This window comes from Eublepharis macularius, chromosome 1 (genome assembly GCF_028583425.1).
Source record: "Eublepharis macularius isolate TG4126 chromosome 1, MPM_Emac_v1.0, whole genome shotgun sequence".
Taxonomy (NCBI): domain Eukaryota; kingdom Metazoa; phylum Chordata; class Lepidosauria; order Squamata; family Eublepharidae; genus Eublepharis; species Eublepharis macularius.
Genome location: NC_072790.1, coordinates 147001736 through 147578451, shown reverse-complemented (window position 1 = coordinate 147578451; position 576716 = coordinate 147001736). Strand labels below are relative to the sequence as shown.

The following is a 576716-nucleotide window of genomic DNA, read 5'->3' as shown; positions in this document are numbered from 1 at the left end:
AGCTGGTAAATATGGGAGTGGGACTTACCCAGCATAAAGCAGTAATGTTCACTGCTTATCCAACCTCTCTAGTATTCTACCAGCTGACAATACAGCCACTACCACCCACCCTGCTACACTAATCCTATGCAATACCAGATCTGTTCGGAACAAGGTTGCATGCATTGCTGGGATGTTGCAGGAAGAGAGCCTAACAGAGACATGGCTGCAGGAAAATGACAAGGTATATCTAACTAACTCCCCCTGGCTCCTAACTCCTATACAAACCTCACTATGGTAGCCGTAGTGGAGGGGTTGCTATTATTCTTTGCGAGTCCTTCAACTTCCGCAGATCTCCAGTACAAGCTATAGCTGGTATTGACTGCATGTTCCTGTCTCTGCGAATTAAAGATAGACTGGGTATCCCGCTTGTTAACAGACCACCCAGCTCCCCTATAAGCACCCTTTCTGAGTTGGCAGAGCTGCTAGCAGACATGGTGCTGAAGACACCTAGACTTATTGTTCTGGGAGACTTCAACGTCCATGCTGAGTGTCCCAAGTCAGGCCTGGCTCAGGAATGTATACCTTCCCTGGCAACCCTGGGCCTCTCTCAAATAGTGACAGGCCCTACACGTGAAAGAGGCCAGACCTTAGACTTAATATTTTACACTGAGCCTTTGAGGGAAAACCGTGTTACAACATTGGAAATTTGTCCAGAACCATGGCCAGATGATCATCTGCTGAAGGCAAAAGTGAATAATGCCCCAATACCCCTCAAAATAAGAGGTCCAGTTAAAATGATTCGCCAACACAGCTCTTTGAAGCTATTGACATCATTGTTCCTTGTCAGCTCCTCTGGCCCTTGGGATGGAAGCCAGCACCATGGTTAACTATGGAGCTGGCTGACCTGAAGAGGGCTGGAAGACATCTAGAAAGATGCTGGCAAAAAACTTGCACAGAAGCGGATAGAGCTTGCTACAGAACACACTGGAAGATCTATGAAGTGGAAATGAAAGCGGTAAAGAAACGTTATTTCTCGTTAACCATTGTGTCGGCTAATTCACGACCATCCCAATTGTTCAGGATATCCAGACACCTTCTAACCCCTAAATCTGAACCTTTACAGTCCCAAGAACAGACAATTAGTTGCGAGGCCTTTGCTAGTTTCTCGCTGATACAATAGCACGAATACGCTCTGATCTAGATGCTAGCTGCAATGCAAATGAGATAGGAGAAATGCTTAATAAACCATCTGGCCTACATTTGGACTGCTTTGAACCAATTACAATGACAGACCTTAACAGGATCCTGGCATCTATGAAATCCACTACTTGTGCGCTCAATCCTTGACCATCTTGACTGTTAAAATCAAGTAAAGATCACATAAGTGAACCACTAAGATCTATTGTAAATCAATCTCTAAGTCAGGGCTCCTTCCCCTGGACACTCAAACAGGCAGTTATCTGTCCACTAGTTAAAAAAACCATCCCTAGACAAAACTGATACGGCTAATTATCGCCCGGTCCCTAATCTTCCCATTCTAAGTAAAGTGATTGAGAGAGCAGTAACTGACCAACCCCAGATCTTCTTATTTATTTATTTATTTATTTATTTATTTATTTATTTATTTAATCGTATTTATATTCCACCCTCCCCGCAAGCAGGCTCAGGGCGGAAAACTTTAGTAGTCTAGACCCTTTCCAATCTGCATTCAGACCAGGGCATGGGACAGAAACAGCACTCGTAGTGTTAGTAGATAATCTCTGTTTGAATATAGACAAAGGCCAGGCCTCCTTATTGCTTGTCCTGGATCTGTCTGCAACCTTTGACACAGTAGACCATGCCATGCTGTTGAGGTGTTTAGAAACAGAAGTGGGCATCAAAGGATGCGCCCTGGACTGGTTTAAATAGTTTATCATGGAATGGACTTAAAGGGTTGCCGTTGGAGATCAGCTATCTCCAGAATGGGAACTATCTTGTGGGGTTCCGCAGGGTGCAATCTTATCTCCCATATTATTCAACCTCTATGTAAAACCTTTAGGAGAATTCATTCGCAGCTATGGAGTGGGATGTCATCAATATGCAAATGACGCTCAACTCTATATCTCACTATCCAGGTCCCTACAGGATGCAGCAGAAATCTTAGATCGCTGCCTGACAGCCGTGGTGAAATTGAATCCAGACAAGATTGAAGTGATACTTGTTGGGAAGGCAGAGATCTTGAAAAACATACTTCCCACTTTTGATGGAGTTCGTCTGACTCTTGCAGACTTCATTAAGAGCCTAGGGGTTATACTGGATCCAGCACTACTACTAGAAAAACAAGTTAAGGTAGCCACAAAAAATGCTTACTACAATCTCACTCTAGCCTGGAAGAAGGCTTCTTACCTCGACACAGCCGACCTGGTCACCTGGATCCATGCTATGGTAACATCAAAACTTAACTATTGTAATTCACTATACATTGGTCTCCCATCTAACTTAACTAGGAGGCTCTAATTGGTGCAAAATACTACAGCTCAACTGTTAGCAGGAGCATGAACACCACTCCCATCCTACAGTCACTCCATTGGTTACCTATCAGTTACCATGCTCAATTCGAGGTATTGGTTATTACATACAAAGGTCTTCACAGCCTGACATACCTATGGGATCACCTCCCTCCCTATGTTCCTCCATGGCAGCTTCGCTCATCTGAACAGGATGTCTTGCAGGTGTTAGCCTGCATACGGGCAAAATCAACAGCAGCCCGTAGATGGACTTTCTCTGTGGTGGCCTCTATCCTGCGGAATGGCCTGCCTGAGGAGGTCAGGAGAGCCCCCCACTCTCCTGGCTTTCCGCAAAGGATGCAAAACTGAATTATTCAAAAAGGCTTTTTACACAGATAGGAGGGAAATATTGAAGGGGGGGGTCTCATTTGCTTCGCTAATGAGTTAGGGTCCATAGACTTCACCACTATGTTGCCTTGCATATTATCTGTTGATTTGAATATGTACGCCTATATACTACCTGTGCTTCATGTCCTAGAATTGATTATGTTCTGTTTCAGCAATTCTTCGACTCTGTATTGGATCCTTGCTAATGCTATGTCTTCGTAAAATCCTATGACATTGTTTATGGAAATGTCCTTGATACTGATTGTACTAATCTCACACTATGTAATCCGCCTTGAGTCTCAGTGAGAAAGGCAGACAATAAATAAATAAATAAATAAATAAATAAATAAATAAATAAATAAATAAATAAAATCCCTCTCCTGGGTAATGTGGTTAGAGCATACTTGAGCAGAAGAGCTGCTCCCTGATTTGACTTGGGAATGAACTAGTAGTAGCCCTGCAGTGCATTTCTTAGTAATGTGCCTCTGCAATTGAATCTTTTTTTTTTAATCTGGAGCCTCAGCATTACCTTTAGTTTGTGTTTGCATGCTGTTTTGTTTGACAAAGAAAGAAAATTGTGATACTTTCATTCAACATATCATGTGTGGAACAATTGTTATGTCATATTCACATATGACTTTCATGTTGTTTGTGCTTTACACTTAGCTAACTAAAATGTACTCATGGAGTGATTCAACCAAACCACTAATGTTATTGCTTGCATTTTTGCTGTTAATCTATGTTCTTTGGGATACTCTTCTGTGGGACAGCCTTGTTACCCACACCTAAATATACTGGTCCCACAATGTCTTGGAGTGATTTGAAGGCTGTTAAGGAAGCTTGGTAACAAAACAGTAGCCAAAATGCAGTATGCAGAGCAAGGTTCTTGGTCATGTGTTCTGTTTTTCTACTCATCTTGCCAACAGGAAGTCACTAAAGTACAAATGAGACCCCCATGCCCATAAGAAATTCTAAAACAAAAGGACAGTAATAGGAAAAATGGGCAGATGGTACTATAAATCTGGCAGGCGTGAAGTTTAGATGCTAATTTTTCTGTGATAATCATATATCAGAAACTGAGAAGATAGCATGGAAGTTGGCAAAGCAATGGCTGTTTGTTTTATAACTCATCTCTGGAAGAAAATGGCTTCTTTGGAAGGTGGAACCTGAAGCATTAAACCCAGCAATGTTCCTCCCCTCCTCAAACTTTACCCTTCCCAGGCTCCACCACCTAGGGATGCCAGACCCCATTTTTGCCCCCCCTAGCCCCACCCACCTGGTTGGAGGGGGGAACAGAGAGGGAAGTAGGCTGGGAGCTACCAGAGCATAGGGTGAAATGGCACACATGCATGTTCCATAGGCCCTAATGACACACTTCTGGTTGAAAACCAGAAATGGTGGGGTTTCAGCAGGGCCATATGCTATGTTTGGGGCTGATTTTACCCCCACTGACCCCCCCCCCCATTATTTCCATTTTTTAACTGGAAGTGACATTATTGGGGGCTTCCAGAGCATACTTGCTTTGCTCGTGGATGAGGAAGCTAGAAGGGGCCCCCGTGCCTGCAATGTGACCACCAGTCGCCTGCTTTGGAACTAAGGGGGACTGGCAACCTTACCATTCCCAAATCTCCAGGAATTCCCCAAACCAGAGCTGGCAACCCTACTCTGCCATGGAAGCTCACTGGGGTGACCTTTGCCAGCTGCATGTTCTCATCTTAACCTACATCACAGAGTTGTTATGAGGATAAAATGGAGGAGGGAGGGATCATGTAAGGTGCTGTAGCTCCTCATTGGGAAGAAAGACATGATATAAATGAAGTAAATAATATATATAGCTGAAGATGGGGTGGGGAAGAAGGAAGCAGAGAAGGGTGAGGTTATGGGAGTTGCCAGGAGGGAAAGAAGAAATCATGTGGAAAGGTGATAAAGGGGAAAATAAGGTGCCCCTTGCTAGTTTTTGTGAGCTCTCCCATCATGCAACTGTGCCTGGACAGGCAGCTGGCACCACACAGCTGTGTCATATTTTCCAAGTACAGGCTGTCAGGGGAAAGGAAGAATGGAGAGCTGAAGACAAGGAGGCAAATAAAGGTAAACTGGCTGGTGGATGGGAAGGGGAGCAGGAAGCAGGAAAAGGGGAAAGGCTATGGCTGCTTTCAGGGAAGGTAAAGAGGAAATAGTGGGGAGGGGATGAGATGCCTCCTCCTTGTAGGTCTCCCACTTGTTACTGTTTAATCCATGAAACATTTGGCAAGATTAAATAAAGGTCATCCAGCATCTTTCAAGAATAAGGTACTGTGACAGGAACGGCTCCAGCTCTGCCTCTCCTGAGAAACCAACCAATGAAAGGGGATGGGATCCTGAGCCAGGGATAGTTGGAGTCAGTTGGAGAGAGTGAGAAGATGGGAGACGGGTTTTGGACACAGCAGAGATATTTGCTGACTGATTACAAACCTGTTCAGTTACATTTATCCCCATATATTTATGAGTTTAAAACCATTCAGTCCTGTGTTCCATCTGGTAAATAAAGTTCCTTTTTGTATTGTCGAAGGCTTTCACTGCCGGAGAACGATGGTTGTTGTGGGTTTTCCGGGCTGTATTGCCGTGGTCTTGGCATTGTAGTTCCTGACGTTTCGCCAGCAGCTGTGGCTGGCATCTTCAGAGGTGTAGCACCAAAAGACAGAGATCTCTCAGGACACTGAGAGATCTCTGTCTTTTGGTGCTACACCTCTGAAGATGCCAGCCACAGCTGCTGGCGAAATGTCAGGAACTACAATGCCAAGACCACGGCAATACAGCCCAGAAAACCCACAACAACCAAAGTTCCTTTTTGTTTTGTGTAACTCTGGCTGGCTTGAAGTCATTGGCTGAGAGAAAATATTACACACAGTGACCTCAAAACACTCGTCACATTAAATGGGCCAAGTTTAAGTAAATGGTAGTAGAGTATGTGGGGAAAATAAATTCTAAGTTCCCTTTCCCCAAAAGCCCTGGACATTAGCTGGGTGAGGCAAGGTAAACACAGGGAACAGGCTGCCTGTCTAGAGGAGCTTCTGGACGAGGAGAGAAGGGACCTTGTGAGGATTTGGGTCAGGGCTCTCTGCCTGCTAAATTGGAGGATAGGTAAAGCAAGAGAGAATCACAGTAAAAAAAACAAACAACCAAGGAGTGAATCACCATGATGGATGACTAGAACAGCAATAGTAAATACAATGTAATAAAATTTATTGCTATATATTATAAAGTGTTACAAAAATCTCCTCAATATGCATTACCTATCTATTACAAAGTATGCTCATAGTATATAGCTCCATGAATACAAAATGAGAATACAAATGCCCAAGTCATAGATGGAAAAATTCCAAAAACATTCTTTGAAAGAATACGAAGAATGCACAGTCCACAAACCCTTGAGTAAATCCTTGAGTTGATTTTTTAGGCACAAAACCAAAAGTCACTGCCGAGATATCATAAGCTGTAATGAAGCAAACTGCAAAATACAGGTGACTGTACTGCATCCTTATTGACTATACACCACGGGGAGCCAGCTTGGAACACCCCATTTCTGCAAGGTCTTTGTAGCCATGTAGCAAATACTAATTCTTCATTGCTGCAAACATTTATGAACCAAAAAATCTTCAGGCAGTCTCATTAATAAAGTATAACCCAGAATGGAGCCATATCATGCCTTAAAAATACTTACACAATCTTTTTCAACAGTTCTCAAAACAGACAGCATGACCCCTTCATAAGCTGCCTTGGGTACTAATAGAACCTCCCTCAGAGACTATATAGAAACTAAATTGCGGTGTATGCTTTTGTTTAAAGGGCAACATTCTATATCTACTCTTCAGACATATTCATGCTGCTAAAACTTAAGGATTAGTGCTCCAACCATGCAAGTTCAAAGAAAACAGGCAAAGTCAAGGCTCAGATTTAATCCCTGAGCAGTAAACATCCTTAATTTAAATATCCAGTATTGAATTGAATTTATTTTGGTCCACAACCTGCTTTAGACTAATAAAATAAGACATTCCCTTATTGGTAAATATTATACAAGTTAAAACTTCAGTTAAAATAATACAAATATAAATATTATAAAATCTAATTAGCATACATCATATAATATCTTATAACAGTTGTCATAAATATAGTCCTGCATAAACACTTTAAATTGGAAAGCAGAGATCTTAAACAGCCACCATATAGTAACCTCCTAGAGTGGTCTGAATTAAAGCCCGGATACGCCTGGCTGCTGTTTGTTGTGTAATTTGATCACCGTTGCACAAAATTTAGCTGTTGCCTTAGTAATGACTAAAGATTTGTCTTTTAATAGATTATCTAAACATGCACTGTCCGTCACTGTATCAGCTCTATTTATAACCGGAAGAATCGTCTGGACTCGAATTTCTTTATAGAGGGGACAGTGCAAAAAAACATGTCCCATGGTTTCTACCTCAGCTAGGGGACAGGGACAGATCCTCTCAAGATATGGAATCTTTTTATATCTCCCCTCCCAGATCATTGTTGGCATGACACTACATCTGGCCAACGTAAAAGCCCTCCTATGGGAGGGGAAATCTAGGAGCTTGAGGTATTGGGCCATATTCATACAAAATTTAGTCACCTCAGGAGCCCTAAATCCAGGGGATCTCATTAGGTCATGTTGGTGTTCTATATCACAAATTCTTTGTTTAATTGTGAGCTTTGCCTGGTCAGTAGTTTGTGTTAGAAGGGTACTGATAGAGAGGCCCACTCTTTCCAGACTTTCCTCAACCATATACAGCCATCTCAGTTGGTAGGTGTCTTGCGTTGCAAGAGGAAGAAGGCCCTTTGGGTTCCTGCAAATTTTAAGCCATTGAAAAGCAGAAGCCAACAAACTCCTTGCCTCAGTTCTCATTAATCCCGTTTCTAAGTGAAGGAGGGAATTAGGGACACCTGGAGGGACTTGTAGAATGGCACACAGTAATTTAGATTGTATCGTTTCTAGAAATTTCTGACTTGTTGCTGAGATATCAATTGGAGTACCATACAGGAATTAAGCTATTACTTTAGCCTGAAAAAGTTTCAGTGCAGCAGGAACATAAAGACCCCCTTTGGCATGAAAAAATCTCAGTATTGCATGCATAGTTTTCTCAGCGTTCTCGGCTCTCAAATTACTATGTGCCGCATTAGATCCGTTTTCCTGAAACACTACCCCAAAGTAGGTGAATCTATTGACTTGCTCAATTCTGTTCCCTTTCATCGACCATGTTCTCTTTTTTGGGCGCCTACCAATAGCCATAACTAGTTTTATTGTAATTGATAGTAAGATGTTCTTTTTCACAATAGGTGGCAAATATCCAGTATGTTTTGTCTCAAGAGCTTTCTCTGAATGTCATAACCACTACCAGGCTTGACAACATTAAGAACAGAGAAACTAAACTCATTTGTATCCTGATGACATTCAAGAAAATGAGAAACCAGGGCCGATTCCACACGGCTTACCTGAAGCTGGGATGTTGTGGAACATTGCGGATCATGCAGGGGAAAATGCGGAAGATCGCGTTTTCTCGTGCGAGTTTTGCGCGACGTCGCGTGAGTTTTGCACGAGAAAATGCGATCTTCTGCATTTTTCCTGGCATGACCTGCAATGTTCCACGTCTCGGCTTCAGGTAAGCCATGGGGAATCGGCCCAGGTGCTCCAGAATTCATACTCGGATGGGGCAGATGGTACTGCCTATGTATAAGAGATGGCATGAACATTCTATCATATATACAACATTGGAAGTGCTGCATGTAGAAAAAGAACATAATTGAACCTTACCTCTATCCTTGTGTAGAGAGTGCCCTCAAGTCATAGCTGACTCATGGTGATCCCCGGTGGGGTTTTCATGCAAGTGACTAACAGTGGTGGTTTGCCATTGCCTGCCTCTGCAACATTGGTCTTCGTTAGAGGTTTCCCTTCCAATTACTAACCAAGGCTGACCCTGCTTAGCTTCTGAGATCTCATGAGATCAGGCTCACCTGGGCTATCCAGGTCAGGGTATAAGTGGCCATAACCGCTCCCATGATATTAGAAGGTGTATGGTCATGGATGTGCCATGAGCCCCTTCTCTAAATATGCTTCCAACATTAATATTACTGCTCAAGTGGGCAGAAAAACATACAAGCAGCTGACAAAGCAGGCAGACAAAATGAAAGCTGCTGCCCAAGCAGGAAGCCAGATCCAGTCAGGATCTGAGATGTGTAAACATGGAAACAGGTGAGGCCAGCTCAACCTCCTCCCTCGCTCCAGAGGTGTGCTAAGGACCTGATCCAATAGGGCCTTCCCGGAGTCCCTGACTTAACAACGCATTCCACCCTCAGCCACTTTCCTATTATTAGGCGATTCAGGGAACTGATAGTCTCACCCTTCCACCTCGCGGGTCATCAATCATAGCTTGATTACTTTAGTGCCATCCGGGAAGACTTAATCAAACCTTCCTAATTTTTTGTTATACCTCCAAGACAGTTTTACCAGCTTATTGTCCCACCTTACGAACAGTTTGCCAACTCTTTGTCTCTTCCCAGAGACAATTTTGCATTCTTTTGTCCCACCCTGGACCAACCACTAAAGCCTTTGTTTTTGGGGTAGAAACTGCAATTTAGCCCCAAGGTAGGTTCCATGGTATAAAGTAGGCTGCCCCTCAGCCTCAAAATGTGTGCATGCTTGAATCCAGCATTCCACCCTGGAACTCTGTTCCAGCCCTTCAGCCCTGAAGTTCTGGCTGCTTAATGCTGCTCCTCTCTCCCAAGGACATCTGGATAGGTAAATAATAAAAATGTCTAGATAGGTAACAAAAATTCACAGCCCTAGAGGCTAGACAGATGGCATGTGGTGACCAGCCCTTACCTGCCTGGAAACCCCAAACCTGTGAAGGGAGGTTTAGGGAGGGTGCCAGGGTATGATAGGCTGGTTCTGCCATAGCTACATTAGCACAGCAAAATAAAGGGGCTCCCTGGAATAGAATTACCAAAGGAAAGATATAAATCCTCTGTGGGGAACCAGTATCAAAAATCAAGTATACAGATATTTAAATATTTTTTTAAAAAAATAATTATTTCTTTTTAAAGTGAAGGGTGCTCTCAGTGAATAAATAATACTATTTCCTAAATACAATAAATATCTATACAAAATACAACACTACAAAATACAACACTAGCATCATAATAAAGCCTGCCAATAAGGGAAGGGCTTTGTAATTTTAGACAAGAAAGACTATCTTTATGAGATCAATAGACAGCTACAGGATAAAACCAATTATAAAGCAATAACCAATGACCCTACTGCCCATTTAGAGAGATAATTAAAATAACAGTGGATGAAGCCTTGGGACATGGAGACATTTCTCCACCAATTCATAAATTTTTGATTAATAAACATCCCAGAGTACCAACGCTATATATCATCTCCAAAATACATAAAGGGTGTTTCCCCCCTAGGGGACAACCTATTGTTTCAGGGACCAATTCAATATTGGAACCCCTAGCCCAATATTTGGATTACTATCTTCAACCCCTGGTCAAAGCAACACTTGCTTATTTGCAGGATACGAGACATTTTATACAGCTAATTGAGGGTACACCTTTAACCGAAGAGGCTGCCATGGTGACGATGGACGTCAGTTCTCTGTATACCTCAATTTCACATGAAGATGTCAGGCACGTGGTCCATGAGGCACTGGTGACTAGTGGTTGCCCTGCAGTTCTTTTTTTGTTGAATTTAATAGACATTATCTTAGAGAAAAATTATTTCCGCTTCAGGAAAGATTTTTACTGGCAATTAAAGGGGTAGTGATGGGCAGCTGTGCTGCTCCAAGCATCGCGAACCTTTTCATGGCTGATCAAGAATGAGGCAGTATATTAAATGAGAATGAAAATCATTTCTATAAAAATATTCTTTTTTATAGGAGGTCCATTGATGATCTATATATAATTTGTGATTGTATAGATATAGTGGAACCTCTAGGAAATTGGATGACTTGCAGGAATCCATCCATACAATATACCTGGCACTGTAGTAGGATCTGTGTCAATTTCCTCGATGTGGTTACCTATAGGATTGAGTCTGATCGGATTGGGATCAGACCTTACAAAAAAAATACCGATAAAAACTCATATCTCCGTTTCACCTCCCATCATCCTGAGCACTTGCACAAAAACTTACCATTTGATCAGTATCTGCAGTTATACCGCAACTCTACTTTGCAGGAGGATTACTTGAGGGAGAGTCGTCGTCAACTTGTTAGAGATCTCGTGGATAGGGGTTATCCTCCACAGGTTTTACAATCAGCAGTTGAGAGAGCAGTTAGCATCCCGCTGGAGGGATTATTTAATATTAGGGACAGACAGCAGGAATGGTGGGCTATAGATTACACATCTATCAAAGGACATCAGCAAGATAATTAAGAAACATTGGCACCTTGTGAAGCATCTTCCAGAATGTGATGAAGTCCTTATTATAGGCTTTAGACATACAAAATTATTGAAGGATATGCTGGTCCATTCTGATTTTAAACATAAGGAGGCTATCAGTGCAGGGCCCAAGGAACACTTTTGTTGTGGCAGATGTAATGTGTGCAACCTGGCTGCCATGGGAAAGGAGTTTGTAGTGAGCTCTACCAGACGAATGATTAACCTGAGGGACTTCTCTACATGTAACACCACCAGCATGGTCTATGTTATACAGTGCATGTGCCCATTGCTCTATATAGGCAGCACTCAAAGGGCAGTTAAGATTAGAGTTCTAGATTTCTAGAATTAGAAATAGTATTACTGAGGCGTGTTTGGTCCAGCATTTTCCAGACTGCCATAAAGGAGCTTGTGAATTTCAGTACTCAGTGCTACTGGTGGTGAAATCAGACAGGTCAAGTAATTTACAGAGAGGCCTTTTAAGGAGAGAGTCATTCTGGACTTTTGAATTAGATACAGTGTCTCCTAAGAGATTAAATCTTGCTATTGACTACTCTTTATTTGTAAAATAAAGCCTGAATCTTGACAGCCACAATTCACCTTTAAGAGTCTATGCTGTAAGTCTTTGAATGGTGATGTATAGGGATTTAAACTGTGAAATGCCGAGTGTTCCATACCCCATTATTTTTAGTGTATATGGGAGACTGGAGCAAGAAATTTATAATGCTGCAGTTTTGTACGTATGTCTGTGAAAAAGTCCATAATTAAGACAAGAAAGGTATTGTATGTAAATTTTGTATTTATTATTCATTCTGTGCTTATGTAATTTAGGAATGTTCCATGGTGGTCTTGAAAAAGAGAATTGTTTGAAACAGGCTAAAAGCTAGCATCCTGTTGAACATGATGGAATATTGATTCAATATTATCGTTCCATCATGGGCATTATTCTATGAGGCACAATTGTTGATTTTTGACGGGTAGTTCTTGCTGGTTGTCTTGGAGGATTTCCCGGTACAGACATCCTGGAACACAGACAAAAGAACTTTGTGAAGGAATGTGCTTCACTATTTGATATACATGATTGACTTTCATTATGTGGATGCCCTGATGACTCATACAGAGAATCTGGGTTTGAGAATCTGTTTGAGAATCTGGGACCTTAAAGTGTTGTATTTTGTATAGATATTTACTGTATTTATTGTGTTTAGGAAATAGTATTATTTATTCACCTTGCACTTTTAAAAGAAATAATTAAAAATTTAAAAAATATATTTAAATATTTGTATACTTGATTGTTGATACTGGTTCCCCACGGAGGATTTATATCTTTCTTTTGGTAATAGCTACATTAGAGCAAGTTTGTCCAGAGTACAGTTTAGCCAGTATGTTTCTTCCTGTTACTGATCTCTGTTCTGTATGCATAGTCAAGTCTCTATACACCATAGTATCTGAGAAACTGCATCAAATACTGTGAAAATATAAATAACATACTCTCACTTCTTTTTCCAACCTGTAAAAATATCACTAAGAAATATTTGTTTCCAGTGAACTGTTAAAATCTGTTTAGCAGTGAATGTATGTGAAATAGTAGGAATGAGGTGATGTATTTTAGGTCCTCCTGTTTGTTTTTTCAGTCTGAGTGCCGTTTTGCAGGCTATGTCCAGACTCATTTCTTTGAAAGATCTGTCACTTTCTATTGATGGACAGCCTGAGGGTGAGTTCACACCCGCAGCAATTACAAGAAGATGGCCCTACATGGGGTTGTTTGCAGATGTCCTGCAGTAAACCATGCTCCAGAGAATTTTTACAGTTACAGCAATTTCTCAGTCATTTAAAATAAATGCTTTTGGGAATAGCTTGCTGGAGAACATGTCCAAAGAGACCTTGCAGTGAATGGAATTGTAACCAGAAGAAATGTCAAGGTCAAGGGCATCCAAGCTCCTTTTTCATATCACTAAGTGTTCTCCAGGAAAGCAAGCATGCAAGATATGTCTAGGAAGGCCAGTGCCCCATAACAAGCTGCCTTAGATCTTATGAAAGGTTCCTGGACACAATGAGAGCAGTGGGGTTGAGTGGCAAACCAGGACTGGGAAGACATGGGTTCAGATAGCCACTGTGCCATACAGCTCACTGGGCAACCTTAGGCCACTCTCTCTCAGCCCCCTCTTCACCTCAAGACAGTTGTGATGTTGAAACGGGGCAAGCCGTTAATGCCTTAGAGGAAGGCTGGGGTAAAAATGCAAGCTAGTAAATACCTCATCATCAAAACAAAACAGGTCCTGACTGTCTTACTCCAAATTCTATAATTAAATGCCACAAGCACACTTAATTTTTTTTCTACACATAGAAATGAGAAATGAGATGACAAGAAGAACAGTTCTTACTTAGCCTTCTCTGTGACATAGTTTTCAATATATAAATTTTTGGTGTGTGAAAGCATAAACTTCCACCTGCAGTCTAAAGTGATAACATCCAGAAATAGTTTTGCCTCATGATGATTTGTGCTTAAAGCCTTTAAGGCAGCTAGATACCATTGGGCTGATGGGTGAGTGTCTTTCATCTGACCAGGTTATTGTTTCCTTCCCTGCTAAGAAAGTTTATAAATTTATAAATATAATTTTATACTGATTTTACCTCAGTGTCCAAGAATTATGGTGAGAAGATAACCATTGTGAATTTTGTTTCTCACTTGAGATAAACGTAAAACAATTTTCTCCTGCCCGAAATAAGACCGATTAATTCTTCCATTGTTCACTAAAGCCTTCTGAAGAGATGAAAAGGAAGGCTTATTCAGAGGAAAATTTTCCTTGATACGAAAATGCAACAAAGTTGTAATGTGTATTTTGTGCTTGGAACGCAAATCCCCATGTGATTTAAAGGAAGTATCTGTGGTGAATGGTATGAATATAAGACAATCTGAAATCAAAGAGCTCATCAAGGACAGCTTTGTGGTCTGTTCCTTTCACAGAGAGATCCCTCTATTGTTCTGGGAGATTTCACATCAAGCTCTCTGAAATTGCTTTCAAAGTCATAATTCAATCTTGAGTCTTTCTAGCAGAGCAGCTGAATGTGTGAGTTCATGTATGAAAAGTAGTTAGTATGTTTAGTAAACCAGATTAGATTTTTGTATTTTACTATTTGAGGCTACTTTGGATATACATAAGATGACAGCCAGGTGAGAGCCCATCAGGGCTTAACTTCTCAGAAAGAAATAGGCTAGAAGAATGCAATGAAATTCCCAGTGCTTGTATTCTCCCGACAAATGAGATCAAGATGCCTGTTCTGTCATTGCTTTGCTGCTTGACCTTGACCTTGAGCTTGAGACGTGAACTTTGTCCAGCAGTTTTTCCTAAGTGCTCTTGAGCTTTTGGAAGGAAAACATTCTGCAGGAGGCTCCTCCTAAAATGCAAAGAAACTGAATCTGCTAAATATGTGGAAGAGTGTGAAAATCACTGAAAACACTGACTTTGGTCCCTAAGAATCTAGATTCTTTTCATACTTCTTCATAGGATCAATCTTAAAAGATCTGATTTTTACTCCAAGAATTTGAAATGTTATTCAGGTTCTTTATAATTTACTTAAAATATTTTATCCTGCACATTTGTTGAACACTTATGAGTCTGCACCCATCAATTAAAACAAAGAAATCAATAACACATTATTAAACACAATCAGCAACATAAAATTATTATTATAAACAACCATGTAATAAAATTGCAAACACACGAACACATCAAAGGATAAAAATACACCATTAAGAAATCAAAAACATCCACAATGTACTGTAAAAGTGGAGCAATAAAACCAAAAGAGCAGGAGGAAAAACTCTGCTACAACAACTAAAAGCAACTAAAGAATTAACCAACAGTCTTCCTTACCTACCACAGTAAATGTTTTTCCCTGATGCTTAAGCCTCTACAAGTTTCAAAACACAACAGAAAAGGTCCTGTCCTTGATGGAGAAATGGATAGGTGGAGTGCTAGGCAATGTGTGATACCAGGGGCAGAACTCTCAGAAAATGCTCTGTCTTAGTCTAAATAAATGAAGTAAGTGAAGTGAGCTAGGCCTCAGCTAGGTCACATGTATGCCCATGCATACAAACTACAAGAAACAGACTTTGATGCATCCGCACAAGAAGGATGCTCAACACCACAACCCTCCACATGACAGCACATAGGTAGAGAACAGTTTTGGGGAGGGGGATCAGGAACCAACTTCCAGCTGATCAGTTTGGAGTCAGATTCTTCTGATCTCCCATCATGGAAACTTTGCAGTCTCTAGGCCATGCAGAGATGCAGCAAGGTGATCTTAAGCCCTGCTGATTTCCTTTCTCTTCTCTCCATCTCAAACTGTCAGCTTGGACTGCAAAGAAAAAGAGAGAAGCCAGATCTTTCTCTTCTCCCTTTTGCGATGCAGACATTAAAAGCATTTCATCTGTCCCTGCCCAGTTTGGAGGGGAGGAAAGAACTCCTTTTTGCAATTTCACTGTGTAGCTGAGGTGGTGGAGTGGATCATCTTTGAATTCACTTCTGACCAACAGGCAGCTGCAAACTTAGCATTCAGCAACTGTTTGAGGAGCTCAGTGCAATCTACACATATCCCTGATCAGCTCAGTCTGATTGTGAGTGTCAAACAAGGCAAATTCATCTGTCAAACAGCTTCACTGAGAAATTCAAAGCATCTCTAATAAGGACACTTAGGATCCAAGCCAAGATCTTTTGCTTATACATGCACTGAGAGCTAAGCTACAAGTGACGCCTGACACAGGTTGGACACTAGTCAGCTTCCCTCAAGTTTTGATGGGAAATGTAGGCATCCTGGTCTTGCAGCTGTAATGGAGAGCCAAGCTGTAAAACCAGGATGCCTACATTTCCCATCAAAACTTGAGGGAAGCTGACAAGTGTTCAACCTGGATAAGGCGTCACTTGTAGCTTGGCTCTGAGTCCCCTTGGCTTCAGTAAGGGCTAAACATTGCTCGGGGCAAAGCCTTACAGGGAAGTGGAGCCATAACAAAAGGATGCCTCCACTGACTTGTAAGCAATAACTGTCCAGAGTCCCAGTGGGAAGAAGGGAATGTGCATAAATCTAAGCATGTTAAACGGACACTTTGCCATTCTTAGTATCTCTGAACTCCAGGAATATGCTCCATGCCAAAGAACATTTTGAAAGCAGAACCAGTCCAGACACAGTTTTAACAAGAAGACACAAATAAACTTGCCAGCACCTGACCTCATTTTTGTAACTCCAAGTTACGTACTTTAGTTGTAAAAAATCTAAGGTTTCTGAACTTTCTTCTGTTTCCCAGAGCACAAATAGTATTAGTTCTAAATTTCCTCATTTCTTGAGCCTATTTGGCTGATGTTTTGACATTTATCTTAGCCATATCTGGGGGGAAGCTCTCACATAGTTTTGCTTTGTTTTTATTGCTTTCATTTGCCCGTGAGATCCTTAAGACTTTATCTTCATTGGTGACTCCCTTATCTCTTCTGGTAAGCAAGCTTCAGTAGCTTTCCCCCCACCCATAGCCCCCAAATATGCTTGAACACTCCACAAACCATATGTTCAGGCATCTGCAGTGTCAATGTGCACTCTGAAAGTACAGTGTGATTAATAAGGTTTAAGAATTTACTGTCAGGATACATTTTCCTCTGACACAAGCTGTATCTTGTTTTCATTACAAGAAGAAATAATCACATCAGGAGCATGAGGTACTAATCTTGTGCAAAAAAAAAATCCAATCATAATATCTGTGAAAGGACTTGCTAAAGAGCAAAAAAATGTTGAGACATTTCACATGCAATAGAAAGGGTCCATCACTGTATTTCATGTTCTGAATCCAGTCCCTTTCGTTAGGGACTCCTGTTTCCTTTCTTTTTCTCATAGGCACTTGGTTTGTATTAAAACTCCCTGGTCTTGTCTACTTGCTTGAGTTGATGTTTTCTCCTCTAGGACCTTTGGTGCTCTTCTGCTGCAGTTATGGTTATGAATATTTGCTTATATCTGGATGATACTTTGCATGTTTTCTCATCTTATTAGTTGGTCTCAGATGTTTCAAAATTAGTATTAAGGGTCATGTACTGGATCCAATAATGTCTGATCCCATTTTGCTTTAAGTGTACAGCTAAAATACCAAGTGTGAATGCAGCACAAAAATACGTTGGCAAATCCATATACTGGGGAAGCAGAATGAGCTGTGATTCTTTTATGAATAAACACAGAATAAGTCTGGATTTGCCTTTCATGAGTGTAACAGTTCCTTGGCACGGGCTCCGGGAAAGGACTTGCCAAACTCTGAGCCACAGACTGAAGGATAGCAGGAAAGGGGGTTGCTGCCTAAGGGGAAAATTATTCTCTCTGTCTACCAGAAATGAGTGAGCCAGCAATGCTGACAAATCAAGAAGATAGAACGGAAATGGTATATCTTAGCATGTCATTCAATAAGGGTGAGGGGACATTATTATATCTGCTTGCTCAGTGCAATCTATGGATTGTAATCTATATTTTACTGTTTCACATAATAGGAAATAACCAAGGCTAAGTTATAAAACTATCAACAGTGGTGCTAGAACACAGAACAGTGTTGTGAGATAGCACCCTGATTATTGTTTTATGCAGTGTACTTCTGACTTATACTTTTAGTTGAATACAAGTGGGGAACCCACAAGAACTTGTAGCGGGCTTTTAATTTCCCCTCCCTCTCTATTTCTTCTTTCCCTTCTCTGACCCACTGTGACCCACTGAATCAATTGCAATCCTCTAACAATGCATGACAGCCCCAGACAGGCTCTTCAAATTTCTCATTTTTGTTGGTTTTGTCAAAGAAATGACAAGTTATAATGCACACCTAGTAGATTATGCCTGACTTGGCAGGTCACAATTTGTGCCAGTCCTGGTTTTTATCATCCACTGTGGACATTAGGATGTAATGTCTTAAGACCATAAGAAGAGCCCTGCAAGATCAGATCTACGTATGTATGTGCCATCAAGTCACAACTTATAATCCCCAGCAAGGGGATTTCAAGACAAGTGAGGAACAGAGATAGTTTGCCATTGCTTTCCTCTGCAGAGTCTTCCTCAGTGATCCCCCATACAAGTACTAACCCTGTTTAGCTTCTGAGATCTGACAAGATTGGGCTATACCATACCACCTTCCCCAGATAAGACTTATCTCGTTCAAAATCCTGATTCCCACAGTGGTTAACTGGGTGCTCCCAGAAGGCCTATGAGCAGGACTGTGAGCATAGCTTAGTGGTTAGAGTATCAGATCTTGGAAATCCACATCTGAATTCCCACTGTGCTACAGAAGCTTGGTAGGTGACTTTGGGCCAGTCATTCTCTCTCAAACTAATCTACCTCACAGAGTAGTTGTTCTGATTGATAAAATGGAAGAAGGGAAAACAAGATAGTAAGCTGTTTGGAGTCCCTGTTGGGGAGACAAATGGGATGTGAATATTTAAATAAACAAACAAGACATGGATACCACGCCTTTCCCAGCTGTTGACTTCCAGCAGATAGACTTTGAACACAGAGACTGAATTTAGCCATCATGACTAATAACCATTGTTGACCTATTCTAACCTTCATAAATTTGTTTGTCATTTCAAATTATCTACTTCTAGTATTTTGAGACAGGAAGAAAAATTATCTCTATCCACTTTCCCCATATTATAGATCTATACAAGATCATTACAATAGTGGCCATTTTAATAATCCTCTCCTAATAATCTGTAGCATAAAAATTGTCGTTTTCACCACTGCAACCACTGAGCTGACACAGTCATCAGGTTATACACCATGACGTTAAGATATTTTATTGTTCAGTTCCTGTCAGTTCAGAACCTATTAGTATATATGTTAACTAATGATTTTTTGCCCCAGCAGGCATCACGTTTGGTCCTCATTTGCCACTTTTTTGCCTATTCCCTTAGTTTAAAGAGATTTTCCTAGAGTCTTTTCTTTCCCCCTTTTAAAAAATTATTTTGCCCAATTCAGCTCTCAGAGCTATTCCCAAAACACAACTGGGAGTAGCCAATAAGCGTTGGGGGGGGAATCATACTTTATTATTATTATTTTATTATTTATGTTATTTATAATCCATCTTTCTCACTGAGACTCAAGGCAGATTACATAGCATGAGATTAGTACAATCAGTATTGAGGAGGACATTTCCATACAGTGTCGAGGACATTTCCACAACAATGTCATAGTATTTTACAAAGACCCAGCATTAGCAAGGATCCAATACAGAGTTCAAGAATTGCTGAAATAGAACATAATCAATACTGGATGTAATCCATTCTCTCAGAAGCAGCCTGAATCCAGATTTCTGCACCATACAAAAATTGATTTAAAACCTTGGCATTATCTACCTTTAAGGCCGAGGGGACAAATTCACCTACCAGTGTATAAAAATATTTTACAATTGTCCTCCCGCTCCCAGCTCTCAAGGCAGTATTCCTTGCCAAGTCCAAATGTGTTTTCCATGCAAGGGATGCTTCAAAACGAATTCCCAGGTATTTAAACTGGTTACCTGTTCCATAGATTGGCCTGCTATATACCATCTGAAGGTTCTTTTCCCTTTACTAAATATCAAGACCTTGGATTTCATTACATTAATAGACAAGCCTTCATGGTGATAGTAACAGTCAAAGTTTTTAATCAATTTGCAGAGTCCCACAATTGATCTGAACATTATCACTGCATCGTCAGCATACAAATGGATTGGAATTTCACACTTGGCTATATACAGAAGATGGCAAGCATTCCTCAGGAGACAGGATCTAAGATCATTTATATATAAGTTAAACAGCAGGGGCGCAAGAATACATCCCTGTTTGACGCCTTTATCTAAGGTAAATGACTCAGATAGCTCTGAGCCTTTTCTTTCCCTTCAAAAGATTCATATTTAGTTATACTAGTCCAGTGTTTTGTAATTTGGAATTGTATCATAATTGTGTATTGTAAATTAATAATTTTGCATTGTAACTCTGTATTGTTTGTGTTTTGCAACCAAGTTCCACGTATTCATACATATATGTAATACTTATATATCATTTAATGATTTTGTTGTGTAAATTCAGAAGGTTTGTATTTTTTCACTGTTCTGATAGTGCCAAAACTGTATGGTTGATATGAAAAAGAATACTGATTATTTTTCTGACATTGTGTTACACACATTGGTTTTTTTGGAAGTATTGCCTTGATGACAACCTGTAGAGCTGAGATGTGCAATTTTATTGCTTATTGAAAAGTCCCAAGCCATAAATTATGAGAAAAGTAGAAGGTACTGGCACCAGGGTGCTGGCTAATCTCCAACTAGGTCATCATAGTTTGCAATATTTAACATTTCCTCATAGATTAATTTAACATTTCATCATCAATAATATCAATTAAACAGCTATGTAGGGTTGCTGATCTCACTCCAGAGGTGACTAGATTAGAATGTTGGCTGAGCTGATCCATATGAATTACACTTAATGGCCTGATTTAAGCGTTTTACCTAGAAGTGCACCATAGCACAGCTGGGTGTTGAAATGTGTTCTCTTTAGCCATGTGTCTTCTGCAACAAGAAGTTAGAGCATGCCTTTATTTTTACACAGTCATCAGGCTAGGCTATATTTAGTTCTCTATGGACAACACCTGAAGCTGCTTTATACTGAATCAGACTAGTGGTCTATCAATGAGCTTCCTATCTTCTCTGACTGGCAGAAGCTCTTCAGGGACTCTCGGTCTTATTACCTTTTAAACTAAAGATTCTGGGAACTGAACCTGAGACCTTGGGTATACACAGCAGATGCTCTACCACTGACCCAAACAACCCCACCTTGGTTCTCATTATGGATATTTCTAGCATGTATCATTTGGTCAGAATTCAGACTAGATGAATTCAGATTGTGCCTCATGAACTTTTTAGTATCATGTTGCAGACAAAATACTATTGGAAGCACAGAGCAAGAAGAAGCGGGGTGTAGGCACAATGCCATTTCTTTATAATCTCAGTTGAGATTACACAGGCACTCTCAAGGAAGTACAGCATGAACATGAAGGTGCTTAAGCAGAAAGATCATATTTAAAATAGTCACTGGTTAAGTAAGTGAAATAAACTCTGTTCATATATAAAAGCAATAGTACTAGAATGCTAGTAGTGTTGCTTAAAAATTAGGAACACAGTTCTTACATATGAAACCCTTTTTCCAGCTTGATGCATCTAGAATTAAACAAAAGAAAAACCTAAGTTGCAGCTGTTGACACTGTTGTGGAATTTTTTCAGAATACTGATGGAAATTGTACTGCTAATAGAATCACTGCTATTTCCATCACAATAAACCCATGCATTTAGTAAAGTTGCTTGAGTTTTGGCAAGCAGGTGAATAATTACCATTGCTACATTTCAGTGCAAGCCTCCTAGAAAATATGATTGTATGCACTGAGGGGCAGTACTTCTGAGTTATCAGTTCACTGTAGATTGCAGCATGCACCTATTGGCTAGACTTGGTATGTACAAAAATGAGATGAAAGCTCATTTTCATACAGCACAGAAGTGTGTGGGAATGGTTCTGTAGCTCTTTCCACCAGGGCCGGCGCCACCATTGAGGCAGTGAGGCAGGTGCCGTGGGTGCCGCAGGCACTGTGGGGCTGGAGGGGGTGCCAGAGGGGGTGCTGGGGCTGGAGGCGCGCGCCACGGAGCTGGCATGCCTGGCCTGCAGCTGCTGCAGCCAGCCAGCCCTGCATGCACCACTGCCGCCGCTGCCACACGCCCCCAGCCAGACATGGCAGGCGGCCGGGGCAGCGTGCGGAGCGCAGGCAGCCTCTGTGCACCACCCCAGCCACCTGCCAGCCAATGGGCCCAGGTTTGTTGCATGATGACATCATCACGTGGTGATGTGATCACACAGTCTGGGTGCGCACACGTGCATGAAAGGGTGGCCGCGGGCGCCAGAAACCCTGGCACCGGCAGTGCTTTCCACTGCTGGCCAGACTTGGGATCCAGGAATTTCTACCCAGTCACACAAATCCTTCAAAATTAATACAGGTTGAGGCAGACACTGTAACTAACACAGAAATTGCTAGTACTTTGTGAGTGCTTGCAATAACTGGAAGTCACTCAAAACAGGTTACAGAACAGCTTTTGTAGATGTTGTTTTTTTACTGTGTAAACTATTGATAGCTTTCTCAGGTACTCAACAACCTTCTGCCTAGAAATTAACCCACTGTTATGCCAAGTCAATACCTGTTAGATTTCATGTGTCCTCTCCAAATACTTTCCCTCTTTTTCCTCAGGACTTCTAACTTGCACCTGAGTGTTCATTTGAAGACAGAAAAGTCAGGGTGTGGATATTTTAATAAATACATATCTTAGACCTGTACAACATTCTGTTGAATACAATGCACCAGTCATGTGTGATGAGCTCAATGCTTTAGGCCCTTGGGGGAAAGGATGGGATAAAATGTGATAAATTGCAGCAGATCAATGAGAACTTTTGAAAATACAGCCAGAACTGAGTGTCAAAAGAGAAACAGTCATAAAATCCATCACCATACCAGCTTTTTTTAAAAAAAATCTAACTATTGCAGGTATTCTCTGTGGATACTGATCATCAGATCATATCAAAATGCACTTAGAAGTTGATGGTTCATGGAAAAATATGTCCTTGCCCTGACTTTTGACAATAAAACCTCCATCATTTCTGGGTCGTAAATTTTCTATCCCAGTATGTTGTTAATGAAAGAAACAGTTTGCCCTGCGCTCGGATTCAGATATACCTTACAGTTGGATTGCAAAGCAAATTATACTACATTAAGAGAATAAAATTGTATTTAGCCACTCAGAACATAATCAGTGGAAATCTTTTATTTACTAATATTTGTATTTATTTATTTGTTTAGGTAATTTATATTTTGCCTTTCTGCCTTTGTAGGCCTTCCAAGGTTTTAAAAATACAATATGAATCACAATGCTAACAAAATTAAAAACATTATCAAATAAAATGTGCAAAACCATCACAAAATATACATGGAGTAGTTATGTGAGCTAGCAGCTTGAAACAAATATTCCACAGTCAACGTGTTGCCTCTTCCATTCATTCAGTTCAAAGCCTTCTGAAATAGAGTACTTTTCCAATTGTTCCAGAAGTTCTACAGGAATGGTACCAAACTCAATCAATCAGGGAGGGAATTCTAGTTTGGGGGCAGCATCTGAGAAAGCCCTCTCATCGATCCTGGCTTACCTTAAGCAGGGCTTTTTTTCTGGGAAAAGAGGTAGTGGAACTCAGTGAGTTGCCCTCGGAGAAAATGGTCACATGGCTGGTGGCCCCACCCCCTGATCTCCAGACAGAGGTGAGCTTAGATTGCCCTCCACGCCACTCAGCGGCACAGAGGGCAATCTAAACTCCCCTCTGTCTGGAGATCAGGGCCACCAGCCATGTGACCATTTTCAAGAGGTTCCGGAACTCTGTTCCACCACGTTCCTGCTGAAAAAAATCCCTGACCTTAAGTCAGATAAGATTGGTTCCTGCAGGAAAGCACCATCCCGTGACCTCTGAGACCAGGTAGGCTGGTAAGGGTCAAGGTGGTCCCTCAGAATTCAGTTACTAAGCATATGTGGGCTCAATTTGGATTGGCATCATGGCATGCAGGGAAAGGGAGCTTAAGCCTCCCCCTCATGCTTTTTTTCCTGATCTGAAACAGCCCTTATATGAATTGATGTGCTACACAAATTCTCACATGTTAAATGCAAGTTTCCCAAATAGCAGGTTGGGAAAACAGCACTTGGGAGAAAGGCTTAAGCTCCTCCTTTCCACACCACATGGTCCCCATTCAACTCAGGGCTGAACTACAAGTGATTCCTGGCACCTGTTCTTCAAGTGTCAGGTGATGCAATTTTACCTGGGAATTGTAGTTTTTAAAAAGCCCCTTGAGATCACTATTGAAAGTGTGGTTGAAAATACAAGCAAAATTAGGTTTGAAGCATTTTCTAGTATAGTTTATGGACACAAGCCTCTAGTCTCGCCGCCGAGGTAGAATCTACCAGATCTCTCCCTCCCCTCCCCCACTCTCAGTGGAATTGCAACGTTCATCTCCCCTAGAAATCTTTTTCTTCTTCCCACGGGGAGGAGCCCATAAACTACACTAAAAAAAATGCTTCAAACCAAATTTTGCTTATATTTTCCACCACAGTAGTTTAGCAGCTAATGAGTTAAGGGCACTAGCCAAAACTTCTATTATTTTTATTTTTTTCACCCTCCCTCACACTCCTTAGTCTCAGACTTCCCCCACCACACTGACTGGAATTGCGATCTCCCCCAGCAATCTCACAACTTTTCTTTTAAGACCTGGCAAATTCCAATAGGGGCAGGGGGAGTACTCTAGAAAAATGCTTCAAACCTGATTTTGCTTGTATTTTCAACCATCCTCTCCACAGCAATCCCAAGGGGCTCTTTTAAAACTACAGTTCCCAGATAAAATACTTGAAGAACATGTGCTAGGTGTCATGTAGTTTAGCTCTCTGGCCTCTGCACACAATTTCAATTTCAATCATTCAACTCCCACTGCACATCTGGGCAAGAAGACCAAGGGTGGATCCATTGGAGCTCAAGTATCATATATTATGAAGTTAGGGCCCAGGCTGGAGCCTTCTATGTCAACTGAACTTTCCACATTGTCTTCAAGGACAGACCCACTTTACAGGATTCTCATATGGATGCTACCAAGGCATGTGTTTTGCTTGTGACAATGATGCCTCAGATAACAATCCACTGAACTGGAGTGACGACATGGAACACTCACAAGGATTCGAACTTCTCAGAGAATAATGCTATCAGAGTAATTGCAGTCCATCTTCAGCGAAGGAAGGGACAGCTTTCAGTTTGGAGGGATATAAACCTCACACAGGTCACAGGGACAGACGCCTCTTTCGGGGACTGATTGAGGATTGGGAAAAGTTCACAGGAGATAAGAAAGTTAAAGCGCAAGAAATTCATCTGTAAAGTTGCTGAAGGAGGGATAATGAATGAGTTGAGAAAGAATTTACTTTTCCATCAACTCATTCATTATTCCTGGAGGAGGGATAATGAATGAGTTGAGAGAAAGGTCTCTGATGAGACAGAGAAGAATTCTTAGCTGCAGGTTTCTAGTCACCTTGACTGCAGCACTGGCAAAGAGCAGATAATGATGTGTATTGGGGTTCCCTGAATAGCATTTCAGGAGGTGGAATGGTGATGCAGTAGGAGGAGATAAGTTAGAAAATTGCATGCTGCAAGAAAAGTTCCACTCATTATATACCATGTATAATAGTTGCACTGCTTAAAGTCTGTACAGATCATGGACCCAGAGCTGTAACCAGGCTTAAGATAGGCATTGTCGGGGGGGGGGGGGAGGGGTTAACCATTGATCCCAGGCTGAAAGTGAGGTGCAGCTGTATCTTTGCCTAACTGTAATGTCTTTGCCTAACTGTAATGTATGCATTCACACAGATGGTTGTATGTTTTTAGCAAAATTCTGATAGTTAATAAATAGATATTGTTGCTTTAAGTTTGTGGTCAACTTGATGAGTCACTCTCAACTTTTATTTCGTCTTCTGTCTCCTTCTCCTGAGTGATCTAATAATATTCAAGTCTTCCACTCCAAAAAGCCTCTTCATTTATCATTTTTTCTGTCAGAATCTTTGTACAATTATTGTCAACCAGAGACATGGAAATTGCTTTAAATATAAATCTAATATCATGCCAAACTCTAAAAGAAAACTGGTAACTAGCCCACCCTGGATGTTTCAGCATGTTCTACACTCTGGGATACCAATAAACAAGGTAGGTTTTCCAAGAAACTATTAATATCATCAATTTCATTTTACATTTTTCCTTGTCAACAAAACCGAGTCATTAATCCTTAGGACTGCTATGTTGTCATCCGCATAAGTCTATTAATTCATAGTAATATATAAAATGTTTTTAACATCAATCAATCAAAAATTCAGAATAAAAATAAACCTGGCTTCTCCCACAAAGGACAGGAAAAACAAATATTTGCTTCATGATCTGCTTTCATGTCATTAGACATGAGCCCAAGGCCTGATTGTATTTTATTCTCTGAAGAGAAAATGCTTGGCATTCTTCCTTGTGTACACTTTACCCCTATTTGTAGAGACCCCAACAGACCCCCAGGGCCAGAACCTGCCAGCACCCAAGGGAGAGAAAGAAGCACCCAAGCCCCAGAGGGTCAGAAAGAGCAGGTGGAAGCCAGCCAGCCCCACCCTCCAGTGGGAGGCTAAGAGCTATGCCAGGGGAAGTAAGGACAGCCAGGAGGGGGCCAGAGCAGAGGGAGAAGGCACAAGAAATAGGGACAGCCAGCCAGACAGCTACCTTACCGGCAGGACAGCAGAAGCAGCACAGGGCCACGTCCCAAGCTGCAAAGAGGGAGGAAGGGAGTAATAGAGACCAGCTGAGGCTGCTGGAAGCTCCGAGCAGAGGAAGCTTGGCAGCCAGCCAAGAGAGCACAGCTGTAGCTGTCCAGTGCAGCCAAACTAGCTACCCCAGGTTCAACTGCTTGAGGCAGCCCAGGCCAATGCTAGAAGGCAAAAGAGGGGTGTGGCCTGGCAGGTGGAGCCTGAAATGAGGGACAGGATATAACAGAAGTCCACCCACAGGGCATGGTGGTGGTATCCCACATATTCCCTGAAGGTCCTTTAAAGCAGAAGGCAGGTAGGCCGGCGTCTCACAGGTCGGTGCCCTGGGCAGAACTTGACATCCCTGAAGGTCCTTTAAGGTGGAACAGCTAATTGTCTGTTCTTGAACCAGCAAAGGTTCAGATTTAGGGGTCAAAAGATGTTGAGTTATCTTGAATAATTAGGATGGACATAAACCAGTTGATGCAATGATTGCAGAAAAGTATCATTTCTTTGCTGCTATCACCACTGCTTCATTTTAGAAAGCTCCCCTTCATGTAGCCCATGCAGTAGGTTCAGTATCAAGCGAAGTGGCAGCAGAACTTCCCAGTTCTCTGTCCTTAGTGTCAGGCCCGTTTGCTTTCAAAATCTTAACATCATAAATTGAGGTGAAGTTAGTTAGTCCTCCAGAGGGGGAAGGTAGCCAAAATTACCAAACTTTCAACAACAATCTTCAAAAATCCAAGAGCCATAAGATATGGACAATCTTTACATATGATTTCTGTAATAACCACATTATTGAATTTGAACAATCACCTGGAATACAATTAGTTAAACACTTTCATTTTATGTTAACTTTTGCACTAACATGTCAGAATTAAAAAAACCCTCCCCCTTTTTGTTTTCCATTCAGTTCAAATTTTGCTCATTTAGTACGTTCCCCATGTGAATTACAAAAGCAAAAATGAACATTTGTATGTACTTCCATGACTAGTTTGAATCCCTACATAAGCAAAAATCTATGAGATCTGAAAAGTAGGCTTAAAAATGAGAGGGGGTATGTCCCTGGTGAAACAGCAATACACTTTTGGAGCACTTTGCAAAGTACCTACCCCTTCTTCAGACAAATGTTATGAAGGTGCTGGAAAAAACAGTAAAAACATTTTGAGACTTTAAATTGATTTCAGCTTCTTGGTTTCCCACATGGTTGTGGTAATTTCATCTCAATTTATGATTATTTTCAGTATTAATGGTGGTAGCTTTTTGGAAATTGGATGCTGTGATTTTATTGCTACTATTTTAAATTTTAAGGATAAAACAACCAATGCTCATAAATTAACTGTTAGGTCTTAATTTCATTTTAGGATGCAAAAAAAATCATACAGTGCCTAAGAGCTAGTAAGAGTTGACCCAAACATCCAGTGGAGAATCTTGCTTACCTGATGAGGTTCACCTTCATATACCTCTCTCAACAAAGAGAACGTTAAAGTGTGATGCAGGTGCTTATAAGAGTATAATGTTCTGGCTGCTAGGTGACCATTCTCATTGTTTGATTTTAGAACAGGAAGAGAAAGCAGCAGACAGAGACAGCTTTGAGTTGGCTGAAGTATTGAGGATCTTGCTTTCTCTCTGTGTGGATCTTAAGTGGGTAACATGGACATTCAGAATGATCAGTAAGCTTTAGTACTTAAAGATATTCTGTCATCACACTACCAGTTCCCAGAAAAAAATGGTCAGGCAAGCGAATGAGCCTCAGCTACTCTTACTTGTTATTGCCCTTTTTAAGTCTCCCAAGCAAGTATGCTTCAGTGGCAACAAAGAGCAGCAGCAGGTGTCACCCTCCCTCCCACTAACATTGATGCTGCTCCGGGAGCAGCATCAATGTTAGGCTTGCTCTTTGCTCTTCCAGCAAATATGCCACCATGTTTTCCAGGAGAAAGGAGCCAAAGAGAAGCCAAATCCCTATTGAGAAACCAAACCTTACTGTTGTTACCACTATCCAGCAAGGACAGATGGTGATGTCTGTTCCTTAATTTCAATGATTCCGTGGTCAGTAGTGGGACTTCCTAGGGTCCTGGTAGTTGCCTGATGCCGCTGCTTCCGAATGCTGTATCTGTACATGTTAGACATATGCACGTAGTGTCTGCATCATGCACTAGGCAGTGGTGTGAAAAATAGGAAGCATAGATGGGCAAGACATAGGAAAAGACAGATAGAGAAAAAGATGATGAAAGGATTAGCTAACGAAGGAGGCTAACTGTAGAAAAAGAAACACAAGCCTGCATTAGAAGAGGATATAAACTGTTGAAATGAAGTTTAAATTTCCCCAGTTCAGAACTTATATATATGATCAATACAATTTGTAGCTAAAGTAATAAAACTTACATTTTTTTCTTAATTTAGCACTTTCAGAGATAAATCAAGAGAATAAAGGCCTAACTAATATATGGTTTTAAAAGTACTACAGATGTTATTATGTACCAGTTGTATATGCTACCTGAATTAACAACACCTATATCTTACTTCAGTGGTTATTAAACTGTGAGTCTACAGTGCCATTCATTGTTGCATTTATTAAAATCATTCATATGCCTGCCTTTCTCCCCAGTATGGAGATCTAAGGCAGGTAACAATAAATAAAATAAAAAATACAATAGACTGAAAAGAAAGCCAGTTGGTATAGTGGTTGAAGTGTCAGACTAGGGTCTGGGAGATTCTAGTTAAAAATATCCACTCTGCAATAGAATCTTTCTGGGTGAGCTTGGGCCAGTCACATATTCTCCAACTAACCTACTGCACGGGGTTGTTATAAAGATAAATTAGAGGAGAAGAGAACCATGTAAGCTGCTTGTATTTCACCATTTGGGAGAAAGACAGGGTATAAATGAAGTAAATAAATAAAAATACTGCCTGCTTTAAGTTCTATGTTCCAATATGAAATAATCCCAACACCCTTCTAAACAGCTCAGCTCAGCTTTGCAAGCCAAGCAAAGAGGGCCCTCTTTCCATTCTCTGAAAGGCCATTCAATAGAGCAGGGATGACCACTGAAAAAGAATGCTCATGGACAATAGCTAGTCACATCTCTCTGCATAAGAAGAGAGCGAGCAAGCAAGAATAGGCCCAAAGAACACAGTTGCCCCCATGGGTTCATGTAGGTGGTCTTCAGGTGTAGTTCCCAGGTTATGATAGGATTTAAATGTAAGAACTAACACTTTGAACTATATCTGTAAACAAATGGTAAGCCAGTGTAACAATCTTAATGTTGGTATAATATGGCTGAATACTCGACTCCTGAGTCCTGACAACAATGGGTGCATCACATTCTGCACTGGTTTTTGACAAAGCAATGTGAGGTTGCATGCTTTTTTGATAATTTTCCAATAATAGGAGCCACAGTGAATGACAAATGAGAATTTGGTAGAGAATGGGCCAAATTTGTTGAACAGATATGGCTGGATCCTGCAGAACATACAGAATTTCTGTCAGCATAATAGACCTTCCTCACCCAACTGAAGCCCAAAATATGCTATGAAATGCTGTTCCTGGGGACAGGGGACCCTCAGGAACAGCAGCAGTGACATTCAGAGGTCTGCTGTGGGAGGGAGGAATTGACAAAAATCACACACTCTTCCATTCACAGAAATCCTCCATGGGATCCAACCCACAATTAGCAAATGGGGTTTCCATCTGGGCCCTGACAGAGTGAATGTCTTCTATGGAGACACTATGTGGACATGAGTCACATTGACTGCAGTGAAAGAATTGCTGGTGCCTTCATCACTTCTGGCACAATATGATGAAACCTATCCAACAGTGGTAGTAGTTAATACTTCATGTGAACAGCGAACAGTATTTTCCAGGCACAATCAGGAAATGAGATGTGCCTGGTTTCTTACAGCAGCCAAACAGTGACATGCTCCAGTAGAGACAAAAGTGTTAACTGACACTTGGGTGTGTGTAAGACTCAGTTCTTACATGGTCAGGTTGAACTTCCAAAATACAAATGGACTATAAACCTTAGGTGATCTCTTTGGGCTCAAAACTTTCCACACTGGATCCAAAGCTTTTGACCATACTTGTTTAGATTTTCAGACATAATGAACACGTACCAAGAAAATTACTTTCAGCAACAAACAAACATACTCAAAATTGATTGGCCTGATTCCAAAGAAAGGAGGAAACAACAGTATAACTTAAAAGCTAGGTACAGAAGAAAGTTTTATCAATTTTTTCCCCAGGAGGTCAGATTTGGCAGCAAAAATCCCACAAGTGTAGAGATATCAAAAAGAGGCAGGAAACCACCTGTAAGTCCATTGTAGAAACTGAATCAGAACAGGTCCAAAGGAAATGTATCCATCTTTAGTTCTTTTCATAGCATCAGATGCTGGAAGAATTTCAGCCTAAGAGTACCTCCCACCAGAGGAGAAAGCCCAAGAGGAAGACACAGTTGCCATCCTTATAAATTCTGTGTACAGAAGTGCAATTTCCTCCCTCCCCCCTTCTGAAGAAGCCTCATATGCCCTCTGAAACAGCATTTCAGGAGGACTGGGGGACTCCCCTCAGGAGCATTATAAAGGGGGAGTTAGAGGACTGCCATAGTAGGGAGGAATTGCCCCCTCATGTATGTGCGCCTTTTTTCTTTTTGAGATTCAACCTACAGCCTGAAAAAAATCAGAGTGCTCCAAATATTTGATCCCTGAAAAGGTGCCAGGAGCATCTGTGGCAGAATGGCCCTGCTGACCACCAAGAGATGCCCTGTTTGGCCCTTTGAGGCCTCAGAGAGCCAAAACACACGTTAAGAAATACCTAGGTTCAGCACGTGTTCTCTTACCTCAAGGTTTGCCGGGATCTGTAGGCGTCCTGGAAGCTTAAAGTTTAGCATTTACAGAGCGCCTGTATTTTAAGCTTTAAGCTTCCAGGACGCCTTTAAGCTTCCAGGACGCCTACAGATCCTTTAAGCTTCCAGGACTTTAAGCTTCCAGGACGCCTACAGATCCTGGCAAACCTTGAGGTAAGAGAACACGTGCTGAACCTAGGTATTTCTTAACGTGTGTTTTGGCTCTAGGAACGTGACCACCCAAGTCTCTGCCCTGGCTCACCAGAATTCAGAGGGTTCTCTCTCCCTCTTTTGCTACCACTGCTATCAATGGGCCATTTTACGGATTACCCACTGAGAGGGCCAATGCTCCCAGCTTCCTTCCCACATTGCTTTTCTAAGACCCTGCCTCATGCCTTAGAGCCAAAACACACGTTAAGAAATACCTAGGTTCAGCACGTGTTCTCTTACCTCAAGGTTTGCCGGGATCTCTAGGCGTCCTGGAAGCTTAAAGTCCTGGAAGCTTAAAGGATCTGTAAGCGTCCTGGAAGCTTAAAGGCATCCTGGAAGCTTAAAGCTTAAAATACAGGCGCTCTGTAAATGCTAAACTTTAAGCTTCCAGGACGCCTACAGATCCCGGCAAACCTTGAGGTAAGAGAACACGTGCTGAACCTAGGTATTTCTTAACGTGTGTTTTGGCTCTACGTCTCCTGCTATCCAGCGACTGGGTGCCACAGGTAGGGTTGCCAGGTCCCTATACTCTCCTGGTGGGAGGGGGGACCTGGCACTTACCTCGTGCTGGCAGTATGCTCTCTGTCTGTGCACCTTCCAGCAATGATGCAACTCCCGGAAGTGATGTTGTCATGCCAGCTACAGGAGCACTCCTACACTCCATGTAGGCTCAATTCAGCCCTTTTGGGGCCAAAATTGCTGGGGATCAGTGGGCAAGGGGGCAAGCCCCCAGAAGTTTGCGCAACACCAGCAGGCCCCTGGGAACCCTAACCACAGGGACTGCACTTGCAGACTCCTGGGAAGATAGCAATTTAGTAACTGACTGCCTTACTTTCCCCAGAGCCCATTTTGAACAGTTTGTTTGAATGGTGGAGGTCTATGTACCTGAACTAGATAGATTAATCTCTTCACTCAGATATACACAAATTCTCAGGTGCACACACTGTTTGCCTGACTTAACTAGAATAACTTCTCTCTAAGATATACAAAGGATGACTGAAAAAATTTGCCTCAGCACTGACTGAAAAGTGCAGTTTACTCCACCCCCAAGGTACAGCTACTGTCCAATTGTTTCACATTCCTCTCACCCATCCAGCCCCTCCTTTCCTCAGAGACCTGCATTTAAACTAACAGTAAAATTTTTAACAAGCCCACATTTGCGAGCAGAAATAAAATACTCAAACTTCTTTACATGCAAAAATATTACAGAGGGCCTTCATATTTTACTTTAAAATGGCTGCTGCTCGCTCTTTCCCTGTCACTACAGACTCTTTCTTGTGTGTTTCAGGACTTTGTATTTGAGTATGATCATTTACCAAAACTACATCTTCAGAGAAAGAGGAACGCTAAAACAGATTGAATGTGTTTCCTTGACAACTATTTCATAAACAAGGTCAACAAAAGTTGAAAGTCCACTGCAATGAAAGGAACTTATGAAATTTGCTCTTGGTGCTCTGATTACATCTTGGAAATATTTTTAAGAATGACAAACTGAAATAAAGTAGGCAGTCATCTTTGCCATGCTAGAAAAGAGAAAAGAAGAGTCTTGCCCCCTCAGTTGGAAGAATGAGACATACACAATTTGTTGGAATAAATGGCCGCTTTATTAAACATAACATCAACACTAAACTGCGGCAAGGGCCAACTATGCGGTACAGGTCAAGCCACGGGGTCACCTCTGACCTCCGCCTTGCCTGTATGGGCGAGCCCCGCTGCCCCGGGCGTAATCCATCCATGGGATGGCCTCAACCCGGCCGGCCAGGCAAAGGGTTCCCCCTCAAGCTCCTAAAGCCTCAGCCGTACAGCATGAGGGAAGGACTTGCACCTGGGGTTCCCTGGAGGCAGTCTACACAGGTGGTGGTAGCCATGAAGCATACCATCCTTCCTGAGAGACCCCATTTCCCCACCGATGGGGAATTGCCAAAAGGGGTGCTCACCAGCCCGCTCCCTATTTCCCAACGTTCTCCTGCCAAAGGGAGCCTACAGGGCACCACCCTTGAAATACCATCAACCTCTGCTTCAGTACAAGGTAGGCGAAAAACCTGTCCCCACCAAGGCCAATCAGGGGGTGCAGGAAAAAATTCCTACCTGGCTCAAATAAGCAACCGGCTAATCCCGCACTGAAACAGGGTGAGGAGGGTGGGCCGATCGCTCGGAGCAACTGCGCAGGGAGGGGGCGGAGACACACAACGGCTCCGTCTCCGCCCGCCTCCTGCAGTCCCCGGATGGGCGGGAAGCCAGTCCCCTCCTCCATCCGAGGAGGCAAACTCGGCCCCACGGCCAAAGCCACGTTGCGGCTGCCGTGATTGGCCGCATTGCCCCCTCAGTTGGAAGAATGAGACATACACAATTTGTTGGAATAAATGGCCGCTTTATTAAACATAACATCAACACTAAACTGCGGCAAGGGCCAACTATGCGGTACAGGTCAAGCCACGGGGTCACCTCTGACCTCCGCCTTGCCTGTATGGGCGAGCCCCGCTGCCCCGGGCGTAATCCATCCATGGGATGGCCTCAACCCGGCCGGCCAGGCAAAGGGTTCCCCCTCAAGCTCCTAAAGCCTCAGCCGTACAGCATGAGGGAAGGACTTGCACCTGGGGTTCCCTGGAGGCAGTCTACACAGGTGGTGGTAGCCATGAAGCATACCATCCTTCCTGAGAGACCCCATTTCCCCACCGATGGGGAATTGCCAAAAGGGGTGCTCACCAGCCCGCTCCCTATTTCCCAACGTTCTCCTGCCAACGCGAAAGGCCAAGCCTCAGTTTAGGCCCTCGCGCCCCACAGGTGGCCTAATGCCAACCTGAGCCCAAGCCGCAGGTCATCTAGGAAGATGTCATTGCCAGACGGGGACAAATGAACCCCGTCCTCCCTGTAAAGGGTGGCATTAGCGGCCTTAATACGAGGGTGAGGGAGATATATGCCTAATCCTGAGGCTAAGGCTTTCTGAATGGCCCTATTGGCCCTACGCCGAGCACGAGCCATACCCCGTGGGTCCAGGGATTCCCTCCATCTGCGTCGGGGAAGCATCTCCGACCAAAATACATAAGTGCCAGGCCATCGGCTCTTGATTACCCTCAGGTCGGCAATCACTTGCAGTGACAGGGCTCTGCCTTTCAAAAGACCCAGGTCATTACCACCAACGTGTAAAACCAGAATATGGGGAGGAGGACCCATCCTTCCTCCAAACAGGAGAGGCAGCAACCCAGCCCACCGAAGGCCACGCCGACCCAACCATTCAATGGAGGCATCTTCGCTCAACCCGAGCTGAGCTCCAATCGGTGTCCGTCTGGCTTGCACTGCAGCCCAGAACACCATACTGTGGCCGGCTATGAGAATCCGCTTCCTCTCAAAGCTGCTCCCTGCACCTAGAAAAAATCAAACTGTGTGAGACTAAAACAACGGGAGAGGACGAATGTAAGACCGGAAAGCAGACGACTTCCATCTGCCCACCTTCTGAATGGTCTTATCAGCATAACCCATGGCTGCCGCAGTAGATGCAGCACCAATTCGAAATGAATGAGTGCCAAATTTGACACCCCTCAATCCCAGCTGGCGTAACGCTCTATCCGTTACCGCCCAAAATTGGTATCGGGTTAAGGGAGAGTGATCAACATGTCGAAACAACACTCCCTCCCCCTCGCCCCTGACCTCCAAATAAGAACGGAGAGCCCGAACTGGGCACAATGCCTCGTCCTCACAGGGTCCCAAAGTTAACAAGGACCCGGCCTGCTTCTGATCGGTCTTAGACCTCTTAATTCGAATCAAAACTTTATCGCCTATAAACTGAATATCAGAAGCCGATAAAGCCCGCCCTGAAACGTCCCTTTGCGACTGAACCACAAGTTCACTCACACGCAGGGCACCAAAGAACGCTGTGAGGGAGGCGGCGTGGAACAGCCGGCACTCAAAACTGGAACTACATGTCTGCCCCCATAGAGCACCAAGGCCCCTAAGAATAGCGGGAGAAATCGGCTGCCTTACGTCCTTAACGACCCCAGACTCCCGGGACCAACCCTCAAACATCTTCCGGAGTCTGAAATCACCTGTAAATTCTGGCAAGCCACGTGCCTTGCTGGCGAAAGCCAACGCAGCCATCTGCCCCTTAATAGTTTTAACCGCCAATCCGCGAGCCTTCTGAGCCACGCAAAACTGCAAAAGATGCTCAGCAGGGATAGGCCACACCTGACTCAGCCCAACCCCCTCCCTAAAGTCCTGGAGCAGTCCTACCGCATGCTCATACGCTCGACGAGTGCTGGGAGCAATGGCCATCTGAATAGCTCTGTTCACTTCCACTTGCCAAGCCGCCACAGCTCCAGTGGCATTCTGTAGGGAAGGCTGTCGGCTCCGGGAGCAAGACGCCGGAAGCGATCCATCTGTCGGCGAGACAAAGCGTCCGCCACCCCATTGTCGACTCCCGGCACATGCCGAGCCCTAAACAATATGTTAAGCTGGAGGCACTTCAAAGTGAACGCCCGAACCAACGACATGACCCTGGCCGACTTAGATGTAAGGGAATTAACCACTTGCACCACTGCCATGTTGTCGCACCAAAAATGCACCACATGGTTGGCAAGTTCATGGCCCCAAAGAAAAACTGCCACCAGAATGGGAAAGAGCTCTAAGAAGGTAAGATCCCTAACCACCTCACTCTCCACCCAATCCACAGGCCATGTCTCAGCACACCAGTGCCCACGAAAAAATACCCCAAAACCCGTGGACCCAGAAGCATCGGAAGCGACCTGAAACTGGGCACCAACTAGCAACTCCTCGCGCCAGAAGGTGACCCCATTGAAGGAACCTAAAAACTCCTCCCACACCTCAATATCAGCACGCATCCCCTTATCAATGCGAATTTTATGATGAGGGGCCTGTAGGGCTGCCATAGCGTCACACAGCCAGCGCAAAAACGGCCTGCCAGGGGCGACTGCCTTACACGCAAAATTCAGAGAACCAACCAGTTGCTGCAACTCGAGAAGGGATACCTTCTGCTTACCTCTGAACGCTGCCAACAACTCCCTGAGCTTGCCAACTTTATCAGCCGGGAGACGTAAAGACTGGCACACCGAGTCAAGCTCAATGCCCAAAAAAGTCATCACCGAAGAAGGGCCCTCCGTCTTTTCGCGCGCCAGGGGAACCCCAAGTTCCTCCGCTAAAGACACGAAGCCAGCAAGCAGGCTAGCGCATTGCGCCGTGCCCGCAGGCCCAACAAACATAAAGAGCCAAAACACACGTTAAGAAAAACCTAGGTTCAGCACGTGTTCTCTTACCTCAAGGTTTGCCGGGATCTGTAGGCGTCCTGGAAGCTTAAGGTCCTGGAAGCTTAAAGGTGTCCTGGAAGCTTAAAGCTTAAAATACAGGCGCTGTGTAAATGCTAAACTTTAAGCTTCCAGGACGCCTACAGATCCCGGCAAACCTTGAGGTAAGAGAACACGTGCTGAACCTAGGTTTTTCTTAACGTGTGTTTTGGCTCAAAGTCATCGAGGTAATGACAGGTATCCCGGCACTTGGACCTGCGCCTCAGCTCCCACTCTAAAAAGGAGCTAAAACGCTCAAAGGCAGCACATGAAATAGAGCACCCCATTGGGAGAGCCCTGTCCATGTAATAATGCCCCTCAAAAAAGAAGCCCAGGAGATCGATATCACCGGGGTGAACCGGGAGCAGGCGAAAGGCAGACTTAATGTCGCACTTAGCCATCAAGGCCCCGGCCCCACATCTGCGCACGACCCTGACCGCCTGGTCAAAGGAGGTATAACGCACCGAACAGAGCTCCTCAGGGATGGCATCGTTAACCGATGCCCCCTTCAGAAAGGAAAGATGGTGAATCAAACGATATTCACCAGGGGCCTTCTTAGGAACCACCCCTAAGGGAGAAACTCGCAGGTATGGGACAGGAGGCGTAGAAAATGGACCCAATACCCTGCCCTCAGCACACTCCTTCGAAATCTTCTCCCGCACAACGGCTTCCATGCCAACAACAGAACGTAAATTTTTGGACATGAAAGAAATCCGCGGGCCCTGAAATGGTATCCGAAAACCGTATCTGAAACCGTCCAACAGAAACAATGCGTCCCTCTGCTTGGGATAAGAAGGCAGTAAGCGCTCAAGCGCTCTCAGACTTATTGGGCTGGGGCCCTTTTCCAGCAGATTGTTGACCCCCACCCCCGCCAGAACGCCTGCTACCCACGCCAGGCTTGGCTCTGGGGCAGGACGTATAAGCGTGCGGTCCGGAACATGCTGGACACTCGTGTCTATATTTACAAGACCTCCTGTTACAAACACCTTTCGAAGTGAAATCCCAACAGAGCAGCCGGGGTTGAACCTGCTGCCCCGCCTGGGAGCGGGTGGAAACAGCTGCCTGCGGGCGGTGAATCAGATGACCACTATCCGCCCTATCACCAGAGTTCGGTTTGGAAGGGGACATAACCTGCAGCCAAAGCTGCTGGTGAATCTGGTCCCACGGAATTTGAGGGTTCAACGCCGCCCTCATCCTAAATTCTTCGTCATACTGCAACCACGCAGTACCAACAAAGTCAGTGTACCCCCTATAAATTATATTAAGGTACTGGAAAAGGGACACTGCCCATAAAGGCTGAGCCCTCCCCAGCACACCAGCATATATTAGGAACCCAGGGAGCCAATTATGCCACGAACGATCCACCTTACGTCGCTTGATCTTTTCTTTATCGCGCTCTTCTAAATCTTCCTTGTCCTTCTTTTCCAGTTCACGGAAAAGAAGGGTGAACACATCCACATATTCCCCCCTCACAATCTTATCCCTAGTGGCCTGGGTAAGATGATCCCCCAGGGGAAGTGCTGTATCCCCAGACGGGAGAGCCCTATAAGGGACCTGACCATAAGCACCATAAGGCGTGAAACCCCAAGGTGGAAAGCAACCATATTGCCATCCAAAGGGAGGCATACCTGGAGCTGGGGTATCAGAACCTGTCCAAGGACTAGCAGCGGACCCAACGGCCGTAGAAGCACCAGCACTGGCCGGAGCTAAAGTAGCTACGCCCGGGTGCCCCGGAAACTGCCATGGTGTATTGAATGATGTAGACGGAGTGTTGGGACCTGAGGACCCGGAGGCAGCGGCCTGACCCCAGGGTCCCCATGGCCAGGTGCAAGCCTGCTGAGAGGCAGACTTACCATCAGTCCCACTAGGTTCCACAGCCACCGCCACTGGAACAGATTCCGTCTGACCTTCTGGCGCAGCATCGCCAACGATGACTTCCTCCTCCTCAGGGTGGTTCACTCCAGCTGAAGTTCCTGCTTCCGGCGCACCTGTGGCAGACTCAAGAGCAGAGAGCCGCGTTAAGATCTCCTTCCGAAAGGACGCCCTGGAAGCAACTCTAAGAGGCCTACTACGCTGTACCAGCTGCCCCCTTGCCCTTTTCCAAGGCCTCCAGGCGCTTTAGAATTGCAAGGTTAAAACTACTATCACCCTCATCCTCAGAAGAGGAAATTGCCGGAGGAGGCCTCTTAGGGGGTGGCTTCTTAGCAGGCTGTTTGCCCTTGGCCTTACCTCCACCCTTTCTAGGAGCCATTTCGCCCACAAATGAAGTACCAAAATACAGGGTTAAAAGAACAACCCGAGGGCAGACAATAACGGGTGCCCAACCAGAACAAAATGGCGGCCGCCCACACACAAAATGGCGGCCGCAATTAGGGGGGGGGTGAGTGGGGAGAGAAGCCTAATCCCCGGCAGGGCGCGTGTCCCCCCCAGCTAGATACCCCAGAGGGGGAAGGGGGAGATCTATTCCCCCCAGTACCCAGATGCAGGATAGCCCTGGCAGAAAAGCGGAAAAGCTACAACAGCGGCGCGCCGCCGCAACACAAGCCGCCAGCAGAACGCTGCCGCGGCAACCCGAAGCCCAGGAGCACGGACACGGCGCTTCTAGCGCCAAGGATACCGGCGGAGGGGGTGAAGGGGGGGGTTAATTCAATCACCCTCCCGCCCCACCACCCCGGGGAAAAATGGCCCGGCGGGCCTGACCCGACAAAAGCGGCTTGCCGCCGCCAGAAAAGAAGCCGCCGCCGACACGCTGACTCCAGGCGAGAAAAACGACGACCGCGGCCTCAGGAGGCTCCCGACGCGCTGAATACGCGCCGACTCCGCTTCCGCCGCTCCGCCAAACAGGGGCCCGCTCGGACAGCACGCACGCAGCGCCGATCCTGAGCGAGGCTCCCTGCAACCCTCGCCACAACTCCGAGCGACGGCAGAGCAGGGCAACAGCGTCCTACTCCGACCGATCGCTTGGAGCAACTGCGCAGGGAGGGGGCGGAGACACACAACGGCTCCGTCTCCGCCCGCCTCCTGCAGTCCCCGGATGGGCGGGAAGCCAGTCCCCTCCTCCATCCGAGGAGGCAAACTCGGCCCCACGGCCAAAGCCACGTTGCGGCTGCCGTGATTGGCCGCATTGTATCAGTTGGATTGTAGAAATTACAACATTCTTGTTGTAAAACAGCTTCCTGAGAGCAAGCAGTCTCACATCCAAGAACCCCTGCATTTTGTACATGAATAGTTTCTAATTAGAACACAAAGCTACTGTTGCTGGACTTTCATCATTGTGTTTAGCTCCTGTTCCAAGCCTGAGGGTTTCACAAAACAGCCAGGAAGATTGTTCCAGTATCATTTTGTTTTTATGTTTGAATCTCTTATAATTCTAGTTTGCCAGATAATGGGAGAACAAGGAAACTACTGTGCCAAACAAAGCAGTTGGAAAAATGTTTCGATCCCTCCAGCCTGGAGGAAAAACAAACTGCATGGTATTCTGTGAAGAAACAACACAGTCATAATAATTAGATGCTTCTTTTGGGGCCATGATTGAAAATAACAGGTTCTAAAACAAAAGAGGTGGGGGTTGAATAAGTTGGGGATGAAAACCTCGTTATTGTAATTAAGGCTCTGTTTCTTGCAGGAAAAGTGTGACTAATAAAAGCTATGGTGTGTGTGTGTGCGCGCGCGCGGGGGGGGGGGGGGTTGTTCCTAGACAATAGCAAATTGTGTACAGAGCTTTTAAATAGAGTTGGAGAGCACACCAGTGATCACATCTCTTGTTTACAGCCTGGCAAAGTGGATTAGGTTTTAGATTACAGTTACAAAATGTACCACCATTCAATTACATGTATAGCAAACAGCACTTTAGCAACAGTGAACTGCTCTGCCTCCCGGGGTAGTCCTTGGTGTTTGCAGTTTTCTATAGGTCTTGGGAAAGCCCCCTTTAATTTGCATCAGTCTCCTATAGGTTACAGTGGTTCAAATCTTCCCTTAGCCAAAATCTCAGATCCAAAAGAAATGTGCACTTGGAGTTCTGTGTCCCAGCAATTTTTAAAATCTAAATTATCAGGTATGTGAGGGGGGGCAGCAATTGTGGTTGCATGTAAGGGGCAGGATGGTTTAATTCGTCCCCCTCTGGACACTGTTTTCCTCAGCTGAAATGATCCCCAGGGTTACATCAAGCATGTTGCATTGTAGATAGCAGTGAAATGTTTGCAACTTTGCCAGATGGATGAATAGCTTCAACTGCTCCCCACAAAGGCAAACATTCCATGGGATGATTGTGCAAGGTGCTATTTCCCCGTAGAGACCCATAGCATGCATTTTGTATAAAACCAAAAGCAGGTTTTTTTAGGGGATAGGGAGTGTGCAGCATGTTCCAAGACATGTTGCATGGAAAATGGTTGTTGCTCCTGTGTATTTTTTCTCCTTAGTCTTTCTTTGCCCTCATGTTCTTTTTGGTGAGTATGCAACTGACCAGTACAAAGATCAGGCATTGTAATATTGCAGGAAAGTTAATATCACTTCAATGAAACACAACTGGCATTCCTAGTACAAGCCTAGAAGTAAGCCTGAAATGGGACAAGACCAGCTGTTACTGGTACCCACAACCAGCTGTTCCCTACAGCTACAAGACACATCCCAGGAAAAACAGGTGGCACAAACATTCCCCAAGAATCTATACTGGGGAGTGTTTTCATTTTCTACCACCCACTATGCTAAAATACTCTTGGCATAGTGGCATTTTATTCTTAATGTTAAAACATATGTCCCAGAGAGAGAGAGAAAGAGAGAGAGAGAGAACAATATTAGCAAATAATTGATCCATCTGTACTTTGTGTGAAGGAAAGCTGGGAAACAACAGCTCAAAAAAAGAGGATTCCTTGCCATTTGAGAATATTTTTATTTATAATTTTTTATTTATTTAAATTCAAGCCTTATAAATAGTGAAGACTTGAAACAACTATTGATGAACGTTAAAGGAGAAAGCACCAAAGCAGGATTACAGCTGAACATCAAGAAGACAAAAGTAATGACTACTGAGGAATTACACAATTTTAAAGCTGATAATGAGGAAATTGAAATGGTTCAAGATTTTCTATTCCTTGGCTCAATCATCAACCAAAAGCAAAAGACCTCTGCCTGAGACCCTGGAGAGCCGCAGCCAGTCTTCGATAGACGGAGAGTCTGATTCACTATAAGGCATCTTATCATTCCCATGATACATTGTGATATAGTACAAATTGTCCTAAAAGTAGTTACCTGGGAGTAATCCCCATGAAATAAAATGTGACCAACTTCTGAGTAGACCTGCTAAGGATTCCTCCTTATATCTGATAGCCTGTAGTAACAACAACTAAGACCTCATCCTGAAACAAAATTCAAAAACAAGTATAGAGATTTCACTAGAGTATGGTCTGGTTCTTATCAGGAGATAAAATGCATTGGAATAATAAATACAATTTATCGCTTCCCACTAGGGTTGACAACTGACCAGGAGAAAAAAAAATCTTGTTCCTTTAATGTGTAGAAATGGACAGCTGAAGCTTTTCATGGCATGGAGGTAAATAACATCTCCTGGAATTTGCTGCAGATCAAACTGATATTAAATGAACAACTAGAGGAAACTCTGCTCAGCTGGATGGACCAATAGTCTGACTTGCTAGAAAGTATTTTCAGTGTTCAAATGGCATGATCTTCAGGCAAAGATATTCAGTCCAACAGCCACAGTTTCTCAGTTCAGTCACAAAATATTGTGATATATATTGCTTAGGGCAAGAGAACTATATAGATATTGAATCTGTGACAGCTACATGTGCAACAGATAAAATATTACTCTAAGAGAAAAAATTGAGAGTGAAAACAGCTGCATCTTCTGGCTATAATAGTCAAATGCAACTCGAAGACTAAGTTCAAAGCTGGCAACTATGAAATCTTGCCTGGAGATCCTAGCTATTGCATTTAAATTCTTAAAGGCTACAGGAGAGTACGTAGTCACTGAGTCTTTTACCTCATCTATCCATCAGTCCCTTTAAGGCTGCCAACTGACCACACATAAAACTGGCTTGCTCATTTTCTTTGGGAAAAAAAAGGTTGACCCAATGCTCAGAGAACATGGTAAATCTTAACAGGTGACAGAGACAAGGAGGAGTTTCTTAACTCCTACTTTGTTTTTCCACAATTATTTCCAAACCTGGGCCGTCGTCACACGGACATCTCTTCCGTTAAATTTACAGCATATAGCGTCCTACCTGTTATCGGCACAGTAACGTTTCTTTGGGTCACCTAACGGCTCTTCGCGCCGCCAGCTGTCCACACCGAAGCGCTCTGTTCTGTTCTCTCTAACCACGCAGAAGCAGCTCCTCCCCCCTTTTATTTTTTTTTTATTCTGGCGTTTAATTCCGCTATAACGGAATAACTGCATAGAAACATTCTGATAGAGCAAAACATTACGACCCTTTTGTTTTCCCAACTTTGAAATTATATAAATAGCCCGTTGCCCGCAGAAAACTCCCTGTCTGACGTGATCCCCATCGCTGAAGACTCTGCCATGGCAATTGAGTCATTTTTACTTCAGCAGAAAGTTCACATTGTGTTATGTCGTTATGGCGTTATAAGGACATAATAAAATAAAAAAAGGGGAGTCGCAGGAAGAAATGGATTCTGGGATTGAAGGGAGGGCATAGGACGTTGAGAGGCGAAATACATCGATGCGAGGCATTCACACTGAGGCACAAAATAGCGCGACTATCAAGCACAAAGCAGAAGAGAGAAAATCGCTACAGTGTTGGAATAAGGTGGGTGTTTGCCGGGAAATAGCGCCATTTTAGCGCTAAATAAAGGCCCGTGTGACGACGGCCCTGGAAAAAGCAGGACAAACAATATGGGGAATGACTTGAAGAAGATAGAAAACAGCTAGGTACTTTAGGACCTATGTTGTTCAACATTTTAATAATGTTTTTAGAATAATAGAATCATAGAGTTGGAAGGGGTCTTACAAACCATCTAGTCCAACCCCCTGTCCAGTGCAGGATCAGCCCAAAGCATCCCTGACGAGTATTTGTCCATCCGCTCCTTGAAGACTGCCAATGAGGGGGAACCAACTATATCTCTAGGCAGCCAATTCCACTGCTGAATTATTCTTAACATGAAGAAGTTTTTCCTAACATCCAGCTGGTACCTTCCCTCCTGTAGTTTAAACCCATTGTTTCAAGTCCTATCCTTTGTTATCTTATCTTCTGTTCCCTTCCCTCCTATAAGTCACAGCCTTTTAAATACTTAAACCGAGCAAGCATGTCTCCCTCAACCTCCTCTTCTCCAAACTGGACATTCCCAAGTCCCTCAGTCTTTCTTCGTGGGGCTTGGTCTCCAGGCACCTGATCATCCTGGTTGCTCTCCTCTACACCTATTCCAATTTGTCCACATCTTTTTTGAAATGAGGCCTCCAGAACTGCACACAATACTCCAGGTGAGGCCTAACCAACATGGTCTAAAGTGGAACAATGTCATCCTGTGATTTGTTGATACACACCAGATAGCATTCACCTTTTTTGCTGCTGCATCACACCGACTGCTCATATTTAGCTTTCTAACCACTCGTATCCCAAGATCTTGTTCACACACACTGCTGCCCAGAAGTATATTGCTCATCCAGTATGCATGCTTTGGATTTTTGTTACTCAGATGCAGAACCCAGCACTTATCCATGTTAAATTACCTCTTATTCAAATCTGCCCACTTTTCCAGTGTATTCAGATCTTGTTGAATTCTATCTCTGTCTTCAAGGGTGTTTGCTACTCCTCCCAGTTTGATGTCATCTGCAAATTTAATTAGTAATACCTTCACACCCTTGTCCAGATCGTTTATAAAAATATTGAAAGCACTGGCCCCAGAACTGAGACCTGTGGCACTCCACTGGATATCTCCCTCCAATCAGACATAATGCCATAGACAACTACTTTTTGGGTACCATTATCCAGCCAGTTCCCTGTCCACACCCCTCTAGTTTACCCATCAGAACAGCATAAGGAACCTTGTCAAAAGCTTTATTGAAGTGCAGATGAAATTCATTGATGGCAATCTTGTGATCTAATAAGCCTATCACTCGGTCATAGAAGGAGATCAGGTTTAGGTGAGGGCATAGAGGAGTTGCTTACCAGATCTACAGGTGACACAAAGCTAGGAGGGTTTGATAGCACTGAAGAAGTCAGAATCAAGATTCAAAGCTATCTTGACAGGTTGAGACACTGGGCTAAGAACAACAAAGTGAATATCAACAGGGATAAAAGTAAAGTCTTATATTCAGGTACCAAAAAAAAAAAGGAACAAGGATAGAATGAGGGGTGGGGACTCTGGGGAGACCTGGCTGGGCATGTGAAAATACACGTGAAAAGGATCTTGGTGTCTAACAGTGCAGTTCTATGCAGAGTTACTCCAGTCTATTGAAATCAAAGGGATTACACTGGTATAACTCTGCATAGGATTGGACTGTTAGTGGATCACAAGCTGAACTTAAACCAACAGTACAATGCCGTTGCCAATAAAGTGAATACAATCGTGGGCTGTATTAATAGGAACGTAGTGTCCAGATCACAGGAAGTAGTAGTTCCACTCCATTCTCCTGTGGTCATCAGGTCCATCTAGGGCACTGTGTACAGTTTTTGACATCATACTTCAAAAAGAAAGTGAACGAACAAGAGTGCATCCGGAGGGGGATAACCAGAACTGTGATCTGGAAACCAAGACTTATGAGGAAAAGTGAATATGTTTAGCATGGAAAAGCAAAGATTAAGGGGAGACATGATCACTGTCACACAGAAACTGGAGCAGATATTCTGTCTTGCTCCAAAAGACAGGATTAGAGCAAATAGGCGCAAATTTCAAGAAAGCAGTTTCTGGCTGAAGAAAATGCCTAACTACAAGAACTCTTCAATGGTGGGATGGGGTGTCTCAGGAGGTAGCGGCTTTCTAGGACTGGATATCTTTAAGCAGGGCCTGAATGGGGAAGCAATAATTGTATATTCCTGCACTGAGCAATAGGTTGGGTTAAATGGCATCTAAGACCCTTACAGTTCTACTGTATGACACTAGCTTGTTCTGCAAAAATCTCAACAAGTGAAACTTTTCAGCCAGCCATGCCATCCCTGCTGGTGGTGGGAGATGCCCAGCTCCTGCCCCCCCCACTGCCACTCACTTGGCCAGGGAGTAGGGATCTAGGGGGAGGTATACATGCAAAGGTCTCTCACACTTCCTTGTTATTGTGGGAAATGATGTTATTTTCTGGTGTGATGCACATGCTATGAGCCACTCAGGGGCAGGGGGGGCGATTTGCCCCAAAATTTACAAGATACTGGTAGAATGTGAAAAGGAAACAAGCACTGATGCCTACCTTAACTGGGAGGATTTTCTCCTACTACTTATGTTAATTGAGGACCTGCCAACCTTATACGGATAGTAGAATAGTAGGATAGTGAAAGGGTGCATGGCAGAAACCTCAACCATTTTCAGATTTATTAGTTGTACAATGTTATGTAATGTGCCTGCACGTCACTGCCTTTTATTTGTATTTAAATATTCATACGGGGTGGGGGGTTGAGTACAAACTGAAGGTACTCAACACAGCTTATAAAAATTAAAAATATAATATAAATAAATTAACAAGCAAACCATGTCTTGGGCATTCCTGGACTCAGTGGCTGGTTCATATAAAGTTTGAAGTAATGAGCCACAGACTAAGAGCCAAAAGGCCAAGAGTTAAAGTAGCTAAAGACTCCCACTTCTGTCCATGCCCAAGTAGCAATCCCATTTTCCTGCTACTGGTAAAAGGACCCCTGATGGCACTCCACTTCCCCCACCAGCACTTAATGGGACAGCGGGGTGAAAATGGGAGGGACCAAATGGTACTTGCTGGCTGCATAACTGGATGCTCTAGGATTCACCCGAAACTCTATGGCTTTACTGTAGAGTTTTGGGTGAATCCTAGAGCACCCCATGACTCAGTAACATCATTTCTGGTTACACTGCCAGAAATGAAGTTGCTGCATCAACAAACACCATCTCTATAAGCCTTACTCTCCACAATCACCTGGAAGTTTTTAGACACCAGCTGGCAACTGTATACTCACATTTTATATCTGCCACAGGAAGGGAAAAGCAAAAGCTCAGCAAGGCTATGACAACATTATTTTGTCCTGTAGCATTTTACAAAGTTTGCAGCTGCATATATTAGAGTGATAGCTTCACCATGCATACAGCAAGGAAGCTAATTACATTTAATATGCCATTACAAACTTTCACAAAGAGACTCTCTACATGAGACATCTTACACAAGGATGCTCAAGTGAAGGGAGAAGCAATGTTAGCCAGGAAGCATAGTTTTAAAAGACAGAGTTGACAAAGATTGCTCCTCAGAGGGTTTGTTAATTTCATCTTTGCCTCCCAGAAGGCTCTGTCAATTTCACCTCCCCTTTTGGGAGGTAAAGATGAAATTTAAAAACCCTCTGAGGAGCAAATTTCTGGGTTCTGTCTAATAAAACTACCTTCCTGTAGAGAGGAGAAATTAACAGAGCCTTTGGCTCTGTCTTTTTAAACTACTCTTCTCAGCTAACATTGTGTCTCCCTTCACTTGAGCATCCTCATGTAATTTGTCTCGTGTAGAGAGACTCAAAAGTGTTGCCATGTGGATTGCATTTTTTCTCACTGTGGTGAAAGTCTTACGCAGCCACTTTACCATGAGCAGTTAGTTCATTTGATCCTGCAACAAAATCCTTCACCTCAGTTTGTCCTCAGTCTGCCAGAGAGAAGAAGCAACCAGGTGACCGATTTGCCACCCAGCCAGCAAGAGGCCCTCCTCCTTGGGTTATCTGACTGTAATGTAGCCCTACTTTTTCAGCTGTCAGAACTCTGGGACTTAGTGCAGCCTCCCTTCTCATCCAGCTGCTATGAAATTAGTGCTGGGCCCCAATTTCTTTTTCATTTTAAATGAGAGATTGCCAACAAAGATACTTGTTCCTGAACCCTGAAGCTGTTTTTAATAATTTCAATCTGGGCCAGTCTAATCCATTTTTCTTTGTAGTTCACTTAGACTGAAATGTGCTTTCAGTCAAGATCAAACTCTTTCCCAGCATTAAGACTTTTTAAAAAAGCTTCCATTGTATCTCATTTGAACTCCAGAGGGGCTTGTTTCTCACTGCTACATGCCATTCTTTAAGCATTGCCTTTGTTACTGTTGCTTTTAATGTGTCATTTTTGAAGCTGGCCAATGTTCGTTGGGTGCTGTAGGCCTGACCATGCTCCCAGAGGGAAATGAGGACCTTCCTCTTGGTATGCTGAATCTGATGTTGTGGAAGAAGTATATGAAAATATGTTATGGTATAAACCAAAACATTGCAGCCATCTGTTTAAAATTGCATCCAATGTAATTATATAATACTGTGCCTAATGGGTGACTGGCTTATCCAAATATTTAGAGAAAGACCCTGACAGTCTACAGGAGGAAAGCAACATCTACCCAGTGTTTTCTCCCTCATTAACTATTGGGTCTGTTTTGTAAGATTTATTATCCAAGTATAATATAAAGAGACTGATCTTTTGCAGTAAATCAATTCAACCAGTTGCCCTTTCATGCCCTTTCATCTTCAGAGGGCTTAGCCATCAAAGTTTTATTCTCCTAGGGCAGTGGGCACACCATCCCGTTCATCATTCAAGGATGATTAATATAAAGTGATGACTTGCTTGTGTGAAACAGCTTTCACGGATTTTAAAAATGGTGCTCAAGTCTACAACATACTCTTGAATGGTGCCATTCACACCTTTACACACGAGTCATGGAGTGATAAGATATGTAGCAACAAACATACATGGGTGAATAATTTCTTACAGAATATTTTTGGAAAACACCAAATAATTACCTGGGGGAGGGAGTTGCTTAAATGACACAGGCATGCTAAGGTCCTTTTTTCTTGTTCCAAGGGTTATCAGTGAGGGGGGATCACTTGCCTCCACCTCTCATTTCCAATCACCACTCAGAGTGCTGGCAGGAGAATTTTTTTTTAAATGGCCATCAGGCCAGTGGCATGATGTCACTTCCTGGGAAAACACAGAAGTGACATCAGTCCTTCCTCGAAATCACTGGCAATTTCTAGAGAGGCATGACATTACTTAAAGATTTTTCCTGGAAGTGACATCATGTCTTCAGCTTCCCACCTCTCAGTCTCCAGGCAAAGCTTGGCAACCCTACTTGTTACTAATCTGATTTTATGCAAGTTTTGTATAAACTGTTCTACTTCCGCATGTTTTTCAAAACTCATTCCACAACCATCAACCACACCTACAGGCAATTCTGACAAAAGAGTTAGAAAATGACATAATTCTCTTGTGTGATTCTCTCACATCATGGAGAGGGCACAACACTGCTGCTAATACCCTGACTTAGAGGCTAGACCCTAGAGGCCGGTGCATGGATGGAATGAACATAATTTGCTGGGTTTTTTTGTTTTGTTTCTTTGTTCAAACATTTTAACCCACCTTTCCTCATGGTCCAAGGCAGCTTACAATAGATTTAAAACATCTACAATTACAATAATTAAAAAAAAAGCTTTCTTTTGGATCCAGCACCAATGGGTGGGACTGCAGGCTAGCCTAGAGGAAGCTTATATTGGTCTTCTTGGACCACCGGCTGCACAGCCCAGCCTTCCCTAAGATCATCTCCTTGTTCTACAGAATTTGGGGGGGGGGGCCTTTTCCATAGAGGGGAATAAATCTAACCCTTGTTGAGTCAGGCCGGAACTTGAATTTCTTTATTTGTCAAGGCTTGCTGAGTGATCTCCCAGAAGTCTGAAGGGAAAGGAAGTTTTCATCACACAAATGTGGGTGAAGATCTAACTCAATTAAAGCCTATTAAAGAAGGTGGGAACTAACAGCTGATTAAAGTTTATTTTGTTTAAATTAACTGGCTGTTATGAAAGGCTGTACATGGGAAGCGGAAATGCCCGGAGGACTGCCACTTTCTTCTGTGCAGAGCTCTTCTGCCATTCAGCACTGCGTGGCCAGCAGGAAAACAAAGTTGTCTTCAGTGTTGGGAGAAGCTTTGCCTGCTGAATTTCTGGCAGTCAAGCAGCTGTCACAGGCACAGGAGCCCTTCCAGGAAAAAAGCTGACCTGACAAAATTCGATTAGCATTTTGCATTGCTGACAATTTGCACTGGGATACTGTTAACATATTTCCCAGACATGATTTTTTTTCCCATATCAAGAGAGGTACTGAAATGTGAGGACATAAAACTATATAATCGCCTCCCTCACTTGCATACCTGCATTCTGAAGCCTAGGAAAGACTTTTTAGCATGCCTGTAAGCAATGTAAAAAAACAGTATAAACTGTTTTTTTGGGTACCCATTTTGCGGTATATAAATGAAATAAATCTATGAAATATAAATGAAGATGGGAAGCAGATAAAAGGTAAGTTGGTTAGTGGGTTTGAAGGAGAGAAGGGTGTAGGGAAGGTGAGCCTATGGAGGCTGCCAGGAAGAGGGCAAAAGAAAATAGCATGGAGAAGGAGGGACAAGGAAATGTGAAGTACCCCCGCAACTCCTTGCAGGTTCTACACCATGTAACCGGGCCTGGCTCAGCCAGCCCCACACAACTGTCCCATAGGGGAGAGGCTGCTGGGGGGTGAGGTGATGACAAAAGGGCCAACAAAGTTGGGTGGAAAGGAGAAAAGAAAGCAGATAGAGGCTATGGGGAGGTAGGGAAGGGAAAGAGGACATGGTGGGGGAGGGCAAAATGAGGTGCCCCCACAAGTCCTTGCTGGTCCCCCACTTGTTTCTGAATATATTATTTGGCACTGAATTACTAAAACTAGTGCGTTCACTTTTCTTTCGTGGTAATCTGACTCTAGGATGGGGAAGAGGTGGTGGTGGTGGTGGTTCTGCTCAAGATAATTGGAAGGAACTACTGGACTTTACTTTGGGTAAACATGGTTAGGAACAAACTTTAAAGGTGAGATTATAAACATATTTACTTGGAAATAAGTTCTGCTGGACTCAGTTGGAAACCTTTGAGTAAACACGTTTGGGACTGAATGGCAAAATTTCCTCCTTTAGATTTTCACAAGATACCAGATGTGCCTGATAGCAAGATTCAAGTGCAGTTGTACCTTAAAGACCAACAAGATTGTCAGGGTATAAGCTTTTGAGAGTCAATGCTCCCTTCATCAAAGGTGCTCGATGTGTCTCCTAAGCCTTTGGGGGGGGGCTCTTCTAAGAATGGGCATGATTTCTGCTTCAGAAGTGGAGCCATGATAACATGTGACAGAAAACACAATACAAATCTTGTGGCACCTTAAAGATTAACAGATTTATTATGATCTGATCTTCTTATGATGTAAAGCTCACTTCATCAGATGCATGAAGTGTATCATCAGTTGGTATACATCATGAGTAGAGAGGAAAAAGTGGAATTAAAAGTCCATGGAATGCAACAGGTATAGCCTGTGACATTTCTATGTAAACCTCAAATATATACAAGATGAGTATCAGAATAGCTTTACAGTCACGAACTGTGACTCTTGTATGTCTTGACCTTTTAATGCTGCAGTTTACCATTTTTATTTTCTAACTAGGATATGCTTCATGCCACTGGTAAAGTGGACTTTAGTCTACAAAAGCTTGTCATAAAACAAATCAATGTGATTTTTGTTGTTTGTTCGCCTGCTTTTCCGTCAAGGCAAATTAGACTGTGAGGAGTCATTTTACAAACAAGCTCTTTGTCCATATAAAAAGTGTTGCCTAAATGAATTTCTGAGAGAACAAATTAATTCATCAAAAGGGAGAAACAAAAGGTGTGGCCTGAAGCCAACAAAGAAATGAAATCCTTTCTTTTGACAGGCTTGGAGATGCTAAGAGGAGCTTAAATTTAATCCAGTTCTACAGGTGATTTATTGCTTTTTATCTCCATGAATCTGGGCCCCATGGTGCAGAGTGGTAAGATGCAGTACTGCAGCCCAAGCTCTGCTCACAACGACCTGCATTCGATCCTGGCGGAAGTTGGGTTCAGGTAGCTGGCTCAAGGTTTACTCAGCCTTCTATCCTTCCAAGGTCGGTAAAATCAGTACCCAGTTTCCTGGGAGTAAAGCGTAGATGACTAGGGAAGGCAATGCCAAACCACCCCATAACAAGAGTCTGCCAAGAAAACATCGTGATGCGACATACCCCCATGGGTCAGTAATGACTCGGTGCTTGCACAGGGGACTTCCTTTACCTTTACCCAGGGCTTATTTTCAGTGGGAACGTGGTGGAACAGAGTTCCTGCACCTCTTGAAAATACTCGGCAATAGGGCTTGAAAATAATATGATTTCAAAGAATCCTGTGTGTTTCTTCCTCATTTCCCTCTTGAGAGTTCCACCACCTCTTTTCCCAGAAAAAAAACCCTGCCTTTACCTATCTCCATGAATGCTGCCTCCCACTCAGAGACAACACCAGGCGTTCTGAGTTCATAGTGGTTTCACACATGCCCTTCTGCCTATGCTGTCAGACCCTAAATATGCCATCAACTTTTGTCATTGACTGTAATGAGACCATGCTTCAGACATGGCTATGCTACTGAAAGCAAGTTGGTATATAAAGGGAAAACCCAAGGGAGAGCAAGGAGGAGGAGGATAAGGGAGATGACATTTATATACTTCAAAACTACAAACACAAATTGTCAGAGCTACAGTGTAAATGGGTGGAGGTGTCAGAAAAGCTGGGAAGATCAAGTGAGACTGAGTAATACTCTTTAAACAAACATGGAGATTCTAACTGGTAATGTGATCAAGAAAGTAAGATGTCAACAAATTAATCAAATTTTCTCTTTATTTGCTATGACCTAGTTGGCTTTTTAAAAAGATTTTAAAATACACTGTGTAAATTTATACCCAAATTGGCTGGAAACAAGTGCCCAGTTCTCCATGTGTAAACATTTTCCATCTGTCAGAGCCCATATACATCTTGTACTCAGATATGTGCCCCCAAGAACAAAGAGTGAAATAAGACTCAGCACCTCCAGGTCAAGCCACAGACATGCATTTGTCACCTGAAGGTTTGCATGTGTGAGGCTGCAGCCATACATCAAATACCATGGACAGAATTTTCAGACTACCTTATATTGCTTCAGATGAAAAGCATTTCAACAGGCACAGTTTATGTCTTTAGTTGTAAGTCATCAAGTGAAGTACACACACTTGTTTGAGTAGACCATCAACCATTTATTCTTATGGAGAGGTTGGCATCCCTATAATGACAGCTTTCCTTAACATTATCCCATCATCATTCCTAAAAAGGGACATAGGACATCCATACTCTGGATTTAACTAGTTTATTAATTGGTTTACATCAAACTATTCTACTTTTTAAGGGTGAGTTGTGTTAGGTAGTCCTTTTAGGTAGTCCTTTTAGGTAGTCCTACAGTGTCTGGGCAATCCCACCCTGACTCCCAAAGGAGCTAACAATTTCTTTATTGCTGACTTTATCTCATCCACATACACCTATCTGGAAAGGTGCTACACTTCACCACCCTTATCCAGCATGCCAAAGACAACTCAGGATTTGGATGATGTTGCTTAGCACTAAGGGTATCCCCCACTCAAACCTTCTCACCACAGGAAAGAATAATGGGCTGTTCAGGAATAACCTTCCATCATGCCTCATGGCTCAGTTCACCCTATCTATCACTAACAACCTATCCTCTTACTGCCAAACTAGTTACAGCCCAATCCAGGGTTCCTCACAGGCACTATGGCACCCACCAGTACCTCCCCTGGCACCAGCTGAACTTTTCAGAAAGTGAGCAGGGCCTCTGTAAAGCACGGCAATAGCAGGTACAACCAGGCTTTGCTTAGTTAATGTGTAGTTCCATTTCCCCTTCAGGATATTCTTTTTATCGTCCCATTTCTTTCTCTCGTCCCTCTCAAATTTTCCTTCATTTCTTTTTATTCGCCAATCTCTTTCTTGCTTCCCTCTCCCTTTTGGGCTTTTCTTCCTTTCTATTCTCTCTTTTCCTTCCCTTCATTCCTCCCTTCAGTTGAGCTTTTATGGTTACAAACCTCCAGGTAGGGCCTGGAGATTTTCTGGAATTATAGCTCATCTCCAGACTACAGAGATCAGTTCCCCTGGAGAGCATGGCAGTTTTAGAAGGGGTACTGTATGGCATTATACCCCGATGAGGTCTCTCTATTCCCCAGGCTGCACCCACAAGTGTCCTGGAATTTCCAAACCCAGAGCTGGTGGTAACCCTCTGATCTCTCATTCATTTCTTTTTATTCCCCTTTTTATTCATTTGCAAAGTAAGGACCATGGTACTGTGTTTGGCCCTGCCTCCTGTGGCAGCCATTTTAGGTTTGTCTGTGCTCCTGTGGCATCTTGGGATGGTTCTCACCACTCCCCTCAAAATTCCAAAGGTGTGCACAGAGTCAAAAAGTTTGGGGACTCCTGGTCTCAGTCCATAGATCAGGCCTAGTTTCTTTTTCTATCCCCTGACAACATGAAGCAATAGGATCGCCAGGTCCCCTTACCCTCCTGGCAGCATTTCCCTTTTCTTTGGTCCCATAATGCTCCTCACATGCACGAAAAGCACACGCTCTCCAGGTGGCCAGGATCTTCACCAGCACAGAGGTCCTCACCCACAGTACACCGGTTATAATGGTCAGTGGGCCTCACAGTGCACCAAAAGGGCGAATAGTCCGATACTGGCTGAAGGAAGAAACAGGGAAAAAGCCAACCCACAAAATAGAAATGCTCGCTAGAGCCACACACACTCACACGATATTTTGTTCCCTAAACTAAGACACACACTTTTTGCAGAGGTCTGGAAGATTTTCTCTTACGTCAGTTCGTCCGAAAACACGCGTGTCGACTCACGTGTTTTCACACGAACTGGGTTGCCTGCATTCTCCACCAGTAAATTGTTACCAGAACTGCTCATTTAATGGGGGAATTAGCTTGCAGTCTGGATTTTAATTAGTGCGGATCTTAACCAGCTATACCAGGGTCCCTCTTTCAGATCACTCGTGCAATAAAGAGGCGAGACTAATAAAGATAAAACGTGTTTTACTAATAGTGTTGCGTATGCCTAAAATAACACACACAAACAAGGTACATACAAGAACTAGAAAATAAAGAGTTGGAAAAATAGAGCCGGTTGCATTAGCAGGAGAGCCCACTTGAGATCGACGGAACTGAGTATACTCACCTGGTCATGGCGTGGAAGAAAGATGTAGCAGCGAAGCGTGGTGGTATCTAATGCCTGCACTAGACCCGTAGAGAGAGGCAGTGGAGGTTCAGGATAGGAATGGCATGCACACCTCATGGCCGGGGAGGCCGGCTTAAATACCCCAAAACGTACCCTGGGGCAGGTGCCTTTCCCTGTGGTTCTCAAAAGGGGAACAAAGGCTTGATGGCTCTATAACTACCCTTAATGGGCCACTTTAGTGTCTAATTGTAAGATTGTGACACCTCAGGAAGAGGGGACAAAGGACGGGAGGGGAGTGCCGGACGCGTTGATTGGATCAGCCAGGAAGCTGGCGTTGTCTTGACGGCATCAGCTCTGGAATGTGGTGGCTGCATTGAGATGTGTCCATTAGCTCTTGCTCTTTTCTACTGGAAAATCCAGGCAGCCATGTTATAAGACATTTTGCCACACTCATCTATATCAGCTGACTAGTAAAATTCTCTTGGAAGGATTACTCAGGGGTAAGAGAGCACAGCTTTCTCTCTCTACTGGTCTATGTCTTCATTTTTTGACATAACAGTATGTTGCAACCAGTAAGGATACTCTCAGAATGTTTTCTCTTATATGTTTTGGTTCATTTTTGTATAGATGTTGTTACTCGCTTTCTTTATTATTGTTATTACATGCATTTGTTGTATGATACTCTTGTTTCCACTGATTTCAATAGGAAACATACTTCTGCTTGTAATTTTCCCCATTCATTTGGAATACAATTCTTAGGAACTGTATCACTTCCTCAAGATGTTTTTCCTGACAAATTACACGAAGATAGGGGACAGCGTCCCCATTTTAGAGGGAATTAATGTTCACATTCTCATTCTCAGAACAGGCAAGGGAGACATGAGATGGTGGCATGTAGTAAATTGTTTTTCTTTACCTACATGTGGAATGGGGCTATTTTAAAATGAAAACAAAGTATGCAGGCATGGAGAGCTCCCCCTTCCCCCATCTAACCTTCCTGAGCTTGCCTGATTTCAGCATTTGTTTCCTGAGCCAAGTGACTTCTGGTATTTAGACAAGACTTACCTACCTTGATGATGAAATGTTACTCACTATTGAAGGGGGACAAAACATTTTGTAATGTTGAAATAAAAGAAGCTAATACTCAGGGATCAATCTGCATTTGTACTAGAAGAACTCTTGGCTAACAATCAAGAATATAGTACCAAATATTTACATTAGAGTTGCACCCACATCATCTGTTTTCAATGCTGTAAACTTCTTGGGCTTAAAGATTTGGTAAGAGCCTAAAATGTGTGCTAGGAAGAAGATAATTTAAGAAGATAATTAGCTTAGGTGAGTTAATAATATTTGCATAGTAACAATAGCTATTCTTTCTTTTTCTTGGACAGACGTAAACTTTGTTACACTTAATGAACCTGTCTTTTGAAATAGGACACATGGTTTCTACTGAACTGGTAGAATTTTTCTAGTTCCTGTGAAACATCTTTCCAATATCATGTATGAATGACACTAAGGACAGCTGCATACAAAATGGCATCTGTGCAGAAGATACAGCGTCTCTGTTGCTTGTGACTGCTGTCACCATGTGGAAAGCTACCAGCTTCTTTTTATCCATACCACTGCAATGCCACTTGAGAGCACTGCTGCCGGAGAAAGAGGTTGCTATAGCCATAATGCCCCAAACACAAAAAAGGTTTGCTACATACATCCTGTTACCATCTGGAACAAATTTAAGTCTCTCTTCATGGTGGTGGCTTTGTAGGCCCCAACCCTTATATTTCTAACAGATAGGCGTGTGCTTTCACAGAAGCTGTTCCTCATATTATTGAAGCATCATAAATGCAAACAGTTTCTAAAGAAATCTTTGTCTATGTGCATGAAAGAAAGAAGGCTTTTTTCCTAAAGAAACCCATTTAGATTCAACTTCAGAAACCTGAGCTATAGCCATTCTCAAATGAAGCTGCTTGTTTCGTCTGTTTATGCACAGTAGGACCAAAGAACTTTAGGTATGCGAGAGTCTCTCCTACAGAGCTAGGAAGTCAAAACACTATTAAATAACAGATAGCAAATGCAAAATGATACATGTTATGTACCTTGCCATGAATTTACTTTCCACAAGAAGCAAATGGAGGAAAACTGAAAAGAAACAACCTTTGTCCCTGGCTACAGTTAGATGACATTGTATAGTATTTTCTTAAAGGTATATAAATCTCTATTTATTTATTTATTTATTTATTTATTTATTTATTTATTTATTTATTTATTTATTTATTTATTTATTTATTTGCAAGGTTTTTATTCTTGCCTTTCTGCCCTCACAGGGCCATCAAGGCAGCTAACAAGTTTAAAACATACACATTAAAATCTCATCTTAAAAGCCACTAAAACCAACACATAACTATATCATTAAAAGAATTTAAAATCACAATTTAAAATAAATACAAAAGATAAAAAAGTTAAAAATACTGGGGAGGGAAGAGGGTTCACTAAGGGAATGCCAAGCGAAACAAAGAAGTCTTCTTCCACTGGTGAAAGGCAGCAACAGAAGGGGACAGGCAAATCTCCCTGTCCCCCTATACAATAAACATCACTGTAATACTGAGAATAAGTATTGTGCTGACATTGTTGGTTCTTTCCCATGGAATGATAATTTATGAATGTCAACATTTAACTTGGGGAGGTTCTGGTTGTCTCTTCTCAGGCAACAATGATTCAAAAATATCTAGGGTCAACTGCCAAGTTGCTTATTCCAGCAAAAAGATTTCCCTAAAGTTCATGGGAGTCTCTCCTGACTAAGGAGAATGTCAGGACTGCATAATTATTAAGGGTTGACCCTTCAGGTTACAGCATGCCCAATTTTTCTTTGAGAAACATGACACACAGCTTCTGGGACTGTTCAGTGGCCTTTAAAATAATGCAATAGTTTCCAAATGGAAAAATGTTGACTATTTTTATATCTGAATGCAGGGAGAGTTTTCAATGTACCCTGTTCGAGCTCTTGAGTAACACAAGCGATTTATTTTCATTCCTCCTATACCAAGATAATGGGTTGGATCTGTACTAAATTTTGTGTCAGTGGAAAGGAACTTTCCTGCCTTCCTCCTCCATTGCAGCCTCATGACCTCTGGGAAATGCTTCTGCTATGGCATAGGGTACCATGAGGAAGGGCTGTAGCAGAAAAGGGGAATTGCTGGAAATTGCCAGTTTAGTCTGGATTCAACCCATCTTTTGATTGTTTCCCATATTCCTTTGTGCATTTCACAAGCATGATTAATAACTTTAAGATGCAACTAAGCATGTGTCAAAGAGTTCCACCCATCAGAGGTGTACTATGAGAAACCATCTCTTTGTAACAGAAAATGGGAGGTCTGCTTTGTACAAACTATGTTTCAGACACTAAGCAAAGTAGGTTTATCATTAGCTCTTCCATTTCCATGTTCTCTTACAAGCCTGTTCTTGCTATTAGCAAATATGATTAATCTTTTAATTCTGAAGCATCTTAAAGTTTCGAAGTCTTCTGCAGATAAGAGACTATTGTCTAGTGAAAATTTCATACCTTGACTTGCAATCTCAAAGGTTTGGAAAGTCAGCTGAGAGGTGGAACAATAACATATAACTGCAGAATGAGGAGGAAAAGGATTGAAGTGGCTGGTGAAGCAATTACCCTTCACCCATCCAGTATCTTGGAGTTGTGATTAATATGTTACTATTCATATGTTACTGAATGGCCTGGTTATTATCTTTCCTATCATCAGTGGATGGATAGTACATACAAAACCCTACTGATATTAAGTTATTCAAACATTGTGAAAAGGGAATGGGATGCAGTCATAGTAATGATCACATTGCTCAAGTAGCATGCTTCAGGCGGAAGCTTACAGATTTCCATTCAGAAAGGCTGGACATTATTTCTATGATGGTTTGACAAACATTATTTGTAGATGATTTCCACCCCCACCCCCACACATTCTTTATTACATTTATCTCCCACTCTTCTTTAAGGTAGCATGTATAGTGTTATCTACAACAGCCCTGTGGGATGAACTAAGCATTAGATTGTCTAATGAGCTTCTAGGGCCTCTTTACAGGTTTTATTTGGTATTATTAGATTAGATGGGGGGATTGGGGGTTTATTGTTATATATGCTGTTTTAATTATGTATTGTACACTGCCTTAAGCCATGGGTAAAGGTGGGAAAGAAATGATTTCAAAAATATAAATGAATACATGTTTGTTAGCACAGGGACTTTTTGTCAAATGTTCAGTGGGAGTTTTGTGCTCCCAGACTCACATAAGCTTCTTTCTCCATGCATCCAGGGAGAAGCAGTGGCTGTCTTCCCCTCTTCCCCTCCTCAAGCTGTCCCCTAGAGTTGCTATTGACTCCATTGTGAAATGTATGTGCAGTCCAGTAAATCATGTGATTTTCACAGGGCTCATGTAAGTCTGGGAGGCACAAGACTCACCTTCTGAACATGGGGGAGAGAGACAAAAATTCAAAGCCTATACCTGGAGATGAGAGCACTGAAGATTTGTGGGGAGTGGAACATATGCTAGGAAACACTAATTTGCAGAAAAGCACAGAAACAAAAACCTCAGGGCATATAACTCATGGTTTCCAATGTCTCTACACTAATGCGCAGAGTATGGGAAACAAGCAGGAGGAGTTTGAAGTCCTGATACAGGAAGGAGACTATGACATAATAGGCCTTACTGAAACTTAATGGAATGACACTCACAATTGGAATACTAGGATTGAGGGATACAACTTGTTCAAAAGGGATAGACAAACAAGTAAGGAGGAAGGAGTAGTATTATTTGTAAAGGAGGTATATACTTGTGAGGAAATAGATGTATCTGAGCATAGAAGTTCAGTTGAGAGTCTCTGGGTGAAAACAAAAGGAGAAAGAAATAATAGTGATACTATGGTGGGGGTCTGCTATAGACCACCAAGCCAGGCAAAGGACGTGGATGAGAAACTTCTAGAACAAATTATAAAGTTCATAAAGAGATGGGACACAGTGGCCATCATGGGAGATTTCAATTACCTGGATATCTGTTGGAAGTCTAACTCTGCTAAAAATGAAACGTCAAATAAATTCCATCCTGTCTTGTCTTGCTGACAACTTCATTTTTCAGAACGTAGAGAGGGAAACAAGGGGATCTGCTATCTTGGACTTGATATTCAACAACAGGGAAGAACTGGTTGACGAGGTGAAAGTAGTGGGCACCCTGTAATGACCATGTAATTCTGGAATTCACAGTCCTGGGGAAGGGAAAAGCTGTACGTAGTCAGACATACAGGTTGGACTCCAGGAAAGCAAATTTTAACAAACTGAAAGCTATGCTGGGTAGAATCACATGGTCAGAAATACTTAAGGAGAAGGGAGTTCAAGAGGGGTGGGAATTTCTTACAGACAAAATATTGAAAGCACAATCACAAACAATTCCTATGGGAAGGAAAAACAGGAGGAGCCTAAAGAAGCCAAGGTGGCTCTATAAACATCTTTCTAATGAGTTGAGAAATAAAAAAGACTCATTTAGGAAATTGAAGGAGGGCCTTATAACCAAGGATGAATATAAACAAATAACCAATGCTTGTAAGGAGAGTATTAGAAAAACTAAAGCTCAGTATGAGCTTACGCTAGCAAAAGATGGTAAAAACAACAAAAAAGGTTCTTTGCTTTTGTTCAAAGCAAGAAAAAGAGCAAGGACATGGTAGGCCCATTGCAGAGGTAGAAAGTGAAATTGTAACAGGTGATGAAGAGAGGACAGAACATCTTCTGGGCATGGAGCAAGGGTCACTGGGTGTGTGGGGGGGGAGTTGTGAATTTCTTGCATTGTGCAGGGGGGTGGACTAGTTGACCCTAGAAGTCCCTTCCAACCCTATGATTCTATTAGTCTATGATCTGATTCAAACTATAACATAAAGAGGCCAGTAGTGCTATTTTGGTGCCGTTGGATGCAAAAACAGCTGCCCCAGAGCCTCCAATTTGTCCCCCTCCCCTTCCCCATTGAAAAGAACAGCCATGAAAACTATGAGAATGAAAGAAAGCTAACAAATTTTAAGTCCAACTCAGGAGCGCTGCACCAGAAAACTACCCAGTCACGATACCGAGTCACTTCTTTCTATTTCAGCGTAAAATTGTATATAAATGTATGAAGAATAATTATGACCCAGCCTTGAACTGGAAGGTGTGAGGCCAAAGGGTCAGTGAACTTAACCGTAATTTGCAGTGCATCCTAGCCAATGCACTGTTCTGCCAAAGGCCTTGTGTATTAAACCTATCCTCACATACAAACAGCCTCCTAATTTAAAGCAGCTATTCCAGAACAATAACAGGTCACCTGATAGGAACACAAACCAAGGAATTAGCCATGGAACACACCCAGCTGCTAACTGTGGTCTCAGGCAACACTATTACAAGACTTAGCAATATCAGCTCTGCAATCTACCTGCTCACCTGCATCATAATGTGTGCCAACACCTGTCAATAATGAACTTCTGCTGTGTCCATATAACAAATAGGTTAGTCAATGCATTAAAAATTATGGACAGAATTCTGACATCAAAAAAGGCAAAGCTCAAAATCAGCAGACAAACATTTCAGTTTTGCAGCTCAAGTCACCATTACTCAACAAAAAACTTAAAAAGGAAACTGCAGCACAGAACAGCTGAATTAGGACCAGGAGGTTTGATGTGATCCAATAACAGCTCAGTTGCGATAATGTTGGGTGTTTAATTTAGTATGCCTCATGAGACTGTGCCATCATTCAGAATGGTCACTGTATCATCTTATATTTCATTTCTTTTTGAGCTCATTACTTTAAAATTTTCTCTTTGCTGTGTACACACTCAAACACATACATACATCTGCCACTTGGACACATACATCATGCCTCCAATGAAATGGATTCCAGTCCACAAAAGCTTATGCCACAATAATTCTGTTAGTATTTATGATTCTACAAGATTCTTCTGATTTAAGTAATATCACTTATTTGAAGAATGTGTACTCACTGGATTTTGCAAAACATCCATCCTGTTTATGTAGAAAAATGGCTTTAACTGTGCTTGATAGAGAACCATGAATTCTTTTTTAAAAGGTTATGTGAAAATGTTGATATATCTGTTTTCCATTCAGAGATCATTTTAAACCAAGTTATTTTTAAAGAACGCTTAATACAATTGATTTTTCAAAATTATGGATTTTCATTCCCCCAGAAGCATGATGACTTATTCAAACAATGGGTGTTGTGAATCTTTATTTAGACTTAGCAAAGATCCTTATGCTTCAAATGCATACATCTTTATGTGCAAATTATTGATATATATTTCTGTGTTGCCCTGTGGCATTCCACTGCTGGGCCAGTGACAATTAAATGAGAAGTGGAAACAAAGAAGAGGAGACATATTTGTGATGCAGTGCTTTCAGTAGTGGAGATTTGCAGGATTCAAAGCCTAGCTTGACTGCCCCCTGCCTTGTGTCAGTTTGGGGCTGATCTGTGTTTGTAGTTTATTTTTTGTTGTTTATGTAAGATTGATTTGAGCCATTCACTCTGTACTTGAAAGGATCTTCAAAGGCTGACATCTGCTCTGAAGTTTGGATTTAAAGCTCTTTTTTTTTTTAGTAACAACATAATGGTGAGCTCCGTTGGATTAACTGCATCCAACTGTGGGCTAACATTTCTAGTAACCATGTAGTGTCAAAAGGTTTACAGGGAGTCTAGCTTAATCCAACTTTTTGTGGTTTTCTCATAGGCAAAAAGTACTGTAAAATCTCAAGGTCTTTGTGACTTGATTATAGATGCCGCTATGTAAAACAAAGAATGCTAGACATTGGATGTGCTTTGCTTGTTAAACAAAAGGCAAATACAAGCAATTCAATTAATTATTCTAAAAATGACTTTCTGTAAACTTTGTGAAATACATTTTCCATTAAGGGCTGACCCTTTTGTACTGTAAGATCTGGTATCAAATCTGGCCTCTGTCAAATTGCTGTCATTCTAAAGCTTGTTTATTCCACTTGTTTCTTTTGTTATATTCTGAGGACAAATTCTGATGTAATGTTTTTCTCCATGGGTTTGCATATAGAATTATTTCTGCATGAATACACATGCAAAATGTTGTTACACTAAGATTACCATTTGTTTTGTTTGTGAAGAAAATTGTTGTCCCCAAAGGATCCCCAAGAACCTTTTACATTACAAAAGAAAATCAGTATGATAGGGGAGGGGGAGACCTAGAAGCAAATGGAAGGTTTTGAGACTTCCTGAAGTCCATAGATCTGTGATCGGCTATCCAGATATGTTTGATTTTCTTTAAAAGCAGCAGGGAGAGCTCCCCAACTGATTAGCTACTAGTACTGGTCTGGGGAAAACATTTTACCTACTTGGACTACTTGCTTGATGGTGGAGGATTTCATCTTGGAAATGTCACTGGAATATTTAAACCTGCATACCCAAGCTCTACAGCCTGAATTCCCCAACCCCCAAGCTGCTTTTAAAATTGAAGGTGTCTGAAGATCCAGCCAGTGATCCTCAGTCAGCTGCTGTATACAAGCACTAAGATCTAATGCACACATTGAGAAGAGATGGAAATCTTATCCTTGAAATGCCAGCATTCTACAAGGAAGGAATTTTGCCCTGAGGGGCTCATTCTATCATGTGGTTCCCTTCTTCATCTTCATTCTGAAATAGTAAAGTGATGTTTCTGGAGTGCTACACCAGGTGCATTTTTTTTCTGAGCAAGCAGACCACTGCTAATTTATGAGGCTTTCTCTGTGTACTATTTGTAAATGAGGATTCATGCTGGATACTAAGAAACTGAAAAATGCCAGCTGGCTGCCTTTTTGATTGAGCATTTTGTGACTAGCTAGCTAACTAAAGTCTCTGCATAAGAGACAAGAGACTATGATAGAGTTTATTTGCTTGGTGTGAGGTTTCTGATTATTCTAAGATTTCCATATAAAACTCAAAAAAGTCTGAGATTCAGCTGTCTTCATGATCATTCTATGTTTATCCCAGATATTGAACTGGCCCAACATATGAGGTGGGAAGCTTTTTATTGGCTTTACACTGCAGCACTGATGTACTTGTGCACATGAGAATAACCACTTGCCACTAGGGTTGCCAGTTCCAGGTTGAGAAATTCCTGGAGTTTTGGGGGGTGGAGTCTGGAGAGGGTGGGGTTTGGGAAGAGGCCTCAGCTGGGTATAATGCCATAGAGTCTACCTTCTAAGGCAGCCATTTCTCCAGGGGAACTGAGTTCTGTCATCTGGATATGAGTTGTAATTCCGGGAGATCTCCAGCCACCACCTGGAGGCTGGCGACCCTACTTGCCACCCAGACTGACCCCTTGCCCATGCTGCTTGTAAAAGATTATCTGGGTCCATTTCTTAGCAGAATTCTCTCTCTCTCTCTCCTTTTGAGGTATTGTGTGACTCTCTCAATTGGTGGTCATCTAGATCTACTCTTAAGAATCTAACCATAGTGATCCCTTGTCACTTGTATTCGATTTCCAATTTTACTTTTTGCATTCCCTCTGAAATCAGTAGTAACCCAATATCTTCAAAACCCAGTCTCATTGAAGCATCTATTTTACCAATAGGAAGTACGGAGGTTTGAAATTGCTCTGTAGTATTTCTAATAAGGTTAGTCTTGGAATTATACCGATGAACCCCAGCAAAAATTATTATTAGTTGGAACAAAGGAAAACTTCCCCCTTGTCTTGCATAGAAGATGATGTTGGTGGGCCTTTGTTTAGTTTTTAACCATTTGGTCCTTTAGGACCATTTGGTCAGCAGTAGTTTATTTAAGGTGTGGTGAAAGCAGTCATCTTTCCCCTTTCCTCGTGGGAGATGCTCAGTACAGACAAAGGGAGGAAGAGTGGTTGTAAAACATCACACTAAAAAGACCTTGGAGAACTGCTACGAGTCCGAGTAGACAATACAGATCTTGATTTGCCAATGGCTTCACACAGTATAAGGCAGCTATATGTGGATCTGTAAACTGGAAAGACTGAAAAAATACAAGAATTGAAAAGCATTTTGCACAAACTCATCTAGATCTAGATGTGAATAGTAGCATCCTGCCCAATGCAGGAATAAAAATCCTACTGCTTAACCAAAAAGACATCTCACTCCATCTATGCTTTCTAATAAATATAATTTCTGTCAGATTCTAGGAAGTTAAAGTCACAAAAAATATCACTGTTGCCCTCTCCAGACAAGGGAAACTGTACCATGCCCCAGCATAGGTATAATAGTACAAGCTGCACTTTGCACTAACATTGGGAGCCAGTCCTAAATTTTAGTTGCAGAGAGCAGGTAAAGCATGGATATGTGGCCCTAAAATGGTTATAGAAATAATGTCTCACAATTAGCCATTTGCCCTAGACAAGGAACAGTTTCTTCCAGGTGAACAAATTGTAAAACCTGCCACTACTCAATATGACCTGTGACATTTGTGCAGAGGAGGGCTAGTAAAATATATATTTAGTGCAAAGCTAACCTAATTAAGATTTGTTAAAATTTTAACCATTCTTTACTAGTCCACGTTTTGGTTTGTTCAGGCGTAAAGTGTGTATTCATCAAACATGTTGTGCATCAAGAGGAAGCAAAGTTGTGACAGTATGTAATAAAAGAGATATTATTGGCTGAAATGTGGTGATAAGATTTGATAATATTGTTACTAAGGATCATTTTCCTGCTTTATTTTAACTCCCTCACTTTTCAAATGAAATTCCTGACTGATTTATTCAGTCATTCATTCTCAATGAAATTCATCAGTAAAAAGATTTTACTTACATGAACATTCTGGAAATTATAATTTGTAACATGCTTCCAAGAGTCTATCTTAAATGACAATTGGGATGAGGTGGAAGAATTTAAAAAGAGTTTAAAAGTGTGACATTTTGAGACAGTTCTTGAGACTGAAAGAGGGTTTCTGTCTCCAGGAAAGGAAAGGGGAAGATTTCTGTCTCTGGATTATAAAATTCCTGGAGATTTGGAGGTGGTGCCTGAGGAGGGCAGAGCTGGATAGAGAACTGGTTGGAGGACCGTACCCAAAGAGTGGTGGTCAATGGTGTTTCATCAGATTGGAGGGAGGTGTCCAGTGGGGTGCCGCAGGGGTCGGTTTTGGGCCCGGTACTTTTCAATATTTTTATCAATGATCTGGATGAAGGAGTAAATGGGCTACTCATTACATTTGCTGATGATGATACCAAATTGGGAGGAGTGGCAAACACCCAAGAAGATAGAGTTAAAATTCAACAAGACCTGAATACTCTGGAGAAGTGGGCGGTTGTGAACAGGATGCAATTCAACATAGATAAGTGCACAGTATTACATCTGGGCCACAAACATGTGAAGCACAAATACAAGATGGGGATACACTTCTGGGTAGTAGTGTATGCAAAAGAGATCTTGGAGTAAGAGTGGACTGTAAACTAAATATGAGCAGTCAGTGTGATGCAGTGGCAAAAAAGGCAAACTCAGTCTTGGGTTGTATCAAAAGGGCCATTGCATCGAAATTGGAGGAGGTCATAGTCCCTCTCTATACTGCCTTGGTCAGGCTGCACCTGGAGTACTGTGTGCAGTTCTAGAGGCCTCACTTCAAAAAGGATGTGGACAAAATTGAGAGGGTGCAGAAGAGAGCAACGAGGATGATCAGGGGTCTGGAGACTGAGCCCTATGAGGGAAAGCTGAGGGCCTTGGGAATGTTTAGTTTGGAGAAAAGGAGATTGAGGGGGGACATGATTGCTCTCTTCAAATATTTGAAAGGCTGTCATTTGGAGGAGGGCAAGGAGCTGTTCCAGCTGGCACCAGAGGATAGGACTTGAAGCAACGGGCTTAAATTACATGCAGAAAGGTACCAGCTGGATATTAGAAAAAACTTTTTCATGGTCAGAGTAGTTCAAAGGTGGAATCAGCTGCCTAGGGAGGTGGTGAACTCCCCTTCACTAGCAGTTTTCAAGAAGAGACTGGATGAATATTTGTCAGCGATGCTTTAGGCTCATCTTGCATTGGGCAGGGGGTTGGACTAGAAGGTCTGTATGGCCCCTTCCAACTCTGATTCTGTGAGTTTGGGGTGGAGAAGGAACTCAGCAGGGATGTGATGCCCTCCAAAGCTGCCATTTTCTCCAAGGGAGCTGATATCTGTAGTCCGGAGATCACTTGAAATCCCCAGAGAACTCCAGGACTCAGCTGGAGGTTGGCAACCCCAGGCTGAGCCATGTAACATCCTTGCCACAAAGCATGGCTTCTCCAAACTCCTCTGTTTCCTGTGTGAACAGTGCATAGGTTAGAGAGGGTGGTCCAGTTTGAACAACTTTGCATATATTTGTTATCAGCTCTGTATGTTTTCCGTTTACTTTTCCTGCACTGACCTTCACGTTTGGGCCATCAGTAAACCCAAGTCAACTGAGCCTAAATTCTCTGTAATAAAAAGTAACATGTTTTGTTCTTAGCAAAGCCTCCAGTGGTATTCTTTGCAAAGATCAGAATAATAGGATTAGAGGCATGATCATACTACTGTATGGAACTAATGCACAGAGATTTCAAGAAGCCATAAAGATGTATAATTACATTTATATGGATTAGTATAATCCACAAACTTGTAACCCTCTGGGGCCTGGTTTAAGAGGACAGAGGAAACCTCCATCTCACCCCTTCTCTGTTTTCTGCCTTCTTTGATGCATCCGTGTGTTATTTGGAGATCACTTGTGAACAGTGAAGTCTGGCTCTTATGCTATTTAACTCAACTGCTGTGCTTCCCATTATATGCCAATTAATCCTTCCCTTTGGGGGAATATAACTGGAAATGCTATTAAACCATTGTCTGATCACTGTACACATGAGTGAAACTTAGATATGTGATTTTTTAAAAAATGCTAGCAGAGGTTCCATTTAGGGAAGGCAGAGGAAAGTTGCTCCTCTGCTTTTCAAAACATAAGTTGTTGTTCCTCAGGACCACCCATATTTCTGGCCAGTTTAGTGGTTTTACATATGAGTGATTGTGTAACTTGCTATAAACAATCGAATGGGTCTGTATCCATGGTATGCATATCAAATGTTTTTGTTTTAAGAAAAAGGTGCTAGTTTGTACTGTGTTGATACTGTTGCTATAGTGAAATATTAAGAAGTAACCACAATAACTCTTAACGGGTAACTTTTAAGGTATACAGGATTATCCCCTTGACTTTATTATCTATGGGCAGGTGTTGAAACTTTGTTGCAAATTTTGTCCCCACAAACTTGCCTGTCTAGTGCAATAAGATCCATAATTAGGATTGCCAACTTCCATGTGGTGCCTGTAGATCTCCTGGAATTACAATTGATCTCCAAGTAACGGAGATCAGTTCCCCCAGAGAATCTGGCTGCTTTGGAGGGTGGACTCCATGCCATTAGACTCCACTGAAGCCCCCCCCAACCCTGCCCTCCCCAGTCTTCACCCCCAAATCTCCAGGAATTTCCCAGCTGAGAGTTGGCAACCCTATCTATAATGGAACTTTTGAAGGCTGATTCAAAAACAAAACCAAGCCTTCACCTTGATTTTATGCACAAGTTATGGCAGGTGGCATTAGCCTTGTCAGAAATCAAATCCTACTGCTTTTTCACGATTTCCCTCCTCTACAAGCAACATGTGTAGTCTTAATTTAATTTAACTTGATTTGTACCTCGCTTTTTTCACCCAAGGGGACCCAAAGCAGCTTATATCATTCTCCTCTCCTCCATGTTTTCCTCACAACAGCTCTGTGATGTAGGTTATGCTGAGAGTATGTGACTGGCCCAAGGTCTCCAGCAAGCTTTCACGGCAGAGCTTTCACGGCAGAGCAAGTAATCAAACCTGGGTCACCCAGATCATAGTCTGTAACTCTAGCCATTACATCACAGTGGCTCCCAAGTCTTTCAAGTCCCTACTTTTCACAAGCAGCTCACAATGAAATTTGCCCAAAGAAATGGCACAGACTTCTTTTATGTACCTTGTCTTCATCTTCATTGTGGAGGATGGAAATAGGGATGCAGAAGCCATGCATGGGTGGCATTTATTTAACACCTGTATCATGTCTGTGCCATCATTTCTCAATAATGTTACAATGTTGTTATATGTACTTGTAACATCTCTATCCCAAGTCAAGGGACACTGCTTCAACCACCACCAACCTGCCACATCCACACTGATAAAATTTCTTCTTTGCTTCTTTCATTAATTTACACTGCAGTAGCCTATCCTACTTATGCAGTATAGTGCTCTATGGATGTGAAGCATGAATGGTAGAGTGGAAAAAGAAAATTGATGAAATATGGTGAGGTGGAGAAAATGCATAAAGTATGTTGAATAAAGAAAGAAGGGCTGCTGCACTCAAACATGATAGGATACAGTCTAGGAAATGGTTGGATAGTTCAAGATATGATTAAAGAAAGTTGAGAGGAAGGAGATTAAGAAGAAAGATGGATTAAAAGTTGGCTAAATGTCAGGAAGCAGAGAATAGGAATATATGGCCAGTTCTTGCAATAGAGAGAAGTGAACGGTGCAATCTCACAAGGATTGGTATTTGGATTAGGGTTCCCAGCCACTGGCTTCTCTTTCCCGCCACTGTGCTGAGCAACGGTGGGAGGAAAAAATGGCTATTGGGCCAGAAGCATGACATCACTTCCAAGAAAAACTCAGAAGTGAAGTCCCACCTCTCTAGGAATCACCAGAAACTCTATGGTAGAATTGGAAGTGATGTCAGTCCTCCCTACATATCACCAAAAGCTCTATAGTTATTGTTGTAATGTATGCAAGCAGTCTCTAGAGCACAGCTTTGTGCTTTGCTTGTCCTTCTATTTTGGCCCTGCACAGTTCCTGTAGACTATTGGTTTACTGCTGAGGGAGAGCAACTGAGAACCCTGCTAAACTAGTGTGCTCTGATGGTCAGAAAACTACAGTTTTACCATTGAATTTTCAGCAGTTCTTAGTGAGGCATGGATTTCCACTGGATGTGATGTCAGCAACAGTCACAACCCCCATTTCCCACCCACTCCAGTCTCCTGCTAGGCTTGCCATTCCCCCACCTAGGGTGGGGGATCCCCTGCTCACACCTCCTCCCGCGCCCCCACTTACCTGGTCAGTGGGGACAGCACACCCCCTCGCCCCCGCTAGTGGTACAACCCACCCCAGGTGGCACAGTGCACTCCTGCGCCCCACAACAGGCCTGTTTCAGGCTGAATTGGGCCTGCAGGGGGTGATTCAGCCCTTTGGCCACCCTTTGACCCACATGATGATGTCACTTCCTGGAAATGACATCATCATGCACTCCAGGAGCATGGGAGCGTGCTGCGCGCACACAAGGAAATACACTGCAGCCTTGACAGGGTAATCTCCAGGCTCCCAGGCTCCCGCTGGGGAACTCAAGGGACCTGACAACCCTGTCTCCTGCTGGTTGACAAGTTGAGCCTGGCAACCCTAATTGGGACTGGTGCTATTTAACTGGTTTGAAAAAGATTTGGAATTAGGGCTGAGCAAAGTTTGCAGATGATACCAGATTATTCAAGGTGGTAAAAGCCAAGGATGATTGTGAAGAGTTGCAGGAGGATCTCTCCAAACTGGATGAGTGGGCAAATGAAGGTCAACATGGTAAGTGTAAGGTGATGTATACGGGAACAAAAAATCCTAATTTTAAATATATGTAGTTAGGGTCTGAACTGGCTAACAGTGTGACTACAAGTGACTTTCTTCACGTGGAGAACACTAGATTTTTCTCGCAAGGTTACCTGGGAAGTGAAGTTCGAGTGGTCCTTCCCCTCTCTGTTAGAATCGCTGCCTGAAGAGCCACAAGAGAGCTTTGTTTGGGGGCGGGCAGCTGCTACTTTCTCCCAGGGCATCCTGCAGGCTGCCTGCTCCTGGGGAGCTGCTCTGGAAGTGGCAGCATCAGTGAAGCTTCAGTCGCAGTGACAGCAGAAGAATCTGCAGCAGATCCTTCCACTTTACTTCCCAGGTAACCTTGCGAGAAAAATCTAGTGTTCTTCATGTGAAGAAAGTCACGTGTAGCTTTGCCCTGTGACTTATTAAAAGAGGTCTTTGGGTTGTAGTGGAAAGATAAATGAAAATGTTGACCTGTGCAGCAGCAGTGAAAAAGGCAAACTCCATGCTAGGAATTATTAGGAAAAGGATTAAAATCAAATAGCTGATATTGTAATACCCTTATATAAAGTTATGGTGTGACCTCACTTGTAATACTATGTTCAGTTATCTCAAAAATGATATTGAAGAACTGGAAAAAGGACAAAGGAAGGAAACCAAGATGATTAGGGGGTAGAAGCACCTTTCTTATGAGAAAAAGCTGAAGAGCCTTGTACTTTCCAAAAAAAGTTTTTAAAGCAGCAAAGGGGAAGTATGATAGAGGCTTATAGAATTATGCATGAGGTGGAGAAAGCGAATAGAGACAGTTTTTTCTCTTTCCCTCAATACTAGAACTTGGTTGGGAAATAGGTTCAGGACAAACAAAAGGAATTAAACTGTGGAATTCACTGCCAGTATAGCAGTGATCTCCAATGCAGCATCCACCCGTGGATTTCCTGGTACCAACTTACATCTTTGAAAAAACATCTCATTCTCAAAGCAAAGAGCCAGTCCTGGCTTTCTTGCACATCACTAGAGCAGGAAGTCTTTCAAAAGAACCCAGGAGGCAACACCTTTGTGTTTTCATAAATCATCCATTCAAAAACCTCTACCTGCATTATAGGGAATGCTTGGCTTGCAGCACCTAACATTTTGTGATTGGCCCTTGCACAGTGTGGAAGCCATTTTGTGTTTGCCTCCAAAGTTGTTGTTTTGTGGTGGCAGTTTCCACTTAATGTTCTTAAAATTTTTTAATTAGGCTGGGGGACCCTGTTCTACGAATTAGCTATCCAATATGGAATGGAGGATACCCATCACCAGAAAATAATGTGGATTTTTCTGAACTAGAATGAATGTCTAAAACCTGCTCCTCATTTCTTTCAAATATTTATTTGTGTGATTGATCATTGACACATTCACTTGAACTAGGTAGAGCTTTTAAAAAATACTGTCATATTTGCACAGACTGCCATTCACTATCTTCTGAAGATTCTCACTGTTGCTAAGCAACAGTTTGAGGCAGTAACTGTCAGCTAACACTAGATATAGAGCAGGGACTCTGAGGGAAAAGTTAGCTTGGGTGGGAAGGAAGAAAAGATCGGGGATACTTAAGTCCAACTATAGGTCACACAAAGCAGAGAAAGACTGAGACAAGTCCTGACAGAGACTGGATTTAAACTTGATGTTAGACTCTAGAGGGACAATAGATCTTACCTGAGTGAACATTGCACGTGCCTGACATCTTCTTTTATCTGGGTTGCTATGTGGGCCAAGGATATGTGCTTAGTTAGCATGCCTGAGTTCCATAGTGCAGTTGAGTGGATAGCTAAGCAAATATACCTACTTTGCAATATGCAAAATCACACAGATAAGTTCTTTTGTTCTGCCTAATCACTTGTCAATCGTGTGTGATTCTAGGACCCACACCAGAAAAATACCCTTGGAAGTGGATCCAGCTAGGATGGGATATGAAGACAATAATATAAAACTAACACTATTGTTTTGTTTTGTTTTGTTATGTTTTATTTTATTTATAGCATACCTTTTCTCTCTGAGAGTAATGGTGTAAAACAATGTGTTCATTAAGCAATGCAATAAGACTTGGATTACAAAAATTAAAAACAGTGCAAAGAGTATCATGCATCATATGTCAAACAATGAAGAAAATGGAACAACAAAAGTAGTGTGCAGATAGTACACAATGGCATACACTGCAGTCTTGTTTTCTTTATAAAAGCACCTTCATAAACAATGCTGCTATACTAGAGGCCTATTACCTTTATTTAAAAACCCTCCTGAACCCATTTTACACAGTTAATAAAATAATATTATGTTAGGGGGCTACTTTGTCATGGACTTTTTTTTACTCCTGCACACTAAAACCTATGTTTGACATATAGTAAAAAGTCCAGTAGCACCTTTAAGACTAACCAACTTTATTATAGCATAAGCTTTCGAGAACCACAGTTCTCTTTGTCAGATCTATAGTTCTATATTTGACATGTTTCCAGTTAGTTAACTTAAAGTTTCTATGTTTCCTGTGGAATAACTGAAGCCCCATTGGCACTGCACTGGTATTGGCAGCCACAGCAGCAATGGAGGAATGACACAAGCCCATCCTCGTGTGGAAAAATAGGTTTGAGTTCATTTTATTTCATATGTGTTGAAAGAAAGGGATTTGGATCAGACCTAGAAAGAGCATGGTAATGAAAGACATTGGGAATGGCTGGGGGAGAAAGAAAGGTCTAAAGATCATCTGAAACAGTTGTCTGATAATGTAAAATTATTCTGAATACCTCTTAATTAATAATCAAAAGGCTTAAGTTTTAGAGCTAGAGTAAGAGAATTGCTACTATCGATGATTTTATTTCCCTTTGTTTAGTAATTGTTAGATTTTCTTGCTCAATTGTATGCTTTTTTTAATCTTTTGTAATCAGTGACTACAAATAAAGCTGAATTTTCCAAAAATGGTGCTATTATCTTGTATTTACATAAAAGCCTAACTTACATTTACCAAGATAAAAAGAGAAAGCAGGGGGAAGCCTGCCTGAACCTTAATTAAAAAGTTAGACATTCAAGACTGGTGTCCAGTTCTTATTTTGAAGAAGAGTCTTTTGTAAGAAAAAAAAATAGCAAGTCTGGGTCCCAATGACTATACAAACATTGCCCTAATACTTGTGACAGGAGAAGCTCGTGGAATCCATTTTGCCACAGAACCATAGCTTAAAATTAATATCTGAGTAATTAGAAACTAGCTGAAATTGGGGGGCGTGGCACTGCTTCGGATGAAGACAGTTGCAGAAACCTGAGCTCTGCTCCCCCTCGAGCCAATTAGTATAAGAAAGCAACTCATTTAAGCAAGAACGCTCAAATAATGGGCAAGCACAATGCAGAAAAGAAAAATGCAAATGGCAAGTCAGCTAAAAAGCTCCAGGATTACTTTCCCGTGCTGTTGCAGCCTGAGACTCAAAACAAGGCTGGAGAAGAAGCACTCAAAATGGCATCTGAGGCAAATGCAACAGGTAAACCTTTATCTGAAACTAATCTGCCCTTGTTGCTGCAAAAAATGGAAGAAAGAATCTTGTATAAAATTACAAATTTAACTGACCAGATCTCAGATATAAAATTGGATGTTACTAGAGCCATTCATAAAGCCGATTGTGCAATGGATCTGAGTACTTCATTGCAAAACGAAATCCAAGCCTTGCAAAAGGACAATGACTTAATGAAAAGCAAAATTCAGTCCCTAGAACTTTCAAATCGCAAGCTTCATCTTAAATTTAGAGGGATTGAAGAAAATGAAGCAATAAATGAAGATCCTGCAGCTTTCTTGAATAAATGGCTAACAAAAATTCTAAGCCTCAGAGATCATACTGCCCTTCTAATTACCACAGCACATCGGCTTGGTTTGCCAAATAATCCACGAAGGAAAAGCCCCAGGGACATTTTAGCAACTTTTTCAGACGGAAGTTCAAGAAGAAAGATCTTAGAAATGGCCAGACAACAGAACTCACTTACTTATAATGGGTCTTATATTGCTGTCTTTGTTGATCTGCCGAAAGAAATCCTCAACAAAAGAAGAGAACTTAAACTGATCACAGGAACTCTTAGAGAAGCAGGAACTGAATACAGATGGTCAAACTTTACAAAGCTCCGAGTCACACACAAAGGGAACACTTATCTGGCAGAAGACCAAGAATCAGGTTTGACCCTGCTGAAGAATATGGATCTGGAGATACCCATAGACCCAGATACTATATCTCTTAAAAGAAAAAGATCTCAGCCTCCTACCCCCCAAAAGGGTAGTAAAATTCCAATCAGACATACTTAATAGTCATTTTCCTCATTGTAGCCTGCTTATAATTCTAACTTTTCTGCATATAAGCCTCTGTATATATTCTAACAAATAGTGTTCTAGTTTACTAATTAAGGTTCGGGGATGGGAAAAGTTAAGCATTATGTTATTTCAGGTTCAGCTCCAGGAAGTATTACGGCTCTTCTACCTTGGTAAGTGATACCAAGTACATGAGTGGGGTATATACCCACAAGGTATAGAGAGCTGTTTAATAACATGATCAAGTGATGTAAGTTTAACAGTAATTCTTTTTTTGTTAAGTGCATAACACTTGATTAGTGAATCTAGCAATTTGTATTTCTCTTTGTAGGGGTAGGAGGAGGTTAGGGAGGGAAGGTTTGTTAAGGATGGAGGGAGGAGTGGGCAATTTCAGCAGGAGGGAGGGTAGACGACTGTTTACGTAAATGTTAAGGCATGTTGGTAACATTTTCCAAATTATTATTTTTCATAGCTCTAACTATAATTGCTTTTAGATGTAGAACCCTTGTGATAATGTAATGCTAAAAATCTTTGTACAATATTTTATTTTGCTATTGAATATCTTCCCTTTTGTTGTTATTGAAAAAGTTAAAAAAAAAAATTAAAAAAAAAGAAAAAAATAAATGTTAATTTTCCACTCAGACAAAAAAAAGAAAGAAAAGAAACTAGCTGAAATTCAGAGCTTAAATACTAAATATTTTCTAGTCCAAGAATTATCTAAATAAACAAACCTTGCTTGATTTCTCATCTCCCCAGTTCATTATAAAAAAATTCAATCTTCTTTATACCAACATAAATTCTACTTCATTCCCTTGTTGATTACCTGAAAGATACCTGGGCAATGGTCTCCATCCAGGGAGGGAATCTCTTAGAATATAATCACTGGGAGTGTGCTCTGTTCTTCCATTCAGAATAAAGGACTGTGTAAGGAAAAGCAACAGAAGGTAGGTGGCAGATGGTTAGGATAGCAGGAAGTCAACTGCAGGCAGTCTCCAAGTAGTCACACAACAGGGGGCGAGCCTGCCAAGTTAATTGATGTGAATAGCACCTGCAGGAACTACACAATTATTTATATTTAGAATGGAAATGGAGTCAAAAAGGGTTCCTCCTTCTTAATGGTGCAATATTTCTGCAGTGGATAAAACGGGGGGAAAAGCAAGCTGCACCTTTGCCAATGAACAAGTTAGGGCTTTGATTTCTAGCAATTCACCTTTTCATTATTTATATTTCTTAAATATTTGTTTGTATCCTTTCTTTTCAAGGCAGCTTACAATAGTGAAAAGCACACAGTAAAACCAGCAGTTGAAACATCATTAAAGTGAAACAAGCCCAGTCAATGACTGCTCCAATCTACAGTGCAGTATCACAGAGTTGGAAGGGGCCGTACAGATCTTCTAGTCCAACCCCCTGCCCAATGTAGGATGAGCCTAAAGCGTCCCTGACAAATATTCATCCAGCCTCTTCTTGAAAACTGCCAGTGAAGGGGAGCTCACCACCTCCCTAGGCAGCTGATTTCACCTTTGAACTACTCTGTAATTAGAAAACTCAGCTGAATTGTAGGTGGACTAAATCTGTTTGCTTCTGTACACTGACGGTGAGAAGGTGTTCTCATGAGTCCCTTGATAAAGGAATAGCCCTCAATAGAAACATTAGTTCTCTACTGGCAGCAGATTTTAAATGCCAGACACTGCTACTAATCCTTAGTCTTACCACATGCTTTACTTGGGCCTTTCCAAAGTTACATTTCATGTGTAGTATTTTTTTAAGTGAACCAGTGTTCATTTGCCTTCACAGAGTAGCACAGCCCTATGCTTCAGGCAGAGCTTGTAAAGACCAGTAACAACTCTGATGTGGTTATTCCACCTGGTGATGCATACAAAAACTCTAGATATATAATGAATGATATCTTAAATATAGCATTTATGTATATATTACAACGGTTTTGCTGAAAATGCCTCTATAGAAAACTGCTTAAGATTTGTTAAAGTCATGTTTTAGTTGGACAAAAAATACCTTATGTACAAGAAGTGAAAGTTTTACTTTTGCACTTTCAGCCTACACATGTTTACTTGGAAGTATGACCCATCGATTTTAATCGGACTTACTTTAAAATAAGTGCATCAAATCATAGCCTGATTGGTTAGTTGCTGCTCTCTCATCCTGTGCTAGAGTATTTAATATCTACAAACAGAGATTTCTTTGGAGGAAGCCATAAATCTAAGGCATTAGACTCACTGAGCCTGTTTCCCAAGCAGTGCTGCTATTGTAGCTCAAAAACACAGTGTGATCCCTCCCATTTCATGTGAGCCACCCACTGTCAGTAAACAGTGACCACAGGAAACCAGCAGTGAAGCATATGGTCATGGTGTTACCCTTAAAGATGGGATTACTGTGTGGGATGCCTGGAGGCATGCAACTTTGCACCTTACTGGCTAGCCAGCTGCTGAAGATACAGCAGAAAATGGGCCTTGAACTATTTTTAGTAAGATGATGGGATATACGAATCAAAGGTAAAAACAAATAGTGTCTCCATATTGGAGGCTCCAAGTTTGAATGAGCTATAGTTGTTGTGGGTTTTCCGGGCTGTATTGCCGTGGTCTTGGCATTGTAGTTCCTGACGTTTCGCCAGCAGCTGTGGCTGGCATCTTCAGAGGTGTAGCACCAAAAGACAGAGATCTCTCAGTGTCACCTTAGTGACACTGGTGACACTGAGAGATCTCTGTCTTTTGGTGCTACACCAAAAGACGAAACGTCAGGAACTACAATGCCAAGACCACGGCAATACAGCCCGGAAAACCCACAACAACCATCGTTCTCCGGCCGTGAAAGCCTTCGACAATACTTTGAATGAGCCGTTGACCTTATCTACCAAGTTAGAATGTTAATTGTTTTGAAAAGTTCACTTTATTGATCTGAATTGAACTCAAGGCTAGGGCAAAAATAAAATATTTCTAGCCTTGGTAACCAGCCAAAATTTGTGCTTGTCAAGTACCTTATCTCTCCTCATAGAATGACATCATGTTAAGCTTTGGAGGTGTTCAAAGAACTGTCAAGACAGAGTGTGACTGCAGGATCTAGTCTTCAGACCTTCTAATCAGTGATGGAAGTTCCTAGAGTATCACTAAGGAGACCATTTTCTGGCCATTTTCCCTTCCAAGGACAGAGGTTTGCCTACTGCAGATGCACAAATGACAAGGTTATGAAAACAGCTTAAAAACTGCTCCTGGGATTCCGTGTGGCTGTATGGACATTATCCCACAGACCCCATAACCTACTGGTTTTTGCAACAACTTTACAGTACTTTCCCCCTCAGATCTCAAACTGTATACTGAATACAGTGAAAGCACAAATGGTCTTAATGACTTTGGACCCTGAGGAAAAACTCCAGCATGGGGCCCCAGAATCACTCAGGCAGGGGGGAGGGTGATCAGCTGTAGAGTGGTGGAGCCCCTCATGTGCAATTGATCTCCCCTCTCCTAAGGGGGGAGACTGCCTGAGTCTCAAGCCCAACCACACTATAGCTGTTTGCCCTCCCTCCCACCCACCCACCCTCCACATTGCCTGAGTCCCGGGCAGCATGGGAGATCAGTGGCAGATGCTTGGAGCTTCTGGGAAGCAGCTGGGACAGCTGAACGAAGGGCAGTGGTGGGTCCCAGCACAGGGTCTCTGTAGCACAGATCCTGGGGCAGCTGCCCTAAGACCACCCCTGAGTGACAGCACTTCTGTACTGCAATGTTGTAAAATGTTACATCTGCCTTTCTTCTTTCAGATTTTAGTTGCCAAGGTAATGGATAGATGGATTTTTGTCTGATAACACAAGGTTCCTTTCTATACTATAGATAACCTGCCAAGAACTATGAGGAAAATAACTAGGGATGCCACTAGATGTTGACATCTCAGCTCACAATGTCTTCTACAAATTGTTCAAACCTTCCTTGGGTATTAACACCGCCCAGGAGGAGAGGTTAATTAGAAATAGTGATTAATCCATCATCCAGGAAAAATTACCAGTCCTTCATTTCCACTAAATTCAATTTTATATTTAATAGGGTTATTAAATGCTGACATCCTAGCAGAACCAATCAATACCACATTTCCAACTCTATGATCTTGTGAAATAGTCACAAGAGGAAGACTGGGGAACCCATTCTATTCCCTAGATGCCACATTTCCATGACTGGCATTACATTAATACAGTGTCCTTGTATCTATAAATTGGAACAGTGCCCTAGGAAAATTCACAGAGAAATTCCAAATAGTACATTCAGCATGGCTGCAGTCTATGTGGTAATAAGCAAGGAAAATTTGAGCCCTGATATTTGAAGGACTGCCTCCTCTCATGCAAACCTGCTTGACACTTAAAATCACCTTCACAGGTTATGTCTCAGTTGACTCTGTTTCAGAAGCAAGGAAAGGGCTTTTTCAGCTGGGATGCCAAGACTTCAGGACTCCTTCCCCACAGAAATTCACCTGGTGCCGAACTTGTTGCCTTTAAGGTAGACAACACACTTCTCTTTTCCCAAAGCTTTTGTTAAGTTATCCACTCTGCTTGTCTCTGCTGATCTCTTGATTTTTTTGTATTGCTGTTATTAAACCACATAGGTGAGATGTTTTATGTTTGCTGTTTTTTCTATTATTCATGCATTCATTTTGAACTTAGAATACCGAGTGCTTTTATCTGCTTGTATTTGTTTCTGCTTCTCTTCCATAGTTGCCTCACTATCTTTTAAATTGATTTTTATACCCTTGATTTTTATTTTTTTAATCTATTGGTTCCGGGGGGGGGGGGGCGGGTGGTACCTGTGTCATAAAGCTATTAGCATATTTAAGACTGAGATGCACTAAGTAGCCTGTGGATACTGTCATATGGTTAATTCCACCCTGCCTCCAAATTTAGGCAGCAGTTTGTTGCTGGCTTTGTTTATCTTTACCTGCACATGAACTTTGCCAGGAGGTAACAAGCCTCATCCCTTCCCCTCCTGTGCCAGACAGGCAACTAAGGGTTTTGTTGACCTAAAGTATCCCATGCCTAGTCTACCCCACCATACAATGAATTATAGGCTGCTGCAAGCACAGCCCTCAGGATGTTTGGCAATTTGCAACCCACCCTATCCCTACCATCCCTAGCTATGGTCTAATTAGTCAAAATCCAAGCCTATTCATTCCCGCCCCCCCCCCCCAACAGATGAATCAGGTGAAAAATGATCCCCCCAAATTGCCAATTATATTTATTGTGATATTGGTTTAAAGGATGTGTAAACTGATTTAGAAGTTTGACAACATAGATTCTGAATATTTTAAATAAAGGTCATGCAAACTTAAGACCCAGTACCCTTTCTACAACTGTTTTTCCTCTTTGAACAATATCCTAGGCTATAGGGAATCTCAGGATATCTACCACAACTTCAGTTATGTGGTTTATTTTGGAACTTTTATGCTACAATAGAATATGTAGCAATAATTTATGATGAAAAACCTTTAGATTGAATATTTTTATTGAAGAAATGACCATAGGAAACTACTTTATGCCAAGTTCAGTGAGTTCACATAGCTCAGTATTGTCTACTCTGACTGGCAACAGGGAATTAGACAAAGGTCCTTCATAACCCCTGTTAGCTGGATCCTTGAACTGGAGATGCCAGGGACTGAACCTGTTAACTTCACTATATAAATATTGTCAGCATGACCATTATGTTAGTGAAGTTAACTCAGGCCAGGAAAATTGTGTCCAGTTCAGCCATTGGCTTGCTGTTTGACCTATGGTAAGACACTGTCTTTTAGTTTCTTATATGTATGGTGTAGGGTGGCCAACATCCATGTGGGGCCTGGAGTTATCCCAGAATTATGGCTGATTTCCAGACCACAGAGATCAATTGCACGGGAGAAAATGGCAGGTTTGAATGGTGAACTCTGTGGCATTGTATCCTTGCACAACTTCCTCCCCTCCCCAACTCTGTCTTCTCCAGGTTCTACCCCCAAATATTCAAGAGTTTACTGACCCAGAGTTGGCAACCGTAGTATGGTGAAAGTAAATGTGACCTTCCTTAATTGAAGGGGACATGTTTGAGAAATAACAGTTTTCTAAAGCACCATGCGCATGACTGTGTTCTAGAAATGATGAGCTGAATGCATATTTATTTTCTGATTGGAGAATGGAGATGTTGCCCACTTGTTAATGTTTAATACTCTACTCCCACTCTGAAGAAATCAGCAGCAATGGGACAATCAGATACACGTGGTAGATGAATTAATTTGCAGTGATGGCTCATTTGGCTTTTTGTACATTTAGATATAATTCACATTGTACACGTTGCTAAAATACATATCAGCACAGTGATTATTTATCTTGGTTCCTGTTGCAGAATGCTACATGACCCAAATTAGATTATCATCTCTCTTGTGGTGTAAATTATATATCCCAGTGAGAGAAAAGGGCTCTCTTTTCTCCTCCTCCTTGTTGATGGGTTTACTAACCCTCCCTGGGAGAGACAGAGGAAAGGATAGCTAGTAGTAATAATAAATGAATTAGACCAGTCTGTTAAGAAGTAACATCCAAGGAGGATTTGTCTGGCTGGGATCTAGTATAATCCAAACATGTCGTCTCTCTCAGGATGTAAAGAGCTGTGAGTACAGCACACAGGCAGCACACACATGGCACCAAATGGCCAATGTAACATATGATTGTTGTTTAAACTTCCCTCTCCTCCAAGAAACACTGTGTGATTGGGAAGACAACTCACCTGATTGGTCCCAGGGCTAAGATGGGCTGGGAGAAATGCTGTTTTCCTGGGAATGGGGAGGAACACTTTTTTTAAAAAGGGGGCAGGCAGATATGATATTCTTTACAATTAATTCACAATGTTAAGAGATCTGAGAGTTATTCTGGGACTGCTTGAACTGCCTTAGATATTGCCTACCTGATCCAGTGCCATTCAAGAGTTTACTGACCCAGAGTTGGCAACCGTAGTATGGTGAAAGTAAATGTGACCTTCCTTAATTGAAGAGGGAATGTTTGAGAAATAACAGTTTTCTAAAGCACCATGCGCATGACCATGTTCTAGAAATGATGAGCTGAATGCATTTTTATTTTCTAATTGATTGGAGAATGGAGCTGTAGTTCTCAAAGCTTATGCTACAATTACATAATTTTTTTAAAGCCACTCTAGAACACTTGACAGCCATTTTTGCATGTTTTTCCACTATATAGAGAGGATGGCTGGGGGCACCTTATTCAAGGGTTTGTAAAATCAGACCCCTTCGTCCAATTCATTTGAAACCTGAGGAATCTTTAGAAGAGAAAGTAGACTAGGTTTCCTGGTATTTTGATACCATCTAGTGAAAAAAAGTCGACTCAGGAAGAGGAGCCATTTTCTTTTTTAAAACAAATTTTTATTTCATTTAATAAACTCACAAGCATAAAACATAAACTACAATTGTACAGTCATCTAAATCATACATCTACAATTGTCTACTGCTACAATTGTCTATAATCAGGGCTTTTTTTGAGGGGGAATGCCCCAGAACAGTGTTTTGGCAGCTCTGGAATCTGCCCACGTGATTCCTTCGGTCCCGCAGGCTCTGCAGAGGAGGTTAAGCTGCTTCGAGTTCATTCTGCTTTCTTTTCATTCCTCTGTGAGTGAGTGAGTGAGTGAGTGAGAGAGAGAGAGAGAGAGAGAGAGAGAGCAAGCTGGGGCCCAGCGCAGGCTCTGCAGAGGAGGCTAGGCTTCTTCGAGTCCATTCTGCTTTCTTTTCATTCTGCTGTAAGCGTGAGGCAAGGCGAGCTTGGAAGTCACCTCTCCAGGGGCATCTGTCCATCTACATAGGTTCCCTGGGCAGGTAACATTTCTGTATGCCTGATGGCCTGCTTGCCAGCTCCAACCAATGTGTGCCTGGGCAGGGGGATTTCCTGCCTATCTACTAGGTTGTTTGGGTATATGTTTTGTCCTTCTGTGCCTTGCACCTGGGGAGAGGTCTGGGGCTTGTCTGCGGCTGCTCCCAGGTCTCCTGGCATCCGCGGCCTGCCTTCTTTCCCGACTGTGGCTCCCCCAGGCCCCGGTGTCCCCCCGCTCTCTGCCTGCTGTGGCGGTGGTATGCCTTTTGCAGGCACCGGGTGCCGTGGCTGTGGCAAGTCCAGGGGGTGCGGACAGCTCATCCCTGGACACTATGATTCTGTGTAAAAATCACCCCACAGCAGTTGGCTCTACTTTTCTTTGCAGCTGGTTATCCATTAAGCACAAAACATATTTAAAGAGCTCTTCAGCTTGGTCAGCTAGGAATATGCCTGGAAAGATTGTGTATTCTTTTAAATTACTCAGTGTAAACAGGTAGCAATCATGTGGTAACGTGGCACTATGTTCTGTCTTAATGGTAAAAGATAGTTTTACAACATTTCCCCTATGGATCAGACTTGTGTTTTGTGCATCTTATTCAATCCATATGAGACTTCAAGAATGATTAAAATTGCACAAAGTCAGAAATTGTTTTCTTGGCATTCCATACTTGTCCTTGTGCAAATGTTTTTTCCCTCCCTCTTCTCTGTAGCTCTGACTTGCCTGCATAATTTCTTTTCTGCCTTTTGAGATCTTGCTCCTTCCCGCTCCCCAAGCTATTATTTGTTCAGTGTAGATCTGTAATCAACTGCTAGCTTTTTAGAATTGATCTAATCCCGTTCCATAGCAGTTGTTCCTATACCTTGCACCACAAAGATGAAAGGAATGCATGCTAATCACACAAATTTGCTTAGTTGTGTGCTGAATGCTTCTGAACCCATATTTATGCTGTTTAGAACTTTTTAGCCAGTTTCTAAAAGGGTGATTTGGGACTGACTAGCTTGTAGATTGAGAAGGCATTCTTCTAATCCTTCATCTTTTATTATTTTTGTTGACAGTGCAGGGGGAAAAAAATCTCCTTCTCTCTGCATGTTTTTTCCAGAGCTTCTTTGTAGCATATGCTAATCTCCAAAACTAAAAATCTTCAAGCCCCCCTCTCACTTTTAATAGGATAGTAAACTAAGAGGATACACCAGGCTTATTCTAATCCTGCCCTGTAGCTCCTTCAAGTACTGTGGTTTATTTAGACAACTATTATATAGTGGCCCTCTCTATCAGCTCCAGAAAAGAAGTGCTTATCTTGATTTAACAAGCAATTATAGGAAAGAAAAAAATACTGAATTGCCAAGCCTTGGCAAAAAGGGATTAGCTAATTGACTAAGAACAAAAATATTACAGTAGATCACAAGTATCCTATGGCAGGTTTATCCTCCACCCTGACTACTGCTCAAAGCAAATCATTTATACAAAATGTTTATAATCTGTTGATAGTCCTTCACTTCCAAATCTCTTTTTCTGCTCTTTAGTAAATGGTTGTCTCAAATGATTAGGAATTTATAAACCAAATGTTCTATCTGTGGCTGCTCGCAGAGTTAATATTCTGATCAGCAGAAGGTCTAAGGCCCTAACTGCATTTACCACCAATCCATTTCTCATACCATCCTCCACGTGATTCAGTGCTGCCATACCTTTGTGCTGATAATAAGGAACAATAATGGGAAGTTTATGATTATGACAATCACTGTGAGAATTTGAGAAATGACCTTAAGGAGAGTGGGAATATAGGGTAGCTGCTGATGGACTCTCATATGGATAGTCATGGATATAATCATAAAGAAGCAAAAAGAAAACAACTCATCCGCTGATGTCTTTCCATTGCACAATGCCAGGCCTAAGCATCTGCTAGAAAATAAATCCTGCAAGAACATATAAAATTTGTGAGATATTATTATTTATATAAAGTATCCTTTATCCTCCATTTTTGACATTCAGGTAAAAAAAATCATATGGCATCTTACGTAAAAAATAGATTGGATCCTCCCTGTTTTCCCAAAGGTGCTTGTGTCCCCTCCCTACTGCTGCCCATCCCCATGGCTTTTTCCCTTGTGGATTCCACAATCCCCAATGTAAGGATGAAAAGGGGTCCCTCTTCTCTCTTGGCTGAGTGAAAATGCTGGTAAAATCTGACACAATGTTTTTAAAGAAAAAGAATTTCCTGCATTCAACCAGGGATTGAACTAGATGGCATATAAGGCCCTTACAAAGTCTAAAACTAGAAGATGATTTATAATTTCCCTAAGCCATCCATAATAATGACAATAATAAAAGAAGGATTTGTCACTTACTGAGAATCATCATTCTTTATGTTGCCAAGGGTAGTCCTTACTGGTGAGCAATACCTCCTTTGGTAACAGGTAGGGTTACATTATGATCTTGATTCCCCCAGGGGAGGGATTCTCATGTTTCCCAGACTGGGCCTGGAAAATGTGCAGCTTTATTACTGTGAAGAGGAAACAGAAAGAACACAGGGACACCCCACAAGACTAAAACTAAGCCACCTATTCCCACTGCTGGTTTTTCCAGAGTACCTGGAGGGTTGGTTCCCTCTTTTCCAGACACAGAGAACGTCAATAAAGGACTGGCTTGTGTGGTTTCCCCGCTGCTGCTACCAGAACAGTGCCAACAGAACTTCTACATAGCAGGTTTCCCTACATGATGCTATGGGGATAAGTGGGGGGGGGGAGGAATCAGCTTCCAACCAACATTGAGCCCAGTGTAAATAACCTATGTGGAAAAGAACAGCAGATGAGAACACATCAATGTGATAGTGCCTACTAAAGGTATGGACTGATTTCCACATGGCTACTCTGCAAACCGATTTAATAGATGATGAGAATGTGGCTGCCCCTACCCAAGAGCAGGCTGCAATTCCATCTAGAGTACTCCTCCTACTAGCTAAGTATGCCATACAAATGCACACTTTTAACCATTGAGCTACAGTGGATCTAGAGACTCTTCCCTTTACCAGCTGGCCTGAATGGGTCAAACAAAGCCTCCGTTTGTCTAAATTCCCTAGTTCTGGAGATGAAAAAGCTAAGAGGCTTCTCAATATCCAAATTATACCATAACTTTTCAATAGAACATTTCAGCTTGAAGCAGAAGGCACGTGTTTCAACTTACAGAAAATAGTGTTTCACTCACCTGTAACTGTTGTTCGTCGAGTTCGTTCTGTGCAGACACACATTGGGACTGCGCTTGCACAGGCCTGCTTCGGAGAGAGATTTATAGCTCTAAAAACCTCAAAAAGTGGGTGGCCCCGCCCAGAGCGCATGTGTGGCTTTTCGCGCCCAAACACAGCTTACTAGGGCGCGGCACCCATCTTGTCCCTCAGTGCTCCTATGCCACCGGAGGTTGACCAAAGCATACTTTCTCACAGCAGGGCAGGAGGAAGGGAATATGTGTCTGCACAGAACGAACTCGACAAACAACAGTTACAGGTGAGTGAAACACTGTTTTCATCGTCGTTCTTCTGTGCAGCCCCACATTGGGAGTATAAGAAGCTACTCTCCAATGAGGGCGGGTGTGAGGAGTTTTGTCTCACATATGACTTATCCAGTGTTATTGATTCACATCCCATTATGATTGTTCTTACCTCTTTCTTTCTCTTTTTAAAAAAAATACAAATAAGGACTGAAGCACCGCACTTCCCACAGCAGCGTCCGACCTGGAACCCACGTCTACTGCATAGTGCTTGATGAAGGTATCTGACAATGACCAAGTTGTGGCTTGACAGATCTCCTGCAAAGGCGTTCCCCCAAAGAAAAGCTGCCGAGGAGGACTGTGAACGAGTGGAGTGAGCCCTGACTGTACCTGGGCATGGTGTCTTTGCTTCAGCATAGCATTTTCTGATCGTCACAACGATCCATCTAGAGAGGGATTGGTTAGATGCGGGTAACTCTATACGAGGGGCCACAGAACAAATGAACAGGGATCTGGTCTTCCTGAATGACTGTGTCCTATCTAAATAATACAATAAAGTTCTTTTTACATCCAAACTGTGTAAGGCCCTTTCTGCATCTGAAGTAGGGTTAGGGAAGAATATTGGAAGCGAGAATTTCTGATTCAGATGGAAAGAGGACACTACCTTGGGTGTAAACTCAAGGCTGGGTTGTAATATTACTTTTTGTGGAAAAAAAACTGTAAGAATGGGGAATCTACCCTTAACGATGCCAGTTCATTCACCCTTTTTAGTGACGTAATTGCTACCAGGAAGGCAACCTTCCAAGACAACAGGGCGAGCGGGCAATGTGTCAGAGGCTCGAAGGGAGGAAGCATTGACTGAGCCAACATCAAAGACAGGCTCCATTGAGGGGTCGGAGCTCTTCTGGGGGAAATGTATGGAGGAATTGCTTAGACGCATGATGTGAGAAAAGGGTCCTGTCATCCACCCGCTCATAGAAAGCTGATATAGCAGCCAAGTGGACTTTAATAGATGTAGCCATTAGTCCTCTATGCAACAGGGAAAGCAAGTAATCAAATATCCTGGGTATAGGACAGGAAAAGGGAGAGAAGCCCTTCTGTGTTGCCCATTTTGCAAAAGCGTTCAACTTATCGGCATATGATTTTCTAGTAGAGGGTTTCCTAGCATTTAACAGAATCTTCGCAACTTCATTAGAAAAACCTACAGCTTTGGGAATAGCAGCCACGCTGTTAGACTGAGTGAACTGACATTGTGGTGTCGAATTTGCTCCCTGTAGAGTAAATCTGGGGTCTTTGGGAAGGGGTAGTACCTGCCCCTCGCCATCTGCCATAGAAAGGGGAACCACTCCCTGCGAGGCCAAAACGGTGCCATGAGAATGCAATGGGTCTGGTAATGTCTGATTCTGCAAACAACCTGAGGCAGCAGGGGTATCAGTGGAAAAGCATAGAACAGGCCATTGACCCAAGGGATCTGAAAGGCATCCCCGACTGACTGGCTGTCTAACCCCACCCTGGAGCAGAAAAACCTTGCCTTGGTATTCTGGGAGGTTGCAAAGAGGTCCACATCTGGGAAACCCCAGGTCCTGAAGATTGGCCAAAGGAAGATATCATTGATTGTCCATTTGTGGTGCTGTTTGAAGAACCTGCTCAATGTGTCTGCCCTGGAGTTTGAAAGGCCAGCTATGTGAAGTGCCTGTGGGCAGGTGTCATTGCGAATAGCCCATAGCCATAGGCATGTTGCCTCTCTGCAGAGAGTCAGGGAAGCTGTTCCACCCTGTTTGTTGAGATAATAGAGAGTGGTGGTGTTGTCTGTCTGCACCTGCACTATCTTGTCCCGTACCAATTCTGTAAAGGAAGTAAGGAAATAGCATATGGCTCTCAACTCTAAAACATTAATGTGCATTTGTGATTCTGATGGGGACCAAGTGTCTTGTACAGAAAGATCCCCCAGATGCCCCCCCAACCCCGAAGGAAGGCATCTGTAGTTAAGATATCATCTGGGGGATAAGTCCCAAAGGGGCAACCCTTGAGTAAATTGGAAGGGTCCCTCCACCACCCTAGGGACCTGGTAACTGATCGTGGAATGGAGAGGCTCCATAACTGGGAATCCCTAATAGGATCAAAGGCCCTGACGAACCAATTCTGCAATGGCCTCATAAAAAGGTGTGCAAAAGGCCCAACAATTTCTGAATGAACCTTGCTGATTGAAATTGCTTAGATTCCACCTGTCTCACTAGGGATTGAATCACACACAGTCTTTCTACGGGAAGGAAGGCCTTCCTTACAGTTGCGTCTAAAATGGTGCCTATGAATTGGATGGATTGCGATGGTTCAAGGTTGGACTTTTTCCAGTTAATTAAAAGACCTAATTTGGAACTGGTGGTGGTTGTGAACTGCACAGTAGGGACTCCCTAGATTGGTCCACCAGAAGCCAATCATCTAGGTATGGGTAAATTGTACAACCCTTTGACCATAGGAAGGCCACCACCACCGCCATACACTTAGTGAAGACTCTGGGAGCTGACAATAACCCAAATGGTAACACCATGTATTGGAATGTTTCTTCCCCATAACAGAAACGTAAGTATTTCCTATGGGTGTGATGTATAGAGATGAGAAAGTAAGCGTCCTTAAGATCCAGGACAGCAAACCAAGAGCCTTTCTCTAGATAATGAATGACACTAAAGAGAGTTAACATGCGAAACTTTTCAACTTTAATAAACATATTCAGGTGTCTCAGGTCAAGGATCAGTCTAACTCCACCGTCCTTCTTTTCCACCAAAAAATACCTCAAATGAAACTCACTTAGAGTCATTGGGAGAGACCCTTTGCACAGCACCCTTCTGTAACAGCTCTGATATAGCAAGCTGTAGTTTGTGCGAGGGTACTGATGAGCTCCCAGAGCAACTCAATGGAGGCATATCTTGAAAGTGTAACCGGTAGCCATTTTGAACGATGGCCAAAACCCAGGAGTCAGAGGTGATCCTTACCCATTCTGTTCAAAAATAGGTGCAGCTGTTCTGAAACTAAGGCGGTCAGTCAAAAAACAGGCTGTTGCAGTTTGGAGAATTTTGGGGATTGCGGCTGGCTCTGCTTAGGTCTGGACCTGTTGGAACGCCTAGAAGAGCCCCATTGGTAAGATGGGTATGTCTTGTACTGATGGTAGTGATGATAAGGCTGATAATTATACCTTGTATTGTGCTGGTATTGTTGTCGGCCTTGGTTGCGGTACCTATACTGCTGCTTATGTTGGGAGTGTTGTTGCGGAGCAATGACCCCCAGCGAGTGAGCTGTTTGCCTGTTAGTCTTCATCTGATTCAAGGAATCGTTTTTTTCAGAAAAAAGCGAAGTGACCTCAAAGAGAAAGTCCTCAACCTTGCTTCTCTTGTCAGGGGTCAAAGCCATTGACCTCAGCCAGGAGTGACGTCAGAGCACCACTGCCGAAGCTATGGCACGTGCTGAGCAATCGGCTTCATGTTTGGCAACAGTCATTTGCTGCTTGGCCAGCCTAGAGGCCTCCCCTTGGAGAATTCTAAATACTGACTACTTATCTTCTGGAAGGTCTGCAATATAGGAGGAGAGTCGCCCCCAGAGAAACAGGTTGTAAGACCCCATAATGGCCTGATAGTTGGAAATGCAGAAATTCAGGGTGGCCGGAGAGTATATTTTTCATCCCAGTTGATCAAGTTTGCACCTTTCTTTATCATTAGGAGAAGAATGTGAGCCATATTTGCTCTTAGGCTGTGTTTTCTCCGTTACTAGAGAGGAGGGTTTGGGGTGGGTGAAAAAAAAGGCACAAGTTTGCTGTTTTAGCTTGTAATAGCCTTCTACCTTGCACAAAGTCACTGGGACTGAGGCCGGTTTCTCCCACACTCCATGGGCAATGTCCAAAAGGTCTTCAACTGCTGGAAAGGCTATGGAGGATGTGGAATCCAAGTATAGTGCCTGCAGCACCTTACTCTTAGGCTTGGAAGAGGTGCTGGAAACATCCAAGTCAAGAGCCCTGGCCATTCTCAACATCTGCTCCGCAAACAGCCTGTAGTCCTCAGAAGGCGAAGATGAAGGGGGTTCCCCCACAGCTTCCTCTGGGGACAGTTCTGAGGCGATGTCTGACACTTTCCCATAATGAGACACGGATTCAATGTCTTCCTCCGAACCAGAGGTGGGTTCCGCGATCATGGCCAGTCGACCTCTGGATGTGCCTGGATCTGCAGATCGTTGGCTCTGCTGCGAAGTAGACGAGGAGGAGGAGGAGGTTGCAAGGCAGGTGTGGACTGCAGACAGGACATAAAGTCCTGCCAGTTAGGAAGTTGCCCTTCATAAGCAGTTTGGCATGTCCAGAAGTTTTCCGGGGCAAGCGGTGCCAATGGGGCTGATGCTGGAACTAGCCACGGATATGGTGGATATTGATGCACAGGTTGAAACTGTTGTGCTTGCAGGGGAACCGGCATGCTTGGAACCGAATGTGGCTGGACCGAAGATATGCGATCTGAACGATTTGAACTCGGGTCCGTAGTAGCAGAAAAAGTCAGTTCCTGTTCATCCAAAGCTCCTTCCCCTTCAACATCCTGATGGTAGATTGGGGTATGAGGAGGGGAAGGCGTCAACAGAGGCTGTAAGAGTTCCTCCTCAATTATGAGGAAAGGAGTACAGGATGTCGACCGATGTCTCCCTTTATGAGAGGAAGAAGAGGCAGATTTCTTAAGGAGTTTAGTCTTTGCCTTAGCCTTCTTTGGTAACAGTTCCAAGGAGGCATGTTCCAGTCCGATTTGTTCTGGGAAACAGTGTTTAGAAGAACCCGGTCTATCCTTCGGGTTCATCTTGGAACCAACAGCCTCTGGATCGACAGGGACCGGTTCTGATAGAGTCGGGGCTGGTTTGATTGTGGGGTCCTCGTGCCCGGCCTTCAAAGGCACAGTCTCTGTGCTGGCCATTAGTTCCAAATCAGCGGACGTTTGCGCTGTCAGTTTAGTGGACCCTGAAAGGTCCATCTCCCAAAGGGCTGCCTTGAGTCCAGCTGCCTGGTCACTGCACGCCTTCGGCGTAAATCGTTGACAGTGGCGGCAAGCGGTGATGTTATGAGACTCACCCAAGCAAAGGAGGCAAAGGAGGCTTCCTACCCAGCCACCTGTGTAGGGTTAGTGGAGGACTGCATAACAAGGCGGAGTTAGTTGGGACAGACACACTACATCATTTTCTTCTAACAGTGTCTCTCTGTTATGCAAGCCAGATCAATTTACTCTTTCTGTAACATCCTGGAGAGTCATGTAGTTTTGTGCCTCACTGATCTGTTATAGAAAAAAGGTGAGGGAAAGAGGGGCCTTGCATTGTCACCTCCCTGGATGCTACAGAAATTAGATAGGCAGAGAGAATTATTGCCAGATACTGGGCACCTTTGAAAAATCTCACCCCCGTCTCTCCCATGTCCACTGAAATAGCCCATTCATCAAACATCCTGCTGTGAGCCACAGGCCAGGAGCCCACAGCCCTTGTGTTCTCACCCTTCATAGGCACCAGGTTGTTCATTAGTTCACTTCTAGTTGCTCACTCACTTGCTTCATATGGTTTTTTTGTGCATTTTTAATCAAATTTTTCTTATTGTGATTCTCTGGTGTGAAGTTAGTCCTCCTACAGAATAATGCAGCTGGGGGGGTACCTTCTTTGCCCCCCCCGAAGTCCAATCTCCCTGAAACTTGGGTTGTTGTCAGAGGAGGGTTGGGAGAGGGTCCCCGTCAAACTTGGTGCTATTATGAAAGAAAATGACCCCCCCAGGCCCCTGGATAGCTGGGAGCAGCATTTCCCTTTGGAAACAATGGCTGAATCTTCCCTAATAATCCTGAATCAGCTTAAATACCTGAACCCGAAGTGGCTTGCCGCTTCGGGTTTCGGGTTTACCTGAATTTTTTTCCTGCTCTGGGTAAACCAGAAGCAGGAAACCCGAATCTTTTGGAGTTGCACACCCCTAGTGGTAAATCTTGTGCTATGTTACAGGTGAAGAGCTTCCCCTCTCACCTACCTCTGTGAAGCAATCCCTGAGCAGCTGTGTTGAGAAGAGCTTGTGAAAAGTTAACAGAGCTGAGATCAGGATTCAAGACTTGCCTTTGGAGATCTTCTTCAGAGACCACTTCTATTGCCTGTGCTCCATGTTTTGCCACCATCTCAAGCTATTTGTACTGTGGAGCCAGGCAGCTAGATCCAGCACCTGGAGCCTGCTATTCTGGAGAGAATAGCAGGCTCCAGGTGCTGGATCTAGCTGCCTGGCTCCTGCTCCCAATGCCAAGAACTAGCCGCATTGCTTGGAATTCAGAAGGGGGTGGGTGGATAGTGGGGGAAAGGTGTGCCAAAAGCATGCCATCTGCACCAGACAGGAGATGGAAATTAGTTCTCCTGACTCCTAATATGGGGGAGGCACGAACAACACAGTGACTGGCTTGCTCTGAAGCAGCATCAGAAAAACCCTGCAACCTGCAGCCTAGGCAGGGCTGGTCTGTTCAACATGGGAAGGCCCTTTCCCTTTCCTTTTGTGACTCAACATAACTCTGTCACCTACCAAGGGGCAGTGATGTTCTTAGGACTGCCCCACCCTTGAAACACATGGGGAGAAATGGTTACATTGTTTTAGAAATAAGCATTCTTCATTTGGCAAAGTGTATACTGTACAGAATAAAAGGAAAACTGAAAAGATGACAATATGCCTTTTTATTACTCTGATTATCTGAATAGTTAGAAAATGGAGTGTTTCTGCTTTAGCTTCTCATGATCAGTAGAAAAGTAAATGAAAACAAAGCAAAAATGGCAGCTATAAATTATTAACACAGAAAAAGGTAATATGAAAAAGAAATAACATATTGACTTACATTATTTTAAACTTCTGCAAATCAGTGTTTCAATGCAATGTTTTTATACATTTTTAACATTAAAAAGCTATTTAATGAAACAATAAATAGAAAAGCAAACAATGATCCCCCATGAAAACCCCTAACCTGAGTCTGAGCCTGGTGCAAGAAGCCAAATTGCTAGCAGTAAGGCCTTTGCAATGATATTAGGGCCACATTCTCTATCTTTGTTCTCTCAGTTGGCTTTCCAGTGCGCGAAAGTACATTGGAAAGGGCAATTGCAGGGCCAGATTGACAGGGGAGCAGGGGGGTAGTCTACCCCCAGCACCGCCAAAGAGGGGGCGCCGGGAGCAGTTGCCAGCCACAGGAGCGCGCTCCCAGCCCCGGGAACGCACCTGGGAAAAGGCAAAAGGCAGCGCGGGTGGCTGGGAGGCCTCCCGCGCTGTTTGCCTTTCCCCAGGAAAAGGGGTGCACAGCAAGCCGGCTGCCCCTTGTCCTGCAGGGCAGGTGAACGGCGCGGGCAGCCTCCAAGCCACTCGCGCTGCCACCAGCTCCGCGGTGCACCAGGACAGCCAGCTTGCTGTGGGGACGGGGGGGCGCCCCAACGTGATGACATCACGGGAGTGACGTTATCACGCAGCGCCAGGAGCGCAGCTGGCTTGCTGCGGGGGCGGGGGGGGCCGCAGCGCCAGGAGTGATGTCATCACGCAGCGGCAGGAGCACAGCCGGCTTGCTGCGGGGGCAGGGGGCACCCCAACGTGATGACGTCACGGGAGTGACATCATCACACAGCGCCAGGAGCACAGCCGGCTTGCTGCGGGGGCGGGCGGCGCCCCAACGTGATGACATCACGGGAGTGACGTCATCACACAGGGCCAGGAGCGCTGCCGGCTTGCTGCGGGGGTGGGCGGCGCCCCAACGTGATGACGTCACGGGAGTGACGTCATCACGCAGCGCCAGGAGCACAGCCGGCTTGCTGCGGGGGCGGGCGGCGCCCCAACGTGATGACGTCACGGGAGTGACGTCATCACGCAGTGCCAGGAGCGCACACGCGCTATGTACGCGTGTGTAGAACCTGACTACGGTTGCCCTGGGCACTGGCGCTGGCAACCATAGATCCAGCCCTGGGCAATTGTACATCTCTGAACTCAAAATGAAAAGCCAGCTCTGCAGATAATATAGCTCGTCCTGTAGTAGATTGCGATCATGTGGGCCTATTGTGCACAAAACAGTACAGCCAATTTCCTAAATTACTTCTATGTAGAGACAGTTTTGGCCTGATTTGGATAACCCAGGCAAGCCCGATCTCATCAGATCTCAGAAGCTAAGCAGGGCCAGCCTTCGTTAGTAATTGAATGGGAGACCTCCAACACAGACCAGGGTTGTAGACAGTGGCAATGGCAAGCCACCTCTGTTAGTCTCTTGCCATGAAAACCCTACTAGGGGGTGCCATAAGTCAGCTATGACTTGACGTCACTCTCCGCCACTAGAAACAGTTTTAGAGGCTACTCTGCTCTCAAGCACCTTACCAAAGAGGTGGGCTTACATCAAGTCACTCCTGAGCCTGCATCACATTAGTCCATAGAAGTGGCTTACCCAATGCATAAGCAAAAAAGGAAGACTGAGAACTATCGAACTTAGGATATGGCTGATAGACCATAGATAAACAACCTTGTAGATCTTACCATGCTTAGGTTTAAATTTCAAGATGGTTCTTTGGTTACAACTCAACCAGTGCAGCAACAGGCTGTCCTAGCCTTAACGGATGCATGGCCTACTGTCTGCCTTCACAAGCATGATGGAATTTCAGCAACATAATGGAACAAGGCTTTGTCCACACTAATGAGGAAGATGGATAACCCAGACAAAGAGTATGCTGCTATCCTGGAAGATTATATGAGTATCGAAAACTTAAATGATGACTAATTTAAACAGCAATCAGTTGCAAACCTTTTAAGAAGTCATCGCATTGCTTATGCTTGATGTGGAGGTGGCAATCACCACCCTGCCAGGTTTTCCTAACTAATCTGGACTGAATGCTTCCCAGCAAAAACGTTTGAGGTGATAATGCATTCTTAGCTAGGTCAGAACAGAAACTACAACCCATACAGCTTTCAAGATAGTTGGGACACCACTGTTCTGTGATGGATAAGTACATGCTATGGAAATTTGGGGTGGGATTCAAAGTGCTCTGCAGTTGAGTTTCAAGAGACAGAGGAGCAGCAAAGTTAAGAATATAATAACCCTTCTGAATAAAAGAACCATATTTTACCGATGTGGCCAACTAGATATCCTTGGACAGCTCATAAAAAGGGAATGGAGACAATAGTCTTCCCCCTTCCACTCCCCCCCTTAACATGGTGAGAGGGTTTGTGTGTGCCATCAGGACTGCAGACTTGGTCAAGAGTCTAAACTCCTAGAAGAGTCGCTCAAGGCACAATGGTCAGAGCTAAGACACCAGACTAGGACGCATCCACCCCCTTCAGGAATCAATGGTCACATGAGCAGAAGAGAACTGACTGTTCTAACAGTGATGGGAGTAGAGGAATTCTTGAAGACTATCTACTGGGCAGCAGCAGTAGCAAAAGGTGACACTGGCGGAGGATCTTTCACAGACAACGGCAGTATCTTATCAGCTAACCCTGGTTAGTACTGCGCAGAAGGCGGCAGTGGTAAACCACTTCTGATAATCTCTTACCTTGACAACCCTATGATCAGACAATCCAAGATGAAAGAAGATGAAAGAAGATATAGTGCTGAAGTCAGGACCCCCATGCCGGATGGCACTCAATTGGCTACAGGGGAAGAGTCAAGTACAAACAAGGTTATTCTTAATGATGGGGCTGGATTAAAGCTGAAAGGACATCCAGTTGTGGATGTGAGTACATGCAAAAGGAAAGGCCAAAGCTGTGCGGCAGCAATGAGAGAACTAGAAAAGATCCTTAAAGATGTCTCTCTGAAGACCAAGATCAAGATAATCCAAAAAATGGTATTCCCCATTACAATGTATGAATGTGAAAGTTGGGCAATGAAGAAAGCTGACAGGAAGAAAATTGTTTCATTTGAAATGTGGTGCTGGAGGAGAGTTTTGCAGATATAATAAATAGCCAAAAAGACAAATAAGTGGGTTCTGGATCACATAAAACCTGAAATTTCCCTAGAAGCTAAAATAACAAAACTGAGACTATTGTACTTTGGCCCCATCATGAGAAGACAAGATGCTCTGGAAAAGTCAATAATGCTAGGAAAAGTTGAAGGCAGCAGAAAAATAGGAAGACTCAAAACGAGATGGTTTGACTCAATAAAAGGAGCCACACCTTCCAGTTTGCAAGATCTGAGCAAATTTGTTAATGATAGGACATTTTGGAGGTCTTTTATTCATAGGGTTGCCATGAGTTGGAGGCAACTTGATGGCAGATAAAACACACTCACACATGCACACAGAGTTCTGATAGCAGGAGACAAAAGGGACCACTTACATTTAGCTCATTATATCTGTCACCAAAAAACAGATGGCAGTCAGGATACAGGAAATGAAAAGCCAAGATGGAGGGCTGTAGGAGTAAGGAAGTTACAGCACTGACAGGCATCTATAGGAACACATGCAAGAGAATGAGATTGAAGGACAATAGTGATGGAGACCCTGCCAGGCTCCAAGCCCAAGTACTCAGATGTAACATATATTTTGCAGAAATAAAAACCAGTCACTTTTGATTTAAGAGGGCTTTAATTTTACCCAGAGGAATGGATTACTGCATAAAGTACTTGAACTTTGCCCTTACCATTTGAAATCCTTGGGTGGAATTGTACATCACAGCTTCCTGGCATAAATTTAATGCCAGGAATTTAAGGCTAAGGATAAAAAGAGTGAAAACAATGAACCTTATCATCTCTGTGATGTGAACACAGCCGTTAATAGTGCAAGAACATTTTTCGTCTTTTTGTGAAACAAGCAACGACAGTGTCATATAAACATGACGGATTTTCCCCAAAACATGATAATGTGAAATCTGAAGTAGTAGTATAGTTAAAATAAATGATGCGCAATTGCTATAAATAATTTGATTCAGCTAATGATTTAAAGACTGACTGAGCAAGTTTAAAAACTCAATTTTGGGAAGTTTTCCATATTTACTAAAGCCCAGAGATTACTCCCAGTCTCATTAAACATGATGTATAAAGGAATGCTGGATATACGTAGGAGTGTTTCCAACTCTGAGTACATTGTTCATTAAATACCTCATTTTTCAAACTGCCCTGCTGTTGCAAGCCCATTGAATAGGGCTGACTCTGGGGAAAGTTTGGAGGCTCATGACAGTGAGCTACTCGGCATTCTGCATTCTCCATTCCTATGAAGGAGAGCTTGCATGGGATTCTTATGCCTGCTTTTGGTGGGTTGCTGCAACCCAGGTGTTAATTACCATAGCAAACCTTGTATTCCTATATGTAACATGCAGTTTAGCTTTTTTTGCTGAATTACTCTTTTTTTTTTTTGCAGGCTCTTAACTATAATGTATCTATGCTTTCTTTGTTGTAGCACCAGACCTAAATCAAATAGGCCAATTTAAAAGAGGATGGTGAATAGACTGTCTTGCCTTGCAGCAGAGAGAGAATATTTTTAAAATGTTATTTACTTTTAAATATATGTTCCACTTGTCTTCCCAATAATGGCCTTACATAATAAGCCAATAAAAGCATTAGCCAAATACATTTAAGACTCCCATTAAGAAAGAATTGAGAAAAGAGTCAAAACTATTGTCATGTTCAATTTCTATAATGTTCAATATAGGATGCAAAAAAAAATGGCAAAAGTTATCCATGGAAGAATCTGCAGTAAAATAAAATACTACCTTCCAATCTTCTGAACATTTTTATATATGTTCACAGCAATTTTACACAGGTTATAGGGCTAGGCTGTAGGAAAATGATTGTGAGGGATTTTTGGTAAAGGGGTAGGGACTGTAGACTAGAGATCGGCATGAACAGTAATGCCCCATTCTAAAAGAACAGGCGGTCATTGGAAGCCTCGTTTGTTGCTGTTCGTCAAGCCAGACAATCTGGCACCTGCAATCAATTCCCTTGGCAACTTAGGCAGGGACTGCCTGAACTATGTCTGAACTCCTGCTGTTGCTCTGGAAACCCCAATCTAAGCCTAATTTAGCTTGATAGGCAGGTCTTCATTTCAAGTGTCTAGAGCTCAAAATTTGTTACAAGGAAGCAAAGAGCAGGGGGGGGGGCTCCCAGCTCTGGTTTTGCAGACAGTGAGGGAGAGACAGTTGATGTTGGTATTTTGAGAGAGACAGGGAGAGTGCATTGGAGCTTGAATTTTCTTTGTGTGTGGTGGGATAGGGATCTACCTCTTCAAGTTCCAGGGCTGCTGCCAGGCTTTGGGGCCAAGCTATTATTATTGGTACATTTCCTGCTCATGTAGGGTTTCTGGGAGTGGTGTGGTAGGGATCTTGATGGCTGGAGGAGTGCCTGCTGGCCCCCACGAACAACGAACATGTTCATGAACAGGTCATGTTTGTCAATGTTCGCTGTTCGTGGATGGCAACGAACAACAAACACTATTTTTATTTTTTTTTTCTGTCCGTGCCCAGGTCTACTGTAGACTATACTATTGTGTACTGTTTGTTGTGACAAGTATGTTACTATTGGGTAGTTTCTGCACCATTTAATATGTTGGGTTAAATTGCTTATGTTTCATTTCAACTCTGTATACGATTGTCAGGTTTTCTCCCGGGCGCTGCAGTGTCAGACGCCGTGGTACCTGACTTTGGCACCTGGATGCTGCTAGGGATTATGTGGGGTCCTGCTTCGTGGAAGGAGGGGAGGTATACCTCACCCTTGCACCCTCTCAAGCCACCAGCAAGCCCACTCAACCTAGTCCTGCTCCAGTGTCCATCTTCCTCCTCCAACTCCCTCATCACCTTCCTCCTTCGCTCACTCATTCTCTCCCTCTCTTCAAGCTCCAACCACTCCTCCTCTGCTCTCCCACTCCTCCTACACAACCCCAGTGCCCTTCTGAGCCATCCCTTATAGGGCTTTCTCTCCCTGCCCCACCCTCCTTGCAGGCTCCACCTGCCAGGCCACACCCCTCCCTGGCCTTCCAGCATTGTCCTGGGCTGCCTCAAACCATTGCAGCTGGGGTATCTGGTTTGGCTGCATAGGCCAGCAACAGCTGTGTCTTGTTGGCTGGCTGCCAGGCCTCTCTGGCTGAGCTGATTGCTGAAGGCAGGCCCAGCTGTGGCCCCTTGGCTGGCTGCCCAGCTTCTCCAGCCAAATGCCTCCAGCAGCTCCACCTGGAGGGGCTTTGCTCTTGGCATCTCCTGAGCCAGGTTACTGTCTTCTAGCTGAGGTATGGGCTGGGGTGTGGCTCTGAGCTGTTGTGGCTGCTTCTCCTCCTTGGCTGGTAAGGGCCCTGCTTGGGCAGCTGCTGGGTCCCTATTCCCCCTGCCTTTGCCCTCTCCCTCTGCTCTGCTTAGCCCCCTATCCTCCCCATGGAGGGTGGGACTAGCTGGCCTCTCCCTGCTCCTTCTAGCCCTCTGAGGCTTTGGGCCTTCGTCCCTTCCCCCTGGTGTAGGCAGGTTCTGGCCCTGGTTGCCGACTGGGGCGGCAGGACAGCTGTCTCCTGGCTGCCTCCCACTGCTTCCTCCCAGTGAGGCCGGGGGCTGTGCCTCAGACCCTGGACAACGATTTCTGATATTTTCACATTTATGCAATCCATACTGTTGTATTGTTTATTTAATGTCCTAGCCGTTGATTGTATTGACTTATGCTGTATGATCTGCCTCAAGTTTCAGTGAGAAAGGTGAACAGAACATTTTTGTGGGGCATAAAGGTTTTTCTAAAATCCTGTACCTTGGTTTTGTTTAAGTACTATCTAAAAATCAACACCACAATGAATCATATCAACTCCTAAAGACCTAAGGGGTTTTCTTTTTCATTTTTTGCTGATTTCTGAAAATTCTAGTGGAACTAGCTTCATGGGTTTCCCTAGATAGGGCATTCTGAAAATAGAGAACCACCTTTAAGTAAGTTCTTATTCCTCGTGCAAGCAAATCTTGCTGCAGGCTCCCCCATTTGTCTATTTCAATCCACTAGGATTCAGGAACCATGTACAGGAGCAAGTGTGTCTGAAGTATTTAAGACTTTGGCCATTTAAGGACTTGAAAGACAAAAACCATCCAATAAACAAAAAATCCAAACCACTGAATTGTCAGCTGACAACTGATGGTGCACCTGTATCACTCTGGTGTAATATGAGATTAGTTCCATACAAGAGCTTCATTACCATACCCCGAGAGAAATGAAATTCAAAAGGCCTCCATTTAGACTGCACAATGGCAGTCCAGTGATCACCAAGGCATGTAGGATGCTAGCTCCAGTATCTGTACACCTGGAGGAAAGGGCCTGTGTTTACTAGTGATGAGGCAACCTCCTTTTTATCTTGAAATAACCCAGATTACAGATAAATACATCTTGATTTTATAGATATGATTCAGAAGACACCCAGCTCAAAATATTAAAAAATGACATTTGTAGAAAATTTCATAAGGAAAACACTCTTAAAAACCAGGCTAAAGATACTGAAGCATCTATACAGTTTTTCATTACACTAAGTATTTAAAAATTGGTTATTGCTTTTAATAATTTTTGCCCTTAGTTTTAAAGTACATCTCTCTCACTTTGCATTATTAAAAGAAAATGATTAGGAAGCTATTATGTTATCCTTTGATGTTAATTATCACTGTTTTATTGAATACCAATGGGCCTCTGCAGTTCTAATTTCATTTAGCAAAATTTGGTTATTTGCTTCAATGGAAGAGGTTTCTTAAAGTCAGAACAAAATGTGGAAATTAACATTTCACAAATGGTTGCAACAGATTACATTTTTCCCATGTTTGTAAGGGTCTTCCTAGAGAATGCTATTTTTTAAGGAGAAAATAGCTAGATAGTGCATCTATTTCTGGCAAACCGTATTTTTTTTTTTAGTTCAAAGTGGTAGAAAGTTGCTGAGAAAATGTGATTCCTCTCTTTTCAAATTACATTGGAAACGAGTAAGGCCTATATAGTGGTTTTACTAGCATCACAAGCACCCCAAATGATTAGCATGAGTATAGTTGTTCCTTCTCACGCAAACCATTTAAAATGCCCTCCCATTTATTGACCTTACTTTCCTCTTCTTCTCCCCTCCCATTTTTCTAAGTTGTGCATTCTTCTTCTCTAGCACCGGAGAATACAGCCTGTTCCCAAATGTAAAGGTCATAATGACAGTGTCACTGGCACCAGATTGGGGCTAAAACTTTGCAAAGGCAACTGATCCCTAGGTTGTCAGAAAATGAACTTATTACTTCTGAAAGTACAAACTTCAATGTTACTCTGTCAGGAGTATAGAAAAACAGACAGTGAAAATCACAAATAGATTGTCATGCCTTTCTTACAAAAATTTCACTTGGATGCATAATTTCAAATGCATCCGCTTGAGATCTGCACATAGAGGGGCAGGCAGGCAGGAGGGATGATCTGCTCTAAAAGCTGTCTCCAGGTCTGGGCCACTGAATGTGCAACCCACGATACATATCAGGCAAAACCCCGAGGCTCCATTTTTTTCTATAATTGATTTAGTTGTCATTAGTTATGCAGAGGCGGGAGGAATCCTTGAGGCCTGCTAAGGCAGCATTCTGTTCTTGAAAGCAACCCTCGAGACTTAGGCTTTCCCCCTCCGCCTTCCTCCTCATTACGCCTTTAAGCCTTGCTTTCCCGGACACCAGCTGTCACCAAGGAAGTCTGCAGCAGCATCTTCTTCTGCTTCCTTAGCTGGTTGGAGCTGCACCAGCATGGCCTGGAGAGTTTCCTTCACCATCTGGATCTCTCTCTGTAGAGACTGTATATATTTTATTAAGGAATAAATCGAAAGGTAATTGGCAGCTCCTTCCCCCTCTCCAGATTATTTAATAAGTTGTTGTTGTACTGTGCACAACAGATGGGCATAGCTAGCTAATTGCAGCATCAAGTTCATCCAAATTGCTTGGATTAAATATTAATACATATTTCACACTTGCTTCCTCCTCCCACATCTTCCTTAGGCCTGTAGGCAACAAACAGCTTTATGTAGCAATTCTGCTTGAGGGGTACAAAATGAGCAGGGGGGGGGGGTTGGTATGCATATGTAAGTGCAGATCCCAATGTGTTATACAAAGAAAATATTGCAGAGGAAATAATCTTAGATTTCAGCTTGAGTGTAATGTAAATTAACATAAAGAGCTCTTTCTGTCTCTTTGCCAAATTTGCAGGTCATAGATGGTAATTCTGACTTTCAGGAAAACATCTCTAAATTCAAATTCATTGTGCCCTCACACTCAGTTTAGGAATTAATTCCCTCTCCCTCTTTTTCTCACACTTCCACTGCAACTGCCCCCATAGAATAAAAGGCCACCCACCCATGCCTTTTATTTAAGCAGGAGCGGGGGGGGGGGGGAATAGAATCTACATTTTGAGCGTGTGTGCTTAAAAGTAAACTGTCTTCAATGGAATTTATCCTTAGTTAACAGTGCTGGGGATTGCAGTTTTCCTTGAGAACCTTAATTCTGCTGTTGATCAAATCAAACCCCTTTAAATGCTAACAGGTTTCATTCTAGAACTTAAAGCAAGTTGGGCACAAATGCTAATCTTCAGCAAGGGAACAGTCTGATAATAATAATGAAAATTAAAAATTCTGAGACAGAAACAAATGTTTGAAAAACCCCTATGCAAAAAAAGGTCAAAGTATAAGTTGTCAGTGATGTGCCTATCTGCTTTTACTTTTCTTTGAGTGCCTGATACATTAGGAAATGTTGCCTTACCCAAGAACAATGTCAACATGAAAAGATATCCTTAGGTTATGAAGTGGATAAATCAAAAAAACCCTTTTCTTTAGGAAAAGAATCACTGGAGGGAATTGTGTGAAAATTATGCAAATAACTTCAATGCCAGATTGTTGCAGACACCAATATGAAAAGCCTTTTGGCAGCTTCTGAGTATTAAAGTTTCCTCAAGATTTCATCTTTTATGTAATTTACATATATTTGCTTTAATGTATGACTCTTTCTCACTTTAAGAGAAACTAATATTTGTAAGGGGGGGGAAACAATTTTGCCCTAATTTTTAGACAGCTTTTTCAGTCTGAGGAAAGATACAGAGAAGCTGCTGACGGAAGTATCTGTATGTTAAGAAGCTCTCAAAAACATTATACAAAATACAAAGGATACCTCAGATGTAGCAAGACCATATGGATATGTCCTTGAGGTTGTAGCTTAATTGTAAAGGTCTGCAGAAATCATATGTGGCAACAGCAGGCCTTTAAGAAGTTTGCAAACACATCATAGAATCATAGAGAACATCTAGTCTAACCCCCTACCCAATGCAAGAACATCCTAAACCATCCTTGACAAGTATTCGTCCAGCTGCTCCTTGAAGAAGTTGCCAATGAGGGGGAACCCACCACAACCTTAGACAACTGATTCCACTGCTGAATTACTCTTAACATGAAGAAGTTTTCCTAATGTCCAGCCGGTCCCTTCCCTTCTGTAGTTTACACCCATTGTTTTGAATCCTATTCTTTGTTGCCAATAGGAACAGCTCCCTTCCCTCCTCTAAGTGACAGCCTTTTAAATACGTAAAGAGAGCAATCATGTCTCCCCTCAGCATCCTCTTCTCCAAACTAAACATTCCCCGGTCCCTCAGTCTTTCTTCATAGGGCTTGATCTCCAGCCCCCTGATTATCCTGGTTACTCTCCTGTGCACCCATTCCAAGTCGTTTACAACCTTTTTGAAGTGAGGCCTCCAGAACTGCACACAGTAGTCCATGTATGGTCTGACCATTTCAGTATAAAGTGGGACAATGGAATCCTATGATTTGGATATTATGCCTTTGTTGATACACCCTAAGACTGCATTTGCCTTTTTTGCTGCTGCATCACAGTGACTACTCATATTTAGCTTCGCATCCACCCATATCCAAAGATCTTGTTCACACACACTGCTATCCGGAAGTGTATCCCTCATCCAGCACATATGCTTTGGCATTTCTGTTAATATTTATTCTAAGATTATGTTAGGGGCTTTTCATTTATGTATTCTGCTAAATGATTACAAAAGAAGTATTAGGTAAAAAGAAATAAAGCAAACAATAGAGCAGGAAAGATAAGAACAAGAAAGAGCAAATGGATATGAAAGAAATGTATCTTGATAGAGGGACTGGCTTTTATCCTAAGATCCGTTTCTGATGAGGGGAAGCACTTCCATCATTGGACACGAGGGGGTGATTGCTGTCCATTCCCCCCACCCACTGCAGACCCTTGCCATGCCTGATTTGCTGTTCATGCGGGTTCACTACAACAGAACTTCTAGAGGAAAAAATCCTGCTGTGTAGGAGATTCAGCTCAGTAGATGATTCTTCCATCAGGACTGGATACATTACAGCTGCCTTGGACTGTGGTTTTGTTGCAAAAATAGTTACTGCCGAGGGCATTGTGTTTCCCCAGCTTATTTTGATTTTATGGTTTTGTTTTTGCATGTACCTTTAACAGTGGACAAATTGGTCCAAGAATAAAAGTGGTTACTGGATAAGGTCATTTGCTTTAAAAACTCTGGGGCAACTTTATGAGAATTCTGTGTCCAAGTTCCTGTATCCCAGTAGAAAGGACACATGTATTGCATCAGTTATGTGGAAGGGAAGGAAATGAATTTAGAAATTGTGAGAAGGTACTTGTATGTTGATATGTGTGAGTGACTGAAGGAGAACCACCTTGTCATAATGCAGAGAAAACTCAAACAATGATACTGAAAGAACTACCAGAGAGGGAAAGAGAAACATTTTTTGAGGGAGTAAAATGTGTGACTCGCTTCCTTCTGTCTCATTTGAATGAAATGAGAATCATTTCAGAATCATTAATGGAAACTTGCTTTTCAGCAAGGTGCAGAAAGAAGTGTTTTATACATGCAAAATTAAAATGGCCAACTCATTTCTTGTAACAAAAAATGCATTTTATCTCAGAGAAACCATTTCATGCTCTTAAATTGTCTGTCAAACCATAACGGCTAATTAAGATCCAAAATGACTGTGAAATTGCAATATAAAATCCATTTAATTTTACTTGGGAATGCTAGGCCTTTCCTGTCAGGAAAGTAACACCTCTCATCAACTCCGCAGACACCAGCAATGACTCACCCCTCTGACTTTAGTTCTTCCAATTAACAATTCAGATTATTTTCATGAGTTTGCCACTGATCAACAGTCATTCGCTCTTCTGTGGGTTTGTTTCACTATGCCAGGAAGCTATAATTCAACAAACTTATCAGTTGTAGAGATAGGAGCAAGTTTTACTCTTAATATGGGAGTTTGCTCCTTCATTGATTCCCAAATGCAAAGCCTACTTCTTAATATTTACTCTGAGATGCTACAATATTAAATAAAAAATCCCCAGTGGGTCTATGTAAATATTCAGTAGTGAGCATTAGTGTTGGCTTCTGCCTCCATTTGTGTTCTGTGTTATTCATGCCTTACTAACAAGCTGGTTGATTCCAGTATTCCGTGCCATAAAACATATAATGAACAACAATGGCATCTGGGATTTATTTCTTCTAATAGAAGAAGTTTAATTATTAATCAAAGCCACAATGTGTGCTTAAATATTGGCAGAATGGCTTGATGGCACCAGGAAGTCAGTTCTGAATTAACCTTTTAAATTCTCTCTCTCTCTTTCATTAAAGAGTCAATGGCTACAATTTTCTGCTCATTTAAGACCAAAGTACCATATCTACCTTCAAGTTGTTGGACTATCACACTCCTGGGATCCACTCTGCACTCAGGAATTGCCAACTTTAGTGTGTAATTTACCCATATACATCTTGGATTTGCTTTTCCTGTCAGAAATCTTGTGGGCACAAATAACATGCATCACTTTACTTAGTGGATCATCATTCATAGTAAGAGCTGGTTCAGATAGCATTTTCACCAACTGTTCTTTAATTTGTGATCCTCATGCAAGTGATGCACATGGGTCAGCGGTGTAACACAGAGGACACTTTCAGTCCTCTATAGATTAGTTTCTAGAGGTAGAATGTGATCTGAAACTTGAAATTCCTGGACTGTTTCCACAAAGATATTTCCCCAGCTGGCACAAAGCATGCCCACACTTTTTCTGGGAGTTTCTACATCATGCCATGCTGAGAAAAAACACCTAAATTGGCTAAAGTTTAATGCAAAACAAGACCAGTATCATCTATTATAGTGACTGCTATGTGCAAAGCTGGGTCTTCTATTGGTTCATTTCATCAGGCACAAAGAATGATTGCCATCTAGGCAACCTATTTGCCACCTAGTTGGTTTAGTCACCCCTTGAACACTTATACAAATTGAATCAAGGCCTCCTGACCACCCTTTACTCAGTTGAACCACATATGGTGTTGCTTGGGTAACTGGGAATGGGTGGTTCTACAGGAGTCACAGAACTACAACTCCATGTTGCTTTCCTTTTCTCCCAGGCATTCTACACACCTGATGGCCAATAGTCTGAGGCAGCACAGTGTACAGAACAGTGCTGTCACATTCAGTACAACAATGTAATGTCACATGTTGTGTAAAATAAGACATTACAGCAAATAAACAGAGAGAGCCACAACCTCATAGGCCCTACACCACTTCTTCTTCTATTGTCCAGCCTGCCAATCTTTGTCTGAAGCACTACTGTCTGTGTACCAGCCTGCAGAGCTAAGGTGGGTGGTGATCAGATACAGGGCTTTTTTGATGGTAGTGCCTTGCCTTTGCAATTCCCTGCCCCTTGAGCCTTACCTGGCATCAACTTTAGTTTCCTTCAGGTGCCAAGCCAAAACATTTCTCTTTACCCATGCTTTTAACTAAACAGTTCCATCTTTTTAGTTGTTTTGTGGTCTGCTCCTAGTCTGAAGCCTGTGTTATCAGTATTGTTGTAGACTGCTCTGTTTGTTCTTTGCTGCTTTTGTGCCAAGGCATGTATTTATGATTGATTTTTATTGGCTTGTTGGTACTGTTTTATAGTTTAAATAAATAAATACATATCGATAGAGTTTGGTTTTGTGTTTCTTGTAATTCACTCTTTCAGAAAGGTTTGCTAACAAGCCCAGATGAATATAATCACTTTTGCTTGCTCACTTATATATCACTGCTCTTTCCACCATTCTTTTGGTCTCTTTTAATCTTGCATTCCTGGTACTTCATTTCTCTATGCATTCAATTTCAGCAGGCTTTGTCATTTTTGAGATAATTTATTTGTAGAAGAATTTTGGAGGACAAGGAGACATAGTTTTCACCCCCACTCCACCCCACCCCAAAATGTTTACACCTTCCATTTAGGCAGGCATGGCAGGCAGCTGAAGGTTCAGGCAAAATTTACCCAGATGCCAGTTGGCATCTGTTTCCCTGTTCAAGGGATTTCATCTGGAATGGAACCAAATGCCCATCCTGCCATGATAATTTGTATTAAACACTGCAGTATGCAAATGAAACTGCTGGATAATATGTCATGTAGAGTACTTATTGAATATTTTAAAGGGAAAGTATTTTGCCAAGATTATATACTCTGTTTTGGCTGCAGATTATAATTAAGTAGATCATTTTTCTGTATGCAGAGCTCTATATGACAACACATATTTCTATAGTGAGAATATTATAAAGATTTCAGGATAAATTAGAATAATTTAGTCTCCACTTTATAGGTAATTCTATATGTCATCCATTGCTCACCAAAAGTGAATTTAAACCTACATTGTCAGGAATGTATATTCAGTTTCTGTTCTGCATCTTCTACTACTAGCTTATGCCTTAAGGGGCGGCCCCCAAATACAGTGTGTGGGTTCTCTCGGTGGTCACCCCTCCATGTGGGCCCAGGAGGCAGTCAGTGGAGCCAACTACCTCCCTTCTGCTCCCCATGGGCAACGGGCTCAGGGATGGCCGCACCCCCTTGTGCCCTCAGAAGCAGCCCCCAATTAGGGTATGGGGGTTCTCTTGGTGGCCGCCCCTCCTCACAGGCCTGGGAGGTGGTCAGTGGAGCTGACCACCTCCCTTCTGCCCCCCCGTGGGCAATGGGCTCAGAGGTGGAGTGGCCCGCACCTCCCTTGTGCCCAAGGGGCGCCCATCATATATGGTGTGTGGGTTCTGTCAGTGGCCACCCCTCCTCGTGGGCATATCACACCTGCCAGATATGGTGACAGTGACGGATGCCTCCTCCTCTCTGGAGAGAGATCCAGAGGAGTTAGCTGTGTTAGTCTGTATTTGCCATATGTGGTGGCAGGGGACAAATGGATGGATGATGTCTCCCTCTCTTGGGGGAGGTTACTCTAAGATCCACTCTTACGAAGGGCCTTCTCCCCAACCCGTGGGTTCGGGGGTGGCCTGTATCCATAGGTGCCACCATGTCCATAAGGTGGGGTCTGAGGACAGACAATGGGCCTCCTTGGGCCCTAAGGGGCGCACACTACATTTCCCATGTGGGTTAAGTCCCACTCTTGAGGACGGCTACTGACGAAACCCACCAGCTGGATAGGGTAGCACTGAATGGACAGAGGTTGGGGGGATGGTACTCTGATGGAATGGATGGACGGACTCTTGCCCACTGTCTGTCCTCAGAACCCACCTTATGGACATGGCGGCACCTATGGATACCATCCCACATTGGTTGGGGGAGAAGCATCGAGGACAGAAAGATGCCTGGCCCTCGTTCTGAGGAAGACTGGTGGTGGCTGATGAGAACCCACCTCCCGGACTTGGCAGCACTCCCCTTCGGGTGAGGAAATTCTAAATGCCTGGGGGGCATCTCCTCTCACCCTGGGATGTGCATGGGTGGATGGGATGGATGGATGGACACCTCCCCCTTTGGGGGAGAATGACACCACTGATCTCCTCTGTTCCCTGGGACAGGTCATCCTCTTGATCCACTGGCTGGACAGATGCCTATCTACCCCTCTTTGGGCTATGGCAGTACCTGCCAGAGCACACAATCGAGACATCATGACCCCCCACCCCAGAGAGGATGTGGCCTTCATCACAGACCTGTGCACTGCGAGCCCTCGGGTGAGGAACCCTCTTAGCTTTGCTCTAGATCCAGGCGGTGGACCTGAGAATGGGAGAGGCCAAAGCCACCACACAGACAGCTTGCCACAGATGGAACAGACATGCATGGGAGGGTGGGATGGACGGATGACTCCCCCTTGCGGGGAGGAAATTCTAAAAATGCCCAGGGGCAGTCTCCCCTCGCCCCGGGATGTGCATGGGTGGGAGGGAGAGATGGATGGATGCCTCACCCTTGGGGGGGGGAGGAAATTCTATGGGGGTGGGCCATCTCCCTCACCCCAGGACAGCAGAGCAATGCAATGGAATCGTGGCTGACAGTCACCTCCACATCTTTCCAAAGGCACAGGTTCTCAAAATAAGGACTCGGCATGGAGACCGCAGGGCAGCAGAGGCGGACTATGCTCTTCCCCCTTGCCAGGGACCAACAGGGACCTACAAAATCCACCTGCCGGACATGGCAGCCCCAGCAGAACCCCTGCCCCCAGGGCTAGGAGGGAAAGAAACAGTCCCCTGGACAGAGCGGTGCATGCAGTACCTGCCCCAGCAGCACACATGCCCCTGCAAAAGAGCAGCAGCTTCTGAGAGAACCCATCTGCCGTACATGGCTGCACTCCTCTTGAGGGGAGGAAATTCTAAAAATGCCCAGGGGGGCCATTTCCCCTCACCTCGGGATGTGCATGGGTGGATGGGGCGGATGCCTCCCCCTTGGAGGGAGGAAATTCTAAATGCCCGGGGGGGGGGCTGTCTCCACTCACCCTGGGATGTGCATGGGTGGGTGGGACCAACAGACGGACACCTCCTCCTTGGGGAGAGGAAATTCTACATGCCCGGGGGGCCTCTCCCTTACCCCAGGACAGGAGAGTCACGCAACAGAATCATGCCCACTGGTCACTCCTTTCCAGGCAGCTCTGGTTTTCAAAATAAGACCTCTGGTCTGCATGGAGACCACAGGGCAGCACTGCTGAACTATGCCCTCCCCCCTGCTAGGGGCCAACAGGGACCCACAGAACCCACCTGCCAGATGTGGCAGCACTGGCAGAACCCCTGCCCCATGTCAGGGAGCAGAGGAGACAGTCCCCTGCACAGAGACAGCAGGGCAGCACAGCTGAGCTATGCCCATTCCCCATGCTGAGAAGTTGCATGGCTAACAGCACCAACAGAACCCACCCTCCGGACATGGCGGTACCGATGGATGCCCTCCACATCCTTTCAAGAGGGACCAGTGTTCAAAATAAGACTCCACCTCCCGCCAGTAAAACCCACCAGTTGGAGTTGGTGGCATTGACGGATGCCTCCCATTATTTGGTTTGTGGCAGTACCTACCACAGCACACAATTGAAACAGGCCTCCCCCTGTGAGGAGATATTTGACAGTGCTACCGACCAACTGACACAGACTTCCCCCTGAACGATGTGTGAGTGGCCCAGACAAAGCCTGACGGTGGACCACTTTACTTTTGGCGCAGGAGGGACATAACCCACAGACCCCTTACAATTAAGGACAGGTGCTTCAAGAAAGAATATCAGTCCTGTGAGCCCTCGGGCAAGGATCCCTATAAGCTTGACCCCAGAGCTAGGTGGTGGCCCTGAGACTGGCACCCAAGAGCGCACAGACACCTTGCCGTTCGATACAGGTGCTCAAAGAAAGAAAAGGAGGAACAAAAACAAAAGGTTGTCCTGTGTGAGCCTCCAGGGGAGGTGCCCACATTCATCTTTGCCCCAGAGCCAGGCGGTGGCCCTGAGACCGGTGCCCAAACACCACACAGACACCTTGCCATTCAATACAGGTGCTCAAAGAAATAGTAAGGAGGAACACAAACAAAAGGTTGTCCTGTGTGAGCTTCCAGGGGAGGTGCCCACATTCAGCTTTGCCCCAGAGCCAGGCAGTGGCCCCGAGACCGGTGCTCAAAGCCAGAAGAAGGAGGAACACAAACAAAATGGTTGTCCTGTGATTCCCCCCGGCGGAGGTGCCCACTCAGCTTTGACTCAGAGTCCCCCAACAAATCAGGAGTAGCACTCAGCCAGGAAAATGGCAGGAAACAAGAGTGAAGGAATAAATAAAACAAAAAGAAGAGTGAATGACTGAGACCTCACAACAGAAGCACAGGAGGAAGCTTTTTCCCTGGAGCCTGGCAGTAGGCAGGCGGACACACATTGATCCGGGGTGGCTCAGGGCCTAGACAAGTCCAGGTCCAAGGAGGGGTACCCAACCAGGGGGAGGTTGACCTTAATAAAGGACAACCTATCCACCAGGTCTGGGTGTAGACGTGCACAGTGGGGATTGAAGGTCTCCCAGATGGAAGAATACCCACTTGCTCTGGACACTTGTGGGAGGGCAGGAGAGGATGTTAGTGGCCACGATGGAGAGGTCTGGACAGATGGCAGATTTTCGTGCCCAATACTCCAGGGGGTTGGTGTGGGGAGGCTCAGTGGGCTCAGCAAGGTACTCTCACACCATGGCCCACACCGAGTCCTCCAACCTGACAGACACACCGACCCTGCTGGTGTCAACTGCACAGCCCACTGCATATGACCAGAGGTCCCTGGGGACGGCCAGCTCATTTACAGCCTCCTGCTCCTGCTCCTCCTCCACCCCCGCCACACCCTCAACCCTCTGTCCCGCTTTCTGTACCTGATACCTGTGCACCGCTCTGTGCAGGACCTTCTTCCAGTCCTGCAGCTGGCCGTCCCACATGGTGATGCTGCCCTTTATCCGGGGGTCACATATGCAGGCCAGTCTGTATGGCTGCTCCAGGCAGAGAGGATGCAAGCGGGTGGTTATGCCCGCGTGCAACCTCCTGACCAAGTCCTTGACCTGGGGGCAAGATTGTCCTCATTCTCCAGCTCGTTGACCAGCACCCAGTCCAGCCCATAGATCAGGGGGATGTCCTGTCCCAGGCTGGACTGGTATGGGCATAGGAGCTCAGTGATGTCCTTAAAGGGCTTAAGGACACGGACCATCTAGGAGAGAGCCAACTAGTCCACATAGCTGATGCTGACCTCCTCTCCCTCCCGCATAATAGCCATGGACGACATGATGTCTTGGACCGGGATTTTTTTCTCCACCAGACGACTAACCATGTCATAGGTGGAGTTCCAGTGGGTGGGCATGTCCTGGTACAGGTAGTGTTCAGGACTGCCCCCCTCCCCCGCCTCTGGAGCAGCTCATGTGAAGATTTCACATTGTGGAAGAAGTGCAAAGCCAGATGCTGGCAGTTGTCCAACAGTCACGCATGGACAACGTTTCCTGGTCCCAGGTGGCCTTGACCTTGCTACCAAGCTCAAGAGCATCCACCATGATCAGGTGCAACTTATGCGCAAAGGTATACAAGGCCATTGAGGGATGCCTCTTTCAGGGCTGCCAGCATGTTGCTTCCTGCATCAGTGACCATGATGCCACGGACAAAATCACCCCCGGGCGGCCATTCCCTCAGCCCAGCCTTGATCGTGGTGGTGATATTTTTCCCCATGTGATCATCATCCATCCCCCGTGCCTGGATCATGACCATTCTGTACCCCAGCTGCAAGGGCATCACCTCACCCTGGGGCCCGAGTATTTCCCTGGGGTAGCGGAGGTCCTTCGGCTGCCACCAATGGGCAGTGAGAGCAAGGTAGCTGTGATGGTAGCCACTCCACATATATGCCATGAAGTGCATGGTCCGACCTTTGGCACATGACAGCTCCCGAACAGCCATGTCTCACACACTGCAGTAGAGGGTGGGAATGACTCACTGGCCAATGGTCCGCCACTATGGCATCATGAACCAGGGGGTGAAATGACTCAGCAGCCTCCGAAAGCCCACACCATCCATGATAGACAAAGGGAGTCCTTCCAGGACAATCATCTCCGCCAGCACACAAGTGCTCACCTCCTGAGCCCTCCCCCTGACTCTTTTGATAGGCACCATCCCCAACCCCGAGGGGACAAGCTCCTGCAAGGTAGCCTGCCTGGACTCCCACCCACATCAACCTTGGGCAAGGCTTCTTGCTCGCGGTGGACTCCCATGACCCTCTCCCATTTTTCTGATCAGGAGCCCTCCTCTTCCACACGCCAGATGATTTGCATTGCTCTGGAGGCAGCAGGCTTGGGTGGTACCTCTGCAGATGCAAGCGGAGAGCGGTTGATGACAGGTGCATAGGGTCACAGCCCTGATGCACCAGGGCATCACAGGAATGACACCACACTGTACAGGGGTCATTGGAAGGGACTGGAAGTGCTGCTACAGTGCCTGACCAAAATGGCGACCTGGAGTTGGCGAGTCAGGAGGAGGACGAAGGATTACCAGCCGTGGTGTGGTGCAGGGCTTGGAAGACGGAGTGAGGGGAGGACTGCAGGCAGGGACAGTCCCAAGAGTTTGGGATTGGGAGGAGCTGGATGTCTCTCCAAAACCCCGACTTTCTTCCTGAGATTCCCCCTTGTCATCTTCCTGTTCTGCCTCCTCCACAGCCCCCACAGGGGGATCTACCGCAGTTGGAGTCTCTGGTGCCTCTGAGACCTCCCCTCCCCCAGTATTGCTGTGCTCTGATGGGCAACCAGGACAAGCTGTGCACTTCCTCCCCCCATGACCACCCTTGCTCTTCATTCCACACCTCATAGTGCTGCACGCAAAAATAAGTTGGAAGCAATAGAAACAAGATAACTTGGAGGAGTTTCTGCCCTCAGGTGACTAAGTCACACAAAGCTGGGCCCCAGAGAAAGGCAGTGGCCCTGGGACTGGGCTTGGGGGAGAGCCCCTAAACAACACAGAGAGAGACACCTGCCCAGGCGGCAGAGGGGCTCAAAATAAAAAGGAGATACACACAGTGGGTGCGCGAAAACAAGACTGAGCTGCAACAAAGAGGCATGCACAGCAAGCAAGAGAGAGAAAGCAAGAAAGCTGGGACCTCAGTAGGAACCCACACAAAGCTGGGCCCCCGAGCAAGGCAGTGGCCCTGGGACTGGGCTTGGTGGAGAGGCCCTAAACCAAAACCAAAGGCAACAAGGAAACAGCAAGAGTAAGCCATCAAAAGAGCAGAGAAAGAATTGAGAAGAGACAAAGACAAGCAAATAAAAAAGGGGAGGCCTAGCACAGGCCCCACAGACAGGCTAAGGCCTGAGAATAGGGTGGGGTGGGGTGGAGGAAAAAAGGCACCCTCACCCAAAGACCTTCCCCCAGCAAGGCCAAGAGCTGCAAATAAGAGGCTTCTTTCAATCTCTTTTGAAGCAGCAGCAGCCAAGAGCACAATCCCAAATCTACACTCTCTCACTACTCCAATCCCAGCAACAGATCCTCCTCCCTCTCCCTCTGTCTACTGGGACTGAAACATGAGACAGAGAGGTACCTTTTATAAAAAACGCTGACATAGGAGGTCTGTGGTTGGCTGACAGACCTGCCTAACAGGGTTTAGAGGGGTGAGATTGGTGTGCCCATGGCTACAGAAGGCCCACCTCCTTTGTTGCATAGGGGACTGACCCCCAGCTCCTGGCTGTATAGGGCAGAATGGAAGCTATTTAAAAATACCATGAGGAGATTAGGCTGAGGCATTCATATTCGCCCACCCTTTCCAAGTGCCAAAATGACTGCACACTTCCTGCAGCTATGTCAGCACTTGAAAAAGCCATGGGGGAACAAGAGTGACTCCAGCCCACTGTACTTCAAGCCTGATCAGGATCAGACCTGTGCAGCAATTTTATATTGCTTAAAATGGCAGTGGCATCCATGAATCGGACCCGTGGATGCCATCACATCTAGTTTTGCCCAGAGGCCATGGCATGAAGATATAACACAGCTCTGCTGTGAAAAGAAAAAAAAAGAGTCTGTTAAAGGGCTGAAAGGGGAGGAAGGAAGCAGAGGTTAGGTCTCCCAGTTTGAAGCCCTACAAGCCCTACAAATTATGCTTGGAATGAGCACAATGCTATGGGGAAGCTCCCAACAGAAGTGGACATGTCCAGAGGTCCACATGAGGAAAATCCCCATGTGGAAGTAGCCCATGTGATTTACTGGGATTGGATGCTCATCTTGTGCTAATCTGATTCCTGTTTTAAAAAAACTCCTGCAGGAGCATCCTCATAGTACAAGATAGCAGCATTTATTTTGGATGTGCCCCTCCTTCTGGTCCTTTACCCTAACATGGAACTCATCATTCCTTAGTCCATTAACTATGGTGTAATCAATCTGGTGGAACTCCCACAAGGCTCTCACAAATCACTTTTCAGTCCCAACACATAATTCAATAATGTAGGGCTTTGAAGATGAATGCTCAAAATTTAACACAATTCTTTTCAGCAGGATTGACACAATGTCAATTTCAGAAATGTATCAATGAAACATATAACTTTACCGGGAATATTAACAATGTAACTCACAAAGGATATGACTGAGGCTTTCGTCACAGCTGCAGATTGCTGTTTGAAGCTGATCTTCAAGATGCAGCAATTTCTCACTAATTTGTTCACATTTTTCTTCAAGTTCTGTAGAAAGTACTGGGAATTCCTATAAGCAGATAAAAATTAAGAAAGTGTGTATGCTCTTGGTTTCCATTAGCATGATTTGGGAACATGTTAAACAGGTGGTGGTGGAAAGTGCTGTCAAGTCATAACTGACTTATGGTGACCCCTGCTGCAGTTTTCAAGGCAAGAGACTAACAGAGATGGTTTTCATTGCCTGCCTCTGCATAACAATCTACATCTTTGTTGGGGGTCTCCCAATCAATTACTAACCAAGGCTTAGCTTTCGAGATCTGACAAGATTGGACTTGCCTGGGCTATACATGGTGCCATCGGTACATTAATATTTTATTATTCAGGGTCAAACTTGACATGATAGCTGCAGACCCATCTCTCTAACTGCAGGGCTATCAGATATAAGCTAGAGCTTGGTGCCCAATTATCAGAGCAGATATAGTGCACAGGTAACACAGAGCTTACCTCCTCACCTCCAGTCTATTGCCTAGGGACTTTTATCTCAGGCACTTTTAGTTCTCAGCTCATCTAGGTAAAAGTACATGGGCAACATGATGAGCAAGGGAAAACAAAGTTTCCATACCCTACACACTCTTAAAATTGGGCTCACACCTCTGCTTCATTGGATCAGTCATTACATTTAGTTTCAGCCTCTTGCTATGGGATGTTCAAACCTCACTGAGGGGACAATTTGTATCAGAATTGAAACAGAATTCAAAGTCAAAATCCCTGTTAAAAAGCACCTGTATGCAGGGAGGGTGGATTTGAGCCATAGGGCTGGTGCAGAGGGGATTTAATCCTTTCTTTTCTGCTGTTTTCCTGACAGAAATTCTCCCCCTGCCCCAACATATTAGGAAAAAGACATGCTTACAAGTATGTGATCCACCAAGAAAAACACAGCTTGACAAACCACACTGTTTTTATTATCCTGGGAAGTAGCAAAAAGCAGGTGGTGATTTGTACCCTTATTAGACTTTGGTTTGGTAGGTCACAAGTTGAGCATGCCTGCTTTACCACATCCCTCTCATCTACATCACACATCTTATAGAGGAATTGGATTAGCTTCAGTCAAATGGCCTAATTTTCTTTCAGCAGTCAAGAAAGATATGGGTGATGCAACTCAGTCATGTTGACTGATGAGGCACTATCTCTAAAAAGCAGTCACTAGAGACACTGTTGTCAATTTCCATCAGCTTTCTGAGTCACTGCTCTTTAGTTGATATCACGCCTATATGCCTGCAAATTTTTTGGGAGGTGTCTCACCTTACAATGGGTATCTGATCCTTCTGTGGAGTCAGTTGCAATTCTTTTGAAATCTCATGGGAATTGCACATTTTGGACTTTGGGTCAGAATTCCACCCACCGTTTTAGAAACATGGACAATATTAACAGTGAGCATTTTCAGAAACCAAGCTAACAATCAAGGTAGGAACATTTTCTTGTCTGAAGCAACTAAGTGAAACTTTACATTATAACACATTTAGTGCAATTATTAGTCTGCCCCCTAAACCATGATACCTTGGGTTTTTAAAAGTCATACAAATTTCCAATCAACAATGCTGCTTTGTTTTCTATATTCTTAAGTGTCTCTTTTAGAAAGGGCATTTAAAAATCCTATCATCATTGGCTGCATTACAGTAAGCAACAAACTAAGACTGAGAAGAGGGGAAGGCTAGGCAAGAAAATTAAATTTCAAAATGAGAGGGAAAAATTGAAACAGATAAACAGAGATTAGAGAGCCAGACTGCAAGAAGAGAACATTCAGAAGATGAAAATGAGAATAATGTTAATATTACCTCTTAAAGACAATATAGAAACCAAAGCATTCTACATATAAATTGAGAAAGTTGTGGAACAGACAGGAAAACAAGGGAGTGGCCAATGGAGGCAAACACAGAATCCAATTGTTGTTATGCAAGATACACGTTTATGGAAGGGAGTTATTACATTTTTGGTGCAGGTGAAATGAATAGTTCTAGTGAGAAATGCAGAATTTTACTGATGGGAAAGATGCAGGGCAATAAGTCACAAATAAAAGAAACAACAATCCTGAATGGAAACCACAACTGGGGATAAATAACGAACTATCTGACTCTAATATCTATAACCTATAAATTTATCTCTGAAAGTGCTAAGTGCTAAGTGCAATAAATACAATTCATGTCATAAATACAATAAATACAATTCATCTGTCAATGTAATAATCCACTCTTCCGTCTGAGAAGGAAATATATACAGAGCTCATAAATTTTCAAAACATTTTTCAAAATATTCAAAATTGACTGTCTTCCAAGAAAACTTCAGTATTGGTTCATTAGTCTTTTAAGTAAATGGTCATGTGTTCTTCAGTTTCTGAATAGCTATGCCGGCACTGAGTACTCCCACGTAGCTGCCAGTTCAATAAGTACGTGGGTCGTAATTAGGTTGTTTAAATCAAAGTTGGTAAATTCTTGCTTTGTTTTTTCTTTCTTTTCTAGGTGAAGACAAAAGAAAACAAGAGGAACCCCAAAGGATTCCCTACTCGTTACGATCAAATGTTGCTTTAAGATAGATATAGTAATTTTGCTTCAACCAAGAGCAGTATTTCTTCCTCTTTCTCTTCCTTGTAGGTGGAGCCGAGAAAACTAGAAGGGGGACCTCGAAGGATCCTCAGCCCGACAAGTGGCCGGCTATATTATCAAACTTGTTTCATCCAATATCAACTTCCTCAGGGGCTAGTAGACTGATCCACCTATACAATTGTCTTTCTATAAATAAGTTTTTCTTATTACAAACTTGTCTGTTCCTTGTGGCTACCCACCATGTACAAAAATATCCAGACTTCAACATAGACTGAAACACTTACCAAAGCTATAGTATATAAAGTTTCATGTGCATAACTTTAGCGCACCTCAAAGACGGCCGTATATAAATGTTCCCACCCCGCCAGAGACATTATATACAGATGCGCAGCAGCCCAAATAACATTTAAAGAAACTAACAAAATGTGTTAACAACGTACAATGATACATTTCACAAAAAGCAAGATAGATTAAATTCAGAGTTCAATCCCTTAAATTGGAGACTATAGATATTAGAGTCAGATAGTTCTTTATTTATCCTCAGGTGTGGTTTCCATTCAGGATTGTTGGTTCTTGCCAGGGGCGCCTCTTTTTGGTTTACAAATAAAAGAAGAGCAGGAATGTGAAGACCTTTGCAGGAAGCAATGGCATGTGGCCTCCAGAAATGACAAGGAAAGCAAACAATTCAGGAGGACTTGCTTCTTTCAGGAGCCACAACTGGATGCAGGAATTTCCCTACTCACCATATCTCCTGAAAAATTAGATGACTATTTTGCATAGCTCCCCACTGAGTTCACTGGGCTTCATTTCAGTTTACTGAGCAAGTAAGAATAGAGAAAAAATTTCCCTCCTTGAGAGCTTGTGTTAGGGAAACAAAAAAGGGAAAGATCTCTCCATCAACAAACACAAGTAAAACTTTAAGTGCTCTAATTCCCAATAATGCTGAACTCATCACTCCAAAACTCCAGTAAGAAAAATGCACTTGTACCAGGAATCACTATGGTGTAAGTTTTTAAATGTGTTGGTGATGGGAGTAAAAAGGCAGGGGAAGATCTCTCTATATTGACCACCAAACGTCCTTCTGTCAGTAACAGGTGACAGAAAACAATGAAGAACAACTCATCCATCAAACTGTTAAATTGTTATCAAACACCCAGCAGGATCCTGCATATTTTAGGACAAAAATACACCTGAGCAATTTACAAGACTGGAAAGCTATTAGAAAACACCTTTGTGACTAGCATACAAGAAGAGATGACAGCCTTGTAAGCAAACCTTGCTATCTAATAAGCTTTCAAGGAGCTTTCAGTCATGAAATCATTTATTTTCATTGCTCTGAAAATTCTTAAAAGTACTGATTACTAATGGGAGCATCCATCTCAGAATACCAATTTTGTTCAAAATGTTCACCATTTATTAAAAATAATTAGATTGGGATAAAGCTATCTTTACGCGAGGGTTAGGCAAAATAACTAAATGCTGAGCAAAGCCTTCATATACTTATAGTAAGGACTATATACAGAGCTAGTTTTAAAGCTGAGCATCTGATTTCAGTGAGGAAAGCTTTCAACGCTGCATGAAAACTCCTAAGTCCATGTTTAATGAATGAAAGCTATGAAACAAGGTCCTCAAAATCTTATCACTACACAAGGTTAAAAATTTCAGCAATCGCAGTTAAGAAAATGGGGGGAAGGATTTTTTTAAAGTTGAGCTGTAACTCCAGAATGTTAATTTAGTGAGCAATTTCGCTCAATCTGATTTAAGGGCATTTTTTAAAATTGGGTGGTATTATTATATGAAGTCATAGATCGGACTCCTACTGGCACCAAGCAAAATTTCCAGAGTTGATTTGAAAACAACCTATGATATAAATAAATTCCTGATTGTATTGCAAACTATGGGATCTTGAAATTCTGTGCTATTCAGCAATAAGATTGATGCAAGTTTCTCAAATCTTTAAAAAATTTATTACACTTTAATTTTATGATAACTCAGACTTACGATCTAACTAAATTAGTGATCACGGCTAAATCTTAAAGCAGTGAATTCCATGTTAATTACGTTTTAGGGAAGAGCATCATCCTTTTGTCTGTTCTGAATATACTGCCTTTCAGCTTCACTAGGTGCTTGCAAGTTCTAGTATTACAGGAGAAGAATAATTCTTTCTATGCATAATTTTATAAACTTGATCATGTCTTTAGTTGTCTTTCCTCCAAACTAAAACCCCCCAAATTCATTAGCCTTTCCTTTCAAACAGTTGATCCTTTTGGTTGTTCTATTCTGTATTTTTTCCAGCTCTACAACATCCTTTTTAAAGATATAGTGACCAGAACTGAACAGAGCATTCCAAACGGTGGGGTAATTTTGTTTTCAACTCCTTTCCTAATAATAATCCTTAGGATAGTATTTGCCTTGTTCACCACTGCTGCACACAATGTCAATGTTTTCATAGAATGATCCACTACTGGTTAGTTACACTACCAGTTCAGATCCCAACAAGCATATATGTAAAGTTAGGGTGTTTGGGGGGGTGCGGTTTGCCCCAATATGCATCATTTTACATTTACATTGAAAACTTCATTTGTCAGGCCCACTCACCCTATTTGGAGAGACCGTTTAGGAGTTCTCCACAATCTGTTTTAATTCTCACCGACCTGAACAATTTGGTATCGTCTGCATACTTGGCCACTTTTTTACTAATCAAGGAGCTTCCTGATTTTTCTGTGATTTTCCATCCTGCTCAGAGAAAGTGGTCTTGTAGCAGTTTGTTGTTTAAATATTAAGCACAGTTCCCTCTCTCACCTGACACTTTGTTCTGAGATTTGTCAGATAAGAGTCTGGTGGGTAAATGTGAGGGTCATTCTGTCAGATATTTCCATTTGTGCTAAGTTACAACTGAGGTTTATGTAGTTTTGTAAACTACATAACTCTAAAGGTAGTTGTTTTCTTTCAGAGTGATGTTTAGTTTTGCAGAATGCTGCAGTTTGATTTTTCAGAAAATGTTCACTTTACAGTGCTGAGAACTGTGTATACTTGCCTATTCATTTCTCCAAGTAAACTATGAAGAAAAACCACATACATCATTTTTCCATTGGCAAGTATGATAAAACTAGGTCTCTGCCCACACATATATTTGTATCATAACATTAAGGACAGAGAAAACTACAACGCAATGAAGGCAAATATCCCCCACAGTTCTCATGTCACAAGTAAGCCAATTTGCAAATAAGACACATTTTCCCGATGCCACTTTTTGCTAAGCAATTTCCCATTTTGCTACAACAGACTAACATGGTTACCCCATGGGAATACTACTTGGGTGTCCATTAAACTCAATGGGCTTAGAAGGGTATAACTCTGATTGGGATTGTATAATTAACTAACTTTGGTAGGCATGCCAGCTGCCTGCCCTCTTGGAGAAACAGAAGTTGGCCACTGTTACCCATGTTTTGATCATATTAAGGCTCCATTAGCCACTAGATTGTTAGCTGGTAAATATTATCAACAACACTGCCGGCCAATTTTGAAGGGAAAAAACCCAATGTAATTTTTGCATCATTTAACATCTCATGGTAATACTTATGCTTTGCTTCAGTCCTGTTTCAGAATGGTTCCAGATTTCTACAAATCCATTGCATTGTTTATTGGATATCCTGTGCATTGACTTACTCTGTGTAAGCTGCCTTGAGCCCTAGTGAGAAAGGTGAAGTATAAATAACATGACAAATACATTTCTAAGTACATTCCTTTTTTAAATCTGTGGCTAATAACCAGCGTACATTAACCTGAACTGGTAACATTAAATTTGTTTGGCCTAATTTTTCTTACGTGACTGTAAGAAATTCTGCATAGGGAGAGGTATACAATGAGATGTCTATCTGTAACATGCCCCTTGCGGTGAAAGAAAATGAGGACATTTCTAGAAGATCTAGTGGAAATCTTTTTTTATGTTCTGTTAAAACTTGTTATGGTGATCTCCCGCCTTGTGTACTATGGCTTAACCTAGCTTGTTTATTTTGTGATGAGGAGGTTTGATAGGTCCCTCAAGAGTCCAAAGCTGTCCTACTGTTTTCTACAAACATCACAGATGGGTACTAGTTTGCTGGAGGGGTTTGATGTACTTCATACCAGAGACCATATGCTGCCTCCCCTGTTTACCTTGCATACCTCATGCTCTCTTGTCAGCTGCCAGTGGCTGATGTCTGGACTTCATCCATGAACTATTGTTATCATTCTTTCCTGATAACAGGTGTTTCCGCTATCTTTGTGCCTCTGGGATTATGGAACATTTTGTGCTCCAGAACAGTTAATAAATGCATTTATCTCTTCACATGAGTAATATACAGGTTTTTTCTCCTTTCATTGATTTTTGTATGACTGAAAAACCCTTTCCTCTAATATCTTTCCATTTTATATACTGATGAACTTCACTATTGGTTATGGGAGTTTAAAAAATGTGAACTAACATTTTGACTGTGAAATCTCTTTTAGTCCCAGAGGAAGTTATTTTACATTTATGCTCATAGCGAGGCTCCTAGAATCAAGGAAACGGATATTATCTTGCTAGGCAAACCACAGGCTCAGTGCACAGCTTTTTAACATTTGAAAATTTAGGTAACACGGGCTGCAGTAATGCACCCTGAACACAACAGCCTATGTTCAATGAATAATTAACTTTTAAAAAATCTCTTTCTGGCTCAGGGCAGCTTGCACTGTATAAAAATTATGATGATACAATCATTTAATATAATCAGTAAACCAATGTACCATATAAATACAATTACTAACAGCAGTGACTGCAGTCAGGTTATGTATCTAGCAGGACAAATATTGTAGGTGTAAAATATCACACACACATACACACACATGTATGCATCTTGTATCTATGATACAAGTGTTGGCATGTTGGATCTTATTTTACTTATGTATGTATTTAAAACATTTATATGTAGCCTTTCCACCCGAAATAGGGTCCCCAAAGATAATTAAATCATTAAAATAACATTTAAAATACATATATAAATGCAATAAAAATATAGAGACATATAGACATATAGACAAACACACACAACCAGGAAAGAGAGCCAATAAAAGCTTACTGGGGTATACCAAATGAAACAAAAAAATCTTCACCCACTGTGTTAGCAGTCAACCCTGACCCTCATGCTAAGGGAAGCTTATTTTTATTTTTTATTTGCTTCAACTTATATTCCACCCTCCCACACCAGCAGGCTCTGGGCGGATTACACTGCATAAACATTTCAATAAAATATTATATTTCAAAGATTTAAAACCACAATAAATAGAGTATAAATATTTTTAAAATTACAAAATTACAAGATTACAAAGTTTCAACAGAAATGCCTGGTGGACTAGCTCTGTTTTACAGGCCCAGCAGAAAGATAAATCCTGCCGAACCTTGGTCTCATTAGACAGAGCATTCCACCAGGTTGGAGCCAGGACCGAAAAGGCCTTGGCTCTGGTCAAGGCCGGGCGGGCCTCCCTGGGGCCAGGGACCGTTAATAGATGTTTAACACTAGATCGGAGCATCCTCTGTGGCACATATAGGGAGAGGGAGTCCCGCAGATACGCGGGCCCCAGTCCTCATTGGGCTTTATAGGTCATTACCAAAACCTTGAATCTGATTTGGTACTCTACTGGCAGCCAATGCAATTGGCGCAACACCAGTGTTATATGTGCTGTACTCAGCACCCTGGTGATGACACACGCCATTGCATTTTGAATGAGCGGCAACTGCCGGATCAGAACCAAGGGGAGCCCCACGTAGAGCGCGTTATAGTAGTCCAGCCTAGAGATAACCATTGTCTGGATTTCTCTGGTTAAAGTCACGGGTAGAAAGATAGGGAGCAAGTTGCCTGGCTTGACGAAGATGGAAAAAAGAAGACCTGGCAAATGCAGCGACCTGGGCCTCCATTTTCAAGGAGGCATCCAGGATCACCCCCAGGTTCCTGACTCTTGGAACTGGAGTAAGTTCCGCCCCATCAAGGTTAGGGAGCCGAGGTCCCAAATCCACACTCCTGTAACTCAAGTAAAGGATCTCTGTCTTCATGAGGTTTAATTTCAGCTGACTCTGCTTCAACCATCCAGTCATGGCATGCCCCAGAGCATCCGGAGCAGAGCCAGGCCGGCCGTCCATCAACAGATATAGCTGGGAGGACTTCCGGTTTGGGATCATGGTGGTCTGACGCAGCTCAGGAGCGGAGCTGTCCAAGCTGCTGTTTGTGAGGGCTAGTGGGGTGATAGATCGCCCGTGGCTCCGTTCTCAGGCGGCGAACAGACATGAACGCTCAGGATCCAGAGGGTGCGTTGATCTCGGCTGTGGGGGGAGATCTGCACAACAATCGCCCACCCAGCCTTGAGGTCCCGCTCTATGAAGGATGGCAAAGATCTCTGCAGCAGCTTTGGGTTCATTGAATTGACATAAGATCATCGTACCCAAGCTTCAGCAATTAATTTGGACTAATTTGGAACATTTTGAGTACTGAAACAGCGATTACAACCTGCAAATAGAACTGTTAAGGTAAAGATTGCTATCTCTCTTTTCGAGAAGAATTTTGATAAGAGGAACTGAATTAATTTGGAAGAGAAAGATTGCTAAGTTTTAAAGACTTACTGGCTATGTTCTGGCAAAGTGATTGAGTTAAAAAGAATTTATTTAGAAGAATTAGAGCAGGAAAGTGATTATTGTTTACATACCTGCGGTCTAAGAGAGAAAGTGACTGTGGGAAACTTGAAGAAACACGAGAACTGCTGTGTGGCGGTGACGGAGCAGGAAGTGCATCATAGCAATAGAGTAATGGGCTGGAAGCAGCGGCTAAAGGGAACCCAGAAAAGGAAGTGCGCCATTTTGGAAAAGGGAAAGGGCAAGGCCTCAACATAAGCGGAAGTGGGCCATCTTGGAGAAGGATAAGGGCAGAAGCTTCGAGTCAAAACCATAGAGAAAAGACGCCCGCCATTTTGGACACCGGAATTTTTTAATTGGAGAAGAATTTGTTTAAAACAGAGGACTTAACTTTGAAAATAATAAATTATTTTCACCACGGAGTTGCGGAAGAGAGCGGACTCATGGGAGCGAGGTAAAGCTAGCCCCACGATGTCAAAGAAGGAGTGGCAGTTGGCGTTGGAGAGCCTTGATAAGAAAGTGGCGGATGGAAACAAAGAGATTAAGGATATGATAAGGGATATGGCGAAAGATTTTAAAGAGACACTTAAATCGGAGGTGGCAGAAGTAACCAAGAGTATTGATGAGGTCAAGAAGGAATTACAAATGACGCAGTTGAAAGTTAAAGTAATGGAAGATGAAGTTGATAAATTGTCTGCTTCTTTTAAGATAGAAACCAAGGGTTTGCAAGGAAGAATGGCCGTGATGGAATGTAAACACATGGAAAGACAACTCAGATTTTGCGGAGTCCCCGAAGTAGAGGGGAAATCAGCCCAAGAGCAGATATCAGAAATACTTGCAGAATTTTTGGACAAGGAAGTGGAAGAAGTTGCGGCTCTTCTGGATGTGGTGTACAGAATTAATTCAAAATATGCAGCTCAAAAAAATCTACCAAGAGATATGATAGTGCAATTTACAACAAAAAGAACAAGAGAAGATATTGTGAGTAAGCAGTTTCAAAACCCTTTGGAAATTGCTGGAAAAAGAGTGCGAATAATGAAAGAGCTATCTAGGGGAGTCTTGTTGGAAAGGAAGAAATATAGAGAATTGGTTCAAATGTTGAAGGATTTGAATATTAGATATAGATGGGAGATACCAGAGGGTTTGAGTTTTGAATTCCAAACAGTCAAGAAAACCATCATGAGATGGAGAGGTTTTTTATGGACAATGAAAAGGACTTACCTAAAAGATCCAGAATTTGATTATGGAATGCAAAATTATATCTTGGAATGTAAAAGGACTGAACTCACCTTCTAAACGTAAAACTACCTTCCATTGTATTGTCGAAGGCTTTCACGGCTGGAGAACGATGGTTGTTGTGGGTTTTCCGGGCTGTATTGCCGTGGTCTTGGCATTGTAGTTTGGGTATTTTTGTATTTTTATATTTTTCGGGTGGGTCTGAATACTGCTTGAAGGTTATGCTTTTTCATAAGCTTTCCCATCTGATCAGTAATTCCTTTGATATATGGCAAAAACACTTTTCCTGTAGGAGACTGTTTTTCCTTGGTTGTTTGATTCATCCTGGGTTTGATTGCTCTTCGGATTTCATTTCTGGAGTAGCCATTTGCCTGAAGTGCGTGGTTTAGATGATTAATTTCCTCATTGAGAAAGTAACCTTCAAGCAGTATTCAGACCCACCCGAAAAATACAACAGATGCTACGATCAGCAAAAGACAGTAGAGACCTCCCCACCTCTGCAGGAGTATACCGTATACCCTGCAGCTGTGGACAAGTTTACATCGGGACCACAAAGTGTAGCATCCAGACAAGAATAAAAGAACATGAAAGACACTGCAGACTTGGACAACCTGAAAAATCAGCAGTGGCTGAACATAGCCTAACTCAAACAGGGCACAGTATCTTATTCCAGGACACCAAAATACTGGACAACACTTCCAACTACTTTGTCAGACTGCACAGGGAAGCCATTGAAATTCACAAGCATAAGCAAAACTTCAACAGGAAAGAAGAAACCTTAGGAATGAACAGAGCGACTTCCGGTTTGGGATTCATGGAGGTCTAACGCAGCTCAGAGAGCTGGGCTGTCTGTGCCGCTGTTTGTGGAGGCTGGAGGGGCGCAAGCTGCCCGCAGCTCCCTGTTCTCAGGCGGAGAACAGGCAAGCACGTTCAAGAACCTGAGGGCACATTGATCTCGGGTGTGAGGGGGGTTCTATGCAATGAGCCCCCATCCACCCTTGAGGTCCCACCCGAAGGAAGGTTGCTAAAATCTCTGCAGCGGCTCTGGAGTCATTTTCTGGCATAAGACCTACATGCCCAAGCTTCAGCAAATCAAGAAGGGAATCTGAATTGATTGGACAATTGAAGCAGCGATTACAACCCAAAAGAAATGTCTAAGAAGGTAAAGATTGCTATCTCTCAATACGGGACAGATTATAAAAAGGAATAAAGTGATAAAGAGAATTTAAAAACTGCAAGGGACTTGTTATACAAAGGAGAAAATTCCGGCAAATTAAACTTTAAAAAAGTGACATTGTAAAGAGAAGTTAGCGCAGAAAATTGATTATTGTTTACATACCTGCGGCTAGGAAGAGATAGCAGGCTGTGAGAAAGTTTTAACATCGTGAGAACTGCTGTGAAAAGAAGAGGAACAGGAAGTGCATCAGAACCATAAAGAGACTGGCGAGAAGTGGCCTGTTAACAATGGAAGTAGAAGGTCACCATTTTGAAACAGGGCAAAGCTGTGACTTCAAGGAAAACGTAAGTAGGCCATCTTTGGTGAAGGTAAGGGCGATTGCTTCAACATAAAACCATAGAGAAAAGACGCCCGACATTTTGGACCGCGTAAATACTAATTTTTAAAAAATAAACTGAATCTGGACTTTCAAAGATAACAGAAAGTAACAAATTAATGCCACGGAGTTGAGGAAAAGAGCGGACTCGTGGGAGCGAAGTAGAGCTAGCCCCACAATGTCGAAGAAAGAGTGGCAAATGGCGCTGGAAAATTTGGATAAAAAAGTTTCAGAAGGAAACAAAGAGCTTAAAGAAATGATGCAAGAGAATTTTAAAGACTTTTAAAAGGCACTTAAATCGGAGATGGCAGAACTCACAAAGAAAATGGATCAAGTACAGAATGACTTGCAAGCTACACAGCAGAGAGTCAATGTAGTAGAGAATACGGTTGATACCTTAGCAGATGTGCAGAGAACGGAGATGCGAGGAGTGAAGGAGAGAATGGCCGTAGCTGAATGTAAACAAATGGAAAAGTAACTTGGATTTCGTGGGATCCCGGAGGTTGTGGAAAAATCAGCCCAAGAGCAGATTACAGAAATCCTGGCGGGCTCCCTGGGGAAAGAAGAAGAGGAGATTGCAGCTCTCCTGGACATGGCATACAGAATTAACTCAAAAATTGCAGCTCAGAAGAAGTTACCAAGGGATATGATTGTGCAATTTACGACTAGAAATAGAGTCAATTGTGAGTAAACAGTTCCAGGAACCATTAGAAGTCGATGGGAAGGTGGTGAGAATTATGAAAGAATTGCCCAGGGTGGTGTTTTTGGAGCGGAAAAAATAGAGAGAGCTGGTCCAGATGTTAAAGGATTGGAAAATCAGATATAGATGGGAAATACCAGAAGGACTGGCATTTGAATTTGGTGGAGTAAGGAGGAATATCAGGTCTGGCCATGAGATGGAAATTTTTATTAGGGACAATGAAAAGGACTTACCAAAAAGTACAAGAATGTGATCATGGAGTGCAAAATTATATCTTGGAATGTAAATGGACTAAATTCACCTTGTAAACGTAAGGCTATCTTCCACTGGCTTTTAAAACAAAAATGTAATATAGTGTGTCTGCAAGAGACACATATTAGAAAGCAGGATTTAAAGTATCTGAAATTTACAAAGCTTGGAAATGAATTTGCAGCTGCTTCCAAAAAGAAGAAGAGAGGAGTTGTATTGTATATAAAAGAGGAGCTGCAGCCAAAATTAGTTTTAAGTGATGTAGAAGCCAGATATTTAGCAGTGGAAATAATTTGGAACTCAAAGAAGACCTTGGTGATTGGAATTTATGCACCTAACGGTGCAAAAGAAAACTTTTTCAAGGATTTACAAAAACAATTAGATGAGCTGACCTATGATCAAATAATTTTGGCAGGCGACTTCAATGGAGTTACAAACTTGGAAGAAGATAAGAAATCTAAAATTGCACAAAAAAGAGAGGACTTTTGCCAAAGTCGTTTTTTGCGATTAAGGAACAGGAAAGTCTAAAAGATGTATGGAGGAGACAAAATCCTAAAAACAGACAATATACTTTTTACTCTGCAAGGCATTCTACATTATCAAGAATTGATATGATCTGGGCTTCCAAAGAATTGATGTTGTGGACTAGAGATGTGGAGATAATGCCTAAGGTAGGCTCAGATCATAATCCAATCATGTGGAGATTTGGAAAAAACACTAAAAGAAGAGGATGGAGAATAAATGAGGACTTGCTGCAGACAGAAGATAACATGGCGTTTGCTGCGAAAGGAGACCAAGTTCTTTATACAATATAATATAAACAAGGATGTGTCAACTTATAAGGTATGGGATACTTACAAAGCTGTAATAAGAGGAATATTGATGGATCTGAATGCAAGAGATAGAAGGAGAAAAGAAGAAAAGAGAAAGGAAATAATGGAAAAAATTAAAGCCAAAGAGATGCAACTTAAGAAAAGACCAGGGAAGAAGCGAATATATCAGGACATAAAAATACTGCAGGAGCAACTGACGACAATGAATAATAAAGAATTGGAGTGGAATTTGAAAAAAATGAATCAAAAAATATTTGAAGGTGCAAATAAACCTGGCAAATATTTAGCTTGGCAATTAAAAAAGAAAAAAGAGAAGAAAACTATAATTAAGATTCGAGAAGAAGACAGAACATTATTGGATCAACCAGCTATTAGTAAAGCTTTTTATAAATTTTATGCAAAATTGTATCAGAAAAAAGATGTGAATAGAGATTCAATAGCGGAATATTTGGAGAGAATGAAACTCCCAACGATGTCAGAGGAATGGAAAGAAAAATTAAACAGGGAAGTGCCAGAGGAAGAAATAAAAGAGGCCATCCAATCAACGAAATTAGGGAAAGCACCGGGACCGGATGGATTAACGGCAAAGTTCTATAAAATGATGGCTAACGAATTGGCACCTTTTTTGAGAGAGGTAATGAATGAAGTCATGCAAGGCCAAAAGATTCCTGATTCATGGAATGAAGCTAATATATCATTGATGACGAAAGACGGACAGGACTTGACCAATGTTAAAAATTATAGGCCAATTTCGTTGCTGAATAATGACTATAAAATATTTGCAAAAGTTTTGGCGGAAAGGATAAAGGGATGGTTGTTGGAATTTATTGAAGAACAGGCTGGATTTTTACCTAATAGACAAATTAAAGATAATTTAAGGACAGTAATAAACGCTATTGAATACTATGACAAGCACTGTGATAGGGAAGTTGGTTTCTTTTTCATGGACGCGGAAAAAGCATTTGACAATCTGAACTGGGACTTTATGTTTGCCACTATGGAAAAGCTGCAAATGGGAGAAAAGTTCATACAAGCGGTTAAAGAAATTTATAGAGACCAAAGTGCAGCGATTGTAGTGAATGATGACTTGACTAAAAAATTGAAAATAAGTAAAGGCACAAGACAGGGCTGCCCTCTGTCTCCATTGCTGTTTATTTTGATTTTGGAAATATTGATGATTCAAATACGAGAGGACGACACAATCCGAGGCATAAAACTAAAGGATAAAGGGATGGTTGTTGGAATTTATTGAAGAACAGGCTGGATTTTTACCTAATAGACAAATTAAAGATAATTTAAGGACAGTAATAAACGCTATTGAATACTATGACAAGCACTGTGATAGGGAAGTTGGTTTCTTTTTCATGGACGCGGAAAAAGCATTTGACAATCTGAACTGGGACTTTATGTTTGCCACTATGGAAAAGCTGCAAATGGGAGAAAAGTTCATACAAGCGGTTAAAGAAATTTATAGAGACCAAAGTGCAGCGATTGTAGTGAATGATGACTTGACTAAAAAATTGAAAATAAGTAAAGGCACAAGACAGGGCTGCCCTCTGTCTCCATTGCTGTTTATTTTGATTTTGGAAATATTGATGATTCAAATACGAGAGGACGACACAATCCGAGGCATAAAACTAAAGGAATTTTCCTACAAGGTCAGAGCATTTGCGGATGATATAATGTTAATAGTAGATGATCCAATTGAGAACATGCCAAAGGTAATAGAGAAAACAAAGGAGTTCGGAGATTTGGCTGGATTTTATGTGAACAAAAAGAAATCGAAGATATTATGTAAGAATATGACTAAGCAGAAGCAGCAAGAACTAATGGAGATAACAGACTGTGAGGTAACTAATAAAGTAAAATATCTTGGCATTGAACTGACTGCGAAAAATATAGATCTCTTTAAAAACAACTATGAGAAATTGTGGATACAAATAGAGAGAGATATAATAAAATGGAATAAACTGAATTTATCATGGTTGGGAAGAATAGCAGCAGTAAAGATGAATGTTTTACCGCGTGTGATGTTCTTGTTGCAAACAATTCCAATTATTTGAGACTCTAAACAATTTGATAAATGGCAAAGGAAAATTTCAGACTTTGTGTGGGCAGGCAAGAAACCACGTGTGAAAATGAAAGTATTACAGGATGCGAAGGAAAGAGGTGGTTTGCAACTTCCCAATATAAGACTATACTATGAAGCAATATGTCTGGCATGGTTAAAAGATTGGATAACATTAAAAAAACGTAAATTGCTGGCTTTGGAGGGACATAAAAAAATATTTGGATGGCATGCATATTTGTGGTATGATAAAGTAAAAGTGGACTCTATGTTTTTGCATCATTACATTCGAAGAAGCCTCTTCACAATCTGGAAGAAATATAAGGTTTATATGGAAGATGGAATTCCTTCATGGGTGGTTCCGTATGAAGTAATAGATCCAAGAACTGTCAACAATGAACAGCAACGTCTAACTTACAAGGAGATAACACAAATACAACATTCAATATTAAGAATAAAAACAGAAGAAGAGTTGTCTCCTTGTTATGGATGGTTTCAATACAGGCAGATCAGAGATCTTTACAACTCGGACTGTCTAAAAGGAGGAATAAGAATGGAAAATTCAGAATTAGAAGAAGTGATATTACAAGAAGGCAAGAAAGAAATTTCAAAAATTTACAAAGTACTTCTAAAATGGCACACGGAGGATGAAATAGTAAAAGTCCAGATGGTGAAGTGGGCAATAAATTTTCATAAAGAAATAACAATGGAGGTGTGGGAGCACTTGTGGAAAAATACATTGAAAATTTCAACTTGTATGAATATTAAAGAGAATGTATATAAAATGATTTATAGATGGTATTTAACACCAAAGAAAATTGCGTTAGGAAATACCAACATGTCAGACAAATGCTAGAAATGTAAAAAGCATGAAGGATCACTGTATCATATGTGGTGGACTTGTGAGGTAGCTAAGCAATACTGGGGAGATATAATTGAAGCAATTAATGAGATTTTACAAATCCAAATAAATAAGAACCCAGAATTGTTGCTACTGAACTTGGGAATGGAAGATGTTCCAATGCAGTACAGAACATTGTTATTTTACATGACTACAGCGGCAAGACTTTTGTATGCGCAGAAATGGAAAGTACAAGAAATACCAACTATAGAAGATTGGATTTACAAATTGCTGTACATGGCGGAGATGGATAAAATGACAAGAAAACTTAAAGATCTTGATCTAGGACAATATATTGCTGATTGGGGGAAATTGAAACAATACTTAGAAAAAAATGGGATGTGAAAGGAGAACTGTGGCAGTTTGAGAACTATTAAAATGTGATGTTGTAAATAGAAGAGAGAAGCGACTTTACCATTAAGGGGGAAATTTAATTATTATAATCTAAGCTAGCATTATGTTTAAGAAAATTTTATCTAGAATATATAGTTTAATTAAGGAAGAGTTAATTGGATATATTTAGAGGATTTAATATAGTATATATATAAAAGAATTTGAATATGCTTAGAGTAAGAGATTATGACATATGTGTTGAAGAAGAATATAAGTGAAATTAAGTTAAGTAATAAGAAGGGTTAAGGGTTGGAAAGCTGTTGGAAGTCAACAAGGAGGGGGGAGGAAAAGGGTGGGGGTTAGAGTAAATTAGATATGATGGGAATGTATGTATTAAATATGAAACATAAACTCACCAATAAAATTTTATAAAAAAAAAAAGAATGAACAGAGCATGGTTTCCAGTTCTGAAAAACACCAGGCTAACAAAACACTCCATACTCGACAATAGCCCTGCAGAGAAGATTAGCACATCAAGTACCAATCCATATGCAAAAGAATCTCCTCAGGATACAGTGAAGCCTCCCGCCATTAGCATTCCACACCCTGGGAAACTCTTACAGGATGACTCAGCTCAACCCCACCCCTCCTGAGTAGATATAAATGACCTGCCAACATCTTTTCCACACTGTGACACTGAGAGATCTCTGTCTTTTGGTGCTACACCTCTGAAGATGCCAGCCACAGCTGCTGGCGAAACGTCAGGAACTACAATGCCAAGACCACAGCAATACAGCCCGGAAAACCCACAACAACCATCTATCTTCCATTAGCTATCTAAACAGAATTGCAATATAATTTGCTTACAGGAGACCCATATTAAGAAACAAGAAATATTTAAATATGTGAAATATTTAAAAAATGTTAAATTGGGAAGGGAATTTGCAGCTACATCGAAGCAAAAAAAAAGAGGAGTCGTTTTATATATTAAAGATGAATTGCAACCTAAAATGATATTTAACGATGTGGAAGGCAGATATACAGCCGTGGAAATTATTTGGAATATGGAAAAGATTTTGCTGATTGGGATTTATGCACCTAATGGTGCTAAGGACAATTTTTTCAAGGATCTACAGAAACAATTAGACGGATTAACTTACTCACAAATAATTTTGGCAGGTGACTTCAATGGAGTTACAGCTTTAGACGATAAAAAAACAAAGGGTGCAAAAAGAAAAGAGGACTTTTGCCAAAATACTTCTTGGAAATTAAGGATCAGGAGAATTTGGAGGATGTTTGGAGAAGGAATAATCCTAAAGTAAAGCAGTATACGTATTTTTCGCCAAGACATTTGACATTATCAAGAATTGATATGATCTGGGCCTCTAAGGACTTGGTTGTATGGACAAAGGATGTGGAGATAATGCCAAAAGTAGGCTCAGACCATAATCCAATTATGTGGAAGGGTGCAAAAAGAAAAGAGGACTTTTGCCAAAATACTTCTTGGAAATTAAGGATCAGGAGAATTTGGAGGATGTTTGGAGAAGGAATAATCCTAAGGTAAAGCAGTATACGTATTTTTCGCCAAGACATTTGACATTATCAAGAATTGATATGATCTGGGCCTCTAAGGACTTGGTTGTATGGACAAAGGATGTGGAGATAATGCCAAAAGTAGGCTCAGACCATAATCCAATTATGTGGAAGGGTGCAAAAAGAAAAGAGGACTTTTGCCAAAATACTTCTTGGAAATTAAGGATCAGGAGAATTTGGAGGATGTTTGGAGAAGGAATAATCCTAAGGTAAAGCAGTATACGTATTTTTCGCCAAGACATTTGACATTATCAAGAATTGATATGATCTGGGCCTCTAAGGACTTGGTTGTATGGACAAAGGATGTGGAGATAATGCCAAAAGTAGGCTCAGACCATAATCCAATTATGTGGAAGTTTGGAAAATGCACCAAAAGACAAGGATGGAGAATAAATGTGGATTTGCTGCAGCAAAAGGGCAATTTAGAATTGTTACAGAGACCAAATTCTTTATACAGTATAATTTGAATAACACCGTTCCAACCTACAAAGTTTGGGATACTTATAAAGCAGTTATTAGAGGAGTATTAATGGACTTAAATGCAATGGATAAAAAGAGAAAAGAGGGAAAAAAGAAAGAAATTGTGGAGAATATAAGAACTAAGGAGGTACAACTGGAGAAAAGACCAGGGAAAAAGAAACTATATCAAGAAATTAACATCTTGCAAGAACAATTGAAAGCAATGGAGAATAAAGAGTTGGAATGGGAACTGAAGAAATTAAATCAAAAGTTATTTGAAGGGGCAAATAAACCCGGGAAATATTTAGCATGGCAGCTGAAAAAGAAAAAATAAAAAAAGTGATAACTAAGATTCAAGAAAATGGGATGACATTGATGGATCAACCAGCGATTAGTAGAGCATTTTTAAGTTTTATGCAAAACTGTATCAAAGGAAAGAAGTAAATTTGGAAGCTATTGAACAATACTTAGACAAAATTAAATTGCCATTGATATCAGAAAAATGGAAGGAAAAGCTGAATGCAGAAATTACAGAGACAGAGATAAAAGAAGCTATTCAGTCGACTAAATTAGGCAAGGCACCAGGTCCAGATGGAATTACGGCCAAATTTTATAAATTATTGGCAAATGAATTGGTACCCTTTTTGAAGGTGGTAATGAATGAAATTTTAAGAGGACAAAAGGTTCCAGAATCTTGGAATGAGGCCATTATATCATTGATACCAAAGGAAGACCAGGACTTATGTAATGTTAAAAACTATCGACCTATTTCGTTGCTGAATAATGATTATAAAATTTTTGCAAAAATTTTGGCGGAGAGATTAAAGAAGGGGCTCGTGGAATTTATTGCAGAAGAACAAGCAGGTTTTCTTCCAAATAGACAAATTAAAGATAATTTGAGAACTGTTTTAAATGCAACAGAATATTATGACAAACACTGTGAGAAAGAAGTTGGTTTCTTTTTTGTGGACGCAGAGAAAGCTTTTGATAATCTAAATTGGAGTTTTATGTTCGCCACAATGGAAAAACTGCAAATGGGAAAAGATTTTATTCAAGCGGTAAGAGCAATTTATAAAGACCAATGTGCAGCAATTGTAGTTAACAATGATTTAACAAAAAAGTTGGAAATCAGAAAGGGTACAAGGCAAGGTTGCCCGTTATCTCCATTGTTGTTTATCTTGATTTTGGAAATGCTATTGATTCAGATTCGAGAGGATGATGCTATAAGAGGGATAAAAATTAAAGACTTTACCTACAAAGTTAGAGCTTTTGCAGATGACGTGATGGTTATTGTTGAGGATCCAATACAAAATATGCCAAAGTTACTAGATAAAATAAAGGAATTCGGAGATTTGGCTGGATTTTATGTTAACAAGAGAAAGTCGAAGATATTACGTAAGAATATGATCAAACAAAAGCAACAAGAATTGATGGAAATTACAAATTGTGAAGTAACGCATAAAGTAAAATATTTAGGAATTGAGCTTACAGCGAAGAATATTGACTTGTTCAAGAACAATTATGAAAAGCTATGGCAGCAGATTGATAGAGACTTGATTAAATGGAATAAATTAAATCTGTCATGGCTGGGAAGAATAGCGGCAGTCAAGATGAATGTGTTACCACGGATCATGTTTTTATTACAGACAATTCCAATTATTAGAGATAGTAAGCAATTTGAAAAGTGGCAGAGGAAGATTTCCAATTTTGTATGGGCAGGCAAGAAACCCCGAGTAAAAATGAAAGTTTTGTGCGATGCCAAAGAGAGAGGTGGACTGCAATTGCCGAATATCAGACTATATTATGAAGCAGTTTGTTTGGTCTGGCTTAAAGATTGGATGTCACTGGAGAATTGTAAGCTACTAACTTTGGAAGGCTATAAAAATTGTTTGGTTGGCATGCCTACTTGTGGCATGATAAATTAAAAGTTGATTCTATGTTTCTGCATCATTATGTTAGAAGAAGTCTCTTCACAATCTGGAAAAAATATAAAAGACATTTGGGTGAAGGTATCCCCTCGTGGGTGGTACCATTTGAAACTATCGACCCAAGAGCTATTTATAATAGAGACCAATGCCTGTCCTATAAAAAGATTCTTATCCAGGAACAAAATATGGTAAGAATTAAAACAGAAGAAGAGCTAGCTTTTTGTTATGGATGGTTTCAATATAGGCAGATAAAGGACTTATATAACTCGGATCGTTCAAAAGATGGAATTAAAAGGAAAGACTCAGAATTGGAAGAAGCTATACTACAAGAAAGTAAGAAGAAAATTTCAAAAATTTATAAAATACTTTTGAAGTGGTATACAGAGGATGAAATTGTTAAAGTCCAGATGGTGAAGTGGGCTATACATTGTCAAAAAGACATAACAATGGAGGCATGGGAGTATTTGTGGAAAAATACATTGAAGATTTCAACCTGTACCAGTATTAAGGAAAATGTTTTCAAGATGATATATAGGTGGTATTTGACGCCAAAAAAAATAGCTTATGGAAATGCTAAGATGTCTGACAAATGTTGGAAATGTAAAAATCATGAAGGATCATTGTATCACATGTGGTGGACTTGTGAGGTCGCTAGGCAGTACTGGGGAGATATTTTAGAAATGATAAATGAGATTTTGCAGATTTCAGTAACTAAGAACCCAGAACTCCTGCTACTGAACTTAAACATGGAAGATGTTCCTATGCAATACAGAACGTTGTTATTTTATATGACAACAGCGGCAAGAATATCATATGCGCAGAAATGGAAAGTGCAAGAAACACCATCTATTGGAGAGTGGATACAAAAGTTGCTGTACATGGCAGAAATGGACAAAATGACAAGAAGGCTGAGAGACCAGAATTCTGAAGATTTTTTCAAGGACTGGGGGAGATTGAAGGAATATTTGGAGAAAAAGTGGGACGTGAAGGGGAAATTATGGCAATTTGAAAGTTATTAACTGGGAGAATTATTAGAGATAGGGATCTTTACCATTTAAAGTGAAGTTTTAATTATTGTTAAGTTTAAGTCTTGAATAGATCTGATTTTAATGGATATTATTAGTTTATTAAGGAAATATGGGATAATATCATATAGAGGGAATAGATAAGTAAGTAAGAAAATAAGATATGGGTTGGAAAGCTGTTGGAAGTCTGAGGAAAAGGGGGGAGGTAAAGGGGGGGGAATTGATATTTAGGTTTTTAAATAAAAATTTTATTTGTAATTTGTACTCACCTAATAATTTAAAAAAACCAGATATAGCTGGGTGTCATCAGCATATTGGTGACACCCAAGACCGAAACTTCACACCTACTGGGCAAGGGAACACATATAGATGTTAAACAATGATGGGGAGAGTATTGCCCCCTGTGGTACCCTGCATACCAGCGGGCAGCGGGATGAAAACTTCTCCCTCAGCACTACCCTCTGTCCCTGACCGTAGAGAAAGGAGACAAGCCACTGCAGTGCCATCCCCTGTATCCCCACATCGGCAAGGCAGTGGGTCAACAGATCGTAATATTATGAACATGGCTATATCATAAGACCCTCTCCTCATATGTTTTAAACATAGAAACATTGCCTGGTGAGGCATGAAATGGTTGCCAACTCCTGGGTGGGAGATGGAAAATTAATGGCATGTGAGTCATAGGCAGGACTGACTATCAGCCCCACACCCCAGATATGTGCATAGATGTAAAGACAAAGGATCTTCCAGGAGTTCCTAAATTAATCACATTCACATCCAGCTGATCTTCCCTTATCCATTCTCCCAATCTGGGCTATTCAGGGATCTGATAAGTCCCACCTGTCCATTCATCTTTCTCACCTTTAGTTCCTCCCAGGAAAGTGCTAGCCAGCCTTTCCCAGTTCTATCGTTTCACCTACACACCAAGCATTCTGTCCTGCCCAGTCCTGCCTCAGGGTATGTTACACACTATAATTACACTGCTCTCAGCCAGAGCTGTGTGTGCTTGTTCTTGCATCCTACACCCACCCTCAGATGCATGTCTGAGCCTCTTTCTTTGTGCCATGAAGCACTGGTCACTCAACGCTTCTATCCTATGGATATCCACTATCTTCTAGACTCGTAAATATTACCCAACTCTGCACTCCTCTCCATTTTCCTCCCTGTTTTCTAGTTAGCTCTCTGTGTGTGGTGTATGTGATTTCCCATGTGTTTGCTTTTGCTACTCCTTCAATAAAAATCATTCTTGTTGAACATCCACTTGTTTTTATTAAGAGCTCTATAGAGGAATGATCCTCTTATACACTGGTGGAGAAATCTTACTTAGTTAGCACCTCTCACTTCTTATATGCTAATTCCCCCAACTCACAAGGAGATCACCTATTTGAGTAACAACTGGTAGCAGACAATGACAGAGACAAGCAAATCTCCCTGGGAATGGAGTTCCAAAGTTTTGGTACCATGGCCAAGGAGGCCTTTTTTGGGTACAGACTCTAGACTCTAGCACAACAGAACTTGGGAGTGAGACTAGGATGACAAAAGAGAGCCATGAGTGGAGACAACAGGATTGAGGGGGGGCAAGGGATGTTACAGAGGAAAACTTGTTTTAGGTGTCCATGTGCCAATGCTAGAAACTGCCAGGCCAAAATGGGGAAACTGTGGTGATTAGTGCTAAATGACAATTTAGATATAGTGTGTGATTCAGAAACATTGTGGAATGGGGAAAATCAATGGGATACAGTCATCCCTGGATATAAGCTCTACAGACAGGACAAAGAGAGATGTGTTAGGGGTAGCTGTATATCAAGCCAGTATATCAAACCAGTTTGGTATAGTGGTTAAGACTGGTGGGACTCTAATCTGGAGAACTGGATTTGATTCCCCACTCCTCCATTTGAAGCCAGCTGGGTGACCTTGGGTCAGTCATAGCTACTCCGAACTCTCTGAACCCCACCCACCTCACAGGGTGATAGTCGTGGGGATAATGATAACATACTTTGTAAACCACTCTGAGTGGGTATTAAGTTGTCCTGAAGGGCAACTTAAGTTGTCCTGAAGGGCGGTATATACATTGAATGTTATTATTATTAAAGAGGGCATAGAGTCAAATAAGTTAGAAAATTTATGGGAATGAAACTTATAGGTGACCATTCCTTCTCAGACCAGGACTGCCAGTCCCCTCCCCCAGCATATTAAGCTGCTAGGAGGGGCAATGGTCATGCAAGCAGGTGGTAGGTCTCAAACCTCCAAGAATCTTGTCCAGACTGGACAAACTGAAAGGTATCACACAACTGGACAAATTGGCACCCTAGGACAATCCGATCCTGTCACTGCTAATATAGTCAGACTAGATGAGAGAGATTTTATTCACAAAGTGTTTAGCAAAATATGGATTCTTCTAGCTGGACCCCAATAAGTCTCTGTCCAGCCAGAAGAGTTCCCCAGGCATACACTTTGCAGATGCAATGGTAGTAGAGAAATATTGTTTCTTTGCCACCATTACCACCACAGAGTAGGCTTTAAATGAGCTCTAGCCCATGCTTTGTAGGATGCACCCAGAGTCTTTCTCCACTGTTGCTCATCTGAGCAGTGGGGACACCATCTTCCCTTCCACCAGGCCTATGCTGATGCATCACTGAGAACCCAGAGAGTATAATTGAGAAAGGTTAGCTCCTCCTTCCCCCAGCCAGGTCTCAGTGATACATGCCAATTCAGCCCTTTCATCCCAGATTAAAACCTGGATGGGTGCTGTTTTGCCCGTAACTGACATGGCATTTAAAACAAAATACTATAGCCCAGCAAAATGTTGATACGGTCACCAGCATCACCCTAGCTGAAAGAACCAGAAACGAAGCATTCCACAAATGTCTGCTTTCTCCCCCTACCTCACTCTATTGATCGTGGTACCATCTCCACTCCATTCTGCTCCTTTTAGCGCTTTTTGCTACCTTTTTAGTACTTTTACATTGCAGGTGCATTTGCACAAGGGTAAAACGTTCATTCCAAAGCCAATCAGCTGTTCAGTCTGTAAATAAGTAGTATTTCTTGACAACTGCCCTTATGCTGTCTTTAATTCTTTCTGGAAGATACAGGCACCACTGAATAGGGAATCCCCAAATAGACCTCTTTTCAGAAAAGCATGTAACCAAGCAATTCAGGTAGGCACTTTCATAAAACAGGATGTCAAACAACTTTTTAAAACACAAGTATTATGAAGTGAAAGTTGTTTATTACTGAGAAGGAACAGAAAAATGGCATTAAAGAGCAAAAATATAAAATGACTGAGGCAGAAGCCTTTTTCTGTTGGTTGATAATAGCACCAAGCAGGACTCAAGTCTTACAGTCATGTTTTAAGCCATTTCAAAGTATCCCTTGATGGCTCTGTCAAATGACTTCTAGGCTTTCCCATCCAGCTGTGTGGCCTTGAGCAAACATCAGTTAAAATGATGAAGAGAATCTAAACTCTTCAGGATTGGCCAAAGGGTGTCAGTATTTATAGGACTGTAAGAGGCAGTGATTGTTATAAGCCCATCACCAAGTCTGTATTTATAACAGCATTATATTGCCACACCTCCAGGTTCTTGGGCAGCACCACTATCAACATACTTAGGAATACTCTTCCACTCATGCTTTTGGCCACATGTGCTAGCTACCAAGAGCTGCTGGGAAAGAGTATGTGGGTGATGTACAGGGAGATGTGAGTGGGGGAGCTGTTGGTGGGCAGAGGGGGACCCTAGACAATTTCTGCTGAGGATGGCCACGTTGTTGTGCTGCTGGACCACTCCCATTGAGGCTGTGAATTTGTGTGTCTGTTTGGTTTAAGACTTCAATCTTTTTTTCCTGTGTGTGGCATCTGGTTACCGCCCTGAGGAAGCAATGACCTGTGAAACGGGAATATGAAATATGCAAGCATGAGCCCGTTGGCACTTTCATAGGAGTTTTTGATGTCTAGCTACTCAGCGTATTGCCCACATATGGACATTGTTTGTACACATGAACTGATTACCAACCCTTTTCCTTTATGAGTATATACTACAACCAGCTTACTTTGACTTTATATTGATATTGGTCCTGGCACTTTGTAAATTACTTCCATGTACTGACTGTATTGTATTTTGCCATTAATTTGTCTGGATATATTCGGCTTTTGGTCTCTAACCTTTGAATTTTTGTATATATGACTCATTGAATTTTTGTATATATGACTTGTATCTATGACTCATATCTTTGATTAATTTTCACATATGCTGTTTATTCAATTGTATTGTCATTACTACAAGCATATATATCATATTTTCATAATTCTTTTGGTATTGTAGTTGCTGCCTTCCCCTTCTTTTTGTTTCTGAGGATGTCCAAAAACCAGAATTAGAACTGGTCTGCATTATAAATGATGCAATGAACCTGAGCTGGGACAGCGTACTTTCCTATCCAGCAGTAAACTGATTTAACATTTTAACTGGAATTCAATCACAGCAAGCAAACAGGCAGACAACACACAAATACACAATTTCCACTAGACTGTTTTGCGATCCTTACTGAATCTGTGCAATGGATGATAGCAATAGTCATGCCAAAAGATGATAAGACTAGTATAGGCTGTACAGTGCTTTAGTTTGGCTTCCCATTGCTGGTCTGGAAATGCCTTGGAGAAAACATCCTGGCATTTTGGGGTGTTTCATCCACTTACGCTGCGTGCTAAAATATTAAATTGAGATTATGGAATGATGTGCAAATATGTCAAAAGCCACAACCTTGCTCAGGAGCACTGCTGGCGCCAGGGTTTCTGGCGCCTGCGGCAACGCCCGCACGCGCGTGCCACAGACTTCACGATGACATCATCGCTCAGCGCAAGCCGGGGTCATTCGCCGGCGGATGGCTGGGGTGGCGGGCGGAGGCTGCTCCGCGCTCCGCATGCTGCCCCGGCAGCGGCCTGTGGCTGCTGCGCCCGGCTGGGTCATGTGGCAGCGGCGGCAGCGGCACAGGGCTGGCTGCAGCAGCTGCGGGCCAGCCACGCTAGCTCCGTGGCGCACGCCTCCACCCCCAACACCCCTCCGGCGCCTCTCCAGGGCCCTCGTGCCTGAGGCCACCGCCTACCTGGCCTCTATGGGCGCGGCGGCCCTGCTCAGGAGTAAGTCCCACTGATCTCATACTGATATCGCTAACAGCAGGTTAAAAAAAAGTATTGCTGCCCACGGAAGCAGGTCATTCTGCTTTTGCAGTGGAGTAGCCAGAATTTAAACTCTTTGGAGTTTCCATTAGACCAGAACACCCACCCCATTTTTAAAAAGCACAAACAGCTGCACGATAGACCACTTGCAATGTTTACAGTTAAATTTAATATGTTGCCTTCCTCCTTTGGTTATTTTTAACACACATGACAGAGGTGAATGAGCAAAACAATATAAAAACAACAACAATAATCTCACAAGGATAATGTTGAAGAGATACAGTTGCAATGGTAGTATCTGACATAATGGCATTGAGACAGAGCAGCCTTTCCTTGTAGTGAGAACAAATAGTTCTCAGTATGTCTGTGATGTTACTCTGGGACCATGGGAGCTTTCTAGGGGTTTGCAGACCACTATATACAAGCTAATCTCTTGTTACCAAATCCCTTTACAATATGGGGTTATGAGTACAGAAATCATATTTAGATGCTGACCTTCACTGATGCTCAATGCTGACATTTAAGAAAGTGATAAATTGAGAGCCTCAAAACAATCATATGGAGTTCTACAAATATGAATTTTAATTAAACGAAAAATAAAAGTGCATGGATTTTTAAAATGCTTTGTCCTTTACACCCTGCATACCAACTCCCAAGACTAAAGGCTATTTTAATCTGCAAGAATGTGTGTCGTCTGCTGACAAAAGCATTGCAGCTGGCTCATAATCATGAAGTACTGCAAGATATGATCCAAATTTCTTTACTGAGAAGAATGGAAGTAATGTAAAAACATCAGAAAGACTAAGCCTATTCAAACACCAACACTTTTTCTAGGGCATGGAAATTCATTTCCACCTTGAAATGCATTCTGCCCAACACAGTCAGTTTTTTCTCCCTTTCCTGTAGTCTGTGGCTTCATTCACTTCCTTAAGTGGTCAGAATTGTTTAAGTAAAATAAACTTCAGAGAAGCAAAAATATAAATAGTGTACTTTACTGTGATGAATGTTATCTCTCAGGATGGCAAACAAGAAAGACTGCTGGCAAGCAGCTTGAGGTGATAAAGCCATGGTAACAGATCATGTGTCCACTTTGCTTTAGACTTTTAATCCCAAATCTATACTTCTGTGAGTTGGATCAAGTCTCAAAGGCTGTTTCACCCTCCTCTTGCTTGGGCTGGATCAGTGCAAATTCCAGCCCAGTACAAAGACTGCTATAGCAAGCAGGGAATATAAACCATTTCCTCATACTATAGAGCAGGAGTCCCTAACCTTTTTGGGCCTCTGGGCACCATTGGAATCCTGACGGGGGTGGTGGGCACAAGCACAAAATGGCTGCTGGAAGAGGCTGCTGCTCAGAAGGAAAGGGCTCTGGCTGGCTTGGGGTGAGGAAGAGGACTTCAATCCCCCCCCCAAGCCTGGTACCCTCCTTTGGAGTGCTGCTTCTTGTGAGTAATGGGCTCTGGCTGGCTTGGGAGGAGCGGAAGGCTCAGTACAAGCCCCATCTGGCCACACCCTCTTCCTCAAAAGACTCAGCGGGTGCTGAAGAATGTGCCTGCGGGCTACATGTTGGGGATTCCTGCTATAGTGAGTTGACTTTGAAACTAGATACACAACAACCTGTACATTCAGACTGAAAGCCGAGGTTTGTCAGCCACCCACCCCCACCTCCCCTCACCTACCTGGTAGCGAGTGCTCACTTATGTGCTTGCATGCTCCCATTACACCAGAAAATGATGTCATTTTCCCACATGATGGAGGAAGCCCCCCACTGCCCCCCACCCCCCTGAACCCTAGGTACCTGGGGGACCTAGTAACCCTATGAAAGCCCCACCTATAGAAAAACAAACAAACAGAGCTGCTACTCTGAAACTATAGCATGAAAGAGAGAGTTTAATAAACTTCCCTGTCAAATCTGGAAGAATGGTGTGGACTCTCTGGCCCAATTTCTTCCTCCTTTTAAAGGAAACAATGGCAGGATCCACCATGCAACTGCCATTATTCCTGTTGCAATAAGGGTGACTCAGCATGCCTGCACACTGAGGGTACAGCATTTCTCTTTGCACTAGAAGCAGATTACGTATACGTATTATCTTCTTACTGAATATGATGCCTATCATTGTCTAAACTAGGGGCTTGTCTAATCTAGGAGCTTCTCTGACTCCTCCTTTTTCTGTACCTTTGTGCACTCTCTCTCTCCTTGTGGTCTTGCCACATCTCTATGGGTCTCTCCTGTAGGTCCATGCCAGGGATATGCCCAGGAGAGCATAGATCCACACACGTGAAACTAGATTAACTAGCCATTTGTGATAAAGTGTTCTTTAGATTACGTTTCTAAATCCTTTCTAACAATGCATGTATTAGAATAAATTATTAAATTATTAGATTAAAATAAATAAGTTCTATCTTTTTGCAATAGTCTTGCCTCAAGCATGTTTGGTGCGTACGATCCTACATTTTGCTTGAGTGTGCCACTTTGCTATAATGACTAGTTCCCTCCAAGGTGGCTTCAGCTGCACATTCATGTATACACTGCGTAACCTGCCTCTGAGTAAAATGAAAACTTTTAAATTATACAGCCAACCAAATAAGGAATTAAACCTAATATCAGTAGTGAAGCATGTAGGATTATATTGTTCTACTGGCATTCTAATGCCTCTCACATGATTTGAAGAAATAGTTATATTATTATTCCAGGTAGCTCGCTTAGAAACGGAATTAGAGGATTTTCTAGCTAAATACTTGACTTCATGCTGGAAGTGCATACTACTGTTGAAGTTTCTGGTCAGCTTCTGCTGTTTTGTAGTTATTATACATGATTTGTAAGTAAACAAGCGGAAAACGTGAAAGTAATATAGGAGATGCTGATTGTTTAGTACAAGCAGAACAAAAAGCATTATGGTTTGTGCAAGTAAATATAGTGATAAAGGGCTGATGTTATAAAATATACATGTTCACATAGAATTTTAGGATTGAGGAGTACAACTTGTTTGAAAGGAACAGACTAATAAGGATACTTTTCACACTCGTACTTTATTGTGTTTCCACACCTGTTTCACATCCCATGTTTGCAGAGGTTTCACACTTGCAAGCTAGTCATGGGATGCAGTGCTGTTCTTAGTCCGCGGTATCCTCGATTTCCCCCCCCTGAGAACATATCGCGATGTTATTTTGAATCTGCTGCCGACTCATGGCTGGCCCAATTAATGCCAGCGTGAACACTTTTGTCCTCTTTTTGCTTCTCTCCCCACTTTCTCCTTTTCCTCAGGAGCTGATTGGTCTGTGTGGATCTGACCACATCCTCTCTCCTCAGCTCCCTGACCGCTTTGTCCGCCCCCTTTTTTAACGTTTCAGCATTTGATGGCAGTGCAGTGAAGCATCTCGGCCCACCTGGCTGGCTGGCAGCAGGGAGCTGGGTGCCCACCTGGCCTGGCCTGGCCTGAGCAGGGAAAGCAGAGCTCAGAGCGGGAGGGAGGTGGGCAGGGCTGGGGTCATGGGGTGTAAGTACGCACACTCACCCTCTGTGCCCCAGAGCCTCCATCTGAACAACACCCCCAAAGAAATCGGGCTTGGCTTAATGGGCAGCCCTGGCCGGGGGTGGGGGGAGGGCTTCGGCTGTGCTGAATGCGAGGTGTTTGGTGCATGGTCTGGGACTGAGCTGACTTTAATCTTCGCTCAACTGCCTCTTGCCCTTGCCAAGTGCAGGTGAGTTTGTGAACCGGGGATTATCTGCGGCCCAGAGCGAAGGAGGGCGGAAGGCTGGGAATGAGCAAGAGGTGTGGGAGACTCTCCCTCTGGCAAGGCCTCCTCTCAGCCTCTCCTCTCTTCTGGCTCCTGTACTTGTGTCCCCCTCCGCTCCTGCATCCTGCTGCCATGGCTTCCTTTTAAGCTTCCTCATCACATTGGAGCTGTTTGCTTCTCTGCACCACTCTCTCCTTTTCCTTAAGCTGATTAGTCTGTGTGGATCTAATAAAACCCACCCTCCTCAGCACCCCATCAGCTTTTTCTGTATTTTTTTTTGTATTTCTAAAGGACAGTAATGTTCCAGTGTTAAAAAGGGATTCAAACAAACATGGGGAGTCTTTCTCCAAAAAGATCACCACACTCCATCCATTCAGGGTTCACATGGTTGTGTAAGACCAATGGTGGCCAGAAAATTTGCTGGGTAGGGACAATCAGCTCTCAGCTCTATTTTCAAATGTGAAAAGTTAGAGTGCGAAAAAGGCTGCACAGAGATGCAGTATTGATGTGCATAGGGAGGGGTGGGGTTTCAAGTGGTGACATCACAAAGTTGCAATGCACACGCAAACTTTTTAAAAAAAGGGTAACGTGAATTCCAAAGCCCACAAAGCATGCAACAAAACTGGGGCTTGTGAAACAAAATGCAGGACACCAATTTGAAACTTCTCAGTCAGTGTGAAACGCACGGGTGCTGAGCCAAATCTGTTGCGATCGTGACGACTCCACAGAAATGGCACGTTAACCCGTGAGTGTGAAATACATCAAGGAAGAGGGAAGAAGTAACATTATATGTCAAGAATGTATACACTTTTGAGGAAATTCCTGAATCTGAGCATGGAGGGTTGAAAACCACTGGGTAAAAATAAAAGGAGAAAGAAATAATAGTGATATTATGGTGGAGGTCTGCTATAGACCACCAAGCCAGGCAGAGGACTTGGATGATACACTCCTAGACTAGATTACAAAATTTTCAAAGATGTGACCAACCAGCTGATGTCCTTCAGGGGCTCAACTGAGCCTTGTGCCCTGTGTAGCCTACACAGCATCAGCAAGATAGGTGGCCCACAAAACAAGGCTTACTCAAAGTTGGTGTGTGATCTGCTTACTAAACACCTGCAGATACTAGTGGACAGGGTCTACATCAACTATTATGATATGAATCCTAGTAATGTGGGCTGGAACAGATCCACCCTTGTGTAAGGCTCTTTGTGAGCATTCTCTCTAAGGCTTTCTTTAGGCACATCAGCTACCACAGCCAAGTTCTCCTCCCTACTGTGAGCTTGTCTCTTGAGTGCATCGTAGTTGTAACATTTCTCCAATGGAAAATAAATACAAATCTAGACGGATTTTTTTTTAAAAAAATCAAAGAGATGGGACATAGTTCTTGTGAACCTTGCCCTCTGGGACATCGAAACCAGTAGGGCATGCTGTCGCCAGGTTGACCCTTTTTTGGGTGGCTCAGGATGGACCTCAGAATTGGGGATAGGAGGGAGGTTTACCACACCCTACTCCCTCTCTCTCCCCACTGGACAGACCTTTCTCTGCTCCCTCTCTCTGTGCCTTCCAAACTCCAAGTCTCCCAACTACTCCTCCCCAGTCCTCCTGTTTTGCCTGCTTTTATGGGGTCTTCCTGGAGCATTCTCCCACCCCCCAGTTCCTCTCTATGCCCTGCCACCTCTCTCTGCACCCTCCCTGACAGATGGTCCCTCTGGCCATTGGGGGAATCACCTTGGGCTTCCCTGGGTCCAGAGCCCCACCTCTGCATCTCCACGCCTCCCTGCAGGGTGGGGCTGGCTGGGCCCGGCCTGCACTGGTGCCACCGTGGCTTCGACAGGCAGGCCCTCTGCTCCTTGGGCATCTCCCGGCATGGCCCGCCTGGCCTGCCCAGCCCTGGAGCCTCGGACCCTTGCCTTTCAGGGTCCTTCTCCCCAGCCCCCTCAGCAGTGTCTTGAGCAGTGCAGGAGTTCTCCCCATGCCGGGCATGTTCCTCCTGGCCAGTCTCAGCCCCTACTGCCTCCCTTGCTGAGGGAGCCTCCACCGCTCCTGCCCCAGCCCTTGCCAGCTGGCCTGCTGCTGCCGCAGCTTCTGCCAGCTTGTCCGCCATTGCCGGGGCCTCCGCCGGCTTGACTACCACTGCTGCAGGCTCTGCTGGCTCAACTGCTGCCACCGCGGCCTCCACCGGCTCTTCTGCCACCGCCACCACTGGCACGCCTGTGGTGGGGGGAGCGTCCAAGGGGGCCCCTCCCCAAAAACCCAGGTAAGTCTGGGGAGGTGGGGGGGTCTCAACTCCAGACAGTTGTCATGGGAGATTTCCATTACCCTGATATATCTTGGTTCAAACCCTACTAAATATGTAAGCTCTAATAAATTGTCTTGCTGACAACTTCATCTTCCAGAAGGTAGAGAAGGAAACAAGGGAGGTCTGCTATCTTGGACCTGATTCACACCAACAGGGAAGAAATACAGGATTTGGGTCTAGAGGCACCTTAGAGACCAACAAGGTTTTTATAATGTGAGTTTTCAAGAGTCACAGAGCCTTCAGATAGGGAAGACCTAGTTGATGAGGTGAATATAGTGGGCACCCTGGATAGTAGCAACCATGTAATTTTGGAATTTCAGATCTTCGGGAAGCAGAAAGCTGAACACAGTCAGGAACATAGGATGGAATTTAGAAAAGTTAATTTCAATAAACTCAGAGATATGCTGGGTAGAATCCCATGGTCAAATACTCAAGGAGAAGGGAGTTCAAGATGGGTGGGAGATTTTTAGAAATGAGATATTGAAGGCACAATCACAAATGATTTCAATTAGAAAGAAAAATGGGGGAACCTAAGGAAGGCAGGGTGGCTCCATAAACACCTTTCTAAAGATATGAGAATTTAAAAAGACACATTTAAGAAATAGAAGGAGGGCCATATAACCAAAGAAGAATATAAACGAATTGCCAGGGCTTGTAGGGAGAGTGTTAGAAAGGCTAAAGCTAATTTTGAGAGGCTAGCAAAAGATGCTAAACATAACAAAAAAGGGTTCTTTGGGTATCGGAGCAAGAAAAAGGACAAGAAAGTAATAGGTTCATTGAGAGAGAAGAAAGTGCAATTTTAACAGGTGATAAAGAGAGGCCAGAACTGCTCAATTCCTACTCTGCCTTGGTCCTCTCTTGCAAGGGAAGCTGCTCAACCTGGCAAAAAGAGAACACATGATGAAGGAAGCGAGTTGCAGCCTAGGGTAGGCATAAGTCAATACATAAACATCTAGCTTCTTTAAATAAAATCAAGTCCTCAGGGCTAGACATCAACTTGTCACCTTGACATGCATACTTTAAAAAGTTTTAAAACAACTAATCAAAGAGTCAGTCCTTGAGCATTTAGAAAAGATGGCTATGAATAGCCAGCATGGGTTCCTCAAAAACAAGTCATGTCAAACTAACCTTACCACCTTTTTTTGAAAGAGATACTACTTTATTGGATCAGGGGAATGCTATGGACATAGTTTATCTTGAATTCAGAAAGGTTTCGTTAAGTTCCATATGATATTCTTGTTGACAAGTTGGTAAAATGTGATTTGGACTTTTCCACTTTTAGGTGGGTTTGTAACTGGTTGACAGATTACACCCGAAGTAGAGTGTCCCGGGGATCTGACCTGAGCTCTTTGTTGTTCAACATCTTTATAAATGACTTGGATGAAGGAATTGGGGGAGGGGTGCTCATTAAATTTGCAGATGATACTAAATTAGGGGGGTATCAAATACCACAGAAGACAGAATCAAGATTCAGGATAATTTTGATAGGCTGGAAAACTGGGCTAAAATTAACAAAAAGAATTTCAACAGAAATATATAAACAAAGCTCTGCATTTAGGTAGGAAAAATCAAATGCATAATTATAGGATGGGGAGATTTGTATTGGCAGTAGTCTATGTGAAATGCATCTAGGAGTCTTGGTAGACCATACACTGAACATAGGTCAGCAGTGTGATGATGGGCTGCATCAACAGAAGTATAGTGACCAGATCATGCAAAGTGATGGCATCACTTTACTCTGCTCTAGTTAGGCCTCACATGGAGTATTGAGTTCAGTTTGGGCACCACAGTTTAAGAAAGATGTTGACAAGCTGAAACATGTCCGAAGAAAGACAACAAAGATGGTGAAGGGTCTGGAGACCCAAGTTCTGTGAGAAAAGATCTAACGAGCTGGATATGTTTAGCTGGGAGAGGAGACGACTGAGAGGTGATATGATAGCATCTTCAAGTATCTGAAGTATTTTATTTGCTGTCACAAATAGGATAGAGCAGAATTGTTTTCTGTTGTCCCCAAGGTCAACCAATGGGTTAAAATTAAGTCAAAAGAGTTTTCAGCTAAACATTAGGAAGAACATCCTGACAGTGAGAGTGTTTCCTCAGTAGAACAGGCTTCCTCGGGGTGTGGTGGGTTCTCTTTCTTTGGAAGGTTTTAGGCAGAGGCTAGATGGCCATCTGCAAGTAATGCTGATTCTATGACTCAGTATGAATTTAGGCAGATTTTGAGACAGAGGGAAGGAAGGGGTGAGCCAATGCTAGCCTATTGTGGCCCTTTCTTATATGCCCATGGTAATGTTGATTGCCACTTCAGGTAAGTAAGAAATTTTACTTCAGGCTACATTGGCCCAGGGATCCTGAAGATTTTTTGCCTTCCTCTAGGCGAAGAGCAGGAGTTACTGGGGGAATGGGGGAAAGTAACTGTGAATTTCCTGTGTTGTGCAGGGGGTTGGACTAGATGACTCTTGAGATTCCTTCCAGCTCTGTTTCTATGTTTGAGGTAACAGAGAAAGCCAAAGACAGGAGCTGAGTATTCCACAAAGGAAGGTGCAGCAGTTTTAGGCAATCTGTCATTCCTTTCCAAAGAGAACATGAATTTTAATTGATGAGCCTTCTCTCTTTCAGTTTGAAAACAACAAAGCAAAAAGGAGGGGCACACAAATTAATATAAAGCAAGTACTGAAACATGACAGTATAACTGAAATAAAATTTGCTGGGGGAAGGAGAAGAAACAGGGCAATGTGATTCTATGGGATGAATGGAGTAGGGTTGCCAATTCTGGCTTGGGAAATTCTGGGAGATTTGGGGACAGTGGCTGGAGATGCAGAATTTGAGGAGGGGGGGACCTCAGCATGGATGTGGTGCCAGACAGCTCACCTGCCAAACCTGTCATTTTCTCCAGGAGAAATGGTGTCTCCAAGATGACAGCCTTCCACACACATTTCCCTAGAGGCCTTCTGTAAGGCTCTGGGTAAGGCCTTAAACCACTTTTCTTTGTTTTTATTATGGGCAATTGTTTGTTTTTATCACGACATTAGCTAATTCAACCTTACCTTTCAAGTTTGCACTCCTATTGCAGAACTGATTATTATCTGCCTCTTTGAAGGCCCCTCCTGCCCAGGCCCTAACTCTTACTGATTCACAAAGTGAAATCATGAACTTGCTGGATAGCCCAGAACTAATCTGTAGGCCCTGGTTTACCAGAGTGCTTAAAATAATTTCCTGGTAGAGAATTTGAGCCACCACTCAAGGCTTAAATTAAGCCTCTGGGCATGCAGCTGAAAGCAAGGAGAGATAAACAGATTCTGACAATTGTAAGTGTCAGCTGATTTACTAGATGTTCAGATATTCACACAAACACCCAGGCAAGTAGCTGAAGGAAAGAAATGCTAAAGCCACTTGTGCAGATCATTTAAGAAATTGCTACTTTTCTGCCCCAGCATAACCCTGGGAGAAGTGACATTTTAATGAAGCCCATGAGCCTTTAGCTCACTTCTCCAGAAGTTTTGTTCCATGTTTAGGCTCAAGATACCACACAATAGGCTCAAGATACTAGCACAATCTTTGCAGCCTCAAAATGCATGGCAGGAAGAATCTAAAGGAAGACAGCCAGTTTGGTGTAGTGGTTAAGAGCGCAGGACTCTAATCTGGAGAGCCGGATTTGATTCCCCACTCCTCCACTTGTAGCCAGCTGGGTGATCTTGGGCTAGTCACAGCTTCTAGGAGCTCTCTCAGCCCCACCCACCTAACAGGGTGTTTTGTTGTGGGGATAATAATGGCATACTTTGTAAGCTTCTCTGAGTGGGCATTAAGTTGTCCTGAAGGGCAGTATATAAATTGAATGTTATTCTTATTATTATTATTATTAAATCATCCACAACAGACAATCTTAGTGAGAAGATCAGCCTGTGCACAGAAATGCTTCATTTGCTGAAAAGTTATAATTAGCATTTACAATTTAATTCTGAACAGTATTTATTAAGCAAGTCATAAAGTCCCAGAATTGTAGTGGCATGCTTTCTGGTAAACCTCAATCAGTTGTTAGTGCACAATTAATTATCCTTATATAATCTACAGTTCATCAGGTTATAAACACCCATTTAGTTTTTGTGAACAAGATACAAAGATATTAAGACTAGCTTCAGTTTTAAAATGTAATGCTGATGTAATAATATTCAGAACCTTCATCCTTATAGTTTTACAAAGTAATTAAAAAGCCTATCCACTAAGGCTTTATAATGTTTGGTTAATATTGAACACTTTTCAGTGCCCTCCCTACATTCGCCATAGAATTATAAAATTGCAGAAAATCCCAAGATAAAATAAATTCATGTATTGTCGAAGGCTTTCACGGCCGGAGAACGATGGTTGTTGGGGGTTTTCCGGGCTGTATTGCCGTGGTCTTGGCTTTGTAGTTCCTGACGTTTCGCCAGCAGCTGTGGCTGGCATCTTCAGAGGTGTAGCACCAAAAGACAGAGATCTCTCAGTGTCAAAGCCAAGACCACGGCAATACAGCCCGGAAAACCCCCAACAACCATCAAAATAAATTCACTTTACAAATGCGTGACCACATACACATTAGCTTCTAGATTTCAACCTATGCAATCTAGACCACTATAAAATGTCCCTGCTGCCTCTATGAACACAGCTCTGGTTCTGCTATATTTGAAGTCCCACCCACCCCTTTTAAGCCACTCACTGCTTAATTAATTTTGTGGATCTTAAGAAATTAGAGCAGTTGAAACTTAGTGGTAAAGTGTGTAATTTATTTGGATGAAGTTCTAGCAGGAGAAAGTAGGGATGAGAAATACCCCACTGTTAGGCAAAACAGAAACGAAGCATTTATTTTACTCATTAAACAGCAGTTCCTGTAGTAATACTGTCTCTATTCTAAGCAAGTGCAGGCTCAAAACTTTGCCTAATGAATTGCCACTATTAGGGCTGCTTCACACATTACTAAGTTCATGCAGAGAAGCTGCTTCCTACCTGTAGGTAACTCAGTATGGATACATGCAGCATTTTACAACTGGTTAGAAATGTCCCATGTGTTATGAACTGCACATGGTTATCCATTATTTCATGTTGGAATTTAGTTTGATAATGTGTAAAGTAGCCCCCTATTCACATTATCATCCAATGTGTAAATGTAACTCTCAATACGTGCCCAAGCAGAATCTTAGCTTTGAAAACAATGACATCAGAGAAAAATAAACTGAAAGAACAAGAACAGCTTGATACCTCTTTCGATTCCCAATGTGCAGTTTGATGTTTGCTTTGGGTAATAGGATGCTGGACAGCACTCTGTTTGGAGTCTTTCATTAGAAAGTGTTTTGATTGTCCTTGCTTGGTGCTCAACAAAGCATCACCAGTATCCTCCACTTCATCTGTTTGGCTCGCATCTCCCTCAAAAACACAACAGCCACCTTCTTTCAACTGGAACTCTTGAATCAACAGTTGACAAGCCTCTAAGTCAAGTTCCCACACTCTTTCAAGGAGATGGCTCACACAGCTGTGGGGGAAAAAACAAAATAAAATAAGAATGCTGTTCAGAAAGAATAGTTCATTTTATGTAATGCTCTGTATTTTAAAAAATCGAATAAAACTGGCAGTTCTCAGAAAGTTCTGCAGATTATCATTTTCAAAGTGCCAACTGATTATTTCAGTCTGGTTTGGGATTCTCTGATGTGAACTGGCATAGCTGGATTATGCTGAATCCATAACAGAATAAGTCAGTTCAGGAAAGCCGCATCAGACACTCCTAAATGTGATTCCTGCCCAGGAATATCAAGGGACACCCTGCAATAGGATATTGCCTTCTGTTACTTATAAGATTACATAGATCTTGCACTATCCCTGAAACACTACAGATATTTTGAGAATTCTGTGCCTTACTCATTTAAAGCAGCCAACTATAGCCTAAAAGGGCATGCCACAATTTCTTCCTGCCAGCACTGTGTTTGTTATCCAATGTTCCATGGGATTTCAGAATGTACAAATATAGTAGGTTCCACTTTAATTTCTGTGGTGAGTAATGTAGATTTTTTTAAAAATTAGCGTTCCTGCATACACATTGAACTTGTTGGATTGGGTATAAAGCTAGAGTTCCGTGCACAAGTATGTCTTTGTTAAGTCTCATTGATTTCAGACATCATGGTGCCAGCAGGCATAAGGGTTCAATAAAGCTGACTTCAAAAAGAATTGGGGAGGCTTAACTGTGCAGGGGCATTGCAGGTAAAACTTGGTATTTGTTACATAACTTAATTTCCTCAGAGTATAACAGGGAATGAACAAAAACTGTTTTAAAACTAAGGAGTACATTAGTATATGCCTATTTCAAATGCCAACTTTAAGCTTCCTTTTTTGGTATATGCCTCTTATATCAACCATCAATGACTAATTAGTTATTAGAAGGGATGGGCTTTTGCAGACCTTCTGCAGCCCTGGGAACACCAATGTCAGCCCTCCAAAGCTTGATAGGCAGCTCTGGCTGCCAACCAGAAAGCTCCCATTCTGATCTATGAGAGCAGAAGGATTATATAACCCCCAGCTCTCATGTGAGTGGTTTCAGTTTCTAGCAGGCAGTTAGACAGGGAGGGACTGCTCTTGGATTTTCAGTCACAGAGGGAGCTATTTGAACCTTGTGCTTGAGATTCTGGTGCTTCAGGGTTGTGAAGCACCTGCTTTGGTTCCACAGTCAGGCTCAGGGGCTAAGCCTAGTGGGTTACTCATCTGAGGAATCTTTTATTATTACTTTGAGCACCCCAGTCTCTGTGCCACTGCAAGCCTCAGGGGCCAAGCCTAGTGGGTTCCCATGATGACTCTTATTTAGAGAATGTGCCCCAGCTGGGAAGGTGCCTGGGCGGTGGGTGCCTGCCACCCCTTGGCTGCATCTCAGCAGAGGGACTTGGTTGTCCATAGTTGGGTTTGTTCCAGGAGGATCTGAACCCCCCCCCCCCCTTTGGGAATTCCTTGCCACTAGACCATCCAGGGCCTCGACATTCCAACTGCTTGCTGATGCAGCTGCTCACATTACCCCTCACACCCTTCCCCTATTTAATCCCCTCCTCATGAGTCCCCTCAAGAATCACCCACTCTGATGTGGAGATGGATTCTGCTGGTACTCTCAGCCATCCTGTTGGAGTGATGGATCCTGGCTGTTGTGGCAACTCCCACCCAGGGTCTGTTTCCACAAGGCTTTTTCTTTCTGGCTTCTAGGCTCCCCATCCCTTGCCCATCTTGTTGGAAAGATTTCTGTTCCCCCAAGGTCTCCTTCCTCAGGATTAATCTCCCCTTATGGATCGCCTCTGTCCTGTCCTGTCCAAAAATATTCCTGTCTCCCCCAAAGAACATCTACTTCTCCCCCTGAAGATTAACCTCCTCTCATAGATTGTCTCTGTCCTCCTGTCCTTTAAAAGAATATTCCTGTCTCCCCAAGAACTCAAAACCCAGGGCAGGTCCATTGTACATATTTAATTAAACTGGCTAATCAATGTTAATCCACTGTGCCAGATGTGAGTGTGGTAGTGGTAGTGGTGGCAGCAGCAGCTAACATGGATGATGCATAAAAATCATGCCTCAAGACACAAAATTGGACCTGTCTATTTCTACATGATTGTTTGGTTTCTTCCATGGAATGATTTATGATTCATTGAAAACACTGCAGAAAGGATATATTTTTCCACCAATGGTAATTATAGCTTAATTTCTTTTTAAAAAATAAATAAATTATACCTGAATAGAAAGGGGTACATAAAGCACTTTAATTGTTCTTCACAATTGGCTTTGGTGATTAGATCTAAATTATACAGCATATATTCATCTTAAAACTGGTTTAATTGCATTCCTTTATCATTTTGTAATGAGTTTTGTGATATCAATGTATATGAAGGATGACATAAAAAACTGGTTGTATAAGAGCATACATCAGTGGGAAAAGTTAAGTAACCCGGTATATTCTTTAATATAATGAGATTAACATTGGGAGGCAACGGAACTGCACACTACTATTGTTATAAATAGTTCTCAAAACTGTAGTACAAGTAAATACTGATTTTCAAAGTTATGTCTCTAAATTATTGGAATACAACAGTAGATAAAGTATTGTGAAACTGTAAGCAGAATGCAATTCATTGGGTGTGAGTTAACAGCTTTATGGTTAACTACAATCAGCATGAGTCTATGGGCAAATTTTCTATTGAAAAGTAATCCTTACTCTTTAGCAATGGCCAGAGATGATTGAAAAGGCAGCAACTGGATCTTAAACAAACAACATTTATTTGAGCTCTGGTTTCTTTTACAATTCAACTTTTTGTGTGCTAATACAACGGCCAAAGATCCTCCAAATAGAAAATTTTGGAATCTTTGTATTGACATGATGTAATTTTTTAATACATGAACTTTCGTTTTTGTTATGTATAACTAATTTCCATAGTTGCCTAACCTTGACTTCTGAAATCACTCATATTAAGAAATTGGAGAAGCACTTATTGGTATAACCAACCTATGCTACTTTCAAACATAGAGGAGGCATTCCTAGAGTCACAGATGGCATCCTATTCCACTTCTTCACTAGAAAGCTCCCCTCCACCAAGTTGATATTAGCCATGGCGGGAAACACAGATATCCCCACAATTATTCTGCTATTATGAATTTTGTGTACAAGGGGGAATAATGGCATGCACTTGCTGCCATTTCTACTGAAGCATATAATGGTCACAAATGCAGAAGCAGCAAGCATTCAATGTGGGCAATTCAGACAGCATTAGAGTGCTCAATATCTGTATCTCATTTAATCAGGAGCTTTTCACTCATCTAAAAGGCAGGATTTGCTTATGCATTTCAACGACTCTCATTGAAATACAATACTGCATCATAAAAGCTATATTTTCATTGCGCGTTCAAACCATACAGTATCCAGTAAAGTCTAGATGTATGACATTGTCTTCTTCTCCTACTAAATATTAAACATATCAACAACAATTACTATCTTTTCCAGTTTCCTAGTCTATAATAAATACAGACTACTGCATGTGGAGAAAGAAGTACATGAAAGCTTAAATCTAAATTGAAAACTAAAAATAGCCAGACAAAATTACTCCTCTTCCTCTTGCTCCAAAAGAATGAAAAACTGACACCCATCCCTTGAGGGTCGAATAGACTTCTTGGGATTCATGCAATTCATGCAATAGTACAGATTAGGCAACTACTCTTTATGTACCGTAAGGCCATTTCAGAAAATAGAAGGGGAAGAGTATTTTTCCTGTTGCTGAAAAGTAATAATGGATGTTTGATTATGGTTATTAAAAACAACATACCACATAATACTGGGCAATAACAGTCATAAAAAAGCATTTGAGCAAGAGTTGGAGAGGGGAATTAGGGTGGGTTTTTTATTATTCTTTTCATCTGCCAGACATTCATTTCATCTAGGACAAAACTTTAATCACAGCCTGTCATTTTCCTATCAATGTTCAATGTCACTGTGTTATAGTTAAATTATCTCCATGGGAAACAGAAAATGACAGACTGCTGTAGTTGATTGTTTTTACTTTGATTTCTTTCTAAGGTGAGGAAGCTATGCATGTAGATCTGACTTGTCAAAGGCAGGACATTAACTAATTTACAAGGAAATCAGCAAGGCATCTTGTATTAGCTTTCTTTCTAATTGGTGTAGTTTATAGTAACTGTATTTTAAAGCATATTAGTTAATGTACAATACATAGAATTTATTCCATGGAGGGCTATTTTTTTATTAAGAAATCTATAATAAACTTTATACAGTAAAAAAAACCCTCAAGGTTACACATTTTCAAGCTTTCCTGATAACATCTGTCAAATATAAAACAGTATTATAACTGTTCTTCCATTCTCTGAATAGTGGGAAGTACATTTAATGAAGAATATTTCATATACCCTTATGTGTCTTTAATACTGCTATGCATTGTTATTCTCAGGAGCTAATCAAAAAGAGTCCAGTAGCACCTTTAAGACTAACCAATTTTATTGTAGCATAAGCTTTCAAGAACCAAGTTCTCTTCGTCAGATGCATGGTACAGAAACTGGTCAAATATAGAAGAGGAGGGGGGAGGAGGGGAGGAGAGAGAAGAGGCAATTAGGGGGGGAGAGGGAGGATGCAACCAAAACATTCCTTTGCTAGTAAATGTAAACATCTCCTTTTGGTGGGGGGATCAGTTGGCTTCAAAGGAGTTTGCCGTGTTAGTTTGTAGCAGCAAAACAGCTTGACTATCCAATTCCAATGCAGTATAAGCCTTCGATAACCACAGCTCTCCCCGTCAGATGCATCTGACAAAGAGAACTGTGGTCCCCGAAAACCCGCGCCAGGTGCCACTGGGCTCCCCCAGACCCCGCCTCTGTAAAGGAAATCTGTTACCTGTGATAATGTGATAACCATTCATAGTCCCTATTCAGTCCCAGCTTGACAGAGTCAAATTTGCATATGAATTCCAATTCAGCAGCCTCCCGTTGGATTTTGTTTTTGAAAGGTTTCTGTTGAACTACAGCGACCTTTAAGTCTTTGATGGAATGTCCTGGTAGATTGAAGTGTTCTCCCACTGGTTTCTGGACGTTTCCATTTCTAATGTCAGATTTGTGTCCATTTATTCTTTTGCGTAGAGGTTGGCTGGTTTGTCCAATGTACAGAGCAGAAGGACATTGTTGGCACATGAGGGCATATATCAGATTGGAGGATGAGCAGCTGTAACAGCCAGAGACAGTGTAGTTGATGCCATTGGGTCCTGTAATTGTATTCCCTGGGTAAATATAGGGGCAGAGCTGGCATCTGGGTCTGTTACAGGGCCTGGTACCTGTGCTGGTGACTCTGCTGGCCGATTCATGATTGTGAGTGAGAAGTCGTTTAAGGTTGGGGGGCTGTCTGTAGGCAATCTACCAGGACATTCCATCAAAGACTTAAAGGTCGCTGTAGGTCAACAGAAACCTTTCAAAAACAAAATCCAACGGGAGGCTGCTGAATTGGAATTCATATGCAAATTTGACTGTCAAGCTGGGACTGAATAGGGACTATGAATGGTTATCACATTAACACAGGTAACAGATTTCCTTTACAGAGGCGGGGTCTGGGGGAGCCCAGTGGCACCTGGCGCGGGCTTTCGGGGACCACAGTTCTCTTTGTCAGATGCATCTGACGGGGAGAGCTGTGGTTATCGAAGGCTTATACTGCATTGGAATTGGATAGTCAAGCTGTTTTGCTGCTACAAACTAACACGGCAAACTCCTTTGAAGCCAACTGATCCCCCCACCAAAAGGAGATGTTTACATTTACTAGCAAAGGAATGTTTTGGTTGCATCCTCCCTCTCCCCCCCTAATTGCCTCTTCTCTCTCCTCCCCTCCTCCCCCCTCCTCTTCTATATTTGACCAGTTTCTGTACCATGCATCTGACGAAGAGAACTTGATTCTCGAAAGCTTATGCTACAATAAAATTGGTTAGTCTTAAAGGTGCTACTGGACTCTTTTTGATTTTGCTACCACAGACTAACACGGCTAACTCCTCTGCATCTCAGGAGCTAATGTAGCATTTGTAATGCAACTTGCAAGAAAATGAAACTTGAAACAAAATGATCAAAGCAGAATGTATGTTACGTATGTTAATCACTGTGAAGACTAAGACTAGCTACTGTGAAGCTTGCTATAAGGTAGTTGCACCTGCAGGACACCTGCTCATGACTTGATATAGAAACTCTTTAGTAAAACTGCTTTATGCTAAATGTAGCAATAGAAAAAGGGGAAAGAAAATGTGTTACTGAAAGAAGGAAGCTAGCTGCGAGTTAATCAGGTTAGCTGTACCTTTCAAGGCTGAGAAGAAGCCCTAGAGAAGGGGAATGGGTGCTAAATGCAACTTCAGGCACATTCCTCAGGAAGGGAGAGCACTCCCCTCCCACGGAGCTCAGCATACAAGGTTGCCAAAAGCAACATTGGGGCACCTTTGGTAAAAGGTTACATGGAACAGAAAAGGGGGCAGAGTGAAAAGCCTATGAAAGAGATGTGTGGGAAAGGAAGAGAGATGTTCCTCCTAGAGATAAAACCAAGGACAGATAAGATAAGCAATGGCAATCAGGAAATAATGTAATTATGCTGTTAACCAGAGTTGTTTCTTCCAATAAGCATACCCCTGGACTATTGAATTATTGGAGGTGGTAGTCCACTTGAGCCAATGGGGACCACAGCAATATCTGAGCCAACAGAATAACAAATATTGTAATTAATCAAAAGGTATAGAGCGCTTTACACAGCTATTGTTGTTTTGATGGCCATTGGACACAAGGAGACCTTTTACTCTCTGTGTAACCTTCATTCCTCCATGTTTAATAAACGTTACAGGCTTGCTTCATTCACAGGACTCTGCATCTGTCTCTTCTTATGATTGGCTGAGGGACATTCGGACCACAGATTGTGTGGAACAAAATCATAGGTTTCCTGACACAATATAATCTAAATTGTTTTGGATTTCAAATTAATTGTTAATCTAATTTATGGAGGACTATTCTAACCCTTCTGCAAAAAATGTAGAGAAAAATGCTTTTTTCTCCCTACAAAAGAAGATACTTTTTGGGAGAGCTATGACTTGCTTAAATTGTGGAAGATATTTTGGTAACAAATGGTTAGCACAATGATTCTCTACCATTCAGTTTAACGCATACTCAAAGGGCTCTAACTATATGGTGCTTGATTTGGTTCCTCAAGCGAAGGGGTGTAGAGTAGTTCAGGATCAAATCCACTATGATACAGCACTGTGCAGCACTGAAGGGTGCTTTTGTGGATATGCTTTGCCACGTCATACACTCTGCAAACTCCAGCCATTTCTTGGATCAAAGAATTGCCAGGCTTAGCTGCCGTGTTCCTTATGGTGATGTTGCTGTTACTGGCAGAAATATATGCTTCTGCTTATGATACTTCTATGGTAAACCTGCTCATGGAAGTTTTACAAGCTATATCCAACCAGATACCATAGCATCATTCAGGGGTTGGTTGGTTATTCATTTATTATTATTTTATTATTATTATTTATTTGATTTATTGCCCACCCTCCCCATGAGCAGGCTCAAGGTGGGTTACAACAAAAATAAGAAATACAGACATAACAATAAAATCCACAAATCTTACACTGTAATTTACTGTATTAACAGTGAAATCCTAAGCAGAATTGAGTTCAATAGGCTTAGACTCGAGTAACTCTGCTTAGGATTTCACTGTTAGATTTCCAAGGTGTGTGGTTCTTAGGGGCTTATGGAAATATTTCTCATGCACATTGCAAAGCAGAACCACAGAAATAGGTTTGATATATGAGAACTCATGAAAGGGAAAGCTATTTCACAGTTGTTGTATCCCTATAAATATCCCCCTACCCAGAATCATTGTGTTTTAGAGACTGGACTTGATTTCCTTCAGTGAGAACAACATACATTAGCCACCACTCATTAGTGCTTTGGTACTGCTCAATAACTATAGAAAAAATGTTGGATTTTATAAATGAAAATAAGCTCGTTTCCTCAAGTGCCATGCCTTAAGCAATCAGTATTTCTTAGGGAAACCCAAAGGTAATAAAAAACCTTGCTCAGTAATGTAGACTGAATACAGCAATCCGTGGACTAACACTGAATAATGCAGAATTAGCAAGGACTGCACAGTTGTGTTTTGCTACTTCACAAACTTCAAAGGACATTATCAAGGTCAAAAAGTCCACTTCTTATATTGATATAAAAAGACCTGTATCACTGCCAAGAATGTATAAGTGGTATAGATTTTCTAACACAGAGATGCTTTATTTTCCAAACAATCAATGATGCCAGTCCAGTACTCATGAATGTGGAACAGAGGGGGAGACAGAAATAAAGAAAATAAAACATGCATTGTGAAGTTAGTAATTCTTATTAGCTTTCTTTTAGTAGTTTACAGAAATAAAGTTCTGAAATAAAATAATCCATCCTCTTCAGCAGGAACTCTACATAGTTCTGAACTGCAGTCTTGAAGTCTACAAGGCTGACAGAGGTCAGGGAAACCTTGTGACCTTTCCAGAGTGATGAAGATGTACAGCTTCTGAATTTTTCTTCATAAACTCAATACACATGTTTAAGTCATACTGAAAAGTAATATCTGAACTGCCTGAGAGAAACAACACCCAAATGTAAGTGCTCCACAACCAGTGATTCTTCAACAAAGGGACTGTCAGATGATAGCAGATTTTGTACAGAACAGAACTGCAGAAATCCAAAGGAAAAGTGATATCCATAGAATCTAGCCTCAAATTTAATTGTCTGGAAAGACTTCCCTATGCAAAGTTTTCACCAGATTTAGGATACTAAAACATGGTATTTAAATGAAGTGTTTCAAATGGAAATACATATTTTGGGAGCTGAATATATTGGTTGGGACAATTGGCAGTGATAAGAAAACGGGAAAAGAATGTGCAAACTGCACTGCAGTCTTCGGTGGCTTTCTATCTGATTTTAGAGACAGAAAGATGGAGAAATGCTGTGACAGCTGAGATTCTGAAGAAAGGACTCCCCCCTCTCTATATGCACTCCTGGTTTAGTCAAATTTATTTCAAAGTAATTAAATTATACTTGACTTCTAAATGCTTAAGTAATTCAAGAAGCCACCATATGTTAAGATACTTCAATGAACAATCTACTCTACTAGTGTCAACTTTGATGGAACCCTCTAGGGGCTTAAGCAGATGTCTTTTTCCAGTTCGACTGCCTAGGATCTATTTGCTAGCAATGCAAGACATTAAATTTGGGGTCTCATATGTTTCAACAACCTAGCCACTGAGCTACAGCTCCTTTAATAATTAAGAGGAAGTAACAGGGGTTGCCATAAGTCAGCTATGACTTGAGGGCACCACACACACACACCAAACTATCTACAACCTAAACTAGCATTCATTTTATAAATTTGAATTTCTTCCAAACACAGACACCTTTTATACGCTGCAGGGCTGAAGTGTATGACTTCCCATATTCATTTATTTTTCCCACTTTCCAAACACTAAAAGAGAATAGCTAAGTAATGTTCCTTTGTGTTACTGTCACTTATCTTTCAGAGTGTCATATCCCTCTAAATAACTGTCTGAGATTTACAAGTAAATTAAAAGAGTAACTAAGGAATTAAGAAAAACAACTAAATCACACCTTTTTGTTTACCAAAACAGGAAGCCACAGAATAACCCTTTTGAGACTAAGCAAAGCATAATCTCCTTACACTCCCACATCTAAAAATAAAGTCATATTTATATTGACTGATACAAATAAATAAGAAGTTTGGAGTCCAAGGCACTTGTGATAAGGGAACCAGGGATTTAGGGCCAATCAACACTTAGCCCATGAGGTACAGAATTATGCAGTCATAGCATACAAGAGTGGCTACTGCTCCATTTTTCATCTAATATTATCATTGGTATCTTCCAGTTAGAGTGGCTAAGATATTTTTACTGTTGTCCTGATTTGGATTGTTATCCCATCCCACACTAAAGGCTTAATATGAGTAACACTTGATTCAGCTGTTAACAATTAAAAGGGGGCAGGTTACAAAATGAAGTAGTTAGAAATATACAGTATTTAATTTTGCCTTGTCCTGAAGGTAATTTTTCAAAACAGCAGAATTAGAGTATGATTGCAGCTTAGAGACCAACAAGATTTTCTGAGTATAAGCTTTTGAGAGTCAGAACTCTTCAAACACCCGAAGAAAGTGTCTGAAGAAGATGCCACTGGTCTCAAATCCTGCTGCTCTACTGCAAACTAACACAGCCACCCACCTAAACTTTTCCAAATCTGTCCCTTTTGTATTTCTGATTAAAGGCCCAGAGGTGCTGTTGTGGGGGAAGGGAGCTGAATGTTCCAGACTGTCCAATTCCTGCATTGCTGCAATGTTATGGGACCAGATCTTAGGTCCATACTGCCCTAATAATATACGAAGTCTGTTCCTCAGTGTAGAGAACAGTGTCTAGAGGTACAGTTTGGTGTAGTGGTTAAGAGTGCGGGACTCTAAGCTGGAGAGGTAGGTTTGATTCCTCGCTCCTCCATTTGAAGCCAGCTGAGTGACCTTGGGCTAGTCACGGCTCTCTGGAGCTCTCTCAGCCCCACCCACCTCACAGGGTGTTTTGTTGTGGGGATAATAATGACATACTTTGTAAACCGCTCTGAGTGGGCATTAAGTTGTCCTAAGGGTGGTATATAAATCAAATGTTGTTGTTGTTGTTGTTGTCATCATAGAGAGCAACAATGTTAGATGCCTGGGTTTAAAACAGCTAATATTTCTAGGTCACATCATTCATGTGCATAAGCTATTCTTTGAAAATGTTGAGCATAAGAAGGAAACAAGAAAGGAAGTCAAAATAATTTACCAAAACATATCGGTCTTATGGATGAGAAACCAATGTGTCTTTTCTGTAAAGGTATTTTTAATTTGTACAATTTTACCTTCTATGGTCACAGCCTTACCTCTGATTCACTTAGTGTATTCAAATAATTTATGTGTATCGGATTGGTCACATGGATGTTGTAGGAGCTGATAATTGCCATTAGCACCTTTGATTAGTTATGCTTAGAATGGCAAGGACATGAATAACATTTACACATAAGATTGAGCTCTGGTTTGATGCATGGAAGAATTTTCTGGCCAATTATGCATCCAGTAGATATCACACTCAAGAGTCGTTAATGCGGTATTTCTTAGAAGTGCTAAATTTGCTTTCTATAATGTGAAAAATATATATGGAAGAGCTTTAAACAACAGTACTACACTGGTCATCAACACTCATATGAGTGCTCCAGATAAAACTGTTAAGCCTGTTGATTATCCAGATGTTTTACTCTATCAAAGAATATTCATATTTGGGATTCACACATCAAGAATTTTACATGAGTAAGATAATTAAAAGCATTAGGGAGGTTCCAGAGACTCTGAAAACAAAGGGTATAAAAAATACAGTAAATAAATAAATCTTTTAATAAAAATGGACACAATCAAAAAGATTAATCCATCTTGAGAGTTTCCCCCCTTTATATTTATTCACTGTAGAAGTGTGTTTAATTATCAAATTTTCAAAATCTTTCAGCTCAGCCTATACCTATTTAAACTGTAAGAACCTGTGCCAGCACAAAGAACTGGGATCTCTCCTACCTGAGATGTGGTACATCTGAGAGATTTTTTTATTGATGATTCTACTGTATTGAACTGTTGGGTGTGCCTTAAATTTTAAACCACATTGGGTCCTGCTTGACCTCTAGGAATGGTGTAGAAGTATGATACAGTATTCCAGGGACACCTCTCAGTATGTAACAATCTTCAGTGATTGTCAGTGAACAATTGGGACACAATTTCACCCATGTTTAGAATGAGTATACCTGAAGGGGTGTCTTCCATATAAGCCTGTCCGTTCATATGAAAAATGTTTATTTAAAACATTCCTTAGCCACTTTTCCCCCTTAGAGCAGCTCAAGGCAGATTACAATATAAAAAAGAATCAAACATAAAAATACATCAAAAACTCAGTTAAAAACACTGATACACTTAAAAACAAAAGCCATCCTAACATAAAACAGTCTTCAGCTGCCTCCTAAAATAGGAGAGTGAGGGGGCCAGGTGCACTTCCCTAGGGAGATTGTTCCTTAATTGTGGGCCCTCTCTCATGTACCCACCAATTGAGCATCTTTGGTTGATAAGAAAGTCAGGAGTGCCTCTCCTTGTGATCTTAACTCCCAGGCAGGAATGTATGGAAGAAGACAGTCTTTCAGATACCCTTATCCCAAGACATATAAGGATATGAACCAAAAAGGATAGAACCAAAATCTTAAACTGGGCACAGGAGCAGATCAGTAGCCATGTAATTGCTGTAACATCAGGGTCTCATGGTCCTGAGTAGCTGGCCTGAACCAGCAGTCTAGCCACAGCATTTTGTAACTGCAGCTTTCAAAAACCCTTCAGGAGTAGCCCCAAGTATAGCATATTGCAATAGTCCAGTTAAGATGTAACTAAATCAAGGATCACTGTGGCTAGATCTGACTGAACCAGGAACAGGTGCAGTTGACACACCAGCTGAAGCTGTGCAAAGCACTCCAAGTCACCACAGCCACCTGGCTTTCTAAGATGACTGCTGTGTCAAGCAGTACTCCTGAGCTGTGAACCTGAATTTTCAGGAGGAGCGTAACCCCATCCAAGACAGGAAAGATCTCACATGGCTAGTCAGCCTTTCTACTAACCCAGAGAACCTCTGTCTTGCTCAGGTTAAGTTTCATTTTATTCACCCTCAGTTAAGATTATAATCTGGAGCCCTGCTCTGTGCACTCTCACTGTCAATACCAGGGACAGGGCCTTTTCTGTTGAAGCCCCAAACATTTGGACGTTCCTAACCACCAATGATTGTCTGGTGCTAAATCAACATCTTTTTTGTGCCAACGGCTTTTGATGCTATTTGAATAACTTCATATGACATTATATTTTCAAGTAACACTATCCTTGCCTCCTAGCAAATCTTCTATGTGAACTGACATGAAAAAAAATCTCAGCACTCTTTCTGAGCAAGTGATTTCCAGGTCATTAAAAAAATTGACCATTATTGACAGCAATAACCATGATGTTGTACTAAAACATGTTGTTATACTCATGTGGAAACAGCTATAGCAATATTAGAAATTCATTTTTTGAAAGCACATTATCATACTTGGAGCCATTATCATACTGACCTGCTCAAAACATTAATATTTACACACACTTCCCAAGGGAAATTTTGCCTCTCTTCAGACTGCTGTGCTTTCCATTCCAGTAATACCACCCCTCTATAAAATGCCAGCTATGCAGACAGCAATAGTCAGACATCCTTTAGTTAACTCAGATCAGCAATAAGCCATGCTACTCATTTAGTATAGACAAGCTTTAAACAGTTGGGCATCTCCACAAAATGTGTTTACCATTAAAGATGTAGATTTACTGATAGGTTCCAGGTCCTTCAAAAATACAAATTGTAGCATCAAAGGAACATTTAAAAATGCAAACACTTATCCTATTATACAAACAACACAACACTAACAGTGCAGTCCTAACCCTTGCCATGGCAGTCAGCCACTTGTCTAACTTTGGCACCACTCATTCTCTCCCAAAGGACTTTCAGGGGGGAAATATGCTGGCAGACAGCTGTGGCCAGCAGAGTGCACTCTCTCATTCCCCTAGAAACCCTGGCACCATCCACTAGTTGCAGGGCAGCTGCTGTTGACAGCTCTGTGAATGGCATGCAAAAGTAAAGCCAATCTGTGGATGGGATTGCTGCCGCTATCTGGCAGTGCCACTCCTCTCCCCTGCAGAGACCAGAGCTCAGGACACAAAGACCTCTCAATCGCACGTCACCCCAATGGAGGCACATGGCTCAAGGGGAGCCCTTCCCAGTTCAGGGGGGGGGGATGTACACCCTAGGTGCAGAGAGGGAGCCTGTTTCTCGCTGGCAGCAAAAGCACCTCCTGCCGCTGCCTGCCCAAGATACAAGCACTTCTCTCCCAGTCCAAGACGTGCACACTCCTCTCCCAGAAAAGTAAATTAGACAGGCAATGAGACAAAGAAATCCATAGTCAGGGTTGAACTCACAGTCCCCAACACTCAGGCTCCAAGAGGGTGGCCCCCCAAGAGGATGGCCCAAGAGAGTGGCCAAGGTGGCCCCCAAGAGACATGCCAGGCAGGACAGGAGACCCCTCTGCAACTCTAATGTCACCTGCAGCTACTTGGGGCCAGATAGAGATCAGCATGGCTCAGTGGAAAGGCCATGGGATAGCACACCTGGTGCTTATGGTGCGAACTACAACTGGGGAGGGGAAGGCAGGCTAAAGCCCAGGGACTGATTCCCTGCTCCACAAACAACAAAAGGGAGAGCAGGCTGGCCTTGCTGATGAGGCACCCCGGAGATCCATTGGTTTGGCCACACACTGCTTCACAATTTGCCCCCCCCACACACACACACCCTCACATCTTTGCATCAACTGCACCCCCACCCCCTGGCACTACCCATCTGCCTGGCTTATCAGATGCCAGCAGTGCTGTCAGAAAGTGTGAGACCTCCTTAAAGCCAGCCCCCTTCTCCAGGGCAGACACACAGAAACAACACTCAAAATTCCACCCAGGTCCCTGCAGGGTGTCTGAGGGAGAAAAAGGGTGTGTGTGGAAAGCAAAGTGTGGCCTCAGCCTCCAAGGTGCCTCTGCTCTGTTTTGCAGCAGAATAAAACAGAGGTCCAGAGTTGCCAGGAGGTCCAGGAGTTGCCAGGTCCAGGAGCATCTTCTAGGACCACACCATCCTTACCAGCCCAGAGCCAGAGACCGTCCTCTGGGATGTGTGATGGGCATCCATGCAGGGATATGAAAGATGGGGAGAAGAGGTTGGGTAAAGGAGGGGCATGAAGCTACTCTCATCCACAGGCAAGCAAATAGAAAGGGAGAGAGTTGTTGTACAACACAGACTTTATTGAACTGCCAAATATGAAGAGGATGTCTGAAAACAAGTTGCCAAACTCCCGAAATCTGGGGTGATGACTATGCATGCATGTGCAGCTCATGGGAGCCTTTTGGGGGCATGTTGAGCCAGCCCTTGTGCTGCATTTGAGTGAACGAGGCAAACTCCCATGTCAGATGACTGCCTCAGGGGGAATGCTCCTGCAGCTGGGCTGGCAATGCAGTCTGAAAGGATAGCCAGTGACTCTTGGCTGGACTTCTACCTGCCTGAGGGAAAACAGAGACATGTGAAGCACAGGCAAGGCCAGGTCCATTGCACCCCAGGAGGGTCCCTGGCCCTCAATATGGCATCGAGGCAGAGGCATCAAGTATCCAAAGGCTCTTACCCATCCAGCTAGGAAAAGCTCCTTGACGGCATCAGCTTGCTTTGCTCTTGATGCTTGGAGCTCTGATCCTGCGTAAAGACAAGTATGAGGGTTGCTTGGGCAGGGGAGTACAGGGAACTGGCACTCAGGCCCCCTGATCCACAAGCATGCTCTGTCCTCTGCTTGAAGGGGATGATGGATCTGAGTTTGGTCCTATGAAAACCATAAAGGCATCTGGGTAGAAGAAATGGGTTAGATCTGAGTTTGGTTCTATGAGAGCCATAAATGTATCCTGGTAGAAGAAATGTGTTGATCAGTCCATGAAAGGTCCAGACTAACCTCCACATGGAACTTGTTTTTTCCACCAGAACAATGAAGTGAAACTTTGTAATTGATATATTGACAGGGCTTTGTAAAGTGAATCTTTGTAGTTGACCAGAACAATGAAGTAAAGCTTTGTAGTTGACCAGGACAATGAAGCAAAACCTTGTTGTTGATGGATTGGCAGAGCTTTGTAAACTTTTTAGTTAATGCTCTAAAGCAATAGAAAAAAACTGTGTACTTGAACTATTAACCACTGAATAAGAGAATCATGTAGTTAATGTATTAATGCAGTGTATTAATGCTCCAAATCAATAGAACAATACTCTGTTGTTGAAATATCAACCATCGAGTAGGAGAACTGTGTAATCATTACCTTCCCTGATGCACTCTAGCAGAACCTCAAAATGTATATAAGCCTTGTTTGTAACCCAGCTTCTTGGGAAAACTTGGGATGGTTCTCCCCATTTGTAATGCATTAAAGCTTTTCTTTTCATTCCTGCCTCGGTCCTCTGGTTTGAACTTGCGAGGGTCCCTATTGGGCTAACAGAACAGCAGCCAGCCTTGACTGCAGGGGCCAGCATTTGGGGAGAGGTGCTGGTCCACGTGCCAGGGGAATGAGAGAGGCGGGTGTGAATGAGCAAGCCGGGGCAGCCAGCTCCCCAGCTCCTTCTTACCTATAAGTATGTCTTTGTTCCCTTGAGCTTAGACTCTGGAGACAGGTTACCTGTTAGGGAACTTGAATGGGACTTGTTAGTCAGACATTCTGAACTTAGTTCTCCCGTGTGTGAGTACAAAGTGCTCAGCCGATTTCACAAACTGCCCACTCAGTGCTCTTTCCTCACCACCAAGGTGTCTCTCACTCTAAGTTCCCATGGCAGAAGGCTCTTGGACAAAACCTCGTGCCATGCTGTTACTTATCGAGTTAATCAGTGTCCTGGTCAGTGTTTATGTAGGATGGGGGGAGCATAACTAGGTGCTGGGGAAGGGGATCAGCTGCTGGTGAGGAACAAGTGGCTTGGTCATGGCTTTAGTTGGCATCCTGTGCTCCTCTGGGCTGTTTGGGCAAGGCCATGCATGGGGAGAACACAAGGTTTCCCATAACATGGGTGCCTATGGGTTACATCATCTTTTCTCATGTTGTAACTTTCCACCAATGTTGGGGGCATTCCTAAGGCTGGAAGGGCTTAGGGAGTCAACTGCCACCCCACCCTCTGGCCCATCCTTTCCCCCACCAGCACAAAGATTTATGCTCCAGATCCACTAGTGCCCAGCTGCAGCCGCCTATTGGCAGGAAACCTGGGCAGAGCGGCACCTGGGTTTACAATGGTGTACCAGCCAGATACACCATTGTGAGAACAAGTTGGCTCCCAAAGCACTTTTAGCACCCACCCACCTACCCTTAGGATTGAGCTGATAGTGATAAGCCTTAATCTGAGAACTGAAATCTTGAAGGAAGCACTAGAGTTCTTCATAGCTAAAAGATTTAACATCGCAGATAATCTGAGCAGTAGCTCAAAAAAATGTGTTTTGACACTCTGATCCAATTAGCAAAGAGTCCAGTAGCACCTTTAAGACTAACCAACTTTATTGTAGCATAAGCTTTTGACAGCTACAGTTCTCTTCATCAAATGCATTTGACAAAGAGAGCTGTGGCTCTTGAAAGCTTATGCTACAATAAAGTTGGTTAGTCTTAAAAGTGATACTGGACTCTTTGCTATTTTGCTACTGCAAACTAACACGGCTAACTCCTCTGGATCTATGATCCAATTAGAGGGCTGGAGGTTTGGCCCTTGTCATGGTCAGATCACTATCTTCTGAAGGCATGGTTAAGTTTGCTGTAAGGGCAGCAGACCAACTTGAATGGTCCACCTTCGGAGATTAATGTATCTTGCAGGTTTGCAGGCACCTCTGAACTCTGTGCAGGCCCTGGTAGCTGCATGGAATGATGGGTTGGCTGGGGCCATAAACAGAATTGTTCCTTGACATCCTCTTTTACACTCTGCAAGGCCTCCAGATCCTTAGTTTACCAGTGGGCTGGGTAACACGAGGTGAACTGGAAGATGTATAGAGCTATACTGGCAGAAGACTCCAGTTGAATCAGACATATCACATCATAGAGCCCATGTATAATTTGGCAGTGATGGCAGCAAAAAGACTTTCTTCTCTGCCACCATCGTGTCTTGTCCATATCAACTGTTTAATGTGGTTTGAGACCTAAGTCACAACACCTAAGACCCTGGCAGTGATGACAATTTCGCTCCTAGCTGTGATATTTTTGCAAGACTTTTTGCTGACAAAATCTCTCTTATCTGCTCCAAGTTAAGATCAAATTCAGGAACTGAATTGTCAGAAGCACCTGCTTTTCCTTTTGTTGTGGATACTTTCAGATTGATTTTGCTTATGGATGCTCGCAGTGTCCTTGGGAGTATGAGGTCTACCACATCTGCTCTAGATCCATGCCATTTCTAAAATCTTGCTGGAGCCATTCATGAAAATAATCAACTCCTCCCTGACTAGGGGCTCTCCATAGACCTTTGAAGGAGGCAGTTATAGAACTCTGCTTTAAAAAACTTCATTGGCTAGGGATGAGGTGGCTAATTGTAGACCAATCTCCAATTTGCTTTTATAAGGGAAGGTAATAGAGCGTGTGGTAGCAGAGCAAACACCACGGTTTCCTAGATGACACATCTGCTCTTGATCCATTTCAGTCTGGTTTCTGGCCTCAATTTAGGATCAGGACAACTGTAGTTGCACTGGTAGACAATTTTTGCTCAAAGTTGGACAGGGGACAGTCTTCCCTGTTGGATCATGTTAGATCTTTCAGTGGCTTTTGACACAGTTGGCCACTCTATTCTTAACCACCAGCCTGAATATAGGGTTGGTGTTAAGAGCATAGCTCCTTCAGTGGTTTCACTTTTTGCTATCTGACCGGACACAGAGTGTGCTTGTGAGAAGTCATTGAATGAGATTGTCCAGAACTTTGGGGTTGGCCATCATCAATATGCAGATGATACCTTCCAGATGTGTTTGTCTTGTTTCTGAACCAGTGCTTTGAGGCTGTGATCAGGTAGCTAAGGCAGAACAAACTGAAGCTGAATCAAGACAAGAAACATGTATTGCTGAATGGGAAGGCTGATATTCTAGAGGAACTGAATCCACTTGTCCTAGATGGAGTGAAGTTGGCTTTCTCAGAACATATTAAGAGCTTAAGGGTGCTCATGGACCCTGCCTTGCTCATTGAAAAGCAGGTTGGCATGGTAGCCCAGAACACCTTTTACCAGCTGCATCTGGTGCACCAACTCGTTACCTAGATTCAGCCGCTGGCCATGCTGATGCATGCTTTTGTAAATTCGCAGTTGGATTACTGCAACACACTCTACGCAGGGCTGCTTATGAAGACAACTTGGAAACAATAATTGGTCCAATACGGCAGTCCAACTATTGTCAGGGGCAAGCCACCGGGAACATATGTTACCCATTTTGGAACAGCTACATTGGCTGCCAGTTTGTTTTTGAGTTCAATTCAAGGTGCTTTAAAGCCCTCCATGATCTGGGACCCAAAGAACTGAAAGACTGTCTCCTTCCATACATCTCGTGCACCAGCTGTGGTCCTTAGGCAGCCATTTGTTAGCTGTCCCACCTCTTAGGGTGGCCCACCTGAGACTAACCAAAGCCTGGGCCTTTTCCATCATGCCTCCTGCTCTGTGGAATGGGTTCCCTGAGGAAGTAAGGGGAACCTCCACCATGGAGATCTTCAGGAGACACTGTAAGGCGTGTTTGTTTGCCAAGAGAGGGTGTAAATCGCAGGCATCTTTTAAAGAGGGGGAGGGAAAGATTTGGGGTATGTTATTTTATCTTCATTTAAATTTGGAATTTTTTAAACCACTACTCTAAGGTGCCTTGAACTACACTGAAAGGTGGGGTATACGTGTTTTAAATACAAAAATAAAGTTTAAATGTATAAAATAATGACATTGCATCCTTGATTTATATTTTCGGAGCTGGAATGCAAAGACAAGAATTTATTATGCTCTCCAAAATTATTCTGAACCAAATGTGCCATTACTTACCAGTATGAATCAGCCAATAAGCTTTGGGAAAGGTCAGCTAAAATGCGCTGAATGGAGACCAACAGGAAGAAGACACAGAGGATTTCTTAGTGCTTAGCTTCTCTGGAAACAGAGGTACTTTTTCTCTTCTTTCACGAAGAGGGGGGGAGGGGAATCAAACATTCCCAAACATGAATCAATAACATCCATTCAGAATCTTAAGATTTCTGAACTTTCAGCAGGATTTTTGAAAAAAAATGTTTATCATATGTGTAAAATACAACTGGTCCAAACTAGCCCCTTGCAATAATACCCAGAATACAAAATGTAGTCACCACGGACATTGGTATGTAAGTTAGTTTTACAAAGTAAAATAATGGATGACAAGATTTTTTTTTAAAAAAAATTAGAATTCTACCCTATCATGCTTTTTACCTTTGCAGTTGTTCCTCCAGAATTGCCATGTATTTCAGAATATTCGCCTTCAATTTTCTCTCTGTACAAAAAAAAAAAAATCAAAGTTCTTAAGAAAGAAGATGGAACAGAATAACACAGATCTTACACAAATTATTTTGAAGAGGACATTTTAGTATTTTTGCATCATCTATTAGGATTTTTTTTTCTTATTTCAAGCCTAATATATATTTAACCAGATTACTGAATACAGCTGCACTTTTTACACATAATTTATTGCTGGTCACTCCTGGTGAGGACCAGGACATTTGTTCTGAAAGAGAACCAAGATCTGCCCTTCATCCTCATCAAGCAGGAAGTTGCATGAAACCTATTTAAATAAACGTTTAGGCTACCACAGTTTTAATAAAACTAAAATACTCCAGAGATTTAATTAATCCACAATGTCCTTTAGTATTTTAGAACTGCAAAGTTATAACACTGGCTAGGCAATTATAGTCAAGAGAGAGGTTGTTCTAAATTGTTTTATACAAATGACAGAGGTGCACTCACTTGAACAATGCATCCCACTGCAATAGGATATGACTATTCTTTGTGGGGGAAAGTCATTATGTAGAGGCAGAAGCCTTTACCAGAAACATAGGTAACATCAGTTGGATGAACATTTTCAAAGATAATCCCAGGTGGTTAGCCATGTTAATCTGTAGCAGCAAAATAAAATGAGCATCCAGTGGTACTTCACAGGATAACAAAATGTATTCCCATATAAGCTTTTGTTAGGGCTCACTTCATCAGATGCAGAGACACATTGTGTGGAGAGACTTCATTGGATAAATTGAACTCTGTCTTATGAAAGTTTGTTGGAATAAATCTTCTGTGTCTTTAAGGTGATACAAAGATAATTTTTCATACATTCCTATTGTGTAATTGTATCTTACACACTTAAATGATATGATATTAATAATCTATTTCATTTTGAGAGGGAGTTCTAAATTATATTTTTAGCAGCATTAGATGCAGGAAATATCAGATCAAACTACCTACCCTCCAACTGCCCCTTAAATCAGATATATAAATGAGAAGTGCCTACTCAAAGTTTACAATAAGGGAGGGGTGAAACCACACAAGTAGGATGTATAAAGAATCAAAACATAAATAAAGAAAATTAAGTCAATCTGCAGTGCCAGCTTGAATCTAATGTTCGTGGCAACAGCATCTTCAGGGGCGAGAAGATCCACCGGATGTGACTGATTTAACTGTGTTTTACTTGATTGAGCTACATGGTACTGTAAACTGTAAATTGTTAACTGCTTGATTGATGCATGGTGGAAATTTCTCGCCTCTGAAGAGGTTGTTGCCACGAAACATCAGATTCAAGCCAGCGCTGCATGTCGGGCAATGCAGGTCTGCTGTGAGGCCCCGCCTCCACTGGCTCCACCTGCAAAGAAATACAGAGACATACTTGATTATATTCAGACTTTTCTAATACTTACCGTGTCATTCATGTTACAAGCTTACCTATGGGATGTCTTCCTTTTTGCAACTTTACTGCACCTTGTTAATTGCTAAACCTGTATACTTATTGGATGCTTCCTGTTCAATAATATTGATTTGTTCAGTGTACAAATTTTTTTGATTCAGAGGAGAGCTCTTCGCTCCAATACATATTTACTTGATTTTCTTTATTTATATATTGATTCTTTATACTTATTCTACTCGTGTGGTTTCACCCCTCCCTGCTTAAATCAGGACAGTCCTATTTTTACCGCTCTTGTTCTTCATTGAATAAATTAATAAGCAAATAAATATTGGTCCCCATTTTTTCCCTATTTTTTGGCCTTTGAGGGATGAAAATGTTTTTGAATTGTCAATCTTCAAAGCAACAGTTTGCTCAGGAGCTCTAGATATTAAATATCTAAATTGAATGTATCTTGTCTCTAGCACACATCAACATGCTGTGCATAGGTTTGGTGTTTTCTTCTGGAGATTTAACTCTTAGTGATTGCTGTAATATATTTTGGTGATAACATATTGTAAGAAGTTTATACTCTTTTAGTATATCTTTACCCCAAGGAACTTCTTGGTTTTTATAGAAGCAGAGAAGAAATTATTGCAGAGTAAACCCATATAGCAGGTAAAGCAGAGCACAAGGTACAGAATATAGCAATATTGAATAATAATGTGGGAGGGCATATTCGGCAGTGGTCCTTGATATGAGAATCACAGCACAGTTCTAAGATTACAGAGTACTAGAAAGGTATAGCTCTTCTAGAATATTACAAACATGCCCATATTTTCATCTATGAAATACTAGAGAATATAGAATGAGTACAAAAACCTCAGCTGTCCTCCTTCCTTGTGGCAGGGGCCTTTATAAGAACTGGTACCTGCCCAAAAGGCATACTTGGCTCTTTGTGAGGGCTTGCTAAACTTGTGAGAGACCAGTTAGGAGCATGGCTACCTCCCAGGCTTGGCCACTGTGGCCTATTTGTGGGGGTGCTGGCCCTTTAAATGTCTGCGGTGCCATCAGAGGTGTCAGGTGGACCTCAGTTCCATTCCCATCACTGAAGCTGGTGAAGCATAGAAGATGGTTTGGCATTCAATTGTTGTTGTTGGTTGTTCTTTGGGGGTGTTTCTTGGGGTGCATGGTCCATGTGTTTCTGCAGCTTGGAGGTTTTCTTCCACAATAGAAACAAATGCAGTGGCTGAGGGCACCTTGTTCAAGGGCCCACAGAATTGGACCTCCGTGTCTAATTTCCCTGAAACTTGGGAAGTCTTTAGAGGACAATCAAGTGTCATCTGAAAATTTGGTGGATTTTGCTCTCAAAATACCACCCCCAGCCTCCTGGATAGCCCCCACAGTTTTCCCCATAAAGAGTAATGGAGATTGGAGGTGGCCGGGGACACCTTCTTTGGGGGGGGCATAAAATGCCTCCCCCGGGGTCCAATCTTTATGAAACTTGGGGGGGGGTCATTAGAGAACACTTAGGAGTAGGTCCCCTGCAAATTTGGTGAACTTTGGTCAAAAATTGAGCCTTCCTGGCCACTGGAGAGCCCCGAATTAAGTTTCCCATAGGAAACAATGGCTGAATTTGCTTTGTATTATTGAACCGAATTGTAGAATGAATTCAGTATTTGGGGGTTGCTGAATTTTTGTTTTCAATTCCGTATTACCGAACCAAATCAACTGAATTTTTTTCATGTGCATACCCCTAGTGGGTTATACTTAGACAGGTTGGGGGATCCTCTTCCCAATTGGGGCTTCCCATCTCTACTTAGCTTGCCAGCAAGGGAGTTGCACTGTCAACATCTTGATGCACTGACATCACTCTCTGTGTGCCAGGAAGTGAAGTCAGTGCTTTGTTGAGGGATGCTGGGGACATGGTACATTTGAGGAAAATTCTATGGTTTAAACAGTTTTTCCCAAATGCTAAAGTGTACCCAGAATCCTCCAGTGACATGCTGATCGACACCAGCGTATTGGAATGCTGACTATCAGTGCAATCCTAAACAGAGTTACGCCATTCTAAGGCCATTGAAATCAGTGGGTTTAGATTGGAGTAACTCTGTTTAGGATTGCACTGTATGTCCCCCCACACACACACCCACACCATTTTTCTCCCTTTTACACCCAGGTAAGTCCACATCCCTCACTCATGGTGATTCCCAGGGGGAATCTGGTGATCCTGGTTATAATCAGACCCAGATTCTACCACTCGAACCCAGTATATATTCTTCTTTTTAATTTCCTGTTGGGAACCTCAGTGCAGCAGGGAAAGGGAAGCTAAAACTGGAGACAAGAATGAAAAACATCCTGTGTAGGGTGGTGGCTAGCACCCCAGGATATCTGTCACAATCCCTACATCTAATTCTCATGCATATTACTCCTATTCTGCAGTTGGTCCATTGGCTATCCATAAGTTACTGGGCTCAGTTCAAGGTTTTGGATGTTACAAAAAAAGCCCTCCATGGCCTTGGCCTTTTGTATCTGCAGGACTGCCTCTCCCCCAATGTTCTACCACAGCAGCTTCACTCATCTAGACAGAGTCTTCTGCAGATACCACCCTACAAATGGGCGAAATTGGTTGCTGCCCATACACATGTATTAACTGTGGTGGTCCCCATCTTGTAGAATGGCCTACCTGAAGAGGTCAGGAAAGCTCTAATTTGCTTTATTTTCCACAAAATATGCAAAACTGAATTCTTCAGGAGGTCTTTTAAATGCAGGTAATAGAAGTGTGCTGTAAGAAATGGCTCAAAGAGACCCTTTGGTAAAGGGACAGGGTCTGTAGACTATACTACTGGCTATTGTCTATGGATGTAAATATATTCTTTGGATAGTTGCCAAGTTATTTAATATGTCATGTCAAATTACTTACATTTTGTTTCAGTAATGTTTTATTTCAGTAATGTTTTATTTATAATCTGCGAGAACGGCAGATTATAAATAAATAAATAAACCAGTTAACATGCTGCATTAGTATTTCCCAAGGTAAACTTGAGGATACATTTGGAGAAAAGATAATCTTTCTTTTTACTCTATTCTTCTTTCCTGTAAGTCTTAAGTAGTAACTGAGAATATGAAGAAGAAAGGAAGAATTTAGGCCAGAGAAAGTTAGTCCATAAACAAAAAGGCTGATTTCTTATAAGTTGCCCAAATTCTCATGGCCTAAACTAAAAATTTGGCTAAAATGAGTACATTTTCCAGTCTTGAGTCTGAAATCAATTTAGGGACTAAAATATCCAGTGTAAACTCTGTCCAGTGTAATGTAAGGGGTTTGATCAATTTCTGTTTCACCTTGTTGTACCAGGAACATTCAAATAAAACATGGGTCACAGATTCGATAACACCTACACCACAACCGCAGTATCTGAGAAAGGAATATCCAGAATGCGGTCTTCAGAGACTGCAGAAGGTAGTGTATTTAGTCTTACAAGCATAACTGTTCATTTATATTTAGGAACTGTTAAGCCAAACAAATATGTTGGAATTGAAAAACTTTGAGAGATCCCCATATAAAGAGAAGAACAAACCTTCCTGGCTCTACAGATGGTGCTGTTTGTATCTATCTTCATAGTTAATTCTTTGATGGTTTTATGAGCTGAAGGCCATCTTAGAGACGCGATTACGTCCTATGAACATTGTATGTCCAGGGTCTGCGTCCCAGCCCCCAGACTTGCCAGGAGGGAGCAGTGGGAGGCAACCAGGAGGCAGCGGCCCTACCACCCCAGCCAGCAACCAGGTCCAGAATCTGCCCACTCCAGGGGGAAGGAGCGAAAGGCCAAAGCCTCAGAGGGCTGGAGGGAGCAGGGAGAGACCAGCCAGCCCCACCCTCCAGGGGGAAGGGAGGGGACTAAGCAGGTCAGAGGAAAAGGGCCAAGGCAGGGGGAATAGGGATCCAGTAGCAGCCCAAACAGAGCCCTTACCAGCCAAGGAGGAGAAGCAGCCACTACAGCCCAGAGCCACACCCCGGCTAGAGGACAGCAGCCTGGCTCAGGAGTTGCTAGGAGCCAAACCCCTCCAGGTGGAGCTGCCACAGGCATTCTGGGGGAGGAGATGGATAGCCCCGCCCAGCATCAATGAGCAGGCAGCCCAGAAGCTGGCCAGGGCAGCTCCTCAAGAGCAAGGCCAGGCAAGCTCAGCAGCACAGAAGCTGGCTTTGGCAACTCCTCATAAGCAAGGCCAAGGAGACCTCAGCTGGGGATGGCTCATACTCAACCCCACCCTGCCAGCAAGGCAAAGAAGCCTAGAAGGGATTAGTGATAGGAGGGAAACACCTGAGGGAAGGCACAGCTGGGCCAAGTCAGGAGAGGGAACAAGCCTGGAAGGAGGGCGGGGTGGAGAAAGGAAACACTATAAAAGCTGGCTGGGAAGAGCTCCGGGGTGGTGGGTGTGAGTGAGGAGCAGAGCAGAGCAGAGCAGAGCAGAGCAGAGCAGAGCAGAGCAGAGCAGAGCAGAGCAGAGGCTGGGAGGACGAGATGATGGAGGATGAGATGATGGAGGACGCAGAGGGTAAGCAGACCAGGTTGAGCAGGCCAGCGAGTGGCTTGAGAGGGTGATGTATACCGCCCCTCCTTCCACAGAGCAGGGTCCTGCAGCATCCCTGGTGCCCCTCTGACGTCAGGGCCGGCCCAGCCGGCGCCCCACCCAGCGGCGGCAGCGACAAGCCCTGACATTGTATAATACTCAATTTTCCTTCAATTGCTTGGTTCCATGCACTAGAGTAGCTATCATGCTTCAAGTAAAACAGTAAGCTATTGTTCTCAGAGAAAATTATTTTAAGCTTCATGTTCAGAGCCAGAATCCAAGCACTGGCTTCAACAGAATGCCGGCTCAATTCTAATCTGAGGACGGTACCTGCCACAAACTTCAGTATTCCACATATGTGGAATAAAAACTGTGTTAGTGGTTGATCTATAGTTTCATCTGTCTTATGAATCCACACTGCTACTCCACAGAGCTCATTTCGAGGGGGAACGCACTGGAAAACCATTCCGGTAGTACCCCCAAGTCAGGTGGCCACGCCCACCTGATTTTAAAAATTTTGGGCCATTTATGCCTTGATTGGGGCCAAAACAGCCCGTATCGGGTTGGTGTCGGGTGGATAAGGGCCTAAATGGACCAGATCGGGGCCGAAGTGGCCAGAATCGGGTCGGTGCCAGGCAGGGGGAGCCGCCCCCCACCCAGCACTGAACTGGTCCCGGCCGGTTCAGCCCTGATCCGGGCCAAACAGGTCAAAACCAGCCATTTTCCGGCTTCCCCCACCCGGCACCGACCTGGTCCCAGCCAGTTCAGCCCCGATCTGGGCCAAAACAGGTCAAAAATGGCCACTGTCAGCCATTTTGGGCCGTTTTAGCCTGGATTGGGACCGAAACGTCTCGGATTGCGGCTGAAACAGCCTGGATCGGGTTGGTGCCAGGCGGGGAACACTCCCCCATCTGGCAGCAGCCAAATCCTGGCCATTTTGGCCCGATCAAGGGGTGTGGAATATGTTAATGTTATGCTAATGAGTTCCTGCAATTCTTTTTCTACGAAATGACCCCTGCTGCTCCGTATAGTATTTGAAGTATTACTTTGGTATTAAAAACTGTAATTGCAGCTGGAAGGTATTGTCCACTTTTTCTATAGGAGAATTGCTTTATTGCAGCCCTAGAAGAAGCTACTGATGCATAGCAACCTTACACTGGGGCTTCCAGGCTAAGTCATCATTAAAAGTTACTCCAAAATACTTGAAAAATCTGAATGGCTCCAGTCTGTTGTCATCTAATCTCCATTTAAATTTGCAGCGTCTTCTCTGTTTGGTAAAAACAAGAATCATTGACTTGAGAATACATTTGGAGAAAAGATAAAGGAACTACATGTGGTAGTAGTGACTCTGGACAGGCTGTGTTTCACAAAGGTATTTGAGTACTCTAATACTACTGTTCCTAGAAGGCTCTACCAGTTTGGTGAAGTAGTTAGACTGTTGGATTAGGAGCTGGAAAATCATTTTCGACCATGAAGCTCTCTGGGAGATCATAAGTCAGTCATGCTTGGTCAGCCTCACCTACCTCACAAGGTTGTAATGAGGATAAAATAGGGAAGGGAGCTGCCCCAAGTTTTTGGAGTAAGTATGAGTTTACTTCTAGATATTCCATACAGGCAAATATTTACATTAACAACCACTTGAAAACTGTATATTGGAATCATGGTATAGCGCCTTCTTCTTTTAAGTTTTTTTACTACATTACTACATTAAGTTTCATACTACATATAAAGTACCCTGTACTTTAGTAAAATCCTAACTCTAGTCCTATATTTCAATATAATATTTTAATATTACAAACATATATGATAAATCAATAAATAATATGCTAACAGAAAAGTATAATTGTTCACTGTCAAAGATTTCTCTCAATTTGCTTGTAAAATGCCAATTTTGGTAGTAAATAATCTATTTCAGAAGAAATATATAGAGAACATAAGAAGTGTCATAGTTTTGGAGGCATAAGCAGACATACTCTGATACAGCAATTTGCTATAGGAACGTCAGCTCTAATTCTGCTTCATAGCACACAAACAGAGCTGAAGTATGACTATAGTTGTCCACAACACTTCCAACACTAACAATTTGACCCAAAATGGGGGTTTGTGCTAAAATATTTGAAACACTACTATGGGTGGAGTTACAGGTGGCCTCCAATACAGGAAGAGTGAACTTTGACTCATATGAGCTCACCCCAATGCACACCTTAAGGTAAACTGAAACTGACACATGTAAATACATACACAAGTACTACTTATGCATTCCTTTCACTATGAAAATTATACAAGAAAGGTCTGTTTACATTTATACATATAACCCCAAATCGCATCCTCTCAGCAGTGTGGACAGGTTCCAAACCCAAGGCTTCTTTTAAACCATACTTGTGCATAATGCATATACCATGATCATGTATAAACCAACCCCAATTCTTCTCAACATTTATGTATCTATCATCTTCTACAGTTTCATCAGGGCAGTGAAACTACAGGGTTTGACAAAAATATAATCACATTCTGAATAACACTATACGCTACATAAAACCCAATTTGTCAACTTATATGTCTGCAGCAAAGACTTTCATTTAAATGCGTGATATGTATTATGTTTTTTATCATGAGTAGCTTTAAAGTTCTGCTTCATTCTGTTCCCATCATTCTATGTCCTTGGAACTTGACACATTGCAATTCAGACTCTCTCTCATCTTGATATAAAATGTCAATAGATATTAATAATTGGAGGGGAAGGTGGGGAATCTGTTTCACGCTTACTTTGTTTCCAACCAATACCACATTGTATTATGTTACTTGAATGATAAACCCTAGTTCTAGTTTCTCCTGCTGTGCTAGCAAAATTTTAATTGGATATTATCTGATTCAGTAATTCTCACTTTTCACAGTTGTGAAACTGTGCCCTTGAAACATAAACCTTAATAAATCAGCAATGTTCAGTGACAAAGAAGTTACATATAAGAGATCCTACCAGGCAAAATTACGTCTGTTACAAACTGACTAGGAAATGCAAGTAAGACACACATCTCTGCCAAATGTTTTAACTACTTCAAAAGAACTATGAGCATCATATGAATGAATATGTGTTACATCCCTTGACTGCTAGTATATGTAACTGGGTACTTTAATTTCATATTGCGTCAACATCCTCATAGTTCTACTTTCTTAAGAAACCTTGAAAAAACTTCATGAACAGTATCTGGATTTTTCTCACCTCTGGACCATCTATATAGAATACAGAACAAGACACTGATTTTTTAATAATTTAATGAAAATCAATAGCTGTTATTTAGGGGAAATGACTAAAGCCACAATTTCTTTAATCTACCCAAGAAAGCATTATATAAGGATTCTTAAGGAGGTAGGTTGTCTATGATCACACTGTGTACATATATAACAGGGTTTATTTTCACATTCAAACAGTGTTTTTCAGTCCTTATCTCCATACATTTATATTTTTAGTTCTTAGGAGGAAGAGATTAGTGCATTTGATGAAACCAAAAATAGCTTTTTCATGTAAACATAATTAGGATGGAAATTATAGCTATTCACATTTGTTGTCACATTTATTTTTTGTTCCTTTAATGGAGAAGGCTATAATGTTCAGCATCAAGGGTTACAAATGGAAAATACTGCATGACAGAGGGTCACAGTTAGTTTGTGTAACTGACTGTGTTTTGTTATGCATAAATATAAATTTATGCAAGATATGCTTCTAGTAGTGCCCTTTATGGTGTTTTATGTTCCTGGAAACAACAACTGTAATACCAAAAGCAGTTTTAGACATGAGGTAAAAATGCAACTAGTGTCAGGTTCAGTGTGTATATGAGCTGTACTGACTCCATTTTCTAATGCTTCTAGTGTTTAAGTGTTTTCTCCACAGGTGCACAAGTTCCCAAGCAGACTGCTCTCCAAATGAGATTATGTCTATCAACGTTCCACCCAAGATTAACCTTGAGAGAGACCAGCTTCCCAAGCCTGGAAGATGTTGTTTTGAGAACTGTGGGGGGAGGCTGGTTCAGCTGGGAACTGTTACTTTGTACCTCATGCTTTTCTCTTCATTGGTAACAATGCTCTTGTACCATCCTGAATCTCCTATTCAGGCCAGTGGACTATAATGAACTATTTCTGCAGTAAAGTTTCCTTATTCAAACAATGGACTCTTGTTTGCTTGCAAAGGAGAACCTGTAGGAAAGACATTATCTAGCCACAGTCTGACAACTAGTCCAGTGCGTGATCACTTCTATATAAAGTTTGTTTGTCTTGTTATATAGGAAAGTGGTGCAGGTTCAAACATATGCAAGATCACTTTCAGTCAGATGAACTTCAGAATGATGTGGAAGTGACTGCTATTGGGCTGGGTGTACATGTTCATTGTGTCTGAAGATGCCTTGAGTAATAAGAAAAGATTATTCTTTATCCACTAAATGTTATCCGGAATAATGCCCTAAATGGAATATTTAATAATGAAAGTTTCTTAAATATAGCTATTCATTTAAATTGAATGCAAAGGTGTTATGGTCTAGATTACTTATGTGCAAGTCCCTATTCATTCTTCTTCAGTTATATACTAAGCTAAATGTTTGCTATGTGATTTAAACAATGGCATGCAGAAATCCTACTGGCAACTACAGAAAGACTGCTTGCTTTGATTTCTTTTCTAATCATCAGTCCTATCATTCTAATTAAAATATGTTAAAACACCAATCGAGAACAAATATTCCAGACTGATATAAAAAATTACAAATGCAGACCAAGATGAGAACCTAATTCTCGGTAGCTACCAGAGTATCCATATCAGTAGCTAGATTAACAGAGCAATCCTAAACAGAGTTACTTCAGTCTAAGGCCACTGAAATCAATGAGCTTAGACTGAAGTAACTCTGTTTAGTATTACACTGCTAGTCTTTCAAATAATTACTAGAAAGCCCAGCCAAAAAAAAAAAAATTACTAGAAAGCCCAGCCCCCCCCCCAAAAGCTCTCAAGCATGGTATGAAGAGATTTCCAGAGGCATGGTAGCATTGGATGCATCTGGCAACCTCTCTCCAGTTATGCCCTACTTCTCAAAATAAAGAGGTTTGTTCTGGGGTGATGGGCAAGCAGAGGCAAGGAAGCCATTCATTTAGTTTTGACAAATTTTCAACAGGAAATCTAAGAAAACCAAATAAGGCAAACCAGGGTTGTGCGTATTTGTTAAAAATGCACATGGAGGCCTCCAATCAAACAAAGCAATTAGGTGTGTGGGTGAAAATCATATATACCTTAGAAGAGTGATCTTTGACGCTTTTGCTGCAGCTGCATCCACTGTCAAAAACATATACTAGTCTTCAGTTTAAAAAGTGGCTTTTCCTGCTGTCATAACTGAAACATAAGTTCTCAGAAGTTAACCAATGGCATTCTTTGAATCTTCACAGGTGACACCTGCATGCTGCATGTGCAATTTTGTTTGTAGAACTAGTACGGCACTTGAATGCCATTTTGCCTCAAATCCTGGATTATGCCATTTTCACACAGCAATATTCTGTTAAATACAAATCAGTCAGAAATATTTCCTCCAAAAATCCACTCATCTGAAAAAGTCAGCTGGCAGTCCCATGCCAAGCTCCTTTCCCACTTCCAAGAGTTGTAGTGCTGCCCAGTAAACTGCCTAGTCTGTCTAGGCACTTTAGGAAAAAATCAGACATCCAGAAATGCATCCAAAAAACAACATATAGTTTTGTGATACAACATTACTTTGTATATTACTGAGTCATGTAAAAACTGACAATAAATTGTTTTGTGACAGATGTGTAGAGGAAAATGATCTCCCTGGTCTTTAGCCTTCAGCTGTCAAATGTGTGAAGGTAAAATTTTTCACTGTCGAGTGGCAAACAGACACATGCTTGTCCTTGCCCCCAAACAACAAATGGTAACAAAAATACTACCCCACAGTTATTTGAAGCAACATCTCTCAAAGATATATCCTGAAGGTTAGAGAAGAATATGAATTTCAAAGTGGCATTTTTTAAAAAAAAAGCTGTAATAAAAAGAACATTCAATACTGCTGATAATTATATGGGAAGGAAGGGAGCCCTTGAGATAACATCACTAAGGCAAAGATGCTCATGTCCTTACTAAAATACAATAGCAATTACATTTCTATACAATTTTTCCTCTTAAAGAATCCCACAAGTACAATATAGAATTGCATAAGTCTTTCCACAATGAAAAACAGCTGGTTTCTGTGCTGCACAGCTGTTAACAATCAGCTTTTACCACTAACCAGCACTGTGGGTGAATGGAAATGCAAACTGACAACCAAGTGTAGTTGAATAAGTTTCAATATTTTTCAGAACTAACTTTCTACAAAACCAAGGAGACAGAACCACTGGCTGCATTGTGCTATTCACTGGCTGCATTGTCTATTCATGTTACCAAATCTATTTCCTATTCAAGTAGCAACTGTGTGTGCTAGATAAGATTTAAACAGTTCTAGATTACCCTGCCTTTGCCACCTGAATACAGAAAGCACAGGGCACAGAGCCTGTCTCTAACCAATTGCATGAATGTTTGTCATAGGGAAGTGTTGCCAAGGAGCCCCCCTCTCCTGCACTAAGGCCTGCCATGAACTGTGTTTGGGTTTCCTGCGTTGCTGTTTTACTGCTACACCAAAGACTGCCTTGCGCATGTGCACTTTAACACACGTGTCTATTTCCTGCCTGGTTACTGTCTGCCACGGACTATGCCTATTCCTGCCTCTGCTAGGGACTAAAGCTATGGACTAAACTATCTTTCTGGGCAACAGTGCCCATGCCAGTATCTTGACTCTCCTGCATGCCTGGACCCCGCTACACGTGTCTGTTTCCTGCTTACGCTCTTTGCTACGAATTGCCTACACCGGGCTGCCCCTATCTCTGCTATGGACTGTGTTATACCTGCTGTTCCCTGCCTCCATGGAAGCCTGCCTCACCTGGGCCCAAGCTGCGCTGTTAGCAGCCAGGGGCCGGCCAGGGAAACCTCCAGCGAGCCTGACCAGGCACCCCCTGGCCAGTCCCCACCTGGAGACTCCCGCGGGTCGGTCACCCAGCTTGCCCTCACTACCAGGCAGCCTGCTAGCAAGTCCCAGCCAAGCCCAGCCAGCAGCCATGTTCCCAGGCAGCCAGAAGACCAGCCTGAACAGCCTGCTGAGAGAAGCCATTTCGGAGAAGCGAGCAGACCACGTCCACAGCGGCGAGCCTCGCCTTGCTCTGCATATCTTAACAGCCGCCCCGGAGAAGAAGCTAAGTGCTGACCATCCCAAGCACTTAGAGAATGCATCTCAAATCAGCCTCCGCATTCCAGAGATGATGACGTCAGGACAAGCCCTGTCCACTGGAACATCCATTCAACATGCCCGGATCTCCCCCTCCCCTCTTCCCAAGGTGTCACAATAATATAATCAGATTCCTAAAGTGGCCCATCTAGGGTAGTTGTAGAGCCATTAAAACCTTTGTTTCGCCCGTGAGAACCACTAGGAACTGCACCAGCCCCAGGGTACATTTTGAGGTATTTAAGCTGGTCTCCCAGGCCACATGGTGCGCATGCCATTCCTATCCAGACTCCTTGCTGTCACTCTATCCCGGATCTAGTGCAGGCATTAGACCACCTTGTCTCGCTGCTATGTCTTTGCTCCGCTTCAGGATTGTGAGTATACCCAACTTCATCGCTCTCAAGTGGGCTACCCCGCTAATGCAACTGTCTCTATTTTCCTACTCTGTTTTCCTAGCTCTTGTGTGTAACCTTGTATGCATGTGCTAGTTCAGGCATATGCCACATTATTTAGTAAAACACGTTGTATCTTTATTTAATCTGCCTCTTTATTGCATGAGCCTCTGGAGAGGGACCCCGGTATATATTGGTTAAAAGATCCGCACTAAATTTAGTTCCAGACTGCCAGCTAATTCCCCATTCAAATACAGCAGTTCTGGTAACAGAAGAAAGTCATACCAGGAGAGAGGGTCTTCAGCACTTCTCAGGATAGGTATTAGTGCTGAGCCAAACCATACGGTAAGGTGGCTGCCAAATGGAGGTCTTGCTCTAAAGCCTCTCCCAGTGAGAGTGAGGTTTGCTTTGGGTTTCAGCAAGACACTGTTGTGCAGTCTCCCATCTTCCAGGTTCTCCCTGGCCTCACTGCATCTCATACACAAACACTTTGGAATGATTACTCCTGAATGATCGTACTCAAAGAATACTTGGAGAGATGCAGTGTTTGCACCTCTCCAGCCACATCTAGCATTATTTCCTTTTTCATTTTCCCTTACTATTTACCCACCACCACCACCACCACCTTTTATGAACTGGCAATTTACTCCTCTTTTTGAGTGTTTTCTTCTCAAGGATCAGATTTGTTTTGCACATCTACCTTTCCACATACAGCTTTTAATCCTGATGTGGGAGCCATCTTTTTTGTCCACACCACCATGAAATAAAGAGGGGTATGTGGTGAGATGTTGATGTCATCATTGGTGTCACTGTTGGCATCACCAGTGCCATCACATCACCATCACCCCTTTTTAAAATTTTTGTGTTATTACACATTAAGACATTATGACCAAAGGCTCTCAGCACTAGGGCGTTAGTAGGGGAAAAAAACAAAAGAGAAATGAAAGTGAAAAGAAACCCAACTTGGCAGGCGTGCAGTGTCACCTCAAACACAGAACTTTTAACCCAAAAATCATAGAAACCTAAAAGAGATCCATATAACATCAGCACAAATTAACTGTCATTATATTGTTATGACACACATCTTTCTTGTTTGTGAAGGAAACAATTACGTTATAACATTGTAATGTCATTGTTATGGCATTATGTTGGTTTGTCCCCCCTCCCCTGGTGCTGGCCTCTGCCTCCCAGTTCTCAGTCCGCCTGCATGTGGCTCTCCAGTTTGGATGGTGGGGAGTTGTAAATTCTACACAAAAATGTCTGCCTGGAGTATGGCTGTCCTGTATTGTGGAATTTTTTTTAAAAAAACCAAGCATGATGACATTATAGCATTATGGTGTAATGTCATGTTTTTTTAAAAAAAATTCCCAATAAGTGGAAATGCAGAAAAGGTCTACTAGGAGCAGCAATGAAAGCAAACAGGGTATCATCCTCATGTGGAAGCAACCTGAGTTTTAAGAATACTTTTCCCCATTTCCCATTTGGGGGGGACACTTTGAAGGCATGGTAAGATTTGTATGGGATTAGTTTGTTTTTTTTAAAAAAAATCCAAGTATTTATTTTCATTGTAGCACATCACGAGAGCTTTAAAAAATCTTTTAGAAGATAATGTGATAATGCATATTAAACAAGTTCTTAAATTTCATTTTTAGAGCCAGGCATTTATGGGCATACACAGAAAAGAAGGTAAAAGGAAGAGCTGTTTAATGTGCATTCATTAATATGCATATCAGCTCACAACAGAGAGACTAAAAACAAGTGTGTGGGCAATGTACTTTCAAGTAAAAAAATGTTGAGACAACAGAAATAGGGAACAGAATAGCTGTGAACTGACATGACATGAATTGTAAAAGAGTGTAAGGTAGAGATTTCTTGTGGACCTTTTCATGTCCTTCAGCATGACAATTTTCACATCAAACATCACAACGTTTTATCAGAACACTAGCATGTATGTGAACAGCAAGATATTGTCCCATAAATGACATAAATAAATGACATAAATAAAAATAATGATAAGCAACCATCACATTACATTTTCCTTTGTCCTGTTTCAGCTTGCTTGCATAGGAATTTGCTCATTGTTTCTAGGATGTGGATGCTGGCATGCACGGCACCAGTGCCAAGAGTATTTATACATATCAACCTCACCAGGTCTAGCAGTAGGATTGTGCCTCATGCCAAACCATCCACAGTTGCATTCTCTATGTATAGTGTTCCACATATGCAAAATTCCAGCCTAAAACAAGTGACACGCAAGTCCAACAAGAAGTCTTAAGATTCCTGCCCCAATATAAATAAAATTGTTAGAAGTATTGGATAAAAATGGCACCAGTAAATAAGAAGCTATTGCCAGTCTGCGCTAGAATGCCCTGCCTCAGGAAGATGATGGATCTGTTGTGTCCTGAGGATTTTTAGGTCAGCAAGGTTGGTGTCACTCCTGGCAAAGCCCTCAGCAACTTGAACAATGGAAAGATGGCCCCAGGGGTCAATATTGCTCTAGATGGCTACTTTCTCCTCCTGAAGATCCTGGGATTACCAAAGAGCCCAGGACAATGAAAAAGTGGGCAGAGTTCAATGACAAATATGGGCAAACAAATATTGAACAGAGTTCAATGACAAATATTTGTTCAAAACAACTATGGGCAACCAAACATGAGTGAGAGTGTATTATTATTCCTCTGTAGGAATGATGGTGGAGAAGCAAGCTTTGTCTGCATCTGCCAGAGCTTTTCCAGGTTGTAAAGGCCTTTAATCTCTGGCCCTTGAGAACAGTGACCTAACACATTCACTGTGATCTATAATTTGGATGACAAATTCACAAGGTTATTGGCATAGAATCTGGTCCTAGTTGTATAGGGATCTTCCCATGGACAAAGTGGTCAAGCTGCTTAGACTAGAAGCCAACCATACCTAGGTTAGACCTTTGCCCTTCATATTATCTTGCAAGTAAGATTGACTGGGTTAATTGTCCAGGAAGTAATAAATGCCTCCTTGAGGGTATAATCATGGTTATTTTAAAAGAACTAACCATGAGGCCCCCTCCTTTTTGTTTGTATGCCTGTGACACAGGTTTCCAAAAAGACCAGATTCCTTTTTTATTGTTATTGCTTTGTGGGAGATATTACTACAATAACATGCCATAATACATTTTTCCCCTTTAATGTACCACAGGACTGTTATTTTGCTACATGCACATTAAACATGTTTGAATGTACATGTAGAGCGAGTTTGGTGTAGTGGTTAAGAGCACGGGATTCTAATCTGGAGAACCAGGTTTGATTCCCCACCCCTCCACTTGAAGCCAGCTAAGTGACCTTAGGTCAGTCACAGCTTCTAGGAGTTCTCTCAGTCCCACCCAACTCATAGGTTGTTTGTTGTTGTTGGGATAATAGCAACATACTTTGTAAACCGTTCTGAGTAGGTGTTAAGTCATCCTGAAGGGCAGTATATCAATCAAATGTTGTTGTTGTTATTATTGTTGTTGTTACATTATCAATATGACTATTAGAAGTGTGCCCAGGGGTTCTGAGTCAACTATGTGCTGTTATTAGTTCTTTCTGGGTGGGGTGTGGACAGCTCGGATCTATTCCATTTGTCCCCCCCCCCATTATCATGAGTTTCAGTCCCACTCTTTGCAATAAGGGCTTCCATGCTCTTTGGAGCAGCTGTTTCTGCACTTAATGGCACCAAAATGGCACAGAACACAGTCTTCTCTCAATCCATCCAGCTTTTTCTCAGTTACATTACACACACACATAAGAATGGACTCTGAAGAAGGCAAGTTTCAGCACTTGGGCACACACTATGGTGAGAAACTGATTGGCAAAGTGGTAGCAGCTCCTGGCTGGCAATGACATTCAAAACAATCCTGGTTTATGTTCTTTTATTTTTTATAGTGCCAATAAATTATTACCTTTGCATGCTGCCTGTTGCTTTCATGTTTCCTTGTGTTTATTCCCAGGAAAGTATCTTTAGAATTGCAGCCTATGACTGAAATCTTCCAGGGCTTTTATCAAGTTTGATTGATTGAACAGACCACTTGCACATACACCCCCAATGACACTTTTCCTCACAGCAACTGTATAAGTGCTCTGATAGGGGTAGGGGAGACAGACTAGCACTGGGTAGCACCACAAAACAAACTAAGATGCTGTGGGGGCAGGCAGGATTGTTTATAAGGGTGGAGTTAGAACACGTTTGCCATTTGACTCAGGAAAAAAAGAGCCCTGAAAGAATATGGAAGCAATTCTAAACAGGTCTACTCAGATGCAAGTCCCATGTTATTCAATAATGTTTATTCCCAGGGAAGTGTCTCTTGATTTGCAGCCTGTGACTGAAGTCTGCATATTCCCCCCTCCAAACATTTCCAAAGCTGAATCTCCCCATTGTGAGGACCCCAGTGGCAGGAAGACAATGCCATTGCCCGGGTAGCAATGGAGAAAAAAAAAGTACACTCGTGCACACTGTGCACATTCCCCCTTCCTGCCAACAGAGTTAATTAATAGCACAAGGACTCTTACCCCTTGGGAATGGTGTATGCCATTAAGGAAAACAAGATGCTGCCCTACGAGGCGAGCTCAATGCCTGCCTGCTGCTGCTGCTGCAAGGAAAGAACTGAAATGAAACACACTTAACTTTTTGGTGGGACTTATTAAAAATGTAGTTTCCCAGTGTTCTGGAACCTGCTTTAATAAAACGAAACAGCAATTTCCAGGTCTATTTCTGGCTTGTTTGATTTGTTTTGCATATCCCGAACGGCTATCCTTCTAGAAAAAGAGGTAAGACCTAATTTTTCTAGCTGTACTTCCCAATATCATAAATGATGAATTTAATTGCTACAAGTTCCACAGGACACCAATTGATTTTCAGAAATGGCCATAAATACAAAATAGTAAATTTACAAATACAATAACCTAGGAAATTCTTGACTAATGCACTACTATGCAAAAGATCACCATTGGGGCCCTTTCAACTGAAACCGTTTTAGTATAAAGATAATCCAAAGTATAAGTTTAAGATAATACAAATGTAGAATTTAAAAAAAAAAGATATTTTCTTTGAAAACGAAACTTAGATACTATACTCAACACATAAAATATTTTTTTTATGGATAGTGTATAAGTAAGAATGATATAGTATATTTTATATTATAGTCTTGAAAGTAATATTAGAGACTTATTTTAAACATGGTAGATATAGATATGTTATATTATATATTATAATATAGAAATTAATATTATAGGAGATAGTGATGTAATATAGATGAAGGGAATGGAAAACTGTTGGAAGTCAACTGAAAAGGGGGGGAATGGGTGGGAGTGATATAATGGTGATGGATATTGATATTGAATATTATGATTTGTGTATACTGACCCATCCAATAAAACATTTTTATAATATCAACACAAAATAAAACAAGGACATTTAAATGGAAGACAGAGTTGGTTACAGTGGTTATTGGAGGTAACTTCAATCTAGTTTGTTTCATGAGGGAATCTGGTATCTTTCATTCCTTCTCTGTTACAAATTTTAGATAAGTTTGCCATTTCCTCTTATCATAAAAGATAAAATATTTGAGCTGGTTTGTAACCTTTTTGACAAAAAGAGGAAGCTAATAATATCTGGATTTAGGAGATAATGAAAGAAGAAATCCTATTATGTGTTTAAAAATCTCTCACTGGATTGTAACAGACAATTTCAGGGCCAGGAGAAAATTATTTATTTGATTTATACCACAAAACCGCTTATACCATGATATCTGACAGCCAAACACACCCAAAAAAAGAAAGAAAATTGAGACTAGAAAATGAAGCCCTGCCCTTAACACAGTGTCAAGGGCAAACAGTGAATGCGGTACAGAAAAGCAGTAACTGATGAAATCCCACAATGCATTAGCAACATGTTCTATTTATTTTGAACAAGAGATCCCACTCTACCTATTTATTGGAATGTTGAACCCAAGAAATTCACACCTGTACTGCATCCTCTTTTAGACAGATGTAAGAAATCTAATTATATGTCATGCAGTACAATCCTTACTCAGAAACAATTAGTTATATTTTGATCAAAGGGGCTTACACTCAACTATGCATGCAAAAACAGGATTGCCTAAGATTCTTCTGTGGTGTGCCAAGAACTGGAGAAGCATGAAGTGCCTCTGTAAAGAGGGATCACAATGAGCATACTTTTTGTCTGCTAAAAGCTCCCTTACTTTGCCAAAAATTAGCAGGAATTACAACAGATCTCCAGACTAGAGATCAGTTCCTGTGCCATAAATGGCAGCTTTAGAGGATGGACTCTGTAGCATCACATCTCTGCTGAGCTACCTCCCCTCCCAAACTCCCCCTCCTCAGGCTGTGCCCCCATATCTCCAGAAATTTCACAATCCAAAGTAGGCAGCCCTATATCTGAAGCCTCCATAGTTGAAAGGGCAGTTGACATATTTCCATGGCAAGAGAGTGGAGGGCAAACAAGGTGACCAGAGACAGAGAGGGAAAAGGGGCCCCAAAAGGGGGCAAACAAGGAAAAGGGAAAAAAAGGAGGAGAGCTGTGCTAATAAAAAGCAAGTTCACTCTTCAATGTATATTTCCATGCACAAGTGGAGGAAGTAGAGCACAGGTCCAAGGATTTCTGAGGCTACAAGCAGCCAACATAAATGAAATATTTTAAAACACTGATTTTTTTAAAAAAAATAATCCATTCTATTGATACATTACATATATACTTTTATGCACAAGAAGTATAGTTATGGTGAAACTATTTACTAGGTAGCAATTTTTCTTATCCAATTACATTGGCAGCTCTGTCTTGTACATACATATACTCACATTCTCCATCCCAAAGGATCATATATATTAACCACAAGTTAAGCCTACTAGGATTTAATCTATGTTGATTTGATGTTCCTTATGGGGCTTACTCTGATATTCTGCTTAATTATTTTTCTTCTCTGCTCATCGGCAATATTGAATGGCAGTAATAATGAACTAAAATCATTGTACAAACCCCCATAGTAACCATTCATTGCTTGCTAATAGGACATTATATTTGCATTATAATGTTCTGTTCAAAGCACAGTGTGTAAATTAGTTCAGAGGGTTACAACCACAAATCTGAAACTAGAACATCAGGTCAATTAGCAGCTAAGCCAAAAGAGGTGAGGGGGGAAATATGTAGTGATTAAAATTCAAATGAGTGATCTCTTGTTACAGCAACAGATTTGTATGTTAACACATGGATCTGCCCCATCATGTAGAAAGAAGATTGGGAGAAGATAGCAAAAGAGATGCCCAGGTGAGGAATGTAGAACCTTTCGCATCAGCAGCTTGCAGTCTGTTGTAATTCTCCCCATACACAGTGCTATTCTTCAGCCAATCTGGAAGTGGGTTTGGCTTGGGGAAAATGCTTGGAGAAAGAAAGGTCTCAAGGAGATAAACAGGAGAAGAACAGAAGTTTAGGAAGAGAGGGCTGTGCATTTTTCACCAATAAGCCTATTTTACTGTTAAAAATGTACCTCCACCACCTATTTCTATTCAGTTGTGGACCAAACTGTGATTAAACATGTTTCAGCCACTATCGAGTTTATTTTGGCCTCTAATGGTTCTGTGTTATTTCTTTATGTAGTCAAGAAGTTAAAACTAGCACAAAGCTGGTGCAGAGAAAGAGGGTGCAGAGGGGAGCTCGAGGGGAGGAGGGCAAGGAGCAAGGAGACAAAAAACACAGAGACATCAGGTGGAGTTTAAAAGGCCACAACTTTATTGATTGCAGCTTTATAGAGCACTGGTGTCTCATGCAGCTTAGATCCAAGCATCAGCTGATCCACCTGCCAGCCGATGACACCACATCCCCTCAACCTGACAGATGAGGTGGAAACTGTGGGAAGACGGGAAGGTAATCAGTGGGAATCCATGAGGGAGCAAGCCTCTGTGTGGGTCCCCTGCCATCTGGAAGTGAGCATGTTCCAGCAGGCCCTGATCTGGGCTTGCCCCTTCTGTGCCTTGCTCCCAAGATACCTTAAGGGCATCCCAGTCTATGGGGAAACAGTGCCTGCTGGCTGTGTTTCCTCCAAAAGGACCCATGCCCCATGCCAAACTGCCATAAGAGCCCCAAAGGGGCTCCCACCAAAGCTTCTAAAGCTGCTGCCAACCCTTTAGACCATCCCGCAGGTCCTGCAGTCAAAGATCCTGCCCCCAACTGGATAGGTGCACACCATCAGGACAGAACACTACCTCCATGTGAAAGGAAATGTCCAGGTGTGGAATCACCCAATAAGCAGGATTAATGGACAGCCCGGGATGTACATACACTTTATATGTGTTAGACCTCTATCTGCCCACTGCGCAGATCTCAGGAGGGGAAAGGCAAAGGCCCACAGCTGGTGTGGCAGCCCCAACCCCCAATTTGAAAAGAAGTGAGTTGTGAACTCACCATCAGGCATGCCCACAGCCTCCAAAGATGTCCAGAGCATGCTGACACATTGGAAATGTGTGAGGGAGGAGCTGTCAGCGTGAAAAAGAAAGGGATCCTGGCTGGGAGGGCAGGCTGCAAAATAAGTTGACAGAATGCTAACTGGCCATGGTGGGCACCTGGATGACCTCAGGGAGAAGTGAGTCCTCCACCCCTGCTTATCAATCTTGGACTGCCTCATGGTGAGATGCCTCAGAGAGATGCCTTGATAGGAGCATCTGCTGATGTAGATATGTGGAGCTTTCGTGTTGCTAAACATGTCATATTAACTAGTTATGCTTTGTTTCAGAAAGTTCGTCTCTATCCTCAGCTTTATGCTTGTTTAAATTTTTCTGCTACCATTCCTTATTCCTTACTAAATATCCTAACTGTTGTTCATTATTGTATTTTGTTCAGTGAATGTCCTGGCTATTGATTATATTGCTTTTCACTTGCACTGTGTAATCTGCCTTGGGTCTCAGTAAGAAAGGTGGAGTATAAATATAAATATCAGCATCAGCATCAGCAGTCTAGAACCCATCTGAAATCTGAAACAGTGCTGAAGCAAAGCATAAGTCTGAACGTTATTGATAATATTCACCAGCTAACAGTCTAGTGGCTGTATTCTGAGCCAACTTAGGTTTCCAGGCAGTCTTTACAAGCAGGGAGTTCCCAGGCCCACATAGAGTTCATTAGTGTAATGTAGCTCTGACAACAAAACATGGTTAACAGAGGCCAACTTCTGTTTGTTCAGGAGAGCAGGAAGTTGACAGGCCAACCAATGCTGATTAACAGTATAATCCCAATCAGAATTACACCCTGCTAAGCCCCACTGACTTTGGACTCCAAAGAGTATTCCCATGACATAACCATATTAGTCTATTAGTCGGGACTCTTGTGGGCAGGCCTGCAGGCTGCTGGCTTCCCCCCCCCCGGAGTTTGCCTCCCATTCCTTCCGCATTGGGGTGGCCACTGTGGCGGCGGACCTTGGCCTTCCTCCTCCGGCCATCCAGCGTCTGGGCCGGTGGCGGTCCAGGGCTTTCCTCTCATACATTCGCCCGGCCCGGGTGCTCACATGCTGATTTTGTTCTGTCCTTTCACGTTCTCAGGTCAGCAGAAGATTGTGTGGATTTGCGGCCACAGCATCGTGCACTGGGCCGGGAAGTACGCAGCATTGTCTGGATGGGGAAGCCACCTTGGGCTGGACAACCACATCGAGATCCGCTGGTTTGGCATCCGCGGCATGCTATGGGAGGCACTGGTTCCCACCTTAGTCCACAGGCTCGTAGTCAGGGGCCGCCCGATGCGCTTGTCATCCAGCTGGGAGAAAATGACCTGGGCAGACGGGAGGGTCCGGACCTGAAGCGGGCTATGTGCAGCAACCTGGACTACCTTCGGGGCTTGTTTCCAGGGACTTTCTTCCTCTGGTCGGACTTGCTTCAGAGGCACATTTGGTGTTTCGCTCGGCACCCGGACAAGGTCGACGGAATCCAGCAAAGGTTGGCCCAGGCCATAGGGCATTACATTGCGTCGGCTGGTGGCCTTCTCATCATGCACCCGGACATTTCATTTCGCCTGGAAGCGTTGTTCCGCCTGGACGGTGTCCACTTATCCAGTTGGGGTCATGACATTTGGCTGCAGGACCTGAGGGATGGCCTGCTGGAATGGTTACAGGGGTAGGAGCGTTGGCAGGAGCCTCTTCGTGGCTCTGGTGGTGGTTGGTCATTGGATCAGATCTCTTTTGGGGGAATCAGGGCCTCCGCCCTGGTTCCCGTTAAGGGGATTCCCATAAGGAATCTTGGGAGTGAGGATGGAGATGCATGCCCAGCTTGGAGGCTACCAGGGCGTTCTCACTCCCAGGTGGCAGGGGAATCATGGAGGGGTGTACACCCATATGATCTCCCCCTTTAATGCCACTCCTTGGTTCCCCCCCTCAGCAGGGGTCTGAGGGGGGAGGGGTCATCGGCTGGCAGGCAGGTCAGCCGATGCTGCTGGGAATCCGATCCACATGACTGCCAATGCTCCTTATTTGCTGTTTTCAATAAAGTGGTGGCCAATTTTTTCTCCAAGCAAATGTGTGGTCTGAGTTTGTCGCCATGCCTCCGCCCTCCTCCACACCATCAGCATTAGGCTGCAAGAGCTCTTACAAACTCATACTGGAATAAATCCTAGTCTTGAAGGATGTCTGCTTTGTTTTCCAACGAGTATTACTCTGCTTAGGATTCCACTGTAAAGGTCCTACATACTGTAATATTTCTAGGTTCACAGATAAAAGAATTAACAGAGTAAAGAATGGGTTAGACTAGAATAATTCTGTATAAGACTGCACTGCTATTTATTTATTTTGAAGATTTATACATGACCATTTCACAAAATTATTTCCAAGACATCTTACAATGGATCAAAACAATACAAATGCAACCTCAGAAGGAGTGGTGGTGCTTCTGGCTTGCCTTTTAATTACAAAGTAGCTAAGAGAGATGTTTGGGACATGTGATGTCATAAGCTCTCCCTGGGTCTCTGATGCTGTTGTCTTTGAGAGGACCACAGCAAGTCCAGAGGAAATAGCCCTTCCAGGTATAAATATCTCTACTGGGCAGGACCTCTACTGGAATTGACAGAGTGGATCCAGATGATGGTGAAGCTGATGTGATGAAACCACTATGGAATGATGGAAAACAGTGACAATGGTTGATTGTGGAAATGTTTGGACATGATGCAGATCTATGTTACAAAAACTGTTCATGAGATGTTTAGATAGAACTTCCAATCCAGTTTTAACACATCAGTTATTATTTTTAAAGGCTCATTTGAAGCCATAAATACACAATACATAGTGGTTGAAAGCAGGAATAATGAATAATATGAAGGAGAGAGGATTTTTGGTACCTCAGTTTAATATTACTACTACTATTACTAACAAACATATATTAAATAAAATGGGAAGTATAGGCCTGCATGAAATATGTTCTCTAGACAGACGTAAATGTGTATGTATGTGTAATACTGTCTCATTTACAGCAAATTGAAAGTTAACACCATAACAAATAAAATAATGTTTTTGTGTGCATGGTATATCAATATAGACCATAAGAAATAAGATCTTTATTACAGATACCCTCAAATAATTTAATTCTTGCTTGATATGTTAGAGAAAAAATCCAATAAACCCATTGGATTATTGGATATTATACGCATTGTATATGACTCAGAACCTACAAATGGAAAAGCAAGGAACTAGAATATTGAAGGTAGCATGAAAAGAGATTTTGAATCTTTGTTATTTTCATATTACATATATAGTGTTGGCAGTAATAAAGACAGAATATTATTTATCTGAGAAGACAAAGATCCTGATGAATAACTAAAGGATTACTTTATATTTGTCATTAAAAGAAAAACTAAGTAAGAAGTTCTATAGCATGATTATGGAATTATTGCAATTTAACCACACATCAGAAGTTAACAACTCAGAACAAGGGGCATGAACTGAGAAAATTTCATAATAGTTATGGATCTGGGCTTGAGGAGGAGGGGGGCTTATCATGTTTGCTTATTTCTGGATAACATGTTACCAATTCAGAGTCAAACTTCTGTGTTTTTTCGGGTTTCACAGTTCCTTTACCATTATTTTCAATGGGGAATGTATAAGAGGGTCTGGGGCAGTTGTTTAAAGATAATGGCACCAATTTGCACAGAACACAGCCCTCCCTCTAATCCAACCCCCCCCCCTAAGTTTCAAGGAGTTTGAACAATGGGGAGTGATTTACAGATCCCCAAAGTAGGTCCCTCTCTGTGCAGTCACATTTCTCTCTACTGATTCCTAGACCTCTAGTTGGCCACCAATATTAAAAAAACAAAGCCCTGTCTGCATTCATTTCATTTTCCTACTCTTATAGTGACTGACAATTTAAAAAAAATTACCTTTCAACTGAAAACTCCACATTTTGCCATTCTCTCTCGTTGTAGTTTGTTGTTTGTTTCCTTTCAGAAAGTAAGGAAGGTTTCCATTGCAGATGGCCCCCATCCCATTGGTCTGTCATTATTCTCTATAGGGGAAGAGGGAGGAGCTGGAATTGTCATTTTTCAACCAAATGTCACCAAAATTGCAGCACAGCTTCTGCTTGTCCACCAAAGGACCCACCAAGTTTCAAGCAAATTGGACAAAAGGTTGAAATTCAACAAGATCCCTCCAGCCATTGTATTGCACTTCCATTATTCCCTATGGAGGACTTATTGGGGGTGGGGTGGGGTCACTGTTTTTCAACCAAATGTCATCAAAATTGCTGTAAAACTTCTGCTTGTCTACCAAAGAACCCTCATGTTTCAAACAAATTGGACAAAGGGGAGGGGGTTGATTGTACAGATCCCCAAAGTAGCTCCCTTTCTGCACAGCTTGCCCCCTATCTCTCAACCCGTGACCTAACAACAGTGATCTATTCAACGGTCACCTCCAGATTAGACTACTGGAACTCATTCTATGCAGGGCTTCCTTTGGGTCTGACCTGGAAATTGCAGTGGGTCCAGAACGCTGCTGCACATGTCCTGACAGGCATGCCATACAGGGTACATGTGACACTAATCTTGCAACTGCTACACTGGCTTCCTGTGGAGTTCTGGATCAGGTTCAAGGTTTGTGTCTTAACCTATAAAGCCCTAAACAGACTGGTAACAGCATACATGAGGGATCACCTCTCCCCATATGTACCCTGGAGAGCACTTAGATCAGCAAGAAAACACCTACTGGTGGTCCCTGGCCCCATGGAGGCTTGACTGGCCTCGACCAGGCCCAGGGCATTTTCAGTCCTGGTCCCGACCTGGTGGAACTCTGTTGGAGGACACTTGGCCCCGCCAAGATCTTGTATCCTTTTGGCAGGCCTGCAAGACAGAAATGTTCCGCCAGGCATATGGTTGAGGCCAGCATTAGATCCACCAAATAAGCCTCACTGCCGTCTCCTATCAGCTGGGGGGGGGGCATATGGACATCTGCCCCCATGCATAAGTAGTTACAGAATACCAACTCACACTTCCACTCTTTCTTACATATGGTGTACATGGAAGGGTGAAGGGGGCCCCATCTTTGGATACTGGGATTATGTCTGTCAAGTTTTGATTTACTGAAATGTTAGATTTGTGAGATCTCTGATTTTACTGTTATTACCGATTGTATTTGATCTATCGCTGTAACCCACCCTGAGCCCACTCATGGGAAGGGTGGGCTATAAAAAATTAAGATGAGGAGGAGGAGGAGGAGGAGGAGATGAGGAGGAGGAGGAGGAGGATACCCAGCAAGGGTGCCACCTTGCAGTGGTGGTGAGGCTTGTGTGTTCCGATGAGGCTGAGAGCTATACTGGTGGTAGCATTGCTACCAGTAGGGGCACCCAAACCAGACAGGTCTTGACTGAGGAGCCAGATTAAGTGCACCCAACAACCCTCTTGTCTCTCATGAATGATGAGACAAAATAAACAGAAATCCATACCAGATCGGCCATCGCCCAGGTCACCAAGGACCGCAGCAGGTGCTATGGCTCCTGGACACCTGTTGACAAATGTTCAGCAGATTCTGTTGAGGAACCAGGACAGACTGCTGCAGTGCTACTGGAACAAAGTAAGTGCAAAACTTGGACAACCACCGAAAATCGAGAAATAATGAAATGTTATTATAAGGCAAATCCATCTGCCCGTCGTTTCCAGAAAAAAATGATGCAAATTTGGAAAGAAAATCACCCACAATGTGGTATAACAGAGCAAAGAATAATTAATCAAAGACGGTTCTTATTCGGAATAAAGTTTTCACAGAATTGGAATTGCAAGAATTGGAGAAACTGGCAAAAAAGAAACAACAAAAAATAATGACCAAAAAAGGGAAAACATCACGGCTGAACAGACTAAAGCCACAGTGGAAGAACATGCTCTACCTGAAATACAAGCTATGGATCAGCCTGATAATAATGATTTGAATGAACAGCAAAGAGTTCTGAAAGAAAAATTTTTGAGTCATGTCAGCCAAGGCAGTGAACAACAAAAACTTGATAACTTGAATTGCTGCTATATGCCAATAAAGGCTAACTTGACTTGACTTGACTTGAACAACAAAAACTGCCTATAATTCACCAAATACAAAGAAAATAAGTTAAAACTTTACTGAATGTAGCCAATGACATCATCGATACAATTCCAACCAACACATTAAAAGAAACAAATCAAATCATGTATAGTACAGCTGATATAATAACTGCAGAGCTTGGCTACAACTCCAAAAAGAAAAAGCCTGGCATACCAAAATGGAAAACCCAACTGGGAAAAAAGATTAATAAACGACGTGGAGATATCAGTAACCTGAAATATCTGAAAGATGGAAAATTGGAAAATGAGAGGATAAAAGATGGACTATGCCAAAGGTATGATTTGGAAAGGAAAACAATTGCTGAAACCATAGAAGAATTAAAACAATGGGTAATAGCAACAGCAAAGAAAATAGAAAGATATGATGGGCGAATAAAGCAGTATAAAGAAAATTTGCAATTTCGAAGCAATCAGAGATTATTCTATAAGTCACCGGGAGAAAATACAGTGCAGAAGAACATCATCCCATGTAAAGAAGATGCCCTGAAATTTTGGCAAAAAAATTGGGAAAGCCCTGTAGAGCATAATAGAAATGTCCCATGGATTAAAGACATTAGTAAAGAATTTAAAGGGAAACGGATGATTTGGTAATAACTGAAATGGTTGCCAGACAAGTGAAGAATGTGAAGAACTGGAGTGCAACTGGGCCAGATTAATTGTATGGATTTTGGCTAAAGCATTTAACAAGTTTTCATCAACATATGGGATTTCAGAAAGGTCTGGGAACTATAGACCACTGTCAAACGCTATACCAACTGGCTTACTCTGGAATAAATGGGCCAACAAAGGCACTTTATGTAGCATTTGTTGACTTGGCTGCCGCATTTGATTCAATCAATAGGTCCCGCTTATGGTCCAAGCTTGACAAACTTAACATTGATAAGCGACTGCTGTTTCTGCTTCGTGAGCTGCACAAAGAGACTTTTGCTCAAATCAGGGTGGGAACCTCTGGATCATTAACCAACAGAATCCCTATTAGCAGAGGTGTGAAACAGTGTTGTGTGCTGGCCCCTCTACTATTTAACCTGTACATCAATGATATCAATGAGTCTCTGTCAGGTCCCCAATTTATGCCACCTTCTCTGGGACAACAGAAGATTTCAGTTCTCCTTTATGCAGATGAAATGGTCCTAACCTCCCTGACCAAGATCAGCTAGAGGAGACTCTTGGACCAGTTAGGCCACTATTGTAATGAAGAAGCTCTCAATGTCAACTACACAAAGACAAAAGTAATGGTTTTCAAGAGAAAGCTAAAAATCTCCTGCTGGAGCATCCTTGGCAACCCAATCCAACAATGCAGTTCCTTTAAATATCTTGGGGTAACCTTTAAAGAGACTCTGAACTGGAAGACACATCTTGCGTCGGTTAAATCCTCCGCATGAAGGATTGTAGGGTCAATCATACATTTCTTTTATACAAAGACTGATAGATCCAGCACTGAAATTATTTAAGAGCATGGTAGTCCCTCACCTCCTATATGGAGCTGAAGTGTGGGGATGGAAGGAAGACATTCTAACCAGCCTTGAGGTAATCCAAAACCAGTTCTTGAGACGGATTTTGGCTTTACCCAAAGGTGCTCCTGCTGCCCTGATGAGGGCTGAAACAGGACTCGCCTCCCTTAGGGCGTGGGTACACCTTGCAGTTTTAAAATACTGGAAAAGGATCCAATTTTCCAGTTCTGACTCCTTAAGTTGCCAATCAGTAAATTACTTACTATCCAAAGACCCCACATGGCCTGGCTTTCTATCCACCATTTGCCAAAGGTATACCATCCCGGATGACCTGTTAGGGGTCTCAGCCAACAACCTCCCACTTAAGGAGTGGATCTATAAGTCAGATGCAGTGATGGATTGGCTATCAATTGTCAGACTATGCTACTCCAGAGCTGATAGTCTGGTTCACTCCCTTCAGCAAGAAGACCAAGTCTTTCTATTTCCAAAGGATTTATTGTGAAAGACAGCATTCATCTCTGAGCATACACATTCCAGGATAGAAATCCTGGCCGACCAAAGAATTGACAAGAATAACTCATGAAAAGAAAATGGTTACAGTTCACACTCCCTATCCCAGCCTCCCCCCCAAGTTCACATAGCAAAGCTTCACAGGCACGATGTGCTGGCCAAGGACGAGCAAACTGATAAGAGCTTCCTTTCCCATGGCAGCGGCTCCCAGCAGGTTTGAGGCCTGGGGAAAAAAACCAGACTAAATACTACACAGTTAAATATGGCTTCACTCAGGTTAAACAGGTTCTGACATCAATATCAAAATCTAAGGCAGCTCCTTGGTATAAACTAATCAAATTTGACCATTCAAGATCTCCCTACCTAGCCAGTATTTCTCATTACAACTTCAGAGTGTCTTTCACTGCTCTGCGCTTCCAGATGATGCAGACAGCTCTTTTGGCAGGGCGTTATTCTCACACCCCTATAGAACATTACACCTGCATTTGTGGATTACCTACAGTGGAGAACCTTTCCCACTACCTACTTTATTGTCCATTATATAGTGTACCCAGAGCTAAATTTTTGGCCAGAATCCTACCAGTGACAAACACATACTCTGAAATCAAGAAGATTGTGTTTTTGTTATCTGACACTGATAATCATGTGTCCTATAGAGTCTCTCAGTGTGCACTCGCAGCCAAAAAGATAAGATCTAAGGTGGTACTGAATGAGGCTGCTTCGTGATCCCTGGGATAGTTTGGCATACTGTATTGTTTTAATTAATTTTAGTAACTTATATAAACTGTGATAAGGGACTTAATTGTTTATTAGTCAATGTTTGGTGTATTGTGATGGCCTATGCCTATAGACAATAAACTCTTTTGATCTTTTGATCAATGTATGGCAGTGCAATTCAATGAAATGCTTCAAAATTCTACCAGTGAAGAATGGCTCACAAAAGGCTGCACATTTCTGATTGTGAAGGATGAAGGAAAAGGCAATGAGCCTGACAATTACCGCCCAATCACATCCCTTCCAACAACATTCTAACTTTTCACAAGGATATTAGCAATATCAGTATATGATTATTTAATGGAAAACAATATGTACCCTACTGAACAGAAAGGCAATTTTAAAAAGTAAAGAGGCACTAAAGATCTACTGCTAATAGACAAAATGGTATTGAAAAATTAAAGAAGACGAAAGACGAATTTGAATATGGCATGGATTGACTACAAAAAAAACTTGATTCACTGCCACACAGTTGGATTAATACCTGCCTGGAAATTTTTGGATTTGGTGAAAACATCAAGCTGTTCCTTAAGGAAAATATGCAAAAATGAAAAACCATGTTAATGGCTTATGGTGAAGAAACTGGGGAAGTTTGTATCAAAAGAGGTATATTTCAAGGGGACTCCTTGTCGCCTTTATTATTCAATATCTCATTAATCCCCTTAACAATGGTCCTAGAGAAAGCAAAAATGGGTTATTATATTTCTGATCAAGCTGGGAAAATAAACCATCTCCTGTACATGGATGATTTGAAATTGTATGCAAAGTCCCACTGAACTTGAATCATTGCTTAATACAGTGAAAATGTACAGTGATGATATTCAAATGAAATTTGGCTTAAACAAATGTGCAGTACTCTCCATGCAGCAGGGGAAAGTAAAAAATATTGACGGAACAGAACTTGAAAACGGCAACATTATGAAATTATTATCAAACAATGAAAATTATAAATATCTTGGAATATTAGAATTAGATAACATCCTGCATGTGAAAGTAAAAGAACTGACTCAGATAGAACATATCTACAAAAAATTCTGAAGTCAAAATTAAATGGTGGAAATACAATCAAGGCCATAAATACATGGGCAACTCCAGTGATCAGATATCCAGCTGGAATAATAGATTGGACACAAAGCAATTTAGAAAAATTGGATCAAAAAACACAAAAACTAATGAACATGCATTTACACCCAAAAAGTGATGTCGACAGGCTAGATCTACCACGAAAAATTGGTGGAAGAGGAGTGTTACAATTACATCAGGTAGTGGAAGAAGAAAAGAGAGGCCTGAATGATTACATCAGTAGACGTACAGAAAAATTACTTCAGGCTGTGAAAACAGAGAACCTATTAAAAACAACCGAAACAAAGGCTGAATACAAGAAGAAACAGTTTGAGAATAGATTAAATGGCTAGAAGAACAAACTCTTACATGGACAACATCTAAAAAATATTGAAGGAAAAAGTGACAACAGCCTAACTTGGGCATGGTTGAAGATGGGTACAATCAAGAAAGAAACTGAAGGTCTGATCTTCACAGCACAAGAACAAGCTTTGCAAATGAATGTTATGAAAGCCAAAATTCAGAAAATCAGTGAAAATCCAAAATGTCAACTTTGCCAGGAAAATGAAACTGTGTCCCACCTTATCTCTGAATGCAGCAAAATTGCACAGATGGGCTACACATGACAGAGTTGCAAAGCTGAGTCGTTGGTCATTGTGTTAAAAGTATAAGTTGCCAGTATCAAAGAATTCATGGGAACATCAAGTGGAAAATCTGCTAGAAAAATGAACAAGTCAAGATCTTGTGGGATTTCAGGATTCAAACTGATCAGCACCTTCAACATAATACACCAGACATAACAGTCGTGGAAAATCAAAAAGTCTGGATAATCGACATTGCAACTCCTGGGGATGCCAGAGTCAAAGAAAAAGAACAACAAAAAAAGATTAAATATAGAGATCTGGCAATAGAAACCACCTGACTATGGAAGACGAATGCAACAGTAGTCCCCATGGTCATCGGGGCACTTGGAACCATCTCGAAAAACTCTGCAATTCATATAGAAAAACTGCAGCTTTCTGACATACCTACAGAACTGCAAAAGTCGGCACTACTTGGAACACCGTACATATTATGCTGATATCTGGTTGAGACTTAGGTCTCTGGTGGAAACTTGTATCAGCGTAGCAAGGCCAATCAATAATAACATGTGACCTCTGCTTATTGTTGATTGTGTTTCGGATAATTCAAATAATGATGATGGTGATGATGATGATGATAATAATTCTTAAAATGGCCATCAACTACCAGCCTAGCAAGAGCGCTCCAGCTGGCTACTAACATTAAAAATAACCTCTGTTGCATTCATTTCATTTTTCTGCATTTACCGTGATACTTTTTTTAAAAAAAAATTCTGCTGAAAGCTCTACATTTGCCAGCCTTCCTTGTTGTGGTCTTCTATTTGTTTTCTTGCACAAAGTGAGGGAGCTTCATTTGCAGACCTCCCCACCCATTGATCTGTCGTTATTCCCTATGAAGAATCTGGGGGGGGGGGAGTAATTGTTTTTCAGCCAATGTCACCAAGTGCCGCTTTTGTTGTCCACCAAAGTATGTCCAGGTTTCAAACAAATTGGTAAAGGGTGTAAATTCTACAGGGCCCTGAATAAGTCTCCCTCAGCCATCGTAATTGTACTTCCGTTATTCCCAATGAGGGACTTGTTGGGGGTGGAGCTAAAGTTGTTTTTCAATCAAATAATACCAAAATTGCAGCAGAGCTTTTTCTGCCTGTCCCCCAAAGAACCCCTATATTTCAAGGAAATTGGACAAAAGGTTTGAATTCTATGAGCTCCTGAACAAGCCCAGGCTTCCTACTTCCAGAGGAAGAAAAAGCTCCAGCCCACAAAGGAGGGGGGAAGGATATTGGAAGCCTTCTGCAGCTGGGATTGGCCGGGAGTGCTGTACTCCTTTTCAAGGATCTAATGGGAATGGAGAAATGCTGTTGTCCAGGAAATCAATATAATTTAAGGGAAACACAAGCTCATGCTGCCTGGCCGGTAAGCATGGGAACTTTAAAAAAGTGGGAGGGAGGAAGGGATTTCATGTTTGGGGAGAACGGATTTCATGATTCCCAAACAGCCCAGATTAGTGTTACTACTTCAGAGTATCACATAGTAAGACACCAAAACAATTGTGTTGTGGTTTTTCCTGCTTGGTAATTTCATAATGCACAGCTCCATTGACAAACCCAGAATTAAAACTACCTAGGAGTGAAATGCCAGTGAAAACAGGACTTGGTAACAAGTTACTTTGGAGTGGGATTTCTTGGTTCATAATCTAGACCATGGACCCCCAACATGGTGGCCATGGCACCTGTGAATGGTTTCCCTGGCACCCACCATGCTTTTCAGAAAGTGAGTGGGCCATTGTAAGGCGGGGCTTATTATTGGCTGCCATCATTCAAATTAAAAGGTTTTCCATGGCTGCAAATACTGCCACAGCCACTAGAGGATCAGAAGGACTGGTAAACACCTGGGTTTGTAGTTCCATTCTCCCTTCAATCTTTCCTTCTTTTTATTATTCCCATCTCTTTCTCGCTGTTTCCTCAAGCTTTTCATCTTTTCTTTTTATTCTCCCTTCTGCAATTCTTAAGCAAAATGAGAACGGAGGTATTGTATTTGGCTGCACCTCCAGAGGCAACCATTTGGGTTTTGGCTCTGCCTCCTGTGGCATCCATTTGGAGTGGTGCTTACCACCCCTTTTCAAAATTCCAAAAATGCTCACAGGCTCAAAAAGGCTGGGGACCTCAATCTAGGTCATCAAAATTGCAGAAGGCAATGCTACACAGTTCACAGAATATTCTCATAGCAGCTATGGACTAGCCAGTATAATCCCCTTTCTAAGGAGTACACCGTGCTGCATTGGGTTGCATAGCAGTTTCTCCCCCTAAAGTAACAAAACTGCTGATAAGTAGCTAGCTATCATAGGTATAGATAAAGGGGTATGGTAAAATAACAGCACTGGTGAAATGAAGCCAAACTGCACAAAGAAGAGAAATTTCAAGAGGAATGTGTAGTATGGAATAGTAAAAGTTGTAACAGAAACAAACATGGATCCAATCTTTGAAGCAAGGGGCCCCAAAAGTGACAAATGTTAAAAAGAACTACCAAAGAAGGCATAGGACATGGTCCACGGGGAAGCACTCCTTTGCACATCTGATTAATGAATCTGTTCGTTCTAAAACAGCTTGTGCAGAAGAACATTCAACTGCATTATGTCCATAACAGATCCCATGGGAGGGTTGGGGTCCCTTGCCCTTTCCAATGTGTATCTTTAATGGGCTAAGGTGTAACTGATAGGATCCTGCAATCTCATCCATTGTGTTGATTGTAGTAGTAACTTCTCTCCCTGTTTTTACCATAGGCTTTCTAAGTCTGCACAGCTGCTCCCCAGGGCCCTCTAAAATACATTAGGTAGCCATATGTTCCTCTCTCTCTTTTTTTAATGAGGAAGGAGCCAAGACACCAGAATGAGCACTAAGCAACCCCCCCCCCTTTGTTATATATTAGGATGCATCCAGATCATGGTTTTGAAAGTGTTCACATACGTATCTACCCTCTGGTATATCCATGCAACTTTTAAATTCAAAGTACCATGCAATTATACCTGGCGTGGATAAAATTTTCCATGCTTTGCTACTCATCATACACTGAACTTAAAATCTGCAAAAACAACACACAGATTTCTACTGTAGATATCTGTTTAAGTAATCAACAACTAAGACATATTTTTATTTTTCAGATGAGACATTTTCTGTGGGAGAAAAAGGAGTCTTCAATAAACATAAGAAAAAATGGGAAAGTGGGATGATTTAATGTTGTGGCTCTTTGTTGCATTTCTGGGTGGTTTGAAGCACATGTGAAATAATCCCCACACTGGGAATAATTAACATATCTATTTCTTTTCTTTTTTCCTATTGATTAAAAAAATATACCACAACTATGTATCACACTGGGGCTATTTCTACAACAAAGCGTAAGAGACTACCAAAAAATTAAACATATTTGGTGCAGAATGCTGACAACCGCCAAGTGTGACTATTTCACAATGAACTTCTGTGACACAAAGAAAGAAAGAAAAATATCACTGCAAGGAAGGTTGTTTTTTTAAAAATGATTAAACATAAATTTGCTGTAGGGTGAGAGGAAAGGCTAAACAGAGATTAGTCAGTCAGCAGCACAAAAGTAGTAACCAGAACTTTGTCCCGTCATGACAACTGAAGAGTTTTGTTCATTCGTGAAAAAGCCCCAAACTAGAATGGGAAAACGATGTCTATAATTCAGGAATGTTAAATAAACATAAACATAAAAACAAACAATGATAAATCCATATATAAATCACACATTGCTTAAGTAGGATGAAATAGCTCACTATTTATTTCCATCCGTATGTACCGTGCTTTAATGTCTGCACTTCAGTCTTTGCAGCCTCCTTATAGGAAATGGCAATGTTGTAATCTAAATGTCAAAAGCCAGTGTGCAGAGGCTCTAGATCAAAATGATCTGTGTGACAGTTAAACACATCAGGTGACTGAGAGTCAGGTGGTCAAGTTCCAAAGTCAGGAGACCGTGAGGGAATGACTCAGCTAAATTCATTCATGCATCTGATTGGTTGTCTATATGTATAAATTGCTACTGTGTACATTATGGTTTGGCTTCTTTCGAGTCCAGTTGTAGGCGAAGCACTTTGTCTCTCTGGACTATAAACTGTATATTTATTGCTCTTTATCCACCTGTAAATAAATTGTATTATACACCTTTACCGGACAAGCAAGGTGTGGACTCTTTCTGGGTTCTCCTCAAAGCCGGTGCAGTCACACTACCTACGCACCATTCAACAGGCAAATCAGAATTACAGACATGAGAAGGAAAAACAAGTAGATTCATTCATTACACTATAGAGCTCTCATTTCAAGCAAGAAAATAAACAACAAAATAATTAAACGTGTTTCATATGAAATACATGAATCTGTAAGTTCATAGAAAGGTTCCCTTGATGAACAAGACAGTCAGCCTTTCAAGAGTAAAATCTATCTTGCCATTGCCCCCCCGGACAGATTAATTAGTACAGGGTAAAATATAAAAAATAAATTATAAAATATATTAAAAAATAAAAGACTGTTAATAAAGTCAATAATATAAAAGTGGTGCTTGTCATGGATGAGCCAGAGCGGGGTGGGGTAGGTTAGAGCTTGACGTTTTATAATGATGGATGGTGGAATCTCCCTGGTGAATCCTTGGCCATTTCATCCCACATGGTGAATTTTACAGCCAGGAGAAAAAACATCAATGTCCCTTTGATATGGTCATAGATCCAGAGACTATGAGACTATGAATGGTTACCTCATTACCAAAAGTAACTGCCTTCAGGCATTCTATTCAGATTCTGCCATGGAGGGGAGGGGTCACACCCAGGCTATTCCCACACGGCTTACCTGAACCCGGAATGCTGCGCAGCATGCCAAAAAAACTGTGGAAGATCACGTTTTCTCTCGCGAGCTTTGCGCAATGTTGTGCAACATCGCAGAAAACTTGCGAGAGAAAACGCGATCGTCCGCGTTTTTTTCGGCATGCTGCAAAGCGTTCCGGGTTCAAGTAAGCCATGTGGGAACGGCCCCAGCCTGGTTTGTGCATTCCACCTCTTTCATGACTTCTTGTAATTTATTTACATGACCCTTACTCCCTGCAACCTCTCGTCCCTCCCCTCACCCCCTACTGGCCCCTCTGGTCAGTTTCTTCATACCCTCCATGCATCTGATGAAGAGAGCTGTGGCTCTCAAAAGCTTATGCTACAATAAAGTTGGTTAGTCTTAAAGGTGCTACTGGACTCTTTACTACCTTTCATATAGTATCATCTTGCTATTGGACAATCTGGGTTTGGAGAGCTTTGGATTCCCAGACCCTAACTTCAGATTGAGTAATGGCTCCTTACCACACATGGGGAGATGCTGAAAAGGGCTGCCTCTTTGTGTGCACATGTATGTGCATGTGGGGATCATGCATGTAAGATCAGCATCCATCAGCTCCTGGGCTGGAGCCTGATGTCCAGAACTTTTAAGTCTCCATTTAGCTAGTAACCTTTTCCTTGCCTTTTATTTCCTTAGTCTGCATCCTAGTTCTATACTGCATGTACCTGTAGTTGTGCTCTAGAATAATGCAGTTGTTTTACTTCAGATGGATTGACTTGATTCCTAACCACCACCTTCAACTGCTAGCCCACAGTGTGCAGTTATCAAGGTACCAACCAAGGGAGGTCCCCAACACAGGGGCAGATATCCAAAAGTATTTGCAGGTTGCTAAAGGGTATCACCAGTGGACCACCTCGCCAGGAGGTTTGAAGAGAAATAGTTAACAGCTTCCTACCCCAGTCTCATAACTGGGGCTGCGTGCCAATGGGAGAATCTTCCTGGGGTTCTGGGTAGGAAATGTAACAGTGTTACGAATGTTTGCTGCATGCTTGTCACTGTGGAACCATATCAAGAAACTTCTAATACATTCCTGTCTATTGGCTAGCAAAAATTAAAATTTCTGCACATTTGACCACTACTCCTTAGCAAGTTCCAAGTATTTAAAAATAATATTGTAAGCATACTATTTGTTCTTCTGTAATCCCTCAAATAGCTTGCTTATTACTGTGCTAAAACCACCATGCTTAGTTTGTGATCATTAGCAGAACTGGTTCAAGCTATTTTGATACTATGAGGGAAGGTCAGGAGACCCCTCACTCTCCTGGCTTTCCGCAAACAATGTAAAACTGAATTATTCAAAAAGGCTTTTTACTCAGATAGGAGGGCTGTATTGTAGGGAGGGGGTCTCATGCTTTGCTAATGAGTTAAGGACCATAGACTTCACCACTATATAGCCTTGCATAGTATCTGTTGCTTTGAATATGTACTCCTATGTACTACCTGTGCTTCATGTTGTCTAATGACAGTCCTAGAATTGATTATGTTCTGTTTCAGCAATTCTTCAGCTCTGTATTGGATCCTTGCTAATGCTGTCTTTGTAAAATCCTACGGCATTGTTGTGGAAATGTCCTTGACACTGTATAGAAATGTCCTTGATACTGATTGTACTAATCTCACACGATGTAATCCGCCTTGAGTCTCAGTGAGAAAGGCAGACTATAAAAGATAAATAAATAAATAAATAAATAAATAAATAAATAAATAAATAAATAAATAAAATGAACCACCCACCCCACTCCCGCTCTAGTTTTGGAATCTGGAGGGGAGGAGATGATTTGTTTCTGTCTCAAGCATCGGATTGCAGCCTTTTCCTCATACTATATTTAGATGAATAGAAGGAAGTGGCTGCAAATGGGAAATGATGTATGAGCAAGAAGTGATTTCTTCTGTTACCGGAACTGCTCTTTTGAATGGGGAATTAGCTTAGCAGTCCAGAACTAAATTTAGTGTGGATCTAACCATCTATACCAAGGTCCCTTCTCCAGACGCTCACGTAATAAAGAGGCAGACTACAAATATTCAATCAATAACGTGTATTTACTAGTAGTGTGGCGTAAGCCTGAACTTGCACATACACACCAGACAGCATACAAGGACTAGGAAACATAGAGTAGGAAATATAGAGACGGTCGCATGAGCAGGTACCCACGATGATAATCGATATACTTACAATCCTGAAGCAGAGTAGAGACGCAGCAGCGAGGTGGTCCAATGTCAGCACTGGATCCACAGAGAGACAGCAAGGGGTCTGGACAGGGAAGGCGTACGCACCATGTGGCCAGGGCGGCCAGCTTAAATACCCCAAAACGTACCCTGGGGCTGGTGCTGTACCTTGTGGTTCTCACGGGTCGAAACAAAGGTCTTAATGGTTTTCTGAATGTCTTAGATGGGCCACTTTAGTAATCTGATTGTGTTATAGTGACACCTCAGGAAGAGGGGACAAAAGAGGGAGAGGGAGATCCAGGCATGTTGAATGGATGTTCCAGCAGACGGGGCTTATCCTGATGTCATCAGCTCTGGAATGCGGAGGCTTCCTTGAGATGCATTCTCTAAGTGCTTGGGATGGTCGGCACTTAGCTTCTTCTCCAGGGCGGCTCTTAAGATATGCAGAGCGGGGTGAGGTTCTCTCGCTGCGGACGTGGTGTGCCTGCTTCTCCGAAATGGCTTCCCAAAGCAGGCTTCTTCTCTAGGTCTTCTGGCTGCCTAAGAACATGGCTGCCGGCTGGGCATGGCTGGGGCTGGCTCGCAGGCTGCCCAGTAGCGAGGGCAAGCTGGGTGACCGGCCCGTGGGAGTATCCAGGCGGGAACTGGCCAGGGGGTGCCTGGTCAGGCTCGCTGGAGGTTTTCCCCGGCTGGCACCTGGCTGCTAACAGCGCGGCTGGGGCCCAGGTGAGGCAGGCTTCCATGGAGGCAGGGAAACAGCACGTGAAACGCTGTCCATAGCAGGGAACAGGCACAGTCCGTGGTGGATGGCAAGGCAGGCATGGAGCACACGTGTAATAAAGTCCAAACACACACAGGGAGGTCCAGATATAGGCTTGGGCAAGGCTGCCCAGAAAGAGAGTCCTTAGTGTAGTTGTCCAGACATGGATTCAGGAAACTGACAGAGTCTATTGCAACAGCAGGATAACTAGCAAGCAGGCAGGAAACTGACACGTGTATTAAAGTGCACACGTGCAGGGCTGTTTTTGGTGTAGCAGTAAATCAGCAACGCGAGAAACTCCAGCACAGTTCATGGCAGGCCCTGAAGCAGGAGAGGGGGCCTACTTGGCAACACTTCCCCCAAGTGTTTTCCTGAGCACAGCCTTTTTCCTAGTACAGTGGCACAGATGTGTCCTCCAGTGCATGTATGTGCTGGAGGGGGTGCTCCCACTTGAAGGTTTTCCTGATTATCCCAGTACCCCGAGTCTCAGAGTCTCTCTTCACAAGACTTCTGACTGGTGTTCTTCATATGACCCACTGTTAGCCAGGAAGCATAGTTTTAAATGATAGAGCCAGTGGAGATTGCTCAGGAAGGGATGGATTCTGTCACAGCTCTCTGCCGCCTCTGGCATGCTGGACTGTCTCCCCTTCCAGAGTCTTTGCTCTGCCAAGGCTCAGTTAATTCAAAGTTTTAAGTAGCGAGGGCGGCAGAGCAAAGGCTCTGGAAGGGGAGACAGTCCGGCATGTCAGAGGCGGCAGAGAACTGTGAGAGAGAATCCATCCCCTCTGGTGCGACCTCTGCCAACTCTCTTTTAAAACCATGTTTCCTGGATAACACTGCATCTCCCTGCACTTGACAAACATGCACCCAGGGGTCTCATGTAGAGACAGTCTCAGTATTGCCTATTGGATTGGAATGGGCCAGGTAATTGAATTGAAACTTCTTCTGTAATTGGACAGTAGCACTCTCCCCACCCCCCCAGCTCCAATCAGAAAGAGCAATGACTTTACTGTAAGAATGAACAGTGAAATTATGAGCTTCACAACATGAGCCTCCTTTTTTCTTTTCAATGCCTCATTCTATATATATATATATGATAACAAAGATAACAAATGTTAAAAATAGTTACTGTGATGGAAGACCAGTCTCTACAAACCGTAACTTTCAGAATTCATCATGATCCACCAATGGGAGAGGGATTAGAGAGTTGCTAAAATTGTCCTTGCAGCATGCAGCCTAACAGCATGAATCAACAGGCAATAGAGGAAAATTGCCAAGAGACCTGAACTAAAAACGTAAAAATGCTGATCAAAGCATTCATAGGGAATATAGGACAATCAACGTATCAAAGAAAGGAGACAGAGAAAATGAACATATTAAGAAGTGCAAGCTCACTCGAAAGTCACTAGAAGTTATAGATGGGCCTATTAATTTGTATTCTGCAAAAAAATTAAACAAAATGTTTTCTATTTTATATTTTTAGGCAAGTGTAATTTTTTCTGTCTATCTATCATACCTTTATCTCTCATAATCTCAGATATAAATTCTTTGTCATTCATATGGCACTCTCTGATACAAGGAATGTCTTTGCTAAGGAATGAAATTCAGTCTAAGCATTTTTGTATTCAAGTTCAACTGCATTCAACATAATCAAGCAAGAATTCATCCTTAGTGACCCACATAGAAAGCTTTTTGATATATGGTGCATAAAACAGCAACAGTTGGTCTTTTAAGGCTTGCTGTCTATCAAACCACATCCTGCAGCAGTGGCAAACCAAAAGAGGCTTTATAAAACAAATTACACATTAAATCTAAATATTGCTGTTTCAGTGTATAAAACTAATTTGTATTTAATTTATACTCACAATTACTCTCTGGGACAGGATAGGCTGAGTGATAGTAGCTTGCCCAAGCCAAACCAACAACGACTCAGCAGGTTACTCCAACTCAGACTCCCTGTGACTCTTATTGGTTAGAATTTCAGATCTGGGAGACCCATTCACATCCCCACTTTGCCATGGAAGCTCACTGGTGACCTTGAACCAGTCACACACTCTCAGCCTAACCTACCACAGAAGATGGTTGTTGTGATAATACAATGGAAGTGGGAGAACTATTTTGTAAGCCTCTTTGGGTCTCCATTGGGGAAAAAAACGGTATATAAATAGTTGTCAGGTTCTGCCATAGGAGCCACCCTGTGCGAAGCTGACATGCCTGACTTCAGCCTTAAGGGACCTTCAGGGAATATGTGGTATCCCGCTATGTAGAAGGAGGGGGGTATACCACACCCTCTCAGCCCACCCACAGGTCCCTTCAACCTGACATAGTCCTGGCTGCCTTCCACGACAGCTGTCTCCATCCAGTTGTCAGTCTTACTCCTCTTCATGTTCTTTCCTCCACCTCCTCTCCGCTGCTCTCTCATCCTCTCTCCTCCACTCCACCACACTCCTACACAATCCACCATGTCCTGTGGGTGAATTCTCCTTATATCCTTTCCCCTATTCCAAGCTCCACCTGCCAGCCATGCCCTCCCCACTCTAGCCACAGCCTTTGATGTCTCAGGCAGCCACACCTGGGTTTTCTCTGCTGGCTGCCCTGATCAGCCACAATTGTGCTTTCCTGGCTGGCTGCCAAGCTTTCCCTGCTGAGTGCCTCAGGTCACCACACCTGGGATGGCTTTGCTCCCAGCTTTTCCTGGTCCTGGCTAATCCCCTCTAGTTTGCCTGGAGGCTGGGGCGTGGTCCTGAGCTGTCTTTGCTGCTGCTTTTCCTCCCCTGACAGTAAGGTTGCTGGCTGGCTTCCCCTGCTCCCTGTGCCTTCTCTTTCAGGTCTATTTCCCTCCTGATGGTCCTCCTCACTCTCCCTGCCTGGCCCCCTGATCTTCCACCGGAGGGTGGGGCTAGCTGGTTTCCACCTGCCCCGCCTGACCCTCTGGGGCTTGGGAGCTGCTCCACCCTCCTGTGGCTGGGTTGCCTCTTTCCCCCCTTCTATTATTGGTCCGCACTGGCCCTGGGTGTCTGTTGGGGTGGCTGGGTAATTGTCCTCCAACTGTCTCCCATCCCCTCTTCCTGGTAAGCCCAGGGGCTGAGCCTCAGACACCGAACAATAGTTACGTAAGTAAATAAACAAACTCATTTTTACTTATTTACATAAGCAAATAAATAAACACATTTATATAATCATTGCATCATATCTGTCCTATCCTGCAGCTCAAGGGAGTTAATATCTAACATAAGCAAAAAAAGTGAAAGCCACTTATGTTTCCAAAAATGTCCATCTAAAAATTAAATGAAAACAGAGCAAAATCTTCTAAAACAATTTATTAAGCAGGATTCATATGGTTAGAAAGCCAAAAAGAAAATAATACTATGTTGTAAGAATCAGCAGCCTTTCCCTGAGAAACAGTCCCCAAGCACTTCTTTGCTTAGGAACTGCTGAGAGAATCTCACTGCTTTCTCCTGTGTTAGGGAATTGGGCAAGGTTCCCAAAATTCATTTGCAATAAGCCAAAATTAAATTATTTAAACTTTGGCCTCATTATAATGGTCCCATGGGAGTTCCCCAATGTCCCTCTCCATGCCCCAGACTTACTCTGATACAGTAGAAACAAAATCATGCATAGGGGCTGAATTTTTCACTGATGGGGAAAGCATAACAAATGTAGTTCCTAATATTTCCAGGCCTCATACACTGGAAACTCAATCCTCTAAAGAACTCATCAAACCCTATGATATCCAGCACCACCTATACATTGATGGCAATTTCTTACCTGCACTCTCTTCTTTCTTCCAAATCTGCCTCTACAGTTGCCTGTCTGATATTATATAGCTGATATATATTGTGACATATCACAATTTCAATATGTCCAAGACAGAAGTTTATATCTTTTCTCCCAAATGTTCATTTCATTGTATACTGTCCATAATCAGGAACTAGGGTTGCTAGCTGGCTTCCCCCCAAAAACTGGACAGGGGCCTACCTTTTACTTTTTTAATGCTTTTGCATGCTTGCCCACCCCTCTTGGAGTGATGTTGCTGGCACGCAAGAATCCGGGAGGGCTGACTTCCTTCACTCCAGACAGCCAACAAATATGCAGAAACAAAGTTTTGAAATATACTGGAAGTATTAACACAGGAGCCAGTTTATAAACCTTAAAATATCAGGAGCTCCTAGAAGCATGAGTGTGCTTTCTGCATGGATGAGTCACTAGTGGGTTCTTTATTGCAATTTCTTTTGACTTACGAAATGCAGTACTCTGTTCAATGGCCTGGGAACATCAACAAAGCTGTTTCTGATACAGAAAAAGAAACCAGAAGTATGTGTGGTGTGGTAAGCCTGTTTCAAATAGCTGGACTATGGATAATAGGAATTTTACTGTATCCAAACTGACTGGGTGCTCAAAATACTCTGCCCGACGGACCATCTGTCTGCCTTAGTAAAGCTATTTCTGTATTTTTATCTACAGGCTTTCATGCTTATAAATAGGGCCGTAAACCCAAATGCTTCAATGATTGTTTCTCTGAACACACTTCAGCTTATATTCTCAAACTCCACACTGTGATTGTCATATTCACAATATGTTATTCTCACTGGCATCTAGTTATTTAAAATACATGCTACTGTTGCTGAGCCCCAATTATATGGCTCTTAAACATTTAAAGAACTGTCAAATTCATGAGCATTCAATGAATTCATATTTGCATGAAAGTTTATGTCGCACTTATATAGCTATAAGAATACCAAGTCCTTTCTTATAGTTTGTATTCATGAAAAACAAATGCAAATTCAAAGGAGAACTTAAGTGCTAGGTTTTGCTTTGTATTGTGGCCATCTATCTATATCAAAGGTTCTCAGAGAAGAAGATGAGTCACTAAAAGAAAGCTCGAACCATGCATTAGGTAGTCATAATCTTGTTCCAGATTTCCCTCTCCCTTACTTTCCATGCATACCCTGATTGGGTTCGGAGGTACCCCCAAAAATCCATTTCTTACTCTATGTAATTCCCAACTTATCTTGTAGCCTATTGTTTCATATGAGATCTTTACCTTAATGCATACCATTTTGAGAACGGATGGGGAAAATATCACACCCTAAAGAAGAAAAGTGGCAAGTTATTCAGGAAACACAACCAGCGGGCATTTCTTTTTCAAAAAGTCAGTATTTGACTGGAGGATGCATTTAATTTCAAAGAATGCCTCCTCCCACATCGTCCAGCCTACTAGTTAACATCCCCTTCTTAAACTATGTTCTCTCCCCTGCAGAGGTAAAACAGGTAGCAATCAAGATAATAGGCTTTTTCAGAGATAGCATCTTGCATTTGCGATGTCCCCCTTGAGGCTTGCCTGACACCTACCTTACTTTCCTTTAGGTGCCAGGATAAAGCATTTCTTTACCAATGGTTTTAACTAAGGGGTGCAGTTTTTTTATATATGTTTCATGGTCTGCTCCCATGTTAGGACTGTTTTATCAATATCATTTTTGACTGCTCTGTTGTATTACGTGCTTTTATGCCCTGGTTTGAATATAATTTATGAATCTATTGACTTATTTACGTGTATTTATTTCATTGCCTTGATTCATTTTACTGACTTTTTAATTGGCATAATTTGATCTCATTGACTCATTTTGGTGTCCTGTTTTGTTTTGTTTTGCTTATTTTGTTGTGAGCCTTGAACTGCTCTGGAGAGGCAATATAGAAATTTTCCAAATAATTAATTTTACAAATTAAGAAAAGCAGCCCATAAGTCACAACACTCCCTGCATCACTGTAATTTTGTTCAAAGGTCTATAAATAAAAGTTATATTTGTCAGCATGCATTTGGTATAAAGGCAATACCCTCTCTCAGTTTAGTGAAAGGTTTGGGGTCCACTATTTCAGCTTTTCTCTGTGCAAAGATGGTTGTAAGCAATTCAGTTTAAATATACATCTGTGCAATGAGTTCTACTAAGTTCCATATTGTATGCTTAATCAAATATAAAGTATTTATGTTTTCTAAAATCCCATGAATTTGAGTAATCATTATAGTGGAGTACAATGCTTACTATTACTTCTATCCTTTTATTCTACAGAAACCACACCAACATTTAAAACAGGATTAAAAACATCTGCTGCTCACCCAAAAGAGGCTTCCCTCAATTGGCACACAGTTCTGTAACATTTAGATTGAACTTGCAGCTGTCATACCCCAACACTTCTTTCACTCAACTTCCTTAATCCTATTGCCTGCCTCACCTCACCACAGATAAAGACATCTTTTAAAAGAGCAATGTTGTTAAATTCCTTTTCACTTTCATTTAAAGAACCCACAGCATTTTTAGTGGTGACAAAAAGCATCAGTAAAATTACTGCTCTTACTGGTTACGGAAATGTTTATAAGAAGGCACATCCCATGCCATGGCTCAGCGGTTGAAGACTTTTATGTGAAAGGCTCCAGGTTCAATACTTGGCACCTTGGATTAAAATAAAAAACTCAGGAAGTAGGTCAGGGAATAATTGGCAAAGTCTTGAAAAGCCCAATCAGAGCAGATTAGGCTAGCTTAATTATCCCAACAAGTTGGGCATATTTATTTATATTTGTGCAGCTTGAAAACTCTGTTCTGGTTACACAGTCTCTGCAAGATGCATTCATGGGCATGGACAATACTATAACAACAACATTCTACTTATATACCACCCTTCAGAACAACAACACCCACTCAGAGCCATTTACAAAATCTGTTATTATTATCCTCACAACAAAACACCCTGTGAGGCGGGTGGGACTGAGAGAGCTCTGAGAGAGCTGTGACTGACCCAAGGTCACCCAGCTGGCTTCAAGTGGAGGAGTGAAACAAACCCGCTTCTCCAGATTAGAGTCCAACTCTCTGAACCACTATACCAAATTTTCAGAATTTCTTGGGAAAGATACATGCATTTATAATGCATCTATTAAAAATTGTTTCAAAAGTATTCCAGGAAAGGAGAGCACTGTTTTGACTTGTATATGAGTTTATATCTTGGTGTCCAAAATAGAAACTAACTCAATTACACATGCTAGATTTTCTAAAGACTGGACCATCTTTAACTTCTTGCAATAGATATATGTCACAAACTCTTTCAAGAAGAGAAAGCTAATTATATTTGAATTCCAGAGGTCTCTGCAAATAGTTTCACAGCTTTAATCTCATCTTTATTTGACAGGAAAGCAATAACATAGAATTGTTCCTTAGAAGGCAAAAAGAAGCACCCAGTGAAGTCCCTGTGACAGGGCAATGAAAATTCTTTGTATCTTTTTCCTCTAATGATATTGAGCTTCTCCTATGATTAAATATTATTGTTAAATTGGAGAAACGAGATACAATAGCAAATTAGCTGGGAAACAGAGAACTATGCCTATTCAGCTTTGCGTGACCAGTTTTGGCTAAACAAGGCATGGCATGGCATCAATGTGTATTTATGTATGCATTCCATAAATTCCATAATTCATATCTAAATATGGAAGCGACAGTAAAAACTGAGTAGATAGGTAATGGGAGCTATATCCTGCAGTCACCCATTTACTTCATTGAGCTCCATTGCTGTCACTACTTCTCATCCAATACTGAAATAAGCCTGGGTTGAAGAAAACTGTATGGAGCATGTCAAGCATGGGGAGGGGAGGCAGCCTTTACGTTCTCCTTGCCTGTATGTTTTGCTTTGGTTAAAAAACAGGCTTCTGCCCATGTACAGGCAGGTACATTGCAAAAATTGTTGGCCCTTTTTCTGAAGGAGCGCACAAAGGACAGAACAACTTTGATGTGGAGAGGAATCTTTAAGAATATACCCTTATTTTTCATTATATCCCTTCTAGTGATATTTGTTCCTCCAAATCTATCAGCCTTAGCTACCAAAAGATCTTCTGCTGTCAGATGACTCTACTCATTTTCCCTTGCAGTCCTCTATGCCTGGAGTTCCCTTCCAGGACACCTATAAGCTCTCCCCTTATCTCTAAGCAAAACAGCCTATTTGCCTAACAGGTACTGATTGTTCTAATACAATTATGCCCTATTTTCTTCCAAGTAGTATATTGTTCTGTTTAATTTTCCCAGCTCCCAGTGCAAATTCAGATATGGAAACCATTATATTAATGGTCCCTAACTCACAATGTCATCTATTAAGAAGATCCTTTCTATATCTTCTGAAACTTAGCTATGAATAAAATATTAATATATATCCTTGGATGATAAATAGTCCAATGATCAGTCTGATGGACCTTCTGTAACTGAATAATTAGAAACATATTAATTATTCTATTACATCAAATCAAAAAGTCCATCTCAGCCAAAAACCATTCAGATGCTCATTAATAATAATAACAACAACAGCAGCAGCAGCATTTGATTTCTGTACTGCCCTTCAGAACAACTTAACACCCACTCAGAGCCATTTATAAAATCTGTTATTATTATCCCCACAACGATCGTCCTGTGAGGCAGGTGGGGCTGAGAGAGCTCTGAGAGAGCTGAGACTGACACGGGGTCACCCGGCTGGCTTCAAGTGGAGGAGTGAAACAAACCCAGTTCTCCAGATTAGAGTCCTGCTGCTCTTAACCACTACACCAAACTAGATCTCTTGAAAAGCAACTGAGCTTTGTTTGAAGCAGCCATCCCTGTTACTAATAGGGATGGAACTGATGGAATAGGGTGGTCCTGGTGGTCACAGGTATACTGTGTATCCTTCATGATTTTGTCTATTTTTTAAAAAAGTTTCCATCACTGTGCTCTGTGGCAAAGAATTCCAAAAGTTAATTAAAGAAGAAAGTATTTGTCCTGAACCCAAGTCATTGGATTATTCCAAGTCCTAGTGCTTGAGAGAGGCAGCAATTTCTCTCTCTCTCTCTCTCTCTCTCCATGTGGTTTATAATTTAATATGCTTTTTATAAGAAACATTTAGAAATCTGACCAGTCTTCAATAAAACCAAGAAAATAAAAGGCCATACAAAAAAGAACACTTCAAAATAACATCAAAATGTTTATTGCAGTCTTACAACTGGGGAGGGGGCCGAGCATTCATCTTAACAACACATTCTTGTACTTCTTTCTCTGTCTTCTGCCAAAAGAGCTCTTGTATGAGTCAAAGAAGACAAAGAATAAGATAAGAATCAGAATGACCTTGGTTTGCAGGACGGGACTATAATACATAACATTGGATCAATGACTGACATTTGCAGAGCTCTGATGCAGTTAAATCAATACAGTGAGTTTAGAAATGTATGAAACTATTTTGGGGCAAGAGGAAAAATAATCATACAGTAAGAACTAATATGACATACTGTTTTCGTTACCAACAAACAAAATGAAGAGTTATGCTAGAAAGACAAAGATATGTATAAAGATACTGTGCCATGTAAATTTCGAAAGAAGTGATTATCCAAGACAGTTGTATTGAATATTTATAGGTTATAATACCTTCACCTAAAACATATTTCATGTTTTCACTCCACTGATTACTGGAATACATGAATTGCTTTCATTGGGATTTTGAGCAACATATGTACATAGGAAAACTGTTTCAAGTTCAGGCAATATTCAATAGTGCATATTAAATAGTTGGGCTACATTCTACCAGTTTTCCATGGATGAAAGAGGGAGGAGGGTGCCACTGTTGACCATCAAAAAGGCTATGATTGGGCCATGGGACCCATCTGGCCAAAAGCCACTTAGGATGGTAGCTAGTATGAGGAGAGGAACTGGAAGTTATGAAAACCCTGAGTTGGATCCAAACATCCTTTCCACTAGCAAAAAGGGTACCAACCTCAACACACATGCATCCCAATTTGCCACTCATTCTATTCCTGAAGGAGCACAAATTTGGAGGCTGTAGTAGGTGGGGAGAGGCAAGGAAATTCCATTCCACTGATGGAGAAGCCTTTCTGTTAGCAGAAAAATGACATTTGGATCCAATCCATATTATTATTTACAATAGATAACATGACGCACACTTGAATTCCATTACATTCTGCAACCCTACATCAACATCTTATTAAATTGTTCTCTTCATAATAATTTGTCTCTCATTGGCCTCTTCTGCATAGTGAACTTTACATCAGGCTTTCTGCTGAATTGCAACTGATAATGACGCTCAAGACAATGCATCCACCTGGACTGAGTCTGTTTTTTTATTGCTGCAGTAGAAAAATGTTCCAATTCTGCTGTGGGCTTTAGGACTCATCGGTTTCCTCAGTCCATGGACTGGGGACTTGTCAGTTTCCTCAGCTGATTGCTGAGGAAAATTACAAAGGGTTTTTTTTTGTCTTTTTTAATGTCACCAATGTTGCAATGTTGCCATTTAATTTTAAAAAGAGTTCAGGAAAAAAACTTGATTGGTTGCTGTTCAACCAATCAGAATGCAGGGGAATAAAGGGGAGAGCAAAAGGCAGGGCCAAGGCCAGGCCTCACACTGAAGAAAGTGTTCTACACTTCAGAAAAGCCTGTTTGACTTTGCTGGGGGGGGGGAAATATTGGGATATGTGTGCAGGGAGAAAAGCTACAGAAAAGCCGGGGAAAGACAGGTTCTGTGGTACTTGCGGCCTTTCTCTGTGTGTAATGCAAAAAAGTCTATGAAGCAGTTTGGACACCAAATCGGGATATTTTGACCATGAATGCAGAAGTCTGGAGAGAAATCGATGCACTATGGGGCCAGAAATAATGAAAAAACCTGGTGTGGAAAAGACTTCATTTGTTACTTCAACTTAAAACAAAAAAGCAGCACATATGCCAGAGTCACATGTGACAATGCAGCATGTATAACCCTAGTTTTAAAAAAGGGATCATTTTAATTTTTTAGTCTATGTGTCTCTCTCTCTAGGGGACCATACATAAAGGAATGCAAGACTCCTTTGACAGCTATCTAGAAGAATTCAGAAAGGTGCACCTTTTCAGACATCTGTTCAGTTATTCTTCTGCTCACTAGGAAAAGGTACAAAAACTCTGTCAACATCTATCTCCTACCTACCTCTACCCTCTCCTATGTACACCTGTTCATAGTCTCCTTGTCTTAATTTAAAAATTTAAGCATAAACAAATCAAAACCTTGCAAAAATAAAACAGCAACCATCTTTAGCCTAGGTCAGCACTCACATAACATATCAGTCAAAGACTAATGTGGTAGTGTATTCATGAGGATCCAGTGGCAAATCATTAAAGTCCAACCAGTGAGAGTACAAACTACAATTCTGAATTAACAGAGGCTTCTTCCTTATCCAGCTCATATTTTCCACAGTGCACTGGTTTCCAAAATGCCACCAACCATAACCTTTAAAATCAGTCACTTCCCTTTTTGAAATCATTGTGCAATTCTATGCATGAAACTGTAAGATTAAAGAACAACAACCTTCATTTCAATTCTTAATTTTTATATATTGTTAAGATGAAATATTAAAACAAGACTGATATTAAGAATCAACACTAAAATACACTGTAAATTAAACTAAAAGATCATTGTTTTGAAAACAGGCCTGCAAAAGAGAAAAATAGCTTTAGCGTTAATGGAGAATATAATTATAATGATTGCAGGCAGAAAATCTCTCCATATCTCTCCCCCTGCCTTTTGTAAGAATCAAGCCTGGTTATATGAACTTGATAAATGAACTAGTAGCTACCGTGTGATGAGTCTTTTTCTTATCTACAAATCATTTTTGTCCTGTATCTATAGTGTTACAATACTGCCCTCAGGTGCCAGAAGGGTGGAATGACATTACCATTTCCAGTGAGGTCAGGAAGAACATTTAGCGAGATCATATAGGTAATGTTTCTATGAAAGATGCATATTTCAAAACTGTCTAACTTTTCAAAAAGCAAATGTCAATATCTTTAGCACTGATGAACAAAGAATTCTTTGTCCACAGAACAACTCATTGTATTATATTGAAAATTCTTATGTGAATGACCCTATATTAATTAATGTTAATGCAACAAAAACTCTGCTCATTGGTAGTCTGCATTTCCTAAAAGTTTATGCAAACAAAAAAAATCCCGAAATGGAAGTGATATTGCAAGTGAACAATATCACACTCCCAATATTGGTCCAATTAGCTGATATGTCACACACATTCACCCATCTTCCTCATCATTCATAATATTGTGTTTAAAATGTTTTCATTGTCACAAAGCACTCAGTATACAGATGTAGCAACCCACCCCTGCAAAAAATAGTCAATGCTCAGAATGTTATACAAATTTGTACCTTTTGAGCATTCACCTTATTTTTTCATCTCAACCTTTGTGGTGTCCCTTCTTTTTTGGGTTGTGTTTTTCCCCCTTCTCTTTTTTTTCCAAATGTAGCAAAACACATATTCCCCTAACTAAAGTGCATGTGGGGTGTGTGTACACAGCAGGGCACATACTTAAACATTCCTGATTTCATTACTTAAAAAGGTAGAACATGCACACATACAGAGTTCTGTGTACCCCACAGGAGCTCTGCAAATCTTTGGTTCTCTCTCACAGAATAAAGTCATAAAACAGCTGAGCTCTGTGAAAAGGCTATGAACAGAAACCAATATTAAATACAAAAACTGAAGTTACTAACTTGGCTGCTTTGTTACTTGGCTGATAGTTCCTGCAGTTCACTCAGAAAAAAAGAAGTATTCCTCTACAGATGATAAATGTCTGCTTTTTCACCAAATAAGTAAAATATATTCGCACAAGCCAAACAAATCCACTTAGTATCATTAACAGTTCATTAGAAATGTATACTTTTGAGAGCAATGTTTAACTGTTGGCAGTTACATATGGAAGATGGAATGCTTCAGATAAAATAGTAATAATGCAACACTATCTACTCTGTGATCACAAAAGCCTACATGATGGAGAGCATTGTTTTCAAAATCTAAAACTAAAAAAATAGGATGTAAACTAAAAAAAAACTCTCATGGAAGATAAATTCTAGGTCTACAAAAAGAAAAACAGTCAAACCCCAAGGGACCTTAGTTTTCTTGATATTCCATATCAGAGTATAAAATGATGAATGCTATCCTAATTCTAAATGTTCTAGAACATAAGCAATAAAATGAAACCAAATTGCCTTTATCTGTGATCCTGCACCCCCTTCAGACTTTAGAGGGACCACTACTGGATGCAATTCCTAGAAAGTTATGCACTCTTAAATCCAACCATAACATTGCAAATATTTCAGGAGTATAGATGCAGAGGAGTTAGCCGTGTTAGTCTGTGGTAGCAAAATCAAAAAGAGTCCAGTAGCACCTTTAAGACTAACCAATTTTATTGTAGCATAAGCTTTCGAGAATCATGTTCTCTTCGTCAGATGCATGGTACAGAAACTGGTCAAATATAGAAGAGGAGGGAGGAGGAGGGGAGGAGAGAGAAGAGGTAATTAGGGCGTGAGAGGGAGGGTGCAACCAAAACATTCCTTTGCTAGTAAATGTAAACATCTCCTTTTGGTGTTGGGGTCAGTTGGAGTTTGCCCTGTTAGTTTGTAGCAGCAAAACCAATTCCAATGCAGTATAAGCCTTCGATAACCACAGCTCTCCCCGTCAGATGCATCTGACAAAGAGAACTGTGGTCCCCGAAAGCCCACGCCAGATGTCACTGGGCTCCCCCAGACCCCGCCTCTGTAAAGGAAATCTGTTACCTGTGATAATGTGATAACCATTCATAGTCCCTATTCAGTCCCAGCTTGACAGAGTCAAATTTGCATATGAATTCCAATTCAGCAGCTTCCCGTTAGATTTTGTTTTTGAAAGGTTTCTGTTGAACAGTAGGGGTCTCAGGATACATGGACTCTATCCTCAGGCCCTATACCACCAGCACACCCAGCTATTTACGGGACACCAATGACATACCTCATTTCCATATGCAGATTGTCAGTACTATAGTTCAGGGGTGGACAGAAGGTCACTCAGATGGGACTAGTCACTCTCCAAGCAATTAAAAGTAGCTTTCTGCTACTACGTCAGGAACTACAATGCCAAGACCACGGCAATACAGCCCGGAAAACCCACAACAGCCATGCTCTGAAATGCTGCTACATTTGGACAAGCTGCCATTTTGTGACTGGCTGGATTTATTTATTTATTTATTTACTTTGGATTTCTATTCCGCCCTCCCCACGAAGACTCAGGGCGGATTACAACAGCTTAAAAACATATTAGAATTAATTTATACAATTAAAACCATAAATTGATTTAAAAGATTAAATTAAAACTAAAAGTAGTTTTAAAATATCATTTTATGATTGTTGCAGGTGGGTGCCATGTTACTCTGTAGCAGTAGAATGAATGTAAGTCCACCTTACATTCGTTGCACCTTAAAGACCACCACAATTTTCCGAGGTATAAACTTTCATGAACCAAAGCTCAGATACTCATGAAGTGATGAAGTGAGCTTTGACTCATAAAAGCTGGAAAATGTTGGTCTTTAAGGTGCTACTAGACTCACATTTTGTGACTGGTAGTTCCCAAAGCTCTTGAAAAATATTAAGTAGTTTACAGCAACATAAAGTCCATTCTCTCCTACACTAGATGCCGAGAACTGTTGCTTTCGCCACTCATGCAGATTCTGCTGCTCTATTTGGAGTTCATTTGCATCACAGGGATAGGTGTAGTTCCCAGATGGCTTGCAGGCTTCAGATAAGGGTTCATTCCACCCAATACATACAGGACACTGATACACTTACTGTCTAATGCAGAGACCCCGATATTGCTTAAATCAATTTAAATTATTTATATCATGCTCTTCTTGAGGCAGCTACATATTTAAGGTTTAACAGGCAGAAGAAACTATGTATATGCAGAACATAAAGCTGGTAAATGACCAACTGAAAGGACTCATCAATAGCACAATTTCCTATCCTTTCAGTATAGCATTTTTAGCTGAAGCAGAAATACTGAAGAGAGAGACAGAGTCAACATCTAAAAAAAAGGCACGTTTTGTCACAAGCTTAAAAATTAGTTCCCACAAAGAATACTTAAACATTCTTGACCCAACATAAGAGCTAGTAATAACAGGTGTTGCCTCCCTAGTGCTTCAAGATCCTGAAAGTATTAGTCTTTTAAAAGTTGGCAATTTTGTAAACTACACTGCAGACCACAAGAACAATTCATATTCTCAGTGGGACAACACTGGACAGGGACAGCTAAATGGAGCTTCAGGCCTTCTTTTTTATGCAGCTGATCAAACTGTATTTTCACAGTCTCAACTGGATAAACATTTACTTGTTTGTTTGTTTGGCTTCATTAATATTAGAGATGGGCAGGATCCGCATTACGAACGTAAAAAAGCCACGAAAATGGCGATGGCGCGATCGTGACCCAGCGGATCGTAATCATCCACGGCCAACGATCCAGCAGTCACAAGAGGACTGGATCGTGGCGTTCGGGCTCGATTTGGGGATCCAGACACTCAGGCACCAGCAATCTATTCCCCTGGCAACGGAGCCAGGGGAATGCCTGAGCTCTCCTTTTGTTTGCCCTCCTTCTGTCGCCCTGGAAACCCAAATGGAAGCCCAGCTTTCCTTGATCAGCAGGGCTTCCTTCCAACCACGGAGCAGCAAAGCAGTCACAAGTTGGGATAAGACACCCAGGGGAGGGAGGGGGAAGGGGGTGTTCTGTAGCCATGGGCACTCCAATCTCATCCCTGCAAACCCTGATAGGCAGCTCTGACAGCCAAACACAGACCTCCTGTGTTGCTGAATGGGACCCATGCTTATAAATAGCCATGGGCTCCCAGGCTGGGTTTCATGATCCACGATCCACGATCCAGGTTCAGGAACGGGACATGTTCATTGCTGTTCAGGAATTTGGGATCATGGTCTGCACCGAACCACGATCCTATGGTTCTGTAATTTTTTTTGGTTCGTGCCCATGTCTAATTAATGTCTCACCTTTCTTCCCAGTGGAGACCTAAAGCAGCTTTACATTCTCCTCTCCTCCATTTTTTCCTCACAATAACCTTATCAGGCAGATTAGGCTGAAAGTACGTGGCTGGCCCAACGTCACCCAGCAAGCTTCTAAGGCAGAGCAGGGAATTGAACCTAAGTCGCTCAGATCCTAGTACGTCAATCTAGCCACTGTTTAATACACTCACAAAGTCAACAAGTCAACGTGTTTTACTCACGGCCTAAATATGTATATCAAATTAAATATTAAAGCTGTGCCAAATATTCACTAGTGAATAGTTTTTGGTGTGAAGGGGTGCATATCCCATATTTTCCATTTTGTTTGTGGCTGTTCCAGTTGCCTGCTGCTTTGGTGTGTTTTTTATTTTAATTTCAATTTTTTAATTTTATTTTATTTCAAATTTGTCATCTTCATGGAAAATCCAAGGAAAATCCAAATTGCTTAAGTGACTATGAGAGCAATCTTAAGCAGGTCTATTTAGAACCCCACTCTGATCTATTCAGTATGGCTTACTTCCAGGAAAGTGTTCTTTGGACTGCACTTAACGTCACTGTTCCTAGGAAGCAGGCTGAGTTGAGCAAAGAAAAGGCGCTGATACAGCAGCTGATTGGCCCTGAAAGAGATGGGAGCACCACTGAGTACTGAACTATTTTAACCTCTTTAACGGCCCTTAATGTTAAAAAAACATTTAGGTTTAAGCAACATGCACAAAACAGTCTGTATAAATCTGAAAAAATGACGAGCTCCATATTGTGAAAAAAATCAACAACCTAATAGCATTTTCATTTTAAAAAATTATATCTTGTAGTACACTTATACAGAAACAGTATGCCAAAATGAGGGGAGGGCTTTGATTTTCATGCCTTCAACTGATGCTTCTTGATGTTTCCAGTCAGAGTAAAGATGAGATTTCACATCCCACAAAATGATTATATTTTCATTCATGCAAAGAAGCAGTTTCACTGTCAGGGTTATATGTGCACATTTCTGTTAACCTTGATACTAACCCTTTCAAGTTGGATATAATTTTTTTCTATTTAAATATTATGAGGAAAGCCAATGACAGTTGTGGAGGTAAGCACACAAGACTAGGAAGCCAAAAGTTTATTTGCAACGGCATGCATGTTTATAAAATATTAATTGCTATACAAATAGCAGTTTTGTGACCAATAAGTCATTCTCTATGCAATTAATGAGGCTAGAAATATTTGCTAATGTTGTATTACTATTTGGATTCATAAGTATTAAAAAGTGGTGCAAAAATATACTATTGTTACAATTAAAAGCATGCCATGGGACAATTTGAAGTGCTTATTTCTAAGCACCAACCTTCTGAGGCAACAGAAAACAACTCTGCTCAATCCACTATGTGACAGCTTTTCAGATACTAGAATATGGCTATCATATCACCTCTCTGTTGTTTCCTCTCCAGGCTGAACATACCAAGCTCCTTCAATCTTTCCTCATAAGATTTGGTCTCCAGACCCTCAACACCTTTGTTGTCTTCCTTTGGACAGGTTCCAGCTTGTCAACATGCTCTTAAAACTGTGGTGCCCAAAACTGAACACAATACTACAAATGAGGACTAACCAAAGCAGAGCAAAGTAATACCATCACTTTACATGATCTGGACATTATACATTTGTTGATGGCCCCAAAAATCGCATTTGCCTTTTTAGCTACCACATCACACAGCTGACTCATGTTCCATGTAGTCTACTAAAACCCCTAGATCCTTTTCACATGTACTACTGTCAAGGCAAGTTTCCCCTATCCTATAATTATGCATTTGGTTTTTTCTACCTTGCATGTTGAAGCTTATCTCTGTTGAAATTCATTGTATTTGTTTTAGTTGTTTGCAAGCCTGTTGAGATTGTCCTGAATCTTGATTCTATATTATACTGTATCAGCTGCCCTCCCAATTTAGTATTGTCTGCAAGTTTAATAAGCATCCCTCTGTTCCCTCATCCAAGTCATTTATAAAGACGTTGAATGATACAGGGCCCAGGACAGGCACTCTACTCCTTGCTTCTCTCTCCAAGAGGATGAAGAATCATTTACAAGTACTCTTTGGGTATAATACATGTTTTTCCCCCTGAATTCCTGTGCTTGCCAGCTATGCAGCATAAGCTCGTGTTTCCTTCTAATTACACTAATTTCCTAGACAATGTCATTTCTCCCTTCCAAACAGATCCTTACAAAGGAAGAGCACAGAGTATTCCCATCCAATCCCAAGCTATAGAGAGTTGCCATTTTTCTTTCCCCCTCCTAGTAGGGTAAAGAGAGAGCTTTTTCCCGCTCTGAAAATGGAAAACCTGGGGTTGTTCAGGTTATTCATAGAATTTAAACCCTTTGTCCAGTTTGCTTGAAACTTGAGTATTCTTTGGTGGATAGGCAGAATAAACTTTGCTGCAATTTTGGTAATATTTGATTAAAAAATTATTCCAGTCCCACCCCCAAGCCTCCCATAAGGAATAATGGAATTACAATTATGATGGCAAGGGGGCTTGTTCAGGGTCCCGTAGAATTTAAACCCTTTGTTCAATTTGTTTGAAACTTGAGGGTTGTTTGAAGGCCAGGTAAAAGAAGCTTCACTGCAGTTTTGGTGACATATGATTGAAAAACAATGACTCCAACACCCCCCAAAAGTCCCCTATAGGAAATAATGGAAGTGCAATTACAATGGCTAGAGGGAACCTTGTCAAGAGGCCCATAGAATTTAATCACTTTGTCTAATTTTATTGAAACCGGGGTGGGGGTCCTTTAGTGGACATTTGGGTGGGGATCTGCAAAGGAAGCTCGTTCAGTTTGTGAAAGAAAACAAACAGAAGACAACAACGGGGAAAGATGGCAAATGCAGTTTTCAGTAGGAAGTACTCAGTCACTGCAAAAGTAAGAAAATGAAATGAACGCAACAAGATTTTTTAAATGCTAGTGGCCAGCTGGAGCTCTCATGATGGCTGCTGCTTTATTGTCATTTTAGGAACCAGAAGAGAGAACTTAATGGGGAGTAAAGGTTGATGAGAACCCTCAGGAAAGACTTACAGTGAGGATGGGAAAAGGGTATTTCCACCCATGAGGCTGTAGTATGCGGATATGGCTACTAAATAGAGATGGGCACAAACCAAAATACGAACCAAATTTCGGCACGAACCAGGCAGGTTCGTTGTTCGCGAACCAGCGCTTCATCAGAACCCATTTCTGACAAACGGTCACAACTTTAGACTAGTTCGTTGGATTTGTTTTTTGGTTCGTCATTGCAGACAGCCTGGTGCCAATCAATCAGTTTCCTAGGTAACAGAGGATGGACTTCTTGCAGACCTTCTGCTGACCCAGAAGTGATCTTCTGCTGACCTGGAAGTGATGAATGGTTGACCTGGATATGACATTTTCATGACCCAAACAAACTGGTTCGCAAACTGGGGCAAGTTCGTGAAAGTTTGTGGTTCGTGAAATGCGACAAACCATGAACAGCATGGTTCATTTTTTTTCCAGTTCATGCCCATCTCTACTACTAAATATACCTTAATGGATGAATTTGCCAGGCCTTGGTCTTTTAATTGGACTAGGAACTGCAGGATGGGGGGCAGGGAACAAGAGATAGGATCAATCCCCTTGGAAGCAGCCCAGGCCGCAAATCTGTTCCATTTAAATTGATATGGCCTTCTCACAGATGATTTCCTAGCCTCTAGAAGGACACATTGGAGAGGGGAAGAGAAAACTACTTCAGTGGCATGGCTAGCCATGCTGTGAGCCTCAGTAACTGAAGGTCATGATGGAGGGTCTTCCTATGATGAAGAAGGTCTGGTGACAATGCATGCTGTAAACTGCCTCAAGCACTAAACATGGTGGAGAGGCAAGTATATAAATTAAACAAATAAACAATGGAGATTGTCCTGCTTTGTGCCATGTAGCAAAGCATAGCAAACCAAGCCTCTCTTGGCCAGTATGGGGTACAGTTATGGCTGAGGTCCTGTCCCTGATCATCTTGCTCAGTGTGAGTGGGCAAAGGGCAGGAAGGAAAGGCAAAGAACAGATGCTCAGTCCATGGGATCTGGAAGTCATCTCCCAGAAAGGACTTCTCTGCCGCCCCCACCCCTTCAAGCAATACAGCAGGCATTTCCTGTTGGAATGGGCGGCAAATAACTCTATTGCTGGATTTTCCCAGGTTGACAAAATGGGGAGGAGGAATTTCAGGGGAATGGACATAATTCTGGTGATGAGAATGGCTTAAGGCATCTGCTAAGACATTGTCCTTGCCAGCAACATGGATTGCTCACAAGCCCACCTGATGTTGACTTTCCCATTTCCATATGAGGTGAGATTCCTTATGAAGAGCAATGATACAGTATCCCGTTTGTTCAAATAATGCACTGCAGAAATGTTGTCATTGCAAATTTGAATGTTCTTACCCTGAACGAGGAGAAGATATGCCTTCAATGTGATCCTGATAGCCCTGAGCTTGAGGGCATTGACGTGTAGGGACTCCCACAGAGAACCATAAAAGTTGAACCTGAGTGGTTCCACACACACACCAACCAGCCTGTGAGGAAAGCATCCCTGTGGAAATGTGGATTGATATGGAGCTAATCACGAGATTGTGCTTGTCTGCTCACCAGTGGAAGGAGTACAGAATCGACCTGGGTACCGACAACCACTTGTACAGGTTGTGGTACTCTGGAGAGAAGACTGATGAATTGATTTTGTAAGGGACGTAGGTTCAATCTGGCAAAAGAGATTACCAGAATTAGGGAGGCCATAGAAGCTAATGGTTTTTGAATGCCCTTTGCTGTTTGATACCTGCACCTCTCCACCTTGGACAGAGAGTGGTGAAGCTTCAAAATACTATCTTTAAGTAATACATCATTTTGCATCTAGGACTGCACCTATAAAAGTTATGGACTGCTGAGGGGACAGGGAAGAGCTCTTCTTGTTGACTTGAGGCCTAAATGAGCCACAGTGGACAGAACTACAGAGATGTGCTGAGATCCCTCGAAGGCCCCACTGGCGGCCAGATATGGAAAGACCATGCAGCCCTGTACCCTTAGATGACTTACTACTATTGCCATGACTTTTGTAAAGACATGTGGTGCTGAAGAATGGCCCGAAGGGAAGATATTGTATTGATATCTTTGTTGACATAGTGAGCCAAGAAGCATGTCTATGTCTTGCTGTTTGTATCTGTCATGTCACTACTGATGTAAAAGATCTATTTGACAGGTCCTTGAATGATGCAAGAGCAGAGAAACAACCTACGTCACCTCATCTGATGTGCTGTGATTGGACACTGGGGGGTGCTGTGGGAGGATATAAGCCAGCAGTGTCTTGTGCTGGAGTGGAGCTTGTTCCATTAGGTGCTTGGTGAAGCACTTTGACACTGAGAACAAGATTCTGTATATAAGTCACTGTAAATAAACTGTACATACACTTGAATGCTAATAAATGTGCGGAAGCCTTATTTATAGCTCAGCTACAGTTCAAACCACGCTGCGCCAACAGGGCTATGGGCCCAGAACCGCGTGGCGGGCGTTGCAGGTTCGAGGAACTGTGAGCCGTGAAGTCCTGTGTGGCTTGGAGCTGGAGGCTGTGGACAGTGAAGTCCGGGAGTGACTGTTCTGCATTGGTGAGGAGTGCCCAGCAAGCTGTCCTCACACGGAAGCAGTGCAGAGGAGGAGAAGGAAGATATTCTCCCGGGGCCAGTCCAGATAATAGAGATGCCTCAAGTCCAAACAGCCCTGCCGGTGGAGAAACTCACGGGTGAGAATTACCAGGTGTGGTCCCTCCGCATGCAGCATTATTTGAAGAGGGAAGGTCTTTGGGTCTGTGTTGACAACCCTCCAAACGACCCCACGCCGGCAGAGGAGACAAGAGATGAGAGAGCGCTGGCTGCAATCGTGTTGAGTATAGCCGACTGCCAGCTAAACCATATAGCACACGAAACCACAGCTCAAGTGGCTTGGAAGGCACTCAAGGCCATGCACCTGCAAGATTCGGCAGGAGTCCTGATAGCCTTGACGAGAGCCCTGTACCGGAGGGTTCAGCAGCTTGGAGAACCAGTACAAGACCACATAGCCGCATTGACGCAGAGCTTCAGGGACCTGGAGCTACAAGGGAAGATTTTCTCTGAACCAGACCGTGTGTATATTTTGCTCTCTAGCCTTGCACCATATTACGAGGTTCTTCTAACTACACTAGAGATGGTGAAAACTGATGATTTAACTTGGAGTTATGTTATAGCAAAGTTGCTGGACACAGAGAGGAGGCAAAGAGACAAGCCGTTATCTAAGTCTGGGCATGCAGCCAAGTCTGGGCATGCAGCCAAGTCTGGGCATGCAGCCAAGTCTACACCGTGTTCTGAGGGGGCCGACAGCAAGCTTCAAACAGACTACAGGCAAGCTGTACGGTCGTCTCCAGTCGTGTTGGCAACAAGGAAGTGTTGGACCTGTGGAAGCGAATCCCATTTCCGCAGAGAATGCCCATGTTGAAGGAAAGGAAGAAAGCCGGTAGCCAGCAACAGCCGGGGTGATACCAGGAGCGGTGAAGCAAGGCTTGTGGTGTCTGCTGTTACCGGGGAGTCCTGGATCGTGGATTCGGGAGCTTTGCAGATAATTTGTCGGGAGGAATCCGTGTTGGAGAAAGCCCACGAGTCATCATTGCCTCACATCAGGCTAGCTGACGGAAGGTGTGCCAAGGTGACTTGCCAGGGGCAGCTAACTTTTTCTTCCCTAGGTTATACCTTCAGAGACGTTTTATGTGTGCTTTCATTAGAAAGCAACCTGTTAAGTGTGTGTGCTCTAACAAAAGCAGGGTTTAGCGTTTCTTTTTCCCAGAATGGGTGTACAGTCTCTAAAGGGGGAAAGAATCTGCTGCAAGGTAAATTGCATAACAATGTATATTCAGTTGAGAATGGCCAGGCAGGAGCACAAGTTGTGCCCAACAGGTGTGACCATGAGGGGTGTGTGCATCTTTTACATCATCGGCTTGGTCACATTGGGTTTGAAGCATTGAGAAAAACATTGGCTCTGTTACCAGGGGAGAGTGTGAAACCGTGTAAGCATTTTCTAGACTGTCAGGTCTGCAAACAAGTGAAAAGTCATGCTTATCCTGTGGCTAAGTCAAGTAGCCGGGTGTCAAACAAGCCCTTAGAGTTGGTCCATATGGATCTGATAAGGCCATGTCAGAGTCATTCAGGAAAATGTTTTGCTTTGCTTATCTGTGATGATAAAAGTCGTTTTCTCTGGGCATATGTGCTGACGCACAAATCAGACACGTTTCAAACAGTAAAATACTGGTGCAAAAGAGCTGAATTACAGCTGGGTGAAAAAGTACGTGCCATTCAAACTGACGTGGGTGGAGAGTTCCAAACAAATGAATTCTCTAAATGGTTAAATAAAAAGGGCATTGTTCACAGAATGGCAAACCCAGGGGTCCCAAGTGAGAATGGTGTGGTGGAACGCAGTGGTGGAAAAATTTAAACAATCATGAAAGCCACGCTGACAGATGCCAATTTGCCAGTGACTTATTGGGCTGAAGCTTTACGGGCAGCCTGTTATGTCAGCAACAGGGTTTGGAGCAGGGCAATAAACAATATTCCCTACAAAGTGCTATACAAGAAAGATTCAAAGCTTGGGTTTCTAAGAGTGTTTGGGGTTAAAGCATGGATGAATGTGCCTCTCAAGCAAAGGAGAAAAGGATCTGCTAGAGCAGTTCAGCACGTGTTTGTAGGTTATCAGTCTGGTATGAAATCCTACAGATTTGTTACGTCTGACCGGAAGGTTTACTTCAGCAGGTCCGCTAGCTTTAATGAAAACAGCAGTTGGGCAAGACTCCATGGTTTGGAGGAGCACTCACAAGTGTTTTTGCCTCTAACAGAGCACAAAGAGGATCAAAGTGGCACAAGTCAGCCACAGAGTGTGATTTCTGAACAGAAGGTTAAAAAGGAAGTAAAGTCTCCTGGAGCTCAGTCTCAGAGTCCTGGTGTTCGAGTTCCAAGGGTGTCAGAACGCTCCACGAAAGGAGTGCCTCCTGTGAGATATGGCTTTGAGCCAAATCAGACGCAAGTGAATTTTGTATGGGTGCCAGAGCCGGCCGACTTTCAAGAGGTTTTGCGGCTTGGTGGGTCTGAGAGAGGGGCTTGGTTTGCTGCTATGCAACAAGAATATGAGTCTCTCACAAATCATCAAGTGTTTTCTCTATCTGAAATGCCAGAGAGGAAGAGCCCAGTGGGCTGCAAATGGTTGTATAAAGTTAAATACAGTCCTAATGGGGAGTTTAAGTGCAAGGCTCGCCTTGTGACCAAGGGATACTCTCAAATACAAGGGCAGGATTATGATCTGGTGTTTTCTCCAACCATGAGGGGGGAAACCTTTAGAGCAGCTCTTTGAAAAGCAAGTGCAGAGGGTTTGTCTGTCTTTCATTTCGACATTGAAACTGCCTTTCTGCATGCAGACTTGGAGGAAGTCTACGTGGAACAGATTCCAGGGTTTGAATCTAAGCAACAAAGTCTTGTATTAAAATTGCATAAGTCCATTTATGGGTTAAAACAGGCAGTACGGTGCTGGAATTTGTGTCTATCAAAAGCACTGGCTAGCCTTGGATTTAAGCAGGCAAAGGCTGATCCAAGTTTATATACAAAGGAGAATGGTGGTAAACAGTGTTACCTGCTTTGCTATGTGGATGACCTCTGTTTTCTGTGTGGGTCACCTGAGGAATTGGCTGAATTCCAGCAAGCCATAACCAGAGTGTTTAAAACCAGGTTTTTGGGACCTATTTCAAACTACCTAGGTATGCAAATTACTAAAAACAGCTCAGGGTGTTTTGAGCTGAGTCAGAGCAATGAAGTGAAGCAATTGTTGAGGCAGTATGGGATGGCAGAGGCACAAGAAGTGCAAACCCCCATGTCTGCGGGGTGTCTCAAGGAGCCAAGAAACACTCCTTTAGAAAACAAAACTAAGTACCAGTCTCTAGTTGGGTCACTGCTGTACTTGTCCTGCTGGAGCCGCCCTGATCTGGGCTATGTGGTGCAGTGGCTGTGTAGGCAGTGTACAGATCCCTGTGAAAGAGACTGGCAGGCAGCAAAAAGGGTGCTGCGCTATCTGAAGGGTACTTCAGACTATAAGCTCGTGTTGGATACTACAAAAGGTACTGAAGTGTTAGCCTTTAGTGATGCATCATGGGGAGATGATGAGGGGAGATCTACCTCTGGTCATCTTATCCAAGTTCTGGGAGCACTGGTGTTCTGGAAGTCTCAGAGGCAAACGTTAGTCGCAACTAGTTCATGTGAAGCCGAATATGCCTCGCTAAGCGACTGTGTATTACAACTGGAGTGGGTAATAAAGTTGTTGGAAGATCTTAATATGTAGTGTCCATTACCAGTGGAAATAAAATGTGACAGTTCTGCTGCAGAGCAATCGGCACAGTACCAAAGCATCCATGCCAGGAGCAAACATATTGTGATCCATTATCAAATGTGCGTGATGCTATTCACAGAGGTATGATATGTTTGTCTCATTGTAAATCAAATGAGAATGTTGCAGATTTGTTAACCAAAGGACAAAGCCAGGAAATGTTGGTTAAATGCAGAGAAGTGTTGGGTATACATGCCTCTTGTCTCAAGGAGGAGTGTTGACATAGTGAGCCAAGAAGCATGTCTATGTCTTGCTGTTTGTATCTGTCATGTCACTACTGATGTAAAAGATCTATTTGACAGGTCCTTGGATGATGCAAGAGCAGAGAAACAACCTACGACACCTCACTAGATGATTGGACACTGGGGGGTGCTGTGGGAGGATATAAGCCAGCAGTGTCTTGTGCTGGAGTGGAGCTTGTTCCATTAGGTGCTTGGCGAAGCACTTTGACACTGAGAACAAGATTCTGTATATAAGTCACTGTAAATAAACTGTGCATACACTTGAATGCTATAAGTGTGTGGAAGCCTTATTTATAGCTCAGCTACAGTTCAAACCACGCTGCACCAACAATCTTTTAGTGCCACAATGGAAATGGAGAAACTTTCTGAAATTGACATTTATTGGAACATGAAAATAGACATCTCTTGGATCTACAGTAGTGAATTATGAATGAACTTGCAACAATGGAAGAAAATCTCTGAGGAATAACATTCAAAACTTCTTTTGAACAATAAACTCGTTTAAGGAGAAAAGGTCTAAAATAGGCCAGGAGCCTCCTGAGTTTTTATCTATAATAAAGTAACAGGGAAAAAATCGTCTGAAGACGTGGGAAGAATTTCTTATATAGCTTCTTTTAACAACAAATCCTCAACTTCTTGAATCAGAAGCAGAAATGGAATTGGGGAGTTGGATAGAGGAAGAGACTTTGGTGGCTAAATTTTGAAGTCTAAACAATACCGTTTCTTTATGATGGAAAGAACCCGCTCCTCTTGAGTTATGTCTTGCCATGTTTGAACACCGGTTTACCAAGAGGCAAGGTGCACTGTCTAAACCCCTATTTCCCTGATCCAGATTGGTCTTTAGGAGGCCAAGAGCCATCCTTAGGCTTGGACCTGAGGTACTGCCTCTGTGGATACTGAGAAGAGGGACATGGTGGCTGAGGAGCCCTTAAAGAGGAGTGCGGCTGATAAGAGCTATACTTAGTGTATCTAGGATATAATTACTGGGCAGAATTCTATTTCTAAATGAGTTAAGGTATATAGACGTGATACCCAATACTCTAGCAGTTGTAACTTTCTTCAGAGCCTCATCCATTGTAGAAGAGAAGAGAACATTGCCCTCAAAAGGTAGATCCTCCACCATCATTCTGTGATGTGGGGCAAGTGCTGTGGTTCTAAGCCAAAGAGTTCCTTCTTAGTACTATGGAATATGCAATAGCCCTGGAGGTGCAATCAGCAATGTGCCTTCTCCAATGGTGGCAAAAGAAGAGTTGAGGGAGGTAGCTGCTCACCCAGCCCTTTTTATAGCCATGCTAGAGGAAAAGCGTGAGAAAGTGGTCAGGCAAGCATCTTGCATTTTAGGAGTTTTTCAATGTTCATGGCCGGCCTGCACATGCGCAGTTCCCATGTGGGACTGCACAGAAACCACAATGATGACAGTAGACAGATCAGCAGCTAGAGGTTGGCTGCGCCTACATGTGCCATTCACAGGGGCATCATCAGCTGCCATTGTCTGATTGCTGGGTTTTTCCAACATTGCCACGGACTACAGTGTGCTTGCTTTGCCATCTATGCCTTATGGAGGGGTTGTGGTTATAAGTCTGCCTGCACATCTACATTTATGTATTAGATAATCAAGCACTGCTACAAGTAAACTTTGTATTGTGTTTCATTAGTCCAAAGCACGGTTTGGTACTTCTAATTTTCACACCGTGGTCTAGTTATACCTAATTGTATATTGAAATTGTCAGTTAATGCCATACATATTTACAAGGAAATAAAATTCTCCAAAGACATAAAGATCCGAGGACAAATATTTTTGCAAAGCCACATTTCTGAATTACTCCTGCAACCTTTTATACTTTGCAGCTGGCAAGAAGCAAGAAAACTCATTAACATGCTAATGATGCATTCCATTTAAAATTCCAGCCCTGATTATTGAGTGATTAAATCTCTTCCCTTGACTTCTGCTGTCTTCCATCTGAGGAACAGTAAGACTTCAACAATAGTAAAACAGAAAGGCATGTGGTAGAAAGACTCCAAATTTTGCAACCAACAGCTTTTACAGGGATCCCCAGTAATGCCACTGGAGTTTTTCTACAACCAGCAGAAGAGCCTTCACTTTTCTGTAACTTAGCAAGGAAGAGTACAAGGTGGAGGGACAATTACAAACCTGTCAGTTCATCTATGAAACTCTGGATACTGTCATATATGTTTACAGGGGGTCTTCTGTGAAGGGTTAGGCTTGCATAGCAATCCCTTACATAACAATTCACTTGAGGAGGAAGGAATTCAGAAGCAACAGTCTTTCCATTGAACAAACAGATGTTTTTCTAACAATGTAAAGTGACGGCCTTGTTTAAATCATGAAGTTCTGGCTCGTTAAAACTAGGAAAAGATCTTTTCAACCATTCGAACTATAGACCAATCTCACTTACTAATGATGATACTAAGGTCCAGTCAATAGTTTAGGCAGTTAAAAAGAATAATTTGTTCAGCTACTCATTTCTGAGGGGGAGGAAATGAATACATGAGGTTGGCGTCAGTGAGCGACTGCTTTTGGCCCTTTCACTAGAAAGTAAAATGACACTGTATCAAATCTACTGTAAGCTTCTCAACAGCTCTATATGAATCCACTGGTTGATGCTATTTATTCATTTATTTTAAAATATTTATATCCTGCCTTATCTCCTTATTCATTTGAATTTATTCAGTGATATAAAAATCTCAACTCTGGCATCTAAATCAGATCTCTTCAATTTCTTTCCTTCCAAAGACACACTAGCCAGGGTTGCCTTCCCTCACCTCTGCTAGTTAATCTCACGATAAATCTTTAGTTTATAATGATCAGCAGAAGGATATAGAGGACCCATAGTTTGGGAAATAAAGTTGCATTTGTATTTAAATTATTCAGGGAGGGGGAGTCATATCCTGATTTTTCATATTCCAGCACTGATGCAATTGATTAGACAATGTGGGTTTCTGGATACAGCATTAACTGCAACAGTGCTTGAAATGGGACAAGACAGGCAGACTTAAAACCATTCCATTCTTTTCAGCCAACACAAAACCATCCCACTTCAGTACAAAGGTCAGAATGAATGGATCACAGGGTGATCTGAAATGAAACCATCCCTTTTGTCCTGTTTTCTCACATTTCAAGTAATGATCTCTAGGGCAAAAAGTATCTTCATTAAAGGTCTTAATTAATCAGTTGTAAGAAAAGAAAAAATACACTGCTCCTTGAACAATATTTCAAATATGTCATCGCACACTAGTAATACTAGTAATACTAATGACCAATAAATCCTCCCCAGTTTTCAGTCACCGCCTGCAAAAATCAAGGTACCAGACTAAATCATATTCTAGTTTAGTCTACTAGCACAGTGGCTAAAAGGCTGAGGTATGAACCAGAAAGTCCTAGGTTTAAATTTCTTCCTTGTCATGAATTTATTTGGTTGCCTTAGACAAGCTATTATCTCCAAAGATAACTGAAGCAATATAGGGATATCACATCTGCTCTGGCTGTTGCAAGGATTACTCATACTGCATGGGATCTACTCTGAACACACAGAAAGTTATGGATTATTAGGATGAATCTTACTAAGTATGAGAGTAAGATGCTCAAGAAGACAGACCTTTCCTTTGCATGTCTTCCTTTTCTCCAGCAGTCCTCTAAGACTTCCAAAAAGCGAATACTTGAAGATAAATAAGCTATTTGGGTAAAATGTCAAAAGGAACAGCGAGCTGTAGTGTGAAGAGAGAATCAGATGAAATCTCATTCTCTCTCTATCTTTTCCCAATGAAGAACCCACTCAGCATGCTTGATATATCAGCGGAAGAAGGAATTGTAGAAATTTTCCTGATCCCCTTCTCACTGCAGCCCTCCCAGCAATGGCTTTGAGGGCAATTTAGAGAGCCATTGGAGGAAGGTGGGCACAGGAAAAGACTTGCTTCTTGAGCACGTTACTAGGATCCAGCCAATTATCTATTAAAACCAGTGGATTGTCACCAATGAAAATATAACACACTATTACAATTACACATACATCATATGCTATATCAGTCATTTAAGAAGTATAACTTTAATTACAACTGGACCATGGAACTAAATTCCCCCCATCTAATAAGATGAATTTTATAAAGTTTTTCTAATAGAATGATAAACAGAAAAAACAGAATCAGTAACATTAATAAACACGGTAATTATAGTCAGGGGTCATTTCATAGAAAAAGAACTGCAGGAACTCATTAGCATAACTCATTAGCATATCTCATTAGCATTTGCCACACACCCTGACATCACCGGAAGTGTGTCAGAAGGCAACAGTATTTCCTGAAAATAAAGCAGAATGAACTCAAAGCAGCTTACCCTCCTCTGGAGAGCCAGCCCCAGCAGCCCTGCTTGCATGGACGCACTCACTCACTCACTAGTCACGAATGAAAATAAAGCAGAATGAATTAAAGCAGCTTACCCTCCTTTGGAGATCCCAGCCCAGCAGCCCAGCTTGCACTCTCTCTCTCTCTCTCTCTCTCTCTCCCTCTCTCTCACAAGTCACGAATGAAAATAAAGCAGCAGAATAAATTGAAGCAGCTTACCCTCCTTTGGAGATCCAAGCTCAGCAGCCCAGCTTGCACTCACTCACTCACTCTCTCTCTCACGAGTCACGAATGAAAATAAAGCAGCAGAATGAATTGAAGCAGCTTAGCCTCCTTTGGAGGGGAGGCAGAGGGGAGGAAAAGGAATCACGTGGGCGGGGCCAAAACCCACGTGACCACTTTTCAGCTCTACCAGAATACTGTTCTGGCGCGTTCCACCTCCAAATGAGCCCTGATTATAGTATTATGGACCATTTCATTTTAAGACTAACACCACCACAAGTTTGTTTTCAACTAAATTTGTTCTACCTATCACAAGCTTAATATAATTAGACCTAAACAAATTAACTACAACCTAAAAAGAGAGATGCAATCCATGACAGAGGAAGTAAAGTTGGAAAGGAGGGGGAGTGAGAAAGAGAGAAAGAAATTACATGTTTATGAAGCAGACTGTAGTTCACTGGAGAACATATTCTCTGCAGTCATTTGTGAAAATGTGCATATGATCAAACTTGGCATGTATGCATCCATATTTTACTTAGACTTTCCTCTCAGTAGATGCCTTCATACAACACCCCAAACTGTTTTTTAAATTTTCCAGTATCTAATGATCAGTCTGGGAAATTTTGCATCATATCTTTTACAGGGGTCAACAGAAATACTGCATGTCCATTTCCCCTTGTGACAGACAGGACTAGGTCCAGCTCCACCTCTCCTGTGGAACAGCCAATACGAGCTGGTGGAACGCTGGGGACTGGGACAGTTGAAGTATGTTCAGACAGCTAGTGAGAGGGGGGAGAAGGATTTGCTGAGGAATAGCAGCAGATGTGGACACCTGTTCTCTTACACTGTAACATCCAGTGTTATAAGTGTTTGGGGTTATAAATTCACCTTTTAACTATTGTTAAGAGGTGAGCTTATAACCCCCAAACACTTATCTTTGTGATTGAATAATTCACCCTAGTTTTCTATATGTCTTGTGGTGGTGCTGGAGAGTGCCCTCAAGCCAGAGTTGACTTATGGTGAATCCTCTTGGGGTTTTCATGGCAAGAGACTAACAGAGGTGGTTTGCCATTGCCTGCTGTTGCCGAGCCCCCCCTCTCCTGTTCTAAGGCCTGCAATGAACTGTGTCAGTTTCCTGCGTTGCTGTTTAAAGATACACTAAAGACCTGTCTCCTGATTACCCTGCACGTGTGAACTCTACTACATGTGTCTGTTTCCTGCCCATTATCTACTATGGACTATGCCTGTTTCCTGTATCTGCTATGGACTATGTTGCTTACTGTTCCCTGCCTCTATGGACATCTGCCTCACTTGGGCCCAGAGCCATGCTGTTAGCAGCACGGTACCAGCCAGGGAAAGCACTCAGCGAGCCTGGCCAGGCACCCCCTGGTCAGTTCCTGCTGGGAGCCTCCCGCGGGCCGGTTACCAAGTCTGCCCTCGCTACCGGGCAACCTGCTAGCAAGCCCAAGCCATGCCAAGGGAGAAGCCATGTTTCCCAGGCAAAGAAGAACCACTATGGACTGTGTGCTCTGAGGCAGCCATTTCCAGACCAGGCTCCTGTCACATCCACAGAGCCCAGCCTCACCCTGATATGCATATCTCTGGAAGCCGCCCTGAGATGGAAGCTAAGTGCCGACTGTCCAGAACAGCTAATGGACCCATCTCAATGCAGCCACCACATTCCAGGACTGATGACATCAAGACAACACCAGCTTCCTGGCAGATCCAATCAACCCGCCCAGCACTCCCCTCCCCTCCTTTGTCCCCACTTCCCAAGGTGTCACAATAACAATCAGATTCTAAAGTGGCCCATTAGCGATAGTTACAGGACCATCAAGCTTTTGTTCCCCCTCCTAAGAACCACATGGAAGGCCCCCGCCCCAGGGTACATGTTTGGCTATTTAAGCAGGCTCTGCCTGACACTAGGTGCTCGGTGCTGGGCGCCGTGCCCAGTGCCTGGCACATGCTCGGCCAGGCGCTGTGCCCCATCCCCAACCCAGGTGGCACTGTACATCGCCCCCTAACCTTGCTGCTGGAATCTCTGCTCCTCACCGTGATCCGGTAATGTATTGCCTCTATTCCATCGATCTCAAGTGGGTTCCTGCTAATGCAAATGTCTCTGTAACTCTTTCCAACCTTTATTTCTAAGTTATTGTATGTCTGCTGTATGTAAGTGCTATGTCAGGCATATGCCACACTTTTAGTAAACATTTTTTTTAGTTGAATATTAGCCTCCTCTTTCTTGTCTGAGTAATCTGATAGACTGACTCTGGTATATATTGGTTAAAGATCCGCGCTAATTTTAGTTCCAGACTGCTGAGCTAATTTCCCCATTTAAAAGAGCAGTTCTGGTAACACTGCCTCTGCAACCCTGGTCTTCACTGGAGGTCACCCATCCAATTACTGACCAAGGTCGACCCTGGTTAGCTTCTGAGATCTGATGAGATCAAGCTCACTTGGGCTATCCAGGTCAGGGCATATGTCTTGTTGGCTGAGAGGATGTATCACTCACACACACATTAAGCATTCCAGTCATCACCAAAGGGCATGATTAATTAAATGGTAGCAGCATATAGAGGAAGTAATCACTGTGTTACCTTTTCCCAAAAAACCCTGGGCAGTAGCTGAGTGAAAAGTAGTGAATATAGGGAGCTGACTACCTGTCTGGTAGAGTTTCTGGGAAGAGGAAAGAGAAGACCCTGTGTGGATTTGGGTCAGGACTTCCTGCCTGATAATTAGGGATTAGATGGGTGGTGTATGGTGACTCTTCTGAATCATTTGTGAAGCTCCAAAACCTGTGTAGGGAGATTTATGGTTGTTGACAGTGTGTAAGGCGGGGGAGGGGCTTACACCCCTCTAAAATTTTCTCAACAATTCCACAAAGTGCATTTTCAGCTGAAGAGTTTAAAGTGAACTTTTGGGTTTTGGGGTTGAGAGAATGAGAAAACAAACAGAAGTAGGAAAGTATCCTTCAGAAAAAAATTACGGAACACAGAGAACTTAGCATCAATAAGAGAGCAAAGATCAGAATTTACTAGGAAATCAAACTAATTTCCACATTATATTCTGAAAGATTATCTATGCTTTTCTAGATATTTACATTTTCAGTACATTAAATATTTGTCTAGCAGAACAATCCACTTGCATTAATTTGTTCCTCCATTCATCTTTTACTGTATGAATGAAAATATATTTGTGAGTATTATTTATTTAAATCAGAGAAAGAATGTGGGAAACATGACATGAGTGTATATACACAGAAGTCAAAAGAGCCGTTACATAAAATTTCTTTAACAGCCAACTAAAATTTTGCTTCTTTGTCTAGTCACCTAGGAAACAACTTTTAGCAATCTTCCTAAGGAACCATCCTCCTCTACCTAGTATCAATAAAGCATATAGTTAACAAACAAAAGAATTTTGAACTTTCAAGCCACTTTATAACTTTAAACTTTTCAAAGGCATGGTGGAACCCAGCCTCTCCTTAGAAGCAGAATCTGGATGGCTGCCATGTGGGTGGAAAATTCAAATTTTCCTACCTATGTGACAACCATTTGTTCTGTTTTTGTCAGCACAGTGACCTTTTTCTCCCCACCACTGGGGGGCTTTTTAGGATTTCTTCACATTGGCAATTGACTATCATTCTATTGATATAATATAATGATTGATAAAATAATATAATGATTGATATAACAATCCATGTATCAGATTGGCCTACAAAGAAGCGAACCCTAACCCTATAAAGAACCAACTTGTTCTCTTAGCCATCAAAACTCTTCAACTGATGTCGAATGTATTTCTTCTTCCCTTCCTTTTGGGACTTCTTTTGGAATTAGCAACAATTCAGATGAAATTGGGGATTAATAACCCTTGGTACCCAAGTTCGTAATCACAACACTGGCATATGCATCTCGGCAGAAAGCTAGTTTTGTCATTTTTTTACTCTTTATAGCAATACCCAAACCGAGCCAATTTCTGAGTATACAATTACAGATTTGGACCCTTTTTCAACTTGGGATCCAATATCAGCCTCAGAATGAAGTCAGCTTTACCCATCCTTAGGTAAAGCTCTTGGGAAAGACTTTGTACCCCCTGAGGTCTTTAAGCTGAATGCTCATTGGTGGTGTCCAGTTGTAGTTAGACTTTTTTTACCTGTACTATCCCCTCTAACTGGAAACAAAGCATTATAGTTCCTATTTATAAAAAGGCACTAGGCAAGACCCTGCCAATTACTGTCCTATTAGTATTTTAGCTATTTCTTCTAAATTATATAATTAAATTATATACACGCCATCTTTTATTCAAACTGGAAGACAGGGCTGAATCGTTTAACCTTTTATATCCTGAACAAGCAGGTTTTTGTAAGGATTATAGTACAGTTGATCACAGTATAACATTGAAGGCCCTGGTTCAGAAATATACCAAAAAAAAATAGAAGATGTCTTTATGTTGTTTTTGTTGACCTTACCTCACCCTCTGACTTGACAGAGCAGTCAATATTTTGGGGTAAATTTGATAAAACAAATATTGATAGAAGACTTTTTAGGATTTTGAGGGAATTGCATTCCAATCTTACAGTCAGAGTTAGAGTGGGCTCACATGGCTCTCTTATGGACCCTATCCCATTAATAGGAATTAAGGACCCTTTTTTGATTTAATTTCTATATTAAAAACTTTGGGCCATGGAATCCCAGAATGTCTTTTTCCCCCTCATTGGCCGGGTGGAAAATCTCAATGCTGCTGGACGCAGATAATATGGCTAATGTCTTTTACTAAAATTGGGCTCTGAAGGATGCTAGTTAGGTTGGCTAATTACTGTAACAAAGAGGAACTAAGAATCAATTATAATAAAACTAAAATCATAGTCTTCAGTAACAATAGATGCAAGCAAAGATAGGCTATCAATGCTCACAATATAGAAGAATACTTCTTTTTTAAATACCTAGGCATCATATTTCAGGGGTCTCTTTCTTGGCAAGCACATCTTACTGCCAATTTATCTACTGTCTGCCATACACTGGGAGCTATTTTAAAATTCTTCTGTTTAAAAGGGGGCCAGCTAATAACCTCAGACTTTAAAATATTTCAGGGCAAAGTTATTATGTTGCTCTTATACCAGGCTTAAATATCAGAATGGAATGAGAAAATACATGACAAACTTGAAATTATTCAGAATAATTTTTAAGGAACATTTTGGGACTCCCCCACGGTATTCCTGCTGCACATCTAAGACTAGAAGTTGGTCTACCCTCCATTACGGCAAGAGTCCACCTGAAACTATTAAAATATTGTAAGAAACTTGACAGTATTTCTGAAGACCATTTGGTAAAATATTGTTTCTAATACTACAAGGAATGGAATCAGTGGTTTAATTTGCCGTCTCCTGTTATGCAGTTATACTCTTTGCCTTCTTTAGTGGCTTTAAAACTTGGGGCTCAAGCAAAATAAGTACCTGGCTCTTTAAAAAAGATGCCCTTCATGATATTGGTCTGATCTGAAAATCTAAATTCTCCTTGTGATATCCTTGGATTAAGAAAAATAAATTCTTCCCCCACTGCTTAGCTGACCTTTCTAATGTAACATTAAGAAAGGCTTTTACTAATGCTCGCTTTCAAACTATGCCAACTGAGCATTTGCAGGGCAGATTTTTAAAAATAGCAGTGGAACAACACCTCTGCCCATGTGGTCTTAACCAGGTGGAAGACATTGTACACTATGTTTTACATTGCTCCTTCTATAGGTCTATCCAGAATAAACCGCTGAATCTATTTCTTGTAAATTTTTCTGGCTCAGATGAAGAATGTATTAATTTTTTATTGGCTGATGTTTTCTATGTTGTTACTCTTAAAGTGGTTATTTTTCTCTCAACAAATATAAGGAAGAAATTAATTTCTGCTAATGTCGCAATTATCAGAACTTTATGTGATTTTATGATTTTTTTCTCCTTCCTTTTGCCACTATTATTTTTATCATCCTAGTATTAAATTTTATCTTGCCATGCAAATATGTATTTATGTCTTAACTCCTTCGATGTGGCATATTATTATATGGTGCATATGCTGGAATGTTATGGCCTATAGTTACAAGTATAAACTATGACTTACTTAGAGAGTCTTCTCCAACCCAAATAAAAATATGAAAAATATTTATTGTTTTGCCCACTTAATAAGCTTTCTCCACCCCTTCTTGAAACTAGTGAGAGTTTGCAGGGACTCTTGCAGGGCTCAGTGCTACAGTAGGAATCCATGCTTTCTATGGCTTAAACCATGCAGAGAACTACATCATTACGAAAGCTCGTGAATACAGAGAGCATTCTCATTATATGATAGCATCTGTCACCATACACAGCTACAAGACAAAGAGCCGAGGGAGATAAAGCAAGCTATACCAACAACATTTATAAAGCTAGGGAAGAATGCCAGTAAAATGACAGAAACTGAGGCTGACTGCACGGGCACTCTGGTATATACATCAAAGGTCCTGCCAGAATTCCCCATCAAAGAGTTATCTTTAGTGACTGTGCCTAATAAATTAGATGGGTGTTTATCAAGCCAGGCAGAATACTGGATGGTACACAGAACAGCAAATGCCAGAACCTTAGTCACTACAACAGCTGGCAAACCATTCTACTTACCATAGGCAACCTCCCCTTGCTCCATTTCTTCCTTCAGTTTCTTGTAAACTTCTTTCATCTTCTCCAATTTTTTGACATTTCTGATACTTAGCATCAACCATTCATCGAGAAGTCCCTCTAGTCGTTCTCTTTCAGCTGTTAATGACTTAATTTCTTCTACAAGGTCTTTAGCAGTACAGAAATTACCTCCTGTATATTCATTTGGGGAAAACATGGCAGAAAGACAGAAAGGAAGCAAAAAGAATTGATTCTTCACTAGGTTAACATAAAAGGCACAGAAAATTAAAAGCAAACTACTAGTACAGAAGAAACAACCTGATTTATAAAATGAAGGAAAAGCTCCATTAAATCCCAATTTTTCAATTTCTGTAATAGACATTACCCAAAACTTCTGTATTCCACACAATAGCTATGAGAAAACTTGGGCTATTTTTTGTTCATGTATCTTCCCAAAATGATGACTTTTAAAAGATATATATATTACAACCAATAATGCACATGGATATTGAAACGGAATCTGCTTTACAGTAAGTATATCTTGGATCAGTTGGATCAGTTGTGGCTTTAGGGCATATCTGCATCATGTCTGTTTAATATGTAATTTTGAATTTTTGTATTTATGTAATTTTGAATTTTTGTATTTATATGTAATTTTGAATTTTTGTATTTATATGCCTGTTGTGGGCCACCCTGAGCCTGCGTGCAGGGAGGGTGGGATATAAATCTAATAATAAACATAAACATATATTGCACATTCAGAAATTCTGAATATAGTGGGTGTCCCTCAAATTACTATTTCCTGGAACAGCCTTGTTAATAATAGTGTGAATACTTCAGTGAAGCAACTGAGAAAGAACATGTACCACACAGCTTCTCCCCACACCATTCCACGTTTGTTTGCTGGAGGCACAGACAATAATAAAGCCTGACTGAAGAAACATGTCCAGCTTCCTGTTAGAAAACACACACACATACACTGCCATCTGAAACTGTGATTGAATTGCCAATTATGAGCAACACTGTAAACAACTTTTTTTTCTAAAAAAAGGCAGAGTCCCAAAGGAAAAGGAGTGGTTGCAGCAAATGGCTGAAGAGAGGTATGAGGCTGATAGGTCAGTGTTCTTCTCCAATGCTTTCTTTCTCTTATTAAAGTATCACCCCAATCCATCCTGAACACGGAGGATTTGGTTAAATAAATGAGTCCATCACACTCACTGGCTATTTTGCCCTTAATTAGAAATTGCAGCATAATCTTCATTCTTCTTGTATGAGTTAAGGGAAAGATACCGGACTGTCTATTAAACTTTTATACTTAGTGAATGATTATTAATTCCCAGATGGAAAGTTAATATCAAAGCTTGAAGCTATGATGAAATAAGCACAGTAACTCAGTTAATAATTTATAAGCATTTTTGCCTCTAATATATGCCCAGGAGGCAAATCTGCCATATGTAGCCTTTAAGACTGTGATGAAAAATCAAGAACTCATCAAGATATCAGCAAACCACTCTCCTAAAGTGCAAGCAGTGAACTCCTGGCCTCAATCACGCTAACTAAAATTGGCACTTCCCAAATGCCACATGAGGAATGCTTTTAAAACATATAAATAAATCTGTCTCATTGATAAAATTTCAAAATAATAATGATATCCTGATTTTTAAAAAGTACAATAATTTGGGTGTCTGGAAATATATTTTTCAGGCACAAAAAGTGTTGCACTTACCTGTAACTGTTGTTCATCAAAGTCTTCTGTGCAGGCACACATGGGACTGCGCACTCGCAGGCCTCCTGATTCAGAGGTTTTAAGCTGAAAATCCACCAGGGGGCACCCTTGCCTCCCACTGCACATGCGCGGCCGCTTCCCACTGAAAACAGCCCCTTGGGAGGTGGGGCGCCCCCTGCTACCCTCAGTCCTCTTTCGCCATTGTACTCTCCAGTTAAGTAAAGAGCTTTATCAGGGAAGGAGGGAGGGTATGTGTGCCTGCATGGAAGACCTCGATGAACAACAGTTACAGGTAAATGTAACATTGTTTTTCGTCTCCCTGTGCAGTCTCACATGGGAAATTAACAAGCTATTTACCTGGGTGGTAGAACTTGTTGTCTTTACAGGAATATCAATTGAAGTACCGCTGTACTCACTGCCGCCTCCTTTCTGTCAAGGATGTCCAAGGCATAGTGCTTAACAATGGTGTCAGCTGATGACCACTTTGCTGCCCTGCAGATGTCTTGGATTGGGACCCCTCTCAGCAGCGCTGCTAACGATGCTGTGAACTGGTGGAATGAGCATGTACCTCTAGAGGGCAAGGTAAGTTAGCATTTTTATAACACAACCTTATCGCCTGCACCACCCATCTCACTATGGTCTGCACATTGGCTTTCCTTCCCTTGTTAGGCCCAGCAAAAGAGAGAAAGAATTGTGAGTCTATCCTGAAGGTTTTGGTACAGTCCATATAAAACAGAATTGCCCTCTTGACATCCAAGGTGTGCAGAGCCTTTTCTGCCTCATTCAATTGATCCCAAAAGAAGACAGGTAACACGATTTTCTGCAACACATGAAACACTGATGCAACTTTTGGTAGGAAGTCTAATTTCATCCTTAACACCACCTTTTCTGGGTGAATTTTCAAAAAAGTGGATCAACACTCAGCACAACTAGTTCGCTCACCCTTCTTGCTGATGTGATTGCCACTAGCAATGGGACCTTCACTGACAACAACCTCAGGTGACATGTCGCTAGAGGTTCAAAAGGTTTAGCCAACAATTTTGCCAGTACTAATTGTAGTGACCATTGAGGTACCACTCTTTCGGTAGATGGAAACATGTTGTTCAGGCCCTTCAAAAACATTTTAGATGTGTGATGGGAAAACACAGTTTTATTATCAACCAGGGCATGAAAAGCAGAGAGAGCTGCCAGATACACCTTAACTGAAGAATTAGACAAACCTATCTGTTTTAGATCTAACAAAAATTCCAGGACCATGTATAATGTGCAATCAGTAGCACTTAAATCTTTGGACTTCACCCATGCTTTAAATCTGTCCCATATTAGACTGTATGAGTGTCTGGTCAACAGTTGTCTTGAGTTTAGAATGACCTGTGTTACTCCCTCAGAGAGCATCTCCTAGTACTATTAGCCATGACACAAGATTGAATCTTGATATGTTGTAATGAAGGATTCCCTTCCACGACAGACAATCCGATTCCTTCGGTAAGTGAAAAAGTTGACTCTTTAGTCTCATTAACCCACGGAACCAAGGTTGTCTGGGCCAATATGGTGCTATAACAATCACCCTCATCTGGTCTGATTGGATCTTGGACACTACCCTGGCTAACAACAGGATTGGTGGGAACGTGTAATAATGTTCAGAGCCACAGAGGGAAAAAAAAATCTCCCCAGAGCATCCAGCTTCCTTCCTTCCTTGTCAGGAGGAGCTGAATGTGAACCCTGCCTCTGCCTCATTTGTATTTCCTCAGTAACCAGCGAGAAAGGAGGGGGATGGACCGACAGGTGTGGACAAGTGTCATCTTTGGTCCTGTAGAGGCTCTCCACCTACTTAGTGGTGGCAGGTGCGGAAGCGGGTTTTAGGTTCAATGTGTTTATCAAATCTGAACACTTCGATCACTGGGAATGCAATGTTGGACGGAGATCCCAAGTACAGGTGCTGCAGGATTTTATCTTTTAGTTTGGGTTCTGCCAATGAGATATCTATCTCAAGCGCCCTGGCCATCCTTAACAACTGTTCTGCATACAAATGGAAGTCATCAGTAGGCAATATTTCCCGTCTCCTCCAGTTTCTTCAGGGGACATCTCCAAGCGTGGGCTAGGACTGTCCCTGCTACAATAGAGGTCTACCTCAACGTCTGGCTCTGACAGCTGGAAAGTTGTCCTTGAGCTTGAGAAGAAATGATGTCTTCTCAAGGGTGCAGGTGATGGTTCTCTTGACATTACATCTATGAAGAAGGTCTTCCCTGTATCCATTTTGCAACTGGATGGTGCCCTTTGGTACCATAGTCTCTCATCTCGGGAGTAATAATGTTCCCCTCTCGGAGAATGATGGTATCTTTGCCTCCTGTGAGGAATTTTGCCCTCCTCTTCCTAGGAATGAGTAGACCATGACCTGGATCTGGTAGAGGGTGACTTAAGAGCGTGCCGAGGGGGTAGGTGGTGGGTCAACTATTAGGACCTCTTGTTCTATCCACTCTTCCTATGGGGAGATCCTTTGTGACTCTTGTGTAGAGAGGTGCTTTGTCTTTTTTGTTTTCTTCCTTGAAGGCTCTCCCTCTGATGTTTCTCTCCCATTCAGATCTGACTGTACTGCTGTCAGTGTTGGCATCGCCCTCGAGCCCTCGGTTCCTTCGACTTCGGGCGTCAGACTCCTGCCGTTGGATCCGATCATAACGGAGACCTTGGTGCTGAGTCAGGATGATGTGCTTGGGACGGGTCCAGGAGGCTGGAGACTTCAAGTAAAGTGGAAGGAGCTCAACTCTGAGGAGTTTGTGAGCCCGAACGTGTCAGCTCCAGGATATTAGACACTTCGGCCAAGGTGGACAGTGCTCAACTCCTAGGAGTCTTCAAACCCGATGTACTGGGTTTCAGAGTCAACGGGGCTTTCAGATCCAACGCCTCAGTCCCACCAGTCTGGGTTGATTTTTTTTCCCTTGCCAGGTCCTCTGCAACCTTGAGAGCTCTTTGCCATAAGTATGCTTTCAAACGACCAGCTCCTTCAGCCCTGGCTTTGGTAGCAAAGCTCAGGCACTGCTTGTATGACTAAGTGTTGTGTGCCTCCTCCAAACACATAAAACGAAGAGAACGCCCGTCAGTTCTAGTCATTTTTGCATTGCATTTAGTGCAATGCTTAAACAGAGCATTCTCCGACATCCTCAAATGGAACCTCTAGACAGATAAGAAGAAAAAATACACTACTTATCTACACCACTGATCAGCAAGAACCTCTTCCACTGGAGGCAAAAGAGGAATTGAGGGTAGCAGGGGGGTGCCCTGCCTCCCAAGGGGCTGTTTTCAGTGGGAAGCGACCGCACATGCACAGTGGGAGGCGAGGGCACCCCTTGGTGGATTTTCAGCTAAAAAACTTCCAAATCAGCAGGCCTGCGCATGCACAGTCCAATGTGGGACTGCACAGGAAGACCAAAGATGAACATTCAGTTAATAAATCTCAGTTATTAAAATTCTCCATTTCCGTGACAGATTTATGTTTTATGTACACTGCACATAATAATTTATTCATCTCTTAACTTCCTTCTTGTGTCTATTTTGAACCATCTCAGACAGTACTTGTTAGATCTTGCTAAGAACACAGTCAGCCCTTTCCAACATTTGGAACATTTCTTCAAAAATTGTGGATAATCATAAAATTGTGTTCAGCATTATTTTAAGTAGCAATGATATTATAACTTTTTGGTGGGCTAGGGATTCTTCTATTTTCTTTCTTTTGAGATTTTTACCAGAATGGATACTATTAAGGAGCATCTTGAGCCACTTCTCATTACAGTATCTCATTAGAGTACCTGCCCTGATCCTGCTTATGGGGAGAGCAATCTATAAATTGAATGAAATAAATAAAATAAATATATCTAGCTACATAAAAAGTCACCTAAAATTTTTATTTTTCTCTAATATTTTTTCATACCAATAACAATAATGGTATTATGGTTTCTGTGAGATGATAAACCCCATTATACTCTACTCCAGCAGTTATTTTTAGCAATGAAAAGGACAGATCTTAGTGTACATATGGTGCATTTCTCCTTTACTACTAAAAGACACGGATGCAATCTCTTTCTGCAAGGCTATAAGTAGTAGTAAGTATAAGTAGTAATCCTATCAATGTGCCACTGGCTCTGGGGTACAGCACTAAGCAGATGGACATCTGTATTTATATCTGTACCAAGTTACAGAGAAAAAATGGCAAAATGATGTCCTTTTGTACTGTCTGTTGCTTTAAGTATAATCCTACTGAATAGTTTCTATGTTGTTTAATATGTCAGTCTTAGAATTGCTTATACTCTGTTTTAGCATTTCTTCAGCTCTGTAGTGGATTCTTGCTAGTTTAAATATTTGCAAATATGCATTTATATACTTTATTACATTGTTTATTGAATTGTCTTTGAAATTGACTGTACTAACTCTCACTGTGTAATCCATCTTGAGTCTCAGAGTCTCTCTACACAAGACATCTTACATGAGTAGGATCAAGTGAAAGATCTTACACGTGTTCTCCCACTGTGAATACACATGCACTGCTAGGGAGAGGGAGTATGCTTGAATACTCAAGCCAGTTTGGTGTAGTGGTTGAGAGCACGGGACTCTAATCTGGAGAGTCGGGTTTGATTCCCCACTCCTCCACTTGAAGCCAGCTGGGTGACCTTGGGTCAGTCACAGTTCTCTGGAACTCTCTCAACCCCACCGACCTCACAGGGTGATTGTTGTGGGGTAATAATGACACTTTGTAAACCACTCTGAATGGGCATTAAGTTGTCCTGAAGGGCGGTATATAAATCAAATGTTATTATTATTTATTTATTTATTTATTTATTTATTTATTTATTTATTCTATTTATATACCGCCCATCCCCAGGGGCTCTGGGCGGTGAACAGTTAAAATTGATAAAAACAAAAACTAAAATCAATATACAAATAATAAAACAAATTAACAAGGTGCAGTGGTGGGGAGAACCTTCCCCACCCCAAAGGTGGGAGGCCGACATGGCACCGCCCCCTTCAATCACCAAACGCCTGGCGGAACAGCTCTGTCTTACAGGCCCGGCGGAACGATAATATGTCCCGCTGGGCCCGGGTTTCCATTGACAGAGCGTTCCACCAGGCTGGGGCCAGGACTGAAAAGGCCCTGGCCCTGGTTGAAGCGAGGCGGGCTTCCTTAGGGCCGGGGACCACAAGTAAATATTTATTCGCTGATCGGAGCGATCTCCGGGGAACGTACAGGGAGAGGCGGTCCCGAAGATATGCCGGTCCCAACCCACTCAGGGCTTTAAAGGTAAGAACCAACACTTTGAACCTGATTCGGAATTCAACTGGAAGCCAGTGCAGCTGGCGCAGGACAGGTGTGATGTGTGACTGGTAAGGTATACCAGTCAGGACCCGTGCCGCCGCATTCTGGACCAGTTGTAGTTTCCGGATCAGGCCCAGGGGTAGCCCAGCGTAATATTATAATATAAGACCACACAGAAAGTAAGTCACTTGAGTGTCCTCATGTAAGATATCATGTATAGAGAGACTCTTAGTGAGAAAGGCAGATAAATAAATAATAAAAATGCTATTTATTATTATATCAAGTATATTATGGCAGAATCTAGGAACTGAGTGTGTTCCTAACAGTGGGTACCATGGCGGGGGGGACCAGTGGATTTTGCACATGTACTACTCACTCCTCCGCTTAACAAAGTTTTTTACCAGGTTCATAAATTGGAAGATAGGCTGAAACATCTGTGCCAAAGCTCCTTTGCTTGGTATAGTCCAGGCGTTTAAACATCTTCTTTGGGCTTATCATAATTTGTCAGTGATCCTATTTGTATCAGCCCTTACGCTACACCTAGTGTTCTTTTCAAGCCAAGGAGCTGGTAAATGAGGGGGCGGGGAGCAGCTATGTGTTAATTTTGTCCTTAGAGAGCAGATCTTACTGCATCAAACCTATATCAGGATGGAGAACTTATTAAGATGGTCTATAATGGATCCAGTTAATTTTCAGAATGATCTGGAGCAGGGGTCCACAACATGGTGCCCGTGGGAGCCATGGTACCTGCCAACATATTTCCTGGCATGCACCATTTTTAATAATAACATTTGATTTATATATTGCCCTTCAGGACAACTTAATGCCCACTCAGAGCGGTTTACAAAGTATACTATTATCATCCCCACAACAAACACCCTGTGAGGTGGATGGAGCTGAGAGAGCTCCAGAGAGCTGTGACTAGCCCAAGGTCACCCAGCTGGCTTCAAGTGGAGGAGTGGGGAATCAAACCCGGCTCTCCAGATTAGAGTCCCGCACTCTTAACCACTACACCAAACTGGCTCTCTTAAAAAGTGGATAAAGTCAATGTTAATGCTTCAATGTTAGTTGAAGCTTCATTATTAATGGACACTCTGCCCTTATCTACACATGTATCTTATTTATCAGCTGAGGACACAGGCTGTCCGGGGACGGGCCTCCCCTCCCTCCTTTCCGCCGCCCCCCGCAGCCCCGCGAGCCCCAAAACTCACCCGGCTGTGGCGGTGGGCGGGCGCGACGGCGGCAGCGGGACCAACGACCCGGGCGGAGGCCGCTGCTGCACCGTGGAGGGAGCCGCGGCGGCGACGACCCAGATGGGCGGGAGCCTCACGGGGAGGGCAAGCCAACGGCCCGGCGAGCCGGCGGGGCAGGTGCCGCCGATACGGGCGGCCCCAATCCCGTGGCGGCAGACGCGGCAGAGGCGAGGGGGTGCAGCCGCAAGGCCCACGCTCGCAGGGCCCAGCCCCGCCCGATGCCCCGAGGCAGGGGGGAGGCAGGAACAGAGTCCGGCTGCGGCAGGCAATAGGCCAGCCCGTCCGCCTGCTGGGGAAGCAAGGGGCTGGCGCCCAATGGCGGCCCAGGGGCGGGAGGGGGAGTGCCTAGCCTCCCACCCAGGAAGGGCTGGAGCCAGGTGTTGCTGCCAGCGTTAGCCCAGATAATGAGGCTCACCTGGGACGCTGGCGATTGGGGAGCGGGGTGGGGCTGCCACTAGAGAGGGAGGGGATAAAAGGGGCCAAGAGCTTCCCGGTGAGGGAGGAGAAACAGGGAGGCTGTCCTGAGGAAAGGACCATCCCTGGGCCCAGAGGCTGTGCTTGCCTGCCAACACACACGGCTTAACAGCCCTGGGACCATCTGAGGCCAATCAGAAGGGAAGCTGGGACCCCGGGAGCCAGCATACAGGCCGCTTGCCCAGCCTGGTTAGCAACGGGACCCCTCTGGACCCGCCGGCTGCACAGACCGCACTCCCACCACGGCGGACCCGACGGACGCGGCGCCCCCTGCTGACAGAGAAACTCACACAGGCATATTTACATAAGATAATATAGGGTATAAGATGCATTGCATACAGATGTTTGATAAACCCCTTCCTCAGTGCTGGATGGAATAAAGGAAGGTGATAGCAAAGAGACAGCTAAGTTTACTCTTAATCTTGTGATATGCCAGCTGCATGGGAGAACTCTGGGAGAAAGAACTGTTCCTGGCCAATCCAGGCCAATAATCAGTGATGGGTAGAAAACTGGACTTCGTGGGTATATAGCCTGAAGCACAGCCTAACAGAGGAGGAAAAAGAGTAGGTGGGTTCCTGCATAATCTCAACACATTAGCCAACCTTTTGGAAAGACCTCTATGTTTTATGTCTGGTGTTAGCATGAGTGAGATCTTGAACTAAAATGTCAGGATTGAGCTCTTGGAGTGTGCCCTGTGGGCAGGGCTATATGTTCTAAACATGAATTCTTTGTTGTTAGCTGCTGTGAGGCTGTCTTTGTGTAATCTACACAACTTGTACTCAGTTAATTTTGTTAGCCGTTGAGAAATAAGCAGACAAAGATCTGTTCTGCAAAAGGAGAAATAAGATTGTTCTACATCAACAGCCTGCAGGCCTTGATCAAACCTGCTGACTGGTGGAGAGACAATAGGCTAAGGTTTCAGCTGTAGTCACTGTTCATACAGGGCATCCCTTAAAATCACAGTCATGCAAGATTGTTTCCTCCCCTTATCCCGTCAAAAATTACCTGATACAGCAAGCATTTTGGCTTCAAGAAGTGCTGGTAGTTGAGTCTCAATATCACTGACTTTCCCCCTTAAAGTGCTGCACAGTTTCTGACTGGTGCATACCTATATTGAGGCAGACAGCCAAGATATATAATTCATTCATGTAAAAAATATAAGGAAGTATAAAAGGGGTTTCAAACTGTCTTGGTTTGCAGACATGACATATCATTGCACAGCAAGACAATAAAGATTAATAAAAAGTGATGTGTGATATAGCTGCAAAACATATATCCCATAATTCAGTGTCTTTGCTACACGATCCATAGAAATAGCAACAGTATTATTAGCAGTTCCATAAACAGGCAAAAATTAATCACAAACAAAGCAGAGGAACAGAGACAGTGAGTCTGTATTTTCAAGCACAAGGTTTGAGGTAGCAAAAAAATGCAGATACTTGATTTTTATGTAAGTATTTTGTAAACTGTATCAGCTGTACATAAGAATAAAACATCTGAAAATTTAAACTAATAATTCCAGTTCTCCACTTGAGAAGCATTGGTAGAGCAGCATCCTGGTACAAGAAGACACAAGATACAAAGCCATGCCATTTGAGACATTGTTCTATGAAATCAAATTCAGTCTTCTTGCGGGTAATTGCTAGTACAAATCTGTAACAGTATTAGGGGCAGGAGGTTCAAATGGCCTTGGATGACAGCATAAAGCAGTAGCACATCCTGTGCTCTGCCACGTCTGTTGTTCAGTCTCCAATATACCATTCTTGAACAAGTGGTGGATGGACAACTTCAAGGATTCCTGGATGAAACTGATAGTTAGATCCTTTCCAATCTGGTTTCAGGTCTTGTTACAGGACTGAAATGGCTTTGGTCACCGTTTGGTAGCTGGATCTGTTCTTGGGAGATGGATGGGGGAACTTAGACACAATTACCCAGGGCCTCTAAGCAGCTTTAGATTAGGGGTGTGCGATTCAGGTTTCGGATTCGGGTAAAGTACCCAAATCGGACCCGATTTGCAATGATTCGAGTTTTCCAAATCAGAAATCTCCAAAGAAGCGACCCCAGCTTCTTTGGGAGGGTGGAGGCCTTCTCCAACCACAGCACGGGCATCATGAAGGGCGGGCTGGCAGAGGGGCTGTGCACATGCAAGAGCCCCAAGGAGGAGGAGCGCCACATACACAGCATCCAGCACATCGTCAAGCCCTTTAACTACATGATCAGTGTCTCCTTCCTCACCAAGCACATGAACAGTGAGTAAAGCAAACAAGGAACACCCTCTCCTATAAAACCAAGTGTGCTGCTGAGATAAGTGGCTCTTGGAAGGGAAGTAGATTTGACTGCCCCTGGTCTTTTCTGTTGCACATGGCGGGGGTATCAGCTCCCCACACACCTGAGTGGGGCTGGGGAAAAAGTCTCCAGTCCTGTGCCTGCTTGTGGGTTCTACTGAATCCAATGGCTCCTACTGCTGGGTATGGTTGATGATTGCTCAGCTGTATGAATGAGCTGGCTGTTTGGGGTTGAAATGTTAAATGCAGTGTATGAAGTAGCAGTAATGCATGCTGTGTGCGCGTGTGGATAGGTATAATGTGGTGAGGTGGATCAGGCTGAGAAGTGAAGCTGACCCAGGATCATGTGGTTGATTCCTTGTTCTCCTGGGCCAGTTCTTCATCCATTAAACCATAGTGGCTGTCATGAAGTAAAAGTTTTCTTGGGTGTTTGACTGGCAGAGTTACCTTCTTACTTACTAATCACTCATTGATACAGCCATCATCAAATGATGGAACTTGTATGTGTAAAGTAGCCAGCAGCTGATGGAGTTCTCTCCTGGCAGAGAGATGAGGTTATAGAGGCAACTTCACATGCTGAATTTATCAGACTACTGTTAAGGGCCTAAACGGCCTGCCAAAAAAATGCTGGTGACTCTGTGTGGAAATGATTGTTGTGCTCTGCTGTGCATGGGAATCACTTGCAGAGCTCCCAACTTAGCCAGTAAATGCTTGACACATCCCATGCCCTAGAGGCATCATGTGAGGCAGTCATATCACTTCCTATTATACCAACTGCCACATTCCCACACATGAGAATGGACTATAGTTTCTCCAACACACTTTTACGGCAGTTCCCTGCGGATTTTACAATGACACGATCTCTCACTTTGCTTACTTCACAGTATAATACACTGAGTATGTCAAACACTTTCAGTGCTGTGTGGGTAATGTCTGTGGACTATTTAAGTTAACTTCAGTGTGCACTGAGCTGGCCAGTTGCTATTAATTGCATATCAAAAAGTTCTCCAAAACTGAATTGGAAAAATATGGTGAACTCCTGTGAAAGAATGACACAGCATTCACAAGACGTGCATTCTGAGGTGTGTTAAAGTTGACTAGCATTGCTTACATCTGTAAATACTGCTATATAGGTCGACCAGGTGACTGCATTTTCAAGGGCAGTATTCAGTGGCATTAAGTATTTCAGAAGTGGGTAAAATCCTTGTGAACATGGTTTGGGGATTAGATTCTTCTTTGCAGCCAGATGCAGCATTCTTTGCCTTTGGGTGAAAACGGTAGTGTGCTCCATAGCCTTTTATGGGTATAGCATTAAGCATTTCAGTGCTCTGCATCTCACATTGGAGCACATACAGCAGGTAGAAGAGCAAGGCTTTGTTAGTGAGCGAGGACCTTATTTCTGTCTGGTGTTAACTAGGGATGTGCGCTTCGGGTTTCAGAAACCCAAAGCGCACCCAGATTAACCCTAATTTGGGTTGATCTGTGATTCTCGAACCAGCCCCAGCAGAGCTGGGCCGATTCGGGAAACCTGAAGCAGAGCTTCCCGAAGCACTTCGGGTTGCTTCAGGAAGCTCTGTGAAGCCTCAGTTTCGTTTTCCCGGCCATGTTGGACGCTCCTCTCTGCAGGTCCGGGAGGAAGCGCCCAAGCAGCCTGACCGGGTGGTTGGCCCGCGAGGGTTAACCCCCAGGACTCCCAGTGAGGGGGTCAGGGTCCGGAGCGCCGCGGGAAGAGCCCCCTGCAGTCGATGCAGGGGGTAAATTGCCCGTTTGCTCCTACGGAGGCCGGCAGACTTGCGCAGCACATCGCGTGCTGCCGGGCCATGGAGAACGGCAACAAGCAGATTTAAGGTGAAAACCTGGAAGTAAGCGAATCCTTTCTGTTATTCTAAGCGTATGCGAAGGATTGGTGGGAGTTGAAGCTAAGAAGGTTCGGATATCTTCCCCTTCCTTGAGTTTTGGAACTTAGTTGGCGGACTCCCCCCCCCCTAAGATGGCGACGAAAAAGCAGAGCCCTGCTGTGGGCAAATCTGTTTCGGCTGCTTTGCAGGGGAAAGGAGAGTCTCTTGAAGAGGTGGTTAAGTGGTCGGTCGTTGAAGCTATGAAGCCCTTTGTTGATAAGCTAAATGAAATCGGACAAAGGGTTGGTTCAGTTGAAAACGAGGTGAAAACCATTAAAGACGTAGCATCTGGGGCAGAGCAGTCTGCTTGGGAAAACGCAGTACTCATGAAAGCAACAAACAAAGAAGTAAAGCTTTTGGAGAATCAATTGATAGGGTTACAAGTGGATTATGCTCAGACGGTATTGCGTCTTCAGAATGTGAAGGAGGAGAGTGAAAACTTAAAGGATTTGGTGTCGGAACTTTTGCCGTCATTCGCAAAGGCAACTAAAGAAGAGTTAAAAAGCGATATTCTGGAAGTCCGCTGGACATCTTCAAAATATGCAACGAAGCGTCAGCTGCCTCGCGAGATTATTATTGACTTTTCATCTAAGAAGACTCGGGACACTATCTTATATAATTTGTACAATGTGGACTTGGACTTTCTGGGTAACAAGGTTAAGATATTGAAGGACGTTTCATTTTTAGCCCGGAAAAGAAGATTTAAATATGAAAGGTTTGCAGCTCTTCTGAGGAAGCGTGAAATAAAATACAAATGGTTATTTCCGGAAGGCATCTGGTTCAGTTATAAAGACCAAGCCTACAAGATAACATCGGAAGCACAGCTGAGGGACTTTGTGTTTAATCATCAAGAGTTTCAGCAAGGAGAAGATTTAGGATCTGAAGGGGAGAATGGGGAGGAGGGAGTGAGCGCAGCTACTGTAGCTGTTCAGAGAGAGCTGCGACCGAGACGCAGGGGGCGGGGGAGAAGACCTGATCCTGACTGTAGTTCGTACTTTATAAGATCTACCAATCTAATAGCATATTAGAAAGTTTAACTTTAAATAATTGTATTATGAAGGGAATGCAATACTTGTAGATGTAGTGTGTGTTTTTTATATGTTGTTTCTTTCCTTTCCCCCTGTTCCCTTTTTCCCTTCTTTGTAGTTTTTGTGGCTAGTAATTAAAAATAAAAATTTATATTAAAAAAAAAAGGAAGCTCTGTGAAGCCTTTTACCCTTGCCATGGCAAAAGGAAAAAAGCTTCAAAGAGGTCTTCTCTTCCCGCAGCTTTCGTGTGATGGGAGGGGGAAGAGGGGAGTGAGAGAGGCAGGAGAGGAAAAGGGGAGAGGGGGTGGTCAGTGAAGGGAAATTGGCTGAGAGAAAGAGCCAGTCGCTGCAACAGCAAGCAGCTCTTCCGTTCCCAATTGGGGGATTCTCTGGGAGGACAGTATTTTTTTAAAAAAAAAATGTTTCAAGTTGGGACTGTGATTTGAATGTACTATTAATGCTGTTCACAGAAATCCAAGAAATGAAATTTCAAAAAATTATTTTTGGTGTGTGATTCTCTGGTGTGATGTTAGAATTTGTTTCAAGGTGGGAGACTGTATGCTGTGATTTGAATGTGCTATTGATGCTGTTCCCAGAAATCCAAGAAATAAAATTTTAAAAAAGTATTTTTGGTGTGTTTTTGGAGTGTTTTTGATTCTCTGGTGTGATGGTGGTGGTTGATTTAATCTAGGACTTTACATTGTGATTTAACAGTGATGTGATGTTTTTAATTTATTGCTGTTACCAATAAATAATTTTTTAAAATTTAATTTGTGTGTCTGTGAATCTCTGTTGTGATGGTTAGCCCCATAGGGAAACATGGAGAGTGGCTGGCCAGCCAGCTCTGGGGGTGCTGGGGAATTTGGGGGAATTTGTATTTGGTTTTGTTGGACTGTTGGGGGGTTTATTAAGGAGTTTCTGCCTGTGGCCATGGATGCCACATTCCATGTGTTTCTATTGTGGGAGTCTGGATTTTCCCACAATAGAAAGTGGGGTGACTGGGGTGGTGGTCAACCTTCTTTGGAGAACCATTACATGGCCCCTCGAAGTCCAATTTCCCTGATGCTTGGGTGATCTCCAGAGGGCAGGTAGGAGTAGGTCCCCTGCAAGTGTGGTACATTTTGCTTGCAAAATGCCATCCCCAGCCTCCTAGAACAGCCCACTAGTTTTCAACACATGGTTCAGTTTGGTTTGGGTTGAATTCAATGGATGATTCTCTAGAGTGAAGTTGATCCCCTTTCATCACTTTGGTTGTACTGAGGGAAGTTGTTCATTAGTTCACTTCTAGTTGCTCACTCAGTTGCTTCATATGATTTTGTGTATTTTTAATCAAATTTTTCTTATTGAGATTCTCTGGTGTTGGAATCCACAAGGATCTATGCTTTTCAATAGGCAGATCATTTTAACTGCCCCTTTGTGGGGTGTCAATTCCAAATTCACCGTTGCCTTCAGTAGATAATGGTTCAGGTTGAATCTCCAACCCTGAAACAAGCTCCCCCTTCAAAGACTTGGTGGAAAAGATTAATTCTAAGGTGTAGCCTCTTTAATGTGCTGGGCCCATCATTATTTGAGAGAGGCCCAGAGACTATAAAATCCTAGGCATGAATGTTGCCCCTGCAGAATCTCAGTCAACATGTCTCCAGCACTGGATCCAAGAGCACTTCTGTCACAAGAGAGTGCCCAATGAGGAACCAGATGACCAATAAACAAGCAGAAGACATAGTCTATCCTTAGCCCCCAACAAAAGAAGCATACAGTCAATGCCACCTACAGTTTGTACCAGGAGTCTGCAGAAGTTGAAGGACTCAAGGAAGATAATGACAGCCCTTCCTGCCCAACCACCTGTGTGGCAGAATTAGTTGGGACAGACACACTACATCATTTTCTTCTAACAGTGTCTCTGTTATGCAAGCCAGATCAATTTACTCTTTCTGTAACATCCTGGAGAGTCATGTAGTTTTGTGCCTCACTGATCTGTTATAGAAAAAAGGTGAGGGAAAGAGGGGCCTTGCATTGTCACCTCCCTGGATGCTACAGAAATTATATAGGCAGAGAGAATTCTTGTCAGATACTGGGCATCTTTGAAAAATCTCACCATTCTGCTGTGAGCCACAGGCCAGGAGCCCACAGTCTTTGTGTTCTCACCCTTCATAGGCACCAGGTTGTTCATTAGTTCACTTCTAGTTGCTCACTCACTTGCTTCATATGGTTTTTTTGTGTATTTTTAATCAAATGTTTCTTATTGTGATTCTCTGGTGTGAAGTTAGTCCTCATAGGGAATAATGAGGCTGGGGGGACCTTCTTTGGGGGGCCATAATATGCCCCCCCCAAAGTCCAATCTTCCTGAAACTTGGGTGGTCATGGGAGGAGGGTTAAGAGAGGGTCCCCTGCAGGTTTGGTGCATTTTGCTTGCAAAATGCAAAATGCCACCCCAGCCTCCTGGGAACCTTCACTCCGATTTTTCCCAATTTTCAGCCATTTTCAGCCATTGTTTCCAATGGGAAACACTGCTCCCGGCTATCCGGGGGCCTGGGGAGGCGCATTTTCTTTGCTAATAACACCAAATTTGCAGGGGACTCTCTCACAGCCCTCCTCTCATGGCCACCCAAGTTTCAGAGAGATTGGACTTCAGGGGACCATGTTATACCCACAGCTGTACATAATCTGGTCTTCTTGGGGAAATGGGACTTTGCCCCCAACATCAAGGCTGGTACTGATTCCCCCTTCGGTAGGGCTTGTGGCTCATCCCCAGGTATGGATCTTGTGACAGTGATTCACAGCACGGGGTTCCTGGCCTGCTGGATGTCAGCCTGGTCAGGGTCTGACTGGAGGGGGGGCAAACGGTTGGCAATTGCCCATGGGCAGTTTGAGAGACACCTGGTGCCCAGATTGAGGACTTTCTCCAACCACCCTCTTTTCCTGGATATGACCTACCTGCTGGCCTTGTTTGATTGAATTCTATTCTGATTTGGCCAGCCAATGCAGGCTATCTGCTAGCACACTAGGGGAGGGGTGTGTCAGGGTTAGGTCTTGTGGCCCCTTCTCACATGCCCGGGGTAATACCAATTGCTAGTTTGGGGTCAGAAAGGAATTTTCCTCCAGGCTCGACTGGCTTTGGAAACCTCGAGGTTTTTTGCCTTCCTTTGAGCATGAAGCAGGGGTCACTGGTGATGGGATGAGATTCTCTCCCAGGGGAGCCCACCTTTCAGCTGCCTGTTCTTGCGCACAGGTCTGGCCCACTTTTCTGGCATGGTCACCAGCACCGTGGGTTTTTGGGCTCCTCCCTTGCATGACAGGTGGGTCTGCACAGTTGGGCATAGGGCTGGCATCTGTCTGGAGCTCAGGCTTCCAGCTGATTTCTTTCTTTCTAGTTGCCACAGGTCAGTGCAAGTTGTTCTGGTTCATGGTGCACAGTAGCAGGTGCTGGTGCCCAGGCACTTCCCCAGGATGGAAGAGGTTTCTTTGGCAAGTCACAGCCCTCAGCTTCAAAGGGGCTGGATCATGTGGGATGCTCCAGGACTTACTGGTGCCAGCAGCATGTCATACCAAAGGACAGAAGCCCTTGATGGGCTGCTTGATGGCATCCTCAAGGTTGGTGAAGGGCAGTCTGAATCTGTGAACACAATATCATATACTATGCGACTTTGGCCAGATTGGTCCAGCAGCTTGACAGGCTTGGCCCCAAGGCCCTGGTTCTCCAGCTTGAGCCTGAGGCATTCTTTCATGGTTGATGTGGGACTCCTCAGTGGGCCTATTTCCATGGATGTGTATACCATGGTTGAACTTTCATTATGGCCTGGAAGAAGTGGCACAAGGCTGTGGAACAGTCAGTGAAACTCGAGGGGCTTGGTGCTTGCTCACCTGGACATCTCTCAGCATGGATGCCTTGTTCTGGTCTGTTGGAATGCACCTGTCCAGCTTGGGTCTGGACTTCAGGTTGCAGGACATCTGGAGTGGTCTGCTGTGTTGGTTGCAGCTCTAGGACCTTTGGCAGGAGCTGTTTTGTGACTTTTGTGGCAGTTTGGGCATTGGGCACTGATCAGTTTGGGGGAAAACAGGGCCTTTGAGCTCAATTTCCCTATTATGGATATCCCTTTAAGGGGTCTGGGGAGTGTGGCATGGCAAGTGCATGCCCAGCTCGGGGGCTGTAAGGTCCGCCTCATTCCAAGGTGGTAGGGGATCCACACACATGGTATCCCACTGTAATCCCATAATCCCCCCCAGCAAGGGTCTGAGGGGACATGGGGTCATTGGCTGGCAGGCAGGTCAGCAGATGCTCGGACCTGTGCCCTGTGCAGTGCCAATGCATCCCATCCAGGCCTCTCTTTCATCACAACTTTGGAGTGGAGCAGGCAGTTTGGGCATTGGGCAACAATCCATTTGGGGAGAAAACAAGGCCCATGAGCTTAGTTTCCCTATTATGAGGATCCCATTAAGGAGTCTGGGGAGTGTGGCATGCCAATGTGGGGAAGCTTCACTGTATCCTGAGGAGGTTCTTTTGCATATGGATTGGTGGTTGATATGCTAATCTTATCTGCAGTGCTATTGTAAGATGTAGAGTATTTTGTTAGTCTGGTGTTTTTCAGGACTGGAAACCATGCCCTATTCGTTCTTAAACTCTCTTCTTTCCTGTTGAAATTGTGCTTATGCTTATGAATTTCAATGGCTTCCCTGTGAAATCTGACAAAGTAGTTGGATGCGTTGTCCAGTATTTTCATCCAACTTCTTTAAGGTTGGCCAAGTCTGCAGTGTCTTTCATGTTCTTTTATTCTTGTCTGGATGCTACGCTGTGTGGTCCCGATGTAAACTTGTCCACAGCTGCAGGGTATGTGGTATACTCCTGCAGAGGTGAGGGGGTCTCTACTGTCTTTTGCTCATCATAGCATCTGTTGTATTTTTCTGGTGGGTCTGAATACTGTTTGTGGGTTTTGCTTTTTCATACGTTTTCCCATCTGATCAGTGATTCCTTTGATATATGGCAAAAACACTTTTCCTGTGGGAGACTGTTTTCCCTAGTTGTTTGATTTATCCTTGGTTTAATCGCTCTTCTTATTTCATTTCTAGAGTAGCCATTTACTTGAAGTGCGTGGTTTAGATGATTAATTTCCTCGTTGAGAAAGTGCGGTTCACATATCCATCTTGCACGGTCCACTAATGTTTTTATTATGCCTCTTTTCTGTCGAGGGTGGTGATTGGAGTTTTTGTGTAAGTATTGATCTGTGTGAGTTGGTTTCTTGTAGACCTTGTGACCTAATTGAAAGTTTGCTTTGCGGATGACCAGGATATCTAGAAATGGGAGTTTACCCTCAATTTCTTTTTCCATGGTGAATTGTATGTTCGAGTGGATATTGTTGAGATGGTTTAAAAACGCTATCAATTCCTCTTCACCGTGGCTCCAAATGATAAAGGTATCATTCACAAACTGGAACCAGACTGTAGGTTGGTGCAGTACTGATTCTAAAGCTGTTTTTGCAAAATGTTCCATGTAGAAGTTTGCTATAACTGGGCTGAGAGGGCTTCCCATGGCCACCCCATCCATCTGTTCATAGAATTCATTATCCCATTGGAAGTAACTGGTTGTCAGACAATGATGGAATAAGGCTGTTACATCCTCTGGAAAAATCTGATTAATAAGTGCGATTATGTCTTTTACTGGAACCTTTGTAAAAAGGGATACAACATCAAAACTGACGAGTATGTCCTGTGGATTGAGTTTCAGAGGACTGATTTTGTTGATGAAATGTGCTGAATCTTTGATGTAAGATGTGGTTTTTCCGATATGGTCCTGTAGAAGATTGGCCAGATGTTTAGCTAATTCATATGTCGGTGAACCAATGGCACTCATGATGGATCAGAGTGGGACTGAATCCTTATGGATTTTAGGGAGTCCATATAGTTGTGGTGGCTGTGCTTCTGTCTTGCATAGTTTTCTGTGCATGTTGGGATGAAGTGAGGAATTCCTGAGCAGCGCGTTTGTTAGCCTGGTGATTTTGCAGGTTAGATCTCATTTTAGTTTTTTGTATGTGGAAGGGTCCAGAAGTTTCATAATCTTCCTTTTGTATTCTTCTGTTTTCATGATCACTGTGGCATTGCCTTTGTCGGCTGGTAGAATAATGATGTCTGGATCTGCATTGAGGGTCTTGATGGTGTTCCCCTCCTTGCGTGTTATATTGCTGGTGGGAAGCTTTGCCTTCATAGAATCCTGGCCATCTCTCCTCTCATGTCCTCAGCTTCCTCTTCAGGTAGATGATTAATGGCAGCTTCTACATTTGCAATGATGCCTTCCACAGGAATTTCAGTGGGGGTGACTGCAAAGTTTCCTCCCTTAGTCAAGATGGAGGTTTCTTCCGGTGAGAGTTGATGGTCCATCAGATTGATGCCAATGCGTGCGTTGTTGAGCACTGAGTTTGTCTGTCTTTTATCTTGTAATTTGTTAAACTTCTGCTTCTGTCTGGAAGTATGGCTGGTTAACACATATTCCATTTTTCGGTAGGTGAGATTATCGACCTTGTCTCAATTATCACTTCTCATTTTATGGCTAGTGTTGATATGCAAGGAAAATAGCTCCTTGTCTGTGGCAGCAAGTTCTCTGCGGGTAGTGTGGATTCTCTCATGTAAGAGAGTCTGTTCTAGATGGTCATAAATACGGTTAGCCTATGGAGTTTTGAAGATTCTTCTTGTTGTGAGAAAAGATGGAATGGTTCTCATATCCCTGCAGCGTAGGAGAAAAGTTAAAGAACAGAGTAGATGTGGTTTCTTGTTCCAAAGTGTTTCCAGTCTCTGGGTCTGTTGAAATATTTCCTCCCCATAGAGGTGTTCGATATATTGTCACAGCTGGAGAACGTTGGTTGTTGTAGATTTTCCGGGCTGTATGGCCGTGGTCTTGGCATTGTACATTGTCTACATCTTACAATAGCTGTGTAGATAAGATTAGCATATCAACCACCAATCCATATGCAAAAGAACCTCCTCAGGATACAGTGAAGCTTCCCCCCACTGGCATTCCACACCCTGGGAAACTCTTACAGGATGACTCAGCCTAAACCCACCTTCCTGAGAAGATATAAATTACCTGCTAACATCTTCTCCACACATTGACACTGAACGATCTCCAGCTGTGAAAACCTTTGACAATATATCTCCCTAGCTCTCCTCCACCCTTTGTCTGAAACTGAATAAACCATATTGGGTTATGTAGAAATACAAATAAATCTCTGTAAGTTCAAACCGAAATGAAATTTCAAGTGAAAGTTACAGATTTATTGTTCCTTTAGTCAACAAATCTATTCTTTAAGCTGTCATTGATAAAGTTTAGTTTAGTTTATTTGGTGTTTAACCCACCCTCCCCACAAGTGGGCTCAGGATGGGGTACAACAGTCATAAAATACAATTACATATCAGATTCTACAATAAAATTCAGCAATTAAAATTATATATAAACAAAAACTTGATATAGTTGGCTACACATTCCTGCCCCCAGCATACAAAGAGGAGGTAGACAGACACACGAGCTGTACTCGAATACTGGAGACCAGTGGGAGGCTCAATGATGGTCCTGACACTGGCCTCAACCGTAAGCCTGATGGAACATCTCCGTCTTGCAGGCCCGCCAAAATGACACAAGATCCTGGCGGGCCCGAGTGTCCTCAGACAGAGAGTTCCACCAGGTTGAGGCCAGGACTGAAAAGGCCCTGTCCCTGGTTGAGGCCAAACGAGCCTCCCTAGGGCTAGGGATCACCAGTAAGTTCTTACCCACTGAATGAAGCGCTCTCCGGGGCACATACAGGGATAGACGGTCCCTCAGGTATGCTGGTCCCAATCCATTTAGGGCTTTAAAGGTTAAAACCAACACCTTGAAACGGATCCAGAATTCCATGGGGAGCCAGTGAAGCTGCTGTAGGATTCGTGTAATATGTGTCATGTATGGAACACCCATCAGGACACGAGCAACAGCATTCTGGACCCATTGTAGTTTCCGGATCAGACCCAAGGGAAGCCCTGCGTAGAGTGAGTTACAGTAGTCCAGCCTGGAGGTGACCATTGCATGGATCACTGTCGTTAGGTTCCAGGCTGAGAGATAGGGGGCAAGTTGCCTGGCTTGCTGCAGGTGGAAAAAAAGCAGTCCGGGAAACAGATGTGACTTGGGTCTCCATAGACAGGGAGGAATCCAAGATCACGCCAAGACTTTTAACCGATGAGACGAGCACCAATGGGGCCCACCCAAAGGTTGGGAGATGGAACTTCGCATGCAACAGCCCAAGTACAGGACCTCCGTCTTCGCGAAGTTCAACTTCAGTCTGCTCTGCTTCACCCAACCAGACATGGCCTCCAAAGCTCTCAGAAGGGCATCCGGGGCAGAGCCAGGTCGGCTACCCATCAACAGATACAACTGGGTGTCATCTGCATACTGGTGACAACCCAGTTCGAAACACCACACCAGCTGGGTGATGGGTGCATATAAAGATTGAACAAAAGGGGGAGAGTATCTCCCCCTGCAGGACGCCACATACCAGTGACTGGCACGTGGACACCCTCTCCCCCAGCTACCCTCTGTCCCTGACTGGAGAAAAAAGACAAGCCACTGCAAGGCTGTCCCTCGGATCCCCACATCGGCAAGACGGTGGGCCAACAACTCATGGTCGACCATGAGTTGTTGTTATAAGCCATCCTTGCCAGACATGATATAATATTCTCTATATCCATTGTATATTGTGCAGCATACTTACATACACATAATAGTCCCAGTCACACTCTCCAAATAGATATTTTCCATTTTCAATCAATGCTAATTCACAGCAGCTGCTTGACTGCAGTAACGAGCTCTTTTAAAACAAGTCTGCATACATGCACTCACCTCTCTTAAAGGTAAAATACCACAAACATTATGTGAATTTACAAAAATACTGCAAAATTGATCTCACTATTTAATCCATGTGGGGTTATACAGTTCATTATGAAAATCCACTTGGCTTCACTCTGTAATAACTTCCTATGATCATTGTCATCAGATCGCACTACTTCCAAAACTGAGTATTTAAGTTCCCTTTCATTATTATGATTTCTTGCAAAATGATCCACTAGGGGAGCTTCTAAGTTTCCTGTACGGATCTTAGAGAGATGTTCTCTTATTCTCACTTTCACTGGTCTCGTTGTGCTACCCACATATACCAGAGAGCAGGGGCATTGAATTATATAAACTACTTGTGATGTGGAACAGGTGGAAAACGATCTCGAATAGAGTGGTTTGCCTGTAGCAGGATGTTTTATAGATGCAAGCGGTACACTCAGGGCACAGACATTACAGTGCCCGCAAGTATAATGTCCCAAGGGGAGATGTGACTGTGTTTCTACTTCCCTAAAATCAGAGTGTACTAGAGAATCTCGCAGACTTTTAGTCCGTCTAAATCCGACCCTTAAAGGTGTATCGCATCCAGGTACATCTTTGATGACATGCCAATGTCTTCTAATGACTCTGGCTATATCCCCTGCTAAATATGAAAACTCGAGTCCCCACGTTATGCCCTGATCTTCGTGTCTCTGTGTGTTCCGAGGGTGCAGAAGATCTCGCCGTGACCTAATTTCAGCTCGTCTCAGGGCACTGTCTACAATGTCCCTCGGGTAGCCCCTGGATGTAAATGCTCCGTACATATCCCTTGCTTCCCACTCAAAATCTAAACTACTAGTGGAATTGCGCTTCAGTCAAAGGAATTGGCCGTAGGGGATATTATTTTTGAGGTCACGTCTATGGAAGGATGAATAGTTGAGATAAGCAGACCGGTCAGTTGTTTTTTTAAAAGATCTAACTCCTAACCTAGTATCTGAGATTTTGTATACTGTAACATCTAAAAACGAAATACATTGATCATGTCCCTGGTATGTGAATTTTATGTTATTATCTATCTGATTTAACCAGTTCACAAAATCATTTACATAGTCCCGCCCCCTCATTATGAGGAAAATGTCATCAATGAATCTCTTCATAATAATAATTTGTTCAAAAAAAGGGTTGTTAGCTTGATTTAAAATAAGCCGCTCTTCCAAATCAGCCATAAATAAATTGGCAATGCAGGGAGCCGCTGAGCTGCCCATAGTGACTCCCTTGACCTGGTAAAAAAATTGTCTGCCAAAACGGAAATAGTTCCTCTCCAGAATTATGTCTAGCATATTCAGAAGAAAAGGGGTTGGGGGGTCATCTGTTCATCTCTTTAGTAATACACTCTCAATAACTCTCCTAGCCTCTAAATGAGGAATTGAGGTGTATAATGCCTGTACATCTAAGGTCATTAAAAAGGTGTCCTTCGGTACCGTAAGCTCTTCAATAAAGTTAATGAACATGGTTGTATCTTTAATGAAGGTTGGTGTCTTCCTCACAAATGGCTGTAATATGTTATCCAAGCAAATAGCCAAAGGCTCTAAGATGGAATTGAGGTTGGAACTGACGAGTAGGAATGGATGGAGTTCTGGGAATGGAGATCATTAGAACTGAAGAAGACAGAACCTTTAGCCAGTGCTGGGACAAATGGCACAAGAACAGATGAAGGACCAGGAACTGCTGGAATCAGAAAAGACTGGGACCCCTGGAATTGTGTGAACAGAGGAGCAGATTGCAGCCAGTTTACAAAGTCCTGCCAGTTATTTACAGTTGGAATTGCAGACCAAGGTACACACAATTGTGGAGCCAGTGAAGAGGTTGTAGTCTGTGGGGTCCACAAGGCAGAGGGCAGTTGTTGGTGGCCCAAGTATTGGGAAGGCCCCTGAGAAGTCATAGGAACCAGTGTCAATTCCATAGGTAAGCTTGGAGCAGTAAAGTAATCAAATGGAACATTGCCGCCGCCGCCCCTCATCTCCCTGTAGCAGTGGAATGTGAGGTGGTGAAGGAGTCTGAGGTGGATTAGTGACCTCCTCCTCTACAATAATGGATGGAGCCAGAGTTGGAGAGTGGCTATGCTTATTCCAGATAGTGGACACCAACCACTTTTGATGTTTAGGCTTACTCTTCGCCTTTTTAGTAGGTAGTTCAGAGGCAGCACATTCTGGACAGGTTGGATCTGTGAGTGACGTTTTGCATTCAGATGAGCAACCAGGAAGGGATCACTCATCATCAAAGAGGAATCCGATGAGAGAACAGTCAGAGCTGATGGCCAACACTTGTTTGGATCCAAAGATCTGGCCCTCGGAACCAATCATGACAGTTTGAGTTAGGCTGGTTTCTCTATTGCAGCAGGTGACTTCGCTGCCAGTGTATCTGAGCCAGAGAGAACTTTCTCCCATAGCGCCACTTTGAGCCAAGAAGCTCTGTCACTTCTGGCTTTGGGAGTGAACCCCTCACAGTGTCTGCATCCCAATATGTTGTGGGTTTCACTCAGACACAGCAGACAAAGATTGTGCTCATCAGGATAAGGCATTTTTGTTTCACATTGTGAATATTTTTTTAAAGAGTGATTTTTGAGACATGTGAATCAAACAGAAATACAGGAGCAAAGGAATTGCAGTCAAGTAAAGAGCTAGGAAGAACCTCTCTTGATGGTGGTAAAAGAAGAACTGAGGGAAATTGGGGTGCTCCACCTCACTACCTGCATTTGGATGAGAAAACCTCTGTGCATGTGCAGTACAGGCGGAGGCACCCCCTTACAGATCTTAAGAGCTAGAGAAATCTCTCCGCAGCTGGCCTGGATGTGTGCAGTCCCAATGCACAGATGAATGATGACAAAAAGCCAGGTAAAGATTGATTCTGTGGCAGATGTAGTCCTTTTCCATGCAGAATGCAAATAAGTCTGGAGATCAGTTTAGAGACTGAATTTTGATCGTGCGTGCAGAATTCTGGAGAGAAATAGATGCAGCATGAGGCCAGAACCAATGAAAAAGCCACGTGTGGAAAAGACCACGCTCTCTCTCCGCCAGTCCACTCTCAAGCCATTTCCACTCTGCATACCTGCCCCCAGGTTCAAAGCTTTTAGAAAGTGGGTTTTTTCCCTGCTTCCCTACAACATCATGACGCATTCATGCACCTCCTGGGGTTCTGTAGGTTTTCTCAAACATGCTTTACTGCAAAGTTTTGAGAAAGCACAGTAAAGCCTAGATGACTACCAGGTGGGTGGGAAAGCTTGGATTTTCCTGCCCACATGGCAGTCATTTTCTATCACCCTGCTACTTGAGGGTCTCTTGTTTTTCTAATTAAAAAAAAAACCAACCCTGGCAATTGAATATCACTATATCCATATACCATTACAACAATATGTATAACAGGTCCTCTGATTTTTTTTCTTTTTTCTTTAAAAAAATCAGTCTCTTCCACTGTAAAGATATTAAGGGGAAAGATATATCTCTACAATGGAAGGGGCTAGATACATACATTTAAAAAAATGAAAGTTGGGATTTCAGAAATCTTGTATACATATTTTTATTAATATAATGATATTCAGTTGCCATTTTAAAAAAAATAGAAAAGGTGGTAATGGCCTGAGGAAGGGAGGGGTGGCTGTTGGAGGGGGATTGGGGCACATAAACTTGCCATGTGGAAATCCTGTTACTGCTGCGATGTATGAGCAGCTGCAGCAGCAACAAAGAAACCACATAAGCCTGTCCTTGTGTGGAAACCACCTTGCTGTGAGGAGACAACAATGTTGTAAGCCATTTGGGGTCTCTATTGGGGAAAAGTGAGGTAAAACCATTTTAATAAATAATGAATAAGCACGTGTTTTGCTTCTGAGCTGCAGGCTCATAAACTCATAGTTCCAGTTTTCCTTCCTAGTTCAATAGATCTTATTCTTGCATAAGTACAGAGCCAAGAGTAATACTTACTTCCTTATAAAATTTCTTTTAGATCAGATAGTTATGATATTATTTGGTATAATTTTAGAGAACAACTTCTGTTTGCGATGGATCCCTATGTTTTGTGAAAGAAACAGGCCTGTCCTATCTTGAATTTACAATAAAGCATAAAACTTAATTTTATGGTAGAAGATCACTGCCAGATAGCCAGATTTCATTTCATAAAGCGTATGTTTTTTATTCCAATCTGAGGCTTACCACTTAGCTCTCCTCTTCTTAGCACAGAACAAAGAAATAAGATATTTAATGCATCATACCACACTTTTCTTGAATGATGTACTTTTTCTTCTCATTATCACAGAACATTACATTAAACAAAATTCTAAGAAGGTCATTCACAGATGATTTACTTACAGGAAAGTGATTAATTGCCTCATTAGTTCTTTAAATTTACAGAAAGATATGTTATTACAGTTGAGGTACACTTACTTGGGCAGCAGTATCTTTAATAGATATACTGAGTGACTGCTCTTTTTCTTGAAGCCTAGAAATTATAATTAACATAAATTAGAAAGTTAGTATGATCAGACACTCAAGGCCTGATAAATAATACAAGAACTAAATATCAGAACCTCATTAATCTATGTTAGTTTTTACATCACAGTTCAAACCATTCACTTTGATAGGAATTAACAAAGGGCTTAACAAAAACTTCAGCCTGGGAAACCCAGGTTTGATTTCTCACTCACCATGAGTGAGTGACCTTGGGTCTGTCACACTCTCTCAGCCTAACTTTCCTCACAGAATCATGAGAACAAAATGAAGGAAGGGAGAAAACAATGTAAATCACCTTAAGTTCCTTAGAGAAAAGACAGAGTAAATATATTAAATCAATAACTAAATTAAAAGCTCAACACAATCCAGTCAGTGTTAATATTTTACATTTCATTAGTTTAATTGGAAACTTGTGGAAACACCCATTCAGAGGTTTAGAGTAGGCATAGTGTAGAAATAGATGAATAAACCAAGTTTTTATAATTTTATTTGTTCAGATTATTATTTGCAACTGAACTCTGGCCATTTCTACATGACTTACCTTCCTCCGGAATGTTGCGGAATATCACAAAAAACACGCGGAAGATAGCATCTTCTCACGCGAAATTTCGCCAGGAAGGCGCGATCATCCGGAAGTTTTGTGCGACATCGCTTCTTCCTGTCACAATTTCATGCAAGAAGACACTGTATTCCGCGTGTTTTTCGCAACGTTCTAGAGGAAGATAAGTCATGTGGAAACGGCCTCTATTTAGAAACATTCATCACCCAGTCTGAAGGGATAGCCATTCTGAAGATGGTTGTAAACAGATCTAGGTCATTACAGAGGCACTAACCACATGAAGGAGCTTTGGCAGTGGCCTTTGCACAGAGGCTGCAACACAGAGACTGAAGTTTTGCAGAATGGAAAGAATATAGCACACATTGCACTCATTCATATCCTAAGAATGTTACACAGACTTGCCAAGTGCCTGAAAAAAATGTCCTGCCCTTTTAACAGAGGCTTAATGGAATGTTATTTACTAAGTGATGTTCCATGTCATGAAAAACTTCAGTTGCCCATTTCCTCACATTAAGCCTGATGTCTACTCAGATTTCATTGGATTCAAGAGAATATATTCCCAGGTGACATGCAAATAACAGCCAACAACCTTACAGCCAGAAAGTAACTGATGAAGTTCCATCTCTTAAGCCAGAGCTGGACTAGACTTGAAGCTAAACAAGACTGGACTTGGTAAATAATCTGGAGGAAGTACCTAATGTGCTCTGAGCTCTCTATAATGCTAATACAACAGTAAAGATTAAGGGACAAACTACCCATTCCGAATTACAGGAATCCATCATGAAGACTAGCAGCTGTACTGCAGCTGTGAGTTCATCATGGCATCTCAATTTAGAAGTGCCATGGAGGCCTGATTCAGATCAGGACCAAGGTGTAGGGGACTAGCACCTGCCTCCCCCCATACCATTTTTCTGAGCTAAAATGGCACAAGGGGGCATTACACAACTCATTGGGGGCTGCATGTGCAAGCATTCAATGCATTTACATTCCCCTGATGGGGAAAACTACCCACACACACACACACACACCATTTCAGCTCAGGAAAACATTACAGGGTGGGGGAGAAGCCTCTCTTTCTACTGGCACCACTGTCCTGATCAGGATCAGGCCCTTGCAATGCTTCTAAATGGAGTTGCCACCAGGAGCCTGCAGCTGCAATATAGCTGCTAGTCCCTGTGGTGAAGTCATTAACTTGAAACATGTAGCTTAGCCCCAGGTGGAGACCTGTGATAATCCACAGTGAAGGAGCAGAGGTAATGAGGAGACTCTTCATTGGTGCATCATTTGGGCTTTTTATTTCTCTAACTTTCTCCATCCCCAATCTCCCAAACCAGATTTTTTTCTATCACTAGAGCAGAATTCCCTTCAAATAAAGCTGGAGGTAGAGGAAGGATGGAGGGGAGAACAGAAACGTATGGAATCATTAGTAGTTAATTATAACTACTGCCCCCAGGGTGATCAGGAATCGCTCGCAAACAGACAGGGAACTAGGTGTGTGTACAGAGGTGGGGGCTGCATTTTGCTTCATTAGAGATTCCAAAATAACTCTGAACACAGATTCTGTGAAAAACCTTTGAGGTCTCTCCAGAAATGGCATATTGAAAATGATGACCTTCAGAACAGACCTAATCCAAGGCTTTTGAGAGAAGAAAAGCACAATACTCTAGGGGATACTATCTGCTGGAGCTGACTTCAATGGAAAATATACAGCAAAATTCTATTAAAAGTTTGAAATGAAATTATTTTCTTGCCCTTCAAATTCTGCACAATATAAATCAATCAGGAAATCAATACTCTTAGTTTGCTATCCATTAATCTCTCTGCTTATTATTTTGCTTGTGTTATAACAAGTGAATGCTTACAATTTAAGATACATTTTTTGACTTACATCATACATTGGGTGTAGTTTTGTACATAAATAATTGCACCATAAAAATATTTGTAGCATCAGTCTTGTAATGTTACATTGTTTGCAATGTTAATAGGAGATAAAGTCATATTGGGTTCTGTACAGATGATTTTAATTTACCAATCCTTTCATCTTTTAAAAAAAGGTACCCTTTAATCTAAATGGCTAATAACAACAAAAAAGAGCCAGTGTACTGTAGTGGTTAAAGTGTTGGAGAAGGAACTGGGAGATGCAAGTTTGAACATCCAATCTGAAATAGAAGCTTGCTGGTTGACCATGGGCCAGTCATACATTTTCACACTTCACAGGGTTGCAAGTCATCTTGGATCAAAGGGAGATATAAACGAAGTAAATAAATAAATAAAATTAACAGGAAATACTCATGCCATAATTTTCTGTAAGGGACTATGTGATTTTTCATTTGCTTTGCCTCCCAGTTCAACTCAGGTGTCCAGGAAAATTATACATACCACAACCCCTGCCATGAAATTTATTTATTTACAATCCACCTTTTTCACCAGTGGGAACCCAAAGTGGCTTATATAATTCTCCTCACCTCCACCTTATCCCTACAACAATCCTGTGAGGTAGGTTAGGAGTCTGGCATTTGCACTGGCTCTTAAGCAGAGGCCCAACAGCCCTCTCTTGTGTTTATAAATACTTCCAAGCCCCTTCCGAGTTCTGTTGCTTAGAAAGAAAAGGGACCAGGACAGAAAGATGGTTAGTGTGTCTATGTGTGCAGGAGGGGGAAGGAGGAGAGAAAGACAGGACTATTGTAAGACAGGCCCATATTGAAGGGTGTTATGAAAACAAATTGAAGTGAAACTTTTAGAACTGGGGAAGTGGAATTGCATTTGAAATTTGTTTTAATTTGCAAAGGCTTGGAGGCTGGTAGCAAGAAGTTTGTGGTAGATTTCACAATGCATTTCAAGTGACACTTTTCATGAAATCATGTAAAAGGAGGCGCTTGATGGAAGTCCTCCAAAATAAGACTCATGACATTTCTTGTTACGACAAGGGATTCTATGGATATGATTAGATGCCCAATAGATATTATAATTAATGATGAGGATATCCTCTGTAAATAATTTTAAAAGGCTTTTATCCTGCTTTTCCAGTAGCTCAGGGCAGCTTACAAATAAAATACTATCAGAACTGCACATCACATAAGCAAACCACCACTCACTCCCAGGCTGATGGGTTCTTTTGAGGTAAATTGCACTGTTTGTGCAGATATGTTTAACTCTGAAGGCTAGATATGATGTTTTTTGTGATTCATTATGATGGAACGAATTCAGGTTTATGGACATCAGAAGGTTCATTTAACACAAAAGGGATTTTCTTGTTTTATTTGGTGGGAAAGAGAACATCAAGTAAAGGAATGCTTAAATTTTCAACAATGCTATTTCATGTAAATTTGACTGCAGGGTAGATTACTTTAATATAGTGTCTTGACCTACCTCTGATTCTAGCCCTTCACTTAAAAAATAATAATACATTCTGCACCAGAGAAGCAAGTTAATTCAGTTGCAAAAAATGCCTTCTCCTCATGCAGTTTAGTGCAGAAGATGGTCCCCTACCTTGACATGGCCAATCTGGCCACCTGGACCCATGCCATGGTAACAATGGGACTAGACAACTGTAATGCACTCTATATAGGTCCTCAAAGTCAACTTGGAGACTCCAGTTGGTGCAGAACACACAGCTCAATTATTATTAGGAGCTAGGCAAAGAATGCATATTATTCCCATTCTGAAGTTACTCCATTGTCTACCCATCAATTACTGGGTTGTTCCAGGTTTTGGCTATCACATACAAAGCTCTTCTTGGTCTTGGTCCCTCATATCTATAGGACCGCCCTTCTCCCTATGTCCTGCCATGGTAGCTTAACTTATCTGAACAGGGCCTTCTGCAAGTGCCACCCTGCAAATGGGCAAAAATCAATAGCTGCCTGTACAACTGGTGGCCCCCACATTATGAAATTACCTAACAGAAGAGGTCAGAAAATAATAATATTAATAACTTTTGATTTATATCTCACCCTTCAGGACAACTTAACACCTATTCAGAGCGGTTTATGAAGTATGTTATTATTATCCCCACAACAAACACCCTGTGAGGTAGGTGGGGCTGAGAGAGCTCCTAGAAGCTGAGACTCACCCACGGTCACACATTTGGCTTCAAGTGGAGGAGTGGGGAATCAAAACCAGTTCTCCAGATTAGAGTCCCATGCTCTTACCACTACACCAAACTGGAAAAGCTCCCATTTTCCTGGTTTTCTACTAACTATACAAAATTGATTTATTCAGGAGGGCTTGTCACACAGGTTAATAGGTCTGCGCTGTAAAGAAATGGCTCAGAGAAATGTGTTGGTAAAGGACAGGAACTGTAGACTATATTACTGTGTGCTGTCTGTTGTTATGAGGATGCACCTACCAGACATTTCAACATAACTTAATATGTCAAATCAATTTAAAACTGCCCTTCCCAGGACCCCATCTCCCAACTCTTCACTTTCGATTCCTCTCTCTGCTAGGACTGAAAAAAAAAGAGTGTATGAAGAGTTGGGAGATGGAGTCCTAATGGAGAACAGTTTTAACACTGGCAGGAGAACTGGGGGAAGTTGGCAAAGAGGTGTGTGAAGTAGCTGCAGACTCCCAAATTGGCCAAAGAAAGGGGATAGATAAGAAGAGGAGATGTTCCCTATCCAGTCAAACAGGATGGTAGCTCTGGAAAGTGAAGAGATCCCTGGTCTGGAGTAGTTGGAAATTGCCTGTGGAGGCCTTCAGATTCATTTAACAACTGAAGGAAAGCACTGGTGTTTGGAGAGAAGAATTTGTGGGTACTTCACATACAATTCCTCTCTCTGCTAGTACTGAAAACAGACCCTCCTCTTTCCAGCTCATGCTACCCAATCAGATGCCTTGGAGTAGCCTGTCACCCAAAGCTCTGTGTCTGTGAGAGATGAACCCTTAATTGTCCTGCATCTGTGTGTACATTACTTCCAGGCTTTTTAAAACATGCAATCCATCACAGCCGGAAATTCACTACCCCCACACCACTTCCCCAGTTACCGCTGCTCTATGCCCAGAGGAAGGCAAAAATCCTCCAGGATCCCTGGCTGATCTTACCTGGAGGAAAATTCCTTCCTGTCCCCAAAATGGTGATCTGCATTACCCTGGGCCCATAAAAAAAGGGCACAAAAGCCGAGCACTGGTTCATCTCTTCCTGTTCTCCCTCTCGCGCGCTGTCTGATTCCATACTCTGTCTGAGTCCATACAAAGTCACAGAACCTGTACTGCTAACAGACAGCCATCTAGTCTCTGCTTTAAAAACTTAAAAGGAGAGCTGACCACCTCCTAAGAAAGCCTGTTCCACTGACGAAGCTCTCCAACTGTCAAGAAGTTCTTCCTAATGTTTAGCTGAAAACTCTTTTGATTTAATTTTAACCCAGTGGTTTTAGTCAGACGCTTAGGGGCAAAAGAAAATTCTCTATGTGACAGCCCTTCAAATATTTGAAGATGGCTGCCAATATCAATACTCAATGTTCTTCTCTCCAGGGGTCATTTTGTAAAAAAAGAGCTGCAGGAATTCATTAGCATAACTCATTAGCATATGCCACGCCCCTTGCCATCACCGGAAGTGTGTCATTAGCATAACTGATTTGTGTATGCCACACCCCCTGACATCACCTATCCTGGCTGTTTTGGACCCAATCCCGGCCATTCAGGGCTGAAAAGGGGCCCAAAATGGTCAAGATCAGGCCGTTGCTGAGCGGGGAGAGTGATCCACCACCCACCAAAATGACTGAAAGGGGCCCAAAATGGCCAGGATCAGGCCCCAAATGGCTGGGATTCAGCTGTTGCCAGATGGGGGAGTGTTACCCCACCTGGCAGTGGCCTGGTCAGGGCTGTTTTGGCCCCAATTCAGGACAAAACTGCCTGATCCAGGCCGAAATGGGCCCCCAAATGGCTCAAAATGGCCATTTTGGGCACATTTTGGCCTCGATCAGGCCCAAAATGGCCCAAATTGGGTCAGTGCCCAGCAGGGGAAGGGTCCCCTGCCCGGCTTTGACCCAATCCATGTGGTTTGGGCCCCAATCCCAGCCAAAATGGGCCCCAAATGGCTAAAAATGGACATTTGGGCCCTGTTTGGGGCTGAAACCACCGGGACCGTGTCGGTGCCGGGTGGGGGAGGCTTCCCCCACCAGACACTGACCTGATCCTGGCCAAAAAGGGCCCAAAAAGTCTGAAAGTGGCCCTTTGGGGCCTGTATTGGACCAAAACTGCTGGGACTGGGTCAGTGCCGGGTAGGGGAGGATTCCGGCATGTTCCAGTGATCTGCCGCATTCCCCCTCGAAATGAGCCCTACTTCTCTCTAAGGTAAACATACCTAACATCTTCAATCTTTTTTCATAGGATTTGGTTTCCAGACAATTCAATGTATTCAAGGGTCCAGTTTTAGTAGAAAATCACTGTTATCTTTGATATATGTTAGAAAGTTTTGGTATCAGATTCTGTAGAGGCCCAACCCTTTGGATTGGGGCCCAAACCACATGGATTGGGTATTTTGGGTCAAAATACAGGAATATCTTTTCAGTAGCTGTTTTACTACCAACAACAGTGGAACATCCTAAACTGTTTATTATATGAGCCTTCTGAGAAAAAACGTGATTTCACATAAGTTTCTTTTACCACCTTCCACTCCATCAGCAGCCACCTACATCTAGACAAACTCCCTGAATGGGATGGGAAGGTGAATTTGCATTGAGAAAATGGTGCAGAGGAGAAAGCGTATAATCCCACTTCACTCAGCGCCATGGTCTCAATCCAAATTGTGTTTCCCTTTACTGCCTTTAAACATACTGTGGAAGATTCAGTCATGGACCTCACACCATCTTGTCTAGTCTGACCCTAAGGCTAACAATAAGATCTTTCTCTTGCATAAATATGTGTGCCCATGAATATAAAGACAAATAATACTGATAGGGATTTTTTAACTTTAAAAGGGCTTTAAAGTACCACACAGTACCTTTTTATGCACTTTGGGAAATCCAAACTGCATGGAATTTGATGAGATGCTTCCAAAGTATCAGCCAAGGCCTTGCCTATTGCCTGTAGCTCTCCATGCGATACCCAGCTAAGCAAGGTAGATAATTCACTATCCTGCAACTGAGTGATTGGATCTTGATTTTCGATTTCTTGCCTTAACTGTTGATCTTTAGCTTCCAAAACAGCCAGTCTTGCTCTTAAAAGTTCGATTTCTTTCTGTATGAAATGAAAACAGAATTTACTGGGTATTATTCTTATGAAAAACAAGTATACAACGAATGACATCCAGTGAACGAAAAGAAACTCAGACTCTTCGTTCACATACCTGAGAACTACTTCTCTCATATAGCTGTAATGTATTTGTGAATATCGTAACGACATGGACGGATCCAACTGCCTAGTTTTCTCACCCATCAAAATCTGGTTGCTATGTGCAAAAATGTATCTCTGCCATCTGAATAGCATTACAGGGAAACAGTTTCCACGTGCTTATTATGTTTTTAACACAGCATGCTATCCTACTGAACTGCTACACTGCAACAGACTTAACAATATGAATCAAGTTAACAATATGAATCAAAACAGAAATATTCATTCACTTTGTGGGAACCCATTCTGAAAATCTGCCAAGCCATAAGAGTTCATTTAACTTTCCAGCTGTGCTCATTAGTTTAAGAACACTCCTCTTTCTGTACTGAAAGGGTTGGTCCAAAAAATTCAATTTATACAAATGTTGCCTGAGAGATATCTTATTCATAGTACAATTCCTCCTGCTCTAAGTTGCAGTCGCAAGAGCAGGTAATGTTTCAACACTGGCATCTGTCAAGGAAATAACAAAGGTCATCAGGACAACATCAGGTCTGTTACTCTGAGTCTTGAATCAGGTGTAGAGCACACACAATTCATTCTCTGTACTACAAGTTTGGGTATGCTGACAGAAATTCAATAGTCCTCAGTTAACAAAGAATCTATCTCCAAACTGAAATGTATTCATTACCATTAGGTAGAATAAGAAATTTGAAAAGAGAAAGTACAGACACAAAGAAAGAAACCTGGTACTGGTACCTTTCATGTCAAATGGAGAGGGAGTGAAGGATCTCTGCACTTCAGGATTGCAGCTATGCAATGCATCAGAAAAGTATAATTCTAAAACAACAATCTCATTTGGTGAAAGAATTTTTCACAGTTGTTCCATTTGTACAAAAATACAATAGTACAGACCTAGCATATTTTAGAGTATACCTTTTCAATATGAGTATGAAAATCTTTATAATTCAGTTTCATACCCCCAGTTAAAGGTAACTATTAACTATCGTTAAGGTTTATGCAGATTAAGGCTGCTGAGATGATGATAAAGAGAACTGTTGCTACAGAGAGGAGGTGACCTACAATTCCATGGACCATTCCCAACTCTTTATCCAAATTATATCTGCCCTAGCCATGAACAGGCAGATCTGCTGACCTCTTGCACCCTAACTTCCAATCTTCAATGAGAATAATACAAACTAAACTCATCATCATAATGAAGATCTTAAACCTGTTTTTCTATATCCAGTACAACATAAGCCACATTTGAAGTCAACATTGACCATTTGACCCCAGGAATAAAACAGTGTTTCACCTACCTGTAACTGTTGTTCATCTACGTCTTCCGTGCAGGCACACATGGGGACTACGCACACACAGGCCTGCCAATTTCAGAGATTTTATAGCTCAATACCACTAGGGGGCGCCCCTGCCTCTCTGCGCACATACACAGCCGTTCTTTCCTGCCAAAACGGTGCCTAAGAGGCAGGGCACCCCCAACATACCCTCAGTCCTCTTTCGCCGCCATGCTGCAAGCTAAGTTCCAAGAGTGTTAGTGGGGAAGGAGGGAGGGCATGTGTGCCTGCACGGAAGACCTAGATGAACAACAGTTACAGGTAAGTGAAACACTGTTTTTCATTGACGGTCATCCTGTGCAGTCCCACATGCAAGATTACAAAGCTTAAATACCTGGGAGGAGGCAATGAAGAGTTGTCACAGGAAGATCAACTGCAGGACCGCTGTCCCAACTGCCATCTCCCTTTTATCCAGGATGCCCAACGTTTGACAAATGTGTCAGCTGAAGCCCACGTCGCCACCCTGCAGATGTCTTGGAGTGGTACACCATTCAGAAGAGTGGCTGACGATGCCTGGGACCTGGTGTAATGAGCATAAACTCCCAACGGACAAGGTAGGTTAGTAGTTTCATAACATTCTACAATGGTCTGAACTACCCACCTAGCTAAGGTTTGAGGGGGTCGCCCTTTTACATTTCTTCTGCCTTGAATAACACAGAAATAGATAGGAATCTACCCTAAACAGTTTAATCCAATCCTATGCACATCAAGAGAATGTAAAGCTTTCTCAGCATTAGCATTAGAACTCTGAGTGCGAAAAAATACTGGCAAGGATATCTCTTGGGAAAGATGGAAACTAGAAACTACCTTAGGTAGAAACACAACTTTTGTTTGAAGGACTACCTTTTCTGTGTGAATTTTCAAAAAGGGGGGCTCATAGGACAATGCAGCCAACTCCCTCACCCTCCTGGCCGAAGTAATGGCCACCAAAAAGACCACCTTCATGGAGAGTAAACATAACGGGCACGTAGCCAATGGTTCAAAGGGCTTAGACATAAGTCTGGTCAATACTAGAGGCAACAACCACTGAGGAACAATAGTTCTAACAGGAGGGAATAAATTATTTAATCCTTTCAAGAATAATTTGGTAATGTGATGAGAAAAAAACGTTTTGCGGTCTTTCAGGGGGTGAAAGGTGGAAATAGCTGCCAAATACACCTTGACTGAAGAGTTGGATAACCTCCGTTGTTTCAATCCCCAAAGGAAATCTAAAACCTCAGGCAAGAAGGAAAGGCTCTAGACTCCGTTCCCTGCACCAAGTACCAAATTTCTCCCATTTAAATGCTTAAGATTGGCGAGTGGACAGCAGCCTCACATTCTGCAGTACGAGTCACACCAGAGGAAAATACTACTCCTGAGAGATCAGCCATGCTGTCAGTTTGAGTTTATCTATCTTGTGGTGGAGCACCTCCTTCCATGTCAGAAGGTCCGCTTCCTCTGGGCATTTGTACATCCGGGTCTGCAACCGCAGTAGAGTATGAAACCACGGTTGATGCAGCCAAAAAGGAGCTATTAGGATGGCTGAAGTCCTATCCACTAACATTTTGCTGATCACCCTGGACATTAGAGGGAACGGGGGAAACACGTAGAAGAGGTGTCCTGACCACTTGAGTTGAAACACGTCCCCAAGAGAGCAGAGTTCCCCTGCTGTCGAGGTGAGGGTTGGTCTGAGATGGTAGCTGGAACCGACGGCGCTTCACTTTGGGGAATCTTGGAACCAGAAGCTCACGAAGGACCTGAGGGGAAGAGGTGACCACAGCCGGCGCTGAGGGCATTCGACTGAGGCGTCTTCGAGGCTGATGGCATTGTACCCGAGACAGTAGGGATCGGTTCCAATAAGCTTTGGACCGAAATCAAGGTCAAGTGCGACGGCGGTTTAGGCTCTGACTGGGGTGGAGAAGAGCGGGTCCATGGTGTTCTAGAGCCGGTCGAAGAAGGACCAGGAAAGGTGGTGGAACCGGGCAAGGCAGAAGATCATGCCTTAGCCGGTGGATCTGTCGCTTCCATAGGACGTTTCCACAGGGAAGCTTGCAGTCAAGCCGCCCGCTGAGATCTGGCCTTCGAGGTGAAGGCTCAAAAATGCTTACAAGTCTGAGTATTGTGGGTCTCGCTCAAACAATAAAGGTAGCTCGAATGGCCATCAGACTTAGTCAACTTTCTGTCACAGGAGACACACCGTTTGAAGAGTGCTGTTTCCGACATCATCAAAGGATTCTATGATCAGAAGAGCTATGAACCTCTCTCATCGGCGGCAAAAGAGGAACTGAGGGTATGTCAGGGCGCCCCACCTCTTACAACACTGTTTGTGCTGGGAAAGAACGGCCGCGGCATGCGCGCAGAGAGGCAGGGGCGCCCCCTAGTGGTATTGAGCTATAAAATCTCGGAAATCGGCAAGCCTGCGCATGCTCAGTCCCATGTGGGACTGCAGAGGAAGACCGTCAATGAACTTTCTGTTCTACCAGAAGGAGGGGGGAAGCCTGAAAACATAAAGATGATAATGCTGAAAGTACTAACATTTTAACAACAGTCATCGCATACCTTCTAATTCCATAAACTTAAATTGGGAGATCAGATACTGATAATGAAACTCAACATACAGCAAGCAAGCAAGAAATAATAGTCTTCAAATCATCTCCCTTTCCTTCCCAAAAGGCTAATGGCTATTAAATGTAGAGAAAGCCAATTACACAAGTGTGTATAATTGGTATATTTGAAAAGTAATCAGAAAAACAAAAGATTTTAATGAAGAATTTAATTTTCAATAGGCTACCGTCTTTCAGGAAATTTACCAAACTCCTTTGGTTACACTTCTCCACAGTTTTTAAAACAGTCAGCTGGATTAAGGCCAAGATGGTAATAAAAGTACAGGCAGTAATGACTTAGACCAAGTCTGCAATGTAATAAACTTTTACTTTTTCCTTCAATTAATGTTGCCATTACACTGTTCCATACCCTATGGTGCACTTCACTCTTACCTGTATCCACTGTTTTTCTTTAAGTAGCTGGTCTCGTTTAGTGAGTGAAACCTGTATTTTTTCTTGACAAGTAAGACTGAAAACCTTCTGTTCACTTCTCTGCAAGAAAGCTGCTTCTTCTTTTTTAAACCTTTGGAAATGATAAAACATTAATAATGTTGTGTTCTGCAAGTGCAATGGAACTCACAGAAGGTATCTTAGCTGCCTCCCTATTCAGCCCTCTTCCCCTCCTAAAAAGTACAAGGAACTGGGGGCTTATTCACAGAAGTTTCTTTTTAGATTACATATTTAATGACCAAAAGGAAAGTGAACAGATAGTTACTACCTCTTTTCACATTAAAATCTACCCTCCCTGCCTCCATCAGACATTATAACTAAATCTTTTTGTTATAATTTTATAAAATTCCACATTGTCTTAGTGTCTGTTGAAATGTCATAAATTCCCTTAAGAACATGTACCATGTATGTGTGAGTGTGAATGCATGTATGTAAAATCCCATGTTCAGCCATAAGTTTTTTCCAAAGTGACAACACTTTAAGTTGTGCTAACCATTACCTGCCACTTCCCAAGGAGCATCCAGAATTCCTCTAAGTTCATTTAATTTAAAACATTTAGGCAGCTTTTCAAACTGTAAATTAATGTGAATGATTGATAAAGTACTGTGCAGAAAGTCATTCAGAAGGAAATTAAATTTAAAGGTAATTATGCTGTTACTCATTTATTTATTTAGGATATTTATACGCCACCTCCTCAGAGTGCTGCCTGAGGAGCCTTACAATTAACCTTCCCCTTGCCTCCCCAAAGCTCCCTTTTTCAGAATCTACCAATCCCTTTGTACCCTGGTGGTCTGGAGGAAAAGGAAGAAATGGCCAACCAGTGCCTCAGGATGAGGGAGAGGGAGGAGACAGAGGGAAAATAACTGTTTAATATATGTTTGGGTCACAGATGGTTTAAAGGTTCCATAAGCAGGGCAGGATCTTTGCCTCTTTAAGTGGATGTGGGCTGTTTAGTGTGGCAAGCACTGGTTTATGGTTCACATTTATAATCTTTCTGGGTGATTGAAAAGCTTTCGGTGCAGGCTGAGATCTTCATTTTAAAAAGGCGTAGTGGTCATTGAAAGATTAAGAAATTTGAATGGAACTTGGCACTTCCTAGCAAACTCTCCAAACACACACACACATACACACACACTTCAGTGATATAAAGTTAGTCTTGAAGATCCCCAGTTTACTTCTCCCTCCCCACACTGTAAATAAATCCTTTTCTCCTGTGCAGTGTCTATTCTTCTCCTTGATATTAAGGGTGGAGAAAGTTATAATCGGGTTTTATCAAAGCAGAGGAGAGGGTACCTCAGAAATACCATTACAATTTACATTCCAGGTGGCTAGCAATAAATAGTGTCAAGCACTGGCAGGCACAACTTTGCTGTGGACATTTGCTGTGACAGGTAAGTGTCATGTGGGCAGACAGTCCTCAATTAATCTTAAAAACAATGTATACTAAAAAGAATATATAATGCAGCAACTAGTATTCCCACAGGCTAATAAGAAATTTTAATTTAAAAAATTAATCTTAAAAACAATACGCACTAGCATTGTGAGGCACCCCCATACAGGCACTGGCCTGTATGGGGGTTTTCCCACCAAAAATATTTTAGGGACCACTCCTGCCACCACAAGCTGTCAAAAAGAGAAAGAAATAACCATGGTTGCACAAAAAAACCCAAAACCCAATAGTCTTGATGAAATGAGGACTTTTCCTTCCATGGATTGGAGGCTAAAGAGAAGATCGAAAAAAAAAAATCAGGACATCTGCAAAGGGCAGAAATCAGCATCAAGACACTGTAGAATTATTACCAGCTTTCCATACTTGTTTTTTTTTTAGAAATTTTTATTAAAAAGGAAAAATAAAGTATGAAAATAGAAAGTGCATAATAAAGCTTATACAGGCAATTGTTGAAATTAATTTGAGACTTAGACTAATTTATACATATAGTACATTTGGGATTAATTTGTAATTTACACAAGCACTATATTTAAGATTGAGTTAAACTAGTAAAAATACAATAAAAAGAATTTTAATAACAAAACTTAGTTATGTGATATATCTCCTTCCCTCTCCTTGGTTACTTATAGTTATATAAAACTAAATATCAATTATTTTACTAATCATTCTCTGTGTTTCGTCCTTTTATCTTTATACTAAGTTACCTTAATTAATATTAGTTCTGGCTAGGGGTGTGCAAGCCAAAAATTTTCGGCTAAAGCCGAAAGCAGAAAGCCGAAAGAGGATTCTTTTTCATATAAGCCGAAAGCCGAAACGGCCAGCCATTTCGGCTTTCGGCTTTTTCAATGGGAAAATGCCTCCGGCGTCTTCCCGGACGTCTGGGGGAGGCATTTTCCCACCAAATCAGCCCAAAATTGGTGGGGACCTTCCTCTAACCCCTCTCTACAAACCCCACAAGTTTCAGACCGATTGGACTTTGGGGGGCCATGTTATGGCCCCCCAAAGCAGGTCCCCCTATCCTCCCATAAGAAAGCGAAGGAGCAGCATATTGTTAGCATGCTGCTGCTCATCTTCTTCATTATTTCCTATGGGGGAAAATGAAGAAGCAGGCTTCCTTTGCCAGGGGTGGCATTTTGCATGCAAAATGCCCCCTCACCCTCAGGGGCCCTTCTCCCACCCCTCCTCCCACCCCCCACCAAGGCTCAGCCTGCTCCCACTTGGGGGGGCCATTTCATGGCCTCCCCAAGTAGGTGCTCTCATCTCTACCACTGACAGCTGGGGGAGGCTTGTCTTGCCAGGGGTGGCATTTTGCATGCAAAATGCCCCTCAGCCCTCTGGGACCCTTCTCCCACCCTTCCTCCCACCCCCCACCAAGGCTCAGACTGCTCCCACTTGGGGGGGGCATTTCATGGCCTCCCCAAGTAGGTGCTCTTTTCTCTACCACTGACAGCTGGGGGAGGCTTGTCTTGCCAAGGGTGGCATTTTGCATGCAAAATGCCCCCCAGCCCTCTGGGGCCCTTCTCCCACCCTTCCTCCCACCCCCCACCAAGGCTCAGACTGCTCCCACTTGGGGGGGCCATTTCATGGCCTCCCCAAGTAGGTCCTCTCTGCCCCTAAAGTCCACCCCTTACAGCCCCACACAAACCCAATTCCCCCCCAGCTGCCACACACAGACCCACATCCCCACATTAGCCCCTCACAGACCCAAATCCACCCCCAGCAGCCCCACACCCATAACCCCAGGAACAGGCTGGCAAAGGCCAGCCCTCTCCCTTTGTTCCCTATGCTGGGAACTTCTAAACTCTCTTTCCCTGGGCAATTCTGCACAGCCCAGGGGTGCCACAATGGTGGGCACACTTCTGAGTGCCAGCTGGTCCCTGTGAAAGAGCACCTGAACCACAGACACCCTCCCTCAAATTCCCCCACCACCTACAGAGATGGCTGGCCAGCCAGCCCCATTGTTCCCTATGATGGGAACCAACTGCACAACAAAGAATAAAACAAGAACAACACAAAATAAAGTTTTTAAAAAATTATTTTCTCCCTTCCAAAGTACAAGTAGGCAAAGCATTATGACACATTACACCAGCAGTCCCCCACACAGAAAAATAACACAACTCACTTAACATCAGAGAATCACAAAAACACAATTCCTGGCAAAAACACTTTATTTCTTGAACAACTTTAGGTTACACAGTAGGAGGGCACAACAGGGCATGATAGCAATGTACTACAAAAAATAATACAACCCACTTCACCGTTTTTGACAGCAATTGTGTTTGTGTGATTCTCTGATGTGAAGTGAGTTGTGTTATTTTTGTGTAGTACACTGCTTTCCTGCTCTGTTGTGCCTTCCTACTGTGTAACCTAAAGCAGTTACAGAAATAAAGTGCTTTTGACAGCAATTTTTTGGGGTGATTCTTTAATGTGAAGTGAGTTGTGTTATTTTTGTGTAAGATACTGCTTCCATGCCCTTTGGTGTCCCCCCCCTGCTGTGTAACCTAAAGCTGTTCAAGAAATAAAGTGTTTTTGACAGGAATTGTGCTTTTGTGATTCTCTGATGTTAAGTGAGTTGTGTTATTTTTGTGTAAGATAGTGCTGCCATGCCCTTTGGTGTTCCCCCCTGCTGTGTAACCTAAAGCTGTTCAAGAAATAAAGTGTTTTTGACAGGAATCGTGCTTTGTGATTCTCTGATGTTAAGTGAGTTGTGTTATTTTTCTGTGTGGGGGACTGCTGGTGTAATGTGTCATAATGCTTTGCCTACTTGTACTTTGGAAGGGAGAAAATAATTTTTTAAAAACTTTATTTTGTGTTGTTCTTGTTTTATTCTTTGTTGTGCAGTTGGTTCCCATCATAGGGAACAATGGGGCTGGCTGGCCAGCCATCTCTGTAGGTGGTGGGGGAATTTGAGGGAGGGTGTCTGTGGTTCAGGTGCTCTTTCACAGGGACCAGCTGGCACTCAGAAGTGTGCCCACCATTGTGGCACCCCTGGGCTGTGCAGAATTGCCCAGGGAAAGAGAGTTTAGAAGTTCCCAGCATAGGGAACAAAGGGAGAGGGCTGGCCTTTGCCAGCCTGTTCCTGGGGTTATGGGTGTGGGGCTGCTGGGGGTGGATTTGGGTCTGTGAGGGGCTAATGTGGGGATTTGGGTCTGTGTGTGGCAGCTGGGGGGGAATTGGGTTTGTGTGTGGCTGTAGGGGGTGGACTTTGGGGGCTGAGAGGACCTACTTGGGGAGGCCATGAAATGGCCCCCCAAGTGGGAGCAGTCTGAGCCTTGGTGGGGGGTGGGAGGAAGGGTGGGAGAAGGGCCCCAGAGGGCTGGGGGGCATTTTGCATGCAAAATGCCACCCCTGGCAAGACAAGCCTCCCCCAGCTGTCAGTGGTAGAGATGAGAGCACCTACTTGGGGAGGCCATGAAATGGCCCCCCAAGTGGGAGCAGTCTGAGCCTTGGTGGGGGGTCGGAGAAGGGCCCCAGAGGGTTGGGGGGCATTTTGCATGCAAAATGCCACCCCTGGCAAGACAAGCCTCCCCCAGCTGTCAGTGGTAGAGAATGAGATTAGAGCACCTACTTGGGGAGGCCATGAAATGGCCCCCCCCAAGTGGGAGCAGGCTGAGCCTTGGTGGGGGGTGGGAGGAGGGGTGGGAGAAGGGCCCCTGAGGGTGAGGGGGCATTTTGCATGCAAAATGCCACCCCTGGCAAAGGAAGCCTGCTTCTTCATTTTTCCCCATAGGAAATAATGAAGAAGATGAGCAGCAGCATGCTAACAATATGCTGCTCCTTCGCTTTCTTATGGGAGGATAGGGGGACCTGCTTTGGGGGGCCATAACATGGCCCCCCAAAGTCCAATCGGTCTGAAACTTGTGGGGTTTGTAGAGAGGGGTTAGAGGAAGGTCCCCACCAATTTTGGGCTGATTCGGTGGGAAAATGCCTCCCCCAGACGTTCGGGAAGACGCCAGAGGCATTTTCCCATTGAAAAAGCCTAAAGCCGAAACGTTTCGGCTTTTTTTCTCTCGGCTAGCTGAAACGTTTCGGCTTAGCCTGAAACGTTTCGGCTAACCTGAAAGAAGCCGAAACACTTTTGTTTTGGCTTTCTTTCGGCTTTCAGAAAGCCGAAATGCACATCCCTAGTTCTGGCCTAAGTAATCAAAGAAATCTCTCAATTTTCCCCAAAATTCAGCTACTGGACTATTATGTACATAAGTACTTAATTTGGCCATTGAAACCTTATCTGTCCACTCTGACACTTCAGAAGAAGCATCAGCTTTCCATCTTGCTGCATAAAGCACTCTAGCTGCTGTCACCATGTAACGAAAGAGGTCTCCCTCCCTGCTCTTTACTGCGATTATTTGGTAGTATATTTAATAACATGCTTTTTGGATTCAACTCAAATCTTTGTTTGAAAATCTTCTGAATCTCTTCATGTATCTTTATCCAGTATTTTCACGCTTTCTTACAAGTCCACCACACAAAACACAAAATTATATTTAGCAAAGTCTCCTTGATTTTAAATGTGCTGTATTACAGCCTATATTTACAAATTCTATCAATTTTTCAAGAAGCCTAAAATATTATCCCATTCCAATTCTAGAGACTTACCGATGAACATCCCCACGTAAAGCCATTTGAACCTGTGTTCTGAATCTGTCCAAAAAGCTGCTAATTGAAGGATGTTGTGATGGAAGCTGAAATTTTAGTGACTTTTTCTCATTCTTCAGTTCTTCCAGTTTTCTTCTAAATTTATCAGCTAGAAAAACAACAGGGGAAATGTTTTACCAAATTAACAAGGAGCTTTATTTAGTTTGAAAGGAAGTTTGGCATAGTGATCAACAATGGGATTTCTTATTAAAAAAGGAAAAGCTTTTCTTTCATAGGATATTTTAATTGAAGGTGATAATATTAAGAATACAGCTGGAGAGCATTAAAGTAATCCTGGAGTCTATGATACTTTATTCTGTATGAGTGTATGAAAAAGAGACACACATACACACACATATATCACCATAATTGCCAGCTGGAACTGTTCCTTTGAACATTTTCCTTACCTTGAGAGAAATTGTTACTAACTACAAAACCTGCACAATTTGTTCTATAATGAGAAGAATCTGTTTCATACTCATCAACAGCCAAATTCATTCTGATTTTAGGAAAGTCATAGTTTCACATACTCACTGATACAAATCATTCATCTAATTCTGAACCAACCTAGAGACTCTCAACTGAATTTCCATGCTCAGATACATGTATTTCCTCACAAGTATATATCTCCTTTACATATAATGCTATTTTTCCCTCCTTCCTTATTTGTCTATTCCTTTTAAACAAGTTGTATCCCTCAATCCTAGAATTCCAATTGCGAATGTCATTCCACCAAGTTTCAGTAATGCCTATTATGCCATAGTCCCCTGCCTGTATTAGGACTTCAAGTTCCTCCTGCTTGTTTCCCATACTCTTGTGTATTAGTGTAGAGATATCAGAACAACAGGGTTGCACTTACCTGTAACTGTTGTTCATTGAGGTCTTCTGTGCAGGCACACATGGGACTGAGCATACGCAGGCCTGCCAACCGGACAGTTTTTACAGCTTTTTTCTCCTCTAGAGGGGGTGCTTTCCTCCCAGAGTGTCTGTGCAGCGATTTCGTGCCCAAAATGCCCACATTCTGGGGGAGTGTGCCCCCTTGGACCCTCAGTTTCTCCTTTGCCACCAGACTCTCTATATTAGAAATGAAGAGTATATAGTGGGGCAGGAGGGAGGGTATGTGTGACTGCACAGAAGACCTCAATGAACAACAGTTACAGGTAAGTGCAATCCTGTTTTCATTGTCAGTCTTCTGTGCAGTTCCACATGGGAGTTTAGCAAGCTATAACTAGGAGGAGGGTTGACTCTTCACTGTAATGCTTGCCAAACTGCTTATACTGATGAGTATCTAGGGCATATTGCTTTACAACAGCATCAGTAGCCGTCCTATTGCAACTTGCATATCTCATGTAATGGAGCACCTTAAGAAGTGATGTTGATGTTGCTTGAGACCTGGTGGTAAGTGTATGGATCACCAATAAACAAGACACGGAATTTACATGACATAAATTGATGATTTATATCACTCAGTTCACAAGAGTGCAAAAATTTGTTCTTTTTCCTTTCTTAGGTCCCGCATATCAAATGAACAGATGGGTACCTGTTCTAACTGTGCTGTATTATCTAAATAGGACGAAAAAAGGCCTATATTATCTAAATAGGATGAAAAAAGTGCTCTTTTGTCCCCCAAAGTAAATGACAGGAAAAGGACCAGCAGTATCATCTCTTGTATCATGTGGAATTGGAAACCCAAGAAACTCAAGGCTTGGCCTGAGGAGTATTTTCTCCTGATATGTTTCAAGGAATGGCTGATCCATTCTCAGAGCTGCTAGCTCATTCACTATTTAGCTGGTGTAATCACCACTAAAAGTTACCTTGCAAGGCAACATTCTCAATGGACATTTGGCTGAAGGCTCAAAAAACTATCTCCATTTGTTAGCTAGTCTAACTGTAGTGGCCACTGTGGTACTATTGAAGTGACTGGTGGACATGTTACTCAATTCCTACAGGGATAGTGGACACATAAAATACAGTGAAAATACAGTTTCCTGTCCACTGTGGAGTGGGAGGCAGAAAACAGCTGCCCTGTGAAACTAACAGAGGGGTTGGATAAACCTTCCATTTTTAGAAACCACAAAGTATTCTAGTATGATAGTCAGGGAACAGGTATAAGAACTAACTTCTGTAGCTCCTGCCCAAGCTTTAATCCAAAACCATTTCCTGACAAGACAAGTTTGCATTGAGTGTAAGTTGTTACCTCATTAGGCATATCAACTAATAAAGAATTAGTCTTGTCATCAGATTCAGTCTGGGGAAAGTATGGTACTTGATTCCTTCATAAGAAAGGGAGATCCAGTACCTAGGGAGCAGAAGATATTGGCCTTGGCCCTCTCCAACAGTTGATGGAATCATGATGCCATGGTCAGAAAGGTGCTATTACAATATACGTGGTCCATTCTGCTTGCATTTTCCCCACCACCGATAACAGTGGAATAGGCAGATATAAATAAATCGGTGTCCTGAGCAACTGGATCAGAAGGATTATCTCGAGGGAGGCTGTCTCTCACCCCCTTCTGCAGTAGGACATGGAAGCCATGACAGTTTTTGTTCCAAGTGAAGAGATTTAACTCTGAGAATCCCCACTATATGTGGGTATCTGTAAACTTTGTTCCCTAACCTATCCGCAAGGATGAAGCGTGTATCGAACCACCCTCAGTTTCAAACGTTGGTGTGTAGCTTTCTTTCTTCCATAGTTATATACTATAACTTTAGAGTTCTAGCAATATATACCCCAGTCTCCTAATGAAACATCAAGGGAGATAGAGGTATCCATCAGCCCAGGGCCAAGTTCAATTCCTTTGAAAAGACAGGAGTCAGAAAGCCACCAGTTCAGCAACTTAACAGTTAATCTAGGTTACAAAAAGTTAGAGTTAGAGCGGAAAAACTATTATTGTTTACATACCTGCGGCTAGAGAGAGATAGTGGACTGTGAGAAACCTTTAACATCGCGAGAACTGCTGTGAAACGGAGAGGAATAGGAAGTGCATCAGAACCATAAAGAGCTTGGCAAGAAGCGGCTTATAAGCAGCGGAAGTGGAATATCGCCATTTTTTAAGAGGGCAAAGCTGCGGCTTCAAGGAAAACGGAAGTAGGCCATCTTAGACAAAGGTAAGGGCAGTTGCCTCAGAATAAAACCATAGAGAAAAGACGCCCGACATTTTGGACTGCGTAAATATCAGTTTTTACAAAAATAACCTAAACTTTGACTTTTAAAAATAAAGGGAAATAATAAAATCGCGCCACGGAGCTAAGGAAAAGAGCAGACTCGTGGAAGCGAAGTAGAGCTAGTCCCACGATGTCGAAGAAGGAATGGCAAATGGCACTGGAAAACCTAGACAAAAAAGTTTCGGAAGGGAATAAAGAGCTTAAAGATATGATGCAAGAGATGGTGAAAAATTTGAAAGACTTTAAAGAGGCACTTAAATCGGAGATGGCAGAATTAGCAAAGAATATGGATCAGGTTCAAAAAGAAATGCAAGTTACACAACAGAGAGTTAACGCAGTAGAAAAGGCGGCTGATACCTTGGCAGATGTGCAGAGAACGGAGCTGAGAGGCGTGAAGGGAAGAATGACCGTAGCTGAATGTAAACAAATGGAAAGACAAGTGAGATTTCGTGGAATCCTGGAAGTTTTGGAAAAAACAGCCCAAGAGCAGATTACAGAAATTTTGGCGGCATACCTGGGAAAAGAAGAAGAGGAGATCGCAGCGCTTCTGGACGTGGCATACAGAATTAACTCAAAATTTGCAGCTCAAAGGAAGTTACCAAGAGATATGATTGTGCAATTTACAACTAGAAAGACAAGAGAGTCAACTGTGAGTAAACAATTTCAGGACCTATTAGAGGTTGATGGGAAAGTGGTGAGAATCATGAAAGAACTGCCCAGATCGGTGTTGTTGGAGAGGAAGAAGTATAGAGAGCTGGTCAGGATGTTAAAAGACATGAAAATCAGATACAGATGGGAAATACCTGAAGGACTGGCTTTCGAATTTGGTGGTGTAAGGAAAATCATCAGATCTGGCCAGGAGATGGAAAGGTTTATCAGGGACAATGAAAAAGACTTACCAAAAGGAGCTAAAATTTGATCATGGAGTGTAAAATCATGTCTTGGAATGTAAATAGACTAAATTCACCTTTTAAACGTAAGACTATTTTCCACTGGCTTTTAAAACAAAAATGTAATATAGTGTGTTTGCAAGAGACACATATTAAAAAACAGGATGTGAAATATTTGAAACATGCAAAACTTGGAAATGAATTTGTAGCAGCTTCCAAAAAGAAAAAGAGAGGAGTTGTATTATATATAAAGGAGGAGCTACAGCCAAAATTGGTTCTAAGTGATACAGAAGCAAGAGATATTGCAGTGGAAATAATTTGGAACTCTAAGAAGATTTTGGTGATTGGAATTTATGCGCCTAATGGGGCAAAAGAAAAATTTTTCAAGGACTTACAGGAACAATTAGATGAATTGACTTATGATCAAATAATTTTGGCAGGTGACTTTAATGGAGTTACAAATTTGGAAGAAGACAAGAAATCTAAAAGTGCACAGAAAAAGAGAGGACTTTTGCCAAAATCGTGTTTTGCGATTAAGGAACAAGAAAGTCTGGAAGATGTGTGGAGGAGACAAAATCCGAAAAATAGACAATATACATTTTACTCTGCAAGGCATTTTACACTATCAAGAATTGACATGATCTGGGCCTCCAAAGAACTGGTGGTATGGACTAGAGATGTGGAGATAATGCCCAAGGTAGGCTCAGATCACAATCCAGTTATGTGGAGATTTGGGAAAAATAAAAAGAAAAGAGGATGGAGGATAAATGAAGACTTGCTGCAAACGGAAGAAAATATAGCATTGTTACGAAGAGAGACCAAATTTTTTATACAGTGCAATTTGAATAAGGATGTACCAATTAACAAGGTATGGGACACATATAAAGCTGTTATTAGAGGAACACTAATGGATCTGAATGCAAGAGCTAGGAGGAGTAGGGAAGAAAAGAGACTTGAAATTATGGAAAAAATTAAAGCCAAAGAGATACAACTTTAAAAAAGACCAGGAAAAAAGAAAATATTTCAGGATATGAAAATCCTGCAGGAACAATTGACGGCAATGAACAATAGAGAATTGGAGTGGAATTTTAAAAAAAATGAAACAGAAGTCGTTTGAAGGTGCAAATAAGCCTGGGAAATATTTAGCGTGGCAATTTAAAAAAAAGGGAGAAGAAAATCATAACTAAGATTCGAGAGGAAGATAAAACATTGACAGATCAATCAGCCATTAGTAGAGCCTTTTTTAAATTTTATGCAAAGCTGTACCAAAAGAAAGAGGTGAACAGAGATTCAATAGCGGAATATTTGGAGAAAGTGAAGCTTCCAGTAATTTCAGAGGAATGGAAAGAGAAGTTAAATAGGGAAGTGACAGAGGAAGAAATAAAAGAAGCTATACAATCAACAAAATTAGGGAAAGCACCGGGACCAGATGGAATAACAGCAAAGTTTTATAGAATGATGGCCAATGAGCTGACACCGTTTCTAAGTGAGGTAATTAATGGAATATTACAAGGCCAAAAGTGTCAGGTCTGACTATGTTCCTTATGTGATCTAACCAAAGAGACTCCATTTTAATCCTGTCAGTGTTTTAAGCTCTTCTTTTGCAGGTGACAAGCAGTCCAGTAACAGTTATCTCAAAGAAGAGGAAAGTTATGACTACAACCTTTCCAGCCTTGGGAAAGTTTCACTCTCTCAGCTTCAAGCCGTTTGTTTTGAGAACTATGGGGGGAGGATGCTATTCTGTACCTTAACCTTTGCCTGTCATTCGTAACAATACTCGTGTACCAGCCAAGAAATTGCATCTTGGTCAGTGGACTATAATGGTTGTTTATATTCAGTAAAATCTTTTGGAACCAATGGACTCATGTCTAATTGCAAGAGATAGGCTGGATTGCAACTTTTAGTAAGCCACAGTCTGACATTTTGTTACGAATCACATCTGTTCCAATGCCTAAACCGGGGCAGATGGATACCAAGGTCACGTCCAACAGGGACCCTTTGTTTGATCCTTATACCTCCCCTGGTTCGGAAGGACTGGAACCTCCACGACCCATTCAGGGAGGAACGGAGTCCAGGCATGCTGCGCTGTATACCCTCGCACCTGATACTAGGCCCACGGCGGCCGCAGAACCTCTGATATCCCTGCCTACGCCGAGGCAGTGGGGTTCGAGGCCAAGAGACACGAGGGAAAGGAGAGCGAGTGCGGTATTTACTAAGTCGCAAATGGACGGGAAACGAAGTGTCGGCTCGATAGCAGAGCATTCAAGTAGCCAACTGTGGTATCACTGGAATCGAGAAGCCGACCAATTAGAGTGGGACAGAAGAGGTTCGGAAAGTACCCAGGTGTGGGAAACCTCCCGTCGTGACGTGATAAGTTGGGACTACGCGAAAGTTACCCCGTGGACAGGGCAACGCGAGCCGACTGAACAAAATTGGGTACAATTACAGAGTCGAACTTTAGCGATGGATGCTGGAATTTTGGCGGTAACCGGATTAGCAAAAGGAATCCTGGCGGGGATATCGGAAGAAGAACAAGGTAACGGGGCCCGGGGCATGGGAGAAATTCGGCCGTGGCCTCGGGCGACGGCTTCCTATGCGGAATATATGGAAACTACCCAAGTTCCCAATGAACCTCCTCAGGAGTATTCTGAAACGGTGGGTGCCACGGCGGCCCCAGGATGTGTACAAATGTTAGAGGAGAGACTTTGTAGTATGGAGGAGAGCTTAGCACATGCTGTTCACCTGCTCTTCGTACTCATTGTCGGAGGATCAGAAGAAGCCCCCTCACAGGGAGAGGGCGCCCGCAGCCGAGTTGTCGGCCAAGGTCTGGCAGCCCTGCAGGCTATTGTCCCGGGACCACGTACCTTCCCGAGGGAGCAACCGCTCTTACTAATAGACGATCTGCAACAACCTGTGCAGCCACCGGAACAACCTCAGGAGCCAGCAGATGAGAGACCGGAGGAACTACCCCCTGATGCACCAGGAGGGCCTCCAGGAGGAGAGGAAGAGTCACCACAAGAGCAGCCACAAGAACAACCGCAGGAGCAGCCACAAGAATAGCCACAAGAACAGCCACCAGAGCTCCCGGTCCTCCCAGGAGAACCACCGCTACAGTCGCAGGAGGCGGCTCCGGTACTCCTGCCGCCGCCGCCGCCTCAAGGGCAACCGCCTCTCCCACGACTTCCAGCGCCTAGGTTACCTCCACTGCTAAGACTGAGAGGTCCACCTCCGCAAGGCCCTCCAGCTCCGCGACCGTGGCCACAAGGTCTCCCAATACCGAGGCCCCAAGGGATTCCGCAGCCAAGGCCCCAGTACCCGCTGATACAACTGCCCCCGCGTCGACCTGACTGGCAGCCAAGGCAGGAACTGGCGCCTGTGCCTAACTACCCACTTCCAGCACCGGTTACTAGACCTCAAGAGTTACCGATGGGATGGGTAAAATTGGAAGCTACTTTCGACGGGGACCCCTCGAAGTTGGAATTTTTTCTAGTACAAGCACTGCAATTCTTCAATCGTTGGGGACACTTATTCGAAGACGAGGCCAGTCAAATCGAGCATTTGGGGTCCTGGTTGCAAGGAAAGGCAGCAGAATGGTATGTAGCCTTGTACAAGTTGGGGGCCCCAGAATTAGATTCCCTACAGGGTTTGGTAGACGCGCTCCGAGCGCAATATGAAGACCCATTAGAGGAGAGCAGAGCCTGAACGGAATTACAATCAATTAGACAAGGTAGCATGTCGGCTAGAGACTATGTTACAAAGTTCCGACAGCTAGCCGCCAAATGTCCAAGGTGTGAAGAATCCACCAAAATAATTTTGTTCAAGCAAGGCATGAATCCCAGACTGTTGGATCGGGCCCTTATGCAAGATAATCCCCCCACACTCTTGGGTTGGATTCAATTAGCCTGTGAAGTGGAAAACCGTATGCAAGAAGTGCATCTTGTAGAACAACAGCAAACGGCAGGGCACCGGCGAACTTCCATAATTGTAAGAGGGGGCAGGAGAGCAGGATATGCAGCTAGAGGAGCGAGAGATGCTAGATGGCAACAAGGACTGTGTCTACATTGTGGCAAAAGCGGTCACTTCGCAGCACAATGTCCACTCCGGCCTGTGCAGAGAACTCCGTTCCCACCAAGGTGCCCAGCCCCTGCCACTCTTCCCCAGCCGTCCAGCCCAACGCCCGCTCCATGAACTACGAGAGGGAGAGGGATGTTCAGAAGAAATCTTCCCGAGAAAGGATTAGAGCTAGAAGTTATGGACTTTGATTCAACCACTGTAATCGGTGAAGAAGCACCCGAAAGTCCTAATTCGGGAAACGAAATGGATCTGTCGTAAACGGACCCAAACGGCAGTTCAAAACTCAGTCAGTTCCCATAGTGGATAGACCTCAAGGGTCCATACTGTTCATGCCTGTTACATTAATCAATCCTGAAAGAAAGACTCATATTCGGGTGCAAGCGCTCATTGATTCTGGATGCTCCAGAGATATTATTGCACCAGCTCTAGTGAACGGATTAGTACTCCCAGTAAAAGAACTTGAAACTCCAGTCATTTTGAACAAATGGATGGCACTAATATGAATCCAGTCATCACTGAAACAGTACCTGTCATCACAGGCATGGGACAACATTGGGAGACAAGATCATTTGTAATTAGCTTTACAGCGAAGTACCCTTTGATTTTGGGGAACAGATGGTTGTGGGACCACAACCCAGACATAAATTGGACAGCCGGAAGCATCACCTTCAAAAAAGATAGCTGCAGAAATCATCGCTGGGACCAGAATTGGGGTAACAATCCTACCCTCATAGAACAAGCACTCCTAACCCAGGAGGAAATTAATCAAATACCTAAACAGTATAGAGCCTATTTGCAAGCCTTCACTGAAAAAGAGGCCAACACCTTACCTCCCCATAGGAGGACAGATTGTGCAGTGGAAATCATCCCTGGAGCTACATTGCCCAAAGGTAGACTTTATCCAATGAGCCCAAATGAAAGAGAGGAGCTCCGAAAATTCATTGACACTAATCGCCAAAGGGGATTCATCCGACCAGCAAACAGCCCTCATGCTGCACCAGTATTGTTTGTTAAAAAGAAAGATGGAGGGTTAAGACTGTGCACTGACTTCAGAGGACTTAATGCAGTCTCCTCCACAAACGCCTATCCCATACCTCTCATCAGAGATCTACTCAACGTCGTGGCCCAAGGTAAGATCTTCACAAAATTGGACTTAAAAGATGCTTATTTCCACGTTCGTATACGAGAGGGGGATGAGTGGATAACCGCATTCAATTCGCCCAGTACGAATATTTAGTTATGCCTTTTGGCTTGGCCGGGGCCCCTTCGGTTTTCATGTCCATGATCAATGAAGTATTGCACGAATTTTTATATAAAGGAGTAGTGGTTTACCTGGATGATGTGTTAATTTACTCAGAAACCGAAGAAGAACATGTATACTTAGTGCAACGAGTATTAACTACTCTCATGTGCAATAAATTGCCCATCAAATTGTCTAAATGTGAATTTCACAAAACTGAACTTAGTTACTTGGGATATTTCATCTCAACGGATGGGTTAAAAATGGATTCAGGCAAAGTGAAAGCAGTTCAAGACTGGCAAACCCCCACAAATTGTAAAGAACTGCAATCCTTTCTGGGGTTTGCCAATTTCTATAGAGAATTTATACAAAACTTTGCCCAAATAACTCTTCCCCTCACAGAACTCTTAAAAACTAAAGACAAAGGGGAGCAAGCTAAAAAACCAAAAGCAAAATTATTATGGACACCGCAATGCCAATTAGCCTTTGATCGGTTAAAGCAACAATTCATATCCGAACCAGTGCTGCAACACCCCGATGAAAATCGCCCATTCATAGTACAGGTGGACGCCAGCGATACCGCGATTGGGGGCGTCCTCCTGCAGCGGGGGACAGACAATATTCTCAGACCTTGTGCATACCTTTCACGTAAATTTTCTGAAGCCGAAAGAAATTGGAATGTTTGGGAAAAGGAAGCTTTTGCTGTAAAAGCGGCGCTCTCCACTTGAAGACATTGGCTGGAAGGGGCCCGCCATCCTTTTGAGGTTTGGACAGATCACAAAAATTTAGAAGCGTTACGCAGTCCTCAGAGACTCAACGCCAAACCATTGTGATGGGCGGAATACTTTTCAAAATTCAATTTCACCCTCAAATTCCTGCCTGGCAAAACTAATTTCCTAGCGGACGCCCTCTCGCACATGCCCCAACTCAAAAGCAAGAGGGAGGAGACAATAGACACAGTATTTTCGCCTACTCAACTGGGGTGTGTGGTCACTACGCGCAGCCGCACAGCACAACCTCCTCACTCAGACCAGGGGTGGAGACTAAAACTGAAAAGCGAAGTCGAAAAGGAGGGGGAGAATGTGCCCAAAGAGAAATTAATTCAATCTGAACAAGGGGAATGGCTTTGGGGTGATCGATTTTATGTACCAAATAGTTTAAGAAAAGAAGTACTGCAACGCTGTCATGATGCCCCAACAGCTAGCCATTACGGATATTTAAAAACCCTTCATCTGGTCCAAAGACAATTTTGGTGGGCAGGCATGCGCAAAGACATTTCGCAATATGTAGCTTCGTGTCCCATTTGCCTCAGCGCCAAAACACGAAAAGGCAAACCTCCTGGACTTTTACAAGTAGACCGTGGGAAATTATTTCTATGGATTTCATCACAGATCTTCCCCCCTCCAAAAATCACACCTGCATTTTGGTTGTAGTGGATCTGTTTTCAAAACAAGCCCACTTCATTCCCTGCACTACTATGCCTTCGGCAAAAAGATTGGCGGATATTTTTCTGAAATATATTGTAAAACTCCATTCTTTTCCATCAAAGGTAATATCCGACCGAGGCGGACAATTCGTTGCCAACTTCTGGCGGGAGCTTATGCAACTTACGGGAATTGAACAAGGTTTAAGCTCCGCCCATCATCCGCAAACCGACGGACAGTCAGAAACAACTAATCAATTATTAGAACAGTTTCTCCGTTGCTACATCAATTTCCAGCAGGACAATTGGATTGATTTATTGCCTTTAGCAGAATTTTCTTACAACAACAGTGTGCATGCGTCTACCGGAGAAACACCATTCAAAGTAGTTTATGGCTATCACTTTAAACCGTTTCCTTTTGAAACTCTTGCCCCCGCAACAGCCTCCAATGACGTTTCAGAATGGTGGGGGGAGGCAGCTCAACAATGGACTCTCATTTAACAACATCTTAACAAAGCTAAACAGGACTATAAGAAATACGCTGATCGCCATCGTGCGGCCGACTGGGAATTGCATCCAGGAGACCTTGTTTATTTGTCTACAAAAAATTTGAAAGTCACTCAAACCAGCCGTAAATTGGCACTAAAGTATTTGGGACCTTTTCCAATTCGTAAAATCATCAACAAAGTGACTGTAGCACTTGATTTACCAAAGAACCTCCGTCACGTCCATCCTACTTTCCACATCAGCTTGTTGAAAAGGGTCCCCCCTGCAAATCAATGGCATACCCGTGCTCCTCCCATACCAACCTTGATTGATGACCAAGTCCATTATGAAGTACAGCAAATTTTGGACTCTAAAATCAAACGTAATAAGCTGTTTTACCTCATCAGATGGAAGAACTTTGATTCTGGGTTTGATGAGTGGGTGGAGGCTATTCATGTTCATGCCCCTAGACTGGTAAAATCTTTTCACAATCTCTACCCTCTCAAACCTGGGGGAAGGACATTTTAGAGGGGGCAGAAATGTCAGGTCTGACTATGTTCCTTATGTGATCTAACCAAAGAGACTCCATTTTAATCCTGTCAGTGTTTTAAGCTCTTCTTTTGCAGGTGACAAGCAGTCCAGTAACAGTTATCTCAAAGAAGAGGAAAGTTATGACTACAACCTTTCCAGCCTTGGGAAAGTTTCACTCTCTCAGCTTCAAGCCGTTTGTTTTGAGAACTATGGGGGGAGGATGGGACTTGCTGGGCTATGCTATTCTGTACCTTAACCTTTGCCTGTCATTCGTAACAATACTCGTGTACCAGCCAAGATATTGCATCTTGGTCAGTGGACTATAATGGTTGTTTATATTCAGTAAAATCTTTTGGAACCAATGGACTCATGTCTAATTGCAAGAGATGGGCTGGATTGCAACTTTTAGTAAGCCACAGTCTGACAAAAAGATTCCTGATTCATGGAATGAAGCTAATATATCATTGATCCCGAAAGATGGACAGGATTTGACCAACGTTAAGAATTATCGGCCAATTTCGTTGCTGAATAATGACTATAAAATATTTGCAAAAATTATGGCGGAAAGATTAAAGGGATGGATGTCGGAATTTATCGCAGAAGAACAAGTTGGATTCCTACCCAATAGACAAATTAAGGACAATTTAAGGACAGTAATAAACGCTATTGAATATTACGATAAGCACTGTGATAGGGAAGTTGGTTTCTTTTTTGTAGACGCGGAAAAAGCATTTCACAATTTGAACTGGGATTTTATGTTTGCCACTATGGAAAAGCTGCAAATGGGAGAAAATTTCATACAAGCAGTTAAAGGAATTTACAAAGACCAGTGTGCAGCGATTGTAGTTAATGATGATTTGACTAAAAAATTGAAAATAGGTAAAGGTACAAGACAAGGTTGCGCATTGTCTCCATTGTTGTTCATTTTGATTTTGGAAATTTTGTTGATTCAAATTCGAGAGGACGATACAATCCGTGGCATAAAAATAAAGGAATTTTCCTACAAAGTCAGGGCATTTGCGGATGATGTAAGGTTGATAGTGGAAGACCCAATAGACAATATGCCAAAAATAATGGATAAAATAAAGGAATTTGGTGATTTGGCGGGATTTTATGTGAACAAAAAGAAGTCGAAGATATTGTGTAAGAACATGACGAAGCAAAAACAGCAAGAATTAATGGATATAACGGACTGTGAGGTAACTAATAAAGTGAAATATTTAGGAATTGAGTTGACTGCAAAAAATATACATTTATTTAAAAATAATTATGAGAAACTGTGGCAACAAATAGAAAGAGATTTGATAAAATGGAATAAATTAAATTTGTCATGGTTGGGAAGAATAGCAGCAGTGAAGATGAATGTGCTACCACGTGTGATGTTTTTGCTGCAAACTATTCCAATTATCCGAGACTTCAAACAATTTGACAAATGGCAAAGAAAAATTTCAGACTTTGTGTGGGCAGGCAGGAAACCCCGAGTGAAAATGAAGGTATTACAAGATTCGAAAGAAAGAGGGGGGCTGCAACTGCCAAACATAAGATTATATTATGAAGCAATTTGTCTGACATGGTTAAAAGATTGGATAACGTTAAAAGACCGTAAATTACTGACTTTGGAGGGACATAAAAAGTTGTTTGGATGGCATGCCTATTTGTGGTAAGATAAAGTTAAAGCAGACTCTATGTTTTTGCATCACTATATTAGAAGAAGCCTTTTCACAATCTGGAAGAAATATAAGAATTACATGGAAAGTGGTATCCCTTCATGGGTGGTACCATATGAAGTAATAGATCCGAGAACTGTTTATAATGAACAACAATGTTTAACTGATAAAGAGATAATGTCGATAGAACACAGAATACCAAAAATAAAGACACAAGAAGAGTTATCTCCTCACTATGGATGGTTTCAATATGGGCAAATTAGGGATCTTTATAACTCGGACTGTCTAAAGGGAGGAATAAGACTAAAAAACTCGGAGTTAGAAGAAGTGATTTTACAAGAAGGCAAAAAAGATATTTCAAAAATATACAAAATACTTTTAAAATGGTATACGGAAGACGAGACAGTCAAAGTCCAGATGGTGAAATGGGCAATAAACTTTCATAAAGAAATAACAATGGAATCATGGGAATACTTGTGGAAAAATACTTTGAAGATTTCAACTTGTACCAACATTAAAGAGAATGTATATAAAATGATGTATAGGTGGTATTTAACGCCTAAGAAGATTGCGCATGGAAATGCAAATATGTCAGATAAATGCTAGAAATGTAAAAAGCATGAAGGATCATTTTATCATATGTGGTGGACTTGTGAGGTAGCTAAGCAATACTGGGGAGATATAATAGAAATAATTAATGAGGTTTTGCAAACCCAAATAAATAAGAACCCAGAGTTGTTGCTACTGAACTTGGGAATGGAAGAAGTTCCAAGGCAGTACAGAACATTGTTATTTTACATGACTACAGCAGCAAGACTTTTGTATGCGCAGAAATGGAAAGTGCAAGAAATACCAACTATAGAAGATTGGATTTACAAATTGCTGTACATGGCTGAGATGGACAAAATGACAAGAAAACTTAAAGATCTTGATCCAGGAGAATATATTGCAGACTGGGAGAAATTGAAACAATATCTAGAAAAAAAATGGGATGTGAAAGGAGGATTGTGGCAGTTTGAGAATTATTAATATGTGACTTTATAAAGGGGAGAGAGAAGTAACTTTACCATTAATGGGGAAACTTAGCTATTAATTAATCTAAGCTAACATTAGTAATAAGGAGATTGTATTAAAAATAGATAGTTTAAACAGTGAAATGTAGATAGATATATTAGAAAATTGGAGATATAGAAGAATTTGAACATGCTTAGAAGTGATATAATATATACAGGATTTAGAAAAATTATGGTTAAGAAGAGTAATTTGAGTAATAAGAGGGGTTTGGGGTTGGAAAGCTGTTGGAAGTCAGTAAGGAGGGGGGGAAAGGGTGGGGGCTGATATAATTTAGATAAGACGGGGAATTTGTGTATTGAATAATATTGTATGTACTCACCAATAAAAAAATTTTTTTAAAAAAGGAAGATTCTCTAAGGGAATCCTAGTCCAGATTCTGATTATGGTACTTCTTGTACCACTCCTTTTCCAATTAGTGTTAGCAGCTCCAACACTAGTTGTGGTGTTGAGCGCATTGCCTTACTAGGAAAAAATACTTAGAGATGGGAGGGGGAACCCTCTCAAACTCAGTTTTATAACCATTGGAAAAACTATTTCCAAGACCTATTCATTGTGTTCAGTTAATTTGTTTCCAACCACTGTGTGAGCGCCCTCTCTGGTCCCCGCGCCGCGCCCGCCTTCCGCCGTAGCTACCCCGTAGAGGGCGGCTCCCTTGGCCTCAGATATGGGTGAGCGGTGGGGGTTTAAGGCACCCGGCTTCCACCGTCTCTCCCTGCTGAGCTCTGGCTTGTACGTTCGCCCTCTCTCTCTCTCTGCTCGCTACCAGTCGCTCCAGCCACTTCCTCCCCGGCGTCCTTGGGAGCTGCCCTCTTGTAGCTTCCTCCCCACCACCTCCACCAATCCTGCCATCCCCCACCCTTCCGTGCTCCCCCTAGCAGCCCTGGTTCGTCCTCCCCCCTGCCTGCCACCCCCTGGGGCCAATCCCGTTGGGTCTCCCTGCCGGCCGGTTCCCGCCCCCGCTCAGGCTCAGGTGCAGCCGTTTGCGCCGGCCGCCCCAGAGCTGGCTCCCTCGCTGCGGCCAGCGTCTTCGCCGCGGTCCCCTCCACCGCCGCAGCCAGTCCCTTCGCGACGGCTGGCTTCTCCGCCGCGACTGGTCTCCCCGCTGCGGTCGCTGCCGCCGCGGCTCCCCTCGCCGCCGCGGCCCGCCCTGCAGCCGCGGCCGGTGTCTTTGCCGCAGCCGGCGTCTTTGCTGCGGCCTCCTCCGTTGCCGCGGCCAGCCCCCTCTTCGCAGCCGGCATCCTCGTCACGGCCCTCCAGCCAGCCGCCGCCGCCGCGGGTGTCGTGCCGCCGGCCTTCGGCAGCCAGGTAAGGGGGTGGGGGTCGGGGGGGCCCTGGAGGAGGAGGAGGGCGCTCCTCCCGGCTGGAGGGTGGCACCCCTGCCCCCGGGGCCGAGTCTGGCTGCGCCGGACACACTGTGTTCAGTGACAACTATTGTGGCATCTTATCCTATGCAGAATTGTTTATGTAGCACATCTCTGGCATTGGAAGCTGGGTTCCCTTGCTGCTGCTCATGTGAGTTTATATGTTCCTGATACTGCCCCTGTTCAGTCATGATAGACCAACTTTGAGGATATTGGTGGTAATGCTGGTATCAGTAATGCCTTCCTCTGTAAAGCTGCCCGTTAAATGGCCTCAAGCTGAGTTGCTGGGGAAGAGTGCCATTTAATCTGGCTGCCTGGTGAGCCTTTCTGTTTCTGTGAAAGGTTGTCATTGGTTTTAGACACAAGTCTGTCCCTTGAAGGGTAGGTCCTCCATCCTGACTCCAGGATTCTATAGGTGAGGCAGTAGCCAGTGGCTCTGCATGCCTCCTGAGAGCTATTGCTGATGTCAGTGCTCTTGTGAAGTCAGCCATGTTCTGACTAGCATTAAATTGCTGCTTTGGAGATCTGATCACCTCCTCTAGGATAACTTTAGTAAATATTCACATATTCTCAGGAAAGTGCTCATTGTAAGTAGCCTCTTCTATTTCATAGAAATATCAGGTAGACTCCCATAACAGCGATGTAACTCACTATTTTAAAATCGACTAAGCATACAGCTTCCTGCCCAATGTACCCTCTGTGTCAGAGGGTATAGAATAGGGTCCTTGCCCTTTCCCTGTCTGTACTTTCTCCACAACTTGTGAGGAAAGCAGAGGATGCATAGAAGGGGAGTGTAAATGTACTCCTCTGTCTCATACAGACCCTCAATCTTACTAAGGTTAATGGGACTGGAGTTGGTTTCTCAAGCAAGGTGGTCACTACATCCAGAAAAACCCTTCAGCCATAGGGAAGGCAATGTTAGCTGGGCTGTCAGATACTTTGACATTTAAGGATTTGACATCCTCAGTTCTTTTGCTCCACATACAGAGAGAGATCATCTGTGGGGAAGAGAAAATTCCCTGTCCCCAACAACTGTGCTGAAAAGGAACCAGAAGGGATACCTTGGGCTGCTTTTCATTGCTGATTTGGGTATCAAATGAAGTCAGGGATGTACCAAAGTCCAATGTTCAAACACAGATCCAATCATGTGATACACATCTCCCCCAAACAGTGCCTGGTGCTGGAAGCCTCTCTCACAGGTCCCAGGAAGGAACCCCCGTATGACATTACTCTCGATAAGCAGCTTTTACAAACCCTTGGATGCACCAGGTCTAAATGGGGATGTATAATCATGCCTTTCTCTTCAGACAAAGAACAACAATTTTAAGTGAGGGGGGGTTCAAGGGGTTTCGATCCCCTCCACTGCTAGCATTTCAAGAACAACAACTAGCCTCTGTCTAGGGCTTCCTCTTTCTCAAAGTATTTTGACTTTGATCCTGACTCTTCCCTATTGCACGCAGCCTCTCTCAATTCCAAGAATCTCAACCAATCATCTGTTGGATCTGAGGGTGGAGTCAAGGACCAGATTCTGCCAGACCATTCTAATGGGCCCTTCAAAGGAAGCCTGTCGGGTTCAATGGGAGACTGTCGGACCTGAAGCTTGGTATCCGTTGGCACGGAGCTTGGTATCAAGGTCAGATTTTAGCATGCTCTGCAAGTGCAGAGGTATTTGCTGCTGGGCTGGTCATTGTCCACAATCCCGTTCCCACACTATAGCCTTGAGCCTGGCAGCTCATTCGGCTCCACTTTGGAGGGATCACATTCTGGTCTTCCCCAGGCAAATGAGGTAGAGCGAGTATCTGTCCATCCTCATTATTTTATTGCACACTGGGCACATTTATAGAAGGGCTTTATCAGCCATGAGCAAGTCAGAAACTTTGCTCTCTCTCTCTCCCTCCATCCCCGTCTCCTTCCATCCCTCTGCAGAAGAGAAACAGAAACAACGGAGCTCTCAAATACAGGAGAGGTTTCTACTGTTGATCCTCATCAACAGTATGCATTTTAGTAAGGCTTTATCAGCCGTAAGCAAGTTAAAGACTTTCTCTCTCTTTCTGTCTGTCCACAGAAGGGGAAAAAACAGACGCTCCTGCCGACTATCTTTGTCATTTTGCTGCACACTGAGTGTGTTTTTATTTAAATAGAGCTTCATCAGCCATGAGCAAGTTAGAGGCTTTGTTCTCTTTCCTCTTCTATTCCTTTGAGAAGGGGATCACTGATGGCGGAGCTCTCAAATATAGGAGAAGCTCCTACCAATAATTCTCATAATTGTCTGTTGCACACTGGGTGTATTTTTTTTTGTTTTTTTAAGTAGGGATCAATCAGCCATGAATGAGTTACTTTGCCCTCTTTCTCCTTCCGCCCCTTCACAGGAGGAGATCAGAGACTTGTGAAAAGAGGAGAAGCTCTCACTGGCAATCCTAACTGGTCGGCAGCAAAGAAGGAACTGAGGGTCAGGGGGCGCGCTCCTCCAGCACGTGGGTGTCTTTGGCGGGAAATCACTGTGCAGGGACTCTGGGAGGAGAGCACTCCCTCTACAGGAGAAAAAAGCTTTAAAATTTGTCCAGTAGGCAGGCCTACGCATGCACAATCCTTTGTGGGACTGCACATAAGACTGACAATGAACCATAAGTTATACGATGGTTGTTGTGGATTTTCCGGGCTGTATAGCCGTGGTCTTGGCATTGTAGTTCCTGACGTTTTGCCAGCAGCTGTGACTGGCATCTTCAGAGGTGTAGCACCAAAAGACAGAGATCTCTCAGTGACACTTCAGAGGTGTAGCACCGAAAGACAGAGTGACACAGAGTGACACTCTCAGTGACACTGAGAGATCTCTGTCTTTTGGTGCTACACCTCTGAAGATGCCAGTCACAGCTGCTGGCGAAACGTCAGGAACTACAATGCCAAGACCACGGCTATACAGCCCGGAAAATCCACAACAACCATCGTTCTCCGGCCGTGAAAGCCTTCGACAATACATAAGTTACATGCCCTGAGGTTTTTGTTTCTGAACTTACCTGCGAGTTAATGTTTCCTAGCATATGTATCACTCCTCACAAATCTTCAGTGGTCTCATCTCCAGTTACAGCCTTTGAATTTTTGTGTCTCTCTCCTATAGGATTTAGTTTAAAGCCCTCCTAATCAGGTTTGCAAGGCTCTTACCAAACACATTTTTCCTACCCTTGTGAGGTGCCAAACCATGGCCATTTCCACACGGCTTACCTTCTTCCGAAAACTTCCATAAAACAGTGTCTTTGCGCGTGAAATTGCGCCAGGAAGACACTGTTATCACGTGAAATTGCGTGAGAAGACTGTTATTGCAGAAGACAGCATCTTCTCACGCGATAACAGCATGCAAAGATGCTGGTTTTCGGAAGAAGGTAAGCCATGTGGAAACGGCCCATCTCTCTATAGAAGAGCTTCATCTCAAAAGTGTAAGCCATGATCCAAAAACCTAAACCTTTCCTGATGACAACATCTACATAACCAGTTATTTGCAGTATTTTTCTTTCCCTTCCTAAACCACGGCCTTTGACAGGAAGAACTGAGGAAAATACAACATGAGCTCCCAGGTCCTTAACCTTTTTACTCAGAGCCACATAGTCTCTTTTAATACATTCTGGACTGTGCCAAGCAATATCATTTATTCCCACATGGATCAGCAAGAAGGGACAATAATCTGTGGGCTTGATGAGTCTTCCTACCCTTTCTGTCACATCTTAGATGCATGCACCCAGTAGACAGCATACATCTCGAGACAAGTCCAGTTGGCACATTTTACCCTCTACCTCTCTCAGTAGAGAATCCCCAATTACCAGCACACACCTCCTCCTATATTGGGGAACAGAAGCTTGAGTCATCCAGAGGGGCTGAGAAATTTCCTTTGTCAGATACGCCCTGCTTATCTGCCATGTGTGCCTATTATACTCTGTATTATATTCTGGGCCTCTGAGAATGTGTAAAGAAATCTGCATAGCTATCTGTGTAGCTGTGAATCACTTACCTTGCAGGTGGCTACTTTCACTTTCTCAACTGGCATGAGAAAGTGTCCTTGAAGTGCCAGTTGGAGCCATATCTCCCTGAGACATGAAATGAGCTCATCCTTGTCTTCCCCTACCTTACCCCATCCAACCTTCTAGGCCCTGCGTGCCTAAATTCTAATGGTCCTTATCCCAGGGCAGGAACCTTGCTCTATAACTAACACTGCCTTTCCCCTTTACGTCACTTCTGCCAATGCTGTAGTCTGAGTGCACTGAAACTGATGGATCTCTAATAAAGAAACTTTAACTGGACTCTTGGAGTGTCTACAGTGAAATAACTGGGGATCTAACTGGCAGGCCCTGACATCCTTCAAGGTTTGAGGAGGCTGGGGGAGTAGCTCTTGATCCAGTGGTCCAGAATCAATATCTATAGGGAGATCCTGGAACCGATTGCTTAACATCAGAGGCTCAGAACGTCTCCTGATTTTCCTGCTCCTGTGGGTGACATTCTTCCATGAGCCTGCCTCCTGTGTTGGGTGCTCCTCCAAATCCTAAGATACCTTTGCCTCCTGATCCTGTTGCCCTCTCAAGAATGCTTCATGTGTTCTGTACATGAACTCTTCACCTTCTTTTAGCAGCATCTCAAACCCTTCTCTCCCAGCAGCTCTCAAGAGCCTCTTTTTCCTTCCAAAGGACACTCACTATCATTGGCCCAGCATTCCGCCTGCTCCAATCAGCTCTCATTTCAGGAGAGGCAGAGCTGGAGCCAGTCCTGTCCATCACAGCTACCCTTTGGCATTTGGGGGCACTTGCAAAAGGGGGAAGAAATATTCATGTTTACATACAATCAATACAATATGTACAATAAGCAAGACATGCAAAATGCAAAAGAAGTCTCTAAACAGTTTTGGAGCTTTTTCTGAAATGTGGTAGAAGCTGTCTGTAAATGATCGAAGAAGTGGTGGGAAAGAGGGAGAGTAGGGTGCTTAACTTTGCCAGATGTCTTGGGCCTCCCACAGCAAATATAATAAGGGACTGGGTGACCTACAATAGTGAAGAGTAGACATGGGCACGAATCAAAAAAATTTAACGACTCTGCGGTTCGTGGTTCGGTGCCGACGATCCCAAGGTTGCGAACCACAACGAACATTTCCCGTTGCCAAACCGGTTCAAGGTTCGTGATTCGTGGGTGTCATAACAGCCCCCGTTGGAATTAGAGAGCCCATGTTCCCAGGGAGTGTTTAACAAGCTCTCCTCCAGCCATTACGCAAGTTTGGTCAAGATTGCAATAGGGATCCAAGCTTCAATTAAACTCTCTGTCTCTCTCCCCAAAGGCTAGCAAGTAGTAAGCAACAGTTCTGTCACACTCCACTGCTCACTGAAAGTGAAACCCAGCCTGGGAGCCCATGGCTATTTATAAGCACAGGTCCCACTGAGCAACGCAGATCTGTGTTTGACCGTCAGAGCTGCCTATCAGGGTTTGCAGGGATGAGATTGGAGTGCCCATGGCTACAGAACATCCCCTTCCCCCTCCCTCCCCTGGGTGTCTTCTCCCAACTTGTAACCGCTTTGCAGCTCCGTGGTTGGAAGGAAGACCTGCCAATCAAGGTAAGCTGGGCTTCCATTTGGGTTTCCAGGGTGACAGAAGGAGCGTAGACAGAGTTCAGGCATTCCCCCGGCTCCGTTGCCAGGGGAATTGATTGCTGGAGCCTGACTGTCTGGCTTCCCAAACCGCAGCCAAACGCACCAAACCAGGCTTCTTCCAAACGCTGGTTCGTTGGATGAGAACAATCATGAACCGCCGGATCACGATCGCACGATCACACGATCGCCAATTTCATGGGTTTTTGAAGTTCATAATGCGGTTCATGCCCATCTCTATTGAAGAGGTTAGTTGAAAGGTGGAAGAGGGTCATAGCATGCTAAGCTGCAAATTGGTGTGTGGTAAAGTCAGGGTTGCCAGACTTCAGGTGGTGGCAGGAGATCTCCCAGAATTACGACTGATCTCCAGGCCATAGAGATCAGTTCTGCTGGAGAAAATGGCTGCTTTGGAGGGTGGAGCCTATGGCACTATACCCTGCTGAGGCTCTTTCCCTTCCCAAACTCTATGCTCTCCAGGCTCCATCCCCCAAATCTCCAGGAATTTTCCAATCTGGAGCTGGCAACCCTAGGTGAAGTAATAGAACAACTGTCTCACTACATAGTTGTCAGTCTCAGCCATTCAACTTAACACAAATATGAATGTTAATATATGCTGGTTCCTATTTCTTATGTATAGATTAAAGTTACTTCAATTCTCAGTAAACCACTTTTAGCCAACTATAATACTGTCATATCACTCAAAAGAAGAAAAAAATATTTCTACTTTGTCCAGCAAATCTAAGCACTTTGCAATGTAATGCTCCTTGTATCTGCCCTTTCAAATGCCAAGGGGTGGCTATGATGGACAGGACTGGCTCCAGCTCTGTAGGATAAAAAGAGAGGGCAAGGGAAAGGAAGAGGGCAAGTAATCCCTATTTGAAATTAAGATCACTGGAATTGTAGTAATATTTCTAAGTAACTAACTTTATTATGAAGTCATGACAGAAAGAACTGTTTTAAAAGGTATTTGGTGTTTAATGTTGTGATCCTAAAGGAAATTACTCTTCAAATTGCAAATTTCCAAGTCAATGTAACTGAATAGTCCCTAGATTTACAATGGAAATAAGAATAAAGACAATATTTTAACTGAAACAGTTTAGTCATATTAGCATAGAACACACTAAACATTCTGGAGATATGTCTTTTGAGACGCATATTTTTAAAAGTTGATCTTGTTCATTAAAATAAAGCATTTCACAATTATACACCTGGTAGCTATTTCCATGCCATCCATCTCCTAATAATAACTAGTATATGGAAAGTCTGCCATGCTGTAGCTACAGGCTCCACATTTCAGTGCATATATCCTTCCAAACAATAAATTTCTGTCAAGTTAGCAATCCATCACATCTGTCCATTCCAACTTATTCTTTGTGCTACTGGACAAGATGACACATTGCATAAAGGTCAAGTGGAAAAGTGTCCCTTCTAGTACATCATCATCCTCACTTGGTAAATGTCATTCCATTTGTTTAGGACCAAGTCAGCATTCCTGTTACTTTGTCATGTAACTGCAAGGCTAATTAAACTGCACAGAATTATTGATATATTTCATAACCTAGATGCACACATTTCATAGAAAGAGTGCAATGTAAAAGTTTTCCTTTAACTGATGGTGTACCAAACACAGAACTATATTACAAAACACTGAGGGGACAATTCAGTTCCTCCACTGAAGGTGGTAATGTGCACACACAGTTCTGTGCATGTACTCTGTGTTCTGGATGCACAAATATCTCTGCTTGTACGAGAGGGAGTAGAAGTGGAGGAGGCACAGGAGGAGGAGTTACCAGTATAGGAGTTTCCACACTTGCATAAATAGCTGCGCATGAGAGGTGCTGCATATAGAGTGTATAGAGAATCCCTTTTTGTGCTTAACATAATTTGCATTATTCAAGATATGTTACTAATGACTGAAACAGGATTTACAACTTTAAGCCTCTTAACCTATCAGCTACATTTCAAAATCTCACTTTGGTTAATAAATATCCCCTCCCTTCCATTCATAACAACTTGTGCAATTTTTGCATCAAAATCCTAAACATTTTTCTGAAATTGTATGAAGATTCAAGACATCTAGAGATATGAAGGACCAGAAAATAAATGGGGAAAACTTTTCTCCTGTTTTTCCCCAGGTCATTTTTTTATTTCCAAAAGAAAATACACTTACAGCCCCATTCAGAAGAAAATCCAGGGAGCAGACTAAGGATTATGCCAGTGTATTCCAGACTTATGCAAGCATAAACCCCCCCTACGACAGCACCAGCTGTAATGCTGCTCTGCCATGGCCTCCCACCTGCAGCGGCTGGGCATGGGGCATAAATGCAGTGTAAGTCCCCGTTCCGATGCCCGGGGGGGGCAGGGCACAAGTTAGTCAGCTTCCTAAACTGTTTCGGGCTTGGGCATGCCCCAACAGCAGCAGAAAGTTACACTGTGAAAAATAGTGGCATAGCCTATAAGTGCCCATTGAATGGACAAGTCACTTACCCTCCCCCATTCCCAGCCCCACCCAAACAGCCCAGAGGGGCATAGGCTGCTGATTACCTACCTAGGATGCTGGCTGCCACAAACCCACATCAAACTCAGGCTTGGACTGAGCTTCCCCCTACCCCGAGGTAACACCTTCTCCTCTGTAAGCCTATGAAACTGTATACTGGTCTGGGCAGCCTTTGGTAGCGTGATGTTAAGCTTCAACACTCTTCTTTGTCCCACCCTTATGAATATTACAATTGGTTACCCAGCCAAGTCTTTATAGGGGTTGCGCTTCCCTTTATCAGAAACTGGCATACGAGGCTTGGGGAGATTCAAAAAGGTACATTAAGATTTATTAACAGAAGTTGAACTCAAGAGGCAGGTAGGCAGGTGTTTAAATGTAATGACAGAAAGGTTTGGGTATAACTACTTCACTGGTGTGAGGCACAACACATTCGGTTACTGGCTGCTTTTAGAGGCACACACTGCTTCACAGATGTTTCACTTTATATCCTTCAACACAAACACAGCATGCTTTCCCCTCCTCTCCAGACTTAGCGTCACTTCACAGAGACAGACCCTTCCCAGATCCTGGGCAGGTGTTATAGCTGTGAACTCTAATCCTGGTCCTGGCACTGAAGGGGAGACTCCTTGCTACCTCCTTCCTTGGCCCTTTATACTTCCCAGATCTATTTAGTCTCAGTAGGGATTAGTACTGGTTTTCCCCACTTTAGTCCTAGGACTAACAGGGCTTCACAAATCACAGAGGACTTTCTGGCTGACCCTCTCTGGTCTAAAGCCAGGCTCCAACTCCCTTTCACTCTCTTGTTTACTCTCCAATTCCAACTGACAGCTTCCCCAACATTCCATCCCCAACTGCCATTCCAGGCCAGCCACAAGGGGGAATCTGTCAATCATAACCCTCTGACTAGGAATCTCAGAGTGTAAAGCTGAGTTCATCACACTGGCACCCTACATAACCTCTGGCCAGGGCACCCATGACCAAGCAGGGAGGCAGCTGGAGGCTCTGCCTGAACCCTCTAGCTATGGGGACTTAGACTGTGAGGCAGGAAAGAGCGCATATGGTGGCTGGGCAAGAGTATGCTGTGATGGAGAAACTGTGAAAAATGGTTGGGCCTTGCACTCACTCAGAGGGGGAGAGCTAAGTCCAGAATGTCTAACTAACAACTACCACAGCCCCTGTTTGTGAGCCAGTGCAACCCATGCCTGCCATGGAGGCAGTCGCCCAGGAAGCCGCACTCAACACAGCCATTCTGGGCGGGCTTCCAACAGTCCATTTTGGGGCTCAGTTCAGACTCCCACAGCTGAGCTCTCCCCCCACCCCCCGAGCAGAGGAGACAATGCAGCTGTAGGTTGGGGCGACTATGTGCTTGCTCTCGTAACTTTCCCGCAATGGCGTGCGCACAATCTTTTGACTGTCTTCCTCATAGGATCAGAGATCCACACAGCAGCGGAGCATCCTGATGCAGACAAGAAGCACTTTTTTGCCAGAGGGGTATCCAGCACCTGCTTGCCTGCAGCACCTGATGGAGGTGCTGCTGCCCTCAGCAAAGGACAGACTCGCAGGATGTGACAAATGTGCCCGTGGTTTGCACAACGCCCAGCCCCTCACTACATGTGTGTCCGTTTCCCTTCCAGGCAGGTGGCGAGTCAACAGGAAGGCCAAGAAGCATGGCTATACCAGCCCCAGAAGATCCGTTCTGGTCACCATATGATCCTAGCCCACAGAGCCATCCCCCAGGCAGCCTGTGACTCAACTACTCTCTGGAGAAGGCAGCATGAGGGATGGCTCTCCTGGCTCTTACTTCCACACCCCGTGCACAACTCCCTACCTGGATGAGGGCAGTTGAGCATGCTTTGAGACATCCAGAGGGACTGCCTCCAGATGTGCTCTTCCCTTTTGGTTGTTTGATAAAATCTGTGTCAAACAACAACTCCCTCCCTGTCTGTTTGCTTGCCTGTGCATGACTATAGCACCCTCCCTTCACTTCCCCGTAGGTCTGCCCTTTCACACATCCCAGCAAATGGTCTCTGGCCCTGGCTGGTGTAGATGGACTGGTATGGATGGGATGGCCCTGAAGATAGTCCAGGTGCTTCCATGCCTTTGTGTGGCTCTGCTGCCAAGAGGAGCAGGGGTCCAGTGCCACCTTGGAGGCTCAAGCCATCCAGATTCCCTCCCCTCTTCCCCCCAGACTTCATTGCAGGCAGCAGAGTGGGCCTTGGAGGGTCCACCTCGCATTGTCATCCCCCTTGCATCATCTGTTCAATGCAGTGATGTGATTCAAAGGAGCCACTGGTCGATGGGAATTCGTTGCTCCCAGCACATCCACTGGGCCTTCCAGTCTCTCCCATGGTTTCCAATAGGCAGTCCCGTAATTTGTTTCAGAACCTGCCCCTCACTCGCCTCTAAGGAGCTGCCTCTCTGGGACTCAGCGGGCTGCTCCTGAGTGCCAAGGATTCCAGGCATGTGCTAAGATGGCATTATTTATTTTATTTATTATTTTATTTTATTCAATTTATATTCCTCTCCACAAGCAGGATCAGAATGGATCACAGACAGTAATAAATACAGTAAAACAGCATAAATTAGATTAAAGCATATCAGTCAGTACAATAAAAACTAAAACAGTCAGGCCCATATTGAACATTTTTAAAGAATTTTTTAGACCTCTTTCCGAAAATCCCATTATGAGCATACACCCAAGCTAAAAGCATACAGACTCTAAGGTAAACTTGTTCTAGTGTCAAATTCTTTCTCCCGAGATTAACTGCTGGACAGCCTGGTCTCAGGGTAGGTGAGAAGGGTCACTGAGCAAAGTGTAAACATCCTCTTTGTTTTGGTTTTTAGGATCAAGATTTAACCTTGAACAAGCCTCATCCCAGAAGTATAACAAAAATATGGCTCCACCTTTTGAAATGTTTGTATGATTCATTTAAGTTTGTCAAATGGCATACATTCTCCCTTTCCCACTGGAAGCCGCCCGAGGAAGCAGCTGCCGTACCTCGCTCCGCCATGCCACCCAAGGATGACAAGAAGAAGAAGGACGCGGGCAAGTTGGCCAAGAAGGACAAGGACCTCGTCAACAAGTCCAGCGGCAAAGCCAAGAAGAAGAAGTGGTCGAAGGGGAAGGTGAGGGACAAGCTCAACAACCTCGTTCTCTTCGACAAAGCCACGTACGACAAGCTGTGCAAGGAGGTGCCCAACTACAAGCTCATCACGCCAGCCGTCGTCTCCGAGAGGCTCAAGATCCGCGGCTCCCTGGCCCAAGCGGCTCTCCAGGAGCTGCTCAGCAAAGGTCTAATCAAGTTGGTATCCAAGCACAGAGCCCAGGTGATCTGTACCCGCAACACCAAGGGAGGGGATGCACCAGTTGCTGGGGAGGATGTATGAAAAGGGTCACAAGTGCTGGTGAAACCCTGCATGTTCATTAATAAAAATAAAATAATTGAATTCTTCAGATGGGTGTAATGTTGAAAAGATAGCAGGAAAAGAATGTTCTCTTCCTTTCCCCCAATATTTTCTCTTGAATCATCACTTATGTGAGATCATCACTTATGTGAGAAAAGCAAAAAAAAAAAAAAAAGCATCTTGCGGGCCCTTCTCTAGAGCAGAATGTTACAGTGCAGGAAAAAACTTAAGCATCTGTCCCAAATAAAGCTTTTATTAGTTCTTTTGAAAAAAATGGCATACATTCGGGGAAATGTGTCATTCTGAAGGGATGTTTGTATTAATCCTCTTGAATTTTTATTCTGTAAACAATTAGCAATTATTTTGTAAACAATCAGTGCTAAAGTTATATAAGATTCTCTGATGTAACTGGTCTTTACACATATCAGCCAGAGAGAGGCAATATGTGTCTGGGCTTTATTTGAAATGCAATAAAACCTGTATTTCCTTGTATCACTGTGATTGGAGTCTTGAATATATTTGGGTAAGTGGTAGTAGGGGAGTTTATAATTGGCAGCAGAGTACTATTTTTAAAAATCCCCTATCACGCATTCACTAAACATTAGAACAAATCCGTGGAGTAGGGTGGCCAGCTACTAGATAACATAAAGTACAGGAGCAGTCCTAAGCAGGTCTACTGACAAGTAAGTCCTATTTTTATTCAATGGGACTTACTCCCAGGAACGTGTTCTTAGGATTGTAGCCATTATCCCCTTTATAAATATGTAGTATTGGGTACATTCACAATTTTGCTTGTAGAAAACTAATCTTTTATATATTTAAATATGCCATATAGCACAATGTTATGTGCTAAGTTATAAATAATGCATTTTATGTTGCTAAAAACAGTAAACAAAATTTAGGTTTGATAAGGAAGTATTGCATATATTTCAGGTTTTCCACACATTTGTGGTTTTTTTGAAATACTAAAGGACAGAAAATAAACTGATTTAAAAGCCTTACAGTTTCAGAAATTTTTATATCTTTGATGTGGCCATTTTATTATAATGCATTTCTATTTCTTTGTAACATGTTCTTTGTCCTGTAAAATGGTTGTTACACATGACACCAAAGATTTCAAATTTCATGTTCTGTCCTAAACAACAGATACAGAATTTCTAATAAAACAGTGTGATTGGTTAAACAAGTGAACTTGCTGTTCTGATCTGAACTCAAAAGACAAAGAAAAAACATGCAATTTATCACTGCCCTTACATCACAGTTATTTTGTCTGTAAAGGTATTTAATGTATGCTGAAAATGTATATGGTTACACAACTCCTCAGCTCATAGACTGATAGAGTTATGGTTCCACAGCTGTGATACTTTGTGTGTGTGTGTGTGTGTGTGTGTGTGTGTCCGTCTCTCTGCAAATTTTTATTCTGAGCTTGCTCCGTTCTCAGATAAAAAGTCTTTCACAGATCACTGTTTTCAGATTCCTGTGTTAAAACTGCCACTACGTCTTTTAACACCATCAGTATCATATGTACATAATAAAATAATACTGATTCATCTTAGAGGACTCTTGTAAGAGATCTTAGCACTTACAGCATTTAGGAAAAGTGTGCAAGTGTTAAGACTAGAATCCTATACATACAGACCCAAAACAAGATCAGTTGAACACAACGGAACTTACATCCATCTAAGCATGCATAGGATTGGGGTGAGTCAGCTTTGCATGCAGAAGGTCCTAGGTCCAATCCCCAGCATTTACACTTAAAGGATTGGGTTGTAGATTACATGAAAGACTTCTACCTGAGACTCCAGAGAATTGCTGCCAATCAGAATAGCCAATACTAAGCTTGATAGATCAATAACAGACTTAATAAAGATTAGCACATGATAGTTTAGTACTCAATGAGAAGTTCACATCTCCAGCCTTGCTCCCTCAATAGAAATAAGAACCTTTTACCACTTGTGCCCAGTGGAGGCTTGTTAAACTATGCTAATTTTGTTGCTCTAGAAATGAAAGCAATTCCCCCACCCTTAAAGATTTTTCTTTGGTCATTTAAGAGCCCCAGACTTCTTTCTGGCCATCTACTAGATGTAGAAGCAGCCTTAGGAATTTCACTTGTTGTGGTAATTCTAATCCAGACAGGAGTCTCCCCATCTTGCCTTTGTATCTTTTTGTGTGTTGACCTGGTTTTATGTGGGGTTAAGAAGGCCACACAACACCAAATCTACAGAAGGAAAATGTTATCTTTACTTGTAATTATAGTCATTTATTACACAAAATAAAAAGTGTATAGTTTAGCAAAAGCTAACTACCGAACAAATGAAAATACAGTGAGCAATAAACAGTGTCCTTTCATTGTTTAAAATGTCTCCTTCTTTGTAAAGAATAATTTTAGTTAGCAGATAGCACCTTTTTGGTCACATTTTTCAAGTCATGGTTCTTCCTACAGTTAGGCCAAATTCCGTATCTACCAAGGAAGAGCCAAAACAACAGCCCTTTCTCCTCACCTTCAGCATCTCAAAGCATGCTCTCCTGGAATTTTTCCCATTCCAAACCAAGTCAGATCTCAATCAAAGAAATCCTTTCTCCTTAAACAACATAGCCTAAAATACCAAATGCAATGGAATAGAGATTGCAATAACATACTAACAGACAACCAATGGGCTTTAATTTGGTCAGGCAGACCTTTAAAACCTAAAGCAATCAATATTAAAACGTCATCTTTTAAAATAATGAGATGGTACGTGACACCTTATTTTCTTCATCAACTTAATCCTACTGTAGTCCCGCTTTGTTGGAAGCAATGCGGCCAAATTGGAGATTATATTCACCTTTGGTGGACATGCCCTAAAATCCAATCATTCTGGGACTTAATCTTAAGGAAAATTAAAGAGATCACAGGCTATGATTTACCTAAGAATCCTGAGTAGAGAAGAGCACAATCCGCATTACGAACGGAAAAAAACCACAATAATGGCGACTGCGCGACCGTGAACCGGCGGATCGTGATCGGCCACAGCCAACGATCCAACTATCGGGAGGGGCCTGGATCGGGGCGTCCGGGCTCGGATCAGGGATCCAGACATTCAGGTGCCAGCAATCTATTCCCCTGGCAACGGAGCCAGGGGAATGCCTGAGCTCTGTTTGCCCTCCTTCTGTCGCCCTGGAAACCCAAATGGAAGCCCAGCTTTCCTTGATCAGCGGGGCTTCCTTCCAACCACGGAGCAGCAAAGCAGTCACGAGTTGGGAGAAGACACCCAGGGGAGGGAGGGGGAAGGGGGTGTTCTGCAGCCATGGGCACTCCAATCTCATCCCTGCAAACCCTGACAGGCAACTCTGACGGCCAGACGGCCAAACACAAACACAGATGCCGCCGGCATCACCCACCGTTCCTGTATTGCTGGGAACAGCGGGGCGCCCCTCCGCTTTTGCCTCCACGATCCACGATCCACAGATCGGGAACAGGAGATGCTCGGTGCGGGTCGTCAATTTGGGATCGTCACTGGCGCCAATCCATGATCAGCTTGATCGTTATTTTTTTTTTGGATCATGCCCATCTCTAATCCTGAGACAATCTTGCTGGGCCTCTGGAAAGTATTTTATAGGGCAACAGAATCAACTATGGAATTTCAGTACATTAATCATAATTCTCATGTATGGTTGGGTAGACATAAGGGACGCCAGATCCCTGCCCCCACCCCCCACCCCTGTTTACCTGACCTGCGGGTGGGAGCGCACCTTCTGTGCATGATCCCCTGCAGAACTGAATTCCAGGGCACATAACAATGCAAAATGTTTCAAAATCAGGTCTCTGAATACAAACAGGGGGGCACTGGCAATAAAGGGTGAGGAATAAAAGGACACAAGAGGATTTTATTCTCCTGGGTTTGAAAAGGAAAACAGATAAGCTCAGTGGCAACTGGATAGAGGAATAGTGGAAAGAAGCTCCCTTGATATAAGAAAGAAGGCTTGGGGAGAAAGGTGATAGAGGCAGTGCTACTAAGTGTTAGATAAGGCAGGGGTTCTATAGGGGAGAAAATGCCATTAGTTAATAGCTAATATAGCACTAGAATTCCATTATTGCAGAGGAAGGTGCCAAGAGTACTTCTCTGAGCCATAATACTTCCAATACTAGTCTAAAAGTTTTTGGTGCTTGAGTGGGTCAGTATCTATGCATCATTGTACAGTTAATATGGTATCTCTCTGGAATTACTATCATGCTTTCATGCACTATAACACAATTAAGCTGGTTGCCTCCACTCATGCTATATTGTCTCATTCTTCAGAGACATTTTCAGAGTATTCTCCATGCAATCAAACAACAAATTTCCAATTTGTCTCATATATAGCTGTTCACTCGTGATAAGAAGCATTACTTCTGGGTGATCAAAATAACAAGCTACATGCCCTGACCTGGATAGGCCAGGCAAGCCCAATCTCATGAGATCTTGGAAACTAAGAAGGGTTGGCCTTGGTTAGTAAATGCATGGGAGATCTCCAATGAAGATCAGGGTTGCAGAGGCAAGCACTGGCAAACCACCTCTGTTAGTCTCTTGCCATGAAAACCCTGTCAGGGGTTGCCATAAGTCAGCTATGACTTGATGGCACTCTCCATGATCTCCATCATAAAACTCTTTCCCAGAAAAGAGCAGTTTGCTGCTAAACTGCCTTCTCACCTACTTTTTAAAACTAGGACAAGCAGCCAGAACAACTCCACACTGTTCCTTCCAACCAAAAGAAAATGGTACTACAATAATATTTCAACTATGTATTCTCTCTCTCTCCATCCCCCTACTGCTGTAGCTCCCTATAAAATTTTATGACATTTTCCATTAGTCTACACTGTATTGTTTTAATTTACTCAAATTCTATGCATACATATCAAAATCACAGACTATGCCAATTTTTGAGCAATGATGTAAGTAGAGAGAGAAAGATGCTCCTGGCAACTGCCAGACTTACATTACATTATAAATTCCTATAGCAAGGAAGAGGAAGAGGAGTTTTCCAGCAGAGCTCTGTTCTCTAAGGCCTTTGTTAAGAAAGGAAAAGTAATTTGCAATCTGCTTTCTAGATCCATTCCAACAAAACACAAGCCTGAGAATTTAATTTTTCAGTATTCTTCACAATACTTCCCCCTTTTACAACCATAACACTTTACCTCTACATCAGAGTGCTTCAGGTAATCCTTTACCTACACTAGGAAAGACTTTAATCCAGTTCCTCATTCATTATGCCTTTGACCTTCAGTTCAAAAATTATAATTTCTTCCCAGCCTTAATCACAAAGTTTCTATCCTGCAAAATGATCTCCTACTTTTACTTGTACTGAAGGGTGCTCAGTTCCTTATAGGAGTAAGCTCAAAGCATGCCTAATTAGCCAAGAAAATCAGTTCTCTGTCTAACTAACCCATTACCCTTGGAACGCAACAGAATTATCCATTTTTAGTCCCGAGAGGGTTAAGCAGATGCAAAGGAGGCACAGACTGTTGGTCTCTTTTGTATCTGCACATCCTTGTTCCCAGGTAACTGTGACAATTTACTGATCCTGCATAAATAAGAACAATAACAGCTATATTTTCTTTAGCTATGATCCTGCAAAGCAGTTCTTCATTTTCTAAGAAGATGGGGAACGGCAGCATGCATGACAAACCTACACCTAGAGGTACAGATTTCAGTGCTTAGCTGGGCCCATTAAATACGCTAAATGATGTAGGTAGGGGTGCCATCCCCTACCAGGGCCACTAGTCATATTTACATATGAAGTTGATTTATGTTGAGTGAGATCTATTGTTTATTAAAGGTTCCAGGGATTGGACCTGGGACTTCAAACATGGCAAACGTGTTCGGATGGTGAACTATGGTTATTGACAGTATATTGATATAAACAGCTACAGCAGGCTCATTTACTAAACACTGACTGACCAGGGCTCTCAATTCTAGTTACAACCGTACTAAAATGCAATAGTGGGGGTTGCTTCACCCCTGTAACATCTTGAATTTATTGGGACCAATAGGTAACAAGATATATACCTGCCTTACACTAAGTCAGAAGACCGGTGCATAAAGTTCAGTGTTATCTAGTCCAACTGGCAGCAGCAAGGGAAAGTTTTTTCCAAACACTTTCTATATTTGGATCATCTACAGGGATTGAACCTGTAACCTTGTACATGCAAAACACATACTGTAACACTGTGCCAAGATCCTTTCCATTCTATAAGCATATCTATATGCCTGCATTTATTTTCATGCAGTATTGTTGACTACAGCATACTGCCTTGATTGATATGCCTTTAAAACAAAGATTACCAATTTTCTTACCACACAAAGTGTCCATCAATGAAAAGTTGGTTGGACTATTATTTACCTAAGAACTAGTAAAGATTTTCAGTTCAAACAATTTTCATGTGTAGGCCCCAAATTAGTAAATGTCAGAACTAGGGCTGAAAGCTGTGTTCTTGAGATTATTCCTTGGGTTTGGCACATTTCTTCAAGAACAAGCTTTTGCAGTATTGCTGGATTAATGGGAATGCATGCTAATCAAGTTTTATTTATAAAAGAGAAGGTACTTTCAAACTCTCAATAAAAGAGGTGCCTTGAATCAATCAATAAAAGCCAACTGAATCCGAACAAATGCGCAACAAGAATCTATAGCTGAAATAGTACAACATTTCAACTGCACACTCTTTCTTGTTCATTTTTCTATCACATCTTTAAACATCTATGATAGATTGCACAATCACCTGTACATGAGCTGAAAAAAATTGTCCTGTTCATCTTCATCTCTTTTATTTGAAGCAACTTAATTGCTTTGTAGGTATTTGTTATAAAGAATGACAAAAAAAAAGTGTTTGAAAAGATAGCATTCCAGAACATTCTGTATGGATTGCAACTAGCCAGTTACCTCCATCAACCAAGTATTAAAGGGGGGGGGGGGCTTTTCCAGCTCACAAAGGTATGCTTTATATTTAAAATAGGCATATACTTTTGTTTTGTACACCCAGTGTAATAGAAGCTGAAGGAAATGAGAAGGATCTAAGGATGGTATGACCAACAGTGTCAAACATGGCAGAAAGATCAAGAAGAATAAAGCTTTTAGATTTGGTTAGAGCCAAATTGTGATTCAATGCTTCACTTTTTACAAGCTTTTTTACAAGCTTTAGTGCATATGGCATAGTGCATATGGTACAATTAAACTACTTGCAGAATTCTAGAGTAGTTTAAAAACTACAGCTGACTTTTGCTAAAATAAAGTAATAAGTCTCTTGGACATTTTTCTACCTTTAAGCAGCTTGGTTTATCTATGGAGAACTGATCTGCACAGTTAAAACATCTGTTCTGAGACATCTATACTCTCAGAGAAGTCTTGGCTCTACAGCTTGTATCAGCAATCTCTGATAAAATGTTCTACATTTTATCATGAAGCAATGAGGACACATTTACATTGCAACTATAATACCATTTCATTTATGTATATAGTTTGGGGGAAGGGAGGAATCCCCAAAAGTTCATATACTCAGAAGTCTGAATAAACCCAAATTATGCTTTCACAGCAGTAGCATGAAATCTACATGGGAAATATATTGAAAACTTAGTTAAAAGAAAAATCAGATAATTTAAATTTTAAAAAATAAGATAATTCAAAGAACTTATAAATGGTATTTAATGTTCACTTGTTGCCTGCCTACTGCAACAATATATTAGTGTATCAATATAGTGTAAGCCGTGTCCCAGGAATCAGCTGTCATACACACTGCTCTTAATAACATAATTATAGAATAAGGCATTAAAGAATATCTGTTGGAATCATATTGAAGTTGAAGTTGAAGTAGATAACTGGCCTAATGTAAGTTACTGCTCATTCCTCCTGGCTCATTCCTCCCTTGGGTGTCTATGCACACTCTCATTTATTTATTTTTTTTCAAATCTAGGAATGAGTTGTAAGTTACTGTTTATTCCTCCTGGCTTTAAAAGCCAAGAAAGTGTTGAATGGCTGCTTTTTCCTTCCCTCCCAGCCAAAGAGGGGGGAAAACAACCGTTTTGCACAAAAAGGGGCAGGGAAGCTGCAGAGAGGGAAAGAAGCAGCAGCATTTAACCCTTTCCTGTTTCCCCCCAGAACTCTGCTACCAATTGCCTCTCCAGTGAGCTCTGGGCAACCCAATCAGCAAATATGGGGAGAGGGTGTTTCAACATTGCAACATTACCACGCATGTGAAAAAAAAATTAAATGACATCAACTCCAGCCCCCACAAAATGTGGCTCCAAACAGACACATCTCAGAGCCAAACTACAAGTGACGCCTGACACTAGTTGGACACTTGTCAGCTTCCCTCAAGTTTTGATGGGAAATGTAGGCAGCTTGGCGGAATGTTGGACAAGTGACAGTTGAAAAGTCCATTGGACAGCAGTTGGAGAGCCAAGCTGCAAGACCAGGACGCCTACATTTCCCATCAAAACCTGAGAGAAGCTGACAAGTATCCAACTAGTGTCAGGCATCACTTGTAGTCTGGCTCACAGTTCGTCAGCAGACACCAAATCACCTCAAGGTTGTGCAGTGCAGAATGATGAGACCCCAAGCCATTTCAGCAACGATCAGCATGAATGCTCAGCATCGCCAGCTTAAAGTGTGCCATGCAGAATGGGTCAGTATTTGGGGAAAGCTTCTGTTTGAATCCCTAACTGAATTCCTAATGGAACCTTGTAGAAGGATTCTACATATCTTACTCAAACTAGAGTCCAGTAGCACCTATAAGACTAACAAAATTTGTGGTACGGTATGAGCTTCCATGAGCCACAGCATCTGAAGAAGTGAGCTGTGGCTCACGAAAGCTGATACCATACCACAAATTTTGTTAGTCTTATAGGTGCTACTGGACTCTTGCTCTTTTCTCCTGCTACAGACAGACTAACATGGCTGCCCATCTTGATCTTACTCAAGCTAGTATCTATTGCATCTTGTAACCACACAGCTACTACAAACTTGTTCAAAATCAGCAGGATTTAAGTCCAGTGGCACCTTAGAGACCTACAATATTTTCAGGGCTTTCAAGAGTCAGATCTCCCTTTTTCAGATGCCTTCTTCAGATGTGGTATCTGAAGAAGGGAGCTCTGACTCTAGAAAAGCTCATACTCTGAAAATCTTGTTGGTCTCTAAGGTGCCAATGGGCTCAAATCCTACTGTTCTACTGTAGACCAATATGGCTTCCAGCCTAAAACTTGCTTAAATCAATCTGTCATGGGCATCAGATGGTTCAGATGTGTATCTATGCACTTGCCCTATGTAAGACTTATTGACAGAGGAGGGATTCAAAGGGTGTGGCTCAATGCTTCTATCAGGATACCTGTACTTGTTCGGCTGCAAGAGAGGAGGAAATAGCTGGACAAACCAACACATTCTGCCTCCTCCCCAACTCACATTTAGAAGTTTTCCACAGAGATGAAGCTGTGTTGCTGTTCCTGCTGCAGATAGTGTAGCAGGAATAGGGCTTTCATATGTAGATTTTCCGGCCCTGTCCCCTAGCCATGGCCATCCCTCCACCATGTGATTGGAGGGTTTTCCAGCTGTTTTTTTATCTTTTTTAAAAACTGAATGTGTGTCGAAACAATTGATTACACAGCCAACCACAGGAGTAGCAGGATTTGAGCTCAGTGGCACCTTAGAGACCAACTGGATTTGGAGAGCCTATAGGAGGACCTGGACTTGGTTCTAAGCAGGACTCAAAACCTGATGTGAAATGCAGGTGCAGTTGCAGTGACTGGAAACAGTGACCACTATGCTTTTAAGTTCAATATTCATGTTATTGGAACATCCCCCCCACCCAAGTCCAAAACAAAACAATCAACTTTACAAAAATGAGAGAGTAAGTCAAAAGGAAGTTAAACATGAGAATTAAGAGAGTTACATCTCTCCAGGATGCCCAGAAATTGTTTAAAACTACACTAACTGAGGCCCAGATACAATGCATACCTCAGGTTAGGAAAGGCACTACTATGTCTAAAGGAATGCCTGTATGGTTAACAATCCAAGTCAAAGAAGCCATAAAAAGCACAAAAAAACCCCCTTCATTTTAAAAGTGTAAGGTTTGTCCAAATTAAGTGAACAGAAAGCAGCAAAGGTTCTGGCAAAACAAATGTAAATTGACAATAAGATGAGCAAAAAGCATTTGATTTGCTAAAGATATTAAGAGAAACAGTATTTCTACAAATATATCAGGAGCAGGAAACAGGCCAGGAGGTAATTGGCCCTTTGGATGACCAAGAAAAGAAAGAATTGTTAAGAAAGATGGGGAGATGGCAAAGAAACTGAATGAATTCTTTGCATGTTTTCGCTCTGGAAAATATCGGGCATGGACCTAGTCCAAAGCTGCTCTTTTCAGAAGGGGTGTCTGAAGAACTGGATCAAATTAATTAAGAAGACAAGAGATGAGGCTCTAAGGCAAATTGAAAATGAATATGTCTCCAGGTCTGAATGGCACACACCCAAGAATTCTTAAGAAACTCAAATGTGATAGTGTTGATCTATTAACCCAGAATATGTAACTTGTCACTAAAATCAACCTCTGTACCAGAGGCCCGGGAAGTTACACCAATTTTTTAAACAAGGTTCTAGAAAGGATCCAAGAAATTACTGTTAGTTTAATATCTGTTCTTGGTAAATTAATAGAAACTATTATTAAAAATATTATTCAACACATAGAAGAACAAAGCCTGATAAGGGGAAATCAGCATGGCTTCTGCAAAGGGAAATCCTGCCTCATCAACAGTTTTAAATTCTTTGAGAATGGTTTGAAGTCTTTGTGGATAAAAGTGATCTCATTTATTTATGTATGTATGTATGTATGTATGTATGTATGTATGTATGTATGTATGTATGTATGTATGTATTTATTTATTTATTTATTTATAAACCGCCCATCCTCAGGGGCTCTGGGCGGTGAACAACAGTTAAAATCAATAAAAACAAGAAAAAAATAATTCTAAAATCAACATACGATAAACAATAATAAAATAAATTAACCAAATACATTAAGGTGCAATGGTGGGGAGAACCCCCCCACACACACACACCCTAAAGGTGGGAGGCCGACATGGTACCACCCCCTTCAACCACTGAACGCCTGGCAGAACAGCTGTGTCTTACAGGCCCGGTGGAACGATAATATGTCCCACTGGGCCCGGGTCTCCATTGACAGAATGTTCCAGCAGGCTGGGGCCAGGACTGAAAAAGCCCTGGCCCTGGTTGAAGCGAGGCGGGCTTCCTTAGGGCCGAGGACAACCAATAAACATTTATCCACTGATCGAAGCGGTCTCCAGGGAACATACAGGGAGAGGCGGTCCCAAAGATATGCCGGTCCCAACCCGTTCAGGGCTTTAAAGGTAAGAACCAACACCTTGAACCTGCTTCAGACTTCACAAGGTACCTCACCAAAGGTACCTCACCAGAGTAAGCTTGGCAGTCACGGGATAAGAGGACTGGTCCTTGTATGGATTAAAAACTCATCAGTGAAAAAAATCATCAGGAAGCATAAAGTAGGAATTTAATGAACAGTTTTCATGATGGAGGGAAGTGAGTAGTGGGATCTCACAGGGATCAGTACTGAGACCACTGCTTTTTAATTTCTTCATGAATTGTTTAGAACTGAAAGTAAGCAGTGTAGTGGCTAAGCTGGTGGATGATACCAAGTTATTCAGGATGGTGAAAACCAAGGCAGATTGTGAAGAACTATAGAAGGACTGGGTGACCAGGCAACACTGTGGCAAATGAAGTTTGATATAAGTAAGGGTAGGGTTATGCACACTTGAACAGAAAATCCTAACTTTAAATATCTGTGATGGGGCCATGCTTGAGAGAGAAAGAAATCTTGAGGTCGTAATGCACAGCTGCTACAGATGAAGCCTTCCTTACCACTGCTTCTCTTTGACAAGGCAAATTTGATGAAAGGGGTGGTGAAGCCAGAAGAGAGGACTGGCAAGGAACTTCCTCAGGCAAGATTTTTATGGACTTTTGTGAAGAACTCTTAACATGCCCTGAGCTTTCTTAGACTTCTAATGAAGCAAGCTGTAGGGAGCTTACCTTATCCATAAGATATCCATGATCTAGGATTTTTGGTTTCTATTTTAAAATCTAACTAACACCTCAGCACCTAAAACACATTTATACATTCTATGTGTTTCTTACAGCACTTAATAAAGAGGAAAGAATCATAAAGTGTTTGTGTGCTATAAAAATCCTAGCAAAATATTCAAGACAGTATAAAAATATAGCTTACCTTTTCCAAATACTTCCAACAGCTTTCCTACTTAAAAAATAAAATCTCAGCAGCAAGTGTAACCTTGTAGCTGTCAATCTTTGTCATGAATAATGAGCCATGACAATAGCCCAACATCCATGGACAAGAGAATAATTTCCCTCTGAGCTATATAAGGCAAAATGTTGTTACCATTTTCCCATGCCAATCTAACTGCTAGGAAACTGTATAATAATGTAGCCATCAAGAGGAGTTTCCAAGTAAATACAAAGACAAATGGAATACTTTATTACATATCTTCACACAGACTATAAACTGGGTAATATACTATGTAATAAATCCTAACACCCAAAACTTGTTACATCTAAAATTAAAGATGGGAATGGAACAATTCATCTTCCCTCATACATGCTTGGCTACAAATAGCATGAGTGGGTGCGGTGGGAGTGGGATGGCTGCATTTAGAAATGTGTATATTCAAGAGAAGCAAAGCCTGAAATAAAAACATATGGTCCTCTACATATCTATGTAAAAAATGGCAGTTGCAGTTTAGAAGGGACAGAGAACAAGACAAAGAGAGAAAACTAAGAGTTAACTGATGGTCAGCTCATCCCAAATCATTTTGGAGCTGAGAGTCTCTCTCTGGGCATCTGACACAAATCCTAAGCAGGTCTATGACTGCCCTCGGCTGCCCACAGCTATGACCTATGCAGGTCTTTTATCAGTACCTAAAGCAGCCTATGTATAATGGCGCCTGAAGTATTTCAATGTATGTTTTAAGTATGTTTTTAAAGTTGATTATGAATTTATTGTGTCTTATTGATGATGTGAGCCGCCCTGAGCCCGTTCATGGGGAGGGCGGGATATAAGTCAAATAAAATAAATAAATAAAATAATCTCATAGAGGTTTGTTCCATGGGGCTTACCCCCTTAAAGGTCTTCTTAGGATGGCAATGTGAAGTAGGTAGTAGATCTCCTACCTCTGTAGGAATGCCTTGTTGCCTCCAATTATGGTCTGCTTGCATTTCCAAATAAAGCACATTTTGGAAAATGTCATAAGACTCCAGTAATCTCTCATCCAAAGGAACTAAATTCAATAGCACTGCTCATAGAATTTCTCAGCACTCAGAGAAATGGAGAACACATAAGAGTACTTTGTATGTATGGTACTTTGTGATCAAAGAAAGGAAATCAGGGAAATACTAAGTAACACCCAGCTGCATTTATTCATTTACCATAACCAAGCATCCCTTTGAATTGGCATTCAAATCACACTGTGCACTGAACATCTATAAAAGTTAAGTAAAAGAAGCAAGTCTGAAAGAATTTTCATTCTTGTGAAGCTCCTAATAACAAGGTTTTTCAGTAAAACTCAATTAACTTGTGCTTATTTACTAAGGATGCAATTTGCCACCATAAAAAGAGCATGTGTTACATCCTCCATGAATTGTTCAGTTCATTATTTTAAATAAAACATGAAAATGCCTTATAGCTAATTCAAGTTTCCTAATATTTATCGTCATCTCAGGTTCACATGAGATGTCACTGAAAATAGTATAAGGAACTGGTACACTCCATGCGTAATTCCTTTTTCTGCATCCACACAAAAAATAGTTTGTAGTGAAAATTCTTGAAATTGTGAAGTATTTGCAGGGGAGATCATTTGGGGGGAAAGTGAAGTATATGTAATACTTATAAATCTGATCTAAGTTTGCTCTACTACTTTAAGAACATGAAATACATTATATATAATTTAACACATATAGTTATACTGTTTTATATCCTGAAAAAATCTTTAAAATATATTAATATCGCTATTTTTATTTATTTATTTATTTATTTTATTTTTAACCTGCCCTCCCTGCAAGCAGGCTCAGGCCGAGGTACAACATTGATTAAAATACAACTTAAAATCAATCATAAAAACAGCAACAGATAAAATACTGTGCCTTTTATGGGACTGTACCTTTTACGTTAGAGATGGAGCAGCAACCTACATTCTAAGCACAATTCAGCTTATGCCAGTTGGGGAAGACAAAAATAAGAATATAAGAAAGTATTAACATTGAAGTAAAGAAAGGATTTATTATCTGGGCTTAAAAATAGTATCTTCTCAACATGGCCACTATCATCTGGAGGCAACACAAATACTTCCAACATGTTTGCAAGAAAGAAAAGTGGGGCTTGTGTAGGCAACAAGCCTTTTTCCCCAAACAGCTTCCAACATTCTGAGAAAACAACCAGCCACCACCAATGCCTGCCTCTCACTTAACAGATCACAGTATTAAAAGCTATTAGTAAACATGGATTAGGGTTACCAGAAGTCCGTTTTTCACCTGGACAGTCTGGTATTTCGGAGGACTATCCAGGGAAAACATCCCCCAAATACCAGGCACCTGGCTGCCCCTCCTCCACAGTGGCAGCACCAATTCCATCGCCCAGCCTAGCCTGGGCGACTGGCTGGCCTCCTGCAGCTACGCTGTGCTGCATGGGAGTGGCCAGCCAATCTCCTGCATGGTGGTGCCTGGGAGTGGCTGGCCAAGCCACCAGCCCTGGAAATGGGGCAATGTGATGATGTCACTCCTGTAGTGATGTTATCATGCCGGCTGGCAGACATGCAAATGCTTTGTATTGGACGCTATTACTACCTTTTAAGAGGTAGGTGCTGCCACCACTCCCCTCCTTAGGGTCCAGTATTTCTCTGGATCCCATCCAGCAACACTATATGTAATGTATCATTCAATAACAATAGCCAATGTTGTACAATATTTAGATCACATACAAGGTTCCAGAAGATCTTGGTCCTAAGTAGAGGTGGGCATGGACTGCATAACGGACCTAATTTCCCCACGGATTTACCTTGTTCGTCATTCGCAAACACACAGGCCATGGGCACGTGTTCTTTTCACAAAAGCATCGAACTTTGGGGCGTTCTGTCTGTCTGTCCATTGGCCCGTTATGCCAGGATTCCCGCCACCCCCGCTCAAACAATTTCCTAAGCAACAGTGTGGAGCCACCTTCCCCATTTGGAACACACCAATCTCAATCAAGGAAACCTTGATTGGCAGCTCTGTCAGCCAAACAAAGAGCGCCTAGTGTTTATGTATAAAAGAGAAAGTGCGCGAAGCCCCACTTCACTTTGCTGGCGGGCACATGAGTTAGCAACTGCTTGCTGCGGAAGTTTTTCTTTTTGCGAGAGCAGCTTGTGCCTTAGCAAGGGCTTTGGGGCTTTGGTTGCAAGACAGCTTACTCTATCCTCCATACCTGTTTAATTTTTTTCACGTTTCAATTTTTGCTTGCTTGAGAGCACTATTTTTTTTTAATCCTTTTACTGTACTATCGGGTTACTCTGATTTCTTTCCCCTTTCAAATCCTTGGGTTCTGGGGCTCAATTTCCCCCCCCCCCCCACAAACTCTTACTTGCTTCTGGGTTCCTGGTGGGTTCTATTGTGCTCTGACCCCACCCACTCACAGACCCGCAGTGGGTGCAAGGCAGCTTTTGGTGCTGTCTGCTTGAGTTCCTTCTTTCTTTCCACTTTCTTCCCTGGCTTTTGAGGTGCCCAGGGGGCTGCTATTGGACTCTGTGAAACACCCACTCTCTGGCGACTGGCAGCACGCTTTGGGGGCTCTCTACTTGAGTTCTTTCAAAGCCTTTCCATAAATAGTGAGTGCCTCTTGGGGAGCTTTCCTGCCTGGCTTTTGAGGTGCAAGGGGGCTGCTATTGGGCTCTGTGAAACACCCACACTCTGGCAACCAGAAGCACGCTTTGGGGGCTCTCTGCTTGAGTTCTTTCAAAGCCTTTCTCTCCCTAAATAATGGGTGACTTTGGGGGAACTTTCCTGCCTGGCTTTTGAGGTGCAAGGGGCTGCTCCTGGGCTCTATGAAACACCCACTCTCTGACAACCGGCAGCATGCTTTGGGGGCTCTCTGCTTGAGTTCTTTCAAAGCCTCTCTCTCTCCAAATAGTGAGTGCCTCTTGGGGTGTTTTCCTGCCTGGCTTCTGAGGTGCAGGGGGGCTGCTACTGGGCTCTGTGAAGCACTCACTCTCTGATGACCGGAAGCTCACTTTGGGGGCTCTCTGCTTGAGTTCTTTCAATGCCTTTTTTGAGTACCTTTTGGGGTGCATTCTTCCCTCTCTTTTGGGGTCCAGCTGGGTGCCACTGGGCTCTGCCCTGCCCCGCACTAAGCTTTTGAGGTTCTGTGCTTCATTTAAAATCCTTACTTGAAGGCAAAGATCTTTTCTAATCATAGCACTATGAGGGTTGGAATGAGGAATAAGAGTGGTCGTGGGGGGAAGAATTGCCAAGGTTGTCCTGGGTGCCCATCAGTGCCCAGTACCAGCGGTACTAGGGATAGGGAGACCTCGGAGGCAGCACCTCGTTCTACAGATCCACTTTTGGGGATCAAGGAGGAGGCAGGAGAGCTCTTAGCATTGCTGGTGGAAGATCAGCTGCTAACACTTTCTGTGGAAAGGTGTCAGGGGGCATCTGGGGGTTTGGCAGAAACATCCAGCTCCTCCCCATCCCAACCTCCTGTTGTTTCCCCTGCCTGCACTCCACCCTCCCGGCCCAGCCACACACCTCAGCCATTAAGGCTTCGTCCTCCTCCTGAGCCACAGATTCCCGTTCGCCGTTTCAATCCCACACTTTGGTGGCACTTCCAAACCCTCACAAATGACCCATTCGGTGCGTTGCCAGGACTGCAATGCCATGGTGCGTAGGGGTGTGGACCCCAATCACCTGTCATCCAGTGTCCTCCACAGGCATCTGCAGAGGCATCACCCAAGCCTGCTGTCCAGCAGTAGGATCAAGAGGGCTTTTGAGCAGAGAGAAGGGCAAGTGAGATGGGTGTCCACCCTGAGGAAGAAGACTCACACCCCTGAGAGTGCTGTGGGTGGGAGTGGAACTTCTAGGCAGACTACACTTCAGGAACTTGTTCCCTCAGGGTTGTCCCTGCCAAGCAAAAGATTCAGGGGGAAGGCTCAGGAGGTGGGAACTCATGTCCTGGCTGAGATGATAGCTCTGGATGGACTCCCTTTGTCCGTGTTGGAGGGTGTGGGCTTTCACCGAGCGCTGCATCATTTTGCCCCCCGGTTCACAATGCCCTCGTGGCGGACCATTGGCCAGTGAGTCTTGCCTGCCATCTACAACTGCGTGGCAGAGATGGTCAGAAACCAGCTGGCCAGAGCAGGAGGGAGCACCGTGCACTTCACACCAGATCTGTGGAGCAGCCGTCATCACGGCTAGCTTGCCATCACTGCTCACTGGTGGCAACCAGAGGACCTCCAGAGCACTGTGGTCAAAATTGGGGCCCTGGGAGGAGGAGCCATCCCTGCCAGCGGGCTACAGAGTGGTTCTGCTCCAGGCACGGGGGATGGATGCGGATCAGAGTGGGAAGAACATTGCTGCCGTATTGAAGGGTTCACTGAAGGAGTGGGTGCCTCCAGGCGATGCTGTCCGTGGCTACATGGTCACAGATGCAGGTAGAAACATGCTGGCAGCCCTGAATGAGGCATCCCTAGAGGGCATTGTCTGTCTGGCGCATAAGCTGCACCTTGTCGTGGAGGATGCTCTTCGTTTGGGTAGCGCGGTCAAGGCCAGCTGGGACCAGGGAACATTGGAGATGCGCAACCTCTTGGATGGCTTTCATCGTCTTGGTGCCCACCAAGTGGGGAGGCTGCTCCCTTCCCCCAGGCGTGGGGAAGGTGGCTGCAGCAACCACATATCCTTCCCTTTGCTGACACCGCCATGTTCAGCGAAGTGGGTATCGTCGGCGACCATCTTCCTTCTGCGAGCGCATGGCCCCTGAGAGTGGGGAGGCCACTTCCACTCCCTTCTCCCAGGCATGGGGAAGGCAGTCATAAGGGCACATAAAAGGAGAGATGAGGCCACACTCAAAAGACACCTCCATGAAGTGGCGGCCGCCATCTGCCCACACTAACCTGACACGGTCCACGGAAAGGGGACCCCCAAAAGGGAGGGGTGGCTGCCGTCGATACCCACTTCCATGAAGTGGTGGCTGCCCTCTCCCCACCCTAACCCCACTGGTCCAAGGAAAGGGGGCCCCCGAAGGGAGGGGGTGGTCGCTGTCGAGACCCACCTCTATGACATGGTGGCCGCCCTCTCCCCACCCTAACCCCACTGGTCCAATGAAAGGGGGGCCCCAAAAGAGAGGGGGTGGCCGCCGTCAATACCCACTTCCACAATGTGGTGGCCACCCTCTCCCCACCCTAACCCCACTGGTCCAATGAAAGAGGGCCCCCAAAAGGGACGGGGTGGCCACCATCGATACCCACTTCCACAACGTGGTGGCTGCACTCTCCCCACCTTAACCCCACTGGTCCAATGAAAGGGGGCCCCAAAAGGGAGGGTGTGTCCGCTGTCGAGACCCACTTCCACAATATGGTGGCCACCCTCTCCCCACCCTAACCCCACTGGTCCAATGAAAGGGGGCCCCCAAAAGGGAGGGGGTGGTCACTGTCGAGACCCACCTCTACGATGTGGTGGCCGCCGTCTCTCACCCTAACCACACTGGTCCAAGGAAAGGGGGCCCCCGGAGGGAGGGGTGGCCTCCATCGAGACCCACTTCCACAACGTGGTGGCTGCCCGTTCCCCACCCTAACCCCACTGGTCCAAGGAAAGGGGGACCCCGAAGGGAGGGGTGGCCACCGTCAAGACCCACTTCCACAATGTGGTAGCTGCCTGCTCCCCACCCTAACCCTACGTAGTCCAAGGAAAGAGGGCCCCCGAAGGGAGGGGGTGGTCACTGTCGAGACCCACCTCTACGATGTGGTGGCCGCCGTCTCTCACCCTAACCACACTGGTCCAAGGAAAGGGGACCCCCGAAGGGAGGGGTGGCCACCGTCAAGACCCACTTCCACGATGTGGTAGCTGCCTGCTCCCCACCCTAACCCCACGTAGTCCAAGGAAAGAGGGCCCCCGAAGGGAGGGGGTGGTCACTGTCGAGACCCACCTCTATGATGTGGTGGCCAGCCTCTCCCCACCCTAACCCCACTGGTCCAATGAAAGGGGGGCCCCAAAAGAGAGGGGGTGGCCGCCGTCAATACCCACTTCCACAATGTGGTGGCCACCCTCTCCCCACCCTAACCCCACTGGTCCAATGAAAGAGGGGCCCCAAAAGGGAGGGGGTGTCCGCCGTCGAGACCCACTTCCACAACATGGTGGCCACCCTCTCCCCACCCTAATCCCACTGGTCCAATGAAAGGGGGGCCCCAAAAGGGATGGGGTGGTCACTGTCTAGACCCACCTCCACGATGTGGTAGCCGCCGCCTCTCACCCTAACCCCACTGGTCCAAGGAAAGGGGGCCCCCAGAGGGATGGGGTGGCCTCTGTCGAGACTCACTTCCACAACGTGGTGGCCGCCCTCTCCCCACCTTAACCCCACTGGTCCAATGAAAGGGGGGCCCCAAAAGGGAGGGGGTGGTCACTGTCGAGACCCACCTCTACGATGTGGTGGCCGCCGTCTCTCACCCTAACCACACTGGTCCAAGGAAAGGGGGCCCCCGGAGGGAGGGGTGGCCTCCATCGAGACCCACTTCCACAACGTGGTGGCCGCCCGCTCCCCACCCTAACCCCACTGGTCCAAGGAAAGGGGGACCCCGAAGGGAGGGGTGGCCACCGTCAAGACCCACTTCCACGATGTGGTAGCTGCCTGCTCCCCACCCTAACCCCACGTAGTCCAAGGAAAGAGGGCCCCCAAAGGGAGGGGGTGGCCGCCGTCAATACCGACTTCCATGATGTGGCAGCCGCAGTCTCCCCACACTAACCCCACACGGTCCAAGGAAAGGGCTCCCCCAAAGGGAAAGGGGGGCGACCGTCAATACCCACTTCTGTGACATGGGGGCCACTCCTTTAAAATAAAAATTATCATTTAGTGGTCGCCAGGCTCCTGACCTGCAGAGGGAAGGGACCTTCTGAATGGGGAACCCAAGTCTCCTTCCCCAAGCATGGGGAATGGTGCTTCCAAATGGAAGAGCACAAGTCTCCTTCTCCCAGGCGTGAGGAAGGTTTCTTCTGCATAGATGAGCACAAGTTTCCTTCGAGGCTCCCATCCTCTACTGCACAAAAACGGGCCAGTCCGTTTAAAAGTTCCTTGTCTGTGGTCCATGAAAGTCCACAGACCACAAACCGGCGGTCCATGGCCGACTCCCAGTCCATGCCCACCTCTAGTTCTAAGACATGTAGGGTTTTAAAGGCATTCTTAATTGAACCTGGGATAAAAATGGCAGTGAATGCAGCTCTTTTAAAACAGAAAATATATGTTCCCTGTAATTAATGACATTAAGCAATCTCATTGCCATATTCTGTACCAAGCTTTATACTTAAAGTACTGTTTTCTCTTATGGGAACCAACCATCTTTGGAAGTTCTGCTCTGTGTTTTCCTGAACTGAACTTAGTGACTACAACATAGCTCTGCACTAAAAATGCTTGAAGGGCTTTTCCCACTCTATTCACATCCCCACTTAACAGTTCCAGCCAGTAAATTTGTTGAATGGAGTCACATCTAGTAAAGCAACAGAAGGACCACAGGGGAGTCACTGTCCTCTAACCCAAACTTCATAGGTTTTGTCTAGCTCAGGGAGTTTACTATCATACTGCCCCTGGACCTACCTGCCATACTGATGAACCAATAATACTTTCCCTTGAAATCTGGCAATATCTGCAAATGTCCCTGCATTCCTAATCCTAAACACTTACCATTGTACCAAAGTACTATTGTAACTAATGGGGCTCACTTTCACATAAAGACCTTCAAAATTACAAAATTAGTAACAATCCTTTTAATCTATGCTTTCTGCAAACTCCAGTTTTCTTCACTTTGTCAAGTTTATAATAATTTCAGGTATTTAGTTATGCCATACTTCAGGGAGTTATCTCAGCAGTTATCTTCAGGGAGTTATCTTAGCATATGTTGTGTGTTAATTTGGTGTAGTGGTTAAGAGTGGCAGGACTCTAATCTGAAGAACTAGGTTTGATTTCCCACTCCTCCACTTGAAGCTCTCTTCAGCTCCACTCACCTCACAGGGTGATTGTTGTGAGGATAATAATAACACATTTTGTAAACCACTCTATGCGGGAGTTAAGTTGTCCTGAAGGCCGGTATATCAATCTGTCTAGTATCTATCTAGTAACTCTCACTCTAAGTGGGAGTTGAGTTGTCCTGAAGGCTGGTATAGAAATTGGTTGTTGTTGTTGTTGCTGTTGTTGTTAATTACTGCTCATTATACTTATTGCCTGCAGCATTCAGTTTGTAGGCTGATACCATGGTAGGTCTTCACTGTCCAGAACCATTCCTGACGATGGATGGATGACTGCATTAATGTACTTCACATACAGGAAGAAAATCTTTCTAACTGACATAACACTTTCAACATTCACGCAGCTTTTATATGGAGGAACATTATAAAAACATTAATCCCACTTGCAGGCTTATGAAGTTGAAGAAGGACTCTACAATGTTATTTTGCTGAAGGTATACCATTGCTCAGTGTCTATCGTACACATAATGCAATCTTGAAAGTCTGCATCAATGTCATTTTTCAAGGCCATGTCAAATACAGCTAAGTTTCATTAAGGCACTCAATTTTATGTTACATCAAATCTCAAAATGTAGTTTACAGTGCTTATCAATGTGTCACCCTGTTATCTGTAGCACTCAGTACATTCTAATGCTGCTTCTTTTTCAGGATGGAATACCCTCAGATTAAGAATTTATCACTATCTGCATATTTTCTGCAATACATATTCTTACGGCTAAACAGTAGTGAAATCTTTCCATGATTCCCAAAGTGTTGAGGAGGTTTGGCTCACTAATTTTTTTTCCTGTAAAAGCTCCAGCTCTCCTTCACCACAAGAAACATAACCCACAGGCAAGTCTCTATAAGGCAACAATGCATAGTTGTAGATCAGAAGAAAACCTTTGGTGAACTGGAGACAGCCCAAAAGCCAAATATCACCTACCTAATTCATCATAGCTTGGCAACTGCTGCCCTCTAATCAAATCAGTCCCATATGGGACTAGGGTTACTACGTTGTCCACTTCCTAAAACCTGAGACTCATAGGTCAGGGCTTGGTGATATCATGGACTGGGGTCTGGTGCTATCATGCTTATTAGTAGGACTAATGTTATTAATTTGACACACCACTAAGAACTGTACCATATAGTATTTGTGTATATTCACAATCATATTGTTCTGAAGGGATGTTCTATTCATCACACAATATTTTGTGAATGTGTATATTCAAAATCATATGGTTTTGAAGGGATATTTATTAAATATTTTTTAAAATTAAAAATAACATGGAAACTATATGATAAATGTAAAATATAAGAAGCTAGTGCAGCTTATCAACCATTTCCAATTAATAGGATAGATCCTTCCTAGATTTCTGTGGGCACAAGGAGGGGGTAATTTTCACATTCCTACTTCCCATGGCAGCTCAAAACACCCCCCAATGCTGCTCCTGGGGAATGGGGGACCCCTATGAATACCTTGGGACAGGAATAGGAGAGGATCAGAGACAATTGCTTCTCTTCTTGCACCCATGGAACTCTAAGCAACATCCAAGCCAACATATGTAGCAGTTTCCAGGAAAAAAATGTATAGGAGTTGTTTTTTTAAGCCATCAAACATGTGAGCTAGCTGACCATCCTGAAATTTCAACTTGCCACCAAAAAATGAGCCCCCAGCCCCAAGTCTCAGAGCTAAAGATTGAGATCTGACAACTCTGCATTGGGCTATTTCCAGTACATCAATATTTCCTAAAGAACTACTTCAATTTACATTAGCTCTATTAAATTAATCATTCATTACCACTGGATCTTATTACCAATACATTAGTAACTAGCTAGAAGACAAATCTCCATTAAATTCCCCAATGGGGTTGATGGCAGGGAAGGCAAGGAGGGAATTAAAATTAACCCATTGCCTTCTGTTACAATAGACATAACCCAGATAGAACATCATATACTCCAGAACTAATATTGTCTTACCCAGAGGGAAATACCACCCAAAATCCACAACAATGAAATAATACCCTAGTACTCTGGAAAATCCTATCAAGCCATGCAATAATTAGAAACAGTGGCAAAAATCCATCACAAAGCATTGTTCCTCTGTTATTAAGACAAAGAACTTCTTAAGATAATTAGTATTAACTAATTCCTTCTTTATTATCATGGGGAAGTTTCTTCAAGAAATTCTTAATAAATTAACCTCTCACTGTCAACAACAAAAAAGCTCCCCAATGCCAGCAAGGTGAAAAATGTTTAATTCACCCATTGCTGTTGCTCAAGAAACCCATACTAAGATATATGATCTTATACCTTTGAGACTGTGTGCGTCTATGCATCTGGTTTAAAGAAGTATCAAGATACAGAGGGCCCAATAATCCATAAAAGGTAAAGGTAGTCCCCTATGCAAACACCAAGTCATTACTGACCCATGGGGGGGACATCGCATCACAACATTTTCTTGGCAGACTTTTTACGGGGTGGTTTACCATTGCCTTCCCCAGTCATCTACACTTTACCCCCAGGAACCTGGGTACTCATTTTACTGACCTAAGAAGGATAGAAGGCTGAGTCAACCTTGAGCCAACTACCTGAACCCAGCTTCCATCAGGATCGAACTCAGGTCGTAAGCAGAGCTTGGGCTGCAGTACTGCAGCTTACCACTCTGTGCCACGGGGCTCCTCCAATAATCCATATGGCAGAATTATATAGGGACTTCAGAAAGGATAATTAAATACTACATTACATTGTGATTACTAGACATACTTCCATTATAAGGAGTGAATCCCTATTTCCAACACATAATTACTCTCATAACCAAAAAAATTAAAGCACCATGAATAGTAATGAACCAGCTCATTCGAAAATTAGCCATTACACTCAGGCATTGAATAGATGTGTACTCATGTTTTGCAATTAAGTAAAGATTGTTATTTATCAACAACAAATCATCCTCCATTGCCTAAAGCCAGAACTATGTTATGTGAACCCTATTATTTTAGACAAATACAATAAATGCAATAAATCATAAAACAATCATCAATACATTTATCTTTTATGTTGACAAATTTGCTTTTATTGACATGATCCTCCTTCCCTAATCAAATATTGAAACAGAAGTTTCCAGTCACTGTAACTAACAACACTAATGCTATAATGCATTAGATAAAAAATATAACCTTGATTAAGAAGGCAGGACCTTTTCTCTAATTTCAAAGCATCATGTTTACCAGGTGTAGCAAAGGGAACACAATGCATCTGGGAACACAGCCCTAATCTAACCCACAAATCCCTAGGTAATCATCAGCCCTACAAGACATATACTCCTGGCCACCAATCAAGGCAGATGGCTTCTTTGTAATCATTACTAACTTTTTCCAGAAGACTTATCCAAATGGCTTCAATCGAACAGTCAGGGCAGGCCTTGGGGACAGGACGTAGTGTCTCAGACAGGCACGCCCTCTGGAAGGTCACACAAAGAATATCTCCCAAACTCCTCTCTCTGCTTTCTCCCTAACACGTGTCAAAGATGCTGTAAGTCATCACCACCTTATCACTCCTTATTATGCTGAAGAAACGTCAGCTAAAAACTGAAAGCACTTAATTCATATTATAAAACTACTCTTAATGAGAAAAGTTACCGTGTAAAAAACATCTCCTGTGCTATTCAGTTCAGGAAAAGTTCTGTGCTCAAAATGCCATTTTTAAACACATCCAGCAAAATCCACAATTCCATTCATGGTTGAAGATGAAAAGGGGCTGAAGAGATCAAAAGCTGCTTTCAAATTTGATGACAAAGTATGGGTGGGAAGCATTATATAACGCAATCTCCTTGTTCAGAGGAAATAGGCCACTAACTGCAAAATGCTAATGCTTAGACTGGAGTAACTCTGTTTAGGATTTCACTGTAAGTTCCAGTTGCTGAGGAAACAGCACATGGAAACAGGATGTTGGAGTACACTGACATTTGATCTGACTCAGCAGGGCTCTCCTTATGTTCTCAAATATGGTGGCTCTCAGGGAAAAGACTGTTCTAGGATAATTTCTAGGATAATGATTTACAAAGTAAGAAGAACACAGGATGTGCTCAAACTATTAATATTCTCTCACCTCTTCTCATTACACTACTGGTTAATTTCATTCCACTCCCTTGCAACAGTCCAAAACATGATCTAAAACATTTTGTCTGATGTGATCAGCTAGCTTCCATCATTCATTTTCTCTCTCCCATCATCACCATGACATATTCTGCATATCATTCATTCTTTTTACTGATGATCAGCCATTTTGCAAAGACAAATGGTAGTAAATATTTCTTTATTTAGTTTTAAACTTTTCACTAGATATGATTTTGCTATTTTCACTTAACTACAAAGTACTTTCTGCAAACGGCTGAAACTGATATGTCAGGCCCGGTGGCGCCCCCTGGCAGCGGCAGCGGCGGCGGGTCCAAGTGGGGCGGCCCCGGCGGGTCCGTCCTGGGGCGGCGGGTTGACTTGGTGGGCTCAGGGGTGAGTGGGTGCCCGTCCCCTGGCAGCCTCAGAAAGGGCGGCCCCTGTCTGTACCGGGGGGTCCTGGACAGCACTTAGCTCCACCCAGTCGACTGCACCTTAACTTCAGGGCAGTCTGACTTCTTTTGTCCTCTTCGGCCTGCCAGGGGAGCTTTCTTAAATACCCACATGCCCTTCTCAGCCCCACCCCCTCTCCCATGCTCCTCCGCCCACAGCCATCCCCACCACCTGGGCCAGGTGCAGCCATACCTGCCAGCCCCACCCGGACCTAGCCCATTGGCGAGTCCCGCGGGTTCCTCCCGCCTCCCTGGCCCGGCCGCCCTCCCTTCCCCTGACTGGCGGCGGGCCAGGCCTCTCCTGGCTGCGCTCGGCCCTGCCTGTCCTTGCCCGAAGGCTGGACTGGGCCTGGTTGGTCTCCTCCCCTCCCCTCCCTCGCTGCCGTGGGGCGGGGCCAGGGCTGGCCGAGGGCACCTGCGCCGGCGTCCGCCCGCCCGGCGCAGCCTGGCCTGGCCTGCCTCTGGCCTTCCTGCCGCCCATGCCCTGCCGCGGCGGCTGGGGCCTCGGCCGCCGCCTGAGCCGCCGGGGCGCCGCACCGGCGAATGGCTGTCCACCCGGGCTTTTGGCCGGCGGCCCGGCAGGCGCCTCGGGAAGGGGCGGGTCGCCTTGCGGGCTGCCCTGCCCCGCGTCTCCTCTGCTTGCCCCGTCGCCGGACTCCAGGTAAGTGACGGGGGGTGCGGGGATTGCTGCGGGGGTGGGGGGTGCCGCGCGGCGAGTCCGAAGCCTCCACGCCGGGCCTCGGACACCCCCCCCTCTTTGCGTTGTGTAGGGGTGTTTCTCGTCGGCGAACATCCGTGACAGGAAGTCGGCGTTGGCGTGCAACCTCCCGGGCCAGTGTCGGATGGAGAAGCTGAAAGGGAGAAGGGACAGGTACCATCTGAGTACTCTGGCGTTATGATCCTTCAGCCGGGACATCCAAACAAGGGGGCGTGGTCCGTCACGAGGGTGAAGGGGTTGTTAACGAGGTAATATTGTAGGGCCCCGACGGCCCACTTCATGGCCAGGGCCTCTTTCTCGATGACGGCATACTTACGTTCTGCCGGCTGGAGCTTCCGGCTGATAAAAAGTACCGGGCGCTCCTGCCCCTCGTGCTCCTGGGCTAGGATGGCGCCCAGGCTGGTGTCTGAAGCATCTGTCTGGAGTATGAAGGGGCGTTCGAAGTCCGGGTTGTGTAGTACCGGAGACCCAGACAGGGCGGCCTTGAGGTCGCCGAAGGCCTTCTGCCTCTCTGGGGTCCACTGGATCTGGTTGGGCTGGTCCTTCTGGAGGCAATCGGTCAGGGGGCTGGCTCGGCTGGCATACCGGGCGATAAACTTACTATAATAGCCCACCAACCCTAGGAACCCTCGTAACTGCTTCTTAGTCCTTGGCTGTGGGCACGCCTCCAACGTAGCCACCTTGTCCGGGAGGGGTCGTAGCTGCCCCTGCCCGACCAGGAAGCTGAGGTACTTCAGCTCCTGGAAGCCGAGGCGACTCTTGGTTGGGTTGGCCTTCAGACCGGCGTCCCGGAGGGCTTGCAGCACCAGCCTGAGGTGGTGAAGGTGGGACGGCCAGTCAGGGCTCTAGACAAGGATGTCGTCTATGTAGGCTGTGGCAAATCCTTGGCACTGGGCGAGGGCTCGGTCGACCAGCCGCTGGAACGTAGCCGCTGCACCGTGCAGGCCGAACGGCATGACTTGGAATTCGAATAGGCCCTGCGGGGTGGCGAATGCCGTCTTCTCCCGGTCCCCTGGGACCATCAGGACCTGCCAATAGCCCTTGGTCAGGTCTACGGCCGAGAGGTAACGGGCAGCCCCCAGCTGGTCGATGAGTATGTCCGCTTGGGGCATAGGGTGCGCATCGAATTTCACGACCTTGTTCACCTCCCGGTAATCGACGCAGAAGCGCACGGAGCCGTCCGGTTTCGGGACTAGTACGATGGGGCTCCGCCACTCGCTGCGGGACGGTTGGATCACGCCTAGCCTTAACATCTCCTCCACTTCTCAGGCCACCGCATCCCACTGTTTCCGCGGGAGGGGTCTCCAGGTTGATCGGGCTACTTGACCTGGGGCCGTGGGGATGGCGTGCTCCGCTAGCGTTGTACGCCCCGGCCGGGTAGAAAAGCAGCCCGGTAGGCTGGCCAGCAGGCCTTGCAGCTGTTGTCGTTGCTCTGGCTGCAGGGCCCCGTCGAGCCCGGGGGTGGTCTCTTCCGGCTGGCAGTCCGTCCAGGGCAGGTCCCCCGCCGGGGGGTCGAAGAAGTCATCAGCCAGCTGGCATTCTCCCGGTGGGCGGTCCCGCCACCCCTTCAGGTCGTTCACATGCAGGCGTTTGATTTGGTGAGGAGAAGGGCTGCATTGGACCTCGTAGGACTGGGGGCCGAGCACCCGCTTGATGGGGAAGGGCCCCTGCCAGGGGTCACCCTGGTGGTGTGGCCCAAACACCCTTCGGCAGACCAGGACCCGGTCTCCCTCTCGGAAAGTCCTCAGCCGGGTCCCCCGGTCGTAACGGCCCTTCTGCGCCATGCGTGCCTTCTCCAGGTTCTGGCCAGCCAGCACCTGGGCTGTCTCGAGCCGCTCAGGAAGGTCCCGGACGTACTCTGGAGCGGGCTGCCCCGGCTGGGGTTGCGGGGTGGCCTGCTGTCCGTCCATCACCCCTAGGATCCCCCAGGGGTTGCGCCCGTACAGCAATTCGAAAGGGGTGAAGCCGGTCGAAGCTTGGGGCGACTCACGGACTGCGAACAGCAGGGGGTCGACAAAGAGGTCCCACTGGGCCGGGCGATCGTGGGCCAGCCACCGCAGCATCTGCTTGAGAGTTTGGTTGAAGCGCTCCACCAAGCTGTCGGTCTGCAGGTGGTATATTGATGCAAAGATCTGCCGTACCCCCATGGTGCGGCACAGTTGCCGGGTGACGGAGGCCGTAAACGGGGTGCCGCAGTCCAAGATTAACTCTTGTGGGATGCCCACCTGGGCGAAGAACCGGACTAGGGCTCTGGCCACCCCGGGGCCTTGCATGGTACGCAGGGGCACGGCTTCTGGGTACCGGGTGGCATAATCCACCAGAACGAGCAGGAATCGACACCCTCGGGCGGTCCATGGCAAGGGGCCGATGAAGTCCATGGCCACCCGCTCGAAGGGTGTGTGGATCACCGGCATGGGGGCAAGAGGGGCGCGGGGTGGAAGGCGATTGGAGGTCCGCTGACACACGTTGCAGGTCCGGCAGTAATTCTTCATGTCTTGGGACACGGATGGCCAGAAGAAGCAGGTCAGGACCCGGGCTAAGGTGTTGTTGGGGCCCTGGTGACCGGCCCAACTGTGGTCATGTGCGTGGGTCAAGACGGTCCGTCGGTAGGCCTGCGGGACTAGAAGCTGTCGGGCCTCATTACCCCTTGTCACCGTGATGCGGAACCACACGCCCCCTTCCTGGATGACCCGGGGTGTTCGGCATGCTCGCCTCGCGTCCATCACCACCCCGTCACTCACCGCTACCGTGTCTCAGAGGCCCCGAGGGAGGGGTCGTCAGCTTGGCAGGCGACGAACTCCAGGTCCGTGGTCCAGTCCTGGGGTGCGGGACCCGGCCTGGATTGTGTGGGGTGGTCGCCGGAGGTGGACTCCGCCGGCAGCACCTCGTCGGCGCCTCGTGCGTCCCGGAGGTGCTGGTGGAAGTTCGGGGCGTCGCGCCGCAAGAAGACAGGGTACGGGAGGGCTGGGACGCGGTCCAGTTCTACCTCCCAGGTTCGGCCGCGGCATGTCAGGGGGACTTTTACCACCAGGTAGGTCTCCGAGTGCCCGTGAAGACAGGCCACCGACGTCGAACGGAGGACTGGGAGGTCCGGAGGCAGCAGGCGGGTGCGGACCATCGAGACCAAACTGCCGCTGTCCAGGAAGGCGGAGAGGCGCCGGCCGGCTACTTCGACCACTATTAATAACGGGTCACAGCCAACGGTAGGCAGAATCCCGGAGGGCGTTGATCAGGGTCCAGGGCCGCTCGACCTTCTTGTAGGTGATAGCACGGAAACGCTGCCGGTAGGAATCCGGGGTCACTTCATATCGATTGAGGATGGTGGCCTTCAGGGTTGGGTAGTTGGTGCTCTCTTCCTTCGGTAGAGCCTTCAAGGCCGCCTGGGCCTCCCCCGTTAGGTAGGGCCCTATGATGAATGCCCATTGGTCCCTCGGCCACTGGGCGGCCTCGGCGGTGCGCTCAAACGCCTCCAAGTAGGCATCGATCTCGTTGCTGTCTCCTAATTTCGTCAGTTGGAAGGGCGCACCACGTCCGGGCCCGGGGGGGTCCCGGCCGTTCCCGTCCCCAGGGCTTGAGCCAGGCCATGGAGGAGGGCGGTCTGAGTCTCCTGCTGTTGCACGGCCATCTCCCGTAGGAGCCGTACCTGCTGCTCCGCCATCTACTGGCTCAGTTGGCCGAGGTCCGGGGCGGGCGGGGCCGTGGGTTGTCCGGCGCCGCCTGTTGCACCTGCTGCTGCCTGGTCCATGATGGACGTAGCCTCCATCGTATGAGCAGGACCCTGTGGCCGGGGAGGCGAGTGGAAGGTTGCGGGGCGCAAATAGGCACGGGCTCTTGTCCAGCCGGGCGGGGTTGGAAGGTGCGGTCACGGGCGTCTCACAGCGGGATCCGTGCGCGCATTCTCCACCACAATGTCAGGCCCGGTGGCGCCCCCTGGCAGCGGCGGCAGTGGGTCCAAGTGGGGCGGCCCGGCGGGTCCGTCCTGGGGCGGCGGGTTGACTTGGCGGGCTCAGGGGTGAGCGGGTGCCCGTCCCCTGGCGGCCTCAGAAAGGGCGGCCCCTGTCTGTACCGGGGGGTCCCGGACAGCACTTAGCTCCACCCAGTCGACTGCACCTTAACTTCAGGGCAGTCTGACTTCTTTTCTCCTCTTCGGCCTGCCAGGGGAGCTTTCTTAAATACCCACAGGCCCTTCTCAGCCCCACCCCCTCTCCCATGCTCCTCCGCCCACAGCCTTCCCCACCACCTGGGCCAGGTGCGGCCATAACTGCCAGCCCCACCCGGACCTAGCCCATTGGCGAGTCCCGCGGGTTCCTCCCGCCTCCCTGGCCCGGCCGCCCTCCCTTCCCCTGACTGGCGGCGGGCCGGGCCTCTCCTGGCCACGCTCGGCCCTGCCTGTCCTTGCCCGAAGGCTGGACTGGGCCCGGTTGGTCTCCCCTCTCCTCCCTCGCTGCCGCGGGGCAGGACCAAGGCTGGCTGAGGGCGCCTGCGCCGGTGTCCGCCCGCCCGGCATGGCCTGGCCCGGCCTGCCTCTGGCCTTCCCACCACCCGTGCCCTGCCGTGGTGGCTGGGGCCTTGGCTGCCGCCTGAGCCGCCGGGGCGCCGCGCCGGCGAACGGCTGTCCACCCGGGCTTTCAGCCGGCGGCCAGGCGGGCACCTCGGGAAGGGGCGGGTCGCCTCGCAGGCTGCCCTGCCCCGCGTCTCCTCTGCTTGCCCCGTCGCCGGACTCCAGGTAAGCGACGGGGGGTGCAGGGGTTGCTGCGGGGGTGGGGGGTGCCGCGGCGGCGAGTCCGAGGCCTCCGCGCTGGGCCTCGGACATGATATGACAGAAAAGAAAAAGAAAGGTCAAGGTTTTAATATTTCTTGCTGTCATTCCAAGATCAGAAGCTTTCCCCTGAGATGGATAATGTGGTTTTCACACAAGATATTCATAAGTTGATTCATATGACAGCAAAATAATAAAAACCAGTCCAAAACCTTGGGTAAGAATAGCTCGATGAGAAGGAAAGACAGAAAGAAGTAGGTCAAACTGTAAAAAGTTAGGGAAAATGTATGTTGCTTCTTTAAGTCTGCCTTTTTTGTACAATCTGATAGGGTCCACCCCAATGCATAAAGATCTATAAAAATGTAATTACAAAATTTTAACATGTCTGTCTTAAAGAAACATGCAAGGCAAAACCCTAAAAGGAGCTCCAGAAACTGCACAAAGTCCCTCTAAAATGAAACATATTAAGCATATATAGCCAACATTACATGCTTCTTATGCATAGTTAGACATGGTTGAGACTCCTGTATACACACTGTGGCCCATCAGAACTCTGTGACAGTGAACAAATATCCATAGTTCCAGTTCTTCAGAAATCAGGGGAAAAAAACCTATGTACAGAACAACCAGGTCATCAACAGAAGAGTGCTTGCACTAGAGAAAATGCAGTGAAAATAAGATCACACTTCAATAAGATCACCCCCTTGTACTACACCTTAATGTATTTGGAATAATGACTTACTCCATGCCAACAAGGACTGCAGCACCTGCTGTACCCACAAATACACATTTACAAAGATTGGAAGAAACTCTACCCCTTTCAATCTTCAGCTACCTAAACTATGAGGGAACGGGAGCAAGTTGAAAACTACCCCTAGCTCAAGTGATCTTAAGTACATGGCTTTAAAGACATATAAAGATAGAGAACACTGTTTAGGTAGACCCATCACCCCATTTGTAATTGCAGCTGTGAACACTGTCAGAAATATAAAAGGAAAGGTTTCCATAGCACAAAAACTTACCTCTCTCATAATCATCTTCAGCTACTGCTTTCTCTTGAAGCTTCTGAAGCTTAACGATTAAAGACTGTATCTGCATTAAATAAAAGACACCAATATTTTGAAACTTTATAGAATAAAAGTTACATATAACATCATAAAGTTAAAAAGCAGCAATTCTTATTTAGTTTTAAATTGGGATAAATGTATTAAGCAGTGAGTGGAAAAGCAATTCCCAGAGGGAAGATGAATCCAAGAAAAACAGATTTTGAAAAAATGGGAAGTAGATGAGGGGGAGGAACCTAGCATTAGGCCCAGGGACATGGGATGTTGTGTGCTACTGGCACAGAGGGGTACAGATACGTGAAATGTGAGAGAATGCCTCCATGGGATCCAGGAAAGGTGGAGAGGCAAAGAGGGGCTAGAAAACTCTTCACAATCCTTTTTTAGTCCTTACAAAAAGTTCAACAAAACAAAGGCTACAACTGTTTTCTGTATTCTGTTACAACCCATGGATTGGCTTGCTTAAAGGCTCATAAGCACAAAAGAAGCATGAATAAAAAAAACCAACCTTTAATGCACTTTGGTTGCCAAGTAAGCACTCCTGGAGGACTGGTTCATACTTCCTGATCAGAGAATCCCAGCTGTAATCACTAAGAGTGGTACTACTTTCATAGCCTGAGGTCACAGAAGAACCAGCAGATGTTGCATCCAAAGAATCAGTGGAACATGAAAATGCAGCATTTGCATGTAAAAGTGAAAGAGTCTCAAAACTGTGCAATTTATCATCCTCTGTTGTCTCCCTTGGGCACTTACAGTCTTCAGCACACACACAGCTGCAGGATGAAGCCCATGATTTTTTCCCTGAAGTTCCTTGATCCTCCCCGTGTACATGTAAATTACCATTATAGGATTTTCCTACACTGCATACTTGCAGAATGTCTTTAGACTCACTGCAGTCTGATGGGCCCACAACTCCACTTGATTCAAAAGCTGAATTTAAAGAGAGCTGGATGAAGCTAAAACTTGAATTAAAGAGACCTTGAGAACGGGAAGAACTACCAACGACTTCTCTGCTTTCAAATTCCTGATTGTTGTTCACTGCCTTCTGACTGAAAGTGTGCATTCTTTTCTTCTCCTGTGAGCCACTACTGCAAGCAGTATCCTTCACAGGGTCTAACAAATTGGTTTGTGGTGAATATGAGTTGTATGCAGGTAAGGCATCTTCTTTACATACAGCAACTGGAAGACAAACAGGTAGGATTAGATTTTCTGATTCCTGTACTCTGTGACTAGCTGTTGTTTCAGTAGCAGCTGACCCAGTTGCTGCATCTGAAGGAACCATGGTACATAGATGCACATTACAATGGAAAAATCCCAAGTCATTTTTGTTTCTTCTTTTCAAAGAGCAGTTCTTAAAACCTCTGAGGTGTTTCCTGCCATGGTGCTCAAGTTCCTTTGGACTAAATGGTTCACAATCAGCAGGAGGGTGAAATTCTATCTGCTGCAGCTCACCAGTTCTCAAGTATCCAGGCCTCTTTGATAGCTTCTTTTTGTGAAAAGACCCTGAAAGTAGCGAGCAACCCTCGAGCTCTAAAATAAACACAAAATATAAAACTGTCACAAAAAATATCCTACCTTTAAACAGAATAACATCCAAAGCAAGTTGTTGGCCTGTAAAATACTTAAACAGTTCACTAGCTTAAGTTTTGAGCAGGATAATCTTTCAGAACAACTGCATAGATGACAATTGGAATAATGAACATTTACACTGCTCTCACATTCATCGGTCAAACAAGCTTTTACACAAGCTGCCTAATGAATCATGCTCATGTTTCTCTCCCTTTCATGATACAGAAATTCCAGTCTTCCTCAGTTTGGGCCGCTATATATTCATGTTACATATGCTGATTTATTTAAACAGATGTATATTTAAACATTATTCATTAAGCAGCACTGACGCTGACTTTTAGAAAGAACAATGTAGCCAGCATGCAAAAATTCAGTCAGACTGGTTTAAAATAGACCAGGTAGCAATCTTGTTCTGATAAGATCTCTCAGTCTAGATAAATAAAAGACATTTAACAAAACCCATATCAGGACGTTAATAGAAACAGGGTTGTAGCTAGCACACTATAATGTTTTGACTTACATTTTTGGGTTATGAAAGGTACAGAATCTGCACTAAAATGGAGAGACATTTGGAAACTTGCAGACATATTTTGGTGAATAAATGCTGATGATATGCTATGTGTGATTTAGGAAGTCCTCTTGTAGCTCAGAATATTTTAGTCCAGAAACTGGGTGAGGGACAGTTAATGTGTGGAACTAGTTGCCCCTTCGGAGATATCTGAGAGATGGAGAGAGGGGACCCAGTGTGAAAAGGGACTGAGGCTCTATATCAAGTAACTAGAGACTAGACAGGTGGCAAATTGTGTCTGCCCTACCTGCCTGAACCACTGAGAGGTTTTTGATAGATAGCATGAAGGGAGTCACCACACTGCTCCATTGAAGAAGTACTGTTTTATTGTTATGATTTCTATTACTATCTTATGTATATTTTGCATAGTTGTTTTACATTGTTGTTTTGCTGAACTGTTACAATATTGTATTTGCCATTTTATTTTATTGCATAGAATGACTGTTTAATTATGGACAAAGAAATTTAGGTTGTTTTAAAATAAAAGAACATCCAGTTTTTACTAGTTATTCATCATTACTTTGCACAAAACATTTGTAAGCTCTGTAAATATATTTATTTATTATTAAAAGGTGTGTGACGTATTTTCACCTGCATAGTGGACCCTCTAAAGAAAAATGGTTTCTATAGTGAGGCTAGGTAAGTGGTTGCTTGGCAACAGAACACAAGTGGGGAGATTCCAAGGGGTTTTCTGCACATTTGACTTATGCCTGATTTTCTTAGCAGTTGATTCCCAAGTGGAATCAGTTTGGGTACAGTTCTTCCATATGACTGCCCTCCATTTGCAATTTTACAGTTGTGGAGTCAGTTTATTTTGTTCTGTATGTGCCTTAAATAATCAAGATTTTCAAGTGAAGGTGCTGTCATCATTGGTGGCATCAATGACATCACAGCATCCTCTTTTTATTTTTTTGTGTGTGCATGCTTATATAAGGACTGAATTTTAAAAGATTGAAAATAAATACATGGGGAAGTCTTTGCATGGGGAAGCCTAAAAAGGGAAGCAGCACTACCATCCATACCTAAGTCCCTCCTCTGTGGTCCAAACCAGAGAGCCCTGTGCAGGCTGACACAAAGCCAGGAGGTGGAGGCCAGCAACTGACCTCTCTTGGGCCAGAGCCAGGAGCAGCAGCAGCTACGTGCTTTTCAAACCATGCTGCATTTTCTGGCACCAGAAACAGTCACCCCTTTCCCCTCGACCTACAGGCCTTTTGCAATTTTTTAAGTTCTCCTTTTCATATTACTATATTGACCTATTGTAACAACAGATGCCGCAGTTTCTCTAAATTCCCAGCTTTCACTTTTTAAAAAAGTACATCTAGCCCCTTCCCTTGCAGAGATATAAGGAAAAAGGCTATCTATGCAATGGAAGGGGCTAAAGACTTCTTTAAAAACTGAATGCTGGTAATTCAGAGAATTAATTCAGAGCCAGTTTGATGTAGTGGTTAAGAGTGGCAGGACTCTAACCTGGAAAACTGAATCTGATTCCCCACTCCTCCACCTGAAGCCAGCTGGATGACCTTCAGTCAGTCACAGCTCTTCCAGAGCTCTCTCAGCCTCACCCACCTCACAGGGTGATTGTTGTGGGGATAATAACAACATACTTCGTAAACTGCTCTGAGTGGGCATTAAGTTGTTCTGAAGGGCAGTATATAAATTGAATGTTAATGTTAAAAAAAAATCTGCTGCATGGACTTCCGGTTTGGGATTAATGGCGATCTAAAGGAGCCTAGAGATCTGGGCTATCCGAGGCACTGTTTTTTTGGAAAGTGAGGCAATTGTACACCTGCTACCAACCCCCCTTCAGGGAGAAGGGGGTCCTGAACGCTATGCGGCCCCAAGAGAGTGTGATCTCGGTGGAGGGGGGGTTCTGAATCAAGGATTCTCCCCACAACCTTGAGGTCCCCTCGGAGAAGGGCGAGCTACTAACTCTGCAGTACCTCTGGAGTCATTAAATTGGCATAAGATCATCAGAAACCAAGTTTCAGTAACAGCTTTGGCCATCTATAAGCGAAGGAAACAACACAGACAACCCGCAAAAGCAGCCTAAGCTAAAGATTGATATCAGACTTTCTAACTGAAAAAGGAGGCAAAAAGACCAAGATAAAAATATCAAAAAGACTTAATCTAAGAGAGTAAACAATAAGGAACAATTATTGAGCAAAAAATTTAATACTGGCAGGTTTTAAGGATTAAAAAAGCAATAAGAAATATTGTTTATGCATACTTGCTGTTAGAAGAGTGATAACCAGCACGGAAGAGGAGGGAAAGAGCTGGGGGAAGCAGCGCGAGACAGGACAAGATGGAGGGAAGAGACAACTCGGTGCCTAGAGTAGGCAGGAAAAGACAGGAAGCAGGAAGAACAGCAAGAAGAAAGAAGACCCGGAAGCAAAACAAAGGAAACATCGCAAGAGTGCAGAGACTGGAGGAACAGGAAGCACACCATCTTATATGAGGGAAGAAGCGATTCCAGTAACCATAGAGAAATAGCGCCCGACATTTTGGAACTAAGGTAAAAAATAATTTTAATTGTGAAACCAGAGACAGTGAAATATATTAAGGGAAGAAAACAAAAGAAGGCAAAACGGATTTAAGAAGGAGAGCAGATACGTGGGCAGGCACCAAGCCAAGTCCTATGATGGCGGGGGGGAAAGTTGATAAGGAATGGCAAGCCTCAGTAGACGCAGCGATTGAAGGACTGGGGGGGAAAGTCACAGAAAGCTATAAAGAACTGAGTCAATCATTACAAAAAATGCATGAAAATTTGGCAAAAGATTTAAAGGATATGAAAGATACGATTAGGGTGGAAGTAGCGGAATTGGCCAAGAATGTGGAAGGAATCAAAAATGAATTACAAGTAACAAATAATAAAGTGCAAGATGTGGAGCAGAAAACTAATGACTTAGCTACAAACGTAAAGCTGGAAAATCAAGTGTTGCAGGAAAGAATGGCTATGATGGAATGTAAGACGACGGAAAGACAATTAAGATTTAGGAGCGTGCAAGAATCGGATACCCAAAGTGCGCAAGAACAAATGACGGATATTTTAGTAGAATTTCTGAATAAAGAGCCAGAAGAAATAACAGCAAACTTGGATCTAGTATACAGAGTCAATTCAGCCTATGCACAACAAAAGAAACTACCAAGAGATATTATTGTGCAACTAATAACAAAAAGAATGAAAGAGGAAATCATTAAAAGGCACTTTGAAAATCCCCTATCACTGGAGGGAACCAGGATCAAGATAATGAAAGAGATGCCTAGAAGGATTCTCCAAGAAAGGAAAAAATACAGAGAGCTGGCCCAAAGATTAAGAGAGAAAGATATCAGATACAGATGGGAACTACCAGAAGGGCTCAGCTTTTACTTCAACGGTTTAAGAGTCACAATTAAAACAAGAAATGAAATGGAAAGGTTTTTTGAAGAAAATGCAAATGACTTTCCTAGACTATTAAGAAAGTAATATTATGGAGTACAAATTAATATCATGGAATGTAAATGGACTAAACTCACCTCAAAAAAGAAGGGCAATTTTTCATTGGCTAAAGAAACAAATTGTAATATAATTTGTCTACAAGAAACACATATTAAGGAACAAGATGTTAAGTACTTAAAAAACAAACAATTAGGAAGAGAATATATAACGTCAACAAAACAAAAGAAAAAAGGAGTAGTAATTTATATTAAGGAGGATTTGGACTCTAAATTAATTTTTCAAGATCAAAATGGAAGATATCTAGCCGTGGAAATTAATGTAAATGGTAAGAAAATATTGATAATAGGCCTGTCCGCACCCAATGGTGCAAAGGACCAGTTTTATAGGGAAATAATAGACACATTGGATCAAGATTTGTATGATCAGATGATAATGGTAGGAGACTTTAATGGAGTTGTGGACTTCCAATTGGACAGGAAGACAAAAGGGGGTAAACAGAAATCTGGGAAGTTACCAAAATGTTTTTTTGAACTAACTGATCAAGAAAAGCTGAAGGATGTATGGAGGAAAGAAAATCCTAAATGTAAAGATTATACATGCTGCTTTGCGAGACATCTATCATTTTCAAGAATTGACATGATTTGGACAACAAAAGAGCTAGCTCTATGGACAAAAAAAGTGGAAATAATGCCAAGAGTGAGTTCAGACCATAATCCAATATTATGGAAAGCTACAATGGGGCAGAAAAAACTGCGATGGAGAATAAACGACGATCTATTGCAAGACCAGGATAATATGGAATATATAAAGGAAGAAACAAAGCAATTCTTTCAAATCAATAATAACAATGAAGTTTCAACACAGATGGTATGGGATGGATATAAGGCAGTAGTAAGAGGAATTTTAATTACATTAAATAACAAGGACAAGAAGAAAAAACAAGAGAAATGGCAAGAGATACAGGAGAAACTACATAAAAAAGAACAAGAATTAAAGAAAAAACCGGGGGAAAAACAATAATACAAGAAATCAAAATACTGCAGGAGCAAATAAGAGCTATTGCAAATAAGGAATTAGAATGGAAATTGAAGACATTACAGCAAAAGGCATTTGAAGGAGCAAATAAGCCAGGAAAGTACATAGCCTGGCAATTGAAAAAAGAGAGAGAGAATAAAATAATTAACAGAATAATTGAAGAAGGAAAAGAACTAAAAGATTATCAAACAATTAAGCGAGCCTTTTATAAATATTATGCGAAATTATTTCAAAGGAAGGCAGTAACTCAGAAGAGTATTGATCAATATCTACAGAGAATAGACTTACCAATGATACCAACGAATATGAAGGAGAGGTTAAATGCTCCAATAACAGAAGAAGAAATTACACAAGCAATAGATGCAGCAAAGATTGATAAAGCACTAGGACCGGATGGGATAACAGCTAAATTTTACAAAGTAATGAAGGAAGACCTTGTGCTAGTATTAAAAACTATAATGAATGATATATTGCAAGGAAAAAGACTTCCAGATACATGGAATGAAGCGAGTATTGCCTTGATACCGAAGGAATCACAGGACTTGACATGTCAATTTCGTTGATAAACAATAATTACAAAATATTTGCAAGAATATTGGCAGATAGGATTAAAATATGGCTAATGGATTTTGTAGGAGAGGATCAGGCTGGATTTCTACCAAATAGACAAGTAAAAGACAATCTGAGGGTGGTTATAAATGCCATTGAGTATTTTGATAAACGTCCAGATAAGGAAGTTGGGCTCTTCTTTGCGGATGCAGAGAAGGCCTTTGACAATTTGAATTGGGACTTCATGTTTGCATCGATGGAGAAGATGGATTTAGCTAAAGAATTTATAAAAGCAGTAAAGTCAATTTATAAAGAACAGAGAGCAACAATTTGTGTTAACAACGACTTGACACAGAAGTTTGAAATAAGAAAAGGAACAAGACAAGGTTGTCCACTATCACCGCTGTTGTTTATTATGGTCTTAGAAATATTATTAAGGCAGATCAGAGAGGATGAGAATATAAAAGGAATCAAAATAAAGGGATCTTCATATAAGTTAAGAGCTTTTGCAGATGACGTGATGTTTATAGTAGAAGATCCACTACAAACTCTGCCAAGATTGCTGGATAGAATTAAAGAATCTGGAGACTTGGCAGGTTTCTATATAAATAAAAAAAGTCTAAAATAATAACCAAAAACATAACAAAGAAGAAGCAACAAGAATTGAGGGAAGTAACAGAATGTGAAGTGGTACACAAAACTAAATATTTGGGAATAGAACTGGCAGCTAAAAATATTGATTTATTTAAAAATAACTGTGGCCCTTTTCGCACTTACGGTTTAAACCGCCATTTATAAGCATTCGCCCCGATCGCAGTGGCTTCGGCATTGCACCTGTTCATTTCACACTGTCCACTGCAATTTCGATTTGGTGTCTGTGCTTCATTTCAAAACCTCGGTGCAATTTTGGGCTTTTGGGGCCTTGCAATTCACGTCACACTTTTTTTTAAAAAATTGAGCATGCATAGTAACGTTGCAATAAGAACATAAGAACATAAGCAAAGCCATGTTGGATCAGGCCAGTGGCCCATCCAGTCCAACATTCTGTCACACACAGTGGCTAGAAATCCAGTGCCATCTAAAGGACTGTCAGTGAGGCCAGGACACCAGAAGCCCTCCCACTGCCTTCCTTCCAGCACCAAGACAACAGAGCACCACCTCCCCACAAAGAGAATACCATCTATCTCCTGTGGCTAATAGCCACTGATGGACCTCTGCTCCATATATTTGTCCAGTCCCCTCTTGAAGCTGGCAATGCTTGTAGCTGCCACCACCTCCTGTGGCAACGAATTCCATGTGTTTATCACCCTTTGTGTAAAGTAGTATTTTCTTCTATCTGTTCTAACCCGACTGCTCAATAATTTCATAGAGTGCCCACGAGTTCTTGTATTGTGAGAAAGGGAGAAAAACACATCTTTCTCGACCTTCTCTAACCCGTGCATTATCTTGTAAACCTCTATCATGTCTCCCCTCAGTCGTCTTTTCTCCAGGCTAAAGAGCCCCAAGCGCCTCAATCTTTCCTCATAGGGAAAGTGTTCCAACCCTTTAATCATTTTAGTTGCCCTTCTCTGTACTTTTTCCAGTGCTATGATATCTTTTTTAAGGTGTGGCGACCAGAACTGTACACAGTACTCCAAATGAGGCCTCACCATCGATTTATACAGAGGCATTATGATACCGGCTGATTTGTTTTCAATCCCTTTCCTAATAACCCCTAGCATAGCATTAGCTTTTTTTATGGCAGTCGCACACTGTGCTGACGTTTTTAGTGAGTTATCTATCATGACTCCAAGATCTCTCTCTTGGTCAGTCTCCGCCAGTTCAGACCCCATCAACTTGTATTTATATTTTGGATTTTTGGTTCCAATGTGCATTACTTTGCACTTGGCTACATTGAACCTCATTTGCCACATGGATGCCCACTCTTCTAGCCTCGACAGATCCCTTTGGAGTGCCTCACAATCCTCTCTGGCTTTCACCACCCTGAACAATTTCGTGTCATCTGCAAATTTAGCCACTTCACTGCTTAATCCCAATTCCAAATCATTAATAAACAAGTTAAAAAGCATTGGACCCAATACCGACCCCTGTGGCACCCCACTGCTCACCACCCTCCACTGTGAGAAGTGCCCGTTTATGCTCACTCTCTGTTTCCTATTAATTAGCCAGTTTTCGATCCACAAGAGGACTTGGCCCTTTATCCCATAGCTACTGAGCTTACTTAGGAGCCTTTGATGAGGAACTTTGTCAAAAGCTTTCTGGAAGTCAAGATAAACAATATCTATCGGGTCTCCCTTGTCCACTTGTTTGTTCACTCCCTCAAAGAACTCTAACAGATTGGTGAGACAAGATCTTCCCTTACAGAACCCATGCTGAGTTTTCCTCATCAGCTTTTGGTCATCAATGTGCCCACTAATTTTATTTTTGATAATAGTTTCCACCAACTTACCCGGTATTGACGTCAGGCTGACTGGCCTGTAATTTCCCGGATCTCCCCTGGAACCTTTTTTAAAGATGGGGACAACATTAGCTACCTTCCAGTCCTCAGGAACAGATGCAGAGTTTAATGACAGATTACATATTTTTGTGAGGAGATCTACAAGTTCACACTTGAGTTCTTTCAGAACTCTTGGATGTATGCCATCTGGGCCCGGTGATTTATCAGTTTTTAAATTATCTAGCAGTCGCATAACCTCCTCTCTCGTCACCTCAATGTGACTCAGGTCTTTCAAAACCCCTCCCAAAGTCAGTGCTTCCGGAGTGGGCATGCACTTCTTATCTTCCACAGTGAAGACAGAAGCAAAGAACGCATTCAGCTTCTCGGCCATTTCCCTATCACCCTTTAGTAATCCTTTTACGCCTTGGTCATCCAAGGGCCCCACGGCCTCCCTAGCTGGTTTCCTACTTCTAATATATTTAAAGAATTGTTTATTGTTTTTCTTTATGTTCTTTGCAATATGCTCCTCATATTCCCTTTTTGCCTGTCTGATCACAGACTTGCACTTTTTTTGCCACAGCTTATGCTCCTTTTTATCAACCTCACTCCGACTAGTTTTCCACTGCCTAAAAGAATCCTTTTTACCTTTTACAGCTTCTATTACATTGCTTGTTAACCATGCTGGCCTTTTCCTAAACCTATTTGTGCCTTTCCTAACCAGCGGTATATATTTAATTTGAGCTTCCAGGATTGTAGTTTTAAATAGTCTCCAAGATTCCCCAAGTGTTTTGACCTTTTTTACTTTCCCTTTCAGTTTCTTCTTCACGTACCCCCTCATCTCAGAAAAGTTACCCCTTTTGAAGTTAAACATGGCTGTGTTGGTCTTATTTGGCAATTTCCTATTTATACATATGTTGTACTCAATAACATTATGGTCACTGTTCCCAAGTGGTGCAATCACATTTACATCTCTCACCAGGTCTTCAGCATTACTGAGGACCAAATCCAGGATCACCTCTCCCCTAGTAGGTTCTGTAACCATCTGTTCCATAGCACAGTCATTGAGACAGTCTAGAAACTCACTTTCTCTCCCCCGATTCGAACACCCATTGGCCCAGTCAATGTGTGGGTAGTTAAAATCACCCATTACAACACAGTTTTTTTGTTTAGCAGCCATCTTTAATCCTGTCATCATTTTATAATCCTCCTCTATTTTCTGATCTGGAGGGCGATAACAAACTCCCACAGTTAAGTTTCCATTTGGGCCCGTAATTTCAACCCATAGCATTTCCAGAAGCGAATCTAATTCAGTTACCTTCTCAATCTTACTGGAATGTATACCTTCTCTGACATATAGAGCCACCCCACCACCAACCCTTCCCTCCCTATCCTTCCGATATAATTTATATCCAGGAATCACCGTGTCCCACTGATTTTCCTCATCCCACCAAGTTTCTGATATGCCCACAATGTCTATGGATTCGCCCAACACTAAACATTCCAGCTCCCCAATTTTACCTCGGACACTTCTAGCATTTGTATATAAACACCTGTAACTTCCCCGGCACACTTTGCCTCGAGACGTAGTTAGGTCATCTGCACTGTTTGTCTCCATCTCAGTTGACAACTCTAATCTATCTCCCTGTAGAAGTGTTATACCTAGCCCTTCATCTCTCTGAGATGAACCATCCTGAACCAGAGACACTTTCTCTCTTGTCGGCTTTCCCCTAGCATTTAGTTTAAAAACTGCTCTGCCACCTTTTTGATTTTAAGTGCCAGCAGCCGGGTTCCTTCTCGGGACAAGTGGAGACCGTCTCTCTTGTACAGCTCCCGCTTGTCCCAAAAAGAATCCCAGTGCCTAACAAACTTGAACCCTTCCTCCCTACACCATCGTCTCATCCACGCATTGAGACTCCTGATCTGCGTTTGTCTCTCTGGCCCTGCGCGTGGAACAGGTAGCACTTCTGAGAAGGCTACCTTGGAGGTCCTGGCCTTGAGTCTCCTGCCTAACAGCCTAAATTTTTGTTCCAAGACCTCACGACTGCATTTCCCAACATCGTTGGTTCCAACATGGACCACGACCGCTGACTCTTCCCCAGCACTATCTACCAGCCTATCTATAACACGCGTAATGTCCGCTACCTTCGCACCAGGCAGGCAAGTCACCATACGGTCAGAACGCGGTTGTGCCACCCAGCTATCTACTTGTCTAAGGATCGAATCACCAACTACCAAGAGCCTCCCTCCCCCCCCACCCAGGGATGGTTCCTTGATGCGAAAGGAAACCTGCTCACCAACTGAAGAAGAGGTCCCTTCTGAGGGCACGTTCCCCTTATCCTCAATACGGTGCCCTGATTCCACAAGATCCTCATTCTCCTTGACAACAAGAACGCTGCCATTTTTAGAGTGGGACACATCTGTCCTGTCCCTGAGAATCTTGTCCTCGTGCCTATCTAACTGTCTCCGCTTCTCCAGGTCAGCCACCTTGGCCTCAAGGGTACGTACTCGTTCCCTGAGAACCAGGAGCTCCTTGCAGCGAGCACACATCCAGGACTTCTGACCAGAAGGCAGATAGTCATACATGTGACACTCAGTGCAATACACTGGAAAGCCCCCAACCCCCTGCTGGCATTCTGACTTCATTATTCTGTTTTAGGAATAACACACTAAGAGGAAAGAAAACGGCTATGATCCCCCGGCTAAGAGCCACAGGCCAAGAGCCCTTTAGCTCTCGCCCTTCGGCTCGCGCCAAAGGCTCGCGCCCCTGCCCAGCAGTTGCCTTTTCAATGCAAAAGGTCACTTCCTGCTAAGCACAGGAGGTGAGCACAAAGGGGGTGTGTGGCTTGTACTCCAGCAACCCCCAGCAGCCTTACAAACACACTCACCCTCAAACACAATCAAGCCCAAACACACTCAGCCTCAAAACTACACTCAAATCAACACAAAACTACACACAAAAAGCCCCAAAGCTAGAGAGGACCACCCTTAGCTTCTCAGCTTAACCCACCACAGCCAAGAAAGGCAAAAAGCCCTTACCTCCTCTAGCAGCTGCAGACCATGTGCTCCTGAGCCCAGGTGACTCTGCTCTGCCCTGCCCCTGCCCAGCAGTTGCCTTTTCAATGCAAAAGGTCACTTCCTGCTAATGTTGGAACCCTTCCCCCCTTTTTGCTGATTGGGCTGTCCCCTGCCCACTGGAGAGGCAATTGGTGGCAGAGTTCTGGGGGAAAATATGTACCACTCTCATTTTTTTAAATCAAGCCAGGAAAGGGTTAAAATGCTGCCGATTCATCTCCTCCCAGGAAGCAGAAGCTTGTTTCCAAAGGGCTGTGCAAAATGCTTGGGTTTTTTCCCCTTCTTTGGCAACGTCTGAAACATGCCTGGGAGGGAGGGAAAAGCAGCCATTTAATCCTTTCCTGGCTTTTAAAGCCAGGAAGAAAGTGCAGGAACATTACAACGTTGCAACCCATTCTTGTCTTTTTTTTAAAAAAAAGAATGTGTGTGCATACCCTAAGGGAGGAAGGAGAAAGCAGCTATTTAACACTTTCCTTGCTTTTAAAGCTAGCAGGGAATTAGCAGCAAGTTTAGGAATCATTCCTGGCTTTTGAAAAAAAATAAAACAGCATGCATACCAGGAAGAAGGAAACCAACGAAGAAGCAGCCTTATGACCCTCAGCTCGCTTTACTAAAAAACATGGTGGACAAGGAGTTCAGAGAGCTGAGGAGGGTGGGAGTAGTTAATTCTGCACAAACCAATCAGTTCCCAGGGAAAAGGAGAGGGGGGGAGAGAAGCAAAAAGGGGGCAAAAGTGTTCACATTAGCAAAATGCGGGCCAGCTGCCAGTCAGCAGCGAACTTAAAAAAACATCGGGGTATGTCCGCAGGGGGGAAAATCGGGGATACAGCGGACAAAAAGCGGGACTGCATCCCATGACTGCTTTTAAGTGTGAAAACCTTGCAAACATGGGATGTGGAACAGGTACAAACGCGCTCTAAAAACCGAGTGCGAAATGTACCTATGAAAAGCTCTGGACGCAAATTGAAAGGGATATGATAAAATGGAACAAATTAAACTTATCGTGGTTAGGTCAGATTGCCACAGTTAAAATGAATGTGTTGCCTAGAATTATTTTCCTAATGCAAACAATACCAATTGTTAAAGACAAAAAACAATTTGAAAAATGGCAGAGGAAAATATCCGAATTTGTGTGGGCAGGAAAGAAACCTAGAGTAAAAATGAAAGTACTTTGTGATGCTAAGGAAAGAGGTGGAATGCAGTTACCTGATCTTCAACTATACCATGAGGCAATATGTTTAGTATGGCTAAAAGAATGGGTGTCTTTATCCAATCATAAACTGTTAATATTGGAAGGCTACAATAAACTTTTTGGATGGCATGCATATTTGTGGTATGATAAACACAAAATGGACGCAATGTTCCAGCACCACTATTTGAGAAGAACTTTGTTTTTAACCCGGCTGAAATATAAAAAGTACATTGATCAGGAGAAGCCACTGTGGATTGTACCAGCTGAAGTGATTAACCCGAACTTGGAATACAAAGGAAAAGAATGGCTTACCTTTAAAGATTTAACAGAAACAGAAGATAAGGAGCTAAAACTCAAACCAAATGAGGAATTGCCATTCAAATACGGCTGGCTACAATATCGACAGATTAAGGATTTATTTGACTCAGATCAAAGGAAGACAGGTTTTAGAATTAAAAATTCAGAGTTAGAAGAACTTTTGTTAGGGGATAACAATAAAGCAATCTCTAAAACGTATAAACTGTTATTAAAGTGGTTTACAGAATGAGGCAGTCAAGGTTCAAATGATAAAGTGGGCGATAAATTGTAATAATGAAATAACGATGGAGGCATGGGAGCAATTGTGGAAAAATACCTTAAAAATTTCAACATGTACCAGTATTAAAGAGAATGGCTATAAAATGTTATATAGATGGTATTTAACGCCAAAAAAATTAGCCATAGCTAATAAACAGCTGTCTAACAAGTGTTGGAAGTGTAAGGAGCATGAAGGTTCTCTATTTCATATGTGGTGGACTTGTGGCAAGGCTAGAGACTTTTGGGCTAGAATATGTGCTGAGATGTCTTTAATACTCCAGTATAATGTCGTTAAAAATCCAGAAATGTTGTTGTTATCTTTACATTTGGAAGACGTTAATAGAAATGATAGGATATTATTGTACTATATGATAACAGTGGCAAGAATATTATATGCACAATACTGGAAGAGAGAAGAAACACCTGAAATTGAAGAATGGATACGAAAACTGTTGTACGTGGCTGAAATGGACAAATTAATGAGAAAACTGAGAGACCAAGATCCAAAGGGATTTTTCGAAGATTGGAAGAAAATGAGAAAGTACTTAGAAAGAAAATGGGATGTTAAAGGACAATTGTGGTCTTTTGAAGTATATTAAATAAGATAAGATATACTTTAGATCTTTACCAGTAGTAACAGACTAATAATTATAGTGTAGAAATATGATCAGAAAACGGGGGGTTGGAGTGCTGTTGGAAGTCAACATTGAAAAGGGGAAGGGGAGGGGGTGGGGAACATATACTTATGGGAACTGAAAAGAAATGTAGTTGCTTTTGATTGTATGTTAACCCATCCAATAAAATTTCATTTAAAAAAAATCTGCTGCATGACCTGGATAGACCAGGAGAGCCTGATCTCATCAGATCTCAGAAGCTAAGCAGGGTCGGCCTTGGTTAATAATTGGATGGGAGACCTTCAATGAAGACCAGGGTTGCAGAGGCAGGCAACGATAAACCACCTCTGTTAGTCTCTTGCCATGAAAAACCCAACCAGGAGTCGACATAAGTCAACTATGACTTGAGGACAGGATTTCATTCATTCAGGTCAATATGGCAATGTAATGATTCCAAGTAAATGTGTGCATGTGTCTTTAAATGCTTGGTTTGAGCTAGGTGAAGAGTGGGGGTGAGAGAGGGAAGAGTGAGTGATGTGATTGGTTGATGACAGAGAGTGGGCGGAGTGAAGGCAGTTTTCAGTTACTGAGGGAGAGAAAAAGATTCAGTTAGGGCAAGAGAGGCGAGCTGTGTGCAGCCCGAGTGTGTTCATGTATTTGTGAGGGAAAGGCAACCTGAGTGGAAGCCTGAACTGAGTGTGTCTGTGAGACTATATATTCATTCTATTTGAAGCAGGCAAACTGTGTGTGCGCCTGAGAGAGAAAGAATTGAGAGTGAAAAGAAAACAGGCTAGCTGTGTGCTGTCTGAGGAGTTCTCTGTGAGAGAAATATAGAGCCTAGAGAAAGAGGCTAACTGTGTGTGAAGCCTTACAAGAGATCTGTGTGAATGAGTTTGGATGAAGCAACTAGAAGAACTAAGAACTACTTTTATGTAACCAATACGCTTCTTAAAAAATTAACTTTTATTTTGTTTTGTTATATCCCAGAGTAGCAGGAATTGTTATCTCCCATTCCTATCCTCAGGGCCACATAGAACCACGAAGGAGCCTGACGCATAAACACGTTACCAAAGGGAAAACTTAAATAAAATATATTGGAATTTAATATTCCTGGTGGCAGCTAACTACCCAGAGGGTGTGAACGGAAAGATTAAAGCAAAATCCACCCTAAAGAAAGTGAAGATCATAACAGGCAATATGAAAACAACAATTTAAGTAAGGATAGAAAATAAGGCCAGGAGGGGGAAAGGGAAAGTGGAGGAAAGAGTGGTTTGATGACAACAATGACTGTCCAATCCTGTGCAAAGGGAGGAATAAGAATGGAGAACTCGGAATTAGAGGAAGTAATTTTAAAAGAAGACAAAAAGGAAATTTCTAAGGTCTACAAGGTGTTGTTAAAATGGTACACTGTAGATGAGACAGTTAAAGTGCAAATGGTGAAGTGGGCTATAAACTTTAATAAAGAAATAACAATGGAGGCGTGGGAATACTTGTGGAAAAATACGTTGAAGATCACGACATGCACCAATATTAAAGAGAATGTCTATAAAATGATTTATCGTTGGTATTTGACACCAAAGAAAATTGCGCTAGGGAATTTGAATATGTCTAACAAATGCTGGAAATGTAAAAAGCATGAGGGATCTTTGTATCACATGTGGTGGACTTGTGAGGTAGCTAGGCAGTACTGGGGAGAAATAATAAGAGTAATAAGTGAAATTTTACAATTTCAAGTTAATAAGAACCCAGAACTCCTGCTACTGAATTTGGGAATGGAGGATATTCCAGCACAATACAGGACATTGCTATTTTATATGACAGCAGCGGCCAGACTTTTGTACGCGCAGAAGTAGAAAGTACAAGAAGTGCCAACTATTGAGGATTGGATTTACAAATTGCTGTACATGGCAGAGATGGACAAAATGACAAGAAAATTGAGAGACCTTGATCCAGGACAGTTTAACACGGATTGGGAGAAGCTGAAACAGTACTTGGTGAAAAAATGGGAGGTGGGAGGAGAACTGTGGCAGTTTGAAAATTACTGAAATACAACAAAAGAAGAGAGAAGTGACTATACCGGGGGGTGGAGAGTCAATTGAAAAATTTCTAAGCAATTATTTTATTTGACTACTATATAGAGTATTAAGTAATAGTGGTGTTATTATGAGATCTATAAGGACAGAAACTAATTAATTTCATTGCTGGCAGATAATGGTATAATGGAGAATTTATAAAATTAAAATGAATGAATATAAGAAAGGGGGGGAAAATATACAGTAGCATACAGAATATGGGTCAAATTGATTGACTTATGCTGAATGTGTATATGGGTTAAAGTGACTGACTATTTCTGACAGAGTTGCAAAATGGAGAAATTAGATAATTAAAACAGTACGAAGATAAGATATATAGAAGGAAGCAAAGAGTAATATATGGAGTATGGGTTAAATTGATTGACTTATATTGAATGCATGTAATGTTTATAATGTACTTAAAGTTATGTATAACGAGGGACAAATTGTTTGTCCCATATAGACGAGACCAGAATGAGTAAGATAGAGTATAGGCTACTAAAATGATTATTGAAGAATATATGCCAGAAATGTATTATCTAGTTGTTAAGTTAAACGGGAAGAGAAATAGAGATAGCACTGTGATATAATAGATAAGCTTAGAAGAGAGTGAAAGTATATGTTTAATAGGTACAATAAGTTTGAAATGAGTAGGGGAAAATAGATAAGGGGTTGGAAAACTGTTGGAAGTCAACAAAAGGGGGGGAAAGGGAGGGGGTTAGAATTGGAATATTTAAAGGAAATTGATTGTAATGGATATTAAAATATTTCTAATCCAATAAAAAAAAAAATTTAAAAAAAACAATGACTGTCCAATCATTGGCAAGTGGGTTAGAAGTGGATGGGAATGGATGGGACAAGCAAAACTGAAAGAAAATTACATGTAAGGGGGGGGAAATGACTAAAAAATCTGCTTCCTGAAAAAGATAGGGGTAAAAGTGGACTAAAAAAAAACCTGGGGAAAAACAGGGAAAACCCAAAAAACCAAAGCAAAAACTAAAGGCAAAAAAAAATGCATCCAGAAATCTGGGGATAGATCGAAGCAGTATTGGGCCAGAACTGATGGGGGGAAACTCATGCAAATAACCCCCAAAAGAGCAAAGGGAAAAAACTGAGGCGTTTTCTCCTAAAGGAGTAGAAAATTTCTGAAGACGTTTGAGAGGGGAAAGGCTTATGTTGGCAAAACAGTAGCCATCTTCTGGCATGGGTCTTTGATCCTGAATGTTTATGGAACTACTCCTCGTGTGACTGTGAGGAAAAGTGCTTCTCAGGATTTGTGAAGACTTCATCAAGTGTTCAATATGACCTGGAACGAGCACTGCGGTTGCAGTTGCCCAGAGAGAACTGTGTCCGAGGCCCAGGGGGGGGAGGAAGACTTAATTTGGATTGTAATCTGTATTTTGCAAGGTCAACCACTCCATCAATATCTTACAAAGTTTTAATTTTTTAATAATAGCAGTATGAAGAGAAAGCATTATTTGTAGTGTAGTGTTGTTATATGTTGCTGGGTTTTTTTCTTTCCTTCCCCTGCCCCCCTTCTTTCCCTCTGTGTTGTTAGTTGATGTAGGTAATAAAAAAATAAAAAAACTTTTTTAAAAAAAGTGTTCAATATGACCTGTCTGCAGTTTATGAAACTTCTTTCTCTTTTTACACTGACTTTGAGATTGCTCAGTATGTTGCTATTGTTTAAAATTCCCAGTTCTAAACCTACCGTTTTCCACACCTTTAAATAAAAGCTATTTGTTTAAGTGCAATTCAGGTTTTAAATGTGGCGTCTGCAATTATGTGACAGCTAACCTTGCCCTTTTAAGGCTAAAAGAGTTACACATTATTTAACTTAAATTTGTATTGTTGTACCAAAGTTTCTGCTACCAATTCCACTAACAAAAAGTCGGGATTGCTTTAGTTTCTTTGAGCATTTCTGCTATTCACTATGATTTTTAGCAATAAATGAAGTTGGAATAGTTAAATTGGCCACCTCATTTTTTTCTCATTAAGCCTGGCCCATTTGCTGGACAAACAGAATATTTGTCACAGGTCCTAGGGCTCCTATGGGTGCATATCACAATGCTGCCTTGCACTCCAGGTGTTCCCCAGCACTAACAGAGCATATATAGCATGAAACTAATCACTGTCTTAGCTTCCCTCACTTACCCACATTTACTCATGAATTAGCATATAATGCCAACAGCTGCAACAACAGCGGGGGGGGGGGGGCTGGGGCTGGGGGAGAAGAAGTATGGTTTGTTTTAGAAATTGCTAGACAGCAAGATAACATTCTGCCAACCACAAGTTTTTATTGTAAGCCAGAGTCAAGCAGAAGGCAGGGCTATATATTTTTAAATAAATATATAAAATAAATAAATAAAAATATATTCCCCTTTCCTCCTCCAAAGTAGCAAAATGTCAGCCTCCTACCATGTGACGGAGCCAACAGCAGTAACAGAGACAGTAAAGATAAGGCAGAATTAAAAGGGAAGAATTTTAGGGAGGGTGAATACAAAGGATGGAGAGTTGAATTGCAGCAATGGGAAAAGGAGGGACTGGAATTGGGGTTGCAGGACAGAAAAGGGAACCTCCCTCCCCCACAGACATGCATAAAGTTTTTTCAGCCTCATGATTCCTAGAACTGCTCTCTGCCCAGTATGAGGAAACATACAGGTAACATGGCAAATTTGTATGTTTCCCCCAAGAAGGCAAACAGCAGAGATCATTTGAGGGGTAGAAAAACAGCACATGGAGAAAGGGTAAGTACCACCTCATTCTTCTTGTGCCACAGCCCGAACTAGGGCCTCTGCAGCTGCTATTTACCAATTAAAGACACTTGAGAGATCCATCTTCCAGCATCTTCTCTAGTTTGGCCCTATACTCTGCTCAGTGTCCCCTGGAACTACTACTCTTTAAGTCCATTGATTAAAATGAGCTTTGACTGGAGTAACTCTGCACAGGACCATGCTGTCAATCTACTTATGCCAGTTACATTTCTGGGTAGAGAGTGAACTAGAAAAATGTGTCTTTAATTTATTTCAAAGACAGCTTTGTTGGATATATATATATATCTATTCCAAGCCAAAGTATACAATGTCTGATCATTTTGTTGGAGCCCAAAATGCTGTTAACAATATTCTTAATGATTGTATCACACTAAATAAAGAAAGAAAATTACTAGTATTCTGGGAAAACCTATTGGTTTATGCACTTCCCTCCTCTGAGGGACTGTTTAATAAGTTATGCTTGTCTTGTTCTATCATCTGAGTGACAAATTTTCGGTCCCATCAGCATCCCCTTATTCTGTCAAAACACCTGGTGCATGATTCAGTGTAAGACTCATCAGGCAGATAAAGGGCAGTATGACAGCACTGACAGCAAACAATTTAAAAAGCAAGCATAGTTAGAGTGCTCCAGCTCTACTATTTGAATTTTTAATTTCACCAAAAGAGCACACTGCAAATTAAGAGTCTGACACACAGTCCATTTGGAACCAGAAGTAGGTTTACTAAAATATGTAATTTTCTCTTAGCGGCTCAATAGTGTTTGCATATAATTAGGATAAGACAACAGAGCAGCAGTCAATTCAGTAAGGACAATAAATCAGATAGGTCCAAAAATCAGCCATTTAATCCAATAAAAATCTGAATCCCAGATTTTCTGTTCCTAAATGTTATCAACATACAAAACATAGTTTCACCATGATATTATATATTCAAAGCACTTCTGCAGTGTCATCAATAACAGCATGTGGTAGAATCTCTGCAATTTAAGTCTTATCCACTATTAATGTTATCTACAATGCAATCCTATGAAGAATTACTCCAACAAATAAGATTAGATTGGCACAACTATGCATAGGATTATACTGCTAAATATTTGGAGGAAGGAATGAGATGTGGAATGACAATTTATGTTCACAAAATCATTGAACAAACACACTCTAGAGTCTCTTTTAAATACCTTTGCTCATACACAGGGCCAGCACCACCATTGAGGCGGTGAGGCGGCCACCGTGGGCGCTGGGGTGCCAGAGGGGCTGCCAGGGGCGGAGGCATATGCCATGGAGCTGGCGTGCCTGTCCTGCAGCTGCTTCAAGCCGGCCAGCCCCACGCTGCCGCCACCACACACCCCCGGCCAGGTGCAGCAGCTGCAGGCCAGGCATGGCAGGTGGCCGGGGCGGCATGCGGAGCATGGGCAATCTCGGCGCGCCACCCCCACCACCCACCGGCCAATGGGCCCAGTTTTGCTGTGTGATGACATCATCACGCAGGATGGGGTGCGCACGTGGGGCTGGCCACAGGCGCCAGAAACCCTGGTGCCAGCAGTGCTCACACATGGCATAGTCCACAGAAAAAAATCCCACTACAGTAATATTTGTGAAATCATTACATGTGGCTTCACTTTTATCTCCCTTGAAATATACACACACACTCTTCTAAAGAAGAATTCTAAAGAATATTTACACTGCCATCCTAGGCAGTCATACCATTCTAAGTATACTATATTATTATTCCATATTTAATAGGACAGACTAATTATACTGAAAATCATTTGGGGGGCTGAGCTTTGGAAAGCCCTGTGCAAAGTCCCTCTTCCTCACTGATTTTGTATCAGGGATATTGAGCTCAATATTCATTTTTTATACTGTTCTCAACTTTCCCAGCCTGCTGTAGTGTTTCTTGCTCCCTACTCAGACATATAGTCACAAGATCATTTAACACACATTAGTTACTCTAATCTTAGACAGATTTTCTCTCAGATAGAACCAAACTTTCCAAAACTTTATCCACTATTTACAAGCTCATGAATAGAGCAGTGTCATTGGATTGATTCATATGTGATACACAAATCTTAGTTTGTTCATGACAGGAATTAACCTGGTAAATTCATAGGTTTGTACATCCTGATTCCACAGGTGGCGGTGTGGTACACTAAAAATGAAGCACTAGGGAGGTGCAACAAGTTAACAAGGGGTTACAACCCTACTTTGAATGTCTTTGGAGATACAATAAGGAAGAAGGAAGTTTGGAGTGTTTGAGTCCCAAACATAATCAACAACACAAGAAGGGTCCAGTAGAGATAGCCTCAGTAGAGATTCTTACCCACTTAGAGGTGCAAGATATGGTAGTCAAGAAGTAGCAGTTTCCACTCAGAAAATCCATACTACTGCTATAGTGCAGGGAAAGGGACTGACCAAAACTGCCACAATCACTAGCAGGAGTGAAAACAGGAAATTTATACCACAACAACAAAAACAGTGAAGTAGGCGTGATGGAACCAAATGAACCTTATGCTGCTAGCAGAACAATCTGTGTAGCAAAAACCAGGAAGGGGGTAAAACATAAAAACAGATTACCTTGCCAGTGGATTTGCAAGGCATTACCCAATGATGGGAATCCCTAGCAGCAAAGGAGCAATCAAACTGGGAGGCCATGGACCGTAACAGTGTGTTGCAAGGCCAAATATCCCATACCTCCAATCAGAGTATCTAGAAGTTGGTGCCAGTTAGCTGAGGAAACATATCTGCAATGGATTGCAATGACATGGAGCACTGGAAGACCAGAGCACTGAAAGCATGAGAATGGTGCACACATGCTCTGTTTAGGAAAGAAGAAAACAAATTTGGGTATCCCACTGAGTGTTAAACTGAAGACCACATCCTGCCAAGGTGCCACATACAAGCATATAAGAACACAGAACTGCAATTGTGGAAGTGAAAACAATGAACAATCTTAGTAAAATAATAATAATAATAATAATATTTGATTTATATACCGCCCTTCAGGATGACTTAACACCCACTCAGAGCGGTTTACAAAGTATGCTATTATTATCCCCACAACAAAACACCCAGTGAGGTGGGTGGGGCTGAGAGAGCTCCAGAGAGCCGTGACTAGCCCAAGGTCACCCAGCTGTCTTCAAGTGGAGGAGTGAGGAATCAAACCTGGTTCTCCAGATTAGAGTCCCGTGCTCTTAACCACTACACCAAAATGGCTCTCAAAATGTGGATCAACTAAGACTGAAAAGGCAAAAGAAACAATTTTTCAACTAGTAAGACAAATAGGAGATTGCCCAGCAAAGAGCATTAACAGATGAGAGGAAAAAAAACTATGTTGCAGCCTCCAAATATCCAAGGTGCTGGAATTCTGCCACTAGTAGTCTGCACCCCCAACAGCAGAGAATAAACATATGTGTGAATAAGAAAGCTGAGCACAACTGTAAAGACTACAATACACAAAATTAGATGATCTGGACCTAAAATAGGCTTTTCCATCTGTCCTCCTTAAAAAATAAGGAGCACTCAAAAATAATACCCTTTCTTCAGTATCAGGGGAGTACTGAACTGAATTGTTCAATTAATGGGAGAACAGGCAACCTCCCCTGAGAGGAGAGGGGAGGGATTTAGAGCTCATAAAGCAACACAAATGTGAAAAAGAATTGTAGGGAAACTGTGAATGGTGGACAAGGCAGCAGACCACGGAATGCTTACTTTCTCTTCCAGAGTAAATCATCAATGAGGATCGACAAATGAATTTAAAGGATTCAACAGCAAAACTTGTTCCTCCCCACAAAGTGTTGCCTATCTGGATTAAAGAATTCAGGGTCTCTGAGTAACAGCCACTACCTTTATTTTAAAGTCCTAAGGCAGTCCAGCTCCAGATTAAAGGAACAGTCGTGACATATGCTACACTTATAGGCTGTGAAACATACAGCTGTCTGAAGGAGTTAGCTGAACTCACAAAAGCTCATAGCAAACAAATGTCAGTCTTTAGGGAGCCATTGGGCTTTTATCTTATTCTACAAAAGATGCAATCTGGTATTGGAGATGTTCAGTGGCCTCAATTTATTACACTTTAGCCAATACTCTTTATGTCCCAGGATGGGGTTAAAATGTGTTTCATGCTCCCTTCAAAGGGGATGGTAAAAGCCAGGGACCTGGCTTCAAGAAAAAAGAAAGAGAAAGCAAAACAGGTAAATGAAATTATAGTCAAAATTCAATATTTGGAAAGACAGCATAAAAAATTTATCAAGAAGACGTTAGCAGAAATTAAGCAATTAAGAAATCAACTGTATTTGTTGCAAACTGAAGAAATGCAGAAGAAATTAAGTTTCATGAAGCAGAAACATTTTGAATATGCAAATAAACCAGGTCATTTTTTGGCCCATTGTTTAAGGAAAGAATCTGAAGAATGATAATAGGAATTTACAAAATGGATGGACTCACATATATGGAAGAAGAAACACATCAACAGTTTACCTCCTTTTTCACAACTATATAGAAAAGAAAACCTAACAGAACAAGGAATGGAAGATTACATTCGATTTGTAATTGAAGCAATGAAATGGGTGGGTGGGGGAAGCCACAAGATCGTATTTATGTTTCTAAATGCTGAAAAAGTATTTGATAATCTTTAATTTAATTTAATTTAATTTATTCAATTTATAGTCCGCCCTCCCCACACCAGTGGGCTTAGGGCGGATCACAACAAAGCTTAAAAACACACTATACAATTAATCAACATTACCATTAAAAACATAAAATAATGCATATCATTCATTTAAAAATATACTTTCCTGGACTTTTTTACAAAAATATCAGAAAATTTAAATTGCGGCTCTAGATTTGAGAAATGGATACAAGGAATTTATACAAAACAAAAAGCTAAAATGTTAATTAAAGAAACATTAGCAGAAGGATTCCAAATTGAAAAGGAGACCAGACAAGATTGTCCACTATCAACACAATTGTTTATTTTAGCAATGGAAATTTTTTGCTTCAAAAATAAGACAAGATTCTAAAATTAAAGGCTTGAAAGTAGACAATGAAGAATTCAAATTGAAATACTACATGGATAGTGTTGTCTTCACAATTCTGAAACTACACGTGACATTAAAGCATGTATGGAACATTTTTGTAGGATTTGAAACCTTTTTAGGATTTAAAGTTAACAGGGGGGAAAAAATTAATAAAGCAAGAAAAGAACTGAGGAAATGTCGGGATGTGAAATAGTAGCAAATTCAGTGAACTATTTGGGCATAAATTTGACAGGATAAAAAGAAACATTATTTAGAAACAACTATGAAGCATTTTGGAGGAGAATTCAAAAAGATCTTGAAAGATAGTCTAAATTAAAATTTCTTACAATCAAAATGACTATTTTACTGAAAAATTTTTATTTCAATTCTTACCAATTAGTGTAAAGATAAGACATTGGAAAGTTGGCAAGGACAGATATGATAAACTTTCAAGGGAAGATAAAATCGTGGTAAGAAATCAGTGATGAAGATAAGAGAATGGCCTCCAGATTAAAGGAAGCTCTTAATGATTACAGAGACCAATTGAGGGACATCACTGATTTTGAGAAGATAATTATTCAGCAGAAGAATCCTATTTTGGGCCAAATCTATAAACTTTTACTCCAATATGATACAGAAACAGAACAAGTTAAAACCTACATGCTGAAATGGATGCAAAATCTGGATGAAGAAATAACATTTCAACAGTGGGAAAATGTATGGACTAAGGACGTAAAATTTACAGCAAATCAAACACTGAGAGAAAATTGGTATAAGATGCTTTTTCGATGGGGGGTATCACCCCAAAAGATATTGAAAAAATGGATAAAAAGTATATAGGGAAATGCTGGATGTGTAAGGAAGCAGATGGCACTTTTTTCCATAGGTGGTGGACATGCAAAAAAACCATTTTTTTTTGAAAGATATACATACTGAGATCCAGAAGATCTTAAAAATGGATTTTGCTATGAAACCTGAGACCATGCTGCTGGGAAGAATATCAAAAAATGTTGACAGAACACCACATGAATTACTCAGGTATCTGCTGGCTGCAGCTAGAGTAGTAATGGCAATCAAATGGAAAAAAGAACAATGTATAACCAGAGAAAATTGGAAAGATAAAATGTCAGAATATGCAGTAAAGGCAAAACTGATGAGTTATATGAACAGAAGACTGATTAAAGAATTTGAAGAGAAATGGGGAAATTATTTTTCTTATAACAGATAGAAACTGGAAAGAAACAAATGAGTAAGACAAATTAGCCCTGTAAATTTGATTGTGATTATGAGTTCTGATTATCAGAACTTTTGTTGTTGTTGTTGTTGTTATGCTTTACATTTTTGATATCGAGGATGAATAAACATGTTGTTTGTTTGTTTGTTTGTTTGTTTGTTTGTTTGTTTGTTTGTTTGTTTATTATATTTTTAGCCTGCCCTCCTCGCAAGTGGGCTCACGGTGTGGTACAACATTGATCAAAATACAACATAAAAACAATAATCACATCATAAAAACAGCAATAAATAAAACCATTCCAAGACGGGGCAGTCCTGCACTCCTGCCCATCAACAAACAAAAAGAGGAGGTAGTAGCGGACAGAATACTGTACCCCTTTCTGGGCAGCCAGCAGTGGACTCTCCATAACCCCTCATAGAGGGAGACTGGTGGAAGGACCAGCACAGATGGACTCAAATTAGCCTCCACCATATGCCTGACGGAACATCTCTGTCTTACAGGCCAGCCTAAATGATACAAGATCCTGGCAGGCCCGAGTGTCCTCAGACAGAGAGTTCCACAAGGTTGGGGCCAGAACCAAAAAGGTCAGCCGAGCCTCCCTAGGGCCAGGGACCACCTGTAGATGTTTTCCAGTTGAACAAAGCGCCCTCTGGGGCACATACGGGGAGAGACGTTCCCTTAGGTATGCTGGTCCCAGTCCGTTTAGGGCTTTATAGGTCAGAACCAACACCTTGTACTGGATTCAGAATTCTGCAGGGAGCCAGTGAAGCTGCTACAAGATAGGCGTAATGTGTGTCCTACACAAAGCTCCAGTCAGGACACACGCAGCAGCATTCTGGACCTGTTGAAGTCTCCGGATCAAGCCCAAGGGCAGCCCTGCATAGAGCGAGTTACAGTAGTCCAGCCTGGAGGTGACCATTGCATAGATCGCTGTCGTTACGTCCTGGGCTGAGAGGTAGGGCACCAATTGTCGGGCCTGCCGAAGGTGGAAAAAGGCCACCCGAGCCACAGCCACGATCTGGCCCTCCATAGACAAGGAGGAGTCCAAAATCATGCCCAAACTCCTAACCGATGGTACGGGCACAAGCGATGCCCCCTCAAAGGTCAGGAGAAGGATCCCCACCTCTGACAGCCCACAGCCCAAGTACAGGATCTCCATCTTCACGGGATTCAACTTCAGCCTGCTCTGTTCTACCCACCCAGACACGGCCTCCAGAGCTTTCAACAGGGTGTCAGGGGCAGAGTCAGGTGGGCCGCCCATAAACAGATACAACTGGGTGTCATCTGCATATTGATAACAACCCAGTCCAAAACCCCGCACCAACTGGGCAAGGGGGCTGTAAAGAGTGGGCAAACCCTCTGGGCCTGGTTCTGGTGCTGATAACAGCCACACAGTACCCCAGAAGCTCTCCCAGAGTAGTATGCCCCGCCTGTTTATACCAGACTCACCGGTTTCAGGGTTCTTAGCTGGAAGCCCTTGTGCACAGCAGGCAGACACTCAAGACACAGGAAGGATAATTATTTATTAGCTCAAGAGAACAGTCAAAATAACAATACTCACTCTTGAGGCAAAGCAATGGCAATAAAAAAAGAAGCTTGACCTAATCTTAGCTAAAACAAAGCCCACTAGACAAATAGGTACCCAACCTCCATGCTCCTGTGATTCAGCTTCCTCCTTCTTTTCGATCCACCCAGCCTTTTCTTAAGCCTGGGGGAGGAGCCGCCTATTCAAGGACAACCACCAGGTGCACTTAATTAGCCACTTATTCACTGTTCTAGACAGGGGTGCATATAAAGATTAAACAACAGGGGAGAGAGTATCACCCCCTGTGGGACGCCGCACTCCAAAGGATGGCGTGCGGACAGTCTCTCCCCCAGCGCCACCCTCTGTCCCCAACCATGGAGAAAAGAGACAAGCCACTGAAAGGCCGTACCACAAATCCCCACATTGGCGAGGCGGTGGGCCAACAACTCATGTCGACCATGCTGCTGCTGAAAGATTTAACAACATGAGCAGCGCTGACCCATCCCAATCCAGGTGCCTATGGAGATCATCTGCGAGGGCAACCAACACTGTCTCTGTCCCATGACCCGAACAGAACCCGGACTGGTATGGGTCCAGGTCTCTTCCAGGAACACTTGTAGCTGATCCACCACTGCCTGCTCAATCACCTTTCCCAGGAATGGAGGGTTCGATATTGAGCGGTAACTGGACAGGTCAGTGGGGTCCAAAGATGTTTTTTTTCAAACCAAATGGCTTCCTTTAGCGCCCTGGGAAAAACTCCAGAGCTCAATGATGTATTAATAATGACCTCCAATTAGGCCCCCAACCCATCGGCACTGGCTTTCACCAGCCACGACGGGCAGGGGTCCTGGAAGCAAATACTGGGCCTCACCAGCCGCAGGATCCTGTCCATCTCCTCCCAGGAGACCAAGCAAAAGTGATCCAAAAATGGGCCGGAAGATGGCCAAGGGGCCTCCAGTTCCCTTACTGTATCAATCGTGGCCAGCAGATCACGACAGAGGGATGAGATTTTATCTGCAAAAAAGCTCCCAAAAGCCTCACAGCTAATAGCTGAATTTCCAATTTGACGGTCTCCCTGCGATAGGGAGACCAAGGAACGAACTACCTGAAACAATTTTGCCGGGCGTGAGTTTGCAGACGCTATGGAGGCGGCAAAGTATTCCTTCTTTGTCGCCTTTACCACCACCTCATAGGCTTTCATAAACACATAAGATGTTCTCGACTCTTCACCCCGATTCCACCGCCACACTCGTTCAAGCCGTCTCAGTTCTCTCTTCATCAGACGTAGCTCCTCTGTATACCAGGGAGCCAGTCTGACGCGGGGACGGAGAGGGCGACGGGGAGCGATTTTGTCAATGGCTTTCGACAGATGCCAGTCCCCCACCAGCTCATCCAACAAACCTCCAGGGGGCATCGGATCCCACAGAGCATTCTGGAAGCCAATTGGATCCATAAGTCTCCGTGGGCGAGCATAAATCCACTCACCACCCATGCAGGAGGGGGCCAGCACACCCAGACGAGCCCTCAGGACATGGTGGTCCGACCATGGCATCCAGGTCCACCCGAATCCCTGCCCCAAAGATCAAATCCAGCATGTGGCCTGCCTGATGCGTAGGAGCTGAAACAAATTGGGAGAGTCCCAGTGCTGCATGGAAGACACCAGGTCCGTAGCCTGAGAAGAGGCGGCATCCAACAGTCTAGGATGATCTGCCCACCCCAATACTGCCTCTAACAAGCTTGACAGGGTAGCTACTGGTGCGCTAGGCGGTCGGTACACCAAGCAGATAGCCAAACTCTCCTCAGCATCCCACGCCAGGCCAACACAATCAATACCGGGAATCTTTGGAGAAGGGAGGCTATGTATAGTACACATATATATAGTATACATATAGATATGTTTTTCAATTTGATCAATTTAAGATAATTTATAAAATACAATGTATTATAGTCAGTATTGAAATATTGTTAAGAAGTCAGTACAGAAATATTGTTAAGAAACATCTAAGTATAAAGCAGTGATAAGGGTAATAATGAGAGGTTTTTCCCCTAAGATGAGGAGTAGAAGTAGGTTTGAATTTTGTACACATTGTTTATTTGAAAATATATATCATAAATGTTATAAGATTTTTGTACTCTGATAGCCCTTGTAACACATAGGTCTGTTTTTTGCCTTTTCTTTAAATTTTTGTCCTCTTTCCTTTTCTTTTCTATGCCTCCTTTTCTATTTTAAAAATCAAAAATAGATTTTAAAAGGGAGTAAACGGTAAAAGGATCATAATTAGCAGCTTAAAGGAAAAATTGCAGCATGTGAATTCACAAGCTAGCAGCTTACAGCACTCACAGTCTACAGTGACTGAATTAGAAATTAAGTCCTATTTAATATGCAAGCCATCAACAACAATAATGGTGACCACTGGAATGAAGTATAAATTTGCTAAAGGATTGTAATAGGGACCCTGGCAATAGCCAATTTAATGAAAGTTTGTGTGTCAAGGACTTCTTGTCCTGGGACATCCTTTCTGAGTAGACACATAAGATGTCTTTTTATAAGATGGGTGTGGAGTTTATCTAAACCCCATCTTTCAACCCCAGTAAGGACTCAAAGTGGCTGCAACATTTTATACCTTTCCTTCCATCCACACAACAACCCTGCAAAGCAAGCTAAGTTGAGAGAATGCAACAGGCCCAAAGTCACCAGCAAGCCTTTCAGGTAGAATGTAATTTGAATGTGGATTTCCCAGATCCTAGCCCACTATACCAAACTTGTTCTTGTTCTGGGAAAGAGTCTTGGAACCGAGGGCTCTGTCAGGTCACATTTGCAGGTTTTTCCTCTCAGGTGCCTTTAATCAGGCTGGTGCACAGCTGCAGCCTTGGAGGAAGAGCCATTGAGAGAAGGCTTTGACGGGCCACCCCTCTGGACTTAGCCCTTGGTATTCGCCGCAATGGCTCTTCTCCAAACCTGTGTCTTTGCCCCAGCTTGATTGCTTCCCTGGCACCCTTGAATACCAAGGGCTAAGTCCAGAGGGGTGGCCTGTTGGAGACTCCCCACAACAGCTCTTGTCCAAGGCTGTGGCTTTGTACCAGCCTGCTTGCTTCCCTGGCACCCTTGAATACCAAGGGCTAAGTCCAGAGGTGTGGCCTGTCAGAGCGTCGCTGCAATGGCTCTTCTCCAAGCCTGTGTCTTTGCCCCAGCTTGATTGCTTCCCTGGCACCCTTGAATACCAAGGGCTAAGTCCAGAGGGGTGGCCTGTCAGAGCGTCCCCGCAATGGCTCTTCTCCAAGCCTGTGTCTTTGCCCCAGCTTGACTGCTTCCCTGGAACCCTTGAATACCAAGGGCTAAGTCCAGAGGGGTGGCCTGTCAGAGCGTCCCCGCAATGGCTCTTCTCCAAGCCTGTGTCTTTGCCCCAGCTTGATTGCTTCCCTGGCACCCTTGAATACCAAGGGCTAAGTCCAGAGAGTGGCCTGTCAGAGCGTCCCCGCAATGGCTCTTCTCCGAGCCTGTGTCTTTGCCCCAGCTTGATTGCTTCCCTGGCATCCTTGAATACCAGTCCCAATGTGGAACTGCACAGAAGCCATGAAGATGAACTAGAACTTTTAACCAGGATTAAGATGCAGTTAAGAATCACTAAATAAGAGATCTCTGTTAGTGAAGTCATTCACATTGTGATTAACTGAAGTGAGGGTTTTAGTCTTCCATGTCAGCACACCAGATGATTAGGAGAAATTGTACCAGAATACAGGATTTTCAGAGGCTTCAACATTACAAACAAATTTGGCACACAAAGGGTACCCACAGTGAGTCATCCAGACATCTTTCACCAAGACCACTGCTAAAGATAGAAATGAAATATTAAGGGGAAAGAAAAAAAGTGGAAGGCTTGTATGTAGATTAACTTACAATTCTATAAGTGTAGCCTTTTAAAAAGAGCATATATAAGAACGGGAACATACTTGAGGACTTATCCATGTGTAAGATCTAATTTGAAGGATATTTTAGTTCATAACAACACCCGTGAATTAAAGAAATTTACAATCGATATTACCAGGATCCAGCCCCTGCCCTCCCTCCGGCCACTTTCCTTATGGGCATTGTTGCTTTTGTAAAAACACAAAACCAATGAAATACTTCATTAATCCTATAGACAACAAACAAGGAATTCACAACTTGTAATATTGATCATGTGGTGTATGCAATATCATGTGGATGTGGTAAAATCTACATAGATAAGACAAATAGATCTCTTAAGCTACAACAATCTGAATACAGAAGTAACTTATTACATCACAGAATCAGTGCTCATGGTAGAACATTTTATAAAGCATAAACATAAACCCACAGACTTTTTATTTGGGGTCATATTTAAATGTAATAGACAGGATGAGATAACCGTTGAAAAAAGAGGCAGAATGGATTTTAAAGTTGAATACTCTGTACCCTAATGGGTTAAATGAGAACATTTCCAGGCAAATGGTCTTGTAGATAAGAACTGAGACAAGTCAGGGCATCTCACTCTGCTGTAGTGCACATACAGGAAAGATACTAATAGAAATTTGAAGATCAGTAAGATTTTACAATTTTTATTCTAAAACTATCTAAATAAAACATTTTGTGATTATGAAATATGTAGTGTATGTTAATGTTGGTTTAGGTATCTAGATATTAAGTATGTATTATGAATTGTACTTTGTACATGCTCTGTGTAATTGTCCTGTGTTTAATAATATGTTTTATTGTTTTAAGATGATGCACTAATTATCAGTTTATGTTCTGTTTTGATAGATCCTCCTAACAAACATGTCTGAACTGAACCAAGGGTTCATAAAGATGTAAGCAGTATAGCTGGATCCAAGGTCAGTAAAAATTAATGCATGATCTTCTCCTCCTTACCACAGATAGTTAGTGGCTATGTGCTCGCTGTTTATTTCTCTATCTTCCCATCTCAGGCATCTCTCCTCTTGCCCTCATTCCTCTGGAAACCTGACTTGCCCAAATTCCTTTGCTAGGACTCTGGCTTCTTTGGTTCCTTCTCCTTTAGTCTGCCTTACTTCTACTTAGGATCTAAGAACATTAACCAGAATCCGTTCACCTGTACCAACCGTTCTGCAATATTACAGCCACTCAACCAGTCACTGCCAGAGTTTTCTCTAACACCAAAAAACTCTTATTGTATTATAAATACTTGCTTGTAGAGAAGAAAGTAGTTGTGAAGCTAATATTATGTTTCACTTTCTTTGTACATAAGGAAGGACACTAAGAAAGATTCCTCATTTGTCCTCTCATCTATAATGAGTAATCTTTGCAAAATGCTCCAGTGAATGTATGAGTTGCAGAGGAATCACTGAACTGACAAAGCATTTATATGTAAAATTACATTGTTCCAATTATCAGAAACAAAGTGTGATTGCTGCATATATGGAATGGTTCCAGCCATATGAAACCAAGGTCAATAGTATATATTCATTGGAAAACAACTGAAATATCTCCTTAACAGAAAAAGGAATGCTGGACATTTATCATGGAAGTTCTTTCTACCCTGAGGGAGAAAGGGCATCTTAACATGGGTGAGTCCCACCAATTAGTGAAGCAGGTGGGAATCCACCCTTGTTAAGATGCCCTCCCTTGTTAAGATGCCAGTGAGAATGCTTATAAATATGAGATGCACTTTGTGTATTCTGTAAGGCAAGCCATCTGTGTCTAAATATAGTTTGCACAGGTTACATTAAAATCATAGAGCCATCTAGAATACAAATTACAAATTTAAAAAATGAAGATGAAAAAGAAGCTACCATGAAATCAAACAGTCTCAAGGACAACAATGACAAAATATCTGGATCCCATGGCACACAAATTACTTGCATGCATCAGAAAAAGGAAGTAGGAGTCATACTGCAATGTCATCAGAAGAGGTAGCCCAGAACTGCCTTAGTATGATTTCTCAAATTGCAAAAGCATTAACGTGTATGAGCCAGATATAGCAGTAAGCTGACAAAGCTAATGAAAGCTGACTGGATAAACTACAAGAAATAAAGAATTCAGTTTGGATATATGCATCCTTATATAGAAAGAAAGCATTTTAATGTCTTTAGAGCTCATTTACAATGCTTGTTTTTAAAGCATGTGCAAGTTTTTCATAGACCTCCCCAACACATCAAAGCATTTAAAGTTATATTCTACCTCCTTTCTGTCTGACTCTACTGAAATTTAATACCAAAAGATACCCTTGGCACTGTCCTTTGACTCATATTTTTTATGGTTGCCACCTCGACACTGCAGACCCCAAATGTCTGCAGCAGAATGTCCAAAGGATTACCTGATCTTAGCTAGACACTGGATCCTCTTCTGTATGACTCCCTCTTCCCATACTCTGATGGTTCCTTGAAAGGATACACAACTGGTAATATGCTTTTGGGAAGAACAGAGAATTCAAGACAAGATCTTTCTCTTTTGCAGATAACAAACCTAGCTCGGCTGCCTAGATATCTTCGATACATCTTGACAGCATCCACTATGCCCATATGCAGCCTGTATATGAAGCAGAAATCTTTTCACGACACTTTCAGAATGAAATTCTGAATGACAAAAGACACCACTTTTCATTTTCCCAGGTTTAACTGACAGGTAGCTATTTTCCCTCAGGTTCAATGGTGAGCAGCTATTGCCAATCAATACAAAACAGCTTGTCAGCACTTGATCACTTCTGAGTCCCCCTACTGCAGGTTAGCAGACAACTAAGCTATCAGACAAGTTCTCTCCACTTCCTAGGGCACAGCTACCAGCCGATCAGAGCAGATTCCATTCACTCATCCAGTCCCCCTCCTTCTTTTCTCAGAGGCCTGCATTCAAACTCACAGTAACAATAATTTTAAAAAACCCACATTAGCGAACAGAAATAAAATTCAAATTAAATAAATCACATGCAAAACATTACAGTAACGCATCCTGAACTTGTGGAAGGATAGGAATTTTTAATATAAATGAATAAAAAGTAAAATTTTGTTGCAGTTTTAGGAGAGGTATCAGTTTTGTGACAGTACAGTCAATTTCAAAGACATTTCAATTAACAATGTAATAGAGCATATAAATGCAAATTTGCAGAGATTTAAATTAGTAAGAATCCAATAGAGTTGAAAAAATACTAAAACAAAGCATAAGCAATTCTAAGGCTAACATATTAAATAACACAGAAACTATCCTGTATGATCATACTTAAAGCAACAGACAGTACATAGTAGTAAAGTCTATAGTCCCTGTCCCTATACTGATGTATCTCTCTGAGACCACTTCCTTACAGTACAACCCTCTTATCTGAGTAAAAAGCCCTCTTTAAATAATTCAGTTTTGCATAGTTTGTGGAAAGCCAGGAGAGTAGAAGCTTTCCTAACCTCTTCAAGTAGGCCATTCCATAAGGTGGTCCCTTGGTCACTTCTGAGTCCTTACTACAAGTTAGTAGACAACTATGCTATCAAACAAGTTCTCTCCACCTCCTAGGGCACAGCTACCAGCCAATCAGAGCAGTTTGGTATAGTGGTTAAGAGAGCAGGACTCGAATCTGGAGATCCAGGTTTGATTCCCCACTCCTCCACTTGAAGCCAGCTGGGTGACCTTGGGCTAGTCACGGCTCTCTGGAGCTCTCTCAGCCCCACCCACCTCACAGGGTGTTTTGTTGTGGGGATAATAATGGCATACTTTGTAAACCACTCTGAGTGGGCATTAAGTTGTCCTGAAGGGCGGTATATAAATCGAATGTCATCATCATCATCATTATTATTATTGAACTGACAGGTTGCAGAAGTGATAAATATAATTGATATGACTGATTTGTACTTGATGCTATTGTTTTTATAGACTGTGTCTTTATGGATTGATAATTTCAGTATCTTGTTATGCTATTTTTACTTTACAATAAACAGATGGGTTGTTTTTATTTTGTAAATGCACATCTGCAATTTCTGTTTCTTTTCGTAATGTAAGCAAAATATACCGGGTTAGGCTATAATATGATTATTAATTTCAAAATAAATCCCCAACCTCTCAGCCCAAAAGACTTTCAAGGTGGTATATGTTACACTAAAAATATGGCGTCAAAACACTAATTAAAACACAATTTAAAACAATTTACAATACTAAAAATAATAGCTAGCAATAAATCAATAAAACAAGTATAAAGAAAATGGGAAGTATAAAATATCACTATGTACAACGGAGAATTATGTGGGAATGAGACTTCTTTTGAACGCAGCAGGGTATACTTCTGAGTAAACATGCATAGGACCAAGCATGCATTTAATATATCTTAATCTAGCCAATATCATGCCATGAAAATGTTCTAGGAAACCTCACATACTGACTTTTACTGGATTAGACATTTGATAGAGTGATGGACAACTACTAAGTATCTGTCACACTTAAGTTCTTCCTGTGACTTCTTCCACCAATAAGACAAAGAAGTCCATTGATAGAACTTCTTAAATTCCAGTAGAATAACATAGGTATTATCTTGGATCTGAAAGCCTTTTGTCTCTAAAGGGGTACTAAAAGTGAAACTGAAAAGGACTGCAAAGATTCCACTGTTTAAAGATTATATTTCTTTGCAAGACTAGTTCACATGACTACCCAAACAAAAACAGAAAGATGTGTAAAGTATCTAACAGGTTGTGGGTTTGGGATGTTTGCCAAATCTTCTGGAATAAGAATTTCATTATATTTTTCCCGTAGTAGTTTTGACATGTGAATCACTTTTTCTTCTGCTATCATCAGATACCTAATAGTTGTCCAAGACACTTACTGTCAATAGATCCTAATCCTACAGAGCACAGAATAACAGTAGGGTTAGTATGCCCTCTGTAGGAGGGCACAGTTTCACACACTGTGACACTGAGAGATCTCTGTCTTTTGGTGCTACACCTCTGAAGATGCCAGCCACAGCTGCTGGCGAAACGTCAGGAACTACAATGCCAAGACCACGGCGATACAGCCCGGAAAATCCACAACAACCAAAAATTAAATTGTTTCACACAACACTTTGAAACAGATTATTTACTATTCTACTCACAAGCCAGTTACTAATTAAAACGATATTATTATTTTTAAAAATATACATTTTCTCTTTGTGTGAAATCCAACCTTTAGAACCTGTGGGATCTCAAACCTTATAAACAACAGGCTTCTATTTAAAAAATCCACCATCATATCTAACTCTGTGTCTTGAATCAAAGAACACTGACACAAGTCTGTTTCAATAAAGACAAAATTAAAACCTGTAATATACCTATGGAAGAACTGTAAGCTTTGGGGAAAAGCTCTACTTCTTTGTTAGTTAGCTGTACAACTTTTCAGTAAAGAAAAGCAGTACTAAGAGAGAAGATTGTATTATACAAGACAACATTTCCACATCAAATTAAAGCACCAAAAAGAAAAAGAAAATAGAATGTATTTCTCTAACTCAGCAGAAGGAAGGAAGGTGCATCAGGAAAGAGAGACAACTAGTTTTAGAGTGAGCACTGTGATGTCACTGTATTCCACAACCACAGTCCAACACAGTTAAGCATGCTTAAGTCCATTCATTTACATGTGCTTAATCACACTGTGTTAGACTGGGCTCATATACTGAAGTACTTTTTTATAACTCTTCATTAAATTACTATATTGACCTTCTCAAGCTGTCCTCCTAGAACTGTAACAGTAAACTTTGGTGTGATCTTTCATCTTTAAAAAGTTACATTTCAATTTTGAAATTATTACAGTGAGTATTGACGTATGACAGATAATGAACATAAGGACATATCCGGGCAACCAAGCATCAGAGAATCTGCCACTGAAAATTCAGATATATAATTATGTAAGGAAAAGAGCTCAGAAATAAGCAGTAGGCTTATTGTTGTTTACTTGCGTAGTATGAAAGCAACACCAGATGATATATCAGGAATGGGGACATCAGAACTACTTTGAACACACCAAACATTTTTCATGAATAACATGAATGTGGTAAACATTATCTCTCTTGTCTGGTAAGCGTATTGAAACAATTCTATGGTGCTTTCTGCACTCTACAGCCTGATGTTGGAAAAATTGGTCCTGCTAAAATTAATCAATGACCTATATTTTATTTAAAAGTTAGGAATACAGCAAAGTTGTAAAAATTGCAGAAATCAACATATACTACTCCACCTGGCTTTTATTGATCTCACCAAAGTATCTGATATAGTCAGAGAAGCCCACCTCTACCATCAACCTTGGTAAAATCATCTTCTACCAAATCTATTAAATAATCATTCCAGAACCCTATTCATAGTATTGTGCAGTCTGATGAATCCAGATTGGATATATTTTCAAGATGTCCCCATTTAAGCTAGAGCAAAGAGAAGCTGGAAGGCCAAATCTCCATGTAGAAGCACCCTAAGAGTCGGTTCAAATACTATTTATCTGGGGCATCTTTTTCCCAGTTCAACAGTGACACTGGCAGGAATTACTTGCATAGCAAAATATTTGCTCACTTAAAAGCCAAGATCAAAATGGAACACACAATCAGGACCTACTGATAGCAAATGAAGCCTCATATTCTTCATTCTCAAACAAAGCCATCTAGGAGACAATTTTCACATGTGGGCCGTTCCACATGATTAAGGACTGCTGTATACAGACAACAACCCCATATAATACAAGTATAGACAGCTTCGTAACACAGCATGGTAATCAACACTTGAAGAGTCACCCATGTTAAAATGATTAAAACTCCTTGCATATTAAAAGCTAGCAGGATATCACACTAAGGTTTTTTTATATATATATTCAGAGAGACTTTACATGGGGAGCATTCAAATATTCAATCTGTTGCTTCATATACAATATGAAGTTGCGCAGTTCAATTAGACAGCCCAGGATGCTGCTCACTGTGTGTTTTGCCATTAAGGTTGCAAACCTGTGCATATGTACTTGGTAGTAAACCCCATTGAACTGAATGGGACAGACTTCAGAACAAACATGGATAGGCTCAGGCTGTAAGTAAATCATACACAGGAACCCCTGATCATAGAGACTTCAGAAATGATGCAGTAAAATTGCTATAAAAGGATTTAAACAGGTAAAAAATACCAATACCGGAATCTTTTGCTACAATCAATAATAATGTGGTACAAGCTGGGAGCCTGGGAAGAATGGGGGAGAGGTGGACAATAAGAAAACCACACCACTCCACAAAATATCCTTCTGCTTTCAGGGGCCTGAACTGCCTGATTCCTCCTTGTTAAAGAATTCTTTTATCTAAAACATAAGGTTCAAGGTTTTGGTTTTGACCTTTAAAGCTCTTAGCAGACTGGGACCAGCATACCCGCAGGACCACCTTTCACTGTATGTTCCCCAGAGGGCCCTTTACTTGGCAGACCAACATCTGCTGGTGGTTCCTGGCCCCAGGGAGGTTTGTCTTGCCTCAACCAGGGCCTGGTACCTAAGTGGTGGAACTTTCTGTCTGTGGAAACATGGGCCCAACAAGATCTACTATCTTTTCGCCAGGCATGTAAGTCAGAGATGTTCCACCAGGTGTATGGTGGTTGAGGTGCGTGGACTCTCCCCCGCCCCCCTTCAACCAGTCTCCTGCCAGAAGGGGAACATTTTTTGCCCAGTCTGTGCAACATCTAACAGCTCACCACCTGCCCCATGGGTTTTGGTTGTTGAGGGATTGTGCAAGGTGAATGCTGCTGATTTTATTAGCTGGAATTGTTTTTATTTATTGTGCTACCTTGTTTTTATATTTTGATGTGATCCGGTCTGAGCCTGTTCTGCAGGGACAGTGGAATATAAGTACAATAAAATAAATAAATAGGTTAAGTAGAATTTTTAAATCAGTTATGTTCAAGTAGACTTTCGGCTCTTCCAGTGCAAGCTGCAATAAATCTTAGCTGCCTCTGTGCCCCACTCTTCACCTGCTTGTAAAGGCCTTGCTGAATTAGCAATTCAGCCAGAGATAGTGGGAGATGGAGATATTCTGGAGAGTCATGATTTACAACACAAGATGGCCTCAAGACTAAGCAAATGTTGAGACTCTGATTCCCCAGTACTCCCTTTTTGTCTCTTGAATGTACCCGTGTTGGCATGCAAAACAATAATAAGAGGTGCCATAAGTGTGTCAAAATGTAACACTTAACAGATCCTTGCTGCCTGTCAATCTCTTAATTATATTGAATAGATGTGTTTGCATTCCTATAGAAGTAACCGATATTCCTATTTCTTAGATTATTTGTAAGCGGATATATAAGATGGTGAACTTGCCCTGTGTGGCATACACTGTCAGAGGCATCTGTGGGACATCTGTTTATTTTGCTCCTTTACTCTAATAAACTTTTTACTTGCTTTGGTCTGATTTGGGGTGATGATTCCTGCTAATGGGGCCTTCCAACATTGGGATACGGGTGAGTCCCTTCTCACTCCTCCTCTCCTTTAAGTGATGCTCAAGGGTTGGTGTAAAACCTAAATGGAACTGTCTGAGGCACAGTCCCCACACTTGCCAGGAGGCAGCCAGGAGACAGCTGTCCAGCTGCCCCAGCAGTCAACCAGGGCCAGAGCCTGCCTACACCGGGGGGAGGGGAAGAAGTTCCCAAGCCTCAGAGGGCTAGAAGGGGCAGGTGGAGGCCAGCTAGCCCCACCCTCCAGTGGGAGGATAGAGGGCCAAGCAGGGAGAATGGGGTCAACCCTGAGGGAGTCAGAGCAGAGGGAGAGGGCAAAGGCAGTGGGGACAGGGCCCCAGCAGCTATCCAAGCGGAGGCCTTACCAGCCAGGGAGGAGAAGCAGCCACAGCAGCTCAGAGCCATGCCCCAGCCTACAGCCCAGCTAGAAGGTAATAACCTGACTCAGGAGATGCTAGGAGCAAGGCAACTCCAGGTGGAGCTGCCTGAGGCATTCTGTTAGAGAAGCTGAGCAGCCAGCCAAGGGGCCACAGTTGGACGTGCCTTCAGCAATCAGCTCAACCAGACAGGCTTGACAGCCAGCCAACGAGACACAGCTGTAGCTGGTCAACACAGCCAAATCAGCTACCCTAGCTGCAACTGCTTGAGGCAGCCCAGGACAATGCTGGAAGGCAAAGGAGGGGTGTGGCTGGGCAGGTGAGGCCAGGAATGAGGGGAAGGATAAAAGGGAAGTCCACTCACAGGGCACGGTGGGTTGAGTAGGAGTGATGGAGTGGAGTTGGAGGAGAGCGGCGCGAGGGGGAGGTGAGTTGATGGAGGAAGAGATGGCGAAGATCAAAGGGGGTGAGTGGCACAGGTTGAGCAGGTCAGCAAGTGGACTGAGAGGGAGTCTGGGTGAGGTATACTGCCCCTCCTTCCATATAACAGGGTCCTGCAGCATCCCTGGCACCCCTTTGATGTCAGGGCCGGACATATCGGTTCCCCCGCCCAGCAGCAGCCACCGCCGCAAGCCCTGACAGGAACAACTCAGAATGCACATTAAATAAAAAATATTATCACAAAACAAAGTAAGAATAATATTTTAGAAATGAAAATATCAAAATGCTATGCTTTTATTAACCCTTTCCTAAGCAAAAAATAGCAGAACGGCAAGGGAGGGCTAATATTACTGCAAAACACAGCAGGATGTGCTAAAGAGATGTTAGAATAATATTTTAGAAATGAGGTCACTGAAATATTATGCTTTTATCAACTGTTTTCTAGACAAAATGCAGGCATAACATTTCTAGAATATTATTCTTCTGTTCCTCAGACATTGTTTCTGAAAAATATCTATTAAACGTCCATTCCAGTCTGTTCTGTGGTGTGCTGTGCTCATTTTGGCTGGGAAAGGGTTAACAAAAGCATGATTTTTCAACATCCACATTTGTAAAACATTGTTATCAAGTGCCTTTATAACGCATTCCCCAGTGTTTTGCTGCAATATCACTTATTTAATGCTCGTTCCAGGCTATTCCCTTCTGGCTTTTACAGCGTCCTAATGTTCAGTGTTTGCAGAACGATGTCCGCTGCGGGACTTAGCTTTATCTCTAACATTTTTTTTCCACTGATTTGTTTGGCGTAGTGGCCACTATTATTCTTTTACGTAAACATTTCCCCATGCAAAAAAAAGTGAATTTGCCTAACTAAGCATAAGCCAGAATGACTGCGCCAGAGCCTCCTCTGCCTCAGGTTGCTCGTATTCCTAACCGGCGAAGCATTCGCTAACACTGCATGCGCAAATGCCGGTCAAGTCTCCACCTGTTGAACTTCTATATTTCAAGCAACCGTGAAATGCCCATGAGCCGGGCAAAGGCGACGGCCCGTTTTTCGTCCAGAGAGGCAGGCTCAAACGACTGTCAGCTTTGTAGCTTCCGTCTGGCGGCGGAGAAGCGCCGGGACGAAGCAGTAGGGTTCCCGTCATCCTCAGCAAAGCAGAACTTTGCAAAACAGACGAAGCTTCCTCCCCTTTCTCTCCGTTTCCCTTTCCACTGTGGCCGGCTTGTTGCTTCGCTCTAGAAGAGGGCAAAGCGCGGCTGGACACATCCGTCGCCTCAGCGGCATCCCAGTCTTTCCCGCCCAACCAAGGAGTGAGAACGGGTCGCTCTTGCCCTCCTCACCGGTCCCCAAAGCCTCATCCTCACCTGGACCCGTCCCCGTCCTTCCTGCCATAGGGGGGACGCGCGGGGGCTGCCTCTTGCTAGCCAAAGAGCCGCTTCACATCCTCTGCCGCCGCGGCTCTTTTCGGGCCGCCCCAACCTCGGCCACTGCCCCTTCCCCGCCCCCAGCCTGGAACTCGTATCCGCTGGAGCAGACGGGAGGGACCCTAGAGAAGCAGCCAGAAGCCGAGACCGCTCCGCCTGGCCTGGAAGCGGAGAAAGGAGGCGGGAAGGGCTTTTCTGGGTCGCATTGGTGTCCAAGATGTTCCCTCCAAGTGCCCGGCCCCCACCCCCACCCCTGCCCGCGCCGTGGGTTTTCACCTTCTGGAGCGTCCGTCAGATGCAGTAGGCGCGTTCAGCAGGGGACTCTTGGCCCCTTAGCAGCTTTCTCCACCGGTTGAGTGCCTGTCTGTCACCCAGTTGTTAAAAACAGAGGAGTTTTCCACCCTTACGCTCGTCCCCCTTGAATGTTTCAGCCAGTGTGTTGCAAGTACTTGGGAAGATTCACGAGTTACAGTTGGCTTCATGCTGGAACCTCTTTTCAGTGTTAGGGCTCAGTCTTGACATTACACTTACTAATAAATCAGTAACACTAATAAACTGTGATTCTGAGCATGTGGACAGTGCCTTTTATTTGCCATTAAGATAGCCTTTCACATTATGCAGAAGAATGGACAGATCAGAGGATGTGACTCCCAGGCAGACCAAAACTCCCATTTCCTCTCCTGGAAATTAACTGCTGGGTGAACGAACTATGCCTTAAGCTACGTTGTACTAAACAAGCAGGCCACACCAAGCAGTTGCTACACTAGTCTGCCATCCTAATGGAATAATTGTAGTAGAAGAAACAGCATAGCAGCACTAACAGCAATTCCCCCAGAGCCACTAGCAATTCTATTGCCACCCACCGGTTACAACCAACAATGCACTCACACTAACTAAAGGAATGAGTCAAAATGAGACCAATTGGAATGTCATGGCCTTCATCCCACACTCTTCCAGAAGCAACACACAACTGGGCTGCAAAGAATAGTCCAGAGTTGTGTGTGCTCCTACACACACATGCACACTACCATTGGAGTCACCCATGTTGCTGGGTGAAAAACCTACCAGCCATAAGGCTGCCCCCAGATGGGTTAAAATTCCATGGCAACTCAAAAACAGCTACCAGCAGCCTGAAAACCCTTTTGACTGGAGAGAAAGACAATGCTGAATAGGGTAGTATGCAGCAGTGCCAAGACTGTCCAGAACAGCCAACTGCACATGGCAGTACTTAGTCATGTGTAGAACTGCCATTCAGTCTGTATTACAAAGGTTAAATACTGCATTGGGTATTGCATGATAAAATCTGATCATACAGGAGAAAAGAGTTTTACCCTTAGCTCCTCCTTCACTTTCATTATTAGAAAACTGAATTTCTTATGAGAGAGCAAAGTTACTTACTAAAATATTTGTGCATTTACTGCAGAAATACTAAGACAAAACTACATGGGAAAACATGGGAGATTACTCTAAGAATGTTGATTTTTGCATTTATTTTTATTATTCCATTCTATGATTTTAAACATTTATACTTGTTTCAGATGAACTCTCAAACCTACATAATCTATAATTACAGACGGACACATGGTATCTGTGCTGTCTCAGGAATGTTGACATCAATTGCCCAACACTACACCAGTCCAAAAGGTAGTTATCTGTATCGCAAATGGATTGCTTAAATTTTGTTTTGTTCTTTTCAATATGTGATATCTTAAAATGAGAAGACATGGTTCAAAACGGCCATTTTTTATGTTGATGCACCACCACTACCTGCCATTGCCCCATTCATGTTTCAATGAATCTTTTTAAAACCAAACTTATTGTGATAAAGGGCTTGGAAGATTGGGTTACATAACACACACAAAAATCCAAGCTGATTTTTTGCATACACAAGAAAAAAAAGTTTGTTAAGCTTCCTCCTAGGGAGTTGTTTTTGGCATTAGAATCAGATTACATAGATACACATAGTTGTTCTGCTAAGTGAAGTCAAAGATACTTCTCCTTTCTCTACTTTATTTCCTATTCATTATTTTGTAGTCATTTAAAATAAAAGGGAATAAACCAAAATATATTTAGCATCACTTCTGTGGCCATAGAATCTTCTCAGGCACAGTTTCAGATTTATGAGAAAAAAAGATGCATGAGAAAAGTGTAAAATAACCCCTGCTTTGACATACAAAGGACTGCCTACTCTCAGCGTTTATGGTGGTGGCCAGCTGGACACTTCGGGGAAGCCCATTTAAGGCATGAAACATTCAAAGTTATTTCCAATCAGGTTCCAAGGACTCTGAAGGCTGCTTGAAATACACTTTTCTTTCATTGGTAATGTCTGCTTCCATATTCAGACTTTATATATGCTTCACATATTCAATTCTAACAAGCCTGTAAGACAGGTGTTGTTGTATCTTCATATCTGTTTTTTATTCTCTTCTTCAGGTTTACAAATTTGCTACTATATAATTGCCATGGTCTGGTTCTTGGGGCTAATCATAACACTATGCTTGAGGGGAAAGTTGGAGGAAAGATGGCAATTGTAGGAAAAGAAAGCCATAATACTGGGGGGGGGGGGGTCTTATAAGCCGTGAAGTCCAACCACCTCTTCTATAGTGTATCATCTTATTACAGCATACTATTAACGTATAAGAATGGTCACATTTAAACAATAAATATTCTTGGCATGCTGTATATTTACTGTATGCACAAGAGTCATCATTGTCCAAATGTGCTATTGTTAGCTGCCCTAAGCCCATTCACAGGAAGAGTGAAATACAAATAAAATAAAGCCGTACATTATTTTACATAAAAAATTTTCATACCACACAGAAAACATTTCTAAAGTCAGTGTGGTAAAGTGGATAGCATGTTGGACTACGTCTAGGAAGACCAGACCGCACTCAAGACATGAAGCTCAATAGAGATCTTGGCCCTTCACTCCCTTTCTGCTTTACCTCCTTCCTGGGAGAACCTTAAATATCACCCAGAACTTCTTGGTTTCAGATTAGATTAAAATGTACCAGACAGATTTTGAGTGAGATCTTGTCTTCAAAAGTTAGTTCCAAAAACAGAAACTATTTCATAGGAATTTCAACATTCCCCAACATTTCTAAAGTTGTGGGGAAACATTCAAATGTTATGCACCTTCACATTGCTGTACCTGACTTCCAGTTTATATGTGAAAGCTTGCATTTGACATGCATTCACTGATGATGACTAAATAGCTCTTACTTCTTCTTGTAACTTTTAAAAACTCTCTGCAGTTTTTGAATGAGATAAACAAGATGTTGTTCAACTTTCCTGTTAAATATACATACATAGAACTAGTAAAATGGGCAGCAATTCATTTATGATCTCCACTTCATCTTCCCTTTGAAGGATGTGGTTTGTAATGGAGATGGTACATTTTAGAAAGAATCCGTAGTTGTGATATTTGAATTAGTATCTCAATCAGAAAATAACTACAGCAAATCTTTAAAGTACTTATAGTAAATTTCCTAATTTTGGTTTGATGTCTTTTTTACCATGCAAATATGTTACACTGTAGCCTTTTGTTGTCTTGGAATATACAGACCTTTAATTTATTTCTGTTGTACATAGGACTGCAAATACATACTTACTCATCTTTCTCATATTTTCTTGTGCTTTTGTTGCCACTGTGTAGAGTTGGGAGGGGTGAGGGAAGAACGGATTTATCTCCAGCTGATTTCTGTTGTACATAGGACTGCAAATACATACTTACTCATCTTTCTCATATTTTCTAGTGCTTTTGTTGCCACTGTGTAAAGTTGGGAGGGGTGAGGGAAGAACGGATTTATCTCCAGCTGAATCTATGTAACCTACCTGTAGCTTATTAGATCACCACGTATCTAAGTAAGCCATAACAGCTTATTATACATATTTTAAAAATAAATAAGCTATTATTTTAATATTTTGCATCCTCCTGATACATCTCAGAATTTTTTGCTGTTTATTCTTATTAAAATTTCTTTGAAGTTATATTCAAACTCAAAGAATTTATTTTACTTTATTAAGGTTCATGATTTTTGCCAGGAAGAGTTACCCAGTTCATCGTTTGATATACATAAGAGCCCCCTTTCCCTCTCTTTGCTGCTGTGTGCTGGACACTCCAACGCTGCTCCTCTGTGGACTTCTCTTGTATTCAGGATTAGTAACTACGGCTTTCTTCCGGCACTGCTTTCCCATTTACCTTACTGTTTTCTAGTTAGATCTGTGTATGAGTGCTGTACATATTCCGTGCAATTGTTCTTTTACTGCTCTTTAATTTTAAAAAAACCTCCTGTTTAAAAAAAAGATGTTCCCTTTAAGTGGGTAGAATTTGATGTCTTCAGTAGACAGGCCGTTGAAGATCTCATTACTTTATATACGCTCTTGTACATTTATAATTACTGTATCTTTTCAGCAAAAGATAACCAGTAGTCCATTAGCATCAGAATAAAAAGGAGAGGAGTGACTATATTTCAAGTGATATTCATTGCTGATTACGTTTGATTAGTGGAAATGCAGAGTCTCATGAAACGTGCAAAAATATCCTGATAGTCAATTGTTTCAGTTTTTACAGAACTGCTGATCTTTGGCAGATGTTTTGATGTCTATGATTAAAACTGCTATAAAAACCAATCAGCTGGCTCTAGACAAATTTTAAAAAAATAAGGAAGGCACCTTCACAAGGAAAGACCAGCACGGCTGGTACAAAGGTACATGTGAAGGAAAAAAACAAGAAATCAGCATAAGCACACTGACACAGTGAAAAAGCACAGTGGCAATATTTTTAAAGGAGTCAAAGCAATTAATCAAACATTGAAGACAAATAAACAATATCACTACAGCCTCAAACCGCTGTTTATAAATTTAAAGTTGTGAATGTCCACTGAAGAAATGAAGGAAATGACGGCCGTGTAGAACAAGTCCCAACCTGTTGTTTCGTCGGCAGGACCTCCTCCGGGGCGGTTATAATCAAAGTAACGGAGCTAATGTCTCCCAGATACAGTTAACACAGCCAAGTAGTCAAAAGCAGAGCGGCTGAGACAGGTAGCAACAGGTAGCACTGCCGGCCCTGTTTGTCAGGAGGAGCCTGGAACGCCTGGCTGGCATTTTGAAAAAATCTTCTAGTGGGACTGACTGGGTTAAGGAAAAGGACTTCTGGTTAGCCCACAGACAGCATCCCTTTGGAGTTTCCCTTTGGGACTTGTTCTACACGGCCGTCATCTCCTTCATTTCTTCAGTGGACATTCACAACTTTAAATTTATAAACAGCGGTTTGAGGCTGTAGTGATATTGTTTATTTGTCTTCAATGTTTGATTAATTGCTTTGACTCCTTTAACAATATTGCCACTGTGCTTTTTCACTGTGTCAGTGTGTTTATGCTGATTTCTTGTTTTTTCCTTCACATGTACCTTTGTACCAGTCATGCTTGGCTCTGGAAAAATTGGAAGAGCAATCTCACAACAAACTGAAACAGGACATCTTGAAGCAGCACAGGACACTATCCACCACATGATGGCAGCATTGAACTGCATTGAACTCATGCATCAGCCATTAGCTCTTGCTATGCATTGCTTACGTAGCTAAAGAATGCGCTCTGTATGGGGCTACCCTTGAAGATTATCCAAAAACTTCAAGTGGTGCAAAATGCAGTGGCTTGTTTGCTATCAGGTTCTGCCAATCAGGATCACATTCCACCAGTTCTGAAGACCCTTCACTGGCTGCCAATTTGTCAGAGAGCAATTGTGACTCAATGGTAGTGTACCTGCTATCCGTGCAGAAGGTTCCACATTCAATCTCTAGCATCTCCAGTTAAAAGGCTTAGGCAGTAGGTGTGAAAGATCTCAACCTGAGATCCTGGAGAGCCACTGCCAGTCTGAGTAGACAGTACTGACCTTGATGGACCACCGATAGAGTTGCCAACACGAGCCTGGCAACCGGCAGGAGACTGACATGGGTGGAGGCTTCCCCAGGGTCATAATGAAATTGCCAACTGTAAAACAGAATTGTTTAAAAGAACGTATGGGGTGGCTTGAATGGGTTTGGTGTTAACTGTTTTTTAATTAATATGGTTTTGTATTTACCTGTTTTAAAACTGTTTTAATTAATTTAATTTAATTTAATTTATTGCCATAACCTGCCTTGGGTTTGTCATGTTGAGAGAAATGTGGGCCATCCTAACAGCCTAACTGAACATATAAATAATAAATGCCTGTGTGTATGTGATAACTGGAGTAGCCCCCCAGCACAGCTGTAAAGTGTTTATTGCTTTGGTGTTTTTCTGGAAACTAGCTGTTGGTGTTACCGGGGCCTGGGAGTAGCTAACCATTTGGAGGCTTCTAGAAATGCCAATAAACTGAGTTGTTTACTATGTGGGACTTCTGAGTGATTTCACAAATATCCTTCATGCTTTGGGCTGATACATTAGTGTGTGCCTGCTTTTTTGTTGCAAGTGTTGAGAGAAGGAGTAAAGTGAACAGAGAAACCCAATCAGCACTAGTGCACCAGCCCCTTGCCTAACTGGTCCCTTCACTGGTATCATTTGGCCACCTTTGCTGCTGCCTGCTACCCTCGGGTGGCAAAAGCAAAAGAAGGGCATGAAAAATTCCTTTGTCAGGTAACTGCCTCCCTTACCAGTTTCTGGGTAAGCTTATTTATCACAACAGCACACATGCACATGCTTTGCTGCACCCACTAGGCACAACTCTGTCCATCATGGGCAAGCCAATTGCTTCTACAGTGGCTGTCGTCACATGGGCTTCTATTTAGAGCGAAAATGGCGCAATTTCCCAGCAAACACCCACCTTATTCCAACTGATGCGATTTTCTCTTCTGCTTTGTGCTTGATAGTTGAAATATTTTGCGCCTCAGTGTGAATGCCTCACATAGATGTTTTTCGCCTCGCCACGCCATAGGCCCACCCCTTTTTTCTCTCCTCAATCCCAGAATCCATTTCTCCCGCAACTCCCCTTTTTTTTTGTAATAATGTCCTTATATCGCTATAACGACATCACACAATGAAAATTTTCTGCTGAAGAAAACAAGTAAAAATGACTGAATTGCCATTAGAGAAATTTTTATTTTAACTCAAAACCTCACCTCGCTAAAAATTGGAAAAGTAAAAGGGTCAACCAATGTTCTGGCCACTCCATGGGCGGGAAAAAAGGGCAACCTATCAGTGTCGTTCTGGGTTGGGCTACCGGCATGTTTATCTAATGTTATTCCGTTATAGTGGAATTAAACGCCAAAAAAATTTTAAAAGGGGGGGGGAGGAGCTGCTTCTTCGCCCATTAGAGAGAACAGAACAAAGCGCTTAGGTGTGGACAGCTGGGAGCGCGAAGCAACGCGAGGTGACCCAAAGAAACGTTACTGTGCCAATATCAGCGATGACGCTATATGCTGTAAATTTAATGGAACAGATGCCCGTGTGACGACGACCAGTAACACATAAGCTATGTTTCCACTTGTCTATCAAAAGGTACAGGACAAGGAATGAAGTGTTGAGCTTCCTCGTTTGTGTTGTCAGCTTTTGCACTCATTGGAAAGGTTCTGTTTCTCTCCAACTTTTTACATGTATACATGTCAAGTGGTAACCATCAGTTCCTTTGTAAGCCTTTCAACTGTTACATTTAGGAGAGTAACTTCTAAGTACACTTCTATGACAAATAAACAAAGCAGATCTAAAAAGGCAGCAAATGTGATGTGAGGAATATGCTGCATTGGATTCTTCTCCTTATTCTTATATCAAGTAGATGCTATCTGTTATAGTTAGGAGACTCCTAGCTACCTATATCACATACACACATTTCTGTTTGGATAAATTAACACAGCTCTAAGAGATCACCATAACTCCACACTGAAATTTGTAATGTGGCAATTGATCTGAGTTCAAATGGAAGCTCATGTCAAATATATGTAACTTTAAGATAACAAAAGATATTGGGTACAAGGTAGCCTTTTAGAATGCCTGTTTCAACAGTGCTTTGACTTTGGACCAGTAGCAAGTACCTGCTCAATATCAGAATTGCCAAGAAACCAGCACATTGCCATTGATTGTTTAGTGGATGTCACTATTCCAAATATCTATGGTAATCATGCAAATTAATTTTGAAATCCTATCCTGTTGGGCTTTTCTTGGCTGAGTTAAATGGGAGTTAGTTCTGGGTATTTGCTCAAATTGCAGCCTTACTGTTCTGCTAATTATAGTCTTTCTGGTATAAAATGCTGTAGGAAATGACTGTGATTTTAGTGACCCACGTGATACTTACCACATTACCACAAATCTGGAACCTTCCCCTTCCAAATAAATTGATCACAATTAACTATCTAGTTGCTTCATGTACCCAAGTCTCTTATTTTAAAAAATCCACTTACTTGCAGGTCCTCTTGTACCCTACCCTTCCATATTATTTGGATAATTCTATGGATATTCATTTGCCTTTTTACAATTTTTCTTTTTTCTACTACAAACAAAAACATGGAATACTTCACCAGTTTGCATAGGTCCTATACAAGGAAGACGTTAAGCTTCTTTGAATTGTTTCAACGTTAGTGCATGTGCTGAAAAATAAAGCACTTTGGCACTTCTCCCTTTGCCACTGGGCTGTCACCGTTCTGCTAACACTGGTGTCTTCCTCTGGAAAGAGGCAGATTCTCCATAATGAAAGAGCCTCTTGTGTCAGAGGAAGGTACCAGCATTAGTGGAACAGGAATCTAATCCTAAGTGTGTACGTTTTGAGGCCCCATACTTTCAAGTAATTAGGACTAACAACATTCTTAGTTCTACAATAACAACAAACTATGGTTTGCTGTTATATGAATGAGTCTGAGAAATCCTTTGTTCATGCACTCCTCTTTTCTTTGACTGCAGTCTTGATAATTGCACATTTCTGAGTTCTGACAATCCAAACTGGAAAAACAGGGCTGCACTTATCTGTAATTGTTGTTCATTGAAGTCTTCTGTGCAGGCACACATGGGACTGCACACACCGCCAATTGGCAGGTTCTACAGCTAAAAGTTCTCTAGGGGGCATCTATACCCTCCCAGAGTGCATGCATGGCCTGTTTCCCATTGAAATAGCCTGCTCTCAGCCCCCATCCTCTGGTTCTCCTTAGCCACCAGACTCTCCAGGTAAGTCGTGAAAAGCACACGGGGGAAGAAGCAAGGGTATGTGTGCCTGCACAGAAGACCTCAATGAACAACAGTTACAGGTAAGTGCAACATTATTTTCATTTTCCATTTTCTGTGCAGTCCCACATACGAGATTAACAAGCCTGTCTGCAATGAGACTGATTGTCCGTGGAATGTGGATGGCCTGAAGGGAGACATTGTGTCATACTGCCCAATCCCAGACTGACATGGATTCCAGACAAAGGGTCCTGGAAGCAGTACCTCCCTGCTTGTTTATATAGGACATGGTGGTACAATTGTCCATAAGGACTGGGATGTGTTTCTTTTGTAAGAGACCTGTGAGGGAGATAAGAACATGTACTGCCCTAATTTCCAATACACTGATAATTATGTTGAAAGTTATTGCAGCGGAGATCCATGAGTTGTGCACTGCTACCTCACATAAAAGACTTGAAAGAAATGGCAATATATCATGGAGTGGAACATTTTCAGAAAATGTTACCTTGGTTACTACTACAACTAAACAATTTAGTTTTGAAGATCTGAATGACTCATTGGAGTCATTCAGCTCTCCATCTCCCTACTTCCTCACACATCCATGTACTTTGTGTAAAGTTCCTACCCAAATAAAATTTCCAAAGATGCTCACCTTCTACTACCAAGAGAGTTTATTCAAATACCAAATGTCATAGTCCCGTATTCATATAGAGCACCCTCTTCTGCTTACAGGAAATGGTCTCTACAGGTACTTCAAGCTCCTTCCCTGCAACTACTGACAATGGGGCAAGTGAAACTTACAAAAGTGGAACTGCATTGCAATGTCACAACCAATATATTTTAGGCAAATTTAGTAAGAAAAGACAATATTTTTACCTATTATTTTATCCAAAAGCAGCAACAAATTACCATGGTACAGAAGTATTTAGTTAGTTAGTTCAGCTTATACGCCGCCCTTCCCACAAGCAGGTTCGGGGCAGCTTTTGGTGATTAGGAGGTTTCTCTCTCTAGTTCAACCTCAGGGCAGCTTCCAACAAGTAATCTTAATTATTCTGTTACTGTATACCAAGACAATTGTTTTGTCTCTTTAAAATCTATCCCTAGCTTTGTTTTAACTTATCTAGAATCTGCCAGATAAGACACAACATTTCTGTTTAACACCATCTCAAGCAGTCTTCTCCTAGCTTCAAAGAATTAACGGTGCAATCCTAAGCAGAGTTATACTCTTCTAAGTTCTTTGAAGCCAATGGATTTAGAAGGGTATAACTCTGTTTAGGATTACCCTGTAAATTTACACCTCTTGGGAACGATTGCAAATATAGGTATCTCTTGTAGACTTGGCAACAAGCTGAATTCACAAATGTTCAGAAATTTAAGCACAAATTAATGGATCCCAGAAAGCTTAATTTCTGATTTTTTTTTTTACTTGTAACAAATTCACTGTGTTCCAAGATGGTAGTACCATGGCAAATGATTCATCTGATTAAAACTTAGAAGTATGTAAACATAACAACTCTTGTAAAACAAAATGGATGACAACTAACATTCATTACAAGAAGCCACTTTTCACTAGTTTATTGTACAAAAATGTAGAAATATCAACACTCAATTTGCTTTATTAAATAATTGAAACCATTCCTTTTAAAACTATTACATAAGAACTATGATAATTACTATGAACAAATGCTAGCAATTCTTGTCATATCAAACATCTACATGTTTTGTTATTGGCTATATAGAAACACATGAGAGTGAGGTGGGAACGTATTTATGTATAATGGATATACCTGTTTCCTTAATTTCTTCAATATTTTTATATATACATTTTATTTTTCATTGTTCCTTGTACAATATATACTGGCTTAGATCCCAAAGTCATTCCTTTGATGGAATGGCATTTTAGCTTGTGGAAAAACAGAAGGATGTTTGCCAGTTTCCCTTCCTACCCTCTGCTTCACTAACCCATAAGAACTCAAAGGAGGGGGCACAGAAGGCTGCAATGGAAGAGGAGAGGCACAGAAATTCTCTTCCTCAAGCATGACTCATGCTGCTTAGAATCCAAGCAACTTCCATACACACAAGATCATCTTGTGTTAAGAACCAATGAATCCAAATTGAATGAGCTACTAAAGTAAGCACTTTCGGATGTACATGATCAGCAACTCATGTACAAAATTTCAATGTATTAGTCCTGGCAGATTAAAAACTTTTTTAAAAACAGTGCAGTTGTTGTCAGAGGACATTTCTGCAACAGAGATGTCCTGTATTGCAGACCATTGGCTAGAACTCATTAATAGATGTATGTTTTGATTTTATCCATAAATGAAAGAACTTGCATCTGTTGCAAACACAGATGTGCTCTACTACTGCGGGGTTTCTAGTCTTGGGTTTTGGCTTGGCTACATACATTTAGGTTCCTGAACATAAACTAAGCAACAGAAAAGCCAGCATTAAGGCAGGATGTTCAAGCAGGTTTTTAAAACCTCAAAATAAGAAAGTAGTGAGTGAGCTTACTTTCTGACTCTTGAAAGTATATTTTCCCCTTAACAAAAATGTTTCCACTAATCTATTTGAATCAACATATTGGGTTCCAATATCACAACTCTCTATCTCTCACACATTCCACATATGAACCACTTAACAAGAGGAGAGAAAAGAAGAAAATATTAGAACATTCATAGTGTGCTGCCTACTAGAGGCCTGGCTTCAATGACTAAGTTACACTGCAGTGGGACCACAACACCAAAATATAAGCATATCAAAAATATCAGCAGTGACATTTGTAACTACAAATCTCTCACTGAACAGCCTGATACGCTTGTTCCTTTTTTATGCAAGAACAGTTTTGGGATACACATTGTTTCTTCAACTGACCGTAAAACGTTACCAAGTTTAAAAGAAAAACACATACTTTTAAGACTTCTAGTAAGCAAATCTTAATTATAGCAATGCTTTGTTCTGACTGTACTGTAGCTCTCTCTTTTGGTTATGAGGTTCCTGTTGCTTTAGGAAAGCCCATCTTCTTGCTCAATGATTTCTGTTTTGGTAGAAAACACATCTGCTAGCATATGCTTTGGTATCTCAGATCCCCTGACTTTCAATGTGTAGCATGCATTCTCTACTTTGGCCAGACTCTGCTTCAAAGTGTAGAGTTTTTTAGAAACTTCATAGGGTCCAGTGTTGCCGATGTATGAAAAACCATCATATATCTGACGCAGGAACTGGCTCAGCTCAAATGGAGTATCTATGTCACCATTGCCAACACTGTTAATGCACATCCGCATCAGCTCTCCAGTTAGATCAGCCACGCCCAGAAGGTAATCAACAGGAGTCACCTTCAGGCTCCAGGTGAGGCTTTGCTTACTGAGACAATCAGAGGCTGGCTAGCAACAGAGAACAAAGTATAATTTAGAACACAGGTATATTTGTCAAAGGTAAGGACAGCAGAATCCGGGATGAGTACCTTGCAATAAGACAGCATTGATTACATGTGTGGTTTCCAATTTTTACTTTTCACCATTTTTTGTCAGCAGCAACTACTTTATTTTTCTGCATATCAACTCTAGTAAATTTCTTGCTAATATTTTCTGGGTTTTTTACATCAGTTTCTGCTGGACTAAGTAAACTAGTTGTTCTGGTTAACAGACCCCCAAGGGTTCTTCATGGAAGAATCTGAGGCAGGAAGTGATTGTTCAAAAGAAGTTACTTGATACTTAGAAGGGCCTCTTAGTGTTCCAGATATTGTAGGTGTAGTGCCTATAGTATGTGCAGTGTAAACAAAGCAAAACTGTCTGAAACTGACACAAAGGACATCAAAGAGAATCTCCAACACCCACATTTAACATGGCTAACGGAAGTTACAATCTTGACAGCCATCATAATGCTTTAGAAGTTCCCCTCACATTGGGGTAAAGATCTTCCCCTATTTTGTCACCAGTTCTGCAGCAGACAGGCTAAACTGTAAAAACCAGTGATGATAAATACTATACCTAAAAGGACTACATTTACCAGAAACATGTTGTTTTCTATTAAAAGCTCAGATTCACAGTGTAGTAATTTCCCATCCAATATTAACTTTTGCTCTTATATAACATGGTAACCGAATCACAGAATATACAGTTCTGGGCATACCCAATGACATTTCAAATTAGGAGTCAGCATCAGCTTAAAAGCCCTAGTAGGTAGAAAGGTAAGGAACAAACAATGAGAAACACTAGTCAGTCTTAAAACTTTGTATCTGAAAATTTCCTGTAAGTTGTTGAGTAACTAATATCTTAAGGAGCCCTGTGGCGCAGAGAGGTAAGCTGCAGTACTGCAGCCCAAGCTCTGAGTTCGATCCTGGCAGAAGCTGGGTTCAGGTAGCCAGCTCAAGGTTGACTCAGCCTTCCATTCTTCCAAGGTTGGTAAAATGAGTACCCAGTTTCCTGGGGGTAAAGTGTAGATGACTGGGGAAGGCAATAGCAAACCACCCCATAACAAAAAGTCTGCCAAGAAAATGTTGTGATGTGACGTCCCCCCATGGGTCAGTAATGACTCAGTGCTTGCACCTTAAGAGGTAAAGGTAGTCCCCTGTGCAATTACCAAGTCATTACTGACCCATGGAGGGGACATGCATCCCCCCAGGAAACTGGGTACTCATTTTACCAACCTTGGTAGGATGGAAAGCTGAGTCAACCTTGAGCCGGCTACCTGAATCCGGCTTCCACCAGGATCAAACTCAGGCCGTGAGCAGGGCTTGAGCTCCAGTACTGCAGCTTACCACTCTGCGCCATGGGACACCTTTACCTTAACTAATACCTTATTTCTTGGTGCACTAAATCTCACCTAGTTTCCCTACCTGAATCTTCATGTTCACACTTGATTTGGGAAGATACTTACTAGTCTACATATAAAAATGGGTGTTTTGTGGTCTAGAAATTATAAATCATGCACTTGCAATTAATTATTAATAATCATTAAATTAATTACTAATTTCATAATTATTAAATTAATAATTCCATGAGTCATTTTTAACAGCAGCATTGGATTTGCTGCTTGCTCTAACAGGAGTCATGTAACATCTCTTGCCAGCAACTCAAAACTGGACAAATATTATGATTAATGGTTAGTGTTAAGCACGACCATTTTGAGATGTTCAAGATTTTCAAGATGTTAAAACATCAGGGTCTGAGATGACTCAGTGTGCCATCTTATCCCTGTGACTCAATTCCAACTTTTCAGAGACATTATGCAGCTGCTTGCTCTGATTACAATTCTACACATATTTTTCACAATGCAATCCTCATGAATCAATTAACTTTAATTTATGAAAAATATACAAAATATAGGAATGGCTGCTGGATCCACTGGAATTTCCTTTGCAACTAAAAAGGCTTTTCATGTACATCTTTCTACTATTCCTAAAAGAGAAAAATGTCAAGTGTAGGCAAGCACGCATAGTCCTTCCCATGACAATGTAAAAGCAGCCCTGCTGGATCAGATCCAAATTCATCTAGATCCACCCAGTTTCCAACAGTGGCTGCTGGTGAGATGCTTCTGGGAAGTCTACAAACGGGACAAAAGCAACAGCCCTCTCCTGTTTTTCACTTCCCTCAGAATTAGTATTCGGAGGCATACCTCCTCTCACTCTGGAAGTTCTATTTAGCTATTATGGCTAACAGCTATTGACAGATCTATCCTATAATTCTATTTAATACCTTTCCTAAAACCATCGATGCCCATTACACTACAACATCTTGTTACTGTAAACTCCACTGTGTATTGTGTGGAAAAATAAAACTTTGTCTATACTGAATCTGTCTATGTTACAAGCTTTCTATGGATGCAAATCAGTGGGTATTTCTCTAGCAAAGGTGAAGTCTCTCATACATGTTATTTGCATAAATTTAATTTAATTTATTCAATTTATAGTCCGCCCTCCCCACACCAGTGGGCTCAGGGCAGATCACAACAAAGCTTAAAAACACACTACACAATTAATCAACATTACCATTAAAAACATAAAATAGTACATATCATTCATTTAAAAATATACTACATCTATATAAGTATAAAAACAAAAAAACATAGCAGCACATAATTTACCTTTCACCACCTATAGAGCATTTTCCCACAAAATATGTGAGAGATGGGAGGTGACATTAAACGGGAGGGCATAAAGGGCAAAAAAAATACACCGGACATTATGAATACAGCCTCCCTCTCCCTAAGCCCACTGAAAATCCTTGTTCAGACCCCACACCATCCAATAGCTTATGATATTTTACCAGGCTTTCAAGCCTATCTTTATAGCCAAGGGCTAGCTAATTTTTAAAAGCTATGATTATCTGGAAGCTTAAAACATATCACGTCAGTTTCTGTGTTTGTGTAAGGTAATCTACTCATTTGCTATGTATATAAACCTTAGACCAAGAATGTGAAAAGGTGACTGAAAAAGGCACCCTGGGTTTAAGTGAGATTTGAATCCAGGTCCCTTGTCCTATTTTTCAGCAGGAGCAGCTCATTGGAGCAACAGAGAAAGAGACTGAATGGAAAACACTGGACCTGAGAATCTCAGGTTAAGAAAGGTATCTACACACATAATTACAACCTCTCTGGAGGATGGATCCACAAGAACGGAAATCTTCTGGACAACCCCCAAGAAGTGGTAGGACTGGCTGGAATGAAACTTGAAAGGTCAAGAGAATTACGTATTTAATCCCCAAAACAAGGTAAATAATTTAGACAGGTTGCTTGAGAAATGCTTTTGTCCAGTCCTTCCTTCCACAAGTTCTCAGAAGAGCGGTCAGGGGTCATGACTTGTAAGGCAATGGTTTGTCAATTTGGGGGCCTCAGGGGAAAGGGTCATCTGCTACTTTACGGCAGTGCTGGTGCTGCCACCTTCTTGGAAGACCTTTATAACTTATCAACCATCTTTCACTGTTCCTTACAATTCCCATTTAAGAGAGCACTAAAGTTGAGAGATTGGGGGCTTTTTCATGAGCTGGTCGGTGATACTCAGAATCAAATGAGATTTGAATCCAGGTTTTCCTTGCTTCATTTCAAAAACATATTCACAATGATTAGTTATCAAGGCATCAGAAAAGAGGAAGCCTTCAGTGGCTGAAGTCACTGATCTCTTTTTCAAGATAGCACCAAAAAGCTGTTGTACAAGTGGCATTTTACCTTGATTTTACGTTACTGAGTGCAAAAAGTAGATCATATATGACTAAAAGGGGCTATAACCTATATAAACATGTATAATTAATATTGCATAAGGTTTTAATAAAGCAATACAAATATGCTGCTCTAGACTGTCCATCAGTTCCAGAGAATAACATCTGAACAACCTGAAAAAAGTGTGAAAATGTCCTAAATTAATGAACATATTAGTATCAATTAATGAACATATGATTACCCTGCTGATCATTAATACTTCAACAAATACCCTTACCAACTTTGTTTCTTCTTCTTCTTTGTCTTCTGCTGCAAATATTAGCTGCTTATTAATCTCCTCTAAGCTAATCAATGTTCGGGTTTTGATAAAATACTGGAATGAGACTGCTTCTACATATTCTTGAAGCCCTGGTTGAAATGAAAAGAAATAAAACAATTGACTATAGCACTCATTCATAAAACAGTGATCTAAATAATTATTCCTTGATGATTTATGTATTTTTGTTTACAGAACTCAATCATAAAAAGAGTGAGTTCTGTAAACAAGGATACAAGAAGGAATAAGTCATTAGTAAACTCCTGAAGAACAGCACACACAGGCACATGTTCTATGGATTGCTTATGCATTTATTCCCAAATGTAACGTTTCCAAATATAAAGCTTCCTGTGAAAGTTAAAGGGATGGCATGACTTTGAAAATCCATGGGTTTATAAGCCAACTCTCAATTTTCCAACTCAACCTTGACAAGAAAGCAGAGGATGGCATTGTTAATCACCCCCACTGCATTGATTCCATATGGCAAAAAGAACAGGCAATGTGGTGCTGTCTTCTGTACTTCCATTTGTAGATTTAAAACCACATTGAGAATACTCACGTTTCAAGCCCCAGCTTCAAACAGTTGGGACCAGATCATGAGATTACAACAGGCTCTGTACTGGACTGTGGCCTTTATTCATAACTCTTGTGAACATATATATATATAAATGTGTGTATGTTTTAACTGTATCAACATTAGAAATATTTACATGATTTTAAACTATTTTAAAAATGTATTTCCCAAGCCCAAGGGATTCTAAGAATTTTAGTTCTAGGTCTAGGGTTGTCAGATCCCCTTACTCTTCTGGCAAGTATTCCTACATAATATATTTTGGGAGGAAGTTGTTGGATATCAGTTCAATAGAAATCAATGGGATTTTGTTCCTTTTGGCTTAGTTAAGAAATAATGCAAATTTACAGTTATTTATGGTTAGTTTATGAAACAAAGATTTGGCCACAGGCAACCATTCAAACCCTGGTTTGCCTCAACAAATACTGACTCACTGAGGCTCACTTTGTGATTGGGCTAAGCCATAAAGAACACATCACTCCTACTTTGGTTCAACTATACCTCCCAATTCCAGTTACAGGGTAAGTAGCAATAAAGCCTACACAGTCTAGGGCTTATGGTTCTTCAGGAATACTTCCTGACTTTCATAGAAATGGGGACTATGAGTGGCAAAAGTGGCCTTTTCGATGGTGTCATTCATACGTTGGAAAATGTTCCCATTGGAAACACATGTAGTTAACTTTGTTGGTCAGGTTAAACTCTGGCTGCTCAAGAAGGTGTTTTATGCTGGGTGAAAGCATTTTTCTAGGCTTATAAAGTGGGGTTTTTTTTACAATATAAAGGTAATTGTCATCATTCATGCTGGGATGGGGAGGGGGCTATTTCAGCCATATTCTGATAAAAAGAAAGCCTTGGAGAAGGAAGAAGAATGATCTGTGTGAGCCCCAACTATAGCATGTATTATACTGAAGAGAGAGAAATGACATCAGTGGCAAAATAATTCTATTGTGTGACTCTTAGATTACTAACTGCCCTCCTCTTCCCTGTACACAATAAACAAATTTGGTTAATCCTTTCACTTTGTTAATAGGCCTTTCATTATCTCAAACTTGATATCTAGACCAGGCTTACAAATAAGGGTTTGGAGGGTGGTCATGCACACCTGCTCTGTTTGCTCATGCAGGCACCCCTCCCGATTTTTGTTTGAAGACACAATTCAGTCACCTTCAAAAGGTCTGACTGACTGATTAGGTCAGTTTTTAGTATCTTTTCAGAGTTATAGCTGTCCTGAGCCTTTCAAAATAGAGAAAGAAAAGAGACTAACAGAATACGTAAATGTTTCTGTGCTAACACAGAAGTTTGGGATTCATCTTTATGTCTATCATCCTCTTATATACTAATACCTAAGTGGCCCTGATCTGAGGATACTTAAATCCAGAGACTGGAGCTGTGAACAGAAGACATATCTTCCAGATTTTTGCCAATCTGGCTGAATGCAGCTTTCCTGAATTAAATCTGAGAATTCAGAATCCAATTCTGGAACTTGGATCCAGACCCTCAGATAAATCCAGGTAAATCCAAGAAACGTGGCTTCAGTCTCTGGCTGGCTCCTTCCTGGGCATCTCCCACTTTTTTTCCAAGGGGGGAGGAGGGAGGGAGAGTGAGTGGCCAATCTGTGCAGGAGCTCACCTTGTTTGTCACCTCACCTCATAGAAGCTAGACAAACGAGTGACACTGGCTCAGAGCTAAACTACAAGTGACGCCAAACACGTGTTTTTTTTAATGTGTCAGGGACGTAATTTTACCTGAGAACTGTAGTTTTCAAAGACAGACCTGCACGAGATTTCTGGGGGAAGGGGGGTGTAGTTCATCTCTCTGTTGAGATTGCAAGAAAACAATTGCAAAGCTCCTCTCCCCACAGTGATCCTGCACAGCTGTCTTTGAAAACTATAGTTCCCAAGCAAAATTGCATCCCCAACACATTAAAAACCACGTCTGGCATCACTTGTAGCTTAGCTCTCCAACAGTGTCTCTTACTTCAGTTAGTTTTGGGTGGAATTCTCTGTTTTGACATGATTCTCTGGTTTGATGTTGGTCCCCTTGATTCAGCTTGGCTCTGTTGGGCTTCCTCTTGCATTCAGGAGTGTGTCTTTGGCCACTAGCAGCCTTGCTCCTGTGTGTTTCTGACTGAGAACCACACTGGAAGTGTGGTTCTCAGCTTGTCCAAGGGCACTTAGGTTTTGTGCAAAGGGCACTTGAGAGCCTTCAGGGAAGGCACTTGGGCTTTCTCTGGGATGAGGCTGCATTCAGGAGCATGCCTTTGGCCACTGGAAGTCTTGCCCCTGTGTGTTTCAGCCTGAGAGCCAACTTGGAAATGTTTCCCTCTTAGGAAACAATGGGGAATGACTGAGGCACCTTGTTCAGGGGCCCACAGAATTGGACCCCAGGGTCATGTCTTCCTGAAACTCTGCAATTCTCTTAAGAGTTTTTTGGGTCTTTCTTCTGTAGCCACCTCCTGCAACACATTCCTCTCACAGGTTTGATGCCAGGAGGACCATCAAACAGGTCTAAGCGGTAATGCGGACATGGCAAGGCTCATAGGTAGGACTCAAGGCAATCTCTTCATCTAAACAACACAAAGCTTTATGCCACTATCAACACTATCTATGCCACTAGAAGGTATACAAGCTACAAAAGTGAGGGTGCAAATTCTAAGAAAAAATTAAAACAGAAAGAGTTCTAGTCTAATTTGGAAAGGAATTTGCTTTCCACCCCCCCCACTCACCCCACCTCCATCGGGCTGGAGCAAATGGGTGTGTTTAGAGATGTGTGTGCGTGCATGCACGCACACATACACACACACAGAAAAAAAATCCTTTTCAATTTTCCCTCTCCAGGTGCACTGGAGGTCCTGGGCCAATCTGGGCTCTGATACCCTGACTGCTTGAGCCCATCAAAAATTTGGGAGCTACTCATATCAGAATCAAAAAGAGTCCAGTAGCACCTTTAAGACTAACCAATTTTATTGTAGCATAAGCTTTCGAGAATCAAGTTCTCTTCATCAGATGCCTGATCAGGCATCTGATGAAGAGAACTTGATTCTCGAAAGCTTATGCTACAATAAAATTGGTTAGTCTTAAAGGTGCTACTGGACTCTTTTTGATTTTGCTACTACAGACTAACACGGCTAACTCCTCTGGATCTATACTCATATCAGAGGGATTCATTACTATTCCTGCAGGACAAGAAAACTTATTGATCTGGGGCTGAGATTTCCCACCCTAGCTGTCTCCACCCAACAAGTTCATCTCCATAAATGTCAGCCGTTCCAAAGATGAAATAGCTCTCCCTGCAGTCATTCACAACAGTAGTAACCAATAAGTACATGTGTTTGCTTGGACAGGATCTCACTACATGACTGGAGATAACAGGCAGATTTGATAGTATTCAAGGGGAGGCTGCTTATTATTTAAACAAGATGTATTTAAACAGAGTAAGTGCAGCTAAGAAACCTCCAGAATCACAGCTTAAAATAGAGCACTAATACCTAAGGGTAACTTTTAGTTTCTGCACCAATAGGTAGCTACTGCATTAATTCATGATTAATTGCAGACATGCATTTAAGTGATCATTAACGTTAATTCAGCAAAGGCAAGCTAAAATCTACAGTTACCCCAGAATACCATACAAACTTCCTCCTAACGAGCCAGACTGTTGGTCTATCAAGGTCAGTATCATCTATTCAGACTGGCAGCAGCTCTCTACATGGAGGAACAAACATAATTAATCACTGGGTAAACTGCACAAAAATAGTGTGTATAATCCCTGACAATGATTACATTCGTTTCTTCAATAGTCTCACTAGAAAACTTCCACTTTTGGAATCTTATCTCTACTTTTAGAAACAGCAAAGAGATAAACTTGTTTAATTTTTCAGCTACAGCCTGTTATTCAGCTTTTTAAACTTTTGTTCAGCAATCCAACTGACTTTTTCACAGATATCTTCCCCTTCTCAATTTAAAACAGCATTCACTTTTCTTGCAATCTTCCTCAAGGATACACTAATGTTTCTATAACAAATTGTATCAGAGCTGCTGTTACATTGTTGTATAAAAGTTTTTATAGCATTATGCAATATGTTATATATTTATACGTATTTGTTGAATTTACTTCATAGTTTCTGTAAAATCAGTATGGGCTCAAAGCCTGGAGTGCATGTGCCCTGGCCTCTTCTTCCACTCGTTTCCCCCACTCTTTCTTCCTGCCCAACCCCTTGCTCACCTGCCAGCCTGATCTTCTTTCTCCCTTCATCCACCTTTTTTTCTCCTTCCTTCCTCTGTAGATCGCCAGCCCCACAACCACTGCAATATCACATCTCACGTTCTCTCTTCTCCCAACTCTTGTTTAACTGTGGCACTGATTGCTGGATATCATTTTGGGTTGTTCTTGCATTTCTGCTATTACTGGTTTGGTGGGTTGCCCTTCCCCTATTTTTATCTTCTTTTGTGTGTGTGTAAATCTGGGGGTTCCTTCAAGTTTTCAGAAGCTTGTCTCATAGCCACGTGGCCCCATTCTTTGAATTGTTTTTTTAATCTGTATGAGACAGGGAGCACACATGGCTATTATATATACAGATAGCCATATCAATTGCCAGATGAATGAGCCCCTGCAAGGTTTCTCTCATTAAGCACTTCAGAATGTTTGACTCTTCTGCATAATTATGCCTGACAAAGCTAGCTAACTGAAACCACTAGATTTACTGGAATAATTTTGCATAGGATTGCACAATACTTATTTTATTTTGTTTATCTGGATTCCTTGAATTAGCGTATCATTTGTAGAAAGGGTTTTAGTACCTTAGTAGTAGAGGTGTGCATAATGGAAAATAATGTACAGAACACATACAGAATTCATTGGTTTGGTTCGTTAAAGCAGCTTCTGGGACACTAAACCAAATACAGGAAACTAAATTGTAACAAGTCCCTCCCGCCAAAAAGTTTGTGTAGTTAGTTTTAGTCCAGCAGCAGGAAGGCACTGGGCTCGCCATGCAGGGCAGCAGCATGTTTTCCTGAGCAGTGCCAATTGGATCCAAAGGGGAAATAGACCTATGTTAATAACACTGTTGGCAGGAAGCGGAAATGAGACCAATGCACACAAGTGCATATCCCCACCTCCCCACCCTATCGCTATCTGGGAAATGGCATTCTCTGCCTGCCTGCCAACCAGGTCCTCCCCTCCTATCAGCTTTGGAAATGTTTGGAAGGGAGACTTCAATCAGAGAGTGCAATTTGAAAGATATTGCCCTGGGAGTAAACACTATTGAATAACATGAGACTTGTAGCTGAGTAGACTTGTTACGATTGCTTTCACAGTCTTTCAGGGCTCTTTCCTTTTCTGAGTCAAATGGCAATCCCCTTTCAAAAACAATCCTGCCTGGCCCAATAGCAAAAGGAAAACTTATGGGGAAAACATAGGTCTGTTTGGCCAGTGGGGGTAGTGGGGAGGAATTCAGACAATCATTCTGCCTGTCTGCCTTTGGGTAATGGAGAAGATTGGCAACTAGAATGCCCCATTTAGCAACAGAACACAGAGCATCAAAAGGAAGGATTTGGATTCACCTCTCATTGCGGAAAGTTGGGAACAAAACTACACAGAACAAGGAAGCATGAAACTAACAGGCAACAGCAGAAGTTACTGGCACTATAGAAAAAGGAAAAAGTGAACATGAAGGAGGCTTGTTTTTAATGTTGCTACACTGCACTTGTTGGAGTGCCCTCCTACTTAGGAACACCCTGCTGCCATTGTTCCACCCACTGACATGTGCCTTCTGTGGGTCCGTTGTTGTTTGTGCATGTGTGCATTATTGTGCGTGAGGAAAACCTCAGAGGATCAATGGTTTCGACTAGGAGGGGGACTAATGGTTGATGCAGTTTTGAAAGCCAGTTTGTTATAGTGGTTAAGGGCGGTGGGACTCTAATCTAGAGAACTGGGTTTGATTCCCCACTCCTCCACTTGAAGCCAGCTGGGTGACCTTGAGTCAGTCATAGCTCTTCTAGAGCTCTCTCAGCCCCGCCCACTTCACAGGGTGATTGTTGTGGGGATAATAATAACATACTTTGTAAACCGCTCTGAGTGGGCATTAAATTATACTGAAGGGCGGTATATAAATCAAATGTTGTTGTTGTTATGGGTTAAGTGTGGAAACAGTTGCCCCAGAGCTTCATTTCCCCACCCCCTCTTGAAAAGAACAGCATGCGCCTGCACCACGTGCAGCTAACATGTGCACAACAGACCAAAACTCGGGTAAATGAAGAAACCAAATGGATCAGTTCTAAGGCCATGCTGACCTAGAACAAACTATTAATGAAATGAAATTATTCTGGAATAAAAATGAAACAAACTTCTTTGGTGCACACCCCTAATTAGTAATGTGTTTACAGTTATGCAGAACATCTCCAAGCATAGGCAATATGCACTGTGAAACAGCTGGGACTGTCACCTTGATGGACTTTCTAATCCAAATTCCAAGAGCATTAATATTTTAACAAAGCTACATTTATGTTCTAAAACAATCAATAAGACTGAAAAATTTGCAATACATCCATAAACAGAGTCAAGATAATGGCTTATACTGCAGACCTAAACACAGTTACACCCTTCTGTGCTTAGGACTGCAATGTAAGCCATTATCTTGATAATTTTATATTTACATTTGCCAAACATTCTGTCATTGTATCACTATTAGAACAAGACAGATATAGTTTGCTACTTTATACTTCTGATTCAAAGTAAGCACATTCTTGCACATTATCAGTCTTAATGCCATAGTATGCCCATCTGTTTGGGATATGTTTTATGTATACTATAAAATTATGACAAAGGGTCAGATATGTTTCAACTTTAAAAGACATGATTTAAGGATAATATTCTTAACAATGTACAGAAACAGCTATGCATTTTAAAAAGCTAGTTATTTCAGTATCTCTTTGTTTGCTTGTTTAATCATCCCCTGGGACAATGTGTACTGTTAAGAAACTTTTAAAAAACAGGCATCTACTTTCGTTATTGTTCAATTATTAGTACTATACTTGGTGTTTGAGGTCTTACAAGTATTCTTTGGGGAAACATTCTGTATGCCATTAGTACTATTCTTAATGAGGGAAAGCATGAAACTTCTTTAGTGCTCTGCCAGAATTGTTTTCTCTTTAAGTCAAAAGAACAATGGCTTGGAGTAACCCCCAAAAAAGCTTTTAATAAGCAGCAAACAATATTATCATACTTGTGTCACTTCCATTTATGGATATAGTTATTACCTATACCAGGTTTTTTGGTCTTTACATGGAGTTTACTCTGTAACTCAATAATTAAAAAGCTGGAAAAGTCTCGGAAGCAAGACTAATTTGAGTCTACAATGTGAAATGATGTATGGAGAAAAGAGGTTATTTCAGGTCTGGATTTAAGCCAGCAAACAATATTTTTAGGAAGTCTGAGGTTAACTGGACAATGTGCCTTTGAGATAGGAACCCTGGACTGGCACTTTCTAGAACATTTATTGCTGACTTGAGAATATATATGATTTTGTGTTTTTAACTTTAAAAAGTACTGTGTTTTAAAAAGACAGAATAATTTAGTACTATGAAAACCGAATGTGTTTATTTTGGTAAGTCCACTAAGACTTGATCAAGGCAGAACCTGGCTAATCACTGGTTTCCAAAGAACACTCTGAAAAAGCAATCTTTGTGTGTTATTAACTGCACTGAAGAAGTCTAGGCTGACTTCCAGCAGCAGAGGTTAGAATATATGACACCGAGATTCACTTTCTCCCTGGTTTTCCAATGAATTATCAAATCTCTGAAGCAGAAAAGTACAGCAGAAATAATATAAAACTGAATGACGGGACATAATACAACAAAAAAATGAAAAATTGCTTCTCTATTATGTAACTCCCTGAGCCTTGTTGAAACTTTTGTTAGTTTTTGCTGTTTCTTCATACTCTCTTCTTGGGACCAAAGTAGGAAGAAGCAAATCACACTCCCTAATCTTTTTAGGGTCTTCCCAAAGCTGCTTCTAAGTTTAAAATAAATGCAGGATTATCAGAGCTCCCAGCCATTTTTTAAAGATGCTAAAAGCTCCTAACCAGATACATAAACACAACAAGCTACCTTATACTGAGTCAGACCACTGATCTATCAATGATAATATTGTCTACTCTGACTGGCTGCAGCTCTCCAGAGTCTTAAGTAGGATCATTCATGTCACTTTCTACCTGATTCTTTTAATTGGAAATGCCAGAGAATAAATAACCTGCTGCACCCAAGCAGATGCTTTAGTACTAAGCTACATCTCCTCTCCAGACAGAAAGAAGACAAGGGCTATGCTGCAGGCGAAGAGAGTATGTCTCCTCCCCAATGCCATTTTCTTAATCCAAATCTGCCCCCCAAGTACTCCATGAGGCAAGGCATATAGAAACCCACATGGAGCTCCACATGCATCCATACACTCTTCCCCTCTGTGGGACAAAAAGCAGTGGTAGAATCCTTGAAGAATAGCTACCGAGCAGCAGCAACACTGGAAGGTGACTGGAAGGCAGAGGATCAGTAATGCTTCAGCTAACCCTGGTTAGTATTGTGCAGAAAAAGGCAATGGTAAACCACATCTAGTCATCTCTTACCTCAAAAATCCTATAATGAGACAACCAAAAACAAAAGAAGATATTGTACTTGAAGAAAGAACTAAGTCAGAAGGCACTCAACTGGCTACTGGGAAACAGCAGGGGACAAGTATGAATAGTGCTGTTCTTAACGTTGGGGCTGGATTAAAGCTGAAAGGACATTCAATTGCTGATGTGAATAGATGCAAAAGGAAAATTCATATATATATATTATATATATATATATATATAACATATATAATAGGAACATGTAATGTGAGAAATATTAATCCAGGTATGCTTGAAATCATAAAACAAGTAATGGAACATTTAAGCATTGCAATCCTGGGTGTGAATGAACTAAAGTAGACTTGATTAGGACATTTTTGGACAGAAAATTACAACTTTTTTACCGCAGAAATGATAAACTTGGAAGAAACAATGTCACTTTTATAGTGAGGCAAGATGTAGTAAAAGCAACCAGCAGCTATAATTCAAAGTCTGACTGAATAATATCAATCAGGCTTCATGGAAGACCTATCAATATAATCATCATTCAAGTTTATGCCCCAACTACAGATGCTGAAGAGGAAGAAACTGAATTTTTTTATATTAATAGTAATGTGACATTTGGTTTATATACTGCCCTTCAGGACAACTTAATGCCCACTCAGAGTGGTTTACAAAGTATGTCATTATTATCTGCACAACAATAATCACCCTGTGAAATGGGTGGGGCTGAGAGAGCTCCTAGAAGCTGTGAATGACCCAAGGTCACCTAGCTGGCTTCAAGTGGAGGAGTGAGGAATCAAACCCAGTTCTCCAGATTAGAGTCCCACCACTCAACCACTACACCAAATTGCCTCTCAAGTGTCCAGAAAGAAATTGATCCTACATCTGAAGAAGATGCACTGAAAATCATAAGTGACTGGGCTGCAAAAATAGGAGACAAAGCAGAATCAAACACTGTCAGAAAATCTGGACTAGGATTACAAAACAAAGCAAGAGACTGACTCATAGAATTTTGTGAAACCAACTATTTGTTCATTACAACCACGTACTTCAGGTAACTAAATAGACAAGTGTATATGTAGAAATCACCAAATAGTCAATACAGGAATCAAAATGTTTACATAACAGGAAGCAGAAGACAGAGAAGCTCTATTCTCTCTGTTAAAACAAGACCAGGAGCTGATTGTGGTACAGAATACTAACTGTAAATAATTAGAATAATGCTAAAGAGAAATAGTAAAGGAATCATAGTGCCAAAATATAATATAAATAACATTCCTGAAGAATTAAAAGACCATGTAAATTACAGATTAACATTAAATATAGATTGGAGCCAAAAGTGCTGTGGGCTGAAACCAAAGACATTATCAGAGAAGAATTTGCAAAGACTACTACGCCCGTAGCCAAAAGAAAAGAGAAACCTAGATGAAACTTTAGAAATTGCTATAGATGAGAAGCAAAGGTAAAAAATAACAGAAATGGGATCAGAATGCGAAATGCATCATTTCTGCTATCTGAACGCAGAGACAAAGATAACTACTATAATAACTAGACCACAAAAATAGAAGATAACAAAAAGGAAAAACTAGAGATCTGTTCCACAAGATCCAGGAAATCAAAGGGAAATTCAAACCACAGGTAGGGATGCTGAAAGATCTACATGGAAATCCAATATCCTATAACAACAAAATAAAGAAAAGATGGAAACAACACACTAAAGAACAATACAGAAGAGATGAAAGGATGACAGATTCCTTCAAAGAAAAATCTTTTGATGAACAGCCTACAATTTGAGAAAGTGAAGTGAAAGTTGCACTCAAGGCAACTGAGAGAAACAAATCACCTGGATTAGATGAGATATCAATCAAGGTATTTTAAGCTAGAGACACAGTCCATCATCTTAAGAATATGTCAACAGATATGGAAAACAAAACAATGGTCCACAGACTGGAAATACTCAATCTACAGCCCCATTCCAAAAAAAGATGCCAAAGACTGCAACAACTATAGGAACATCACAGTAATTTCCTGTGCTAGCAAAGTAATATCCAAGATTTTACAACAAAGACTCTCTCTGTGTATGGAACAAGAAATGCTAGATGTTCAAGTTGGATTCAGAACAGGAGCAGGCACTAGAAATCACACTGCAAATTTAGGAAGGTTAATAGAGCACACTACAGAATTTCAGAAGAAAATTAACCTTTGTTTTCATAGATTACAGAAAAACTTTTGACTATGTAGATCATGAAGAGCTAAGGATGGTGTTAAAAGAAATAGATGTGCCACAGCAGGGGCAAGAGTTCCCCTCCTCTACAAGTTCCTTGTGATTTTAGCTTGGTACTACCTATATACACATAATTATTTGTCTGTGGCTTACTACCGGAATAAAAGATCTCAGTCAGTCATACTTGTTTTACATCAAGAATATTGTTTGCACAGCTATGGCACAGTAGGGAAAGAAAAAACGCTCTGCACAAATGTGCCTATGAACTGAATATGGGCTCCAGACACGCTGCATACCTGATTCTCTACATATGTGAACAATAACGGAACTTTCTCATTCAGCCTTCTGTATATCACTAGCAAGCGGGGAAACATGCCCAAAATAACCAAACCTTGACAACTCATACCTTTCTCCCAGATGTTCTGTCACCAGAGCTTTTGTTTCTGGTGGTACATGCTGGTATGCAGTACTCTTTCTGTAGCGCTGGCACTTCTCTACAACACTGTCCTGCTTTTATATACTATATAATGAGTTTATAAAAACCAATCTTTCTTTGGGAACAGTGAGATTGATTTCCACATGTCAAATGAGGTGAAGCCAGTCTTTCTGAGTTGCCCCAATCTGAATTTTACTTGAGATGACTGCTATATTTTGCATACATACCTGGAGAGATGGCTCTGTGGAATTGATTCATATCCTCTCCCATCAACTCTTGCGCAACTTGTTTTATCTTCTGTCTCACAACATCTAATTTGGCTTCAGATTCTATTAATATTTCTTCCCCACTGGGAGCACTATGATCACAGAATACAAGATAAGCTACAGAGTGGCACTTGCTGGAACATCAGCAAAGAAGCATAAATTAATATACACATAATTTACATAACATCCTGAGCAAGAATGTCTATATCTGCATATTGCTAAAGCAAGTTCACAACATGGGGCACATGTTCAAACTTCATAAAGATTATTGTCCTTTTACACTACCATGGAGGTGCACATGCCTGATTCTAAACAATGTTTATGCCAGTGAATACGAACAATGGAAACTATTCCAATATATTAATCCAGAATAAAGTGGCACAGTTTTAAGTCTGCATCTGTAATCAGCACTGAAGACCATATCAGAAATATAAACAGCCTGAATCATTACAACTGGTATACAGTTGACATCAAATATATGTATTTTATATTATATATAAAAATAAAAATCTGGAATCAGACCTAAATAATGTTGGTGTATAGTTTTATAAATTGCAGTAGATAATAGAATTACAATAGAAAATATAATAGACAAATCTGATCCTGTAAAAAAAGTCAGTTTGTATATTATATTCCTGCTTTCTTTTTACTGCATCTCATCCTACCTTTTAAAAAAAGTTGAATTTTTTTTTTTAATCTAGAGGGTGCAGAGAAGACAACATTTTTCTTCCTTTCAGCCTTCCTCTCCACTTGCAAACTCAAGCATACACTTTTGGAAGCAAATCCTCATCCATATTAGAATACAAATCCAAGGTGATGAAGCTGGTAATGCACACCCAATAGCTAAATAAATAAATATACAACCTAATTATGGGTAAATATAAAATAATTATCAACTTGCAGAATGACATCAATTGTCATCCCACTCTCTTAGACACAGCTTAAATTTAGTAAGGTCAGGGCAAGCAATTTGTCAGAACTGTTACTCACTAGACAATCATAAAACCATACCTCTTTCTTAATTAAAACAATGGTTGAATATCCAGACAAAGAGGTAGAAGTGGGAAAAAATTCAATCCTCTAAATGTATGATGCCAGCTCTTTAAAATCTAGATGCAATTAATTGTTAGGCATCAGATGTTGGTTCCAAGGGCTATAGAATATTTTTCTGAGTCTCAAACAAATTACCACTAAAATACCACAATGAGAAACTGGGTAAGTGTGACAACTAAAACCTGCCTAAATCTCTTTAGAAATACAGTACATCTCATCATGGGAAGGCAACAATAGAGTGTTTAAATGCACAGGAGTTACTTACAGTACAAGTTGTAAGATAATAAAAAAACTATTTAGCAAAGTCAGCCAATGATTTAGAAAGAATTGATAAATGTAACAGAATGTAGCTCTGCTATTAAGACACAAGGAGAGAAATAGGGATGTAATATGGTAACACATCGTATATTTCCCCACAAGCTTTTGTTTATAGTTCACAACACTGTTTTCTGTGCAGCTACATCTGCTGTTACTAGTGCATCAATGTTGCCAAAGAACTGATGATCACTATTACTATAATCACCACATTGTCTAAAAAAATGCTTATAAGCAAGTCTAGCCAGCATTACTGTTAAAAACTGTCAACAGCTACCATCATTCAGAGCAGTACACAACCAGAAACTAGACTGGCCTGGATAATGATGAAAAATTGAAAGAAAACATCCAAATTCCAGCCATAAATTTTTGCTATTTTTCCACAAAAAGAATCATTTCCTGAGTTTGCTTGAAGGACCCAAGATGCAGTGATCTTACAGGATCTTACAGGGGCCTTAATATTTTTATTTTATTTACATTATTTATAGTCTGCTTTTCTCGATGCAACTTACAGCTGATTACACAGTGTAGGTCAATATGAACTACTGCTGAAACATCCCATAAATATATGGTGCTCATCTCTTATCCATCCCTCTACAAGCTGGATTTGAATGTGGCAAGAAAGCAGGGTTCTACAGCTGCAACTATATAGTATATTTGCCACCACCACAGTACCCCACACAGCAGGAACTCACTCTATTTGCATGGGTTGTTTACTTCTCTTATATTTATTTACGTCATTTATAGTCCGCCTTTTCACTGAGACTCAAGGCGGATTACACAGTATGAGGTTAATACAATCAGTATCAAGTAAGTACATTTCAATACAATACCATAAGGTAAACATATACATAAAGACATAGCATTAGCAAGGATCCAAGACACTAGTAAAGATACTGAAGCAAAACATAATCAATTCTAGGACTAACATTAGACAGCATGGAGCAATGGTTGTATATCGGAGTATATATTTAAAGCAGCAGATAATATGTGAGGCAAAAATGGTGATGAAGTCTATGATCCCTAACTTGTTAGTGAAGCACCTGAGACCCCATCCCTTTATGCCTGTTAAGGCATAAAGGGATAATGCAGACCCTTTTTATCTCAATATGAACTAAATTTGTGACAAGAATGAATAATGGTATCTAAAAAAGGTTCTTTCTCAGCTGACTGTGGCTCACAAAAATTAAGTCAGAGGTTGCTTTTTAAAGCAAAATTCAATATTATGAAAATATATGCCCATTTTTCTTTTCAGGCTTCCAATACGTAAGGTATGAACAAAAAAAATGAGTTATCCTACTGTAAGACACACCTATAAAAATTCTTCCTCCGACATAATTATTAAAAAAAAAAACAGGAACTCTTTTTTGTATCAGTCTCTCTCTATATACAAGAGAGAAGGAGTTAATCAAGAAACCTGGAATATTACTCACCTAGTGATCCTATGCAGTAGAAATATAGTCCTTTTACTCTCAATTGTTATATCACGACTAAGTTTCACAAGTCGTTCATATTTATCATGTCTTGTATCAAGCTCCAGTTGAAATGCTAGAGAACAGAAACAACTGCAGGTCATTTGTACATATATTGAAATATCACAGGATGGATTCCCAACAAACTTGATATTATGTAATCTTTTTTCAAAGCAAGCAAGAAAATAGTTTTAATGGATCTCTTCTTCACGTATTATATTCAAAACACTGAATTACACACAACTCTTCTTCACACGGCAGTGCTAAGAACAAAACTTTGAAAGCAACAAAACTATTAAGACAATTTCTAATTATTTTATTTTGCCTGAACAAAACAATTTATGTCATCAACTCTAATTCATTTAACTCTCATCAATTCTCAGCACCCTTTTTGTTTCTTTTTTAATTCAGGCCTTCTTTGTTCCATGCAATCACACACCTGTACAGGTCCTAAATCTTCAAAATGAACCAGATCACATAATGAGGTATGTGTATAATCACAGCAGCACTGTTTAAATAGTTACCACAACTGAAAAAATATCTGCATGTGGTCTCTAAATAGTCTTTTTTATTCTGAGGCTTCTCAAAATAACACACACACACACACACACAGGAAGAAGCCAGTATGCATGTGTAAACCAGCCCTCATGCTTTTAAACAACATACTTACATTTGAAAGCCATAATCACAGCTGAAGAAGAATTAATACTGTCCTTGTCTTCTCTTCGATGGCCATGAGGGAAATGATCATGCTTTCTTTTTCTGAAACCTCCTATAAAAAAAACTACTATGACTTAGGAGCTATGGCATCTTAATACAAAATCAAATTAACAGAATTTGTTTCAAAAGATACAGTTTAACTCTACCACTGATACAAAACATTGCATCATTAAATTTATAAATTAAAACATCAGACTGAAAAAAAAAATTATAGGACTACAATGGCATTAGACAGTGCCAAACTATCCACCTTCCATTCCTCAAGCTCCCCACCACCACCTCTGCAACCAGTGGACAATAAATGCACATTGCTGCCTTAAAAGCTTATATGAAGAAAAACGGTAAAAGCCATTGAGGCGGAACCTTTCACGTTCTGCCAATTTAAACTACACATCATTTAAAGTTAGGCCAAACCGGGCAACACGGCACTCTTTTGACTTAATCATCAGTGAATGATCGGCTAGTCTAATAAAAAATAAACAGAAATCCCTTCATTTTAACTAGTGGATTTATCATTTCATTAGCCACAAAACGTGTAGTAAAGTTGCCACTTTTTTTAGCACAAATATTTTTAATTGGTGAGTGACCGGGGGGGGGGGGAAGGGGGGATGAAGTTACAACCGTTTCCCTCCCTTAACACGCCTCTGGGCTAAATATTACTTCACTGGCTGAATTTTTGCCACTTGTTTTAAGGCAGAGAACAACCAAGAAGATGAGCATACGCGGGGGGCGGGGGGGGGGTCATTATTGCCAACAAAACATTTCTTTGTTGATCTCACATTTTTCTAACTCTTCTACTTTGGGGCCTAAACACGCAATGGGGGAAGGGGGTTAATACATAGACAGGCTAGAAAACGAGGGGGGGGGAGGAATAACTGACTAGTACAGGGAACGGCAGGAAAGGGAACGATGGGCGGGGAAGGGGCCGCGAGAAGCTGCGTCGCTCCCCTCCTCCTGACTCCAACCACCTTCTTTGCCGCTCATGTTGGCTGCGCTTCCAACCGGGGAGGAGACAACGCGGTCGCTCACGAACTCTGGGAGCGCAACGCGCAGGAGACGCGACACGCCGCGAACCTCCCCGCCCCGTAATGTTTCCAATGCGCGCGCAGCCCCGCTGCGGCCCCTCGCCTGTCAAGACCATTAATCCCCTCCCCCTTCATGCTCAGCGTCTATACAATTTCCTGACGGCAGAAAGTGAGTTTGCGAGGTCGAACCTGTCACATCCGCTTTGGCCATCGCAGGAAAGGGAGTTGTCCGTCTGGTCGGCAGCGCAGGTTAAGCTGCTTTTGTGGGAAGTGCAAAGCATCAATTTTCGAAATAGGCATTAATCGGTGAGCTACATCTTGCGCGCTTTATCGCCTCTGCAAGACCTCCAGCAGAGCAAGGCGGTGTGGGAAATGTAGTTTTCTTCTATGCACGTGGAGAAAACTGCTGCGGAGGCTTAAGAAAATAAACAGGTCAAATCGGAGGACACATTTTTCTGGCGTCCAATCAGGATCAAGTTCAATTCTATTAGCCTCGGAAAGTTTTCTGCTTTTCAGGATAGCAGCTGGCCCTAATCCCTCCTCTTCTAATTCTTCTTTGCAAAACCCGCCCCCCAGCCTGTAAAAAAAAAAAGAAGTTTTCATATTTCTATTTTTCCCAGTCTGAAGGAATTTAACGTGTGATCATGGTCAATGCGCTCCGAATTGGTTGGATGCCAATTTGTTATTGAATCATGCAGTAGGGTATCTGTACTTTAAGGTTATCAGGTCTTGGTTGGGAAATTCCTGGATATTTGAGGGGTGGAGCATGGAGAAGACAGGGTTTCGAGAAGGGAGGGACTACAGCAGGGTATAATGCCATGGAGTCCACTCTCCAAAGCAGCCATTTTCTCTATGGCCTGGAGATCGGTTGTAATTCCAGATCTCCAACCATCACCTGGAGACTGGCAACCTGTCCCCCATCCAGGGGTGTAGACTTTCCAATTTCCCCAAAGGGAGGTGGGGTGAGGCTGGGCTGGGCTATGCTAGATCCAAACTGGGCTGGTGACATCATAGGGAGGAGCCTCCACTATCTATGGAGGCGGGGCCATGGGGGACTTAGGGAGGGGCTCCCTACAAATTTGGGGAGGCCAGGGCGCTGCTGGATGCCACCCTAACAACACTCCTGTGCCTGCTCAAACCTAGGAAAAGGTGGGAGTTGGCCAGTGGTTATAGTAGTATCTCAGCGATCTCCTGCCGTGTCCTGTTTTTGAAATTCAGTTTTAGGATAGTCACTTTAAGATCTATAAATATACATACCTTGTGCATAGGACAAACTAATGGTCACAAATTTTACATTAAGAAAGGCAACACAGAAAAACCTGTAGGAGAATATTTTTAGTGTTTTTCTGGAAATTCATTTACAGGAGTCTTGTTTGTGCCTTATTCATAAGGATGACTTAGTACTGAAATTTACTAAATTATGGCATCACAGATGTCTTCATTTGGTAAATGCATGAAGTCTCTGATCCAGGGCAGAATTCAAAACAGTTGCTGTTTACTCAATTTCTGAGCAATGTAAAGAGTTCAGACTAGTAGCAATCTTCTCACTTCAAACTAATATCCTGTAAGTGAGTAGAAGCACATTTTGAGGCAATTCAGAAGTGCCCATAGCCATGACCCCAAAGAAAACTCAGTTATGCCACCTAGGTTTTCAAGTTACACTGTATGTTTGTTCTAACTGATATTCTTTGAATGAACTCATTAGCTATAACATTAAGATCAATTTCCTGAGAGATCTGTTCAAGTCCATGAAGAAGAGCCATTTGTTGGAGCCTGTCTCATGCTTGACCGTAGAAAGGTCTTTATTCTACGAAGGCATTAGAATGACCTTTCTGAGGTGCAGGAGGAAACAGGTATGGTAAGGCCTATTCTGACAAGTTTAGCTAATTTTGGTAGTAGCTAATGTAGACATTTTCCTTGTCTGAATATTCTGGCCTGTAATAGCATTTCAAATTTGTCAAAGTGTTTTATAGCTTTTAATCCAAACCACCAACCAGGCAAACTCAGACAAAAGTGCAATAATACTATATGCTTGAAAGCAGTTCATGTTAGCTGTTGCTACCTAGGTGGTGAACAATTGTCAATACACATCTACTTGACCAACTCTAGAGTACAGACATTTTAAAAAGAATGCTTAATAGCAAGGGTGTTTTTCTGGGAGCAGAGGTGGCGGAACTCTCAAGAGGGAAGAAACACACAGGATTCTTTGAAATCATATTATTTTCAAGCACCATTGCCTAGTATTTTCAAGAGGTGCCGGAACTCAGTTCCCCCACGTACCCCCTGAAAAAAAGCCCTGCTTAATAGGCTTGCTTGGGCCATTAATTAACTTAAAAAAGGAACTGGTTCAGCATCCACTTCAGCAAACATAAAAAAAATCACAGGCTTGAAGAAGACATAAAATATCTATCTACCAAAAGAATCCCCAAATCCTACAGCAATTCATTTGCTGTATTTTTTCCCCAATTTCATTTCTAAGCATTATCTAGTTGGTTGCCCCTTTAAAACTGTACCACACCATTTTAGGTAACAGCAAAATGAAGAGCATGAACATGTACAGAGTGTACATTCCCTGCCAATGTTCTCTGAGCTGCATGCAGGGCAAAAGGGAATTTTTAAAAGGCCTCTGATCTGTATCCTCCCCCCACCCCCAGTATTTTTCATGCAGATGGGCTTTCTCATTGTTTCAAAGACAGCACTTGGGCTGCCATTTTAGGAATTGTCTTTTTCTTCAATTGATACCACCTCACCATTTAAAACTGGAATGGAAATTGAAAGAGGTGCTTAGAAGTGGCTGAAGCAGCTCCACCCCCCCCCCCCACACACACACTACCATGAAAAAACTAACTGTTCTCAATCAAGGACATATAGACCCATCCCACTCAGCAAAAACCACAACAGCAAGCAAGCAAACAAACAATTTTAACAAGGAAACATAGAGCCTACCCTTCCCCAGTGTTCCATTTCCAAAATACAATGTAATGATAACGTAACTGAAAAGTAAAATAAAATAGAGATTCACTTTTTCCCTATTAAAAGGAACAGAAATTGGCCCTTAACAGAGTAGCGTAGATTGCAGAGAAAACGCGATCGGCAGTTGGAGCATGGTAGCTGGTGTGAGTGTGAGAGAGAAAGTAACAAGCTTACACTTACCTTAGGTTTAGAAAAGAATTCTTTATTATAGGAACTTCAAACTTCAATAGAATAGTGGAAAGATAGCTTCCTATCTAGCTTCCTAGTCTAAGAATGGGCATGGATGGCAGAACTAGTCCTGCATCCATGGTGCAAAATGGAGAGAAACGGTAGAAGTGTGACAAAGGGAGGAAGAGAAGGATGTCATGATGTCTTGAGATTAGCTATCAAAGGATAGTTCAGGGCAGTAAAAGAGTATCAGAGGATAGTTCAGGGCAGTGAAAGAGTAAACAGATGCCCTAATGTTTCTATCTTTCTAGCTCACTGATTTGTCCCCCTCTGAAACATGAGGAACAAGTCCTCCTCTACTAACATTCTCCAAATGTAAACTGGAGCCAAGCAAGTCTGTTGAGCCCAACAGAGGCTTTGCAGTCTGACTGTTGCTACATTGAAAGTGGGTGGAGCCAGTCATGGTTAAGAACTAAGCTACTTTGTGTGGGCCATAGCCACAGATCTTTTAAGGCAGGGCATAAATTCCTTTTTAATAAAAATTTTTTATAAATATAAACAGAACAGAAAAAATAAAGACCATCACAATTATATCAAAAGAAAAGAGTAAACATATAACAAACAATGATATTGTAAACAGTAAAAATAATATAATAGCAACCATTTTTACTGTCTTCTTGTAACAAAAGATTATTATTTAATCTCTATCTTCCCCTTCTGCCTCTCTTTTGTCCCCAAGTTACTACTAACTCATTGTAATCTGCAAAGATTTTTGGTTGTATCGTTGCACTCTTGATTAATAACTAAAATTTTTGATATCTAGCGCATATCAGTCCTTGAATATGTTTGGTGTCTATCAGAAAAGAAAGTATAGCCTCTAGTATTCAGATTTTTGATCCTTCAAGCATCTTCCAATTGTAACATTTCCATATAATTAAAGTTTGTCTTCTTTGGTTTTTTCACCTACCGTGTGTGTGTGTGTGTGTGTGTGTGTGTGTGTAAATAGAAAATAGGAAATAAAAAGTAAAGGGAGGGGGGATAGAAAGAGAAGAAAGAACAAAAAAAGAAATTGCATATCTATTACATTGCACCATTCACTCTAATACATGTCTTAGTATTCTGCTTATCAGCTCTCTATTTGCAAATGTTTCCATTTATCTTCTATAATGTCCATAAAGGACCACATCTTAGTTGAAAATTAAATTTCTCCAAACTTATCTTGTATCCATTTGTAAAAAGGCTCCCAAACGTCAATATATGTTGTAATGTCCAAGTCTTTCAATAAACTCGACAATTTGTCCATTTCAGCCATCTCAAGTATTTTTTCGACCAGGTTTTCTTGTGTTGGGATAGTTGTCATTTTCCAGAGTCTCGCATATGCAATCCTAGCTGTTGTAATTATATTCAACATCAAATGCTTTTGCTCTTTATTGACCGGGACCGATACGTGGTTTAATAAAAAAAGTTCTGGTTTCAAAGGTAGTGGAGTCATGAGTATCTGTTGTAACATTGTATGTACCATCTTCCAGAACTCCACTGCTTTTTTGCATGTCCACCACATATGGTAATATATGGTATCTTCTCACACTTCCAGCAATTATTTGACATATTTAAGCGGGATTTACCTAACCTAATTGGGGTTAGGTGCCACCTATAAAACATTTTATATACATTTTCCTTCAATGAGGCCGATTTTGTCATCTTTAAATTACTTTCCCACATTTGTGACCATTGCTCTAAGTCTATTGTATGCCCCACATTCTCAGCCCATTTTATCATAGTATCTTTGACCTCCTCCCCCTGTAATTTTGCCTCTATAAGTATAGCATATATTTTCTTTATCATTTTAACATTGGTAACACAATAGTATCACATCAATATTTTCATCCTTTTCGTAAAAAAAACACTATTTTGTCTTTTTTGTATCTAGATTCCAGTTGTGCCCCACCATCCCAGCTCAATGTCTAACTCTGCCATTTCTTTTGGATTTTTTAATAGCCCAGCTGGTTTCAGTAAGATCTTATAGGTAGGAGTTTTCTCCTCTTTTTTCAACGAAGGATGTGTAAATGCTTCAATTGGGGAAACCCACAAAGGAATTTTCTCATAAAAAGTAGATCTTATTCTTTCTCATACCAGTACTAGTGCTTTCCTTATCCAGTGATTTTTAAAATATTTATGATTTCCCCATTTTTTATACCAAAGAAACGCGTGCCAGCCCATCAACAGGTCATGTCCTTCCAAGTTTAAAAGTCTTTCATTTTCCAAGGTAATCCACTCTCTCAGCCAGGTCAGCACACAAGCCTTATAATATAGGAGCCAATCTGGTAGGGCAAAGCCTGCTTTTTCCTTAGTATCTTGTAGGGCTTTCAGCTTAATTCGTGGTTTTTTATTCTGCCAGATAAAAGATTGTACAGCCCAGTTAAGGTCTTTAAAGAATACTTGGGGTATTCCTAATGGAATATTTTGAAACAGAAATAGAACTCTTGGAAGAACATTCATTTTTATCGCTGCTATTCTTCCCATCAATGATAGCTGAAGATCTTTCCATCTTTCCAGGTCTTTTTTTATTGTTTTTATCAGTATCCCATAATTATCTTCATATAAGGAGCTACATCTATTAGTCATCCAAATTCCTGAATATTTTATCTTCTTTTCAATTACTAGTTGCGATTTTTGAGTTAATTCTTCCATCTGTCATTTTTGGATATTTTTAGTAATCAACTTTGTCTTTTGAATATTTATTTTTAATCCTGCCAAAGCTCCATATTCTTTGATTTCCTGTAAGATCTTCTGTATTGACGTTAAAGGGTCTTCTAAAATAAAAACGAAGTCATCTGCGAATGCTTGTACTTTGTATTCTTGCTTCTTAATTTTGGCTTCTTTGATCTCATCTGAGTTTCGGATCTTGTCCATAAGTGGTTCCAGTGTCAGTATAAACAAGAGAGGAGATAATGGACAACCTTGTCTTGTTCCTTTTTCAATTTCTATTGGTTCTGTTAGTTGGCCATTAATTGAGATTCTAGTCTTTTGTTTATCATAAATTCCTCGTATTATTCTAAGAAAGTTTTCTCCACACTGCATCTCATCTAGTTGATTAAACATAAATTGCCAATTGAGATTGTCAAACGCCTTCTCTGCATCAAGGAACATCAGAGCCATTTGTTTTTCTGGATGGGCTTCGTAATACTCCAAAATGTTTAATATTTTTCTTATATTATGGCTAGTCTGTTGTCCCGTTAAAAAGCCAGCCTGATCTTGGTGGATCATCTGGTCCATTAGTTTCCTCATTCTCCTTGATAATATAGTTGCAAAGATTTTATAATCTACATTCAGCAGGGAGATTGGTCTACAGTTTTTGATTTCCTTCAAATCTGTTCCATCCTTTGGTATTAAGGATATTGTAGCTTCTTCCATGTTTCTGGTATGGATTCTGTAACCCATATTTCTTCCATCAGCTTCTTAAAAGGGAGGAATTAAGGTTTCTTCAAAGCATTGATAATATTCAGCTAGTATACCATCTGGGCCTGGAGATTTCCCCCTGTTTTGCTTTTTAAAGGCCTATATTATTTCATTCATAGTGATTGGGTCATTTAGAATTTTCCTCTGTTCCTCACTGAATTTCTTTAATTTCATTTTTTTCAAATAGACATCTTGTTCTGGTTGGGCAGTCATTTTCCCATAGAGCTTTTTATAGTAGGATTCAACCATCTTCTTTATTTCTTCCTGAAGAACTTTCACCTCTCCTTTTTCATCATTCAGTGACATTATTTGTCTTTTGGTATTTTCTTTCTTTAGCTTGTAAGCTAACCATCTTGTAGGCTTGTTTGCATTTTCAAAGTAATTTAGTTGGCATATTTAATTTTCTTCTCCGTTTCCTTTGTTAACATCAAATTAAGTTTATGTCGAAGTATCTTTATCTTCATTTTTGATGTACTGTTTTCAGGAGCACTTTAAGTTAAACTCCTCCTTTTTTAGGTTTGTTTCCAGATTTTGATATTTTGTTTCTCTTTCTTTTTACTTGCCGCATATCTAATTGCCAGTCCTCTAAAGAAAGCCTTACTTGCATCCCATACTATATCTATGGTAGTTTCATTATTTAAATTTTGTTTGAAATACCATTCAATTTCTTTGGAAATTGTTTCTTTAAATTTTTTGTCTTTTAATAAACTTGTATTTAGTCTCCACCTAAATTGTCTTTTTTCCTCTTTTATCTTTATTAACAGAGGGTTGTGGTCTCCAATCACTTGTGGCAAAATGTCTATTTCTTCCATATCCGCCACTAACGATGTTGAGGCCCAACACATCTATTCATAACCAAGATTTGTGTCTGTCAGAGTAGAAAGTATAATTAGTTGAGTTCAAGTTGTGTTCTCCATAGATCTACAAGGGCCATTTCTTCAGCCATTTCAAAGCATTTTTTAGGAAGCACTTTCCCTCCTTTTTGTCAGAGCTGTGGCTAGATAATGTCCTTACTCCAGACTACCTTCTGCAATCAGACAAAAGCCCATTGTTTTCAAAAGTTTACTGAAGAAAGAATGCATTATAGTCCACGAGCCTGAATACAATATTCAGGATGGTACATGTGAATTGTTACCAATGACAGGCAAAGCATAAGGTACAAAGTAACAGATCTCAGCAAACCCAACCTCCCCCCATAGTTCTCATAACAATCCCTTTGAAGCTTGGAAAGCGAAAGTCCTTCGAGGCTGGAACAGCGGTAGCCAAAACATTCCTCTTCTGGAGATAGCTGCGTGGGAACGTCCCGGCACCTGGGAAGAAAGCACTCATAATACTGAAAGGATTAAAATGGAGTCTCTTTGGTACTCGTATACCTGAACATAGCATATTCTAAACATGACATTCTGCCCCCTCTAAGATGCCCCCCCCCAGGTCTATGGGGATAATGTTTATGGAATGCCCTCACAAGTCTAGGAGCATGTACATGCACAGAGCTCACCCACTCATCAAACCCAGAGTCAAAGTCTTTCCATCGAATGAGGTAAAAGAGCTGGTTTCGTTTTATTTTAGAGTCCAAAATTTGCTGCACTTCGTAATGGGTCTGATCATCAATTAGAGTTGGAATAGGAGGGGCACGGGTGTGCCATTGGTTTGCTGGAGGAGCTCGTTTCAGCAAGCTGACATGGAAAGTATCATGAACATAGCGTAAATTTTTTGGTAAATCTAGGGCAACAGTCACTTTGTTTATTACTTTACGAACAGGAAAAGGTCCTAAATATTTCAGAGCTAATTTGCGGCTGGTTTGGGTTACTTTCAGATTCTTTGTGGAAAGGTAGACAAGATCACCAGGTTGTAATTCCTATTCAGCCGCACGGTGGCGGTCGGCATATTTTTTGTAATCCTGTTTGGCTTTGTCAAGGTGTTTTTTAATTTGAGTCCATTGTTGAGCCGCTTCCCCCCACCATTCTGTGACGTCTTGGGATGCTGTAGTCGGAGGAGGGAGCGCATCAAACGGGAAGGGTTTGAAGTGAAAGCCATAGACGACTTTGAAAGGAGTCTCCCCTGTGGAGGTGTGCACACTGTTATTGTAGGAGAATTCTGCCATTGGGAGTAAATCGACCCAGTTGTCTTGCTGGAAATTAATATAACAGCGGAGGAATTGTTCTAGTATTTGATTAGTTTTTTCTGACTGTCCGTCGGTTTGCGGATGATGGCTTGAACTTAAACCTTGTTCAATACCCAGCATTTGTAAAAGCTCCCGCCAGAAGTTGGCAACGAATTGTCTGCCACGATCCGAAATCACCTTTGATGGAAAAGAATGTATTTTTACAATGTGCTTTAGAAAGATATCAGCTAGTTTTCTAGCGGAAGGTATAGTGGTGCAAGGTATAAAATGAGCTTGCTTGGAGAACAAATCCACCACGACTAAAATACAGTTGTGCCCCTTGGAGGGAGGTAAATCAGTAATGAAGTCCATAGATATTATTTCCCACGGTCTGCTTGGCGTTTCTAAAGGCTGCAATAGTCCTGGTGGTTTGCCTTTGCGGGATTTGGCACTGAGACAAATGGGGCAAGACGCTACATATTGGGAAATGTCTTTGCGCATGCCCGGCCACCAAAATTGACGTTGCACTAAATGAAGCGTTTTTAAGTACCCATAGTGCCCTGCCGTTGGGGCATCGTGACAGCATTGTAAAACTTCTTTTTTTAAACTTTTGGGTACATAGAAGCGGTCTCCCCAAAGCCATTCCCCTTGATTGGATTGTTGCAGTTTGTCTTTTGGCACGCCCCCCCCCCTCCTTTTCCACTTCAGCTTTCAGTTTTTGTCTCCACCCCTGATCGGGTTGAGGGGATTGGGTTGTGCGGCTTCGTGTGGTTACCACACCCCCTAATTGCGTAGGCGAAAAGACGGTGTCAATTGTCTCCTCCCTTTTGCTTTTGTGCTGGGGCATGCATGATAGAGCATCGGCCAGAAAGTTAGTTTTGCCCGGTAGAAAGTTTAATGTGAAATTGAATTTGGAAAAGTACTCCGCCCACCGCAGCTGCTTGGCATTTAGCCTGCGGGGGCTGCGTAGGGCCTCTAAATTCTTATGGTCCGTCCAAACCTCGAAGGGATGACGGGCTCCTTCTAACCAATGTCTCCAGGTAGTGAGAGCTGCTTTTACAGCAAAAGCCTCCTTTTCCCAAACATTCCAATTCCTTTCCGCTTCAGAAAACTTTCTGGAAAGGAAGGCACAGGGCTTGAGCTTCCCGTCCTCCCCCCGTTGCAACAATACGCCTCCAATTGCGGTGTTGCTGGCATCGACCTGCACTACAAAGGGGCGGTGTTCATCGGGGTGTTGTAGAACGGGTTCTGAAACAAACTGTGTTTTAAGGTGGTTGAATGCTGCTTGGCATTCTGGTGTCCAAGGCAATTTTGCACTTGGTTTTTTGGCTTGGTCCCCCTTGTCTTTGGTTTTTAACAGTTCGGTTAGAGGGAGTGTAATTTGAGCAAAGTTTGCAATGAATTCTCTATAAAAGTTGGCAAAGCCCAAAAAGGATTGTAGTTCTTTGCGGGTAGCGGGGGTTTGCCAATTTTGTACTGCTTGTATTTTGCCTGGGTCCATTTTCAAGCCATCTTGAGAGATGCAGTAGCCTAAGTAAGTGAGTTCTGTTTTGTGGAACTCACATTTAGACAGCTTGATGGGCAGTTTGTTACACATTAGGGTGGTTAAGACCTTTTTTACAAGTTCCACGTATTCCTCTTCGGTTTCCGAATAGATTAAAACATCATCTAGGTACACCACCACGCCTTTGTATAAAAATTCATGTAGTACTTCATTGATCATGGACATGAAAACCGAGGGGGCCCCAGCCAGGCCAAATGGCATAACTAAGTACTCATACTGGCCGAGGGGCGTGTTAAAAGCGGTTTTCCATTCGTCCCCTGCTTTGATACGAACATGGAAGTAAGCATCTTTCAAGTCCAATTTCGTAAAGATCTTACCTTGAGCCACGACGTTGAGTAGATCTCTGATGAGCGGGATGGGATAGGCGTTGCTGGAAGATACAGCGTTAAGTCCCCGAAAGTCCGTGCACAGTCTTAAGCCCCCGTCCTTCTTTTTGACGAAGAGCACTGGCGCAGCATGCGGACTGTTGCCAGGTCGAATAAATCCTCTTTGAAGATTGGTGTCGATGAACATGCGGAGTTCTTCCCTTTCATTAGGGCTCATGGGATATAGGCGACCCTTGGGCAGGGAGGTACCCGGTAAAATTTCCACAGCACAGTCCGTCCTCCTATGAGGAGGTAAAGTATTAGCTTCTTCTTCTGTGAAAGCTTGGGTGTAAGCTCTGTATTGCTTGGGTATTTGGTTGATTTCTTCCTGGGTGAGGAGAGCAGGCTCAGTGATGGTAGGGTTGTTACCCCAATTTTGATTCCAACGATGACTTTTGCAAGCCTCATGGGTGAATGTGATGCTTCCCTCTGCCCAGTTGATGTAGGGGTTGTGATCGCATAACCATCGGCTTCCCAGGATCAAGGGGTATTTGGCAGTGGCACTAATAACGAATGATCTTACTTCCCAATGTTGTCCCATGCTGGTTATGACCGGAGTGGTTTCGGTAGTGACTGGATTCATGTTAGTGCCATCCATTTGCTCAAAGATGACAGGCGTTTCCAATTCTTTGATAGGAAGTACTAATCCATTTACTAGGGCTGGTGCAATAATGTCTCTAGAGCAGCCCGAGTCTATCAGAGCTTGCACATGGATGTGCATTTTCCTGTCTGGGTTCACTAAGGTTACCGGTATGAAGAGTATGGACCCTTGGGGTCTGTTCGAAATAGGAACTGACTGAGGTTTGATCTGCCGTTTGGGTCCTTTTACGACAGATCCATTTCGTTTCCCGAGGTGGGACTCTCTGGATTCTCCTCCCCGGTTAGAGCGGTTGGATCATATTCCATAACTTCTTCCAGCTCTAACCCTCTTTCGGGAGGGTTTCTCCGAGGAGCTCCTCTGCCTCTCGCTGTTCGAGGAACTGGTGTTGGGCGCGGTGGCGCTTGGTAGGCTGTGGGGGCTGGACGTCGTAGCTGGAGCGGAGGTCTTTGCACAGGCCGGTATGGGCATTGCGCCGCAAAATGACCACTTTGGCCACACTGCAGGCACAACCCTTGTTGCCATCTAGCATCTCTCGCTCCGCGAGTAGCGTATCCAGCACCTCTGCCTCCTCTGACAAGAACTGAGGAGCGCCTTTGTCCTGTCTGTTGCTGTTGTTCCACTAACCGGACTTCTAGCATGAGGTTTTCAACTTCACAGGTTAATTGAATCCATCCCAGTAGAGTGGGTGGATTATCTTGCATAAGGGCTCTATCCAATAGCTTGGGATTTAAGCCCTGTTTGAACAAAATTATCTTGGTCGATTCTTCACACCTTGGGCATTTGGCGGCCAGTTGTCGGAATTTCGTAACATAGTCTCTAGCCGACATACTGCCTTGCCTAATAGACTGTAATTCAGTCCGAGCTCTAGTTTCTTCTAAAGGGTCTTCATATTGGGCTCGGAGTGCGTCGACAAGCCCTTGCAGAGTGTTTAATTTGGGGGCACCAATATCATAAAGTCCTACATACCAGTCTGCCGCTTTGCCTTGGAGTCTCGATCCCAGGTGTTCGATCTGACTGGCCTCACTTCTGAAAAGGTGTCCCCATCGATTAAAGAATTGCACCGCTTGCACTAAAAAGAATCCCAACTTGGATGGGTCTCCATCAAAGGTAGCTTCCAACTTCACCCAGCCCATAGGAAGTTCTTGTCTGGGAACTGGTGCTGGCATCGGGTAAACATCGAGCGGGGCAAGTTGTAACAGAGGTTGTCACGGTGTTGGCGGGGGTAGTAATGGAGGTTGCTGAGGCGGAGGTTGCATCGGTGGAGGCCCCCCCCGGGATCGGCTGGGGAGGCCCTCCAGGTACAGGTTGTAGCGGCGCTGGCCGGAAAGGTGCTGGCTGGGCTGGCGGAGTGCCACAAGGCGCTGGCAATCTGGGCGCTGGTAACAGAGGAGCGGGAATTGGTCCTTGGGGTGCCGGTCGTAATGGGGATGGGTGAGGAGAAATAGGTTGAAGAGGTACCGGAGTTCCTCCAGGGATTGGCTGACTCGGTATTAGAGTCCCTCTCGGCCCCGGCGTTTGGTGTGGCCGGGGAGTGGTGCCTCTACCAATCGCACTCGTTACCGGAACGGGTCGCGGCGTACCCCCTCTCGGTAAAACTGGTGGCTCACTCTCTTGGGTCATGGGTGGAGGCGCTACAGGGGAAGCGGGTCTCACGGGGCGTTCCGGTTCCCCACCTCCTCCGCCAGTTCCGTTGTCATCTGGTAAGATTGGATTTTTGGGACAGGGGTCTTCTGGACGGGGGTCTTCCGGACACGGGTCTTCTGGACAAGGTCTTTCCCCGGTATCGGATTCAGAATCTCCAGTTTCGGGTGGCTGTTGCAGCCACGGTTGGATAGGGCCCTCAGGGCGGGGCACAAGGCTTTGTAAGGTAGACAAACTTTGACTGATGTCTGGTAGACCAGCTGGCGGTTCTCGTCCACTGTCCCCCACCACGAGTACAGATAGTAGGTGGACGGCGTGGGCTAAACTTTCTTCCATACTTGCTAGTCTAGTCTCCAAAACTTGCACTCTATCTGGATTTTCCTCCTCCTGTTCCGTATACCCCGTAGCCTGCGAGGTTGGCACATATTCTGCATGTGGTCTCGTGGCTTTCGTCTGTTGCCAAGGCAGGGTTTCTTCCATACCTTGTTCTTCTTGGGATCTTGCAGCTAAGATCCCTTTCGCCAAACCAGTGACTGCTGAAATCCCAGAGTCAATTGCAATCGTTCTGCTTTGAAGTTGCACCCACTGGTGCTCACTTACATCCGGTTGCCCCGACCACGGGGTGACTTCAGAATAATCCCAGCTTAGGACACCGCGGCGGGACATCTCCCACTCCGTTTGCTCGGTTGTCCTGTTCCAGTAGAGCCACGGTTGGCTGCTGGCGTGCTCGGGTATTGACTCTAAGCTTCGCCGACTGTCCAGCTGTGAATGCATGAACATCGTACTAGCCCTCCGTTCCCTCGTCTCACGCGGTCTCGTGCCCCACTGCGTCGGAGTGGGTACGGAAAACAGTGGTTCGGCTGTAGCTCTGGGTCGGGTATCTGCACTGCTGGGAGCGAGGGTGTAGAGCGTAGTAACAGAGGAGCCGTTGCCTCTTGGTATGGGTCCTTGAGGTTCCAATCCTTAAGAGCCGGGGGAGACATACGGGTCAAACAAAGGATCCCTGACCGGGATAGCTATGGAGTCCGTTTGATCTAGGCATTGGAAAAGGGATTGGTAACAAAATGTCAGAGCTGTGGCTAGATAATGTCCTTACTCCAGACTACCTTCTGCAATCAGACAAAAGCCTCTTGTTTTCAAAAGTTTACTGAAGAAAGAATGCATTATAGTCCACGAGCCTGAATACAATATTCAGGATGGTACATGTGAATTGTTACCAATGACAGGCAAAGCATAAGGTACAAATTAACAGATCTCAGCAGGCCCAACCTCCCCCCATAGTTCTCATAACAATCCCTTTGAAGCTTGGAAAGCGAAAGTCCTTCGAGGCTGGAACAGCGGTAGCCAAAACATTTCTCTTCTGGAGATAGCTGCGTGGGAACGTCCCGGCACCTGGGACGAAAGCACTCATAATACTGAAAGGATTAAAATGGAGTCTCTTTGGTACTCGTATACCTGAACATAGCATAGCATATTCTAAACATGACACTTTTTTCCCATTCTTCATGTTTCCTATCCAGCTTTTTGTCCACTACTGCATTATAGTCTCCCACAATGCATATGTCATTGCATTTCAATTTGGATATTTGCTCTGATTTTTTCTTGTTGCTCACTTGGGGCATATATATTCACTACCAAGATTTTTCTTTGGCTTTTTGGAGTTCAGTTATTAGAATTCTTCCCTGGTCACAGGCATAGATCAATTTTGGGTTCAATCTTCCCTGTATATATGTTACTAGACCTCTCTTTTTAACTTTGTCTGCTGCAATGAATGTGTGTCCCAGGTTCTTACAGTTCAGGAACCTTGCCTCTTTATCTCTGATATGGGTTTCTTGAAGGCATATAATCTCTGCTTTGAATTTTTTCAGGTATGTAAATGTTCTTTTTTTGAGGGGAATTCAATCTATTAATATTCATTGAGAGTATTTCTAGAGAGTTACTGGCCATTACTTCTTGCCTCTCTTACTACCTTGTTTATTTTTTTCTCTGGTTTGCTTCCTGGTCTGTACTCCTCCTCTTGCTCCATCTTCTGTTTCTGGTTCTGATTCAGACTGTGGGCTTACATTTTCTTCTTCTCCCTTGTCTTCCTTGGATTTCTGGTCCACCATCAAATTCTTTTGGACAAATGCTTGTGCTTTAGGAATCGAGTTGATATTGAACCTTTGTCCGTTGAAGTTAAAAAGTAGTCCCTCTGGAATCAACCATCTATATTGAATTCCATTTGTGCATAATAAATCCATCAGAAATCCATATTCCCTTCGCTTCATTCGCACCTCTCATGGAATATTTCATAGGACTATCACATCATCTTGGCACTTCAAGGTAGTCTCTCGTGTTGCTTTAAGAATATCATCTCTGATTCTGCGTCTGATAAATCTTACATGGATTTCCCATGGTTTTTTGTTCTCTTTTGCATAGGATGAACTGATCCTATAGGTCGTGTCTATCTGTTTCCATTTCTTCTGGTTGGATATTTAGTGCTATTGCCAATAGCCCTGATGCCACCTTTCTCCTTCACATTCTGCAAACACAGCATCAATGCTGCTTTCTCCATCTGTAAGGTTATCAGTGTAGTTTCCATCATCAACTGGCTTTTGGATACCTTCTCAATCTTATATTCATTGTTGAGTCTTCTCCTCCACTTTTCACACCTTAGATGTTAGTTTGGCTGCATCCTTCTTGGTTTCTCTCATCTCATTCTGAAACTCTTCTAATCTATCATTCATAGTTTTCATTTGGTCAAGCAACTGGGCCATGCTAGCCTGTATTGTCTGGATTGATGCCTGTGTGGATATAGATGTCTGTGCCATAGCTGATGTCACAGATCTGAGGCTTCCAGGGGATGGTTTCTGGCCTTTTTCTTTTTATTTACCTGGCAACATCTTTAAACAAATATCTCCACTCTATTATTTTTACTATCTATCCTCAGCTCAGTAACTTAAAAGTAGTCAGGTCTCATTTACGCCACTCCCTCCTTCTAGCCTCTTAAGATAGAAAAAAAATATTTTGTTTCATAAACCACAATGTTCCAAAACAGTTCCCTTCCCAGCCAGACAATATTTAAATATCTTTCTAGGAGAAAAAACACAACATTCTCTCTTGCTTAACCAATTTATGCCCTGGAGGTTACAGTCTTGGGAGATCTTCTTCTTGAAACTACAAGAAATGGGAGATGCACTGCGCAGATTCAATTACTTTGTACTCCATTTTGGGTGCCCCCCAAAGAAACAAAAAATAAAAAATAGAGAATGAAGATCCAACCAAGTAGAGGTCCAGCCAAACTTCAGCAATAAAAAATAATCCACCATTAAGAAAAGGGAAAGATGAAAAGGAACAAAAAACACAAAAAAATATGTTTATATCCTGGAATGGGAGAAAGAAAAAAATACAGGGACCAAAATCACAGAAGGCAAAAGGGAAACAAACAAACAAACAAACAAACAAAAACACAGGCAAAAATCACACTATAATCCAGAGAGTCTTGATCAGTAGTTCAGAGGTCTCTCTCTTTTTCTGTAAATCCCAAAACTTTTCTGAAAATTGGCAACATAGATCATATGTTGATGTTACCAAGTATCAATTGGTGACCATATAGAAGTCTATTGAGCCTCTTCTTCTCTTATTTTAAGGGTAGTCTTAATTTGTCACTTAGTATAGAATAAGCAAAAGTCTGTCCTTATGGTACCTTGGATCTTAAGCAATTAGTTTCTTCTCCTCCCCCCCCGTGATTCAAACAAGGTAAAAAGAGAAGCACAAAAAGAGAAAGGGGGGGGGATACTTGAAACTTCTCTAGGTTGGTAGCCGCTTCAGTTAGGTTGAAAAGAAAAAAGATTAGATCTCACCCATACGTTCGTTCGGAACGTATTAAAACGTTTGCTGTTGCATGTTCATGGTGTTTGTCATTTTCAGTCGTGCTAAGTTATGCAGAGTTCGGGATTCCCAGCTCGCGGGCCACAAGGCTTCCTCTTCACCCTCCGCCAAATGAGCAGAGGGGGTTGCAAGCCAAGCCGCCGCTTCGCCTGATGCCCCCTGCCGTGCTCCAGCTTAGCCCACCTCTCCGGGGGAGGGGACTTTTGAAGCTCAAGAGCTGAGCTTCAAAGAGGATGCGAGGATTGGGTTTCTGAGCTGAAGCTCAGCAAGCCCGACAGCGCTGTGCCATTTCCCGGAAACCGTTTGGGGGTATATTGTTGCCAGTGTGTAAATCTTGCCTTCTAGAAGCCTGATTTTCAAAGTTATATATCTTCTTTCAGAGTCTCTTAATTCTTCTGTAACATTTATTTGTAAGTTATTCATATAAACCGTGACTCTTTTTATTATAAATTTTTAATAACACAAATACATACTTGCAAACAGGAACAAAGCCCCAAACAATCATGGAAATTGTAATATGATAAAACAGAGTGGGCAGTTCTCTCATGTATTCTCATCACATCAACCAAGCATCTACTTTAAGGAAAGCAAGCTGGCTGCAGAGAGGAGTACAACCACCACCACAGCAGCCACCTGAGACAAGAGTTGGCCACAGTGGGATGGTTGTGGTTTTTTATTTCCCTGTCCCCACAGCCCACTGTGCCTCTTCTAGGCTCCTTTGCAATCTCACTTTCACACCTGAGCTGCTGTTCCTCATAGTGAAGAGAGAGCAAGGAGATAAGATAAGAAAAGAAACCCATCCCCTTCCCTCCAGATATACAAGGACTGGCTAAAGGTCAAAAGCAGTAGGAAAGATCATCCTACATGCTCAAAAGTAATCTGGTATGCATGTGTTATGCATTGGGTTAAAATAGGGCTTAGCAACGCTTCTGAAAGTATTGACTGTTATGCACTGTGTTGAGCTTCAGCTTAAGTCAAGGTTCCTAATGTTCTTACTCTCATTGGTTACATTCTGTAGGCAGCAGCCAATTGGTCCTTTCTAATAAAGACCAATCAATCACTGGCCTGCCAATCTAATACATTGTATATAGTTCATGCAAATGATAGGATTGCAGAGTGCGTGTTTCTATTGGTTACTGGTTATTATCAGGGCAGGGTTTGTGTGTATATATTGGCTCACACTGAGCGTCTCAGCCTGTCTGCTGTCGTCTGTCTGTTCTGGTTTGCAATCCTTTTCTGTTGTGTTGAGCTAAAACCACTCTTGGCTTAAATCATTCTGAGCACTAAGTTCAGTACGTAATAGCATGTGTGTGTCTGGTGGGGTGGCACACAAGGTATATGGTAGTCAACTCTTTCTATTGATGGTAATTGTGAATCCAGCTGTCCCCAAGCTGCTAATACCTCAAGGTGACATGATGTACTGCAACCTGAGGCTGCACTCAGTTCTTTCACAGCAGCTTTGGGGCCTGATTCATGGAAAGCTTTCACTCATTGCACTTCCACTTCACCTGTACTGCACAATGGCATCCATGCCACTATTGAGGATGGTCCCAGTAATCCCTATAGCATTCTAAAGGCTGCTAGAGGTACAAATAAGGATGTAATGTATCAATGTAACCAATCAATTTCTGTTCTTCATAGCATTAGTTTTCAAACTTTCTGCTTTGTTTAGCAAGGCAAACCTGTGCCAGCCGTTCTGCGCATTGCAGAAGAATCTGAAGATGCTCTAAAGTACAGGAGTACTACCACCACCATTTTGAAATAGTAAAGAATTTATTAAAAGAAAGACTCCACATACTTTGCTCAGTAATGGATTTTTCCAAGCAACCAGCTTTTTTTCTATCCACATGGCTATAGCAGCCATCAGGATGGCGCTCAGGTGTGAAAACACTGTCCCCTAGATGGAATCAGAGAAAATGGATCCCCCTGCCTCCATACCAAGGGATTTTATTTTTTCTGTTTTTCCACCCCCTTGTGGGTCAAAGAATCCTTTTCTGAAATCTCTGTCTAGTCCCTTACACCCTCCAAGACTCCACATCCCTTCTAAGTGTCATATAGCAGCCAAGGTGTGAGCTGACTACTTCATTGTCTTCATCTAGGAGGACATGTACAAAGATTTAACGGTTGCAGCTTGCTAGAGCTATTGGCAAGACGCTTGGGAGTAACTGACTTCCACTTTCCTGCCTATTTTCTACTAATCAAGGACAACTTTTAAAACCAAGTGTGGTGTTTTTGCAAAACATAAACCTCAAAATAAAATGCATTTCTTCACACTAGGAATTCAACCCAGGCATACTGCAAAGTACTTCTACTTGACTGTTTTTTTTTCTACTTGACTATAGCACCACAAATGTAAAGCGCTTGGCTTATAATGTCCTACATCTACTACTATCCACTACTATCAGCCTTCATCCACAGGCTATCATTCCCAAGAGCTTGCTGATCCTCAACCATTCTTCTACGTTCTTGTATAAGCGATAGGAATGAGGCAGGAGCAGGAAGGAGAATGTTGTCCTTCCTGTCCACTCTTTTCTGTCTGTTCTCCTGGGTTTTGCTGACCTGAAATGACTCCACAGGTAGGATTTCTGCAGTAAGAAGAAAGTTTCAGTAATGGCAATTCATTGAAAATTTAGCTGTTCTCACACTGGAGTTATAGTTTGATGACTTTCCATCAATTCAGATTCGTATCTAAGATTTCCATGAGAACCCATGAGAGATGAGAACCCACTTTTGAAAATCTGGCACTTCCTTTGAACTAGACTTGAACTGCCTGCACCTTCATCACAACCTAGTGGCACTGCAGCAAAACTTCTTTCCTGTGTGCAGCCCTGCAAAAGGGCAAATAACACCCCATTGGAAACAATTTTGGTGTAGGGTAACAGGAAGGGAAGTCTAGGGTTGCCAAAAGAATAATTTAGATTTAATGTGTAGAAATGGAAAGCTTAAGCTATTCCTAGCATGGAGGTAAATAAGATCACCTGGTAAACAACACAACATTAAGCCTCTTTTAAAGGGACAGGAATTTTTTCCAGGCAGTTGGCAACCCTACCAACAGCCCAAATAAAATGTCCTCCCCTTTAATAGAGGCTTAGAGTATTGAAATAGGCAGCTGAAGCTTTTCATGACATGGAGCTAAATAACATCACCTGGTAAACAACATCACATTAAGCTTCTATTCAAGGGACTGGACATTTTTTTCTCTAGGCATTTCACAGCCCTATGAGCTGAAGCCCCTCCTCCCCAGGGTCTCAGTCTCCGTAAGGCTCTGCAGCACTTCAGGAAAGAATTTTCCTGTAGCTGCAATCTGGTTCCAGAGAAAGTGAATTGGATTAGGGGCAGCCTTACTTTACTTGTGGACAAGCATATCCTTCAGTTCAGCCCACACCACGTTGTATTCACCTCATATGATAAGAAAGGAACGCATGTCCTTTCTTGCTTTACTGATCTATTTCAGATACAGTTGGCAACTTTTTTGCAGGCTGTATCTCTACTTTCAGACGGACTTGCAAAGATTAAAAGGGTGCAGCTCTTTCCATAGCTTTATTTTAATGCAAGAAAAACTGTCACCTGTAAAATTTCTGCTTGTTGGGTTGCTGTAAAAGAGACATATGCACAGAGTGCCCATGCAAGCCTAAATTAAACTCGACTGCAAAAGTGCTCCTTTCAGTGTCGGATGGTACTAATCCAGGCATCAGATTGAAAAGGTAAGAAAATAAGAGGAGTTCTGGCTCTAAACCTCTTAGCAGTGAAACAGATTAACCATTTCTGATGATATAAGTGTGTTTAGGACTCGAAGCAATGGGCTTAAATTACATGCAGAAAAATACCAGCTGGATATTAGGAAAAACTTTTTCAGTCAGAGTAGTTCAAAAGTGGAATCAGCTGCCTAGGGAGGTGGTGAGCTCCCCCTCACTGGCAGTTTTCAAGAAGAGGCTGGATGAATACTTGTCAGAGATGCTTTAGGCTGATCCTGCACTGGGCAGGGAGTTGGACTAGATGGTCTGTATGGCCCTTTCCAACTCTGTGATTCTGTGAAGTTGTAAAGCCCACAGGATTTGGCTGCGAGCTAACTAAAAAAAAAACTGGGATTGCTTCTGTACCTTTGATAGTAACTTGTCCTGCAGAAATCAGCAATACTTAATGCCACAATGATGAACGTTATCAAGTGCAAACCAAACAGCTATTCAGTGCCCCAGTGCCCCAGAGCAGAAGCTTATCAGAAACCTGGCAGCCAAAAAAAACCTCTGCTACCAACAAAGCTTATTTATAACTAAGTATACATAACCATTACTTGGAGTCAAGTGAGAAATGATCATTCTAAAAGGTTCCCAGTTGGAGTCGCTTACTCTGTGTTTTCTACTGAGCTTGTTTCTCCTCATGGTTAACACAGCTCAACTATGAGATTAGAGCAGTATAAAGAATTGATTGTTGTGTATTTCAAGAGCATTTTATTCAAATAGCACCTTGAGTGCTTCAGTTGCGAGTGTATGTAAAAATAATTTAATTGTATTCGTCATAAAGCATGTTACTTTATTTCTGTAGAAAATTTCATCAGGGAATTAATATACTATCCAAGCATTACTAGGTTGCAACACTGTACTTTTAGACCTGGCATTTATCCAGGAGAAAAGGCAGTGGCTGCTTCATTCACCGCCCCCCCCCCCACCGCCCGCCTGCTGTGTAGCACTTCTAGAGAAGCTATGGGTCTGAGAAGCTTCTGCTGCCTCATCTGCCAGGGAGCACCAAATCCGCAGACTCTGATTGGTTCTTTAGTCAACCAGGCTATTTCTCAGTGGCCTGGCACCCTGGAGGGCTGCCCAGGCTCCTCCTTGCAAAAAAACACTTACATTCAGTTTCTAGAGCTATATTATGGGATAAACTAAGGTCCACAAGCATTGACAAACATTTATTGTTTCTAATTCAGGCTCTGTACAATCATACATCCAAAAGGGTCAAGTACACCTCCCAAGGTCATCTTACAGACTCCATCAGAACCAACCGGGGGGTCAAACAAGGATGTCTTCTTGCGCCCCTCCTTTTTAATTTTTATATCAATGATCTGGTTACACACATAAATAGACCTGAGTTCCATCCTCCTAGGCTCGGTGACAAACACATAGGGGTGCTTCTTTATGCTGATGATGCTGTTCTGCTCTCAAGGACTCCAACTGGTCTTAGGAGAGCTATGGGCTCTTTTGCCCAGTACTGCCAACAAAACAACTTAGAGGTCAACTATTCCAAAACAAAAGTTATGGCCTTTGCAAAAAATAAGACCCCGAAAATTTATCATTGGTCTTTACATTCCATTCCTATCGAACAAGTTTCATATTTCAAGTACTTGGGCATCTTTTTCCAGGCTAATAGCCAAAAAACAGTTAATATAAATTCTGTTATCTTGGATGCCAAAAGAAGCTCAGGGGCAATTCAAAACTTTTACTGGTATAAAGGAGGTAAATGCCTGACTGCGGCCCTCAGACTATTCAAGGCTAAATCCCTCTCTCAGCTTACCTATGGAGCCCCAATAAATGTCACCTCAAATCTAAAGAACATAAGAACATAAGCAAAGCCATGTTGGATCAGGCCAGTGGCCCATCCAGTCCAACATTCTGTCACACACAGTGGCTAGAAATCCAGTGCCATCTAAAGGACTGTCAGTGAGGCCAGGACACCAGAAGCCCTCCCACTGCCTTCCTTCCAGCACCAAGACAACAGAGCACCACCTCCCCACAAAGAGAATACCATCTATCTCCTGTGGCTAATAGCCACTGATGGACCTCTGCTCCATATATTTGTCCAGTCCCCTCTTGAAGCTGGCAATGCTTGTAGCTGCCACCACCTCCTGTGGCAACGAATTCCATGTGTTTATCACCCTTTGTGTAAAGTAGTATTTTCTTCTATCTGTTCTAACCCGACTGCTCAATAATTTCATAGAGTGCCCATGAGTTCTTGTATTGTGAGAAAGGGAGAAAAACACATCTTTCTCTACCTTCTCTAACCCGTGCATTATCTTGTAAACCTCTATCATGTCTCCCCTCAGTCGTCTTTTCTCCAGGCTAAAGAGCCCCAAGCGCCTCAATCTTTCCTCATAGGGAAAGTGTTCCAACCCTTTAATCATTTTAGTTGCCCTTCTCTGTACTTTTTCCAGTGCTATGATATCTTTTTTAAGGTGTGGCGACCAGAACTGTACACAGTACTCCAAATGAGGCCTCACCATCGATTTATACAGAGGCATTATGATACCGGCTGATTTGTTTTCAATCCCTTTCCTAATAACCCCTAGCATAGCATTAGCTTTTTTTATGGCAGTCGCACACTGTGCTGACGTTTTTAGTGAGTTATCTATCATGACTCCAAGATCTCTCTCTTGGTCGGTCTCCGCCAGTTCAGACCCCATCAACTTGTATTTATATTTTGGATTTTTGGTTCCAATGTGCATTACTTTGCACTTGGCTACATTGAACCTCATTTGCCACATGGATGCCCACTCTTCTAGCCTCGACAGATCCCTTTGGAGTGCCTCACAATCCTCTCTGGCTTTCACCACCCTGAACAATTTCGTGTCATCTGCAAATTTAGCCACTTCACTGCTTAATCCCAATTCCAAATCATTAATAAACAAGTTAAAAAGCATTGGACCCAATACCGACCCCTGTGGCACCCCACTGCTCACCACCCTCCACTGTGAGAAGTGCCCGTTTATACTCACTCTCTGTTTCCTATTAATTAGCCAGTTTTCGATCCACAAGAGGACTTGGCCCTTTATCCCATAGCTACTGAGCTTACTTAGGAGCCTTTGATGAGGAACTTTGTCAAAAGCTTTCTGGAAGTCAAGATAAACAATATCTATCGGGTCTCCCTTGTCCATTTGTTTGTTCACTCCCTCAAAGAACTCTAACAGATTGGTGAGACAAGATCTTCCCTTACAGAACCCATGCTGAGTTTTCCTCATCAGCTTTTGGTCATCAATGTGCCCACTAATTTTATTTTTGATAATAGTTTCCACCAACTTACCCGGTATTGACGTCAGGCTGACTGGCCTGTAATTTCCCGGATCTCCCCTGGAACCTTTTTTAAAGATGGGGACAACATTAGCTACCTTCCAGTCCTCAGGAACAGATGCAGAGTTTAATGACAGATTACATATTTTTGTGAGCAGATCTACAAGTTCACACTTGAGTTCTTTCAGAACTCTTGGATGTATGCCATCTGGGCCCGGTGATTTATCAGTTTTTAAATTATCTAGCAGTCGCATAACCTCCTCTCTCGTCACCTCAATGTGACTCAGGTCTTTCAAAACCCCTCCCAAAGTCAGTGCTTCCGGAGTGGGCATGCACTTCTTATCTTCCACAGTGAAGACAGAAGCAAAGAACGCATTCAGCTTCTCGGCCATTTCCCTATCACCCTTTAGTAATCCTTTTACGCCTTGGTCATCCAAGGGCCCCACTGCCTCCCTAGCTGGTTTCCTACTTCTAATATATTTAAAGAATTGTTTATTGTTTTTCTTTATGTTCTTTGCAATATGCTCCTCATATTCCCTTTTTGCCTGTCTGATCACAGACTTGCACTTTTTTTGCCACAGCTTATGCTCCTTTTTATCAACCTCACTCCGACTAGTTTTCCACTGCCTAAAAGAATCCTTTTTACCTTTTACAGCTTCTATTACATTGCTTGTTAACCATGCTGGCCTTTTCCTAAACCTATTTGTGCCTTTCCTAACCAGCGGTATATATTTAATTTGAGCTTCCAGGATTGTAGTTTTAAATAGTCTCCAAGATTCCCCAAGTGTTTTGACCTTTTTTACTTTCCCTTTCAGTTTCTTCTTCACGTACCCCCTCATCTCAGAAAAGTTACCCCTTTTGAAGTTAAACATGGCTGTGTTGGTCTTATTAGGCAATTTCCTATTTATACATATGTTGTACTCAATAACATTATGGTCACTGTTCCCAAGTGGTGCAATCACATTTACATCTCTCACCAGGTCTTCAGCATTACTGAGGACCAAATCCAGGATCACCTCTCCCCTAGTAGGTTCTGTAACCATCTGTTCCATAGCACAGTCATTGAGACAGTCTAGAAACTCACTTTCTCTCCCCCGATTCGAACACCCATTGGCCCAGTCAATGTGTGGGTAGTTAAAATCACCCATTACAACACAGTTTTTTTGTTTAGCAGCCATCTTTAATCCTGTCATCATTTTATAATCCTCCTCTATTTTCTGATCTGGAGGGCGATAACAAACTCCCACAGTTAAGTTTCCATTTGGGCCCGTAATTTCAACCCATAGCATTTCCAGAAGCGAATCTAATTCAGTTACCTTCTCAATCTTACTGGAATGTATACCTTCTCTGACATATAGAGCCACCCCACCACCAACCCTTCCCTCCCTATCCTTCCGATATAATTTATATCCAGGAATCACCGTGTCCCACTGATTTTCCTCATCCCACCAAGTTTCTGATATGCCCACAATGTCTATGGATTCGCCCAACACTAAACATTCCAGCTCCCCAATTTTACCTCGGACACTTCTAGCATTTGTATATAAACACCTGTAACTTCCCCGGCACACTTTGCCTCGAGACGTAGTTAGGTCATCTGCACTGTTTGTCTCCATCTCAGTTGACAACTCTAATCTATCTCCCTGTAGAAGTGTTATACCTAGCCCTTCATCTCTCTGAGATGAACCATCCTGAACCAGAGACACTTTATCTCTTGTCGGCTTTCCCCTAGCATTTAGTTTAAAAACTGCTCTGCCACCTTTTTGATTTTAAGTGCCAGCAGCCGGGTTCCTTCTCGGGACAAGTGGAGACCGTCTCTCTTGTACAGCTCCCGCTTGTCCCAAAAAGAATCCCAGTGCCTAACAAACTTGAACCCTTCCTCCCTACACCATCGTCTCATCCACGCATTGAGACTCCTGATCTGCGTTTGTCTCTCTGGCCCTGCGCGTGGAACAGGTAGCACTTCTGAGAAGGCTACCTTGGAGGTCCTGGCCTTGAGTCTCCTGCCTAACAGCCTAAATTTTTGTTCCAAGACCTCACGACTGCATTTCCCAACATCGTTGGTTCCAACATGGACCACGACCGCTGACTCCTCCCCAGCACTATCTACCAGCCTATCTATAACACGCATAATGTCCGCTACCTTCGCACCAGGCAGGCAAGTCACCATACGGTCAGAACGCGGTTGTGCCACCCAGCTATCTACTTGTCTAAGGATCGAATCACCAACTACCAAGAGCCTCCCTCCCGTCCCACCCAGCTGGACACAGTTCAATCTAAATTCCTGAGAACAATCTTACAAGTGTCCCATGGTGTCCCAAATGCACTTATCAGAATTGAAACTGGCATGATTACAGTAGAGGCAAGGTTGTGGATTGCAGTAACCCTGTACTGGCTAAAATTAGTTCTCTTTCCCAAAGGGCTGACAAGTCTAATAATATTGGATCCCTTCTTCCCCCCCCCCCCCCAATGGCTTAGGGCGCTGAATAAGAAGTTGCTTCTACACGGACTTTCTAAACAATACCCGTGCTCTATGGGTTAAGAAAAAGCTAAGGATATAGTAAAACAGAGGATATTAGATATTGCAAGGCAACATGACATAATCAGAATAGAGAAATGGTGAGATCTTTTGGAGCCCCCCCCCCAAACAGGGTAATGCTTACGCCTTATTTCCTCAACCTATCAAATCAGTAGTACAGACGAATTTTTACACTAATGCGACTGGATGTTTTTCCCTCGGCTGTCCTCAAAGGGAAGTTTTAAAAAATCCCTTATGAGGAAAGGATTTGTCCCTGCTGTGAGGAAGGAATAGAATCATTAGAACACATTATATTTGATTTCAAGGTGTATAGTAATCTTCACAAATCTCTTCCTCTCTTTTCAACTTTGCCCCTTACCCGTAGCCAAATGATATGCATTCTGAGGGGTTTCTTTTCAGATAGACACCCTAAGATCACAAATCAGCCAGATTTGGTTGGATTGCCTCAAGGATTAGGAAATCCTTAGTGTCTAAGTGAATGGTTTTATTGTACCACCGAGAATTTTAAAGCTTATACTATTGTATTATGAATGATTTTACCCATGTACTGCGAATGATTTTATTGATGTTTTATTCTCTTCTGTGGTACCTTCTGTTGGTGTCTTTGTTAATTGCTGGTCATTGACCATGAAAAATAAACTACTACTACCACTTACACGTGTTGGTGTCTTTGCTGCCATCTTTGTGAGCAGGCAGCAGCAGGGGCTGCCATAGAGTATGCCGAATGATGGTCAAAGGAGGGTTCTGGGTTTTCTCTGCCCAGAGCCACCCAAAACCTGGATCTGGCCTTGCCCCCCAGAGCCATTTTGAGTCTGAGAAATAGCACAGAGGCAAAGGCAAGAGCCCCTCTTCCCCCATACCTGTAATCCCAATCTAAATCAGGCACCTAAGGTGCTTCCAAATTCAGCTGCCATGTGTCTATAACTCTCCAGGGCAATTGCACTGGTATATGTCCTAGTATATGCCGTGGTATACTCACAGCTTGTCATCCCCCCCTCCAGGGCAGGGAAACCCTGCCCCTACCTGCCTCCCCCAGCCCCGCTCACTTGGTCAGCAGGGGTGGGAGGAGAAATGGGGGTGGGAAGAAGCACATGCACACTGTCCCATGCTCCCCCTCTTTCATTCTTATTTTCCAATGGGACAAAGGAAGGAGTTGCCATGCATGCATACTGGAGACCAGCTGAGTAAAAACTGCCTCCAAAGGGGCGATTTCCCCTCAGCTCTGTTTCAGCACACACTAGGATTCCTCTGCAAAGAGAGAGCACAGAAGTGTGCATGTGCTACATACACAATGGGAAGGTTAGTTTCCCGCCCTCCCCACCAGCCCCCTGCACTCCCTCTTGGGCCCCTGGGAACCCTGGCATCCCTATATATGTAATGTGTAGTTTAGACCTCACCTTAGTTTAGCCTATGTCAAAATACCATCTCACTTCCTTTTTTCTCCCATTTTGACCACTGACTGGTATGCACCACAAGACCCAATTCTGACAGATGCAAAATATGTACAATAAATTCCTTCTCCATTTCTTTCCAGTGTCAGGGGGAGAGCTGCTGTAGCACAGTGGTTAAGTGATTGAACTGCAAATCAGCATTCTGCTGGTTTGAATCTCACTACTGCCATGAGTTCAGGAGGTGGCCTTGGGTAAGCCACTCCTCTCAGCCTCAGCTCTCCAGCTGTATTATAGGGATAATAACAACACTGGCTTTATTATCATTCTGAGTGGGCACTAATCTGTCCAGAAGGGCAGTATATAAGCTCACTGTTGTTATTATTATTATTATTAAGTGTGAAAGTAAGATGATGTTTCTATCTTTCCTTTGCAGGACTAGAACAAAGAGCAAAGGAAACTACTTTCAGAATAAATTCCAGAGGGCTCATGTTCATCATTTTTACTATTAAAGGAGAAATTCCTGTAAAACAGCAAAAAACAGAAAGTAGATTAAACTAAACATGTTTATAAAGAAGTAAGGGTGGTATTCTAATATTGTTTTTAGCATGTTATTATGCCAAGTCATGGTGATTCAACTCTATAAAGTAAACATCACAATACAAAGTGAGAAGGTTAGGTTATGATTACTTGGCGACTCTGAAAAACAGCATGCTGAATAGGTTCTCCTCAGCTTTCAGAAAGAATTACTGTTCTGTACTATAATCAAAAAGAGTCCAGTAGCACCTTTAAGACTAACCAATTTTATTGTTAGTCTTAAAGGTGCTACTGGACTCTTTGATTTTGCTACTACAGACTAACATGGCTAACTCCTCTGGATCTATGTTCTGTACTATGTAACCTCCTGGAATTCAGCTATGGGAAAGCACATATCTGGTATTTTTTAAAGAATCTTATACAGAAAAGGCATTCCAGTTGAACCTGTAGTCAGTATTTCACTAGCAGACCAACGTGGTATCTCCTTGAGCTTAAATGATTTTTGCTAAAAATAAAACCTATTGAATACAAATGCCTTTTTATTAAACCAGATTCATGTATCCCAGTTAGTGCTGAGGAGATATTTAATCAGGCATAAGGGGGAGGAGGGGGGAGGTTTGTTTTTTGTTTTGTTTCTCTGCCTTTGATGCATCCTCACACTGCCATGAACCACATTGGGTGTTCTCTGGCCAGTCACACACTTACACAAACAATCATGCATCGGAACCTGGCCCTATATGGGCCTCTAGTGGGCAATCCCCATCCAGCCCTTCTCATTGGTCCTGTTGTCTCTCTTCTTTCTCCAGCTTTGCTCAGCTGAACATCAGCTAGGGCAGTGTTTCCCAACCTTTTTTCCAAGGAGAAGCTCTTGAATTAATTTTTCAAATCCTGAGGAACTCCTACCTATAAAATGTTTACAGACTAGAAAAAGTTGGTGGAAGGGAGCACAATTCAATGACTGCTAAATTCATGTCAATACAATTTATTTGTAAAGATCTACTGTGTGTGCGCGCACATATGTGTGCAAACTTACTTATCTTTAATAACCATGACATTTCAAAGGATATTTGGAATTTTCCATGGTATTTCAAAAATTTTATTTATTCTATGATTTTTCACAGAACCCTTGGTGATGTCTTGCATAACCTGAGGGTTCCAAGGAACCCTGGTTGGGAAACACTGAACTAGGGATTTGAAGCACTGTGTTACCAAAGCCTCAGTTGACTCCAGATCCTGCTTGCCAACACCTGGCTAATGCCCGGATGTAGATTCAAAAACCTGTCTATAGTGGCTTTGCCTGGCTACAAGCTATGTCTAATTGAGCCGAGCTGGACACTGGGCCAGCAATTGAGGAGTAGAGACACTACCTTGGCTATACAATCTCTACCCACTCCTCATCATCCCTGGTGTCAGGTGGGGCCTTAAAGGGGCCTCCCATCTTCTGGAGTTCCTGATGTCAGGTCTGACATATGTTCCTTGTGTATTCTAACCAGAGAGACTCCATTTTAATGCTGTCAGTGTTTTAAGCTCTTCTTTTGCAGGTGCCAAGCAGTCCAGCAACACTTATCTGAACAAAGAGCACTGTTTTGACTACAGCCTTTCCAGCCTTGGGAAAGTTTCATTCTCTCAGCTTCAAGCCGCATGTTTTGAGAACTGTGGGGGTAGGATGGGATTTGCTGGGCTATGCTATTCTGTATCTTAACCCTTACCTTCATTCGTAACATTATACGTGTACCAGCCAGGATATTGAATCTTGGCCAGTGGACTATAATGGTTGTTTATATTCAGTAAAATCTTTTGGAACCAATGGACTCATGTCTAATTGCAAGAGATAGTCTGGATTGCAACTTTTAATAAGCCACAGTCTGACACCTGATTGGGTTGCTAGCTAGCAGGGCCATATTATTTATAAGGCTGACTAGGCTGGAGCCTAGGGGTCCCTCAGAGACTAGTACCCCATGATTTTTTTTCCTGAGGCATAGCCCCACATAAATTACAATTAATTGATTTTCTTATATTACCTCTATTAATAAGATAATGGGGGGGGGGCATCGGAGCCATTGAGGATGGATGCTCGAATTGAGAGCTCCGTCCCTCTCTAACCCAAAATCTGGTAAAAAGCACAGAAGCACCCATAGCAAAATCTTGAATATGAGAAAACAAGATACAGAGAGAAGTAAAAATAATTCCAAAGTTGCAAAAAATCTTCAAGAATACTTCCCGACATCAAATCAAGCAATGTCACAAGGAAGTAAATAAGGTATGCAACACAAAATGGCAAATGAACAGAATACTGAAGAAACACTTTCAACAAGCTCAACAGACCCAGCATTAGTGGCACAACTGGCAAAAATGGAAATAAATATTCTTAATCAGATGTCAATCCTAATGCAACCATTTATTGATCAACTTAATGAACTAAAAACAGAACTAATTAAAACATTGCAGAAAGCTGACTACGCAACAGAACTAAGCACAATAGTGCAGAGAGAGGTAAAAGATCTTCAAAAACAAAACCATGCGTTACAAGCGAGAGTTATCAATCTAGAAATAATTGCACGGCAGCAGCATCTCAAGTTCAGGGGGCTAGAGGAGGAATGGAAGATTTATATTCACTTACCATGAAGCTTCCTTTCTCAGTGGTCCAGGAGTGGGGCAGTCCTTACTTTTGGGATATAGCTCCTCCTCTCCGAAGGCAGGCTCAGTCTGCTGATTTTGATCCTGGAGGGGAGGGGCTTGTCCCTGGAATCACCAGTCTGTTCCCAAGCCCTGACTCCCCATCACGATAGCGGAAGGGAAAATAATAACTCCCCTCAATTTCTCTTTTTAATAGAAAGATCCCTCCCTTGAATTCACTGGGAGGAAGACTATCATCTTAACTCTTCATCCAATCCTAGAAGCCGCCCCACAAGAAACTTGAGAGGGCAGGACTGCCCCACACCGGGACCACTGAGTGTCAGGGGCTGGGCCCACCCAAGCTAATAGTCCAAGCACTAACACAAGCCAAAGCGGTTTCCAAGAGTCAAAAGCCAGGTCTAGTCTGTAGTCAGAGCACAAGGCAAACGCCAGGGGTATGTCTGGAATCCAAAAGCCAAACCTAATCCAGTCCAGAGGTCAGAGCACGAGAGTATCAAATCGAGATGCAGGCAAGAACATGATGCAAGGTTTCAGGGAGTGGTTGCAGGTAATCGACTTGTTGCTTCCATGCCTGGCAATTTCTCCAGTCTGGTTTTTATAGCCAGGCGTGGTTTTCAGCCAGCTGCTGGGGCTCCATCCTGACGCTACTCCTCATTGCTCTCCAGCAGCTGCCATTGGCTCAGGAGACGAGCACTGTGCCGTCTCTCCTGCAGTTCCAGTCTCTGGCATTGTCTGCGGCGCTCTTCGGGAGTGGGTGAACCTGGGGGGAGGGGGAGGCCCTTGGCTGCGCCGCCCCTGTAGCCTGGGACGTCCCTGGCTGAGCTTCCCCTGTGGTATTGGGACCAGAGGATACTGGTGTCTCAGCTGCTGGCTGTAAGCTCTGATCAGCAAGCAGCTATTGCTCCTGATCGCCAGCTTCTGCTGAGTCAGGGCTAGGGCTGGTTACACAGAACTGCTCTTCTCCTGAGGAGTCCTGGCTGGCTACATGAGGCCCCTTCCCTCTAGAGAAGAACTCACCCTCACTGAGTACAGACTGGGCCATGACACCAAAAAAGGAAGCTTCAGGGTAAGTGAATACAAATCTTCCATTCTCCAGTGGACCTAGGAGTGGGGCAGTCCTTACTTTTGGGACATACAAGAGCAGTGTACCCCAGGGTAGGTAGTCCACCTAACAGGTCTAGAGGGTGTGTAGCAGTACCCTCCTGCTAAAGGTTGTCTCTGGGGAAGACAACTTACCTATCCTATATTTCTTGATGAGAGAATATACTGATTTCCATATGACTGTCAGGGCTTGCCACGGACACCGCGGGGCAGGGCGCCAGCAGGCCTGGCTCTGACTTCAAAGGGGTGTCAGGGATAATGCAGGACCCTGCTCTGTGGAAGGAGGGGTGGTATACCTCACCCAGACTCCCTCTCTGTCCACTCGCTGGCCTGCTCAACCTGGCCCCATCATCACTCTTACTCTCCTCCATCTCCTTTCCTCGTCACACTCTTTCGCTTCTCTCCACTCCATCACTCCTACTCTTCTGAGTCAGCTTTTATAGGGTTTCCTTTAGCTGCCCCTGCCCTTCCTTCCAAGCTCCTTCCCTCTCCTGATGCCACCCAGCTGTGTCTGTTCTCAGATGTTCCTTCTCTTTCACTAACTCCTCCTGACCTTCCTTGCCTCTCTAGCAGGGTGGGGCTGAATGTGAATGTGTCCCAGCTGAGGCTTCCTCCAGGTGTGCTTCCTTTTCCTTCTCCTCCCTTCTCCTTCAGTCTTTCCTGCAGCATTGGGCTGGCAGGGCCTTTCCAGGCAATGCGCCTCGACCGTCTCTGCCTCTGCTCATGAGGTGCCACCTCAGCCAGCATCTGGGCTGCCTGTCCATTGGGGCTGGGTGTGGCTGCGCTTCCCTGGGCTTGCTCCTGAGGTGCCGCCCAGGCCAGCATCTGGGCTGCCTGTCCATTGATGCTGGGCGTGGCTATCCTTCCCTGGCTGGCTTCCCCCTCTGGCTCTCCCCCTCCCACACTTGCTGCTGGCTGTGTTGCCTTCTCTGGAGCCTCTGGGCACCCTGACTCTACTGCTGGGGTGCCGTGACTGCTCAACCCCAGGCAACTGGCTGTTGAGGCAGCTGGGCAGTTGTCTCCCGGGGGTCTCCCATCCTTTTCTCCAGGTAAGTCTGGGGGCTGAGCTATGGACCCCGGACAATGACCACCTTATCGATCGTTTCTAATGACTAAAGGATTTATAGGCTGCCTGTGTCGCTGTTTCCCTTAGTGAGTGCGCCTTGACATCTATAGGCATCTCTAGACCTCTGGCTTGACATGTCAAAATTATGTACCCTTTGCTTTACTTACTTAGCCAAGAAAAGGACACCCTGTGTCCCAAGAAGGACCTCCTGCAAACACAACTAGCATCCCAGACCTCTGAAACACTGTTTAGTCCTCCCCAAGTGGAATCTCATTTTTCTACATATATCAAAGTAGTGATATTTATTTATTTATTTATTTATTTATTTATTTATTTATTTATTTATTTATTTTGTTCCCGTGCTTTGGATTAGATTAGAAGGAGGGAAATACTATCTCTCTTGTCCTATGAAAACATGAAGTTCACCTTTGGAAGAAAGTAGTTTTTGTTCATAATTTGCTCTACTATCTTAGAGGAAAGGGCATGGATCTCTATCTACTGCTAGCGCCTGCCATTCTGACAGTTGTTTAGCTGATTTTATTCTCATCTGAAAGATGGCTTTAAAGGTCAGTTCCTTTAGGGGATATGAGGCCATAGGCTCAAGGCATCTTTTGTATAATGCTCTCAATCCCAGCTTAAGATTTCACGTGGGAAAAAACCAGCGAATACTTGGAAGATTCTACAATGAGGTCCCCTTTTAGAATCCATTGCCATGAAGGTGATATATAAGGGAACATCCCTTCCTAGAACCCCTAATTATTGGGATGGTCACTATCTGTCGTCTAAGGGTGTTGGTATTAAGACTTTTCTTCAATCCCTCTTGAAGAAAGGATAGTAACTCCCTAATTAGCCCCAAAAGGTTACACGACTCTATCCATGCACTCTTCTGGGAACTTTGCAGGAATTTTAATAGACTCTGTGGAACTCTTCCTGGAGGCTAGCATAGTACTAATCATGTCTTCTGTTTAGTCCAACCCTACTAGCTGTTTGTATTCGACCTCCACACTGTGAGGCTTGTCAGAGCTTGTCAGGGGTGTCATATTGATCCCTGCATCAATGGGCCCTCCTGCAGTGGAGGTGTCAGGGATCCATGCTTGAAAGGTTTTGAAACCATGTCTTTCTGCTATTAGCATCGTTTCTGCACTTTACTGTGTTATCTTCTGAACAGCTCTGTGAAATAGCTGTACTGTGGAAGACATACAGGACGTGTGAAGGTAGCTTGCTGCTCACATCATCTATCCCTATGGTTTGAGGGTTTCTTCTCCTTGCGCTTTGTTGAAAACTGTGGTAGACCAGTTGGGGAATCTCTCTGGATAGCATCCATTCTGCTTGGTTCATCACTCTCTGGCTTACCTAGTCCGCCTCAGAATTGTCTTCTATATAAATATATAGTGATCTGTGGGAAGATTCTGAGATTCCACCATACCGTGTCTGATGGCTTCCGAAAGGTTTACCCTGTTGATCATTTGTTCTTCAGCCAGATGACCTATGCCATTCTTCCTTGGGTGTGGGATCCCCATCCCCAAAGACATGTCCATGGTCATCACTGTTCTCTCTGGTTCCTTGAGTAGGACATCATCGTGCGACTGAATGAGGTACAGCCACTGGTTGTTTTCCTGTTTGAGGATCTCTGGCAAGTCAACTACCTTGGAGCTCTTGTGATCTAACACCCCATGGTATGGCAACAGGCATTTCTGAAGTGCACAGGTCAAGATGTTGTTTGGATACGGGAAAGGAGCCACTCTCCGTGGCCTAGCCATGCTATCAGTGATACTAGGATTCTGATGAACATCATAGGTGGCGTTTTCAGCTCAAAGGAAGGGGCCCAATGTTGGAAGTGCCTCTGAGAGATCGATGGAAGCCAGACAATCTCCCTTCTGAATGGCAGTTAAGACAAATTTTAGCCTTTCCATTCCGACCTTCTTGTTCCTAGGCGTCTTATTTTATTTGACCAAATTCCTTTGGATCTAGGGGAAAAGGTACCAGGTGGCACAGAATTGAATTCACTGATCACAGTATCCAACACCCACAGGTTTCTTCTTATTAGCTGCCAAGGGTTTGCCAAACATTGTAAGCATCCCCCAAACACCATCGCGCCTGCTGCCTTGGTGTAGACACATTGAGTTCCCTTCTTTGGCCCTTTAGGATTCTGATTGGATTTGTTTAGGGAGAAAGTACTACCTTCCTCTAGATGTTTGGTCTGCTTTCCTTTATTTGGAGTTTCTCCAGACAGGTTGATATCTTTGAAAGGAACCGCAGTTACTTTGGCTTTGGGGCAAATGGTCCACGTTCCAATTTCTAAGCTAAGTGTTGTGCCTGGTTGCCTGAAAAACATGGTCCTTGTTGACCACAGCATAGCATATTGCCGGGGCTATTTTCTGCGTTTTGCTCTTTGACAGCAGTTTACTGCTCACTGCAGCCCGGTTTGAGACCCAAGAGAATGTGACTCTAGGAAGGAGTGGAGCTCTCACCAATGCTCTGAAGGATGTAGCGGAAACTTCCGATTTTCTGCACATAGCCAGTTCAAACCACTTGATGCTGGAATCCTAGGTAGTCTGTCCTTGTCAATGGGTAGCACAGGATTAGATGGCAGGCTGGTTACCAGATCATCCACCAATGGCAGCTTGATCCCCTGGAACTAATGTATAAGGTCTGGGGGGGGGGGGGAGGAGAAATAAGACTAGTTAGTTTTGCCAAAGTTTCCCTCTTAGACTTCTACAAGTATGAGAGACTACTGGAAGGGAATCCCTGACGGGGTTATTTCTGATTCTAGGGAGGATTCTCTCCAACCCCTTAGTCCTTAAGGGAGAAGACTCCCGGATCCTCATCACCTTAGGGAGCTTTCTAGGATATGCCCCCTGAGGAAGACTACTAGGGAATTTTCCCTTCTTTTAACAGCTCCCTTTTCTTCTTGGCTGAGGGAGAAAACTGATAGCTCAGGTTCCTCAGGATGAAGGCTTAACCAAGATATGTGCTTTTTTTTTTTTTTTGAAAAAATTTTATTAGGTGAGAATATTAATACATACAACTTTCAAATAACATCTCAATATCATTTTCCCCCACCCTTTCCCTCCCCCCCCTTTTCAGGACTTTCAAGAGCTTTCCAACCCTATATCTTAATCTATTCCTAATCTATCCCCTTTTTCTATAACTCATTATATCATGTTTACATTCTGCTTTGTTAAGCTAAGCTCTATCTGTTAGCTTCAGATCTATTATTATTAACTTAAAATCTGTTATCTATTACTATCTGTTAACTTCAGATATATTTAAATTTAAGATAACAATTAAATAAAATCTACTTTATTAATTTTACCAATATCTATTAACTCCAAATCCACTTAAATTTAAGCTAACAATTAGCTAATACTTCACTCCATATGGTAAAGATTCCATCTCTTCCAATAAAAAGAAACCCATTCTAATAATTTTCGAATTGCCATAGTTCCCCTTTCACGTCCAACTTCTTTTCTAAATATGTTTTCAGTCTTCCCCAATCAGTAAAGAATTCTGCCATATTCTGATCTCTCAGCTTTCTTGCCATTTTATCCATTTCTGCCATGTACAGCAATTTATATATCCAGTCTTCAATAGTTGGTATTTCTTGCACCTTCCATTTCTGCGCATATAAAAGTCTTGCTGCCATCGTCATGTAGAATAGTAATGTTCTGTATTGCATAGGAACATCTTCCATACTTAAATTCAGTAGCAATGGCTCTGGGTTCTTCTTTATTTGGGTCTGCAAAATCTCATTTATTACTTCTAAAATATCTCCCCAGTACTGTCTAGCTACATCACATGTCCACCACATATGATACAATGATCCTTCATGCTTTTTACATTTCCAGCATTTATCTGACATATTTGCATTTCCAAGCGCAATTTTCTTAGGCGTTAAATACCATCTATAAATCATCTTATAGACATTCTCTTTAATACTGGTAAAAGTTGAAATCTTCAATGTAGTTTCCCATAAATATTCCCATGACTCCATTGTTATTTCTTTGTGACAGTTAATTGCGCACTTCACCATCTGTACTTTGACTGTCTCATCCTCTGTATACCACTTCAAAAGTATTTTATAAATTTTAGATATCTTCTTTTTACTTTCTTGTAGTATAGTCTCTTCCAACTCTGAGTTTTTCCATTTGATTCCTCCTTTTGAACAATCCAAGTTGTAAAGGTCTCTAATCTGTCTATATTGGAACCATCCATAACAGGAGGATAACTCTTCCTCCGTTTTGATTCTTATCGTTTTTTGTTCCATAATCAATATCTCTTTATATGGTAAACATTGTTCTTCATTATAGATAGCTCTCGGATCGATCACTTCAAACGGTACCACCCAAGAGGGGATACCTTCACCCAGATATTTTTAATATTTTTTCCAGATCGTGAAGAGGCTCCTTCTAATATAATGGTGCAAAAACATAGAGTCAGCTTTTATTTTATCCTGCCACAAATAGGCATGCCATCCAAACAACTTCTTATAACCTTCCAATGTTAAGAGTTTGCGGTCTTTCAGTGACATCCACTCTTTTAGCCAAACCAAACATATTGCTTCATGATATAATCTAATATTCGGCAACTGCAGTCCACCTCTTTCTTTAGCGTCACACAGAACTTTCATTTTTACTTGAGGTTTCTTGCCTGCCCACACAAAGTCAGAGATCTTCCTCTGCCATTTTTCAAATTGTTTGGTATCTCTAATAATTGGAATTGTTTGTAATAGGAACATAATCCGTGGTAACACATTCATCTTAACTGCTGCTATTCTTCCCAGCCATGACAGATTTAATTTATTCCATTTAATCAAGTCTCTATCAATCTGTTGCCATAGCTTTTCATAGTTGTTCTTAAATAAATCAATATTTTTCACAGTTATCTCAATTCCAAGATATTTAACTTTATGTGTTACTTCACAATCAATAAGTTCCATTAACTCTTGTTGCTTTTGTTTAGTCATATTCTTGCATAGTATCTTTGATTTCTTCTTATTAACATAAAATCCAGCCAGATCTCCGAACTCTTTTATCTTATCAAGCAACTTTGGCATGTTTTGTATTGGATCTTCCACTATAACCATCACATCATCCACAAAAGCTCTAACCTTGTAGGTAAATTCTTTAATCTTTATGCCTCTTATAGTATCATCTTCTCATATTTGAATCAATAGCAGTTCCAAAATCAAAATGAACAACAATGGAGATAATGGGCACCCCTGTCTTGTACCCTTTCTTATTTCCAATTTTTTTGTTAAATCGTCATTTACTACAATTGCCGCACATTGGTCTCTGTATATTGCTTTTACTGCTTGAATAAAAATCTTTTCCCATTTGCAGCCTCTCCATTGTGGCAAACATAAAATTCCAGTTCAAATTGTCAAAAGCTTTTTCTGCATCCACAAAGAAGAAACCAACTTCCTTTTTACAATGTTTATCGTAGTATTCTATAGCATTTACTACAGTTTTCAAATTGTCTCTAATTTGCCTGTTTGGAAGGAACCCTGCCTGCTCTTCTGCAATAAACTCGACTAACCAGTCCTTTAATCTCTCCACCAAAATGTTTGCAAAAATTTTGTAATCATTATTTAACAATGAAATAGGACGATAGTTCTTGACATTGCTCAAATCTTGATTTTCTTTTGGTATCAATGATATGTTGGCCTTATTCCAAGACTCTGGTATCTTTTGTCCTTTTAAAATTTCATTAATTACCACTTTCAAAAAAGGTGCCAGTTCATTTTCCAATAATTTGTAGAACCTAGCCGTAATTCCATCTGGGCCTGGTGCCTTCCCTAACTTAGTTATCCGAATAGCCTCTTTTATTTCCATCTCTGTTATTTCTGCATTCAGCTTTTCCTTCCATTTTCCTGATAATATTGGTAAATTGATCTTGTTCAAATATTGATCAATAGTGTCCAGATTCACTTCTTTTCTTTGATACAGTTTTGCATAATACTTAAAAAAAGCTCTACTAATAGCCAATTGATCTGTTAATGTCTTACCATCTTCTTGAATCTTGAAAAGTTATTACTTTTTTCTCCCTTTTCTTTTTCAGCTGCCACGCTAAATATTTCCCAGGTTTATTCACACCTTCAAATGACTTTTGATTCAGTTTTTTCAGTTCCCACTCTGATTCTTTATTATTCATTACTCTCAGCTGTTCTTTCAAAAATTTTATTTCTTGATACAGCTTCCTCTTCCCTGGTCTTTTCTTTAATTGTAACTCCTTGGCCTTTATCTTTTCCATAATTTCTTGCCTTTTTTCTTCTTTTCTCCTCTTGTCTCTTGCATTTAAATCCATTAAAGTTCCTCTAATCACTGCTTTGTAGGTGTCCCAAACTTTGTAAATTGAAACATCTTATTTAGATTATATTGTATAAAGAATTTGGTCTCTCTTTGTAGTAGCACTATATTATCTTCTAATTGCAGCAAATCTTCATTTATCCTCCATCCTCATCTTTTGGTGCCTTTCCCAAATTTCCACATTACTGGATTATGATCTGAGCCTACTTTAGGCATTATTTCCACATCTTTAGTCCATACCGCCAAATCTTTGGAGGCCCAGGTCATATCAATTCTTGATAATGTCAAGTGTCCCGCAGAATAGAACGTGTATTGTTTTGTTTTACAATTACTTCTTCTCCATACATGTTCCAAATTTATATTACAATTATTATATTCCAAATTTATATTATATGTTCCAAATTTATATTATATGGTCCAAATTATATTACAATGTTGTTTAGATAGCCAGTGGAAAGTGGTTTTACATTTAGAAGGTGAGTTTAGTCCATTTACATTCCAAGATATGATTTTACACTCCATAATCAAATTTTAGATCTTTTGGGTCTTTTTCATAATCCTTTATGAACATTTCCATCTCATGTCCAGATCTGAGTGTTCTTTTAATCTCACGAAATTCAAAGCTCAATCCTTCTGGTATTTCCCATCTATATCTAATGTTCAATTCTTTCAACATTTGTACTAGTTCTCTGTATTTCTTCCTCTCCAACAAAACCCCCCTAGGCAGTTCCTTCATTATTCTCACTCTTTTTCCATCAATTTCCAGAGGGTTTTGAAATTGCTTACTCACAATCTCTTCTCTTATTCTCTTTGTTGTAAATTGGACTATTATATCTCTTGGTAAATTTTTTTGTGCTGCATATTTTGAGTTGATTCTGTATGTCACATCTAGAAAGGCTGCCACCTCATCCACTTCTTTGTTCAAAAGTTCTGCTAGTATTTCTGAAATCTGCTCTTGGGTTGATTTCCCTTCCACTTCCGGGACTCTGTGAAATCTAAGTTGTTTTTCCATATGTTTACATTCCACCACGGCCATTCTTCCTTTCAAACCCTTGGTTTCTATCTTGTGTGATACAGCCAATTTGCCAGTTTCATCTTCCACTATTTTAACTTTCTGCTGTGTTGATCGTAATTCTTTCTTGACCTCATCAATATTTTTGACCAGCTCCACCATCTCTGATTTAAAAGTCTCTTTGAGCTCCTTAATGTCCTTCACAATCTCTTGCATCATATCTTTGATCTCCCTATTCCCCTCTGCAACTTTTTTATCAAGACTGTCCAGCGCCATTTGCCATTCTTTCTTCGACATCGTGGGGCTTGCTTTGCCTCGCTCCCAAGAGTCTGCTCTTTTCCTTAGCTCCGTGGCGTGGGTGATTTACTTTTCTCAGTATAAATGTCATGTTTTAACGAAATCTTTTAAAAATTAGCGATCTTAGTGTCCAAAATGTCGGGCGTCTTTTCTCTATGGTTTTTACTTGAAGTTTATGCCCTTTCCCTTATCCAAAATGTCCTACTTGCGCCCAATTTGAGGTCAAGCCCTTTCCCTTCTCCAAAATGGCGTTCTTCCTCTTCTGGTTCTTCAAAGGCCGCTTCCAGCCAGTCTCCCTTTTGCACTGACGCACTTCCGGTTCCTCTTCTCGGCTCAGCATTTCTCGCGATTTTTCAGCTTTCTCAGACTTCACTATCTCTTTCAAGCTGCAGGTATGTAAACAATAATCTATTTTCCGCATTAGCTCTTCTTTACAAAGTTCTTTTCTCTCAATTACTTTGCCGGAACATTCACAGTAAAGTTTTAAATCTTTTGCAATTTTTATCTTCTACTTTAATTCAGTTCTTTTACCATTTTTCTTCTCAGAAAGAGAGATAGCAATCTTTACCTTATTAGTCCTTCTTTACGGGTTAAAATAATCCAATCTTCCCGATTTGATGCTGAAGCTTGGGTACGGAGGTCTTAAGCCAAAAACTTGACTCCAGAGCTGCTGCAGAGATCTTTGCCACCCGTCTACAAGCAGGACCTCAAGGATGGGTGGGTTATCGTTGTGTAGATCCCCTCCACAGCTGAGATTAACTCACCCTCGGGGTCTTAAGCGTACTTGCCTGTTCTCTGCCTGACAACAGGGGGCTGCAGGCGATCAGCACCTCACTAGCCCTCACAAACAGCAACATGGACAGCTCAGCTCCCCAAGCTATGTCAGCCCTCCATATTCCCCAAGCCAGAAGTCCCCAAGATATGTGCTCTTAATGGCTCTTGCCTCCTCTTTAATCTGGGGAGGGGGCACCCCTTTACCTATCTGGAGTCAGACCCCCATACTGGAATGCCTCTCTTGCCCATCTAAGATTCTAGCCACTTGACTATTATGGGTGTGCCTTCAGGACCTCTTTGAATTCCTTATTTCCATCCTGGGCCATGCCAGTTTGTTTGTTAAATAGTAACTATGGCTGCGACTATGTAAATAGGGGGCATGTAATTTCTTTCCCCTTAGTGGTGGAAAATGTCATACAGTCATAGTTGCCTCTGCAACCCTGGTCTTTTTTGGAGGTCTCCCATCCAATTGCTAACCAAGTCCAAGCCTGCTGAGGTACTGAGATCTGATGAGATCTGGCTTGCCTGGACTGTGATATCACAGTCAGGGGCTGTGATAAGGTCAGAATCATCATTATTCCCTCAGAACCGCTAGATAATTGAGACTTTTACCCAAGGTCAGCCACCAAGTTCAAGTAATTATGGGACTTGAACCAGGGTAATGATTCATGGCCCAGCACTTAACCACAACATTACAGCAAGTCATTTCAGGCTTCTTTGCCTGGTGGATGCAAACCCCAGACCTTCTCCCTTTCACTAGTCTCTTGAGATGCCCAGGAGTAGGCCAAGGCCTGGGAGTTGGGCAACTTTAGGCTGCAGGCTTGCACTTTCTGAGGCCTGGAAGGAGACTAGGACTGCCTTTGCTGACCTACCACCAGCAGAAAATTTCAAGGCATTCTTGCCTGATGGGTCCAGGCCCTTGGGCTTTTTCTCTTTCACTGGCCTATTGAGAGGCCTAGAAGAGGCTGAGGCCTGGGAGTTTGAAAGTCTAGGCTGCAGGCCTGCACTTTTAGAGGCCTGGGAGATAGCTAGGCCTGCCTTTCCTGACATTCTGCCATCCAGGCCCCTGGGCATTTCTCTTTCACTGGCCTGTTGAGAGGCCCAGGGGGGGCTAAGTCCAGGGAGTTTGGAAAATCTAGGCTGCAGGTATATGTTCTTTAAGGCCTGGGAGGTAGCTAGGCCTGCCTTTGCTGGCATTCTGCCATCCAGGCCCTTGGACATTTCTCTTTCACTAGCTTGTTGAAAGGCCTAGAAGGGGCGGAGGCCTGGGAGTTTGGAAAATCTAGGCCACAGGCATATGCTCTTTGAGGCCTGTGAGGTGGCTAGGCCTGCTTTTGCTGACATTCTGCCAACAGAAATTTTCCCTCCAAAAGGAGAAATGAACATGAAAGTGTACCTCACAAGTCCCAGCTGAAGGAAAGAGAAATAAAGAAGGGCTCCCTTTTATTTAGGGCAAGCTGACTCTGAGGCTTCTGCTACTCTTTTCTCCTCCCTCCTTTTCACGGCCCCTGTTACCCACAGGATCAGTCTTACCGTGGTTCAGTCAGAGCTGCCAGGGTTGGAGCAGGTCCTCTGCTGCTGCTGAAGGCTGCACCTTCCAAGTCTGAAGGAGTTCACGATAATATCAGTCTCTACGACAGGCTACCGTGGACTCAAACACCGCACCCTCTGGCCGTCTTGGGAGGGGGTTCCTCCCAACCCGAAGGTGGGGAAAAACAGTGTTTCTTACCTGTAACTGCTGTTCATCGAGTAACTTCTGTGCAGACACACATTGGGACTGCGCACACACAGGCCGACCGCGGAGAGATTTTTCTATCTTTTAGATATGTTAAAGGGGACACCCACCCCCACCGCGCATGCGCATTTGCGTTCCCGCCAAAACGCGGCCGTTAGGGAAAGTGTCCCTGCCATTCCCTCAGTTCACCTGAGCCACTGGAGAGCAAGAAGGCAAGAGCCAACACTCACAGCGGGGCAGGAGGGAGGGAATGTGTGTCTGCACAGAAGGTACTCGACGAACAACAGTTACAGATAAGAAACACTGTTTTTCATCGTCGTTCTTCTGTGCAGCCCCACATTGGGAGTATAGCGAGCTACTCACCAATGGAGGTGGGTGTGAGTGATCAATGGAATAAAGAATGCAGGACAGCCGTTCCAACAGCCAATTCACGTCTCGCATTCACGTCCACAGAATAGTGCTTGATGAACGTATTGGGTGAGGACCAAGTTGCAGCTTGACAGATGTCCCGAAGAGGAACTCCACGCAGGAATGCAGCAGAAGCAGCTTGAGCTTGAGTGGAATGAGCTGTCAGCAAAAAAGGGCATTGAACTCCAACTTGGCGATAACACAGTTTAATTGCAGAAACAAGCCATCGTGAGATACTGAGCAGAAGCAGCAAGCCCCTTGCGTGTACCAGCATAACAAATGAACAGATTTCCGGATGTGTTTGGTCCTGTGAAAGTAATACAATAAAGCATGTCGTAAATCTAATGTGTGTAGTGCTCGTTCTCCAGGGGAAGAAGGGCTTTGGGAAAAAGTAGGCAGGACAACCTTTTGTTGCAGGTGGAATTTAGGCACCACCTTGGGCTGAAATTCGATACTAGTATGCAGTATTACCGTCTCAGGGAAAAATTGCAAAAATGGGGGATCAACGCGTAAAGCAGAGAGTGCCCCAACCCGTCTAGAAGATGTGACAGCAACTAGAAATGCCACCTTCTGTGTCAGTAAGGGTAAGGGACAGGTTGCCAATGGTTCAAAGGGCAGGAGCATTAGCTGGGAAAGCACCAAGGGCAAACTCCACTGGGGGACAGGCGGACTCCTAGGCGGATAAGTTTTAAACAGACCCTTCAAAAATTGCTTCGAAAGAAAGTGAGCAAAGACAGTTTTCCCATCAATCCGTTCATGAAAAGCAGAGATTGCTGCCATATGCAATTTAACACTGTTGAAAGAAAGTCCCCCTATATGAAGACCCAGAAGGTAGTCCAGTATCAGAGGCAAAGGGCAAACAACGGGTGAGACCCCCTTAGGAGCTAACCAGCGAGAAAAATGTGACCACTTTCTTTGATAAGACACCCTGGTAGAAAATTTCCAGGCATTCAAAACAATCTGCAGCACCTCAGAAGAAAGAGCTATCTCGGGGGGTGCAGGAGCCAAGCAGCCAATTTCAGAACTCCAACATTGTGGTGCCAAACTCCATCCCTGACTAACAGGTCCGGAGCCGACGGGAACCTCAGGCAGCATCCCCGGGAGAGGGGGAGTAGTAAGGGGAACAATTCCTGATGGGGCCCGTGAGGGGCCACTAGGAAGCAATGGGACATGAAGGCTCGGATCCTGCAGAGAACCTTGTGCAGGAGAGGTGTGGGAGGGAAGGCGTAGAAAAAACCCGGGGACCAGGGAATCTGGAACGCATCCCCTAGGGACCATGGGTCCATTCCAGCCCTGGAACAAAAGGCGTGTGCTTTCTTGTTGAGGGCTGTCGCAAAAAGATCGACCTCTGGGAAACTCCACCGGTGGAAAATTGGCAGGAGATAAGCAGCCTGCAACAACCACTCGTGCTGAGCCAGGAACACTCTGCTGAGTGCATCCGCTGAGGTATTCAGCTCCCCTGCTATATGTATGGCCTGGGGATTAACATTGTTGTGTATGGCCCAATTCCAGAGGGCTGTGGCCTCAGTGCAGAACTTGAGCAAAACCGTTCCCCCTTGCTTGTTCAGGTAGTAACAGGCTGTCGTGTTGTCTGATAGGACTTGAACCCGTCTGTTGCGAAGAATATCTGTAAAAGAAGCAAGGGAGTGACGGATCGCTCGAAGCTCCAACACATTGATATGTAGGCCAGCGTCAGCCGGGGACCAAGTATCCTGGACAGACAAGGTGCCACAGCGCCCACCCCAACCTAGGGAAGAGGCATCAGTAAAGATAGACACATCAGCCAAGAACGTGTCAAAGGGACAACCAGCAAATTCCCCGGAACCGTCCACCAGTCTAGGGATCTAAGAACCATTCTGGGGATAGAGAACCGTAAATGTTGGCTTATAGTTAATGGGTTGTATTTGCAGACAAACCAATTTTGCAAGGGCCTCATACGAAGCCGAGCAAAAAACACGACAGCGGTAGTCGAAGCCATAAGACCTAGTAAAGTTTGGGTCATAAGGGCCGACTGGTAGCGCTGAGATATGAAAAAACGTGCCAGGGAGATCAATCTGTGCACCCTGTCGGGGGGCAAGCAAGCCCTGCCTAGGAGGGAGTCAAAACAGACCCCAATAAAGTGAATAGTTCTGGCAGGGCAAAGAATGGACTTATCCCAGTTAGCCAAGAGGCCGAGCTCTGAAAGCACTGACACAGCTAAAGCAATGTGACCACGGAGAGATTCTGGTGAGGGACCCACCAGTAGCCAGTCATCTAGGTAAGGGTATATAACACACCCCTTATATCGTAAAAAAGCAACTACGACTGACATACTTTTTGTGAACACACAAGGGGCCTTTGGGGCAAACCGTGTAATCGAACCCCGCATCTCCACACATGAAGCGAAGGTACTTTCTATGATCCTCATGGATAGCAATATGGAAGTAGGCGTCCTTTAAATCAAGGATGGCAAACCAGACGCCGACCTCCAAAAGCTCTATGACCTTAACCAGGGTCAGCATTCGGAACCTCTGGTTCTCAATAAATCTATTGAGGCCCCTCAGATCCAATATGGGCCAAGAACCCCCATCTTTCTTATCAACCATAAAGTATCTGGAGTAAAACCCGTAAGGAGATTCTCGGAGATCAATTTTACGAACAGCAGCTTTGTTTAGTAGGTCAACAACATTAGCTTTAAGAACATCATCAGAACAGGGGGATGAACGAGGAGGGAGAGAAAGCGGGGGAGCATCAACAAACAGTAACTTGTAACCATTAGCAACAATGGAAAGAACCCATGAGTCATCAGTGATAGACTGCCAAACAGGTAAATAAGGCCGAAGCCTGTCCCGAAAGGGAGCAAACTGGACAGCGTCCAAGTCTAGTCAGAACAGTGACTTCTGCCCTTGGGCCGGGGCCTTTGGGGAATGCGGCTGGTTCTGCTTCCCTCTGGGTCTGGAGAAACATTTAGAAGCATGCCTCTGAGGAGCCAAAAAGGATCGTTGGCCATAGGGTTGATGATAGGAATATTGCCCCTGCCGCTGCTGGTCGGACTGGTAGGATGGCTGGTAAGACTGGGAGTGATTGAAGCGATACCTGGGAGTATAGGGCTGTTGAGGCACAATAACTCCAAGAGACTTGGCCGTCTGGTGGTTCTTCTTCATTTGTGACAGTGAGTCGTCGGTCCTCTCAGAGAATAACAGACTACCATCAAAAGGGAAATCCTCGATCTTCAATCGCTTGTCAAACGGAAGGGCAATGGAGCAGAGCCAAGCATGCCTCTGGAGAACCACTGAAGATGCCATCGATCGAGCGGAACAATCTGCCGCATCCTTTCCAGCAGTCATCTGCTGTTTAGCCAGCTTAAAAGCTTCGCTTTGCAATGCCTTAACCAAGGGGCAGCAACAAAACACAATTTCCCGTGCAATAACAATGTCTCCCTATTTTATTTACAGTAATTGCATAATTTAACAGAACTATACCACATGTAACCAGTTCTAGGAAAAATTATTTTGCAGGCGTCATATATGCTCCAAAGTCCATACATAAAGTGTCCAGTGCTTCAAGTGCTCTATTAATATTGCAACAGGTATTAAAGTGCAAATGCTTCCTAGCACCATGTACACATTAATTATTTCATACAAGCTCGCCTTATATTCCAACTGGAGTTGGGTATAGTCCAAGATTTGGTTCCAATAAACTGTGTAGTTCACAGATCACAAGTAGACCTTTGCGTGTATTCTTTAGGTGTACATTGATAATTCTGTGACATCATTATTCTAACGGAAGGTCCAGATCACCATTATATCCGTTTCCAAACTCTTTCTCAAAGAACACAGTTGCTGGAAAAACATGCAATAACACATATTACACACCATCTTACAATAATTTACATTTACAATACAGCAATAATTATTGCATATACAATCAATATCACATGTACTCACTCAAAGTTTCATGCAGCTACCACTCCATATTAGTCATCAGTTTTCCAATTTTCACCATTTGCAATCCATTATCTCATAATCATCTTATCTACAACAGCCCTTCCACGCCCAATTAGTATAGTATCCTTTCTTAAAGTGATCCACAATCTGAGGGTCACTAGCCCAAAAAACAGGTAAAGTCATTAGCTATATTCAAACCATTAGGTATGAGACTATTCAGTTTATAAATCCAAAGGGTCTCTTTTTGACGAAGCTCTCTTATTGCTGCCTCATGACCCCTTTTATGGGTCTTAAACAGCACAGTGAAGCTCATATCCATCTCACTGTGCTTCTTTTCCTGATAATGTGGAACCAATGGGGCTTCTAATACGTTGTTCTTTATTCTAGATTGATGCTCACTAAGTCTAATTCTGACAGAACGTATGGTGCTACCCACGTACATTAATCCACATGGACATTTTATTAGGTACACAACTCCCTCAGTATTACAATTAACAAACTCACGTATAGTATGTATCCCCATCTGTCTCATATCATCTAAGCTCATAATCAAGGAACACTGTTTACACCTCCCACATTTGTATAAGCCTTTTGGCAGCCCAGTATCCACCTTGTTAACGTTATGACTTAAATCGGAATGAATAATAAGGTCTTTGATGTTCCGTGTTCTTCTAAATGCTACTAGTGGAGGAGTTTCACAGCCAGGAATCTCATTGACAAGTGGCCATTACTTCAAAATTGCCCGTCTAATGGCATTAGCCCTGCTGCTGTAGTCAAAGACTCCAACTAGACGTTCCACTTTTGCACGTTCCTTTAATTTTAATAAATCTTTCCTATTTACCTCCTTAGCACGTTGTCTGGCTATAAGCAATACCCTCTCTGGATAGCCCCGTTGTTTGAGATTCTCCTGTAATCTATTACTCTCAATGTTATAATCAAAATCCCTAGTGGAATTTCTTTTTATCCTTAAGAATTGTCCAAAGGGTAAATTAGCCTTCAAATGGCCAGGGTGAAAAGATTTATAGTGCAATAATGAATTTTTATCAGTTTTTTTCTTGAATGGTCGTACTGCTAGAGTATCATTCTCCCCCTTATACACGGTCACATCCAAGTAGTCCACAGACTCCTTGCTTGCATGCCAAGAGAGCTTGATATTCGGATGTACCCCATTCATCCACTCTCCCAACTTCTGGGTATCAACATTCCCATTTGTCACCAAAAAGAGGTCATCAATAAAACGGACAAATATAATGATGTCCTTCCAAAAGGGGTTGCAAGCAGGGTTGCAAAAGAAATTACGTTCCAGTTTACCCATAAAGAGGTTCGCCACGCAAGGTGCCGCAGAGCAACCCATCGCGACGCCTCGAATCTGAACAAAAAAATTATCTATGGTGGGTAGCACCATACATTCTGTCAGAATCAGACTTAGTGAGCATCAATCTAGAATAAAGAACAACGTATTAGAAGCCCCATTGGTTCCACATTATCAGGAAAAGAAGCACAGTGAGATGGATATGAGCTTCACTGTGCTGTTTAAGACCCATAAAAGGGGTCATGAGGCAGCAATAAGAGAGCTTCGTCAAAAAGAGACCCTTTGGATTTATAAACTGAATAGTCTCATACCTAATGGTTTGAATATAGCTAATGACTTTACCTGTTTTTTGGGCTAGTGACCCTCAGATTGTGGATCACTTTAAGAAAGGATACTATACTAATTGGGCGTGGAAGGGCTGTTGTAGATAAGATGATTATGAGATAATGGATTGCAAATGGTGAAAATTGGAAAACTGATGACTAATATGGAGTGGTAGCTGCATGAAACTTTGAGTGAGTACATGTGATATTGATTGTATATGCAATAATTATTGCTGTATTGTCAATGTAAATTATTGTAAGATGATGTGTAATATGAGTTATTGCATGTTTTTCCAGCAACTGTGTTCTTTGAGAAAGAGTTTGGAAACGGATATAATGGTGATCTGGACCTTCCGTTAGAATAATGATGTCACAGAATTATCAATGTACACCTAAAGAATACACGCAAAGGTCTACTTGTGATCTGTGAACTACACAGTTTATTGGAACCACTTCTTGGACTATACCCAACTCCAGTTGGAATATAAGGCGAGCTTGTATGAAATAATTAATGTGTACATGGTGCTAGGAAGCATTTGCACTTTAATACCTGTTGCAATATTAATAGAGCACTTGAAGCACTGGACACTTTATGTATGGACTTTGGAGCATATATGACGCCTGCAAAATAATTTTTCCTAGAACTGGTTACATGTGGTATAGTTCTGTTAAATTATGCAATTACTGTAAATAAAATAGGGAGACATTGTTATTGCACGGGAAATTGTGTTTTGTTGCTGCCATACTTACCGTGTTGCTCCATATTTTGTGCTAATTACTTAACCAAGGGGCGACAATCTTCGGGCAAATCTGACAGGTAGGATGACAATCATTTCCACAAAAAGAGGTTGTACGAGCCCATGATGGCCTGAAAATGAGCTATGCAGAAGTTCAAAGAAGCTGAGGAATAGATCTTACGACCAATCACATCAAGCTTACGACCCTCCTTATCCGCAGGGGCAAAGAGAGTGCCATGCCAGTACCGAGACTGTACCTCTTCAGCGACCAAAGAAGACGGTTTGGGGTGATTAAAGAGGAAGGGGCAATCTTGCTGCTTGAGCCAGTAGTACCGTTCAATCTTCCGAGAGGTCGCCGGAATGGAGGATGGAGTCTGCCACAGGGATTGAGCATTATCAAGTAAGTCCTCTACCAGGGGAAAAGACACCGAAGCCGGAGAACCGGAATACAAGGCCTCCAAAACCTTACTCCTAGGCTTGGTAGTCAAGGCAGAGATGTCAAGTTCCAGGGCAGTTGCCATGCGGACTTTCTGCTCCGAAAACATGCGGTAGTCATCATTAGGATAAGAGGACCGAGTATCCCCCACAGATTCCTCAGGTGACGGATCCGATGCTACATCTGAGGCGACATCTGAGGGGGAAGCGACTCCTTCTTCATCATCAGATCTGGAAAAATCGGGTAGCGGGTCCAACGGTTGGAGCAGAACCAGGTGCGCAGATGCAGCGGCCGGAACTGACGAGGTGAAGGGGAGCGAAGATGTGCCCGGGACCACCGCCTGAGAGGTAGAGGGGTACGATGGCACAATTGGAGGCACAGGTGTCGGGTGCTGAAGGAACCCAGTCGAAGATTGAAGCCAGGCAACAAAATCTTGCCAAGTCGCTAGATTCCCAACCCCGGAACAGATTGCCAAGGAGGGAGAGGTGGGGGGAAGGTGGCAGGGATCTGTTGTGGCCACTGCAACGGAACCAAGCGATGTAGCAAAGGATCATGAGCTTGCCTCGGAGGCCATTGCTGCAGAGGAACCGAGGGATCTGACAGAAACGGTGGGTACATTGGATCCGAAGGCAGAGACTGTTCAAATGAAAGCACCGGATCCGGAAGGCTTGGAACAGCAGCGAAATCATCATCCCCGACAGGAGGTGGAGTACGGGGAGGCGATGGGGTATGAAGGAATCCTTCAGCCTCCTCCTCTGGAATCACAGGTGGGGAGGAAGAATGACCCCGGTAAGTACCAGACGTGGACACCGAACGCTTCCGATGCTTAGTCTTGGCCTTAGCTTTTTTAGGAGGGGGCTCCGAGCAGCCCAAGCAGAATCAGATGGTTCCGAGGAGGAACGCTTCTTCGATGGAGCCACGGGCTCACTGGCCACAGACTGAGACTCTATAGAAGGGTTAGATAGAACCGAGGACTTGGTCGGATCCGAGGATCTTGGAACCGAAGATGATGGGGAAGGAGCGGTTGACTGACCTTTCTCCACCATCTGTTTCCCCACTTGCTTGGCAGGGAGGAGGTTCGACTCCCCCCAAAAAGCCTTCAGACAGGCGGCTCTATCATTCCGCGCCTTTGGTGTAAATGCCTGACAGATCGAACAACGAGGAACAACATGAGCTTCTCCAAGACAAAATAAACAGATATCGTGCCCATCCGATTGGGTCATCTTTGTGCCGCAGCGCTGACACTTTTTGAAGAGCAAGGACTGCGACATCTTCGAGGAATAGCCAAAAACACAGAACAAACACTAGAGGTAACCTCTCTCGACGGTGGGGAAAGAAGAACTGAGGGAATGGCGGGGACGCTCGCCTTAACGGCCGCGTTTTGGCGGGAACGCAAACACGCATGCATGGTGGGGGTGGGCGTCCCCTTTAACGTATCTAAAAGCTAGAAAAATCTCTCCGCAGTCAGCCTGCGCATGCGCAGCCCCAATGTGGGGCTGCACAGAAGAACGATGACAAACCTCAGTGGATGTATTGTTGAAGGCTTTCACGGCTGGAGAATGATGGTTGTTGTGGGTTTTCCAGGCTGTATTGCCGTGGTCTTGGCATTGTAGTTCCTAAGTGGAGTTTTGCGGTTGTGGCCGTGGAACCTAGGAGCAACCTAGGGCCGTCAGCTCTAATGCTCACCGTTGCTCTGAGCAAAACAGGGATGGGGTAGGCGGTATGGCCTTTCCTTTCCCCTGCGAGCTCCGCACTGCTTATGGTCTCGGCCTCCCTGAGTTCTGGGATTACAGGTGTGCGCCACCACGCCTGGCTCATCTCCGGCAGTTTCTTCTTCACCGGGATTGCTGCACTCTGCAGAGCATTGCTGAAGATGTCCTGCTCGGATGGCAGGGCCAGAAAGACTGATGATTCCAGGGACAAGCCCCTCCCCTCCAGGATCAAAATCAGCTGACTGACCCTGCCTTTGGAGAGGAGGAGCTATATCTCAAAAGTAAGGACTGCCCCACTCCTAGGACCACTGAAGAAATAACAAGCAAAAAGGACTTACTAACTTTTTTGGCTTCTTGGTTAACACAAATACTGCAACTAGAAGATAGCTCCACTGATAACAAAGGCTTATCAGATAGGAACTCTAAACTCAGCAAAGAAAAACAAGCCAAGAGACATACTAGCAGAGCTTCCTGATCATAAAACTTGCAAGAATATCCTTGAGCTAGGTAGGAACAGAGGCTCAATCCAATATAAAGGATCACCCATCTATGTGTACACAGATCTGCCTAGCAAAGTCCTGAGTAAAAGAATGGAGCTCAAAGAAATAACAGAAGCCCTGAGGCAGGCAAATATCTGCTACAAATGGGTGAACTTCACCACGCTATTTGTAAGGCATCAAGAAAAATCGTATTATGCGACAGAAACAGACACTGGACTAAGACTCTTACAGAACATTAACATTGAAACAACGATGGATTTCAATAAAATCACATAAAAGGAAGATGCTACAGTTGCCTTCTTCTCATAAGGGAAGTAAAATCCCTATATGGGATAACTAATGGTAGACAGCACATCTCATATTCATAAAGCAAAGGAGTATTACATTAAAGGTGTGACTTTAGATCCTGTATACGAAATGAAAGTTGGGGGACCGGGGAAGAGAGGGAAAGGATTTCCCGAAATTTTGCTCTCTTTTTTTAAACAGCACTGAAACCTGGTGCTATAACCAGTAACTGAGTGGGTTAGAACCACTGGTTAGAACATGCCACTTAGGTGTATTAGATATCTAGATTGAGATATAGGATTAGCGTTTTGTTTAGTTTATTGAGGGGAGAATTGAAATTAGAAGGGAGGGTTGTAGGGGGGAAGGGGGAATAGGAGGGATGATATTAAAACAAAAAATAATCAATCAATTAATTAATTAAAAATAAAATAATAATATACAAAAGTAAAAAACAAACAAAAATCAAATAAAAAGAGGGGAGGGATAGAAAGGGAGAATAGTTGGGAGTTAGTTTATTCTAGGGAGGGTTGTAGGGGAGGAAAGGGAAGAGGGGAAGGAGGGGGATTATAAAATCTAAATAAACAGGAGGGAAAGTCTTAACATGTACAATAGAATACAAATTACAAAACAAGGGGGAGGTGGGATTGGGGGGAAAGAAAAGGGGGGGAATTGAGAAAAATATATTTGTTAATTGTTGTATATAGTTTAAGAGTATAATAGGCTTGACCTTGGTTAGTTCATAGTATTTAGGAATCTCACAAGACCTAAACTGATATATATCATGTTTTATATATTTAGTAATATATGTACATATTTGCTGATTGCAGTTCAAAGTTCATTGTTAATCCTAGATTGTTTAAAAGCTGTTAGTAACTTTACACATTAAAATCTGTTATTCATCAACGTATTTGGCAAATTCTCTAATTACAGATGGAAAATGTATTAGTTTGATAAATAATGTATCACTTGTGAAAATTTGGATATTGTTTAATTTGAATTTACTTTGCTAAAAATAAAAGAAAGAAGAATAGCTAAACAAGGCAAAGACCCACTGAAACCAGAGTCATACAGGCCGATTTCTCTTTTGAATGTTGATTATAAAATATTTACATCAATTATAGCTAAACATATAATTTTCTATAAATAAATTCATAGCAAGATCAAGTAGTCTTTATACCCAAAAGAGATCTAACAGATAATCTTTATAAAACACTAAATATAATATTTCACTCAAAGCACAATCATATAGAGGCTCTTATCGTTTCACTAGATGTAGAGAAAGCGTTTGATTCCCTAGAAATCCCATACCTGCAGGCTTTATTACAAACTATGAACTTTGGGGACAAATTCTTATGAAAAATTGAATCTATATACTCACAACCATGGGCTAAAATAAGAATGAATGGAGTAACTTCAGAAATTATTGATCTTATTAGGGGAACTCGACAAGGCTGCCCCCTATCTCTGATCCTATTTGCAATAGCCCTGAAACCCTTAGCTGAATCAATACGGCTAAACAATTAAATCCATGGTACAGCAATTGGCAACGATGCCTATAAAATAAGTTTATTTGTAGATGGGAAGTGCAATCCTAAGGGGTGTAGGGAAAGTTCAAGTCAAGTCAAGTTAGCCTTTATTGGCAGGGAAAGTTAATAGAACCGAACTAAGGCTTGCAACGGCGGAACTAGCTCTTACGTGAGCGTAAATGCCCTTCCATCGGTGGTGGCACAAGGCGCAGCACCACTGGCGGGCTGGCGCCGCCGCAAGCAAGAGGCGGCCATGCGGAGGCGGAGAAGTGGCGTAGAGCCCCATGTCAGTGCAGGAGGGGGCAGGGAGGAGGGTGGGGCCAGAGTTAGTTTGCTCCCTAAGCCCTTCCAGAAGCAGGAATGCCCACAGCGGCGCAAAAAAGCTACACCACGAAAGAACAAGGTGTAGCCCATAGATGCCCATGGAATGGCAAAAACTCGGCCCCCTCTCCGAGCGCCCAGCCCCGCCCCCGTGGCCCGAAGGAGCATAGGATGGGAACTATCATGGGGACCAATCAGCTTGTGTTCCCGGCATAGACAAGCCCTCCTCCCCACACCCAATCACCTGCAAATGCACCCTATAAAACATCCGGCCAGCCCCCCCCCCACGCTCTCAGGTAAGTGAGCACATGGCTGGAAGCTCTGCCCGTTTGCTGTGTGCCATGGGCAGTTTGAATGCGAGGCGGGAGAGAGGGTGCCTACGGTGGCAGGCGCTGGGTGCACTTTGGGGACTTAGCGAGAAAAGTGGGGGAACTTTGCACTCGCTGAAGGGAAGAAGGGCAAACAATAGCCACTCACGTTTCCTTGCAGGTTATCTGACTCTGAAGTTCCATCTCAGTAAGGGACGAGGTAGCACTTACTGGTAAGAAGGAGATGGGGCGGTGGCTAAGCCAGCTGGCTGATTTGCGCTGGCTACCCCATCACCTAAACTCACCTGACCGCTAGCTATGGCGGGGGAGAGGACGGTGGCAGCAGCCCCTGCCTGCCCCAGAGGCAGTTGCCCAGGAAACTAATCTTGACCAGGTGTTCGTAACTACCTGCTCATTCTCTCCCTTAAAGGTAAAAGCACCCCAAGGTAGAGCGCATCCTCGCCAGAGGGTCTCGCACCAGCCGATTCCTGCAGCTGCTGCTCTCTACTATGTGCATCTTCTCAGATGTTGGAGTGCGGGCTTTGCCTCGGCCATGGACGGGGCAAAGCCCACGTGTGTCTTTCTCTCGCAGACACGTCGTGACCTGTCTGGGAGATGACCCACCAAGCATGTCTGCTTCCTCCCCCCCACCCCGAAATCCTCTGTGAGTGACATTCGGATCCAGCCCAGGAAGCAATATCTCACAGCAGTCCGCATCTCAGACTTGCCCCTGGGAGCGGAGAAGGAAGGCTGCGCAAAATGCCTTGGCTCCCTTCCCAGCCTAGAAACAATGGCACTTTTTCCAGTTTAATAAAATGAGTTGAAAAACAACTAACTTCTGTGTTTGCATGTCTGACTGACATTGTCATTAGTCTCTCCCTAAACACCCTGTCACACATTTCCACTCACACATTGCCACAAATATATCAAGCAGCACCCCGTTCAGCCTCCCCGCCCCCTTCTTCCCCCCAATGTAACATCAGGCAGAGGGGTGGGAATTGAACTGTGGCCCATGAATGTCTGCGGGGAGCGGGGAGGCACCAAGGACTTTCATTCTCTGATAGGCTGAGCGGCTGGCATCTGATAAGCCAGGAAGACGGGGTGCAGGTGGAATGCTGCTGCCAGGGGGTGGGAGTTGTGTTTGCGGAAGCAGGGATGGGCTTGGCATGGGAAGGGTCTCTTGGTTCACTCTGGGGGGGGCATCTCCCCAGTACTGGGATATGGCTGTCACGGTCCGGCCCCCGCTCTCGCTTTGTAGAGATGCAGTGATGTGTTCATGTTGCGCGGCAGCAAGTCTGAGTGCACTTTTCATTCCCCTCGTTTCCAAACAGCCTCCCGGCCTCCCACGTGGTTCCCAATGGGCATTCCTGTCACTCATTGCTGGCCCCACCTCCCCCCCCACCTGCTTCATTGGAACCTGGGGCCTAATTAGGGTTGCCGGTCTCCAGGTGGTAGCTGGAGATCTCCCAAAATTACAACTGCTCTCCAGGCAACATATCAGCTCTCTACTGTCTGGCCCTACTTTTCAGGGGGGGAACCTTTTTCTTTGAGGGGTGGCCGTGGAAGTAGGTATGTGCAGGTGCACCAAGCACCTCATCAGAAATGGGGGCTGGACGGGCGAGGGGGGTGTTCAATCTGGACCTTCACTGTCACCTCTGTCCCCCTCCCTGGCAGGGATATCTGCCCTTTGACAGGGGCCTATTGGAGGAGGAGGAGGAGGAGGTGGCGGGGATTGCGGCCTCCCCATTGGCTGCGCTGCTGCTGTTCCCTCACCTGGATGTGAGGGGAGGGGTGTGGCCATTGGCTGGTGTGCGCGGGGTTGTCAGGGGAACGGTGGGCGGGACCTCCCAGGGGCTGCTGCATTTCACCTTGCCACGCTCAGGCGCTGGCGAGACTACCCTGCAAAAGTCAATAGGGTGCCGTCCAGCGCTGCCCCATTTACACCAGAGCGTGAGCAATGGCGCTGCCTGGGGTGGGGGTTAGGATTGCACTGTATATGTTGTTGTATGTAATACCCATTATCACCTCTTCAAAAACTACAAAATAGTTTAATCACATTTGAGCAGATATCAGGGTTAAAAATAAACCAATCAAAATCACAAATTTTACCATTAAATATTAGTAATCAGGAAAAAGAACAAATTAAACAGTTCAAATTCCAGTGGGCTAAATCACAAATCCCATATTTAGGGACTCTTATCCTAAATAACTAGACTAATTAAAATCAATCACCTTCAAAAGATTCGGGAAATAAGAACAGATATTGACAGCTGGAATAAACTAAATTTAGTTTGGTATGAAAGATATCATATGATCAAATCCTTTATACTCCCTAAACGAATATTTCTTTTTAGAGCACTTCTCATATATATCCCACCAAACTCACTAAAAAAATGGCAATCTGTTCTAAATTGCTTCTTATGACAATATAAACAACCTAGAATAGCATTTGACACTATCAAAATGAGAAAACAACATGGTGCTTATCACTATCCGGATATGAAGCTGTATAATGCAGCAATGAGGCTAACCAATGTGGTTTGTATATTACAAAATAAGGCAAAGCCAGACTGGATAATTATGTTACAATCGATTTTCTGTCCAAAAACAATACAGGAAGTAATATGGTCTAAAAATACATGTAGACCCAAGTAATGTAAAAGTAATATTTTTATTAATAGTATCACCATTATGCTGGAAAAAATGTGTTAAAATAGAAACACTTGCACATGCTTGGTGGCAATGTATTTATATAGACGAATTTTGGAAAAGTGTATTACAACACTTCGCTTTAATAACAAGTTAAAAAATACCTTTCAAGCCTGAACTCATCTTTTTAGATTTATGGCGAGAATACTCATTATCACAAATAAGACAAGATCTGATTTCATCACTTTTAGTGATGAAACATTTATAGCAGCATGTTGGAAATCACAGCAAGCACCTAGTTTAGATACATGGTTCAATAAAGTATGGGAGCACATGGCAATGGAAAAGATAACTAACAGTATACAATATTCACTAAATTACCCCAAATCGACAAGTTTTACAGAAAAACGGCAACCATTTATAAATTATCTTTCTATTAAAGAATCGCAATAAACTACAACACCATATCAAAAATTTCTAAAACTAGAATCTTAAAAACTACAAGAAGATGATATCAAAACAGAGACATATTTTCCTCTCATTTAAGCTGCTCTGGTCTCATAATGCTGAATGGTTATAAAGATCGGTACACCAAAGTATAAAGTATCTTGTAACAGGCTAACCTGATAATTGTACATAATGTTGTAATAATACTTTGAATTTGTATGTGTGTTTAATTGTATGTTTAATTTCAAATAAAAATTTGAAAAAAAATAAGATAATTGACTGCTGTTGCCAAGTAGGCCCCCTCTCCTGCTTTAAGGCCTGCCATGGACTGTGCCAGTTTCCTGCGTTGCTGCTTTACTGCTACACCAAGATTGCCCTGCACGTGTGCACTCTGATACACGTGTCAGTTTCCTGCCTGCGTGTTAATTACCTCGCTGCTGCAATAGACTGTGTTAGTTGCCTGACTCCATGTCTGGATAACTCCACAAAGGACTTTCTTCCTGGGCAGCCCTGCCTAGACCAATATCTGGACCTCCCAGTGTGTGTGTTGGACTTTATTACAAGTGTGCCCCGTGCCTGCATTGCCATCTGCCATGGACCGCGCCTGTTCCCTGCTATGGACTGTGTTTTACATGCTGTTCCCCCTGCCTCCATGGAAGCCTGCCTCACCTGGGCCCAAGCCGCTGCTAGCAGCTAGGCGCCTGCCAGGGAAACCTCCAGCGAGCCTGGCCAGGCACTCCCTGGTCAGTTCCCACCTGGAGCCTCCCGCAGGCTGGCCCCCGAGCTTGCCCTCGCTACTGGGCAACCTGCTAACCAGCCTCCGCCATGCCCAGCCGGCGACCATGTTCCTAGGCAGCTAGAAGACCGAGAGAAGAAGCCTGCTTTGGGAAGCCATTTCGGTGAAGCGGACACACCACATCCACAGCGAGAGAACCTCACCCCGCTCTGCATATCTTAGGAGCCGCCCCGGAGAAGAAGCTAAGTGCCGACCATCCCAAGCACTTAGAGAATGCATCTCAAAGAAACCTCCGCATTCCAGAGCTGATGACATCAGGGCAAGCCCTGTCCGCTGGAACATCCATTCAGCCCACTCGGATTTCCCCCTCCCTCCTTTGTCCCCTCTTCCTGAGGTGTCACTATAACACAATCAGATTACCAAAGTGGCCCATCTAAGACATTCAGTAACCCATTAAAGCCTTTGTTTTAATCTGTGAGAACCACCAAGTACAGCACCAGCCCCAGGGTACGTTTTGGGGTATTTAAGCTGGTCCCTCAGACCGCATGGGGCTCGTGCCATTCCTATCCAGACCCCCTTGCTGTCTGTCTGTGGATCCATTGCTGGCATTGGACCACCTCGCTCTCGTGTCTCTGCTCCGCTTCAGGATTGAGAGTATTTCCCTTATCATCGTGGGTACCTGCTCAAGCGACCGTCTCTATATTTCTTACTCTGCATTTCCTAGTCCTTGTATGCTCTCTTGTATGTATGTGCAAGTTCAGTCTTACGCCACACTATTAGTAAATACACGTGTTTGTTGAAACTATTTGTAGTCTGCCTCTTTGTCACTAGAGTGTCTGGAATCGGGACCTCCGTAAACATTGGTTAGATCCACGCTAATTTTAGTTCCAGACTGCTAAAGCTAATTTCCCCATTATAAAAAGCAGTTCTGGTAACAATTTACTGGTGGAGAATGCGGGCATAACCCGGTTCGTGTGAATCCACGTGAGTCGACACGCGTGTTTTCAGCGAACTGCCGCAGAGGAAAATTTTCCAGATCTCAGTGTAAAGAGCGCAATTTAGCTCAGGGAATTAAAAGTGTGAGTGTGTGTGGCTCTAGCGAGCATTTCTATCTTGTGGGTTGGCTTTTCCCCATTTCCTCCTTCAGCCAGCTTTGGACTACTCGCCTTATTTTGTGCAATGCGAGGCTTTACGGCCGTTATAACCGGTGTATCTTTGGGCGAGGACCTCTGAACTGGTGAAGTTCCTGGCCACCTTCCGGGCCGCCTAAACGCGTCTATGTGGGTGGGATCCCAGAAGTAGGCTCTCTCTCTATATATCTCCTGAAGCAGCACATATAAAATTCTCTTCCGCCCTCCCCCGTCTCTCCTAAGTCCGTCCAGACCCCCATTCCTGCCAGCACTTAGGCTGCAATCCCCGCTCCGGAGGAAACATGAAGGGATCGATAGTCCGTTTGTTCAGTGTAGCTTTGGGAATCTAAAGCCAGGTTCCTGAAGCCCCGCGGCAACCGGCCGCACCATGCTTGAGAGTTTTAAGTTAGACTCTTGGGTGCACCTCGCTTGGGAGTTGTTTGAACTCTTGAGCGCACCTAGCTTGGGAGTACCGTAGTTTTACTCCTGGGCACTTTTGCTTGGGTACGTGCAGAGGCAGTCCTTGAGCGCTTTTAGTCTTTTGTTCAAGGCTTGGAGACAGTTTAACCGTTTGTCTCTGAGCACGAGGCCTGGGGACACTTTGAGTTTAGTTCTTGGGCAGAGAGCTTGAGAGCATTCGCTTCTGAGCAGAGGCTTGGGAGCATTTCTGGTTTTCTGAGTATAGGCTTGGGAGACCCCTGAGCTTTAGCTTCTGAGCAGAGGCTTGGAAGCACTGAGCGTTTTGGTTCTTGGGCTTAGAGAGCTTGGGAGCACCTTCTGAGCCAGTAGACTGGGCAGCACCGCTGCTAGTCCAGACTTTTCCTGGTCCCGTGGCTTGTAGGCAAGCTTGAAATGGGAATAGGAATTTTCCTTCTCCCCCAGTGGAGAAGAACCGAGTGTAGGACCCTTAAATACCCTCGTGAACCTAAAAGTAGGACCTTTAAACCACCCTTGGGGAAACCCTGTGTAGGACCCATTAATACCCCTGGAAACTCTTTTAAAACGCAAAATTAACCCATGCTGCCCAGTTTATGGCAGAGCAGAAAATTGCCAAAGTTACCGCCGCGGACCACTCCGCCTGTAGGAGGGAGCTAGAGGCCCTAAAACAGCACCTAGGAATGCAGTAGGCCGTAATTTCCGCCATGCACCCCGCCGCCCTCTTGGCCCTCCCCGAAGACAATACTGATAGCTGGGCATCTTACCTGCCCCAGCCCGAAGAAGCCAAGCAGCCCCTTCACCTGGTAGCAACCAGGGAAGTTAGCTCCACAGATGAAAAAGGCAAAAAGACCGATCAGGTCATTAAGGAATCCCGCAATTGGAGGCCCGATGAGCTCCGTGCTATAGCCGATCGCTTGGGGCTCCTAAATCGAGAAACCGCCATCCAGTGGTTCACCCACGTAGTCACCTCGCAGCCCACTGCTAATGGCTCAGATGTGGCTCAGCTGGCCAGCCATTGTGCCACCTCTGATTTAGTTTCAGGTCTCAATGCCTATATTTCCAACTGAAAGTTGGCCACCCACAGTCAGTACGGATCCATTAAAGAGCTCTGCTCGGGGGCATGGCATTGGAGTCTTTGGGTATGGACACACATTGAAAGATCTCCCTCTTCTCCCTCCCTTTTTACCCCGAAAACAGCTGATAACGCTTACCTTTTAATATATTATGAGAAAGCAGATGCAGGGGGAAAAGAAGAACTACCCTAAATCAGCAAAAAATCTCCAGCAGTTTTTTCGCAGCACAGCACAGATTGAGCTCCAAGAACACAGCAAGGCCGAGCTACTTAAAATGGCCGCCGGAAAACTTTTGAAAGCAAATGCAGCAGCAAAAGCCACTGATCACTCTTTAGAAGCACAGTTTGCAAAACTGGAACAAAATCTGCTCAAACAAATGACGCTGCTCATTCAGCCACTGACTACACAGCTAGCTGAAATCAAATTGGAACTGCTAAAGACAAATCAAACAGCCAAAAATGCTATGGAACTCAGCATCATGTCTCAAAGAGACGTGAGAGACATTTGCAGCAAACTAGAACACCAGGAGGAAAGAATTATTTACCTGGAGGTGTCAGCTCGTTATAAAAATCTCAAGCTTCGTGAAATTGCAGAGTCTGCTATGGAAAACAAGAATATAGCCAAAACATTAAATTCTTAGCTATCTAAACTACTGGGCATTAAAGAAGGACCATCTCAATTTGTAACTAAAGCTTATCACATTGGATCCGCAATCCAGCATAAAAAAAGGAGCATGCCGAGAGACATCATAATTGAGGTGCCAGATCCCATCATTAGAAAAAAAATAATCAGCGAAGCAAGATCAAAAGGCTCTTTACTATTTAATGACACTCCAGTTCACGTATACAACGATCAACCCACTGAAGTTCTCCAGAAAAGAAAAGAGCTAAAACCAACAGCAGAAGCCTTAAGAAGAGCCAACATCCAATACAAATGGTGGAACCACACGAAACTACTGGTCTTCCACAAAGGTTGTCGCCTCATCGCTTCAGATCTAGACTCTGCAGCCTTAATGCTGAATGAACTAAACTTAGAAGAACCGATGGAAACAAGCAAGCCTTCTCAAAAACGGAAATTTCCTCAGTCATCAGCTTCATCTCCCCAGAAGGGAAGTAAGATACCAATAAGGGACACTCAGAAAATTAACTGAAATAATAAGCTCATGGAAGCGCTATCATAACATTTTCTTGTTAAAAACTAATAGTGGGGTAAGAAAGGGAAGGGGGAAGTTCGGTCCTTTCAATGTAACTCCCATTAGTTAAGCCCAGTAAGTTTTGGTGCATACCAAACTAGTGTGTGAATTAAACACACTAGCTAAAGGGGCTTAGGGGAATTTATTCTTCAACTTTGTGCAGTTTGTATTAATTAGCTGGGAGGGATTGTGGGAGGGGGAGACTTTGGAATTAATTTTTATTCCAGTGCTTATAGCACCTTCGTAGCCAAGAACTCTGTGAGAGGGAAAAGCAGATTATATTAAGGGAAGGGGGAAGATCGCGATTAGAGGGAGGGTATAATTTCTAAAACTTACTTATATAGTTACCTAAGATTTTGAGGGAAAAGTGTAGTGGGTTAGGGAGGAGGAGGGGAAAGAAGGGAAGGGAGGGAAAAAGGGAAAAATAAACAGATTTAGTTAATTTGATTAAGCTAACGACAAAAGGAAACAGTAAAGGAACAAGGGGGAAGAGAAAAGGGGAAGGCAGATAGAGAAATTGGACAAACCCTTTTATAATTTATTTAAGCTACTTGGTGTGAAGCTTTAACACTATAAGTAAACACATACATACAAGCATATAAAGATATACTTATCCTACTATTTTCATATACATTCTTTTATTTTCTACTAATATTTGAAGTGTGAATAAAACACTTCAGTAGCAGAACCTTCTCTCTTACTCTGTTTTGGCTGAATCTACAAGCAGAAAATAGAGAGAGAGGAAGAGAGATAAGGGGAACTTTGGAAAAGAACAAGGGAAATTGTTAAGTTATATAAAGCTAACTTCATTATTCAAGTTAATTAAATTTTCACTAGTTGAAAACAAAGAAACCTATATAGTTTTGATTCGTTTAAACATACTTGATACTTGTATTTAAGGAAAACCCAAAACCTATTCTATTCAAATAGCTATTACTGCAACAATCTGTGACCTCTCCAGCCAAGGTTGGAAGAGAAAGACTATATATAAAACTTATTGTACTGAAATATATTCGAACTGAGGACTGCTACTTTATCAAACTTGTAATATTTAATATTTACAGTCCATCCTTGATTATAAAAATCCATTTCATAAAGCTAGCAAGTTCTGTCATAAAGTTAGAAATCCATTAAATAATTCAAGAGCATTATTTGCAAATTAATAATCAAATCAGAGGGAAATTGATTAGGGGAAACACAACACTACCATTTAGTTACAGCTGATTATATTAATAACAATTCATAAATTGGCATCCCCCCAATAAAAGAAAAAAATAAAAGCTCTTAATCCTGATTGTATTAATTTATTCTGAGACAGCACTACTAACTAACAAACAGTTAATCAACATAAATAATTAAGAAATCCATTGGTTTAATTAATTAGAGCAAGTATGTCATCAAATATTAAATTTACATCTTATAATGTTCGTGGTTTGGGTAACCCCATCAAAAGAAAACGTATTCTTACAAATCTGGCTAAAACAAGATCAGATATCATATTTCTGCAAGAAACTCACCTCCATCCCACAAACAGTCAAAACCTAAAATCAAATTGGATTCATCTCCAATATCATGCAAAAGGCACCTCTAAGGCAAGAGGAGTGGCTATATTAATCTCTAAATCAATTACTTTCCAGCATCAAAACACTTTGAGTGATCCTAAAGGAAGATTTATTTTCGCAAAGGGCATAATAGGCACACAAACTTACACTCTAGCTTCAATATACGCCCCAAATTCAGACCAAATACCCTTCCTAGAAGACAGTCTGAATAAATTAGCTAACTTTCAGGAAGGAGAATTGATCTTGGGTGGGGGGGGACCTGAATTACATAATAAATCCTAATTTAGATCATTCCAAACCCCAAAACAAAAAAATAAGAAGGGAAAAAATACTAAATTAGCAGAAATTTTGGATAATAACTTTCTAACAGACACATGGAGACATTTACATGGAACTGAAAAGGATTTCACATACTACTCACCTAAATATGATGTTTATACTAGAATAGACTATATCCTAGTCTCAAATACAACAACAAACAGGTTACTTTCATCTGAAATAGGTAACATAGCAATATCAGACCATGCCTGGGTTAGCTGCGATCTAATGTCTTCCCAAGAATCATTGAGGCAAAGGCACTGGTTATTAAATAAGACACCCATAAACAACCAAAGCGCCATTAAAGAGATCAGTAACAACATTGAATTGGCTATAAAAGAAAACACAACAAATGATGTAAATCCATGCATCATTTGGGATACAATTAAAACTGTTACTAGAGGTCATATAATTTCCTTATCATCACAATTAAATAAGAAAAGAAATGCTATAAAACAAGAATTAATTGATAACATCAAATTGCTAGAACTCAAGCACAAAAAAACTGGTAGTAAAAAGGCATATAAAAACTTATTGATTCAACGTAAATTGTTGGAATCTCTGGAAACCAACAGAATTTTGAAGAACCTTCAATATGTCAAGCAAAACTATTGGTTCAATAACCCCAAATCACTTAAGTTGTTATCTCATAAAATAAAAGAGAAAAAATCATCCAAAATCATTAAACAGATATATGACACAAAAGGGAAATTACAATTTAAAACAAAAGAAATTCTCGATACTTTTGTACAATATTATAAACAACTCTATTCATCTAAAACACCAAACAAAGAGAGAATCACACTCTTTTTAAAATCACTTAAAAGCTTAAATAGATTGGAAGATAAACATTGCATAATATTAAACAGCCCTATCACACAACAAGAAATACTAGCAGTAATCAAATCTCTTAAAAACAATAAAACACCAGGTCCAGATGGCTATCCATCAGAATTCTATAAAAAGTTCGCTACACTACTCATTAATCCATTGATGGAAGCTTGTAATACAGTCCTAAACACTGGTCAGATACCCCCATCCTGGCTTACAGCATCAATTATAGTAATCCCCAAACCAGGCAAAGATATATCAAAAACCACCTCTTACAGACCTATCTCGTTATTAAATCAAGATTATAAAATCTTCACAGCTATCTTAACTAAAAGGTTGAATTCATTCATTTCACACTACATACACCAAGATCAATCAGGCTTCATTCCATACAGGGACATAATCAACAACATTTATAAAACACTCAATTTAATTTCATACAGTCAAAAGAAACAATTAGAATCAATTATTTTATCTCTGGACATTGAGAAAGCATTTGATTCCATAGAAATACCGTATTTAAAACAAGTCTTACATCACATGGGATTTGGTGAAACATTTTTTAAAATCATAAATTCTATATACTCACAAGCAACAGCCCAGATCATCATCAATAACCAAACATCCAATAAAATACTGATCCAAAGAGGCACAAGGCAAGGGTTCCCCCATTCGCCAACTTTATTTGTGTTGGCTATAGAGCCACTAGCCATAGCTATTAGAGAAGACCCAAAAATTCAAGGGATTAACATAGGAAACAAGCAACATAAATTAAGTCTTTTTGCGGACAATATGATTGTTTATATTACAGATCCTATAACTTCTTTATACTCACTCCAAAACAAATTAACGGAATTCGGCTCAACTTCAGGTCTTACAGTTAATCAATTAAAATCACAGCTCTTTCCAATATTTGTCAACCCAAACACTATAACAAACATCAAACAAATCAGCCAATACCACTGGAATAATAAGCAAATGTCATATCTAGGAATAACCATTCCAAATGATCTTAAACACCTAATAGATCAAAATCATATTAAAGCAATCAACCAAATCAAAGCAGACTTACATAAATGGGGGGAAATTGCCCACTCATGGTTTGAACGTTACCATCTGGTTAAATCATTCGCCCTACCAAAATTACTCTTTTTCTTAAGAGCAATACCAGTGACAATTCCACAAAAGACAATTAAATCATGGCAAAATATACTAAACCAATTTCTATGGGAGAAGAAACACCCAAGAATTGCCTTTAAAGTTCTTAAACTCAGAAAACAGCAAGGAGGCTTTAAATACCCTGACCTAGAACTTTACCAGACAGCCATCAGGCTGTCCAATACAATACAAATTTTAACTACAGCAAACAAAATTGATTGGATTACTATCTTGGAACCAGAAACTGAATACAGCAACATTCAAAATCTGTTTTGGAACAAAAAAAAGGACCGGGCCCATAAAATAAATAACCCCTTCTTAGAGTCAATAATCAATGTTTGGGACCACACCAGACTCAAACTTCTGCCACAGGTTTCAAGATTTTCTTCCTTTATAGAACAACAATGGTTCCCGCCAGGGCAAACTAAAACCTTCAAAAACATATGGCTTCAGTCAAACGTGACCCGCATTATAGATATAACAACAAAACAAGGAATCATAAACAAAATAGAAATTGAACAGAAAACAAAACATAAGATCCACTGGTTCACTTACTTTCAACTTTCCAGCATGCTACAACAACTGAAAATACAGGAAATATTCAAACAAAACCTGACTGAATTTGAACTTTTACTAGACACCAAATCATTTAAACAAAAAGGTTTAATCTCTAAAATTTACAACATCCTATTATCCCTTAACTCAATTGACACTTTAAAATGTCAAACAAACTGGCACTCAGATTGCAACATAGATTTAACACAAGAACAATGGGGGAAATTTTGGACTTCAAATATATTAAACACCAAAACGATTACATCTCGAATTCAAAATTACAAAATAATTCACAGGTGGCATTTAACGCCAAGAAAACTTTCACTTATAACCAAAACAAACTCCCCACTTTGTTGGAAGGAGTGCGGTGAAATAGGAACGTTCAAACATTGCTGGTGGGGATGCCCTAAAATAGAATCTTTTTGGAATGAAATTTTAGATTATATTAAAGAAATAACAGGCTATAAAATTCCTTTAGACCCGAAGATCATTTTTTTAAATTTATGGGATACAATTGAAATCCCACAAATCAGAAAAGACCTCATTGGCAATCTCTTGGTTGTGGCAAAGAACTTGCTGGCTTTATATTGGAAATCCAAAATAATCCCCACAAAAGATAAACGGTTAGAACAAATTTGGGATCACTATGTACAAGAAAAAATATATGATAAATTATATCAAACTGAACATTGCCCAAGGGAAACTGATTTTATGGCAAAATGGCAACCATTTATTGAATTTATTTCTATCACAGATCAGCATCCTCCCAAACATTTACTTTTCGTTACTCAAGATTGAAGTAATAGCTCCCAAAGAAGATCTAGTTATATGAACCTTAACAAAGCTGACTTATTGACTATTATCTGTTATCCTTGTTTCTTGTTCGAAGCTATAACCAATCGTGATTAAGTATTCCTGTACATAATTGTATATAGTTAACTATTACTTTGTTGTTCTTTGTTAACTCTGTTCACTGATTTAATATGTTAATAAAAATATTACTTAAAAAAAAGAGCTCTGCTCATTCCTATGGCCCACTAAAAGTTTGAGGGCCCTATACATTGCTAAGTCCCAGAAACCCGGGGAAGACCCCGAGGCATACCTAGCCAGAAAACAGCTTCTTGCCAAGTTAGCAGAGGAGGTAGCAGTAGACGATGACGATGTCACCGATTTTGACGACCACGTTTTTAGAGCGGCAGTCATAGATGGACTTCATGGCACCACTCGCATGGCCCTAGCAGGGATAGAGCCTGGGAGCGTTACATGGGGAGAACTGGAATCTCGCATCCGAAGCATTGCAGGCTTGTTGCAAGAGACCGGAGCCATCCGCCATGTGAAGTCCCCGGCCTCTCGTAGGAAGGAGAGCGAGCCTATAAGCATGGTTACTTATGCCAATCACGGCCCTCACTCCCAGTACTGATCTCAGGGACGTAGCTTGTACTCGGAGCCGCGGGGAGGAATCTTGCGCGGGAGGAGTAACAGTTTCAGCCAGGGACGAGGCCCGAGGGACTACCGTCCGGGAGTCTCCTTTGCGCCCACCCGAGCTACGGTTCATCCTCCCAGCAGGGTCCCCATGAGCCCCGGAGACAGGACACGTCCTTGGCGCCCCCGCACTCTCGGGCATCGCACCCGTACAACCACCAGGTCTATCCCCCTCCAGATCAGTCCAGCACTTGGGGAGCACCCCGAGGGGACCACGAGGGCCCCCAAGACCGTGGCAGCACGCCTCCGTCTAGGGACCCCCTCCGTTGGGAACTTTGGATGCGCCTCAAGAACCTTGGAGCAGACATGGAGCTATTCCACGGAAAGCCCACGTCCACTCTAATGCAGGCGATCATGGACTGGGAAAGCCAGCAGCAGCCTCCCGTGCCCCCAATCCACCCAACGGCACCACCCTTGCCACCTGAGCCCTCTGTTTCAGGCTCCCCGATAGCCGCTGTTCAGGAGCACTCGAGCCCCAACAACCCCTTCAGGGAAGACGTTGCTTCCACTAGCCAGAGCATAGGATCAGACTAGGGCTGCCTGGAGTCCCAGTCTCCCTCCATGGGCATAGTCGCCAGACTAAAGCCGGATACATGGGGGAGACCGACAGTGAAGGCAGGGATCGGGACTCCCAGGAAAAAGAAGAAGCCTGCCACTCTCCTCATAGATACAGGAGCTTCACTTAATATACTCCGGCCCACCTTAGTTTTGCAAGGAACCCAGACCCCCACTACTATGCACCTCGCCGGTTTCGGAGGCGGCACCCAGAAATCTCAGGTCTGGCAGGACATCTCCCTTACAGTTGGGAGCCTGGCCACCCAGATTTCGGCGTGCGCAAACCGGGGAGAGGACGATGGCCTCTTAGGTATGCCTTTTTTCCGTGCCGAGGGACTGACTATTGACCTAGCGAATGGACTCCTTTGGCGCATTCCTGGAGGTCCAGACTTTGTCAATGCAGTCCACCGGTGCGCTGCACTGAAGGCCCCAATGCCCCTGGCCCCCATCACTGAGGACCCGTGGGTTCAGGATTTCCCCGAGGTCTGGGTGTCAGACAAGGCTGAGTGTGGGATAGTGAACGGCGCGTGTGTCCTGATCGAAGGGAAGGATCCACCCTCTCAGAAACAGTACAGGTACCCGGCCGAGGCTGAAGCAGGGATAGCTAAGACTATAGAAGGACTCCTCAAGTGGGACGTCATTCTCCCGATGCAGTCCATCTGCAACGCCCCATTGTGGCCCGTCCTGAAAGCAGATGGAGTGACCTGGAGGATGACGGTCGACTTCCGTGCCCTTAATGCAACCACCCCGCCCGTTGCCCCAGTCGTGGCCAAGTACAACGAGATCCTGACGGCCATTGCCGCCGGATCCCGGTTCTACTTGGTCATAGACCTGGCCAACGCCTTCCACTCTCCAATTGCATGAGTCTTGCTGGTATAAGTTCGCATTCACTTTCCACGGCCAGCAATACGCATTCAAGCGGACGCCGCAGGGATTCCACTCCAGCCCCAGCATTTGCCATGCCCACGTAGTTCAGATGTGGGAGCGCCTCCAGCCTTCTTCGAGGCCACACGTCCTGAGCTACGTGGACGACATTCTAGTCCACGCCCCCACTGAAGAGCTAGCCCACCAGATCACGAGAGAGGTTCTCGGACTTATCCGGGAAACCGGGTCCAAGGCCAGCAGGGAGAAGGCCCAGTTAGTCCAGACCAGTGTCAAGTACCTGGGTCTGACCCTGGGACTCGAGGGTCGCACCCCGGACGCCCAGCGAATGGAGGTCATCTCCAAGCTGCCTGCTCCCACCGACATCCCCTCACTTCGAGCCCTCCTGGGAACCTTTAACTTCTCCCGGGATTTCATTGAGTCCTTTGCAGATAAAGATCGCCCTCTGTACACTCTCCTTAAGAAGAACACCCCGTGGGAATGGGGACCAGACCAACAGAAAGCCCTAGCTGACCTTAAACACAGCCTAGCTGCAGCCCCAGCCTTGGCACATCCGGATGTCACCCAGCCGTTCTATATTCAGCTAGCTGTCTCAGATAAGAGTATAGGTGCCACGCTCACCCAGCAGCAAGCAGGAGCCACGAGAGTGGTAGCCTATGCCTCTCGCAATCTAACCCCAGTAGAGACTAGGTTCAGCCCCTGCGAAAAGACCTGCCAGGCATTAGTATGGAGCCTGACACATTGGGAATTCATAATAGGAGGCTCCCGCACCGTTGTCCAGACCACCCACACGCCTCTCAAATATATACTCTCGGGCAAAATACAGGACGGGCAAGTATCGAACGCCCGCATAGCACAGTGGACCCTAGCCCTAGTTAATCGAGGAGTAGAGTTCAAAAAGGAGGCAACCGAGCCTCCCGCTCCATACGGCCTTTTAGTAACCGGGACCGAGCATGAGTGCCCCCTAGACCCGCCCCCACATGTCGCCTGGCCGGTAGCTTGGGGAGTCCCGCTGGGAGAAGCTCAGCAGAACGGCTTCACGTGCTGGTTCTGCGACGGCTCTTCATTCCACGTCGGTGGCTCCCCCCGAACAGGCTATGGCGCTGTGCGAGTGAGCAACGCGTTCACCCTCAAGGGGCCAGCCCGCCCCCACTCCAGCCAATTGGCTGAGGTGAAAGCGCTTCTAGCGGTGCTTGAGTTTGAGCCCCTAGAGAGCCCGCTTACCATCTACACAGACCCAGATTGGATGGCCAAAGCCGCCACGGTCTGGCTCCCAGTGTGGCAAAATCAGGGATGGAGAACTGGTGATGGGAAGCCCGTAGCCCATCTCCAGCTTTGGCAGCGCGTAGCCGCGCTCTTCCAGTCCCGCACAGGCCCCACACAGGTAACGCATGTCAAGGGACATCAAAAGATAAACTCGGAAACTGCTTACTGGAACAACCAGGGGGACCTAGCCGCCAAAGCCGCTGCTACCGAGAATGCTCCCCTGCCCGAGCCGGCCACAGGCTTCCCCCTCCACCCTGTCACTACTAGAGCGCGAGTGCGCGATGAAGCCCAGCAGCCAGCCAGCACCCTAGACCTAGCCCAATTACAAGCATCCGACCCGAGGTGGCCAACCTCCTGGCAGCAGGGAAAGACCAGACTGGGAGACTAGCAATTAGAGAAGAGGAGAACATAGTATGGGCAGTAGATAGAGCTGGTGAACGCCATTGGGTGGTACCGTTGGAAGTCAGGGCCGACCTGATTCAGTTTGTCCACAAGCAGGGACACCGAGGCAGGGACCTGACTCTGGAGAGGGTAAAAGAGGTTGGTTGGTGGCCTGGCATGCATACCGAAGTAGCACAATGGGTGGACAACTGTCTGTCATGTGCCATGGTCAATGCTGACCCCACCGGACCCACAGCTCCCCTCCAGCATCAGAGAATTGATGGACCCTGGGCTCGCATACAGATTGACTTTATCGGTCCCCTTCCTCCGACCTCCCACAGCAATCGCTACCACCTCACTGTCATAGATCCCTTTAGCAAATGGATCGAGGCATTCCCATGTAAGCACAATACCGCGGCCACCACGGCCAAGCTTCTGTTTAACAATGTATTCTCACGATGGGGCACAGTAAGGGTCATGGACTGAGATTTGGGCTCCCACTTCATTGGGGAAGTCACCCAGGAACTCTGCAAGGCGTTAGGCATCCAGCAGCATTTCCACATCGCCGGCCACCCTCAGGCCTCCGGCGCCATAGAAAGAACTAACCGGACCCTCAAGGAGGCTCTCTGGAAGATGGTTCGCTCCTCTGGGAGAGACTGGGATGAAAAACTCCCCATCATCCTAATGGCCATCCGTGACACCACCGCAGTCCACGGCATCACACCCCACATGGTCATGACAGGCAGAAAGATGCAGCTCCCTGAAGCCTTTTGGTTGGACACCCAGCTCGCCTCGGACATGCAGCCAGTAGTAATTAACGACGCCTGGGTCCAGGATCTCATCGCTTCGATACACACCATCCACATGCAGGTGGACCAGAAGTTAGGCATAGCCCAGAAAGACATGGACCACAAACTAGGATGGGTTAGGAACCCAAGGCAATGGGAGGAAGGCCAGCTCGTTCTATATAGAAAGTTCTCTCAAAAGGCGCACTCACTAGCTGCTAAATGGCAGGGTCCAGTCCCTATCACTAAAAGGATTTCCCCCGCAGTTTATCAGGTAGCTGTTCAGAGAAAGACGGGAGGGACTTGGCTCAAATACTTCCATGTCTCACAGCTGAAGGAATGGAAAGGGAAGCCACTCCAAGCCTCCCCACCAGTGTATGACCCTGGGGGAACACCCGCCAGCCCGGCTCCCCTTTGTCCCATAGTCCGACAGATGTCCCTGCACTCCGGGCCAGAAATGCCCTGCATCCCTTTAAATGAGACCTTCCTAGCATTAGAAGAGAAGGCAGATAGTGACCTGCATCAATGAGCCCTTCCAGTCTATTCTTTAACATTCTTAGGCGGGCCCCACAGATGGGACCCTGAGTATAGGGGAAACACGGCAACCAAAGCCAAATAGGACCACCAGCAAAAGTGATTCTTAATTGGATTTTAAGCCGCATGTTCGGGAAAAAAATTACACAGGCAAAAGAGAGTTGCCTTGTGTCAAGTTTTGGGAAGGCTTTAGCCCAAAGGTGATTGCATTATTTCAAAGTATTGGGACCACCAAAAAAGGTGATCCCTGCATTTGAAAATATATCACCCGCCGTGCTGGTGAAGATCCCGGATCTACGTAGATTTGGGGTCTCACCTGCCAACCCACGCATTTGCATGATGGTCGGCTTTGGCTTTGAAGGCCATGCCTCCCCTTGAGGAGGACCCCCCCAGGAGACCCGACACCCCTCTTTTGCTAATGTTCCTATTCGTCATGGTGAGTTGCTATACAGCGCCACCATCTAGTACGCTTTAGTGCAAAGGTAAAAGACCCGCCAGTATTTTGTAAATAGGTTACCACTGGAATGTGTTATTGAGGTGCATTCGCTACGCACAAGGGGCAACGTGCCTCATTTACATAGCCAGGATCCCCCGCGCCAAGATGACCCCCGAATAACCCAGACCCAGCAATGCCAGAAGATTTCGGCCGCCTCCGCCGCTTTTCGCCAAATGCCGTCGAGCGCCCTCGGCTTCACTTCGGCCCCTTCTGCCAGCAGCCACCCGCCCCGTCTAACGTAATCTTTTCCCTTGCCCGTACCATATAAGGGAAAAGAAGGGGGGGAGACATATTGAAGTTATAATGAAGCCATGCCAGGCCTTCCAAGGGAGGGCAACGTGAAATTACCCCACGCCCGTGTGCTGTGCTTTGTGTGTTTTTCTCTCTTTTAACCAGAAAATGGGGTCTCCCGAGGGAGTCCCTCCAAAAATTGTTCCTAGGAAAAAAGATGGTCCCTTGAAATACATAGATGAGGTCCTGCAAAAAAGCAGAGGGAAAAAGGCAAAGCAAAGCAAACCATCATAAAACATACCTTCAACCCTAACCACACCTAGGCCGTTTCCAGACGGCCCCCCGCCTCGCGAAACGTCGCGCGTCGTCGTGCGTCGTTGCGCAGAAAACGCAAAATATCGCGTTTTCTCGCGCGAGTTTTGCGCGACGTCGCGCAAAACTCGCGCGAGAAAACGTGATATTTCGCGTTTTCTGCGCAACGACGCGCGACGACGCGCGACGTTTCGCGAGGCGGGGGGCCGTCTGGAAACGGCCTTACTTAAAAATAATTTCAGAAAAATAGAACGAAGGTCTCCAACAGTAGCAACCCTTACGGCGACTGGAAACCGCTCTCTAGCCCATCTTAGGCGAAACAAACGGCAAGGCCAGGCCAAGCCGGACCGGCAACTCTCAGCCCGCAAAATAAAAGCAGCCCGCCACCGAGCAAGGGTCACCTGAAGGCCACATAGTCTAGGCACCCAGGGACCCCTGGGACGAGTTTGCATAATCCCGCCTAATGTACAGCCGACCCTCGCTCGACGTAAGAACGCTCCCCCTGAAATATACATGCTATAGGAAGGAGCCTCCACACAGGAGTTCCCCAGAGCAACAAGCTGGAAGGCCCGCTTAGTGCCCTGGGACTCCTCGTTCGAGCCCCGCCTAATAGACAGTGCTGGCAGAAAAACGCCCTCCCTTTCCCCCCGCTTTGCTTCATTTATTTTATGTGCTGCAACAAACTCAGGAGACCTGTACTTATACCAGCAGGTCTCTCCAGGATATTTTCGCCACAAAAAGAAAAGGAAGGCCGGGAGATGAGGCACCTGGCTACTCTGTGTTTGCTCATGCTGGCAGGCACCCTAATAGAGGGACGCCCGTCCAAATTAATGCCCTACCCCCACTGGAGATGTATCAATATCCTAGCAGAGAATGAAATGATGGTCTGCAAGGTTGTGCAGCAGATTAATATGACCACCCCTACAGATCGCACCAACTTCTGCAGTTGTGAAGAGCAGTGGATCCGACCCCCAGAGCTTGTTATATTATGTGTGGGAGTAAAAACCATGTCCCATGAGTTAGTGTGCTACTCGCCTACCGATATAGTTTCACCACTCGCTCCGATTCCGTGCCTACACCTTCCCCGCATCAGGCCAGCCCCCACCGCAGTCCCAGTGGTAGACAAATATACCACCCCTGCCAATCCCGAGACCTCGCCGTTTGTTACTGAGGCTTTCGGACCATACTGTGAAGTTATCCTAGTGTCGGCCGCAGTATGGAAGGCAGGAGACCCCTTTAGAATGACCATCCTACTAGACACCACTACCACTGAATCTGCATCCGTCACCGTCACACCCCCTTCAGGCGCGGTTCTTTCCTTCGCTATAGAGCGCTGGGAGAACCTGACCTGGATTGTAAAGGAGAAAGACCTAGCCAAACACGGCCCGCCCGATTGGATACTGGTTCAACAGACGCCCGAATGCCAAACCAAGCCCCTAGTAGAGAAATTTCACCGGCTTGGGCTGCTCTTTGCAAATTTGACTCACGAACCAGGCAATTATTCCCTGCTGATCCGGACCCAGGAGACCCACGCCATCCAAATTGACCCTTTGATTGCTAGCAATGAACAATTAAGCCAAGGCGGCACGCATATAGTGGGCTCCCATGTTTTGAAAACTGACATTCGAGAGAGAGTTCTAGTCCGCCCGCAAATGTCTTTAAAAGAGATCCGCATAGACTTAGCTGAGCTAAATATAACCCAGAAGCTGCCGCAGTGCGCTCCCTATCTGGAGGCCGGCAGCAAGGGTTGGAATGCATGACTACAACTGTGGATCGATCCCCCTCCCTCTCTCTCGCGTGCCAGACGAAGCATCGCCGACTGGACTGCTCCTGCAGCCGGAGGCTTAGCAATCATGGATTCAGTCAATATTGAGACTCTCACCAATAAGTTTGCCCACGTCACGACTAGCATCTCCGACTTAGGTAAACCGGTGGTGCAGTCCCTAAATTCCATTTCAAATGGGCAACATGAGATCAGCTCCATTCTAGTTAACTGGGAGAGTCAAATTGAAAGAGATTTTTCTCTGCTGCTCAAGGGAACGCAGTCCTTCAAACGCAACGTGTCAATAGCCATGGCATGTATGCAAGCCCAACAATTAAACCAGGCTGTGGCCATGGGGCTAATTCGGCAAGCCACGGACGGGCACTTGCCCCTGGAAATTAAAAGATTGATTATGCCCAAATTGTCACCCATTGAACTGGAGCTTGAATCCTGGTGGTCCCTTGTGAATACCTCATTCTCACCGACCACCCATGAGCTTAAATTATTTTTATTAATGGCCAGTGCGCACCAGTCATTCCATGTGTATCCAGTGGTGCCTCTGGGACTCCAAGTCAGCGACACCGAAGTCCTCTACGCCCGCCACCACGACCATTGGGCCCGCTTCACCCCGACCGGATGGCAGCTCGTCAGCCTCTAAGGGTGCCAGCACCGAGACCAGACCGGCTTCATTTGCCAAGACCAAGCCTTCGCGCCGCATCACCCGTGTAGCCCCGCAAGTCGACACCTTCAACGAATGCTCCTTCGAGGTCATCCGGGAGAACAGCTCCGCTGTGGTCTACCTTGGAAAAGGATGTGCCTGCGTGCGAACGGCCTGCGACTCTGTGATCCTGAACTCGTTCCAGCTTAAGCCCGTGATCCTGGGAGTCAATCGCTGCTTCTGCAACCTGTCTTCAGTGGCAACCTGCGACTTCACTTACACGGTACCGGTCTGGACCCAAGAAGAGATCCTGGTGGCACCCTCCATCTATCGATATGTGAAGCCCATCTCCCTTAGCATCGGTCTGGAGCTAATCCACAAGCTCCTGACCCATCCCCAGCTCCACCGCACCCTCCAGAGCATCCAGAGGGACGGGGATACTACTGCTTTGGTCGTGTCCCACAATGGAAAGGAGATCCTGGACCTGGTCCAACGAATCAAGATCACCGGGGAGCATTCGTGGTGGGAAACCCTCTTTGGCTGGAGCCCCACTGCCACTGGAATTTACAATTTGGCTTTGCACCCGATCATCGTTATTTTGGCCTTTCAAGTTGTGTTGTGTGCCTCACTGATTTACTTGGGCTGTTGGAGCCGCCGACAGCTCCAGCAACTCCGGATGTCTTACCGCTTGGATCGTTACCATCCTGAGCTCCTCCTGCCCTAACGGTTGTTATTGGCGCCCTATTTAACCCTTACTTATTTTGCTGCCCATGTTATTAGGAACTATGTTTGTGCATTGATGCCTATGTGTATGAACTCTGAGCCGGCCCCATGGATGCTTTGCTGTCGAACACCGCTCCGAGGCCCTCTTGTGGACTAGGGGGGGACGTATTTCTCCACCTCCCGACCCACGGCTCGCCTCCGAACGACTGCCAGCGGCGCTACCTCCATGAGGACCAGGAACCGTGTGCCTGAAGCTCTTCTCGCCGCCCACCGACCCTGCTCTGCAGATTGACGCGGACAGCAAGGGGGGGTGGAATTGTGTTTTGGGACGTATGGACTAAGCTTGCTTGTTCCTGTATATACACAACCCAGTCCAGCAGCTGTACTGCGGACTGAGCTGTCTGTGATCTCTGCCGCTCTATTGTTTTAAGTTCTCTATGAATTTCTTTCCATTGCTCTCATGAATTTCACCCCTATGAATTTAGCCCCGAACTAACCCCTCACTCTGTTTATTGCAAGTACGCCTATGATCCTCCCATGAACTGGGATCTTTTAATCACCCCCTATCAATTTTATTCCCATGAATTTTCTTTTAACTTTATGAAATGCCTTTTAACCTGACTCCCTCCGCCGCATCGATTTTAACCTATTTATCATTTTATGAATTGGGTTTTAACTGGGACTCCTCATGAACGGTCTCTTTTAAAGGTTATTTAATTATTGATTTTAAACTTTATGAATTTGGTTTTAATCTGGCTATATGAATCGGTCTTTTAATTGCGAATTTTATTTTTCTGCCCCCATGAGCCCTTCCGCCACCTCCCCTCATGAATTGTTTCCACGCACTTGCTTTTATTATTGCTGCTTTTATCTATAAATTGTTTTTAATCTCCTAATGTATTGCTTTTAATCCTTTATGAAATATCCTATGAATTGCCTTACTTTTAATCTTGTATCTATGAGTTATGCCCTGCTTGCACCTTTCACTTCCAACATATATGAATTACTCCTTCTATGAATTGCTCTATGAATTGCTCGTGCTTTTAGCTGTATATGAATTAGCCCGCTTTTAATCCCGCATTCATGAATTGACCCATGAATTGCCCCTGCTTTTAATCTTTTGATGTATATGAATCGCTCATTGCTATGAATTGCTACTGATATATATGAATTGCTCATTGCTGCTTATATAACTATGAATTGTTGCTATTTATTCTAATGATTGCACTTAGCACACCTCCTGGTGTGGACCCAGAGACCTGCAGCTCATTGGCTGATCCAAATTCACTCATTCGGCTAGGTGGTTCTCCAAACCAAATTTTTACGTGACACCTCCCCCTCCTTCCCTTCCCTCTCCTTCTTCGCTCGGAACTCGACCACCCGATGTGCCGCTCATCCTGCCTTTGAAGCCTGACATCATGTGGTCTCCGAGGGGGGGAATTGTTGCCAAGTAGGCCCCCTCTCCTGCTTTAAGGCCTGCCATGGACTGTGCCAGTTTCCTGTGTTGCTGCTTTACTGCTACACCAAGATTGCCCTGCACATGTGCACTCTGATACACGTGTCAGTTTCCTGCCTGCATGTTAATTACCTCGCTGCTGCAATAGACTGTGTTAGTTGCCTGACTCCATGTCTGGATAACTCCACAAAGGACTTTCTTCCTGGGCAGCCCTGCCTAGACCGATACCTGGACCTCCCAGTGTGTGTGTTGGACTTTATTACAAGTGTGCCCCGTGCCTGCATTGCCATCCGTCACGGACTGCACCTGATCCCTGCTATGGACTGTGTTTTACATGCTGTTCCCCCTGCCTCCATGGAAGCCTGCCTCACCTGGGCCCAAGCCGCTGCTAGCAGCCGGGCGCCTGCCGGGGAAACCTCCAGTGAGCCTGGCCAGGCGCTCCCTGGTCAGTTCCCGCCTGGAGCCTCCCGCGGGCCGGCCCCTGAGCTTGCCCTCGCTACTGGGCAACCTGCTAACCAGCCTCTGCCATGCCCAGCCGGCGACCATGTTCCTAGGCAGCTAGAAGACCGAGAGAAGAAGCCTGCTTTGGGATGCCATTTCGGCGAAGCGGACAAACCACATCCACAGCGAGAGAACCTCACCCCGCTCTGCATATCTTAGGAGCCGCCCCGGAGAAGAAGCTAAGTGCCGACCATCCCAAGCACTTAGAGAATGCATCTCAAAGAAACCACTGCATTCCAGAACTGATGACATCAGGGCAAGCCCTGTCCGCTGGAACATCCATTCAGCCCACTCGGATTTCCCCCTCCCTCCTTTGTCCCCTCTTCCTGAGGTGTCACTATAACACAATCAGATTACCAAAGTGGCCCATCTAAGACATTCAGTAACCCATTAAAGCCTTTGTTTTAATCTGTGAGAACCACCAAGTACAGCACCAGGTACGTTTTGGGGTATTTAAGCTGGTCCCTCAGACCGCATGGGGCTCGTGCCATTCCTATCCAGACCCCCTTGCTGTCTGTCCGTGGATCCATTGCTGGCATTGGACCACCTCGCTGTCGTGTCTCTGCTCTGCTTCAGGATTGTATTTCCCTTATCATCGTGGGTACCTGCTCAAGCGACCGTCTCTATATTTCTTACTCTGCATTTCCTAGTCCTTGTATGCTCTCTTGTATGTATGTGCAAGTTCAGGCTTACGCCACACTATTAGTAAATACACGTGTTTGTTGAAACTATTTGTAGTCTGCCTCTTTGTCACTAGAGTGTCTGGAATCGGGACCTCCGTAAACATTGGTTAGATCCGCGCTAATTTTAGTTCCAGACTGCTAAAGCTAATTTCCCCATTATAAAAAGCAGTTCTGGTAACACTGCTTCCTTATTGAAGCCGTTATTTTATCTTATTTTATCTTATATTATCCTTATTTTATCTTATATTAAAACAATTATCCATAAATTATGTTTTAATCAATAATCAAAATTTTATTCACTTCAAAATATTACTGTATCAAACAATTAAACCCCCAAAATGTGCTTTCCTGAAGAGTTTTACTTGCACAATAAAAATATTTTTAAAATTGTGATATTTTCATATTCTTCAGGAGACCCTCAAAATGGATATAGGGCTATGTACTAAAGACTAGTACCTACCGTACCAGGATCAGGTTGTCAGCTGTAGCGGAGTGAAAGACTGAAGTGTCGGAGGGGGCCTGAAATACCTGAAAGCTTTGGGGCCCCGCCACAGGTTAATATGGATTGCTAGCTAGGGTTGTCAGTAGAGATGGGCATGAACTGGAAAAAAACAATCAATGCAGTTCATGGTCCATTGCATTTCACGAACCACGAACTTTCACGAACCTGCCCCGGTTCACGAACCTGTTTGTTTGGTTCATGAAAACGTCACATCCAGGTCAGCAGAATGTCACTCCCGGGCCAGCAGAAGACCACTTCCGGGTCAGCAGAAGGTCTGCAGGAAGTCCATCCCCTGTTGCCTAGGAAACTGATTGATCGGTGCCAGGCTGTCTGCAGTGACAAACCAAAAAATGAACCAAACAAACCACCTAAAGTTCATGGCGGTTTGTCAGAAATGGGCTCTGACGAACTGTTAGTTCGCGAACTGCGAACCAACCTGGTTCATCATGAACTTTGGATCGTATTTCAGTTCGTGCCCATCTCTAGTTGTCAGCTCCAAGTTGGAAGATTCCTGAAGATTGAGCGTGGAGCCTGCAGATGACTGGGTCTAGGGAGGGACCCCAGTAGGGTATAAAGTCATAGACTCCACCCTCCAAAACAGTTATTTTCTCCAGGGGAACTGATCTCCATATTATGGAGCTCAGTTGTACTTCTGGGAGAGCTCTAGGCCCCATCTGGAGGTTGGCAATCCTTCTGCCAGACCCTTCTCTTTTCCTTGAGAAACCACTAGTTGGATGTTCCTGGAAACAGGACTGCTATAAAGAAGCCAAAGCAGAGCAAAACAGCTGTGTGAAAATAACTGCTATCTGTAATGCACCCTTTTTCTGTCAGCCAAAACACTTGCCTATAGTATTTGTTAAATGACTGTGCCTCTATACGCATTTTTTAATTAGACAGGACCTTGATACCTTCCAATCCAGTTGCTTGGATTTTACCAGCACCTAAGGCACAAATAACTGCTGCAATTCTGCAATTCTGAATTCTGAAGACATGAGTTGTGACTCATGGAAGCTCATATTGAAATGAATGTATTAGTCTTTAAGGTGCCAACAGCATTTTGTTTTATTTTACTACAACAAACTAACATGGCCATTCCTTTGTGATGTTGCAATTCTACCCTTCTACTGATGTTTTTATCACTGCTGATAGAGGATGTAAGGCAGTTGTGTGACTCTCACAAACACCTCCAAAAAGTACCTGTGACATTACCCACAGCAAAGAGAACAATTCCCTGTGATATTGTTAAAGGGTATTTAACAATTCTTTTCACTAGAAGTTCTTGTTCATTAACTTAAGTGATCAAACGGTCCTTTAAAAACAATCCTCCTCCTAAAGAAACTCCAACATGCCAATAAGTGAAATTCATGTTATGAATACTTTCTCTTTAAAGGTCTTGCCCACTATAAATAGTTAACAAAAACTTCCCACCCAATATGACTTATTTGAGTTTTTGAATAGTACTCACTATGCTGAGGTTAACAGAGGCAATACCACAAGGAAGGATGCTGCTTTTTTATCTTATAAATATTAGGTACTTAAGACATTTTTAAAGGAGGCATTTCCTACCCCCTGCCAACCTTTAGGCATTTTCAAGTTGTGTTGAGTTTCTTGAGCCAGGAGGTTTAAAAAGCACGTGGGGGGGGGGGGTTGCAAGAGCAAAAGCTAGTTGAGAAATCTCCCAAACAATGTGTTGTTTGCCTTTGAACTCTTCACAGTACAAAGTTTAACATGAGGACAAGGGCAGTGTGGGAATTTCTTGGTTTGCAAACTTCTAATCTACAATGTTGTTTTAGAGCTTCAGATATAAGAGGTAGCTAAGAACCACTGAAACATGTTGCATATTAATACGTGCAGTATATTGTCAAAAATCCAAGGGCATTGAGTTTTTACCACACTCATTATCTATATAAAATCCAGCTCTCATCACTGAATTATATTTTCATTGGGCCAAGAAATGGGTCTCAGGATAAAGATGTCAGTTTCAGACAGGACGAAGTTAAGGTTGCCTGCCTGAGTGACCCTTGCAAGCTAACCTGTGAAGTGCTGGCTCTTGCATGCCAAGGAAGCAGCCTACCAGAAACTTTCCCTGCAAGTTAAATGGCCAGTCTATCTCTGTGACAGAAGTGATTGAAAGAGCTTAGCCTCAACTTGTACGGGGGCAAAAATGTCAGGTTTGAATATGTGAAGCCCAGATTCAAGTTTTTTCCCCATCCAGAAAGCTCATGGATAGCCTTGAGCAAGCCACTGTTTCTTAGCCTTAGGCCAAAAACTACTCTTAAGTTCCTTAGAAGAAGGAATAATTGTAAATGTGACAATTACTAGTGAGTTACTAGTGAGGAGTCTCTGTTGAACTCAATGGGACTTAAATTGCAAGCAAGAATGCTAAGGAATAGCATGAAAAATCAAAGCTTAGCAGTATAATCCCAACAGAAGTTCCTGTGAAGTTAGGAGTGGACCCCAGCTAATCTTTATGCTTTATTGCTAACATAATTTGAAGGTCAGTTTCATAAACACAACAAAAGCCACAGCAATTACATGAATTCTTATTCTGGAACTTGTAACTCTGAAATGTGAAAAAGTGTAGGCTCAGCTCTTCAGAAACAGTGGGGCTGGGTTTAAAAAAACTTTTAAAATTGTGATTTTGGAAGTCTGATACATTTTCATCATGAGTTTTTAAGGAATATTGGCTCTTGTATTTTGTTGTTTAGTTTATCCTCCTTATGCATGCACAGTATCATGCCAATAGCAGCCAATAAGCCCTTTCCCTAGTTTTAGTGATGTCAGGTGTGTGGGCGCCCCCTTGCGGCGGGGGGTGGCGGCGGGTCGGCACGGGACGCCCCCGGCGGGCCCGTGCTGGGTCTTCGTCGGGAGGTTGGGGCGGGTTCCCCGGGTGAAGGCCGGCTTGACCCCTGGAGCGCGCCCCCCCTCAAGGCCTCAGATGGGCGGCCACCGTCTGGTCTGGCGCTGCCAGCCAGCAATTAGCTCCACCCGGCCAGTCACCCTTCCAACACCAGGGTGAACTGGCCCAGTCACATGCAACTTCCTCCTCCTCGGCCTGGGGTTGCACCTCCTCTAAATACCCTCTCCCATTATGGCCAACCCCACCCCTCCCTTCCAGTGCCCGCCCTCAGTGTCATTCCCACCACCTGGGCTAGGCGTGGCCACATCCTGCTGCCCCATCTGCCCTGGCCCCACTGGCTGTCTCGTCCCTGCTCCCGCCCTTCTTCCTCCCCGCCCTGCCCCCGGCCTCCTCCTCTCCCTCTAGCTGGCCTCGGCGGTTGGCCGCACAGGCTGCCCTTCTACCGGCTGTGCCCGCCCTCTCCCTTGGCCTGCTGGGGGTTGTAGGCCTCGTTGGGGCTCTGCGCCGGCGCGGGCGTCTCGCCGCGGCCTGGCTTCCTGGGCAGCCGCTCCTTGCCTCGCCCATGGCCGCGGCGCCCCGCCGGCACAGGCCCTGGCTGCCGGGGCTGCGGCCGCGCCCGGGCTGACGGCCTCCTCCATCCGCGGCCGTTTGCCGCTCGGCGCCGGGTCCCCGGCCTCGGCGGGTCGGCGGCCGCGGCCGTCAGCTCCGCCGGGGGGGTGGAAAGGCTCTCCTGGCCGGCCGGCGGATCCGCGGCTCTGCCGGCGTCCCTCCCGGCGCATCTCCCGGCCGACTCCGGGGGCCGCAGGTGGGTGTCGCCGCCGGCGGGGGTGAAGGAGGGGGTGGGGGCCGCGGAGTCCGAGGGTGCGGTGCTGCTGCCCCTCGGACAAGTGATTTTGGCCATTATGTACAAGAAGTACAGTCTGTAACATTTCTCTGAGCTAAAATGTATACAAGATAAGCATAGTAGTTTTCCACAACAGTAGTAATTAGTGTTAACTCAATCTTCCTAGCTTTGGTAAATTAATTTCACACCCAGAGTGTGAAAGTAAATTGTTGTCTTGACTGAGTTTTAAACAAATATAATCAAATTTTCTGATAAATTCTAATTTAACAATTTCATGTCAGAGGCTCCCTTTGAAATTCTCTTTTATTTACTATTTGTGCTACTTTGATCATTCTCATTCCAGCTAGAGCAATTAGATTGTTCTTAAGTATTTTGGAATGGTAAGTATGAAACCATATTACATTCATTTGTAGCAATAACGCCTTATAAAGTTATGACGGTAAGTAGCAATAGTCTTCTCCTACTGGTTTCCAGTTTTTATCAATGCAATCCAAAACAGGGGTACACCAGTCTAAGCCCATTGACATCAATGGGTTTAGACTAGATTAACAATGTTTAGGATCACACTGTATATCTATTTATTCTTTTGCTGTTTATCATATGTAGATCAGAGGACATTTTGCTTGGAAATTACATGAGCAATCCTAAACAGGTTTATTTGGATATACCCAATTTTATACCCCTGGGAAAGTATTTTTCTGATTGCAGCCTGCATACATATATTTATTTACTTAATTTATACCCCACCTTTCACTCCAATGAGTACCCAAGGTGGCGTCCATAATTCTCCAAGGTCATCCTTTAATCTTGCATGGCAGAATGGAGATTCAAACCTAGTTTGATCCTAGTTCAACACTCTAACCACTACACCAAATTGACTTTAACACTTTGGGCGTGGTGGTGAAGAGCAGCAGAACTCTAATCTGGAGAGCCGGGTTTGATTCCCCAATCCCCACTCCTCCACTTGAAACCGGCTGGGTGACCCTAGATAAGTCATAGTTCTTCCAGAGCTCTCTCAGCCCCACCCACCTCACAGGGCGATTGTTGTGGGGATAATTAAAATATACTTTGTAAACCATTCTGAATGGGTGTTAAGTTGTCCTAAAGGGCTATATATAAATTGAATGTAGTTGTTATTGAATCACTAGCCCAAATTGCAACAAATTGTTATGGTTAGGAAGGAAGATACTTGAATGTGGTTGTTATTTAATCACTAGCCCAAATCCTAACCAATTGTTATGGTTAGGAAGGAAGGAAGATACTTTTTCTTCCTGGGGACTAGTTCCCTTAAAGTTTCCCTGGAAAGCACCCTGGTTACCAGCTGCCACCTCTCAAGAATCTTGTGAAACCATCTAGATTGACCAGCTGAGAAGGAGCCTTTCCAGCTCACTCCTAGCACAACTGTTACCCAAATAGGTGGGTAACTAAGATTCTCCAACTATACACACAGAATTACACACAGCATGCATACAAGGCTAACTAAGAACATTAGGGAGGAAAGGGGAAGAAAGCAGTTTTGGGATGGCAATAGTTACCAGAAGATAGAGGTTCACAGAGGTGGAAGCAAAAAAACAGTGTTTCACAAAAAGAAGCCCAAATGGATGGGGGGGGGTGGATGGATCCAGAACACACACACACAGACTCACTGGTGGTTAGGAAGCCCACTTACCAGCCAAAATGCTCCCTGGGACAAGCTAATGTATTTGCCCCCAAAACAGTAACTTGTCCGGAGGTTGGACAGTACATTGGGAGAGGTTTGATGAGTCCAATTTGGGGTGGACTAGAGGCGAAAAATGGTGCTTGATGACCCTGAGTACTGGATGGGGAAAGCTACCAGGTTTGCTGAATAGCTTGATTAGGGAAAGTGGGTGTGGGGAAATGAGACTGGGCATTGATGAGGTAAGTCAGGAGCTTCTTGTTACACATCACACTCTGGGGTATCAGTCAGTCGGCCACTCTGACTCACACTCTGGTAATTTTTCAGGCTCCCACATGCCTGGCATCTGCTTTAGGTTGTGCAGAACCTTGGGCTTATGATATATAGGGAAGGGTTTTAATGATATTCTATCTATAAACTGCCTCATAGCGGTGCAGAGGGGTCAGACTGCTGACACAATAACAAAATAACAGGGTGAAAATCCTGAAAAATACCTTATAGCAAACTATGGAATGCCCAGGTGGTCTTGCATGTAGGAGAGATTGAGAGAAATATCTGGCTAAATTTATGGTACTAAGGAAGCAAAAAAAACTTTATAAAAAGTCTTATAGAAAAAAGGGGGATTGTGGGTGGATTCAAAAGGGAGAGGAAAGGGGACAAAATACAGGGAAAAGCACAGTATCATTGGAAAATCTCTTGTCCCTGTGTTTGTGACATACCTACTCTTCTGGAAGTTTAAAAAATATTATTTTTCTGAATAATCAAATCTGTGTTATTTCTGCTATAGAACAGGCTGCTGTGATCAGGTAACTGATTTTCAAATACAGATAAACCATAGGCTATAATTCATAGCTCCTGAACTATGCCATGTCTCACTGCAAGTGTGGATCCCCTTAATATACTCATATATAAAAGTCTCCCTGCCTAAGAAAGAGCATCTGATTTCAATGTATTTGTATTGGGAAGGCTCTAAATTCTATAGGCTTGCAACAACGGGCCTAATTTTCGTCACGTGTTGCCTTTACAACATAGGTTCGAGCTGCAAGGCCGTTCACAATGAATTCGATGGATTTTACTACAGAGTAAACACGCTAATTTGTTTAATCTAAATAATGTGGCTCGTACACTGAACTATAACAGCACATTCTAGGTTTAAGGGCAGATGAGCACTAACCGATCTGGTTAACTAAACCGAAAACAAAGGACACGAGGGGGGGGCGCCACGTGCGCCATACATCAGCCCGAGTCTTAAGCGAGAAGGAAGCCTCATTCTGTCCAGCGCCGTGGCCCTAATCCTGGAGCCAAGGAACGCCAAGCAGAAGTAAGCAGCCGCCATCCCACAAACACGGATCACGTGACAGCCGCTTTCTCAGAGGCCCTTGAACCCGAACCGCGGCCGCGCGTGGCCTAGCCCTGCCGAGCCCCGCCCCCGCCCAGGTCCGGAGAGGCGACGGTTCCTGCCTCCTCCTCCTCCTCCTTTCAGGGCTCCGCCCGCCAACGCGCGCGCGCCCCCTCGCCAGCTGGCTGCCTGGAACTGGCGTACGTGCAGAGCGGAGCCGGAGAGTGGCGGCGCAAACTCCGCCCCCCTCCGCCTCCGCTCCGGCCGCCGCTGCAGAAGCCGAAGGGGAGGAGGGCACGAAAGGCTGCCCGGGCGGCGGCGAAGAAGGGGGCCTTCCCTCCTCTCCGCTGGCCGCGTGAGGGGCGAGTCTCGGCGGGAGTCTCCCTCACCCCTGGCCCGACTGTTATGAGGCGGCCGTCGCAGAAGTGAGCCCGGGAAGCGGCTGGTGAGAGGAGGGCGGCAGGCGAGGGCTCGCTGGCAGCCCTCCGCCCACCAGGAGGAGAGCGGGAAGCGGGCGAGGCAGCGGCGCCGCGGCGCAGCGCTTTCTGGAGCGGCCATGATACAGTGAGCCGCTAGTCTCTGGTCGCCCACCCAGGCTACGGAAAAATACGGACGCCCAAGGAGGGGTACGCGGTAATATGGCCAATGACAGCGGCGGGAGCGGCGGCGGGGCAGGGCAAGGCGGTGGCACCAGCAACGGCGGCAGCGGCAGCAACAGCAGCGAGCGGGACCGGCAGTACTGCGAACTGTGCGGGAAGATGGAGAACCTGCTGCGTTGCGGGCGCTGCCGCAGCTCCTTCTACTGCAGCAAAGAGCATCAGCGCCAGGACTGGAAGAAGCACAAGCTCATCTGCCGGGAAAGCGACAGCGCCGCCGCGGGGGCGGCAGGGGGCGCTGCCGAGCACCGAAGCAGCGGGGACCATGCCCACCACCACCCGCGAGGCCACAGCCACCGCGGCGGCGGCGAAGCAGGCTGCAAGGAAGGCGTGGCCCCAGTAGCCAAGAAGTTGCCGGCGCTGCCTGCCAAGCTGCGGTCGGACACCAACTCGGAAGAGAGCGCGGCGGCGGCGGCGGCAGTGGTAACGAACAACCACGTTGGCCAGGCAGCGCCAGAGGCCCGCGGGCAGGAAGAGGAGGACAGGGAGGCGGCGGCGTCTGCCGGGGAGGCGGGGCTGCTGCTGTACGGCGGGGGCCCCAGCGTGACCGGAGGGGCGTCTCTGCGCCCCAACGGGCAGATGAAGTCTCTGGTGCCTCAGCGGCTGGCGCTGGAATATATCGTGCCCTGCATGAACAAGCACGGCATCTGCGTGGTGGACGAGTTCCTGGGCAAGGAGCTGGGCGGGCAGATTGCTCAGGAGGTGCGTGCCTTGCACCACACCGGCCGCTTCACCGATGGGCAGCTTGTCAGCCAAAAGAGCGACTCCTCCAGAGACATTCGTGGAGACAAGATAACCTGGGTAGAGGGGAAGGAGGCCGGCTGCGAGACCATCGGGAAGCTCATGAACAGTATGGACGATCTCATTCGCCACTGTAATGGCAAGCTGGGCAACTACAAAATCAACGGCAGGACGAAAGTGAGTGATGCCCCCCCCTCCATTAATGTAGTATAGCTACATCCATCGGCACCACAGCTCCTCCTCCTCAGGTTTTTGAGTACCCCAAATGCCTGTTTTCCAGAGCTCTCTTTTAGGGCAGCTTGAAAAGGCAAGTTTCTCAAATGGTAGGCAAATGTCTTGATGAAGGATTCTAAAATGCCTTGAAAGTCTTCATCTTAGTGTATAAATAAGGAGTAAGTCCAGTTGAACAAGGGGTTTGCCCCTGGGCAAGTATATATATCCAATGTTCACATGAATCCTCCGAGTCTTAGACTGAGCATTCATTCCCCTTGCAAAATATTTATTGCTCACCACATAAACTAATGTAGAATCATACTGGATTCACAACATGCTTTGAAATCCAGATGGATGGAATGTTGAGAAACAACAAGTTGCAGAAAGCAGTGGTTGCTTCTGTTCCTCCCCATAGCTGGGTTACATCGATTCACCAGCTGGAAGGAAATTGTAGTAAGTTGTCACTGTAACTTAGAGACCAAGAAAATCATAATGGGTGTGGTTGGGGGGACGAAGAAACCTAGGCTCAGTCTGTTCCAGAGCAGCTGTTTATTGTCCTGTCAAAAATACTCACAGTTGGGTTAGACTTAAGTAGGTGCTTAGGACTGTGTTTGAAAGCCTTTTGAAGGATCCCAGTTCTGACTTTGACAGATCTTATAGGGTCACTTTTTGGTAATATGGAAGTGTTAGAAAAAAAACAGTAATATTCTTTACCCTGCTTTTGTAAAAATTACAAGTTTTCTTGAAAATCATACAGTTCCACAGAGGTGAATAGTCTAGGTAGTAAAATGCTGATTGTTTTCAGTTTGACAATTAGACATTGTTAGATTTGATTCAATTGAGTGTCACAACTTTGATGCTGACACACTCACAATTAACAGTGTTCATCCTCCTGTCTTAGAGACTGCATTGAAATGAACCATGTGGGATACTGTCCGATATTTGATTCATTTATTGTTGGAATGAATGTCAACATTTAAAATGGGCTAAACCAAACATTAAGTCTCTTGATGCTAGAAATGCATTCATCATCAACAGATAACTATCCCCCTTAAAGCATCAGGTAGAAACCATCCATGACCTTTATTTCTGCACTCTATTAATACATTAATATCTAAAAATAGATCTTGCTGGGTTTTCAACTAGAAATCTTGGATGTATTTATTTATTTACTTGCTTAGCAAAACGTGCCTTTTTTCTTTGCTCAGTTGTGGCTTACCAGTAATAATCATAACATTATAGATTAAAGCTAGATAAACACCTCAGACACCTCCTCCTACCAAATATGCCTGCTGTTCATACTCCATCAGAAACTCCCACACTGGGAAAATGCTGATGCACACTTTTCCATTGACTCTTAGCCAAGATGTAATTTGCTAGTAAACAGAAAATACGTAACGTAATTAAGTTTGGTTATGATTGTAACTATAAAATGAAAACTTACTATCCTGTTACATGCTAACTTCGATAGTATAGAAGGCAAGATGTGAATTCTATGCAGTACAGCTGGAGCAGCACAACATATATGGTAACTTTCTTCCTCTCACTGCAGTCACTTGTGTCATCTGAAATTGTGTTCCCATATTCACTTGACCCCTTGGAACATCATGGCTGTCAAATTGAAGAGGGGGGGTCAGTGAAGATTACCGTTCCCCTAAGCAGACTTGCCTAGCATAAGCTGAAAATATGATTAAGATCAAGTTAGAGTGTTTGCTTAGTGCTGTCAGTATTGCATGTATCAATTAAATGTGTCTTCATCTTCATTACTTGAACTGTATTGTGGTTGAACAGTATCACAGACTGTGTCTCTGAACTGTAGCTGCTTATTTCTAAACATGGCAGTCTCTTAGCTAAAACAGTGTCTGTTTTTAATGCACAAATGTTTTATCATCAATTCCTGCACTGGGTGTAGGAACTGCCAGTAGTACCTGTTGCTATTTTATGTTTGTCTTTCTCATCTGTGGGCTATAGGAGAAGGGAAATTTGGATATGAATAGCATGCAAATCTCATTACTTAGCAGTTTGCTTTCTTAACAGCTTGTACAAATGGCTCATTAGCAGAAATTCTGGAAAGGAAGCTGTGTGACAGTGCAGTCCTAAGCGGTTTATACCTTTCTAAGTCCGTGTGAAGTCAACTCTGTTTAGGATTGCAATCTGATGGAATTTTCTTTATTTCAGTAGGAAGTAATTTTACACAATGTGTTTTTTAACATTTGCTGTCTTATATTTAAGAAGACTTCCAATGTGTAGTTAGCCTCAAAATAAAATTGTGTCATTGACAAGTGTCACTTAATAAATATAATTGTGTAACAGTGTAGGCATGAAACCCATGATGATCCATTTGAAATAAAGTATAGGGCATGAGGGATTGCTGAACACCTGACATTCCTGTGATTTACGTGTCCAGGAATAGGCACCTGTAGACTTATTCACTGTGGTAAGAGTCTGTAACCCAATATTTATCCTGTCTTCTTAACCTTCCGTTGATCTTGATGTTGGGGCAGAAGGTCATTCTTGACTTCACATGTGCTTTGGACTTGCTGTATCTTCAAAATTCAGCATGGTGCCAAAGGATACCTTCTTATCACTAGCAAATTACCCCTGTACCCTGTTTGATTATTGATAGTGTGCTTACAAATGGGGGTCCCACAAGGACTTATGGGGAACATGTCATTTAACTCTCTTCCACTATTTCCTCTTTCCCTTCCCTAGCAACCCACATAGCATCTCCCCTTTTTCTGCTTCCTTCTTTTCTTCCCACCCAGTAGCCAACATACCATTATCTGCCCTTCTGCCTTCAGCTTTCATTCGTCCAGCAGCCACCTTCTGGAAAAACTCTGGCTAGATTTCACAGTGCTGGCAGAGCTGGTAAGGAACCTGCAAGAACTGGTGTGTCTGCCTCGCTTTCTCCTACATTCCCTCCCATGCTATTTTCTCTCTCCCTCCTGCTGGCAGGCCCCATATTCTGATCTCTCCCTGCTTTCTTCCATCTTTCTCACACACCCACCAATCTACATTTTATCTGTCCCCATTATCAGCTGTATTTATTACTTATTTACTTCATTTATACTCTACCCTTCTCCACAATATTAACACAAACCAGCTTATATCACTCTCTTTTATTTTATCTTCACAACAACCCTGTGAGATATGTTAGATTGAGTGTGTGTGACTGGCCCAAAGTCACCCACCAAGATTCAATAGCAGAGTGGGGATTTAAACCTGGGTCTCCCAGATCCTTGTCTGAAATACTATCCACTATAGCACATTTACTTTCATGTGGTGGCTGCCGTTGAGCAGTAGTAAGCAGTTACTCCTGGGTAAGTCATGGTATCAAGTTGCCTGATGGTTGTTGCTATCCCTGGCCCCAGTGAGTCCTACCTCAAAAGGCCAAAGTAGTCTTGGAAAAGGTGTTGCCCCCTTCCCCTACCTTTTACTGAGAGAAACCAAGGCTTCAGACTGGCAGTACTGTTGTAGTTACCTAGCAGTGGCCACAGAAAGCATTTGTTTCTTAAACCAGCAGGCACTGCTTCTTTTATTTTGAAGAGTTTTTTAACATTCCTCCCCCACCATATTTTATTTTTAGTTTTCAGTTGGAGCTTTTGTTAAATTTGTAGAAAGATTTATCTTGTCCGTCTGGGTCCTCAGTCTCTGGATCTAAATATCCACAGATTTGACCATGTTGAGAATTAACTATATTGATCGCACCTCTCTGCAACAATGTGATTATGCCGATTGTGGCAACTAGAAGCTATCACTGAATGAACTGTCCACAGTTTTTTCTTAAGAGGAGCAAAGATAAATTTAGATCTGTTACCAGACAAGCATATCAGCACATCAAACTGGACTATTCCCTTTTAACATGTCTACAATTCAAGGCTTGAATACTGGCAATACTGTTGTGATTGCCTTGTAACAGCCACTGAGGGTATTGTTTTCTTAAAGCTACAGGTGCTCCTTTTATCATTTGTTGGGGAGGGTCTTAACTCCCCCAATGATTTTTTTAAATTTCAGAGCTTTTAGCAAACTTGAGGCTTTTCTCTAGTTTATAGAAAGATCTGGCTGGTCTGGTCATGGCCCTAGTCTCTGGATTTAAGTATCCACAGATGGGGGCCATGTTGAGAATTAGATATATCGATTGCATCATTTGACATATAGTGATATAGATACTGCTGTGACAAGAATATAATTAAACTGAGGAGGGATGCTGTGCCCTTGAGGAGCATGTTGGAGCTTGACATTTTAAAAAAATTATAACTTGTTCTAAACTTATCATTTACATGAAAATCAAACAAGAATATTTCTAAGTAATAACATTGCACAACTGTATAAATCATATGCCAATAGTGAAAAAGGGTTTCCTGCTCATAGGAAGATTTAAGTCCAGTAGCACATTAGAGACCAACAAGATTTTCAGGGTATAAGCTTTTGAGAGTCAAAGCTCCCTTATTTAGAGACCTGAAACTGCTCATAAGGCTTCTTAATATGATCATATCTTAGCTGTACCAATTCAGTTAGGTTTGATAGCATTTCTACCTGCCATATTTTCTTTGTCAGTAAAATCTTGTTGTCTCTATAGTGCCATTGGACTCAAACCCTGCTGCCATATTTTCAGTATTCATGATTTTATATTTAAGTGCTTCATACTTTTCTGATATTTGGCTAATGCTATTGTGGCTGCTGTTAAGAAGTAATATTCTTGTATGTTATTTATTATTTATTTTATTTATTTCAAATTTGTATTCCGCCCTCCACACGAGCGGGTTCAGGGCGGATAACAACATATTAAAAATACAATTAAAAATCATGTTCATTAAAAACAATGCATTTAAAACAGGATGGTGGACAGCCTTCACAGGGAGGGTTAAGATTTACACACCCCTTTTTTCCAGGCTGGCGGAGGCCCTGCCTCAGCCATATGCCTGGAGGAACAACTCTGTCTTGCAGGCCCAGCGAAAAGATAGCAGTAGGTCCTGCCGGGCCCTGATTTCAGCAGACAGAGCGTTCCACCAGGTGGGAACCAGGACCGAAAAGGCCCTGGCTCTAGTCGAGGCTAGGCGGGCCTCCTTGGGGGCCAGGGACCACCAACAGCTGTTTGTCCCCTGTTCGGAGTGTCCTCTCGGGAATATATGGGGGGAAACGGTCCTGTAGATACGTTGGTCCCAGTCTGCACAGGGCCTTATAGGTCAATACCAGAATCTTGAATCTGATCCGGTACTCCACTGGCAGGCAAAACCGCATCACCTAATATATCCAGTAACAAACATTTCAGGTGGTCTGGATATTTTATATCCTGTTACCTGGGTTTTTTCTTCTATAACTTTATTCCGAAAGTTCTTTACAAATGGGTATAGCCACCACATCTGTCTGAAGTCAGCTCTCTATAACCCACATTTCCAGCAAATATGTTGGTCAGTATTATAGATCAGTGGGCTCAACCTTTTTGAGCATGAGGACCCCTTTTTTATGTCTAAAAAAATTGTGGACCCCTGTATGATAGTAGTTGTACTATTAATATTCATTGATTTAGAAAATACATAATGACATAAAGCTATTATGAGTTCAGTGAAGCTTTTAAATCAATTGGTATTTTATTAACCGTAGTGCATCAAAATTCATTTGAAAAATAATAATACATATATGTGCAAGACATTACTTATTTGCATTGCATTCCTAAGAAGAGTTACTCCAGTCTAAGCCCATTGAAATCAATGGGCTTAGACTGGAGTAACTGCTTGGGATTGTATGGTTGGTCTACAGAAAGAATGTTTGCTTATTTATTATACTGAGTCATTCAGTGAGATGTCTGATGCTGCCCATCATTGTAGACAATACAGATCTATGTTGTGCCATAGTATAAGAAAACTATGTATGTTGGTATAGTTTGGAGTTGTCTAGAATGACCAATTTGCTAACATGGTTAGCAGTTAGCCTGTACTCGTGGGAATGTGTAACTGTTTTTCATGTACTGGGTACACTTGCAATCTTATAAAAACAAAAGCATTTATAGTTTTTAATAACAATAATAACATTTGATTTATATACTTCCCTTCAGGACAACTTAACACCTGCTCAGAGCAGTTTACAAAGTATATTGTTATTATCCCCATAACAATCACCCTGTGAGGTGGGTGTAAGGGCTGAGAGAGCTCCAGAGAGCTGTGACTGACCCAAGGTCACCCAGTTGGCTTCAAGTGGAGGAGTGGGGAATTCCAAACTGCTGCATCCTATGCTATCATAGCACACATAGCTTTAGGTGGGAAAAACAAAAGCTGAAGATAGGAAACAAATTATATAATAATAAAGAAGTGTATTATTTGTACAGAAATGGTTGCATGCAGTCAAAATAGGTAGGACTTACAGCATATTTAGATATTAAGGTAAACTCTAATATTAAAAATGTAGTTTTTGGATAATGTATTATAATATAGTCTACCCCCAAATTTTCCAATTTTTCCACTGGCAAAATTGAACAAGTTCTAAGAACTTTTCATGCTGTACATTTTGAGTGTGAAAAATCTTGCTTTAAGCATTTCACTCATTCAAAAAGAAAGTTTTTCATGTGAGTTTCTTCCAGTGTTCCCCAAACCCTTCCAGTTTTTCTGTTGAAAAAATGGGGGCAGGTGGTCCTTAGGGGGAACTAATTTTTTTCCAGGTTTTTCCCAGCAAAGTTCTGTTTTGTTTGTAAGTTTCAAAGGTCAGGGCTGAATATAAAGGTGACACAATTGACTAATCTGTTCACAACTGGTAACCTGTTGATAGGAGTCCCTTCTCTCTAGTATTGTGTGTTAATCTGTATTCTTTTGTTTCGCTCAGTATCACTTTTCCCTTCGCCATTGGTTTTTCTCCCATTGCATTATTCATTATTCTCTAAATCTCCTTTGTATAGCACTGTACAGAGTTTTATGAACTCTTATGGCCCTTCAGAAATCAACAGGCTGTTTTTGTGTATGTGTGTGTGCACATGCTTCACTTACTCAGATGCTTGTCCTTAGTTGCTGTTTGTCCATTATCTTTATTCTTCCAGCAATCTCAATTGCTTCTACTCTCAAACTTGAAATTCTTCTCATAAAAATGTTCTATGATCACATTCTGGTTAAACTGAAGAGTGTCTTCTCAGCCTCCAAAACTCTGTTTCTGGATCTCCCCCCTCTAAAAGTGTTTCTTCTCTCTCATAATAAGCTCAGGACTGAATTAACCTTTGTCCTATACTCTTTCTTTAGATTGTCTAATTGCTGCTGTCTTTAATTTTTTTCTGTCCCCTTTTACTTACAATTTTTATTTCCTTCTGATATTCCACAGATATTATGATGGGCACTCTGATCATGTGGTTTCTCTTTCCTTCCTTCTTTCCCTATTTCTTGTTTTCATTCCTGATCTTCTAACATAACCTTATCAATTAAATGTTGGTCATAAGCCCTTTAACAACATCTGCATAACATTAGAAATAAATAAATAGTGGTAACAAGTAATAAATTAATAATAAATAATATTGTGAATGATATTACTGTTCAGTCTTAAATTATAAGATTTGATCCATCCAGGCAGACAAGCTTGAGAAACAAGTGAGTTTTGGTTACCGTTCAGGAAATGATAGGTAAGAACTTGCTGAGTATATATGATACAGAACTACTGGTTTACAGTAATTATAGCATATTAAATGGGCTTCAGTGTGCTTCCTAGAAGACCTGCCAAGAGTTTAACACTATGTTTAAAGTTATCTGGCATGTAGAATGATGTTTCTTTTAAAATGCTTCAGTCTGGTATTTTTATAGTGTAGATTAACATTTAACTGGTTGGAAGATTAAACTGACAACTAAATTTTAAATATAGTTAACTGTTGCTAAAAACCATAGTTCCGGGGAGAATGTGTATTGGTAGTGCAATGAGTGTAATAAAGGAATTTGGGCTTGGATTAGTTCAGCTTTAGTAAGATTCCCCATCCTGTTTAACCACCTAGAGGTATCTGGAGTCTACGTGATATGGGCAAACAGGTAAGCCTTGTTAGCAATAAATTAGTAATCTAAATTTAAAGACTTCTGGTTGATATTTAAGATTTTTCCTAATATAACTGTACTAAATTGTTTAGGAGCACCCATGCAGGACACCATCACATAGGCTTCATGATTTCTAAATTTCAATTCTTGATATTCAGTACTTTATAGATGTAATCTCACTTTACAATATGGTATTTTGTTCAGTCTCTGGGGGTATTCAATACAGAATTTGACTTTTGAACTGAGAAGATAGTCTTGAAAAATATGCTACTATGATAGGCGTATAATGTTGTATTTTTAAGTGACAGGACTATATATTTAAGTGACAGTAACGCATATACTCAATGTTAATATGCAGATAACACCCAGATCTATATCTTGCTATCTAAATCCCCTGGTGATGCTGAAGAGGTCATAAGTCACTTTCTGGTAGCTGAGGTCAAATAACTGAAAGTGAACAAATTGAAATTGAACCCAGGCAAGATAGAAGTGATACTGGTTGGGAAGGCCTTGAAGAACATTGGGCCCCCGACTCTCAGTGGGGTTTGGTTGACCCCAAGTTAGCAAACTCGGTTAAGAGCCTAGGCATTATAGTGACTAAAGGAAGATGCCCTGGGTTAGTGATTGATTTATAATAGATAGCAGGAGCTCGTTAATATGATCCCTGTGTGATTTTAGCAGTCAGGATGGGCAAGGATCTGCGACACAAGTAGTATCCTTCACGATTCCAGGGCTTCAACAGCCATCCCAGAAACTGGGTCAAAATGGCGTATAAATAGACCAGCATATGTATTAGGCATTTCTTCTGTGTTACAGCTGGTATCTAGATTGGAGCAAATTCTCAGTATTTTATCAGCAAAATAGTCTGCAAAAGTATCACAACTAATTTTCTGATTTTGAGAAAAGAAAGGCTCAGATTTTAGGAGTCGGCATAGGCCGAGCTACCTTGAACAGTTGGAATGGTAGTGAACTAGCTAATGTAGTAGTAGCAGAGAAATAACACAAGTCTTCCAATGGCTATATTAGCATGAACTGTCAGATTCAGCTCAAGTTCTCCACCAATGTTATTCTAGACATCGCCCAACCCTCTTCAAATTACCCTGCACTGTGTTAAACCAGGGGGCTGGGATCTTCTCCAAGCATGGGAGATGTTGACAAGGGACAAGCTGGTTGATAGCTTCAGGGAGCTTCACGTTCCACACTGCCACTGCAGTCTCAGCAGAGCATATATTTGGACTCCTAAAGCCACACTGAGTGTTCTGGAGTCCTTTAGGATCCATGGATTTCTGTGGGCCGAACATTTTAACCAGGCCTTCTTTCCAGTGGGATGTGAGGGCTGGTTTCACCTTTGCCTTGAGTGGTCAGACCAGGCTTCAGGCTGTATCTCCAGTCCTTAAACCAACATTTCCTTCAAAGTTTTAGTTCAAAAGGTTAGAACTTCATTGTCTCATCGGATCCACTAACTGTTTAACATCACAAAAGTAAAATGAGACAATTTGATTGATTGTGTTAATGATTTGATTAACTATATAGTGTTGCTTCATATTATCAAGCATTTTAATTGAAATTAATATTTCATGATTCTTAAGGGAGCTGCTATATAGCCTTGCCCCGATAAGGCAAAAAATTGGCAAGCTAACCATATTTTAAGTTAATATTATTTCATATAACATGCTGTATGCTGTTCAGTAGTATATAGAGTTGCCAGGTCCTCTCTGGCAGGAGGAGGATCTGGAAGGGGGTGTGTAGTCCTCATCTTTCCGTGATAACGTCACTTCTAGCATGACCCGGAAGTGGTGGCATTGTGCTGGGGCTTGATTCTTTAGCTTGGCCACAGTGCAACGCTATTACTTCTGGGTCATGCTGGAAGTGATGTCATCATGCAGAGATGAAGATCACACACACATCCCATTTTGCCCAGCCTGCCTCCTCCTGCCAATTAGTTGAAAATCAGTGGGCAGAGGCTTTAATTGCCAGGAACTTGCCCGCCATAAGTGTGCACTTCGCAAGCCTAGTAATGTGATTGGTTGTAAGTTTAGATGCTGGTGAATTGCTCTTCATTAGAGAAGTGTTTTGAGATGTTCCAAGTAGGATTTGGAATCTGTGAAAATGGAGAGAAAAATTCAGCTGTTTAAAAACTATGCCTGAGGTTCTGCAGTTTCAACAGCATCTAGGGCAGTAGGCAAGGTTTCCCCCATTTTCATTAGTAAATGCTATCTATATCTACTTAGTATGTTATGTAATCACTTTACAGAACTTGCTTGATACAGGTACAGTTGGATTCTTATAGGTCTTTCACTTTCTAGTTATTATTCTTTACTCAAATTGTGCCATGTTGTAAAAGCAAATTTTCCAAACCCTGACTTAATTTTTTTGGGTCCCATTTCAGGCTTGTGCTCCAATTCAAAAGGTATTAAAACAATGTTTTTGCAGCTGAGGTCCAGGAACCCCTGGTGGTTCACACTGGAGCCCAGAAGGTCTGTAAGGCCTTTGCAATGATGAAGGGCAAACACATCTCACATCCATCCAAATAATGTGAAAAGAATCTTTTCAGTTTTCTGAAAGGGGGCTGGTACTCACCGCCTCCGTGGAAGGGGATGGAATTGGTGACCTTCTCTTTTGAAGATCAGTAGATGCCTCTCTTCCAGTTTATTACAGAGCACTAGCCAGAAAAGCACTGATTAGTTGCTGGGATGCAATAACTCAGCCCTTGGCTGAGTGGTTTTGTTAGATCCTTGTGAGTTGTGGCCCTCCTAGACTTATTCTTGTAGACCATGTGAAAACAATACAAACGTTTTACTTAAATTTGCATTGAAAGTGGGGACCACATCAACTACAGTAGCATTATATAGTTTAGAGAACAGCTGCCTCTATGAAGTGCAGCTTGCCACTCATTTTGAAAGAGAGCACATGGGGTGCTCTGAAGGAGGAGAGGAGGGCATGGGCAAACCTGTGAAATTTTAAAGATCAAAATAGAGGGGTCCCTAGCTTGTTATAGCTTGAAAACCACTGCAAAAAACTCCTACTAGATAGGAAATAGTACTTGGGACTTTAGGTATCCTAAAAGGAACTTTTAAAAAAAAGGCTATAGAGGAACAGTAATATCTCTTTCGTTTTTTGGGTTTTATTTGCTGTCAACTTTTATTTCCTTAAGAAGAGATGGTTCTATAGGAGTATGTCTCCATTACATGGCCTTTCCTTGATAAAATCTAGAAATGGGATATAATGAATGTTGCTGTCTTAAGAATGAGTAATGTTGGCAGAAGTGGCTATAGGGAAGCTTTACTATTTCTTGTGTATTATGTACCTGGCTTTAATCAGACATCTTTTCTGAAGTGCAAAGATGGGATTTAAACAAAAATGTTAATCATGATCTTAAACTTAATATTTGGGGGGCTTAAGATCTCTGTTTTTAATTAGAGCACTAGAGTCCTCTTGATGGGTTGGATCCAGATTAATATTTCTATGGGCACAAGGATTTCTGCTCACACAGGGCAGCTTTCCCTCCTCTCACTGCAGCCTGAGATGTGCCTCCCCCATATCCCTTTCCTCCAAGAACAGGAGTTCGGGGAAGGGGGTGGATTTTGGGCTGCCACAGGAAAGGGAAAGTGGAAGAATCATGTTCCATAAGCTTACACTTGAAGAAACATCTAATCTGGATCAAAGCTGTTAACCAGTTTCAGAGACCAGTTCTTTATATGGATCCAGTGACGTATAGCAGTATAGAACCTGACAGTTATTAACTGTACTAGAATAATAGTCAAGATCTCAGTTGCAGAGATCGCTACTTAAGCTGTCTGGTATATCTGTCTCCTTTTAGCTTAGTAAACTCCTTGTTTCTTGAACACTCTCAGACTGCTGCTTTTTGGTTCTGAATGTTCTTCACATTAGAAAGCAGTAACCATGTGTTTTTTCATCTAAAGACTATCTTTATATTCAAGTGTTAAAGACTTGAGTAGAAAATAGCTCACTATTTCAATAATCTGTACTAGAGGTGGGCATGAACCATGAAAAAAATGAACTCTGCGATTTGTGGTCCGTGGCGTTTCATGAACCACGAACTTTCACAAACTGCTGGGGCAAGTTCACAAACAGGTTCATGGGGTTTAAATGCCCCTTTCCATGCCGCTTCGCAGTGGCACAGAAAGGGGCATTTAAATCCCTGATCAGCTGCTTGTTGGGGATCTTCTAGACAAGCAGCTGATCCAAGCTGATGGGGGTTTAAATGCCCATTTCCGTGCCGCTGCCCTACCTGAAGCGGCACGGAAAGGGGCATTTAAACGCCTGGGTCAGCTGCTTGTCGGGGAGATCTCCGAAAAGCAGCTGATCATTTAAACCATGGGGCTCGGCTGGCTGGCCTGGAGTTCCGAGCGGTGAGAAAATGGCCATTTAAACTTCAAGTGGGGCTTGGCTGGCCAGCAGGGAATTCCTGGCCGGCCAGCCAAGCCCCGCTGTTTAAATGGGCATTTCCCCACTGCTCCGAGCTGTGGGGAAATGGCCATTTTAAACAACTGGTGGGGCTTGGCTGGCCAGTCAGGAGTTCCTGACTGGCCAGCCAAGTCTCATCTGCTCTTTAAATGGGCATTTCCCTGCCGCTTCGAGTGGCAGGGAAATGGCCATTTAAACAGCGGGGCTTGGTGGGCCAGCCAGGAACTCCTGACCGGCCCACCAAGCCCCACGCGCAGACCCCCTTCCTAGTTGGCATCAGGTGAATGAACAGCAGCGAGGCAAGTTTAAAACTGCTGTGGCCACCGCTGCCTCCTTCACCCTATGGAGGGGAGACAGGGAAATTCCTTAATCTACCCTCCCTTGGGTGAAGGAGAAAGTGGCGGCTGGGCAAGTTTAAACTTGCTCTGGCTGCCGCTGCCTCATCCACACGATGGAAGGGAGATGGGGGATTTCCTCCATCTTCTCAGCATTAGGAGAATGAGTGGTGGCGCAGCAAGCTGAAACTTGCTGTGGCCACTGCTGCCTCTTTTACCCAATGAAGGGGAGATGGAGAAATTCCTCCTTCTCCCCTCCATCAGGTGAAGGAGAAAGTGGCAGCCCGGGCAAGTTTAAACTTGCTCCAGTTGCTGCGGCCTCATCCACGCGATGGAGGGGAGACGGGGGAATTCCTCCATCTCCTCTCCATTGGATAATTGAGTGGCACCACGGCAAATTTAAACTTGCCGGGCTGTCGCTTTCCCCTTCACCTGGTGGAGAGGAGACAGCGGAATTCCCATCTCCCCTCCATTGGGTGAATGAGTGGCAGCACAGCAAGTTTAATCTTGCCACACTGCCACTCAATCACCCAATGGATTAAAAGGGCATTTCACCCCTGCAGGCTGCACTGAGCCACTTGCCAGGGAAACCCCTGACAAGCAGCTGAGTCGAGGGTGAAATGCCCCTTTCCTTGCCACAGCGCAGCATCAGGGAGAAGGGCATTTCACCCTGGCAGGCTGCACTCTGCTGCTTGTCAGGGAAACCCCTAACAAGTGGCTGAGTCGGGGGTGAAATGCCACTCTCCTTGCTACAGCGCAGCGTCAGGAGTTCCCAGCTGGCCAGCCAAGCCCTGCTGTTTAAATGTGCATTTCTCCGCTGCTCAAATGGCCATTTACACTGCGGGTGGGGCTTGGCTGGCCAGCTGGGAACTCCCAACCAGCCAACCAAACTTCACCTGCTCTTTAAATGGGCATTTCCCCACCACTCCGAGCGGTGGGGAAATGGCCATTTAAACAGTGGGTGGGGTTTGCCTGGCCAGCTGGGAACTCCTGGCCGGGCAGCCAAGCCCCGCTGTTTAAATGATCAGCTGCTTGTTGGTGAGATCCCGGACAAGCAGCTGATCTGGGGTTTAAATGCCCCTTTCCATGCCGCTTTGCAGGCACGGAAAGGAGCATTGGGGTTCAACACGAACCAGTTCATGGAGGTTCGTGGAAAACGAGCTTCCACAAACCGCTGGTTTGCGAGCCACGAACTGAGCTGATTCGTGGTTCTTTTTGGTTCGTATTCAGGTTCATGCACATCTCTAATCTGTACTCATTCAGAAGGGTTACTTATTACATTAGGATAAAATATCTTTGGCAGAATCTATGCTTTTTTAAAAATGTTATTTGTGTTGATTGGATATTTCTGGGCTTACTTTGTACCTTATCCATTTTTAAAAAAAATCTTGATGCTTCTTAGAGAACTGCTATATGAAAAGACTGAGTTTTCTGCTATTCAACAAGGCTTCTGCTGATTGGTTTTGCTGTGGTCACTCAAGACTTTCTCTTCTCGGAAGAGTAAATCAGGGAGAGGACGGAGGTGTATATCTTAATTCTCTACTATTGGACAGAATCCAGAACATTGTGTTCTCAGTCTGAATACTGCAACTCATAAGAGAGCTTAATGTGTACTTGCACTATTTTTAAAGTTGTCAAATACTTGGTCTCTCTCTTGAGTGAGAGAAAGTGTCTTGCATGTTATCAGTAATTGGTTTTGAGTAAGATATTATGAGGAGAATTTCAGATGTAAATTCGTACCTATATTTGGAGGCATGCATTTCTGTTAGTACTGCTCGCACCAAATGGAGTAGGCTTGCACAGTAGTTTGAGTTCTATGTGGTCACAGAAATTATTTGCTTCATGCTGTTATGGGAACATGGTTTTAAAAGAAAAACAAATTTAAAATTACTTCTGTAGCATTTGGGAAAGCTTGGTTTTGTAGAATCGGTTTTGCACATAGTTGGCAATACTTTTATGTTTGACTGTCTTATTGATTATTGAGCCATTTTAAGTAGAAGTTTAACATACATTTTTTATGTAATGGTTAGTAAAATATTGTAGTAGCTTTGCAAACAGCTTGGAAAAATCCAGCATGACTGGGGCATTTAAGTTGCTAGTTGTAACTATAGAATATTTCCCAGCTCAGAGTTTCATTTTCATAACTTTATAGCTTAACAGTACAGGACTATGGCATATTAGCATTTCAACTCTCTTTTTACAGTTGTTATAAAACCATGAACAATTAAATATCAATTTTAAATCTTGCTGTTCAGTTTAAGGTGTTTTATAATCTTTCCAATACTTTCAGTGTGTTGTATGTTCCCTTAAATGTAGATGTTCCACATTAGTTTTTTGGGGAATGACTGAGAGCATCTGACAAATTAAGTGTAATATATAATTATATCCCCATAAGGTTGACTAGTTATACTGTCATTTTACTTTTAGTTTACTGTTTGTAAAGAATTGTAGTGCTTACTTCCTTGGGCATTTATATTTTTGTGCTGCAAAGTCAAACATGTTATGTATCGTATTTATATCCTGACAAAGGGAGGGATTTTTGCATAACATTGTATGTATTTTGGGGTCCCTGATAGTTTTGTTTTTCATTTATATTTCCAGAACACCCTTTATACTAGGAACATGTATTTTTAAAGGCTCACTCCCAGCACTGCAAGGCAAAAGCCAGGTGCCTTTAGAAGTCTTTCAGGTGCTTGAAGGGCGTGTCAAGGTAAAGGCTGGCAAAGATAGGTTAACCTGCAAGTTCTTTTAAATAAGCAAAGTTAAACTCAGCCTTTCTGCTGATTGCTACTATCTACTACCACATCTTTTTGATTAATTAGAAAAGAAAATAAGGATTATTATCTGTTACATCTTATCTTTTTATTTCCAAACTGAGAGCCAGTTTAGTGTAGTAGTTAAGAGTGCTGGACTCTAATCTGGAAAACCGGGATTGATTCCCCATTCCTCGACTTGAAACCAGCTGGGTGACCTTGGGTGAGTCACAGCTTCTAGGAGCTCTCAGCTCCACCTACCTCACAGGGTTTGTTTTGGGGATAATAGCATACTTTGTAAACTGCTCTGAGTGGGCGTTAAGTTGTCCTGAAAGGTGGTATATAAATCAAATATTATTACTATATGTCCCTACATCCTGATCTTGATAGAGATCCATACTGATCTCCTTCTGGGAGAGCAGGGTCCTTACATCAGTCATTTATTCATGGCCACAGTAACCTTGTTGTGTTGCTAATACCAAGTCCTTGAAAACTGGTCCAAGGCTTTAACAGAGACAGAAAGTATCCTGCTAATACCATGACTTCTGGTGCACTAAAGCTTCCTAGACAAGATGAAACACATAAGCCATTTTCAAAGACTAGTCAGCACCACTTAATAGAGCCAGAGGAGGCAACCTCCAGCATGTATACCAGCCATGGAACACCAGACCATTTTGCATAGCAGCCAGGGCCACATCTCTGCCCAAGGCACTAGCAGCACTGCTGGGGCTAATAATGCAGGAAAAGGCAACAGGCGTGGATTATGCTTGCCATCATTTCCCAGACTAATAGTTACCTGCTGAGTTCAAGGCATACCTGAGATGCTGGCAGTGCTGCTGGGACTTCGGTTACTCCAAGCGTTTCTGGCTAATACAACTCTTGTCTCTCCCCACACACTTTTTTTTTTTGCTAGCACACCAACATTATCATAGGAAGATGTTGCACTTTTTTGTTACTTGGGCCAAAAAGTTTGCTTATACTGGAGCAGAAAAGGAATTTTTGCAACCTTTATCTGTCTTAGAATGGCTGCGCATTTGGTCCACGAAAGTAGATCGTAAAGGTGACATATGATTTTCCCAAAAGAAAATGATCTCTAATCAAAGCACATCAAGAACTAAAAAAGGGCACAGCTGATCTCCAGCAATTCACCCCACAGCATTATCAACAGATTGGGCTGAGCAAGGACATGCAAGTTCCTTAATCAGAGAAAACAGTTTCATTGGATAAGACTCTGTAGACAGTAGCAAAAAGCACCATGATATGTTTCTTAAAGTGGATAGATCTTGTATTTGGCTAGATGATTTCTGTTACCTCTGTTGTAGCAATGGTCTTTGCTTTCTCATGTAATGAATCTCTCTGTGATATGAACAGGAGGATGAAGGCAAACATCTTACAACAAATATGGTTTTATTTATTAAAGATGAGAAGCTTTTAAAAATGTTTTTCCTATTTAAGCTACTTTTCCTTCCTAACAACTAGTTTGCTAACTATTAACAATCACATTTTTAATTAAGAATTTGTTATATTGCCACTATCACTTTAGAATATTGATTAGAAAATTCCCTCTTACATACAGTTCTGGGTTGTTTCCCCTCTAATTAAAAATATGCAGGAATAGGTATTCTTGACCTAAAATTCATTATTTGGCTATCTTAACCATACATACTGCAGGTCAAATTTAACATTTGTTAAGCAGCTGCTATGCTTGCTTGGAATCTGACAGGAAAAGGCTTTGCAGTTGTTCTGTACAGGGAAGGAAATGTGCTTATTTTGACATAAAGGGGGTGTGGCACCAGATACGGATTTTAAAGGAAGTGGAGTACTTTTGTATATGTAGTATTTATATAATAATGTACATTCAAACATCTAAGTTTTCTAAGGAATTCAGAATTATGGACATGGTAAAAAGGTTTTGAGTTAACAAGTATAGTAGGATTCTTCCTTTAAAATCGTTTCCTGTATTTTTAAAACAAAGTAATTCTGGCATACTCTAGGATGTAATGTGTTTCCCCAAAACTCCTCTTCAGTACTGCAGGCAGTAATAGTTTAAATCTTTCTGTTGATTGAATAACATGGTTATTTTTTAATGTCTTGTCTGTGGCTTTTCTAAAAATTAATAGTTTTAATAGATCATAGAAATGTTCTGGGTGTTGTCACAAAAAGAGGAGTCTGATCAAGACATGTCTCATTTTCTGTTCTCCTTGCAACCATTAAAATTGGGATACTTACTTGCAAATGTCCCAATCCCCAATTGGTTTTAAATTCAAAATGTGTCTTTCAAAATATTGCAACTATTTTTGTCTTTGTAAAGCAATTCTGCTGGGAAATGACTCATCATAGCCTGGGGGAGCATTTCTCAAACAGTGTTTTGGGACTGTTGTAGAGGTCCTCCAGGGTAATTTCAGGAAGGGGGAGCCTGTCAGGACAGACAGTGGGACCAGAGCCATCTCGGTTTTCTAGTAATGTGGGCAGTGATTTTCAGGCAAAGGGGCAGAATCAGCTTCCTCCTCTTTGAAGGAGAGGTAGAACTGCTACCACCCATACACTGCAATCCTGAGAATGCCTTCGTGGGAGTAAGTCCCATTGAATAAAATGGAATTTACTTTCCCCTGCTAAGGATTACTTCCGTAGTCACTGAGCTTCCAAATCACCATTGAGCAAAATGTGTCTCATAGGCTCAGCCCTAGGAACTCTAGTGGCAGTGTGGCACCAAGGTTGTACAGTACTAATATGGTCATTCTTGTTTCTTAATGTATATAATTGAACTATTTTTCACTTTCATTTTTCAGAATGAAGGATTTCATCACAGAGGCTGTATTTTGCATCCATAGACAATAATAATCAGTGGCTGTTTTGAACTGAATATGGGAAGTTCAGGTTTTGTGTGATACTGGCTTTTTTTTGTTTCTATGAGCAGCTCTGAAAAATTTTCCAGGCTCTTTCCAACTTACGTTCATCTGTCCTCTCTGACTAGAAGTTATTAACCAAGTTTCTTGGTGTCTCTGGCATAAAGTCTCTTCCAATCAAAGGGTAGGAGGGCCTTTTAAGATGTAGCCCAATAAAATGACCTACCTTCCAAGACCTGACCTTTTAGATCATGTACAAATAATACAAACATTTTACTGTAATTTGCTTATAGCTCATACTTCTCATTTATTGTTTTGAGGACACTGGAAGACCAGGTTCGGGTATGTAGAAGTTGGTCTGCAGTAGAGTTGCAGAATTTGAATCCAATAGCACCTTAGAGACCAACAAGATTTTCAGGGTATAAGTTTTCAAGAGTCAAAGCTCCCTTCTTCAGTTACTACAGTCTCCATGGGACATGTAGTTTGAAAGTGGAGTCCTGGTGCATAGAAGGTACCAGGAGGGGAAGACACAGGGAAATATTAAATACAATATAGAGTCCCAAGGTTGGTTTTAAATGCGCCTTTTTTCATTAATAGCTGTCTTTTAAATTATGAAGTTTGTAGAGGGTTGTGGCTCAGTGGTGGGGTATCTGCTTTGCATGCAAAAGTTCCCAGCTGTAGTCCCTGTCTTCTCAAATGCCTTTCTTTGGCTTAGAGATTGGAGAACTGTTGATGTAGATGAATCAATAGGCTGACTTGGTATAAAACAGCTTTGTGTGTTTTTAAGAAATGAATGTCTAAAATAGTACTTGGGGACCATGTTTATGTAGAAGTAGAATAGTGCCCAAAACAGATGTTATGGGGAAGTAAGATATTTTTAGTAGCCATCTCAATTTATTCTAGTATGTTACAGTTAAACATCATTGTCTCTCAAGCACTCTAAAACAGGCATGCATGGGCTCGAACAAAACAATACATATTGTCGAAGGCTTTCACGGCCGGAGAACGATGGTTGTTATGGGTTTTCCGGGCTGTATTGCCGTGGTCTTGGCATTGTAGTTCCTGACGTTTCGCCAGCAGCTGTGGCTGGCATCTTCAGAGGTGTAGCACCAAAAGACAGAGATCTCTCAGTGTCACAGTGTGGAAAAGATGTATGTCATTTGTATCTACTCAGGAGGGGTGGGGTTGAGCTCAGCTCAACTCAGCTCAACCCCACCCCTCCTGAGTAGATACAAATGACATACATCTTTTCCACACTGTGACACTGAGAGGTCTCTGTCTTTTGGTGCTACACCTCTGAAGATGCCAGCCACAGCTGCTGGCGAAACGTCAGGAACTACAATGCCAAGACCACGGCAATACAGCCCGGAAAACCCACAACAACCAAAACAATACATATTTGCATAAATCAATAATTTGTGAAGGAAAGTATGTTCTATGTAGCACAGTGATCTAGGTAAAACAACTCTATGTTAACAATTTTTTCCTGCATAATTTGCAAATTCTAGAACTGGAGCATCTGTTAGTCACTGTCTTAGAGAAACTGGCTCTGTCTGCTGACTGACAGTAGAAGCAAGTTGTCGAACTCCTTTGTTTGGATAATAACATCATTAAAAAGATTCTCTAGGAGAAATAAAGGATAGAAGTGCTAAATTGTTTTGCTCAATGTTTTTTCGAACTGTGTGTGGGGAAGCGAAGAATGAAGTTCTCTGGTCTTCATATGTTCACCCTTGGAGAAGATATGATTTGATTTGCAGTTTGCTAGTATAAAGCAGTAAATACACCGAGAATTCATTACTATTTGAATTTCTTACCTACCCCAATTTGCAGGCACGGGGCAAATTATCAATTCAGACTAGCAAACATAAAGATCTGGTAAAAGAAAAGTCTTTAATATCCAAGTTTTTGAAAATTTCTGTCAATGGTTTGGATTCTATACCTTGTTTCCATTTATGTTCTTATTTGTCCATTGCTGAATCCACTTTGGAGTACTGTGCTTCTTTGAAAGGCATTGGTCTGGTGCTAAATGCTTTCATACAAGACCACTGTATTTCAAAAGATGTGCCTAGCAAGAGGAGAACATGGATTCTCCCTCTGAGGCGGAGGACATCTTGGGTTGTTTCCTTTCACCCAATCAGGGAGGCAGGAAGTCAAAATCTTTCCCTCCTCTTCTTCTTGGAGTCTAGGAATGCCCCCTTTGCCCCAGCTCAAGGTCCACCTGAAGGTCAAGATGAGCCTCAGATGGTGGACCCAGCCTTCCAGCCTACACCAGGGGAAGTCCTTTCTCAATCCACCAAGACTGCAATTATTTATAGACGCCAGCCTAGCTGGCTGGGGGGACAATTCTGGAAGATTGACCGGCACAGGGCATCTGATCCCAAGAGGAGGCATGCCTGCCTATCAATCTCTTGGAGATAAGAGCTATTCGCCTTGCCCTCTCCCACTTCGCCCAGGACATAGCCGGCAAGGACATCCTAATATGCACCGACAATATTTCCACCAAGGCTTATATCAGCCACCAGGGGGGGCACACGCTTCCCCAGGCTCCACAAAGAAGCAATGAAAATCCTATATTGGGCCAAGTCCAATCTCTTCTCCCTGCAGGCGGAACACGTCGAGGGCACAGCCAACGTACTGGCCGACTGGTTAAGCAGGCAGACCATTCATCCGGGAGAGTGGTCTCTCAGTCGAGAGATCTTTGTGCTGATAACAAACCACTTTGGGACTCTGATCCTGGATTTATTCGTGATGCATGCAAACTGTCAAGTCCTGAGGTTTTTCTCCAGGTTCCTGCATCCTCAAGCAGAGGGGACCAACGCTCTCTCCTTGCCGTGGCCCAAGGGCCTGTTTTATGCGCCTTTCCCCCGATTCCGGTCCTTCCCAAGCTTCTGAGGAGAATAATGGAGTAGAAGGCGGAGATGATCCTCGTAGCACTGTGGTGGCCAAGGAGACCATGGTTCTTCACGATCCAGACAATGTCGAGCTCTCATCCCTGCACCTGCCAGCAGTTCCAGTTTTCCTCCAGCAGGGTCCAGTGTGGCATCCCCACCTGGACTGGATGTGTCTGACTGCCGGGAAATTGAAAGGTGATACCTAGCCAATTTGAGGTATTCTCCCCAGATGATCCACACCCTCTTGGCCTCCAGGAAGAAGTCAACAGTCAGAATATACAATACCTCGTGGAAGGCCTTCACCTGTTGGGCCAGGAGAAAGAAGGTCAACTTCCTACGCCCTTCAGTTGCATCAATCCTGGCATTTCTACAACAAGGTCTGGACACCGGCCTCAAGCCAGCCATGCTACGTAAGCAAGTGGCGGCCCTAACTTCAGTCCTTCCTGTGGTGGAGGGCTTCAAGATTTCTAGACATTCTCATGTACAACGTTTCCTGAGAAGCACCATATTACTGAGTCCTCCTGTGATCCACCGCCTCCCTACCTGGAGACTTCACATTGTGCTGTTGGCCCTAATTAAACCTCCCTTCGAACCACTCAGAACCATCTCTTTGAAGTGGCTGAAACTCAAAACCATATTCTTGGTGGCCATCACATCGGCCAGGCGGATCTCAGAGCTGGGGGCACTGTTGATCAAGCCCAATCTCTGCATTTTTCATCGAGATAAGGTAGTTCTTTGAATGGATCCCATTTCCCAACTCTAACTCTAAATACTATAGGATGCAAGAAATCAACCTTCATCGACAGTTGCACGGTCAGTCCTGTTGATTTTGGAGATTTTTTAGCTCAATACCATCAGGGGGCGCCCTTGCCTCTCTGCGCGCATGCACAGCCATTCTTTCCCACCAAAAACGGTATCTAAGAGGCGGAGCGCCCCCAACATACCCTCAGTTCCTCTTTTGCTGCCAATGAGAGAGGTTCATAGCTCTTCTGATCATGAAATCCTTTGACGATGTCGGAAACGGCACTTTTCAAATGGTGTGTCTCCTATGACAGAATGATGACTAAGTCTGATGGCCATTTGAGCTGCCTTTATTGTTTGGGCAAGACCCACAATACGTAGACTTGTAAGCATTGTTGAGCCTTCACCTCGAAGGCCAAATCTGAGTGGGCGGGTAGGCTGCAAGCTTCCCTGTGGAAATGTGCTATGGAAGTGATGGATTCACAAGCTAAGGCATGATCTTTTGCCTCGCCCGGTTCCACCACCCAACCTGGCACCACTTAGACCAGCTCTAAAATGCCGTGGTCCCACTCTTCTCGGAGCCTAGACTGCTGCTGCACTCAACCCCAACTTCGGTCCAAAGTGCCTCGGAACCGATCACTACTGTCTCGGGTATGATGCCATCAGGCTCACCTTGACAGCAAGGGGACTCTGCTTCGGTTCCAACGCCATTGGTTCCGGCACCGGTCTGCTCTGACCCTGAGAAGAAGAGAAAAAAGAGGAAGCACCAATCATCTAAACATGATAAAGCTATCCTAGAAAGTGTCCTCTCAACTCCAAATCCTCCTGAACGATCGGAGGATGTCGGTTCCGAACCCCTCATAAAGAAACACAGGGGATCGGGGGATCATCCATCGCCCCACAGCGCCCCTCACTCCAAGAGCAGTCATGAGGAGGATGTCATTCTGGTGAATAAACCTCCCACCCCATAGGGGTGTCCTAGATCACTGTCCTGTGGTTACTGACCCTCTCAAACTTCTCAGGAATGCAGAGGGCGTTCCAGATGCAGGATGAGCCCCGACTCTTATGCAAGGTACTAGAGAGAACGCCACCTGCCTGATGAAAGGACCTCACATTGCCACTACAGAGAAGGCTCTTATTATTCAGATCTTCCTTCTGGAAGGGAATCCAGATCTCCTTCCATGAGAGCTCATTCCTATGCAGGCTCCAGACAGACCCCGCACCCTTCGGAACCTGATGTAGATGCTGGTATTGAACGTCACAGATCCAGTGATTCTCCCTTATCAGATTCACCAGAGGGAGAGATTGGCCCTTTAGAAGATGCATCCCCTACAGATGACTTTAGGGTGTATAATGAACTCCTGCAACGTATGGCTAAGGCTCTGGAGGTTGATGTAACGTCTGCTGAACCGAAGTTCACAGATAAAATTCTGCAGTATATTTACTCAGGTTCTACCCCTGCTATCTCCCCTGTGATCAAATGTTTTGTGAAACTGCTGAAGGACTTGAATTTAAGACCAGCCTCCACTCCTACAACAAACAGGAAAGTTGGAAATCTTTACTGACTGAAGGATGACCTCTGTCCTTTACTGTCGGTCCACCCTCTGCCTTTGTCCCTAGTGCTGGAAGAGGTGCAAGCAAAGCCAAAACAAGTTTCTCTTTCAGTCCCATCCGATAAGGAAAGTAGAAGACTGGACACAATGGAACACAAGTTTTATACTTCTGCGGCATTTGGGATGAAGATCGCTAACTATTCTGCGGTGATGGCAGCTTATCAACTCCTTCTTTGGAACAAAGTTGCCACCTTTATACCCAAACTACTAGAAGACCAAAAGATTTTTCTGAGAGTCATCCAGGAGGAAGCTGTTTGACTTTCCTGCCACCAAATTAATGCCAGTCGGAATACAGGAGACACTTCTGCTAGGTCGTTACTGTCAGCTGTTGTCCTTCGCCATTATGTGTGCTTGAGAACCACAGCTCTACCGGCAGACACAAGAAATAGAGTAGAAGATCTTTCCTTTGAGGGCACCACCTTGTTCTCCGACAAAACGGATGAGTACCTCTTGAAAAAGAGGAAAGATAGATTTACTGCTCGCTCATATGGCATGCTTCCACAACATCAGCAACAGGGTGCATCGCAATCGCTCTATAGGTCCTTCCAAAGAGGCCGGCAGCAGCGTTTTCACCTTATCAGGGGTACGCCTACTGGAATCAGTGGGGTTACCAGAGTCCACAATCCTCCTTTTCCAGGAGGAGACCAGGCCAGAAGACCAAGACTGGCGCGCATCAACAACATGCCAAGGACCAGTCTCAACCTCATAAGCAGTTTTGACAATTACAGGGCCCTGACCCGTGTTTTGGAGTCAGGCTGAGTGGTTTTTTCACAGAATGGTGTTCTATCACCTCTGATGTTTGGGTTCAAAAAATAGTTAAATTTGGTTATAAAGTTGAATTTTTGTAGTTACCCTATTAATGACTTCCTGTGTTTTCTTCCGACACATCTCATTCGGGGGTACTCTCTAAGCTCTCAGCTCTGCTAGAGAAAGGGGCCATTGAGGAAGTCACTGACCAAGCCGATTTGTTTGGCTTCTGTTCTAAGTTACTTGTAATGGAAAAGAAAGATGGGGGCCTTAGGCCTATCCTGGACCTTTGTGGTCTAAATGACTTCATTAGAGTTCATAAGTTCAAAATGGTTACTTTGCAGGCAGTCCTGACCTTGTTACCCTCTGACGCGTGGTTCGTGGTTATGGACTCGAAAGATGCCTATTTTCATATTTCTATTTTCCCAGAACATAAGAAGTTCCTTCGTTTTTCTTATAGCAGCCGCATTTTTCAGTATTGTCACCTTTCCGCCAGATACAGGCTCAGAACTGCTGTCAGAACATCTCACCTGTGATCTCATATTTGTTGAGTATGGCGGCCCTGAGGACATCGTAGTCTGCAGCTTAGTCTTTTGGCAGGGCCTGGAGAGCGGCTTGGAACCTCTCATGAGGTAGTACTCCACTGCCGCCATGGCCCAGGCACAATGGTCATATATAGTGGAGTACTACCTCTCATGAGGTAGTACTCCACTATATATGACCATTGTGCCTGGGCCATGGCGGCAGTTCTTTCAAAGGTTCCTCTTTTACTCCTCCCCCCTCTCCCCAATTATGGAGCATTCTTCCTCCTCCTCTGTTGACGGCTAAGGCTGGCAGCCTGTCTAGGGCTTCTCTCTGGCTGCCCTGGCCTTTGGACCCCTCCCCATGATTTAGGGCCACCTTGTAGGGTGGGGACAGCCAGGCTGCAACCTCCTGCTGAACCTGATCGCAGTGTCAGCATCTTCAAGGCTTGCCTCATGGCCCCTCATAACCCAATAGCTGCTTCCACAGCCCTTGCAGCTTCTGGGGGCCATGCTGTCTTGACGGGCCTTGCTGCTGCCCCCATACCCACTCTGGTGGGCCTGACCATCCCACCAAGCCTCACCGCTGCTTGCGTGGCTTCCCTGGTGCCTGGGGAGGGCTGTGCTGGCTCGCTGGGTTATGCCTTCGCCCCCTCAGCTTCCCCAGCACCTGGGGAGGGCTGCATTGCCCCACCAGGCCCTCCTGTAACTCCTGCAGCTTCCTCAGCATCCTGGATGGCCTCATCATCTTCCTGGGCCTCTCAGCCACTGCAGAGGCATCTGTGGCGGCCCATCCAGATAAGTGACTGGACTTGCCATCCCCAGACACAAGGCTTAAAAAGGAAGTAGAGACTCAGTAATTTTATTACTTGTGTATCATACCCGGTAACGAACCACAAACGTTATCTGTGGCATACCTCTGGACAGGGGTTAAATGATTTGAAATACAAAAGCTAATTAGACACTCGGGGTTTCTTAAGTGTATGCCTATATTTGAATCAAGCCTTACCAGAGTCCTCTAGAGCAATCTGCTTCTCCATGTAAATTTTCACTTTATGCTCTCTTTGTCCATCACATTAGAGTATAATTGTTTAAATGTGTAAGGAAAGTCACTGTGGTGAGTATACCTCTGCAGCTGTTTTTCTGCAACAGTAAACTATCTTGTTAGAATTTGTGCAAAGTCTGATTTTTTTATTTCAAGTTACTCTTTTATGCTGAGTCATAATTACTGTATGATAACCAGCTTTGCAGGATAAATTATCATAACAATTTTCCCTGTTCCTAAATTAAGCTATCCATTGCTATCTCAGGTTTTAAAGTTGAAGCTCTATTCTTAAAACGGAATGCCTTTACTTATTGTAGATCATGCTTTATTCATTTTGCCTGTGCTATTTTCCTTACAAGGCAGACATACGTATATGTTATTATATGATTTGTATTTTTTTCAGTTGATGGAGAATGGTCATACTTTTTACTAGAAAGATGCAAATTCTTCCAGAAATCAGTCATGATTCATAAGATGTTTGGAGCTTTTTTAGCTAATCCAGGCTTTCCAAATCGTTTGCTTGCTATTGATTAATTTTAATTTTATTTTTAAATTTCATCCTGTTCTAGAAGTCCAGGGCTGATTGTCAAATCACATACTTCCTCCAGAATTTTGTTTGTGCCCCTTTTCTGTAATAGAGTTCAAGGCCGTGGCTAAAAGAAATTATTAAAGGGTATCTTTGACAGCAGTATCTATGTTCAGCCTCACTTTTTATGAGTTTATATAACAGTTCTGATAGCCTTTGTAATACTTTTGCATGTCCTGCAATGGAAACTGTCAAATACGTTTCCAGGAAAATATGAATGGTTGGTGCTGCTTGAACTCTCCTGCTTGTTGCTAGGGTGAAAACTGAATCTTCAGGTTGAATTTTTTCCCCACTTGTAGTAAATGTCATTTGTCTACAGTTGGAGTTGCATTATAACATATTAATAGACCCAGGGGTCATTTCCTAGAAAAAAACTGCAGGAACTCTTTAGCATAGCTCATTAGCATATGCCACACACCCCTCGCATCACCGGAAGTGTGTCAGAAGGCAACATCCACCCCCCAGGCCCCTTTCCGCCCCCCCCCAATGAAAGTAAAAGAGCAGAGCTGAATGAATACAAGCAGCCTGCCTTGCTTTGCAGCCCAGCACCACTTGGCATTTACTAATTCTCTCCCCCCACCTCACAAATGAAAGTAAGGAGCAGAGTAGAATGAATGCAAGCAGCTTGCCTTGCTTTGCTGCCCAGCACCACTTGGCATTTACTAATTTTCTCCCCCCCCCCCTGCCCCCGTCACAAATGAAAGTAAGGAGCAGAGTAGAATGAATGCAAACACCTTGCCTTGCTTTGCAGCCCAGCACTACTCTCTCTCTCTCCCCCCCCCCCGCCCCCGTCACAAATGAAAGTAAGGAGCAGAGTAGAATGAATGCAAACACCTTGCCTTGCTTTGCAGCCCAGCACTACTCTCTCTCTCTCTCTCCCCCCCCCCCGCCCCCGTCACAAATGAAAGTAAGGAGCAGAGTAGAATGAATGCAAACACCTTGCCTTGCTTTGCAGCCCAGCACTACTCTCTCTCTCTCTCTCTCTCTCTCCCCCCCCCCGCCCCCGTCACAAATGAAAGTAAGGAGCAGAACAGAATGAATGCAAACAGCTTGCCTTGCTTTGCAACCCAGCACGGCTCAGCTTGCACTCGGAGGAAAAGGAATCACGTGGGCAGGGCCAAAACCCACGTGACCTCTTTTGAGACCTTCCGGAATGCCATTCCTGTGCATTCCGGCTCCAAATGAGCCCTGAATAGACCTGCTGGATCAGACTAGTAGTTCATCTAATCCACCATCCTTTTTTCACACAGTGACTACCTGTGCCAATAAATAGGAAATAAAGGCCAAGACTTCCCCTGATGTTGCATCCTAGTAGTGATATTCAAAAGCTTACTGCCTCTGAGTATAGTAACTCCCTTTAGTCACCATTGCTAAAAAACAAAACTGCACTGGGAGGTAAAAGGGCACTATCTCCTTCTATCCACCACCCCAAAGGAAAGAGCCACCCTGCATGTCTTGGCCAGGCATCTCGTTCACTTCCTGGCACAAGGCTTTGGCCATCCCTTGCTTGGAGCCAAGGTGGCTAGGGGTAGAGCAGTTCTCTGGGCCATCAACCCACTGGCACTTTTACCAGAATCCTTAATAACCAGTCTACCCCTGCTAAAATCCCTGTATGTTAGAATTTACCTTATTTTGGTTCATTATTACCCATTTCACGTGAAAGCTTGGTGGACTGTTAATTTTAAGATTTTTGTTTTATAGTTTTTCCTAAACTGCGAAAATATTGGAAATCCAAGAGATTAGGAATCAATAAGATACTTTTTGTGTGGTTGCCTAATGTAGGTTTTGCTGTGCCATAGTTCTGCTGAAAATAATTTGAAATGTTTTATTTTTCTCTTAGGATAAACTATGCCTTATACAGGAGACTGGGAAACACAGAAGAGATTTTTTTTCTAGTTAGTGATATGTTAGATGACTTCTGGATCTTGATATTTTTACAAAAATTGGCTAATTTTGAGTGGAAATTGGCAAAAAGTGGGACAGCACCAGTAATGGAGTCCAGAATAAGAGCTTCAAATTGATACTTAGTGGGCACGCTTTGTTTTGATAGAATGAAAGCCATAGGGTTCCAAACAAGATCTGATCAGAACCCTCTTTCGGGTAGTGGGATCTGAAATTCTCTTCCTACAGTGGGTTCCCTAGGCTTGCTGTTATGGAAATTCTTTTGGACAGATACATGTTAGAAGTAATTATTTTTAAACTGAAGAGCAGCAAAAATTTAGATGGTTTAGAATCTTTCAGTAACTTGCATAGTACAAAATAATAGGATAACAACTAAGAACTTTGCTTAAGTAAAAATTACAGAATTCTCAAAGAAAGAACTTTATTAGGGAATTCCATACTTCCTTCTGATATGCATATCAAAGAATAATGCATTGAATGACCTATGCTGTTTCTCTGTGTCCACTGCGCAGGTGCCATTTTGAGTCTACAACTGTGCAGAGCATCACTTCTAGGACTAAAGTCCCTAATTGACTATAAACAGCCCTTCTTAAGAAATAAGCACATTTGTTTATTAAATTTAGGCTGATTTTCATTCAGTTAAGGCTTTTTACACATTTTTCTCCTCTTAAAAATAGCCATTAAAAGGGATAAAATAAACCCCTTATCTCTGGAGTCTAGACAGAGAAATGGAGTATGGGAACTCAATTGAAGAGATAAAGAGGAAAGTTCCCTTTCCATTCACAGGTTGATTTTTTGTTTGTTTGTTTGTTTAAATTACAGGCAATGGTGGCTTGTTATCCAGGCAATGGAACCGGATATGTGCGTCATGTTGATAATCCAAATGGAGATGGAAGATGTGTCACGTGTATATATTACCTTAATAAAGACTGGGATGCCAAGGTAAACCTGTTTCAGAAATTTGTGCATTTTTGAATAGTTGAACGTTGGTTTTTAAATCCATTTGGATATCTGGTTAATTTTTACTTTTAAACTGAAATGATTAAGCATACTGTGTAAAGAGAGCCTTGTCTTTCACATGTCTCACTCTTGAAAATGTCTTATGAACACATGCTGAGCAAAACTGTAGGCTCTCAGCAACCTGTGATGCATTCTCTAGCAGCATAGGCAGTGTACTTATAAGTGTACCTTTGAAATCACACAAAGTGGTTAGAAAAGCCATTTCAGTGTATAAGTAAGAAGTATGATGGGTCAGTAATATGGTTCTAAGATTTTTTAATGATATTAAAATATGTTTAGTTGCTGTAATCAGATAGTGACAATGATCAGTATATTGTATATGAGGAATGAAAAGAGTTTAACAACAACAACAACATATAATTTATATACTTCCCTTCACGACAACTTAATACCCAGTAGGCTTTGGTTTACAAAGTAGGCTTTGGTTTACAAAGTATGTTGTTATTATCCCCACAACAATCACCCTGTCAGGTGGATGGGGTTGAGAGAGCTCCAAGAAGCTGCGACTGACCCAAGGTCACCCAGCTGGTTTCAAGCAGAGGAGTGGAGAATCAAACCTGATTCTTCAGATTAGAGTCCTGCTGCTCTTAACTAGGGGTGTGTACCCCAAAAAGATTTGGGTTTCTCACTTCAGGATTCAGCTATTTAAACCTCTTCAGTATGCTTCGGAAAGATTCAACTATTGTTTTCAATGGGGAAATGGTGCTTCCAGGTTTCTGGGGGCCGGGGGGGGGGCATTTTCTTTCTGATTCATACCAGAGTTGGTGGGGACCTTCTCCTAACTCTCCTCTCACAACCACTCAAGTTTCAGAATGTTTGGGGCTATCCAAGGGGATGAGGATGGCATTTTGTTCGCAAAACGCACCAGATTTTCAGGGGACCTACTCCTACTTTTCCTCTCATGACCCCCCAAGTTTCAGGGAGATTGGACTTCTTTGGGGGGCATTCTATAGTCCCCCTCAAAAGGTGCCCCTATACTCCTCTAATCTCCATTATTCTCTATGGGGAAAAATAGGGGGGCTAGCCAAGGAGCTCTCTAGGGGAGCCAAATAGGGGCCTGGGGTGGCATTTTGCAAGCAAAATCCACCTAATGAGCAGGACTTACTCCTAACTGTGGCCGCCAATGGCCACAACCACACTCCCACTTATGAGCAACCCCCCAAGCAGCCCAACAGAACCAAACTGAACTCCTCTTCCCAAAACCAAGCACCCTGCACAAACTAGCCAGCCACTCCCCATTGGTTCCTATTGTGGGAAAAACAAGACTCCCACAGCAGAAGCACATGGATTGTGGCATCCATGGCCATAGGCAGACTCCCCCTTACAATCTACCCCCCAACAGAACCAAACACACGCCCCCAAATTCCTCAGCATTCCCAGAGTAGGCTGGACAACCACTCCATTATTCCCTGTGAGGGGAAACCATCACACCAGAGAATGACACAAACCAAGAAATCATTTCATATTAATTTATTAGATTTCTTGCCCACCCTCCACACAAATTGTCTCAGGGCAGGTAACAGCATTAATGTTACATCACATTAATACAAACCCACAACATACACTACAATTGGTCACATAGATTTTTTTTTAAATTACAAAATGCACAAATAAAACCCTATGAAGCAAGGGACACTCTTGCAACTAGAAGTAAACTGAAGCCAGGGACTGGACCCTCTCTCTAACAGAACCAAACTGAAGCCCCCCCCCCAGAAAACGCCAAGACCCCACTGCAGCAGGCTGGCTTGCCCCCATTGTTCCCTATGAGGGCCAACCATCACACCAGAGAATCACACAAAAGAAACATTGTTTTTTAAAAACTTAATTTATTAGATTTCTTGCTTGCCCTCCGCACACAACATACAGTTGCAACATACATTACACATAAATACAAAATGCAAAAATTGAACCCTATGAAGCAAGGGTCACTCTTGCAACTAGAAGTAAACTGAAGCAAGAGACACCTCCCCCCCCCCCCACATACACACAACAGAACCAAAGTGATGCAGAGGGAACAACTGAGCACCAGAGTATCACATCCATTCCACCCAAATCAAACTGAACCAAGGGACACTTGGAACTTAGCCCAGCAGAACCATTGTCATTCACTGCAGCCAGGCCCTGAGTTCAGACAGTGGAAAAACACCACAGAGCAGAACCTAACAATACCAAGCCACAAGCACAACACAATGGCATTCGCTGAGCACAGCAGCAGAAACTGCCTGTGAGACAGTGTTGGAAAACCCAAATAATTATCTAGCCTTCATCATCAGCCAGTGCCCAGCGCCATTCCTCTCCACTCCCACCCCTACAATGAGGACAGTTAACACTTAACAGCAGCACAGCAACACATATAACAACATGCTCCAACTCATGCGGTAAGTAAACGACTTTACTCAACATAGCTTCATTTGGCTGCTTCTCTGGGTTTCCTGTGACACACAGTGTGTCCCTCTTTGCTTTACCTAAACTGTCTCTCTCACTCTTCCCATTCCAGTGGAAATATGACAACATTTCTGGGGCCTCTGTTATCCAATATCTGCATAAATTTGTGCCCACAGGGACTGGTAGATTTGATCTGGGTGGGTGGGTGGTTTGGGGGCAGCCAAATTGTGGGGTGTATTCCCTTTGCCACTGAATCCACTCTCCTTCTAGTGTTCTACGTAAGTTTACTTTTAGGAAGAGCATTATTCCTCAGATCATAGACTCGCAGAGGATGCAAGCCACAAGGAGGGCTCACCTCGTTCACTCTGGAAGTCCACTCCCGAGAAATCGAAGAGTCAGTGACTCCCCTACCAGTCTCCATGTTTAGGTCCAGTCAGGTCCAGAAGCACAGCAGATCCAGCAGTGATTCACAAGGGAATCTAATCCACACAGTCCATATGAATCCAGATGCAAGCAGGCCACCCAAGTCACAGCCCAGACCTCCACAGAGACAGACAAGCCAGCAGGAAGCAGGCACCAGTCTCAATGTCTCTCTAGGCCAGGGCAAAATGGAAGCTGGCCAAAAGGCAAGCCTCCAATTTAAATCCCTGCAGCATTTCAAAAAAGGCACTCTCCTTCCAGAGAATCCCCATTGGCTGGAAGGAGAGATGCTGCAGGGACTGGACACTCCTGTCTCCTCCCTCCCTTCCCTAATCCTCCCTCCTCCCCTTTCTGTCTAGTCACTACACTCACTACAACCCTCTCCTCCCCCTCCCATCAGGTAAAAAAGTGGGAAGCTTAAAGCAGCACTTTTGCTGTTTGCAGACAGCAAGAAAAGTGCTGTGGCTGCTGTCACCCGAAGCTTTCCAAAGCATTACAAAGCACTTCACAAAGCTTTGTTTCAGTATTTCCAAATTGGCTCAGCAATGCTGAGGCTGATTTGAAAATACTGAATCATTCCAAACCAGGCTCGATTCAGGTTAAAAACCCGAATCAGAAATCCAAAGCACACACTCCTACTCTTAACCACTACACCAAACTGGCTCTTTAATTTCTTATGGCTAATTTTAATAGCAAAGAATTGTGGATATAGTAGTCTGGGAGTAGTCTGGATTGAGGTGCAGATATGCTTGTCTGGTAACAGATCTAAATTTATCCTCTGTTCATCTTAAGAAAAAGCTGTGCTCATTCAGTGTTACTTTCTAGTTAACACTTGGCACAGACAGCTTAATCATATTTTTATAGAGAGGTGGGATATCATCCCATTCGCAACACAGTCAAATCTGTGGATACTTAGATCCAGATTGGGACCATGGACAGACAAGGCAGATCTTTCTACAAACTTGAGAAAAGCTCCAGGTTTGCTGAAAAATCTGAAAACTAAAACTAAAATACATTGGGGAATAATAGAAGCAGCAGTGTCTGTAGCTTTAAGAAACAAATGCCCTCTGTAGCCATCACTAGGTGATTGCAACAGTATTGCCAGTTTGAAGCCTTAGTTTCTTTCAGTAAAAGGCATGGAGAGAGGGCAGGGCCATTTCCAGGGTTGCTTTGGCCTTTGAGATAGACTCATTGGGGCCAGGCCTGGCAGCAACCACCGGGCAACTTGATAACCACATGAATTCCATGATTTATCCAGGACTGGCTGCTTGCTACTGTTCAACTACAGCCACCACACAAAAGTAAATGTTGTATAGCAGTTAGAGTTTCAGACTAGGATCTGGGAGACCCAGGTTTAAATCCCTACACTCTGCCATTAAATCTGAGTGGGTTATTTTGAGCCAGTCACGCACCCTCAGCCTAACCAACCTCACAGGGTTGTGAAGATAAAATTGAAGAGAGTGATGTAAGCTGGTTTAGGTGCACATTGTGGAGAAAGAAAGAGTATAAATGAAGTATTTATTTATTTATTTACATTATTTATAGTCTGTCGTTTTCACTGAGACTCAAGGCAGATTACACAGTGTAAGTTAGTACAGTCAGTTTCAAAGACATTTCAGTAAACATGTAATAGGTTATATACATGCAGATTTGCAAAGATTTAAAACCAGCAGAAATCCAATACAAGACTGAAGAAATGCTGAAAAAGAGCATAAGAAATTCTAAGACTGGCATATTGAACAATATAGGAAATACCCAGTAGGATCATACATATAGCAATAGTAGTAGAGTCTGTGGTTTATCATACTTCAGCAAGTTCATAGTTCCTCCCTGTCCATTTACTGATGGATCTGGTCCTTACAGTACAGCCCTCCTGTCTGAGTAAAAAAGCCCTCTTGTATAATTCACTTTTGCATTGTTTGCAGAAAGCTAAGACAGTGAGAACTTTCCGAACTACTTCAGGTAGACCATTCAGTAAAGTAGGGTCCGCCACAGAGGATACATGTGTATGGGCAGCTGTTGATTTTGCCCATATAGCTGTTAATGGAGAACAAATGGGTGGGTGGAAAGGAGAGAAGGAAGCAGGGAAAGGTGTAAATATTGGGCCTGCCCTGAGGAGGGAAAGATACAGGGGAAACTGAGGTAGCCCTCACATGTCCTTTTGCGTTCCCTACCATGCAACTGGGCATAGCCCAGTGACAGACACTGCGTACTTCAGATGGACTTTTCTCAGGGAGATGCTGCCAGGCATCAGGAAGGAAGAAAACCAGAAGATGGGTGGGAGAAAGAGAAGCTGGTGAGAGGGAAGGAGAGAAGGAAGCAGGAAAAGGTGAGAAGCTATGGAGGCTTTCAGGGAAGGGAAATAGGAAAATAGAATAATGGGAGAAGGGGAAATGAGATACCCCCTGCAAGTCCTTGCAGGTCCACCTCTTGTGTAAGTGCCTATTTTAAATACGTATGTGAAATAATGCATGAAATACTGAATGTTTGTTTACATGAACAGAACAAACCCTCACTGTTTTTATTTTTCTCTTTTAAAAAAATAGTTTATGGTACTGCAAAGGCAAAAATGATATACATCATTCTCCTCCATTTTATCCTCACAGCAACCCTATGGGGCAGGTTATGCTGAGTGTGTGTGACTGGCCAAGGTCACCCAGGAAGTTTCCATGGCAGAGTGGGGATTCAAACCTGGGTCTACAAGATCTAGTCTGTCACTCTACCCACTATACAAATTTATTTTTATCCAGACATACAAAGAATAACCATACACTTGTACACAGCTAACATAATTTACTTACATTTTATAGTTAGATATTTAACCATTAAGGTGTTTGAATTCTTTTTTAGGTAAGTGGCGGTATTCTTCGAATATTTCCAGAAGGCAAAGCCCAGTTTGCTGACATTGAACCTAAATTTGATAGACTGCTATTCTTCTGGTCTGACCGCCGCAACCCTCATGAAGTACAGCCTGCGTTTGCTACAAGGTAAGATGAACAGGTCAGTAGATCTAGATTAGTAAAAGGTTGGAGGGAACTGGCAGAATGTTTTACTGCATAGCTCTCAATATATTTGGGGAGAATCCTCTCTAGAAAATAGTGCGTAAATAGAGTCTCTAAATGTTTAGAATTCCTCCCCCTCCCATGGAGTGAAATAAGCAGTGGTAGGACTTCCTGCACTTCAGCTCGCTGGCAGGGAAGGGGCTGTTTCCACTTCAGTTGGCCTAGGGGGATCCCCCTCCACGGGACAGCTGAAGCCCTGAAAGGGTCCTTTAAATTGCAGCTGGTCTGTGGGTGGATCCCCCTCCCCTGGCCAGCTGAAGCGGGGAAAGGGCCCTTTAAACTCCAGCTAGCCTATGGGAGACCCCCCTCCACGGGCCAGCTGAATCCTGGAAAGTGACCCTTAAACTCCAGCTGGCTTGCAGGGGATCCCCCTGTGGGTCAGTTGAAGCGTGGAAAGGGCCCTTTCCCTGCCACTTGCAAGCGACAGGGAAAGGGCCCTTTAAACTCCAGCTGCCTGGCAGGGATCCTCCTCTGCTGGTCAACTGGAGCTAGCCATGGTTTGAAAGTGCCCCAAAGGTTCCCAAAGCAACCTAAATTGCTTTGGAAAGTGTTGATTTGGCATTTCGAATCAGGGCCAGCATGCTGGGTCCGAATCAGAAATCCCGAATCTTTACAAATTGGGTTCGACTCGGGTATTTATCCTGAATCACACACCCCTGCATTTTATGTATGCGTTTGACTGTATTTTAGCAATATTGAAAAACAGGGTATTTCTCTAGAGTCTGGAATTGCTCATATTGTGTTTTCTGAGGCTGACAAAGTTGAAAAGGCATATGTAGCAGGAGGCACATGTTTGTCATCCCTATTATCCTACATAGAGATTAGGCTTTTAAAAGTCATTTGTATCTGAAGTATTAAAGGTATATGAACTCTAATGATGTTCTAAATATTTTCATATGGTACTCTGTTATTTTAAAGTACTCCTGTCCCTTTGTTCTGGATGTAATACTTTAAGTGGAAACTAAATATTGTATCCATTTTTGTAAGCTACTAATTTCTGAGGATTTATTTTCAAAGTAGTTCTTGGAGTTGACTCAGACTTCCCAGAAGTATTTTTTTCACACTGAAAATATCAATTTTTGTGGCGCGGAGAAGGTTAAAAGGGCAAGGGTTGCACAGCATGTTTACTGTTCAGCCAGACTGTACCTCAGGTGCTGTGCATGTGTATGCTAACTGATGCTATATGGCACTCTTGTGTCAACAGCAAGAAGCTCAGTAGAACATTTATTTTACATGCAGAAAATCCCAAGTTCATCCATAGCTAAAAGGATCAGGGAATGGAAAAAACCTCAGCCTGAAACACTTGGAAAGCTACTACCAGTCAAAGCAGACTGTACTGGCTTTTATAAACCACTGGTTTGACTCAGTATTGGGCAGCCGTATTTATGATGATTTATTTACTTTATTTATATGCAACTCTGAACTCAACAACTTAATGCATCATTTCAAAACAGTATATTAGAAAGACTGTTTTAAAGAGTGGAACAATTCATTAATCTATATTTCTCCTTGGTACAGTTTTCTAATGATTTCCTGTTTAAATGTCCATTTTGAGTAGCTGTTCTGTATTTAAATAAACGTTCAATCACTCTTGTGTTGAAAGCAGTCTTCACAATGTATCTCCCCTTTTATAAAAAATCAAAAATCTGAAGAGACAAACAAGAATCTTTAATATCAACTGCATTTGGATGGAAACCAAGCATATTGATACCAACCTTTGTGAAATGATTGGGAAAAAACCCTAATACTTAAAGACTACAGAATAAAGCCCTTTAAAGTTATTTGTATACAGGTGTTCATCACTCCATACTTTTGGGTATTTGCAGCTTGATTTTTTTTTATTGATGGAACTCATATTGAAGGAACTTATTTTTTTTTTATTGAAGGAACATGGAATTCACAATTAGAGCTTTTGGTTGAATAGTTCAGTAGAATATTTAGCTGGAAAAATCTGGTGGCTGCTAGTAGTGTGCGATTCGGGTTTCCGATTAGGGAAAAATACCCGAATTGGACCTGATTTGCAAAGATTCGGGCTTTCTGAATCGGCCCCAGGGTACTGGGACCATTTCAGAAACCCTGCATCAAAGATTCCCAAAGCAATTTGTATCGCTTTGGGAAGCTTCGTGTCAAGGGGTTTAAATGCCCCTTTCCATGATGCTGCGCAGCGGCATGGAAAGGGGCATTTTAACCCCCAAGTCAGCTGCTTGGCGGCGAGTTCCCTGGCAGCCGAGTCAAGCCGGTGGGATGAAAATGCCCCTTTCTGTGGCACTGTGTAGCAGCACAGAAAGGGGCATTTTAACCCCTGAATCGGCTGCTTGGCGGTGAGTTCCCCGCCAGAAAGCTGAGTCAATCCGGCAGGGTTAAAAATGCCCCTCTCCATGGCAGCCCCATGGAAAGGGACGTTTTAGCCTCACAGGCTTGACTCGGTTGCCTGGTGGGGAACTCCCTGCTAAACAACTGATTTCGGGGTTAAAATGCAGGTGAAGCCTGCAGCCCCATCCACAGCCCTTTGCCCTCTGTGGAAGGGGTCAGAGGAATCCTTGGCCCCCTTGCGCAGCGGGCCAAGGGAGTGCTCTGCAGCATGGCTGCAGGCTGATGCCTACAGACCCGTTGCATCCTTCACCTGCTACGGAAGGGGTTGGGAGATTCCCTGGCCCCTTGTGCAGTGGGTGAATTGAGCGCTCTACAGCAGGGCTGCAGACTGATGCCTACAGCCCCATCGCGTCTTTCGCCCACTGCTGAAGGGGTCGGGCAATTCCAGCAGGCCAAGTGAGTGCTTTGCGGCAGGGCTGCAGGCTTAGGCCTGCTACCCCATTGCTTCCTTCACCAGCTTTGGAAGAGGTCGGAGGAATCCCTGGCCCTTTGCACAGCGGGCAAGTGAGCGTGGGATTCCCTGGCCATTCCATCAGCGGGCCAAGTGAGTGTGTGTGTGTGTGGGGAGGTAGATTTCTAAACCTACACTTTTCTAGCCGCTTGCAAGCAGCTAGAAAAGTGTAGGTTTAAACTTTCTGCCCTGCCGCTTATTTCACCTGATGGGAGGAGGAGGAGGGGATCCCCTCCTGCTCTCACCAGAGTGGGGGGGAAGAGGGGACCCCTCTCCCCGCATCGGGTGAAGTAAGTGGCCAGGCTGGAAGTTTAAAAGTTTTTCAGTATGCTCCAAATCTTTACGGAGCATACTGAAGCCAGTCAATAAGCTATTTCTTGATATGGCTTATTGCTTATTTCCGATTTTTGTCCGAATTTTCTTGCACACCTCTAGTGGCTACAACTCATTGTGAGCTTTTTAGAATAGGCAACTAATCAAATGATTGTGTGTCTTCAAAACATTTAACTAATTTAACACACACACACACACACACATGCAATTTAATGTAGGATTTTATATAGTGATACTAGCTTGATACCCGTGCTTCGCTACTGTATTTAACTACTTTAAATCCAGTTATAATACTTATGGGTGTGTAACATTTTTTGGTTTGTAGGGGGGGGGGGTTGAGTTGGTTTTATAGTATAATAGCATGGTACCTGAGCTTCACAAAGATGTTTGAATAAAGTGAAGCGTGTTGATGCTGAAAACGGATAAAGTGAATTTCAAAATGTAACATTTATTGAAGAGATTTTTAAAAGGAAAAGATTGCAGTGTAGTAAATAAAGTGAAAAATACGTACAACCTTTTTTTTCTACTGAAGGACTTCTTTGTAGACCTCATTGGTGTTTCCCCCCCACTTTGGAGCCCCCACTTTGAGGAGAAGCTTGTGGGCTGGGAAGCCAGGAGGGTTGAGCATTTTGAGGAACTCCACAGGGTAGTGAACAGCATCATCCATTTGGACCACTGAGTCCACAGATCTGTACTCCAATTCTGCCCCTTCGAGAGAGTTAAGTTGTGTTTCATTAATGATGACAGCCTTGTTGTTCTTGGGGGTCAGAATGGCACGCTTGCAGAGCCAGGCCATTGACTGCTCCATGATAGTGACGATATCAGGGTATATCTTGGCTGTTAGGTCTGCTAGGGTCATCACTACTGTGCCCAGGCCTGCAGGGATGGTCACCTTTCCCTTGGACTCGGGACTTGCTGGTACTTGGCCACTGCTGCTCAGTGCACTGCAGGAGTATGATGTACATATTTCTTTGCCGCATCTCTAAGTTGCTTCCTCCTTTTAGCATCAGTGTATCTTGCACGACATCTGCCAGAAGTCTTCTTGGTGGCAATAAGAGGTGATGGCTGCAAGAGGTGTGAGGTGGAGATGGACTGAGGGAGGGGTGGTGTGGTGGGCAGTTCGGCAGGTTCATGTGAGAGGTTCACATTGAAATGGCTTCTAGAAAGGTTGTGTACCATCTCCCCATGAACATTTAAAAACTCAGCTGCCATACTGACTTTTATATAAAATCCCTATTCAGGAGTCTTGTTCTGTGCTTCTTTAACTGCCTGCAGTTTCCTTTGCCCGATTTTTACCTCAGAACACAGAGTTCCACAGCTGACCCATCAGCCTGCCAGCCACACAAGAAATCCAGGCCCCACAGTGAGATTGGCAAGCCTAGAGGGGCAGGCTGGGAGGTGTATTTTTATCTCAGGACACATTCAATGACTGGGAGTCATTGAATGTGTCCTGAGGTACTGCATGTGTCCTGCATACTCTTTAGAATGTTGGGATGATGACCAATCAGAGCTGCATATGAAAATGACCTTAGAGAGGCTGAGTTGGCAGTTGGTGGGGGTGGGGAGCACCCTGCCAGCCACACAGGGAAGCTGTATCCCTATGGGAAAACACATTTTACCCCTTTTTACCCCCGTAGGGGGCGAATTTCTTAAAATCCCTTCTTAGTGAGCCCCTACATCACAAAAGAAACGTCCTGCCCAAATTTCACATTTCTAGGTCCAGGGGTTTGGGCTGGGTGTTGATGATTCAGTCAGGACACTTGTCTTTATATATAGAGATAAATAAATGGATGTAAATTTGCTCCCATTCTATATTGCTTTATTTAACCTGAAATATTTGTTTGAAATATTCATGTGTTTAACAGGCTGATAGCCTCTACCAAAGACCTGTAGTGCATTGTCAACATTGGTGTACAGCCTGTGGCACAACAGTGGGTGGTTTCATCTGTATAACACTGCACTGTACAGACTTATTGCTAGCAACTGTTGTGGGACATTATAAAGAGTAGGCATGGGGAAATGGTTGCAGCAGTCACACCTTGGAGCAGCCCCCTGTGATGACCAGGTGTTTTTTTGGCTTTCCCATTACGCCTTCCATTATGGCCTGGATTGCAAGTGTTCAGTGAGGCAGTGTGTTAACAAATACCTGTGATGCTATTACTGAGGAAGCCTAGGGAGGTAGAATAGGTATCTGAGATAATTTCTGCTACTTCCACCCAGCCCCCTTCCTCAGAGTGATTATCACTTACTCCTTCATTTTTCCTCAAAAAGAATGTTTATTGACTCTTTTCTTAGAACGGTTTTTTTTCTTAGTGGTTTGGTAGGTTAGGCAGAGAATGTAACACCTTATTGGTTATTTATGGCAATGGATAGCATAAACTCTGCTTTAGAAGTGTTACAATTTCACACACCAGCGGCTTTACTGAACTGACAGGCAGCGGGGGAAAGACTGAGAGTGTGATTTCATTTGGAATTTTTCAGTAGAGACAAGAATCTCAGCATATTGAAATAGTTAGCTTGGAATATTCCGCTCAGTCCTCACAGAAGTCACTATCCCACTATCGCTCTAAAGTAACACAGGATACTTGCTTTATTCCTGCCTCTCCTTTGGCTCCTGAGCCCTGTGTCCTTTTTACTACCTATGTCTGAATTCTTTTCCTTCATTGGGCAAAGCCTAACTATGTAGCTTATCTCATAGTTTTTTCCTATTTCTGTTGCTTCCTCAAGCCCTGACTTGAAAACCCACTTTTTCCTCTAACTTGCCTCCCCTAATCTCTCCCAGACGTTCCACAGCCTCCCATTGGCTTATTCTGCTGAGTGTTTGCATGCTCCCCCTGTAGGCTGGGATTTGCTGCAATGCCTGGAGGGTGGAACTAGAGACTGACCCTCTCACATACCCTTGCTTACCTGTATAGTGTGTATTGTCAGTTGGAGAACTCAAGGCTTCTGTTTGATGTTTGTGTCCTAAGGCGATGTGCCTGTCAGGGGTCTGAGCAGAGCAGTGTTTGTTCTTTCATCTCCTTGTTTCCTTGCTATACAAAGTGTCTTTTCTGTAGTGGTCCCATCAGCAAAGCCCTATGTGAGTTGTAAATGTGCCTGGCTTCACATCAAGGAGACAGACAACCCTTGCTGTGTCTGCCTTGTCATCTGGGATATGGGTGTTCTGCCTTGGGTATGGTAAGGCATTGACTCAAAATATTACCACCTGAAGGTCATGTTTTGCCATAGGGAAGCTGATACCCTGATAGCAACCCTATCTCTTACTACCATGGGTTTGAGGTGGGGAGGTACATCATACCGCCTCTCCCAAGGGTTAAGTGCAGCCTAGGACCATGGACCAAAACATTGGAGCCACGGGTCTGCAGAGGAATTCAGTGCTGTGGAAGTATGCCCCTCTTCCATGCAAGGAAAAGTATCCAGGCCTGGGAATAAATGGATTCTGTTGGTCTCACTCTCTCCTCCTTTTATGGGCACAGGAATTATACCTGCAGTTTGGTGTAGTTGAATAACTTTTAAGTCACACCGATAGGATAGGTTCCCATGCAAATCCTCAAATAGACCGGTAGTCTAGTAAATATCAGTTCCCTGCAACTTATCCAGATGCTATATATTTCAGGTGGGTAGCCATGCTGGCCTGCAGGAGGAGTGTGCACCACCCAAAAATTTGGCTTAATTCAGATCCGATATTCAGGAATACCATAAATATTCAGTATTCCTGATATCTTGGTCAGATTCTTGATTGGGCTTAGGTTTAACCAAGAATCCCAAATATATCCAGCAATTATTCCCTGTGAGGAAAACTATCTGGAGAGCCTGGGGAACATATTTCAAGCAAACTTCACCAGATTTGCTGGGAACTTCTGTCTATCCACTAACGACACCCCCCCAAGTTGTCAGAACTGTGGCTAGATAATGTCCTTACTCCAGACTACCTTCTGCAATCAGACAACAGTCCATTGTTTCCAAAAGGCTTTTACTGGAAAAATAGTTCATTATAGTCCACTAGCCTGAATGCAATATTCAGGATGGTACATATGCATTGTTACCAATGACTAGCAAAGCATGAGGTACAAAGTAACAGATCACAGAAGGCCCAACCTCCCCCCATAGTTCTCAAAACATCCCCTTTGAAGTCAGGATAGCGAAAGTTCCCAAGGCCGGTTCTTGGTGGAACGTCGGTAGCCAAAACAATTCTCTTCTGTGAGATAGCTGCCTGGGAACCTTGGCACCTGTGGAGAAAGCACTTAAACACTGAAAGGATTAAAGATGGAGTCGGTTAAGCGAAGCAGCACAACACAGCATTCTGAACCTGACACAAGTTTCAGGAAGGTTGGACCCAGGGGTCCAGTTCTTTGGGCCTTTGGGCCCCCAGCTATTCTCCATTGTTTCCTCTGGAGAAAACTTTAAGCAAAGGGGCAACCATTGGCCAAAAGCCTCTGCCTAATGCAAGTCCTAATGCAGGCTGAACCAACAAAGCCCAGCACAACCAAATGGAAGCAAGGGGACCAGCATCAGATCAGAGAATACCACCAGAATCAATGTTAGCCCAGAAAATCTCAGCAGAGCCAAAATAATGAAGCAGGGAAAGGAGGACACTGTTGCAAGCCCAACAGAACTAAAATCAAAACATTAGCAGACAAGGCTGGGAAATGTAAAGGGCTTCATTCATTCACTCAGTCCACCCTCTGTCAGTCTATGAATGACAGACCATGGAAGATAGACCCCTGTACCCTCACAGCAAGAAATCCACGTTCTTGGTTTGAAAGGCTTTTATTCAGGAATCAATTCAAATCCACAGATATGTCCATAGGATTGCTCAGCAGGAAAGCAAGCAGTTAAGCAGGTTGACAGAAATACTTAAAAGTGTGAAACCCATTCTTCTTATAGAGCCCAATTGCTCATCCCCCCTCCCAATAGTAAAACAAAACTTTCAGCACAAAACAGTCTTCAGTACTCTTTGCATAGTTTACATACCCTGTCTAGACACTAGGAAGGCATAAGAGTAAAGTTGAAACACAGTGATTCATGAGAATGAACGGTTTACAAGGTCAGAAGCCCTGGGAGCTTCAAAGTAGTTAGATAAGGCACCTGCAGCTTTAGTAGGCCTGTGAAAGCAAGGCAATTATGACATTTGAAATGTGAGATCAGGGTACAGCTTCAAACAATGGTTCACAGTAACAGCTCAGCTTAAAATAATGGCATGGATGAGGTGCAGACATGACATTTACTGCCCCCCTAAATATAGCCCTTCCCCTTAAGGGCCAGGTTTTTCATGATAGGGTTTGTGAAACTGACATAAGCCTAGGAGTGTTCATAAGTGATTTTTCCACCCATTCCCTTTGAGATTCATCAAAGTCCTTCCATCTTACTAAATAGAAAAGTTTATTGTATTTTATTTTGGAGTCTAAAACTTCCTCCACTTCGTAATGGATTTGTCCATCCACTAGCATTGGGCTCCCTTTTCTGAATGCTGCTGGTCGGGTGGGGGGAGCTCTTTTTAAAAGACTGAAATGAAATATTGGGTGAATTTGTCTTAAGTTTTTGGGGAGTTCTATTTCCACAGTCACTTAATTGATCAATTTCTTTACTGGAAAAGGCCCTAAATATTTCCACCCCAATTTTTTGCTAGGTTGCTCTCCTTTAATGTTTTTGGTAGAGATGTATACAAAATCTCCTGGTTGTAGTTTCCATTGCTCAGAGCGTTTTCTGTCAGCAAACTTTTTTTAGTCCTCTTTCGCTTTGCCCGAAGTCTTTTTATGATTCCCCACTGGGAAGTTAAATTAGTCCACCATTCCCCTAAATCTCCTCGCTGTTGGGAGCCAGGGGTTGTAGCGAAAGATAAGTCATTTCCATGTACTATTTTAAAAGGGGAGGCCCCTGTAGAAGAGCGTACTGAGTTGTTATACACATATTCTGCAAAATTGATAAAATCAATCCAGTTATCTTGTTGATAATTGGTATAACATCTTAAGAACTGTTCTAACACCTGATTTGTGCATTCAGTTTGTCTGCCAGTTTGAGGATGATGGGCGGAGCTAAGACTTTGTTCAATTCCAGCAACTTTAAGAAGCTCCTGCCAGAAGTTGGCAACAAATTGTACACCTTGATCCGAGATTACCTTGGTAGGAAACAAATGCAATTTGACTATGTGCTTCATGAACATGCCGGCCAGTTTCCTAGCTGTAGGAATAGTGGTGCATGGAATAAAGTGAGCTTGCTTTGAGAGTAAATCCACCACTACCAAAATTACTGTATGTCCTTTTGAGGGGGGAAGATCTGTGATAAAGTCCATTGAAACCACATGCAATACCTCGATTAAATTCATAAAGACCCCCGGAGCCCCTTGTAATCCAAAAGGCATAACAAGGTATTCAAATTGCCCATGGGAGGTATTAAAAGCAGTCTTCCAGTCATCCCCCTCCCTTATCCTCACTCGGAAGTAAGCGTCTTTTAAGTCCAGCTTTGAAAAAGATTCTCCTTTGTGCCACCACACTGAGCAAGTCTCTAATCAGCAGGAGGGGTAGGCATTAGACATGGACACAGCATGTATTCCATGGTAATCAGTACACAGTCTTAGCCCCCCATCCTTCTTTTTGCGGAACAATACAGGCACAGCATGGGGAGAGCTGGCTGGGTGGATGAATCCTCGCTCCACGTTTTTATCACTGAACTCTCGTAGTTCCTTCCTTTCTGTAGGGCTCATAGAGTACAATTTTCCCTTGAGTAATTTTCCCCCTGGAAGTAATGCGATAGTGCAGTCTGTAACTCTCTGAGGGGGAAGTTCATCAGCTTCTTTTTCATCAAACTCTTGCTTTAAATCCCTATATTCAAGGGGAATGGCTTTTCCCTCCTCGGTAGTTAACAACACAGTCTCTAACGGGGAGGGTGCTTCCCGTCCCCGCACTTTAGTCCATGCATGTTTTGCGCATCAATCTCCTTTTTAAAAAATTTCTCCTGTGGACCATTTAATGTGTGGGTCATGGTCCCAAAGCCAACGGCTTCCCAGCACTAGGGGATATTTGGCTACATCGCGGACTACACATGTTCTTTTCTCCCAGTGAGTATGCCCATTGGGGTGGGTTCAGTTCTAAACCCAGCAGGATTCATATTAGACCTGTCCATTTGTTCAAAAACTATGGGGTCTTTGAGTTCTACAACCTCTAGCCCTAGTCCTGTGACTAGGGCTGGTGACATTAGATCCCAAGTACATCCAGAATCGATTAAAACTTGCACTCGCACATGTGTCCCCTTTTTCGGGTTAAGTAAAGTCACTGGCATAAACAGTAGGGCCCCTTTTTCTCTCACCTCTGGTGGTCTGGGTTTTTTTGGGACCTGCCATCAGGACCTTTTTACAGCAAATCTGTCTCGTTTCCCGACGGCGGAGCAAGGCTCTCCTCGGCTTCTCTCTGTGTGGGTTCCTCGGCGTCTCCGGGACCCTCCTTGGCATCTAAGCAGGTTTCAGGCCTCCCATGTTTTGGAGGCAATCTTCAGCCCGGTGGTTTGGGGGGGGCGATGGTTTCAACATGGCTCGGCCCCTTCCCCCTGCGGGCATTGGTCGTACTGGGCAGTGAGATGCAAAATGTCCAACGCCTCCACGCTGCAAGCATAGTCCTTGTTTTCATCGTAACTCTCGTTCAGTCCCTAGGTGGGGAGGTTTTGGCCCCGGATGGCGGCGTCCTCTCCCTCCTGCGGTTGGCTTCCTCCCCCCCCCCCCCGCCTGTCGTTGCATTCGCACAAGTTTCACTACTTGGTTTCTATTTTCGACCTTGCACACTAGCTGGATGCATCCCAGTAGGGTTTGTGGGTCATCTTGCATTAGCACCTTATCTAATAAGGTGGCATTTAGTCCATTCCAGAAACATTCAATCTTGATTCCTTCATGGTAGCCATGCACTTTAGTGGCATATCGCTGGAACTCAAAAGCATACTCTCTCACAGATCGTTGCCCCTGCCTTATAGTTTTGTATGGGCCCTCTCCTCCTCCAGAAGATCCTCAAATTTGGCTCTTAGGGCATATACAAATGCATTTAAATCATACAGTTCTGGCGCTCCTGCTTCATGTAGAGTTACACACCATGTAGCTGCAGGGGCCCCCAATCAGGAACCTAAATAGGTCACTCGGCTGTGTTCAGTTGGGAACAAGTGTCCCCAGTCCTGGAAACATTCCATGGCTTGCACTATAAAAAAATCCCAAATCCTCTGGGTTGCCATCAAATCTGGCTTCTAGTTTAAACCACCCTTGTGGAAGTCCCACAGCGGGAGCTCCTGCTCCCTGATTTTCTACGAGCTGCTGTATTGGGGCCGCTCTGGGGGGGGGGTGCTATGTAGGGCATTTGTTACGCCACGTTTGCTCCATACTCAATAGGGGCGGCTTAATTCACTACTCTGTGTGGTGGTTGAAAGAGTTGTGCTTGACCCCCCCCCCGATACTCTCCAAGGAGGGTATACTGCAGGGCCTCCTGGTGGTGGATGGCCCATTTGTAATCCTGTCCCCGTTGGGACGACAATAGGGGCTCCCTGTGGTTGGGCGCTTTGGGGCCCTCTCATTCCTGTGGTGGCAACCGATGCCCCTGTGCTTATTACAGCAGGCAGGATGTTCACTGGCTGTGTTCCCCCGGATGGACCTACCCCTACTCCTCAGGGTGGTATATTAGAGGCAGTCACTATGATGGGAAGTGGAACGGATCCCCCTCTCCTTGCCCCAATTACTATTGGAAACTGTGTAGTCAGGGGAATTACTTGAGCTCCCAATAACGGTGCGGAAGTTACTAAAAGCGGCCTTCCCCTCTCCAGTGGTGTTAGTCCCACAGCGTTTATTGGGCCCTGGCCAATCTGTGGAGCTGTCCCTCGCTCCCTCGGCAGTGGCTGCTGCAGGGAAATCTCCAGCTTTTAACTCCTTGTGCATGATTGGAGCTGGTCCCACCAGCAGGCTCATCATTTTGTTAACTAGTTGGACAGTTTGCCCCAACTCATGTCTCATCATTGCCATTTGAGTTTCAACAGTCCTATACCTCTCCTCCACTTCTCTTGGTTGCGGCGTCTGGCCCCCGAATGGGTGTGTTGGCCCGGCTGCAGCTCCTAATTCGTTCCAGTCCAGGGTACCGTCGCCATCTGTATAATCCAAAAAATCCTGCCCATTTCCAGAGGGTAATCCAGGCCCCCCCTGTATTTGTAAATCCTCAGGTAAGGCTTTTGTTGACATCTCTTCTGCGTTGGCCGGGGTGATCCAGGGTCCCCCAGTATTTGTAAATCCGCTTGGGTTAGGGTACGTTGGGCATCCATAGCGCTTCTCATCCAACCCCTGGTAAGTCCTGTTAATGCCAACAGGTTGTATCTCATTACCTAAAGCTGTTCACTGAGGTAATCCAAACAATCCTCTCCTTTTAAATCTGTCACATCATCTGGCTCTGGTGAATCTCGGGCGAGGAACAAACTCCCTTGGCAAATGCTTTTCCATTGCCTGTGATCCTTACGAGGGTCTCCCCCTTCTTTTTGAGAGAGGTCCAGAGGGGGCTCAAACCCCCACGGCAAATAACTTTCCCTCTGTAGTGGGGAGCTTACATAATGTCCAAGTTCATCATCCCACCACAAATCTAATCCTCTCGCGGCTATATCCGCTACTTCCATTTTGAACGTGTTTTGGGATGTCCCGAACAAAGAGTCCCCCACAGGCTCTATCCCTGATTTGTCTTCCGGAATGGAGGTCAGCTGCGGTTCCAGCAAGACATTGGACACTCCTGTCTCATTTGGGCAGCGTCCGAACAGCGCTCCTCTCCGCCTCACTTTCTCCTCCTGGGGTCTGGGTGCCCATTGTCTGGGGGTTGGTAAAGTTGTCCATGTGAGATGGGTAACCCCCCTTTTGGGGATTGCCCCCAGCTCCGGATACATTGGGAGGGTTCCTGCAGCTCCAAGTCCCCTCATTTTAGCTATATTGGAATCCATTAGGTAGTCCAGTCTCGCTCAGGTCGCAGGCCCCAGCTCTCTAGAATTACCTCCAAGAGTTGCACCTGGTCCCAGTTGCAAGTCTGGGTTGTTAGTTAAGTCCTCTGGCTCTGTAGTCCCTGGGTCTGGCTCTGATGACATGAAGCCGGTAGCCATTCTCCCAAGGTTACAGGTACAGAGGAAATGATGGAGGGATTCCTGTCAAAATGTCAGTCTGTGAATGACAGGCCATGGAAGATAGACCCCTGTACCCTCACAGCAAAAAATCCATGTTCTTGGTTGAAAGGCTTTTATTCAGAAATCAGTTCAAATCTACAGATATGTCCATAGGATTGCTCAGCAGGAAAGCAGGCAGTTAAGCAGGTTGACCGGAATACTTAAAAGTAGAATATAGACATGGGTAGCCATTTGGGTAACAGCAGTTTGTTTCTATAGTACTTAGCAATGTTGTGCTTGGCTGCAAACCTATTTGGCTTTCTAACCTGCACTACAGCATGGGAAAAGGAGTGGTATTTGCACTTTGCGTATATGTATGGAGATTTTAAAAACAGAGTTATTGTAGCATGTTGCTACACCTGTTCCAAGAACAAAATACAGGCTGGGAAGGATGAGCCCTAAGAAACTGTCAAGGGAGGAGGTTTCTTTTGGTTAGGGGAAGGCAGCAGTTTCAGTTTTAGAATTCTGTGGACAATTGTTCAAAAAGTTCAAATGATTGGGAACCTTTGCTATATTGAGCCTACCATGCAATATCTCTGCTGTGTACTGCAGGGTTTTTTTTTATATGATCCTTTTCCTCTTTGAATAAATAATATGCCTTATCAAAAGTTTCGTGGGACAATAAATTAGCTTGTTTATGAAGTGAAAAATGGTAGCTCAAAATAGTAAACGATCACTTGTATGCAAAATCATCTCCTTTTTATAAAATGGATATACTCCACAAACTGTTGCTTAGGTAAGCTTACCATAACATTTTGTCAAATTGAAGTAGGAAAAGGATCTGTAGAACCGTTGAGAAGTTACATTTTTAAAATGATGTGCGACTGTTTCATATCGCTACTGCTTTTTCTCCTTTTATAGGTACGCAATAACAGTGTGGTATTTTGATGCAGATGAAAGAGCACGTGCTAAAGTAAAATACTTAACAGGTAACTTTTTTTCTCATGGGTTCCTTTCTTGTCTAGAAAAACAACTTTATGTTAGCTAGATACAGCTAAGACTATGGAATCTGGTTTCAGCAGTGTTACAGCTATGGTCCATATGTGGTCCACCTTGAGATGGGGCTTATTCCCAGGGAAGTGTTCTTAATATTGGAGCCTAAATCAGTAAAGAAGGTCTTGCTTAGGCTCCAGGGAACATTAACACTTAAACTTTTGATGTAACTCTAAGGGAAGGATGTCTCATAACACTTGTCTCATTTACAGATTGAGTCTGTAGCATATTTATACTTTAACCACTGCTTAGCAGGTGAGCAGCACTGTTAGAACCAGTTGCCTTTTTGTTGTGTTTTTCTGTACTGCAGTGACTACTTGCATTTAACAGAGCATTTTTATTCTAAGCAATCTTTTGTCAAGGTGTAGCTCAAAAGGGCAGTTAATTTATAAGGGTCAATATTAAACTCAAGTTTGTGCACTCAGGGCCGGCGCACCCATTTGAGGCCAGGTAGGTGGTGGCCGCTGGTGCGGGCTGCCGGAGGGAGCGCCGGAGGAGGCGTGGGGGGTGGGAGCGCACACGACAGAGCTGCAGCCTCCTATCTGCGGCGGTGCAGGCAACCGAGCGGGAGATCTTGGAGGCCACCCGCGCACCGTCACAGCTGCCCGCCGCAGCAATCGGGCCAGCGGTGGCGCACGCACTCCCGTGATGATGTCGCGCATGACGTCATCACGCAGGCTGGTGCGCGTGCGTGGAGGGCCAGCCCGGCCGGCTGGCCGTGAGCACCGAAACCCTTGCACCGCCTCTGTGTGCACTTGTATGGATCTTATTTATTTTAATGTTTATACCTTTCTCTTCTTCTCATTTGGGACCCATTTGGGAATACAACAATCTCTCATCCTCACATTTTATCCTTACAACTCATCTTCAAGGTAGATTAGACTGAGAGTGTATGACTGGCCCAAGGCACATAGGCACATGTCAGGTGGGAATTCATACCTGGGTCTCCCAGAACTTAACCACTACATCATGCTAGAATATATGTTTATTATAGGTATACTATAACAACTGATCTGTAAACATAAATGACAGAAAATGCCTTGCTGAAAGCAGCTGATGAGGTAGCTATATAATGTGAATATTCTAAAAAGTACCAGTTATACTTCTTTAAAAAGGCTTTGCATTCTTGACATTATTGAAGCGGTACTAGAACCATGTCAGCATTTCCTTTCCATGTTTATTAATTTTCACTTTTTTGTTTGTCTGTCTGTCTTGTTTTTTCTCATAGGTGAAAAAGGTGTGAGGGTTGAACTCAATAAACCTTCTGATTCAAATGGGAAAGATGTTTTATAAAGCCTTTGAACTAGCAGTTCCCTGTGCTACGTCCTATCTATTCACCGTCCCCCCAAACTGACTTTGGCGCAATCTATTAACTTTTGAATGTGAATAACGGGGAAAAGGAAAATTGACGCCAAATCAACATTTTGAACAAACAAATAAATATTGGGGTTCAGTGTTGCATCAGATGGATTTCTAACTGCTGAAGCATTGTACTACATGAATGTGACTCCAGTCCTATGACTGCTTATGTGAAGATAAGCAATGAGAAAAAACAGCTTACACGTGAAGTGCCCTACAGAGAATTTTTCCATTCTTTATACTTTGTCTCATCAGATGTCCAACTCAGTGCTATTCATATCCCCCTTTTTCAAAATATGGTCATATGTTAAATTTTAGATAATGTTTGTATAACCAGGTACAGCTAATCAAAATTTAGCAAAACAAAAATTATTCTCCAAAATAGCATTTATCTATTTTTGTAAATCTGCTGTTCACACTGTTCTCCTACTATGTAAAAAGTAATTTAAATAAGAATTGCCAGTAACTGATGATCACTTTGTCTTTACACCTGAAGTCAGAAATGGAGCACTTTAATTACCAGCTAAGAACCCGATTGTTTTTTTTTCCGAATCTTACACTAATTTGAATTTTTTTTAAAAAAAATGCTGCTGTTTTGTGTTCAATGTCTTCTATGAAACTTTTAAAACTGAAACAGATGCCTATCTTTTCTGTCAATTACTTTCTAAAATTTGTGGTTTTATATGTTAAATCCAGAAAATCTGTCTTGTTTGGGTTTTCTAAGTGACTGGCTGGCACTAAGTGAACTTGACACTGTGCATACTGTCCTTGGCATGGAGAACTGTGGGTACATTCACTAGGAACTTCACCTGTGAGAGCCATTTGACATGAATGGAAATTATTGAAGAACGTAGCTGTGCTCTTATGCAGCTCCTGCTTTTTTTCAGGGGTGTTAGTGCAGATGAATTGGCAGGTGTACTGTGCCCATAAGTACCATCAGACCCCTCTTAATATAAGGGCTTAGGCTTTGATGGTTGAATTCTCCATCTTGAATCATTTTAAAAAACATCCCCTCTGCCATTGTCTGCAGAGTAGTTAAACTTAAATTCACTGGTGTTGTTTCCTGTCAAAGTACAAGCATCCTTTTCTCATTTGTAGTTTGGGCCCTTGGTTGATTATATAGTATCAAGTATGAATTAAATGCATTAAGACTGCAGTGCATCACTACAGGCTTAATAAGCAAAGGCCTTCATACTGCTGAGATATTTTCTCCCTTTTAAAACACTGACCTCTGAGCAATACTAAAGATGTTAACAAAGAAAAAAATTACCTCTTTTTTAAGTTGAGGAAGCAATACAGAATAAAGTTCACTCAACCTGACATGTATGAAATGTTTATTTTGAAGGGATGGTCATGTCCTCAAATTTAATCTCTTCTCCCCCCCCCCACCCCCAAAAGGAAACCTTCAGCATGTTACTGGCCTTGCAAATACCATTTTGCCCACTCAAACTTTCTGTTATCTGTCCCTTGATTCCCTCACTTAATCAAAACAATGTGAGTGTACAGAAATATTTCTGTATTTACAATTTAATGACAATTTTAGCCTCTGTATAGTTTGTACTCTTTATTAGAGACCTTTTCTATGGAAAGCTCAGTAATTTTTATTAAAAAAAGTCTTAATATTCATGTAAAACATGAAAAAAAGATTGTGTTTTGTGACAACTGACAGGAGGAGGGAAATTCAGTATTGTAATAGCATTTTAGGGGGAACTTGTGGCAAATGTCTGGGGGGGGGGTTTCCCAAACAATTAGTTGTCAAAAATTTAACTGTTTGGTTCTCTTCATCCCAGTAAATTGGAAGACAACATATCTACTGTAAGTGCCTCTGCAAGCCTGACCAAGGAGTGCAAATCTTCTTTACTGTCTGGCCTGCAGTGCAATGCACTGCCTTAGGCCTAAGAAGCACCATTTCTAACTTGTAACTGCTTTTGTATTATGTTTAATAGGAGTTTGGTTCTGTGTTAGAAATGCACAACATAAGCCTTCACATTTTTATTTTCAGTCCCTGTATTAAAATTATCAGTGTCTTATGTTTGTGCTTGTCAGGGAGATTTAAAGTGTGCTTAAATCTCTCAACGTGTTACTTAAAAAAGGTCATCAAACTGGGTCTTCTAACATCAGTTTAGAAACTGTTCATGTCAGTTAAATCTTCAGCCTTGGGCATCACCAAGCAGGAACCTGTTTCAGACTATTTTTAAACTGTCTTACTGCCTGTATATGTGTTTAGTCCTGGTTAAAGATAAAGCCTCATAATGCTATTTTTTTCTTGACATTAGCCAGCTGTAAAAGACAAGACTTTTATCTCGCAGGCAAAGAAATTCAGGATTTGTTTGCAGATTTCCTATAAAGTCATGTAACTTCTGAAAAGCTGTGTTCATTACTGAAAGAGCTCTCAGATTGCTTGTAAAGCTAATCTAATTAAAAGGATGTATAAAGGTTCTTGAAACAATGTGGTAATTTATAATTATGTAACTTTTTTTAAAGCCCTACTCCACAGCAACTAATTAGTAATCTGATAAGGGGTGTGTGTTTGTATCTTTTTTTAGAATTTGGTGACATTGCAGCTGTAGTCAAGGGTCTCCTGTTAGTTTCATTTATAAACCCTGTTTTTAATTATCTAGATGAGTTTTTTTTTTTTACAGAAGAAGAGGCTAGGGATGGGGCAAAGTACCAGTTGTAGCTTCAGAGCACTACCAATGTAAACATTCTCTGATCGTGTGGAAAAACTCACAATGTTTCTCTGTGCAAACAAATAGAATTCTTGAGTTTGGATGTTTTATATGGGCCTTCTACATTCATGTAGACCAAGTTCTAGGGCTTAAAGGCACTATTTCAACCCCTTGTATGGCTATGGCAGGATGCTTCTTTCTGGGCTAGAACATACTGGATTTTTTCTAGGTTTGTATATATTTTATTTAAAACAGAGTAGCAATAAACAGAAAATGAAAGATCATAAACAGAGTATGTCACAGGATATTAAAGCTACAAGATCTTTCTCTCCATCCCCATACTTATTTTTATTAAAAAAACACTATACTCAACATTTTTTATTCAGCATTTAATATATTCAACATTTTAACAGTTTTATTTTAACATTATTTTCATCATTTAACAATTTGTCTTAATTTTTCTTCATTTTCAGCTACAAAGTCAAAGAAACATTCCATTTTTCTGAAATTCTAGTGTTGTTCTATATATATATATATATATGAGATGTTCATTTAGCCACTCACGCATATACATACAATTTGTTTATCCATTCGGTCACATCTGGGCAAGATTCTACTACTCTGCCACCGTGACCATGTATTTAAAAAGTTTGCTGTGTACTTCTGTAATATTATTTTGTAAAATATTTTACATTTTTAGGGTGCAACACATAATGGAACTTCAGTATCTTTTGCATCTCTTCATGTATTTTTATCCAGTATCTTCTCACCTTGCATATCCAACACATGTGACAGAATGTTGCATCCATACTTTGACATTCCCAACACTTTCCACTATAGTCCTTGTTAGTTTTTGCAATATCCTTAGGAGTAATATACCATCCAAAAACATTTCATACCAATTCTCTTAACATTTGACACTTTGTAAATTTAATTTCTTTAGTCTGTAAACTTTCCCATTGGCTTGTAGAAATATTTTCTTCAAAGTTTTGCATCCATTTTATCATACAGTTTTTAACTTGTTCTGATTCTGTTTCATATCTCAGTAGGATTGTATATACTTTTCCTGTGTTTTGGATCTCCACTGATTAGTTATTCAACCACTGTTTTCTCTCTTTAATTGTCCACCTTTGGATAGTTCTTCTTTGAGTATGGATACCAGTTGATAATACATCAACTATGAGGTTTTTTCCTTTGAGACGGAAATTCTTGCTATGTTTTTATTTTTCCTTGCTTATCTATCTTGTACTCATAATTTACATAATCAGTTTTATTTCGGTAGTATAATAGGCATCTTGGTGACGTCAGTGGCAATGTTGACAGACTTAATCTATTTCTACGTTGAAACCATATTCTTTTTTAATTTTATTTTTTAAAAGCATTGAAGGAATATAGGGGGAAAGTGAGGGGAACAAAAACATTAATTTTTTTAAAAGATTGAAAATACACATTACAAGGATTATTAGAACGCTACAACCAAATAATGTTTTTCAGGTACACAATATCGATGAATTGATAAAATGTTTCCTCTTTCCATCCTAATCACCCCTCTCTCATATCAGCAATATTAAACTATATAATCAAACTAATCCAGAATAAAAATTACTTATCATTAACTATTACA

The 576716-nt window shown here is 42.9% G+C and overlaps 4 protein-coding genes across 6 annotated transcripts; 2 read left to right on the top strand and 2 right to left on the bottom strand.

Annotated features, from left to right (window-relative positions):
• Positions 1-102040: 102040 nt before the first annotated feature.
• DISC1 (DISC1 scaffold protein) lies at positions 102041-399365 on the bottom strand. The gene is made up of 14 exons (XM_054972088.1): positions 399152-399365; positions 357845-358866; positions 357298-357367; positions 297486-297633; positions 291383-291512; positions 286727-286962; positions 279162-279216; positions 261696-261798; positions 251936-252124; positions 174752-174812; positions 154353-154623; positions 115748-115862; positions 102704-102708; positions 102041-102187 (listed from the first exon to the last, which is right to left on the bottom strand). Exons 1-14 carry the CDS (start codon positions 399363-399365, stop codon positions 102041-102043), a joined length of 2766 nt encoding a protein of 921 aa, XP_054828063.1.
• On the top strand, positions 324560-325001 carry LOC129331195 (40S ribosomal protein S25-like). Its single transcript, XM_054981609.1, has one exon. The coding sequence runs from the start codon at positions 324560-324562 to the stop codon at positions 324935-324937; it is 378 nt and encodes a 125-aa protein (XP_054837584.1). The 3' UTR covers positions 324938-325001.
• Positions 399366-410330: 10965 nt separating the features above from the next.
• Positions 410331-433286, bottom strand: TSNAX (translin associated factor X). Of its 3 annotated transcripts, none has more exons than XM_054995513.1 (6): positions 433115-433286; positions 431851-431952; positions 431142-431256; positions 428302-428432; positions 416203-416333; positions 410331-412153 (listed from the first exon to the last, which is right to left on the bottom strand). In XM_054995513.1, the coding sequence occupies exons 1-6, from the start codon at positions 433134-433136 to the stop codon at positions 411776-411778; spliced, it is 879 nt and encodes a 292-aa protein (XP_054851488.1). In that variant the 5' UTR covers positions 433137-433286; the 3' UTR covers positions 410331-411775. The 3 variants fall into 3 exon arrangements, with proteins under 3 accessions (XP_054851488.1, XP_054851495.1, XP_054851504.1); XM_054995520.1 differs by lacking the exon at positions 433115-433286 and adding an exon at positions 432869-432972; XM_054995529.1 differs by lacking the exon at positions 433115-433286 and adding an exon at positions 432680-432738.
• An 86821-nt stretch (positions 433287-520107) lies between these two features.
• Positions 520108-575248, top strand: EGLN1 (egl-9 family hypoxia inducible factor 1). Its single transcript, XM_054993821.1, has 5 exons — positions 520108-521428; positions 550692-550811; positions 556545-556681; positions 570933-571000; positions 572293-575248. Exons 1-5 carry the CDS (start codon positions 520493-520495, stop codon positions 572355-572357), a joined length of 1326 nt encoding a protein of 441 aa, XP_054849796.1. The 5' UTR covers positions 520108-520492; the 3' UTR covers positions 572358-575248.
• The last annotated feature ends 1468 nt before the right edge of the window (positions 575249-576716 follow it).

Coding starts and splice junctions, on each gene's coding strand:
- LOC129331195 (XM_054981609.1), top strand. CDS start 324,560: ATGCCACCCAAGGATGACAAGAAGAAGAAGGACGCGGGCAAGTTGGCC.
- DISC1 (XM_054972088.1), bottom strand. CDS start 399,365: ATGACGGGAACCCTACTGCTTCGTCCCGGCGCTTCTCCGCCGCCAGAC. Junction 297,634..357,297: donor TGAAGATGATTATGAGAGAG/GTAAGTTTTTGT, acceptor TTGTTTTTCTAG/CTGATAAATTTAGAAGAAAA. Junction 252,125..261,695: donor CAAAATGCTTGCTGTATCAG/GTAATTTTTGAC, acceptor ATGAATATACAG/GAGGTAATTTCTGTACTGCT.
- TSNAX (XM_054995513.1), bottom strand. CDS start 433,136: ATGGCCAAAGCGGATGTGACAG. Junction 431,953..433,114: donor GGCCAAAGCGGATGTGACAG/GTTCGACCTCGC, acceptor TTTTTTTTATAG/GAGGTTTCAGAAAAAGAAAG. Junction 431,257..431,850: donor TGTGATTATGGCTTTCAAAT/GTAAGTATGTTG, acceptor TCTGTTCTCTAG/CATTTCAACTGGAGCTTGAT.
- EGLN1 (XM_054993821.1), top strand. CDS start 520,493: ATGGCCAATGACAGCGGCGGGAGCGGCGGCGGGGCAGGGCAAGGCGGT. Junction 550,812..556,544: donor ATAAAGACTGGGATGCCAAG/GTAAACCTGTTT, acceptor ATTCTTTTTTAG/GTAAGTGGCGGTATTCTTCG. Junction 556,682..570,932: donor CAGCCTGCGTTTGCTACAAG/GTAAGATGAACA, acceptor CTCCTTTTATAG/GTACGCAATAACAGTGTGGT.